This window comes from Manis pentadactyla, chromosome 7 (assembly GCF_030020395.1).
Source record: "Manis pentadactyla isolate mManPen7 chromosome 7, mManPen7.hap1, whole genome shotgun sequence".
Classification (NCBI taxonomy): Eukaryota; Metazoa; Chordata; class Mammalia; order Pholidota; family Manidae; genus Manis; species Manis pentadactyla.
In genome coordinates, this window is record NC_080025.1 from 26222086 (window position 1) to 26724818 (window position 502733).

The 502733-nt window shown below is 43.3% G+C and overlaps 6 protein-coding genes, 2 long non-coding RNA genes and 3 pseudogenes across 16 annotated transcripts; 8 read left to right on the forward strand and 3 right to left on the reverse strand.

Moving 5' to 3' along the window:
* Positions 1-307: 307 nt before the first annotated feature.
* LOC130684360 (uncharacterized) lies at positions 308-6394 on the forward strand. Its single transcript, XR_008998609.1, has 2 exons — positions 308-376; positions 5443-6394. It is a non-coding gene; the product is annotated as an uncharacterized LOC130684360 (long non-coding RNA).
* On the reverse strand, positions 4892-26740 carry LOC130684357 (neuronal acetylcholine receptor subunit beta-3-like). Of its 4 annotated transcripts, XR_008998602.1 has the most exons (5): positions 25670-26740; positions 11100-11251; positions 9999-10049; positions 8079-8216; positions 4892-5316 (listed from the first exon to the last, which is right to left on the reverse strand). XR_008998602.1 is itself a non-coding variant. In XM_057505001.1 (4 exons), exons 1-4 carry the CDS (start codon positions 25722-25724, stop codon positions 8130-8132), a joined length of 345 nt encoding a protein of 114 aa, XP_057360984.1. In that variant the 5' UTR covers positions 25725-26740; the 3' UTR covers positions 7416-8129. The 4 variants fall into 4 exon arrangements, 2 of the variants coding, with proteins under 2 accessions (XP_057360984.1, XP_057360983.1); XM_057505001.1 differs by lacking the exon at positions 4892-5316 and having other exon boundaries at positions 7416-8216; XR_008998603.1 differs by lacking the exons at positions 11100-11251; positions 25670-26740 and having other exon boundaries at positions 9999-10200.
* Positions 26741-37502: 10762 nt separating this feature from the next.
* On the forward strand, positions 37503-49000 carry LOC118935651 (uncharacterized). Its single transcript, XR_005033940.2, has 4 exons — positions 37503-39100; positions 39463-39955; positions 45629-45752; positions 48304-49000. It is a non-coding gene; the product is annotated as an uncharacterized LOC118935651 (long non-coding RNA).
* A 1770-nt stretch (positions 49001-50770) lies between these two features.
* LOC118935650 (forkhead box protein O3B-like) lies at positions 50771-268025 on the forward strand. 6 transcript variants are annotated; one of them, XM_057505005.1, is made up of 3 exons: positions 50771-51481; positions 86515-86613; positions 101523-102163. In XM_057505005.1, the coding sequence occupies exon 1, from the start codon at positions 50958-50960 to the stop codon at positions 51426-51428; it is 471 nt and encodes a 156-aa protein (XP_057360988.1). In that variant the 5' UTR covers positions 50771-50957; the 3' UTR covers positions 51429-51481; positions 86515-86613; positions 101523-102163. The 6 variants fall into 6 exon arrangements, 4 of the variants coding, with proteins under 4 accessions (XP_057360988.1, XP_057360987.1, XP_057360989.1 ...); XR_008998605.1 differs by lacking the exons at positions 50771-51481; positions 86515-86613; positions 101523-102163 and adding exons at positions 263983-266537; positions 266635-266893; positions 267897-268025; XM_057505004.1 differs by lacking the exons at positions 86515-86613; positions 101523-102163 and adding an exon at positions 267897-268005.
* On the reverse strand, positions 54690-58935 carry LOC118935649 (ral guanine nucleotide dissociation stimulator-like). Its single transcript, XM_036932146.2, has 6 exons — positions 58747-58935; positions 58306-58409; positions 57802-57868; positions 55525-55646; positions 55313-55416; positions 54690-54953 (listed from the first exon to the last, which is right to left on the reverse strand). Exons 1-5 carry the CDS (start codon positions 58927-58929, stop codon positions 55332-55334), a joined length of 561 nt encoding a protein of 186 aa, XP_036788041.2. The 5' UTR covers positions 58930-58935; the 3' UTR covers positions 54690-54953; positions 55313-55331.
* LOC130684337 (contactin-associated protein-like 5) lies at positions 102220-225053 on the forward strand. The gene is made up of 9 exons (XM_057504952.1): positions 102220-102682; positions 107254-107326; positions 108146-108265; positions 193861-194017; positions 208459-208500; positions 212458-212585; positions 212873-212935; positions 221134-221331; positions 225013-225053. Exons 3-9 carry the CDS (start codon positions 108259-108261, stop codon positions 225051-225053), a joined length of 636 nt encoding a protein of 211 aa, XP_057360935.1. The 5' UTR covers positions 102220-102682; positions 107254-107326; positions 108146-108258.
* LOC130684359 (contactin-associated protein-like 5) lies at positions 245645-250446 on the forward strand. The gene is made up of 2 exons (XM_057505008.1): positions 245645-246471; positions 249557-250446. The coding sequence occupies exons 1-2, from the start codon at positions 246256-246258 to the stop codon at positions 249665-249667; spliced, it is 327 nt and encodes a 108-aa protein (XP_057360991.1). The 5' UTR covers positions 245645-246255; the 3' UTR covers positions 249668-250446.
* LOC118909964 (general transcription factor IIE subunit 2-like) lies at positions 268025-354824 on the reverse strand. The gene is given in 9 exon segments (XM_057504999.1): positions 268025-268154; positions 272087-272233; positions 283453-283568; positions 310424-310504; positions 321021-321122; positions 321125-321208; positions 322773-322880; positions 343503-343594; positions 354691-354824. Coding segments are annotated over 9 exon segments (864 nt in total). The 5' UTR covers positions 354725-354824; the 3' UTR covers positions 268025-268054.
* Positions 351432-354683, forward strand: LOC130684393 (60S ribosomal protein L30-like; annotated as a pseudogene).
* Positions 354703-361737, forward strand: LOC118909967 (small integral membrane protein 18-like; annotated as a pseudogene).
* A 120567-nt stretch (positions 361738-482304) lies between these two features.
* Positions 482305-485597, forward strand: LOC118919320 (neuronal acetylcholine receptor subunit alpha-6-like; annotated as a pseudogene).
* The last annotated feature ends 17136 nt before the right edge of the window (positions 485598-502733 follow it).

Here is a 502733-nt window from a genome sequence, read left to right on the forward strand (position 1 = left end):
CTTCCTGGGTCTTCCCCAGACCCTGGGAGGTGGTTTTGTGAATCTCTTTGTGGTTTACGGTTCTAAGAGTTTTGACAAATTCAGAGAGTCATTCGTCTACCACCGCAGTTTCTTACGTGACATTCTTGGCAATACTGATCCTTTCTCTGTCTGTATTTTACCTTTTCCAGAATCTCATAGAGGTGGGATCATACAGTATGTGGCTTTCGGTGTCTAGCTTCTGTCCCTTACCAGAGCACACCTAAGATTCCTGCATGAGGCTCCTTTAAAAAAAGAAATAGATTTAATTAAGATTGTTATTTTAATAGGGAAAACTACTCTGGCTGACTGTCTTATATCTAGCAATGGAATCATCTCCAGCTGCCTGGCAGGAAAGGTACATTACTGTATTTATAAATGCTTACTGTGTTTCACTACTAGCTCTCTGCAATGTGGTAAACCATTTGCTGTGTTCTTAGAGGTCCAAAAGAAAGTGTGAAGCATAGTCCACGCATCTATGAAATTGCCAATCCATTCAGCAAGATAAAATAGATGTTGAGAAAAAGTTAGTTCAGTACTGCTTTACATTAGTTTATAATAATATTTCATAAGTGAAAAAATGAGTTTTTGCAGCAATTCAAGTGATAGGCAGGCACTATTGTGGAAGATTTCACAGAGGGAGAGATTTTTCATGGGTGGATGGGTTGGGTGGTTTGAGAAGAAGGCAGAGAAACCATTAGGTGGGGGGAAATAACATGGATAAAGTGGTTAAGGCCTGATGTGTGTGTTGTGCTTGATTTGAGTGGAACATTTGCCTAGAGATGGCTGAGACAAAATGAACTGGTTGAGAGAATGTATCAGATTATATGAGACCTCGAAGGCTACTAGACTCAGTACCAAAGGAGGGCTTCTGAAGCCTGAACGTCTTCGTGAAAATAGTGTTTTAGGAAATGAAATTAAAGACACTTTTGTTTCTGGCTGTGAGCGGAAAGGACTTAGAATAATTTACTTGCAGCAGAAAAATGGAGATGTCCTTCCCCTTAATGAATTTGGGATATAATGATCAGGATTTATCAGGTGACTGGAAATAAAGAGAGGAGGAGGTGGAGAAGCAAAATTGAATTAAAAAAAAAAGCAGAGCTGGGAGACTGAAGGGCAGATTGGGCACATGAGGCAGGTTGTGCGGGAACTGGCCCGAGGTGCTCTCCAGAGGAGGCCGAGAAAAACAAGGCTGTGAAATAATGAAGTGCTTGTATTTTTCCACTTGAGGAGTTAGAAAAGTACAAGGAATTAAAAAACAAACAAACATAAGTTAATCAAGTAGAAAACAAACATTTTACAGAAAAGATCCATGAAGCCAAAATTTGGTCTTAGAAAATATTAATATAATTAATAAGTATGATGCAGTAATGTTGCAGATATGTCATTATACATTAAAAGAGTGAACCCTAATGTAAATTATGAACTTTAAAAATGAATAATAATGTATCATTGTTGGTTCATTAATCGTAACGTATCACAATCCACACTAATACAAGATGTAAATCATGGGAAATTGTGTGTGTGTGTATGCTCACACCAGGGAGGAGACGATATTTGGGAACTTCTGTATGTTCCAGTCAGCTTTTCTGTAAACTTAAGATTGCGCCAAAAAGATAATCTGTTAATTTAAAAAAATTATTAGCAATTTAGACAATTTATGATTATCTTATAATTGCAAGTAATAAATGTCTAGCAAAACCAACCAAGAAGAAAAGAAGTGAGGAAGAAATAAGTGACAGTAAGGAAAGAAAAATGCTACAGAGATTAAAAAGTTAATAATGGGACTAATGAACAACTTAATGGCAATAAGCTTAAAAATGAGAAATGAAAGAATGTCTAGAAAACCATAACTTAGCAAAACAGTCAGGATTTGAATAAATCTACAGTCATTAAGGAAAATGAGTTGGTTGGCAAAAATCTTTCCACCATTAAAAAATCCAAATGGTTTAACTGTCTATTTCTACCAACATCCAAGGAACAAATAATTTCAGTCCTTCTTGAACCATTCCCAAGAATTTGGGGGATGGGGAAGGGAATAGGCCACAAATCACAAAAACAGCCTAACCATGATTCCAGATTCTGTTAGGGATAATACAAGACAGGAAAACTACATGACTACCTTAGGATCATAGAAATAACAATTAAAATTACTTACAAACCAAATCTGGAATTGTATAAAAACTAGTTATTCATAACCAAACAGTGTTTATCCCAAAGAATTCAAAATTGGTTCGACATGTAATTCCCATATATTAACTCATTAAAGGAAGTCAGTCATCATTTCAGTCAATACAAAAGATACTCAGCAAGATTAAACATTCTTTATAATAAAATCTCTTAGCAAAGTAGGTTTAGAACAGAATTCCCATCATCTGATATGGAGTATTTACCAAAAAAACCTACAGTGAAGATTGAGCTTAGTGATTAAGTGGTAAAACTTTTCCATTTTTATTCAGGAAAAAGGCTAGGGCAGCTGTCACGCCCTTCTGCCCATTGTCTCATAGCTCCTGTTTCACATTGCAGGGAAGCTCTAGCTGCTGAAGAAAAAAAGACAAGAAAAAGTAAAATAGAGTTTTGGAAAGGAAGAAACAGCTCCATTATTATTAAATGATATGACTAGAAAATTCAGAGTACACAGATAAATTGCTAGGATATTAATAAGAATTTAGCAGGTTTCAGGATACAGAAATAATTGAAGAGAGAGTTTAATACATGAGCAATAAGTGGAAAATTTAATTAAAAAAATACCACTTACATAGCATAAAAAATATACCTGTGACATGTTGGAGAAAACTTAAGTAAATGGAGAGATATCCGTGTGCATGGATCAGCAGACTCAGTATTTTAAAAATGACATTTTTCATGTTAATCAGTAGAATTGACAGTTCCAGGAAAAATTCCAACCAGTTTTTTATTTGAACTTGATATGCAGATTCTAAAGTCCATACAGAAGAACAAAGGGTCAGTAATAGCTAAGACATGTCTGAAGAAACACAGGTGGAATACGTCTTACCAGCCAGCAGGATAGTCTGTTGTGAATAGCGGTTTGCAGTCAGCTGAGGTATAAAACGGACCAGGGGTCCCTGATAGCAGCCTAGAAACAGAGCTAGTTAATCACAGAGCTGGCGGGAAAAGATGAACCTCTCAACACATGGTCCTCAGACAATTGGTCATCCTTATGGGGAAAAAAAGAAAATTGCACCTCTCCTTAACACACCCAAAAATCATTTGTATATAGTTAAAATACTTATATGTGAAAGGCAAGACTATAAGACATTTAGAAAATAATAAAATATAATACTTTTGTGACCTTGAGGGAAGATTTCTTATATAAGACCAAAAAAAGGACATACCATTATGTAAAAATTTGATTAACTCATCTACACTAAAACTAAGAATATCTTTTATCAGAAGATGCCATAAAGTGAAAAGACAAGCCTGGTAACTGGGGGAAGAATATTAATAGTACATGTAATTGACAAAGCTCTAGTATTCAGAGACCTAAGGAACTCCTATGCCAGACAAAATAAGCCTTTAATACAACAAATAAAGAGATGGACAAAAATCTTGAAAAAGAAACTCACAGAAGAGGAATGCCAAGAAACTATTGTAATAAACTATTATAAAAGGAAACCCAATAATGATTGGAGAAATGGAATTAAAACCACAAGACATGATTAAATAAAAAATCCAACAATATTAAGTGTTGCAGAGGTGGAACGACAGAAGCACCATCCCAGTGGTCCGAGTGTGGAACAGGCCAATAGGAAACAATTTGGCAACATCCAATAAGGTTGAAGAAGTGCACATATAACTCAGGCGCTCCACTTCCAGGCAGTGTGCTGGGAGAGTAACACCCCGCTGTTTACACCAGCTAGGTTTTAAGTTACAGAAAGCTGGAGAAAACTGGAGTCGGTCTGCCTGGCCTCACTAACAGTGGAGTGTAAGGCGTGGTGGGCGTGTGTAGTGGAATCCTAGGAATGAAAACTAGTGAGTTACAACTATGTCCATCAATACAGGAGAATCTTGGGACTATTGAACCAAGTGAAGGAGCATCTGTGTTGTATGTTTCCATTTGTATAAAGCCCAACACCTGCAACTCTGAATGATATATTGCTTAGTGATACACTCATTTTTAAAAACTTATAAAGAAAACAAGTTAATGAACAAGATGAAATTCAGGATAATGGTTACTCCTGAGCCAGGGACACATGGCCCTTCAAGAGTAATAGGAACCTTTTATTTTCTTTCTTATATAGGAGTGTGTGTGCCAAGGTGTTCATGGTGTTGTTACTCTTTATGCCGTGTACATGTTTTGTCTCAACTCAGTGCTTAAAAACATGCCCATGTAGAAGAACAACAAGGGCCTGAGACTTATTAGAGAAAGGCCTGTGTGAGAGGGGAGGGGAGCGGCAGCGGGATCTAAGGACGGAGCGGAGGAGCTGGATCCTGGCTCCTGGAAGCCTTGCACGCCTGCACCTGCGCACAGGTGTACCCTCAGCTCATGGGGTGCGTCTGCCCCTTGCCGCACCGAAATCAGGAAGTGAGGATTGAGAAGTACGACTATGTTCGGCTAGACATCACTGGTAGCTTAGGAATTGGGTTTTGCCAGAGCTGTGGGAACAGAAGCCTTTCTGAAAATTAAGGAATCGATGTGGAATGAATGTATGTGGCAATCTCACATCACTAAGTTATTCTGTTTCTTTTGAGTGAAAGAAATGAGTAAATGTGAAGGTTAAGAATTTTTCAGAAGTTTGACAGTGGAAAGAAATGAGGCAGGGCAGGGAAAAGACGATTCTGAAGAAGGAGGAAGAGGTCAGTGAGGGGCTTGGCGGGGGCTGGTTCTGCAGGTGGGCACGAAGCCGCCCAGTGCAGACCCGCCACAGAGCCTGCGGAGCAGGGGTGGGCCCTGGTTTCGTAGCGTGAGTGCCTTATGAGAGCCATCAGCCAAATGGTGGTGTTAAATGCATCTTCTGTACTTTTGTTTTTTAAAAACGTGAGTTTAAAATTTGCTACTTGGGGAAAAGGAACAGAGGCTTCTCATGCCACTGGAGACCTTCTTCACCCCCTGCTCGACCTGTCCAGCAGCTGTGCGTAGGGAGAGGATGGCTGTTCTTGCACGGAAGAGATTACTCCACTGCCGCCTCCTGGGTGTTGCTCATGGGCTACCGGGCATCCCTACGAAACTTGAAGGAGAGCTCTGGGTAGGGTGTGAGGCATTGGGTGCGTTTGGAAAGTGATGACTTCTTTCAGATGGTCTTGTGTTCACCGCACAGCTTCCCTTCTCCAGCCCCTCTGCCCAAAACACAATGCAGAAAGCTTTTTAGCTTAAAATGTGAGAACTTAAAGCAAAGTCCACACCTGTCCATGTTAATGTTGAATTCCTTGGGAAATAAGGGTGCGCTTGTTGCATTTTTGCAGCTAAGGTACATGGACAGCAGAGATGAACAGATACGAGGGATCACTATGAAATCCAGTGCCATTTCCCTGCACTATACCAACGGTGAGTCAGTGGACGTTTTAGAGAAAAACAGTTTTGTATCTTCCATAGCCTCTCTCTCTTCCTGAATTAATTGCATGCCTCAGTTTCTTTACTTTGTATTCCATGAATTTCGTTCTGGCCTCCAAGTGCTCTACTGTCAGTCAGGCTGTCCAGTCTCAGATGCGGATGGGGGCCTCTGGCTGGCTGGCCGCACGGGAGCGGCAGTCCCGCTGCCCCCCTCCACCCCGGAGACTCAGAGGAAGGTCAGGACTTCCGGGAGCCTGCGGGCGCAGCCCGTGTGTCCCAGTTCCTGGTCGCGTCCTCCTGGTCTGTGACTTGTATTGAATTTAGAGTCTTGTTTACCTAAGTGTGGGCTGCATGGTCCCTACAGCTTGTTTCCCCAAATCAGGTTGTCATTTTAACAGTAACACCTCTAGAAATTTATCTGACAGGAATAGTTCAGTCAGAATGTGAGATACACGTTCATTGATAATTCACCAAAAAGTTTGTATTAGTGGAAAAACAAATGCCAACCTTAATGTCTTGTCTTTGAAAATGGTTAAGTAAACATATATCCATGCTGTGAAGTGCTATGCAGCTGTTCAAACTCTTTGCTCTATATGTAATAGAGAGAAAATATGTGAAGAGACAAAAACCCAGTTGCAAAATAAATACTTTTAAGATATTAATGTGTTTAGGTTATAAAAATATGTATGTAGATAAAGATGTCTGGAAAGGTACATACCAAAATCTTAAGATTAGCTATCTGCAGGAAGTGGATTATGTGAAATGTACATTTTTAAGAGTATTTATTTTTGTATTGTTTGGAAATTTTACACAAAATAAGTATTTTCATAATTAGAAAACAATAATAAAGATGAATTTCATTTCCCTAATGGACTGACCTGTGGTTCATCCTGCGCTGTGGCGTATCTCTGGCACTGACACCAAGTGACATACTGTATGGGACATGACTACCCCCTTGAGGTCAGTCTTAAAAATAGTTTTGTACCAGAGCAGTTCTGAAGCTCAGAGGTACATGAATTCCCAGTGTTTAATATTTAAAGTGAGGCCTCATTTTTTTAAGACTACGTCTCACATTTTAAAGGGTATGTCCTCATTCTGTGATCCAGAGAGTGGGTCAATGGCCAGTTTATTTCTTACCTTTCTTCATTTTTGTAGATTTCAAAAGCTTCGTGGCTTCCATTTTCCGCACATGTATTAGTCTGTTTTCAGTTGAATATTCCTCTAAGGTCAGTTTTAGTAACTCTCCCTGGACATCGTCTCCAGTTCTCCTGCCCCATTTTCTAAACATTTTATAAGGTTTACTTAATGCCATATACTCCCATAACACTCCTAAGTTGACTTTTGTCTTTCTGGTGTAGTTTTGTAGGGGAATGGGTATAGGACCCTGGGAATTGAATGGTCAAGTCTATGTTTGTTGAACTCATGACCTGTTTCTTACCCACCCCTCTTTGTGCCCCTCCCACAAAGATACCATACATTTATCTGGTCATTTCAAGAGTTAGGAAATACTCCCAACAATACACATTCTATAAAAAGGCCTAAGGGGTTGTAATATCTTGGAGTCCAGTAGCCTAGAGTGCAGATTGAGATGAGAGAAATGTATTCAAATAAGCTGAGGAGTCTGACGTTGGTGTACTCGCCAGTCTCAGGCTGTCCTGTCATCCCTGCTCTGTGGCAGTTCTGTGCACCTGTGAGCGAACGCTGCTCTTGGCCCAACTCCTGAAGTTCTCACTCTGATCTGTCTTTTTAAAATTTTCAAATGAGTTTACAAATTTATATTATAGAAAATTCAGTATGCTATTGAAATACAGTTAAACACAAGAATGAAAAATTACTCCTTGTTTAACCACCAGTTATTTTGTTCTCAGTTTTTACATTTAATCCAGCCATAATTGCATGTGTGTTTTGCACATAAGCTGTGAGGTAGGTATTTTTAACTTACGTCCCCCCAAGTAGGTAACTCACTCACTCCAGCCTCAGACGTGACGATTAAGTACTGTGTTACTAGTTGTCGATGCAGTGTCGAGGCCCACACATCTGACATGAGTGAGGCCGTCTGGGGGGACTTTTAGGGCTAGAGAGTGGGTTTTGCTGCCCTTGAGACACACCTCCCCGGACGGGGGCGAGTGCCATCAGCTCCGGCTGATCGGTGCCCTGTAGGAATCTGTTTTTTCAAGAAAAGTTGACATCAAGATTTTTGGTAGGATTTTCCAGTTTTTAAAATATTGAGAGCTTATTTAAAAATTATAAAATGGTAGAGCACAGTGCAGTGGGCTTTAACTTAGGGGCATTCACGCATGTGGGCCGGCCATCATCCGGGCAGTGGAACGCACAGGGCTCACCCAGGCGGTCGCCGCGGGCAGCTCGGACGTGCTCCCGGTGCTGAGACAGAGGACACGGCGGGACTTTCTGCGAAGACGTCCAAACGCAGATTAATTTCGTTGTGAACAGCTCAGACGGTTTGAGTGGCTGGCTTTGCTCTGGTGGGGAACTTGCACCCACGTTGGTCTCGGCCCTGTGGCTCTGCCCCCAGCTCCCCGAGACTGACCTGTGCGGACGCTGACTCAGGCCATCCAGGCTCACACAAGGCCCGCACGCGTCAGGAAGTCTTCTTTCTTCCTGAGAGGGAGTGGCTTCCCTTTCCTTCCGGATATGTGAACATTAACCCACTGTTCCGATCATCGTCCTTTTCCAAGGGCAGGAGCGAGTCAAGGACGGCCAGCATCGAAAAGATTAACAACAAATACTAGTGAGGATGCAGAGAAAGGGGAACCTTTGCTGGAAGTCATTTCCAAAGCTACAGTTAAGGCCTGAGGAGTCTTGGCTTCTTGTTCTCTTGGGCTGAAATGATTTCTTGCTTTCAAAATCTCAAGCAAAGAGAAAAATACCCACTCTCCTAAAACTAAGGGCCAAGAGTTCCTGGACCACTGTCTTATGTGAGAGATTAATAAAAGCTTAATTGCAAAGGGCAGTTGGAGAAGGAGGCATATGGGAAACCCCAAACGTTTGTTTGCTTTATTTTGTTAACTTCCTAGACCTATTCACACTTTAAGAGATTTTTCTTCTCTCAGCACAATGTTGTTCATGTGAAACCTTCCTAAGATTGTTTATCAATGATACCTTAATTTAAAAAAAAAAGATTTTTCTTCTCTCCCTTGCAAGCTCAAATATAGGACTTCTTATTGAATTTGTTAACTCAAAATACTTCTGAATTCCACAGCCTCTAAATTGCACAGGTGGGATAAGTCACTGAGGAACGATATGGATGTACAGAAAAATATGTTTATTAATTGTATTTTTATATCTACATTCCAGGCTTATTATTTTCTGCTGGACATTTTTATTTGCAAGTAAAATAATATGCAGATCCATTTCACAACTTGCTAACTACCTACCAATTAAAGAATTAGAAGAATAGAAAATAGTTTATGATACTATCTTTCTGATGTTAATTCTCTTAACTCTGATCAAGGTTTTGGAATGGAAGAAATTCAATGACACTAAATGGAACCCAGGGAATCTCCTTACAATCTTTTATCCATTCTTCCTTATAAACTTCAGCAGAAGAACTGAACGATGTCTATTAAACTGGAACAGGTAACTAACTTATTTCAACATAAACAAATGAATATGTTAAGATTAAGTGAGATATTTAAGATATCCCCACTAGGAAGATTTTATCTGGACATTCCTTAAAAAACAAGTAATTGCTACCAAAAAAAAAAAAAAAGCAATTAAACCAAACTTCTCACCTCCTATCAAGAAAGTATCAATATTTTCTCTTTTACTTAACAGGCAAAATTGGGTTTTGGAAGCTAATTATTCCCCCGACAGCTCTAGAATGAGCTCCACTGAACAGATGCTTCTGTTTTAGGAAAACAGTCCATAGTCGAGCTATAAACAAGTATCTCAGCAGATTGCTGAAGGAACGCCATTCAAGATGCATTTTCAGTTGTATCAGAAAAACTAGTGTTTGTTATTTGGTTTTGGGCTCCACTTTGTTGTGAAAACTGGTGGTGGGCTTTCATCCCTTACTTCCTCTATTTTCTAATTTTAGTAGCAACAGGAAACATTAGGGGTAGATTCTTCCCCTGGGATTCCAGGGGGATGAGGCGGAGCTTACCCTGGCTGATTTCTTGTCCAGTTGCCGTAATCAGGGAAGTTCCGCCCTTTACCTCTAGAAGCCCAGGCACCGCCCCCGGCCTGGCGTCGGAGCCCCCCTGCCGCCTCCCAGGGGCAGTTTCCCTCCAGGAGGCGTAACACTGGAGGAAGCCTCCCAGCTTCCTGCACCTGCTCGCCACGCTGCGCAGAAGAAAATAAAAAACTCTAGACTCTTCCCAGCTATTCCCAGGCATCTCCCTGAGGAACCCAACATGCTTTTAAAAATCCTTATTTTAAATAAAGAAATTAGAAAGAAAGAGAAAATAATTGAAATAATTATGTTGGCAGATACAGTGCTTGGATGGACATTCACCTGTTTGAGCAACACGTTTGTTGTCATCAGCTGGTTCTTTTCATCCTAAGAAAATAACAATTAAAAAGATGTCAGTTCAGAGTAAGGGAAATTGTGCTTTGGGGTTTTTTGTTTGTTTGTTTGTTTGTTTGGTCAGGAAGACCTCTCTGAGTCTTACCTTTGAGGAGGTCAAAGTGTAAAGAGTTCACAACTTAAGAACAGGTACATGGCATGGGATCCTAAAATATGCATATTTTGCTCAAAATGAAAAATAATAATTAAAGCAATAGCAGTTCACTGTGGCAATATTTATATAAAATTACATAACCTGGAAGGCATGTTAAGGGTGCAAAGCAGAATGAAATATTAGCTAAATTGTGGGTAGGTTTTGCACAATCTCCCAGGAGTCCTGGGGCATTTCAGTAGCTCAGGTGTGTGTGTGTGTATGTGAAGGGTGAGGTGGGGGATTTGGGCAACACGGAGGATTATTCTTGGACTTTGGGAACCACCGCAGGATGATTTTGCAGACTTGAGGTTGTTAGAAATCACTGCGGAAAGCAGTCATGGCAGAAGCTCAAGCCCAACAGGAAAATCAGCAAATAACATTAAGGTGTGAGTGGTGTTGGGGAAAGGTATGGAGTCCTGAAGACAATGGGGTCACCTAGGCACATGGTGAGGTGCCGTCACCATCTTCCCTCTCCCTGCAGGTGCCCCTGCAGCCTGGCGCAGTCTAAGTGACATAGATCAGCCCAGATGACAGCAAATCATCCGTGGGCTCAGTCCCCCCTTCCCTCCAGCCCAGCCCTCACCCTGGGTGCCTGTGGGCTCAGTACCCCCTTCTCTCTGGCCCAGCCCTCACCCTGGGTGCCCGTGAGCTCAGTCCCCCCTTCCCTCTGGCCCCAGCCCTCACCCTGGGTGCCTGTGGGCTCAGGCCCCCCTTTCCTCAGGCCCCACCCCTCACCCTGGGTGCCCCTCATTTCACTGGCCTCTTGGGGCAGATTTTCTCTCACAGGAAGTTATTTTTAAGATGGAGGTGGCAGACAAAATAAAATCTTAGACTCCCAAACAGGTTAAGGAATGCACATTCTTTTCAGCTTAGTGCCAAGGATTACTCACCACATCTACAAGCTGAGATATTTTCAATCCAAAATATACTTTTATGGTGTAATTGGAACTTAGTACAGGACGAACCCACTTCTGATAACCTTGGAATAAATGTCTGAGGAGGGCATCTTCATTTTCAGCTATTGAACTGAATCCTGCAGCGGCTGTAAGAACCATGAGGGAATTTGAATTAGTGGCCAAGGCACAATGGCTGCGTCAGCGTCCTGTGATCTGGGCCTTATATGTTTGCAAAGAGCCTAATTCAGCAAAGGCAGCTTTGAGTGTGTAGGGGTTCTTTGCAACCCTTCTCCTTGCCCACCACACAGCTAAAAGTAGCCTCAGTACTTTACCCAGAGCTGTACGTTCTCAAGGGGTTTTCCCGCCATGAGGTCAACACCTCGACCCCCAAAGGATCATCTACAGCCACTTTCTTACCCTCCACCTCATATCTCACCTGAGATGCCACCTGTCTACAGACATGGTCTCTGCCACACGCTAGTCTTCCCCACTCCATCCTGTCGCTTGGATGGTCGTCCCTGCCTGTGGCTCCCCCAGAGCCCTGTGATGGCAAGCACAGCGTTCATGCTGTGGGGTGAGGTTTATCCAGCACCTGGAACAGCGCCCGGCCCACCGTGGGCCCCTTGTACCTCTGTTTCATGCATGAACCAGCCAAGGGGACAGGGGACATTTTCCACGGCCTCAGCACACACCCATGGGACACGTGTGACGTGCCCTGTGCTGCCCCCTTGCCATCTTCTTGAGGAAGACTCCCTTTAGGAAGCCTTCCTGGCCAAAACCAGCTTCTAACACTCTACCCCTAAATGTGCAAAAGCCTGAGAAACACCCTAAGCTTTAACCCTCCATTTAAAGACACGGCTTAGGAAATGCAGCCTAGAAGTAAGTTTTGTTTCTCTTCGATGTGGTGCCGTCCAGTCTGAAACAAAGGAGTTCTTCGCCAGCTGTTTTAAATACAGCCCCTGTTCACATATTGAGCATCCTATCAGTATCCTGTACCCACTCGTTCCACAGTCTGCTTTACCATAGAAAACCTATATTCCCACCAAGAAACACCCATGAAGGGCAATGATCACATGAAAGACCCACCTCTAAGTTCACCCAATCAAAACTCAAAGATTCTTAGGAAGAGGAGCAAAATGGCACAAATTCCTGGAAGTGCACGAGATCTTTACTAAGGGCTTAGCACGCCAAAATGCACGTGCTAACGCTCCTCCGGCGAACAGCGGCGGGGATGAGGTGGGCTGCATGCTCTGGTTACCCCCATCCCTTTCTCTTCCGCTCTAGGAAGCATATGAGTGACAGAGAGAGGTGTAACGTTACATTTGCACTTACTTATTTAGAAAGCTATCTGTCCTCAACTTGGTATTTCAGCCATTCTTAGCAGGCAGAGCTGCATCAAGGAGCAGTGGGCTGGGTGACTGCCAGGGCAGCGCCGTGAGGGCCCTAAAACCTTACTGGAGATGCAGGGGAGGGAGCAAATGGGAATTTCCCAAAGCCTTCTGAGGGAAGAGGCGTTCGCTTGCTCAGGCTGTAAGAATGACTTAAGCAAGCCACACCCGGCCTGAATGTCTTCAGAATCCACAGCAGCTCTGCCCGCTCCCCTCTTCTCCGCCGGGACCACCCGCTTCACATCGCGCCGCTTCTCTCTCGGATTTGCGCTGCTTCCGAACGGCTTCCATTCTCGCCCCTTTCACGGACCCTTTGCTGCCTGTCAACCGCACCATCTCGTAAAAGCAGAAGAAAATCATGTCCGTTGGCTTCCCATCAAACTCGGGAAAACCTCCTGAGCTCTCACCGGGGTCTCGCGGGCCCTCCGTGGCCCCGCCCTCTCCGCGCCCTTGCCCCTCCCCGCCAGGGCCTCAGGCCACGGTCTCTCCGGAACTTGCAGCCGGCTCTTGCCCTGAAGAGCCCCACCCCCCATCCGTGCACTTTGTCCCACCTTGGCTCACAAGTCCCGTCATCTCCCTGAAGAGGTCATTCTATGTTACAGCACCTAAAACTCCTTTCCGCCCATCCCCTTCTGTCACTTTCTCTTGCTTCAGAGCCCTTGATCATATTTTATGTCTCTTTGTCTGTCTGCCCCTCTGGTCAATGCCATGCCCTTCTCACTGCCGTGTTCCACTGCCAGGACAGCGCCCGGTGCATGGTGGCTGCTGAGGAAAGGTGCAGGTAGCCGTGTGGCTTTTGTTTGCTGACGGTATGTGGAGCGTGTGGCCAGAACTGAATCGCTTGGGAGGAGAGAGAACAGGGAGGCTGCAGCTGCACCCGTCTCTGGCCTCCCCTGTGTGGGGCAGGCCCCACCCCAAAGAGGAGCACTGTTTGAGGAGTCCTGTGGTAGACTCTCCTACTTCCCTGCCCGACAGCCATTTGTCCCTTCTTCCTTGATAACACATTCTATATTTATCAGGGTTGCATGATGCCAGCTTATATGTACCCCCCTCGGGTCCCTTTACAGAGAGGGATGTCCATGTGACATACATGTGGCTGATTAAGACCCAGAAGCCACTCGGTAAGGTTTAGAGAAAACATCATGGAGGAGGGTGGACCCAATTCACATGCACCTTTCTGCCCTTTAGCCTTTCTCCTTCCTGCCTGGAACTGGCAGACATCGAGACATTTGGCCACCTGAGGATTTCACGCCTGGTGAAAGCTTACAGACATAAGATGGCAGAATAGAGAGACAGATGGATCCGGGGTCCCTGATAGCATTACAGGACCACCGCCCCAGCTCTGGACTGCCTGCCTCCAGATTTCTTGGTATGTGAGAAAAACCATCCCCCCATTGACCACTCGAGTCCCTGGTACTGGCTTCAGAGTGCAGCGCTGACTGCTCAGAGCCCGGGAACCGCCCCACCCCTGGTCCTGGGCCCCCAGTCAGCCCAGTGAGAACAAACTGCTTAAATACCATCTCACAACGGATAGAGACATTCCAGGAAACCTGAGAACAACTGAATACAGTTGAACCAACCCATTTGCACGTGCGCTCTCGCGCGCGCACACACACACACACACACACACAAATACACACACTGGCTTCTTAGCGTGGACAACTTTGAGCCGTTACAGTTCTGGACAAGGGAAAGGGATCCTAGAAGAGCAGAGATTGCTTTTGAACTTACTTTCCTGGCAGGAAAATTGTGCTGTCAGTTTGTAGGGAGGTGGAGTTGCACATGGAGAGGGATCCTCTAAAAGTAGGACCATGACATTCCCCAGCACTTGCCACCACTCTCAAAGCCCTCCCTGAGGACAGATGGGCCCCACTCCTCACCAGGGCCTGAAGTGGAGGGAGCGGCTCTGCTCTTTCAGGGACCTGTGTGTTTTGACCCCTGCTGCTGATGTCATAGGGAGTGCTGCTGGCTGCGTGGAGGAAGGAAGAGCGCACATCTGCACCGGCTGTTGCCGGTGGAATGTTTGTCTCTTGAAATCCATATGCAGGAGCCCCAACCGCCAATGTGACTGTTGGAGATGGGGCCCTAACCAGTAGCACTGGTGTCCTTATAAGGAGAGGAGGAGGTATCAGAGATCTGTGCACACAAGTTCTGAGGAAAGGCCATGTGGACATGCAGCCAGGAAGCAGCTGTTCACAAGCCAGGAAGAGGTTTCCCCAGAAACTGAGCTTATCAGCACCTTGATCGTGGACTTCTAGCCTCCAGATCTGTGAGAAAATACATTTCTGTTAAGCCACCCAGTCTGTGGGGTTTTGTTACGGCAGCCCTAGCCGACTAGTGCAAATCTGTATTGACCAAAACAGAACTTTCCTCCCAAAAAGGAAGGGAGAGAGCATCTGCCTTCTATTCTTGGACTGTGTTTCCTTTCCTTCCTCAGACTCTCAGACCCTCTGCTGTCTCCTTACCCCCATATTCAGCCAATCTGGACAAACTCACTCACACCAAGGTACAAATAACTGATAAGACTTAATAGATGAAACTTCCATGACTATTATAGTTTTATTGAAGGCAACACCATTGTTTGTCCTCAGCTAGGAGAGGAAGGAAATAGTGGAAGACTTTCAACCTCAGCAAGTCTGGTGGGAGAGGCGTATTTTTTGTTTTGACACCTTTGGTGGGATCAAATAATAAGCATCTAATGGACCCTTGCTAGCAGGAGAGTTTATTGAAATAATGTTGTTTTGTTCCCTCTTGCGTCCCACATGCTGGAACCATTCTTAGGATACAGTTAGATCCTCAATAAATATTTATTGAATGAATAAGCACACATCGTCATCCGGTAAGAGTGACAGAAAGATGCATTTGCAACAACATGGATGGAGATAGAAGGTATGCTTACTGAAATAAGCCAGGTAGAGAAAGGCAAGTTCCAAATGATCTCACTTATTTGTGGAATAAAAACAAAGCAAAACAGAAGGAACAAAACAGCAGTAGACTCATACACACCAAGAAGAGATTAGTGGTTAACAAGGGGAAGGGGTTGGGAGATGGGGGGGAGGGGGAGGGAGATAAAGGGGCACAGTAATTGGCAATCACAATATAAGTTGGTCACAGGGACAGTAGTACAGCATGGAGAATATAGCCGATGATTTTGTAACATCTTTCTACATTGATAGTGACCGCACTAGAAGGGGTGAGGATTTAATAATGTGGGTAACTGTTGAGCCACTGTACTGTGTATTTGAAACCAACATAAGATTATATATCAACAATGCTTGAATTTAAAAAAAAGATTGACAGGAATATGAATAAGATAGATTCCCCATTTCTAGGAGCAGATACAAACACACCAAGTGTGAATTAGCAGTACAAGAGATGGCACATGGCCACACACAATCTTTTTCACCAGAGCCAAAAATATGAAAGTGAAGGGTTGCCCCTTGTAATTTGAAAAAGTTGGTTTTGTATAACAAAAAGAAGTAAAGAACTTGAGGAAAGGTGGTACAGATCTAAAAATATATATACACTCTGATGGCTCTAGAAATATTCACAAATGTGAGAGTTACTGTAAAGGAATGTAGGAAACACCCTAGAGCGAGAGCCACCCAGTTTCCATACCCTAAGGGGGACGAAACTTGTGACAAGATGTTAAGGAATGCTCGTGCAAAGGTCAGGCAAGCGGTGGGTCCCCGTTTCAACTTTATTGGTTAAAGTATGGGATGTGTTTTAAATTCATTGGTTGTGCTAATGTGTGGGCTTTGGTGCAACGGCTGTGGAAATCCTATATAATCTATACCTAAAGTTGCTTGGGGGTCGACAGCTCGGACTCGACCTGCGTGTCAGGGGAGGTGCTGTCGGCCCCAGCTAGCTGGCTGAATAAAGACTTTGCTTGGATTTACATCTCCATGCCTGTGTGGTTTGTTCTCTGGAGAAGCCCCGGAGTCCCGAACCCTAACATTTTTGGGGCTCGTCCGGGATCTAAGCGACTTCCCGGAGAACAAGGGACGGCTGGAGGCAAGGTCTGATTGTCCGGACGGGGCAGTGTAATTCAAGGTTTGCCCCCTCGTGTCTGCATAAATCCAGTATAAAGCGGGAGTCACCATCCCGTGTCTGGTCTCGGGTTAGTGATCCCGAGTAAGGAAGTCCGGGTTGGTAGTCCCGGCCCCCAGGTTAGCGACCCTGGGTGAAGCCCAGGTAACCAGTCCTGGCCCTAAGGTCCGAGTGATTCGGCCTTAGGAAGTGAAGTCCGATCGGCAGGAACCTGGCGCCCGAGGAGGAAAGGATCGAGCTCGTCACCCTGCGGCAGTCCGAGTGGACGCCTTTCGGGAGAATCACAAGAGTTTTTGAGGATCCTGAAAGTGGTGAGTGTGGTGCGCACCAGAGTGAGAGAAGGACCGGTCCGAGTGAGTGTGATCAAATGTGGTGTGTGTGTGTGTTTGGTGTTATTGTTGATTGTTTTATTGTGTATTGGTTTATATTTCTTTTTGCGCTTTTCCCTTTAAGTTTCTCTTACTCTGAGGCTCTCCTGTTCCTGTTCTCTCCGTTCCTCCTTTCTGCCACTAAATCATTCCCCTGTGGGCACGGGTTGGGCAGTTAAGAGCCATTAGGGCGCCCACCGCTGGAAGACTCCCGTGACAGGATAAGGGGGTCACAGCCACGAATCCCAGATAAATTTGTGTCCCCCGCAGAAGAAAAACTGTGCAACAACAGGCACCCGTCCACAAGCACATACACCAGTCATCATCTTGTTTAAAGTGGCACTTCTACTTTTTGCCTTTTGTCTTCCTTGCATTATTCACCATGGGCCAGACTCAGGCTACCCCTAAAGGTCTGATCCTTTCCCACTTTCCGAAGGTCAAGGAACAGGCCCTAAACGTGAGTCTTAGTATCAAGAAAAGTAAGCTTGATACCTTTTGTTCAGCCGAGTGGCCCTCCTTTGGAGTAGGCTCGCGGACCTAGGGGTCTCTTTCCCTGGACCTTATTGGCAAGGTCAAAGCCGTCATCTCCCGGCCAGACCCTGAGGGCCACCCTGACCAGCTTCTCTATATTCTTGTCTGGGAAAATTTGGCCAAGAATCCTCCTTCCTGGCTGAGGCCTTTTTTGGAGGGGAAATTTCACACTGACCCGCTAAAAACCTCCGTCTTAGTTGCCCAGGAAGATCTAAAACCCTCTGATCATAGGGCCAGAAACCCTGTGCGCCCGAGTGTGCCGCCTGTTCTCCCTGACAGTTTCCCCCTCTACCCCCCTCTGCTGATTGAGCGGCCACCCCCATATGCAGGAGAAGGGGGTGAAGCTGCCGGGGGGGTAGAGAACAAGGTTGGAGAGCCCAGCAGGGATCTGGCGGCCACAGCTTCCCCAGACTCTTCAGCAGGAGAAGGCAGGAAGCTGGAAAGAGCTTCCTCAAGCTCTCCCGCCCTGGCTCCACGCTGGGCGCCAGGTAGAGCGGGAGGAATGCAGTTGAGGCCTCGAGGGGCGAGGGAGCAAGAAGGGGAGGCCCCCTCCTCCACCTCAGAAGAAGCAGTGCCGGTTCTGCCCGTGCGTGCCATCGGTGCAGGCGGTCCAGGCGGAGCTCAGCAATATCAGTATTGGCCCTTTTCATCTAGTGACCTTTATAATTGGAGGACTCAGAACCCTCCCTTCTCGGAAGACCCCAAGTGTCTTATAGGTCTGGTAGAGTCCATTATGTTCACCCATTGTCCCACATGGGACGACTGCCAGCAGTTGCTCCACACCTTCTTCACAATGGAAGAGCGAGAGCGCATCCTCAATGAAGCCAGGAAAAATGTCCTCGGAGAAAATGGAAGACCTATTACCCTCCAGCCCATCATTGACGAGGCGTTTCCACTTACACGCCCAAACTGGGACTTCGGGACTGCAGAAGGTAGGGAGCGTCTCCAGGTCTACCGCCAGACTCTGATGATTGGTCTCCAGGCGGCCGCCAGACGGCCCACTAACCTAGCTAAGGTAAAAACTATTGTTCAGGGAGGAAAGGAAAGCCCGGCCGCGTATCTGGAGAGGCTGTTTGATGCTTACAGGCAATATACCCCCATAAACCCAGAGGCAGAGGAACACAGATCAGCTGTAGTCCTCTCATTCATCAACCAGGCAGCCCCCGATATCCGGAGGAAACTCCACAAGCGGGATGACTTAGGAGAGATCTCTATTAGAGAAATGCTGCAGCAAGCGGAGAAAGTCTTCAATGCTAGAGAGACTCCGGAGATAGGGAAGAAAGGCTGAAGAAAGAGAAATGGGAAGTGCAGGAGAAAAATAGGAAAGAAGACAGAGAATTTCAGAAGAGGGAGAACAAGAAGCAGAGAGAGGAGATGGCTAGGATATTCTTAGCTGGAGTAGAGGGGAGCTCTAGATCTCCTCGAAGAAAGGGACCCCGCCCATCCCGGCTAGGACAAGATCAGTGCGCCCCGTGTAAGGGATATGGGCACTGGAAAAGAGAGTGCCCCAAAAGGAAAGAACAAGGAGGAGGGAACCCTGTTAAGAGCCTGCACCTAGGAGAGGAGAATTGATGGGGACGGGACTTGGCACCCCTCCCCGAGTCCTGGGTAACCGTGTGTGTGGAGGGGACTCCTATTGGGTTCATGGTAGATACAGGGGCACAGTATTCAGTTCTCAACCAAGCCCATGGTCCCCTAAACCCAAGACGCACAAGTGTAGTCCAGGGAGTAACAGGGTCCAAGAAATGTGCCTGGACTACTAATAGAAAAGTGGACCTAGGAAGACATCAGGTCTCTCACTCATTCCTGGTTGTACCCGAAAGCCCCGCACCGTAGCTGGGCAGAGACTTATTGACCAAGGTCGGGGCGCGCATTCATTTTGAACCTGAAGGGATAAAGATCATGGACAAAGAAGGGCAGTCCCTACAACTGGTGCATGTGCTAACCCTATCCCTAGCCGACGAGCATCACCTGTTTCAGGCAGATCAAGAAAAGGGGGGCCAGGGAGAAATAGACTCTTGGTTGCAGAAGTTCCCTTCTGCATGGGCCGAAACTGGAGGAATTGGTCTCGCCAAACATCTGCCCCCAGTTGTTGTTCAGCTCAAAGCCGCGGCCCTGCCCATCCGAGTCCGGCAGTATCCAATACCGGAAGAGGCTAGGAAAGGGATAGCACCCCATATCCACAGACTGTTAGAGGCTGGAGTCCTTAAATCCTGCCAATCTGCATGGAATACACCCCTGCTTCCAGTAAGGAAGCCTGGCGGCAGAGAATACCAATGGGTGCAAGACTTGTGAAGGGTTAATGAAAGGATCGAGGACATCCACCCCACAGTGCCCAACCCTTACACCTTGCTCAGCCACCTGCCACCCTCACATGTGTGGTATACTACTCTGGATCTGAAAGATGCCTTCTTCAGTATCCCCCTTTCTGAAGTTAGTCAGCCTTTGTTTGCCTTTGAGTGGCAGGAACCAGGGGGAGGAAGAAACGGGCAGCTTACCTGGACTAGACTGCCACAGGGTTTCAAAAACTCTCCCACTCTATTCAATGAAGCCCTAAGCCAGGACCTGGAGCCCTTTCGCAGGAGCCACCACCGCATGACATTGCTGCAGTATGTGGATGACTTGTTGCTGGCCACAGAAACCCGTGAGGAGTGCGAAGAAGCCACAGGGAACTTGTTGGCTGAACTAGGCGAACTGGGATATCGAGCCAGTGCCAAGAAAGCCCACATCTGTCAAAGGTCAGTGATCTACCTGGGGTACGAAATATCTAACGGAGCCAGGTGGCTAACGCAGGCCATGAAACGAACTATTCTGACTATCCCTGTCCCTTTCTCACCCTGGGGAGTGAGGGAATTTCTTGGCTCAGCCGGGTTCTGCAGGCTCTGGATTCCAGGGTATGCAGAAATAGCCCGACCACTATATGAGGTGACCAAAGAAGGGCGGGGCTGGCAATGGACTCAAGAACAACAAGAGGCTGTTGACAGACTAAAAGAAGCTCTCCTCCGGGCCCCCGCCTTATCTTTGCCAGACCCAGAAAAACCCTTCATCCTGTTTGTAGATGAAAAGAAAGGAGTGGCTAAAGGAGTCTTGGCTCAGCAGCTAGGCCCATGGAAAAGACCTGTGGCCTATTTGTCCAAGCGACTAGACCCCGTGGCCTCCGGATGGCCACCTTGTCTGCGTATCCTAGCAGCCATTGCTCTACTGGTAAAAGAGGCAGACAAGCTCACTTTTGGCCAGAACTTGAGGATAACAGCCCCACATACTGTGGAGGGGATCCTCAGGCATCCTCCAGGAAAATGGATGACGAATACAAGACTCACCCACTACCAAGGGCTCCTACTAGATTCTCCATGAATTGCCTTCTCCGACCCTGTGACCTTAAATCCTGCCACCCTTCTGCCGGACCCAGATCTGTCGACCCCATCCATGACTGTAGAGACATCCTCTCCGGAATTATCCAGATGCGAGCAGACTTGAAGGACACACCATTACCGAACTGTGAGCTAAATTGGTACACAGATGAGAGCAGCTTTGTGCAGGAGGGAGTCAGGAGAGCAGGGGCAGCGGTGGTGACCCACAGGGGGGGGTAGTCTGGAGCACAGCCCTGCCCCCTGGCACCTCAGCACAGAAGGCGGAACTTATTGCTCTTGCTGAGGCCCTGGAGAGAGCAGAAGGCAAGCGGGCCAACATCTACACAGATAGCAGATATGCCTTTGGCACTGTCCATGTCCACGGTGCCATTTACCGGGAAAGATGATTCCGCTCCGCAGAAGGAAAGGAGCTGAGGAATCTACAAGAAGTCCAAAGATTACTGGCTGCTATCGAAAAACCGAAGGCAGTAGCAGTTATACATGTACCGGGCCACCAATCAAAGAAGACGCCTGAGGCCATCAGCAACAAACATGCTGATGCGGAAGCTAGGAGGGCGGCCCTCTCGGACTCCCTTGTACTTGCAGCCCTCAAGGTACCCATACCTGAACTGCCCACCTTGCCACCCGAACCTGAGTATTCCCCTCAGGATCTTGAATGGATTAGGAAACAAGTCTCGGGTAGAGTGTTTGAGGAGAGAAATTGGAGTAGGGACCAAGAAGGTAGATTGATCCTGCCAGAAGCATTAGGACAGTACATGCTTGCTAATCTGCATAAGTCCACCCATCTAGGCTGGAAAAAACTGCTCAGCCTTTTCCAGTCTGCGCAGTTGGTGTTTCCCCACCAGAATGAGGCAGCTCGTCAGATCACGAAAGAATGTAGTAGCTGTGCAATGCTAAGACCAGCCCCAAGAGAGCTGCACCCGGCAGGTACTCGGGAAAGGGGGAGGGCTCCAGGGAGGAATTGGGAAATAGACTTCACCGAAGTAAAACCAGGGAAGTATGGATATAAGTATTTGCTGGTTATGGTGGATACCTTCTCAGAGTGGGTGGAGGCTTTTCCAACCAAGCATGAGACAAGCCAGGTAGTAGCAAAAAGATTAATTGAAGAAATTATCCCCCGATATGGGGTCCCTGAAGCCATAGGTTCAGATAACGGCCCGGCTTTCGTTAGCAAGATCCTGCAGGGACTGGCCCAGGCTTTGGGGGTAGATTGGAAGTTACATTGTGCTTATAACCCACAAAGCTCTGGGCAGGTAGAGAGAATGAATCGGACCTTGAAAGAGACCCTTTCTAAATTGGTATTAGAGACTGGCGGGGACTGGGTGACCCTCCTTCCCTTAGCCATCTTCCATGCTCGAAACTCCCCCTATGTACATGGTTTAACTCTATTTGAGATAATGTATGGAGCTCCTCCACCCATAACTCGGCGAGTACAGCTTTCCGGGGCAGGGGACCCGGCCCCTGACTACCTGAATGTGTTGCAGGCTCTCGCTAAAGTGCAACAGGAAATCTGGCCTCTGATTAGAGCATATTATGAGGGCGGGAAGATTCCGAGCCCGGAACATGGCATAGTCCCAGGGGACATGGTGTGGGTCAAGAGACACCGAGTGAGGACACTCGAGCCCAGGTGGAAGGGACCTTACATTGTATTGTTTACCACCCCCACTGCCCTCAAGGTAGATGGTATCGCTCCCTGGGTGCATCACACCCACGTTGAGAAGGTCCTGCCTCATAAGGATCCAGGAGCCCGCGAGGAGGAGTGGAAGGTGCAGCAGCATCCTGCGAATCCTCTAAAACTACACCTAAGCTGAAGATGAAGGGGATCCTGCTGATAAGCGCCTTAATATGAACTTTCGAGGGAACCACATCTGTGAAGCTGATTCCAGAACCTGCAGGAAGACCGGGTTTGAGTCCATCCGGGTTAGATAACCCCTTGTGGGAGATGGTGCAGGCAGTAGCAGAAACTCTGAACCACCCCACTCCCTCCTTCACTGATCCCTGTTGGTTATGCTACCCAGGTTCACCCCCCTTCTATGAGGCAGTCGGGATAAATGGCTCCTACACTATCAAAGACTCCTATCCCACTCCTTGGGACAGGGGACCGAGGGGACTTACGATGGCTCAGGTCTCAATCGCTGGTACATGTGTGGGCACAGTCCCTACGGCCCAGAGTCAGTTATGCTCCTCCTATAATAACACCACGTGGGAGCCGGGAAAGTGGGTTATACCCTCCTCGGGTTGGTGGCTCTGTTCAAAGACAGGCCTCACCCCGGCCCTATCCACCCTTGTGTTCAATGCTAGCAGTGAGTTTTGTGTGCTTGTGGCCATTCTACCTCGCCTAATATATCGTTCTCATGAATCCCTCCTTTCTTTTTGGGAAGAAGTGCCGAGCCCCCACCAGAGAAAGAGGGAGCCTGTTACTGCCCTGACAATTGGCGCCCTCTTCTCCCTTGGGATAGCAGGGGCAGGCACTGGGGTTGCAGCCCTTGTAACTCGGGAACAGGGGCTCACAGCCCTGAGGCTGGCAATTGATAGGGGCCTAGCACAACTCCAACAGACAATGTCAGACCTGGAGCAATCCCTCACTTCCTTGTCGGAGGTGGTTCTACAGAACCGAAGAGGCCTGGACCTCCTGTTCTTAAGAGAAGGTGGGCTGTGCGCAGCCTTAAAGGAAGAATGTTGTTTCTATGTAGATAAAACAGGTGCAGTAAGAGACTCCCTGGCCAAACTGAAGAAAGATCTAGAGAAGAGACATAGAGAATATGAAAGTAGCGAAGGATGGCTTGAGTCTTAGTTCAAATACAAACCTTGGTTCGCTACCCTCCTCTCGGCCATTGCAGGGCCACTGGTCATCCTGCTGTTGCTGCTTACGATTGGCCCATGCATAATTAACAGGCTTGTTACGTTTGTGCAGGAAAGGATTGACACTGTCCAACTTTTAGTCCTTCGTCAAAGGTATCAGGCCCTAGATGCCGCTGTGGAAGATTTCTCAGTTTAGTCAAGAAAAGGGGGGAATGTAAAGGAATGCAGGAAACACCCTAGAGTGAGAGCCACCCAGTTTCCGTACCCTAAGGGGGACGAAACTCATGACAAGACGTTAAGGAATGCTCGTGCAAAGGTCAGGCAAGCGGTGGGTCCCCGTTTCAACTTTATTGGTTAAAGTATGGGATGTGTTTTAAATTCATTGGTTGTGGTAATGTGTAGGCTTTGGTGCAACGGCTGTGGAAATCCTATATAATCTATACCTAAAGTTGCTTGGGGGTCGACAGCTCGGACTCGACCTGCGTGTCAGGGGAGGTGCTGTTGGCCCCAGCTAGCTGGCTGAATAAAGACTTTGCTTGGATTTACATCTCCGTGCCTGTGTGGTTTGTTCTCTGGAGAAGCCCCAGAGTCCCGAACCCTAACATTACTACATAGATTTGTTAGAGATCTGTGACAGATGTGTACAGCTCAGCACACATTCCCAAACTCGCAGCCTGCACAGTGGACACCGCACACCCCGCCCCCTCCATTTCCAATTTTCTTATGTAACTATGTCTGGAGGAGGATGAGTGGGCGAATCAAGAGGGTTTATGCTAACCACCTCTGCTGACCAGTGAAATGATTTCCCTGGGGAGAGAATAGAAAGAATAAATTATTTCACAGTAAGCAGAATGCTCTAGTAAATTAAGGCAGGAAAATATGGGACATTTACATATTAATTGTACACTAAAATACACAGAAGGTGATTATAATTTAATGACTGACACGTTGCAATTCAGACTTTGCAGAGACCAAATCTAGTGATATTTGAAAGTGGATTTGGTGCTGTCTGTGCTTAGAAATTACTCTGTTTTTGAGTCCTCAGTATGAGGATAGGCTATGTTTTGAAGACATGATAATGTTCAGGTGAATGAGCCTAGATTTAAAGTCCTTTCAAATCTAGGGTTTATTTCAGAATAAACTTTATACTTTAAGTAATTTCAGAATTTGGACAAATCTATCTCAGTGCCTCTGGTTCTCCATCTGAAAATTGTAATAATCAAATGTGTAAAAAATACTAGCAAGAAATAAACACAAATTGCCAGTGGAACAACACCTGGCCATCTGACTCCCGCTCTGGAGAGTTTCTGGTGCCGTGGGAAGAGTCCTCTATTCTTACATTGTATAAAAAAGTGAAATGATTCCAAAACAGAAAACTGGCAGGTGCAAATTACCACTTTCTCCTAAAATTTCCAGGTTTTTTTTCCCTTTTTTCCATTTCTCTTCCCTGCCCCACTCTCCTTCTCTCTCTCTCTCTCTCTTTTCCATCTTTCTTTATTCAAAATCCCTCTATTTTCAGGTGGACAACAGTTGCAGAGGAAATTCTCAAATGTTCAAAGACATTTGATATACATTTTTGTTTACTGGTGATATACACATATGCTAAATATTCCTACTTACACAAATGTATTAAAGTATTTACATAAGCTTGCAGGATCTATTGGACAAAGTTAAGTATCTATACATAGATATGGTGATTACTGGTAGATATGATACAAAAATGTGGATAAATAAATTTCTGTGTCAAATACTTTCACAATTCTCTGAGTAACATTCAGTGCAGTTGGTAACATTTCTCCTGATTTTATATCTTCCTGCCAAGTTTGCAATGACTCAAAAAGAAGACAACAAGAAATGACAAAAGCATAAACATTATGGCATTCACAGATATGATTTAGCAATAATCAGATTTCATAGAATTACTCATTGGAGCCACATTTTATCCTAAAGACACCTATACAATACATTTTGTAATTCTAACATTATAAGCACCAGACTCTCTTGCTTAAATACTTCTACAATTATGGAGTTCGTTTAGTGTAACGTGAGCTTACCTGAGGAGGTGACACTAACAGCGAGGAGCCCCGGGACGAGGTAAGCCAGCGGCATGATGTCAGCTTTAGGAAGATAATTTCTTCCTTTCTAACCACTGCATGTTTCCATCAGAAAGGGGGCTTTTGCAAAGAAAATGCACTAGTTCAAAGCCCGAAGCAGAACCCCAGGGGAAAACGGACACCTGGAGTCGGGGTAGAACCATGGGCGACTATCTGGCATCAGTGTGATGTTACTTAAAGTACACTTCATTGATTTCCAGTCAGCTGTCAGATCATGTGAGGCTAAAACTATCTCTGGGTCCTAACTCCTGACTTATTAATTTACTCTCTTGCGAAGAGACGCAGGGCAACAGAGAGAGGATGAAGCTAGGAACCTTCTGACTGTTCTGTGCTGTTTTTCTTACAGTTGGAGATGTGTGTACAAGAGAAAAACTGCATTTCATAACATGCACTATGGAAGTCAGTGACAAGTTTCTCCTTCATATTTTTTCTGTATTGTCTCTTTATTTTGGACTTGCAGCTTAAGAATAATGAATATGAAGGTGAGTGTCAAAAGATACAAACTTGCAGTTTAAGATACAAACTTCCAGGGATATAATGGGCAGCGTGCATTGCACATTTGAGAGTTGCTAAGACAGCAGATCTTAAAAGTTCTCATCACAAGAAAAAATGTTAAATATTTTGCAATAATCATGTCTGGTGATGGATGGTAACTAGATTTCTTGTGATCATTTCCCAATGTATACAAATACTGAGTTGTTATGCTGTTCACCTGAAGCAAATATGTCATATGCCAATTACATCTCAGTTTTTAAAAAGAATAATGAATATGTCCTTCAACTCCCTTTTCTAATGGTTCTCATGTGTTTTAATGTCAGAGCATCCTCTGTGGTTCCCTTGAATCTGCTGGGTCCACAGGCATAAGTAAGGGCAGAGTTGGGTCTTGCTCTGTTTCCCCTAAGGGACTTGGAGGGCGACGGTGGCACCCTTTCTTTGATTTGCCTTCTTCACAGCTGATCAGATTCTCATCTAGTTCAGAGCTGTCCACACCTAGGTTGCCCCTAATAAACCTAGATTAAAGGGCCAGTCTGAGGCACGGCCTGGTAGAGGAGAGGGTCAGGTGACAGCAGTTATCTGGCAGGAGATGAAGGGCTGGAGCAACCTCCAGGCCTGAGGAACTTGACTTGGGAGGTAAGGATTTAATCCAATTCTTAAACATCTGATAATATCTCATGAAGCCCCCACTGTGTGCCATTAGCCACTTTCAAACCCCCAGAGGTGCTCATAAAGGTAACAACGTGTAATCCAACAGCCCAGACCTAGAAGGCAGGACTCCATCCCTCCCCACGTCCCCTCTCTCAGGGGACCCCTCTCACCATATGGCTGTCTCCCTGCTGGACCACGCACTCTGAGGAGCGGGCTGGGCTCTATAATCCCTGTCTCCAGTGTCTGTCACACGAAACACTTAAAAATGCCGCTTGAGAGAAAGGAGGAAGAAGGCAATCAGGCACAATCAGCTTTCTTTTCCATCTGAATAGTGTTTGGGGCCTGCTGTGAATTTACAACCATCTCAGGAATAAATTAGCCACCAATCCAGAGGTTCAGAAACTATCACCTTTATTTTCAATAAATCAAATAAAATGGAGCTTGCCATTCCATGCTGGCAGGAAATTCAGTCTCAGCCATTGCAGGAGCCCCATCCCCTTGCCTAGGAAGTGGGAAGGCTTTTGCAGCCTCTGAATACCAGGCAGGCCCCGTAGCCTCCAGCCCGTCTTGATCACAGTGGATGGTCAGTGACCAGCCACGTGGCCCCTTGGAACTGGCAGTTCTGCTAGCCTCTGCCTGGTCACGTGCCCAGGACTCTGTCAGGACTAGACGTCTGGGGGGCAGGACCCCCTCCCTAAGCCTCCACTCAGCCACTGCCCCCTGATGATGGCCACCCCAGGAGCCACCGCTGCTGGAGGCCCAGCCAGCCCCAGGGAGGTTCTCCCCTATCTCCCCTTAGAGCTCCCTTTCTCCGTGAAGAGGCACTCACCGCGTCTCCATCCGGCTCTAGAAGCTCTTGGGTGAGTTCAGATTTTCAGTGAAAACACATACACAACAAACAAGAAGAGAGGTTGTCCTTTAAGCCCCTTCTGTCTTTGGGCCTTATAAACCTAAGAAGCCTAGCTCCTTTCTTGGAAAATATGGGAAAAAGCCATACAGAGAACAAACACACAAATCCTCACTCCAAAAAATCATCTTGTTCGGAGCCCGTGTGCTCTGGCCCCCTCCCCTATTCTATGACCAACTGGCAACTCGCCAAGCAGCTGCCTGGAGTGTGGCATGTCTGCCAGAACAGAAATAACCAGAAGTGTGCATCCTAGGACCCTGAGCCAAACCTCTGCCCCGCGTGAAGAGTGAGCACACTCGTTCTGATGGCCCTGGGAGGCGGGCGGGACAGCTTCCACCAAGATGTGCTCAGGATGGTGAAGCAACAGCTGACGGGAGGCGAGGCAGATGCACTTCCAGCTGAAGAGTTTAAAAGTTATGACCAGTATCCTTTAAATTGGGAAAGTGACTTGACATTATAAAATAAATTAGTCATGAGGACGGAGGTGACGAGGAAGTAGAAAGTTCTCAAATCCCTCTCCCTCTTGGCAGGTGTGGTGGGAAGGCAAGGAAGCCAAGGAAGCCAAAGAAACAGGGTTTCTACTGAGGCTTCAGAAGTATAGAGGATTCACAAGGTGCTTGGGTGCTTAGGATTGAAACAATGAAACAGTGTATCCTGCCCCCCAACCCCACCGGGACTCAGTGGTAGGGAACAGCTTGTTCATGGAAGCCCATTTGTTTATAATATGGTATCCAGTAACATTTACAGAAATGGATTAAAATATAACTAGCATCCTGAATACACCTATAGTGACCTAATAGCTCCTACTGCAACAGTTTCTGGGTGCTGACTCCCCCATTAGCCATGAGGATGACCTGCGTGGCCTCAACCCCACTTCTGTACAGGGAGAGACAGGACCCCCAGGACAGCACCTGTCCTAAGTTGTGCCTGAGGCCAGCATGGAGGGAGCCGAGCAGGAGTGACAAGGCTCCAGGCTGTGACTTCCTGCTCGGTCACAGGCTCGTGCAGGTGCACACAGGTCGCATCCCCACAGACAGGGACGCAGAGGCTCACACTCGGTCCCTTCTGATGAGCCTCTTCCCACAGCAGCTGCCAGGGGAGCTCACGTGGGTGGTAGGTGTCCTTCACTCCCTGTTGTTTTTAGGTTTCTCCACTTTCTTAGTACTTAAACTCAATGGGTTTTAACTGAAACTCCCAGGGAGATCTTAAGGAAATTAATTTTACCGAGGGACACCCTGCATCGCCAAAGAGGATGGGAACAAAAAACTCACTGCGTAAGGACCGAAAGGAAGAGAAAACATGAAGGGGTCATAGGGGGACGTGAAATAAATGACCTATTCCTGTCTTCCAAGTGGTAACAGATGATATAGTTATTCATTAAGATCCATGCTTCACATATAGAACAGTTTCACATCCACCCAAATTAATTTTAGAAGACTAAGAAGTTGATGAAAAATGGTGATATGTGTGTCCACATGCAGCCTTGGAGCAAGTCAGATCTTTTTTTCAGTAAAATCAAACCCATTATGTTCTCGTGTAATTGAGTCATTCTTTCAAAAGGCATTGTGCACCACGTGGTCATGTGTGCTAGACAGCAAGGACAAAATGACAGCGTGCAGCCCCTGCCTTCTGGAAGCTAAGGACGGACTGAGGACACAGGCCCTCCACAAGGCCAGGCTCGGCAGGTCACAGATGACAAGGCCGCAAACACAATTGAGGCAGGAAGGGGGTGGGGCTGGTGGCGGGGGAGGGGCTCGCTGCTCCCACAGGGATTACCACGACAAGGGTCCTGAGACCCTCACTCATCAGGAGGCATGTAAGCAGAGACCTGGAGGGAGGGAGGGAGGGAGGCCCCATGTGGCTGTCAGGGGACAGGTTCCCAGGTGGAGGAAATGCAAATGCCCAGACCAGGTGGGAGCATCCCGAACCCGCAGGGGCACAAAGGGGGCCTGTGAGGCTGGCAGCTGAGCGAGGACCCCGCTGTGGGGTCAGAGCAGTGAGGTAACCGGGGTCAGGTCGTGCAGGGTTCATGGATAGGTGCATGACTTGCTTGAACTCTGATGAGAGGGAAGCCGTCGGGGGTCTGAGCTGCACAGGGTCCTGGCTGGGTCCCCTGGCGCTGTGTGGACAGCAGACTGGAGGCCAGGGCAGGAGTGGAGGGTGGCTCAGAGCAGCCAGTCATCCTTCCAGGGGTGGGGGGGCTGTGACCAGCCCTAATGGGGGAGGCCGATAAGGGGTGAGATGAGGACAGCTTCTGACCTGGGAACAGAGGCTTTCTGTTGAAGGGGTGAGGAGGTGGGAAGCGGGAAGAGGCAGGAAGGATACACCGGGGTGAACACCTGTTGGGGGGGAGCTGCTGTCCTGGGAGGGCACCCACGGACAGCAGGTTTGGGGGACCTGCCTTGGTTTGGGCAGGTGGGACGTCCAGGGGGAGACGCCATGGAGGAGCCCGTGCGGGAGGGAGTCTGTCTCTCCGCCAAGGCTTGGAAAGTGAGAGTGACTGTGGGCTCAGGACGATGCACAGGAGATTTACAGCCAGGGGCCTGGAGGTCAGCAGGGGATGCGCTGCTGAGGAAGGAAAGTGGTCCAAGAATGATGTCCTGGGTCGGTACCAATGCTGAGAGGTGGTGGCTATAGAGGGAATGTGGGATCCGTGTTAAAGGGTGTGACCCACACATCCATGAGGGTGTGAGCTACTTAGGGGACAGGCTTTAAAGACTCGCTGAGTCTGACCCTGAAGAATGAGGTACATTACCCTGTATTTGATTCCGTATTGATGCAAGAACAGTAAGAGGGTAAGAAGAAGGACCACTAGACGGTAGTGGGGAGAAGCACACCTTACTTGACCTCCCCCCACCCCCCACCGGCCACGGAACTGACCGTCCAGGCGGCCACTGCTGGTTGTGTTCCAGGTGGAATGCTGGGCGTCCCCGCTCTGTGGTGCTTGGTGGATCCACGGCGATGGGGCAGAGCCTGTGGTGGTCGGGACATGGGGGGCTGCCGGGCCCCAGGAGCTCGGACTGGGGCTGATCCTGGGGAAGCTGCGTGAGGTGGTAGGGTCTCTGCTGCCCGGGGACCCGAGTCCAGGCCTCCCTGTGCATGGACCCCAGTGGGAGCTGCTGGGGCACCTACCTGTCGTCGGCCGGTGGTGGTGATGCCGGGATTCTTGCTCACGAAGCCGAAGAAAGAGCTTCACAAACACTCAAGGTAGGAGAGCAAGATACAGGCTTTTATTTAGAGATAAAGTGAGAGAACAGAGCTCCCGGCCCTTGCTCGTAGTTACATTGCTCTGACTGCAAATATCCCACCCTGCCCCCTCCGGAGGCCCTCACCCTACTCTGACTACATCTACGGTCCCTGCCTCAGTGGGTCTCTTGTTTCTATTCCGATTTGTCCTGTCTGTTTGAAGTCGCCTCTGTGTGAGACAGGAGGAGCAGCTGGCAGGCGCCCTGGCCACAGGGACGGAGGAGAAATGCCGGCTCATTGACAAGCTGAGGGCCACTGAAGAGGCATCCACAGTGAGTGCCGGGCTGGAGACGGAGACTTTAAATATCCCCGGGCTTGCAGACCTTCACAGGAGGGTGAAGGAGGCCAACTTGGTGCTCTTGGAGGAAATGACTTCCCTGGCTCAGCAGCTGCGGGAAGAGAGAGCCACACGCTCCAGCCCAGATGAGTGGACGGTGCAGAATCAGAAACTGCTGGTCTCCCTAGTGGGGCTCCTGAGACTCACGTCACAAGGAGCTTTCCCAAACCTGCCAGGGGGCCACGAGCCACACCCTGGGGAGGTCCCTCCCCCAGGAGCGGGCCTGGGTCTTCAGTCCCTTCTGTCCCCTGCCCTGCACTCAGGCCTGCCAGCTGCCCTGCTGTCGTCCCACCTCCACGCCTACTGGGGCACTGAGGCCGTGGGTGCAGGGGCCCCTCCAGATAATGGACCCCCTCCTCACATCCTGCACACGCTCCTCCCTGGTCCGTTGCTCCAAATCAAAGCAGAGTGGACTCCCTGGGACATGCCAAGGAACACAGGGCTTTCTTTTTATTTCCAGGAAATGTGGATTCTGTCTCCTTAGCAGTTCAGGAAATGCTGTGTTGAAGCGGCTAATCTTTTCAAAGTGAATACCCATCACATTACATTTCTTAAGAGAATGTTTTATGAATACAATTTCCATCAGTCTTATAGTTAAAAGTTTTACCATTTACTCCCTCCATCCCTTTTTTTATTGTTAACTTGGAAATATATGCAGTTTAGTAATAAAGACTTTTATGAGTCAATAGCAATGTGCTTCTCTCTAGAATTACATTTCCAACTGTCTGGACTCATACATAAAACAACTTGTTTTGCCTAACTCTGAGTTTATTCAACAATAAGTGAGCTAATAGATCTCTGTGGAGCTTAATTAAAAGGTGTATGTTGGGATGATTTTATATTATTTCATATGATATTGCAATGTAACAATGGGTAAATATTAAAAGAATATTGATAAATTACATGGAGATGGTGTCCCTGAACACTAGGAATGGTGGTCCCGAAGAAAGCTGCCTGGACCCATTGGGACGCTCCACCTGCCAGCTAACACTCCTCAGTGGAAAGCAGAGAGACGTCTCTAAGGCCACCTCGTCCACAGAGGAACCAGCCACCGCAGAGTAGCAGCTCAGTCAGAGGATGTTCGCCTGCTCATTCCCCAGGGAGCACACTGGGCGTGATCACGGTGGGAAGGACCCACCAGGTGGCACTGGGAGCCACTACGGGGAGGCGCACAGTAGCAACGACAGTCTCAGGAGGTCAGCGATTTCCCCCAAAGCTGGTAAAGGCAAGTGCATGTGGCCTGGAGGCAGAAGTAAAGACTGCCAGTAAAGTCCAAGCTTTGATGCTGACATTTAGGAGGAAAAGGGATATTGTGTAAGAAAATTAAATAGAAGGCACAGCAGGACCTGCAGGGGCAATGGTTCTGCATGAGCACAAACCTGGGAGAGGAAGGTGGACGTGGGAGCAGAGGGCTCTGTCGGCTGGGGTGTCAGGGGGGGTCACTGAGTGGGGACACCTGAGCGGTGAGGACACCTGGGGGAGGCTTTGCAGTTTGAGGGCACAGGACACAGGTCACCCGTGACCTGGGCTGATGCTTGGTGGGCGTGAGGGCCAGCCAGCGGCCAGAGAGGCCGGGACGCTGGGAGCAGTGGCCAGAAGGGCTGGGTGCAGGTGCCGGGGCTTTGTGATGCAGGGGCGGTGACCAGGGTGAGGAGCTCATCTTTCACGTGGCAGAACCCGGGCTGCCGTGAGGGAAAGCCTAAAGGAGGGGACTGGGTAGGGACTGAGCTGGTGAGTCCAGGGTGACAAGGTGACAGATGCAGTGGGAGGAGCAGGGCCAGAAGGGATGGAGAAATGGGGTTGGACCAGGACCAGACCCTCAGCCTCAGACTGGGGAAGCCCTGCTGCCGTGGGGGCTAGGGATGAGGGGAGAGGGGAGGTGGGCCCCCCATGGGGGGCCTGTGTGACATGCTGCTGGGGGTGAGCCTCCCCTGAAGTGGGCAGAGGGAGGCATCTGGGTGGGACATCGGGATGGGTGTGCCTGAGAGTTAGGACTCAGGCCCCTGGATGTCAGAGTGGAAATGCCAAGTGCTCAGGGTAGAAGAGGGTGTGGGGCTCAGCGCAGCCCTCACTGCTGCAGATGTCACAGTGATGCTACCTCATGGAACCTGCAGCCCATGGATTTATGATCAGGACCCCGAGCAGACAGCCCTGCCCCTCGTGACTGTGTTAGGGAGAGTCCGGTTTGGTGACACAGGGAAGTCAGAGGACAGAGTGAGGAAGGAATTTATTAAAGTGGAAGTGTTAGGGAATGACAGAATAGAATAATAAGGAAGTTCATTGAACAGCTACTCAGCATGAGGCATAACCCCTGCTAATTCCATAAGCCAGGGTCATCACCTGGCATCCAGTGTCTGTTCGGATCTGCATGGTGTGGGAACTGAGTCCCTACCACCCCAGGCTTTGGGGGAGCCATAGAGCACTGGATGGAGGGAGATCATGTTCTGCGAGCTTCCTATACGTAAAGAAGGGAGACTTTCAGGCAGGTTACAAATATTAGCAAACCAAATTCAAAAATACATCAAGAGGATCATACACCATGACCAAGTGGGATTCATCCCAGGGATGCAAGGATGGTAACATTCGAAAATCCATCAACATCATCCACCACATAAACAAAAAGGACAAAAACCACATGATCATCTCCATAGACGCTGAAAAAGCATTTGACAAAATTCAACATCCATTCATGATAAAAACTCTCAACAAAATGGGTATAGAGGGCAAGGTACCGCAACATAATAAAGGCCATATATGATAAACCCACAGCCAACATCATACTGAACAGCGAGAGGCTGAAAGATTTTCCTCTGAGATCGGGAACAAGACAGGGATGCCCCCTCTCCCCACTGTTATTCAACATAGTACTGGAGGTCCTAGCCATGGCAATCAGACAAAACAAAGAAATACAATGAATCCAGATTGGTAAAGAAGAAGTCAGACTGTCACTATTTGCAGATGACATGATATTGTACATAAAAAACCCTAAAGACTCCACTGTAAAACTACTAGAACTAATATTGGAATTCAGCAAAGTTGCAGGATACAAAATTAACACACAGAAATGTGTAGCTTTCCTATACACTAACAATGAGCTAATAGAAAGAGAAATCAGGAAAACAATTCCATTCATAATAGCATCAAAAAGAATAAAATACCTAGGAATAAACCTAACCAAGGAAGTGAAAGACCTATACCCTGAAAACAGCAAGACACTCTTAAGAGAAATTAAAGAGGTCACTAACAAATGGAAACTCATCCCATGCTCCTGGCTAGGAAGAATTAATATTATCAAAATGGCTATCCTGCCCAAAGCAATATACAGATTCGATGCAATCCCTATCAAATTACCAACAGCATTCTTCAATGAACTGGAACAAATAGTTCAAAAATTCATAAGGAACCGCCAAAGACCCCGAATAGCCAAAGCAATCCTGAGAAGGAAGAATAAAGTGGGGGGAGATCTCACTCCCCAACTTCAAGCTCTACTACAAAGCCACAGTAATCAAGACAATTTGGTACTGGCACAAGAACAGAGCCACAAACCAGTGGAACAGAATAGAGACTCCAGACATTAACCCAAACATATATGGTCAATTAACATATGATAAAGGATCCATGGACATACAATGGGGAAATGACAGCCTCTTCAACAGTTGGTGTTGACAAAACTGGACAGCTACATATAAGAGAATGAAACTGGTTCATTGTCAAACTCCATACACAAAAGTAAATTTGAAATGGATCAAAGACCTGAATGTAAGTCATGAACCATAAACCTCTTAGAAAAAAACATAGGCAAAAATCTCTTGGACATAAACATGAGTGACTTCTTCATGAACATATCTCACTGGGCAAGGGAAACAAAAGCAAAAATGAACAAGTGGGACTATATCAAGCTGTAAAGCTTCTGTACAGCAAAGGACACCATCAACAGAACAAAGAGGCATCCTACAGTATGGGAGAATATATTCATAAATGACAGATCCGATAAAGGGCTGACATACAAAATATATAAAGAGCTCACACACCTCGACAAACAAAAAGCAAGTAACCAGTTTAAAAATGGGCAGAGGAACTGAACAGTTCTCCAAAGTAGAAATTCAGATGGCAAACAGACACATGAAAAGATGCTCCACATCACTAGTCATCAGAGAAATGTAAATTAAAACCACAAGGAGATATCACCTCACACCAGTAAGGATCACCACCATCCAAAAGACAAACAACAACAAATGTTGGCAAGGATGTGGAGAAAGGGGAACCCTCCTACACTGCTGGTGGGAATATAAATTAGTTCAACCATTGTGGAAAGCAGTATGGAGGTTCCTCAAAAAGCTCAAAATAGAAATACCATTTGATCCAGGAATTCCACTTCTAGGAATATACCCTAAGAATGCAGTAGCCCAGTTTGAAAAAGACAGATGCACCCCTATGTTTATCGAAGCACTATTTACAATAGCCAAGAAATGGAAGCTATCTAAGTGTCCATCAGTAGATGAATGGATAAAGAAGATGTGGTACACATACACAATGGAATATTATTCAGCCATAAGAAGAAAACAAATCCTACCATTTGCAACAACATGGATGGAGCTAGAGGGTATTATGCTCAGTGAAATAAGCCAGGCAGAGAAAGACAAGTATCAAATGATTTCACTCATCTGTGGAGCATAAGAATAAAGAGTAAAGGAAAAACTGAAGGAACAAAACAGCAGCAGAATCATAGAACCCAAGAATGGACTAACAGTTACCAAAAGGAAAGGGACTGGGGAGGATGGGTGGGAAGGCATAAGGCGGGGAAGAAGAAAGGGGGCATTATGATTAGCATGTATAATGTGCGGGGAGGCATGGGGAGGGATGTACAACACAGAGAAGACAAGTAGTGATTCTATAGCATCTTACTACGCTGATGGACAGTGACTGTAATGGGGTCTGTGTGGAGCACTTGGTGAAGGGGGGAGTCTAGTAAACATAATGTTCCTCATGTAGTTGTACATTAATGATACCAAAATAAAAAAATAAAAGTAAAGAATGGATGTGACAGGTGGGAATCAAATGGAAGTTTCATGTGCCATACAGTCCTACTGCAGCAGGCATGATAGAGAGGCACAGTGGCTTGTTAAATTCTGGACTAAAGTCAGATACCAATGGTCTGCAGGGATGGTCAGTCCACTTATGGACTGTGGTATGGAGTTTGAATCAGAGACCCCAAAAAGGAGCCCTGAGCCCCATAGACATGTTAACACATATGGCTGCCTCCCCTATACAACTGCAAGTACAAACCAAGGAAGAATCACTGAATCCGAGGTTCGGACCCCAGAATAACATCTTGCTGCCAGCACCAACTGCACTGAACCCCGGAGACTCCATTGAGTGGATGTGGCCTTGGACCTTTCAACACGTACCAATGATGGCTGGCTCTCCTGGCACCTTGGGGACAAGGCCTGGAAGCTGACCTCCTGTGTATTCCTGGAATAACAGCAGAGTGGCCACCAAAAGTCACAGTAGTATATTCTGAATGGCCAGAAGGTAAGAGCATCTTACCAGGGAGTTTTATTTTATCATTATGACCAGTGCATGCACCTCCAGTAGCACTATGTATAGACCCTTCAGTAACCCCCACGGGGAAAGGAGTAAAAGTACAGTATACTAGACCTGGGAGGGACCCCCTTCCTGCTACAGTCCTATCACAGGACCACTCTCTTGCATGCATCTATCTGATGGACAAGATTTCCCTGTGTTGGTGTCATTAAAACATGTGTCTTATCACCCCTGAAGTCTTTGAGGATTGGAAATTTCCTCTGGCTTGAGGATTATTATAATTTTTGTTACCTGTATCAAAATCTTGCTGTATCTTAGTTTTTATGATCTCTAAGTTGCTGTTATCCTCTGTTGCTATTGTGCAATCTGGTTACAGTGCTCCAGCTTTCTCGTGCAGGGACCATTGCGGAAGACTGAAAGAGTGTAGATTGTAAGGCGAGAATCCTGGAGGGGTGGAGTGTTCGGAAGTTGGGGTTCCTATGGCCAGGATCCTCACTGAACTTAAACCACCTGATGATGTAGCTAGGCTACCGCTTCCACACCTTTAGGCAATGAGCTATTGTGCTATATAGAGAGCTTGGCCCAGTGCTCTGGGCGGAGGCAGAGACGCTAGTGCTCAACCTACCGCCAGGAGAACAAGCAGGGTAATAAACCCTTTCACCCCAAAGAATGTTTTGCTGTCAATTTCTTTTGTCACATTGAATTCATAGCGAACTTGCCCAGGGCTGAAACCCATTGGCAAGACACTTAGTTAATTCACAAATGTCCATATTTTAAACTGCCAGTAAAAAGCCCTTGTCTTTCTAGGAATGTTTCGTCTCAAACTAAAGTTATCCCGCCTGTGCAGGGGCTGCATGAGGCTGAGCAGAGCGGTGTTTGTTCCACTTCTGGGATGTGGCTGAACTATATAGTTGATCAGTTTTATGAAAGTGTGTTCAGCAAATGCTAATGGAGTTGCTATAATGAGCCATGTACTCTACTCTTTGAGCTGTAGGGATTCAGCAATTAGCAAAACAGGGTCCCTTCCCTCTTGGCCTTAAAGTAATCCTGAACGACGGTGCTCTTTGCCGGAAAAGAATCAGAAATTCCCTGAATGTTCTGAGGACCTTAAAGAATAATTTAGGAAAAGAACCTTTTTTATTTTATTTTTCATGTGTTGTAGTGACATGCTTTTCCATACTACACCCAGCTTGACATTAGCAAACCTGAAAAGAAGACAATCTCAGAAAGATACTTTTTGTTATATTTAGCATTTATTTATGCTACAGATCGTTAGGTGTAACCCTCATACACTACTTCCCCTGACATTTTTCACAAAAGGAGCCCCTTTGGCAAAATGCACGGTGCCTGGAGGGATGTCTCTGGCCTGGAATCCCCCTGCCCTGCACTGGGTCAGCCCTCGGGCTGGCCCCTCTGTATGCAAAGTTCTTCCCTGCATGTCTTCTGCTGGGCAAGTTATACCTTCCTGGCCATTTGCAGAGTCAGCCCTTTGGTGCGTGCTTTTTCTTCCATCTGTGGCCTATCCTTTAAGACTGAGGATGTTACAGCCATGCGAAGACCAACCCCTCCTTGAAATCCCTGCTCAGACATGCATTATTTCAGGATTCCCTCTCCAGGAATCCGTCTCTGAGGTGGAGCTCACCTCCCCTCTGTCCCACGGCTCACTGTTTAGAACTTCCCATAGGCTGTCTTGAATTAGGGCTCTTTGTGTATATGTCTGCTTCTTCCCCTAAAGCATGAGATTCTGGTGGACTACAGCTGTATTTTAATCATTTTTATATTTCCCAGAGTGCCTAGCACAGTGAGTTACACAGAGTAGTCACTTAATAAATGCTCACTGAGTTGAAAAGTATAAAATAATGTACTGTCAGTGTGATCCTTTATAACTGACTTGAAAAGATGGAGAAGGGAAAATACTGGGTCAAGTTGAAGCATACTTATTTGTGCAATATACTGTATTTAGACATGAAGATTGTTCAATATATTTGTTCCAAGTTTCTTATGGAATATTCCTTCAATCCACAGGTATACTGTATATTGGAATGCTGGAGTGAATTACACATGAGGCACCCTGTCTACAGCGTGTGGAATTTACAGAATTGCCTGGACTTTGCAGGACCACCAAAATGACGGGAGTAAAACCCATCACACTTTTTTCGAAAGCCGCGGGAGAGGAATGACATACCAAAAGGTAATCATACAGTAGCAGCATCCACCAGCCTCCCTAGGTGATGTCAAAGTGCCTGACTAGTTAGAGCCACGTTCAGGGCAGCTCCCGCCTTTTTCTCAAACTCTCTATTCCCTCTGCTGTCTCAGAAAGCTTGCTACTCATTAAAAGGGGTGGAAAACTAGCCACACCATTACATTCACTTAAGGCAGAGTTTAGCTGGCCAGTTCTCACCATCAGCAACAGCTGCCACTTAGGATTTTGAGCCCTTCCTGGCCTCATGGTTTGGGTTGGGATTTTTATTTGCCCTATTTTGAAATTTATATGTCTTTAGAATGGCTAAAATCCACAAGAATAAACTAAGTAATGGATTCCATTTTTGACAGCTACAAGAAGCCGGATGAGAAAGTAACATACTTCCGGCAGCGTGTTATCAATGGGGAGGCAACAGTGCATTCAGTCTTTCCGTCCCAGTGGAACAGTGAGCTGGAACCAACACTGACAGATGACACGGCCCTTCCACAGTGATGCCTGTGTGAGCTGACAGCTCCACTGGCAGTCAGTCAAGTTCATGCTTTGTGGTGGAATTTTAACAGGCTTGATTTGCAGAATATGCTCTGCCTACTTCTCAGCTTGTAGGAGCAATGAATAAAAATTTCAAAGCATTCACATTAAATTGTAGATTCTAGGGTCTGTTACCCAACTTTCATTTCCCCTCAAAGTTAAGAGTAATAACAGTAAATAAAATTTTAAAGAAAAAAAAACTAGGATATCTAGGAAAGGAATGATTCTTCCCTTAAAATGAGATTTTCTATAAATCAAAGCAGGTCACATATTAGTCAAAATTTCTCAAGAAGACAATACGCCAAATTTCTGAAGGTAAGTATGGTTTAATCCTAAAAATAAATGTGTGTGTGTGTTCATGTGTGTGTGTGTGTCTGTGTGTGTGTATGTATGTACCAAATTCACAGTAGAGGGACTGACTGATTTAATATGCCTTTAAAACTTACTGAATGTACTGAAAAACTGCTTCCCAATATTATGAAGTGTTTTCTTTAAGAGAATGAGTCTTGCTCATTGACTTCAAAGTTTTAGGTCATGCTTTATATTTTACATTTTTTCAGTGTGTTCTCTTTGAACAAGGCATTTGTGAAGCTGATTTTCCTGTGTGACTTTTGTGAAGTTATTGTTCTCTGTTTCAATTCCTTCATCAATAAGACGTAACTAATCACCTTGTCACCACCAACGTATCTCACAGGCTCAAAGCAAGAAATAAGGGTATCAGGCATTCCACGCTGGTGACTGGACAGCCAAATTAGACTGGCAGAGGTGCTGTGAATTTCTCCGTTTAATGCCCCAAGCCTGTACAGTTTCCCTCCAGTTTATGTAGCCTCTGCTCTCTGTCTGGCACTGTGTCTCTTTGCACATTCGTGTTGCTTGCATGGGCTCTGAAAGCAATTGAGTCTGTGACTGTGGCTTCATCAACCACTGTATTCTAACTCCTTCACATAGAAACATAGAAACACTCTAACACTCTTGGTTTCAAAACACTCCCTATAAATGGAAGAAATAGATAGGATTTAATGGTGGAGCCAGGCAAATGCAAATGAAATAAGCGTACAATTACAAAAACCAACTAAAGAACAAGGGCAATACTGGCGTCTAATACAAACTCTCTTCCAAGGCTGATCACTAGCATGGGACTGCAGTCCCTGGAACACTCCTGACCAGTCCTGCCCTCTCAAGGCCATCACCCCTCCCCCAATAAACAAACCTGTAGTAAGGAGCTGAGACTAGCAATCTTTCCTCAGGCCAAGGTAAATGACTCATTTGTAACTCAGGTTATCTCATCAGTTATGCTAACAGACTCAACCTTCACATATGCATAATTATAGGTGATTAAAAGAAGTGATAGGGAAGGCATATGTAAGAAAGACGAATTTCTGAAATGCCTGAAAAAGGTTCATGGATTGGCAGGGGAACCCAAGAAGTCATTTTAAGCAGAGAGAATGGTTTTTGAAAAGGATCGGAGATGAGAAGGACTAAGTTATCGCTGCTAGGATGGAGCCCATGTGGTTTGTAGTGAGGGAAAGATAAGGTTGGATTCCCTGGATTAACTACAAATACAAAGTACTACAGCATGCCAGTTTGTAAGGAAACACATTTCCTAGACTGCATACAAAAGCCAAGTAAAATACAATGACCTTCCATTTGTTTTATGGTAATTGGACGTTTATTTCATAAAGTAAGTACTGCTATTATACCATGACCCATGATAAAAAGGGAAACTTGCCAGTTTACATTTTACCCATCATGACCTTGAATATTAAAATAGAGTAGGGGTCTTTTCCTCCAAATCAAATGACTCACAAAGCAAGTCACTAAGAGGAGAGGGTGTGAAGCCAGCATGGAAGCGTCCTCCTTCCGCCCACCCCCTGGCTTCCATCTCCCCAGAGAATGATGGTGGTTGCCAGGATAGCACAAACAACTTGGACGTGGGCCAGGCAAGATTTAACGATGGTCAGCTGGGATCCATCTGTTATGGAACCAGACACTTTATTAACTATTTACTAAGTAGATGCTATTCATATAGTGTTGGGATACTTTATAGGATGAGAAGTCTTGAGCTAATTTCATGTTTGCATATCCTGTTTCCCTAATAATGAATATTTTTCCATAGCCTTTAATGCAGCTGGAAAGCAAGCTTAATCCAATCACTCACAAATACCTCCTTAGGGAAACAACACGAGAATTTGAAATCTGGAAGAATAAGTTTTTGAGTTACTTTCCTTTTTTTGAGGATGGAAGGGGCCATCTTTGTGTATGGATATCAGGATTTTATTCCTGCTAATGATAATTTATGTTCATTTAGGCTGAGAGTTGGACCTCACATTACAAGTTGTGTTTGGTGGTTTATTATTTATTATTTATTTATCTATCTATCTATCTATTTATTTACTATTTTGGTATCATTAATCTATAATTACATAAGGAACATTATGTTTACTAGACTCCCCCCTTCACCAAGTCCCCCCCACATACCCCATTACAGTCACTGTCCATCAGCGTAGTAAGATGCTGTAGAATCACTACTTGTCTTCTCTGTGTTGCACAGCCCTCCCCATGCCCCCCCACATTATACTGTTAATCATAAGGCCCCCTTTCTTCTTCACCCCCCTTATCCCTCCCTTCCCATGCATCCTCCCCAGTCCCTTTCCCTTTGGTAACTGTTAGTCCATTCTTGGGTTCTGTGATTCTGCTGCTGTTTTGTTCCTTCAGTTTTTCCTTTGTTCTTATACTCCACATATGAGTGAAATCATTTGGTACTTGTCTTTCTCTGCCTGGCTTATTTCACTGAGCATAAAAGCCTCTAGCTCCATTCATGTTGTTGCAAATGGTAGGATTTGTTTTCTTTTTATGGTTGAATAATATTCCATTGTGTATATGTACCACATCTTCTTTATCCATTCATCTACTGATGGACACTTAGGTTGCTTCCATTTCTTGGCTATTGTAAATAGTGCTTCTATAAACATAGGGGTGCATCTGTCTTTTTCAAACTGGGCTACTGCATTCTTAGGGTAAATTCCTGGAAGTGGAATTCCTGGGTCAAATGGTATTTCTATTTTGAGCTTTTTGAGGAACCTCCATACTGCTTTCCACAATGGTTGAACTAATTTACATTCCCACCAGCAGTGTAGGAGGGTTCCCCTTTCTCCACAACCTCACCAACATTTGTGGTTGTTTGTCTTTTGGATGGTGGTGATCCTTACTGGTGTGAGGTGATATCTCATTGTGGTTTTAATTTGCATTTCTCTGATGAGTAGTGATGTGGGGCATCTTTTCATGTGTCTGTTGGCCATCTGAATTTCTTCTTTGGAGAACTGTCTGTTCAACTCCTCTGCCCATTTTTTAATTGGATTATTTGCTTTTTGTTTGTTGAGGTGCATTGTTTGGTGGTTTTTTTTCCTATTCCAATTTTATCTATGCCTCCAACTACAGATTGAAATCTGCTCAGGCATTCTCTTATATGGAATGCCTGACAAATACCATTTGCAATAAAAATAGAAGTCCTACAGGCCAATCCTTCTCAAACTTTAATTCACAGCGGCATACTATTCAGTCATGAGACAGGAAGATATCCTTCTATTTGTGACAACATGGTTGGACCGTGAGCATGTTATACTAATTGAGATTAGTTGGACAGAGAAAGACAAGTAGTATATGATATCACTTACGTGTGTAATTAAAAAAAATCAAACCTTTATAAAGAGAGTAAAAATGGTAGTTACCAGGGGATGAGATAGGGGGACAGATGAGAGGGATGGTGTTTAAGGGTAGAAATTTGTCATGAATAGTAAATAAGTAAATAAAAGGTCTAATGCACAGTGTAATAAATATAGACAACAACATTGTACTATAATTAAGTAATGTGATAAAAACCACTACACTGGCAATCATATTGCAATATATGATTTACACAATGTTACATATCAAACTTATTCAATTAAAAAAAAGCTTTCATGTGCACATGAATCTCCTGGAAATCATGTTAAAATATAGATTCTGAATATGGGTAGAGCCAGAGCTCCGAACTTATAACAAGCTCCCAGGTCATATGGATTCTCCTGAACCCTGAAGTTACACTTTGAGTAGAAAACTTGAGGCCATTTCACTTGCAGAATATTGTGTCTGAACTATGAAGACTTACCATGAACAGGTCCTATTATTACACATCAATACAACTTTAACTGGAGACTGGAAGAAAGCAAATGGATAGGATCTAGTTAAACACTGAGTTGGCTCCTTTGGACTGTTTTAGATTTCCTTGGGAATAGGGGAGGTAATCCATATTCTGTTTTCATTTTACTAGGAGGCAGGTGCAAGAGAAAAATCTATGTGGTGATGGCCCAGTGGGTAGCCCCTTAGTCTCAGAGACTATGGCTGGCCCATCCTGCAAGGGATTCGAAAAAGCCAGCAGCCAATGTCAGAAGAGATTTGGGGACAGAGTTCTGGTATGTGCCAACACTACATGAGCTTGACCAGTTCAACTTTCTATATGTCAAAGTTCCCAATCAGTAATGCCACGTCTCCAGCTGCTGTTCTGCTCTGGCCTGTTTTCACTAAGTGCAAGTGCAGCATGGAAACGAGGGCATAAGAAAGACATCAGATTTGTTATTCCCAGCACCAGCTCCAAGACCAGACAGCTCCAAAGTCTGAGCAAGGACTTGCTGTGACTTTGTGACCAAAGACTTCATGTTCTCATACCATTAGTGGGCTCTGGCACTTTCTCAAATCTGTGTTATTGACCAACCACCAGTAATTGCTGATTTATGGACAAAGTTTTCTCAGCCTGTTGTCTTCAGGATTCCAATATACCTTCATCTTCTGGAAATGTGTGGAATCAGTCAATTCACATTCTCTGTGAGTTCTGCTGTCAACGTATCTAAATAGAGGATGCCTTGCTCTTCCACCTGTTGCCGTTCAGATGACCTTGTAGTAGTTCACTTGCCTCAAGTTATCTCTTTTAAAAAACAACCACAGTTCTGTGTGTTTAGGGAGTGCAACTAATAGAATATAGTACGTGGGAAATACATTTTATTATTCTAGTTTTCAAAAGCTTTTTAATACTTAAGCAGGATAAGGCTCTAACTAGAAGTGTTTCTAAGGAGCAGTGGACCAGAGGACGAATGGGTTTCACTTCAAGTGCCATAGAAGGATGAGGGTACATGTGCCTTTTATTCCCCAACCCAGATGTAGTGTCAACCCTGATGTCTAGTTCATGGTTTTGTTTTCTTCTCTCTTTTCCTAACTTTCTTCTTCATTTTTCCCCTTTTCCATTATCTGGCATCCTCCAGCTAGATACATGTGCCAACTGGGTCTCAAAAACACATCTGAGGAAGAAAGTCGGGTCATCTCAAGAGCCTAGGACAACTCTACCAATTTCAATTCCCCTTCAAACTTCCTTTACCCCTTATTCCATCACTGATCAGCACTGGGGCTCCCCAGAACCATGCCCATGGCAATCTTTCCCCTCTAGCTTTTCCAAAGGAGCCCGTATTACCAACTGTGCCTGATTACTTGGTCACATATGATCATTTTACAGCTGCCCTTGAACCATATGTACTACAGAACATTTATTAAGGAGCCACAGCTCGCAGTAGTTGGATGCAGATGTGTCTCCTGTTTCCATTTATATCTTTTTCAAGAATCAAGATCTCAAAACTCCTGTCATCTCTTTCCACACTTCCTCACTCATTGCATATGGCATTGGGAGGGAGGCAGAGGTTGGTGACAGCACCATTTGAGACCTTACAATATATTGAAGTATCCAAGTATAGAAATATATTTTGTCCTGTTTATTTCTGGACTCAGGAGAGTGCCAACTGCAGCCCAGACACCTAGAGCTGATTTAGATTTTTCTCTGGCAGTATGACCTTGGCTGAGTTACTTCACCTTTTTGATATTTTGTCAAGTGTGGATAATGGCATCTGCTCTCAAAGGTTAATAAAAGAAAATATGCAAAAAAAAAAAACTTTGCTCTCTCCACAGGAAAGGTTCTAGTCTATATAAACACAAGAAATTATTAAGATAATGATACTTAACAAGGAGCTTCCCACATCATTGATGCCGGGGTTCTTGTTTGCAGAGCCGAAGAATGAGCTTCACAGTCAAGGTAGGAGAGCAAGGTACAGGCTTTTATTTAGAGATAAAGTGAAAGGACAGACCTCCCGGCTCACGCCAGGAGGGGACAAGAGAGTCCTTAGTGGTGCGCTGTCTAGGGGGTTTTATAGGCAGTTGAGGATTTTTTGAGAACATGAAAAACTTAGGGTTGGGGACTTGTTAAGTGGTCCCTGAATATTAAAAATTAACTTAACGTAAGGAATTTCTTGCCTTGATTTCTCTCTGGGACACCAGCACCTTGGTCCGGGAGCACATCAAAAGGCTGCCTGCCCAGCCCCCAAGCTGGGCTGAGGTACTGTCTATTTGCTAAAGAATCCTGCCTCTCGAACTTCCAGGGTGTTAAAATGCAATCTTATCTTTAAGATGGAATTCTTCCTGCCTTTTACCATGCCGTCTACAGCTGGGTCTGCATGCTAAGTTAGTTGCTCAGTTTGCCATATCACCTTGTCAGATCTGAAGGAGGAAAGACAGCATGTACGCCTGGGCCTTTTACTATGTTAAAGTGAATCTTACACATGGTTACAAATGATTAGCATAATAAAACATGTGCTACTCTTCTTTATCTGGGAAACATTAACTGATCTCACTGAAGAATGATTCTAGAGCTCAATGTTTAACATAGAGTTTTAGTAGCGGGGTTTCCTTGCATGTAGTTACATTGCTCTGACTGCAAATATCCTGCCCTGACCCCTCCGGAGGCCTTCACTCTATTCTATGACTACATCTATGGTCCCTGTCTCATCATGACGTATATTACTGGTTTCCAACAGGTTTGTTTTACATGCATTGCTATCTTTTTCCTGTCCCAAACCAGAATGGCTAGCAAACACACCATCTTCTATGAGAATTCTTACTTTATATGGATAGGTACTAAAAAATAGATCATCTTAAAAAGCACAATCAAATAATTGAGGGAACTCTTCTGTGCTCATATACAGGGTTTCTCATAATTCACTAAAGTATGTCACCTGCATCAAGGTCATTGTATTATTTGCTTTTATTGGACATATGCAAATTTAGAAGATAACTTAAGACCTGTTAACCCTGAGGTGCATAATCACCACATCATTGATGTAAACATAAATCACTTAAATTACATCAAAGGAATTTTAGGATAAGTTTTGGGGGGAAAATCATAGGTGTCTATATTTGGCTATATTCATAGCTCCCTATATGAAAAAAGCAACTGTCTGCTCATATTCATAAATATGTAATCCAGCAGTATTTTAAATTCCAATTCTTACTTTTGAATGGAGCTTACACATTGCTCACTGACTAATTTAACTTACAAAAATTGTAGGCAAGTAGTCCACTTAAAGAGCATTTTACCCCAAAATTTAGTAAGTTTTCCAATTTTGTAAATGATGCACCGCACAGTATTGGACAGTATTTCCTTCGAAGCCTCATCTTTATTAGATGTACAGAGATTCAGCAGGCTGAGAAGTTAGGACATAAGGTTCTTGGGTATAGTGACCTGGATGCAAATCCTGACATGACTCAGTCAAGTTATTTAAGCTATGTAACCCTCAGAGCATCCATCTTTAAAATGGGATAATAACAGTATTCACCTCCTTGGGTGCTGTAGTCATTAAATAATGCAAGAGGCCCCTTATCCACAGATCTTCTGACAGACTCAGACTCTGAGAACCCCGTGGATGCTTGAAACCACAGATAGGACCAAACTCCTTATTTACACTATGCTTCTTCCCATATACACACAACCATGATAAAGTTTTATTTATAAATTAGGCACAGTATGAGGTTAACAATTAACTAATAGTAAAGTGGAACAATTTCAACAGCATATTGTAATAAAAGTTATGTGAATATGATCTTTCTCAAAATATCTTGTACCGTCCTCTTGTGAGGATGTGAGATAAGATGCCTATGTGATGAGATGAAGTGAGGTGAATGACACTGGCATCACTGGAGAACATTAAGCTATTACTGACCTCATGGTATGTCAGAAAGTGGCTGGACGCAGGTAACTGAAAGCACAGGAGGCAAAACTTTGGATAAGCAGGGACTACTGAGTCCTTGTGAAGGGCTGAACAGTTTAAAGACTATAACTGTTCATCTACATTTAGAAAAAAATTTTTAACGTGAGCCAACCATGTTTATTAGTGGTCCCCAAATAACACTTGGAAGATGTTCAACTGATCATTGTTGAATTGAATCAAAACTCAGAAGGGAAACTGGTTAGAGTCAACAACATAGCATGAGTTGTATTGAGTCTCTCCCCGACACATTCAAAGACTGGTTGCATAGGACTCACCCTGAAAGCTTAAAAACATTTAGGATTCTGGTACCCTGAAAATTCTGAGTCTGTCAGAAGGTCTGGTATTAAGCCACGAATATCAGTTTTAAGAGCTCCCACAGGGATTCCGATGGACAGCCAGGTTTGGGAACATGACCTCAAATGCATTTTCAATTCAGAAATAAAGTTCCCCAGTACTCCCATTGGCAGGATGAGTCCCTGGTGGATAGAAGCTGGGTCCCAACAGCTCCTTGGTAAAAAAGTGTCCGTATCTTGGTATCTGCAGTCACATTTCAACTCTCTAAGGGTTTGGTAAGTGTGAGGAAGTCCCAGAATGGCAGGAGAGATGCTACAGGGAAGGAGAACGGACCCTGAGCATCTTTCAGGAATCAGCTCCTGCAACCCGGGCATCAGCAGCCCCTCCCAAGCGGAGCTGGAACAAGTAGCATGCAGTTAAAAGAAAACAAACCTTCTCCCATCCTCATTGGATTTCTGTTCTTTTGTATCTCTGTGCGTCTAGTACAAAGGAAGTCAGTAAATACTCACGGATTAACTGTTATAAGCTTACAAAGAATCCGCCTCCCATTGTATCAGCCCTCGATCCATACCACCCATGGGATGTGAATTACCCTGTGAAGTTGATTCGATTAATATGCCTCCTCATTGAATCCTATGAAAACTGCCTGCATGTTATGTTCTCCCCACTTCATGTCTCCTCTTTTGCCAGCCGTGCATCTAAGTCGCCTCTCACCTGTCCCACCCTCCTTTCCTGCTCTCTAAAGCCTTCAGGTGTGTGGTGTTGGTCACGTGCTGTGGGATATAAATAACTGAGAAACATTCATGTCTGTGGTGGCAGAGAAGTTGCAGCCACCTCTTTTCCTGGAAACCTGCCTCTGGTGTGACAGTATACTACAGCAGTTTGAAAAATTTTCACAAAACATTTCTGAGTGAAGCAGGGAGAGGAGATGGGGAAGCTAAGAGACCGCCATGGCTTTCACACATCAGCTTATAACTTCATAAATATTTTTCGTCATGTCACCAGGGCTTCCACACGAGCCAGTAATTCATTTCAACCCAGATCTGTAGTCTCTGAGGTATTCTATTTTTTTAAATTTTGATATTGTTAATGTACAATTACTTGAACATTATGGTTACTAGACTCCCTCTATTATCAAGTCCCCCCCACATACTCCATTACAGTCACTGTCCATCAGTGTAGTAAGATGCTATAGAATCATTACTTGTCTTGTCGGTATATACTGCCTTCCCCATGTCCCCACCCCTCTACATTATGTGTGCTAATCGTAATGCCCCGTTTTCCCCCTTCTCCCTGCCTTCCCACCCAACCTCCCCAGGCCCTTTCCCTTTGGTAACTGTTAGTCCATTCTTGGGTTCTGTGAGTCTGCTGCTGTTTTGTTCCTTCAGTTTTTGCTCTGTTGTTACACTCCACAGATGAGTGAAATCATTTGAGTTATTCTTTTGGGGGAAAAAAGTTGCTCTGTGCTTCTAAACTTCTGTTCCTTTATCCAAGGGAAAATATCTATCATTTCCTTATTTGGGGTTTTCTTTAAGGAACAGTAACAGAGCTGTGAATGCTCACAGATCAGGTGGTGTGGGTGTTCACCTGCCATTATATCCCCCATACTTAGCACGAGGACTGACAATAATAGGTGCTTAGAAATTTTTTTTACCAGTGAAGATACACTCAGAAAAGAGGGGTGGAGGACTAAAGGATAGAGAGAGACTTTGGAAGGTGATTCTGGGTGAGAGAGAACTGCAAAAGATGAGAGATTCTTTTCTGCCAGTGCTGAGAGAGAGAGAGAGAGAGAGAGAGAGAGAGAGAGAGAGAGAGAGAGAGAGAGAGAAGAGAGCGTAATGAGATGAAGAGGACAATATGGTATTTGTCAAGGTAAGGAACTGGTCACGTTTCCCTTTCCTTGCCCTTGATAACATATACATGCTTCAAATGGAAGTTTTGGAATGACTCTCCATTGCTCTAAGGATAAAGTCTGAACTTAGCATGGCGTGTAAGGTCCCACATGGCCCAGCCCATGCCCACTATCTAGCTCCAGTCTTACCTCTACCACTCCCTCCCAGGTGTCCTGTATTCCAGCCATTATTTGGGGCATATGGGTGTTGGCTTATGCTGCACCATCTGCCTGAAGCAGGTCCATCTCTTCATTGGCCAATTCCCTTTCATCCTTTAGATGCCTGCCTAAATGCCATCGGCTCCAGGAAGTCTCCCCAGGCCTTTGGGTTGGCTTTGCCTTCTATATTACCCTATCCTAGCATGTCCTATATTTCCTAGTCATTGAAGGGTCGCGGGTGGAGCCAAGAGGGGGCGACCGGGTGGAACCCCGCGCCGCCCCGCCCGCGCGCGGTCGGGCGAGGCGGAGTGGCGGACTCCCCGGCTCCCCGAGCGCTCGGCCCCGCGCCTCAGGAGTAAGTAAAGTGCCGCCGCCGCCTGCACGTGGGTCGCGGCCGGCAGTCACAGCGCCGCACGGTCGAGGGCCTCAGAGACGACAGGACGCACGGAAGGCAGAAGCACTCCCGAAGCGGCGAGCCGGACTGTGAAGATCAAAAACACGGCCCCCCGCGGCCTCCGCCGCGGTCCCACCCAGCCGCGCTCCCATTGGCTGACTGCCTGGGGGGGGGGCACCGCGGGATCATTGGCCTCAGGGGCCGTCAGTCAGAGACGGGCCGTCGCCGCGGCGAAAGCAACCATTGGGCGCTCGGGGAGAACACAGAAGTCCGGCGGCTGCGCTGTAGCTGCAGGTGCCGCCGCCGCCACATTCAAGATTTAGAAGCGTCGCGAGCGCCCGCGGGAGAGGTACCTCTCGCGGTACCTTCCGTGCTTCGGTCCGCCGGTCGTGTCCGCGGGAGCGGGCCGGCACCTCCGGCCCGCCGTCCCGTCTGAGCAGCGGAACCGGCGGAGACCAGATGTTGATGGACCCGCGAAGTTCTGGGTCCTCGCCGTGCTCGTCTGCGCCTTCCTCCAGGTGCGCGAGCGCTGGCGGCACCGACATCGGCCCCCAGCCTCAGATCGCCTCAGCGCGCCCGATGGGCTCCCGGCGCAGCAGTCACCCCTTCTCGGCTCTCCCGCGGCGGGCGGAAGGCGGCAGTCACCATGGCCGAAGCGCTCCTGGTGGTGGAGATCGACCCGGACTCTCGGGCCAGGTGGTGGAGATCGCCGCTCGGGCCAGTCGAGGTCTGCCACCTCCAACCGGCGCCGTCGGGCGGCGCGACCGGGAACCCCGACGCCGCCGCGGGCCTGCCTTCGGCCTCGGCAGCCGCTCAGGGCAACCACGCAACGCGTGGGGCAACCTGTCCCACGCCAACTGCATCGCCAAGGCCGTCGAGAGCTCGGCCGATGAGCGGCTCCCGCTGCCGCAGATCGGCGGAGGGTCCTGAGCGGGACCCACTTCAGGGATGAGGGCGACAGCGATCGCCCTGCGGGCTGGAAGGTAGGTGAACCGCGGTGCGCGGGCGGACCCGGGCGGTGCGCGGGGACCCCCTGCCCCCACCTGAGGTCGCGGTGGAGCTGGTGAGGGGGCGGCCGTGCAGGTGGCTCGGCGGGCAGCGCGTGGCCCGTGGGGCCGGGAAGCAGCCGACGCGGGTGAGGGGCTCGCCGGAGCCGCAACTCCTCCGTCCGGGACTGGGTCGTGAGCGCGGCTGCTCTCTCGGCACCATGGCGCGTGTCCTCCCGGCGTGGGTCCGCGCCGCCGACCTGCTACCGCCGCTCGGGCCGGGGCCGCCGGCTGAGGGGACGGGACGAGCCGCGCAGACGGGGAGGCCGGCGGGCGTTTTGCGTTGTGTGGATTTATCCGGCGGGGGCCTCGAGGGCGAGGGCTGGGCGGGCTGAAGTTCAAGGGTGACCCGCGGCGGGGCGGCGGGGAAGAGGCCGCCCCGGGGAAGCGCCTTTAAAATTAAAAAAAGTTTCATGAGGTATCTCTCGTGTTTTTTACTTGGGAATGAAGTTTCTTTACTTGGGTCTGGGAACTGACAGTGCATTTTCTTGTATTTAAAAGTTTATATCTTTCTTTCATTTCGGTTTGTAATCTGCAGCTGAGTAATTTATAACTAGCCACAGATTCTGAGACAGGGACCGTGGGTGTAGTCAGAGTAGCGTGAGGGCCTCTGGAAAAAGACCCCTACCAAAACTCCCTATTAAACAGTTAAGCAAAATCAGAGTCACGTTAATTCTCCAAAGTAAAATATCAAACTAGGAGTATAAGCATTCTTCAGTGAAGATTAGTTAAAACTAAGAAGCCAGGAGTAACCTGGCCTGGAATGTTTGAACATACATCCCCCAGATAAGAAAATACCTCAGCATGGCCCATGTCTTCATTGTGTCAATTAAATGAGGCTATTGTGAAATTTACTTTAGCCTCCTCAAAGGCCCAGTTTATCTTTAACTTTGCCCAGATGCTGCTTTTCCTCCTCCAGCCCCTAATCGAGTAATAAGTAACCTGGGCGATTAATACGGCAAATAAACCCAGTCACAAGCAACATAGTGAAAGGCAGGAAGGATCCCATCTTAAAGATAAGATTGCATTTTTTTTAGCAGATAACTATAATTTAATTTCAATTACAATTAATTTTACAAACAATTAATTACAAATACAGATTAATTTCAGCAACTAGCAAGTGCCTTGAACGAAGTAATTTCTCAAATATTTGTTGAATAAATGACTGCTTCTATTCTTAAAATTGAAAGTTACTTAGCTAGACATCTTACCAAAATAAGGTATTATGCTTGTTCGGAGGTTTTCATGTTAACATTTCTGTTCCTTTCTTCCTCTCCCCAAAATTCTACACTGGTAATCTTTTAAAGCAGCCATTTAGTGGTTTTTATCATAGGTTTTAAATGATGGCTTTGCTTACAGAAGCCTTCACACTTCTTCAGAAAAGTGTTCTTGGTGTTGTCATTCATTCATTCATTTACTTATTTATTTATTTATTTACTTACTTATTTATTTTTAAGGTTGCATTTTAACACCCAGGAAGTTAAGAAGTAAGATTCTTTATTATTATTATTATTATTATTAAGGTATTATTGATATACACCCCTATGAAGGTTTCACATGAAAAAGAATGTGGTTAATACATTCACCCATGTTATTGACTCACCCCCATACCCCTTTGCAGCCACTGTCCATCAGTGAAGTAAGATGCCACAGATTCACTGTTTGCCAAGAAGTAAGATCATTTATTTATTTACTTATTTTATTAAGGTATTATTGGTATACACTCCTATGAAGGTTTCACATGAAAAAACAATGTGGTTACTACATTCATCCCTGTTATCATGTCCCCCCCATACCCCGTTGCAGTCACTGCCCATCAGTGTAGTAGGATGCCGGAGTCACTGTTTGCCTTCTCTGTGCTACAGTGTCTATCCCCCGACTCCCCGCCACATCATGTGTGCCAATCATAATTCCCCTGAATCTCCTTCTCCCTCTCTCCCCACCGGCCCTCCCTCACCCCTCCCCTTTGGTAACCACCAGTCCCTTCTTGAAGTCTGTGAGTCTGTTGCTGTTTTGTGCCTTCAGTTTTCCTTTGTTGTTACACACCGCAAATGAGTGAAATCATTTGGTACTTGTCTTTCTTCGCCTGGCTTATTTCACTGAGCATAATATCCTCCAGTTTCATTCATGTTGTTGCAAATGGTAGAATTTGTTTCTTTCTCATGGCTGAGTTGTATTCGATTGTGTATTTGTACTACATCTTCTTTATCCATTCATCTACCAATGGACACAAGTTGCTTCCATATCTTAGCTATCGTAAATAGTGCTGCAATAAACATAGGGGTAGGTATGTCTTTTTGAGTCTGAGAAATTACATTTTTGGGGTAAATTCCTAGGAGTGGAATCCCGGGTCAAATGGTATTTCTATTTTTAGTTTTTGGAGGAACCTCCATATTGCTTTCCACAATGGTTGAATTAACTTACATGCCAGCCAGCAGTGTAGGAGGGTTCCCCTTTCTCCATATCCTCGTGAACATTTGTTGTTGTTAGTCTTTTCGATACTGGCCATCCTAACTGGTGTGAGGTGATATCTCACTGTGGTCTTTATTTGCATTTCCCTGATAATTAATGATGTGGAGTATGTTTTCATGTGCCTGTTGGCCATCTGAATTTCTTTGGAGAATTATCTGTTCATATCCTCCGCCCATTTTTTTAATCAGGTTATTTGCTTTTTGGGTGTTGAGACGTATGAGTTCTTTATATATTTTGGATGTTTACCCGTTGTCGAATGTGTCATTTAGGAATATATACTCCAATACTGTAGGATGCCTTTTTGTTCTGTTGATGGTGTCCTTTGCTGTACAGAAGTTTTTAAGTTTGATGTAGTCCCATCGGTTCATTTCTGCTTTTGTTTCCCTTGCTTGAGGAGATGCTTTCAGAAAAAAGTTGCTCATGCTGATATTCAGGGGATTTTTGCCTATGTAGTCTTCTAAGAGTTCTATAGTTTCATGACTTATATTCAGGTCTTTAATCTATTTTGAGTTTACTTTTGTGTATGGGGATACACAATAATTCAGTTTCATTTTCTTGCACGTAGCTGTCCAATTTGCAGACACCAGCTGTTGAAGAGGCTGTCGTTTCCCCATTGTATGTCCATGGCTCCTTTATCATATATTAATTGACCATATATACACTTGGATGTATATCTGGGCTCTCCAGTCTGTTCCATTGGCTGCAGCTACGTACGGGTCCTTGAGCCTGCAGCAGCAGCCTGGGAAGCTGCCCAAGTCTGCTGATGGAAGAGGTGCAAGAGCATCTGCCCCAGACGAGGCTCAGGATGAGCATCGGGAGGAAGAGGAGCAACAAGCAGACCAGGGTCCTGGGGCGCCGGGTGCCTCCTGTCCAAAGGGGAAGCTCTCCTCCGCACGCAGCCAGGGTACCAGCTGGGTCGTGGGCGCGATGACAGCAGCTACAGGGCCACGCAGGTGAACAGAAGAGGCAGGTTATCGCAGGTTCCCCCCGTTATCCTGCTTCCACCCTGTCCTCGCTACCCTCTGTGCTCCTGGCCCTGTGCAGAGGGTCCTGTCAATCCCCTGTGGGGTCCCTGTCAACGGGGAGGCTCATGAGCCTCACCCACTCACAGAGGAGGAAACTGGGTCCCAGAGAGGGAGGGGAATCACCCTTGAGCCTGACAGGACTGTTCGGCAGGGGAGCAGAATCCCAGCCCAACCTGTCTTTAGTACTCCCCCACACCCAGCATGGCCCGAAGCTTCCCTGAGGCTGGGGAGCAGCCCACCCCTTGCCAGTGGCCTCAGGCCAGAAACTTACCTGGCTCTGGCCGCCAAGTTTAAATGTTGTGGGACCTGAAGAACAAGAGCCCCTTTCTGCCGGCCCTCTTCCCTGGGGGCTCCGGCTGGCAGGACAGGGTGTAGCTGCAGGACAGAGGGGCACCTGTGAGCCCCTGGAGCCACATGTCAGGGGCCCTTCTCCCAGAGCCTGCCAGCAGCTGGAACCCACACGTGACTCCTGCTCAGCCTCACCTCTCCTGCTCATTCAGGGGCTCCACGGTCTGGAAGAAGGACCTGAAGTGCTCCTCGGGTTCCAGGTGATACATCGTGGCCATGTACTTGTATCTCATGATCTCACGTACAATGGAACTTTCCTGGGGCAGAGGAAGGACAGGATGCGGACAAGGAGGGGCGTGAGGAGTGGGGCAGTGGGATGGTCCCGGAACTTTGCTCATGTGGAAACCCACCTTCCCTCCAATGCCATCCAGCACTGCCTGTTCCCACTGTTGGGTCTCTAGCTGCTCCTCCAGAAAGGCTGTCTTGATGCCACCGCCACCCCCCACCTGACAAAGCCTTGAGTGTCCTCACCCCTGGGTGTGTTAACTTTCTCAAGACATGTTATACCCAGGAGTTGGGCCGGACAGGGACCTGCCCAAGGGCTCTGCACCACACCTCCCTTTCTGTGGCGGGGTGGTACAGTAGCTCAACTCTGCCTCTCTCATCCCATCACCCTGGAAGGCACCAAGGCAGCCAAAGTGCATCAGAAACAGCCGCCTGCACCCAGAATGAGGCCCAAACCTCCCCACCCTTTTTCAAGTTGGAGGACCATTGGGGTCCTCCAAGTGGCAGGCCTGCCAGAAACAGCACTGAGACCTAGGCCAGGATCTGGGGTACCAAGGAGGAGGGACTGGACTGGGGAGCTGAGGCCAAGCATCCCACTCAACTTTCTTTGATGACACAGGGAGACTGAGGCCTCAGGCAGGAAGGCACGGCCAGCACCTTCATGTGCTTCCTGCCTTGAAGGAGCAACATCCCTCCCTCTGGGCTGGGCCTGAGGGAGAGGCCAGTCCTGCTGAGAGGCTGCCCCCTGTAGCCCTCAACCCCATCTGCCCTGGGGACAGGACCGGGGCTTAGGGGGTTCCCTCTGGCAGTCCTCTCCAAACAGTCCGGCTCCTGGGCTGTAGGGGAGACCCCTAGGAGGCGGGAATGCCTGGTGCTTAGAGGTCCGGCTCACTAGGGTCTCTCTCCTCTTCAAAGCTCACCATCCTGACCCCTGTACCCCTCTGGGCTCACTCACATCATTATGTTCTAGGGGTTTGTCTAAAACCAGCAGGCCGGCCATGAGAAATCTGAAGAAGGGGACCATGCCCTGTGCCACTGGGGTGGGGAGGTGATGAGTCCTCGCCTGTTTCAGGGGCGGGCTCCCATAGAGCCTTTCCTGAACCCCTCACTCGCAGCCCCTAGCTCTGCTTGGACCACCCTGTGCTGCGTCCCACCCCTCCCTTCACCCTGCTCTCCCCTCCTGTCCCTCCCAGGGCTGGCTTTTGGCCAATCCCGAGACCTGTGGTCCCTGCACCTGTCCTCCAACTCCTCCCTGTAGCCAACTGCTCTCACCCTCTTGGTCACCCCAGTGCTGGCAGTTCATGGCTGGTGGCACCAGGAGCATGTGCATGGTCGCCCCACCGCCCGCAACCCTGGGCGGGTCATTCTCACGTGCTCCTCCCTATGCCAGAGTCCCCAGGGGTCCCTCAGCCATTGCCTCAACACGGAGGTCACCTCCTGCAAGGTCCAGGACACTCAGGTGCTCATGCTCCCCTCCCACATGGCCTCCCACAAACCAGAGCTTGGTTGGTGGATGCCTTGCCCGAGTCCCCTGGTACTATGCTGTCCGCACCCTCAACAAGCTCTTAGCTGAGGGCGATCACAGCTCCAGCACACACTCATACTCATGGGTGTCCTTGGGCCGCGGCCGGCCGCCCTGAGAGGTTTCGTCACCTGCAGAGTGTCAGGGGAGTTCCCTCTGCCTCCCAGGGTGCCCTGAGCACTCACTGTCACCTGGCTATCACCACGGCTCCCCTCACACGACCAGGTGTGATGGGCACAAAGCTGAAGGCCATCTTGTGCTCCCTGGACCCTGCTCAGCTGGGAGGTCTGCACCCCAGGGTGACAACCCTCCGTGACCAGATGAGGAGCCTGAGTCCTCAGAGGGGCAGTGATGGGCTCAGGGGGCCCTGGGGAGGGGCCGACCTTGCTCAGCCATAGGCCCCAACCCTGCTGCCAACCCAGTGCCAGCCCCAGCCCTGACCAGGAGCCTGTCCTCTGGGTCCTTACTGGATGTCAGGCTCCCAGTCAAGTGGAGGCATGGAGGGAGACACACAGGACACCTTGGGGGCCAGGTGGAGCCTACTTCTCCCATCAGCTTCCCCCTCTCACCATGCACACCTCGAGTCATCCCCAAGGCTTGGCCACAGCACGACAGAGGACTTGCCCCAAGGATCCCCTCCCTCCAGACCTCTAGCCTCCATTTACTGTAAAGAGCCACTTCCGGTTAAGCCACTTCTCCTTCATAAGCCTCTTATGCATCCTGGAGCTCTTCCTAAGGGGAGGAGAGAGGAGGGAGACATGTGGCCAACAGGTGGAGGCTTTGGGGGTGTTGGACCCCTTTTCCACTAGCCTGCATGAGCCTTTCCTCCATGGCTCTTAGATCTGGGGAATCTGAGGCCTGCAGTTCTCCTGGGGGCGGATCTGCTTTGGGACAGGTGGCTGTTCTTGGGGCAGAGACCTCCTGCTGCAGAACACATGCTGCACATCTCCCATTGGCTTCAACCCACACCTGACGAAGAAACCCGATTCCTGACGGGGAACCCCTGGCCTAACCCACGGGGGCTCTGAGAGCCCGCCATCCTGTAAGTCTCTGTCCCCAGGGTGTGCAGCCTCCCAGGAGCCCCAGCTGACTTAGGGGACACTGCGAGACCTAGGGGTGGTGTCTGTAGTTCACTCAGGTGGCCTGATCCCAGAGACAGGAGTACCTACCAGGAAACATGTCCCCAGGTGCATTTGAGACGACCCACAGCAGGGCTCTGCAGGGCCAAGAGAATAGTGTGGAGGGATGCAAAAATCTTGAGGTCCAGACACTCCTGGGTGGGAAGACTGAGCTGAGAACGCAGCCTGCTTCTGTGCTTGTGTCCCCCTATGAACCCCTGTCCTTAAGGAGACAAACACCCAGGGAGCCCAGCACTCCCAGGACCTGTTGAGCAGCCCTCCTGGGTGGAGGACTGTAGCTCAACCCAAGGAAGGGGCCAGGTATGGCTGCCCCTCCCCTGTGGCCTTTGAGTCCAGGTCAGCACACCCCTGGCAGGAGGGGCCCAGGGACCGTGCAGGGTCAGACCTCAGGAATCCATCCTGAGAGTTGGCCAAGGAGGGGAGCAGGTCCCAAGATGCAGGATGGACCCTGGGGGCTGTCCCATGGCACACCTTGGCCACCTGGATCCAGAACTCCACCACTTGGGCCCTGTCCTGGGCCGTCATGCTCGGGGCCCCAAGGCAGGAGGAGATGACGAAGTTAGCCACGTCATCAAATTTTCTGAAGATCTTATAGACGGTGGGGGCCAGGTGCAGAATGTTTCCGTTGTATGACTGGCACCCGAAGTAGGTCATGCAGTTAGTCACTGCCCCCTTGGTGAGCAGCGCCTGGGTATGGCAAGGAGGGTCATTCAGCTGTGTCCACGTTGCCCCTGGCCCCAGGCAGTTACTGGTCAGATCTGGAGCCCAGGCCAGTGAGGATGTGGTGTGAGCCTTGTGGCAGTCCAGGCTTTGGACCCCGTCCACTGAGGCACCCAGGACCGGGTGCACTGGACCCCACAGTGGTGGGGAACAGAGGGGCTTTGCGCACAGGCATCCTCACTCACCTCCTCCCTGCAGCACAAGGCAGCTCACGCCTGCCCATCCTGGGGCATCTGCCTCCCATTCTGTCACCCCGTGGATCCCACTACCCACTCAGGTGCAGTTTCCCCCCAAACAACTCCAACCAGGCCTTTGTTGGTGTCTGTGTCTCCCATGTAGTCAGGTACATGGCAGGGGCCTCTGAAGTGTGGAGGCTGTGGAGCCTGCCAGGCCAGTGGCCGAGGACCTAAGGCCCTGGCTGCACTTCCCTGAGCACCCCTCCACTACCCTGCCCCTCCTACCCCTGCCAGGCCCTGCCCACCTTCCCTCCGCTATTCCTCATTGGTCTGCAAGGATCCCTCTATGCCAGCCCTGCTGTCCCTGTGGTCAGTGAAGGTTTTGGGGTGAGGAGAGTTTCTAAGGGCACATGGTGGGAAGATGGGATGTGGGCCCAGATCACAGGAGTGCACATCAGGGGACAGCAGGTCTGGGGCAGCCCATGACACAGGAAAGTCCCACCCCAACTTCGAGCCCGCTCTGCTCACCACATACATCAGGGTCAGCTGCTTGGCCACCAGGCGTGGGGGGGAATGCCAGGATGGTGGGCTCCTCCTTCGTCGGCATGACCTGCATGCTCCCGGCACAGGGGCTGGTGGGCTCTGGATCTGGCTATGCCTTTGCCTGGCCTGGTGCCATTCCAGCAGGTGCCCTGGGTCGCATGCCCTAGGGCTCATGGGGCTCCAGCTCAGGGCCTGGCACCAGGGCTGAGGCCACTGCTGGGACATCCTCCGGCTCTGCAGGGGCTGAAGCAGGTGACACCGGCCGTAGCTCCAGCACAGGGGTCCCAGGGAGCTCCTGAACTGGTTCTAGCCATGAAGCCAGCCTTCCCTGTGTCTCTGGAGCCAGCTGCATCTGCCGTGGTTCTGGAGCAGGCAGGACCCAGAGAAAGGGTCACCCCAGGGCTGATTCCCCGCACCTTACAATGACAGGAAAGCCCTCTCTGCCTTGAAGGCAACCCCAGTCCAGGAAGCCCACCCTAGATGGTCCCCTGGCTGCAGCCCCTCACCTTCCAGCTCTGCCACAGTGGGCCCCAGGTGCTCCTTCTCGACCAAGTGGTGGAGGGCTTGGCCCTCTGGGATGGATGAAAGCTGGCTGCCATGGAGGATGCTGGTCACATTATCGGGCTCCCAGGCATGGCGCCTAGCCGGTCTCATCCCAGGGCTGGGGGAAGGCCTGGGGGTGGAAGAGTGAGAAGCCTGGTCTTCCCAGCCACACTGCCCTCCCGGCCCACCCTTGTGTGGGCCTGGCCACTCTGCATTCCCCTGCCTGTCCAGGCAACTGCTCCTCCCCCTTCCTGACCCTGTGTGTCCTGGGACCCCATCCTTTCCCATCCTCCCAAATAGGAAGTCCCCAGTCATCAGCCCGCCTGTGGGAATCCAAAGATTGGTCACCTGCTGGGTTCTGAAGGCTCGTGGGGCTCCAGCTAGGGGCCCGAGACCACTCCTGGGATGTCCCAGATGCTCGCCGCACAGGGGCTGGTGGGCTCTGGACCTGGCGCTGGCTCTGCCAGGCCCAGTGCCATTCCAGCAGATGCTCCGGGCCCCAGGGCTGAGGCCACTGCTGGGACATCCTCCGGCTCTGCAGGGGCTGAAGCAGGTGACACCGGCCGCAGTTCCAGCACAGGGGTCCCAGGGAGCTCCTGAACTGGCTCTAACCATGAAGCTGGCCCTCCCTGCGTATCTGGAATCAGCTGCATCTGCCGTGGTTCTGGAGCAGGCAGGACACAGAGAAAGGGTCACCCCGGGGCTGATTCCCCACACCTTACAATGACAGAAAAGCCCTCACTGCCTTGAAGGCAACCCCAGTCCAGGAAGCCCACCCTAGACGGTCCCCTGGCTGCAGCCCCTCACCTTCCAGCTCTGCCACTGTGGGCCCCAGGTGCTCCTCCTGGACCAAGTGGTGGAGGGCTTGGCCCTCCAGGATGGATGAAAGCTGGGTGCCATGTACGACGCTGGTCACATCATCGGGCTCCCAGGCATGGCGCCTAGCCCGGCCCATCCCAGGGCTGGGGGAAGGCCTGGGGGTGGAAGAGTGAGAAGCCTGGTCTTCCCAGCCACACTGCCCTCCCGCCCACCCTTGTGTGGGCCTCGCCGCTCTGCATTCCCCTGCCTGTCCAGGCAACTGCTCCTCTCCCTTCCTGACCCTGTGTGTCCTGGGACCCCATCCTCTCCCATCCTCCCAAATAGGAAGTCCCCAGTCATCAGCCCTCCTGTGGGAATCCAAAGATCAGTGACCTGCTGGGTTCTGCTGTGCTCCCCCTGCCCCAAGCCCCAAACTCCTGCCCCCCATTCTGTGCAGATGGGCAGTGCCCCCTCTGGGCCCAGTGAGTGCTCACATTTCCAGTTCCTCCTCTGGCCCCTTGTCATCCCCTGTGTTACACGAGGAGGCCATGAGAGCATCTCCCGTGATGCTCCCCGGCCGTGACCTGTGGTTGACGCCTGAAGTGACTGTCCAACTCCACCTGGGACGGGGTCCCAGTATTGTGTCTGCTTCCTTCACTCAGTTATGCTAATAGTCCCCAAAGGGCCTGCACAAAGTGAGTGCTTCATACCTATTGTTGCTGAAGGAAGTCCTACCAGAACCTTCCCAGGTACCCCTCTGCTACCCCCAGAGGTCCCTCATGTGGCCACGGTGAGGAAAGGGACCAGTCCCAGCCACAGGGAATTGCAAGTCTCCATTCCAAGGGCTGTTTTCCATGTGCTTTTCCAAATTGAGGCCCGTGATGGGTGAAGCCAAAGGCTTTTCATCGGGTATAGAGAAGTAATAGCCCCAAAGTGGCCCTGCTTGTCAGGCAGTCCTTTCTATACCGCCAGGCGCCAGGGGAGCCCCTTTAGGTCTCCTTACATGTTCCCCATGGGTACCCTAACAGGCTGATCACCAGCCACCCTGCCTGTCAGAGGAGCACGCTGCAGCTCAGACACATGTGGGGACACTCAAGACACACAGCGGGCTGTGGGCAGAGGCCCGACTTGGCTGAGGAGGGGGTGGAGGATCACCCGGTGGCCTGCTGGCCTGTGGTGGACTGGTCAGTGTCTTCGGGAGGGAGTGTGGACTCAGGAGTGCTCCAGCTGATGTTTCTGGCTGGCTCCACTCGTGCCGTCCTCATTCTCCATTTCTTCCTCACACCTGTCCAGGGAGCCTTCCACCTGTGGGCCTTATTCCCACGGAGAGTTGACTCCTCTTCATGCTGAAGGGGGCAGGGGGCATATCGTCAGCGGGAAACCCAGGAACCACCAGGACGAGGGAGGTTTGCAACTCACCCGAGAGTCCCCAGCCCTCTGGGGTGCGATCAAGGAGAGGGAAGGGGTGCCCCCAGGGAATGAGATTCCAGGCCCTCTGGAGTGGGACTGTCGACCACTCTCGTGGGGAAGCCATGGGAGGGCCCTGGCAGGTTGCCAGGTTTGGAACGGGGTCCTGGGTGTAGACAGCCTGCCCCGGGCCTAGAGAGATGGAGGAGGTGAATCCATCCACCAGCTCCATGCTCCCCAGGGTGGAGCTCCGAGAAGCTAGTGCCTAGTAGCTTGGGAGGTGCCACCTGGGGCTGCCTGGACCTCCCCTCGGGGAAATGTGGGCCTCAGTCCCTGCCCCTGACATCAGGCACACAGCGCCATGTGCATACGACTGGTCCCTGAGGGAAGGAGAGGACACCCCCTGGGCTCAGGACTAACACGTGGGTGGAAGTACCTGGTCCCAACACTCACCTCCACGTCCTGAATGATGAGAGCAGAGGCGTGACACTGACTGCCCCACCAGGGGGCCACCACCTCACAACGTGCTGCCACCCAGGAGTGGCGCCCCTCCTGCCCAGCCTTCAGTCCTGCCCATACCCCACACCCACCGCACACACACACAGAAGGGGCCCTGGGGGAAGGTCATCCCGGGATGGGTCACCCCTGGGGCCTGGACCTGGAGTGGCCGCTCTGGGCTGCCCTGTGTTACCTCAGGGTTCCTCAGATGACACAGAAAGAGGTGGTCTCTGAGCCAGCGCCCACAACGAGCAGGAAGACTGTCCCTCTTTGCTTCCCTGACTCCCATGCCTTCAGAAGGCTCCGCACAACAAGACCGTATGTTGCTCTGTCGAGCCTCTCCGGTCAAGTGAGCAGGACTGGGGTCTGTGACCAGGAACTGGGCACCAGGTCACAATTCAGGTTCTACTGGGCATGTCATCAGTGACATCACTTCCTGAAGGTTCCATTTCATGGGCCCCTCCCTGCATTCAGACTCGTCCACATGCCCTTCTGGGCTGCTGACTGCCCATCCACCTTGTTCCCTTGCCATGCATGACTGACTACACAAATCTCCACCAGGCCCTCCCCTTGCTCTTTGGGTCCCAGGGTCCCAGCTCTTAGGAGATGAGCTTAGCTGAGAGACGAGCTTAGCTGAGACCTCTTTTTCTCACCAGTTCCCTGTCCTGCTGAACCCACAGTGCCTCCCAGGAGTTGCCCAACATCCGAACCTGCACAGGCAGGGTCATGCCAGACATTCTTCCCTAGGGACATCCTCAGGGATATATGGATGACACCTCCAACTCCTGGGGGCTGGTGTCATGTGTGTCTGACGCACAGACTCAGAGATGGACGAATGCCAACCAAGCTTGGCATGGAGTGTGGAGCATCACGCAAGTCAGGCCCAGATTCAGGCCATGTGAACTTGGGCAAGTCACCTCCCGTCTAGGCCATTTTCAGGTGTGCACCTTGAAAGGGTGGCAGTGAGAGGAGATGAAGGTGTTCTCATCTATTTCCAAGGCATCCACCTTCCAGAGGTCTCTGTTATCTGAGGACCATACCCTAGTGCCTCCTGTTGGCATATGTGGTGGGCAGCCTGTGTGGTGAACCCAGTAATCCCTCCTCCTAGAAAGCACATACCCTGTGACCACTGTGTGGCGTGAACAGCACAGCCAAGGGGATGTGCTGTCCCAGCCACATTTCACGACAACCAGTCAGTCACTTCCCCACTTTTCATGCTCTCCGTCCAAAAGGGTCCTGATGCAGCCCAGGGCAGTGAACTTGGGAGCCCGTATCAGCGTGTATGTGTTACAGCTTCTATGCATGTATTCTGTTTCAGACATAAGGGAGTGAGGTTTGGATACACTGAGAAAATGGATACGTTCATCCATTTTGTTCATGGTTTGGCTTATTTAGGGAACAAATGTTATGGTTAAGATCACAGAATAGGGACGGAGCTACTAGCTCATGTTCAACATCCAGCTTTAACCACTTAATAGGCATTTGACTGGGTGAGTCACCGACCTTGTTAGCATGGACCTCAGTTTCTCCACCCGTCCCTTGGCCATCATCATAGGATCTTGATTACATGAGGTCACAGAGAGCATTGAAGGAGTTACCCTGGGAAGAAGGCTTGGATGGCCTGGCACTTCACAAGTGCTTCATCTAGTTAGTATAAATCTGTTGTTACATTCCTCTAACCTGTGTGTAAGCTCCAGAGGGCACAGAGCTAAGGAGGTCAATGCAGAATTTCCAGAACCTCCCACCTAGCCTTAGTCCTGTTAGTAAAATTGGTGCCCAACCCCCACACTCTGATCTAAAATGGCGACTGTTGTGTTTCAGTTTCCCATAATTAAGTTCGGCTTCCCACTCATGACAACTGAACACCCATGACGCAGACCAATAAAGTCCCACCAGCTAACCCTAATGACTCCATAGCCAATTAGCTGGTGCCAGTGCCTTAATAGGGTATATAAGCCAAAGCTCCCCAGCCGGTGCTACTGCTCTCACTCTCACGGGCAGCCACCTAGCCGCCGCTACATAAATCTCTTGGTTGGATATCTGCTTCTCGGTGTGGTTGTCTCTTCCCTTAAGGAATCCGGCAGTCCTTTTAAGTCCATTTACAGGTCAATGGTTGTAACCAATGCAGGGCCTTGCAACCTCCAGGACAAGGGGTGGAGAGGAAATGGCCATTCTCTCCTCCCCTCCATTCCTGGTATGTAACTGGTCTGGCATCTGGCAAAGTTCCTGCTAGAAGGGGTGGGTATGGGAAGGAGAGCATCAGTCGTGGCTGGAGGAGTTGGATGGTGCTGAGCCTGGCTAGTGACTATAAGAGATAAAAGCCTTTCTCCTACCCGCCCTTTCCCTTGACTGATTTCGGTTTTGCAGTCTCATAGGGTGACTTGCCCTGGCCTGGGAACATCTCTCCTTCCAAGGCTATATCTGTCATAGTTGGCAGGATCTGGTGAACCTGAAATCGGTCCTCATGGCTCCCTGTTGGTGTGGACTGCTCCTGTAGATGGTGTGGAGATACTTAGTCCCCTAGAGGTGGTGGGGATGCTTCTGGGGTCCCCTCTAGGGGTGGCAGGGATTCACCAGGGGATTCCCCTGTGGATGGTGAGGCTTCACCTGGAGATCCCACAGTGGGGATGGTGTCTGTGGCAAAGTGCCTCCTGGAGGAGTGGGCCTCTCCCCAGAATCTGGGAAAAATGGGAACACTGGAGGCAGTAGAGTCAGCCCCATGTAAAATCAGGGACTCGGAACTGAGTGGCTATGAGGTGGCAGGAAAAGTGGGGTGGTTGTTTCTTGCAGCATTAGAAAGGGTTACTAATGAGAGAAATGCCCTCCAGTGGCAAGTGTCTAGGAAGATGAGTTGTGGGGTGGTCTGAGAAGGGAAAGAAAACAGGTCACACTGCTGAGAGACACAGTGGTGGCACAGGAGGGGACAGCACAAAAACAGGAGATAGAGAGCCCGTGGGGGTGGTGAAGGAAGGGGTGGTGCCTTCAGTCCTGGAGACAGCAGAGGAGACAGCAGGGTAGGAGGAGCCAGAGACAATGACGGGGTGGGACCAAGGACAGGGTTGTTGCTGAGGCTGCGGCCTGAGGCTCCAACCCTCCCATATTGAAGGCCTGCCCACTTTGTTAGGCAAATAAAGATGCAACAACCGCGTGTTCCTCACCAAATGGAGCAGACCCCACCCCACTGTGGAGCACTCCATGCTCCGCACCTATACCCAGGCCGAGCTGGAGCCTCTGCGTACGTACATGGCCTTTCCATCTTTGTGGTTTAGGAGTAGAAGGCATTGTTCCGTCTGGGTCAGAAATGAGTAAAGTGGCTTCCCTCATGACTCACCCATCTCTCTGGCAGAGGATACAAAATGCCCGGGAGCACCAGGGAATGATGTACTTTTGGATTGCCTGACTGCAGCCTTAAGGGCAGTTTGGCCTAATCAGGGTGAGTTGCCTTATTTCCCTGCTAGTTGGAAAACATATGCAGCACTCCAGCAGGTGCTGGGGAGCTGGGCATGGAAAGTGTCAGCTGTTATGTGGACCGACAGGGCCCCTGTGAGGAGTTGTTCACCACGGGGATGAGGAATCTGGTGCTCCGTACAGCTCCTCCTTCCTTCTCTGGGTCCCTAGTGACTGTTCTTGCTCCTCCACGTAGGAAAACCCGTAGGTGAGGTCACTCCTGCTGCTCAGATCTGGTGAAGGCTGAAATCAGAAGAGCTCAGAAGGAAGTGTGCTCTGCAGCTGAAATAAGAGGTTTACAGGGCCCTGTGAAGGTCTCGAGGACCCAGATTATGAGTTGATTTGATAAAGGCAGGGGCAGTGAAATAAATACTCCATGGAGAGCCTAGTAGAATCTTCCTAGAAAACATGGGTGAATTCCTCTGCAAGTTATGCAACAAGGAAATTTTCCTAAGGCTTAAAATGCAGAAGTAGTGAGAGGAAAGATGAATAAACCTGATTACATTAAAAAGTGTGCATGGCAAAAACACCATAAGCAAAGTATAACAAACTGGGGGAAAATTATAGACAAAGGGTTATTCTCCCTATACATAAATAGCTTCCTAACCAAAGAAGGAAAAAGCCACAAATCTACAGAAACATGGACTAGAGAAATGAGCCGGCAAGGCACAGAAAATGAAACCCAAATGGTCCTTGAAACATTTGAAGAGCCCCAACCTTGTCTTTCAGAAGAAAAGTGCAAACTACAAGTCACTGAGGTGGCCTTTCTCCTGTAGCACATTGACAAACGCCAAAATGTTCAACAACATATTCTGTGGGGAAATTCATTGCTGGTGGGAATGCAAAATGGCAGAATTCCTATGGCAGGGAGTTTGGTGATCTGGCACATGCAAATTGCATATGCATTTATTCACTGACTCAGATTTCCCACTTTTAGGTATCTACCCAGAGATAACATGGCAAAAATAGGAAAAGATGTGCATACACACAATGGTATTACTGCAGCACTAAGAGCTTAACAAGATTGAACTGCCCATCAGTATAGGTCTGGTTGAATTAATTACATTTACAAAATGGAGAGGTATTCAACTTTTTAAAAGGAAGAAGAAATATTTCTATATCCTACTACTACTACATAGTTATTTCTGGATTATACTGATAAGTGGAAAATGCAAGTGGAGAAATGTTAACATACCATCTGTGTGATAAAGGTGATTTAAGTGAATATATATACACACACACATTTTTCATCTCTTAATTTTTAATAATTTTATTGAGGGACATACAATGTACAAATCTTAGTGTAGCTTGAATTTTAATACATACATATTTTTCTATGTATATGTATATTTTTCTATAAATACACATAAATTTATATGTTTTTAAATGGAATGACAAACCATAGGAAGGAAGGAAAGGTTACTGATAGGGAACAAAAGAATGAGGTTGAGAGAATGGACATAGAAGCTAATCTTCTCTGACTACTTTGATAGATTTGATTTTGAAATCAGGTAAATAGTTTATATACTTATAAACAAATTAAATTTAAAAAGGAAAAAAGAAATCCCTAAAAATTGAATCAATGAACAAATGGGTCTAATTTTACATTAAGTTGGTGGTACAATGCACAGAAGTGAGCTACTTTAAGGGACTTTAATTCACAATAATTTGACCATGTGTCCATAGTAATAGATCCTAAGGACAAAGGGAAGTTCCAAAAAGAAGAAAAAAAATCTGTTTTCAGTCATCCTATTGTTGATGATAGTGTTGGTATTATTATTTTGAGATAGTTATGCATGTATTGTAAGGTGAAGCAAACTAGTAATTACAGTGGTGTCACTAAGAAACTGGATTTGAGCATGGGAAAAAGGAGATACAGATATGTGGTTGTAAAACAATTCTAGGTAAAAAACTAGCCATTCTTAATTTAATTTGGATGTATACATCTGAATTATGTATTTTATCTTTTTAAAATCTATTTCTCAATTTTATCCTCTGGAAAGACCAACAGTGATCATCCCACTAAGAGTGGGCACTCCTAGCATCCAGGGTTTGGCATTTAAATACCAGTTCCTGTTAAAAGAAACTAGAATTCATTTGTCTGGCCTTTCCTAATCAAATTGTACCTCATTATAAGCAAATAGTCAATGAGGGGAAATTTCTCTTTGTAGCAGTAGTCTAGCTAATAAATGAAGAATGATAGAATGTCATAATTTTGCAGCACCTAATTAATGGCTCTAGGCAGTGATCACCAACAGCTTCTAACATCACCAAAAAAGTGTGCCTCTTTGCCAAAAAGTCCAACAAGCATTAGATTTAACCAGCAACTTACAGGAAATACAGAGAACAGAGGAGCATGTTAAATCACCCCTTCGGGGTATGATCAGCAAAAGCAGAAACTTCAGGTTTCTGGAAACAAATAAATCACAAGGGGAATAAAGCTGATAGAGAACCCAGAGGTTTTTAAAAAGAGATCTAAGAGCCAATTGCAATGTATGGCTCTTAACTGGATCATGATTCAAAAGAACTGTAAGATGGTCAAGGACAATCAGGAAAATCTGAATACTGGTTTGGATATTTAATGACTTTAGGGTGTGGTAGTAGGTGGGGTATAGATGAAAACGATTGATCATGGGTTGATAACTGTTGAAACTGGGAGATTAGTACATGAAGAATCGTACTCTTCTGTCTACTTTCACTTATGTACTGAATTTTCCATAATACACGATTGTTTTTGAAAGCCTACACTGGATATCAAAAGCTGAATATTATCTTCCTCCTCTTTGCATTCCTCTTACAGCAATCCTGACCCTCCCAGGGGGCAAATGAGTGGTCAGAAACCACACACAGGGGATTGTAATAGAGAGAGCAACTGGCATATTTCCAAAAATACGATCTCCATTTCAGAAGATTTAATTCTGATGGAAGATGATAAGTTCTATTTTACATGTGTTGAATTTGAGAGTCCCAGTTCTAGCAGGGGTTGAAAATGCAAGGCTTTGGACTGGAGGAAGGGCAGAAACTTCTGGAATCAGTTGACATCACCAGCAGAAAAGAAAATGAGAAGAGAAAGACTAGGACTTGGGATAGAGCGTTTTCCTTCCTCCTTTCATTCCATTCACTCATAAATGGGTGCAAAAAGATGAAAGGCGGGGCCTACTGAAGAAGAAAGACACTTAAAGGTATGAAAGCATTAAGTTCTGAAATCAAGGTATGCAAGAGGCACAGTGGATGCACAGAAGACCTTTTAAGCTTGCCTGAAGAAATCAAAAGAAATGCTCATGTTTAGGGGGCCAGGGAAAAAAGGGGTCATGTCTCAGTTCTGGCTTATGAAACTACTGGGGTACTTTTGTGGAGGTGTTTCTCTTTCTGTTAAAAGGAAAGTCCTTTTCTGCCTACTTCCTACCTTGCTGCTTTCTGCTTTTAAATGCTGTGTAAGGCTGTGATATTTTGACGAACTGCAGCCATCTTGGGACTAGTGGCGCACAAGCCTCAGGATAAAAAAGATACTGAGAGTGTTTGAAGGTGCCTGGGCTCTTGATGACATTGCAGAAGTACTAACCAAGTCCTGAACAGTTTTTACAGTGAAGCCGCTGTTAAGCTAAACACTCTATTACTTGCAATGACATGAACCCCCCAATGGATGTAGGCTTTTCTCTACCAAACCATGAATTACTTGGAGAAGCAATGTAGCCTAATAGTTCCAGAAGACTTGCGGTGATGTTTATGAGACTAGTAATGGTACCAAATGAAAGACTGGTGTAGGCAGAAGCCAGACTCTACAGGAACGAGGGTCATAGATGTTAGCTTCTAAGACACCCCCAACCCCCTGAAGACGAGTATAAGTGGGGGTCTCAACTTGAGACTGAGCTCTGTTTCCAGGGCTCGAAAAACCACTCATCCTTTCTAAGCTATAGTTCCCCAATTTTCAAAATTACTTAGAAATTAATAGTTATCTCAGAGGGCTGCTGTCAGTCAAACCTGATCATTTGTGTTGAGCACAGCACTCAACAGAATGTTAACTACTAAAATTTATGTATTCAACAGAATTACTGAACAGCCCCTGATACCAGGCTCTGAGCTGGGTGTGTAGTTACACACTGGCAAGTAAAACCAGCCTGGCTTACTTGTCTTCACAACCCTTTTATTAATGCCACCAGAGGACTAGTGAATGCAGTGGGTGGAAGTTCCCATCTGAGAAACCCCAGAAAGTGCTGATCACTTACAGGTTTGGTAAAACACACCTATAGTATAAAGCCAGAATGATATTTTAAGTTTGCATTAAGAAACATAAGTACCAGGTGATAGAGCAATGTGGTCAACCCTACAAAATATAATCAGAATGTTGCTCGGTGAATGCCGAGTCCCCCCAGAATTCCTGCCTTGCTAGAACCCCGGAACGTGGCCTTATTTGGAAACGGAGTCTTGGCGGATGCACTTAGTGAAGTTACGGTGAGGTCATACTGGATTACAGCGGGCCCTGAATCCAGTATTTGTGTCTTTGTAAGAAGAGGAGAGGGCAGACAGAGAGACAGAAGAGAAACAGGCAAAGACAGGAGGCCATGTAAGGGTGGAGGCTGATTTGGAGTGTCTCAGCTACAAGCCAAGGAACCCCTGGAATCACCAGAAACTGGAAGAGGCAGGTGGGACTCGCCCCCTCAGATGGAGCCCAGCCCTGCTGACGCCTGGACGTCTGACCGCTAGTCTTCAGAACTGTGAGAGGACAAATTCCTGTTGTTTGAAGCCAAACAACAGAAGAAGTATTAATTTCGAAGTAATTTAGAAAATTCGGGAACTGTAGCTGAGAAAGGATGAGTGGTTTATCGAGCCCTGGAAACAGAGCTCGGTCTCAAGTTCAGACCCCCTTTTATACTCGTCTTTGTTTGGGATCCTTTGTTATGGTAGCTGCAGGAAACTACTGTATGGGGCAAGGTGACTGTTCAGTGTCATGGCCTGTGGTTCCTGTTCTGGAAGCCCAGCTAGTCAGCTTCCTCATGAGGTTCTCCCATCCGAAGCCACCCTCCTGTTGGCTGATTGTGGCACCTTCTCCCTGCACAGAGCTGGGACCTCACCTGCCTTTCCAAGGACTTCAGATTTCTCATTCCTATTGCTCACTCCATATTTCTTACAGAGTTCCTCAAATCAGTGTGCTTTCAATACATCTCCAGTCATGCATTCCCAGAACTACTGGAGTTTCTCAGATGGCAGTTCTCCCCAATTGCTTTTAGATTCTTTTTATTCCACTCAGAATTCTGGTAGTGTCCTGCCTATATCATCTGGTACTGGTCACATGTGCTGTAAGCATACAAGAGCTGTCCTTCAGAAGAGGCAGGGTTCCAGGGAGTGGCTGGGTGGTGGGCAGAATAAGTCGGCTGGAGAATAAGGAGTTTGCCATCCATCATTTTTGCTTTTATTAGCTAAACAATGGCCAAGACACTTAGCCAAACTCTTTTGCAGGAAGACAGTAACTCTGTCAGTTTCAGTTCTTCCACTTCTGATTTTTGGGTTTAAAAATAGTGTCCCCAGAATGTTGGGACCAAGTAGCAATGAACTTGTCAGAATGATTCTGAGTTTCCAGAAGTTTCTCCTTCCTTTTTGTCCATGAGCTTGCAAAAAGGCCCATTTATGAGAATGTGACCTTTTATTTGTGAAATTGAAACAAGTGATAAACACGAGCATAGCATACTTGTAAACAGGACAGACAACAGCCAGCTGGAGGACACACGACATCTCCCCGGGCTGCCTCCCGCCCCTGTTGGGGAGCACACTGGCCACCAACATGGCCTTAGCGAGACACATGTATCCTGACCCATAGGATGTGCTTGAAACAAACTTGGTTTCCTCTCCCATTGTCCTGTTAAAGTATTCAGTCAAGGGGGTTGTTCCTTGGCCTTGGGTGGAAAATTGGGCAGACCCTTGCCTTCCCTGCTCACTCTTAGATGAAAGGCAGTCTGTGGTCACTATAGGTTCTCAGAAATGAGAATGCCAAGCCTAACGTGAATCAAATGCCTTCACTCAAAGTCAAGATTCCCTCTTTCACGCCTATGCCCACGCTAAAGAAGGCCAGGTAGCCTGCTTTTTTTTTTTAGATAATTATTTTTTTATTGAAGGGTAGTTGACACACAGTATTACATTACATTAGTTTCAGGTGTACAACATAGTGATTCAACATTTATATACATGACAATTCTAGGTACCAGCTATCACCATACCAATCTGTTACAATATCTTGACTATATTCATTACATCCCGGTTACTTATTATTTTACCATTGGAAGTGTATACTTTTTTTTTTTTTTTGTGAAGGCATCTCTCATATTTATTGATCAAATGGTTGTTAACAACAATAAAATTCTGTATAGGGGAGTCAATGCTCAATGCACAATCATTAATCCACCTCAAGCCTAATTTTCGTCACTATCCAATCTTCTGAGGCATAACAAACAAGTTCTTACATGGAGAACAAATTCTTACATAGTGAATAAGTTACATAGTGAACAGTACAAGGGCAGCCATCACAGAAACCTTCGGTTTTGCTCATGCATTATGAACTATAAACAGTCAGTTCAAATATGAATACTCATTTGGTTTTTATACTTGATTTATATGTGGATTCCACATTTCTCTCTTTATTATTATTTTTAATAAAATGCTGAAGTGGTAGGTAGATACAAGATAAAGGTAAAAAACATAGTTTAGTGTTGTAAGAGAGCAAATGTAGATGATCAGGTGTGTGCCTGTAGACTATGTGTTAATCCAAGCTAGACAAGGGCAATAAAACATCCACGTATGCAGAAGATTTCTCTCAGAACAGGGGGCGGTGAGGTTCTAAGCCTCACCTCTGTTGATCCCCAATTTCTCACCTGATGACCCCCCTGCGACTGTGCCTGTCTTAGGTTGTTCCTCCCTTGAGGAATCTTACCCGTCTCTGGCTAACCAGTCATCTTCCGGGGCCATACAGGGAAATGTAAAGTTGGTAAGTGAGAGAGAAGCCTTATTGTTTGAAATGGTTAGCTTTTTATTTCTTTGCATATTTATGCCCTGTAGCTTCTATGCCCAGCATTTGTCTTGAGGTATCTTTACCACTTGGAAGAATTATCATACTCGGTAAATTTGATATGAGGCACGAATTCTATTTAAGGGTTGTAATTAGGAAGGAAGAAGAAAAGCTATAGAAGTAGCAGGCAGCAGAAAACCTGGGAAGATTGATTATTTCTTTGACATATCTTCTTGTAGAGTAACTTCAGCATGTATAGGTTTTAAGCTACTACTTAAATTGCGCACACACATTAACATAATAGGAGTATAGTTACATAACCAAAGCATACCTGTAATTACCAGCCATCTCCAGTGAAACCAAGAAAACCAGTTAGGCACCTTAGGCATTTGTGAAAACTTATCTGTGATATGGTGGATATTGTCCAACTGAACTTGAACAGTCTGAGAGAAATCAGACAAATTAAAACAACCCATTCCTGGGGAATGTTCACATCCCTTATGTTCTTTTAACAGTAAATAGTCTGTAGTTGTAAGATTTTGGAGCGCTACAATTTGCACTTCTCCTAATTCTTGATTGAGTTCCAACAGTATAGATCCAGTCAAATTTGTTGTTTTACTGTATGCACAGGCCAGCTTAGATATCTCCTTCCTCATTCCCATGGCAAGTCCAGGAACTGGTGGGATGAGTGCATCTACAGCTGTAGCAGTGCGTGGATCTTTGTTGGGGTTTTTTGATGATCATCTTCTGGCATGAGTTTTCCAGAGAGTGCTGATGTTGGAAGTTCTTTTTCATATCGTATCTTAGTTCATTTTCGGGGTAGCCCAATTAGGCTTTGATCCTCTGTATAAACACAAACAGACCCTTTGCCTACACTTTTATATGCCCTTTATACTCTTGTGTAGAACTCATTGGAGGTTACCACACAGGAACTGCCTTTTTTTTTTTTTTGGTATCACTAATCTACACTTACTTGACGAATATTATGTTTACTAGGCTCTCCCCTATACCAGGTCCCCCCTATAAACCCCTTTACAGTCACTGTCCATCAGCATAGCAAAATGTTGTAGAATCCCTACTTGAATTCTCTGTGTTGTACAGCCCTCCCTTTTCTCCTACCCCCCCATGCATGCTAATCTTAATACCCCCCTACTTCTCCCCCCTCTTATCCCTCCCTACCCACCCATCCTCCCCAGTCCCTTTCCCTTTGGTACCTGTTAGTCCATTCTTGAGTTCTGTGATTCTGCTGCTGTTTTGTTCCTTCAGTTTTTCCTTTGTTCTTATATTCCACAGATAAGTGAAATCATTTGGTATTTCTCTTTCTCCGCTTGGCTTGTTTCACTGAGCATAATACCCTCCAGCTCCATCCATGTTGCTGCAAATGGTTGGATTTACCCTTTTCTTATGGCTGAGTAGTATTCCATTGTGTACATGTACCACATCTTCTTTATCCATTCATCTATCGATGGACATTTAGGTTGCTTCCAATTCTTGAGGTAGCCTGCTTTTATGGGGTGTGCCTGGCCTGTGATTTTGGTTATCAGTCACCATCAGGGAAGAGAAGGGTGACAGAGGACAGGTTGCTTGCTGGTGATGGAGGCTGGGAGGCTAAGGGAGGGGACAGAGCCACTGGCAGCGGTGCTCCATACGGCCTCGGGAAGGAAGCCCTGTGTCCTGCAGCCTGTAGTTAGGGCCGAATCACAGTGCCCGCGCCACCCCGCGTGGCCCCAAAGCAGAGCAGATGGTGGCAGAGAAGAGCAGCAGGGAGAGACCGCGTCTTCAAGCTGCCACGGGGCCCTCCCTCCGGGGACTACGACAGGACGAAGAGACGAGGCACTCATGTCGGGTGCAAATCCAAGGGGGCCCCAAACATACAGCAGTCAAGATAAATCATCTTTAAAAAATTTTTATTTTGGTATCATTAATGTACAATTACCTGAAGGACATTATGTTTACTAGGCTCTCCCCCTCACCATGTCTCCCCCCACATACCCCTTCACAGTCACTTTCCATGAGCGAAGTAAGATGATGCTGTAAAATCACTACTTGTCTTCTCTGTGTTGCACAGCCCTCCCCGTGCCCGCCCCACACTATACATGTTAGTAATGCCACCTTTCTTTTTCCCTGCCCTTATCCCTCCCTTCCCACCCATCCTCCCCAGTCCCTTTCCCTTTGGTAACTGTTAGTCCATTCTTGGGTTCTGTGATTCTGCTGCTGTTTTGTTCCTTCAGTTTTCCTTTGTTCTTATACTTCACATGTGAGTGAAATCATTTGGTACCTGTCTTTCTCTGCCTGGCTTATTTCACTGAGCATAATACCCTCTAGCTCCATCCATGTTGTTACAAATGGTAGGATCTGTTTTTTTCTTATGGCTGAGTAATATTGCATTGTGTATATGTACCACATCTTCTTTATCCATTCATTTACTGATGGTCATTTAGGTTGCTTCCATATCTTGGCTATTGTAAATAGTGCAGTGATAAACATAGGGGTGCATCTGTCTTTCAAACTGGAGTGCTGCATTCCTAGGATAAATTCCTAGAAGTGGAATTCCTGGGTCAAATGATATTTCTGTTTTGAGCATTTTGAGGAACCTCCATACTGCTTTCCACAATGGTTGAACTAATTTACATTCCCCCCAGCAGTGTAGGAGGGTTCCCCTTTCTCCACAGCCCTGCCAACATTTGTTGTTGTTTGTCTTTTCGATGATGGCAATCCTTACTGGTGTGAGTTGATATCTCATTGTGGTTTTAATTTGCATTTCTCTGATGACAAGCGATGTGGAGCATCTTTTCATGTGTCTGTTGGCCATCTGAATTTCTTCTTTAGAGAACTGTCTATTCAGCTCCTCTGCACATTTTCTAATTGGATTATTTGCTTTTTGTTTGTTGAGGTGTGTGAGCTCTGAATATATTTTGGATGTCAACCCTTTATTGGATCTGTCATTTATGAATATATTCTCCCATACTGTAGGATACCTTTTTGTTCTATTGATGGTGTCCTTTGCTGTACAGAAGCTTTTCAGCTTGATATAGTCCCACATGTTCATTTTTGCTTTTGTTTCCCTTGCCCGGGGAGATATGTCCATGAAGAAGTAACTCATATTTATGTCCATGAGATTTTTGCCTATGTTTTTTTCTAAGAGTTTTATGGTTTCATGACTTATATTCAGGTCTTTGATCCATTTCGGATTTACTTTTGTGTATGGGGTTAGACAGTGATCCAGTTTCATTCTCTTACATGTAGCTGTCCAGTTTTGCTAGCACCATGTGTTGAAGAGACTGTCATTTCCCCATTGTATGTCCATAGCTCCTTTATCGTATATTAATTGGCCCTATATGTTTGGGTTAAAATATATACTCTTGATTCTGTTCCACTGGTCTGTGGCTCTGTTCTTGTGCCAGTACCAAATTGTCTTGATTACTGTGGCTTTGTAGTAGAGCTTGAAGTTGGGGAGCAAGATCCCCCCCACTTTATTCTTCCTTCTCAGAATTGCTTTGGCTATTCAGGGTCTTTGGTTCCATATGAATTTTTGAACTATTTGTTCCAGTTCATTGAAGAATGCTATTGATAATTTGATAGGGATTGCATCAAATCTGTATATTGCTTTGGGCAGGATGGCAATTTGCACGATATTAATTCTTCCTAGCCAAGAGCATGAGATGAGTTTCCATTTGTTAGTGTCCTCTTTAATTTCTCTTAAGAGTGTCTTGTAGTTTTCAGGGTATAGGTCTTTCAGTTCCTTGGTTAGGTTTATTCCTAGGTATTTTATTCTTTTTGATGCAATTGTGAATGGAATTGTTTTCCTGATTTCTCTTTCTATTAATTCATTGTTAGTGTATAGGAAAGCCACAGATTTCTGTGTGTTAATTTTGTATCCTGCAACTTTGCTGAATTCTGATATCAGATCTAGTAGTTTTGGAATGAAGTCTTTAGGGTTTTTTATGTACAATATCATATCATCTGCAAATAGTGACAGTTTAACTTCTACTTTACCAATCTGGATTCCTTGTATTTCTTTGTTTTGTCTAATTGCCGTGGCTAGGACCTCCAGTACAATGTTGAATAACAGTAGAGAGAGTGGGCATCCCTGCCCTGTTCCTGATCTCAGAGGAAAAGCTTTCAGCCTCTCACTCTTCAGTATGATGTTAGCTGTGGGTTTATCATATATGGCCTTTATTATGTTGTGATACCTGCCCTCTATGCCCATTTTGTTGAGAGTTTTTATCATGAATGGATATTGAATTTTGTCGAATGCTTTTTCAGCATCTATGGAGATGATCATGTGGTTTTTGTCCTTGTTTTTGTTGATGTGGTGGATGATGTTGATGGATTTTCGAATGTTGTACCATCCTTGCATCCCTGGGATGAATCCCAATCGGTCATGGTGTATGATCCTTTTTATGTATTTTTGAGTTCGGTTTGCTAATATCTTGTTGAGTATTTTTGCATCTACGTTCATCAGGGATATTGGTCTGTAGTTTTCTTTTTTGGTGGGGTCTTTGCCTGGTTTGGGTATCAGGCTGATGTTGGCTTCATAGAATGAGTTTGGGAGTATTCCCTCCTCTTCTATTTTTTGGAATACTTTAAGGAGAATGGGTATTATGTCTTCTCTGTATGTCTGATAAAATTCTGAGGTAAATCCATCTGCCCCAGGGGTTTTGTTCTTGGGTAGTTTTTTGATTACTGCTTCAATTTCGTTGCAGGTAATTGCTCTGTTTAGATTTTCTGTTTCTTTCTGGGTCAGTCTTGGAAGGTTGTATTTTTCTAGGAAATTGTCCATTTCTCCTATGTTTTCCAGCTTGTTAGCATATAGGTTTTCATAGTATTCTTTAATAATTCTTTGTATTTTTGTGGCGTCCGTAGTGATTTTTCCTTTCTCGTTTCTGATTCTGTTGATGTGTGTTGACTCTCTTTTCCTCTTAATACGTCTGGCTAGAGGCTTATCTATTTTGTTTATTTTCTCGAAGAACCAGCTCTTGGTTTCGATGATTTTTTTCTATTGTTTTATTCTCCTCAATTTTATTTATTTATTCTCTGATCTTTATTATGTCCCTCCTTCTGCTGACCTTAGGCCTCATTTGTTCTTTTTCCAATTTCGATAATTGTGACATTAGACTATTCATTTGGGATTGTTCTTCCTTCTTTAAATATGCCTGGATTGCTATATACTTTCCTCTTAAGACTGCTTTTCTTGCATCCCACAGAAGTTGTGGCTTTGTGTGGTTGTTGTCATTTGTTTCCATATATTGCTGGATCTCCATTTTAATTTGGTCATTGATACATTGATTATTTAGAAGCATGTTGTTAAGCCTCCATGTGCTTGTGAGTCTTTTTGCTTTCTTTGTACAATTTATTTCTAGTTTTATACCTTTGTGGTCTGAGAAGTTGGTTGGTAGGATTTCATTCTTTTTTAATTTACTGAGGCTTTTTGTGGCCTAGTATGTGGTGTATTCTGGAGAATGTTCCATGTGCACTTGAGAAGAATGTGTATTCTGTTGCTTTTGGATGTAGAGTTCTATAGATGTCTCTTAGGTCCATCTGTTCTAGTGTGTTGTTCAGTGCCCCTGTGTCCTTACCTATTTTCTGTCTGGTGGAACTGTCCTTTGGGGTGAGTGGTGTGTTAACGTCTCCCAAAATGAATGCATTGCATTCTATTTCCTCCTTTAATTCTGTTAGTATTTGTTTCACATATATTGGTGCTCCTGTATTGGGTGCATATATGTTTATAATGGTTATATCCTCTTGGTGTACTGACCCCTTTATCATTATGTAATGTCCTTCTTTATCTCTTGTTACTTTCTTTGTTTTGAAGTCTATTTTGTCAGATACTAGTGTTGCAACACCTGCTTTTTTCTCCCTGTTGTTTGCATGAAATATCTTTTTCCATCCCTTGACTTTGAATCTGTGCATGTCTTTGGGTTTGAAGTGAGTAAGCTTGTAAGCAGCATACAGATGGGCCTTGCTTTTTTATCCATTCTATTACTCTGTGTCTTTTGATTGGCGCATTCAGTCCATATACATTTAGGGTGATTATTCAAAGATATGTACTTATTGCCATTGCAGGCTTTAGATTTGTGGTAACCAAAGGTTCAAGGTTAGCTTCTTTACTACCTTACTGTCTAACTTGACTTGCTTATTGAGCTATTATAAACCCAGTCTGATGATTATTCCTCTCCCTTCTTATTCTTCCTCCTCCATTCTTCATATGTTGGGTGTTTTGTTCTGTGCTCTATTTAGGAGTGCTCCCATCTAGAGCAGTCCCTCTAAGATACCCTGTAGAGGTGGTTTGTGGGAGACAAATTCCCTCAACTTTTGCTTTTCTGGGAACTGTTTAATCCCTCCTTCATATTTAAATGATAATCGTGCTGGATACAGTGTCCTTGGTTCAAGGCCCGTCTGTTTCATTGCATTAAATATACCATGCCATTCTCTTCTGGCCTGTAAGGTTTCTGTTGAGAAGTCTGATGATAGCCTGATGGGTTTTCCTTTGTAGGTGACCTTTATTCTCTCTCTGGCTGCCTTTAATACTCTGTCCTTGTCCTTGATCTTTGCCGTTTTAATTATTATGTGTCTTGGTGTTGTCCTCTTTGGGTCCCTTCTTTTGGGAGTTCTCTGTGCCTCTGTAGTCTGAGCAACTATTTTCTCCCCCAGTTTGGGGAAGTTCTCAGCAATTATTTCTTCAAAGATACTTTCTACCGCTTTTTCTCTCTCTTCTTCTTCTGGTACCCCTATAATGCAGGTATTGTTCCTTTTGGATTGGTCACACAGTTCTCTCAATATTGTTTCATTCCTGGAGATCCTTTTATCTCTCTCTGAGTCAGCTTCACTGTGTTCCTGTTCTTTGGTTCCTGTTCCATCAATGGCCTCTTGCATCTTATCCGTTCTGCTTATAAATCCTTCCAGAGATTGTTTCATTTCTGTAATCTCCGCCCGGATGTCATCCCTTAGCTCTTGTATATTTCTCTGCAGCTCTGTCTGCATGTTTATGATTTTTATTTTGAATTCTTTTTCAGGGAGACTCGTTAGGTCTGTCTCTGCAGATCCTCTCTCAGGGGTTGTCTGAACTATCTTGGAGTGAACTAAATTTTTTTGCCTTTTCATGGTGATAGTGTTGGCTATAGGTAGGTTGGGGGTAATCAGCTTGGAGAAGAAAGTCCTTTCCTGCTTGCTGGATGCCTTGCCCTTCTCCGCTGCCTGTGTCTGTTACCCGCACTCCTGGATCAGCCACTGGGTTAATATCCTAAGCTGCTGTGGGCAGGGTGTCCGTCAGAGCAGCGCAGAGCCTTGTGGGGAGTGGCATGCACGCCAGGTGTGCTCCTCCGCGATAGCGGTGCCCCTGCCGGGCAGCTGTTTCCCAGCAGCGACCTTTCTGTCTGGCCTGGGCGACTGTGTGTCGTGCTGGGATTCTGGTCGGCTGCTGGGTGCGCGGCTGCTCCCTCTGGTACCGCTGCAGGTGTGCATGTGCCTCTCCCATGCCGCTCTGGCTCTTCCGCCGCTGGTACACGCGGGCCACTCCCGGGCCGCTCGGTTGCCGCTGCTGCGGGCTCGCACGGTCCTCTCCCAGGCTCCTCTGGTGCCACTGCCACCAGTGCACGCGGGCCGCTCCCGGGCTGCTCGGTCGCCGCCGCAGCGTGATTGCATGAGCCACTCCCGGTCCCCTCTGGTGCCACTGGCGCACATGGGCTGCTCCCAATCCCCTTTGGTGCCACTGCCCCTGACGCTCGCTTCCACTCTTCCACTACTGGGCCGGTGTGTTGGGGTCCGCACCAGTTGGAGGAATGACTGGCAGGCTGCTTAGTGAGGGGCTTCAGAGCTGTGCTGCCGCCCAGAGGTTTAGGGCGCCTAAAGTTCCCCGGGATTCCCAGCTGCTGGCTTAGTGTGCCAGGACGACTTCGTCCAGCTGTGGGGTCCCTGTGTCTTTAAGACTTGTAAAAAGCACTCGCTTTTCTTTTGTCTCAGGAGTGCCGGTTGCAGGGACCTGTCCACAGGTTTTGCTTTTCCGTTTCTCTAACATCCAGCACCCCGTACACCTTGTGTCTGCGCTCTGGGTGCAGATTTCTAGAGCTGGTTGTTTAGCAGTCCTGGGCTTTCACTCCTTCCCCGTTCCGACTCCTTTCTTCCCGCCGGGTTCTGGGGTGGGGGAGCATTCGGGTCCTGCCTGGCTGCGGCTTGTATCTTACCCTCTTTGTGTATGTTGAGTTCTCGCAGATGTGGATGTATCCTGACTGTTGTACTGTATCCACTCGTGTCTCTATTAGGAATAGTTGTATTTATTGTATTTTCATAAATATGTATGTTTTTGGGAGGAGATTTCCACTGAACTGCTCATGCCGCCATCTTCCTGTGATCAAGATGAATCATCTTTTAACACAGTATTTTAAAAACTCAAAATGAATGGAAAAAAAATCCAAGATGAACAAAATGTCACTGATTTTCCTCTTTGCCTGAGGCTCCAGTGTGGTTCACCAAGCTCTTACTGCCCCTGTTTTTTTAGTTTTTTTAAATTCATTTATTTATTTACTTTTATTTTTTATTTTAGTGTCATTAATATGCAATTACATGAGCAACATTGTGGGTACTACATTCCCCCCATTATCAAGTCCCCCCACATACCCCATGGCAGTCACTGTCCATCAGTGTAGTAAGGTGTCTTCTGTGTGCTGTACTACCTTCCCCATGCCCACCCCCATACATTATGTGTGTTAATTATAATGCCCTCTTTTCCCCCTTATCCCTCCCTTCCCACCCATCCTTCCCAGTCCCATTACCTTTGGCAACTGTTAGTCCATTCTTGGGTTCTGTGAGTCTGCTGCTGCTTTGTTCCTTCAGTTTTTCCTTTGTTCTTAAACTCCACACATGAGTGAAATCATTTTGTTTTCTAGTCCATTAATGGTCTCTTGCATCTCGTCCATTCTGTTTTGAAGTCCTTCCAGAGCTTGTTTTATTTCTGAATTCTCCTTCCTTAGTTCTTGCATATTTCTCTGCAAGTCCATCAGCATGGTTATGACTTTTGTTTTGAATTCTTTTTCAGGTAGACTGGCTAAATCTATCTCCCCAGATTCCTTCTCAGGGGAAGATGTAGCAGATGCCGAAACTGTCTGGGTTAGTCTTGTCTGAATCATATTTTTTTGCCTTTTCATGTTGACAGGTGCTATTGACTGTCAGCTGGGAGGGCCAAAATTTTCACTTACTACTGGCCTTTCTTTACTGGGGCAACTGCGACCCCTAGTGGCTTGTGTTGGGTAATTGCGTGTAGAGTGGGTCTTTGAGTCTTGCCTGGCCGGGAGGGAGAAATTTCCCTTTCTGTGGGCGGAATTTGTCTCAGGCTGCTTCTCTGCTTTCGCAGCGCCCGGTGGGGTGATGGATGGGGGGGCTGCTTGACTGTTTGCCTCCGTGAGGGGTGTCAGAGCTGTTGCCCAGGGGGTTAGTGCACCCGGTTTTCCCTGTAATTTCCAGCTGCTGTACTGTGACCTGGGTTGTTTCCGTCAAGCTGTTAAGTCCCTGTCCCTTTAAGACTTTCAAAAAGCCCCCGCTTTTCTTTGTCACAGGGGCATCAGCTTCAGCACCCGCTCTGAGGTCTTACCCCCTGTTCTCCCAGTATCCAGGGCCCCCTGGGCATATACTGTGTCTGCGCTCTGGCCCGGATGGCTGGGGCTGGGTGTTCGGCAGTCCTGGGCTCCGTCTCCCTCCCGCTCTGCCTATTGTTCTCCCGCCGGGAGCTGGGGGGAGGGGCGCTCGGGTCCCGCAGGGCCGGGGCTTGTATCTTACCCCTTTCACCAGTCGCTGGGTTCTCGCTGGTGTAGCTGCAGTCTGGCCACTGTCCTGCGTCTTCTGGTCTCTCTTTTAGGGCTAGTTGTGTTTGTTGTATTTTCAAAAGTATATATGTTTTTGGGAGGAGATTCCCACTGTCCTACTCACGCCGCCATGTTGGCTCCGCCCCTCCATGAGTGAAATCATTTTGTGCTTGTCTTTCTTCACCTGGCTAATTTCACTGAGCATAATACCCTCCAGCTCCATCCATGTTGTTGCAAATGGTAGGATCTGTTTTCTTCTTATGGCTGAATAATTTTCTATTGTGTGTATGTACCAGATCTTCTTTATCCATTCATCTACTGATGGACACTTAGGTTGCTTCCATTTCTTGGCTATTGTAAATAGCACTGCAGTAAACATAGGGGTGCATGTGTCTTTTTGAGACTGGAAAACTGCCTTTTTAGGGTAAATTCCTAGGAGTGGAATTCCTGGGTCAAATGGTATTTCTATTTTACATTTTTTGAGGAACCTCCATACTTCTTTCCATAATGGTTGAACTAGTTTACATTCCCACCAGCAGTGTAGGAGGGTTCCCCTTTCTCCGTATCCTCGCCAGCATTTGTTGTTCCTATTCTTTTCTATGTTGGCCATCCTAACTGGCATGAGGTGATATCTCATTGTGGTTTTAATTTGCATTTCCCTGGTAATTAGTGATGTGGAACATTTTTTCATGTGCTTGTTGGCCATCTGAATTTCTTTGGAGAATTGTCTGTTCATATGCTCTGCCCATTTTTTAATAGGGTTATTTGCTCTTTGGGCATTGAGGCATATGAGTTCTTTATTTATTCTGGATGTTAACCCCTTGTCAGATATGTCATTTACAAAAATATTCCCCCATACCATAGGATGCCTTTCTGTTCTGTTTATAGTGTCCTTTGCTGTACAGAAGCTTTTTATAATGTAGTCCCATTTGTTCATTTTTTATTGTTTCCCTTGCCTGAGGAGATGTGTTCAGGAAAATGTTGCTCATGTTTATATTCAAGAGACTTTTGCGTATGTTTTCTTCTAAGAGTTTTATGGTTTCATGACTTACATTCAGGTCTTTGATCCATTTTGAGTTTACTTTTGTGTATGGGGTTAGACAATAATACAATTTCATTCTTTTATATATAGCCGGCAAGTTTTGCCATCACCAGCTGTTGAAGAGGCTGTCATTTCCCCATTGTATATCCATGGCTTCTTTATTGTATATTAACTGACCATATATGCTTGGATTTATACCTGGCCTCCCTAGTCTGTTCCATTGATCTATGGGCCTGTTCTTGTGCCAGTACCAAATTGTCTTGATTGCTGTGGCTTTGTATTAGAGCTTGAAGTCAGGGAGCATAATTCCCCCTGCTTTATTCTTCCTTCTCAGGATTGCTTTGGCTATTCGGGTTCTTTTGTGGTTCCATATGAATTTTAGAACTATTTGCTCTAGTTCATTGAAGAATGCTGTTCGTATTTTGGTAAGGACTGCATTGAATCTGTAGATTGCTTTAGGCAGGATGGCCATTTTGACAATATTAATTCTTCCTATCCATGAGCATGGGATGTGTATCCATTTATTGGTATTCTTTAATTTCTCTCATGAGTGTCTTGTAGTTTTCAGAGTATAGGTCTTTCACTTCCTTGGTTAGGTTTATTCCTAGGTATTTTATTCTTTTTGATGCAATTGTGAATGGAATTGTTTTCCTGATTTGTCTCTCTGCTAGTTCATCGTTAGTGTATAGGAATGCAACAGATTTCTGTGTATTAATTTTGTATCCTGCAACTTTGCTGAATTCAGATATTAATTCTAGTAGTTTTGGAGTGGAGTCTTTAAGGTTTTTTATGTACAATATCATGTCATCTGCAACCAGGGACAGTTTGACTTCTTCCTTACCAATCTGGATGCCTTTTATTTCTTTGTGTCACCTGAGTGCCATGGCTAAGACCTCCAGAACTATGTTGAATAAAAGTGGGGAGAGTGGGCATCCTTGTCTTGTTCCCGATCTTAAAGAAAAAGCTTTTAGCTTCTCGCTGTTAAGTATAATGCTGTCTGTGGGTTTGTCATATATGGCCTTTATTATGTTGAGGTATTTGCCCTGTATACCCATATTTTGCTTATCACAGATGGCTTTCCATTAATTCCGAGCTCTAGAATTATTGCATTAAAATATTATTCATCCTCAACTGCATTCAGCAATACCCATAAATCACACACAAACATGTGTTTAAAAATAATGCCCACCTGTGATCTAGTTAGCAGTAATGTTCTGATGTCAGCGCCTTGGTTTAGATGTTGGTATTGTAGTTGTAAGATGTCAACACAGTGAAATACCATGGGACAACTTCCCGTGAGTCCATGATTTATTTAAAAGTTCAAATTTTTGAAAATCAAGTACTGTATTGAGTGTTGAGCCCATGATAATGCCTCACTTGCCTCCCCTTGTCCTGTTCATGCTTGTTCTTCCATAACTGTTGTTCTCCAAATGATGGGGAATATCAGCAAGGATCCCATCTCCCTCCTTGAACTTGCAGATACTCAGCTTTCCTTTTGGGCTGGCCATTGAGACTGGCCTACAAACATACCCCCCCCCCCACCACGCCCTTGCTAATTCTGTCCTCAAACCAAACTCTTCATCTCTACTGGCCCCTTGTCTCTCAATAAACATCCTGTGGGCAGTGCTCGATCATGAGCAACAGTGGGATAAGCTTTTCTTTCTTGTTTTTTGACTAGCCCATTTCAATTTTGTAAAGGTTGCTCATGGGATAAACGAATAACTTCGTATCCCATTTTCAATTTTGATTATAAGTCAGGGTCTAGCATTCTAACAGGTACCTAGGAGGTTCCAGTGAGCAAGTCCAAGTAGAGAACCACCACCCTGAGCCAGTTCCTGACTTTGTGAGTGTTATAATCTTCTAGATCAGCACCACAGGGAACTTGTTTGAAAGGCCAATTCTCAGGCTCCACCACAGACCTATCAATCAGAAACCCTGGCGTGTCATCAGTCTGTGTTTGACAAGCCCTGCAGGTGATTCTGATATACACTGGGGTTTGAGAGCCAATGATCTTTAAAAAATACAGGATGCTGGGACCCAGCCAGAGGTTCTGACTTCATGGGTCTGAGTTAGACCCTGGTACAGTGAGAAGGTCTTCAGGTAACTCCAATGATTATGTGATGGCCAGCTGCTGCTCTCTCCTGATCTAGGTTGGATCACCTGCGTCTGTGTTCCTGGCTGTGCAGAAAATGTAGTTTCTAACTAGGATTCCCACCTGTCTTTAATAGTGCCCATTGTGTATATAATAAGAGCCTGTTTGCACATCCATAGGATGTTTGCTGGGGACAGAGCAGACTGGTCAGCCACAGGAGTCCTGGCCCAAGGGAGGGGTGCAGAGGAAACACCATTCTGTCCTCTCCTCCGTTCCTGGTATGTAATTGGTTGGGTGTCCACATGAGGACTCACCCACAGAGTTCCTCCCAGCTTTGGGGTGGGGGAGTGGAGCACGGCCAGGGAGAGTGGGGAGTGAGGGGAGATTGAGACCTACTGCTGTAAGAATAAGCCCCCTTTTAAGGCCCCCAACTTCTTGCCCCTGCCTTCCTTTGGTCTTAGCAAATTCATGGGGAACTTGCCCTGGGCAGGAAACCCTCTTCTTCCAGAGCAACACTGGTCTCCCGCATAGTTTTTCTTTAGGGGTTTCAGGGAAACCAAGGATCTTCCTCCAACAATAGTCTAATGAGTTAAGAGAAAATGAAATGTTTTCATGACAATGCCATTGCTCTAAGGAGGCTCCTTTGATTTTTATGAATTTTATTTTGCGTATTCCTTTTCTTTCTCCTCTGGACTCCTACAGAGTGACTAAACCTCACAAAGCTAATACAACAATTCACATTGACATAATTCATATCTCCTGGGGTTATCATTTATATTCCTGATAAAATGCTTAAATAATTTTCTCATTAAATTTAGGAGAACCCAGTCACCCTCTCAAGGGTCACTCCCCCATCTAGTGACATTGAATCAAACGTTCCAACCTTTCTGAATCTGGCCTAATGCAGATTATCTTAACATTTTCTCATCCAATAACGTATGTAACTCTACCAAATGTGAATCCTTGCTACAAGACAGCTTCCCTCTAAAAGCAAGATTATAATACAATTTTTACTTGTGCTTATTACTTAAGAGTCTGAAAGGTTTTTTAATACAAACTATATAAACATTAGATAGTCACTAAACACAATTTCATATATTACGAACAATACAGAAATATAAATAATAATGATATTCCTCCACTTCCCAAAGGTAATCAGCTCTAGAGTGGTGTGTGCCCTTTGGATGATTTCCTATACATTCATTCATGAATATCCAGTGTTTATTGATCACCTATGTATGCTGTGTCAAGCTGAGTGCTGGGGACACAATTGTGAATGAGACCAAGGCTGTTTTTAACCTCATGGATCTTACATAAATACAAACACAAACTCTCATACATAATTAGTTGAGTTATTAATAAAGAAACAAACTTGGCTCAGCTTTCTGTTCTTGTTATGGATTCACCAAGGAAGAGCAAATTAGCCTTCTCTGCCTGCTCCTGTCAGAGGGAAGGACGGTGGAGATGTAGTGTTCTCTCCCTGCACCTTCGCGCTCCACTTCCCCACCCAACCATTGCCAGCTCTTGTGTTTCAGACCCATTAGAGGGATGAGGGTGGGTTGTCCTGTAGAAGGATGCAAGGCCTAGTGGCGATTGGAGCAGCCTGACTGGGGAAAGGAGAGGAAGTGGAGAAGGGAGATTCCTCAGCTCTGAGAGGGAAGGGGGTTGGGGGCCGCAGAGGTAACAGGGACCAAGTCCTCCTGCGCACACCGCTCCACGGGGGCCTGATCCAAGGTGGCCTCGTGTGTCTACATTTGGGGACCTGCCACAAGGTCCCACTGCCCCAGCTGGGGATCAAAGGCACTAGCCTCTGAAATGGACCCTAGAGGCTGGGCACTGGATACCAGGCTGGGACCAGGGTGGCCTCAAGGACAGAGCTACTTCCTCAAATCCTCTGGACTGATAACCCACCAGGCTTGTGCACGGCCTTGAGCCAATAAGAACTACTGCTGCCATGCATCCCCCTGGTCAGGGAACACTGCAGGCTGCATGTGATTTGATTTTGGAAATAAGACCTCACACTTTCTGGATACAAGTGGTGCGAAGCAAACTTACACCCATCACACACTCCATACACACACATACACACTCACTTATGCTTATAAAATTCTTCAGTTTCATTTCTTAACTCCTAATTAAAGAGATTAAAACTGGCCTGGAAGCCTTTTCCTGCCAATGACAGGGTGTGTCACAGATCTAGCTGGAACTATGCAGCCTCAGTTGAAGTGTTTTGAATGTTGAAGTGGTGTGCTCAAAAATGAACAGATCTTATGCCCTTTATAAAGTCTGGACTTCAGGCTCATTTTTTATTTATGGCTGTATGAGGCAGCTAGGTGTGGTGAAAGGGCTTCCTGAAGATATAAATTTCCATAGTGCAAAGGGACTCCCAGGGTCCCTGTGGGGGTCACACTAATGGGGTTCGAGATGGGGTTTAACCCTCTCTTCCTCCGTTAAAGCACTTCTGCTTTAAAAAAACACAAAAATGACACAAAACCAACCAATGTTACTGGGGAATAACTTACACACCAAACCCGCACCCATTTGAAGCGTGAAGTTCAGTGAGCTCTGGCCAGTATAGACATCACCCCACAACTGACACATGGAACCACCTCCACAGCCTCTGAGACAGGCCGGGGCTCCCTCAGCCATGTGGCAGTCAGCGCTGACCCCGCTCCAGGCACCAGTGACCTGCTGCCTTTTACCTTTGACTGGTTTTGCTGTTTCTCAACTTCCATGTACTTGGCATCCTACAGTATATATTCTTTTGTGTTTGGTTTCTTTCACTCAGTGTAATTACTTTGAGGTTCATCCATGATCTGTGTGTATCAGTCACTTCATTTCTTTGTATTGCTGAGTTCCATTCCACTGTCTGGGTGCACCACCATTTACTTATTTATTCACCCGTCCATGGCTGTTTGGGGTGTTGCCAGTTTTTGTCAAATAGGAATAAAGCAAGGTGGCTCTGCACTCATGTTTCCCATACTTGAGTTTGTGTATCATTTCAGAGAAAAGGGCATTTGGCTTCTAAAAAAAGAAAGAAAAAAAGGAAGGAAGGAACCCGCTGGAGAAATAGAAAAAGCTTAGTCTTTGGAGTTACAACTGGGCTTGGAGGCTGTCTCTGCTTCCAGTTACATCAGCCTGAGCAACAACTACATTTTTTAATGTGTTGGTTCTCTTGTTTGTAAGATGAGCACACTACCACACAGGGTGATCGAGATGACCAAATTCAATGAGATCTCACGTGTAAAGTGCACAGCTGTTGTCCCAGAGTGTTATCTCTCTCCTGTCTTCCTGCCCAGGAGAGCGAAGGGCCAGCTGGAAAGCTCTCTGGCCTGTTTAGCTCAGCAGATCAGATGTACTTGAGTACTTTCTAGTCAGTGTCCCTCTGAGGCTGTCTGTGAGTTTAGATGATTTAGCCCAAGTGCGTATTGTCTGGTTCAAGCCATATTCCATGGACTTAAGGTAATTTCTAATCATGCTCTAAGTAACTCTTTTTGAATTGGTGAACTATTTAAAGCCCTGAAGTATTCTGGGTTATCGTTAGCTTTGCAGGGATGTTGGAGTAAATGAAGAGAATTTGAATCTGCTGCTGGATTAGTAATGGAAAGTTCCTATTCGCTGACTGTTGGAAATTTCTGGAGAACCCGGCTCATCAGACACTGGGGCAGAATTAATGGGAGAGGCAATGGCTTTGTCTAAGCCCCGTGCTGACTGTATTGTGCAATAGCACGTGGGAGTCAGGGAAATGGGCAGTGACTTGAAAGATCACGACCTGAAGTACCTGGAAAAACAGGAGCTCAGGAAGGCCATGTGGTACCTACTGAGGACAGACCCCTGGACCGTGTGGCAGCGTGGAGCCTTGGGACAGCTCCGCCTCAAGTTCTCACAAATCCCTTCGGGAGTGTGGTTTCTTCTCTGTAGTGCAGGGGTTGGACCACCATCTCTTCCAACTCTGGCATTCTACAGTTCCGGGATGCTGATTAATCCGTGGATGTTAGGTGTTGGGACATAGCCGCCTGTGTTCCTGGGGCTCATCGAGCCCCACGTGAAGTAGCTCTCACCGAAGTACACGCTGGGGGAATTTGTGAGGCAGAAAGACGAAAGTGATGAAGTTGGGGCCGGGTTGGGGGCGGGATGGAGGGAACAGTTGTTCAGTTTTTGACCTGCCATGTTCCAGGAAAAGGTAAGACATTATGTATACATTCTTGAAGGTATCTGGAACGCAAACCAGAGCTTAGATTCAGGAGGAGAGGTGGGATCATTGGCAAATCAGTTTCCACAGATACTCGTTGAGTCCATTGTAATTCATGAGGTGATTCATCCAAGTGATCCACACACATCCACTGAGCATCTCTTAAGTGTCAAGCAGTGCACTACGCACTGTGGGAGGCTACACAGCTAATTGTGTACAAGAAGTGCATTTGGGGATTCAAAGGACGGGGCATCAGGCGAGGCTTCATGAAGGAAGTGGCATTTGAATAGGCCTTGAAGAAAGACTGAGGTGTGGATGGAGGAAATTGGGTTGTGAAGGGCATTCTGGGGAAAGGAAATAGTGCGAATGTTACTAACGCACGGACCTGGAAAATTGGAGCGACTCTTATACCAGTAAGAAGCCTGATTGGAACTTGAACACCAGCTATGTATAAAGGAACAGTGGGAATGAAGCTTTGGGTGGATCGAGGTTATATTATGGGTGCTGAAGGCAAAGAGTTTCCTTAGTTTGGTGGATTGTGGGAGGGTACCAGGCTTCGAGCAGGTAAGCGTGGTGATCTGAGCCTAACCTCATAGGATGTGTCTGGCTATGCCAGACAGGACAGGTGCTGTTTGAGAGAAGAGCCAGATGAACATTTAAAACTCTTTTTTTGTTTTGTTTTTATTTTATTTATTTATTTTTTATTTTTTATTTTTTTAGATAATTATTTTTTATTGAAGGGTAGTTGACGCACAGTGTTACATTACATTAGTTTCAAGTGTACAACACAGTGATAAAACATTTATATACATAATTCTAGGTTCCAGCTATCACCCTACCAAGCTGTTACAATATCTTGACTATATTCCTTATGCTATACATTACATCCCGGTTACTTATTTATTTTACCATTGGAAGTCTGTCCTTTTTTTTTTTTTTTTTTTTGTGAGGGCATCTCTCATATTTATTGATCAAATGGTTGTTAACGACAATAAAATTCTGTATAGGGGAGTCAATACTCAATGCACAATCATTAATCCACCCCAAGCCTAATTTTCATCAGTCTCCAATCTTCTGAGGCATAACAAACAAGTTCTTACATGGAGAACAAATTCTTACATAATGAATAAGTTACATAGTGAACAGTACAAGGGCAGTCATCACAGAAACCTTCGGTTTTGCTCATGCATTATGAACTATAAACAGTCAGTTCAAATATGAATACTCATTTGGTTTTTATACTTGATTTATATGTGGATACCACATTTCTCTCTTTATTATTATTATTTTTAATAAAATGCTGAAGTGGTAGGTAGATACAAGATAAAGGTAGAAAACATAGTTTAGTGTTGTAAGAGAGCAAATGTAGATGATCAGGTGTGTGCCTGTAGACTATGTGTTAATCCAAGCTAGACAAGGGCAATAAAACATCCACGTATGCAGAAGATTTCTCTCAGAACGGGGGGGGTGAGGTTCTAAGCCTCACCTCTGTTGATCCCCAATTTCTCACCTGATGACCCCCCTGCGACTGTGCCTGTCTTAGGTTGTTCCTCCCTTGAGGAATCTTACCCGTCTCTGGCTAACCAGTCATCTTCCGGGGCCATACAGGGAAATGTAAAGTTGGTAAGTGAGAGAGAAGCCTTATTGTTTGAAATGGTTAGCTTTTTATTTCTTTGCATATTTATGCCCTGTAGCTTCTATGCCCAGCATTTGTCTTGAGGTATCTTTACCACTTGGAAGAATTATCATACTCGGTAAATTCGATATGAGGCACAAATTCTATTTAAGGGTTGTAATTAGGAAGGAAGAAGAAAAGCTATAGAAGTAGCAGACAGCAGAAAACCTGGGAAGATTGATTATTTCTTTGACATATCTTCTTGTAGAGTAACTTCAGCATGTATAGGTTTTAAGCTACTACTTAAATTGCGCACACACATTAACATAATAGGAGTATAGTTACATAACCAAAGCATACCTGTAATTACCAGCCATCTCCAGTGAAACCAAGAAAACCAGTTAGGCACCTTAGGCATTTGTGAAAACTTATCTATGATATGGTGGATATTGTCCAACTGAACTTGAACAGTCTGAGAGAAATCAGACAAATTAAAACAACCCATTCCTGGGGAATGTTCACATCCCTTATGTTCTTTTAACAGTAAATAGTCTGTAGTTGTAAGATTTCGGAGCGCTACAATTTGCACTTCTCCTAATTCTTGGTTGAGTTCCAACAGTATAGATCCAGTCAAATTTGTTGTTTTACTGTATGCACAGGCCAGCTTAGATATCTCCTTCCTCATTCCCATGGCAAGTCCAGGAACTGGTGGGATGAGTGCATCTACAGCTGTAGCAGTGCGTGGATCTTTGTTGGGGTTTTTTGATGATCATCTTCTGGCATGAGTCTTCCAGAGAGTGCTGATGTTGGAAGTTCTCTTTCATATCGTATCTTAGTTCATTTTCGGGGTAGCCCAATTAGGCTTTGATCTTCTGTATAAACGCAAACAGACCCTTTGCCTACACTTTTATATGCCCTTTATACCCTTGTGTAGAACTCATTGGAGGTTACCACACAGGAACTGCCCTTTTTTGTTTTGTTTTGTTTTGTTTTTGGTATCACTAATCTACACTTACATGACGAATATTATGTTTACTAGGCTCTCCCCTATACCAGGTCTCCCCCATAAACCCCTTTACAGTCACTGTCCATCAGCATAGCAAAATGTTGTAGAATCACTACTTACCTTCTCTGTGTTGTACAGCCCTCCCTTTTCTCCTACCCTCCCATGCATGTTAATCTTAATACCCCCCACTTCTCCCCCACCTTATCCCTCCCTACCCACCCATCCTCCCCAGCCCCTTTCCCTTTGGTACCTGTTTGTCCATTCTTGATATCTGTGATTCTGCTGCTGTTTTGTTCCTTCAGTTTTTCCTTTGTTCTTATACTCCACAGATAAGTGAAATCATTTGGTATTTCTCTTTCTCCGCTTGCCTTGTTTCACTGAACATAATACCCTCCAGCTCCATCCATGTTGCTGCAAATGATTGGATTTGCCCTTTTCTTATGGCTGAATAGTGTTCCATTGTGTATATGTACCACATCTTCTTTATCCATTCATCTACCGATGGACATTTAGGTTGCTTCCAGTTCTTGGCTATTGTAAATAGTGCTGCGATAAACATAGGTGTGCACTGATCTTTCTCATACTTGATTGCTGCATTCTTAGGGTAAATTCCTAGGAGTGCAATTCCTGTGTCAAATGGTAGGTCTATTTTGAGCATTTTGATATACCTCCATACTGCTTTCCACAATGGTTGAACTAACTTGCATTCCCACCAGCAGTGTAGGAAGGTTCCCCTTTCTCCACAGCCTCGCCAACATTTGTTGTTTTTTGTCTTTCGGATGGCAGCCATCCTTACTGGTGTGAGGTGATACCTCTTTGTAGTTTTAATTTGCATTTCTCTGATAATTAGCGATGTGGAGCATCTTTTCATGTGTCTGTTGGCCATCTGTATTTCTTTTTTGGAGAAGTGTCTGTTCAGTTCCTCTGCCCATTTTTTAATTGGGTTATTTGTTTTTTGTTTGTTGAGGCGTGTGAGCTCTTTATATATTCTGGACGTCAAGCCCTTATCGGATGTGTCATTTTCAAATATATTCTCCCATACTGTAGGGATCCTTTTTGTTCTATTGGTGGTGTCTTTTGCTGTACAGAAGCTTTTCAGCTTAATATAGTCCCACTTACTCATTTTTGCTGTTGTTTTCCTTGCCCGGGGAGATATGTTCAAGAAGAGGTCACTCATGTTTATGTCTAAGAGGTTTTTGCCTATGTTTTCTTCCAAGATTTAATGGTTTCATGACTTACATTCAGGTGTTTGATCTATTTTGAGTTTACTTTTGTATATGGGGTTAGACAATGGTCCAGTTTCATTCTCCTACATGTAGCTGTCCAGTTTTGCCAGCACCATCTGTTGAAGAGACTGTCATTTCACCATTGTATGTCCATGGCTTCTTTATCAAATATTAATTGACCATATATGTCTGGGTTAATGTCTGGATTCTCTAGTCTGTTCCATTGGTCTGTGGCTCTGCTCTTGTGCCAGTACCAAATTGTCTTGATTACTATGGCTTTATAGTAGAGCTTGAAGTTGGGGAGTGAGATCCCCCCTACTTTATTCTTCTTTCTCAGGATTGCTTTGGCTATTTGGGGTCTTTGGTGTTTCCATATGAATTTTTGAATTATTTGTTCCAGTTCATTGAAGAATGTTGCTGGTAGTTTCATAGGGATTGCATCAAATCTGTATATTGCTTTGGGCAGGATGGCCATTTTGACGATATTAATTCTTCCTAGCCACGAGCATGGGATGAGTTTCCATCTGTTAGTGTCCCCTTTAATTTCTCTTAAGAGTGACTTGTAGTTTTCAGAGTATAAGTCTTTCACTTCCTTGGTTAGGTTTATTCCTAGGTATTTTATTTTTTTTGATGCAATTGTGAATGGAGTTGTTTTCCTGATTTCTCTTTCTGTTGGTTCATTGTTAGTATATAGGAAAGCCACAGATTTCTGTGTGTTGATTTTGCATCCTGCAACTTTGCTGTATTCCGATATCAGTTCTAGTAGTTTTGGGGTGGAGTCTTTAGGGTTTTTTATGTACAGTATCATGTCATCTGCAAATAGTGACAGTTTAACTTCTTCTTTACCAATCTGGATTCCTTGTATTTCTTTGTTTTGTCTGATTGCCGTGGCTAGGACCTCCAGTACTATGTTAAATAACAGTGGAGAGAGAGGGCATCCCTGTCTAGTTCCCGATCTCAGAGGAAATGCTTTCAGCTTCTTGCTGTTCCATATAATGTTGGCTGTGGGTTTATCAGAGATGGCCTTTATTATGTTGAGGAACTTGCCCTCTATTCCCATTTTGCTGAGAGTTTTTATCATGAATGGATGTTGAACTTGTCAAATGCTTTTTCAGCATCTATGGAGATGATCATGTGGTTTTTGTCTTTCTTTTTGTTGATGTGGTGGATGATGTTGATGGACTTACAAATGTTGTACCATCCTTGCCTCCCTGGGATGAATCCCACTTGGTCATGGTGTGTGATCCTTTTGATGTATTTTTGAATTCGGTTTTCTAATATTTTGTTGAGTATTTTTGCATCTACGTTCATCAGGGATATTGGTCTGTAGTTTTCTTTTTTGGTGGGGTCTTTGCCTGGTTTTGGTATTAGGGTGATGTTAGCTTCATAGAATGAGTTTGGGAGTATCCCCTCCTCCTCTATTTTTTGGAAAACTTTAAGGAGAATGGGTATTATGTCTTCCCTGTGTGTCTGATAAAATTCCAAGGTAAATCCATCTGGCCCGGGGGTTTTGTTCTTTGGTAGTTTTTTTATTACTGCTTCAATTTCGTTGCTGGTAATTGGTCTGTTTAGATTTTCTGTTTCTTTCTGGGTCAGTCTTGGAAGGTTGTATTTTTCTAGGAAGTTGTCCATTTCTCCTAGGTTTCCCAGTTTGTTAGCATATAGGTTTTCATAGTACTCTCTAAGAATTCTTTGCATTTATGTGGGGTCCGTCGTGATTTTTCCTTTCTCGTTTCTGATACTGTTGATTTGTGTTGACTCTCTTTTCTTCTTAATAAGTCTGGCTAGAGGCTTATCTATTTTGTTTATTTTCTCGAAGAACCAGCTCTTGGTTTCATTGATTTTTGCTATTGTTTTATTCTTCTCAATTTTATTTATTTCTTCTCTGATCTTTATTATGTCCCTCCTTCTGCTGACCTTAGGCCTCATCTGTTCTTCTTTTTCCAATTTTGATAATTGTGACATTAGACCATTCATTTGGGATTGCTCTTCCTTTTTTAAATATGCCTGGATTGCTATATACTTTCCTCTTAAGACTGCTTTTGCTGTGTCCCACAGAAGTTGGGGCTTAGTGTTGTTGTTGTCATTTGTTTCCATATATTGCTGGATCTCCATTTTGATTTGGTCATTGATCCATTGATTATTTAGGAGCGTGTTGTTAAGCCTCCATGTGTTTGTGAGCCTCTTTGCTTTCTTTGTACAGTTTATTTCTAGTTTTATGCCTTTGTGGTCTGAAAAGTTGGTTGGTAGGATTTCAATCTTTTGGAATTTTCTGAGGCTCTTTTTGTGGCCTAGTATGTGGTCTATTCTGGAGAATGTTCCATGTGCACTTGAGAAGAATGTATATCCTGTTGCTTTTGGATGTAGAGTTCTATAGATGTCTATTAGGTCCATCTGCTCCACTGTGTTGTTCAGTGTTTCCGTGTCCTTACTTATTTTCTGCCCAGTGGATCTATCCTTTGGGGAGAGTGGTGTGTTGAAGTCTCCTAGAATGAATGCATTGCAGTCTTTATCCCCCTTTAGTTCTGTCAGTATTTGTTTCACATATGCTGGTGCTCCTGTGTTGGGTGCATATATATTTAGAATGGTTATATCCTCTTGTTTGACTGAGCCCTCTATCATTATGTAGTGTCCTTCTTTATCTCTTGTTACTTTCTTTGTTTTGAAGTCTGTCTGATATTAGTACTGCAACCTCTGCTTTCTTCTCACTGTTGTTTGCTTGAAATATGTTTTTCCATCCCTTGACTTTTAGTCTGTACATGTCTTTGGGTTTGAGGTGAGTTTCTTGTGAGCAGCATGTAGATGGGTCTTGCTTTTTTATCCATTCTGTTACTCTGTGTCTTTTGATTGGTGCATTCAACCCATTAACATTTAGGGTGACTAGTGGAAGATATGTACTTTTTGCCATTGCAGGCTTTAAATTCGTGGTTACCAAAGGTTCAAGGTTAGCCTCTTTAGTATCTTACTGTCCAGCTTAGCTCACTTATTGAGCTGTTATATACACTGTCTGGAGATTCTTTTCTTCTCTCCCTTCTTGTTCCTCCTCCTCGATTCTTCATATGTTGGGTGTTTTGTGCTGTGCTCTTTCTAGGAGTGCTTCCATCTAGAGCAGTCCCTGTAAGATGTTGTGTAGAGGTGGTTTGTGGAAAGCAAATTCCCTCAGCTTTTGTTTGTCTGGGAATTGTTTAATCCCACCGTCATATTTGAATGATAGTCTTGCTGGATACAGTATCCTTGGTTCAAGGCCCTTCTGTTTCATTGTATTAAATATATCATGACATTCTCTTCTGGCCTGTAGGGTTTCTGTCGAGAAGTCTGATGTTAGCCTGATGGGTTTTCCTTTATAGGTGACCTTTTTCTCTCTAGCTGCCTTTAAAACTCTGTCCTTGTCCTTGATCTTTGCCATTTTAATTATTATTTGTCTTGGTGGTGTCCTTCTTGGATCGTTTCTGTTGGGGGTTCTGTGTATTTCTGTGGTCTGTTCGATTATTTCCTCCCCCAGTTTGGGGATGTTTTCAGCAATTATTTCTTCTAAGATACTTTCAATCTCTTTTCCTCTCTCTTCTTCTTCTGGGACCCCTATAATACGGATATTGTTCCTTTTAGATTGGTCACACAGTTCTCTAAATATTGTTTCATTCCTGGAGATCCTTTTGTCTCTCTCTATGTCAGCTTCTATGCGTTCCTGTTCTCTGATTTCAATTCCATCAATGGCCTCTTGCATTCTATCCATTCTGCTTATAAACCCTTCCAGAGTTTGTTTCATTTCTGCGATCTCCTTTCTGGCATCTGTGATCTCCCTCCGGACTTCATCCCATTTCTCTTGTGTATTTCTCTGCATCTCTGTCAGCATGTTTATGATTCTTATTTTGAATTCTTTTTCAGGAAGACTGGTTAGGTCTGTCTCCTTCTCTGGTGTTGTCTCTGTGATCTTTGTCTGCCTGTAGCTTTGCCTTTTCATGGTGATAGGAATAGTCTGCAGAGCTGGGACGAGTGACGGCTGGAAGGACTTCCTTTCTTGTTGGTTTGTGGCCCTCCTCTCCTGGGAGAACAGCGACCTCTAGTGGCTTGTGCTGCGCAGCTGCGCGCAGACAGGGTTTCTGCTTCCTGCCCGGCTGCTATGGAGTTAATCTCCGCTGTTGCTGTGGGCGTGGCCTGGCTCGGGCAGCTACTCCAAAATGGTGGAGTCGCGTTGGAGCAGGAGCTGCTGGGAGGCTATTTATCTCCGTAAGGGGCCTCCCTGCTCCCTGCAGCCCAGGGGTTAGGGTGCCCAGAGATCCCCGGATTCCCTACCTCTGGATTAAGTGTCCCACCCTGCCCCTTTAAGACTTCCAAAAAGCACCCGCCAAAACAAAAACGATGACCACCAAAAAAAAAAAAAAAAAAAAAAAAGAAAAAGAAAAAGAAAAAAAATTTTAAATTAAAAAAAAAAAATGTGGCCGCTCGTTTTTCTTTATTCACCGGCGCCAGCCTCAGGCCTCTGCTCACCGGTCTTGCTGCCCTGTTTCCTTAGTATTGGGGTCCCTGTCCCTTTAAGACTACCAAAAAGCGCTTGCCAAAAAAAAAAAAAATGGGCACTCGCTTTTCTTGTGTCCTCCTGCGCCAGGCCACCGGTGCCCGCTCACTGTTCTTGCTGCCCTGTTTCCCTAGTATTGTGGTCCCTATCCCTTTAAGACTTCCAAAAAGCGCTTGCCGAAACAAAACAGCAAAAAAGAAAAAAAAAAAGTGGTCGCGCACTTTTCTTATGTCCTCCGGCACCCGGCCTCCCGTGCCCGCTCACTGTTCTTGCTGCCCTGTTTTCCTAGTATCGAGGGCCCTGCACTCTGGCCCGGATGGCTGGGGCTGGGTGTTCGGCAGTCCTGGGCTCCGTCTCCCTCCCGCTCTGCCTGCTCTTCTCCAGCCGGGAGCTGGGGTGATGGGCGCTCGGCTCCCGCCAGGCCGGGGCTTGTATCTTACCCCCTTCGTGAGGCGCTGGGTTCTCGCAGGTGCGGATGTGGTCTGGATATTGTCCTGTGTCCTCTGGTCTTTATTCTGGGAAGGGTTGTCTTTGTTATATTTTCATAGATATATGTGGTTTTGGGAGGAGATTTCCGCTGCTCTACTCACGCCGCCATCTTCCGCCCCCTCTCTGAAACATTTTTTATTGAAATTTAGTTGAGATACTATATTATATTAGTTTCAGGTAACAACATAGTAATTCAATAATTATATACTCCATGAGGTGCTTATCATGATAAGTGTAGTTATCTGTCACCATACAAAGATGTTACAATATTATTGGTCATATTCCCTGTGCTCTACTTTTCACCTCTGTGACTATTTCATAACTGGAAGTTTGTCCTTCTTTATCCCCTTCAACTGTTTTGCCTGTCCCCCACCCCCTCCCCTATGGTAACCAGCGGCCCGTTTTCTGTGCTCCTGAATCCATTTATGATTTGTTTGTTAATTTTGTTTTTTAGATTATATGGTATTTGTCTTTCTCTGTTTGACTTATTTCACTTAGCATAATGCCCTCCAAGTTCACCTCTATGGTCACAAAGGGCAAGATTTCATGAGAGTCAGCTCAGTTTCTAAGTTGTAAGCTAGGGCGAGCCCAGAGGGAGCACAGGCTGAGGGGAGGGAAAGAAGGTCTGGGTTTGATCTTAGAGTGTCAGGGCCGAAGTAGAAGGCTAAGCAGCTGGAGACTGCAGAGGTCCGCTGCCTGTTCCTGGGCCCGGAAGCTAGTGAGTGAAGCAGGAGAGAAGGCGGAGGGAATTTTTTCTGTGATCTGCAAAGCCTTTCCCACGTCCCATCAAATTCAACAAAACGTAGGGTGATGGTCTAGTGGCAAGAGCTGTGGATTTGGGACCCTGGCTCAGCTCTGAGACCTCAGTTTTTCCATCAGGAAAGTGAAGTGTTTACTAGGAAGACCAATGAGTTAAAATATAGAGAAGTACTAGTGCTTAATTCCAACCAGCTGAGTCAGAGCCATAACACGCTTCACAAATGCATGCATGGAGTCCCTTCTTGCAAAATCAGATCATGTTTTCAGTGATATCATCTGGCTTGCAAAACACAGGGAAACTGCAATGGCCCAAATCATGTCACAGGTGGTGTTATAAAATAGCATCACCATGCTGTGATGTCACCAGGAAAGCAGCCAGAGGGTTAGAATCCAAAAAAGGGACATTTTTGGTTTAGAACCAAAGTAAGTTCATTCTGAAACCAGAAATTTAGGCTTTTTGACCTTTCCCACCTTTTAACCTCCTGTTTTCGATTCCAAATGTTCTTTTCCCCACTCCACAAATCGTGTCCTTTCAACAGTTTCCTTGCCATGATATGGCGAGAAGAGGGAGAGGTGCAGTGATGGTGAGCTGATGTTTGCACAGGGCTTGGGATGTCTGGGCTGGAACATGCTACACAAACACAGGGTATCACTTCTAAGCTGCTGCCTGGAGAGGGGAGAGACAGAGAGGCGAGGTCTCCTGATGTTCTGGGCCAGCAGCAGGGGGTAGGTCAGAGGAAGAGGAAACAACCAGGAGGCAGAGCCATGGGGGCTGAGGCTCTGAACCATCCCGAGAGGAGGCTGCCCACGTTTCCCGGACTGTACTGGAGGGCAGTAAAGCCCCCTTAGTAATTCAGATATAAAGATAAAGACATTTTTGCAAATAAGTCATAGCCAGGAAGGCTTGCAGGAGGTAAGCAGGGATCCTGGTGGCACTGTCCTGTGAGTGCAGATTCCTGCAGAGAATCTCAGAGCCCACATGACAGGCACCTTAGGGAGAGCCAGACCTTCTGTCTCATGCCCATGCAGGTTTTTTGTTTTTTGGTATAATTAATCTACTATTACATGAGGAACATTATGTTTACTAGACTCCCCCATCACCAAGTCCCCCCACAAACCCCATTACAGTCATTGCCTCTGGATACCAGGCCGAGGCGTTTGGAGTTAGTTCTCTGTGAAAGAGGGAGCAGGGAGTGTGTTTTAAGGCAAAATGACACAATCAGAAAAAAGCATAGTAAGATGCTGTAGAATCACTACTTGTCTTCTCTATGTTGCACAGCCCTCCCGTGCCCTCCCCCACATTATACATGCTATACATGCTATTCGTAATGCCCCCTTTCTTTCCCCCCACCCTTGTCCCTCCCTTCCCACCCATCCCATGCAGGTTTTGACGTGGAATGTTGCAAGCCACCACAAGAACTGCTGTGCAGGGAAGGGGGCGACCTCCCAGACCTGACCCTAGGGCAAAGGAAGGCAGCCCAGCACCCTATATTCTCCGGACAGTCCTCCTGGGCAAAGACTTACCTGCCTCATCAGCCAAGCCCCGCAGCCCAGGTTATGTCCCCCACAGCTCCAGACCCCTTTGTGACAGGCATAGGAAGTTCTGAGATTTTTTTTTAAAAGAGGTTTGTCTAAATTAAAAGCTCCTGATGGATGCTTCTCTTTCCCTAGCCCTTAAGGGAGTGACTTTTCAAGAAGATTCTAAGCGGACCTCCTCCAATTCCACCAGCACTTCCTGAGTGTCTGCTGCATGCAAATGCCCTGCCAGGCCTGGTGAGCAAGACCCAGAGTGAGGGCTCTGGGTGAGGATGGTGACCTGGTGAAGGAGGCAGATGCATATGGAAGTGGCAAGCACCAGGCAGACAGGCACGTGGAGGATGAAGAGGGAGTGCGACACAGGCTGGCGTGGCCTTGGCCCTTCCAGGACAGGCGGCAGTTGGCCAGGGGCCACGGGGTGGCCAGGGCCGCGCCCCCCCAGAGCAGGATGCTCGTAGGGCCCGTGCGGAGGTGGACTGAGCCTGTGCGGTTGGATGGGTCCTGGGCAGGGTGGGGGGCAAGGGGGGAGAGCAGCAGCTCTGGATACCAGGCCGAGGCGTTTGGAGTTAGTTTTCTGTGAAAGAGGGAGCAGGGAGTATGTTTTAAGGCAAGATGACACTATCAGAAAAAAGTCAGTATGGAGCCGGAGCCAGTGAGGAGGCTATGCTGGGAGCCTGGGAGAGCCCTGCGGCCTGAGCCAGGGGCTGGACTCCCAATCACCCTCGTTCTCAGGCGAGTCCCAGGGCGCTGCAGAGCCGAAGGGCAGGTCCCACAGCTCTCTGCATGCCAAGGACGATGCTGGAGCCAATCACCATCCGAGGGATGCGTGTGTGCGACAACCACGACGTCTCTCACGGTTCCACCCTTCTCTGGATACAACCTGGGTCTGCAGTCACCACCCTTTCTACTAGATGCTGGAGTGAAGAGGCCAAGAGAGACCAGAGACAAAGGCAGACCAATGTGGGGTGGGGTAAGTCACCACTCTGCCAGCCACCTGACCGTGCATGGGTGAGCGCTCAAGGTTAACGAGTGTGTATTGCCTACTGTGCTGGTCATGCTGTTGTGCCCCCCACCCCCATCTCTGATCTGCCCTGCTCTATGTTCAGGGGCATCCTTGCCCTCTGCTTTAGAGCTGGGCTTGACCTGCTTCTAAGGAATTGGAGCTCAGACCCCAGCCCTCCATGGTTCCTGGAACTCTGCCCACATTCCTTCTCCCCTGGGAGTGACCCCTTCTTTTCAGTGTGCCTGCCAACTGCTTCCTGCCAGGATCATGACAGAGGCACTATTAATGCTCTGTAGGTTCCATGAATCCTACAACAGCCCTGGGTGGGATTACTTCCATTTCGTAGATGAGGAAAACGAGGCTCAGAGCGGGTAAACATTAGCTGTGGCAGAAACAGCGAAGCTCATCAATTACAATGCCCCATGTTTCCACCCCAGCACCCTGGCAATGAGGAAACCTATGGGCGTATGTATAAAGGAATGACAATTTAATTGTCAACTAACTTCTCCTTTGCAGTATGAGACAAAGGAATAATGCTTTTCAAGTATGAAAAACTAATTATCAGCCTTGATAGCCTAGATAGCCTTTTGTCTAAGAGCAAGGACAAAAAAGATACTTTTAGTTAAATAATAAAAAAGCTTACCCTAACTTGAGTTTAGGCATCCCAAGGTCCTTGTAGTATTCTGGAGAAGCATAATGCGGCAGACCGCTAACTGTCCCCCACTGCATGTGTCCTCCTGTCCTGTCTAGTATCAGAACCCCTCACCTCCCACTTTAACGGGCACATGTTCACCCAGCTGGAGCCTATTTTCCACTGTGCAGCTGCAGAAGGTTCAGGACAGAATCATCAAGTAGAAATAGGGCACATGCAAGGACCTTGAGTCAGTAGACTGTTTGCTCTTTTATAGGTGAGACACTAGAGCATCTTCATGTGTGTGAGCTGACAGGAAGGGCACAGGATGTGGCAGAACAGAGAAAGGAAGGCACGAGCATGAGGGTTTGGGGAAGGCGTGGCGCCACGCACATGTGGTGGGACGGGTGGGGGGCTGGCCTTTGATAGCCTGGGACCCACCCAACTACATAATCAGGGACCGGTTTTCCAGCACATCCATGTTGTCTCATTAAATTGTAATAACTCAGTTAAGCACCCTGAATTTTAGCTTTTTATCCTAAAGGGAGCAGTTCTGTACTCTTTCAGAGTAGACACCGTGGATGTGTCGATGAGGCAGGATCCCCAGTGGCAAGCAGGTGATGTTTGTTGGTGAGGTAAATCAGGAATTCTGTGCAAGAGGCAGATGTTGAAGGGCAGGGTTTGACGGTCACCCCCAAAGTCCATGTCATGGCATCTAAGCAAATGCATATGGGTTTATGGCTGGTTACTGCATCTTGCATTTCTGTGAGGTAAAGATGAGAACAGGTTCTCTGGAGGTCAAAGGACTTGGGGAGGAAGGTTGTTGAGGAGGTAAAAACACAGGGAGATGACTGAGGATTTCCCATGTGTGGGACTCCAGGAACAACACGATAAAAGGTGAAGGTGTGAACAGAGCCAAGGGCACTTTCTTGTTCAGTGAACAGAGTGAGAGGGGGAAGAGGGTGATAGGGAATTTTTCCAGGTCTGTGATTTAGTAGGAGTTTCCGGAACTCCAGTACTAGTGAGAGTAAGTAGTTATGGCCTGGTGGCAAGTTCATGGGAAAGAGCCAGAGGGAGAATTAACTTGAATTTGACATGAAGCACATACTCTGTGGGCATTCATCAGAGTAAATTATATGCAGCGGGGACATTTAAAAGTTCTTCCCTTTGGTGCTTAATGAATATGTACTGTAAGATCACATTGGTTTTCCCTGTTGGTTTTTAGTAAACAGTCAACTCCTGGGCCTGTAATCTAGTATTTCCACGTCTCTACTTATGATTAAGTTTAGGGTGAACGCACATTACCATAATATCTAGAAACTGCAGTATCTTTCCCACCAATGCTCAGTTCTTACTCCTCTGCACATGCAGAACCCCAGCCAGGCTGGCGGCTGTGCTGTGGGAGAGCCTGGGGCGGGAGGCAGCCTTCCCGGCAGGACATACCAGGACGGGCGTCCCTCGTCCTAGCTCTGGAGCCGAGGACGCAGAAGGTGGGCTGCTCACAGGTAGCATGGAAAGTGTAACCCAAGTCTCAACCCTCCAGGGGAGTCTGGGGACCCAGGACTAGGAAGAGAAGCCTGCAAATGGGAGATAATCAGGCTAGAAGGGGGTGACTGGGTGCAGCCTGGCCTTTGACCTCCCCTTTTTCCTCCTGGGCTCACCCTGGCACTTTCCTCCAGCCCTTCTTCTGATAGTGATCAGAACACACTAAGCTGAGAGGCTCTATTCACAAGGTGAAAAGGACCATCAGATGGGTCTAAGAGTCTTTTTAATTGTGGGGGTGAAGACGTACCATATATGAAGCTCACCCTCACAGCAAACTTGGGGGGCCAGGAGAGCAGGCGTGGTTCCCCACATTTTAGACCAAGGGACTGGAGAGTGGAGTGGTTACTGGAGGTCAGTGGCAGAGCAGTGATCCAAGCCTTAGTCAAGGGCTCATCCCATCAAGACTTAGAATGACGAGCATGTTAAGTAGCACATGCGATCTAATGATCTGAAGGCAGGCATCTGGCATTAATTGCTGCCCTCTTGATCATGCTTTGGTGAGCCAGTATTTGCGTGACTCCCTAATACAAGAAATTTTAGAGAAGAGCCATGTTATTGCCCATATCTTGACTAATTTAGTGTTAAAGCTCTCACCAGGTGGTTTCTGAAAGCATTTCCCATTCTGTGTCCACAGACCTGGAAATTTGATATATTCTGAAAATTTTATATATCCTGCTGATGCAAGAGTATCTGGCAGCAAACAGCTGTTACCAGTGTTACCACAAATGCAGGTGCATCGATGCCAGAACCCTGAGAACCCCGGGGGCACAGCCCCGAGTCTTAACCTAAGCAGACATGAGTAATAAGTCAAGCATCAGCTTGGGAAGATAAGGCTGGGGTGGAGAGACAAAAGTCAGGGGTCCTACCCGGGGGTTCTAGCAGCACTTCTTGCCCACACACCTTCATGGCCCCTGGTTCAGGTATACGTTTGGAAAGGAGGCACAAAGAGCAGAGCACCAGCCGTTTCCCATGGACCATAGAGGGTCTCAGCCGGCTGTGAAGGGAAGGGCCCAAACATCTCCTCTCTTGCAGTACCATCTCCTACCCAGTCGGAAACTCCTACTATCAGCGTTCCTAAAATATGGTGGGGTTGCCTGGGGAAGGGAGATGTGCAGAGGAAAGGAACCACGAAGAGTAAACTTGATAAGGACAGTCTTTGCATTAACAGGAGTTCCTTTACTACAGTTAGCTAATTGTCTCCTTAGAAGGTAGAAGTTAATCAAATGAGCTTTTAAGGAGTTTCTGCTGAAGCCTCAGTGGTGTGATGGGCACTCAGGGGCCACAGAAACTCCCACAAGGGGCTGCAGTCCAGCTGGGGATGTGGGCGAGGTGCTCAGCAGATGACACCAAGCCCTCTGGAACCAAGCACTGGCTGTACAGGGGGTTACAGAGAACGGGACCCCACAGGGCTCTGCCGTGTCTGGGAAGGCTTCACAGAGATGTCACCAAGATGAAGAGGGAACGTGGCCACTAAGGTGTTGCATCCCCCGTGAGAATGGAGGGCAGGAGCCTCCACTTAATGTAGTTGGGACACTAGAAGGTGGCAGTCTGGACAGATTTCCCTGGGTGAACCCTGAACAGGTAAGTGCCTTAAATTTCGTGCCTTACGCACACATGCACACACCCCTCAGACCCCCTCTGATGGCCTGGTGATGGTGGCCTTTCCTAGTGCCTGCAGGAGACACAGGTGTGTGCTTACCTGTTTGTATGGAACCACTGTACTGGAGCTACGGGCCTTCTGGTAAGTTAGGGGGCAAAGGTGAAGGGCTGGCTTGACGCAGTCTTCCTCCCCCTTATTGCTGGCTGGGGCACATCATTCTCGGGCGGCCATGGGGCGGTCCTCAGCTCTGCAGGGTGGTTCCCCTCTGGTAGCCTCCCCTGCCCCCATGTCCCATTCGGAACAAGCACCAGTTTGCCTGGTGCTGTCGCTCACTGCTCCAGGTAGTGGGGCCCCGCATCAGGGTGTCCACAGCCCACGAATCTGTCCTTTTTTCATCATTCATCACTTTTTAATCCCTGGGCAAAGCCGCTTTGTTTCAGCTGATGGTATATCTTGAAATCTGAAGGGACTGTAGAGTGGATTCCAGTCAAGGCTTTTAGAGATGAAGGCCCAGAAGGGGGCTCCCCTCGCAGGACTGGTGACCACCGGTTATCCACATTTCTCGAGTCTTTCAAGAGCTTGGTCACCCTGCCATTCAGTTCTTCACTTCCAGCATCACCATTCAGCATCCAGCCCTGGCCAGGGTGTGAGTAGGAGAGTTTGGAGCTCCCCTCCCCTCGAGGGGCTCCCAACAGGCCCCTTGTTGGGGCAGACGTGTCATAATGTCGTGGATATTTGTTTTGGCAATCGTTCTTTGAAGACCAGAAGAGTAAACTTAGATGATTTTTTCATTCGTCTAGCAAACGCTTTTGAAGCGTATTTGTTGAATTCTGAGAACACGAACTCTCCATCCCTTCATTAAAGAGCTCACAGGTGAGTGTCAGAGACATGAAGGGGTGGTTCTGACACACGAAACGACAGAGGCACACGGTGTGTGTGGAGGGCGAGCAGAGCAGCCACACCCAGCCCCATGAGGCCAGGCCGAGACCGCTCCAGGAAGAGCAGGCCCCTGAAGCACATCTAGGGGGCAAGTGAGCAGTTAGCCAGACAGGACACAGCAAGCTGAATGAGAGCAGTTCGGGTATAAGGAGAAGCAGGATAAAGGCACGTGGCCCGGAAACGATGCAGCGAGAGGCAGACACCAGCACCCGGCCTTCTGGGGTGGGAGGTGACTCAAGGAGAGAAAAAAACAGACTAAAGGGTCTCGCTGCTGTCCTGAAGAACCTGACTCTATTCCTGGGGGCCATGGGGAGCCACTGAAAGCTAAAGCCGAAGAGGCAGGAGCAGCTAGTGGGGTGCAGAGTGTGGGAAGGCGTGGAACAGCTCGTCATGGGTGGGGGAGGGGAGAGTCAAGAAATACGAGGATGTCAGGAAGCATTAAGAACAACCTCAGGTGTCTATCAGAGCCTCTGAGGAGACAGCAAACCAGGGGAAGGGGCAGGTGTGGGGCTGAGGAGCTGCCGAGCCCCGGGACAGCCTGGGTGCTGGGGGTCTCCGGCATGGCTCTCCACATGGGCTGGGGGCAGATGCAGGCTGAAGGGCTGGGTTGGGAAGGGCGCACTGGGAGGCGATGGCTGGTGGAGGCACCCAGAGTTGGGTGAAGCCCCCTGGGGGATGTGGGCATGAGGAGTAAGCACCATGGGCAGCACTTGGCAGAGAACAGCAAATGTAAGAGAAATTCCCTCTCTCCAGAAACCGCCTTCTCAGCCAGTCCAGCCGGACCACTGAAAGTTATTTCAAGGCTTCCCACCCGTGGCCAGACCAGCCCACGTTGGTGCGCCTCGTGCCCCTAAAGGAGGTGAAATATGAACAGTGAGTGGAATTGCCCAAACAGCTTACACACTTGTTTCCCAACTGCCCGGTTTACAGGCTTGCATTTCCCACCACCAGACTCTCCCCAAGGCCCCAGAGTGCTAGCTGGCACCTCAGCCCAGGATCCACGATCCTTCTAATGAACTGCGAACCTAACATTTGTGGAAGACATTGTGCAACTTCGAAGGTTTGTGGTCAAATGGAGTTCATCCACAACTTAATCGTTAAGTGTAGGCTCTTCCAAGAACTAGATTATAGCTTCCAGAAGTTGTTGATTGGTTTTTAAAACCCAAAGGACAGTTGGCTGGCCATGTATTTGCAGTTCTGTGTACTTGGAGTAGGGGGAATGAGGTTTTCTTTGAACAGCCCTCTGCATATAATTTCCTCTGATGAATAACTATAATGTCTGTGTTTCACAGTAAACGTGACGTTTCCCCCTGGCTTTTTCCCATGAACTTGACCCTCTAACTACACCAGAGACAATACCACTTGCTCAAATGCTTTACAGATTCTTCTCTACTCCATAGACATTTCAGCCCTTTTAGCAATAATCACCTCTTCCAGTCATTTGGCTGTTGAACCCTGGGATCAGATACCTGTCCCTTAGGAAACATGATGGTTTAAATGATGAGCATTTTCTAAAACAGTTTGCATTTCATCTCATACTTCTATTTTCAAAGTGCTTTTATGGATAGTAATTTTTCCATATTTCCTAAGCTTTGTATTATCTCTTTTGAATGATGGAAAATTAAACTTAGGGCTGGAGGCAGGGCTTAGAGCCGAGAAGGTGCCTTTGGGTGGGTGTAGGAATGGGGTAGCCCAAGGCCATGTCCCCTGGTTCTGCCCAGTCTCAGGGTTACTGCCTGGAAGGTGTTAGCAGTCGCTGGAGTCCAAGAATAAAGAGAATTTTTTTTTTTCTGTTTAAGAATGAAATGCTTCATAGCAAGTGAAATCTCAGCTCCTTCTTCATGATGCTGGACTCTTGATTCTGCCTGGGATGTATGTGGGGATACACACTGGGGTCTTCTTAAAGGCCAGCTTAGTAATGCCCTGGAAACACAGGTCAGTTGTGAAGTCCTCACTGATTTCTTCCAGCAGACTATAACCCTGGGAGAACTGTAGGACTGTAGAATCTAAACCCTGCAATTCATAGTCAGTATGGTGAAGGGTCTGTGTAAGAAGGCTGAGGCTCTAATCTTGATTCTCCACTAATTAATAGGCCAGTAATATCCCCATAGCTCATTTCTGTTCTCTAGGCCTTACTTTTCCAATCTATAAAATAGAGGGTTGAAGTAGATTCATGTTCTCACACTGGTGGGGTATGGACATATTCTTGGGAGCTGTCAGCTCTCCATGGGTTCTTTTTTCCCCCCAAAAAAATCCAATCTACAAAAAAGCCTCAAGAATAAGACAAGGACATACATACACCCTCCACTTAGACTCACTCGTCACCAGCCTTCTCCCTTCTGTAAGTTTTTCATTTTCATGAGAACTCATTAAGCTTTTGTCTGAATCTGGCAGTTGTCCCCCGATAGTCAAGGGCTACCAACCACCACAGAGCCTGGGTATTTGTTTGGGATCAGCAACACTGCTTTAATTTTTTCATGGGCTACCGAGGAAAGAACTCAGGAGGTCTCAACCCTAATCATTTCAAGTGAAGGCCAAATAATATAGCATGGGACCCCATCAGTGAAGGTTGTCCAGTCATTTTGTCAAACACAAAAAAGCTCTGCTCCATAGAAGTCACTATCATTCATATTTCCAGCAGCAATTTCGTTTGAGCAAACCAACATCATTTGACAAATTAATCTTATTAAGTTAAATTTTATTGGTTCGGTAGTAATGTTTTTATTGAATTTGTAAGTCTGTTTTATTATAGCTGTTCAAGAGCCATTAGCATAAATAATTTACATATATAATGTTGGTGCAGACTTGAGTAGCACTACCATCAAAATACATTGAGGGACGTGCAAGAATATTTGCTGGGGAGCACATACAATAATTCTGTTTGTAAACAATGAGTTTGAACATTCAAGTTCAGATGCACCTCCCGGGGTGTCTCGGGGAGAGGAGCGCAAAGGAGAATGAGGCAGTTGGCACACATGGGTTTGTGGATCCCGTTTTGGTGCATTGGATTCTGTGAAAGATTTTGTTTAGAAAGCAGGATCTAGATTATTTCTAAGACCCCTTTCAGCTTTAGCAATGAAAACCCATGGGAGCTTGGGAGTCTGTCCCACACCCACCCCCTGCTCTCTCACTGCCTTTAGTGTGTGTTCTGTGAGTATGTGTGCAGAACCAACAGAAGATATATGTACTACATATGTGAGAGAAAGAGATTTATTTTGAGGAATTGGCTCATACAGTTGAGGAGGTACAAGTCCAAAATTTGCGGGGTAGGCGGGCAGGCTGGAAACCCAGGGAAAGAAACCCATAGGCCATCTGCAGGCAGGTCTCCTTCCTGCTCAGGGGAGGTCAGTCTTCATTCTATTAAGGCCTTTGGATGAGACCCACCCAAATTATGGAGGGTAATCTGTTTTATTCAAAGTCCACTGATTTAAATGTTAATCTCATTTTTAAAAAATCATAAAAACACCCAGATGTTTCACTGAATACTGGACACTGCAGCCTTGCCAAGCTCTGACACATAAAATTAACCATCACATGTTATCAGCTGGTTTCACCTAGAAAGACATTGTAGTGGAGCAAAGAATTTGTTCTCAACAAGGTCAAGATCCTCCTGAGTTCTTAGACAAGGGAGAAAGTTTATTAAGAAAGGAAAAGCTGTGCCCACTTAGGGCCTGCCTCCAGGATGGTGGGGGCTGGCTTTGTTTATTTATTATGGCATCCCAGTGTCTATCCCAGTGCCTGGTGTATAAAGTCTGTGCTCAATCTGTACCTGCAGACTGGTGGAATGAGAAGGCATACCAGACCTTCTGTAACATGTACCACAGCTGGGAGAAATAAACTATCAAAGAAGCATTCTGTATATCAGGAAGGCAGGACCAATTCCCTGGTTTTATCCATCGTTAGAAACTGGATTTTGACGGGGGAAGTCGAACCTTCAACAACTGCTGGCCAGATTCTTTCATTTGACACTGTTATAAAGTAACACAAGTGTTTGCCAAGAGTGAACTTCCACTCTGAGACTGATCTACAGGGATTTTCCTGCGCTCAGCTGGTATAGTCCTACATACAAGATGAAAAGACTGTACTGTGGAGCTTTGCTGTAACCCCCAGGCTCCTCACTGGGCAAATGACGAGAGCGTTAATCATTAAGCAAAGGGCCGTGGTTTTGATTTGATTGTCCATTTGCCGCTAAAATATCCTGCCTGCCTCCTTGACGGCCTGTGACAGTGGCTCCTTCCTCTGCTGGTGACCGTTGCTGTGCTTCCTCCCTAGTGGGTGTGTGGCACCAGAGGGCTAGTACCACCCCCTTTTGGATGACAGCTTTCTGATTGAAGTGCAAGCTGAAAACTGTGTCTCCCCTTTGTGCCACTTGCCTACTTCCTTTTGACCTGGTCAGTTTCAATGCACTATAGTTTCATTCTTTGCTATCATGTTACAGGTTTGTATTCTCCCCAAATGACTGTCCTCACAGTGGGTGTCTGCACAGGGCCCACATGCAAATGGATCCCCACAGAGTACCTAGTTCACAGTACCTGGTATAGAGAATTTCTCAGCCCATGCTTTAGATTTTTTTCCCATTAGGAAAGAAAAAGATGCTCATTAGAAGAAATGTGAGAAATACGTAAGGGATCGCTACTGATTTCAGCACTGTTAATGTTTGAAGTACTGCTACTTTAAAGATTCAGAAAGATGTAGAGTAATTAACCCCCGCCACGAGAATCACATTAACATTCTGTCATAAAAGGTTTGCAGAGACCTTTCATTTTATAAAAAGAACGTAGCAAATGAAGTTGAGGTGGCCATTTTTCCTTCCGGGTCCTGTTCCCTGTCCTGGCCAGAGGAAACCGCTGTTGGGGTTTGGGGGGTAAGAAGAGGATGGAAGCAGCGAAGAAGGCTCAGGAGCCCTAGACAGACGGGACCAACGGGAGGGCCAGGCGCCGGCAGCCCCAGCGCCCTCTCCGAAGGGGCCAAGGGGCCTTGTCACGGGTCCCAGGGTGCCTGCGTTCAGGACAGAGTGTGCGGACCCGACAGACCTCATGATCATCTTGCATTTAACATTGCTTATATTCATCTCCCAGGCTTGGGATAAAAGCCATTTGGGAAACAAAAGAGAGATTTAGGCCAGACCGGACCACCAGCGAGCTCTGAGCTGGCCTGGTGCCTGGGACAAGTGTAGCTTCCCCTGTGGCCCCGGGCCAGCACTCTGCGGGCAGTTTCCATGGGCAAGAATAGGCCCACATCAGAACTGCAGGGCACAGACCCAATCCTAACAGAAAGTGACCCTCCAAACCCCCGGTGAAGCTCTGAACGCTCGTAGCCCCGCCTCAGCGTGGCCCTCCTCCGTCCTCTGCTTACCCCCTCACCCTGCTGATGGGCGAGAGGCCCCCCTGGCACCTGGCCTTCCTCCCTGGTGAGCATCAACGGGGGTGGTGGGTGGCGTGGCCCCTGGAAAGCTGGCAGCATGCCGATCTGACCCAAGAAAATAACTGAGGCCCTGCGAGGCCACCAGCTCTTCTCCCCGGCTGCCTCCTTGGCCCTGATCTGCGGCTGTGCCCACGGAGTGGGGCGCCACCGGCACTCCCGCACGACGTCCTCGCCGAGGACACTAAATGCTTGGTGTTTGACAAAATCAAGCTCCTTTTATTTTAGCTGGTGGCTGCTGTGTTATTATCTCACAGGGAGGGTGTCAAAAGGCCACATTTCTGACTATGGAATTATCCTCTAGTTGAAATGTGAGCCCATGTGCTGAAAAAGACACCTAAGTTATCAGACTCTCAAAGCTTAAGAAAACATATTTTATTCCTGACCATGTGACCCACCCAGGAGCATGAGATGAATAAAATTCACAAGGTCTGTGGTGGTGCCACCAAATTCCTTTACATTTGGGTCTTTTCAATGAAAACTGACATCTCAAATGTGTTACTATTGAAACGCAATGGATTTACTCTTTGTCACGGATGGGGCACTAAAGGCTGCTGGTATGACAGTAAGTTTTATATTAATGTTTGGGTAGTTCTTCACCATCTTGATATCAAGTACAGGTCATCTCACTGGCTTGTTCAGTCTTCGGCTCTTGTACGTCTGTCTGTGCAGAATTGGGCCCTGCGGCAGCTCCTGTTTAATCTCCAGCTTTGCTGAGCTCTCCTGAGCCTCAATTATTTTCTGAAAGGAAAGAAAGTTTTCTTCACAGCTCTGATCCCGGCTTCCAGGGGCAGGAGATTGCACCACGTGAAACTGCCATTTGTAAGCCAGAAATGTCGGGTTACTGGTAATAACTGCAATTGGTCCAACCCAATATGTTGGTCTAAACGAAGTTAGCAAAGATGCCATTCACTGCACATTCACCTTGTCTGAACCTCCTCTTGTGGACCGTGAGAAGGTGGAAGTCACTCAAAACTCTTTAAATGCAGCAGTGCCTTTACTCCTGACCATGACATCATGGACTGTGTTCCCCAGTTTAAAAATGGGAAACCAAAGCCCCGTGAGATTGAATACCTCGCCCTGATCTCACCAGCTAGGTTGTGACTGAGCCCAGTTTGGGGCCTGGGAAGCCTGGGTCTGAAGCCTGCATTTCTCACTCTGCTACACTGTCTTCCCACCCAAAGAAACCAAAGAATGGAAAATTAATTTGTGTGTATGTCCAAATGGGTTTGGATATTTTGAGCTAAAAGTAAAGGTAAGCCCTCACTAAAATGGCTTAAGCCTTAGGAGATATATTAGCTACCCAATAAGAAATCTAGAGATTGGGCAGTGGTGGGTTACTTTTATAAAACACTGTCACTAAGAGCTTTTTATTTCTGTCATCCTCAAATGTTGGCTTGTTCAGTATCCTGGTTCTCATGCACTCCAAATGGCTCCAGTGGCTCCAGGCTTCACATGCCAGCAATACCCAGACAGAAAGAGTCAACCCTGGCATATGACCCATTTTAAGATTGAGGAAAACCTTCCCAGGTTCCTCAACAGACTTCTCACACCTCATGGGTCGGAAACGGGTTTAAGCATGGTCTCACAACCAGCGGCTGGGCCAAAGGACTGGGTTAGACAAAACTAAGATTCTCCCTTGGGAAGCTGGAGAGGGCCTTAGACTATGCTGAAGATCAAGGCCTCTTAGAGGAGGGGAAAACAAGCTGGGGGTCCCCTAGCAGGAAAGGGGCCAAGGAACAGCTGCCACACATAAGTTCAGCATGGGCTGTAAAAGATGGAGCCCCAAGTTTGGAATTGGCCAGAGTGAGAACTAGTGTGAATAAGTGAGGAAAGCTTCTGGATTTCAAACAGCCTCCAATATTCATGACTTGATTTTTTGTGGTCGGTAGGAATGTTGTAAGTGGTGTGCAAAGGAATAGGTTAGCACAGTTCTCAAGTGTCTGATACATATTTATTCATTTTTAAATAACAACAATAAGCCCTTACCTGGAACACAAATGATATTTGTTAAATTATATTTTAAACTGTATTTTCCAAAGGAAAAGAAAATTTAGTTAGCAGAGTAGCCTTGTTTTATATTTTTATGGATCTCTTTGATGTTTGAGTTAATTAAAAAAATAGCTCTCATATCTGCCTCTGCATTCAATTTGTTGTGATGTTATTGTGGTTGAAGAAAATGAAGAAATCCAGTCTTACACTAATAGATAATTGGGAAAAGTGGTAGTATTTTATTAATGTTTGGGTAGCTTTTTCAGATAATTGTGAATATTATTTGATATTACACCAAAACTTGGCAAGAGATAGTTTTTAATGGTTAGTTGCAATATGGAATCAGAAGCCATAATGAACTTTTTGTACTTTGTGACATTAAAATCCATTGGTCTGTTTGACACTTTGAATATTTTTTTCCAGGAATGTTTCTACGCATCACACATTTTTCTTTTGGGAAATAGTGGTTTATTGAGTTATGCAGATTTTATGAATGTTGACATACTTCATGAAATATAAAAGAATTTGTTAATATCACCACCAATCCTATAAGGAAAATATTGAGAGGCTGTCAAACTCATGCTGGTGAATTCAAGTTTCACAGAACTCTAATTTTCCCCTGAAAGTTTCAATTTTATCAATGACAAGAAAAATGATCAATTATTTTCCTTGAAATAAAAGTTTTACTTTGTTCATTCTTAAAACAGTGTCTTACAAATACCCAAGTTTGGATAATCATAATTTGTCCGTCTGCTGTTCTTTCGAGGGAAAATGGTATTCCATGACAAAAGTAGCTTTTATAGTTCACAACTAAAACTGTTGCACGGTGCTGTTCTTTGACGTAACTATCAGACTTCAGCAAGCAGTTCAAATGCTTCCCATGTCGTGCACAAAGAGTAAAAAGATGTGGTCAAGGAGTTGAATTTCAGTGAAGTTAACAACTTCCACAGCTTCATCAAGCACAGTCCTAAGTGCAACTGGTTTTTGTTTTGTTTTTTAGCTGCCCAGTGAAGGATACAAAGACTGCTGGTATAATTCAGTGCCACTGCCCTGATTCACGCTCAGGTGCCAGCAGTTTTACTCACCTTGGGTTTCGTGTCATCTGTGCAAATGTCGACAGACTTGTTCCAGGATAAACATGAGACTCAAAAGAGTTATTCAACACTCTGCATTTCTTCCCAAGCAACAAGTTTGTTGACAGAAAAGTTATTCAACAATTTGTGTTTGTTGCCAAGTGTTCCTGTAAGAGATCTTGGATGATTGTTAGTTGGGTCTGATAATGGATGAATGCATGCAAAACAGCAAGCCTGGCCTCATCTGTAGATTTGTCCCATTGGTAAAGTAAGTAAAATTTCTGCAGATGAGATGTTAATTCAGTGATCATTGGTAATCAAAATCTTTAATTCAACAAGTCACTGTGTCGTTGGGAAGTGGCACTACCATGACTTCCTTTACTGACCTTTCCTCCAGCAGGCATTCAGCAATGTCAACTGCAAAGGCGTTGTAAGTCTCTCAACCATTAGGTGCACTTCTCCAGCCACTGTAATAAGATAACTTACTCTGTAAGGTAATTTGGATTTTTCCTCTTTCTACTATGAAAAATTGTAACAAATAGTTCTTATATTTTAAAGATCTAAATTTAGGTTCTTAAGAGCTAAATTACATCTACATTTAAAATATTTACTTTCTTTTTCTTTAAACACTGAGTGATAACCAAATGACTCTACAACTTAGCACCAATAATGCTTTCTTTTTAAAATTAGTATACTTGTATTTTAGAACAGTTTTAAGTTCACAGCAACATTGAACAGGAGGTGCAGAGTTCCCCCATATTCCTTGCACCATACCAGACAAGCTCCCCCTGCTATCTATATCCTGCACCACAGTGGTGTGGTACACTTGTTACATTGATAAACCTACCCTGATACATTTTTAACACCCAAAGTCCATTGTTTACATTTGGGTTCACTCTTGGTATATTTTTATTATAATGACACGTATCTACCATTGTAGTATCATACAGAATAGTTTCACTGCCCTACAAATACTCTGTGCTCTGCCTATTCATCCCTCTGTACCCCATACCCCCACTCCACACCTGGCAACCATTAATATTTTACTGTCTCCATAGCTTTGCCTTTTCCAGAATGTCATGTAGTTCGGAATCATGCAGCATGTAGCCATTTCAGATTGGGCTTCTTTCACTTAGATGTGATTTAAGGTTAACTCATGTCTTTTCAAGGCTTGACAGCTCATTTCTTTTTAGCACTGAATAGTATTCCATTGTTGGGATGTATCACAGTTTATGTATTCATTCACCTCCTGAAGGACATATTGGTTTCTTTCAAGTTTGGGCAATTATGAATAAAGTTGCTGTAGACATCTGTATGCAGGTTTTTGTGTGGACATGCATTTTCAGTTCATTCAGATAAATACCAAGGGGTGCCACTGTTGAATTATGTCATTGGAGTACATTTAGTTTTGTAAAACTGCCCAGCTGTCTTCCAAAGTAACTATACCATTTTGCATTCCCACCAGCAATGAATGAGAATTCCTGTTGTTCCCCATCCCTGACAGCATTTAGTGTTTTTAGTCTTTTTTATTTTGGCCATTCTAATAGATATGTGGTAATATCTCCCTTTTTTAAAATTTGCATTTCTCTGATGACACATGATGTGGAGCATCTTTTCATATGCTTATTTGTCATCCATCTTCTTTGATGAGGTGTCTGTTCAGGCCTTTTGCCCATTTTTTAATCAGGTTGTTCATTTTCTTTAGTTTAGTTTTAAGAGCTCTGTACATTTTGGATAACATTCCTTTATCAGATGTTTCCTTTGCAAATACTTTCTCTCAGTTTATGGCTATGTTCTCATTCTCTTAACACTGTCTCTCACAGAAGTTCTTAGCTTTAATCAAGTCCAGCTTATCAATTATTTCTTTCATGAATTGTGCCTTTGGTGTTGTATCTAAAAAGTCATCATCATACCCAATGTCATCTAGGTTTTTTCCTATGTTATCTGCTAGGAGTTTTGTAGTTTTGTAATACAGATTTAGGTCTGTGATCCATTTTGATTTTTGGGAAGGCTGTGTCTAGATTCATTTCTTCGCATGTGGATGTTCAGATGTTCTGGCACCATTTGTAGAAGAGACTATTTTTGCTCCACTGTATTGCGTTTGCTCCTTGTCAAAGATCTGTTGACTCTATTTGTGTGAGCCTATTTATGGGCCCTTTATTCTGTACCATTGATCTATTTGTTTATTCTTTCACCAATTTTCACTATTTTGATTACTGTAGCTTTAAGTCTTGAACCCAGGTAATGCCAATCATCCAGCTTTGTTCTTCAATATTGAGTTGCTTTTCTGGGCCTTTTGCCTCACCATATAAACTTAAGAATTAGCTTTTTGATATCCATAAAATAACTTGCTGGGATTTTGACTGGGGTTGCATTGAATCTATACATTGATTTGGGAGGAACTGACATCATGACAATATTGAGTTTTTTGTATCAAAGACAGAGAATATCTCTCTTTTTTAAAGTTTACCTTTGATATCTTTCATCAAAGTTTTATAGTTTTCCTCATAGGCATCTTGTATATATTTTGTTAGATTTATACATACTTCATTCTGGGGGTGCTAATGTAAATGTTTTTTCTTTATTTCAAACTCCACTTGTTCATTACTGGTATATAAGAAAACAATTGACTTTTGAACATTAACCTTGTATCCTGCAACTTTGCCGTAATCACTTATTAGTACCAGGAGTTTTTTTGGCCGATTCCTTCACATTCTCTCTATAGATGATCGTGTCATCTACAAACAAAGAAAGTTTTATTTCTTCATTCCCAATATGTATACCTTTTATTTCCTTTCTTGTCTTATCACATGGGCTAGGACTCCCAGAATGATGTTGAATAGCAGTGGTGAAAGGGGACGTCTTTGCTGTGCTCCTGATCTTAGTGGGAGTTTCTCACCATTAAGTATGAGTTTCTCACCAAATATGATGTTAGCTGTAGGTTTTTTGTTTTTTTTTTAGGAGTGCAATTGAGAGACTTATTTAGAGAGAAAGTGAGAGGACAGAGCTCCTGGCTCAGGCCAGAAGGGGACAAGGGAGCCCTAGGGTGGTGTGTTGTCTAGGGGTTTTATAGGCAGTTGAGAGACAAAGGGCTAGGGATGTACACCTGCTAAGTGGTCCCAAAATGTTTACCTTTGAAGAAACACCAAGTTTCTTATTAGTCTTCCTGGTTACAAGAATTTTACTGCTCTAATTTCCTCCCAGGATAGCAGCTTCCTGGTCTGGGAGCCTATCACTCAAGGCTCCCTGCTTTGCTCCCAAGGTGGGCTGAGTTATTGTCCATATGTTAAGGAAGTTACTTTTCAGCAAGTTGGATTTTAAAATGCAATCTAATTTTCAAGATGGCATCCTTCCTGTTTTTACTATTTTGTTTTGGGCTTGCTTGCTACATTGGCCAGGTTGCAAATCATTTGTTTAGGGCTGGAGGAAGGAAGGCAGCACCTGGGTAAGGTCAGAAAAACAAGCTGGGCCCCCCAGCAGGCCAGAGCAAATCCCACAGTAGATTATCTTGCTTTGTTTTCTCCGGAGGCCCTCACCCTACACTGTCTAAACCCATGGTCCCTGTCTCTTTACCCCCTCTCCAGATGGAGCCCTAGCTGCTGCTAGGGAAAGGGGGCGATGACTGCTCTGGCTGCTTCAGGCTGAGAGGGGGCGCTGTAAAGGGTGCAGTTAGGTCTCCATCAGTGGTCAGCCGAGAGGGCCTTGGAAGATGGGCACTTCTATCTGGGGTTCCATTTCCATCACTATTTGAAGTTTCATGGCTTCAAAAGGATTTAGAAAACCAGCTCCATGTTGTAGTACTCCATAGGACTTCTGGGCCTTTGCTTTCAGAGGTCCTGGAGTGAATCAGAGACATTTTGTGAATAATTTGGAATGTACACACAATGCACAACTTTAATTACAGCACAGGTCCCACCTGTACTGCTGTTAAGATGTCTAGTGCCATTCTGTTTTGTATAACTGCTTGGCGCATTAGTTTTACTTTAGTATTAAGGCCTTTTGAGTAAAATTGGTTAAGTATTTGATATGCCAAATTATATCTTTTAAACCAAGAGATGGTACAAAAATGGAGGCTAGGTGATCATTCCAATGAAAAACACTCCTATTCCATTGATGCTGGAGGCTTAGGAAGTTTGCAGGGTGTGGGGTGTTCTTAACTCAACACCCCTGCAGCCAAAGAGAAGTTCAGTTACTACACTTAGTTCACTTCCTAACAATCATGCTAGATTACTTACAAAACCTTCACTAAACATAACAAAGTCAAGCTTCTCTTTAAGCATTCTTCTCTTTTCAAAGATATAAGCCAGGCTGTATTGCAGGAGATAAATTTTTGTCTCAGGGAAATTTCTGTCTGAGGGAGTCTAGTTTAAAAACCTCCCAATTTTTTAGGATAATGATGAACCCAGTAAGTAGACTAGATTTCCAATAGAAGAATTTAGAAAACCAGTTTTATATTGTAGTAGATCACAGGACTTTTGACTATTTTCCTTCCTTGTGGCAAAATTAATTTAGCTTCATAACCTTATTATATTGTATACTTCCCTTGGAGGGCCAAGCCTCTCCATCAGAGAGTTTGTATTGAGGCCAGGCTTGCGTGCAGAAGGTAAAACACTTCCTTTTCAGGGTTTGGGAGGCATCAAATTGCTCCCAATTCTTCAGAATGCATGCCAGAGGCATGTCTGGCTTTAAACTTGAAGAGGACACTCCCATCTCTGAAGTTATCCCAGACAAGCCCCCAAAAATGATGCTGGAGTTCTTGTTCACGGAGTCGAAGAATGAACTTCACAAACACTTAAGGTAGGAGAGCAAGTGAGAGACTTTTATTTAGAGAGAAAGTGAGAGGACAGAGCTCCTGGCTCAGGCCAGGAGGGGACAAGGGAGCCCCCAACTGTAGGTTTTTTTGAACATATTCTTTATCAAGTTGGGGGAGTTCCCCTGTATTCTTAGTTTACTGAGAGTTTTCTTATCATAAGTGGGTATAGGACTTTATTGAATGCTTTTTCTGCACCTTTTGAGCCTCAGATGCCTGTGATAAATTCTACTTAGTCATGGTGTATAGTTATTTTCATACATTTTTGGATTTGATTTGCTAATATTTTGATGAGTATTTTTGCATCTATATTCATGAGATATTTGGTCTGTAGTTTTCTTTCTGTAGGGTATTTATCTGGTTTTGATATTAGAGCAATCCTGACCTTATAGAATGAGTTAGGAAGTATTCCCTCTGCTTCTATCTTCTGAAGGAGATTTTAGAGAAATGGGGTAATTTCTTCCTTAAATGTTTGTTAGAATTTGCAATGAACCCATCAGGGTTGGTGCTTTCTGTTTTGGAAGGTTGTTAATGATTCATTAGATTTCTTTAATAGATATAGGCTTATTCAGATAGTCTGTTTCTTGTGTTAATTTTGGCAGATTGTTGTCTTTCAGATAATTCATTCATTTCATCTAGGTTATCAAATTTTGGGGCAGAGTTGTTCATAATATTCTTTTGTTAGCCTTTTAATATCCATGGGATCATTAATAATGCCTCTTCTTTCATTTCAGATAATAGTAATTTTTATTACCCATTCATTCTTGCATGGATTCATTTCTTTTTTGTTTCTTAGCCTGAATAGAAGCTTATCAACTTTATCGATCTTTTCAAAGAACCAACTTCAAATTCAAATGATTTTCTCTGTTGATTTCTTGTTTTCAATTTCATTGATTTCTGCTTTAATTTTCATTATTTCTTTTCTTTGGCTGTTTATGTTTGTCAGCTCCGCCCTGCCTCTGACCCGAAGATTTGGAGGGAATGCAACGGAATGCTGAAGATCTGAAAGGCCAGCCAGGGGACTCAAGGCTTCACAGCTCAAGAGTAATACCGAAAAGGCACTCCTCAGATTTATTGAGCAAATGAACTTAAACATCTAAAGAATTCTGAGTAGAGGGTTCAACACACGATCAACACACAATCATTATCTGACCTTGAGTCTAGCCCAAGGGCGTGATGCTCCTCAAGGACACCGACACCATGTGAGGGCGGTCACGAGTTGTAGGAACTGTTTTGGCTCTAATCGTTCTGGTGTAGGAAAAATAATCAAGTCATATGTATTTGCACATTTTATTTCTATTCTACTTGATTTATGTATTAATCCCACAAAGAAATTAAAAATTTTTTCTTAATATTATACAAAGTACATCATGCTGTTTACTGAGATTTACTTTTCCACTTCAGATAAAATCTTACGACAAAAATTCATTCATACATTTATTTGTTTTGACTGCCGTAAGTTATCAGTTGACTAATCCATTCTACCATTGACGGGCAGCTTTTGGATTGTTTCTAGGTTTTTGCTGAATGGTGCTGTGGTGAACCTCATGCATTCCTCTTTTATATATAATTTTTTTCTGTTTCCACCTAAAATAATCATTTCCGGGTCATAGAATAAGTTTTTCTTTACCTTTAGAAGGTAATGTCAAAACATTTTAATATTTTAAATCTCACCAGCAACACTTAAAAGATTTTGTGAATCCACACTTTATCCAAAATTTGGTATTATGAGTCTTTTAAATTTCTGCCAGTGATATGCCTAGATCATTGTGGTCTTGATATGCATTTTCCTGATCACCAGTAATGTCAAACATCTCTTTGTATTTATTGACCATATGTAATTTCCTCATCTGTGAAATACTTCTTCGTATCTTCTGCCTAATTTTCATTGAGTTGTTTGTGGTTTTCATATTGAGTTTTAGAGCTCACTATATATTCTTAGTAATATTTGTCATTTATGTTTGGCATGAAATTGAGATATTGTAAATATCTCCTCAAAATTCTAATTTACCTTTACTTGTTTTTGATTAGTACAAGTTCTTAATCTTAATAAGCCCTGCACATTTAAGTTTTCTCTGAAGTTAACAATGGTCTTTTTGTACATCTGCTTACTTCTTTACGTACTTGTTGCTAATATAATCTAAATCCTTCTTAAAGTGTACAAATTTCCTCAAGATATTCAAATTAGGTATTCTGTCAATTTCACCTTCCTGGAACTTTGTGACCTGTTCTATCCTGGATGTGTTGCTGTTTAGGCACTGCGGTCACCTTCAGATCTCCAACAAACCCATTCCTGGAGACTCTCCTCCTCTCTGTTTCTTGGATCCTAGGGCTTACTCTTTCTTATTTCACTTTGTTTGTTTGGTGGAGCACTCCTATACCTTCCTGAGAAAGAGTGTAAGAGAGATTTTAGAGATCTGCATTTTGCTCTCATACTTTCCAACGTGAGTGGAATTGCAATTGGACTATTTCCTTTCAGAAGTTTGATGACATTGTTTCATTGTCTTACAGCTTCAACTGTTATGTTTTGAGAAGTTTGGTGTTATTCTGATTCTTGGTTCTGGTATGAAACCCTTTTTCCCCATCCCTCTGGAGATTGTAGGATCTTCTTTTTCCCTAGTGCTTTGAAATGCCATGATAGGATATGATGTGGGTCTGTTTTGGACCACTATACCAGGCAAGCATGCTTTCAGTTCCAAGAAATTTTCTGTAATTTCTTCCCTTCCATTTTTTCTGTTTTCTCTTTCTGGAACCCCTATTATTTAGGTATTGAATCTTCTAGTGCAATGTGAGAAAAATGGAACCAGCATTGCTAGCTTTGAAGTTGGAGGAGCCACCAGCCAAAGAATGAAGGTGGCTTCTGGAACCTGGAAAAGGTACAGAAAGGGATTCTGTTCTAGAAGATGCTCCTGGAGTCTCAGGAGAAATGCAGCCCTGCTGACTCCTTCATTTGACCCAGTCAGACCCATTTTGGATGGATCTCATGACTGGAAGAGAATAAATAAGTGCTGTGTCAAGCCACCAAGTCGGTGGCTGTTTGTCACTGCTGGGTTGGCCTTGCCTCCCTGGGGAAGCCCTGCTCTGCTGATTGGAAATTAGGGAGCCAGCAGGAAGGTCCTGTGCAGAAACCCCACTTGGTTGGGGGGAATTTAGGCACAAGTACACCCAAGAGCCAGAAAATCCTATGTTTTATAAATGGGGTATTTGAAGCCTCCCTCCTCAAAATAAATGGTAATCTATTGCTACTCCTACTTTTTAAAGACAGATTCTTTGGTTAAGAGTGGAACTACATAGGTCAGAGCTCTATTTCAAGCCAGACTTTTTTTACTTTCATTTGAATATGGGACCCGGACTGTTTACAGATCATAATATAGCCACTTGAATTTTCCAAAGTGTCTATAGAATTTTCTCACGTAGAGTACCATTAAACAGTGACAGTGTATCATTAAGCTTAATTATGAACTTCTCAAAGGAGGCATTTTTTCCAAAAAGAAAGTCACGCAGTGTGGGAGGAACTAGCCACGACCCCTGTACCCTTGAACAGGAAAATAGGCCTGTTGACTTACCTCCCTCTGCCTGTCTTCACCTTTTTTTTATCCTGGCTGCATCTGCTCGTTAGTGGTTAGATTTATAATTTCCATTTCCGTTTTTCACTCTTGCTAACCTGAGAACCAACAAAGGCAGCTACCCTTAAGGTTTGAGATAAACATTTATTCTTTTTCAGATTAGTACCTGGTCTTTGGACAGGATGAAAATGATGTGACATTTTCAGTGATATTGTGCTAATATGTAGTGCTAACATACAGTGCTAATGGTCAGAGGTTTTTTATTAACACACTTGTTTTTTATTAGTGTGCTGAAAATAGGGAACACATACACAGGTACAACATTGTTTTCAGTTCTTTAGGCTGATACCAAAAGTCCTCCCAAATATGAGAACTTGAAAATAAGGGAAATAAGAATTGACCTTCAATTTTGACAGTGATCTGTTGGGTCTTTGGTCCAGAGTCCAGAATGCTGCATCTTTTTAAAGAGGTGAAGAGTTCCCTGGGCTTCAGTGGGAAGGTAGCCTAAGTGAGTGAGAATGTGTGAGCAGAGGAGGCATGCTCCAAGGTGGAGACACTGAAAAGGGAAGATCTTGGGACACAGACATTGGAATTCTCGGTCTACACTTTGTCCCTAGAGCAGAGATAGTGGCAGGGAGTGACAGCCAGGGAGATCCAAATAGTGTAGCTGTTCTGGAAAGACTTGCTGGCTCCATCCTCATTCTGGTTTCCCCAGCAACATTCTGATAATTGCTTGGGGTCCCATATCACAGATCTTGCTATTTGGGAGAATATGCTGGTCCCTGTGGTGTGATTTCCCATTGCAGAAGGACTGGTGCTCTAGGCCCAGCACTCTGGGCTTGGTTAATCTGAGCCTCTCTGGGTGATGACTGTGCACTTGCTTGTTACCCTGGGTTTCTGGTGTGCAAGGTCAGTGCGCCACCATGACTATGGGCCACAGTGATTCCCGGGGCTGTGAGGCCTCTAAGGGGCGGCTGGCCAGACTGCATCTGGTGGCCACCCGTGCCCGATTGCACATCTCCCCAGTAACCGCCCATGGGCACCAGTGTAGGGAAATGGTGTACAGGTGGTGTTGGGAGTTTCGTGGCCACACATTTCTATCTTGGCTCTGTAACTCAATAGCTTGACTTCACATTCTACTACAGCAACATTTTAGTTTTAAATCTTTATATTGGCTGCACGAGAGAATTTGTTTTTATAGCCATTCATTTTTCTTTTGAAATTAATATGCTAAGGGATACAGTTAATGATCCATAAAAATATTGACTTTATGTAAAAGAAACGGCCAAAGCCAATTAACGTATTAATTTGCATATGTGGTTCAGCTCATTATACACAAATGTGTTTTCAATGTAGGCATGGTATTTTCTTGCGACGTGATATGCACAGAAGACATGGCTTTCAAATTTAACCTTTTAGATGACAGACAGGATTCTGTTCACTTGTTGCAGCTTATGTATTTTAGTTAAAATATTTTTGTAGTTATGGATTTCACAGTGAAAACAGTGTTCTTCACACTTTTGGGTTCCGAATCTTTTTGTGCGGGCAGAGTGTGGTCTGCAGAAGCAGAGGACTCAAGGGCTTGGCTGGGAGGTCGCAGGGTGTTGTTTACAAGGAGGACTGGGGGCCTCCAGGGAAAGGGTGCAGACCTGAGGGGCATCAGCTGTGGAGAGTAAGATGGGGTTTATGCCCAGCACGGTGCCCTCTGCCTGGCCTCGTGGCCTTGTGCCCAAGCCCCAGCAGGCAGGGATGCTTTTCAAAGCAGTGTGGCATGTTGAAAGCACAGGGCAGTGCTGCTCATGGCCTGGGTGGGGACGAGGCTGGCTCCTCCATGTGGGCGAGTCAGGGACTCGGACTGGAAGAAGGGGCAGCAGGCCGGCAAGCTCGGGTGGAGGGTGCGGCCCAGGTAGCCTGTGGTGGAGGTGGCTGGTGACAGAGGGCTCACCTGGTGATTCTGCAGGGAAGACATGGTGGATGTCCCCACGCAGCTCCTGGGTAGCCTGACCTCAAAACCCAGTGGGGAACACTTCAGGGTGGCTGAGTTCCAGCAGGGAGGGAGAGGGCTGGGCTGCACAGTTGGGTTGCTGTTTCCTGAGACTCCATGCACTACCCCAGCCTCCTGTTATCCGGAAGCCTGCTACCCTGGGTCTGTTTTCTTGGCTGTCCTGGCCATGCAGCACCCCAGGACCTGAGGTCAGATGTCCCCAAGGCTTCTGCATGGGCCTGTCGTCACAGCCTCGGCAGGCCACCTTCAGAGCAGGTGTTCGGCTCCAGCTCCTCATCAAGGCTCCTGCTGTGATGGTTTAAAATAAGCGGCCCAAACCCTCGTCTGGGGAGCTGCGCTGCCAGGGCATTTCTGGGCATGAGCCAGCAGCTCCAGGACATCTAGTGAGGGACGGGGGAGGTGTTTTCCATTTGGGCCCCAAGAATGCCCACTTAGGACTCTGAGAAAAACATGGCTGGGTGGGCAGGAGAAGGAGAAGCTGCTTGGAGAGCGCAGAGTGATGTGCTCCCATGCCCGCGCCCGGCCAGCCACTCCTGAGCCCTGGCTGTGGACGGGGCGCCCCCACTCAGTATTACACTCTAAGACACTCAAAAGGATACAATTCCACCAGTAGAAATTTATTCCCTTGGATTGACTAGTGTCTTTCCAGGTGAGGTAAATGTGATATTTTAGTGTGAAGTGGCCCAATTTAAATGCTTTTAGCTAGAAGCCCTTTCTCCCTCTTCTGGGTTCTCTTTAGCACCCGGGCTATGGCCCAAGTGCCTGTTGCATTCCACCCGGTACTGTGATCATTCGTCTGAGTCCCTGGTCTCTCCTGACAGATTGGAACCACCCAGGGGCTGGGAACAGGTCTGATCTGTCTCTCTCCTCTCCCTGCACCACAGTTCAGCTGCATGTGACAGAAAACCTTAAGCTCTGGCCTGCAGTGCAGGGGGTTGTTTTCCTCCTACAACAGGAAGGGCAGAGGCTGTGGTCTAGGGCTGGTGTGGCAGCTCCTCCATGTCAGTGTCCCAGGATGCTGTGGGTTTCTGCTCTTCTGTCATTGTCAGGCTTTCCAAATGGCTTTTGTACCTCTGTCCTTACTATGCCACATGAGGCAGAAATGGGGGAGGAACCAGAAGCTGCTGTGGGCAGGGCAAGGAGCTCCCCTAATCTCCCTACAGAACAGAAGCTTTGCTCTGAGGGAGGGGCAACAGGCACCATCACTTTCAGGGCGCTGTGAAATCTCTCTTTAGCTGGAGAAGAAAACAGGAAAGCAGATCTCAGCCCTGGAGGAAGGGCACGATTACAAGCTAGACTCAGGACTGCGGCTGCAGGGGAGGGCGGGGTCAGTGAAGGATGGGCGGGATCGCAGAGTGGCCCCTGCCCCTGAGATCCAGGGATGCAGTACCTGTCAGGCTGGGGCTTAATCGGAACAAGAGAGGACACCCTCCCCACTCCACCACCAGGCTAACGAGTGATTTGCAGGAGGCAGACCTTCTCTGAGGCATGATGCAAAGGAAAGGTGTAGGGCAGAGGGTGAAGCAGTCATCAGGAAACAGACTTCCACGCTCCCATGGGCATGGGATATCGCTGGCCTGTGGGACCCTGAGGATAACCATAGCGTCAGCCCAGCTCCCAATTAGATTGACCCAAACCCTCACACAGAAGGAAAGGCAGTAAAAATGTTTACTTCAGTCTCCACTCTGTGACATAAGGCCCAACTATCAATAAAAAATTACTAGGCATATGAAAAAGTGAGGAAAAAAAAGACCCCAGGAGACAAAGCTCCTGACTCAAATATGTCACGGGTGTTGGAACTATCTGATAAGGAGTTTAATTAAACTAACAACAATGATTAAAGAGGCTAAATGTTGGCAGGAAAGATGGACAATGTGAAAAGGTCAGATGGGTCAATAGAATTACCCACACTGAAAAAATGAAGACAAAGGGAAAGTACAATCAGTAAGAACAGAACAAAACAAATAAGACCACCACCGAAGAGTGGTGGGATAATGTCAGTCTAACATATACGTTATGGGACTACCAGGAGATGTGAAAGAAAGAGAATGGGGAAGCAAAAAGATATTTGAAGAACTAATGGCTGAGAAATTCCCCAAATTACCGACACTTAGATCATGGACTTAAGAACTCAGACAATACCAGGCAGGATAAATGCAACAAAACAAAACACATGATATTCAAACTGTGAATAAAAGAATAAGAGACAATCGTTTTTTAGTCAGAGAAAAGAGGACACATTACAGAGCAACAAAATAGGAATTATAGCCGACCCCTTTTCTGAAACCATGCTATTTGGAATACAGTGGAGTGACATTATTAAAGGGCTAAAAGCAAAGCGCTGTCAACCCAGAATTCTATGCCTCATGCGAGTCTGTTTCAAAAATGGAAAGAAAGATTTTCCCAGACAAACAAAAACTGGAAATTCATTGCCAGATTACACACTCTAAAGGAAATATTCAAGAGAGGTTTTAGGTAGAAGGATTATGATACCAGATACAATATTGGATCTACCTGAAGAAGTGAAGAGCCTTAGAAATGGAACAAATGAGGATAAAATAAAATTCAGTTTTTCCTGTTTTTAATGCTCTACAGAGAACACTGTCCAGAGCAAAAGTAGTTGCTTTTTGTATATTTTATATACTTATAAAAATGTATATTTCTAACCTACCTTTAAAAACGTATGTCAACAATTGCACAAGTAACAGGAGTGAGAAATTTGGAATACGCCATGGCAAGGCGCTTACACTACCTGAGGAGCGGTGTGGTAGCGTCCAGAAGTGAGCTCTGCTTAGTTGAAGATGTGTACTGGAAATCCGAGGGCAAATACTTGGCGTAGTTGCTGTAATAGAAGTCTACACAGCACAGCAGTAACACCTGGATTGTCTCGGGCATATGAAGGAGACAGATAAGTTGCAGTCTTTGGGGTAAGTGGAGATAAAGGGGAGCAGATCCATCAGAAGCCAGGAGAAGAGCATTTCAAGTGGGGAAGAAGTGGATGTCAGCGTCAAACGGTGGAGTTTGCAGAGAATGAGAAGGAAAGTGCCCTTGAGGCCCGGTGACCAGGAGCCTGACCGGCACCCTTCCAGGACAGCTGCCCCGGGGGAGTTGGGAGAGGACACTTTAACACAGGGTTGAGCAGTGAACATACTCCACCATAGGCTGCTTCCCAAAGGAGAAGATGGGCGGCCTGCAGGTGGCGAGTCGGAGGGAGGCAGCGGGATCGCTGGAAGTATCCGTGGCGGGCCCAGCGACAGCAGAAGCATCAGGTCACTGGAGTAGGGTCTTGAGATGTGTGGGGAGTAATTGGGTCAAGTTTATCGGTGGAGAGCTAGCCTTTGGAAGGAGAAACGGCTCCCCTGTACAAAGAGGCTGAAAGGAGGGGAGGAGAAGCTAGAGAGCCCTCGGATTTGGAGGGAGGACCTGAGGTCAGGGCGCTCGGAGCGGAGGGAAGCAGGGTGCAGGGCTCCTGCACGTGGGAGAGTTTTCAGGGTGTGTCTTGTGGTTTCCTTTCACCGCATCTTGCTTGTGCTCTGTCTTCCCGTCCCTACTGTATGGGTTTCCTAAGGCTGCCCTAACCAAGTACCTCACACTGGATGGCTTAGAAAAACAAATTTATTGTCTCAGTTCTGGAGGCCAGAAGTCTGAAATCACGGTGTGGGCCGGGCCATGCGCCCTCTGAAGGCTGTCGTGGAGAGTGCGCCCTTGCCTGAGCCAGCCTCTCAAGGCAGCCAGCACCCCAGGTGCCCTGGCTTGCGACTGCACCCCTCTGCCTCCGACTGTTGTCACGCGGCCCTCTCCCTGCATGTCTGTCTTCCTACAAGGGCACCAGTGATACTGAACTAAGGGCCCAGCCTGCTCCAGTATGAACTCACCTTACCTGGGTACATCTATGACAACGCTGTTTCTAGATCAAGTCCCATTGTGCAATACTGGGGGTTAGGGCCTCCTCATGTCTTCTTGGGGAGTTACAATTCAATCCGTATGCCTACTAAGCCTCTCTCCCCTTTACAAATTTTCTTCCAGGGAAGTCTAACTCAGCAGCTGAAGCCGCTGAAATGCCTCCTCCCTGAAGCCCTTTCTTGGACTTCCCTCCCTGCTGCTCTGCCTTCCCTGCTCCCCAGATAAAGTCTGTCTCCTATGTGGCTCATCTTCCCTGACAGCAGAATGTCCACCTGCTCTGTGCACCGTTCACATAGCAGAGGCACTTCCATGTGAAATGGCTCAGGAGCTCACAAGTCAGCACAAACCGTTACTCAGGAACATTTGGGAATTCAGGAGAAAGCGGTTATCAGAGTAGAAGGAGACAGTCAGGAGGGCTTTCCTGAAAGAGATGGGAGGAAAAGAGAACATTCTAAGCTGTTTGTTGAAAGTGTTTTTTGATTTGGAGGGTGAGGTCATGGCCACGCTTCCTCATGATGATGTTTTGCGTGTTCCGCCTGGTTCCCCAGTAGCCGGACAGCACTCAGTCAGGGTTATGGGGCTCACTGTTCACAGTGACAGCCGGGGTGCACTGTCTGCAAAACCCACCTTTCCTGAAGTCCTAGTAACTCATTCTCCATGCTTTGCTGGGGACATAAAGCTGCACTTGGAGAGGGCTGGTTTTCACAATGAGGACATACACCTTAAGACATACACACGGAGGTAAAGATGTGGGTGTGTATCTGAGGAAAACAAAAACTAGCCCACATACATTAGGATCAAAATGAGCTGGAATTTGGCTGCAGATGAATTTCAGACCGTTATTACTTAAATAGTCAATGTGGACTGCCCATGAATCAACATTTGGACCCTGTATAAGAATGTTTTTTATTTTTCTCACCACTGTGTGTTTATGTACGCTTACTTTATCTCGAATGTACTTCAGAAGAAGAATCCTATTTTCTAATCTTCAGTGCATACAGTGGCAGGAACATGAAAATAGCAAGAATTTTGGATGATAAAAACAGGTCTTCACTGTTTTTTACTTCTTGGCTGTAAGATCCTGAACGATTTCATAGGCTTTCTGAGCCTCAGTGTCCTCACCTCTAAGCTGTGATGGGACGGGGCTGTGTCCTGCCTATTACAGACACCCAAGGTCCTGCTGTTATTTCAGCCAGCATGTATTGCCTTCTCCAAAGCGTGAGGGGTACTGTTTCGCTCACTACAGGAGAGGGTCTCACAATCCCTTTGGGGTCTGGTGAAGGAGTCCAGTTTTAGGGTTTGGCTCTTTTTGGCCCGTGCACATCCTTACATCCTAAATTGTAGTTCACTTACTTGTCACCTGGTCACACACTGAGAGTATTAGATCGAAGTCCGTGTCCCCTCCCCACCTCTGCCACCCGTCAGGTCCCGTCATCTGTCCGTCTTTCTCATCCCAGTGTGTGGTGCCGTCAGCTACCCCGTATCTTAAGGCCAGGACTCATCCCTCCTCAGAAAGTCCGTCTCCCGGTCAGTAGACCAGCACAGGTTCAGACTCGCCGGTCACGCCTGAGTCCACTCCCACGTCTTCTCCGCACTTCCACTGCTGCCTCTAAATGTGACCCCATTATCTCCAGACTGGGCGAGGGCACCTCTCCTCTCTCATCCTGCACCCACGTCCCTACAGTGCATGACACACAGCCAAAGAGACGATCTTTCCAAAACAGGACCCAGACCCCTTCCTGAGTCCCTCAGGGCTCTGCAGGATGAAGCCCCTCACCAGCTCCTGCTGACCAACTCCCTCTAACCTTAGCCCTGTCCCTTGTGCATCCTGTCCTGGCGTTCTTGCTATTCCCTCTGCTCAGAAGCTCTGATCTTCCCAGGCTTAGTGCTCACCTCAAATTCTGTGCACAGCTGAAGAACCCACTCCATCACCTTTATCATTTCATCCTGTCTACGTTCCCCACTGAGCGTTTTGCAACCTGATGCTCTCTTCCAATTTGTTTGCTTACTGTCTACCCCTGGAGTAGAGCATGAGCTCCGCAACAGAGGGAGTTGCTTTGTCTCATTTGCCATTTTATCCCCAAAATGCTCAGAACAGGACTGGTGCCCAATAAACACTGAGCAAGTAGCTGTTGAGTGAACAGGAGATTGCGCCCCAGCTGATAGTATCACTGCTGTTATCAGCATGCACATATATCAGAGGACCCGCGAGGACCCATGTGTGGCTGGGCAGGCTGCTGGGGAGACCCTGGCAGGCAGGGGCTGGCATCCGATCCACCAGTGACCCCCTGTGACCTTGAGCAAGTTACTTACATTTCAGTTTCTCATGCTGAGGCCTAGTGGGCTGTATCTGATGTTTCCGTGTGTCCTTTCTGCCCCGACCCTTCATGACTCTTACTAGCCAGGCGCAAAGTGAGCTAAAGGATGAAGCAAGTTAAAAGTCATAGTTTATGACCTTCTCATAATAAGGAACTGGAGAGGTTGGTAAACAGGTAAAACAAAAAAGGACTTTTCCGAGACTCATAGGTCCATGACATATGATGATGATTTACCTAGTAGGTAACACTTTCTTGACACCTCTGTACAACTGATCTTCTCTGCAGACCATAGTCTCCATATGGTAGCACTGATTGCGTAGAGAGGCAGGTAATTTCCCCAAGGTCAAAACAAATCAAGAGTAGCATGAGTAACCATTTCCCACTGTAGGGCCTCCTCTGTGTGCATGACCTATGCATGCATCTCTTAACGGGATTTACTCTGTGAACATATTTGGTAGGTCGTGTGTACGTGTGGAATTGTGATGGTACCAGCTGCAGACAAGGCGCACCAGGCCACACAGACACACAGTCGGGCCTGTGAGAGTGACACGTGCTTGTCAGGGGTCAGGGCTCCCGCGGAGTCCTCATCGCAGACACGCAGAAGGGAAGGCAGCAGAGCCAGCAAAGAGACGGGGTGTGGCGTCGCTTGCCTGGGCTCAAGCTCCTGGTCACTGTGTGTCAGCCATGTGGCCTGATGCACGGCGCTCAGCACCTCCCCACCTCCCCACGAATGAGCAAAAAGATAATTCCATGCTAACTAATGGCACCCCATCATTGGGAAGGCTAAATGGTAGGAAAGTTGCATTCTTTATAATGTAAGTTCTTAATTTACCAAGTTCTTTTGAAATAACAGAAATTTTTCAACCATAATTTTCACTGTCCTCCCACTTTTGCTGAGAGACAGGCACATATTATGTCGTTTTTATTCCTCTGGAATGTCCTCTGCATGCGCGTGTAGGATGTGATGAGAAATCCACAGCCATGTGCTGTGTGTTGTAGAGACTGTGAAGCCATAATCTCAGTATGGCGCAGTGGAAACTTTTAGGCCTGAATCAAAAAGCAAAAACAAAACAAAAACTGAATTCCTCCAGTCTGCCACTCGTTTGCAGAACGGCCACCGTCAGGACGTAGAACCTAAGTCTAAGTCCCTTAGTCACATTCTCTCATCTGCAAAAGAGGTCACCTTTTAACCGAACTTGCAGTCTTATTCAGAAATTAGAAATGCGTAGGTAAGGGGACTGTCCATAGTAGGCACTACAGTCAAGGGGTCTGTAACCTGGTAGACACTGGACACATTTGCAGGCGTGAAGTGCTCTGGAAAGCTTACTTCTGCTCAGGAGACTTCCAGAGGTCATCTGCGTGCATTCCCACTGTGACAGCCAGGGGCTGGGAGGGAGGTAGTGGTGCACCCCCAGGGGTGGAGGGGACTCCATGGAGGAATGACCCCGGTGGGGTCGCAGCTTATTTCAGATGAGGACACGGGAGGGAGAAGGGCAGGAAGGAGGGAGGGCCTTTTCTTCCAGCTGCTTTGCAGCTTCTCAGACCAGCTCATGACTTTCCCCAAAGGGAGAAGACTGCTGAAGCTCAGATGTCATGGGAGGTTCACAGTGTGGCTGTGGTGCGACCATGAGTCAGGGAAGACGAGTTAGTGTCAGAAGGAAGCCAGAGCGTGGGTCATGGAGGCAGGGCGGAAAGCAAAAACGTGGTTGGTTTTGAGGAACAGAGCAGGCTTTAAAACAGTGTTTTCCAATGGAAATAAAGCGTGAGCTACATGGGCAATTTAAAAGCTTCTGGTAGCTACAATATAAGCATAAAAAGAAACAGGTGAAATTAATATTTTTTATTTGTGCCAATATATTCAAGATAATATCCTTTCAATGTGTAGTTAAAAATATCAATTATCTATTTTACACTACTTTTTCATACCACATCTTCGAAATCTGCTGTGTATTTTGCATTTACAACACATTTAATTCACACCGACTGCCTTTCAAGGGCTGCCCCCCGGCAGGTGGCTCTCATATCAGGTGGTGCTGTCCTGAAGGGTCTTCATGTTGGATAAGGGCTAAGATGCAAGACTCGTAGGAGAAACGTTGGAGTTAAGAAGTTAGAGAAGAGTTGATTCTAGTAAAAAATCACTATGGTTTTGTACTAAATATGCTGGTTTTATGGGCAGTCAGATCAACAGACTGTATGACAGCCCGAAGTCAGGGGTCAGAAGTGATAGGGTAATGGGCAGCCAGATTAGAGGCATCAGCAGAGGCCAGCGCGGCCAGCCAAGGCGCAGTAGAGGTGGGTGCTGAAGGGCAGGCTAGGGAAGAAAGCTGTGTGCCCTGAGAGTGGGTCCAGGGCACTGTGGGCAAACCGCCAAGTCATGGCTCACCAGGTGCCAAGAGCAGAGGTTCTGAGCTACAGGTGTGGAAGTGATGCAGGGAGGTGTCTGTGGCTCTAAGGCCCGTTTGCAGTCAGGAAAACCAAGCTCTCACTCTGGAAGGGTGTGGTAAAGCACAGGGGGATTCCTGCCCCTACAGCCTGATGCGAAGACCTGTAAAGACCTACATGTACAGGAGAACTAACATGACTGCCACTGATTATTATGAAGTTCATTGTTATAAAATAGCCTCCACAATGATGACAATAGCTGCTATCAGATGTGTATGTACATGTGTGTGCACACATCCATGTGTACATAAGTATGTGCACGCACACATCCATGTGCCTGCAGGTATGTTGGTGCATGCATCCATGTATATGCATATTTGTGCATATGTGATTATATTCTTCCCCAAACCGTGAATAAAGCATTATTACTCAGTTGTACAAAGGAGGAAATGGAGACTCAGGGTGAAGTGACTTGTTCTAGGTCTTACAGGGGTTCTGAATCCAAGTAGGTCTGACTCTGAAGCCCATGCTCGTAGAGATGTATGTCAAGAACGGCCAAAGGAAAAGCAGGAAGCAGGACTGAGATTCTGAGTCCAGGTGCCATGTTCTGCAGATGGTTCTACCCAATGAGGAATATGTTCAGTGAGGGGAGCACAGTTATGTATTATATATGCAGCTGGTTACAGTATGTCCCATGTATGTAAAAAATCCCAGTTTATATCTGCACATATCAAGTGAGAACCGCACGGCCCTGCTGTATCTGTGGGTGATGCAGGAGCCCGGTCACACCTACTACAACTCAGCTCCATTTCATGCCCAAGGAGCAACAATCCTAGCCTTCGTCCGCCAGGTGGCCAGCTACCCCAGTGCCAGGCGTACACATGCTCTGGAACTGAGTCAAGCCAGGACTGGATTTTGTGCGCTGAACCAGTGTTATACAGATAGAGGCAGAAGCCACCCCACGATCTATCTGGGCAGTGATTTCACAACATGTCCCTCAGAATAGGAAACATATTCTGTCTGTAAACATATCACTTACAGGAAAATAAGCCAGATAAAGAGAAAATCAGTTGCTGACATATAACAATCCACCTGTATATTTAGCAGTGTTTCTGGATTGAATTTAGGAAGGATAAGAGGTCAGAATATTGGAGTAGTTGCAGAAACTACCTTGGAAGGATAAAGAAGGGAGAGAGAGAAGGAGAGAAAGAAAAACAACCTTTTCTGGAATTTTCACTGAATTACGGCCCTGTGTTTTGTCTCATTTTGTATCTGGGGTCCTGTTGAGCAGATTCTCAGCATGGCGGCGACCTTCCTAGGTCCTGTAGTTATGATGTTGAAAAATGAAGACCGTGGAAACGCACAGGACTCTTCACAACACCCCATCTCACAGTGAGCGTCTCAGGGGAGGACAAGGGGTGACGGCGCTGGGGGCTCAGGTGGGCACTTTTTGGGCAGCTGAGAGGCACTGAGGACATGCCTTTACTCAGTGGTTAACTTAAAATTCCTTTTCCAGGAGAGACTTTTCCAACTCTTGATTTTCTAGAACAACACTGTTCTTACTCTTTTCTGAATACTTCCAGAGCCTGGCTTGGAGCCTGATTCAAAGTAGGTGCTCAAAAAACCTGTCTTGTATGTAAACCATCATGTAAGAGTATGTTGTTTTTAAAAAGCGCTGTGAAAAACAACAACTGGTGTTGCTGTATCACCCAGGATAGGTTAGATTATGCTGCAGTAACAATAATGAGATAAAACCCAGAACACCTCAAGGGCTTAAACAGCCAGGTTTCATTTTCCAAGTACACCAGATACTCATAGAGACTGGCTGGGACCTCTGCCCTGTCTTCTCCCTCCAGGATCCAGAGTGATGGAGCAGCTCCCCCTCAAGTGTCACTGGCGCCCCTGGAAGAGGGAAAGGGGGCCCTGCAGGGCCGCGTCCCACTGCTGCCTGGAGTGACTCATGCCACTTCTGCTTACAGACCATTGCCCAGAATGAAATGTGTAGCAGAGGCAAAGCAATTCTTCCTCTAAACTTCTGAGTTCTTGGCTGAGGCACCTGTACTAAAAGTCAGATTAACAAGAGAAAAACAAGCAAATATTTATTAACATGTGTATCTGTGTATATATGGGAGATACCATGGAGGAATGAGTAATTCAAAAAGGTGGCTTAGAAGTCTAGCTTATGTAACCCCTTCAACAAAAATGAATAAATGTGTGGAGACATGGTAAAACAAAGAAAAGCAGCTTTAGTTTTCCAAGGGCAGAGAAGGCTAGTTAGTAAAATCTGAAAATGTAGGTCCACTGTTGCAGCCCCAGACTGACAGGGGCCGAAGTTGTCCCCGGTGATTAACTTCTGTCCCGTGGAGAGAGGGGAAGGCACGGCTCTGTAATGTAAGTCCCGCTCTGAGCAGCCGTGGGAGGGCAGGGGCTCTGCTTGTCTCTGCTTCTTCTCCATTGCCGTCAGCTCAAAGGAATCCTTAGGCCAGGGGGCATATTTTGAGGTGGCATATTGCACTTAGCCTTTAAAAACCTACACACCCAAGGAGACCAGGAAGTACAATTCCACCGTATGCCAGGAAGGACAAACAGAAATAAGTGGCTCAAAACCCATCATACAATGAGAAAAAAATAAAACAGGAAGACAAGAAGAGAAAAAAACTCATACCTCAATTAGAATTGAAATAAAAGGGTATGTTCGCAACATTGCTTTCCCTTATCCACTGTAAGCTATATCATTTTTTTAACATGAGGCACACATAAAATGTGTGTATCAACCTCTAAAATACTCCAAGCCATTTTTGAGCCTGCAGGTCTGTAGTTTCCTCCTGTAAGCATACGTACATAGCCTGAGTTCTAGTGTTAGCTAAAATCAAATATTTGATTCATATCAAAATTAGTTTTACTGTTTACTTAATATTGTAGTTTCTGTGTTGGTTCATACTAACGTCAACATAGATCGGAGAGCTAATATTTGGGAAGTACTATTTTATTCCAATTTTAAAAATTAATTTTGTAATTAGTCACGAAGCCCTAACATCTACATGGATAAAACTGTTTCCCTATATGTGGTATTGGTGTGTAATTTACAAATATTATGTATTTTTGATTCTGACAAACGGTACTTCTACAGATGTTTGCCTCTGAAATATTGTCCGTATGTCTGCGTATTTGTGTGTATGTGTAAAGCAGTGCACTGCGGGGTGGTGCTGACATGGTACCCCTCACCCTCATGCTCTGGACGCCAGCCTCCTCAGCCTCAGGCGGACAGCTGGCAAAGAGCTGCTGCGACAAGACAACGGGCTGCTGTGCGCCAAGGGCATTCCGTGTGTGGGGTCCTGCTGTCCCACGCGGCTTCTGCTGCTCCACGTTTTATGTTGGGGGGATTTGATCGGACCCTTCAGGACTTTGAGAGGTTGTCCAGGGCATGGTGGGTGAGCTCCAGCAAAGAGCTAAAGGGAAATTATTACACTGGCTGTTCAGATTTACATTTCATGGCAGCCAGAGGTGTTTTCTGAAAAAGATGTGGGAAACATTTAAGATAACTGAGTGGCTACAGATTGGAGAAATCCTTTGATATTATGAAGGACTTTAAACATCCTGGCAGCTGGAGATTAATGAGTGAGGGAAGAGAGCAGGAGAAAGCTGGCCTGGGGCGGCCGTGCTGCAGGCCATTCAAATGCCTGTCTGCGGGTCTGCTAAGAACGTTCTAGGGCTGACTGATGGGGGCTGGAAAGGCAATCCTACCTTTGCTGGACGAAGCCTAAAGGACACAGGCTCTGTGCTCCCGCAGGGCCCTAAGCAGAGGTGTGCTCTGGGTGCTGGAGCTGGGCGTCCTTGGGGACCCAGGCCTCTGGAGTCTTGGTGGTGCCAGGATTGTCACAGCTTCACTATGAGGGTATCTTTGTCACTGATCAGGAGGGTGATCACATCCAAAAGCCTGCTCATCATGCCTGCTGCCTCAGCCCTGCTCATCACACCTGCTCCATGGTGCTCTTTTTTTTTTTTTTGTAGATAATTATTTTTTATTGAAGGGTAGTTGACACAGAGTATTACATTAGTTTCAGGTGTACAACACAGTGACTCAACATTTATATACATGATAATTGTAGGTACCAGCTATCACCATACAAAGTTGTTACAATATTTTGACTATATTCCTTATGCTATACATTACATCCCGGTTACTTATTTATTTTACAAATGCATGTGTGTACTTTTTTTTTTTTTGAGAGGGCATCTCTAATATTTATTGATCAAATGGATGTTAACAACAATAAAATTCTGTATAGGGGAGTCAATGCTCAATGCACAATCATTAATCCACCCCAAGCCTAATTTTCGTCAGTCTCCAATCTTCTGAAGCATAACGAACAAGTTCTTACATGGAGAACAAATTCTTACATAGTGAATAAGTTACATGGTGAACAGTACAAGGGCAGTCATCACAGAAAATTTCGGTTTTGCTCATGCATTATGAACTATAAACAATCAGTTCAAATATGAATATTCGTTTGATTTTTAAACTTGATTTATATGTGGATACCACATTTCTCTATTATTATTTTTAATAAAATGCTGAAGTGGTAGGTAGATGCAAGATAAAGGTAGAAAACATAGTTTAGTGTTTTAAGAGAGCAAATGTAGATGATAAGGTGTGTGCCTGTAGACTATGTGTTAATCCAAGCTAGACAAGGGCAATAAAACATCCATGGATGCAGAAGATTTCTCTCAGAACAGGGGGGTGGGAGGTTCTAAGCCTCAATTCTGTTGATCCCCAATTTCTCACCTGATGGCCCCCCTGCGACTGTGCCTGTCTTAGGTTGTTCCTCCCTTGAGGAATCTTACCCGTCTCTGGCTAACCAGTCATTTTCTGGGGCCATACAGGGAAATGTAAAGTTGGTAAGTGAGAGAGAAGCCTTATTTGAAAAGGTTAGCTTTTTACTTCTTTGCATATTTATGCCCTGTGGCTTCTATGCCCAGCATTTGTCTTGAGGTATCTTTACCACTTGGTGGAATTATGATACTTGGTAAATTCGATATGAGGCACGAATTCTATTTAAGGGTTGCAATTAGGAAGGAAGAAGAAAAGCTATAGAAGTAGCAGGTGGAAGAAAACCTGGGAAGATTGATTATTTCTTTGACATATCTTCTTGTAGAGTAACTTCAGCATGTATAGGTTTTAAACTAATTAAATTGCGCACACACATTAAGATAATAGGAGTACAGTTACATCACCAAAGCAGACTTATAGATAGCAGCCGTCTCCAGTCAACCCATTCCTGGGGACTGTTCACATCCCATATGTTCTTTTAACAGTAAATAGTCTGTAGTTGTAAGATTTTGGAGCGCTACAATTTGCACTTCTCCTAATTCTTGGTTGAGTTCCAACAATATAGATCCAGTCAAATTTGTTGTTTTACTGTATGCACAGGCCAGCTTAGATATATCCTTCTTCATTCCCATGGCAAATCCAGGAACTGGTGGTTCATTTTCGGGGTAGCCAAAATAGGCTTTGATCCTCTGTATAAACACAAACAGACCCTTTGCCTACACTTTTATATGCCCTTTATACCATTGTGTAGAACTCATTGGAGGTCACCACACAGGAACTGCTTTTTTTTTTCTTTTTTTGTTATCATTAATCTACACTTACATGACAAATATTATGCTTACTAGGCTCTCCCCTATACCAGGTCCCCCCTATAAACCCCTTTACAGTCACTGTCCATCAGCATAGCAAAATGTTGTAGAATCACTACTTCTCTGTGTTATACAGCCCTCCACTTTCTCCCACCCCCCCATGCATGCTAATCTTAATACCTCCCTTCTTCTTCCCCACCTTATCCCTCCCTACCCACCCATCCTCCCCAGTCCCTTTCCCTTTGGTACCTGTTAGTCCATTCTTGAGTTCTGTGATTCTGCTGCTGTTTTGTTCCTTCAGTTTTTCCTTTGTTCTTATACTCCACAGATGAGTGAAATTATTTGGTATTTCTCTTTCTCCGCTTGGCTTGTTTCACTGAGCATAAGACTCTCCAGCTCCATCCATGTTGCTGCAAATGGTAGGATTTGCCCTTTTCTTATGGCTGAGTAGTATTCCATCGTGTATATGTACCACACCTTCTTTATCTATTCATCTATTGATGGACATTTAGGTTGCTTCCAATACTTGGCTATTGTAAATCGTGCTGCGATAAACATAGGGGTGCATCTGTATTTCTCAAAGTTGATTGGTGCGTTCTTAGGGTAAATTCCTAGGAGTAGAATTCCTGGGTCAAATGGTAAGTCTGTTTTGAGCCTTTTGATGTACCTCCATACTGCTTTCCACAATGTTTGAACTAGTTTACATTCCCACCAGCAGTGTAGGAGGGTTCCCCTTTCTCCACAGACTCGCCAACATTTGTTGTTGTTTGTCTTTGGGATGGCAGCCATCCTTACTGGTGTGAGGTGATACCTCATTGTAGTTTTAATTTGCATTTCTCTGATAATTAGCGATGTGGAGCATCTTTTCATGTGTCTGTAGGCCATCTGTATTTCTTTTTTGGAGAACTGTCTGTTCAGTTCCTCTGCCCATTTTTTAATTGGGTTATTTGTTTTTTGTTTGTTGAGGCATGTGAGCTCTTTATATATCCTGGATGTCAAGCCTTTATCGGATCTGTCATTTTCAAATATATTCTCCCATACTGTAGGGTTCCTTTTTGTTCTACTGATGGTGTCTTTTGCTGCACAGAAGCTTTTCAGCTTAATATAGTCCCACTTGTTCATTTTTGCTGTTGTTTTCCTTGCCCAGGGAGATATGTTCAAGAAGAGGTCACTCGTGTTTATGTCTAAGAGGTTTTTGCCTATGTATTTTTCCAAGAGTTTAATGGTTTCATGACTTACATTCAGGTCTTTCATCCATTTTGAGTTTACTTTTGTATATGGGGTTAGACAATGGTCCAGTTTCATTCTCCTACGTGTAGCTGTCCAGTTTTGCCAGCAGCATCTGTTGAAGAGACTGTCATTTCGCCATTGTATGTCCATGGCTCCTTTATCAAATATTAATTGACCGTATATGTCTGGGATAATGTCTGGATTCTCTAGTCTGTTCCATTTGTCTGTGGCTCTGTTCTTGTGCCAGTACCAAATTGTCTTGATTACTATGGCTTTATAGTAGAGCTTGAAGTTGGGGAGTGAGATCCCCCCTACTTTATTCTTCTTTCTCAGGATTGCTTTGGCTATTCGGGGTCTTTGGTGTTTCCATATGAATTTTTGAATTATTTGTTCCAGTTCATTGAAGAATGTTGCTGGTAGTTTCATAGGGATTGCATCAAATCTGTATATTGCTTTGGGAAGGATGGCCATTTGACGATATTAATTCTTCCTAGCCACGAGCATGGGATGAGTTTCCATCTGTTAGCGTCCCCTTTAATTTCTCTTAAGAGTGACTTGTAGTTTTCAGAGTATAAGTCTTTCACTTCTTTGGTTAGGTTTATTCCTAGGTATTTTATTTTTTTTGATGCAATTGTGAATGGAGTTGTTTTCCTGATTTCTCTTTCTGTTGGTTCATTGTTAGTGTATGGGAAAGGTACAGATTTCTGTTTGTTGATTTTGCATCCTGCAACTTTGCTGTATTCCGATATCAGTTCTAGTAGTTTTGGGGTGGAGTCTTCAGGGTTTTTTATGTACAGTATCATGTCATCTGCAAATAGTGACAGTTTAACTTCTTCTTTACCAGTCTGGATCCTTGTATGTTTTTGTTTTGTCTGATTGCCGTGGCTAGGACCTCCAGTACTATGTTAAATAACAGTGGGGAGAGTGGGCATCCCTGTCTAGTTCCCGATCTCAGAGGAAATGCTTTCAGCTTCTTGCTGTTCAATATAATGTTGGCTGTGGGTTTATCATATATGGCCTTTATTATGTTGAGGTACTTGCCCTGTATTCCCATTTTGCTGAGAGTTTTTATCATGAATGGATGTTGAACTTTGTCAAATGCTTTTTCAGCATCTATGGAGATGATCATGTGGTTTTTGTCTTTCTTTTTGTTGATGTGGTGGATGATGTTGATGGACTTTCGAATGTTGTACCATCCTTGCATCCCTGGGATGAATCCCACTTGGTCATGGTGTATGATCCTTTTGATGTATTTTTGAATTCGGTTTGCTAATATTTTTTTGAGTATTTTTGCATCTACGTTCATCAGGGATATTGGTCTGTAGTTTTCTTTTTTGGTGGGGTCTTTGCCTGGTTTTGGTAGTAGGGTGATGTTAGCTTCATAGAATGAGGTTGGGAGTATCCCTTCCTCTTCTATTTTTTAGAAAACTTTAAGGAGAATGGGTATTACGTCTTCCCTGTATGTCTGATAAAATTCCGAGGTAAATCCATCTGACCTGGGGGTTTTGTTCTTTGGTAGTTTTTTGATTACCGCTTCAATTTCGTTGCTGGTAATTGGTCTGTTTAGATTTTCTGTTTCTTTCTGGGTCAGTCTTGGAAGGTTGTATTTTTCTAGGAAGTTGCCCATTTCTCCTAGGTTTCCCAGCTTGTTAGCATATAGGTTTTCATAGTACTCACTAATAATTCTTTGTATTTCTGTGGGGTCCGTCGTGATTTTTCCTTTCTCGTTTCTGATACTGTTGATTTGTGTCGACTCTCTTTTCCTCTTAATAAGTCTGGCTAGAGGCTTATCTATTTTGTTTATTTTCTCAAAGAACCAGCTCTTGGTTTCATTGATTTTTGCTATTGTTTTATTCTTCTCAATTTTATTTATTTCTTCTCTGATCTTTATGTCCCTCCTTCTGCTGACCTTAGGCCTCATTTGTTCTTCTTTTTCCAATTTTGATAATTGTGACATTAGACCATTCATTTGGGATTGTTCTTCCTTTTTTAAATATGCCTGGATTGCTATATACTTTCCTCTTAAGACTGCTTTTCCTGTGTCCCACAGTAGTTGGGGCTTAGTGTTGTTGTTGTCATTTGTTTCCATATATTGCTGGATCCCCATTTTGATTTCGTCATTGATCCATTGATTATTTAGGAGTGTGTTGTTAAGCCTCCATGTGTTTGTGAGCCTTTTTGCTTTCTTTGTACAGTTTATTTCTAGTTTTATGCCTTTGTGGTCTGAAAAGTTGGTTGGTAGGATTTCAATCTTTTGGAATTTACTGAGGCTCTTTTTGTGTCCTAGTATGTGGTCTATTCTGGAGAATGTTCCATGTTCACTTGAGAAGAATGTGTATCCTTTTCCTTTTGGATGTAGAGTTCTGTAGATGTCTATTAGGTCCATCTGTTCTAGTGTGTTGTTCAGGGCCTCTGTGTCCTTACTTATTTTCTGTCTGGTGGATCTGTCCTTTGGAGTGAGTGGTGTGTTGAAGTCTCCTAGAATGAATGCATTGCATTCTATTTCCTCCTTTAATTCTGTTAGTATTTGTTTCAGGTATGTTGGTGCTCCTGTATTGGGTGCATATATATTTAGAATGATTATATCCTCTTGTTGAACTGAGCCCTTTATCATTATGTAATGTCCTTCTTTGTCTTTTGTTACTTTCTTTATTTTGAAGTCTGTTTTGTCTGATACCAGAATTGCAACACCTGCTTTCTTCTCTCTGTTGTTTGCATGAAATATCTTTTTCCATCCCTTGACTTTTAGTCTGTGCATGTCTTTGTGTTTGTGGTGAGTCTCTTGTAAGCAGCATATGGATGGATCTTGCTTTTTTATCCATTCCATTATTCTGTGTCTTTTGATTGGTGCATTCAGTTCATTTACATTTAGGTTGATTATTGAAAGGTATGTACTTATTGCCATTGCTGGCTTTAAGTTTGTGGTTACCAAAGGTTCAGGGTTAGCTTCTTTACTATCTTACTGTCTAACTTAACTCACTTGTTGAGCTATTATAAACGCCGTCTGATGATTCTTTATTTCTCTCCCTTCTTATTCCTCCTCCTCCCTTCTTCATATGTTGGGTGTTTTGTTCTGTGCTCTTTTTAGGAGTGCTCCCATCTAGAGCAGTCCCTGTAGGATGCCCTGTAGAGGTGGTTTGTGGGAGGCAAATTCCCTCAACTTTTGCTTGTCTGGGAATTGTTTAATCCCTCCTTCGTATTTAAATGATATTCCTGCTGGATACAGTAGTATTGGTTTCAAGGCCCTTCTGTTTCATTGCATTAAGTATATCATGCCATTCTATTCTGGCCTGTAGGGTTTCTGTTGAGAAGTCTGATGATAGCCTGATGGGTTTTCCTTTGTAGGTAACCTTTTTTTTCTCTCTGGCTGCCTTTAATACTTTGTCCTTGTCTTTGATCTTTGCCATTTTAATTATTATGTGTCTTGGTGTTGCCCTTCTTGGATCCCTTGTCATGGGAGTTCTGTGTACCTCTCTGTTCTGAGAGGCCATTTCTTCCCCTAGTTTGGGGAAGTTTTCAGCAATTATTTCTTCAAAGAGAATTTCTATCCCTTTTTCTCTCTCTTCTTGTTCTGGTACCTGTATAATGCGGATATTGTTCCTTTTCGATTGATCACTCAGCTCTCTTAGAATTCTTTCATTCCTGGAGATCCTTTTATCTCTCTCTGCATCAGCTTCTCTGCGTTCCTGTTCTCTGTTTTCTAGTCCATTAATGGTCTCTTGGCATCTCGTCCATTCTGTTTTGAAGTCCTTCCAGAGCTTGTTTTATTTCTGTATTCTCCTTCCTTAGTTCTTGCATATTTCTCTGCAAGTCCATCAGCATGGTTATGACTTTTGTTTTGAATTCTTTTTCAGGAAGACTGGTTAAGTCTATCTCCCCAGGATTCTTCTCAGGGAAAGATGTAGCAGATGCCAAAGCTGTCTGGGTTAGTCTTGTCTGGATCATATTTTTTTGCCTTTTCATGTTAACAGTTGCTATTGACTGTCAGCTGGAAGGCCAAACTTTTCACTTGCTACTGGCCTTTCTTTACTGGGACAACTACGCCCCCTAGTGGCCTGTGTTGGATAATTGCATGTAGACTGGGTCTTTGTGTCTTGCCCGGCCGATATGGAGGAAGCTCCCTTTCTGTGGGCGTGGTCTGCCTTAGGCTGCTTCTGTGCTTTCGCAGCGCCCTTAAGGGTAATGGACGGGGGCGGGCTGTTTGGCTGTTTTCCTCTGTGAGGGGTCTTAGAGCTGTTGCCCAGGGGATTAGTGTGCCCGGTTTTCTCTGTAATTTCCAGCCACTGGGCTGTGACCTGTGTTGTTTCCGTCCTGCTGTTACGTCCCTGTCCCTTTAAGACTTTCAAAAAGCACTTGCTTTTCTTTGTCACAGGGGCATAAGCTTCAGAACCTGCTCAGAGGTCTTGCTGCCCTGTTTCCCTAGTTTCCAGTCCTTCACGCATGCACTGTGTCTGCGCTCTGGTGCGGGTGGCTGGGGATGGGTGTTTAGCAGTCCTGGGCTCCCTCTCCCTCCTGCCAGGAGCTGGGGGGAGGTGTGCTCTGGTCCCTCCGGGCCGGGGGTTGTATCTTACCCCTTTCACCAGGCGCTGGGTCTCGCACGTGTGGATGTAGTCTGGCTATTGTCCTGTGTCTTCTGATCTCTCTTATAGAATTAGTTGTATTTGTTGTATTTTCAAAAAAGATATGTTTTTGGGAGGAGATTCCCACTGTCCTACTCACGCCGCCATGTTGGCTCCGCCTCCTCCATGGTGTTCTTTTGGTTGAGACAGTATGATGCCTCCTCCAGTCACTCACCCATGCCCATGGGTCTTCCGTGGATGGGTTCTTCCCTGCCTCAGAGCCACAGTATCATTTCTCATCCTCCATCATGCCTGAATACACAGTTTACCTAAAGGTCAAAAATTATGACTCTAATTAAGAGGACAGAGCTATTCCACTCCATTAACATTAACAGTGTTCGGAAAGTACTCCCCATGGCTTCATTTTTTAAGCAGCAGCTGTTTCCAAGTCTATTCTTTCTCCCCTATTTTTTCTTCCTGGACCTCTTAATGAAAAGCTAATGGAAGCAATGGCACCTACGTGGATGAAAGAGAAAAGGTGTAATTGTTCCAGCTTGTCTCTCTCATTTCCCACTGCTGAGGGCAATGTCCCTTAGGCAGGATTGAAGGCCATCCTTGGAGAGGAGGCCAAGGACCTGAGCTGTCAAGGATGCTCTGCTGCAGTTGCACATGACAGGACTTGTTCATCAAACCATAAGATGTGATCTCTTCTTTCATCCTGGAATTGAAAGGTCATTTTGGTAGACAGTGGATTTATAAAGGTTAGAAGTAAGTGACTGATGGGGAGGGTGCCGGAGTTCCCTGGCCCTGTGACACTGCCCACATCAGGCCCACTGGCCCTGCTTCAGCTGGTACCCAACATCAGGACCTCCAAGCCAAAGGAGAAGGCATGCATAGGTCGTGTTCACCCAGAAAATGCCCTTTCCCGGGAGCCCCCACAGCGAGCCGGCCTCCACTGTGCCGGAGCCTCCCTGTGGGCTGCGGGGGATGCCCCTGAAGGAGGCCCAGGGTCTGAGGAAGCTTTAGCAGCCAACGGAAGGCCCAGAGGCACGTATTCAGCATGACATGTGTTCCAAAGGCATCAAGAGGAAAGAGCAATGTGAGCATATGTTGAATCATTACTAGGCAGAAAGAAATTGCCCGGCAAATGGGAGCATGTAGAATGAGGCCTTCAGAAATACTTTTTTACCAAGCCTTAGCAAGTTCCATGTTATAGTCCCTCCGTGGGTCCTTTATTTCTTTATTTCTTTCTTTATTTCTCCTTATTTGTTGTCCCTGTAGATTATTTATTAAATAATTAATCATTATTTTAACATCCTGTATTATATTTCCCCCCCACCCCCTGTAGGCCCATCGGATACTGTATGCTGGGACTCAGGGATTCCCAAGGCATGGGACTCAAAAAGTTTTTAGGTGGCATATAGGTGGACTTACAAAAAATAGAAGGCATATTTTTATTTTAGTATTTAAATTTAAATTAATTGTTAATGAAAAGGTAATAATTAAATTAATTTGTTTTCATATTTTAATATATGTTGGAAAAAATACAATCATGCTTCAAACACATGATTCCAAATCTCTTGTTACTAAGAATTGTTGAAAAAAGATATTGGTAAATTTGAGGTCAGTTAAATTTGTTTTAAAAAGATGTGACATAGCAGTACAGCAAGCATGGCGAGAAACTCAGAGCTGGTCGTGCGGTGCTGGAAGGTGGGGGGGCCAGGCGCCCAGCCTGCCCAGCTCTGTGGGCCTCAGGCCTTGGCACCGGCTTGCCCGCCCAACCTCCCAGGGCCTCCCTTGGGCAGCGCCACTGGTAAGCTTTTCCATCTTTCCCTCCCAGGTCACCTCCCCTGGGAAGCCCGCCCTGACTCAGGCAGGCAGAGTGAGTGCCCACTCGGTAGCCTTTCTCCTGGCTCCTGCTTCCACTCTGTTGAACATCCGCTTTCATTGTGACCGGTTGCACACCTAGAGGTGGTAGGCAAGGGTGTTGTTCTTACATGCTCAGCACCTGGACCATGTTTGGTAGCAAAGTCATCAGTGCTGCACACGCCATTTCTCCAGCATTTCTCTTAGGAAAGCCACCAACAAGCTCAACCACTGGCAAACCCCGTGGTGATACCAGGAGACCATCTCTGGATGAAGCAGGGTTGCGCAGGGGTGCTTCCTCTTTGCCTGGCATGAGGACCCTCCTCTCTCCAGGGGGCACCTCCTGCCCACAGTACTTCCACTGTCTTCTTTGCTGGGTCCTCCTTCCCACCTTACCCCGAAAATGGCGTGTCATCCTGGGGCTCCGTCCCTGGCCCTTGTTCGTCTATGCACCTACCTCTGCAATTCAGTCACATGCTGGGGTTCTCCAATTTAGATCTTCAGCCAGGATTTCTTTTCTGAACAAACGATTTACATGTCCACCTGCCTACTGACCTTTCGATGGCCAAAAACAAATTCCTAACCTACCTTCCTCCAGCCTTGCTCCTCCAGCATTCTCTCTCAGCTTTGTAAATGGAGACTCACCCCATCAGATGCTCGGCCCAAGGTCCCTTGAAGTTACCCTCAATTCTTCTTTTTCCAGTGCCTTCTCATTATGCTCTTACTCATGCTGGTTAAGATCAAATCTATCCAGAATGTAACCCGCAGGCGCACCATCTCTCGTTCGGGTTACCATGATTGCCTTTTGAAGGGGCTTTCTTTCTTCTTTCCATCACACCCTTCAGTTTGTTGCCAGCATAGGAGCCTGGTTCCTTCCTTCCTGACCACAGGCATCTAGCGTCTCCTCCCCACAACCAGAGAGACTAGGGCTTCTCAGCTCCGGATCCTCTGGACCACCTCGTCTCTCCGCATCTCACCCATGCTTGCTGTCTTCTCTTTGAGTATGGCCATCCTAGCAGGTGTGAGGTGATAGTTCATAATGGTTTTGGTTTGAGTTCTTTAATAATGAATGATGCCCACTCTCTTCTCACGTGCCCGCTGATCATTTGTATGTCTTCTCTGGAGAAATGTATGGGATCCTCTGCCCATTCTTTAATTGGCTTGTTTGTCTTTTTGTTGTTTATATAGTGTTCCTTACATACCCTGGGTCCTAGACTCCTGTCAGACATATGATTGCCAGTATTTTCACCCATTTTCTAGGTTGTATTTTCAGTATCGATAGTGCCCTTCAATGTAAGTTTTTAATGAAGTTCAGGTGATCTGTTTACTTTTGGTATCAAGTCTAAAAGCCACCTTAGAGCATTTGTACTTGTTTATCTGCCACTTTCAAAGCTCTTTTCCAATTTGCCACGTGCTGCCTTTTCCCTTTACCTCTTTAAGAACTTCACATAAATTTAACCTTATCATGGCCTTAGCCATTCGCCCTGTTTAAAATTGCAACCCTTCCTGGCCCGAGCACTCCCTGCCCCTCTCTCCTGTTTGGGTTTCCTTCATCAGTTATTTTCATGTGATACAACTTACTTCCATGTGCATGTTTCCAGACTTCAGCTAGAGTCAGCAGGGGCTGGTTGAGCTACAGTGCTCATCACGTTCCCCAAGCTAGGGGCAGTACACCTGCCTGGCAGGGAGATCACCTGTCACCGGGAGCCTGTGTGCGAGCCGTTCCATGTCCCCTCCTGTACCCATCCTTGCCTGCAAGGGCTACTTCCTCGTTCGAGTAATTATCCGCATAATCGTCAGGATCAAGCAATATTTAGAAAGGCTCCACCTCCTCATGGTGCCAAGCTAAGTCTAACTACAGAAGCATACAACTAGGATTTTCCAGGACAATCTTGATTTAAAAATAAGTTTATTAGACAATGTAACCCAATTTTTGCCCCAATAATCATGGGCATCAGAGATAGCAATTCCGCATCCCTGCTGATGAGCTGAGCTTGCGACCTTGCGTCGGGACCACAGTCTCCTCATCTGTAAGGAGGAGGAAAGGATTGTGAGGATTAAGGTGAATCATTCCTGAGAGGCCACTCACCCTGCGAAGCGTGCGCCGGCAAGCTGGGCAGAGGATGTTTTAGTAGCTATTGTAAGGGGTAATGAGCTTTTTAGGAATAATCGCTGCATTGTCTTAGCTGAAGAACTGGAGTGCTCAGCCCTCAAACCCTCCATCATCTTTAAAGAGTTCAGCATGTGCTCAGACTTTTTAGTGAATTTAATTCAGTGACTGCAGCAGTGCTGATGATCCCAACGATGATTAAAATGAGAGTTAGTGAATTAAGAATCCACAATTTCTGAAAGGGTAGCAGTAACACAGTGTCATAAATAATGTCAAGGTATGTGTGAGCTACTGTTTTTTTTTGCCTCAGCCTGATTTTCTAAACATTTTAGCTAACTTTTGTTTCCTTGCATCCTCAAGTATAGGGTGCATGTTTACATCCCCAGGAGGCTGTTTGCTGGGACCTGCTTGTATGCAAAATAAAGTATCTACCAGGATAATAAAAACAGCATCCATCTGTTGAATACTAGTCTGTGCTGGGACACCAGGCTAATTTCCTTGAGTATTAGATGGTTTAATCATCCAATGGACCATTTCTCCGATTTTGGAGGGAAGAGCCTGAGGTCTCAAGAGAACAAGGAATTGCTACAGTCACACAGCTACAACAGGAAATGTGGAGATTTCAATTCAGATTTGTTTTTCAATATTTTAAAGCCCTAAAATATGTTCACATTGGAGAGGTGCTGACTTTTTTTTTACCACTTTATTAAAATACATTTAACATGCCATAAAATTTTCCCAAAGTCTGTATTTTGTGGTGTTAGGTATCCACAGAGTTGCGCATATCACCACAGTCTAATTTTAGAACACTTTTACCATGTCCACAATAATACCCCCTACATATTTACAGTTATCCCTGCTCCCCACCTGCCTGGTCTGCCACAACACCCCACCTCCAGGCAAATATGTGTACTTCCTGTACATATGTTTTCTGATTCTAGACACTCCACATAAATGTAATCATATAATATGTAGTTTTTAGTAACTGGACATTTTTTTGCTTAGCATAATGTTTTAAAATTCATCCTTTTCTATTGCCAATTTATATTAATTGTTAATTAATATATGCATATACCACATTGTTTATCCATTCATCAGTTCATGAACATTTAAAGTTGTTCCCACATTTTTGGTTATTTTGAATAATGCTTTTATAAACATTAGTGTCCATTTTTTTCAGGGGATCGTTTTCCTTTCTCTTCAATATATACCTGGAATGGAATAAATATGTCATATGGAAGCTCTGTGCTTAGAACTCTGTGGGACTACCAAACTATTTCCCAAGTTCTCTCTCCATTTTCCATTCCCATCAGCCATGTGTGAGGGTTCTGATTTCAACCCATCCTTGTCACCTTTTATTACTGTCCTACTCAGATTAGCTGATGAGTGGGTGTGAAGTGGTGTTTCATGGCACCTCTGACTGTCGTTTCCTAAGAAGCACTAATATTCTTGGCTACCTTTTCATGTGCTTACTGGGAACATCTTTTTCAGAGAAATATCTCTAAATCATTTATCCATTTTTAAGTTAGATTCTTTGTCTATGTGTTGACTTTAAGAGATTTTTATATATTTTGGATAATGTCTTATCAGATATATACTTGAAAGTATTCTCTCCCATTCTGTGGGTTGTCTTTTCACATCTTGAATGTGTCCTTTGAGGCTGTTATTTTTTTTAATGACAATTATTTTGTATATTGATTTTGTATCCTGCCACATTCCTGACCTTGTTAACCAATTCTATAACATTTTATTGGGTTCCTTAGGATTTTCTATACTTGTGATTATGCCATCTGCTGACAGAGTTTGTATTTTTCCTGTCTAATATGGGTGACTTCATTTCTTCTCCCTGCCTATTTCCCTGGCTGGAACCTCCAGTGTGATATTGACAAGAAGTAGAATAAGTGGACATCCTTGACTTGTTTCTGATCTTAGGAGGAAAGTACTCAGTCTTTCTGCATTGTATATAATGGTAGCTGAAGGTGTTTTATAGGTATTCTTTATTAAATTCTGAAAGTGTTCTTCTAGTCCTAGTGTTTTGTTTGTTTTTAATCACTGAAAGGTGTTGGGTTTTACAATCTACTTTATATAAGTTTATTGAGATCCTTTTTGAAATGATCATTTTATGCCATATTTTACTAATACCATGTATTATTACATTTATTGATTTTCATATATTGCACCAACCTATTTGCCATATATAATCCTTTTTATATGTTGTTGAATTTGGTTTCCTAATCCTTTGTTGAATATTTTTGCATCAATATTTATCAGCATATTGGCCTACAGAGTAATTAGATTTTCCAATTAGAAAAGAAAAATAAAAACTCCCACTATTTTCAGATAGCGTGATATTGAATTTAGCAAGTCCTAAGGAAGCCAATCATCTTTTCTTTCTTCAGTTTATTTTCTTGTGATATCTTTGTTTCATGTCAGCATCAGGGTAAGGCTGGCCGTGTAGAATAGACTGGGAAATGCCCCTTCATCTATTTTTTGGAAAATTTTGGGAAAGATTGCTAATTCTTTAAACATTTAGTAGAATTCATCAGTAGAGCCCTCTGGACCTGAGATTATATATGTATGTATGTTTTTGTGGGTTGCTTTTTGATTAGTAATTCAATTACTTACAAATCTCAAATTTCATATTTTTTTTCAAGTCAATTTCAGTAGCTTGTTTATCTCTAGGGATTTTTCCATTTCATCTAGGATATCTAATCTGTTTCTCTACAATTGTTTATTACCGTTATTATTATCTATATATTTCTGTAAGGTCAGTAGTGATACATTTTCTTCCATTACAAATTGTAGTCATTTTAGTCTTTTTCTGTGCTCAATATAGCTAAATTTTTGTCAAATTTGTTAATCTTTTCAAAGAATATCTTGATTTCATGGAATTTTTTTCTATCATTTTGCTGTTACCTGTTTGGCAAATTTAGCTCTAGTCCCGTTTTCATTCTATTTCTACTTGATTTTGTTTGGTTTATTCTTTTTCTAGTATCTTAAGGTGGAAGATAAGATTGTTCATTTGCGATTTTTCTTTCTCTCTCTGTCTCTTTTAATATAGACATTTACAGCTGTAGGTTCCCCTGAGTGCTCCAGCTGCCTCCCGTAAGTTTTGTTTCTTTTTTGCGCTTTTGTTTTTGTTTGTCTTAAAGTTTTTCTTATTTCCTTCGTGAGTTCTTTCTTGACTTACTGGTTATTTAAGAGTGCATGCAATGTCTCTTTGTGACTTTCCCAAGTATTATTATTGATTTTTAATTGAAATTAAATGTCTTTGGATCACATTCTTTGTATGATACCACTAACTTTCGATGTACAGAGTCTTGTTTATTTCTTAACATATGATCTATCCTGGGGACTAGCCCTCTGTGATTGAGAGATTTTGCGCCCTGACATGACTGTTGAGTGTTCATATGGGGTCTTTTAGGTCTGGCGATGTGTATTTCTGCTTTCTTGTTGATCTTCCACCTGATTCTATCCATTATTAACCCTGGGATATTGAATTCTCTGACCATTATCATTAAGTTGTGTATCTCTTCAGCTTTTTCTGTTTTTGCATAGTTCATGATTTTGGCACTCTGTTATTAGTTGTATATAGGTTTATAACGATTGTGTCTTTCTGATGATTTGATACTCTTATTGTTATAAAATGTCCTTTTTTGTCTCTTTACTAGAGATCAATTTCTTAAAATTTGTTTTCTCTGATTTTAGTGTAGCTATTTCTCTTTTAATTATGCTTACGTGGTCCATCTTTTCTCACCCATTTGTTTTCAACATATTTGTGTCTCTGAATATGACATATAACTATTACAGACAGCATTTACTTAAATCATGTTTTTTATGTGCATTCTCACTCTTTTGTGTTTATCTCTGCCTATTTAATCCATTTATGCATAATATGATTACTTATGACAGGATATATATCTGCCATTTTTCTATTTCTTTCTAAATATTTTATGACTTTTCTCCCCCTATTTTGATTCTTATCTTTTTTTTTTAATGGGATTTTCTACTTTATCTTCTAAAATTCCTTTGCTATTTCTCTTACTGTATTTTTATGTCATTTTCTTACTGGTTATCCAAGAATCACAATATTCATGTTAACTTAAAACACTCTACATTGATTAATACTAACTTGATTTCAATATTACACAAAAACTTTTCTACAGTATACTTGTACTCCCTCTTCCCTCCCCTGTACTGTTGTGACATTAATGAAATCTTTACATGTTATAAACCCATCCTTAATGTTTTACATTCATTGCTTTATTGGGATATCTTAATTCTTCAGATGTGGATTCCTTTATTTCTTTGAACATATTTATAAAAGCTGAGTTAGAGTCCTTGTCTAATTAGTCCAATATTTGAAATTCCTCAAGGACAGTCCTTATTTCCTGCCTTTTTTATAAGTATATAGGCCATAATTTCCTATTTATATCATGTGCTTTCTTAAAAATTGTGTATTTTAGATACTATAATGTAGCAACCCTGACATCCAGATATCCCCTTCCAGGTTGTTTTGTTGTTATTTTGTTGTTTTATTATTATCACTGATGGGTGTACTAATTTCCTGGACTAATTTTGCCAAGTCTCTACTCCTTTCACTATTGGTGGGTGGTCATGAGATATCTGCTCAGTTAGCATTGTTTATAGCAAATGATATGACAGCTTCCTGTAAGTCCCCCAAGCCAATGAGTCTTCCAGGCTCTGCTGAGGGGCTCTGCGTGTGGGGTGGACATTATTCAGTGTAGGCACCTTATAGCTCTTCCTTAACCTTTACATCCTGCTTCTGAAAATCCTTAAAGTCAGCCAGATGTGAGAAATTTGGGTCTTTTTTTGTGTCATTTCTGAGCAGGGCACAGCCCTGTTCATGTGTATAGCCTTCTAGAGTTCCAGAAATTTGTTGACCCTTTCCTCAGCCCTCTGTAAGCATCTCATTCCCCAGTTTTTCCCATGACCCACCTTTAGTCACCCTCTTGGTAGTTCTACCCATCACCACTGCTTCTGGAAGCTGTAATAGTGAACAATTGTGAGTGATTGTTTTCAACAAGCACCCTGGGACATGGTGGTTCACACAGAGTGAACGCTGAGTCAGGTCATGTGGAGACAGAACCTGAGGATGGGTCACTTCAGGAAGCTTTCAGAAACATCAAATAGTGACCATTCTCTGGGGTGGAGCTTTTGAGGATCAGCAAAGTCATGCCACCCCCTTGAATGGCTGTTGGTTACTGCAGATGTGACACTGTTAGCTTTCAATGCCACTGCAGTGCTGGGGAGTAGGGGATGGAACTAGGGCAAGCTAAAAACACCGTCAAGCTTGCTCTTTACCATAATTCAGCTATATTTCTCAAATGAATATTCCTCATAGTATTGTAAGCCTTTGGTTAGTTTCCAGAGTTTGAGGAAGTTGATTTTTGAAAATGTCCTCATGGCTCTTAGAAGTCCGTGCTGCACTGTTCTGAAAACGTTTCCCACCATGTGGTGCTAGTGGGAGATCTGATGCTCAGCCTTGTGAGCTGTCATCTCTGTGATGGGGGCCGAATGGTCCAGCAAGCACTCCCAATGTGAGGGTAGGGAAGTAAACATTACAGCAAAACTAACCCTCTGCTAAGCAAAGGAGAGGCTAGGAAGGGAATGTGCCAGATTTTGTCAGGCGTCTTCATCTGAGTGCACTTGGGCTGATACTGTGTCTCTTGGCCCTTCCCTGCTCGCACTCACCTTTACTCCAGCTCTGACCACCCTTAACTTGATTAACTGTACCTTAACTGTTGTTTTTCTCTTCCTTTGCACCCTCACAGATAAAGACCATGTCTGACTGTCTTTTTGCATCCCCTTGCTAAGGTCAGTGCTTGGTATACAGTAGGCATTCAGTATACAGTAAATGTTTATGAAATAAAGTAAACTACATACACCTTTCATTTCAGAATCACAAACCTATGACAGGCAGGGCATATTAAAATGTCTGCTGAAAACCCATTTCAAGCAAGAAAGCAAAGAAGGGTGAATTGTCTGCAGTACCACATCCTCCTGATTAGAGGGATGGACAACCAGAGGCAAAAGTCATCCAAAAGGCAGGCACTGGCCAGACCTTCAGGACGCAGCACCTTCTGGTTAGGAGGCACCTCTGTGAGGTACCAGGAAGACAAACCTGGTAAGAGACAGGTCTCCTCAGCAGCCTGAGCTAAGCTAAGAACTGGCCCTACCTGTGGAGTCCACACTGGGAAAAGCAGCGTCTAAAGCTCAGGAATCTTACCTTTCTCAACAGAAACAACTTGCTGCACCACCTCAGTGTCCCATGGCTATTGAAAATCATCACTACCACCATTATACCTCATTCCTTCTGATTCTAAAGCACTTTATGGTTTACAAAACAATAATCTTTCATTGTTTCTCTTGAGTTCAAAGCACGCTTCATGATTTTGCTAATTCCTTTGAGTTCATAGCTGTTCACATTCTCAAGTGGTTCGATATTGGTCCACATCTGCAGCTGGTCCTGCCTGTCTCCATCCTCTCTTTAGTCCATGGACACAATAGTTCCTATAATCTTCAACTTTGAAATTCTAAAGGAATATAAATTTGATCCAATCCTCAGATAGGCATCCAGAAAAAAAAAAGAAATATATATATATATATATATATATATATATATATATATATATATATATATCTCACTTCTAGTCAGATTCCCTCCAGGATTTTTGTCAAATTTCTCATTTGTATGAGGGTCAGCCTAGCTCCTCTTTGTCCTTCAAGATCTGCTGGCATGTTATGTCCTCTGGGAAGTGTTTTGGACTCCCTAGGCTGGGTGAGGTTCTTCTCCCCCAGCTTCTACAGCATCGGTAATTTTCTCTACGGGAACACTGACATCACCCTCTGCCATCATTCTCCCTAACACTGTTGTCCCCTTCGCCTCGCTGCTCTGAGTCAGCAACAAGGGTCGCAGCCCAGGAGCACTAAGGTGACCTTCTCCTCCCAGCAGTCCTCCTGAGCCTCACGGAAGCCCGACACAGTGGGCTCCTGGAACAGACATTTTAGAGAATAAGTCGTAACGTTAGCAGATTCCCTTGCCCTCCAGGGTCCACTCGTGCTAGCCTTTTGTTGTCTGTCTTGTTTGTCTTGGTGCTGCTTCTATAAGTTCAGGGCCCTTCCTGTATGACCTCTGCATGCAGTGTGCTCCCTGTAGTGTGAGCCCCTGAGCTCTGATGTGTGTGTATTTGTTTTAAAGTTCTTGTTTGTATTTTTAAACATGGTTCCCTGGGGTCTAAAGCTGATGCATCTGGCTGGGTCAGGATAGTCAGCAGTCAGTCAGTGACCCATCAGAGGATGTCCTTAAACACCTTGCTTTAGAGCTCTTGCTCTTCACCAAGGGCAGCTGTGTGAAAAGGCACACCTGTGGACTTCAGGTGTGTTACAAGGCCCCCAAGGCCCTCACTTCCTGCTCCTGCAGTGTCTCAGGGTCAGCCTGAGGTAAGTGGGCGGTGTCTTCTCCCCCCCAGGTCTTTTCTGGGACGTTCATACAAGAGTGGCCTTTGAGTTCACAAGGGACGTGTGCTAGCTTTCAGTCTCTGTGGTCTGGTTTTCCAAGATTCCCTATTAAATTCGATACTATGCTCTCAGCCCATCAGAAATCATGGCATCACTCAGCTAAGATGTTGCCATCGTTTTGCTGTTGTTTTTAGTGGACGTCTTAGAGTCGACCCCTGGCCTCTCCACCCATCTAGCTCAGAGCTCAGTACTCACCTCACTGTGAAAGCAGAGATTTCCTGGGAAGTGCAAATCTGGGTAAAATATTGACTGTTGCCCTACGCTGCTGCTCTTAATGGAGCCCTGAGTCTCCCCACCATCTGCATGGTGTAAGGTCTAGGCTGCTGAGCCATTGAGCTGGGGAGGGAGAGAAAATGGGAACATCACCCACCCGCTGTCTTCCTGAGGTTCAGTAGCTTCAGTTGGATTATAATTTCCAGTTGGTTCTGTGGCTTGTGTGAATGACTAGAGTTCCGAAACAGTCAGTTTTAGTAGTGTTGCCTGCATTTTTTCTAGAGGGAGAAAGAGTTCGCCAAGGTCCTCACTCTGCCATTTCAGAAGAGATGTTGATTTTGGAAGCTTGAACTTTCGTGAGAGGGTAGGACTGGTTTTGGAATGAATTGTGCCTTGTTATCAGCTACAGAAAAGGATGTTGGCTAATTAGCAGTGTAAAAATGGGTGCAAGCCATTTAGGCATTTGATGAGACAAACTGCCTCCCTCACTCCATAAATGTTTACTCCAGGCAAACAACTACAGTGATCATCATAAACGGCTTCGTCTATTTAAAATGATTTTACGGGCTTTTATTGTGGCAGTTGGTGGTAGTGGTAGAGTGAGTAGGTGAATGAGTGTATATCTGGGGTATTTGTTTCAGCTTGACAACACTGTACTGGGTGAAGTCAAGTATTTTAAGGAACTGAAAGCAATGATCTGGGTGTTTCTTCCAGTTAGTCTGGATTTGTACAGAGTCTCTGTAAACACAGGGTGGCTGAGGTATGAATATCAGCTATTGGGGGACTGGTGTGTCCCACTCTTCCCCAAGCACTGTGTAGGTGGGCACTTCAGACCGCTCAGTTAGCCCACTGCAGGTCGTTAAAACAACGAAGTCTGTGGAGCATCTTCCAACCATTTCACTTATGTTTTCCTGTTCCATTAATCACCAGAAGGAAGGAGCATTTGTGGGGCTGCTCATCTTAAGCTCTGCTTCCCACTGAATTCTGGGCATACTAGGCTATATGTGTATTGCTTTTTTTCCCTACCATTTTTGTGATAGAAAAAGAAAAACAAAATGGTCCTGTAGTCAGTCCTTCAAAATATTAGTCAGTTAACATGTACTGACTGACAGATCACCTTACTCTGTGGAGGGAGTCATCCTTTTATGTATGTGATGCCACTGGGGAGGGAACGGGTTGTGAAATGCCACCTTGGGCAATTCATCTTCTCTCTCTGCACAAAGCCCAAGGCTCTTTCCAGCCAGATTGTACTGAAGAATGTCATGTTTCCAAAGGATAAGGTTTATCTTCCGTGAAACAGACCATTTGCAAAATTAATAGGTAAATTAGCAAAGTGTAACAGCCCATTAGACCCTCTGTAAGAGTTTAGAATCTTGGCTGGGAAAGGAAGCAAAAGCTAAGTGTGTCAAGACAAGCTCTGTGAGATGGCAGGAACTGCCTGTGCGTGGTGAGAGTTGTGGCCACTCAACTCAGATGCAGCCTCCAAGCTGTTGTTAACACGTGGCCACCTCAGCACTTCACACCCACCCAGCAGGGCACACACCTGGCTGCAGACTGAAGCTCCTGATCTGTGCTATAGGTGACACTGCCCAGAGAATAGAGCCTGTTTCCACCAGCCATTCTCCATTTATGCAGAGTAGCTATTAAATATGTGTGGGGTTGAAATTTTATACCCCTTTTTCTATATACCAAGGCCTGGGCATGGTCACTTTGTCCACGTGGAGAACTAACTTCCTTATGTATAGACTGAAAATGCCAGCCTTCCTACCAGAAGGACTGTCGGCCACCCTGGCTGAAAGCTTGGACCTGGCAGCCACATAGACTGGCTGCTGTTCAACCTCAGGAGGTTTTCTTTCTCTTTTTTATGCCTTCATCATGGGTAAAGAGAGGATAATATCACCTTGTGGACTTAGTTTTAGTTATAGTGATTAAGTGAATCTGCACCAATTATAATCGCAGACAGCTCTTCTTGAACCCTGAGTATATGCCTGGCAGTGTGCTAAGACATTTGCATGTATTACAATGTTTAATTCTCACAACAAGCCTGTAAGGTGGGAACTGTTATAATGTACATCTTCCATTTGGGGAAACTGAGGTCTGTGAGGTCAAACAGCTTTCCCAAGGTCACTAGGCAGGTGAGAGGCAAAGACAGGTCTCAGGTCTATGCTATCTGCCCCAGGGCCAAGATCACATTGACAAGGTCTCACCAGGCATTCTGCATTTGTTCGTGGCAGGTTCTGTCCTATGTTCCTATTACCACTTCCACCTCTCCTATCTGCCACTGGGATTAAAACTCTATTTGAGTATCTTTCTAGCTAACCTCTGAGGTACACAATCTTCAAATTGGTTAATAAAGCCTCTTGATCTTCAAAATGTAAATACTCAAGTGCCGAGATGCACCTGGATGAAAATCCCCTCGGATGCTTCTTTTAATTCCAACTGCCAAAGTGTAAGAGGTTCATTTCCCTTTTGCCTCTCCTATAAATTAAAGAAGACACATTATTTCTGTTTTCCTGTCTCCATTCTCATCTGCTTCACTATTTTGGAGGCTGTGTAGAATAAATACTGTAAAATGGCTCATTTCTGCTTACACTTTATTTCTTAGTACACACATAGATCATTTCAATCACCTATAGAAATATTTGTGTCAAAGGCTAAGGCAGCTGATAAAAATTTTCTCCTTGTAGGTTATGAGTCTGAGTAGCCCAGCATCTCAGCGTTGAAAGAAAAATACTTACATTTGGTGTTTTTGATGATTTGAGGTAGTGAAAATATTTTTACTGCCGGCAAAAGCAGTTTTGTAGTGCTCAATCCTGAGTCACTGAAATCTGGATTTTCAGTAGAGCAAATTGCTCTGCTTAAAACTGAAGTTTTTTCAAAGAAGTGCAATTTATTATCTAGGCGGTCTCCATCGGCAAGTTTGTCCATCTGGTCAATGCCTTTAAAGAGCCCAGTGACTCTCTTCACCTAGAATAAATGTTGTGTGTGTGTGTGTGTGTGTGTGGACTGAGTGTACTTGTGAGAAGGAGAATTGCATAAAACAAATACTGAACTGCTAAGTAATATATGGTCCAGAAGTCTCATTTCTGTCTCCTTTAAGTTCTCATGTTTGTTAATGTTTCCTTGTACTGGTTTGTACTTTTTATTCAATAATCAGCTTTTCATGGACTTAAGTCATCTCCATGATTACATTATGAAGATTCAATGATTGTTTTTGGAGCAATATGATGGAACGGGGCACTGGGTCTGGGATTTAAACCTTTGTCTGTCTCCCTCCAAGTCAGACTGCCCTGCAGAGAAATGGGCTCACGTTCTCCTGCTGTGGAACAGACAGTGGTGTCTGGGACAGGTGGCTATGGAGGGTGGGTGGATTCAATGCATTCTGTTAATTTATTAAAGGCTTAATGTGTCTAGACATTTAGCTCAGTGCTGGAAGTCTGGGAGAGGTACACAGATACTAGTTATTTAGGACCCAATTCCTTTGCTTAAAAAGACTAACATATATTCTGGTGGAATGGGGTAGAGAAGAAAGCGTGAACCTGGGAACAATTTGAAGGATAATGTGACACTTGTGGGAATAGCAGAAGGCTGGAGCAAAGTAGTACTGTGGAAATTTAAGGAACTGTGCACTGAAAGGGCAGGACACCTTGTAGATGACTGTAAATTAGTGGACATACTGAATGTTCTCCAAAGAGGGCCCACCTGCAGAGGGAGAGGACTTGGGACTAATGGGGGGAAAGACACAGAGACAGAGAAAGAGAAAATGAATGACAGAGAGAGAGAGAATACCCAGCTTTCCTGGCACTCCAGACAAGCTTAGCCTTCCCCAAATGCCAGGATGACAGTCCCAGGGCAAAGCCAGCCGCCTCTTCCCACACTTCAGTCACAGGGGTGATATCACCCTGGACATTCCACCTCCAGCTGCCGTCTCATCACAGACAGAGAAACTCCCAGGGAGCAAGGAAAACAATCGTCCAGCTGAGACCTAGGCAACCCACAGAACTGTGAGAAATACTGAAATATTTCTTTAGAGACACGCAATCTGAGGGGCAGAATGAATAAGCGATATAGCTGAGCTCTGAAGCTCAGATCATTTGTATACACAGGTAAGAATCACAGGCACCATAAGTTATGATAAATAATTCGATACTTACTGAGTACTTTTTCATTCTCTATTGAGTTATTTAAGATTCTAAATACATTCTCTAAGTCAGCACGATCCAATAGAACTCTTCGCGATGGTGGAATGTTCTAGAGGTCTACTCTCCAAAGTGGGGGACCCTTGCCACAGGTGACAATAGAGCCCTTGAACTGTAGAAATTGTGCATGAGGAATTGAATTTTCAACTAATTTAAATTCAAGTATAAGTACCTACATGCAACGGCTGTACTGGGCAGTACAGCTCAGAAGCTTTGGAGGCGGTGCGTGTGAGTGACAGACAATGCCCTCCCTGGCTTCTGTGACCCAGAGGTCGAGGTGATGGGATAGAAATTAACTGAGTTCGTGGCTGTGTTCCTTCTAGGCTTGGCAGGTGGCCAGCTGGGTCAGGAAGGCTGAGGGGCAAGCAGGGAGGAGTGGCTCCTTGGTACCAGAAGACTCTGTAGTGGTGCATCTCAGACTGTGTACATAGATGGGGGTGCTCACTAACAAGGCCCCGCCTTCGCTGTGTTACAGGCCCACGCACCATGCGGTAAGACCACCCTGGCTGGTCTGGGCACAGGGGCAATCCATGGACTTAGTTCATCATTTAATGGTCATTCAATTTACCAAGATGTCTGTGGGTGGTGTTCAAAGCTAGACTTTCTTAAACAGTTATGAAGCCTTTCATTAGGTATGTTTAACATGCTTCAGAACCCTTTAAATATTATCTTTTATAAAATAACTGAAATGAACATTCCCTGGGCTCATGGCTTTCCTTTTCAAGCAGAATTACATTTTTCTTAAGTTCCTCCCTTGAGTGCTTAGAGAATATTGATGTGAGACGTGGTTGATAATCAGAGGAAGCAATTTCTATATTCAGAAAGGGTGGTATTTCCTGTACATGAAACTACAGAGAAACCTGTAACTGGCAGACAGGAAGATCTGATTGAATTTAAGAAGTCTGTCATGAAAACCTGCAGTTTTTCTTTAGAGCTTATATTCTCTTCTGCAAACCTATTCCTGATTTTAGTGAATAAGAGAATCATGCATAGTTCCTAGTAGCCACATACATGCAATTAAAGTATTAGGAAATATGATATTCCCTTAGTAAGTTAATTTTGCCTGTTTTCTTGTACTGATTTAGACATTTACCTATCAAAATATTTATTCAAAAATTGAGGAAATTGATCAAGCTCATTTTACTGGCACCAATTCTGAATTAATGGGACCCACATATGTGAAACTGCTGTATTTATGAAAAATGCTCTGGGTTCCCAGATCACAGGCTCTGTAGACCTTAGTTTTGTATGTAATGGAGGAAACGCCTCTATCTGTAAGATACTCATGCCGGGACCTGTGTATGCATCTCAACGCCGGACCTCATTCTGTAAGGACGCTCTTTTTTGGCTGCCAACAAAAGCGAAAATTCTCCAATTGGTCTTTATTTTGCTAAAATGCGATTATGATCTAGCCTTTCGGTAGTGAGATTTTTGGAGCTAGTGGTTTATTTTTTTAAGCAAGCAGAGTCCTGAGAGCACTGGGCGGGGATGGTGTCTGGAATGGTCGATGCAACCATGTGATGTGCTCTGGTTTCTGTTTCAGATTCCTCAGCAGAGGGCAGCTGAGGGGAGAGGCTGAGGGGGGGCTATCAGGAGCCAGGTCTGTGGTCTGAGTCAGAGATGTGGCCTGAGCTGGAGACAGAGGGGGCAGATTTCAGGAAAACAGTCAGCAGCTTTGATGACGACATAAAGAGAATGCAGAGAAGTGAGGCATATAGGGTGGTCTGCAGCTCCAGGACGACTTCTATGTTTTGGCTTTTGGAAGAAGTAATGGTAATGCAGTTAATTCAGAAGGGAGGAGGACTCCCTGATGTGATGGGAAATACACGGAGCTCCTTTGGGAACGTGCAGTCATCTAGCAAGTATTGCATTGCGGGGGGAATTTAAAAAGCAAAGGTGTGCAGTGGAGAATCAGATGGGCTTGTTCAGCAAAAATATATTGCCAAACTGATGAAAAGTCATTACCTTAAATAATGGTGCACATCAGAGAGTTAATTATTACAGGGTGCAAACCCATTTAAAATGTATTATGAATAATTCACAGGTAAATGTTAGCTGTGAAAATGTTAAAAAATAAAAAGAAGGGCAAACACTGAATTCAGTGGCATTTTGATAATAGGAAGCTAATTATATGTGGATAATACCCATACTTAGGATATAAGGATGGCTCATCAGGTCTTCCTAAATGAGCACACCCAACCCTGCCCCTAGGGGTCCTGCTCCTGGGAGCTGTGACATCGCTGCCCCTGCTGTCAGCATGTCCGCTTTGCAGCCCACGGTGCCCAGCTCCAAGCCACTCATCAGGCATCCTCTCACTGCCCAGCTTTGTGTGAACTCCCGGATATAGCAGAGAGTAACACAAGAGTGTGGCCCCTCAAAGCTTTCCACCTACCCAAGGAGATAAATTGGCAAACAGACAATTTCAAACAAAATAATCTTTGTTGTGCTGGAGGCAGTCTTAGAAGTCTGGCCCTGGGAATAGATCCTAGAGGAAGATTAGGCCTCAGTCTTGGAGAATGAGTGGGAATTCGCAGAGTTAAATGAGCACGGGACACGTGTCTGGGGAGTGACTCTGGGCCCTCAGCCAAGGCTCTGCAGTACAAAAGAGCATTGTGCTCATCTGCATGTGTGTGTGCGCGTGTGTGCATCCGTATGTGTGCTTGGGCGTGTGTGCACATGCAAGTGCGTTTATGTGCACAGGCATGTGTGTGCATGTGTGTGTATTCCTATGTGTGCCTGGGTGTGTGTGTATGTGTGCGTGTGTGACTACCAGGAAAGTACTGGCACCGGAGGTGGCTGAATATCTCTAGAGAATAGGTCAAAACATTTCAGTCTCAATTTGTGATCTCTATGGCATTTGTATTCTTAGTTCAGTTGTTTTGCTCTAGGAGAGAGAGTGCTTAGGAGAGACATCTGTATGAAGTAAATTCGCATTCTTATTACTTCTTTCTCTTCCATTTTGCCTGCTTGTGTCCCTTTAGGACAATAATCTTCCCTTGTTGGGGAGAGGAGGCAGCCGGTGAGAGGCTGAGGGGGCTTCCGGCCTCCGCTCTCGCCCGCCCTCCCTTCACTGCTGGGAAAATGTCCTGTGCATCCCTGATGTAACTAGAGAAGAAACAAAAGATTCATTTAAAACATGTAAAGCCTTGTAGTCAGCACAGATGTGAATACTTGCTTGGAGTTCATACACACCGTGGTCTGTATCTCTATCTGTGGACTAGTGTCAGCTCACGGCCCAGGACTGAGTGTGAAGTGACGTAGTTCTTGAAGGCCAGGCTCACTGTGGATGCGCCTGGGATTAGCCTCTCCTCGGCCCTCTTCCCACGAGACAGCCTGCTCCGTGCCCTTTGTCTGCCCCTGCCTGCGCTGTTCCTCGGTACTGGTCCTCTGAGTGGGTCCCCTGAGCAGCATGCATCCCCCTCACTCAGCAGCACAGACACGCCACAGGCACTGAGATGTGTTTTCTCCCAGTGGGCATCAACTCCTGCCTGCAGTACGGTGGCAACGTGCCAACAGAGGCCCCTTCCCTCTCCGTTTACCCATTTGCTTTATGCGGTCTCTCAGAATCCTCATGATCCTGGGGTCCTGTGTCACATCACCTCTGCCTGCAGGGTGAACCCCTTTCCCCCCGCTTGTCTGTGGTTCCCTGAGCGGCCTCCTCACATCCCCACACTGTGCCCTCTGTCTGGAGTACCCAGCTCTGCTCCTTCACAGCTATAGCCTTCATCATTAGGACTTTGTTCTAACAGGACCTCTTCCGCAAAACCGTCCTTAACATCTCTAGGCGTAATCCCTGAGTGTGTCCCGCGGTTCTCTGCTGTATCTGCTACCTGGCGTTCTGGCGCAGACTGACAGCTCCGTCATGGAGGGATGAACCCCCTGCCATACCCTCAGTGACTCTACTTCTCTTCAACCAGTTTGGGAACTTCCTGAGCTGGTGTCTGCGTGCACACCAGTATCTTATGACAGATCATGCAATAAAGTGTGATGTGCTGGGGTGGCTTGTGTATAAGGTGTGCATTCTGTGAGCTTGGACAAGAGCCTCGGGACTTGTGTCCCTCATTATAACATCATACAGTTATTTTCACAGCGCAGAAAATCCCCTGTGCACCCCTTCTTCACACCTCTCCCATCCCCAGACCCCGGCAGCCACTGGTCTCTTTGGTCTCCATACATTTGTCATCCCCAGAATGTCACATGTTGAAACCATGCAGCCTTTTCAAACTGGCTGCTTTCCCTTAATAACATGCATGTAAGGTTCCTACATGTCTGAATCATGGCCTGAAAGCTCATTTCTTTTTGACACCAAATTAATATTCCATTGTCTGCATGAACCAGTTGACTTACTCATCTGCTGAAGGGCATCTTGGTTCTTTCTGACTGTTGGCAGTTATGGATGCCCGCATGGTTTATGGGCTCTAGTGTTTAGAACAGTTTTAGATTTTCAGAAAGATTGGGACGATAGGAACAGAGAGTTTCTACATGACCTGTCCCTGTTTCCCCTGTTTTGAGCGTCTTGCATTAGGATGAGGTATTTGTTTTCCTTAATGAGCCCATATTGGTACATTAGGCCCCAAAGTCCATGTGTGTTCAGATTTCCTCAGTGTCTGCCTCACGTCTCTGTGGGCCTCAGGGCCCCACCCGGGATACCCCCCTGGCAGGTCCTTGTCGTGTCCCCTTCAGCTCCTCTTGCCGCCTGGTTTTGATGACCTTGATGGTTTGGAGGGGTCCTGCTCAGGGGGCTTGAATCCAGTGTTAGCTCTCCATTTATTGAATACTGATTTTTTTTAAATGGCAACTTCCATAAGGCTTATCTTATCTTAAGTGAGCAAAGTTAATGAACAATTTGATGGATAGATTGGAAAGTCTCCCTTAATTAAAACAGAAAGAAAAACGAAAAGGAAAGAAGTGCCTGCCTTTCCAGAAGCTGCCACAAGGCCGGCACACCCCCCTTCCCCCGCAGGGGCCCCCGTGGAGCCACGCTCTGGGGCAGGTGCCTTCCCAGCAGATGGCTCATCAGCCTCGCCAGGTCAGCATCCGAGCATCACTGTGGTTTTTCCCGTCTCCCCCCTGTATGCCAGATACTGCTCTACGCTCTCGAGTTAGTACACCAGCATTGTTTAAAGGGTCCAATCTTTCACGTTCTTGCCAGCATTTGTCTTTTTTATTACAATCATCCTGGTGGCTGTGAACTGCCATCTCATTGTTTGGATTAACATTTTCCTAATGACCAGTAATATTTAGTATCTTTTCATGGCAAAAGATTTGCCAGTTTTTAATTGGGTTATTTTTCTCTGTATTGTTGAATTATAAGAATTCTTTATATATTCTGGATACTAGACCCTTGTAGATGTATGATTTGAAAATATTTTCTCCCATTCTATGGGTTGTCTTTTCATGTTCTTGTATGATTAATTCAAGGGGAGCTTCTGATCCTAATTTTTCCAACAATGTATTGTACACTTGTCAAATACATAAAAAATTTAAAAATCATATAGCAAAGAACTCATATTACATCCTCGATTCTGCAGTGGATCTGTGTTCCTTTTACTCTATCACAGTCTGTAATCTCTGGAGTCACTTCCACTTCTCCGGCCCTTCTGGACATTCCTGACGCAGCCCTTCTCTTCCTCCCGACTTTAACACTTTCTCAATACCCACCAAGACCTTTTTCATTCAAGATTAGGGGAAAAGGAACAACAATAATAACAAAACCTTATTGTTCTACTCAAAATGAGGACATTAACTTTCAAGATCTGAATGTAAGGGGTCCAATTAGTTGTAATAAGAATGATGTTTGGCACAAGCATGTCTGTCCTTCAAAGCAGGTGGGGCTCAGAACCATGATGCCCGTCTGGGGGCCTATTTGCAGGGACTTCTCAGGTGAAACAAGACTTAGTCCCACCCTCCACTGTGTGTGTCCTCCTACAGCTAAGACAGCCACTTAGGGACATGAACTTGTGTCTGGGGTCTGTATGCGCAGGAAGCTGTCTCCTCCAGAGCCCCACTTTACGTCCCTGAATTTGCAGTGTCAGTTCATGGATGTTGAGTTTACCTGCTTTATTTACTCTTAAGGGAAAGTTCAGCAGAATTTCAGAAGGGACTGGGGAATTCAGTGTCAGGCAGCGTCTGCCCTATATCAATTTCTCACAGCACTGGGGAAAGAGAATTGAAATGAAGTTTCACATTATGTAAAGGCAGCCATTAAGGAGGGGCACCTGAATTTGAGATGACTGGCAATGGAAGGGGGCACAGCGTTAGAGCTGGGGCACAGCTAAGGGGCGCGTTTGCCCCTTTCCCCATTCTCTCTTCCTGATTTTGTCATCTACTTCAGAGACTGTCACAAAGCACTATTTTAAGGCCAATCTGAATTTTGGAACATTACCATCCAATGTGTTTATTTGTACATATGAACATAAACAGATGTTTATGTTATAATGTTAAATGTGCCAGATGCTCTATGTAAGAATAAGTATCCATGCATTTTATTTAAAAGTAAAGCAAAGCTTCTAAAACTCTTTCTCTCAATTATCTGTATAAGTAACAGTTTCCTTCCTTTCTTCCTTTCTCTTTTCTTTCGAAAAAAAAAACCAACTTTTCTTGGAAAAATATTTTTTTATTTCTGGATGTATCATAGAAGATCAGTGCCCAGGGGCGTCAGACAAGCCAGTGAATGCCATTCTCTTTATGTTCACGGGAAAAAGTCGAGTTAAAGAATTTGACCCAGATTTAGGTTAGAGTTTTTAAAGTTCCTCCCACATCTGGGAAAGGTTAGTCACATCTCTGCAGGCAGATGTCCATAAATTTTGATAGTTATCACCATTTGAATAGCCTTGCCTATCAATATGTTTTTGTTTTCTGGTTGTAGTATAAGAACAAGAATTACCCTTATTAAATTGCTTTAGTTGTATTCCTTATTGAGATAAAGATATGGCAGATTTCAGCCTCTACCCTGAGAAATGCACTGGAGATAATTTGATTCCCAGGGACAGGACTGGTGATTCCAGCCCAGCAGTTTCAAGTGCAGGCACTTCCCCACCAGGCCTTCTGAAGAGCTTCTCCAGCCAGAGAGGCAGAAGATATACACTGAGAAATCATTAATGCCCAAAGTGAAGCGTTCTTAATTTTTTCCTGAATTCCTCAAAGCATTAAACAAAACAAGATTGTTCAGACATGAAGTGTGAAACTAGTTATATCATTATTCCATAGATGTGCCAGGAGGTATTTTTCTTAAGCCTGTCCACTGGAAAGATAAATGGAATATTACACAGTCCTTGCATGTAATTACATAGAATGCATGCGTGTGTGTTTGTGTTTTTACTTTATGGGGAATTAATTTTAAAGGATCATTAATTGATAGGGCACAGTAACTCTTGTATGTCTAATGATTTTGCATTCATACCATTTTAAATGTTTATGTATAAACAGAAAAAAATAATCAGGAAAACATCATAATGTTTACAGGTGTCTTCTGGTCACAGTATTCTTTTCAGTGACCTACAATCATAGCCGCCTCCCTCCGCACGCCCACTCCAGCTCCTCCGGCCCCCTTCCCACTCCCCCTTGCCCCCCAGTTCAACTGGTGTGTTTGTTCTTCCAGCTCCCCACTTAACCCTCTCTATTCCAGCTGGTCCCACTGCCTGAAACCCCGTCCTCACATGCAGCTGTCTCATGCATTCCCTCCCCTCTTCCAAGTTTGACTCAAATACCACTTTGCTATGGAGTGAATACTTAAGTGCCCCAATTCATGTGGAGCCTGTATCCCTAGTGGGATGGTATCCGGAGGTGGGGTCTTTAGAGGTAATCAGATCACTAGGTGGGGCTCTCAGTGAATGGGATCAGTGCCTTTAGAGACACTCAAGAGATGACCTGTTTTTGCAGTGTGGGGACACAGCCAGACACAGGCTCTGCCAGCTTCTTGATCTTGGACTTCCAAGCCTCCAGAAGTGAGATATAAAGGAGATACAGACATATGTTGTTTAAGCGGCCCCCCACCCCGGCTATGGTGCTTCGTGTGGTGGCCTGCACGGGCTGAAGCACATTTCATCTGGGAGATCCTTCTATGTAGTAGCACATGCTGCTTCCTCTCCACATAATCTGTCCTATTTAGAGTTTTCAACTTCTGTTTCTTTTTCTTCAGTGCTTCCTGCTTGATTATATACAATGTCATGTTATGTAATATGTAATACGTGTTGTTATACATTACACATGTATACACACCATGTGCTCTACAGAGTGTTGTGTGCACATTTGTGTGTGGCAATTCCCATTTCCGGAACGTACTAGGGCAGGTTATGTTTGCTCCATTTGAATCTAGTGTGGCCCTTGGGGCAGCCTTGGGCAGGCGGGAGGCCTTCTGTGAGGGACTGCTGAGTGCGTGGTGCTGGCGTTATGGGTGACTTGTCAGAAGAATAGAGCAATAAAACTGGATAACAGTTCTTGGAGAATGCTGGAGGCTGTAGTGAAATGGGTAGTGTAAATATCAAGGCAGACTTTCACTATGTTCGGCTTTGTAATTAATAACACAGCTCTGAGTAAAACATGCTTTGCTACTCTGTCCCCTCTCAGGATCCTTCTCAGCCTGGGAATGCTGTGCACTCTCCATACAGCCATCCCTCCAGGCCACTGGTTTCCCAGGTATGGGGAAAATCTAAGACCTCACCCTGCCCAGGTCTGCTCTCTCCTGCCTGCACAGGTGCCGGGCCCAGGGGACCCTACACAGCCTGTAGGTTTGGCCTGGAAACTTGAGAATCGTGAAGTGCTGGCTCTGATTCTAGGCTCCTGTGCCCCATCATGTGAGATTTTCTCTGGGAGCTGCCCCCTTTCCAGATGAGAGAAATCATGTGACTGGGGTTTTCATGTGATTTGAGTCGATGCCCGTCAGTTAGATAGAAGGAAGAAGTGGAGTGTAAAGTACTGTGTGGTTTCGGCCCTTTAGTTCCTCTCAGCCACAGCTAAAGCCCAGGGCTGATGACTAACTTCTGGATAATTTTATTTTAAGAGAATTCACGCCGGTATGGAAATATGATAAGTATTTTCTCCCAAAACAGTTTGTTAGTCCATTGCTTATTTTTCATGACTTCTCTGGCCCTTAAAGTATCCTGAAGGGAAGAAGGGACCTACAGCCGTCCAGTGACCCCGAGGAGGGAGCACAGCAGCATCTGCCCAGGGCTGGCCCGCGGGTGACCTGGTGGTGGGCTGAGGGCAGAGGCTGGGGGAAGGGCTTCAAACCACCCAAGAATCTCCATCAAAATTTGAAACTAAGTTTTATTTTTGATATGGCGAATGGCATTTTCTCAAGTGAGTGGGGATAAAAGTACCCGGAAAATGAATGGCTCTTTGCTGAGCTGCGTCACACATCACATCACATCACCTAAATAAGTCCAAGGTGCAGAGAATGTCAATGCAGTGTGAGGACAATGTCTCTAACTCCCTCCATGTACCCCGGCACTGTGATCTCCCGCTGTTTACGGAGACTGGTGATGCAGACAGAACACTCACACTTACACGGCGGCCCGGAGCTGCGGGCGGCCGCAGGGATGGGGAGGCGGTGGAGGGGCGGGCACTGGTGTCCAGGGTCAGCTCCGTGGTGGCCCAGCCCACGGCCCTGAGGATTCCTGACCCTGGTCTCACTTTCCATTTCCATCCAGTGAGCATCTCCTCTTTCATCTTTCTGGATTTTTAAAAATCCAGTTATAAAAGAGAAGGTTCTCTCATAAGCCTCAATGACTGTAAATTTCCTTTCTGTGCAGGCAAGATTACACATGTTATTATTCCAATTTTGGTATCTTAAAGTGTAAGAGAGGATGAGTGACTTTTCATGCGCTTGCCAATGCTGGCAGGATAACATTCAAAATAAAAATTATATCAATGATGTAAAACAAATCTACTCAGTTGAGTTGAGAGGGATTAATATGCACAGTGACCTGTTGGACCCATACAGTATTTCAGTTGTTACTATTTTTAAATCATCCAAGTATTTACAGCTACGTTTATAATGTTTTTTTGGAGTTCATGGTTACTGAGCTGGAAAACCAGCCGGACTTTTTCTTTCCTATTTATTCCTGCATAATCTAGACTTCCACTCAGTCGTCCGTAAAGGAACTGTGTATGGAGGCGACAGCTGGAAAGAGATCCCAGGGTGCAAAGTGAAGGCGCTCAGGCACCGTCAGAGGCAGGCCGCCCTCCCTGCCCCTGCAGCTGAGGAGGACACAGAGCTGCCGGGCCCAGCCAGGCTCGGCTCTGAGCAGGGAGGGAGGACGCCAGACAGAAACGTCCCGGGCTCCCTCCCTCTCGGCTTCCTGCCTGCCCATCCCCAGCCAGCAGACGTGGGTACCTGGCCGGTGGGGGCACCAAGAAGAGCAAACAGGAGAGAACGCAGGCCCCGGGAGAGGGGCGTGGCCTGCCAAGCTCTTCGTGTCTTTACTGGAACTGCGGCTGCAGAAAGCTTCCTGGGGTCCCCGGCGGGAGGATGCGGCCGCCAGTTTCCTGGTTCCTGGCCTGTTCTGTTCCTGGGGGCAGCGCGTCCCCACACCGTCGCTTAGCGGTCCTTAGCAATCGGAGTTAATTGCTGGGTTCTCTAAACCAGGACTGGCCGGTAGTTGACAAGCGGGGTGAGTCAGCAATCACCCCTGCGCAGCATCTCTTTAACGTGGTCGTACCTGACTGCGAAGAAGCTTCGGAAATGTGTTCTTTCTGTTTTGCCTCCTGGGCAGAGCCCAGCTCCGGGCATCCTCCTGACACTCAACTGCAGTAATGACCTGCTCACTGTGTCCTATGCCCGGTTCAACGAGTGTGGAGAAGGGTGTCTTCTGGGCAGCGCTGTGGGGGTGGGGATGGGGGCAGCATCTAGCATCCTTTTCATTTGATATTTTTCCACCCAGGAAGAGTAGCAACTTTTCCAGGGAAATCCATACTTTAATCATTCACACTGAGATGTAAACAGAGATAACAGTTTAAGGAAAGACTTCCAACTCCACAAGGGTGTATGTGTGTGTGTGTGTGTGTGTGTGTTCATTTGAACAGTGATTACAGATAAAAGTGTCTACAGAGGCCAAACAGCTAACACACTTGGAAACATTATTTCTACAAGATATAATGTCTATTGCACATGACTCATTTTGTTTGAGCAATAAATATTTAGGAAAAGTTCTGTCTTTTTCAAAGATCTCAAATTCCAATTTCTATAAAGTTAAAAACATGACTTGCATACACTTATAGAAAGGGAACATGTTGAAGATTCATATAAATTGTTAATGTGAGAGACCAGCGGGGTGATAAAGTCAATTCAAAGACCACTTAAGGAACACAAATTTACATAGGAAAATATGTGAAAATAAATTTGCTAGAGACAAAACTGGCTAATGTTTCATAGGGCAGTAAAACCAAACCTTTGGAGTAGGAAATTATTTTTATCTCTACTGCACAAAAATATGCAAGTTAACAGTATTGTGGCACTAATCAATACTAGAGAGAAAGGCAAACAAAGATAAATCCCTTAAAGAAATCATTAATCCCCTAGGTAATTAAGTAATCATTCAGAGAACTAAGTGTTGGGTAGGCCTGTCACTCAGTGTTTCAATGGGACCTTGAAAGGTTATCAGCCATCCTTTCTCTTATTTCCAAGTTTCAAGTAAGTTTTCTTAAAAAAGAATATATTGTCTTCTTATGCCACACAATCAACCTAGTTTGCTTTGGTTTTGAAATTTGTTAGATGTAAAAGTAAAATATATAGTGACTTTCCTTTGAATTCTTCTATAAAATTACAAACAAAAAAAAAAGACGAGTGGATGCAGGTCCTTTCTTTGCATCCACAGTGAGTGAGTGGGTGGTAGGTGCTGCTTGACGCGCGGCGTGCAAGATGACGCATGTGCTGGAGGCGGTGGAAGCAGAGACAGCAGCCCAGCCCCCCCCTCAGTGGACAGCCTGGTGGGTGGGCATGGGTCCCGGTCTGCCAGCATCTGATTGTCCAGGCAGGCCCAGCAACCCTGACTTGTTATGTTAAATCCCCTCTTTACAAATGTTGGCAAATTTATTTGGAAAGGTAAACAGTGTGTGGGTCAACAATGGTAGGACCTCTGCTGAGGTAGCCTCCATGGTGCAACCTCTTCCTTAAGTTCAATAGAACAAGCTCTGGGGGGGAATTTGAGTTTATTAGGTGCCTGTACATGACCCAGGGTACCAAATCCGTGGATTTGCCCTACAAGAATGTGGGTGTTTCAGCCTGGAATGCTGAAGTATGTTCAATTCAACAAGAGAATTTAAGGTCCAGCATCCATCCATCCATCCATCCATCCAACTACCCATCCACCCGGCAGCAGATGTCTGCTGTGTGTAGATGAAACACCAAGTGCCCTGCTGAATATGGAGATGGATATGGTCCCATCTCTCTTTGAACCTCTGCACAGATGTCCCCGTCTCCAGCTTTCGAGCCCCACTGCCTCCTCAATCTGCTGCAGAACAGCTTCTCCCATTATGGCTGTCCTGAGACTCTTCTGTGCAGGGAGATCTGGGACCGCGGCATCGTGAGCTCACAGGCCCGCCTTAGTCCTTCTCCAGCCTCAGTTTTCTGTGCCAAGAGCCTGTTCTGACTTTCTTGAAAGTCTTCCTTTTGGTATCAGCAAAGTGCATGCACCCTGCTGCTTCTCTTCCTCCTGCTATCACACACTTGTCACCTAGATGTCACCCTTCTGTCCCTTCCCAAGTCCTGTGGGCTTGTCATCCCTTCATACTGCAATTTCCATTTCTCCATCGGATTTAGCACCGAGGGGGCGATGGATCCTGCTTCCCTTTATCTTTGCCCCCGAAGATCCAAATGGTGTCCCTTCTAGTCTATAGCCATAGTATTCTCAAAACCACCTCCTTTCTCCTATTTTATGTGCTTTATTCAGGCTCTTCTTACCTTGTATTAATTGTAGCAGTCAAGATGCTGTGGCCACAAGTAACAGAAAACTCAGTGCAAAATGGTTTGTACAATAAAGAGATGTATTATCTCATTTACAAAAAGTTTTACATTTGGGCAGTTCTAGGATTGATTGAATTCAGCATCTCATCACAGACAAGTTTCTTTCAGTTTTCTGATGTCTTGCGCAAGCCTCACCCTCACAGTCCCCAGGTACGTGTGGAAGGTCCAACACCTCAACAGGAAATGTCCCAACAGCTCTTCCATTTGCAGAAGACAACCGTCCTCAGAACTCATTTTCAGCCCCTTAGTGGCCAGAATTGTATATGTCCCTGTCCAAACCATTACTGAAAAAGATCGAGTCACACTAATCAGTTCGGGCCACTTACAATTTCCTTTCCTTCTGGGACCCACCTTCTTTGAGGCCACGTAGGGTCAGTCCACAAGCCAAAGAACAGCCACGGAAGGATGACGGCAGCTGAAGCGGGGCACTCAGAGGCTGTTCTGAGCTTCTGATTCTATTTCCCATTGAATCCTCACCACAACTATATTTGATAGATGGTGTTATCATCGTTCTTCAGAAGTGAAAACAAGCTGCAGGGTTTGAGCAAGTTTCCATAGCTACCGGGGTTTGTACCCAAGCTCCCTGATCTGCAGTCTTGCTCCTTACCCACTTACCTTCTATGAGAAACAGGTTTTGTGGGCACAGGAGAAATGTCTGTGGGAGGGACTCTGCAGTCAGCCTCAAGGGCATCCGATGATGTCTCTGTTTCCAGTCTTGTTCCTGGTCTCGCCTCCTCTCAAACCAGCTTCCGTTCTGCTACCAGAGGGCCCCTTCTAAGACACAGATCCGGTCTGCTGACTTCTCCAGTAAACTGATCTTCCGACACCTCATATTGCCTTAGGAGAAGTCAGGGCACGTGGACAGTCACTGTCTGACTCCCCGTCCCTCCGCCTTAGTTCAGAAAAGCACCCCTCCTTGTGTCTGTGCTGAAATGCTGAGGAGTTAGCTGCAGTTTCCAGGCCACACCATGATCTCTCGCCTCCCCTCGATTTGGCATATGTTATTTCTCTCCCTCTTGTTGGCTGGGAAGTCCTTGGATTTTTCCAAGATTAATATGTCAGGTCCTCCAGGTCTTCTTCCCTTGCATCATGTCCAGCCTGAACTTGCCAAGCCCACTGTGGCTTCCACAGCCTCCCATGTGTTATGACGTAGTTCAGTTGTGTCCTGAGTCGTCCGTCTCTCCCAGGGCAGTGGAAGCTCCTGAAGGGTAGTCACCCTGCCTTATTCATCTCGTATCCACAGAGCATCTTGGTGTGGAGTAAACATCTAATACATTTCCACCAAACATGCAGAGCTACCCTCTAGGAACTCAGAATTAGTAAGACAAGGCAGAAATTGGAATTAGGTATTTACATAGTTGGGGAATGGTAGAGTAAGCCATTTGTTCAAAAGCAGAACCCCATCGCAGCGGAATACAATCATTTAATTTATCCTGTAATAATCCACATCCATTGCTTCGATGAGCTGTGGCGCACATTTGGTAAAATATCAGGACTCTACGTGAAGTGGGAGAAGGGGTGAACTGGACAGATGCATTCACCATTTTATTGGATGAGCCTCAATCGGGCACAGATCATGGGTAGACACTCGAGACATGGGAGTTACAAAACAAAACAACTACTAATCACGCCCACTGTCCTGCGATTCACTCTGTCTCAGGGCCAGAGAAACAAGCAGGTGGGCAGCAGGGTGTGAGCCATTCGTGGTCACCACTAACACAGGGTGGGGCCGGCATTCCTAGGTGTGACCGCAGGGCCTGTTGTTGACCCCTCTGGGGCCAGAGGGCCAGGGCCACGTGACATGTTCGTCCTTGGCACTGGGCATCTCCTTCAACTCTTTATTTCAGGCTAACCCCGCCATGGGCAACAAGGATTGGTTTCAAGTGGAACACAGCAATCTTTAGGAAAATACAGTCTAAAGAAAGCTCAAACTGCCAGAGAGAAAGTCAGAACTTCATCTCTGAGTGTTGTGAGCTCTATGTGAGGCCAAGTTTCAGACATGGTGTTATTTCCAAGACAAGGATAATATCTTCAAGCCGGTATTCAGTACTATTACTGGGTATTTATAAAGAGCTTCTGTTTCTCCAAAGTAAGCCCAGAAGTTGTCCATTTAGGGAATTTTGAATACACTACTGCTTGTGAGTTTAAGAAATACACATATATAATAATATGTGCCATGTGTGCATTATATTTATGCAGTATACTATGTATTGTATAATAATTTAATACATGGTTATATTTATATGGGGCCACCCAAATGTTATTTAGGTATATTTTACTAGAACCATATATCGATAGTTTTTAATTCTTTAAATACAACTAGTAATCCAGAATTTAGAAACAATCTGGAAAAACCTCTGATCTGTGATGATTTGCAAAGGCATGTTCTTGATTTGTAGAAAATGTTCCATTGACCTTGTAGGCATAATCCAGCTCATTCTGTTTGTGAACTTTGAAGAAAAATTATAAAATACAATTTCACAAAGATGAAGAAAGATAAGACTCCTAGATGCAAAATAAAACAAGGTAGTAGGAAACTCATAAGAGGCAAAAATATTCAGCTTATTGCTCCAGAAATGCAGAGTGGGTTCCATATTTGGCCAAATACACAGGACAGCTGAGCTTATTGGGCACTTCACAGAGGAGGGAGCTGTCTGAGCTCCGAGCCCTGGGCCTCAGTTTGAGTACCTGCTGTGCTTTCAGGCACTGGGCCACAGAGACGCGAGGGAGACATTAGAAATGGCCCTCAATATTTAGATCTTCTTGGAAAACACATTTGACTGCTGAAATAAAGAGTCAAAACAGCAACGTCTTGAGCATGAGATGCATTTATGTCTGTCACAGTGATCCCGGGGTGTTTCAGTTCGGGCTCCTTTCTCATTGCTGTGCCGTCCCCGAGAAGCTGAACTTCTCTGCAAGAACCTGGGTCCCTCACCACCGTGTCCGCACAGAGGCTGCAGGGTGGAGGAAGCAAGGGGTGGCCCCGCCCTTTAAAGGATGCGCCCCATTTCTACGCACATTCTGACAGCTAGAGCTTAGTCACAGGGCTTTGTAGAGCTGTAAAGAAACATTAGACAGACAATATCTGGGTGACTGTTCTCTCCTAAAAATGCCGTTTTTATAGGAAAGGAAGAATATATATATGGGGGGACAGTTAGCCAGTCTCTGTCACCTTGTCTGATAGGGGAAGATGGACATGCACATAAATAAGCAGATTCAAAAAGTGACTTCCAAGTCCTCTTCTCAAAATACAGATTTATGAGCTTAATTCTATCAAAGGTGATCTCTCATTTAAATATATAAGAACCTATCAGGAATACAAGTTTATGACTCATCTAAAACCAATCCGATGAGATGTATGTTTACAAAAGTCCTGTGATCAGTCTCAGGCTCAGGAATGCTTTGATTTAACTCCTGTGATTTCTTAGCTTTTTAAAAATTGCACTGGGAAAAAAAACTGTACTCTTCCATTTATTCTCTTCTTTTTTCTCTTCCCAATGGGCAGTTCTTCATTTTTAAATCACCTTCCCATTACTGCTGAGCCCCTTTCATGACCACCACTAGGAAAATGATAAAAATGTGGAAAATGAAAGTAGCTCTAAATATTTAAACAAACCCCAGTACATACACTTCTTGCTCATAGTAATGACCCTGAATCTTTTGGGCCACATTCTACTTAAGAAAGCTTGACACAGTTTAAAAGTTGCTATAAAAAATATTACTATAATGATTATTTCTTGAAATTGCATGATAAAATGTCTACCTCTATCATTTGGAAAATTTACTTATGGAATACCTGAAAACTCTAGGCTATTTTCTTATCAATGTGTGTTAGTTCTTAATTACATTAGACTATAAACCACTTAAGAGAAGTGATAACTCTCATATTCGCTCTATTCCTTCCATACTTAAACAGCAGTTGAGTACCTGCTGTGTAAAGACACACGTTAGATCTCGGGGATGCCAAGGGGAAGAGAAAATACAAACATATACACATTTTTTTAGAATAAGCAACTACAAGATGAACAGTAAATAGGTATTGATGAGCTGATAGATTTTTCTGGGGTGGTACCTAGTTAGGATGAGAGGAAGTGAAATTAGGCTGTTGGTCTTTGCAATTTCCAGCAACATGTGGATGAATGTTCCTCTCCTGGGAAATCATCCCCTGTAAAATAGAGCCGCTCTGGCAAAGCTTCTGTGGTATGCAGTAGGCTCTCCTTTGTCTAATCTCCCTGTTACTCATAACCAACCCCTGCCTAAATGCCCTGGTGTTTATCTCTTGTACAGTTCCAGATCTCTCGACGACCATCCCCCACACTTTATTTTCATTTGGCCAAGCTCCCGCTATATAATTATTTTAATCAACGAGCACCATCTCCTTTAACCAGGATAGCGAGCAATGCCATCTCCAGAGGACGGTGGAAAATTTAAATGGTTGGAATCCAGTTTGATTTGCTGTAGGACTGCGGTTCACAGGGGCCCGGGGGAGGCTGTGAGCCGAGCTTGCCATCGTGGAGCTCAGAGGCCGGACACTGCCCGATTGGCATCATTTCTACCCTAGCAGAGGGTTTCCTTTCCGAAAGGAATTATGGAATTTGAATCATTCAGACATTTAGGGGAATCTGAGTAGTGTGGAATGTCAATGTTAATGTGTACATAGTGGGACTGGAGGCACTCAATGGACATAGAATGACACGTCTCAGTCGTCTCCAGAAATATTGCCTCCAAAGACAACAACAGGTGATTGTGAACAAAAGCATTTACTTGACAGTGTCCCACAAACTGTGGTGTGGAATCATTTGGGGAGCTTACTAAAATACTGATTTCTAGGCCGTATCCCAGATTCTGATTCAGTCATTGTGACATAAGGCCCTGGAATCTGCAGTTCACATCACCGGACGACACCTATACATAATGCTGCTGTAGCTCGCACGTAGACGCAACCTCTGCAGAATATTGGGGAATCTGGTACAACAACGTAGGCCGTGCTGGTTTAAGTGGATTGTGAAACTTAAGGGAGAATGAGGACGGGGTTTCCACAGGTCACCCTTACCTTCAACACAGGTGGCCACCTTGTTCCTCTTGACACTCACGTTTGTTTGGCCAGTAGATACAAATGCAAATATGTTAACACAAGGTTTGACAGAGTAAATAAGGATGGACCGTCCCGTGGTAGAAGTTAGCTCCTCCCTGTAGCATGGGTGCCCGAGGTCCCAAATCACTTGCCGAGTCCTGGAAACAGTGCTGCAGTTTGCGTCTCAGCTTATCCACATGGCGTGATGACGCCACTAATCACGTGGTGTTATTACAGTCTCTCCACACCGTTTTTTCATACTTTGTACCAAACAAGCTAGAAGATGAGCAGATGTAAAGCAGACAGCTGTTTAGTTTCACCTCAATGCGCACACTTCCAACCCTTCCTCATTCTGACCAGATGAGATGTGGAATATAAAAACTTAAAAAATTAGACAAATGTAAAGATACAGAGATAAAATACTGTTTATTAAGCTTCCCCTCTGTGACTAAGGAAACTATCCTATCTGGGTTTGGTATTGGGGAAAGATGACTTTTTCTTTCACTTCATAAGCTCACCATTCCATCTAGAAAAAAAAGAATAAAAATCAATCCAGCAAACTCCCCGTTTTTCAGTAGAAGTTACTGTCGGTGAGTTTCCCTGACCCTTTTTCTCCTTGTTTATTTTTCTGTGGCATTTTCCAGCCGGCTGTGTCACCGTGTGTCAGTGTATAAACCATGGAAGGGAAAAAAGGAAAGAGCCCAAGCTGTCCATTTATTGGAAAACAAACAAAAAACCTACTACTGCATTTAATATGCTACTGTTTCCTTTGGGACCAAACATACACATTTGCTAGACCCTGGGGACATTAAGGGAGTGACATGAGGTCAGTGGCTTAAAGGAAGGACAGGGACTTACTGAAGGTCAAGCCGGTGGCTTCATGGAGCACAGGGTGCTGACTGTCTCTCAGCAAGAGACCAGAGGGCCTGTCCTGGGTACAAGGACTGGTAGACTCTGGCCCGGCCAGATTCTTCTCTTCTTAGTTTGGGTCAATTGCTTATCCTCCCTGAACCTCAGTCTCACCAGCTATAAAGTAATGAAACTCCCTTTATAGGACATGAAGAGGGTTAAAAAGAATGGTGTATCGAAACACCTCCTACAGTTGCTAGCAAATGATACATGTCTAAGCGGTGTTTAAGTCCTTGTCTCCTGTGATGTGCACACACCATAGGGGATACAAAGATTTTTAACACTATGCTTGACAGAAAGGAATGTTCAACAAATGAATTAATCAAAATCTCTGTCTCTGAGTGCATATGATCTATAAAGAAATGTAACACACACCTAAAGAGTGGCCTGACCGGGCAGTAAGCCTAGCGTGGGCCTGGAAGTGGAGAGGATACCTTTGTTCTGCTTCCTGGCTCATCAAAAGGGATTTTCAAATTGTATGTCCTTTTAATTTTCTTTCCAAATTGCAATTTTACAATAGAAATTTGGGGAAATTCTTGCATATAGTGATTTTCTGTGTCTGCATAGTGTTTTATCATGTGATTATACCAGTTCATTTAATCATCCCTCTAGTGAAGGAACTTCAATTACATCTCATTTTTTTACTCTGAATAATAATACCATGATGGATATTTCTATCAAGAAATTGTTGAAAAGATCCTTAGAAGCAGATTTGTAAGACTTTTAAAACTATTGCCAATGAAAGTTTGTTTCATTTGGCATTTCTATCAAGTATTTAGGAGAATACATGGCTAAGATTTAAGGGTTGGTCTTTGAAGCGAAGGTCCAGTGGTGAGGATTCTGGTGCAGGGCTGCTGGTCATTTTCTTTGCCTGAAACAGATGATTTGGGGGGTGGGAGGAAGTGCTGGGGAAAGAAGACAGAGTGGATTCTCAGTCCAGGGAGACTGTCAGGGATTGCCAAAGCAGCCACGGGGAGGACGTGGGAGGGAGGCTTTCAAAACTGAAGGCCAGTTCTGAATTACCTGCGGACAGTGTTGTGTCTGCCCTTCCATGATCCCAGGACGTCTGGTTGTGTCGATGCCCCTTAGCGCCATGCCATCCTTAGGACTGGGCTTCTCTCCTTCAGCTGTGAGGAGGGCTTTGAGCTGCTTGGATGTCTTATGTTGACTAATATATTGTTTTCAGAGTGTGTATCTGAAGCATTTTGGCAGCTAAATACTGTCACTAAAGCTGTTGACAAACCTAGTGGTTTCCTCCTTTGAATATTTCCTGAAAACATGTGTCCCTGTTTCCCCAGCAGAAGCTGGAGTCACATCTGCTTGTTGCTCCCAGTTCCCATTCAGCTCTCCTGAATTTAAAGGCTGCAACTGATGAATCAGAAATGACTCAGCAGCCGGTGGTGTTTCGGGAAACAACTATTCTTTTTCAATCAGCAATTTTCAAATGACACACAAAATGAATATTTAAAATGTATTTTAAATTTTCAGGTAACTCTACTACTCTTAGAGCTATTTTTAGTAGAAACCAGATCATAGGACATGGAGAGAGAATCGGTAGAGCCAATAATTTCATTTCCCCTGGACAAGGCTTGCTACATCCTTAAAAATACAGAATACAACAAAATTTAGAAATTAAAATGTCAACTTTAAGTTAATTTGCTATAGAAGATACATTTGTGGGGATTTCCCCCTCCAAATGATGAATTATATCAATTTTTGTGCCTACACCCCTTTGGCTATGAAAATAAGATACTTAATTTCTTTGAAGGCTCATGAGTAATCTACATTTTACCAGATCATATTGAGAGTGGAATTACTGAAACCTTACATATTCTTCTATTTTGATATACTCTAAGTTGGCAAAATGTTTTCTTTACTACCAACCTAAATAGTGACGTGGCACATCCTGTGGGACATTTGCCTGCTCCTGTCCCCATCCTTTCCCGGCACTAACCTCCCGCCCAGGGTGTGCAGATGGCCCATCCAGATCCGGTCAGACAGAGGGAAGAGCATGCGCCCCACACCCGCCTCTGCCCCCACCAGCTCCCTGCCCCACTGGGGTCCACACCTCAGTACTCAGGATTGCCAGGCGCATTTCCATTTAGCTTGCCTGTAAGATTCCAGCAAAGGGTGCTGGGAACATACAGGCAGACCGAACAAAAGCAAAAGCACAGAGGACATCACAGTTACTAGCTCTTAAAAACAAACTGGCTGACCACATTCGTCTCCCCTTTGCTGTCCGTGATACCGCTGTTTCCATTAGTAATTAAGGGCCACTAGTATTTTCCTTCAGTGTATTAGGGGCTTTAAAATCCAAAAACTCAAAACCTGGGGGGATTTCTCAATGGCCCTGATTTTGTGTTCTGTGGCTGCTACAGCAAAGTATCACAGATGGGGTGGCCTAAAATCATAAATTACCCTCTCACAGTTCTCAAGACCACAAGGCCAAGATGAAGGCAGGGGCAGGGTGGGGTTCCCGCAGAGGCCTTCCCTCTTGGCTTGAAGATGCGCCCCTCAGGGTCCTCACGCGGCCTTTGCTCTCTGCATGCACATCCCTGGTGTGTCTTCAGTGGGAGGAGCCTTATGAAGGCACCAGTCCCATTGGCCTAGGCATCCCCACACAGCCTCATTTTAACTCAATTGCTTCTTTAAAGACCTTATCTCCATATATGAATATCCCCTGAGGTGCTCAGAGTTGTCACTTCAACATATGAATTTGGGGAAGGGGACGTAGTGCAGCCCATAACATGTACAGAGAGTCAGAAATAATTACACGTATCGTCAGTCAGTTAACGTTTTCTGAGTTCCTGTCTTGCTCACCTCGTTTGGACAGTGATGTGTGGGGATGTGAAGGGTGGTGACTGAATGGAGAGTCCAGCCCTCCCGCCACACCAGCCCAGCTGGAACGCATAGGTGGATTGTGGCTCTGTTGTCTCCTCTGTTTTCTAAACATTGGGACCTGATTCACAGGCACATTGCATATCACAGGCCCTTGTCAGAGGACATATCTTCACCCTGTCCTCCTGCCAAGCCCTTACAGCCCAGCTCAGCAACATGGTGCTGGGGGAGGGGGCTCACGGGAAGGCCGTGCAGCCAGCTGCCCTGGGGTGTCATTCTCTAGAACTACCCGTGAAGGCTACTTCTCCTCTGTGGTCCATTATCTTAGCAACATGAGCCCCTCAGCTTTTCCCAAAGGGTCTCCCAGAAATACCTCCATATAAAGTCTTCCAAGAAATTCCTCCATGTGGAGTTCAAAGTCTCTCCTGTACAGTGGGGATGCTATTGAGGACATTTTCCAGTAGATTCCTTGTGTGTCTTTCAGAGGATCTCATAAGGGAACTCACGTTCCAGGTTCAGTGTTCAAAAAACATTTTTATCTCCCTTGAGGACTGTTGAGAATCCTTCTTTCTTGTGAGAGAAAAAAATATAAAAATTATGGCATTTTGTTTTACTCTTTTACTGCCAAAATCTAATTTGAAAAGTAATTATTTCCATAATTTTGTTTTCTGTTATTAGGACAACCCTAATCTATACTTTATCATGAATATTTGACCATGTTCTTTTTGAAAGCCATCTGAAATCAAAGAAATGAATAGATACAAATAACCTTTCTCTTTCTCTCCAGGAACTTGAAGTATGTTTAGAATACAGAAATTTATTACATACACATTTTTTCCCACCAAAGTGCTATATACCTGGCCGATCTCTATGCTGACTTGATCGAAGGAAGCTCCACGGAAGGAGCAGAGTTCTAGCAAAATGTGAGGCATGGATATCTTGGGTTAGAAACTCTAAGATGATTCTAAGTCCTTCTGAATCTTCTGGGAAACTGGTCTTTTCTGGAACCCTGGTAGCTAGACAAGAAGAGTTGAATGTTTTTTGTGATTTGCATGTTAAACTAAGCTAAATGATATTTATAATCCAATTTGTAAAATAAGCTATTTTCCATTACCCTGTGTCAAATCCCAAATAGAAGGGTGTTCTTAGGCTCCGGGATGGGCCCCTCACGTCTATGGCATACGGCAGGAGAGCACTGCAGCCCTCCAGGTAGTAGTCAGCAGGGAGAGCCCACTCTGGGGGCTGGGGACATGGCACTGCTGAGACATCGCCTGCGAGTCACCCAGTGACTGGTGTCCTCTTACTGCAGGAACAAGCCCACCTCGAGTTAAAAGAAGTGGAGTGTCAGAGAATTTTCAGGCCCTCTTTTGAAGTCACCACATGTATCTGCATTTCTTATTTGAGAACCCTGATCTTCAAATATTTTAATAAAATACTGTGTTAAATGTCTAATTTAAACTGAACAGTGGTTATTGCTCATAAGAAAACTATTATAATTCTGATTGTTACCTATTATAGACATTACTCTTTATCCTTGTGCAACATTCAAAATACAAATCCTGAGATGAAAATGAGCATTAATGTAGATGGAATGAGTCATGGGCAGCTTGATGTGACACATACTTGGAACCAACTTTCTTTTTTCATTTTTAATATCTCTGATATTGGAATGAGTGTTACAATCAGTGGTGTGTTTTAGTGGAGCTGAGGGCAGTTTTCTTTCTTGGTGGTACATAAAATAGTGGCATATCTTCTGATCTATGGCAGCTAACATTTGATGAAACACAATAGTTGTTATTCACAAATCCAGAACAACCAGAGACCCTTAGGGTGCAATAATACCCTCTATTTTGAGAGATTTTCCATTTAACAGAAATGAGCCCTATATCTTAGATCTTGCTTGACTTGCAGTGTCCTAGAAACAAATTAACTCCCACAAGTTTTTTTTTTTTTTGAGAGGGCATCTCTCATATTTATTGATCAAATGGTTGTTAACAACAATAAAATTCTGTACAGAGGACTCAATGCACAATCATTAATCAACCCCAAGCCTAATTCTCAACAGTCTCCAATCTTCTGAAGCATAACGAACAAGTTCTTACATGGTGAACAAATTCTTACATAGTGAATAAGTTCTTACATGGTGAACAGTGCAAGGGCAGTCATCACAGAAACTTTTGGTTTTGATCACGCATTATGAACTATAAACAATCAGGTCAAATATGAATATTCGTTTGATTTTTATACTTGATTTATATGTGGATCCCACATTTCTCCCTTATTATTATTATTATTATTAATATTATTATTTAAATAAAATGCTGAAGTGTTAGGTAGATGCAAGATAAAGGTAGAAAACATAATTTAGTGCTGTAAGAGGGCAAATGTAGATGATCAGGTGTGTGCCAATAGACTAAGTATTAATCCAAGCTAGACAAGGGCAACAAAACATCTACGGATGCAGAAGATTTCTCTCAAAACAGTGGGGGTGAGGTTCTAAGCCTCACCTCTGTTGATCCCCAATTTATCACCTGATGGCCCCCCTGCGACTGTGCCTGTCTTAGGTTGTTCCTTCCTTGAGGAATCTTACCCGTCTCTGGCTAACCAGTCATCTTCCGGGGCCATACAGGGAAATGTAAAGTTGGTAAGTGAGAGAGAAGCAATATTGTTTGAAAAGGTTAGCTTTTTACTTCTTTGCAGATTTATGCCCTGTGGCTTCTATGCCCAGCATTTTGTCTTGAGGTATCTTTAGCACTTGGAAGAATTATGATACTCAGTAATTTCGATATGAGGCACGAATTCTACTTAAGGGTTGTAATTAGGAAGGAAGAATAAAAGCTATAGAAGTAGCAGGCGGAAGAAAACATGGGAAGATTGATTATTTCTTTGACATATCTTCTTGTAGAGTAACATAAGCATGTATAGGTTTTAAACTACTAATTAAATTGCACACACACATTAACATAATAGTAATACAGCTACATAACCAAAGCAGACCTACAATTACCAGCCATCTCCAGTGAAACCAAGAAAACCAGTTAGGCACCCTAGGCATTTGAACTCTCACAAGTTTTTAATTTTTATTTTTTGCTTTGGTTATGTACTCATTTCTCTGATTTGATTCTAGGCTTCTAAGAGCAGTGAGCCATGCATTAGCTGTCCCTGTCATCTGAAAGGCCCTTTAATTGACTTGTTCCTGTTGACTGAGACCCTACAAGCCAGCCTCTGTTCATGGTGTGTCCCGGCGGGAGATGAGGAGTAGGTCTGCCAGCCTGAAGCTGAGTCCTAGATGGAGGTATCAGGTTATCTTCCAATCACTCAGCTTTTCCTTGTCACAGCAACAAAGTGACTTCTCGGAGGGCAGAGCGCTGCATCCCGTTATCTGATAAAACATACCTGGCTGTGAGCAACAGAGCTACAGATTTCCTGGTAATGATCCTGTCTCCGATCTTAGGTAAAATACTCCATCTTTTGAGAAATTGTATCGGAATTATTATTAAGGGCACTGCTATACCTTACAAGTGGAATAGTACTCTGAGTTGTGCACTAGACAGTGTGTGAGCATGTACATATATATTTACAAACAAATATATGTATTTATTCAATTCTTATTTGAAGAGTTATTGAATATCTAGTATGTGCCCTGGACATCCGTGTGTACGCAGACATATACATCTACAAATACATATATTCAATTGTTACTTGAAGGATGACCAGGTAATCCTATATTTAAATAAGTAGCATATCTTTAAGTAATCCTTTACTGAGTAATCTAATCTAAGCTTGTCTCATAATGATGGGTAACCACCCCTGAATTTAGGGACGTTTCTGCCAACCTCATGTGACCTGTTTCTTGCTCTCCTCCTTTCAGGGTGTGGAAACATAGCAACCAGTACATTGTGAGCCCCAAGTAAACACTAACCAATGTTTTTGTTTTATTATTTATGAAAATTACCTTGGATTGACACACATAGCTAATCAGGTTTTCAAACTGGTCATTTTATCTAGTTTTTAAAAATATACAGTCTTCTTTTAAATACCATATTTCTCTCATAAACCAAAATTACCACTTTCATATATTTTTCAGATTGTAGAGTATCTTTCAGAATAATTAAATGACCTTTGTGGGCTATCGTGGAACAGCAAATCCTTGAAGGCAGGAAACTCATAGCCTTGTTTTATTTTTTGTTATATAACCTGCAAATAACCAAAAAAGAGGAGAGTGGTTAATAAATGTTATTCAGATTTGAGGATGTGAAATAGGAGATGCAGGCATGAAATCCTATTTTTATTGCTATCATTATGCTGATGATCCTCTGGCCACTTATCTCTGGTCTGCGTAATTGCAAAGTTCTTCATATTTTATTCATCAAAAGAGCTGCTCTGTGCCCATTCTGTCTTCTGCTGCTGCCTTGCATGGTCCCAGCACTTCCTAATGGGTGTGATCTGTGGGCTCCATCACCTTTCTGCCTGTGCCTCATTTGGCCTCTAATGAACGTGAGACTTACAGACGTAAGTCACATTCCAAGGGCAGAAATAGATGAACAGGGCTTCTGTTTCTTCATTAGAACTGTGCAAAGCAGACTCACTCTGTGTGCTTCATGCTCTTTCCCGCATTCGCTCACCTGTAAAAATATGAAGGAAAACTTGATTCATGGGCTCTTTTTTTCCTTCCCTTTCTTTTCTTTTTTTTTTTTTTCCAACTGTAACCAGGTAATGTCTATTCACCATCAGTAAACATGGTTGATAGAATCATGGTCATTTCTTCTTGTATCTAAAATTGTGTTTATACTCTTAAAAAAAAGAAATTAAGAGTTAGTGTTGGGGACAGATCTAAACAAAGGGGTGGAGGAGAGAAGAAGGGACAGGAGAAGTAAAAACAATGTTGGGAAGAGAGGCATGGACGTTAGGGAAAGGAAGGGAGAGAGAGAGAGGGAAAGAGGGAGGGAGGGAGATGGACAGAAAGACAGAGAACAGAGAGAAGGGCAAGAAGACGGGACACTCAGGCACCAAGAGGCCTTATTTCTGACCTTCTGCAGTTTGCACTTGAATCTGTCATTAGCTGATGGAATGAGGAAATACTGAGCACCTCACGCAAACATTCTCCCTTTCTGTTACATGGTTTCAACACCAAGATTCCCACAAAATATGTGATCGTCAGGGGGAATTTACAATATGGTTGAAAGACTTGTGCTGTAAATAAACCCTTGTGAGGGTGTTGTCCTGATAAATGGGAACCATGACTCCGGAGGTGGGGGGGAACTATTATCCCGACTGATCACAATGGCATTTTGATTAGCAATGCAACATTTACTCCTTTCTCACTTTATTTAACACACAATTTATTGACTGATTGAATGCCTTTTTAATAAAAGTTCAGCAGCTATTGGGGAATATGCATATATGAATACTTTGCGTATATATGTTTGTATACACATACATATAGAATAACAATAATTCTTTCAGGCTTTGTGAAGTATTGGGAAATACTGCTGGATCAGCATGCCCACCAAGCAATTCAGCAAAGGATGTTGAGTTGAGGAGTCTTGACTTTCTGGGCATTTGTGTATAAGTATAGATGAGAAAGCATCGAGGAAAGACAATGGAAAACGCACAAGTGCTAGGCCCCCTGAAGGGCCGTGTGTGGGACCAGTCCTGGCCCTGAGGGCTCAGGGGTTGGGCGAGCGGTGGGCAGTGAGCGGACAGGTGGAGAACTGGAACGGATGGAGGAGCAGCTTCGCTGTCTTCCCATCAGCAAGTGAAGAGGGGACGTGGGGGCCATTTGACACAGGAACTGGGAAGTGCGACTCTTTTTGAGTCAGAGTAGAAAAATGTTCAGAGAACTTGAACTGGACCTTCCTAATCTTTTCGAGGCATGGCAGAGTTTACTGGAGAAATGAATGGCAGTGGGATGAGGATGGACAGCTGTGTGGGAGACCTGTCTAGGGAGCCTTCTAGGGCACCACATGAAGGCAGGCACCCTTAGAGGCACGCCCGCTGGATTTACATTGGAACAGGCAGAAGGGACGAAATTGGTATAAACTCAGTGACCTTTTCCTCAGTTACAACTTAAACTTAATTTTTCCTAGGTATTTTACTCTTCTCCTCCTATCATTGTATCTTTGTTTAGCTGGAACTGATATAACCTATTGCATGTGTTTTGATAATGGGATTAAAACTAAAACTGTATAGATCATTTGTATTTAGCAATATGTAGTGTCATTAAGTCAGAATTCTTCAAAAACAGAAGGTGTCGTTTCAACATTTTGAGTAAGGTTCACACCTTCTAACCAAGGAGTCCAAAATTTTAGTGTGTGACATTCCAGCATCATTTGGTAAGGATGGTAAGGTGAGAATCTTCAGCTCCACTACCTGTCTGGGGATAGGCTCTGTGAACCCGTGTTCTTTCAAGCGCACCAGATCATTCCTATTAGTGTCAGAAATGACACTTCCAGAAATACTGATCTAAGATCTCTAGAGGGGAATTGCAGTTGGTTTCTTGTTATATGATTAGGCCTCCCTTAGGTAGCTGCTGAGCAGAGTTACAGGAGTTCAGACAAATTAGCCGTCTTAGAAACAATGGTAAATACTAAAACATTTATTTTTGAAGGCAATTTTGTTTGTCCGACTGATGGTTAGAAAAATCAATACATATACCAGTATAGTAGGAGAGACACTACAGTTTAGAATATCCTCAAGAAGGTTGGGGGAATACTTAAAAAAGGCCATCAGTTATTCTAACTTGTTTTAAAGATAATGATTCACTTTTATTTTCTCTTCTATTACATTGTAAAGTTCCTAACAGCAGCATTCATATTTGTTTTGCATTTTTATATTCTAACCAGACAAGCATCTTGTCCACTGGAGATGTTTTGTGTCATTTTATTATATAAGAAATGAACTGGTGTGTGAACACCTACATGTGTCATGACATGTTCCAAGCCACATTTAGGCTAAGCACACTTATCCAGAGGTTTGCCGTGTCACCTCTGGGCCCATCACTAAAATACAAAACATACTTGGTATCTTCAGTGATGGCATAAAATGCCAAAGAGGAATATGCCTGTATAAAGACTGAAGGCCTCATAATTGTATGTATTCTATAACAAGTTGTTTTTTTTTTAATATCATCTGTGGGAATGCTGTACTGATTTTTTTGCTTGGTATTTAGTCATTTGCTTATTTATGCATGAAATGTGTATTAGGTTCCTAACACAAATCAGGCATTTTTGAAAAAGACTTTCTCTCCGGAGACAATAAATCCCGTTTCTCCAGAGGCCGGAGGGCTCAGCCAGGTGGTGGATTCTCTTCCTGATGACGTCATCCGTCCTGAATTCAGGCAAACCCGTCACCTTTTTGGTCCTCGGTTTCCTCAGTTCTCAGCCAGGACTCCCCAGGGAAGGAAGCACAGGCAGGACCCTGAGAGGCCCGCCCAGCAGCGACGCTCCTGCTTGCGCCCCCTGCCCGTGGGCGTCTGCGACCTCGCTCCTTCCTCCCTTCCTCCTTGCTCACTGAGACTCAAACCGTTAAAACCACTTGCATCCTTTGTGCTAACTGGCTGACATGCAGGGACAGACCCAAGGCTCAGTGGTTCCGGACACTGCTAGGTCCAAAACAAGGCAAAGGCTTGGGCTGCCGGCGGGACTCCTAGGGGCTTAGGACTGCGAGTAAGAATTGGTGGTGCTCCTAAAGGCAGCGTTTGGCCCAGAAGTGTGCACAAATGGGTTGTTCAGAACTCGTACCATTAAAACCGACACTGTTAGTAAGATCACAGCCCAGTTCAGCTCGTACACAGAAGGAATCCGTGATGGCCTCTGGCTTTACTATTCAGTCTGGATTCTAGGTTGGGTGGGGGAGCTGGGCAGTGCTGGGGGCGTGGGGGGAGGTGGAGAGATTTCTTTCCATTTTTTGGACCCAAAACCAATATTAGCAAGCATATTAAAATCCACACTATTTTGCCCTTGTGTTGCCTGGACACACACCCTGGGAAAGTCCAGCTAAGCCCACCCCAGGCTCGAGAGTGCCTCTTGCTCTGCAGAAACCCACCCACCCTCAAGGCCCCTTGAGGGGAGCTTTTCTGGGCCAGGATTTAGAAAGAAAGCAATTCATTTGAACGAGTGTGCAGTGACTCATAGCTGTTAGAAACTAGGGAAAATGGATTTATACCATTTAGAATTATTCTTTAAAAAAGAAGACACTGGTTATCAGACAAATCTGACTGGAATTCTAGCTTAGAAGCTAATAAAGAGGCTTGAAACATGTTTGGCAGAGTGAAAAAGTAGTTTGAAGGGGTGGGTGTGCCCCTGGCCCAGCTCCCCTAAGATTCTTGCTTTTTGTAGTATCTGCCCCATGTTTTACTTATGACCTGCAGACCTGAAAGCTCCGTACTATCATTTCTCACCCTTCCTGCCTCAGTGACTCCGATAAGGACAGCAGCAGTGAGAGCAATTCAGAGGAAGTTGTTGCTATTTGTGTTCACATGAATAATTTGTAAATGATATGTTTGTAAATCAAGAGTTGCATGCAAAATTAAATCTTGGCTAGGCAAAATTCCAACCTGATGGCATAGTGAGACAGCTCTTATTCAATCCTTATAAAAAATGGCCTCTAATAAATATTTATTTCATTTTTCAAATAAACACATATTAAATGCCTGTTGTGTGCTAAACAGGGACAGGACAGCAATTTCCAAAGGGAAACTGGGACCAAGTCCATTCAGCCTGACGAGAGAGAGCATCTCCATGTCTGCCTACTCCTGTTGTATTGGGGATATTATCACCCCCTGACTAATAATCTTCATCTACTGAAATATTCCCAACAATATAAGAAATCTACAACAAAATTGACTACACTTTGCAGAGAAAGAAATTGACAAGGCCAAGCCTTGAAGAGTCAGGAGCTACATGACCAGAAGTCAGAGGCTGGACACCAGATCTGTGTGGTCAGATACTGTGTTCAAGAGGATTTCTTTGGCCCTTAATTTTGCCTCCAAATATTTGAATTTTAGATGTGTGTCTTAATTAGTCAATTCAGAAGATATGGTAGCCCTGGGGCTAGTCTTTGTCATGGCAGAAATAAATGGGAGGCAGGTCAGGCTGCCCTCCTCTCTGAACCAAGTCCTTCCCCGTGCCTTAGGGTCCGGCCGTCCTCCTAGTCTACCAGGAGCTGGGGCTGCGGTCGGGCTAACGCTGGCCCTCATACTGTTGCATTTTCATTGGTAGTTTTAAAGGGAAACTAACTTTTGTATGCACATATTAACTTGTTTTGGTCCAAAATCTGTCCCAATTTACCCAACTGTATTTGTGTAGTTTGGTAAGCATTTAAGTCTGTGAGCCTGCCTCTGAATATGGTGACTGATCAATATCCTACTATATAAATACTTTTCATTCAAGTGTTGTTTATATGTTCATGTGTGTATATATATATATATGCCCATATATATGTGTGTTTAGATATGTAAATATGTACATATACAAATATGTATACCTGCATATATAGATATATATGCACAGAGAGAAAGAAAGAAAGGACAGTCAAGAAGAAAGGAAATAGAGAAGGAAGGGAGGAAGGGAGGGTGGCAGGATATATCTTTATCTTTATCTAATCTATATCTACATGTATATCTCTAGCTAATCTATATCCATATGTATATCTATAGCTATATGTATGTGCACATCTACGTATCTATCTATATCTATATGTATATGCACATCTATGATCTATATCCATCTATGTCCAATCTATATCCATATCTGTCTGAGCATTATTCACAGTCTTTGCTTCTCGGCTTCTGCGCACCCTGTGTGCTGTTCCCAGTGTGTCCGCTCTAACCTGTGCAACACCCTGTCTTGCAGATGGAGTGCCGTTCAGCTGGTGGGTCGGGCGGTCCGGTGAGAGGCACCCTTCCTGGACAGGTGCCCCCACTGGAGCTCAGCAGTGTGGATGCAGCCTGGACCAGAGTTGCCTGGACGTGGGACACTTGTGCAGCTGTGGCTCTAACAAGGATGGATGGTAATGGGGGTCAGGATCTTCCTGCAGGCATGCAGGACACACATTAATGGGTGCATACTTTTCCCTCCAGGGAAAAGGCAGGGGGAAATTCAACGTGAACTAGGGCTCTCTAATGACTATGATTGTTTGTAACTGAAAATTGCCAGTTTCAGGGCTTTAGGGCCTTTACTGAGGTTTGTGGCAGTGTAAGGGAGTGTAGGGAGCATCAAGAGTTAGGAAAAAGAACTAATAAAACTTAACTTGACCCTAGAGCAAGAGCCACCCAGTTTTCGTAGAAACTGCCCGAAGCTAACACGCCTGCCCTAAGTTAGATAACCAGAGGTGGGCAGTGGCCTCGGGACATAACCCATGATAAGTCACGTAGACACGCTTGTGTGAGCTGGAGATTACGGGAAGCGGTTAGGTAACCGGGGCGTTCTCGTTTCAACTCCATTAGTTAAAATATAGAATATATAGAATGTGTTTTAAAATTAGTTGTAGAAATGCGCGGGCTTCGGTGCAACAGCTGTGGAAATCCTATATAATCCATACCTAAAGTTGCCTAGGGGTCGACAGCTCGGACTCGACCTGCGTGTCAGGGGAGGTGCTGTCGGCCCCAGCTAGCTGGCTGAATAAAGACTTTGCTTAGATTTACATCTCCGTGCCTGTGTGGTTTGTTCTCTGGAGAAGCCCCGGAGTCCTGGACCCTAACACTTTGGGGGCTCGTCCGGGATCCGAGCGGCTTCCCTGAGAACAAAGGACGGCTGGAGGCAAGGTCTAATTGTCCGGACAAGGCAGTGTAATTCGAGGGTCGCCCCCTCGTGTCTGCATAAATCCAGTATAAAGCGGGAGTCGCCATCCCGTGTCTGGTCTCAGGTTAGTGACCCCGAGTGAGGAAGTCCGGGTTGGTAGTCCCGGCCCCCAGGTTAGCGACCCTGGGTGAAGCCCAGGTAACCAATCCTGGCCCTAGGGTCCGAGTGACTCGGCCTTAGGAAGGCAAGTCCGATCGGCAGGAACCTGGCGCCCGAAAGGTAGAAAAGATCGAGCTCGTCACCCTGCGGCAGTCCGAGTGGACGCCTTTTGGGAGAATCACAAGAGTTTTTGAGGATCCTGAAAGTGGTGAGTGTGGTGCGCACCAGAGTGAGAGAAGGACCGGTCCGAGCGAGTGTGATCAGATGTGGTGTGTGTGTTTAGTGTTATCATTGATTGTTATATTGTGTTTTGGTTTCAGTTTGTATTTCTTTCTGCGCTTTTCATTTTAAGTTTCCCCTATTCTGAAGTTCTCCTGTTCTTTTCGTTCCTCCTTTCTGCCACTAAATCATTCCCCGCGGGCACGGGTCGGGCAACTAAGAGCCATTAGAGTGCCCGCCGCTGGAAGACTCCCATGACAGGATAAGGGGGTCACAGCCGCGAATCCCAGATAAATTCGCGTCCCCTGCAGAAGAAGAAAAACTGTGCAACGACAGGCACCCGTTCACAAGCACATACACCAGTCATCTTGTTTTAAGTGGCATCTCTATCCCTCGCCTTTGTCTTCCTCGTATTTTTCACTATGGGCCAGACTCAGGCTACTCCTAAAGGTCGGGCTCGCGTGCCCCCCGCCCCCGGAGGAACGACAAGCCAAAGATCGGAGGCTTGCCCTGGCCAGGTATTACTGTGTTTGTGTCCGTGTGTCTTCTGTCAAACCTGTAAGAATGTTCTGTGTTTAATCAGAAAGTGCCTTGCCGGATGGTGAGCGCACCCAGTGTTTTTGTTCACGAACAAGCCTGAAACCTGCATGAAGCCTGTGAGAGCTCCAATCTGTGTCTGGGTCGGCATTGACTTAGGCAGACGCGCTGGCAAGTCACCTGCCAAGGGTCTTGAGAGACGTCCCTTACCCCTGTCTGGAGGACGAAGTCCTCATCTGTGAGGAAAGTCGGCTGCCGCTGCAGTCTGACAGGCCCTCAACTCAGTTTCAGTTTTGCCTCCATGGCCACGGCAGATTCTTCTCTGTAGGCGCCTGTTTGTTGTTTGTCGTGTTTGTCTTAGTCTTGTTGACATAAGAAATGGGACAGACTCAGACGACCCCCTAAGTGTGTAAATGAAAATATCTTTCTACCTCCGGATGGTATTAATGAAATTGATTTAAAGACAAGCGCTTGTGAAAATTGGGCATTCTAAAACTTCCAGAAAATCTAATTAAAAAAATGTTAAGCATTAATGCTAATTTGAGTTTGCCTGAGGCGGGCATGTCCTTGTGGTTATCAGCTGCCAAAGTTTACTTAAAGTCATTTAAGTTGATGTTACCTGTTAAACATTTCAAGAAGATGCTTGAAGAAAAGCTTGACTTTGTCTAATGTTTAGTAAAAGTTTTCTAAGTAATCTGGCATAGTTGCTAAAAATAAGTAAACAAGTATAGCAAATAAACATCTTAATAATAATACTGTATCAATGTATAATGGTATATATATCTGCAAACAGCCTGAGAATTTTTGTAGTAACCAAAATTTTTAAAGTTTGCTAAGTTATATAGACATATTTTGTGCCTAATGAGAAATTGTGTTGTAAAGCACATTTCCAAAAATGATGATAATATATGTTCATAGATGAAGAATGCTAGTGTAACAGTTTACAGTGGCCTGTTTTTCAGTGTTCACTGAAAGTTAAAGTATCAAATAATTTTAAATTCTAATAAAAACTACTTAAATAAGGAAAACATTTCTCTATGCTAAAAGATGTATGTTTTAATAAGAGAAAGTATAAAGAATGAAAACTCGTCTGCATGCTAAAGAATGTGTTTTTTGATTTAAAAAAAAAAGTGGCTTTGTTCTAAAGTGCAGCTGTTTGTTTAGAGAGAGACAGAGAGACAGAGACAAAGAGAGAGAGCAGTGTGGTGCAGCAGCGTGGTGCCTGCCTTTTGTTGTAGCGGATCCGCTCAGCCTGTTGCTTTGGGAGAAGGTCAAGATGTTTAGAAATAAAGCGAGATAAACTCAGTCAAGCCCCAGGCAAGCCCAGGCATAATTCTCACCGGCTTATGTGCTTGAGACCATGGGGCAAATGAAGAATAAATTACTATATTCTTACAGATAGAGTCTTGCTATGTGAAATTAAAGCAAGTGAGTCTTGATATCAAGTACACAGCAAAATTAGAATTTTGTTTCTAGTTAAAAAAAACAAAACAGTTTTCTTTAACTGTTAGTCTGCTCTTAATGTTGAAAGATTGCAAAGAGTTCTCTAATTGTTTGATCAAAGCAGTTTCTCATGCTTAAAGTCTCAGTGAGTTGCCAGAATATTTTTTTAAAAAATGAAATCTTAATATTAAAAAGACTAAAAGCTAAAGTTTGTTAACAACTGTGTAAACTTTATTTGCCTTTGAAATATTTTGTTATTGAAGATGATTGCATGGCATGAGAAATTGAATTATTTATTCCTTATATTTTTATAAGTAGAAAAATCTCTCTAACCAACAAATGATTAAAGTTGTTACTGATTATTTGTTTTCTTAATTTGTCCTCCTAAGCAGAATAGTGACAAAGTTTTTTTCAGCTGATTAAATGCACTTAGTTAACAAACCAAAATTTATTCTTAAAAATTAAACTGTGTAGAATCTGAACAAGATTATGTTTCTCCCAGAAAAACAGGTTTCACTGTAAAAGTTTAGATGGACAAACATGTGACCACTTTTGAGAAAGGTTATAATAGATTGTTTTGAGAACCACCAAGTCTTCTTGTTTAATTTATGTGCTGTGGATATGTTTGTATGTTTAAAAAAAAACAAAAAACATGGAGGACTGTCCATATTTTTTTAATGCAAATGATCTTATAAACTGCTATGCAAATTCTATTAAAAGCTCTATCTACTATTAAAGAGTAAAACATTCTTGAAGCTTTCAAGAAAGACCTGTAGAGTTAAGCACTTTCTCTGCTTTTTTTGTATCTAGTCTTAGACACTTATGCTGAGTTATGTTCTTATTATTTTCACTGTTTGTAAGCTATTGATTGTATATAATATTTAAACTATCCAAATATCCAGCATACATTTCCATGTCACCACAACCCACTATTGACGCCATGAATGAAATGGCTGGTTAAAAAGCCAAAGGTCATCATTTCTCAATCCCTAAATGAAGAAGTAAAATGCTTGATCTTTCATCTCAAAGCATATTTCTGGTCAGATCTGAATATCTGTGTGAAAGAAAGAGACATTTAAATTTGAGATTCTGCTTAAACTTTTAAGTTGAATTTGACTATAGCCATATTCATTCTTTGTATGTATCTCTAACAAGTCTTTTGTATGCCTGGTGATATTATACTCTGCCTTGAATTTAGACAGTTCTTTCAGCTAAATGTGAATTCTTATTGTAGCTTTTTTTCCCTCCTGAAGATGAAAGCAGAAGAATCTACCATGTGCTACCATTCTCTCAAGAATGCTTGGTAACCTAGAATTATTTTGACTTTCTATATATTGTCTTTAATAACTGACAGCAGCAGTCTCCCCTGCTGCCCCACCTTTTTAAGATATCTTGTTTACTGTGCTGAGTATATAGACAATAAATGTGTAATAATAGTTCTAAAAAATTAAATGCAAAAAAGTGCTTTTATGTTTGTTTGTCTCATTAGAGAAAGTATTTGACTAATTTAGCTTATTTATCTGATATATATATATTTACCAGGAAAGCACTGTCAAAGAGAATGATACTAAATTTTGTTACTGAATGTTTTGTATTACAAAAATATCAGAATTTCCTTATGTCAACTGTCTTACAGTAAGCTCTCATCAGATCTTTAACCATTGTCATTTGTAAGTCTTTTGCCATTTATAGTCACTGTTCTATTATTCCTAAACTAGTAAAGAACTAGATTTTGGCAGAACAGGTATTAGTTACATAAGATTAAGTGAACTAAAGAAGATAGTTTTGTGTCTTTTTGTTTCAAATGTTGCTGATAAAGTGTTTTAAGCTTGTTCTCTTAAGCTGACAACAGTTTAGTAAATAACTATCTTTATAAGCAGAATTGAAACATCCTTCTCTCTACCTGATCCCTCCAGAGTTTAAAAACTTTCAGTAACTATTTTTGTATTCCATGGCAGTATGTTTATTTGCACGAGTTCAATAAGAATCTGCTTTCCTTGTGAGAAGACTAGTTAAGAACACTAGTTATACTGCCAGAGCTGTGACTGAAATGTCATACCTGAGAGACATGTGCATAGACTCAGATGTAAACAACTTTAAAGAACTAAGATTGACTTTATAAAGCCAGCAAAGCCCCTTGGAAGAACTGGCCTGGTACCTTGCTTACAGAGTTCCCAGCAGCCTTACCAGGTGAGTAAAGAAAGTCACTTCCTGGCAGGTGCAGAGACCTCGAGAAGAGAAGAATTCATCCAAATCTACAAGTACTGCAGGCAAAGCCTGATGGCAAGTCTGGCTTAGCTGTCTGGCCTCAAGAGGCCTTTAAAAGTTCAATCTGAAATTCCTTACAAAAAGTTCCAGCAAAGCATATTTAAAAGAGCCTGTGTAATCAATTGCTCTTCTTGCTGCACTTGTGCAAATAATCAAGCCAGCTGTTAATTATTTTCTTAACTTAGTTATTTCTAATAAAAATGAAGGTGATTTTAGAGAAAAGTATTGTTTCAATAATGACATTAAGCTCTAGAATCATTCTTCAGTGAGATCAGTTAATGTTCCCCAGATAGAGAGGAATAGCACATGTTTTGTTATGCTTGTATGAGATTCGCTTTAGCGTACTAGAAGGCCCGGGCCTGTGTGCTGTCTTTCCTCCTTCAGATCTGACTAGGTAATTTTGCAAGCTGAGCAATTGACTTAGCATGCAAACCCGGCTGTAGACGGCATAGTAAAAAGCAAGATTCTTTAGCAAATAGACAATATCTCAGACCACCTTAGAGGCTGGGCATGCAATCTTTTGATGTGCACCCGAACCAAGGCGCCAGTGTCCCAGAGAGAAATCAAGGAAAGAAATTATCTTTAATATTCAAAGACCCTACTTAGTGTTACTGACCACCCCAACAGCAGTCAAAGTTGACGAGATTGCCGCCTGGATTCACGCATCTCATGTGAAACCCGTTGTCTCAGCCGAGACAGCTGACGACCATCTCGCGTGGAGAGCCCAACCTACTGAGAATCCTCTCTGGCTTAAAATCACCAGAAAACCCCTAAAGTGACCAGGTGCACGTCCAGAAACACCAACGCTGTTTAGCTGACCCACGCACCGTTCCAAAAAACTCCATTCCAAGATAACCACGTCAGCTAGACAAAGACAACCCTCAAAAGCTAAGACTGCGCCGTTCATATTGTGCCTTTCCCCTATTGCACTACCAAACAGATGACCTCTAATTTCATGATTGAAATAGTTACAAGGAGAAGGGGAGAAATGTAAGGGAGTGTAGGGAGCATCAAGAGTTAGGAAAAAGAACTAATAAAACTTAACTTGACCCTAGAGCAAGAGCCACCCAGTTTTTGTAGAAACTGCCCGAAGCTAACACGCCTGCCCTAAGTTAGATAACCAGAGGTGGGCAGTGGCCTCAGGACATAACCCATGATAAGTCACGTAGACACGCTTGTGTGAGCTAGAGATTACGGGAAGCGGTTAGGTAACCGGGGCGTTCTCGTTTCAACTCCATTAGTTAAAATATAGAATATATAGAATGTGTTTTAAAATTATTAGTTGTAGAAATGCGCGGGCTTCGGTGCAACGGCTGTGAAAACCCTATATAATCCCTACCTAAAGTTGCCTGGGGGTCGACAGCTCAGACTCGACCTGCGTGTCAGGGGAGGTGCTGTCGGCCCCAGCTAGCTGGCTGAATAAAGACTTTGCTTAGATTTACATCTCCGTGCCTGTGTAGTTTGTTCTCTAGAGAAGCCCCGGAGTCCTGGACCCTAACAGCAGCACATGCCACATCATCAAGTCCCTATATTCTTAGCATTCTGTTAAAAAAGACTGAAATATAATACGGAGCTTTGCAATTTAGAGAGTATTTCTGAAATGTGTGGGATACAGGTTTCAGGAGAGAGTGGGGGAGGTAGGAACATGCATTTACACAGACTGTTTTCATTCCCCATTTCCCAGGAATATTTTGTCACCAGCTCCCCCATTACTTCCAACAAAAGTACAGAAAAGGGAATTTGTATTTACCGAGGATGCATTTAATCCTCACGACAAGCAATAATTCCTTATAGTTTTCTCATTTTTGCATCTTAAGTTTTAGGAATGTGTATCACAGAGATGTTAAATAATTTTCCTAAGGTGCCACACATCTATTAAGCAGCCAGTCCAGCATTTGAGCTTCAGTATAGCTGGACCGGAGTCCATCTTACTCCACCACACCAAGTTACTTGTGTAAGATATGGTTGTGTTTGTAGGTCCTGTGCCCCTAACGTCTACTTTTCCTTTGTCCTCAGCTGACTTACTTCCATCTCACTGTATTGATTATGAAAATTGCACAGAACATCTCCACCTCCACTTCTGTTTTAACTAAACTGAAGGCATTCTTGGGTTGGCTTTGTAATCATTCCCGCGTCATCAAATTCTGCTCCGTTGTGATTAACAACTCCTATCTCCTACTGCACTCAACCCAGTTGAAATTTATTTTAAGTAATTTTCCATCACTGTTTGGATTGATAACAGCAGATACTCTCCCAAATGAAATTTAAGGTTGAGTTAAAAGCTCAGGTCAGCGGGGAACCATCTGGCTCCATCAGGTTCTATCAGAATGCACAGGGCCAGTTACCACGAAGCAGGATGCCTCACCCCCAAACCTCACGGCGATCAGAGCAGGCAAAGGGGACTGGTGGCGGAGGGACCTTCCCACTCCTTAGGCAGGCAGGGACCTCTGAGCATCACGGACACCTGGACACAGGACACCTGCTTCAGATGGAGCCTGTATCTTCCTCAAAACACTGTATCCCTCAAGACCTACTCCTTGTAAAATAGGGACTCAGTCTTACTTAGCTGAGTGGATGAATTTAGAACTTTGAGGAGAAGGGGTGATCACGCACAACAGCTTCACAATCTGGGAGATGTGTGTGGAACGTAAATGGTTTTGTGCCCTGGAAAACATTCAAAATCCTCTGTAACCAGTGGCTGAGAGTCACTCTTTCTTTTCCCTTATTTTAAATTCTTTAATTCCTCTTCACTATGCATAGCATTAACCTTCATGGATTTATAGGCTTGTATAGAAACACCTTAATGTAGTTGTGTGTGAGCAGAGGAACTGAGGTGGGAAGGAGAATATACAGCCTGAGTGGACAGGGGAGGTTTCTCCTGATTACCTGCCATGCTCATTCCCTTTCTGACCAAATGAATTACTGATGCTTGCTCACTGTTTTCATTCTCCCTCCCATACTAACCACGGCCTCAGTGTCTCCCCTTCACAGGGAACAAGGGGCCAGGGCCGGGGCTACAGCCGCACACGAGGGGTTGTGGTGGGGGGCACCGCACCCGTTAGAGGTGGAGAATCAGACCATCATGTCCGAACTTCTACACGCTCCCCTCCAGGACCCCCCCCCCCACCCGTCTTCTCCTCCTCTCAGATTCCAGCGTCTCCCTCCTCTGACATGCCCACTGGCTCACTGACCTTTGAACCCCCATATGCTGACGTGGCTTCATCAGCTGGGCTGCGCTCAGGAGCTCCCCAAACTGCCCTTTCCCTCGGCCAGTGTCGTCACCCCTCCTTCAGCACAGGGACTCCGCGCCTCACAGCCCTGTTCCTCTGGAGCCAGGAAAAGCCCGTGAGCTGCTGCTCCCTGGGCAGGCCGCCTCCGTTAGGACACCTGTGCGGCACCTGCCTTTAGTTTTAGATACAAAGTTTTGTTCAACCAACCTACCAAGGTTCAAAATAAACAATCTGAGCCTCCCTTTGTAAGGATACCGACCTCACCCAGGGCAAAATGCAGGTGCGATCGGGCTGTTCCTTCTGCCATGCTCATGAGGGAACGGGCTGAGATTCTGATTTAATTATTATGGATTTCAGCATTGTCTCAGGACGTGACATAGACGGTCATGAATGACTCTGGGAAAAAGTGTCACAGAAGCCACTGTAGGTGCTAGTCCTCCAGCCTTCACTCATTGATCCTGTGCCTGTGAGGGCACGCTCTGTGCCAGTCAAGGGTCTGCTGCACAGAGTCTAGGGCACAAATCCTGCCCTTGAGGAACACACAGAGTGGACAGGAAGCTTATCGGCATGATTAATCTGGCAATTGAAATAAGCACAGATGTGCCCAGACCTGGGGTGGATATGAGCTGGTGTAGTTAGATTTCACGGAAAGTGGTAGGTCGGGTTGGAAGGACCAGAAGATGTAGCTAGTGGCTGAGCAGTGCAGGTAGGGTGCTGGGATAGGGACAGGTGGCATACCACAGAAACCACTCCTTCCCCTAAACACAAGTATGTCGGTGTGGTTCTTGCAGTGTTCATGTGGGGAACCTATGGGGATGAGGTGGGACGAGGGCCCGGTCAGATCCAGATCACGATGCTCCTCGGACATGAGAGGACCGGTCAGCTCTGTCTGTGGCGAGGATTGGGGACACAGAACATAGTCTCAGATGTGAGACTGGCAGGGCCTTGTGGAAATGCATTCGGTGTATCTGTTCAACTCTGTGATTTTCAGCCGAAGGGAGAAGTTCAAAAGCTGCCACAGGTGGAATATAGTTGCTCACGCTTCTCAGTGTTCTTCCACCCGTGTTCTCGGCTCACGTGCGGTCAAGCTGGCTTCCCACATATTCCCAGCGTTTCAGGCAATTAACACTGGTGTTCTGGACTCCTAAGAAACCGCAAATACGCATTTACCTTGTAAAATTCCCTCAAGTTTCTGCTCTTGGTAAAGTCAATCATAAAATGGGTTTGGGCCAGCATAGCATCTAGCAGACAGCAGTTTAATATATAATTAAATACATTTAATAATATATGTATATTTTATATATATATTATACCTCCTAGATCATATTGTCACTTAAACATTCCCTGCCATTTAGTGAAGTGTTCTTAGTCTTTCTTATACTGTATCTCATGTCTTCAAACCAACAATCCTCGAGGTTGGTCTTATTTCCTTTCCCCAGAAGAGGAAACTGAGGCTCTTAGATGCTAAGTGGCTTGAAGTCACACGACTTCAGTGGCAGACCCAGATCCTAGCAGAGGGCAAGGTGGCTCTCGCTGGGGGCATCGGAGGGGCTGCTCGGGCGGGGATGCGATCAGGGCATCCTGGGAGGTGGCCGGATCCCTGCTCTCGGGGGCTCCCAACCTACACCCCAGCCACATGCACTTCCTGTCGCCACGTCAGGCTGCTAGAGAGGCTCGGCCAGCTTCCAGCCTCCTGGTCACTGGTAATAGTTTATTCTGTTCTGACAAACCTGTACCTGAGGGCATTGCTACCATACATCAGGGAGACCCAAGAGACTGAGGAAAAGGAGCCGCAGGTGTGGTCAGAGTCCCGCGGCTCAGCGGGTGGAGGTGGGTGGAGGGATTAAAGAAGTAGGTTGTGCGCACCAAAGACCCTTCCGAGGGTGCAGGGAAGCCTCAGCCTGACATGCAGCCCAGGTGTGCTGCAGACTGACTTCTCCTGGGGTTTCCATCCCAGCCAAAGAAATAAACAGGAAGAAAAAGAAAAAGAAATGAGAAACTTGTAATGAGTAACAGTTCTGCAGTTAGCGATTGTTGGCAAAGGAACTTGTCTTGAAGGAATGATTCAACCTAAGGGAGCCCCTCAGCTGGCTGTTTCCGCCATCCTGCCCCAGACCCACAGACTCCTGAGAGTCAGATAGAAAGCTGGTGGCAGCTCCAGCCTGGAGACAGCACAGGGCAGTGCGGGGCTGTGTGGCCGGTACCTGCCATCCAGACATAGGGATGCAAGAGGGATGCAGGGACGGCGGAGGGGCAGTTTGGAGGAGGCAGGGGGGTGGTCCAAAAGGTGCTTCTTGGTGGTGACCCATCTGAAGGAGTTTTCTTATCCACGTAACTGGGTAGAAAATAAAGTAAAGTTCTCTTACTTAACAGTAGAACTTCTTTTATTTATTCATAAGGAATGTAGACATTTGTACTTGATTTTTAGTAACTCTGTTCTTTGCCTCCCACCATTAATACTCTCTTGTGTAAAGAGATACGGCACAAAATAGGATAAGAAACTGGAATAGGTTTCAATTCTGGTCATTTGATCAACCAAAAAGGAAACCTATCATTCTTTTTCTTTAGGAGTAGTATATTTTTAGGGGATTTCTTTTTATTATTATATGGAATCCTGGAGCTTCAAACCACTCTTTAGCTCTTGATTGGACTTCTGTGCCACAGAGAAACTATTTAATAGCACTGAATCCATGAATGAACAATGGGCGAATGACTTCTGTTGCACATATTTTTACCTCTCCATCTTTTGGTGGGTCAGGTCTTGATCATTCTAGGATTAGCTGTGTGCACTTGGTTATTAGCTGTTACCCATCTTTTATGATCTCATACAAAATGTTTACCCTAAGTTTAAGCTGGACTTCTGTTATAGATCGATTGCTCCCAGCCATCTGTGAGGAGTGAGAAATGCTGACTCCACTCCAAGGGTTACCTTTTCTCTTTGGTAAATACATGTCTGATCTAGTTCCAGGCCCTTGGCCTACACAAGGCCCTCCACCTCTTTCCCGTGAGATTTGAGGCAGTTGCCTTTAGGAGGAGGATGGTGGATACACCCAAGGGTTTAGGGCTTTGCTCTTTCTAAACATAGGCTGTTCTTTGATCTTGCAGGTCTCCTTCCCTCAAAGCCTCCCCTTCTGAGATTCCCAGACGTGGTGCAGAGAGGATGCCTCTTCTTGGTAGTGTCTCAGGATGGGGCTGGGGTCTGGGATCCCAAGAGAAAGGCAAGGACCACTTCAGGGCACCAGGGCTCTATCTCTTATTGCAAATAATACAGAGCAGCCTGCACTGGTTTAACTCTATTATTCATGAATCTGTTGATGAGCTATTCATGCTTACTGAGTTCTGGAAGTGCCTTTGCTCCAAGCCAGAAGTTATGAAGGATTTACTGGGCTTTGACTCCTCCAGCCCCCGAATCCCCACAGGCACCAGCAGTACAAGCAGAATGAGCACCTCGTGTCAGAGAGAAGGATGCTTGGCACATGGTGGGTCCTTGGGCATTATCTGCTGAGCGACTGAATGGCAGCATGAGCAGAGGGGACATTCCTGCCTGCCCATGCTCTCTGCCCGGCCATGGCCATATATGCCCAACACTCGCCAGCTGTAGTCTGCTCTTTTCTTCACAGACTCTTCACTTAAAGTGTATAGCCTGGGGCAACTTGCTCCTGACTTGTACACTAACGACCCCATAGCTGGGTTCCACATTGTTTTCAGGTAGAATGTTTTGAGGTACATCTGGCTGGAGAGAACAGAAAGCATCACCGCTCAAGAAAAGAAGGAACAATACAAAAATGGGCAAAAGAACTTGTGGCCAGAGGTTGAGAATTCAAGTCCACCACCTCACATCTTTATCATACAGAATTTCAGATGCAGTGAAACAGCTGACAGTTTGCCAAGGGTGCCAGTAAGGAGTGTTTTTTGTTTGTTTTCTTATTCCATGATGCCACCATTCTAGCATAGATTGGGACAATGCCTGCAATAAGCAGTTTCTTCCAGAAAACAAAATATGACTATGAAATACTCCTCTTGTGCTTATAGGAAACAATTGAAGATTAGACTGAGCCTCCCATCAGTTAGCTGTCAAGCTGTACAAATACACTACCTCTAAATTGTCTGTGGAATCACATTACATGGGTATTTGCAGAACTGTAAGTATCAGAAATAGATCAACTCAAAGTCAATATCAAGATCAAGAGTTTTCATTTAGATAGTATATTTTATACAATGTTTTGATTTGGACTTTTAATGAACCCTGAGATAATATAATTCCACTTAAAAATGCCATGCCTTTGGCTTCTGTTTTAATCTGCCCCACTTATCTCTAAGTGCCCAGCATTACCCACCTAGCAGTAATGTTTGCTCAGATCCAAATTAGATGAACCTCTGACCTTTGTCCACTCTGGAAGTTTGCTTACAGTTTTCAGCCTGGCCAACTAAATTTTGGTGTCTATATTGAATGATGTATAAGGGTAATACTTTTCCTGATTTTTTTTAATTTTACGGTTTTTTAAAATTACAAAATAAGTATATTCTATTATATCCTTATTGTAAAAAGTTCAAATATTTCATATGTATTTAAACAAAAAAGTAGAAATTCCTCCTTCACCACTACTTGGAATTCCCTTACTTCTACCCCATGTGACACCTTAACCTAGAGAGAGTGGTTGGCATGTAGGCTGTTTCCACATACAAATATCTTCCTATGCATATTCCATATTTGCTGATATGGAGCTTTTTTCACTTTTTACCAAATGCAAGATCATATTAACATATTATTCTGCAACTTGCCTTTTCCACGTAAATGGTGTTTTGGAGAGCTTTTACTTGGCATCATCAAATAAGCATGAAAATGAGTCCATCCTGCCCACTGTAGTGTCTGCAGAGCATTCCCTAGTGTGGTTATAACTTATTCTGCCAGTCCAGTATGGCATTCTAGTTGTGGATGAATTTTCACGATTAGAGAAAATATTGCAATGAACACTTGAGTCTTGCTTTATATTTTATTCAACTTTGAAAATTGTTATTTATATTGTATACCTTCCTAGTATAGAACTGCAAAATCATCCATCTTTCTGTTTTGATAGTAGGGGCCACATTGCTGAAGGGACTTGGACATGACATAGCTCCCAGGGGAACCAGTTCTGGACTGGCTTTCCTGACTCTGTGGTGTGAAGCGGTCCCCTCCTTAGGGGGGGACCTTGCTGAAGGGACATGCAGGGCACACTAGAGTCAGAAGTCGGCCACCAGGGACACATCAGTGACGGCCTCTTCTCCTTTTGCTCTGAACTTGCCGGGGCCCTCGGCCACATGAGGACAGCGCCGACAAGCCCCTGGGAATGCTGCTCCTCCTCGGCCATTCCCACCGTGCCTCATGCTACCAAGGGCCGTCAGCACTCTGGCTAAGCGTACACACAAGCCCCTGTGTCTTTGCGCTGTGTTTCAAAGTGTACAGACTTGGTCATTAAGACAAAAGAGATGGAGGAAGAGGAGGAGAAGAAATGGTTCTGTCTCTTTGACAAGTAGATCTTGTAGGATTTTAGTGAAAATAGCATATGCATGTGTAACCAAACACAACTCTGGCTACTTCTGAGGCAGCACCCACATTTTCTGTATGTGAAATGCAGTTTACCCCCAAGTAATATTTAGTTATGTAATGGGATGATCAAATCCTGGACTTGTCACTTATGAAGCATTCAGCCTCTCTGGGTTCAAGTTTCTATTTTACTACAGAAAGGATATCCATCTCTGGGGAGTACGGGCTGAGTTAGCAGTAACTTGGGCAGCTCGCAGATGTGTCATGCATTTAGATCCCAGAATTTGTTAGTCATCATTTTTATTATCATTTTCTCTATTTTTATAGCATCGTAAATAAACTGCAAGAGGCAACATTGCCTTACAAAAGGTAATTTAAGAAAAGTACACACATATATGTATATATAACCAAATAAATAAGATAATTAGCACACCAGAGCAATCTATCATTCAGCCATCAAACTCTAGATGAAATAAGAAAAGAACTGTGACAGCACCTCTCCCCCAAACGGGGACCCCCTCTGAGAGCTTCCCAGTAAAATCTACGATGTAATGGGTGGGCCTGCCCACAATAGCAGTAAACTGAGTGACTGTTGGTAAACGTGTAAGGGAAGAGTTTGTGGGTGCCCAGAACTCCCATCAAGGTGACCCACATGCAGCCACAGGGAAGGCAGGGTGGAAAATGATTGCATATTAGTAAACTGAAACCTAATCGATTGAGTTGCATCTTGCGTAGAGAGAGCGTGTGAAAGGAATGGGGATTGTCAGCCCGGACCCCAGAGGACAGATCAAGGACCGGGGCCTGCTGTCCCAGCACCACCTGGGGAAGGTGCAGACTGCATGTGGGGACAGCAGCGTGCACACAGAAGGAGCAGCTCCCTGCAGGAGTGGGGCCCCGAGAACAGGAGCACGTGGTTCCCGCAAGGGCTTTGAGCTCAGACACAGGTGCAAGTCCTGGGGCTGCTCTCCTTGCCGCAGATGCGAAGTTTTGTCACCTCTCTAAACCTCATTTCCTCTCCTGTGCAAGGCAGGTAATGACTGTGACACCAGCCTAGGCTGTTCTGAGGATTGCCTGAGCATGTTTAGAACTGCCTTTATGCTCACATGGCCGTGGAAGGCAAGGGGCGCCCCCAGGCTCCGCTCCAGGAGTGTGGGGGCGGGGCTCGGCTCAGCCCCAAAGCCAAGGGCAGTTCTCAGAAGCTCCAAACTCGAGCACTGCCTCTAACCTGCCGATCATTTCCTTTAGAAAGAACTCCTCTCTGTGAAAGGCAGTTGTGGTTTTAAACAGCCTTCTTTTTGCCCAGTCCTGTGCCCTCTGCCCTCAGCAAGAACCCAGCATGTTCTCAAGGCGCGAAGTCTGTGAAGTGTTTGCGCTCGAGGAGGCGCATTCAAACAAAGGGAAGTGGAACAAGTTAACGTGTGGAGAGTCAAACCTACAGCTGAAGACTCCCAGCCTGTCAGGAGGCGCCTCTGTTACATGGCACATTTTCTTACAGCTAAACCCCACCGCCACCACCCTGCCTCCAAACGACTGAGCCATCAGTGCCCTGAAGAGTCGGAGTCGTGCCTGTCACTCACAGACTGAGTTAAATACAGTCTTATTCTTAACGTGACCTTAAGAACGAACGTGCATATGCAAAGTCCCCCTGATGCCTCGGCCACCTGTGGGCTGCACGGCCTTCACCTGCATTATGCTGGCTTGTGGGGTGCGGTTCCCACCACACTTTTAAAAAAAAATTCAAATCCATTGCCGAGATTTAAAAGTGGAGAATTTTGCATTAATATTCCATCTGGCCCACTGGCCTCACATTCGTAAACAGCACAATTATCTATTGCTAAAGGATATCACTTCCTCCTTCAGGCAGAATACCTCCTCGCTACCCCTCTCCCCTGTCTCCTCTTTCAGTCGCCCTCTCTCCCCCGGCACTGAAGCTGTGTGTCAGGTTCCATTTATCACCTAACACAGACCTGGCTTTTCTCATTTTTATTAGTTGCCTGGCTCTTGTACGCATTTCAGTCCGTATCTGTTTCTATTGTATTAAATAACTTTGAAGAGCAGATTTTCTTTCCTTTTTTTGTTTCAGATAAAAAATACTTTTGGCAATGTCCCTTGCATTATCAAACTAAACATGAAGGCTTTTTTTCTCATTATTTGGAAAAGATATTTGTTCCTAGAGTGCTGTTTGTATATTCCAACTTTGACACAAGGGCATCAAACTGATAGACAAGATGCCAGAGGGTGTAGGGGGAGCAGGAGTCAGCACTGATGGACACGCTTCAGAATCCACTGGTTTCACCTTGGAAGTGAAAAATGGAGAGAAATAAAATCCTATAGCAATACAGAATTTCTTGAAGAGAGAATATTGGTTTGGTCTTTATTCTACTTTGGCAACTCAGAATTTGCTTTGAAATCTCTGTTTGAGAAGATACTGGAAAGTGAACACTCAAATTTTGTTCTGTGTCTATGTGACACTCATAGATGTACTTTAAAATAGAAACAAAAGTCTTATTTCAGATACTTTAAATGACCTCTTAATTCAAGCACTCAAATTATAGATGATAGTACATTTATTTACATTTTTGGTTAATAGACCTATAGGGGTATATGTGCAGGTGAATATTTGATCTATTTATAACCAAGATGATTGCTAAGTTTTTTTCCCCAAATCTCATGAGCTGGATGCCAAATCTTAACATTTAAATTGCCACCATGCTCCTTGTAGTATGTGATCTGTAATACAGAGCCATAGCTGGGCACCTGGAAAGATGGGACAACTTGCCTGACGCTGCACAGCGGGTCCGGGGCACAGATGGGAACTAAGAGGAACGTTCCCACTACCATCTCTGAACAGTTACCGCAGTTCAGACGCCAGGCTAAGTGGCTGTGTCCTCTCATTTAATCCTCTCTCTAACTCTGTCCTATAGACAATATCCCCACTCTCAAACAGGGGACACTGGGGAATCTCAGAAATAAAGTACTTTGCCCAAGCAAGGAGCTGGGGACCAACAATCCAGAAAAATCTCTGTGCTTCTATAATTGTCCTTAAAACACTTCATCACACTACGTGGTTCTCGCCATTGATAATTTGGGATAGTATTTTCCTTACCTCTAAATGCAGGTTTGTAAACAATCTGTAAATGATAATGAAATATAGTGTCGATTTTGAGTGTTTTTGAGCATTTTATTGACATCTTGGTGACTGTAGAGAGTCAATAACACTCTGCTCTTGTCATAAAATCATTACCTCGTGCACTGTGCCCTGTGCAGGGGGCGTGGAGCTGGTCTCCCAGGTCCCCTGTACAGTCAGGGTGCCCTGTCCTGTACCTGACTGAGGCTCTGGGGGCTGGAGGACACACATGTGGTTCTCAGACCACCTCATCTAGTTCAGCTAAGCTCAGATGAACGTGTGTTCTCGGAACTCGTGTTAATTCAGGCATAGAAGAGATACCGAGTATGTGACTAGGTGTTACCTGGAATCTCTGAGCCTTGGGTTCCTCATTTTTGAATGGAAGTAAAGGCACCCACTGCATAGGGGTGTTGTGTGGGAAAAAATATATACTTATCCTCAGTGTATTTCTGTCTCAAAATAGTTATTCCTTCAACCCCAGTTTCTTACCTACCTTCTGTTCCTCAATTAAACAGTGTACCATGACCCCCAAAACACAAGTTAGAGGGAAAGAGCAATAGCTTGACCTTGTTCATTTTTAACTTTCTTGCCAAAGGGTGACTCACCAGTTCCTTATTTGCATGACTAACACAAACAGAGCTTGAGTTCTTAACTGCCAAGATCTCTAGAACAGAACAAAAGGAGAGACTACCAACCCATAACTCTAAAGATTTGCTCTTTCCTAGAGTTAAAAGGTGATAAGAAACACCCTAGGCTGCTGAAAGCCTGTTGGCAGGGGCCCGAAACAAGCCCTTGGAGGGATTTCGAGTGGGATTCATGAAGCCACTTTCAAGTTAATCTACAAGAAGATATGTCAAGAGATCGCTGGTCTCTGTGGAAAGGCAGGCGGTGGATACTGGCTACCAGCCCTGCCTGGGCCGGGTGGGGGTTGCTCCTAGCTTCCCCAGGAAGCCCAAGCTCTGAATGTCCACATCTTCGGACAGACTTGGGAATGCTGCAGAATCTCCGTGACTTTGGAAGCCGTCCGTGGGTCTTCTAATAGGCATCCCAGCCTTCCACACACACTCCTGAGATGAGAGGCCCTCTGTCACTGCCTATTTGATGCAATACACCTCAATCGCTTTTGAAAAGATGAGTCTTGGTAAGGAGTCCTTATATTACTCACCTGTTCTCTTTTTTCTGAACTTTATGTTTTGCAGGACAAATGATACTGGCTTGCTTTCCTTCAGAGACCACTTGCCCGTCACTCAGATAGTTATCACTGGTACCAACAGATCAAACTCAGAAGCTGCTTGGAGAATCGGTCCCTTGCGTTGCTATGGTGACCGTGAGTACTAAAGTGAAAGAAGCTTTCTGTCTGCACTGCATAAGCACAAGCTGTTTTTATCACCCCATCCCTTTTCCCCTGCAGAGTCCTCTAGTCTTGAAATCTACCTGCATGCCCAGTGTCTTGCTGCGCCCCTTTGTGCCACAGTGCACCGTGCTGAATGACATTTTCATTCGCAAGACACTTCTGGAAAGCAGTATCGTTTTCTACAGAAGCCTCTTACCTCCACTTCCCTACCTTCCATGTGGAAATGAGTGTTGATATTTCCTTCTTTTTTAAAACCACAGCTTTATCTGGAGTTTTCCTAGAAAACCTCGGCATTAAAGACTTCATCCGACTTGAAATAAGCTGTAAGTGCCCTCATTTATGAATTTTATGTAACTGGCCAACAGTGCATATAACTTCTCTCTGCCATCAACAGCTAATGCCTATTTGGGCTGGCAAATGAATCTCCCTGGACATCTGTGGAATTAGAATGGTAATTTCTGGCCCTGCTAATGCTTTCTGTGTCATTATTTCCCATCAGTATGTAGTTAGCCATTCTGATTTCAAACTAGTGTATTGCCAAATTCCTGTAGACACTTATTTCAGCCTCCTTTATCTGAGCCTTTGGTATTTTCTATCTGTGACTTCGAGCGTCCACATCACAGAACTTTTCCATTGCTATTCCCATGGATTCTATTCTACGATGCATTCAATTCATATTTTGGGTCTACTTCTTTATGGAATTTGCTTTGAAAGTCATTTCTTGACTTATTTCTCACTACCAGGGCCATGTAACTACCCAGTCAGAATCCCCATTGTTTGTCCCCAACTTCACCTGAACAGTGTTGTCTCTAATGAATTTGATGCCAGGACGTGAATCATTTTTAATATCCTTTCTATCTATGCAAGTTATACTAAGGAATAATCATCAAGTTAAATGAAAAATAATAGAAATACATGTGGTGAAACGTTCTATTATTGAACTTTTATATGTAATCATGCCAATAAAAAATGTTAGTACAGAAAAACAAAGACAGTATAATAAAATACTTTTTAATTACATTAACTGATTTTTTTACAGAGGGAGAAACATTACCTACATATTGATTTGTTCAAGTAGCAGTTACAGCATTTTAATTTCTGTTCCTTAGTCTTCACTTCCGCAATTTGTGAATGATTTTATCAAAATTGACTTTCCTCTCATGTTCATGTTCAAAAGAGAGTATAATCAGGTTTGTCAATCTGTTCTTATTAGGATATCATTATTAAGTTTAAATCAGTTTGTTAATTTTAAATTTAAAATAACTTTTCACTTTATGCACCAGGCATATAAATTTTAGGAAAGATTTTAAACATAAGGATGATTTTGGTAGAGATTCATAGAAATTCCATTTTACAATAAATTATAGAAATTGCAACACTTTCCATGAATATTTTTCAGTATTAATCTGGCTACTTTCAAATGTCCCTGCAATAAAAAACAAACAAACAAAAACCAAATCTTTTCAATGGAAAATTCATCATAAATTATTATTCTTTTAGCTAAAACTTCGCAGAGTGCCTAAGGGTGTAGAGGTACGTGAGCTCTCTTTGGGAGCAATTTGTGTCCACAACCCCTGTGGCTCTATATATCCATCCATTTCAACAGTAGATTAAACAATGATAGCACAGTAAATTGTAACAATGAAAGATCAGACTTGAGTTTTTACGCTTTAAAACAAACATATGAGTCTGCATATTCTGGTGTATATGGAGTTCTCTGTATTAACTTCCCTCTTCAATAGAATATATATTAAGTGACAAGCAATAAAATGTACTATTTGTAGCTTATAAATACATTACTAAAATTAATACCAACATCAGCATTTGTTAGAATTAGACCAACAAAGGTTTTTGTGATGGAGGAATGTTTTATTTCTGACATTGTTTAGAATTACTGGTACATGGTCATAATAACAAACAGATCTACTCTGTGTTGCCTTTTTTCCAATTCTCTGCATACACTGGACCCCTTATTTCTTACACACAGGGTGGATGCCCCCAGCATCTTGCCCTCATTATATCCATGACCATAAAGCTTCCTGCTCACCGTTAGGGATTTAATTTATCTGTGTCTGAATGTTTACTATAGTTTGACTAAGGCGATTGGCCATATTACAATAATGATGTGACTGCGTGAAATACCCTTGAAGCATAAGTAATGTCTTAGCAGGAGAAACTCGGAAATTTGAGAGCTCCATAAAAAGACCAAAGTGCCGGCTGGGGGAGATGGCTGAGGTGTTTGTACCAGTCTCTTGCTAATCACCAAGGGGCTAAGTGTTTCTTTTGCTGCTACAGCACAATACATACAAGGAAGGGGATCTCTTTAATTGGGAGTTTTAACCTCCTTTTACTCCAACCATTTAGAGAATTAATGGGAGGAAGTTCTTGTGGCTTTCATGTGGAGTAAGATCCCTCATACCTAACTTGGCAGGGCTCTGAAAATGTGGTGCTGAGTACCAACCATTTCTTAACACGGATATAACAAACTCAATGTAAATTTAATAAAAATCAAGCCCCAAGGCCTTTTGATCCATTACAGCAGCCGCAAATGTCATGGCATATTATCACAAGGTAGTGAGTGATGATTTAGTGTTAATTACATTTCAATGTCCAATTTGTTTGTACTTTCTGGTACAACATTTTGTCCTTTCGGTTGTACAAAAACGTTTGAAATGCAGGTGGTATTGAATGTGATGAAAATTTAAAGTCTATTGATAAAATTACACTTTTTCACCAGATCAGAAAACATGTGCTTTCAAAATAGGAAGATTTTATGTAAAAATTTTTAAATATAAAGGCTCATATTTTCCGAAGTATTTTATTTTGTTATTATTATTTAAAAGAAAAAAAAAACTTAGAGGGGAGTTTGCATTTCATATTAACTGCTACACTTATCCTATTCCTTTCCTGCAGATGGAATTTTTACCCTGAAGGGTTCAAGTGTACAAATTAGCTACTTAGAAAGGAAATGGCCTTTAAACAGATGTAGCTCAGGCTAGATTTTTCTCCCATCCCCAAGAAATGTTCCTCTATAACTCTCTGAGCAGAATCTTCCAAAATTGATATATCCAAATTGTTGGACAGGGAAAAGGAATTTTCACAAAATTTTCAAACTAGTTTCTTCTGGGTCATTTCCAACTAAGACATTTCAATTTTCTAGCCTTGAGATGAGCCTACATTCTATGAAAAGCAAGATATTTCACTATGTCCTCAAGTCATAGCATATGTGTTTCAAATGAGACTGAGAAATCAAATAGTCATTTTGACAATCATTTCACAATGGCTGTGACATAGAAGTAGATATTTAGGAGTGGATGACAGGGAGCAGAAGGAAATGGCTGTTGAGAGTCAGGATGGCCTTGGAAAGAGCCTATTATTTACAACCCACTGTGGATTCAAATTTCTGTCCCTCAAATTCTAATTGTTAGCAAATTCTTCATCCCTTCAGGGCTTATTTGTGCAGAATGGCCAGTCAGATGTATTTGGCTGCAATTAAAAGAAAACTTTCAGATTGATAGACTGAAGGATGGGAATTCACTCATTCTACGGCATGTGACTAAATCCAAAATTGGTGCAACACTTGATTTCTGGTTGGATTCAGCAGTTTAATGTTTCTACTTTATTTCTCTCCTTGCTCTGACTCCTAAATATCTACTTCGGTCTAACACTAGCTCTCCCTCAAAACAGAGCTGTGTTTCAGCTGATAAAAAAATCATCTCTTTGGCAGCTGTCCCAGCAATAGACCAATACCTGTGGCCATGAAAGTAAAGGTTACGGTTTTTCTCTACTAGGGTCCACGCTTACGCCTGGTCAGGGAGAGGGGCAGCTTTCCTTAAAGCCTGCAGGAGGGGAAAATAATCTTCCATCCAAATTCTTGGCTGATATGCTGTAATAAAATACAGGTTAACAAGAGTCAAAGAAACAGAAGTTTATTAACACATAGAACTCGTGTATACATGGGAGATACCCAGATAAAAATGACTAACTCAAAGAGATGGCCTGGAACTCCAGCTTAGATAGCATCTTCAACAGAGAATAATACATTTATGGAGAAAAGTAATAGGGAAAAGGAAAGCAGTTTCGGGTTTCCAGTGTCAGAGATAAAGGCTAGTCACCGAGATTCTCTATGTCGATTCCTCCGTGCCGTCTCCAGGCCGACACGGTGAAGCTCTTCAGGTGATTAACTTCTGCCTTCTTCACAGGGAGCAGGAGAGGGACATCTCTGGAAGTGTATGTCCTGCTGTTAGACAAATAAGGGGAGGGGAGGGCAGGGGGCTTTCCTTGTCTCTGCATCTTCTCAATTGCCCTCAGTCTAAGTTATCCTTATGCTGAAGTGACATATATTGGGGTAGCATATTCTGCTAGCCATATATATATATATGTATAATGAATGTATATGAGATAGAGATTAGGAACAGAATTCTCATTTTCAGTGGTAATCATATCAAGAATATTACCAAATGCAATGTTAATGTGCAGTATAATCCTCAGATCCTCATAGAATAGTAGACATAATACTAATAATAACATTTATACTAAATTATTGAGTGTTTACTCTGATTAGACACTGTACTAAATGCTTTACATTCATAATTTCATTTCATTTTCAAACAATCCTATCTACAATCATCAAGGTATTATACTCTGGTTTTCATTGTCAACTCATAGTCCAATATGCAGATGACAGCATGAGCCCAGGGAGGGAAAGCAAAACACCCAGAGTCACAGAGCTAGTAAAACTGAGGATGCAGAACTCGAACTGCCTCTCTGTTCCTTAGAGTAACCCCCACCTGCTTTGCAAAACTACCTTAAGAACCAAGAAAGTAAGAACTTAAAATACAATTATTTCCCTCCATGTTTCAAGGTATAGAACATTCAGGAAGTCCTTGAGATTTTTAAGCAGAAGTATGTGTGCTTTTCATCTAGAGATAGGAATCACAGTTGCCATCAGACCCTTGAAGAGTCCATGTATCCAAAAAAGCTTAATGATATTTCACTTAGTTCTTACTTCTCATTTGACTGACAAATACATGGGAAGTCAGAGAGGTTAAGTGACTGCACTAAGGCCTTGCAACTTTCTTATTCCATAAATGGTCTCTGAGGTGTCTCACATGCTGAATATGGGGTAGGAGTTAGGGACGGAGAGATGGAGTCAAATTTCAAGGAAGGAAGAACATTATTTGGAGCCTGTCCTTAGAAGGCTTCTTCACATCTTCCAGAAATAGGTGGAAGATGCTATGCTGTGGTCATGGCAATTTCCTCTACCTAACACATCCCTTCTTTGTCAGTCTTCTCAAAAGTGCACCATGAGCCCATTTTCTCCTCCATCTCTGCATTCTCGGTGCCTATCACAGGGCCTGGCTTGTCAAAAGCCCACTGAAAGGCTAAGGTGCCCTCAGCTGTGTCTTGAGTCCTGAAGGAGTAAAGAATGAGAGAAGATTTTTTCCAGACAGTTGGGGGAAGGAAAGGCCAGAGGGTAGATTTACAAAAGAGCTGATTCTGCCTCAGCACAGAGTTCAGCTTCCCCATCCAGGGCTGTTGGGTTGTGTCCATCCCGCTAGCAAATGGGAGCTCGCTTATATTTGTCCCACCCATAAAGTCACTAGTCAAGCTGGACATAATATCCATTTACTTAACTTTTTTTTTTCGGTCAGTTCTTTCTAATCATCTGAAATTATATATTCTAGGTTTAACTGCCCAGAGAGATTACATGTATTTTGGGGATGAAGGTTCTGTCACAAAAAAAGTGGATTTAATGGTGAGCTCCAGAGACACAGCACCTGGGCTGGAGCAACTTAGCAGCTGTCTGTGACTCACTTCCTCTGTGAAATATTACCTGTCTCAGAAGATTATAGTAAGGCTTAAGTGACTTGAATCATGAAACATTCTTAGAGTGCTAGCTTGTTTTAAGCACTCAATAAACATTAGTTTATCTGCATTTCACTGATTCTCCCCCAGTCTTGGGAAGAATGGGCTGAGCAAAGTAGGTCTTTAATAGTGACTTGAATAAAGTTAAATAGTAATAATTTAAAAATATTTTCCAAGAAACCTGTATCTTGGTATAAAACTAAAAATAATTCAAAGAAAATTGCAAAATTGCATTTAGTATGTGCAGTGTAACATTTTAATGAATGAACCTTCGATCTGATGAGTGCTTCCTGTGTGCAAGGCCTGGTGCTAGGTTCTGGGTGTCCAGTAGATGAGGTGTCCTCTAGAGTTTACAGACTAGCTGGGCAGACAGACCATAAGCAGATCATTATGCAACAAGGGGATAATGTTTGAGCAGCGATGAGCACAGACAAGAGACCTAGCATGGAGGTGGGGGTGGCAGGGGGCCGTGGGCACAGTGGGGCAGGAAGCCCTCCACAGAGACGTGCTGTCTGCAGAGAACGTGACATCTACAAGACCAGCCTTGCAGAGAGGCTTTTGGCAAAACCTTTAACTTCCCTCCCCTCCATTTCTCACCGACCTTTGCCTGTGTTCAACAGAGAGAAGTAAATTTAGGTTCCAGTCATCCTCACGAAAGTGTTTATTTGATCTCAAGATGTGCAGGGCTGCAAGACGGCATCAGTGACCTGGATAAGAAACAGGAAGTGGCTCAAAGAGCCAACTTCACTCTTATTTAATCTTTTAATTGCTGAGCTCGATTCATTCTTTAAATTCTGTTTCCTTTAGTGAGTGGGTTTATGATCCAAGGCCAATGTACCTGGGCTGGTGAACCGTGCCACCATGGCGACAGTAACACCCACTGCCACTCATTGAGAACATCCTGTGCGCCAGGCACAGTTCCAAGAACTTCCTCAGGATTAATTCATAACCTGACAGATAGGCACTGTTTTATTTTTATTTCACAGATGAGAAAACTGAGAGGTGCCAAGATAGAAAACTTGCCTTAGGTCATGGTGACCCCAGAGTCTGTGCTCTCACACCCCATTTTTATTTAGGGCCTCTGCCTGATCATCTCTCCTGTGTGTCAGGCCTCACGTTTGCTGGAATGTAAGACAATTCAAGCTCTCAGTTACTTGAAATTTCACATCTGAACATCTGAAGGCCTCCTTATGCTGAGGACGGCTTTGTGTTAGGGTTTATTTAGGCTGAGTTGGGAGGGGGTATCCAGGGTTCTGTTTGGCCTCTGGTGTCACTGATAATGGCAGGTGACAACTTTGTCAGGGAGACGCATCCTGACTGGGGGCTGAGGGGCGGGGCTGCCACAAGAGCTGAGAGGGAAGGGACGGCCCAGCGGGCGAAGGTCCACATCCTGAAAGGGGACTGCCATCTCCTCAGACCCAGTTTCAAGTTCACCTCTTACATCCTTCAGGTTTGGAAGACTCTTAGCTAATACTGGTAAATACAGGAAGATATACTAAATAGAGAAAAATGGTGAAAAATCCTACTTTTCAAGTTGTATTCTACTTACTCTGTGGAACACGGGCGAATTGTGGATACATCTCTCAATTTTCACTTTCTCACCCATGAAATGAGAATAAACATGAGGCCTTTCTCCCACGGTCATTCTGAGGAGTAAACTGAGAGAATCTATGTCAGTGCTCAGTACAGTGATCAGCAGAGTTCACAGCACCTACGTGCTGCCACTTGTCTCGGTCTTAATGGCCACATCACCACCACCACCACCACCTTTACCACCACCACCTTTACCTACACCACCACCTTCACTACCACCTACGCCACCACTGTCATCACCACCACCACCTTCACCACCACCTACACCACTACCATCTTCACCATCACCACCACCTTCAACACCACCACCTACACCACCACCACCTTCACCATCACTACCACCACCACCATCATCACCACCACCACCACCATCATCACCACCACCATTATCCCCACTACCACCATCATCTCCACCATAGGTATTCTTGCCCCTGACTAGCTGACCCTGGGTAGTAGGATATGCAGATCCTTTAACAGCAGAAAGAGTCATAGCAGTAGCCCAGCATCAGGGTGGGGTGGGGCCTGTGTGAGGCCCAGGCACTGCCCTTGTGCTTACATCTCCTCACAAAGCACTTCAACCTTCTGCATCTCCTTAAATAAAATAGAATACCAAGGTCACTGAAGTAGCATGAAGGCTTGTGTCACATGTGTTAGTGGAACATCACAGAAGAGAACACTGGGCTTGCACAGCATGAATCTTCTCCCTGCAGGAGCTGAGCTGCCTAGCTAACCCAGTATCTACGTACTTTGAGGAGGGCACATTTGAAGCTAGAATAACCCCCAAAACCCAGAACCTTGGCCCCGATGCATGTTGACCAGATGGTCATCAGTGACCCTAGTTCCCATCCTATTTCCTGTATTCTACAATGGTACCAGCTGGGCCAAGGAAAGAGCTTGGGGCTTGGCATTTGGGAGTTATTACTACTGATGGTGATTTCAGCCGCAGGCCTCTGAGCACAGTGGCTGGCTCACAGTGGTGTGCACCCGTCGTCAGGACATGCTTGTGCCCTAAATGCACTGACAACGCCTTCATCTCTACCATCTCCCTTCCTGGTTTCAGCTCCTTCTGAGATCATGTTTGCCATCGATGTGGGGACTGGCCCCGTAGAGCTCATAGCCCAGTCTCCTGCTCTTCTGAATGACAACCAGAGGACCCTCAAGGAGACCTCACTGCAGGTGGAGAGCCTCGCGAGGGTCTCCAGGGAGACTTCAGATGAAGGCCATTTCCAGTTGCAGCTGAACAGCCAGTTGTTTGTAGGTAGGGGACGTCTGAAGGCATCCTTTGTGCTAAAAACCCCGAGACCACTGGGTGACCAGGCTCAAAGAAAATTGGTTCTATTTTAGGCCTGGGAAATGATTCAAATGTGTCATAAAGCATTTATGATTATAAATTTAAGTTTATAATTTCTTCCTGAATTCATTAGCAATAACAATACAAGATTATGCCACTCTTTAGCAAATTCTGAGGTGGTCTCAGACCCTTCCTGTATCTTTTTTCCTTGTACATATTAACTTTAGATGTCCAGAGACCCCTATTATTTGTCATTCTTATAAATCAAAATCTACTCTTAGAAAATGGGTACATCAGCTATTTATACCTTAGTAGGTATCAGCTCTAAGTCACTGGGCCACCCTCCTGACCCCTGCCCCTGATAATCACCGCTAACAATGGAATGAAATATAGCAGGTCAAAGGCATTTCAGCAATAAGTGAAATGGTGGGGAAACGGCCTATTACTTCTTAAACCAGGGGCCTCTGTGATACTCCCTGAAATCATCACATAGGTGGTGCCTGCTCTGCACCAAAAGCAGCCCAGGACCCTGAGCAGACGGCACTCCCCTGCCCATTCCCTCCATGAGACTCAGAAGCAGGCTGTAGACGAGCGGGTTATCAGAAGTGGCTGCTGCTGTTGGTAGTGGGCCTGGGACGGCTCAGCCATCACCACTGAGCCATTTGTTGGTTCATTCATTCATTCATTCATTCATCCATTCCACCTCTTGTCACTGAGCACCTGAACACAGGGTGGGCCCCTTGTTGGACAGGGGACATTGAAAGATGAATTGTGCAGTGACACTACTTTTCAAAGAACTCACAGTTTTGTGAGTGTGTGTGTCCATGTGTGTGTCTGTGTGTGAGACAGACAGACAGACAAACAGAGAGGGAAAGAGAGAATTCAGCCACATTAGTCCAGGTGAGAAATGTCAGCCTCATAGTCATAATTCAGAAAGGTTTTTTTTAAAGTAAGCTGGGCAGGGCTTGAAAAGAGTTAAAGTACAAAACAGATCTGTGAATATTAGGACTGTTGTAATATCAGAGCCAAGAGGCAGCTCTTATGTAAAACTTGAAGTTCTGATGCTTGAACAGTGATAAAATAAGTTCCAAAATTGCCAGTTGACCCAGATTTAATTTCCTTTCCTTATTTATTTTCACAACACTCACACTCCATAGCTTTACTGGATTAGTGACATGCCATCAGCAGTCAGTGGGTGCTTCGTACCTGTGTCCTTTAAATTTGAGTTTGTGCAACTTCTGACTCAGAAAAGTACCCATTAGAACCATGCCAGCTAAAGGGAAGAGAGAATATGTCATATTCTCTCTTTTCAACAGAAATCATATTTCTGTCTTCATCTGTTTTTCTACATATCTAGCAGAAGCTAAGATATAAAGGATCAAAAGCATTTTTATGATTACGAGGCATTTACTTAATTAACAACTTACACAAGTGATATGATTTACTCTTAAAATATTTTTTAAAATTTATATTGCTGTTTTAATTCTATTTAAACATCACATTTTATTTATCTGACAAAGTTTGCTAGGCATCAAGATTTAATGTCTTTTTTGATGGTATCAATTCAAGTAGTTTGCAATTTTCATAAATTATAATCAGCCAAAGTTTAAATCTTCAGGCAGCATTTATGAATCTTTCTAGCTGAAAGGTGTGTATAAAAATGGAATTTTTTTATCCTTTCATGCAAATTTCATGTAGCTATGAAGTTATCATATAGGCTGAATATGTAGTAAACTCTGTGCAAGTCAAGAGGGAAAGAGACAGCTGTATCTCAGGGCAGGTTTCTCCTCCAGACATTTCGGGACACGGGTCACAAATGCAGCGGGCTGGGAGAGCGCGTCGGGGGCCCAGGGAGGGGCTCACACGGGCTGCAGCCAAGGTCGGCTGCGGGAAGAGCACCAGCCTCTCCTGCAGCTGCCGCCGTAGGTTCCATCTCAGCTGTTACTCGCTCGGGTGACTTTGTTTTTATGTACGTGGAGAAGAAAAAAAAATGGCTATTGCAGGTAATTTTTGCCTGTTGGTTTGAATTCTGTTGTTCAGTGTTCAAAGATATGCCCATTTAGAAATGTCATGCAGCCAAAAAAGCTGAACTGCCAGTATTTCCACTTTGCATGATCTAATGCCCCTCCCCCAAGTGAAAAACAAAATACACACACACAAAAAAAAACTCAAGAAACTCTATTTGGCTATAGCAGCTAAAATGAAAATTTGCATTCCCTGTCATTCAGAAATGTAGAGACACTGGGTATTTATATTTGGTGGTCAGAAAAAGATATCATTGGTATGGACTTCTTTCCTGGGATAGACTGAATGTGGCAGCTGTTGCATATTAATTTGCATATGTCCATCTAGACACCTTTGGCCACTGAAAGATCTGTCAGTCAAAGCAGTGTCATTCAGCCTTGTGACCACTGGCCTGGCTTCTGGGCCCTTGAGTGCTTCCTGGGTGTCAGGAATGGGTGGGATTTTATAGGAGAGAATGTGCCTCTCAACACTGCCCCTGTCACTGGGATGTGACCAGTTGAAGTGTTTATACATGAGTCAGTGCATGCTGGATTCCCAGAATCAGGACTGCACCTTCAGGCCTCCATCCCCAGGCGGGTAAGGGGCATGTGCAGCCGTCCATCTCACTGGCCACTTTTCCTTAACAGAGTACAAGAAACTTCCTAACACAGAGCTTCTGAAATGCATGCTGCAAGCTTCACGTTGCCTCCTCTCTGAAATTCTTACTTTGGCCCCAGCACTTTACTGTTCACTATGAATGTGCCAGTCCATAGGAGAATGAGCAAGAGAAATCCAAGAACCAGCATCCATTGCCAGAAGTGAAATGAAGGGACCTGGGTGTGCGTGTCCAGGTTAACTGCCAAGAAGCCATGGGACCTTGCTAGGGAAACTGCTAACCTAAGTGACCTCATGGTCTTTATCTGCAAAGTAAAAATGAAGAGTAGTAACTGATCGTGCATGACTTGAGGATCTCCTGTCTCCAGGTGTATATTAGGAATGACAATCACCCTTATCTACATGCCCATGTGAATGTAACAGCAAGGAATATGTCTCATTCTCCCCAAATCTGACATCACATCTTTACAAATGTGCTGCAATTACAGAGTGCACATTTTGTAATGAGGTGGGGCCGTGAGTCTCATTTTTGTGTTACTGTACTTCCTTTTCTCTTGTTTTGTCTTAATTTCTGAAGTCCCATAATAGTTAAATAAGACTAATTGCCCTGATTCGTTTGAGAAATTGGGGAGAGACCTCACAATGCTAGAAGGCAAGTTCCATGGGGCTTTGATTTGTGCCTCGTACCAAGTACCCAGAGGAGCACCCGGTAGTCACTCAATAGCTGCTCTGCAATGAAGAAAACAGTGCAGGCCACCTGGTTCCTCGTGGATTGCTCTTCCACAGCACCAATGCTGCACAAAATCTAATTGTTACAGCTTCAAAGTGTTTTGAAAGAACATTGGTTCTGTTTGATTTTGAGAGAAGTAAATGATTAAATCATCCCTTTTGCAAAATGGTATCTCTTCTTGAGCAGGTTGAGAATTGAATATATTTACCCAATCTCAATAGTCCGTTTAGTGTTTTCTGCCTCCTAATATTCCAGAAACTTTCTTTTGAAGTCTTTATCGGCTACTTCTTCTGTTTTAGCTGAAGCTCAGTGCACCATATACCTGGTCCACATCGAATAGATAATGAGCAACTGAAGGAAAATGCAGTTTTCTTGTTGTTATTTCTTTAGTGCTTGCCTTGGCAAAACCTACCATGAATCATACTGTCTTTTTTTAAAGGAAGATGCCACATGGCACCGAATTTTCCTGCAGCCCAGGGGCATAGACCACGCAGATCCTCAGCGTTAGAGGCAGCCATTCTGACTCCTCTGGCACTGCCAGTCACCTGAATTTATAACTCAGGAAAGAAATAAAAAATTAGGACAGAACTGTTTATGTACAGCTGGAGTGACAATTATAAAAAGAAATACAAGCCAGATCTTTTTGGAAAATAAAACAGTGCTCTGTGGGTGCTCAAGGACCCAGTCTGAGGAGTGGGAAGTTGCACCTTTTCCAAAGGCAAGAGGCCCTTGCGCCCATGTGGCCAGGACAAGCGGGATCAAACTCCAGGCTGGAAAGCAGAGCACCCAAGGGGCAGGGCGATGCCGGGAGCTTACCTGAAGCCCGCGGCACCTGTTTCCATATCCCCAGGGATTCAGGGCAGAGTCACCAGGGGGATTCAGGGAGGAGGTGAGAAAGCTCTTGAGCAGAGGGAGAGGGGAGACGGGATATGATGAAAATTCTCGGCCAAGTGTGACTGGCAGATTGGCACTCCGCTCTCATTTTGTCACCATGTTCCTCTGATCCAGGGGACAGGGATTTGGCTGCAGAGCCTCTTGAGGAGGAAAGAGAGGTTGTAGAAGAGGAGAGAAGTGCTACGTTAATTCAGCTCCCGGCTTCTTAGTCCACATCTCAGGCTAAAGGGTCAGGGGCTGCCTTGGTGTATGGAGGCTTGAGAACCTGTGACAGATGGTGGGATTGCTGACCAGGGTCCCTCTCCAGACAGACTTGTCGCCCTGCCGCTGGGAGTCTGTAGGAGGCTCTCTGCCCCCCTGGACGGAGCAGTGCCTCACAGCCAGACCCTCCCCAGGGGTCGCATGCAGTGCCAGCAGAACCCAGGGCATGCGGGCCGGCATTTGGGCCCAGCTCGGGTAGTGGTCCTGGCTCCCGTACTCCCATGGGCTGCACAGCCGTGGTCTAGCCTGTGCCCAGCTCACCCTCCTCTCTCGCCCTCTTCCCCCCTCCCATCTCGGGGTGCATTCCCAAGGCTCCCCTCCAAACCTCCTGCCCTTTAACTCCATCCCGTAGCCTGCTTTCTGGGGAACACAACCTGAGGCCAAATCAGGTGGGTTGTTTTACAACATACACACGTGCACACACACACACACACTTTTTGAAATCAAAGTAACTTTCTTAAATGACATTTCTTCTTCCTCCCTCCTGAGGAGTAGCCGTAGAAGAATGCCTCCTCTTCTCCCACCTTCTCCTCCAGGACTCTCTGTAAAGTCAGTGGGTTCCTTGGAGTTGGGTCTGCCCTGTTCGGCTCAGCCCCTTCCGGGGGTCCTCCCCCACTAACTAGGATGGGAACCCCAGCCTGGCAGACCATGTTCCTTGAGGATATAGCCTTTTGCTCATTCAAATTAGCTGTGTTTCCACAGGGGTGTTTGTTCCCCAGCCCAGCCCTCCGCCCTTGTGAGGAGGCCCATCGTGCTGGATGGTAACCTCCTGATCATGCCTCTCGGCCCTCCACTGGTTTCCTAGTGGGCACACATAGCCTCGAATATCTTTAGTCCAGACCCCCGTTGTAGGTTCTCTGGTGTATTTAGTGTTCAATAAATGTCCAGTCAGTTAATGAAAGTGATCAGATGCAGCGCTCCAAACGCTGGCCCTTCCCTTACCAGATAATTCATAGTCCAAGTCATGTCCTTTACCTTTTCTGGCCTCAGATTTTCCGTCTGCCCTTGGGCTTCATACTCAGTGCCTCCCAAATCAGTTGAAAGTTGACTATGGCAGAGGACGTTTCTCCTCCCAACTGGAATTTCCTATGAGGGGTTATTAGAGTGGAGTTGCAAGCAAAAGATCCTTTCAAATGGGAGATTGTGTTTCTGGCTTGGTGGGATAACGAAGCACTCCCTCCCCTAGAAATTTGTGATATTTGACATTCACAAACACAGTCACCTGCTGCAATAGCTCTCAGGGGAGGCATCCCGCCCCACCCTGGACGCTGTCCTTTTGCACAAGTCAGAGAAGCGGCCCCCCACGGCGGCGCGTCGGATGCGGGATGTGCCGCGGCTGCAGCTCCAGAGGCAGAGGTTCCCCCGCCACAGTTCCGGGCGGCGCACGGCACCCCAGGCTTGCTAATGAGCTGTCCCTGCGGACTCAGCGCCCGCCCCACTCAGCCCCCGGCTCCGGCTCAGGACGGTGGGCTTCCTTTACGCGGGATGGAGGAGGAGGCCTGGCAGTGATGGCCTTGCCCAGGCAGGAGAGGGCCCTCCCCGGGGAGGGGGTCCCGCCGCCAGCGCCAGGCGCGCACTTATGCTGGCCGCCCCGTCCCCGCCGCGTGGTGCCCCCTGCGCGCCCAGTGCTCTCCCCTCCTGGCCCTCCCTCGGCCTGCGGCTGGGACGGAGCCGTGGCAAAGGCCAAAGGGCCTCCCAGCCTTCCTGACCCAAGTGCTCAGTTCTCGGGTAAGACGCCCCCTTCATTCCGCCTGGCATCAGCCGCGTCCCCTTCTTCCTCGGCCGGAGTCTCCCTAAGGCCGGGAGTGGGCCCCTCACAGCCCAGCCTGCACCATTTTGCTGAACTGGCAACTGCACGCGGGCTGGGGCGGCTCAGGGGGAGGCCGCTGCCCGCTGGCCAGGCCGGCGCAGGCCCGGGAGGGCTCGCCACGCAGGCCTGGGTAGGAAGCGGCTCGCGAGCGGAGGAGCCCCGCTCCGGGAGTCGGGTGCGGACGGGGACCGAGGACCCCATGCGTGGGAGAGTCCGTTCCTTCTCACAGCCCCTCGGTAGGCTGGAGTCCCCGGCCTCCGAGCTCCACTCCCCTCCAGAGCCGCTGCCTTCGTGTTCCCTCTGGATCCGTCCTTTTTTGTGCCTTGTGTGCTCACTCTCATTTTTCACCTCCTTCCTTTTCTGCAATATCACGTCTCTTCCTTCCTCTTCGTCCTGAAGGCCCTTTAAGCTCCGTGGGCACCTGGCGTTCCCAGCAGGAAAATGTAGAGGATAATGTGTCTGGCTTGCTGCAGCTTCATGTTTACAAAGGACTAAACACTTCTATTTTTACTGTTATTATTATTGTCTCTGTAATGGTGCATATGGAATCAAGAGCTTTCCATCACAGTTTTATACTTTCTAATAATAAGAAACACTGTTTTAATTGATACAGTCTATATTCAAATATAATCTTCAAAAAGGCAAAATCATGAGTCTCAGGCAAACAGAAAATGAACATGTGTTTAAGATTTTATATAACTTGTTAATTAATGAGGGTGTCTGTAAGATGTTACGACCAGGCCAGAGAGCATCTGAAAAACTAGGTATGTAGAGGCAACTTAACAACAATGAAAATGTAAGGATTCAGTTGTCAGGTTAAACACAAAACTGCTGTTCAACAGGCCATCTTTAGAATTATAAATTGTTTCCATCTTTAATGGAAAAATTATCCTTCTATTTTCCTGCTTTGTTTCCAAGTTGTAGGTAATTTTTCTGACAAGAGTTGCTTCTCACTTTTGACTATGTGTCCCTAGTCACACTGCAGCCATCAGCTGCAGGAAGAAAGCTCAGAATAAGAAAAGCCGCCAAGTGGCTGTGGCATAAATGCATCCCGACGTCGTGAGGGCACTAATAGTCTGGACTGTGAGATCTGGCCAGCCCTGGCCTGCCACAGATGTTTCCTTTTAGTGAATTGTAGGCTCTTCTTACAGTTCAGGGTCTCCTGCGTTCATCCGTAAAATCACTCTGGGTCATGTCGACTGTTAGGGAAAATTCTTTAAAGCTTGTAATTAGAGGCTTTTACTTTATCTGGTTGTTTCTTTGAATGAGTCTGTGGGTTAGCTGCTGGGCAATACCTTTGCTCAGCAGGGCCACCCTGAGGAAAACTAATCAGAGTGTCTGTCAGGACCCCAGTGCCCAGGAGACGCTGGCACCCCTCCCACTGGGCAGCAAGCTGGCAAGGCAGCCAGCCTGGAAGGTGCCAGGTCTTCTCCTGATGCCAGAAAGGACCTGCGGCTCAGCTGTATTTCTCACCCAGTTGCTCTTGCAGGCGCCACAGTCTCTCCTCCTTCACAGGAGTTTGTCTTTTGCCCTTTAAGGCTGTTTGGTCATCACGCAGTTTCGTCCCATCCCCTAGACCTTCGGCAGGAGGGAGCGCCCGGGAAGCGCCGTGCATGGAAGGTGGCTTCTACGCAGGAAGCTCCTGGCTCACACTGACTATCACTGTCATCACTTTGCCTCTTAAACATCCCGTGAGTGTCATCTGTGTTGTCAGACTTTGTGTGTTTGTTGATTCAGGAGTAAGAAATCACTCTGTATGGCAACACTCACCAGATGCGTACTTTGTCCTTAAGGAAATCACATTTTGAACCAAAGTTTCCACAAGAATTTCCTTCTGGTTAAAGACTGCCGGTCAGAGAGGCCAGGCAAAAACAGAAGGTAACGGATGGTGAGGGTGTCTGTCTTTATCCCTCGTATACATGCCAAGCTTGCTGCCACTTCAGATTTGGAAATCTAGGTGGTAAATATGCCTGTACTTGAGCTGGCTGAAGACTTCAGACAAAGTAGTTCATGTAGAAAGCAGTTGCTGACTGTTAAATGAGGAAGCAATAGGCAAGCAACAGAAAGAAAGAAAAAAAGAGGAAGGGAGGGAGGGAGGGAGGAGAGAAGGGGAGGGAAGGGAAGGAAAAGGAAGAGGAGGGAGGGGAGGGGAGGGAAGAAAGGAAGTCACACTGCTCGTTTCTGTGCAACAGTGGCCCGAGGTGGCACATTCAGTGTTTTCCAGGGAAAGGGCCCTCCACGTAAAAGTATGGCTTGCGTGCGGCCAGGAAGGCAGGCAGGCCCACAGGAGAGAAATACGGGCTCTTGCATTTGCGCTCAAGAAGGGCCCAAGGAACTGAGATGCTCTCTGGAAGCAATGAGCGTGTGTCGAGCTGACACATGGAGGTTTTCTGAGACGGGCGCAGAATGATGATAGTGATGTTTTTAAGAGTTGATTCATACTCAGTCCAAGGAAACATCATCATCATAAACACGCTGGATGCCAAGGGCCAGCTGCATTCTTCATGCAGAATTGCTTCTGGCTGGGCGAGCCGACTAGTGGTGTGAGGTGTCAGGAAGAGTGATGGGGAGCTGAGAGGATAAACGCACACGTGCACGTTGCCTGGCGGGAGAAACCATCTGAAACCAGAGGAAGGAGGCGGAACATCCCTGCCGATGGCGTTGTGTCATCAGATCGTTTGTTTTAGTAGGATTTTAGGGCTCTGAAGGTGTGCATGCTTGGAAGGCCAAGAGATCCCAGCCTGACTCCTCTCTGTGTCTGATTCTCAGCTTTGGAGAAGCAATCTTTCTGATGCTGCTTCCTCATTGTGCAACATGAGTAATATGAACACCTTCTTTCCCGCTGAGTATTCAATGCAGAATTAGCAAGTTTCGGCATACCAATATATTTTTTTAGAATTAGAGGTACAGTTCTGATTTTCAAGCAGCTTGCAGATTAAGTAGGAGCCTCAAAAAACATGACTTCCAGTTGCTCTAAGAGTAACGTCACATTTCTGTTGTTGCTTTTCCAGCCTTACAGGGAACTCTGGACAAGATACAGACAAGTAAGGAGAAAAGCCATTCTATTAGAGCAGCAGTTGCAAAGTCACAGGAAGGCCATGTCCACTGGTTAAGTGGTCCTGCTGGGGGTGTGGCCAAACACAGCGCACACCTGTCACCCCAGCTGACCCTGGTGCAGCTGAGGCTGAGCTCTGCCATGCAGGACAGTGGCGTGAGCAGTGGAGGGCTGGGGGAAGACAACACGCCACCTAAGTGGGGCACAGGAAGAGCCCAAAGCCAAAGTTGACCTGGGGCTTGGTGGGGCCATTAGTTCAGGGTGCCCGGGGCACTGAGGTCAGAGCAGAGAGTGTGGGAGGAGGCCAGATCTGTCATGCTCCGTCAGCTCTGCTGAGAGAGCTGAGCTCACTGCTCCAGACAAGGACTAGTCACTCCAGGACATTAAACAGGAAGGACAGAATCAAATGTTCACACTCAGTTGGTTTTCTGATTGCAAAGTGGCACATGACGAGAAGTCAGGGTAGAAGATGGTTTACAGGGTTGCTGAGGGCTCCAAGGAGGCCTGAGGGGGTTGCACTTTGACCTCACCTCTGGGTGTAGGAGGAAGCAGAGATACCCCAGAAAGCAAATGCCCAGGCTGGGCAGGCCAGGGAGAGGGGCTGTGAGCCAGGGGGAGGGAAGGCTGTGGCTGCCCTGCTCTGCAGAATTCAAGTTTCAGACAAAGAGTCATGCCTTCAACTACAAGTAGTAGGTAGCGTCAGGAAGTAGAGACCAGGCGTGAGTGTGGGCGCCAGGGGCACCTTTTCAAATTATTCTAGCCTCAGTCACGTGCTACCTCTCCATAAAGGAAAAGGAGCTGGACCTCTAATTTCTCCTTTGTAAAGAATAAAAAACAGCCTGCTGAAAACTGAAATATAATTCATTGTGCAGTTTAGTTCATAGTTCGTTGTGTCATGGTGTTTTGCAGCGACTGGGATTGAAAGGATCCCCTAGTTTTGGGTCATTCTCACTGTACTTTAAATGTCTCAGGAGAGGAGCAGAAGATGGCGGCGTGAGTAGAGCAGCGGAAATCTCCTCCGAAAACAACATATATCTATGAAAATATAACAAAGACAACCCTTCCTAGAATAAAGACCAGAGGATACAGGACAATATCCAGACCACATCCGCACCTGAGAGAACCCAGCGCCTCGCGAAGGGGGTAAGATACAAGCCCCGGCCCCGCGGGGGCCAAGCGCCCCTCCCCCCAGCTCCCGGCAGGAGAAGAGCAGGCAGAGCGGGAGGGAGACGGAGCCCAGGACTGCTGAACACCCAGCCCCCGCCATCCGGGCCAGAGTGCAGGGCCCTCGATACTGGGAAAACAGGGCAGCAAGAACAGTGAGCAGGCACTGGAGGCCAGGCGCCGGAGGACATAAGAAAAGGGCGCGATCATTTTTTTTTTTTTTTGGTGGTCGTTGTTTTGTTTTGGCAGGTGCTTTATGGAAGTCTTAAAGGGGTAGGGCGGGACACTTAATCCAGAGGTAGGGAATCCGGGGATCTCTGGGCACCCTAACCCCTGGGCTGCAGGGAGCAGGGAGGCCCCTTATGGAGATAAATAGCCTCCCAGCAGCTCCTGCTCCAACGCGACTCCACCACTTTGGAGCAGCTGCCCGAGCCAGGCCACGCCCACAGCAACAGCGGAGATTAACTCCATAGCAGCCGGGCAGGAAGCAGAAGCCCTGTCTGCGTGCAGCTGCGCAGCACAAGCCACTAGAGGTCGCTGTTCTCCCAGGAGAGGAGGGCCACAAACCAACAAGAAAGGAAGTCCTTCCAGCCATCACTCGTCCCAGCTCTGCAAACTATTCCTATCACCATGAAAAGGCAAAGCTACAGGCAGACATAGATCACAGAGACAACACCAGAGAAGGACACAGACCTAACCAGTCTTCCTGAAAAAGAATTCAAAATAAGAATCATAAACATGCTGACAGAGATGCAGAGAAATACGCAAGAGAAATGGGATGAAGTCCGGAGGGAGATCACAGATGCCAGAAAGGAGATCGCAGAAATGAAACAAACTCTGGAAGGGTTTATAAGCAGAATTGATAGAATGCAAGAGGCCATTGATGGAATTGAAACCAGAGAACAGGGACGCATAGAAGCTGACATAGAGAGAGATAAAAGGATCTCCAGGAATGAAACAATATTAAGAGAACTGTGTGACCAATCTAAAAGGAACAATATCCGTATTATAGGGGTCAGAGAAGAAGAAGAGAGAGGAAAAGAGATGGAAAGTATCTTAGAAGAAATAATTGCTGAAAACTTCCCCACACTGGGGGAGGAAGTAATCGAACAGACCACGGAAATACACAGAACCCCCAACAGAAAGGATCCAAGAAGGGCAACACCAAGACACATAATAATTAAAATGGCAAAGATCAAGGACAAGGAAAGAGTGTTAAAGGCAGCTAGAGAGAAAAAGGTCACCTATAAAGGGAAACCCATCAGGCTAACATCAGATTTCTCAACAGAAACCCTACAGGCCAGAAGAGAATGGCATGATATATTTAATACAATGAAAAAGAAGGGCCTTGAAACAAGGATACTGTATCCAGCAAGACTATCATTCAAATACGACGGTGGGATTAAACAATTCCCAGACAAACTAAAGCTGAGGGAATTTGCTTTCCACAAACCACCTCTACAGAACATCTTACAGGGAATGCTCTAGATGGGAGCACCCCTAGAAAGAGCACAGCACAAAACACCCAACATATGAAGAATCGAGGAGGAGGAACAAGAAGGGAGAGAAGAAAAGAATCTCCAGACAGTGTATATAACAGCTCAATAAGTGAGCTAAGTTAGGCAGTAAGATACTAAAGAGGCTAACCTTGAACCTTTGGTAACCACGAATTTAAAGCCTGCAATGGCAATAAGTACATATCTTTCAATAGTCACCCTAAATGTTAATGGGTTGAATGCACCAATCAAAAGACACAGAGTAAGAGAATGGATGAAAAAGCAAGACCCATCTATATGCTGCTTACAAGAAACTCACCTCAAACCCAAAGACATGTACAGACTAAAAGTCAAGGGATGGAAAAACATATTTCAAGCAAACAACAGTGAGAAGAAAGCAGGGGTTGCAGTACTAATATCAGACAAAATAGACTTCAAAACAAAGAAAGTAACAAGAGATAAAGAAGGACACTACATAATGATAAAGGGCTCAGTCCACCAAGAGGATATAACCATTCTAAATACATATGAACCCAACACAGGAGCACCAGCATATGTGAAACAAATACTAACAGAAATAAAGGGGGATATAGACTGCAATGCATTCATTCTAGGAGACTTCAACACACCACTCACCCCAAAGGATAGATCCACTGGGCAGAAAATAAGTAAGGACATGGAAGCACTGAACAACACATTAGAACAGATGGACCTAATAGACATCTATAGAACTCTACATTCAAAAGCAACAGGATATACATTCTTCTCAAGTGCACATGGAACATTCTCCAGAATACACCACATACTAGGCCACAAAAAGAGCCTCAGAAAATTTCAAAAGATTGAAATCCTACCAACCAACTTTTCAGACCACAAAGGCATAAAACTAGAAATAAACTGTACAAAGAAAGCAAAGAGGCTCACAAACACATGGAGGCTTAACAACACGCTCCTAAATAATCAATGGATCAATGACCAAATCAAAATGGAGATCCAGCAATATATGGAAACAAATGACAACAACAACACTAAGCCCCAACTTCTGTGGGACACAGCAAAAGCAGTCTTAAGAGGAAAGTATATAGCAATCCAGGCATATTTAAAAAAGGAAGAGCAATCCCAAATGAATGGTCTAATGTCACAATTATCAAAATTGGAAAAAGAAGAACAGATGAGGCCTAAGGTCAGCAGAAGGAGGGACATAATAAAGATCAGAGAAGAAATAAATAAAATTGAGAAAAATAAAACAATAGCAAAAATCAATGAAACCAAGAGCTGGTTCTTCGAGAAAATAAACAAAATAGATAAGCCTCTAGCCAGACTTATTAAGAAGAAAAGAGAGTCAACACAAATCAACAGTATCAGAAACGAGAAAGGAAAAATCACGACGGACCCCACAGAAATACAAAGAATTATTAGAGAATACTATGAAAACCTATATGCTAACAAACTGGGAAACCTAGGAGAAATGGACATCTTCCTAGAAAAATACAACCTTCCAAGATTGACCCAGAAAGAGACAGAAAATCTAAACAGACCAATTACCAGCAACGAAATTGAAGCGGTAATCAAAAAACTACCAAAGAACAAAACCCCCGGGCCAGATGGATTTACCTCGGAATTTTATCAGACATACAGGGAAGACATAATACCCATTCTCTTTAAAGTTTTCCAAAAAATAGAAGAGGAGGGGATACTCCCAAACTCATTCTATGAAGCTAACATCACCCTAATACCAAAACCAGGCAAAGACCCCACCAAAAAAGAAAACTACAGACCAATATCCCTGATGAACGTAGATGCAAAAATACTCAACAAAATATTAGCAAACCGAATTCAAAACTACATCAAAAGGGTCATACACCATGACCAAGTGGGTTTCATCCCAGGGATGCAAGGATGGTACAACATTCGAAAGTCCATCAACATCATCCACCACATCAACAAAAAGAAAGACAAAAACCACATGATCATCTCCATAGATGCTGAAAAAGCATTTGACAAAGTTCAACATACATTCATGATAAAAACTCTCAGCAAAATGGGAATAGAGGGCAAGTACCTCAACATAATAAAGGCCATCTATGATAAACTCACAGCCAACATTATACTGAACAGCGAGAAGCTGAAAGCATTTCCTCTGAGATCGGGAACTAGACAGCGATGCCCACTCTCTCCACTGTTATTTAACATAGTACTGGAGGTCCTAGCCATGGCAATCAGACAAAACAAAGAAATACAAGGAATCCAGATTGGTAAAGAAGAAGTTAAACTGTCACTATTTCAGATGACATGATACTGTACATAAAAAACCCTAAAGACTCCACCCCAAATCTACTAGAACTGATATCAGAATACAGCAAAGTTACAGGATACAAAATCAACATACAGCAATCTGTGGCTTTCCTATATACTAACAATGAACCAACAGAAAGAGAAATCAGGAAAACAACTCCATTCACAATTGCATCAAAAAAAATAAAATACCTAGGAATAAACCTAACCAAAGAAGTGAAAGACTTATACTCTGAAAACTACAAGTCACTCTTAAGAGAAATTAAAGGGGACACTAACAGATGGAAACTCATCCCATGCTCATGGCTAGGAAGAATTAATATCGTCAAAATGGCCATCCTGCCCAAAGCAATATACAGATTTGATGCAATCCCTATGAAACTTCCAGCAACATTCCTCAATGAACTGGAACAAATAATTAAAAAATTCATATGGAAACACCAAAGACCCCGAATAGCCAAAGCAATCCTGACAAAGAAGAATAAAGTAGGGGGGATCTCACTCCCCAACTGTAAGCTCTACTATAAAGCCATAGTAATCAAGACAATTTGGTACTGGCACAAGAGCAGAGCCACAGACCAATGGAACAGAATAGAGACTCCAGACATTAACCCAGACATATATGGTCAATTAATATTTGATAAAGGAGCCATGGACATACAATGGCGAAATGACAGCCTCTTCAACAGATGGTGCTGGCAAAACTGGACAGCTACATGTAGGAGAATGAAACTGGACCATTGTCTAACCCCATATACAAAAGTAAACTCAAAATGGATCAAAGACCTGAATGTAAGTCATGAAACCATTAAACTCTTGGAAGAAAACATAGGTAAAAACCTCTTAGACATACACATGAGTGACGTCTTCTTGAACATATCTCCCCGGGCAAGGAAAACAACAGCAAAAATGAGTAAGTGGGACTATATTAAGCTGAAAAGCTTCTGTACAGCAAAAGACACCATCAATAGAACAAAAAGGATCCCTACAGTATGGGAGAATATATTTGAAAATGACACATCCGATAAAGGCTTGACGTCCAGAATATATAAGGAGCTCACACACCTCAACAAACAAAAATCAAATAATACAATTAAAAAATGGGCAGAGGAACTGAATAGACAGTTCTCCAAAAAAGAAATACAGATGGCCAACAGATACATGAAAAGATGCTCCACATCACTAATTATCAGAGAAATGCAAATTAAAACTACAATGAGGTATCACTTCACACCAGTAAGGATGGCTGCCATCCAAAAGACAAACAACAACAAATGTTGGCGAGGCTGTGGAGAAAGGGGAACCCTCCTACACTGCTGGTGGGAATGTAAATTAGCTCAACCATTGTGGAAAGCAGTATGGAGGTTCATCAAAATGCTCAAAACAGACTTACCATTTGACCCAGGAATTGCACTCCTAGGAATTTACCCCAAGAACACAGCAATCAAGTTTGAGAAAGACAGATGCACCCCTATGTTTATCGCAGCACTATTTACAATAGCCAAGAATTGGAAACAACCTAAATGTCCATCGGTAGATGAATGGATAAAGAAGATGTGGTACATATACACAATGGAATACTACTCAGCCATAAGAAGAGGGCAAATCCTACCATTTGAAGCAACATGGATGGAGCTGGAGGGTATTATGCTCAGTGAAATAAGCCAAGCGGAGAAAGAGAAATACCAAATGATCTCACTCATCTGTGGAGTATAAGAACAAAGGAAAAACTGAAGGAACAAAACAGCAGCGGAATCACAGAACTCAAGAATGGACTAACAGGTACCAAAGGGAAAGGGACTGGGGAGGATGGGTGGGTAGGGAGGGATAAGGGGGGGAGGAAGAAGGGGGTATTAAGATTAGCATGCATGGGGGGGTAGGAGAAAAGGGAGGGCTGTACAACACAGAGAAGGCAAGTAGTGTTTCTACAACATTTTGTATGCTGATGGACAGTGACTGTAAAGGGGTTTATGGGGGAGACCTGGTATAGGGGAGAGCCTAGGAAACATAATGTTCTTCATGTAAGTGTAGATTAAAGATAACAAAAAAAAAAAAAAGAAAGAAAGAAAAGGGGGATTACTCCATGATAGGATAAAACTAACTGTAAATCAATGATTAATGCATGCTTTAAATATCCTTAATTTTGATCACTTAAAGGGTGTCAGATGATTGGCTATGGAGGTACACTTTTCTGATAATATTCCTTTCTCTTAAAAAAAAAAAAAAAGAGCAGTTCCTGTGTGGTGACCTCCAATGAGTTCTACACAATGGTATAAAGGGCAGATCAAAGTGTGGGCAAAGGGTCTGTTTGTGTTTATACAGAGGATCAATGCCTAATTTGGCTACCCAGAAAATGAACTAAGATATGATATGAAGAAGAACTTCCAACATCCGCACTCTCTGGAAGAGTCATACCAGAAGATGATCATCAAAAAACCTCAACAAAGATCCAGGCGATGCTGCATTCCAGTTGGAATGTGCTACCAGATGCTGCATTCATCAACAAAAGGATGAATCCAGTTGTAGCTGCATTCATCCCACCTGTTCCTGGACTTGCCATGGGAATGAGGAAGGAGATATCTAAGCTGGCCTGTGCATACATTAAAACAACAAATTTGCCTGGATCTACACTGTTGGAACTCAACCAAGAATTAGGAGAAGTGCAAGTTGTAGCACTCCAAAATCTTACAACTATAGACTATCTACTGTTAAAAGAATATATGGGATGTGAACAGTCCCCAGGAATGGGCTGTTTTAATTTGTCTGATTTCTCTCAGACTGTTCAAGTACAGTTGGACAATATCCATCATATCGTAGACAAATTTTCACAAATGCCTAAGGTGCCTAACTGGTTTTCTTGGCTTCACTGGAGATGGCTGGTAATTATAGATCTGCTTTGGTTATGTAACTATACTCCTATTATGTTAATGTGTGTGCGCAATTTAATTAGTAGTTTAAAACCTATACATGCTGAAGTTACTGTACAAGAAGATATGTCAAAGAAATAATCAATCTTCCCATGTTTTCTTCTGTCTGCTACCTCTATAGCTTTTCTTCTTCCTTCCTAATTACAATCCTTAAATAGAATTCGTGCCTCATATCGAATTTACCGAGTATCATAATTCCTCTAAGTGGTAAAGATACCTCAAGACAAATGCTGGGCATAGAAGCCACAGGGCATAAATCTGCAAAGAAGTAAAAAGCTAACCTTTTCAAACAATAAGGCTTCCCTCTCACTTACCAACTTAACATTTCCCTGTATGGCCCCGGAAGATGACTGGTTAGCCAGAGACGGGTAAGATTCCTCAAGGAGGAACAACCTAAGACAGGCACAGTTGCAGGGGGGCCATCAGGTGACAAATTGGGGATCAACAGAGGTGAGGCTTAGAACCTCACCCCCCCTGTTCTGAGAGAAATCTTCTGCATCCGTAGATGTTTTATTGCCCTTGTCTAGCTTGGATTAACACATAGTCTACAGGCACACACCTGATCATCTACATTTGCTCTCTTAACAACACTAAAGTAAGTTTTCTACCTTTATCTTACATCTACCTACCACTTCAGCATTTTATCAAAAATAATAATAATAATAATAATAATAAAGGGAGAAATGTGGGATCCACATATGTATCAAGTATAAAAATCAAATGGATAATCATATCTGTCTCAATTGTTCATAGTTCATGATGCGTGATCAAAACTGAAAGTTTCTGTGATGACTGCCCTTGCACTGTTCACCATGTAAGAACTTATTCACTATGTAAGAACTTGTTCACCATGTAAGAACTTGTTCATTATGCTTCAGAATATTGGAGACTGACGAAAATTAGGCTTGGGGTGGACTAATGATTGTGCATTGAGCATTGAGTCCCCTATACAGAATTTTATTGTTGTTAACAACCATTTGATCAATAAATATGAGAGATGCCCTCTCAAAAAGAAAAAAAAAATAGGCAAGAGTCCTTACCCTGCAAAAAAAAAAAAAAAATGTTTGTTGACCAAAGAATGTAAACGGTATTTCAAAAGCAGCATTTAAACTATCAAAATGTTTTCATCACTTTGGAACACCATTTACATACAAACAATGATGGCAGTTATACATAACTCTTCTCAGTCCACTAAAACACATTACCTAACACCTCTCCTAGATGCTTTGTTTAGTCCATGTTACCATTGGAACTTTAAAGCACTGGGGAAAAAAGAGCCCCCAAAAAAGTGTTCGCCTTGAAGGGCACGTAATCAAAGCTCTTCGTTCATTCATGCTGGTCTCCCCAGTTAGACTGAATCACTTGCTGCTTATTGTGGAGAAGCATTGTGCTTCTTGGAAGGAAGTCGCACAAATTCTAGGGCCAGTTGTATGTTGGTCCCCATGTGGGAGCTCAAAATAAAGTCGCCCCCCCCAGTAGGCTCTTACAATGAGCTAAGACCAGCAAAGCACGACTTGATTTTCACACGGGGAGGTCTGAATAACTTGCCCTGAAAACATTAAATGCCGCCCTTAGTCTGGTCCCACAACCAAGGAGGGGCAAATGCAGAAATAAACCCAACCAGGCCTGTCACTGAAGGACGCTAGCATTGTTTTGCAGGATCTATACCCAGCTCTTCTGTTTGGGAAGAACAAAAACAAAAAAAGAACAGTGGACCTCTGCATTTCTCCAGGGACATGATTCAAACATCTCATAGATCATGTTGTTGTAAGTTCAGCCTAATTTTTCACTGGCTCCTTTCTCTGCACCAACCCCTATGAATTATCTTCTGTCCCTGCCGCCGTGTCGTCTGATTGCTGTGTTGAAGTATCCTCTGTGCCCTCTCCCCACTTTTTATTTTGATCTATATGTGACACAGACAAACATGTGCTTAGCCTTTTCAGCTTGCTTCATGATTCAGTTTCCAAACTTCTCCCTCTTCCTCCGACCCCTAGGACATCATTCTCTTTGTATTCAGCAGCTACAGAGAGTCTAAGATGAACCTGTTAACCAGGTCTCTGGCCATGCCAGCTGCCGCTGGGAAACGTACTTTGGGAGCACAGTGGGAGACCTTAGCCCCAGGCCGGCCCTGGACAGGCATGCTCTCTGGTGGGGCAGTCTTCCCTGTTAACTTGCTATGGCATGGGCGCTTGAGGGTGTGCAGGTACCGGAAACATCTGGAGTGGGATTAGGGACATACGCCCCTTACCAGTGCCTGGGCCAGAACCACGGCCCAGCGAGGTGATCCGCATTCTTTTGATTATGGTACAAAGGAATAATGATCACAAAATTAGCTAGTAATTGTTGACTGCATCAAATAACCCCTACCCCCAGCATAGTAGGGAAAATATTAATATCTGCATTTAACATGTGAAAACACTGACATTCACAGAGGCTTAGGGACTTGCTAATAAATGTCAGGCCTGGAGATCCATCCAGCAACTGTCTGGTTCCTTTTTCCCCTTAGGACCCCAATTCCAGTCTGTATAGGAATATAGTGATAGGATTCAAATAGGTATTTTTTGTTGTTTTGTGTGTTTCCTCTTTGTTTTATTATTGAAATGTAATTTATATACCATAAAATCCACCCTGTTAAAATGTACAGGTCAGTGGTTTTTAGCATATAAATATAGATGCACAACCTTCACCACTAATTTCAGAGTATTTTCCTCATATCCAAAAGAAATCTCATGCCCATCAACAGCGGCTCCCCATTCGTCCCTCTCCCCCAGTCCCTGGAAACCACCAATCGACTTCCTCTCGCTGTGGCTTTGCCCCTGAGGACATGTCATATGCATCAAGTCATATACTATGTGGTCTTTTGTGTCTGGTTTCTTTCACTTTGCATAAAGTTTTCTAGGTAGCATTTTTCATAATTTATTCCTTTGTATTTCCAAAGATTATTCCATTGTGTGGATGCAATATATTTTGTTTGTTCATTCATCTGTTGATGGACACTGGGATCAATCCTCTGGTTTTTATGAATAATGCCAACACTCTTTTGTGTGTTTTTGTGAGGGCCTGTGTCTTCGTTCCCCTGGGTGTACCCCTGGGAGGGGGACTGCCGGGTTGAGTGGTACCTGTGTGTTTACTTTTGGAGGAAACTAGCAAATTGCTTTCCAAGTGGCTGCTCCGTTTTACATCCTCGCCAGCAAAGCAGGAGGATTCCAGCTTCCCCACATGGCCGCCGGTACTTGTTCTCTGTCTGCCCGAGCCATCTTCCCGTGGGTGTGCGCTCTGGGCTTCTACTTCCCTGACGACTAAGGGCCTTGCACGTCTTTTCGTGTACCTGTTGGCAGTTCATATGCCTTCTTTGGTGAAATGCCTATCTCAATATTTGCCCATTTTTTTGGTTGAGTTATTTTTTTTTCTTTTTGTTGTTCCATTGTAGGAATTCTTTGCATATTCTGAATATAATTCCCATATTAGATACATGCTTTGTAAATATTTTCTGTCCTTTTCACTTTCTTGTAGTATCTTTTGAAACACTGAAGTGTTCACTTTTGGTGATGTCTTATTTCCTATTGATTCCTTTCTGTCCTGCTTTTGGTGTTAGGTCTAAGAAATCCTTGCCTAGCCAAAGGTCATGAATATTTATTGCCAATGTTCTCTTCTAAGAGTTTTGTAGTTTTAAGCCATTTTGAGGTAATTGTTGTGTACAGTATGAGGTAGGGGACCAGCTTCATTCTTGTGCAGGTGGACATCCACTACCCCAACACCACTTGTCTTTAGTCCACCTCCACCTTCACCACTATACAAAGAATCTGGGTAGGACTGTCATGGTGTTAGCATTTAAATTACTTTTTAACTAAATGTTAGATAATCAATTTGGAATTATATTTGGAAATACAATTGGAAGTCTAGAAAAGTAAAAACCCAATCCAATTACTCAATGACAAGCATTAAAAAGAAAATCTGATTTCCTTCTTCCTCTTTTCTTTCCATTTAGTAGAGTTGAGGTAATTCTGTTGGCTACATCTCATAACCTGAATTGTCTTTATTTCAATGCATAGACATTCCTATTGAACTCACCAGTTGTAATGATTGCACTATATTCCATCTGGTGGAGTTGCCTACTATTTAACCCATTCTATCACCAGAACACTTAAGCTTGTAGGGTGGTGGGACTCGGCCTGAGTTCAGACCCTGGCTCACCCATAGTCTCTAGCGCGTGACACTGATTATGTAACTAAGCCTCATGATTCCTTCATTTTCTTGTCTATAAAATTTGAACAATTCAGGAGTATTTCACTAAAGGATTATGGTGGGCATCCAGTGAGCACTTCACAAAGACCTTGGGAGAATGTCTGCCAACGTTATCATTGCTCTAATTATTCCTTTGGAATTTTAGATTGGCCCAAATTTTGCATGCAAGTAATGTGGTGATAGACACATGCACTGTTTATTTCCTTAGCAATGAAATATCTGTGAAAAAGATATATTGTATATTTAAGTACTCTTTGCCAATTGCCAAATCCTATCAAAAACTCTGTAATATTTTCTTCCTGCCAACTAATACATATATACACACACACACACACACATATATATATGTATGTATTTCACTTTTTACTACAGAAAAGTCAATCATGTGCCGTGGGAGAGAGAAGGACCTCAGAAGCCCCTGGATCTACTGTTTAGCTTCAAAAATCATCAGCTTATGGCACTCACGTTACATTGACAGTAGCCCTCTCCTCTCCTTTATTACTTTGAAGTAAATTTGAAATATCACAACATTTCACCTATAAATATTTCAATATATATTGGTAAAAGATAGAGTCACTAAAAACACATACCCAGGAATAACACTCTAAGAAGAATTTAATAACCATTCTGAAACTATTATAAAATGTCCACTCAGCATTCAAATTTCCAATTGTTCCATTTAGTTTTGATGGATGTTTTTCTGAATTAATAGCATCCTGTCTGATTCTAGGCAGCCAGTATCCTCATCACCCAGGCCTGTCTAAACCCTTACTCTAATTCTAAATCTAATTCTACTGTTATTATTAAGACCAGCTTTGTTTACTGCGTCCCTCTTACATCCCATGATTTGACATAACTTCTTCCAGTCGTCCTACCCACCACAAGACCGACTTCATTTCTGCCTTCCCTTGAATGGCCTGCGGCTTGGTGGCATGTGCGAGGAGGCTGGAGGCTGAGACATGCACCCCTGCAGTGTCACCGTGTTTCTTAGCGACGCCTCCTCCTTCCTGCTGGCGGGAGGCCCAGCCAAGCCCTCTGCTGGGTGTTCTCTGGCTCCCCGGGCACCTGGAGACATGGCTGCCCAGTGGCTCACATATCACACCCTGGGGCTTTTCCACTGGGTTGTTAGAATTATTTTTGATGTGTGTCCTGTCTCCTCAGACTGCACCCAGCCAGCCCTTCTGCCAGGCAGGCCCTCAGGGGACGCCTCTGGTACTGGTCCCAGCCCTGCAGTAGCTTCATGGTTCTGCAAGATCACCTCCATGCTAAGGGTTTTCTCCCATTTAGCCCAGTGGTTTTGGATGTTCTGAAAAAATCAGTCAGGGACCTTAAATATCATCAGTGAGCTTAACCTCTTAAATTATAAAATATAAGAAATTGAGAGAATAAAAGAATGCAGGTGTTTTGCCGAACTGAGCTTCTTGAAATTTACAACATCCAAGCATTAAAAATAATTAGAACTGAGACTAAGGGAGGAGGGAAGACAGGAATTCTGTAGGACATTTCTAGTTTAAAAATTCCTTTCATTTTAATTTCCTGTCCAAAGTATAAAGAAGAAAATATAATATATATGCCCATATCTAATGTGCTATTCATAATAGAATGCTCTGAACTGTAGTTACATTTGAACACACACCAACCTCAAATAAAAGCCATCATTCTGTTAACTGGGAGATAGTGTGGCTCAAAATGTGGACCAGAAGGTGGCAAGGAAATTCACATGTAGAACGTGCTTGAATCAAACTGATGATCCCCGGCAATCCTCGGTCAGGAGTCTCTGCATCTCTCTGTAATCAGGAGCTCTGATGTTGGAACCTGAATGATAAATGCAGAACACTTTCTCTGAAATGTTAGTAGAAAGCAGCTGGTATTCCCAAACTGCTGAGCAATATGCATGAATATGCAATGTTAAGTTTTTTGGCATTGGTACAGGCTGTTGCAGAATTTTCACAAAAGTAGAACCAATTCGCAATGGAATTAGGGAGCTAAAGCCACATTTGGTTATGTCCTGGGGGCCACCAACTCAATAGAGAATTTCCTAGGGAATTGGGAATATTCCATATATCCTTCGGGACAAAGAGGAACTGTGGCAGAGCGGCCTCATATTACTGCCCGGTCTGTATGTCAGAGGTTCTCAGTATGTTGCTGACAGAAGAAGCTTTCCCCCTACTCTGATACTGTACAGCGATAAAGGTGAAAGTGAGCCTTGAGTGAAAGAGAACAGCTTAGTATTTGGACAGATGTGCATCATTAAACAGATATATTTTGTGAAGAAAATTGGGATGGGTTCAGGGCAAATTCTCCAATCTGGAAAGTGCGTGATTTCACACTTGCGACTAACCCTCGTAAGTGCTGCGTGCACATCTTCTCATCTGTCCACGGGGAAGCACTACCGAGGCGAGTGTCTTCTCTCCAGCTGTCAGATGAGGAAACGGTCCCCACAGGCCCTGTCACTTGCCTGGGACCACACAGACAGGGAGAGATCGAGTGAGGCTTCCGAGCTAGTGCCTCTGATTTAGTGGCATGGAATTAAAATGACGACAGCTGGAGTGAAGACACTACCCAGGTGGGCTGGGTGAGGCGTATGCTCCTGATGATTGAACAGCACCAGCTCGCAGGTGCCACCTGTCTTCCCGGGGGCAGCAGAACCCTATCTGTTGTTGCCCTAACAGCATTATTACTCTCCATAGAAAGGCCGATTTGCCCAAGTCTTGGCTTTTTTTTTTTTCTTGGAAAAGAGTATCAATTCCTAGACCTCTAAAAACTAGAGTACCAAAATGTTTTCTAATGTTTCCACAGATTCTCTCTTCTGTTTCCACGAGTCCTCACACTTTGCCTAACACCACAGGGAAGTGCTGCTGGCCCCAAGGGTCCTGTGCTCAGGAGTTTAGGGACCGCTCACAGTCCTAACGCACCAGGCAAACACAGAGCTGTTAGGACTGCAGTTTGGAAAGTAAAAGGCTGTAGTAAAATTCTCTGTACTATCCTGGAGGCAGGGACATTTTCTCTTTGCATCTCAAGAAATCAGCCTGTCCCATGGTGGTTATTCTGCAAATGTATATTAAACTGGATGTGAACTTCTAGATACAAATCTGAGCTCTTTTACCAGCTGTGCAAGGTACTTAACCTCTGCAAGCCCCATGCTTTGTCATTTGAAAATAATAATTACATCTTCTGCTTCAAAATGATCATGGGAGGCATGTGATTCCTGCAGTTTCATAGTGGGGGAAGCCTATAATTCAGGTGCAAACTCTCATACAGAGCTCCATGGGTCACCAACAATACACAGTTACAGCTCTCCTGAATGGCCCACTGAAGGGTTCAGGGTGCACTTCCCCCTCTTGTGTTTTGCAGAGGTTTCTGCTGCATTTGAGGCTGGCACTTCAGTTACTTACATGTTTCAAGAACCGTACCCGGTGACCAAGAATGCAAGCCTCCCATCCTCAGTGATGTATGCGGATGCAGCTCTATCCAAGGAAAACATTGCAGTTAGCATCGTGACAGCCCAGGTGCCCAGCCTCCTGCTTTACATCAGTTCTTCTCAGGATGCCCTGGCCGTCCTGCTCTGCGACAATGGTGAATGCCGACAGCAAGAAGCCCAGGCATTTCAGGTGGGCTGGGGAACAGTGCGAGCGTCCTGGAGCCCCACGTGACTGCCACCTAGATTGGGTCCCACTGGGCAGCTTCTCCCACATGTCCAGCCAAACCCAAGGTCGTATTTACGTTGGGAGTTGGGATCGATGTTCAGAGCCAGTGTCAAGTCATGGCCAGTCTCAGACGTATACACTTGAATTTGTCTCACTGTGTAATGTAACTCTTTGCTATTTATTTGGTGCTGGAATCCACAAGTGTAAGGGAGACGATCGTCAGCCACCTGGATTTCAGAAGGACACTCGTCCCATGTATCGTGTCACCTTGCTGCAGTCTCTTTCCCGAGGGCTGTTGAACCAACCCGCCTAAACCCAGGCTTCTTTAGCAGAAGCTGAGTGCCTGGGCCTTAGATAGGTATGTGAGTCATAACCTTGTAGAATATGGGGCTTGCTTCTGCAAGTCAGATTTTGAAAGGACTGTGCAAAAATGGACCATGGGGAGGTTAAGAGTGATACGGCGTGTCCAGGACACAGAGAATGGGGAGGGCTCCTCATTAGACAGCTGTTGGGAGGAGCTGGTGCTTCTTCCCTCACTGCTTCATCCCACCCTGCAATGGTAGGCTGTCGGTACAGTCACGGCCACGAGCTCTGAAACGGAAACCCAGGGGATGGAACGTCTGACAGGCAGAGAGGGCACGGTCTGGTCCCAAGGACCCTTGCCTGTGATCAAGGATATGTGATTTCCTGATAGGATGGGGTGAGTCTGGGTTTTGGAAGCATCCACCGCAGGCTGGACTGTGGGGGTGCCCGGGAGAAAGGGGCCCAGACGCCCACGCACACTGTGCCACCCCTGGGCCTCAGGCAGACTTGGCCGCTGCCCCTGCTTGCCTGTCCTCGAGGTTGTTCTTCCTGACTTCATCTTGCTTTCTGACCGCTTACAGCACTGAAATTAAAGAATGATGGGAAGGCCTAAATCAAGCATCAAAAGTAGTGGGCCTGGGAGTGGAGTCACAGGGAATCATCAAAGTACAATAATAATAATGCAGTAACAATAGTGACGTCCTGCTGGGCAGAGAGAGAGCCTGGGATGATGACTGGTCACTCCCAGACGCTCTGGTGGTGAAGAGCCTGCAAGAGAGAAAGGCTGCATTATGGGTCATCAGACCTCGTATTTATCGGCAGATATCTGTATGATTGGCACCGTTATAGTGCCCTGTCAGTCCCTGAGCTCTGCCCTTGTACTGCCTCTGTGAGGCTGGTAAGGCCGCCTGAGGGCTCTGAGGCACTAACAAACTCACTGACACGGTCCAGCGGCCAGTTCATGACCCGGCTTGGGCCGGACACTCAGCCCAGCAATCTTCCCCTGCAGTGGTGCGGTCCGACTCTGATCAGGTGGACCACGGAGGTGAGAGTGATTCCCGACAGCCCCTTGTGGGCATGGCCCCTGCCAGGCTGTGCCTGCAGATGCGGTCAGCACGTGGGAGTGGCTTCGTCAGACTGTGTGTATGTAATTACTCCATATGCTGTTATTATGTATAATTATATTAATATATCTATATATTAATGTATCTCTCTAGATAGATATATTACTCTGTGCTGGGCACTGTTCTAATTAATGTACACAGCACTTAATCCTCACAACAGCCCTGTGTCATCGGTGATATTAATATATACCCAGTACCTTATAGTTGTAGGAATTAAGACGTTAAATATGGAAGTTAAATAACTTGCTTAAAATCCCACAGCAAGTAAGGCAAAGAGCTGGAATTCAGTCCTCCCCTGCAGAGGCTGGTGGCTTATTCTGTATTCTTGCCTAATTAAGAGTGGTCCTGACTTCTGCCCTCCCCCCAGTTTTTATGCACTGCCCGCTTGGCGACCCTGCAGGCACCTGCACCTGAAACTCCAGCCCAATGCAGGAGATTCTTGTGCCTTGTTTGCTCATCTGTGTGAAGCTTGGATCTCAAGGCAGGTGCAAAAGGGCAGGCCTTGCAGCTGCTCTAACTCTTGGGAACCAGGTGTCCAAGCCGTGGTGAGCAAGGAGGGACCCTCCCTCCCCCAAGTGGCCCCAGGGGATCAGCACCACACCCCTGGCTCTGGGGACATCTCATCGCAGTAGGCAGGGCTGGTGACCCAGGGTCTGGGGCCCTGGGCATTGCCTGCCACCTCCTGAGACCACAGAGACACAACTAAGCAGCCTGCCATTGAGTCATTCTCTTGCTGACTCGCTGCATGTTTACTGAACCCACTTCACAGCACCCGGAACTGTGGGGACAACAAAGAAAAGTAGGATGCAGTTCTGTCTAAACATGAAAAGAAAAAGACTCAGAAAATGCCCTCTCCATTTTTGAAAAACAATCTAGACACATTAGGACATCAGGTTGCCCAGATTTCTCAAGCAGTCTAACCAGCCATTAGACTTTGCCTAACTTTAAGGATGAGTCTCCTAGGAACTCAGGAGTCATAACAATAGAGGAAAATAGCTTGAGTGACAGTCCTTGCGCTGGAGGTCATCAAGTAGTAATTAAGTGATGATTTTCAGAGAAGTTGTAACTAAGAATTCGAGAAGTGGACAGTGGAGAAAAATAAGGTCCGAGTTTCTTCCCAGGCTATGGAATTCGTGATTCTCTAGCCCTTTCCTGGCAGTGTCCTCTGCTAGGGCTCTACCTACACACATGGAGATGCTTCCCTGGGGAATTAGGAACTGCTGTCTCCTTAGGTTGTTGCCAGCAGGTTTGTGGCAGAAGGCCACTGGCCTGCCTGTGGTGAGTAGCACGGGGACACTGCATCACCAGGAGGTAGGAGTGTTGTTAGTGTGACTTTGATACATTTACCACTGAAATGAAACATATGCCACTGAAAATACTAATGGGAGTTTAGAAGACTTACAGATTGAGAACAAAATTCGGCGAGCAAAGATGGTAAAGGTCTAACCGAGGAGAGTTTATCTGGAAGGATTTTATAAGATTGGTTCACCTCCCTGAAATGGAGTTAGGAATCTTCTGTTCATACAGGTTTCTTAACTTTTCTTTGATTTACAACATCTTTGGGGATCTGGAAATGTGATGAGAGGGTCACTTTTCGAAAGAACCCTTTTGGTTGTCCCCAGGAGAAGGAAAATGCCCCAGCCAGCCACGTCACACGGCTCGGCTCCAGGCTCTGCCCTCTGGGTTCGGACGCCTTGGGGAGGACCCGGCTGGGTGAACGCTATGAACACTGAACAAAACTCTTGGCTTGAAAATGGGTCTCATATGGGTCTCCAGGCCAGGGGAGAAGAGCAATGTGATTCCAAGTCATGCCTCCAAGTCTCTCCCTGGCAGGGCTTTGATTTGCCAGGTCCGCTATTCTTTGCCCTTCATTATTTTTCATGAAATTTCTCCAATTGGAGACTTACTCAGGTTAAGCTCCTCCTGTCTTTTCAATGTTTTCAAAGGAAAAATGATCCCTTTTCCTAAAGGAAGAAAAGAGATTTAATTTCTGGGATGGAAGATGAGAGGCAGGAAGGCATTTGGGGTCAGAGAGTCCTTGGGTAAGAGAAGGCCTGCATTTCCATGGCCTGGGGTGGTGTCTCAGAAGGGGGCTGGAGGGGCAGGGGCATCTGGGGGAGCTGCTGAGAGCACCCCAAAGAAACACCTGACTTGTACAGCACTGTTGGGGGGTGGCTCTGCCTTCTCCACAGTACAGTGAGCTCTCAACAATCTTGCCCTTTGCCACGTACTCAGAGCATCCACCCTGTGTCAGGAATACTTCCCGTCTGAGAGACAGAGATAGACAGGATCCTGCCCTGCCCCAAGCATGTGGTCTGGGGATAGACACAAGGTCACAAGTAGATCCACAGCAGGTCATAGACACTAGGATAGGGTCTGTTCTAGGTGGAGAGAGGCAAAGAAACAAATAGTAACCAGTTCCTTCTAGGAAGGAGGGTGCGGAAGGCTTCACAGAGCTGGTGACCCTGGAGTCAGGCCCCGAAAGATGTCAGTATTCTCCAGGCAGACATTTTTTTAAAAAAATAAAATGTGTCTTTGATTGGTCCTCATTTTCTCCATTTTATTCCCATTGCATATGAAATAGATATTTTCCTCAATGAATTTCCTTCTCTATTCTTTTGTCATCTGCCTTTCTTGTCTCCTTGACGGTAGACATAGAAGAGTCAAATTTAGACACGTACTGACTCTGCGGCCTTCAGTCTATGCCGGAGTCATTTGGGCCCAGAGTCGGCACAGGGTTTACAGGTCACCTTCCACAGCAGCTGCTCAGCTGCCCTCCAGCACCAAACGGTTTGTCCCATTTGCTTCAGAATTTCATCAGTCTTTTCTTAAACATACGCATTCTTAAGATGCACTGCGATTGCACACACCTTGGAGGGGGTATGGATGAGCTCAGACACCACATTCCCAGCTGCCCGACTCCAGGGAGAAAGCATGAAGTAGGAAACCAGAAGGGGAGCGTCTTCAGTGGGCAGACCTCGTGCTAGCCAGGCTGAGGGGCCCTCAGACACGGGCCACCTCCACTGCTTCCTCACAGACGACCCTCACACTTTAACTCTGTCCCCTGACATCCCCTCTCTAACCCCACCATATGCTGGGGTTCCTCAGAGCAGCAGGAACCCTGCTAAACAGCCAGAGAGGAGCCAGGGAAATGCCCCATGTCCCCTGCCTTCTGCACCCTGACCCCTTCAGTCTCCAGTCTTGTGTCAGGCAAGATTTTGGTGCTTTGGAATGACTGACCTCTGTGGGAGACCCCAGGCCCTGCTGGGTGCCGGCCTCCATCCCACAGTCATGTGGTGGTGACCCACTGTGGCCTCAAGGGGCAGCCAGGAGGACTCCCTCCTGCCTCCTCCCTCTCGGATAGGACAGTGAGATGGGTGGGAACAAATGGCACCTCTGGTGTCACACAGTCAGTCCACTGCGGGGCTGGGAGGAAAGGGGGAGGCGTGATGAGTGACACGGGGTCTGGCCCACCTCTCCGGTTTCTCTTTGTCGCGCATTCCTTGTTTCATGGTGTGCCCGCGGGTCCGGGATTGCTATGGGCTGGGCTGTGTCCCCTCACATCCCGATGTTGAAGGCCTGACTGAGGCTGTGTTTAGACCAGGAAGGTAATCCAAGCTAAGTGAGGTCACGGCGGGGGAGCCCTGCTCTGACAGAGACCTTGCTAAAGGGGACTCTGAGCATGCTCTGTCCCCCCGGAGACGGGGCTGGCTGGCCCCCTGATCTCACCGGCGTCCAGAGCACTGGGAACGTCTGCCGTTTGGGCTGCCCAATCCATAGTATTTTGTTCCAGCGGCTCAGTCAGCTGACACAAAGATCCAATGAGATAATGCAAGTAGACCGGCTTCGCAGACTGTAACATACTAAACAGTGCGTGTTGTTATTGACAATAACATGAATTATCTGCATGCTTGGGTTATCAGAACACAAATGTGAAGATGAGGGTTCAGGTTAATGGGATTAAAATGAATACAAAGGGTATGACAACTGCCCATTGCTGAAGGCAGAGTCCCTGCGGGTTGGACATGACCTCAGGAAGGAGGAAGATGAGGCACAGGCAGCGCACTGGATATGCCAAAGCATGAAAACAAGACTTTAAGAATGCTGTTCTCAAACCTGCTGTACAGCAGGCCTTTGGGGAGCTAGAGTGATGTCCCTGAAAGGCAGACACACAGGAATATGAAACCAACTGATCAGCCGACTCTGCAGGACTAATGCTGAGCTCTGCTCCCTGCCAGGCCCAGCCAGAGCGGGGCCGACGCTGTTGCGTCCTGCACACTAGGGCTGTGGAGCTGGCATGTGCCCCACCAGGGAGACCAAGGATGGGTGCCAAGGACACCAGAATGGGGGACTGGCAGCTCCTGAGTCGGCTAACCCCCTGGGCAAGGAGCAGTCATCAGAGGCTGGTGTGGAAATGAGACCAGAAGATAACAGACCACAATGAACTCTACAAACAGCTATGTCATACCTGCTGAGTCGTCTGCCGGGGCTGCCATAACAAACTACCACAGCCTCAGTGGTTTGGTCTGCAGAAACGTATTTTCTCATGGATGTGGAGGCTGGAGGTCGGTGGTCAGTGTGGGCCAGGGCTGGTGGCAGCAGAGGCGCTCGCCTTGGGTTGCAGCTGGCCCCTTCCCACCGCACGCTCACGTGGCCCTTCCATGCTGCCTGTGCGGACAGGGAAAGCACTCTCTCCTCTTGTCCTCTCTGCAAAGGCCGTGCATCCTATCAGCTCAGAGCTTCACCCTTCATGCTTATTTAACCATAACCACTTCCTTAGAGGCTCTGTGTCCACGTGGAGCCACAGTGGGGGCCCAGGCATCAACATAAGGCTTTGAGGGGGACAGAAACATCCTCGCTGTGGTGCCTGCCATGTGGCAGGTGCTGGGCCACACACTCACAGCTGGAGAATGGAAGTTAGGTAGGAGCATCTTACGGCTACGTTTCCTATGCATTTCCCCTGTGAAATGTCAGCATGTAGCAGAGTTCCCAGAGCACGGTGGGCCCTGGTGCTCTTGGACTGTAGGAGGAGGTCTGCACCCAGCAAGTGTGGGATCTGCCCACGCTGTCCATGGGAAGACTCCCTAGGATTAGTGGGGTCTTCTGGGAGAGACGGCAGCCCCTCTCAGCACATCGCAAAGGGCTTCCCAGTGAAAGTGGGCAGGCAGGTAAGTTCCCCTGCCGAGTATGAATGGTCTTAACTCTTCCTCCCAAGGACCATCATATTATCACCGTTAAGGCGCGTGTAGGAGGCAGTGTGCTTTGGAAAGAGGGACTCTATGGAGCTGGCATTCTTCAGTTTTATTTTCTGAGGGCCTTTGAGGTTGTCTCGCTTCGTACTTCTCCAGTTTAAACAAGTCTTCAGAAATTTTTCAAGAACTGAGCAGCTGCTTGTGTTCTCAAAGGGGCTGCTTGCGTGCAGCGGTAGCATGACAATCAGTTACCACCCACTCGTGTGTCTGCAAACATGGGAGAGGCATGCATGTGCCTGCGTTTCTACCTCTGTAAATCTGGCATAATCTCGATGGTTGAGGGCCTCACAGGAGTGCTGAGGATTAATGAGACCCTATTTGAAGTAACCTGATGAAAGATGTGGGTAAATACAAAAAAAAAAAGGTTATTACAAAACAGAGCAAAGAGCCGGCTGGGTACCGAGCTGCCTTGATTTCTTTTTTTAAGTCAGGGGTGGAGAAAATGGGGTCTGAATGTAGCTTTTGGCCTAGAACTCTAATTAGAGGCTTAAGGATTAAGAAAATAGTTGAAGTCTGTGTGAAGAAAGCTTTTCTCAGAGAAAAGACATGGTTTTATTCTTCTTAGACCACTTGATCTTATAAATACTCAGAGCTTGAGATGTGGTAGCGAGTCAGCAGAGCCCCGGGCTCAGGGTCTCTTCTGCTCTCCATGTAGTTAATCACCTTTGATGCGACAAGGAGGCCTTTGTTATTGTGGGTCCTCCTCATTCACAGTTACTGAAGGTGTGTTTCCACTTTAATAAGTAGTCTGACCTCTCAGTGCTTAGACATGAGGGCTGAAAACTGAACCCCCTCAATTCTAAAGCTGCAGTAGGGAGAGGGTGAAGGGCTTCCAGCCTTACTCCAACTGAGTCCAGTTCAGATTCCTGCCCCCACCGGCGGGAGACCCTCCTCGGTCTCCCAGTGGGCTGGTGGAGGCTGACTCCTGGAGGTGCTTCCCATGTGCCGAGGTGCAGGTGAGCGCTTTGTGCGTTTGCTCATTCAGTGTCACACGCACGGTGGCTGTGGGGATAGAATGGGCAGGTCAGGAGACAGGCTGGCCGGCAAGTCCACGAACACATAGCAAGGAACCGTGTGGCCATGGTCAAAACCCACGACTCACTCTGTCACTCGCAGGCTGTCTGGCTTCCGTGTCCAGCCTCTCGTGTCATTCGTACTACCTGGTAAGCGCCTGTCATTTCCCTCCATTTGCTTCCCTGGAGGGTGTGCGCTCTGCCATGGCCTGTAGGTCCCAGCAGTACCTTTCTGCAGAACTGCCTAATGGTGGGCCGTGCGGAATGATGGGGTGCTGAGGGCACCAGAAGGCATTGCCAAGGAGAGGGGCTGCCAGCTATTTCCTTCTATTTGGCCAGTTGTATGTTGGTGCCCAGAGAAGCCCAGAAACTGCCTAGCGGGAAAACCCTGTTGCTGCCAGTGTCTGCAGTGCGAGTCGCAGGGTACAGCGAGAGCCCCCAGCTCAGAGGCCGGGCAGCATCAACTGAAATTTCAGAGTGAAATAAATAGCACTGGGGAAGGGCTACTTTCCCAAACTAGTAATTTTAATGTTATTAATAGGGCTCAAAGAATGTTTCAGGGGTTCAGAAAAATCACATGTAGTAAATGCATGTTCTTATTTAAACATGAGGATGGATGCACAAGGCTGTTGTCACTGTTCTTAAACTCCTCACAAGGACATAAAGAAACCAGGGAAAGGAGAGTAGAAACTCAGAGACAAAGAGGAGCACACCAAGCATGGGTCAGGTGAGTATCCACACGTTGGAAGTCTGGCCACAGGCAAGGAGTGGAGCTGGCCCCGGGCAGGGCTCTGCACGGTGTGCCAAGGGGCAGGCATCCGGGAGGGGCTCAGCCTGGGCGCTCCGTGCACCGTGGAGTCTGGATGGAGCAGGAGGCAGAGGCACAGGTGGTGACATTCTTACAGGAAGCCATTTGCTGTCGGCTGCACCCAGACCCACCCTCCCCTCTCCAGGCAGATAAGCCAGTTCCTTTCCGCCCCAGCCCAGAAGAACCAGAGCATGAAGAGATGGAGCCAGCTTCCGAGGCTGAGGACAGGTGGAGCTATGCGGCTGTGGACAGGAAAGGGGCGACATCTGCCCACCCACTGGCCTGTGGTGTCCCAGCCTGTTTTCCTGCCTTCCTTCAAGAGCCTGTACAGGGAGCCTTGCCGTTCCTCATGCAGGAGACAAGAGGGTTTTCCCAGAGAAGAACTGAATAACCCCACAAAAACTATACCTGATAACTAGAATTTTAGAGGTGCCCCGCTGAAAAAAATTGTTTTACCCCTACGATCAGCAGTACATCCCTTCTGTCGACAAACTCAGCCTACACATGGGATCTCAGTCCAGTCTGTAGGGTCTCGGTGGTGTGAACAGGGAACCAGGCCCACCAGATAGTCCCCAAAACCTCCAGAATGAAAGGCAAGGATCGAAGCAAATGAGCAAATCAAGTGGATAGAACTCAGATAATGTAGGAGGCAGGAGAAGCATTGCAACTATAAACTTCAGAGACGTAGAATATATCAATGCATGGAACAAAGACATGGTTCTTCACTAAACTACCAGACAATAATAAAGAACTCTTGGAAATGCAGAAGAGGAAATTACTGAAAATCTACAAAGTTGAAAGACAAAATGTGAGAAATCTAGAAAGTTGAACAAAAATACAAAAAACTGGACAAAGAGAAAATCAGAGGGTTGAAACATGATATACAACATGGAGCAGGATTTACAGAAGAAGAAAACAGATGGGAGAGGGTATGATCAAAGATATAATGGAAAATTCTTCATAGAATAAAAGAAGTATGACATAAGAGTGTATGTCCCTACCCAGCGCAGTGAGCAGAAAAAGACTCATTCAGCAACAAGGCAAAATCCTGACTCTGCTACAGATGGGGCCAGGACACAGGCTAGCACAGAACTTACCAGAAGCACTGGAAATCCTGACTCTGCTACCGATGGGGCCAGGACGTGGGCTAGCATAGAACTTATCAGAAGCACTGGAAGTTTGAAGATAATGGTAGCATCTTGACAATTCCAAGGGAAAGTGGTTCTCAAATTAGAGTTCTGTGCTTAGCCAAATGTGTGAGGTCATGTGTGATGGAGGAACAAAAGCAGTGCCCTACATAAGGGGCAGAGGTATCTCAGGTCATCATTTAAGGTCCTAAACACCTTTATTAGGATGCTGCTTGGTATGCATGCATTATTGACTTAATGGTGTATTTAAAAATATCCTAAAAGTTAGCACCTTAAAAGAACATTCTCACCTACACAATTCTGTGAGAGTTCAGGATTCTGGGGTGGGTTTGCGTGCATGATTTCAGGCTCTTGGAGAAGGTCACACTCTCAGTCTGGGCTGCAGTCACCTGAAGGGACTCCATCACCTGCTTCAAGCTCCATGGAGCTGTTGACAGGAACTTCCAGCCTTTTATCCTTTGACGTCCAATAGGGCTGCACAGACAGCATGTCAGTTGTCTTTCCCCAGAGACAGGGTGAGAAAGGCAGGGAGGAAGGACAAGAAAGGGACGGAGGAGAGAGATACACAAAAACAGAGAGTGCCCAAGACAGAAATCAGAATCTTTTAGAACCTGAACTCAGCAGGGACACCTGGTGCAGTGTTTGGTGGGAGGAAATTAAACAGTGTTATGCATAGAAGGCAGGGGGCTTCCTAGAGCCCCCCTGCCACAGTGTGCATCACCCAAAGACATGTATAAAAAGGAAAGATAGAGTATCCAGGACACTGTTTCCCACTGCAGATCAGGCCACATAACCGCAGGATAACGGCGATGCAGAAGTCCCCAGGAGCAGCCAGTCTTGGCCGGTGACCCTCACCTGGCGGCATGGTCCCCCACCCCACCGCAGGGGACAGTTGGCAACCTCTGGAGACATTTTTTGTTATCAAGATAAAAAGTGCTACTTTTAAGTAGTGGATAGAAGCTAGGGATGCTGCTAAACATCCCAGGGACCCCAGGCCGCTCCCCCCGCCCACACACAGACACACAGAATAATCTGGCCCAGAATGTCAGTAGTGTTGAGGTTGAGAAAACCTGGCTTAGGAGGCAGCACACTGACAAGGGGTAGATGCCTGAAAAGGGGGGTGTTTACAAGGGACACGGCAATATAGTCTTTGGAAACCATCCTCACCAGGACTGCCCTGCACTCATGTAAGAGGCACAGGGCGGGTGGCCATGTGTGATGGGGTCCCAGGAAGGTAATCCTTCACCTGTCACTGTGGGGAGGCAAAGCAGAATACCTACACTTGATAAATTAGGAAACAGCAACATATTTAATAAAGCTGAAGGGAAATGACAGAAGGACTAATAGGACTCGCTAGATGTAATGCACGTGAGGAGGAGGGTCCTGGGGGAGAGGCTCCCAGTGGGGGGGAGTTGCTTTCTCCTGTTAAGTTTTTCTATAGTATTTGACTTTCAAAATGTATTGTTTTTAAAAAAAATAATTAAGCACATGAAATAAGTCCACTGTTTGAATACACAGTAGAAAATGTATGATTCTGTTAGAAAACTCACTCCTCCCCGACCAGTGAGCTCACACAAGCAGGTGAAGGATGGTCGCCGAAGCACATTAGGGGATCGTGCCGAGTCGCACACCTCCCCAGTGTCCGTGTCCTTGGGCAGCGTATCGAGTCCCTCCATGAATGAATGGAGAAATGAGTGGATGAAACAGTTTAGTTGGGAATATTCAATATAACAAATAGATATTCTACTTCCTCAGCACTTTGGCGCACTTCATTCAAACAGTCCGTGTGGAGTCCGCCAGGATACGGCGCCACTGGCAGGTCTGCCCGGCCTGGGCCCCGGGGCCTGTCACACTGCTGGCTGCTGCCACTCAGCCCTCCATCGGGCACCGCATCCTCAGCCTGCTGGCTTTCTCAGGGCACTTCTGGCTCTTCCGAGGGAAAGATACACCCGCCCTGAGGTGCATCACCCATTCCCATGACTGCACTTGGTGACTAGGTAGACCTGTGCCGCCTTAAGGAACCTGTCCTATGTGAGGGGACAGCTTCACTTCACTCCACATCTCAGACTGGCCTCAAGCTTCATACACACACACACACACACACACACACATGCTCTCACACACTCACATACACACAAATCACACACACTCACATAGTCACACACATACACACATGCTCACACACTGTCACACACTCACATACACACAAGTCACAAACACATACACACTCACAGTCACACACATACACACGCTCTCACACACTCACTCACACACACACACACACTCACTCTCACACATATACACTCACACTCACACATACATACACACTCACACACACACACGCACACTCAGAGCCAGATCCTCCCTTGCTTGGGTCCTCCTCACCCAGGGCAGGACTCTGCGCCCACCCAGATGCCCACATCAGAAGCATGTGTCAACACATCTCCCTGACCCTCCAGGGTCCATCTGTCCCCTGATTTCATCAGGCCTCCTTCCCCTGCATCACATCCTCTCCCTCCATCTCTCCTGTCTGTCCAAATGTTTATGCGCCCAGGGCAGTTCTTTGTCCTGGACATCTGACTCTCAGCAGATTAGTGCAATGGCGCCCAATATTCTCCTGACCTCCCGGCCTGTGCCCTTTAACTCATTCTCCCTTCTGACCAGGGCCATCTTTATAGAATTCAAATGCATTCAAATACATTCTTTAATACATTCCTGTACTTGAATTTTCCGATAGCTCCCATGGCTCTTGGGCTAATTTCCAAATTCTCTTCAATCCTGGTTGCTTGCTTCCCTGTGAAGCTTCAGGGCTTATTCACACACCCCACTGTCCCTCACCCATGCCGAGTCATGTTCAGACTGTTGAACACGTCACTCATCTCTGGTGCTCTGTGCGTTTTGTTACCCTGGCTTGAAACATTCTTTCCCTTCCTACCATCACTTCTTCCCCTCCCAGTGGGCGCCTGCGGCAGCCTATGCAGAAGTGGTCCCAGTCTGTGCCGGCCTGGTGGATGCATAGCTGTGACGCTGATTTGGAGACTCAGCACTGGTCTAGTGCCATTTGGGGGCCCAGTGTCTACGCATGATAAATACTCCATCATTATAGACAACATTTTCTAGTGAAATTGCTTAGAAGCTTTTAACAGCAACAGGACACTTTTTTTTTAAGCAAAAGAACGTTTTTAGAAGCATATTCTAGTGGTTCATCTTTAAAAGAGTTAGTTCACTGTCATATCTTTGTGTTGCACTAAAGCACAGCTAAGAATCTGGGAGAAGAAATTAAAGTGGATAACAACTTAACAGCATGGAAGCTAACATGAGAAACTTTAAGAAGTAGCATATAATAAAAATGGACTGCTCTTATCCTCTTATCTCTAATTTTGATAGGCATTTTTCCCTCTCAAAGTATTTTAAGAGTCTGCGGAAAAATATCTTCAAAGAGAGGCAATCTGAAACTGATAAATCACTGCATTTAAAAAACTGAGGGAAAAAAATGTTACCGAGTCATCAGCTCCATAAAGGAAACCTGCTTGGTGTCGGCTGTTTGCGTTGCTATCCTGAGGCGGGGCCTCTAAAAAGACAAATGAGAGTAAAGATGAGTCCCTGGTGGTTCAGATGAAAGCCCAGCAATGGAAATCAAAGAGACAGCACACACGTAAATCCCCCTGGAAGGTCCCGATCTCCAGCTCCCTGTAGCAATCGCTAAGTAAGCCTGGGCGACCTGTACCATAGGCCCCGACGTTTGTCAGGCTGTTCGATAAATTGGCAATGAAGGGCCAAAATCCATGCAAGGTGGGAGATAAATTAGCACCCCGCCAAAGGTACTGAAGAAAAATGCACTAGTTTCATAGTGGAAATATTTTTTGATAAAGTAATAATCCCCCATAATCTCTCTGCAGCTCTAAATAACAGCCGGTCTTCGTGCCAGCAGTTTAATTTTCTCGGCTGCCCTTGTCTTACAAATATATTTAGTGGCGTCTGGAAAACCATTTTGTGTTCAGAGCTAAAGCCTCTGTCATGCTGTCGCTGGACACAGGCAATAAATCAAGGACAGAGTGAAAAGGAATAGAAATGGGCCCTCGGGAACTCACGTCCCCGGAGGGAGCAAGCTTCCTCCCAGAGCCAGTGGGCGGGCGGCCGCAGCCTGTCTGCCTGGGAGGTGGCTGCGCGGGGACGGCACTGACTCGGGTCTGCACCGCACCCTGCTCGGCACAGCTCCAAGGTGTGTCCGTGGGAAGCACGTGACGCAAATGGCATCGTGAAGATATACAACCCGTTTTCTTTTCTTTTCTCCCCTAAGATGGTTCTTCCCAGGAAACTGTCCTGAAATGTCCAAACTCAGCTTCTCCCCCTTGTTCCCCATTCGTGTCTGACCAGTCAACCGATGACTTTTTAAAGGTTTATACATTTAAAATGATTAAAACTTGCCTAACGAACTTCATCATCTCCGTTTGCCAAAGTGGTTGTTGCTGAAAATGGATCACGGAGGCAGTGGGATGGGGAGTATGCAGGGAGTTTGTTCAGCCTTCAGCAAAAGGAGGAACACAAATCCCTGTTCCTGGGAAGCCAGAGAGCTGGTCCCTGCACGGGCGGCCCTCTGCCGAGTGACTCCTTCCCACCGACTCCGTGGGCTGAAGGAGCGCTCGCTCTCACCGCACGGTTTCCGGGGTCCAGGAGTCCAACACTCGCTCAGCGTCTACACCTTCTGCTCAAGGTGTCCAGAGGGCAGTGGTCTCCTCAGGGCCCCACTGGGGAAGGATCAGCTTCTGAGCTGCCTCGGCTTGGTGGCTGAACTCAGTGCCTCCTGGTTTTAGAACTGAGGTCTGGGTTCTTGTTGGCAGTCCACCAGGTACTGCTGTCAGCCCCTGACAGCGGCCCACCATTCCTGGCCACATGGGACCCTCCACAGGCCGCACAGCTTACTCCTTCAGACGAGCAGGGGAGCACCCACAGGTGTCTGCTGGATCATTCCGGACCTGCAGTTACAGGAGTGCCAGCCCATCACCTTCACCACGTTCTGTTTGTTAGAAGTGAGTTGCAGGTGCCCCTGCCCTCCAGGATGGGGGCTGTGTATACAGGGCATGAACGTGAAGCCCAGCCTAGAGGCCCCTGCTGCATTTCTGGTGGTTCTTGGTCATGAGAAACTTGGCCCTCGTACATATCCACTCAGTGCACAAGAACAAGTGGTTCACATACACATAAAACAAAGGGAAACATCCCACAAACTTGAGACCAGACATAGAAAGTGTATTCTCCATAATTTCAATTTTTATAAATTTCAAAAACATGCAAAATGGAGCAATGCTATTAGGAATCATAACAGTGATTACCATAAATAGGGGGGTCACTAGATATGGGGGAGTGACATTACAGAGACGTGAGGGAGCCCCTGAAATACCATCTCCTGAGCTAGGTATATTCCATTTGTGAAGATGTGTGGAGCATGATGCCATATGAAACACGGCTAAGTATCTACACACAGCACAGTTATATGTTATACTTCAAAACAAGCTAAAACAGAACCAAACAGAAGTCCTGGGTGACCTTGGTCTACTCACTTAATGTCTGTGGGCCTCAGTTTTCTGATCCTGACTGTGAGGTTGGCCTTGATTTTTAAGGCCTTCTGAGTACAGTGTAGTTACAGTTGTATGAAAGACTGAGGGGCTATAAACTCACTGGATGATTGTGAAGTGCACAGAATTCCTATTGTCTCAAATACGGTTTTTACTGCAGGAAAACACCATTCAGTGTACACATTCTTCCACTTACAAAGTATTGGCCTTGGAACGAAAACTAATCCCAACGATTTTGTGTTTTCTTAAAGTCTCTCTTTTAGCTCAGGAAATACCTGTGGCCCTTTGATTGGGCACTTTCTTCAGACCTGGCATAGTTAGCTATAGTGGGTGTAGGGAGCATGGCTAGGGTGGGGCATGGACCACGGGAGGTCCCTCTTGTGGGGACAGGCATAACGGGGGTGCCTTGTAGGGAACTTAAAAGAATAATGCAGCTGCGTGGAAACCCGTCTGTTTGCACTGGCACCCTGCCCCTGCCATGCCAGGGGATGCCACTGATCCCACATGCCCCTCACCTCCAGGGACCACCCCTCCCCACCCCCAGCTGGGCGGGCCACTGCCAGGAATCAACGCTAAGTGCTGCGCTGCAGGAATAGCTGAGGCACGACTCTCTGTGGTGAAAACTGGGACCAAGTAGCTGAGCAGATGCTATGCACCCAGTCAGAACTGATCTACTCCAAAGCCCCTTTGCAAAGGGGGGCTGGATTTTCAAACAGGGCAGGACACTCACTGTGTGGCATCCCCATTTGTCCCTGGGCTTCCTCCTCCAAACCCCACTGACCAGCCATGACCTCTGAGGTGTTAGGTGCCTGTTGGCTCCCCAAGATGCGTAAATTAAAATTAACGTGAACTCATGTCGTGCATTTTCACTTTGACCATTCCCTCATAATTCCCTATCTGTGGCTGCAGAAGAGATTCGGAGTCAAACACTGCTGACCACTTGCACCCCTCCTGGCTCATCCATGCTCCCCACACCTCCCGTCTGCTCAGCCACCGTGGCCACCTTACTGTCCTTCCTCCCGGCTCTTCCCTGCGGCAGCCCGTCCTCCACACGGCGCCCAAAGAGGCCTCCCCCACACCAGGGGGCTGGGCCCGCTCAGCAGAGCTGTGGTTCTCTAGTCACGCCGAAGGGACCCAGGCTCCTCCCTGGAGGCTGCAGGCCATTCGCCGTCTGGCCCCAGCTCCATCCTTGACCCCAAACCTTGTCTCCCAGGCCTGCCCACCTGCCCCTCAGGGTCCCTGGAGGGTGCCCGTAGGCTGAAGCCTCAGGCTTCATGTTAACCTTCGCTCAGCCTGCAGCCCTCTCTCACCAGATGCCAAGTGGCTGTTCACTGAGGCCGCATGCAGATGCCGCCTTCTCTTGAGAGTCCTCCCCTGACCCTGGGAACGAGGGGTGCACATGCCTGGCTCTACCCCAGACCCACTGCCTCCTGACTTCTGGGGACAGGGCTGCAGGTCCTGCGTTCTAACCTGTGACCCAGGGGATGGTGGAATGTGCTGACCTTTGAGTACCCAAGGTTTGGGGCTCCAGGACCCTGTGGCCACGCAGAAGGGGTCCAGGGCTCATTCGCCTGGCTCCTGCTCCTCCATGTGTTGTCCGCAGACCAGCGGTGTCTATGCAGGGGCCTTGTGAGAGACGCGGGCTTGCAGGCCCCCTCCAGACCTACTGATCCCTTCTCAGATTCTGGGTTTTCTTCTCCTTGGGGAAGACCTGGCTTCTGTCTTATAACCCAGTCATCCAGTCTGTGACAGGTGACTGTCTACCTGACTTTCAGTTATGCCTTTACCCTCATGATCATTGGTTCTACGCTCTGTAGCCTCAGGGTGAGCCCTGACTCATCTTCCTGGCTGATCTGGTTCTCAGAACCTTAGCCTAGGTACAGCTTCCAGGCCTGTCCCTGCTGGGGTGCTGTGGGGCTGGGAGAGGGGATCTTGCTATGAGAGCCTCTGAGACTCCTGATTTGTATTTTTCTAGTGAAGTCCTTCGCCTTTCGTTTTTGCCTTGTCCTACTTAACTCTTCTCTTCATCCTTTGAAAGCAGCGTTATGAGCAATTCAACTGATTAAGCAAGCAATTCTGTTATTGTGTATTTACAGACACAAATAATCTCAACAAGGAACATGACTGACTTTGCATGAATTGCTCATGAATGTTCATGTTAACATTATGTGATTCGCAGCCCCTTTCCAGCTAGATGCATTATTGCCATTTTGAAACATATGTTATTTGTGTTTCCAGAAGTTATTTAGTTTTTGCTTTAGACAAGGCTGCAGACAATGAAATCACAGGAACAACACAGATCAACAACTCGAACGATTTCTAGGCTAACTGAGTCATTTCACTCCATATATGTGATATTTATACAGCCAATGTAAATGTGTTTACTCACTTCTAGAGATTTGCTAAAAGTATTAGCTTGTATGGGCAACTTGTGGGATATTCTGTTAGATTGTGCTTGTTTTCCCTGCTGAGAGAAATTTTAAATTAAAACTATGTCTCTGGCAGAAATTGAGCTAGGTGCATCTTAGGTGAGAACTTGAGGTAATCTTGAGTAACAGGTTGAAATTCACTGAGCCCAAACTGTACCTGTGTGCCCAGCACGGTGCTGAAATGTGTGGGTACAGGGTGGGTGGGCACGGAGCACTCTTTCTGTCCTTGAGGAGCGCATGGTCTTGCAGAATGAAAATAACTCAGAGAAAGAAAATGCAATCATTTATTATAGTCACTGCCCTAATTAGTGCAATCAATACTTTATCACCAGTACAGGGAAACTTCTGACAGTAGGAAGGGGTGTTAATTATAACCTCACCACTGTAACTGTGTCATTCAGGGCTGTCCTGGCATGCCAGTCACACGGCCACCCAGACACAATGGGCAGGCTCTGTGGGGTAAGCTTGGAAACACCCATTCTTGGAGGACGATTCGGGGCCCAGGGCCTGAGACAGCAGATGAGGTGCTAAAGGAGCCAGCTCTCATCAGGGCCACACGGGTCTCCGGAGGCCTCTGGCTGCCTGCTTAGGAGCTGCTGTGCTGGGTGTGGGCACCCCTTTCTAAAGCAGATCCATTATCACATGCTCAGTGTCCCAGACCCACCAGCAGCCCTTGCAGCTCCCATCACCACTGCACCCACTCCACCTTGACAAAGGCCTTCACTACGCTAACATGTCCTGTTGATGAAATGCAGGAATTGCCAAATAAGAGTCACAAGGGTCTGGGTTGTAACTCTGACTTCACTGCAAACTAGTCCTGCTTCTTTTCACAAGTCAGAACCTCTCCATGTCCACAAGCGTCCTTGCTCACATTGCTCTTTGCTGCCCCCATCAAAGAGAAGCAAATGGATAGAAATGGGGGCTTAGGGACAAATCCCAGCTCTGCCACTTACTGGGTGACCTTGGGTAAATCCCTGGACACGTTTGAAGCAGGACCCCCATTGTCCAGGAGAGCCACAGAGGACGCTTGTGGAGACAGCGGTGGTGAGTGCAGCTTGCCCCACGCCCAGTGGCTCCCGCACGGGGAGGACACGGTGACCAGCTGCCGTCATTACCACTACCACTGAGGAGGCTGCTGACTGCGCTGGGCTGGCAACGGGCCACAGGGCCAGTGTGCCTGCACACAGGCGATGGTGGTGCCCTTTCTCAGACCATCTGGGGGTGGTCATTCCTTTTCCTCCATCTTTGGGTGTCACTTTCAGTTTTCTTGCTAAAATGCCAGGAACAGTCTTCTGCTTATCCCTGCTGTGTTCCCAAATGGCAGGTGGCCTGCTTGCTGGACTGAAAGGAAAAGCACAAGGCTGTGATGGCAAGTCTGCCAGGCCGTTCCGTCCATCGTGGGCAGCAGAAAGGCCTCATGCATCACCAGTGTATGCAGCAGGGTGCCCGAGGCAGGGCACTTGGGAGTACTGGGGCCTGAGAGGATGGGTGCGTGTCCGTGACTTGAAACAGAGTCCAGGCATGGCGACTCTCCTGGCAGCCCCATCGATTAGTGGCTGTCCTGGGAACAGCTGGGAGATGCTTGGCCCTGGCTTGAGAGAGGAAGTGATGAGTGGTGCCCGCCTGGGATGGAGTGTGGAGGGCGCAGACGTGCCTACCGGCGAGCCAGACCTCCTCCACGAAGGAACGGCCACCTGCAGGCTGTCATGCAGGCAGCAGAGCTGGTGCTTCCTTATTAAGGTATCCGCTTTCCGGGAGTTCTTGTATACCTGGACTTCACACACTTTTACAAGATCTCAGAGATGAAACAAAGGTTAACTTCAATTCATGGTGTAATGCTCCTTAGCCACCCACCCCTTTTCTTCTTAGAAATAATAGGCTTCTACTCATGCAGACATTATTGTCACTCATATATTCTTAACCATTGTACAAACTGGAGAAGGGCCAGCAAAGAAGATAAATGAAGATAGTAATTATTTAAACCACTGATATTTAGAGCTCTTCATAAAAATGCCATGTTCTGCTAATAACGTCTACCTACTACCCACTTTCACACAGAGCATAGGATATGTATCTCTTCTTAACCAGAGTTAGGGTAGTAAATGTATACTCTTAAAATCATTGGAAAACAGTAATTTATTTGCCTCCAATAGGAGTTACTTTTTATATTTTTCTCACCTCCACCAAATACTTGCCTTTGTCTGCAGACAGGTATGTTAGCATTGCACATGCTTCCATGTCATTGTTGATGTGAAATCCATTTAAGCCAACTCTTCTCAGGAAGGGCCCCAGAGGTAAGAAGGCAGAGCTGTGAGAAGCCGCCACAGCTGTTTGATGTGGACACTAGAAGAGCCGCTTGCCCTGTGGTAGAGCAGAGAGAGTAAGGACATCGGAGGACCAGAGGCGGAGGGTTCCGGGGCGAAGCAAATCTGTCATAAAGGCTCCTCCTTGCTCTAATGCCAGCCTCTTCCAAACAGGACAGCCTGAGAGATGGAAACGCTTGGGGGAGTTAGGTTCCAGGGTGGCTGCTGGGCAGAGGTCTCCTGTTGTTCTGGAACCTGGGGCGGAGGAGGAGAGGAGCTGTGTTTTCTGCAGAGGACCTGCTGTGCTACCTGTGCTGGGTGTTTCTGGAGTGGGGCCCGGATGGCGATCCACGAGCGATGTGTGGGAGATTTCTCGGGGGACAGGATGCCCAGCTTTCATTAGAACCTCTAAAGTATCTTTAAATGTAGAAACGTAAGAAGGCTCATGAATCTTTCCAAATCACATTGGCTTATTTAATAAAAGACAGTGAATTAAGGGATTTAAATCTCTATTTTGGGTGTACTTGTCTTTTAGTATACTTTGCTATTTTTACATAACCAAAATACTTGCATAATTATGTTAATTTAGCCAACATGTTATTTGCAAATGATATTTTGAAATATCTGAATCATTTGGGTTTTGGGACACTTTACCCAGAGGTTATGACTGTATTAAATATTAACTGAAAGAGGTACCTTCATTCAGAAAACTTGATGACCATTTTCCTACCCTGATAAGAACATTTCCAAAGTATCTGATAGTGTTTCATCTCATTTCCTGAGTTAATAGTCAAGCTAAAATATCTTGAGTTAGTTGGCTGGCTATTTCTCAGGGTCATTTCGGGCCCCTTAGGTGTTCAGATTTGTTGATGGAGGAGGCTTAGACTTGGCTGCTGGGGAGGCTGAGGAAACCAAGAAATGTGTGTGGTGGGAGGTGACAAGAGAAGTTGGGGGGATTAGCTGGTGAGTAGAGCTCCAGGTCCGAACCCCAGCCTCTCCCCAGACCCTGGCCCTTCCTTCATGAATGCAGCCAGGTCTCCTGCTTCTCTCCTCCCCTGTTTTGCTCCAGGGTTAAATTAACCCCGTAGGTTCTCAAAGTGTGTGCTCTGCACCAGCCCAGGTCAGCATCACTTCGGAATTTGTTAGAAATTCAAATTCGGATGCCCCCCGGGGCATACTGGAGACTTTGGGGTGGCGCCCCGCGTAGTAATCCCCTTTAACAAGCCTCCTGGTGATTCCGATATGGGCTCCAGTTTGTACACCCTACCTTAACTGGAAAATGTTTAACAGCCCCTTGCGATAGGATTCACCTGGGCAGGTGGTTAAATGCATACCTTCCCAGGTCTCTTCCTGAAGACTTGGATTAAGTGGGTCTGGAATGAAGCTCTGGAAATGTTCCTGTTAATGAGAATCTAAGGGTTTTTTTTAATCATCAGGAAGCTGTGACACCATCAGACACGGTTCCCTGCCATGTCCACAGCTCTGAGTCCGGGCAGGTCCGGGGCGGCTGACGTCCCTGGTCCAGTCATCTCGGAGCAGGCCCATGGGGCACCTCAGCATCTCTCCCAGACCTCGCCCGTCGGCCCAGGACAAGTCACCCACAGTGACCAGGCTGCCCCTCATGCTTCTGGGATAGGCTGAAGCCCCTGGATGGCAGCACCTCAGTCCTGGGTCTCCCGCAGATGGAGCGGTATCTGAAGACAAAGGGATGAAGCCCACTTAAATCCAGATTTGATTTGCAAATAAAACCACCATTTCAGTATCTGTTTTGTTTAATACACTTTGGTTCTTCATGGCGATTATCCCCTGCATGTAATGCATCCCTTTGCAAGTGGTCGAGATGGTGAACACTGACGTGCCTTGTACGCCGTCACCCAGCATCCTGCAGGCAGCCAAACTGTGTGGCCCGTCTCCTGCCTTCCCTGCTGTCGCCCGTCCCAGGTGAAGGGTCTCCCTGCGCAGGTGGCCTCTCACTGCTGCCTCTAACTGCACTGCTCTGGGTGAGCCATGCCCTGTGTGTTGGGAACGGACGTGAAGTAGAGCAAAATAGTTTCCTACCCTTAAGTCTGATGATGCTCTCCCCATCTCATTTAAAGAAATACTGTGATGAGAAAGGAGGAACACACAGGGCACCTAAAAACGTGCCTGCCACAGCGCAGGTGGCACAGATACAGGCCCCTGTCAGGCTCTTCTTAGCCGTGTTTCTATAGCTTGGGCTGAGAAGGGGCTTCTCTGTACCGTGTGAGTGTTTGCTTAACAGATGTTCACCAAAGACCCAGTATGTGCCTCGCCCAGAGACTCAGGGATAGAGGAGGATGGGAAGGGAGCCAGCCTGGGCTGCACTCCTGCCTGCAGCCACTCACCCTCCCCAGGCCCACCCTGGTGACATGTAGAGAGGCCTTGGGGTCTGACTCAGGCAGACTGCAGAATCATTAAGGACTGCTCTGACCTGCCACTAAAGGCGTATGTTGGAAGCCCACAGACTCAGGGTTTGAACTGGGCCACATGTCATAGACTCTGCACCACTTCTGTCAAAAAGGGGTGAAGCACATCTCAGGAAAGAACGTGGGTTCTGTTCCCATCCATCACACCTGGTCTTGGAGCTGGAAGCTGAGAAGAACTAACTAGAAAGTAACATCCCTAACTTAATATATTGCTACGTCTGACTGCACGTGGCTGCCCACCGACAGGCCTCATAGTCCCCACCGCCTCCTGCCCATGGCTTAGTTCTCCTTTTCCAGCCTCCACTTCCCTCCGAAATTCCAACCCCCACATAGCTTGCTGTTTGTTTACTATCTTGAACTGGCATCCCACATAAATTTTCATAGTTAAAACCTTTTTTCCTGCATTCTAAAATTTCTTTTATCTTTCTATGTTGCCTGCCTTTTAAAAAGCTATTGACTAATTAATTAATTCCTTCCTTTGTCCATTAGATGATATTTACTAACTACCACATGCCAGATGCCTTTGGGGACCTGAGCTTCCTGTCAGCGAGGTTTCCACTTAACCTCTTCTGTCTGAACTAGCAGGTATTGTCAGCTATGACAGGCTGTGTACGGAGTTCTGAAGGTCCTTGGTAAATGTTGGGGAAACACAAATGCAATTACCTTCTATTTTTCTTTCAAGAAAAGCACCGTTGTCTCTTTTTCAACTTTTCTGTAGTTGAACAAATATATTTGACATAGTGAACAAGGAACATTAGTTTTCTTGCTCTGCACAGGTTTTCTGAAGCCCATTATTCTTCCATTTGGCAGGTCAGTAGGCTGCACGTAGAACACACAGGGGAGAACTGCAAGGACACCAACCTGTTCTGGCTCGAGTCTGGGGCACTGGGGGTGGCCTGTGGGGATGTGGGAGCCGACAGGTTGAGAGGGATGAGAGAAGGTAGGCTCGTGGTTGGACTCATTGTGTGGACAGGTAGGGGGTCCTTCACAGAGAGGTGACACTGTCGGGCTTGGTGAGGGGAGGCGGCTGCACTGATGACGTGGGATGAGGGGACCGTGTTAGTGGAAAGGACGGTCAGGCCTGGAGAATTTGGGGGGCTTTCCTTGAATCAGGTGGCCCCTTTCCACCATCACCTGCCCCCTGGAGCCTGGGACGTGTCCTCTGAGTCAAGATGTTTGCTCTGGTTGTTGATGGTTCACTCCACCCTCACAGGGAGGCACCCAGGAGAGCAGCCGCCTCGCTGGGCCCCTCGCTGGGAACAGAAGGGGCTGGTAGGTGCTGGATAAGCGCTCGCTGCCGGAGGGCGCCCCTCACACCACTGCGCGCCGCACTGCTGGCTTCAAATTCAGCCTCTCTCGTCTGTAGAAGGGGAACTCTCCCACTTTTTCTCCAAGGACTGTTACTAACGTTTGCTCCATTTTTCCCATCTCAGCAGAGAGCAAGGTCTCCTGCCATTTCTCTTCCGTGCATATGTAAGGCCTCCATCTTCTCTGAGCAGTTATGCAGAGTGGTCAGGCCAGGCCCCCTGTGGATGTGAGCGCACAGGTGTGCAAGTGGGGAGCGTGGTGTGTCAGCGTGTTGCCGGGGGAGGTGCTCTTTTTTGTCATTCCCAGTGTGCTGTGCCCTGTGATGAGGACTGAGGAGGACGGGAGGCAGTGCGCTGCGCTGCTTTGTCTCCTCTGTGTCTCTGATCAGCAGGTAGACCCCCAGGTTCTTATCTACCTGACGTCTGTGGTGGTGTGCAACGAGTGTAGCATAGGCATTGGGTTCAAACCTCTTGTTATGACTGAGACTTTAGGCAGATTTTTGGGTTCCCTGAGCTTCATTTTTTTCTCATTTATTACAGGAAATAATAACTACTCCACATTGTTGTCATGTCACAGCCTCTGGCCCAGGGAAGTGTCCGGTTCCTCTGAGGGGTGGGGGAAAGAATCTTGGCATCTTGGAGCCCACCTAGGCCACCGCCAGTGCCACCTTACTCCGTCATCAGGGGAATGTCATCCATAAATACAAAGGAACTTCCACTGAGTTGGTCAAACTAGGCGGCCAGTAAACCTCCCTCCCGTCCTCTCCTCCGGGTGCATCTTTCAGACACAAACCATCTCCATTTCCAAGACCCACTCTGGTGTAACAAAGAGTACGGGATCCAGAAGGGACTACATCCTGGACAGGTGGGACTCCGCCAGCAGGCCATGGAGGAGCCCCACCCCTCAGGGCAGACCTCTCTCTGATGGGCTGTGTGCCATTAAATGGGGTCCCGTGGCCGTGGCTTGATGACTTTGCATTGTGAACAGTGCCTGAACTTGTTCTTGAGCTAGTCACACTATTTGTTAATAATTTTAGAAACGGTTCAGGAAATCATCTCTAATTGACCATCATTTATATTTTCATTTGTGCCAGTGCCTGAAGCCGGCACTAACTAATCCCGGTACTTGGCAGGCTGCAGGGGGCGACTTTAGGGAAACACAAAGGCCCAGGCTTGTGGGGACCGTTCTGACCATGCTCGCCTTTCACATCTTTCAGCTTTTTAAAAGATCATCACCCTATGCTCAACAGATTTTTTTTTAAATCTATGTCTTCACCTCTTCTGTTAGGTGGCGCACACAGCAGTAGATGCTGAGAACTTACAGATGGGATTATTAAACATGGGGTGGCTCAGTGCCTCATATGCGGATGTGGGTCTAACCACCTGCCTGATCTCATCTGCGGATCAGAGATGAACATAGAAGAGACAAAAGCAGCCGCCGAGTCCTGTGTGCTGTGGGTCTAAGCACCTGCCCCTGTGCGTAGAATGACACCATGAGAAAAGGTGTCAGAGCTGTAATCCGAGCAGGACTCTTGAAATTATCTTTGTAAATAGCGTTTAGGAAAAACAATGAGAGGAAAATCATGGCCCCATAGGGAGCGGCATCCTTAGGGCACATGCTTTGGTTCCCTTACCCACACTTGTATGAAATATTCCCCTCTGTTTATTTTCCAGGCACCTAGTACCTTCCACCCAACCACAGACATGGACTCCATCCTCTTCGGCAAAGCCTCCCTGCCTCTGACACACCATCTCCTCTAATAAACCTCTTCTTCCTCTTGTCCGTGTGGCTAATTTTGTGTTCTTCACGACTCTCGTTCAGGGTTTATCGCCCCTGCAAAGTCTTCCCTGGACCTGATAATCCAGTTTCCTTACCTGGGTGTGTCCTCTTCCGTATTTCTCAGTATTGGGACGGTCTTACTGTTCTGGGCCACTCGGCTAGGCTGAGTATGTTTCTCTCCTCCACACTGGCATCCACAGTCCCGTTCCAGGCACATCTTGGGTGGGCGGGCCACCCGCCATCTGCATGTGGATCGTATTGTCAGAGGGGCCGCTCCAGCTGAGCCCTGCCTGGGCACCTCAGGGAGGTGGGGAAGTGAACTGGGCTCTTTATTAGAGAAGCACTGGCTCTCAGCGGCACTTGGCCAACCAGGGACACGTTGCAAACTGAGGCCCAGGATTTCTGTGCCTTTACACTGCTTTATCCTCTCAGTATCTGTGGTCATCAAAACTCAAAAAAAAAACACGTTCAAATACATACAACTAACATTAGCTCCAAATATTTGAAAGTTGTGTCATGATCAAAAAGATCTATATTCAAAAGCAGTTGGATCATAAAAAGTAAGTATAAAATTTACAAAGCCCACTTTACAAAGACTAATTACTACATTGAGTTCTAGTGACTATTGCTTCAAACCCCATAAATCATACGTACACAAGAGATGAGAATTTTTAAATGTGAGTGAACTCTATCTAGTGGGGTCTCAGAAGAAAGGGAAATCAGTCTTTGGTAGCTCATTGTAACACCTCAGCACATGAAACCCCAGCCGGGCTCCCCACAGCTTTTGTGGACAGCCTTGTAGACGTGCTGCAAAGCCCAAAACAGAAAGCCCAAACAGGGCCATGGGCATCTGTTTGGTTGCATTCATACATATCAACTGAAAATCTTTAAAAATTTAAACTTCCTAATTCCCTAAGTCAAGGTATTTTTCTCTTGTTGGAAAAAAGGCTGCCATTCCCTATAGCAGATCGTAAGGAAACAATGCAATCTGGGAATCTGGACAGAGTACCATGGAATGGGGGCCCTTAATCTCCATTTACCCCCAGTGATGGGACTCTTCCTCTATGCAAATGACTTTTGAGTTAAAGGTAAGACAGGTTGTAGAATATTTTGTGCAAACAGAAACAGAGCACTGGAATAGAAGATCATCGTTGCCTATTAAGGTAGGCAGAGAGGCTGAATGAAGTCGCCCAGAACCCAGCACCAAACAGGCAGGAGGATTTGGTACACTTATTACTACCTCTGAGAGTTTGCAAGATTGTTTTGGAAAAAGAAATGAATTGAACCCTAGAAAACCACCATAGCTGAGCGAATCTGGGGATGCTCAGTGAAGTGCGGTTACTGACGCAGGAGAAATTCTCAAATCGCTCAGGGTATTTTCTTTAGGACAGTGGATTCTTTTCGGTCTGATCTGCCCCCACCTTGCCCAAGATTGAAATTCAGAAGGACAACTTTAATGTTTAACTTTATCGTGAAAATTGGCCATATCTTCCACGGAGTTTGCAGTTATTTTAAGTGTAAACTATCTCTTTGTGTCCCAGAGAGCTTAAAATATATAGTATTATTTTAAAATTTGGTGCTATCTCATTAAATTTAGCATTCAGTTGTTCAGGCAATGACTTGAGGGCACATTGTGGGCAAATGAATTTAGCCTCAGAATCATCCCAAATTGGAGTTTAGTGTTTTCTCTGTGAAGTCTGGCTACATGGAATTATCATGCAGACATATGCCTTCACCCAAGGGCTTTGATTAAATGCCTTATCTTTATATGGTTGGTGCTAAGGAGGAGATGCTATTCTTTAGGGAAATGCAGGTCACAGATAAGAGAGAAGATCTGTGGGAAAAGACAGACATGTAACCAGATTTGTCCAACAGATCTGACAAACTTTAATTTCTTCATATGTAAAATTAGCATAAAATAGCAATGTGTCTGTCATAAATTTTTGAGTTTTATAGATGAAATATGAGAAAAACACTTAAGATAGTCCCTAGAACAAAATGGGCAACTGATATTTTAATGATACTGATTATAACAATAACAGTGTTAACATTTATAACTGTAACAATGATAATTATTAAAATTATCATCAACCCTTAAATAATTGGTTGTATTATATAATGTCTAAGCATGGGTAAGATAAGAGAAATATTTTTCATACATCACTGAAGCTACCTATTCACTCATTGATTCTGTAGAAAAATTAGAAATGCTTATTGACCCCATCCTATATACTACACATCTTTCTTGATGCTGGGAGTCCCCAGGAGAAGATAAAGGTAAAAGTTTGTTTTCATGGACCTTATAATTAAATGGGGGATGAAAATCACTGAACACATTTAAAAACATAAAAATTAAAAAATGACCACGTTGGTGATAAGTACTATAGAAACTAGTTATTTGGAAGACCAGACCTTTCCAACAATGTCTGACTAAAATATACATAAAGAAGTGTTTTTACAGTGTCACACCATGGGTTTGTATGACTAAAACAGTATTTTCCCCAAGTATGGTAGAGCATATTCATGTTTTCCTTTCTAGTCTCTTGCATTTTATTAAATCTCTGCCCTTATGAAGCTTACCTTCTAGTGAAGGGTGATGGACAATAAATAATAAACATAATAATAAGGAAAATTTTACAAGATTTTGAGTTCCTTTGGGAAAAAGAGCAGGGTGAAAGCTTAGGAGTGTGTATGAATGCAGTGGGGATCTTGCAGTTTTTAACATGATCATCAGAGAACTCTTTTAAAAAGTAACATTTGAGCAAAGAATTGAAGGAGTTTGAAGGGGGATACATTCCAGGCAGAGAAAACAGGAAATGCAAAATCCTGCAATAGATCTGTGCTTATTGTTTGAGAACTGGTGAGGGAAGCCTTGTGGCTGAAGCCCAAGACAAGGGGGGATGTAGTAGGTGATGAGGTGACAGGTAATGAGAGCCTTAGGACCCTAAAATCACAACAAAGATAGTGCCATCTGCTCTGGGTAGGATGGGGAGCCCCTGATGGGCTCTGAGCAGAGAAGTGAGTGATCAGATTACTTTAGGAGGATTTCTCTAGATGCCCTGGGGAGAATAGCCTATAAAGGACTAAGGGTAGAAGAAAGTTGGTTAGGAATCTATTGAAATAATCTGTTGAGAAATGTGAGTGTTTGGATGATGGCTGTAATAGTGGAAATGGTGGGAAGTCAAAGAAATGTTTGGACTCAAGATGTATTTTGAAGGGGGGTGGCTGCAAGTATGTCCTTCCTATTGTACATAGGGTATGAGAAAAAGAGAGCCATCAGGGATGATTCCAAGATTTTTTTACTGATCACTTGGTAGTATAGGATTTCCAACACTTGAGATGGGAAAAGTTATGAAAGGAACAGGGTTATAAGAGATCACGAGTTCAGTCTTGGACATATCAACTCTGAGGTTATCAGGGCAGCCAGGTAGAGGTGTTGGGAAGGACATTGTACAGAGGAGTCTGAAATGGAGGTAAGAGAAACCTGGAGAGACAAATTTGGAAACTGCTCTGCATTTAGATAGTATACTGGGTTCAAAATGTGCATCCACTCGGAACCTCAGAATATGGTCTTATTTGTAAATAAGGTCATAACAGATATAATTAGTTAAGATGAAGTCATGCTAAACCCAGTGAATGGAGTCCTTGTAAGAAGAGGGAGATGGTGATACAGAGACTTGGAGCACACAGACACACAGAAGGCAGGAGGCCACGTGACCTTGTGGGGCAGAGGTTGGGGCGATGAGGCTACAGGGCACTGAGGATGGGCAGGAGCTCCCAGACACTGAAGAGACCAGGGAAGGTTCCCCTAGAGTCACGAATGGGCATGTGGACCAGCTCACGCCTTGGTTTCAGACCCTGAGCCTCCAGCCAGCATCACAGCAGCCCCAGGAGACCCCTTGGGCAGGGGGCCACAGCGCAGCACCGATGAGCCCATCAGGGCAGCGGGTGTGGACAGGGAATCCCCAGGCTGAGCCCCGGGCTTCAGCATTAGGAGGAGAGAAGTGGGGCAGACAGCAAAGCAGAGAAACTAGGAGAGAGAGGTTCTGGAAGCTAAGCAAAAACTTTCATAAAGAGCAGAGAGTGACTTGTGGAATAGTGACGCGTGAGATGCTCACTGAGTAGAAAACCAGACATAGCAGGATGACCTTGGGGACAGACACTTGGTGGGGACCCGGAGCTGAGATCTTACTGGCGGGCATTTAGGAGAAAATGGGAAAGAGGCCCCTGGAAGGAAACACAGGTGACGCCTCGGGGGTTAGCGTGGGGCCGGCGGGAGCAGGTACGGCCGTTGCAAGGGCTAAGAAAGCCGAGGCACTTCCCTTTATCATTCCTTTAAAACAGGAAAAGTGTCAATGAGAATAATGCAGATGAGGGATGAAGTGACCCACCGTGAGGAAGCGGGTGTTGTCTGAGGGTGTCTGCCAAGAGGCAGGAAGGGTGGGAAGGATGCAAGACTGACGTCAGGTGAGAGCAGGGCACCCCATCTGAGTTAGTGGAAAGGAAGGAGGAACATCTGGGCTCAGAAATTAACAGTCCAGTAAATATGGTGGCAGGCGTTTGAAGCTCTTTTCTGATTGCTTTAGTTTTCTCAGGGAGGCAGACGGCAAGGTCATCAGCAGAGAGTGGGGAGGAAGGCACAGTTGGAGGCCTGGGCAGAGAAGAGGAGACAGTAAGTGGGGGTCTGCGCCAGTGGGTGGATGGGCGTAGGAAATACACTGAGGCGGAGCAGACGGAACAAAGGCCCGCCTGAAGTTGGTGGTGATGAACTCGGAGCGGCTTGCTAGCAGTCTGCACAGCTTGCATTTTTCTTCTGCCAGTGAACCTGTGCAGAAGGCAGGAAGTGTGGGCTGGATCTGAGCGCTCGCGGTTCTGCCAAGCAAATCCCTTCACTCAGTGAAGGGAGAATGGGTCACGGGAAGTAAGACTATCCAGGAGAGTCCACAGGCCCAGGGCGGGCAGCCTGAGCTGTCAGATCGGGAGGACCGAGGGCATGAGGGGGTTGAGGAACATTGCTTGGCGAGATTGATTCTTTCACTAAGGACTGTGGGAGTCTGGGCATTAGAAGAAGAGGACCAGAGAGGGAGGAGGGTGCAGTCAGAAAAGGTGGTGCTTGTAACTGGAATTACGGAGGAGCTACATTGATTTGTAGTAACAAATACTGACTTCCGGCACTGACCCCCCGACACACCAACAAGCCATTGTTTCCTGGAGGAACCGAGGCACGTGTGCACGCATGGGAGGCGTCAGTGCATGGATCACATCTGATCCATGCGGCACAGAGGCTTCTGGCACATTCCAGGGGAGAGAGAAGCTGGGGCAGGGTTCGCGGGCAGCAGTGAACTCGGCTTCTCAGGTACCACAGCGGCTGGAGCCCAGTAAGTGAGGCAAATGTGCAGTGAAAGGAGATCGAGGAGGTGCAGGGGAAGATGGTACCGAACCTCACCAGCCACGGAAGAGAATTTGGGTTTTATTCCAAGTGCACCAGGAAGCGGTTAAATCAGTTCACTGTGTGGCATCGGATTGTAAAGGCTTATTCTGACTGCTGGGGGGAGAACAGATGGGTGCGGGGCAGAAGGTAGGACCTGGAGGCCAGGTCAGATGTGCTGTCGTGTCCCCAGGGGATGGTGGTGATTGCCTGGCTGACATGGGAAGATAGGCAGCAAGGCAGGACTTTGGAGCCCAGGGGCTGGTGACTTGGATATGCAGCCTGTGTGCAGGGGTCCTGGTGCAGGAAATGGGCAAAACCGGGATGACGCCTGCAGTTTGATCTACACAACCAGTGGAGCTGGAATAGCAGCTAGTTGGTGGGGACAGTCGGTTAGTGGCAACTGAAGGGTGCGTGGGGGGCGGCCTGTGTGGGGACGGATGTGGACGGGTACTGTGTGGGCCAGGGTTCCACGGGTAGAAGAGATCCTTTTTTGACATAGGATGATTAAGCAAGCGGCTGCCAAACCCTGTCACCCGGAATGCGGGCTGCTGAGCCGGCGCCTTCCCTGCCTTCCCTTGCCTGAGTGATGGGAGCCCTCCACGGCTCCCTGTTTGCTCTGACATGCACACTGGGTACCCAGAGTCATTTTCTTAAAATACCACTGTGTGCGGCAAAGCCCAGTCAGGCATGTCTTTAAAAATCCTTATGAGATCCCTTTTGTTTTTACCTGTGTTTTTTTACCTCTCTGGAGTTCTATGTCCTCCTCTGAGGATTTAATGGAAAACATTTCATTCCCAGGTTAAATCCCTACACAGGTCAGGCGTATGGTAGTAGGCCAGTATGACATCGCTTCATCCCCTTCGACTAGGTCATGAAGTCTTTGAAGACAGAACTTCAGGATTAGAACTGTTTTTTTTTTTGTATCTGACACACCATAGGCATTGAGTAATTATCAGCTCATAATTTTGGTGAGGTGGTGATAACATTGTCTGTGGATATTATATTCCATAAATGTCCCTGGAGCCTGAAGATAGCTGCCCTGTGCTATTATTTGCAGACACAGGATGAATAAGCTGCTGTTCCTCCCAGGGGAGCCAGAATTCAAGAAAGACAAAGATAATGATAAATAGACCCGGTCACCAGGAGTGAGCATGGTGACTATACAGTAAGAGGAAAGATCATATCAGCCTAAGGGGCAAGTGGGGACGCTGGTCTCACCAGATGGGTCTGGATGAATGACGAGAGGCTTGCAAGGCAGGTACGGAGGCAGGGGGTTGTTTCCTGCTCAGGAAAGAAAACACACAGAGGCAAGGAGGAGCATTATTTGGGGGGATTCTGAGTGTTCAGATATCATCAACATATGAACTATGTGTATGTGATAAATCTGGAAAGGTGAGACACGGGCTTTCTGGGTCAGGCAGAGAAGCGGGAATGCATGATGGAGAGTCACGGACCCGGGGAGTGCTCGAGTGCCGGAGTCACGTGGCCAGATACTCCAGGGCCGCGTGGAAGGCGGGTAGAGCAGCACAGCTGGAAGGTGGGGGCACGAGAAATGAGACAAAACAAAACGATGTTCTTGAACGACCTCAGTGCAAGAAGTCACCAAACTGGATATTATTGGAACATTTCAATTCTGAGTGTCTAGTCCATACTTCCCTCATTCTCATGAGCAGGGGACTGTCAGGCAGGAGGAGAACAGTAAAATGTCTTGCTAAATGATATTTGGTTATCATCTGTTGAGTTTAGAGCAGCCTGAGCACAGGACCAACAGACGCACCTGGGGAGACGGCCTTGCAGAGACAGAGAAGGGCTTGCGGGGCGCCAGGACGCAGCCAGCAGCAGCTGAGAGGAGGCCAGGAAGGATCCTAGCCTCGAGCCTCTGAGAGAACACTTTGGGTTTCTAGCCTTCAGAACTATTGTCCAGAACAACACATTTCTGTTAAGGAAGTAGGAAGGAAAGAAAAGAGAGAGAGAGATGGAGGGAGGTGGGCAGGGAAGGCAAGGAAGGATGAAGCAAGTGCTGTATCTCCAAAGGAGAGCTTGGCTTCTCTTAAGCCCAAAGAAGATGCCTTCCCTGGGCAGTCACATCTACATAGGTATCCAGAGAGAGTCTAGGACTGATCACTGAAAGCCAAATGCAGGGGCAAGCTTGTCAGATGCGATCTCCGGGCACTTGGCGTGTGGGGTCCCCAGGGCCAGGATGGCAGGAGGACACTGCTGCATGGGCTGAGGGCCACCGTCCAGGAGATGTGACTGAACCCTGGAGGCTGAGCTGTCACTTTGCAGGGGCAAGGGTTCCCACTATGCTCCTGGGAGTCTGAGGGTTCTGCTGGCCAGTGTGACGCTGTGGGGAGAAGGTGGGGGGGGAGCAGAGTCCAGAGAGAGCCTCCCTCTCCTAGGTCACTTCAAGCAGCTCCACTCCACGTTTTCCTCTTCTCTAGAATAGCCTTTGCTGTAGGTATCATTTGGACAGAGCAGTCTAATTGAAAACCACTGGACCAGGCATATAAGGCAAACCGAAATGGAAAAGAGATGATCCCTGAACACTAACAAGAAGCAGAAGGTTCAAGGCAGTGGGTGGAAACCCAGACCTGAATGCATCCTCTGGGACATCCCTGACATGAGCCCGGCAGTGAGAACCTAAGGGTGGGTAAGGTATTTCCAGATCCTCAAGTAGTTTACGGATGTGTGAGACAGTCAGCAAGCAGGCTGCACAACCCCATCTGCGTTGGGATAGAGGTGGGCCCAGGGCAGCAGGAGGAGAGGGCACCTTAGAGAAGCCACGGAGGGCTGCCTGGAGCGGGTGACTGAGTTCTGGAGGGGGAGGAGTAGGCTCGCTGAGAAAGGCTGGAGGAGAACTTTCTGGGCTGAGATGATCGCCTGGGGTCCCTGTGGCCCACAGGGAAACCGTCCTCCCTGGAGCGAGCTGGACTGCTTCTCTGGAGGTGGGATCTGTACTTCCACGGCTCTGGAAGAAGTGGTTGAGGTCTTTTAGGCATAAAGTGGGATGCTGAGGAAGCTTCTGGAAACTTTCACAGACAGGGTCCCTGTTGAGATTATATCTAAGAGGGATGGTCGTGAGGCTGGTGTCCGTAAAGGTGTGTAAAGTAGGAATGATTTCTGAAATGGACAAATACATACAGAATATGTACACAGAATATGCACGTGTGTTGGAATTACCCCAACAGTGTGAGAAGACGGCAAGGCTGTCAGCCCCTCAAGGAAGGGGTGCTCACCACCATGCGTGGGGCCTGGTCACCACACACTGACTCGGTTGTTGGGTTGAACCAAATGTTACATGGAGGGTGGAAGAGGGTGCCACGCTGGGCCCCCCAGGGCACGGGATGGGCCTTTCCCGCCCACGGCCAGTGGGGCTCCTGGCCACGTCCACACTTCTGCAGCGCCGCCCTGCCCAGCCCCTCTCAGCACCAGCCCTGCTAGGCTGGAGAGCTGGGAGGAAGTGTTAGGTGACAAAATAAACATTTGGGAATCTGTAATGGTCACACCCAAAGGAAGAATGAGTCAGGACAACCAGGGTCCGCTGTAGGAAGTTCCTTCTGTTTCCTGACTGTTGAATAATGGCCTTACATTCCACTCACAGTTCGACTGTTTTCTCCTCCCAAGCTGTGTTCTCCTGTTCTGCCTTAGATTACATTATGATCTTATTTCACATTTCATATTCTGAAATTCCACGAAGGCAGTTAGGAAGAAAGGCAGATATGGGAAGCAGTAGGGAACAAAGTGAGAATGGCAAAGTATTTAACTCTATATTGGTAAAGTTTTCAGAATCCAATTACAAAATCGACTTGTGGTGGTTTTATTTTCCAGGCTGGTATCTCGGTTCTGCTAACACACGTACACATGCACACATGCATGTATATATGCACATATACATGTGCATGCACACACACACACACTTATTTCACAACTATTCAGGGTTTTCTGCAGAGAACCAGATGCTACAATAACAGCGTATCTGTTAAACTTTTACATGATGGAAGGGTCGAGACAGACTTAGGTTCCTAGAACACAGTGACAATCAAAAGACAACCTTATCATATTTTTGCATTTTATGGTTCCTATTTTTAATTCTAATTTCTGATATTTTTGTTTCAAGGAAGCTTACAAGTTCATTATCAGCTAAACAAGGAAGAAACCCAGGTGCTCATCATCAATGCCGAGAACTTTGCCAACAGAAGGATGCACCACTTGAAGATTATCCAAGAGGGAAGAGAGCTTAGCATTCAGGTACCCTACTTCCCTTCTTCTCCATCAGCCAAATGTGCCCTGGTGCACAACAAAACATTCTTGGGCTTCTACCCAAAGCCAAGTGTGGTGCTGAGATCAGGGGATAGACATGAACTGAACTTGGCTGCAGCCTTTGGGCACTAGACAAGGTGAACTGAAGGGTGCTCCCCTCTACCCTCCAGCTTCACCATCTCCTGGGACCTTCTGAGAAACAAAGATTCCCACATCTGACCTACTGAATCAGCAGTCCTTTTTGTGGGGAGTTAGCAGGTGATCCTGATGCCTGCTCAGGTTTGATAACTCCTGGGCTGGTGTATGACAAGGGAGACACACAGCTGGGGAGGAAATCATGAGAGGCTGGCCAGGGCTCGGGAGGAAGTGTGCCCAGGCAGTGCAGGGGCACAGGTGGAGGGGACGCTGCTCTCCCCGGGGCATCCGTGCTTGATTCCCAGACGAAGTTGGGAGTCACCCGAGTGTGGGAGGGGAGGAGGAGCTGGCTCAGTGGGGAAGAGAGGGAAGTGGGCGGGTGGCGGGTCCATGTGAGCGTCATTCCAGCCGTGGAGGAGCACGGCAGGTGCCCCGTGGGATTCCAGTGGTCCTGGAACAAAGGGCAGGCAGCAGGCGCGGGCACATCTCGGAAGGGAACTGGCAGAGGTCGGCTCATCCTCTTACAGTATGACCCCGATCGAGTCAGCCCTTATGGGGCAGGCACTCAGTAAATACTTATGAACTGAACGAATGACTTCCACGGGCTTACTGTACCCTGTGGAGAAGGTAAACCAGCTCTGTGGCGAGTGAAGGGAAACCTTTGGCTTTTGGGCAGGGCAGAAGCATGGGCAGATCTTCATTTCTCAGGGGTGCTCTGTGATCTCTGCCCAGAGATGCACACCTGGGGGGTGAGATGTCAGACAGGGACCACTCGGGAAGAGCTGAGGAGGCTCGCTGGCGCCGTGGGGCAGCCGTAGTGGGGGATTTGAGAAATGGTTCAGAAGTAACATCAGTGGCCGTGGGTGAACTTTTGGATGTGGCCTGTGGGCAAGTGAAGACTGATTTCTAGTTTTTTTTTAAATGGGTGGAATTCAGAAATAATTCTCAGCTATATGGGACAAATAACAATTTCTGAGTGATTATAATTTAATGGCCTTACCTCTAAAATTTACTCTTGAAATAAGAGGAAAATCTTTGGAGCAAGTGTGGGCTGGGCCGGAGTGGAGGGTGGAAGGGATGGGAGGACGGCTTCCCGTCTGCACAGGTTCTGCTAATTGCCCATCTGGACGCACTCAGGTGAGCGTCTGCACATGGCCCCTCCTTTCTCTCCCACCGTGTTCCTTCCTTCCCCATCTAAAGTGTTCCCAGCAGTCGTTAGTTCATGGCACTGGTGAGCATGTATTGCCAGAGCACCGCAGCATGCAGGCACTTTTTATTTATTAAGTTTAAATCAGTTTATGGGGACAGCCACACAGCACGGTTGCTTCCCTGACACACCCATCCCTTCACCCTATCTAGAGCTTTCCTCCCTCCCCACCCCCAGCTTGGGACAAGCCATTCAGTCCAAACAGGAAAGGTTTGGCTACAGCTCCATCCGCAGCCCCCCCGGCCCCCGGGAGCAGAGTCTCAGGTGTTACTCAGGACCAGAGACAGAAAGTGGTGGGCAGTGACCACTGTACTCAGCCAGCAGGGGCTCTGGGACCTAAGAACAGATCCCTCCCACCCACGGCTTGAATTACTTTCTCTGCTTCTCTTTCCTTTGTGGCTCTAGGAAGGAGACCCTGGGGGACTGACCTGTAGCCAGGGGCAAAGACTCCGGGTGATGATTTGAGAATTGAAACTTGGTTTGTGCTTTTTAAGGCCCAGGTGTCTCCAGAAATGTCCAGGTGGTGGGGGTGAACTTCAGTGTCCTGTGTCAAATACATTGATGACATTAAAACAATTTAGCCAGTTTACCAAAATGCCAGCATAACAACAAACTATAAAGAAGGAGGTTCTGCGCATTTTTGAAATTAAGTTAATTATGTCCTTGGAGATGGCTTTGGGTGTGAATCTTGGCTCTCCTACTTACACCGTGCCAAGTCACTCACATTTCCGAGCTTCAGTCTACTTGGTAAATACCAAATGCAGCTGAGCCCAGACAGTTCTTGCAAAGATCATAGGAAGAAACACAGCTGAAGGAACACGTGTGAAGCCTGGCATCTAGGGCTCTCTCAAAACAGCTGTGTTCTGTTTTCTTCTTTTCCATCTCATTTAATGACTTGAGAAGACAAGTGGGAATCGTAGATTCTGAGGTCAGCAAAGTATCACTAGGCCAGATTACGAACTTCACACATCTGGGAGGTTTAAAGGACTATGATGCTACACCTCACTCACTGTAATTGAAAACAAAAACAATACTAAACCACAAAACTAACTTAAGGAAGTCTAGTAACCAAATGAATCTCTCACTGAATACTTGATTGATTGTGTAACCCATATCATAAATACAGAAGTCCTAAAAGTAAATATTTATGCTAACCCCATGTTCTTTCTCTTTTGTTCTATGCCTTTGCTAGGATGTCCACATTGGCAAGCCAGCCCCTGAACCAGTAGTGGTGCCCCTCTGTCAGGCCAGAGCCCATGCCCCAGCCACCCGTAGCCCTCTAAGAGCACATCTCCTCTCAGCCTTAAACAGACTGGATGGCGACCCAAGGCCCAAAACCCTATGTTACACCTGCAGGTGTAGGACCCTCCAGGGCAGCCGAGGCACCCTGGAGATGTGACGGCCCATGCCTTCACAGCCACAGATAGGAAGGGACTCTGTGCAAGATGTGCACCCATTCACTCGGCAAACCCACAAGAGGAGTTACTTTGCCAGTTTCTATAGTAGGCCCTACAGAAAACATATATTCATAAGATGTCCATGTTCTCAGAAAGACAATAGTTTTGTGGCAGGGGGAGAGAAAAGCAGGTCATAATTTTGAGGCATTTTAAATGCAACTTTAGAGGTAGGAAAAGAGGCATGAGGAGAGCAGTGGAGAGGGCCAGCTGACCTGCCCGAGCCGTCAGGGGCATCATGGAGGGGGGGCGTCCTGGAGGGGGTGGGCTCTGGGGCCATGGGACAGGGCCTGGCACTCCGTAGACACTCAAACAACTGTTGAGAGAGTTTTGTAGACATTCAAATAAAAGCATAAGTGATTTATTTATTCATAAATGAAACAGTCATAAAGTGTATGATTATTATTCACCAGTCATGGCCAGGGACTTGTCCCCCAGCGGAAGCCCCTCCAGGCTGGGGTTTCCGGAGGAGGGTCGGTCTGTGGAGGTGCAGAGGGAGGCGTGGAGAACCGGTGTCTCCCAGGGCCTAGGCTGGGCACACAGCTGAAGGGGTCTTGGCCTCCTGTCCTTCCAGGTGAAACTGTGATAACGAGGATCCTTTTCAAGGATAGCCTCACATGAATATGCAGAGCAGAGCCTGGAAGAAACTGGTTTGACTGGATTGAAGAATGTGGGCAGGGAGGGAGGACTGGGCCTTGGAGTGAAGAGGAGGGGCAGAGCCTGGAAGAAACTGGTTTGACTGGATTGAAGAATGTGGGCAGGGAGGGAGGACTGGGCCTTGGAGTGAAGAGGAGGGGCAAGAGAGGGCACGGGCACTAGCAGTGGGTGGGAGAAGGGTGCTTCCTGGAGGAAGGGCCTGGAAAGGAAGCCTGGGGAGCCCCGGGGGTGGCTTTTACTCCCACTGCGAGGCAGGGTGCCAGCAGCTTGGGTGGGTGGCAGCTGTGAGGTAGCCGGTCCTCCGGAGGTTCAGACCGAAATATTCGCTCCGGAAGGGCCTCCCAGGGCCACACCTGAGTGAGACCCGGTCAGGGTGGACATTGCTGTGGCAGAGGGGCCAGTGATGGCTCTGCGATGCTTGGGAGGAGGGGAAGATGGGAGCCGGCGTCCGTTTCCCATTTAATGTTCATCCTCTGGGGCACTTCCAGAGAAGGCTTCATTTGTTTTTTTGTTCCCAGCAAAGAATTTGGTGAGAAGATGTCAGTGGGGAGATAAATACGGTCGAAAGCGGTACAGAATTTCCTAGGGAGAAGATTTGTGTGAAGCCTTTATTTCACCAAGAGGAAAGAAAAGGGTTTTCAATGTACATTGTGGGAAAATTAGCAACACGTCTCTCATCTCCCTGGAGAGAGGATCGCAGAGAGGGGCCCACTTGCATGCGCTTCGCAGCTGTTTCCAGGTGGGGGGCTTTGGGGGCTCTGCAGGCTCCACTGACGCGCTGTGTTTTCTGTTTTCCTGCAGGTGGACCAGCAGCTCCGACTCAGTTACAACTTCTCCCCAGAGGTAGACTTCAGGGCTGTCAGGTCGCTCACCTTGGACAGAGTCACAGGTGTGTCCCTCGAGTCCGTTCCTTTCCCATGGGCAATGTTAGAATAAAAGACTTTTCTGGAGCCACTTGCTCCCATCACATCCAAGGTCTAGAACCAAGAGTTCTGGTGCAGTAGACGCTGAGACGCATGCCTGGCAGGGTCGAGAACCAGCATTTACATCTACATTACAGAAGCTTGAGTCATGTACATTAACCAAGAAATGAAGAGAATAAGTTTTAACATATTTTCTAATTAATTTCAAAGGTTTCCTTAATTTTTTTTCTTAAATTTACTTACTTTTTACTTAAAGACATTAGGATTTGAAAAACCCAATTATTGGATTGCTCAAATCCTTAATGCTTTCATTCATTCATCAACAATTGAAAAAGGATCAACTTTGGATTTTCCCCTTCTCTAATGGTGATTTTCTTTTTTTCTAGCTGCAAGTTCAATGAATTTTCATTTTATATATGATGAAGGTATTTATCAGGTGCAGGCTAGGTTGAAATGCTTGTATCTTCTCAATGAATTGAAAGTTTTTAAAAATTTTTTTATACCAAAGTGATATTCTAACTTTTTAATATCTGTGCTCTAATCTATTCTGCCTGTTATTAACACAGCTAATTTAGTTTTGCCTTAGTTATTATTTACCAGGTCTGCCTTTTCCCATTATTTTTCCTTTCAATTTTTCTTTCTCTTTAAGCCTTATATCTGATCTTGTGAAAAGCAAGCTGCTGAATCTTGCACAGATTATCTGATCCGGCCATCTCTGTTTTATGAATTGGCAACTGTGAACCCCCTTACATTGTTGGGTTACTTGGACAGCTGGGTTGGTTTCTGCCTCCTTATTTACTATTCAGTGTTGCCTGTGATTCTGTCTTGTCCTTTCCTGAGCTCTCAATCCCAGTACATGCAGGAAACAGCAACTGGAGGCATTTTAAGCAGGAATGGATTTCACATGGGGAAGTAAGTTGCTCACAGAAGTGTGCCAACACTTGTGGTGTGAATTGTTAGTGTTTCCAATGACTCCCCAGGTGTCAGTGCTGATGATTCAGAAGCCCCCACCATCAAGGTCCGCACCTACATTAGGCTGGGGTCAGAGGGCGCAGGGCCCCAGGACTGCACAGTGACTTGGAAGCAAGGGAATCTGAAACACGGCTAGAGGGCACTTCCTGTCGCCAGGGCCGTGCTGGCCAGTAGAAGGCTGCAGGCTCACTAGAGCCTTCCACATTCGGGAACAGTTTCTAATTCCCAGAGCCCAGTGTGCGCCCAGAAACCTAACTGCAGTCAGGTTGGGACGTCTAGTTTAGTCGCATGAGCCAACCAATGGCCACCACCTTCTAGATGGGCTTTTATGTTTCTTATTCCATCCCACCTGCCACTAATAACCACTCTGTGTAGATGCTGCTATTTTCAGTTGACCGACAGAGTCACTAATTCACATTGCCTCATTCCTATACCTTCTACCAGGTGTGATGTCCTTCTAGAGATAAGTCCTTTTGCATTTCTTCTGTGTAAGGGGCCCTTTATCTGAAATAGGTCTTTATTTCCTCTTTATTCTTGGGAGATAATTTTGCTAGATGTACAAGCCAATGTGAAGGTGATCTTGCCTCAGCTCCTGAAAGAATCCTTCAGGTGGGTGATGGAGCCAGCTCACCCTGGCTCATAAGGGCCTACGGTGCACACCTCTGCCTAGGCCTGCATTCAGCGACGCTGTGCTCGTGTGAAATCGGCCAAGCTCAGAGCTTTCATGGAAGCCAGAAGTTCTAGGGCTGCCCTGCTGCTGGTGAGCCAGGCAAACCCTCCTGGGCCCATCTGCATGCCCCCCTCTGTCTGCTGCTGTTGAGCTGGCCGTCAGTCTGTCCTGCCTTCAAATGTGTTCTGACCACCCCCCACCCCTCCAGCCACCAGCTCCTTTTATGGTTATCTCTTTGATTTCAGTGTTTCACAGTTTTATTTGGTTTGTGTCTGGTTGTCGATTTCTTTTTAAGTATCTTATTGGATATGTTTCTGTCTCCTGTGTCTATTTATTAGTTCCTATGTATCTGTATATCGAGTTTATATGTTTCCATTAGTTCTCAAAAATGAAAGAAATTGAAGGTAACACAAATAAATGGAAAGGTATCCTATGTTTGTGGATTGGAAGAAATAATAGTTAGAATTTTACATACTACCGAAGCAATCTAGATTCAATGTGATCCCTATCAAGACTGCAGTGGCACCTTCTACAGAAGTAGAAAAAACACTCCTAAAATATATATGGAAGCAAAGAAAACTGCAAATAGCCAAAGCATTCCTGAGAAGAAAGAATAAAGCAGAAGGCATCACACTTCCTAAGTTCAAAATATATTAGAGGCATAGTAATTAAAACAGAATGGTACTGGCATATACATAGACCAATGGAACAGAATCAAGAGCCAAGACATAAACCCATGCATATATAGTCAATTAATATTTGACAAGGGAGCCAAGAATACTGAATGGAAAAAAGACAGTCTCTTTGGTAACTGGATACTCACATGTGAAAGAATGAAACTAGACCCTATCTTATACCACTCCCGAAAGTTAACATGAAATGGATTAAAGACTTAAATGCAAGACTAGAAACCATAAAACTCCTAGAAGAAAACAGGAAAAAAGCTCCTTGACTTAGGTTTTGGCAATGATTTTTTGGATGTGACACCAAAATCACAAACAACAAAATCAAAAATAGACAAGTGCGACTACAAACTAAAAAGCTTCTTCCCAGCAAAAGAATCAATGAACAAAATAAAAAGACAACCTAAGGAATGGGAAAAAATATTTGCAAATCATATAGCTGATAGGGGGCTTATACCCAAAACATATAAAGAATTCATACAACTCAAAAGCAAAACCATCATCATCAACAAATTAAAAAATAGGTGAAGGACCTGAATAGGTATTTTTCCAAAAGGGTATACAAATGGCCGACAGGTACATGAAAACGCGTTCGACATCACTAATCATTAGGAAAATGCAAATTCAAAACCACAATGAGTTATCACTCACCACAAGGAGATACTTGGATGCTAGCCTGTTAGAACAGCTATCATCAAAAGGACAAGAAATGCTGGCAAGGATGTGGAGAGAAGGGACCCCTGGTGCACTGCTGGTAGGATTATAAATCGGTTACAGCCGCTATGGAAAAGAGTATGGAGCTTCCTCAAAACATTTAGAAAAGAACTGATTTTGATCTGCAATTCTATATGATCCAGCTATTCTACTTCTGGGAATATATCCCAGGGAAACAAAAACACTATGTTGAAGAGATATCTGTGCCCCCATGTTCATAGCAGCATTATTTACAACTGCCAAGATGTGGAAGCAACCTAAGTGTCTGCTGACAAGGGAACAGATAAAGATGTGGTATGTACATGTGTGTAACACACACACACACACACAGGATTATTATTCAGCCATAAATAAAGAGGAAATCTTGTCATTTGAAGGACATTATGCTAAGTGAAATAAGTCAGATAAAGAAAAATACTATGTGATTTCACTTACATGTAAAATTTAAAACAAAACAAAAAACCGAGAAGAGATACCAAATTTATGGTTACCAGAGGCAGGGGATAGGGAAATTGGATGAAGGTGGTCAAAAGGTACAAACTTCCAGGAATAAGTACTAGGGATATAACGTACATGACGGCTACAGTTCAGACTGCTTGTGTGGTGGACATGAGAGTTCTTAAGAGTAAATTCTAAGAGTCCTTATCACAAAGAAAAAAATATATATTTTTGGTGTGTATGAAATAATGGATATTAACTTACTGTAGGATTCAGTTCATGATATATATGTCAAGTTGTTATGCTGAACACTTTAAATTTATACAGTGCTATATGTCAAATATATCTCCATAAAACTGGAAGTTAAAAAAAATCAGGAGGCATGTATAGACCATAAAAAATAGACATACCTGGAAATGAGGTAGCTCCAGATTTTTTTATAGGAAAGCTAGTTTTGTGCTTTAAGACACTAAAGCTCCTTCTTACTAGCAAAACTCTGATATACAGCAAAACACATTGTGTTTCCTCTGTCCTAAATTACTGTGGGGAGCCTCAGTTTTACATCTTCTCATGCCATGTTTTGGAGCACAGATGTAAGAAAGAGGCAAGCAATGACACTATAATTAATATAAATGAATGAAAAGTAAGTAAAAAGGATACATAACCAAAACAGCAAAAACGCTCCTTGTCATGTGCACAAAGTACTTGCTACTTTGGGTTTCTGTTACACCTTTCTGAGAACACCGAACCTTGTGTCTGTAATCTACTACAATTCCGATTTACCACATGAGGACTATAAGGATCAACAGTCCTCAAACCCAAAAACCCCCACCACAGCAACAAGCACAGACAAGGAAAATGGGTAGTTTGCCATAAAGGGCTAGAAGGACCACAGAGATTTCCTTCCTGCAAGTCACCATGACTCTTAAGAGCCCACATATTTAATAATGGCTGTCATTATATGACAGCTCATGATGGGGAAACAGGAGTCTACACCAGCAAAAGCTCAGGGTCAGGCCCTGTGAGGACTGGGGGATGGACGAGCTGATGTTCAGACAGGCAGGAACACTCCACCCAAGCTTGCTGGAGATGGCATGCAACAGTAACTCACAAAAATCCAAGAGGCTAAATATAGATACATCCTTCCAAAAGAAAACATTAATAAGAACCGCATGTAGAGTTATCTTAAACGCCTCAATTGCTAACAGGAGGCGCACCTATGTTCTAATTGTGAAATCACATGCTCAGCAACGTGGCCCAGATGAGTCTTCAGCAACATCCCAAACATACACCTTGTGGGATTAAGGACTGGAGCTGCCGACCTCCACGGTCCAGAACGGAAGCAGACAAACTGAATTCACTATTGTCTAAGAGCTCCTTCTACAATGACTTTTATTATAAATGTGTTCGTTCAGAATAAACCAATACTGCATCCAAGACTATCTGAAAACTTGCTCTAAAGTAATAAAAGAGGAAAAATGGAACCAGGAACCACTTAGAAGTAGAGACAAACAGCAAAGACACCTGCATGGCATGCCAAGCGCCTTTCCTCCTGGCCAAAGTAACAGAAGGTTAACAGAGAATATTTACGTATCTCATTGGCCTATTCAGCTAAAATAAGCTTTGAGTTTGGTAATCTGCATGTGTTCTGTCAACTGAGCTGCCCCTCTCCTCAGTCCTGAGAAGCAGACTGGGAAGACAGTCTTCAGAACCCAGCATCAATGAGAAAGATCTTGACTTTGTTATTTGTGATTCTTTGCTCACGGACAACTACTCCCTATTTGCCAGGAGCAATGTCAGAGTGGTCCTTCAGCATGCCAGCCACGTGTTCATTATGGGTCTTAAACCGTCACTTTTTCTGTGAAGTAGGCTTTTTCCTTCTCTGAATAGGAGCCTACAGAAAAAGGTAAAAACAGAAACAACAACTTCTCAGACAGGTAATGCAGTGAGGATTTACTAAAGACACCCAGAAACCTGCAGCAAGAGATGCAGGGGTTTGGGCCCATTTTTCTGCTTTGTAGCCCAGCCTCACACACCAGGACCCACTGCACACTCCCCGGACACGAAGGACCCAGTGCTTTCTGTTATGATGAAGTCATACCCCCACACCCAGAATAAATGGGCTGGCACAAAAACTACCACAACTATTCTAGGCACTAAGTGGATAAAAAGAGAGGCAGAAAAGCTCTTTGTTTTTCATCTCTATTATCAAGTTTAAGAATATATCCACCATTACCAATAAAAAAGGATCTGAAATAAATACGGCAAAATATAGAGAGAAGGCAAAACTGAGAAACACATGGGCACGTGAAGATTTATTAAATATTACTCTCTATTCTTTTCTGTATACTACAAGTATTAATACCACATAATTTAAAAAATCAACAGACTAAGCAATGATAGGAAGCCATGAAGTGTTCATGAAGTGGTATAATTATACTACTTCATGAAGATAACTGCAAGCAATCTTCCCTTTTAAGGAGTCCTAAAAGCCCACTGAATAAAACATTTACACACACGCAATCGCAAAGAAGGCAAGGTACAAAACTTAACGGTGGACAAGGGAAGGCGGGAGAGAGGAAGGACAGCCTCAGTCTGGGGTGTGGTAAATGGTCCTCATCCTGGCTTTGTCCTTGGACTACACAGATAGTTGATTAGCTCATACAAGGCAATTCACAAGTCTTCATTCAATTACAAATCCCTCCTCTGAGCTCACTCTGGGCTATAGACAATAATATCTGGGTCCCAAGAAATCTCAGAATCAACAAGGACAATTCACTGTCATCAGGCCTAAGGCAGAGCCAGGCACCAAGACCACAGGGCTCCTGGAGGAAGGAGAAGGGGGCACAATTAGGGCCTCGCAGGTCAAGATGGAGGAGGCTCCTATTAGAAGCAGAGAGGGCACATGGGGCCACCAGAGGAAATTCCGTATGGCTGGACCTTCAGAGAAGGCACTGCCAGCACAGAGGCTGGAAAGCTCTCCCCTGCCTGGGAGCAGTGCCTGAGGGCAAGGACAGCCTCTGGCCCTTGTTGGTAGCCGCGCCTGCTGCACCCTGAAAATGGCGCCCTCTTTAAGAGGAAGTCCCTGCATAAGGGAGAAAAACAACTTGGGCAACAAAAACCCATGCAAATTGAGTCTGAGCATATGAACCAATCAGGCCAAAGTGTCATGCTAATTAAGGCCTATGCAACAGCACCAATCAGCGTAGAGCATGAGGCCTATATAAGCAGACCCTTTCTTCCCGTCTGGGTCCTGCCTGACACATTTGTTTCACAAAGAGCTGAAGAGTAAAGCTTTCTGCAGAAGAATCCTGCTGTTGTTGCGTGCTGTTCTTGCCGGCGAGGACAGGGCGCGCGACAAGTGGTGCCGAAACCCGGGAACCAGAACATCACCGGCACAGGGAGGACCCTTCAGACATCTGGAGAGGATTCAGAACTGCAGGACAGAAGAAAGCCCGGAGAAGTAAGTTCCGAGAGACGCGCTTTTAAGGGTGGTGGCTGATGGTTCTCTGTAAATAAAGAGGCACCATGGGAAACGCACCATCGTTAGTCTCAGCACTACAGGCAGTTCTCAAAGAGCGAAATTTGAAGGTCTCCACCAAAGTTTTAGGATCATTTGTAAAAGAAGTAGACCGTGTTGCCCCCTGGTTTATCTGTTCAGGGTCCCTCTCCATCCCGAGCTGGGACAAGTTAGGGAAAGATCTTGATAGGAAGAAGAAGGACGCTTGAGGGGAGGCACTAGACCATTGTGGAAACTGATTAGAGCTTGCCTGCAGGATGAAAAGTGTGAAAAGGTGATAAAGGCAGGTCAGAGAGCCTTGTCAGACATCCAAGAAAGTATGTCAGAAACGGAACGGGAGACAGAGCTAGCTCGCGGCCGAAAAAGGGCCGCTAAAACGAAAGTTAAAAAGCCCCAGAGTGAGGGAGAGAGCCCGTCCAGGGCAAAAGCGAAAGAGCCCCGAGAAGCAGGTGACGACCGCCTCGGAGAAAATAGCAAATATCCCTGGAAAGAGTTGAGGGAACTCCAACTTTCCAATAGGGAATCAGAAGATGAACTAATGTCCTCGGAAGAGGAGGAGGAGACTAGAACCGCGAAGTGCGGAAATAAGGGAACCAGCAAGGCTGAAAGGCAAACCAAAGAGAAAATGAAAGCAGGGTGCTCTCCGTCGCCCACTACTCCGCCACCTTATGTGAGCGGTACACATACTTTCTGTCACCCAGATACCATACTAGCAATTAAGCAAATGTTTCCTGTGTTTGAGGACAACGGGGTACGCTCCCATCAGCCCGAGTCATAAACAAGTTAAAGATTTAGCAGAATCCGTTCGGGCTTACGGAGTCAGTGCTAACTACACCTTAGCACAGATTGAAAGGTTGACAGAGACAGCTATGACACCTACAGATTGGCAGTATGTGACTAAAGCATGCCTTACTAGCATGGGACAATATATAGAGTGGAAAGCATTGTGGCATGATATCAGCATGACCCAGGCACATGCAAACGCTGCCGAAGGGCAACCCGCATGGTCATATGATATGTTGACAGGCCAGGGACAGTGGGTTGCCAACCAGACCGCCTTCCCCACGCAGGTGTACGCACAAATAAACGCGTGCGCTGCCAAGGCATGGAAAGCCCTCACTAACAAAGGGGAAGTGTCAGGCAATTTGACAAAGATTATCCAAGGGCCGAGCGAGCTATTTTCAGATTTCGTCGCTCGCATGATGGAGGCCACGGGTAGAGTATTTGGGGACCAAGAGCAAGCTATGCCCCTAGTGGAGCAATTAGTATTCGAGCAGTGTACCAAAGAATGCAGGCAAGCGATAACACCCTGGAAACAGAAGGGGATGCATGCTTGGCTAAAAGCCTGCAGAGAAACAGGGGGACCACTCACCAATGCGGGCCTAGCCGCGGCTATATTACAAAGCCACAAACAAGCCAGAATTACTAATAAAAATATTAAGTGTTTTCAATGTGGGAAATTAGGACATATAAAGAGAATGTAGAAGCCCAACTTTAGAGCACACAACCCAAAAGACCCCTGGATTGTGCCCTAAGTGCAAAAAAGGCAGACATTGGGCCAATGAATGCCGATCTGTTAAAGACAGAAGGGAAACCCTTAGAGCTGCCAAAAAACGCCCAGAGGGGCCCCCGCCGTCAGGGCCCGCAAATATATGGGGCAACCAGCACACAAGTATCATTTGGGAGCAACCAAGCCCCCCGAGGAGAGCCACTCCAGGTTCCGCGGGATTGGACATCCGTGCCACCACCAGAATAGTGTTAACTCCACAGATGGGAGTTCAACCCATCCCCTCAGACTTTAAAGGCCCCTTACCACCAGATACAGTTGGGTTGCTCTTGGGGCGCTCTTCTGCTACCTTGAAAGGCCTTGTAGTCCATCCCGGAGTTATTGATCAGGACTATGAGGGACAGGTAAAAATCATGTGTTCAGCCCCCAGAGGAATCTACCCTATATCCCCAGGAGACCGCATAGCCCAACTCTTAGTGTTGCCTAGTCTCCATGCCAATTATCCAGCTACCACCACGGAGAGAGGAGAAAAGGGCTTTGGTTCCTCTAATTATAACTCAGCCTTTATAGTATTAGATTTAGCAGACAGACCAAAATTGACCCTTAAAATAGAGGGAAAAAGTTTTGAAGGAATCCTAGACACTGGAGCAGATAAAAGTATTATCTCTGCAACCTGGTGGCCCTCCAAATGGCCTGTAACACAGTCCTCACACTCTTTACAAGGTTTAGGATATGAGTCTAGTCCTACCATTAGTGCCAAACCATTGAAATGGCAAGCGCCTGAGGGGCAAGAAGGTACAGTTACCCCTTATGTGCTCCCACTGCCAGTCAATTTGTGGGGGAGAGATGTTATGCAGGGCCTAGGCCTTAAACTCATTAATGAATACTCCACCCCTGCCCTAGGCATGATGATGGATATGGGATATATCCCTGGTAAAGGGCTAGGGAAACACCAACAGGGACGCACAGAGCCTATCCTACCCAAAGTAAAAAATGACCGTCATGGCCTGGGTTTTTCGTAGGGGCCATTGAAGACGCCATGCCCATACCTTGGCTTACAGAGGAGGCCATATGGGTTCCTCAGTGGCCCCTATCCTCTGAGAAATTAGAAGCAGCTCACCATTTAGTACAAGAACAGCTCCAATTAGGACATTTAGAACCCTCTGTATCTCCATGGAATACGCCCATATTTATAATCAGAAAAAAGTCAGGATCATGGAGATTGCTTCATGACTTGAGAGCAGTAAATGCTCAAATGAGGCTATTTGGACCTGTCCAGCGAGGACTGCCACTTCTCTCTGCTCTACCCAAAGAATGGAAAGTAATCATAATAGACATCAAAGATTGTTTCTTCTCCATACACCTAAACACCAAAGATAGAGAAAGGTTTGCTTTCACCCTGCCAGCTATTAATCATGAGCAACCAGACGCCAGATTTCAGTGGAAAGTCCTCCCTCAAGGGATGGCAAATAGCCCCACCATATGTCAACTATGTTCAGCAAGCGCTAGCACCAATTCGCGAAAACTACCCCAAACTAAAAATCATTCACTATATGGATGATATCCATCTCTGCTCCCCACAATCAGCAGAAGTAGAAGAGGCCTATGTAAAGCTCACTAAATCCCTAGAGACTTGGGGACTGAATATAGCCAGTGAGAAGGTCCAAAAATCTAGTATTAGCAAATTCCTAGGAACCACTATTTCCACAGATGTTATTTACCCCCAAAAGCTTGAGATAAGACATGATCAGCTGCGAACTTTGAATGATTTCCAGAAACTCCTAGGAGACATTAATTGGTTGCGGCCATTTTTAAAGATACCTACCACTGAATTGAAACCGCTATTTAAAATCCTAGAAGGGGACTCACAACTAACATCTCCGCGCTCCCTTACACCTGAGGCAGTGCAGGCCATCCACAAGGTAGAACAGGCCTTAATGACAGCACAATTGAATAGGATACAATTAAATGAACCCTTTGAGTTATGCATCCTTCCTACTCCGGGACTGCCAACTGCAGTCTTGTGGCAACGAGGGCCACTGATCTGGATCCATCCCCAAGCCTCTCAGGCTAGAACGATAGAATACTACCCAGCTGCCATAGCCAATCTCGCTCTGAGGGGAGTAAAAAACTCTAACACATTTTGGGAAAGCTCCAGCAACAATCATAACCCCTTACAATATGGAGCAGATACAAACATTATGTGCTATGAATGATTGGGCCATACTTGCTTATAGCTTCTCAGGAACCTTTGATAATCATTTCCCAAAACATCCCCTCATCAATTTTGCTAAAAATCATCCCCTAGTGTTCCCTCGGGTCACTAGCTTAACCCCGTTGCCACATGGAAAAACAGTCTACACAGACGGATCCAAGACTGGTACGGGTGCCTATGTCCATAACGGCAAAATTGTAACAAAAAATTATACGCCCAATACTCCACAAATAGTAGAATGCCACATAGTTTTAGAGGTTCTACAAACCTTCCCTGGACCCTTGAATGTTGTGTCAGATTCTTGTTATGTAGTTAATGCAGTCAAATCTCTGGAAGTGGCCGGGCTAATCAAAGCATCCAGCACAGTAGCCACTCTGTTCAAGCAGCTGCAATCAGAATTACTTAATAGACGATCACCCTTATATATAACCCACATCAGAGCACATTCGGGCCTTCCCGGGCCTATGGCCCGCGGCAACCAGCTAGCAGACCTTGCGACTAGGAGTATAGCTTTCCCTCTGCTAGACCCTGTCGCCACAGCTTCAAAATTCCACTCACAATTTCATGTCACTGCTGAAACACTGCGCAAGCGGTTTAGCATAACCAGAGCCGAAGCTAGGAACATTGTTCTTAGCTGCCAACACTGCTGCAGTTTTCTTCCCACACCTCATGTTGGGATCAATCCTAGAGGTATTAAGCCTTTACAGGTTTGGCAAATGGATGTAACACATATTTCTTCCTTTGGGAAGCTGAAATATGTACATGTATCTGTGGATACTTGTTCGGGAGTCATCTTTGCCTCCCCATTGTCTGGAGAGAAAGTTTCCCATGTCATTCACCACTGTCTTGAGGCTTGGAGCGCATGGGGGTTACCCCAAATCCTCAAAACAGACAATGGTCCCGCCTATACTTCTGCCAAATTTGCTCAATTTTGTCATCACATGGGAATTAAACATATCACTGGTCTTCCTTACAACCCACAGGGTCAAGGGATTGTGGAGCGCGCGAACCGCACTCTCAAATCCTATCTAATTAAACAAAAAGGGGGAATTGAGGACATACCCCCCACACCCAAAACAGCTATAGCCCTAGCACTCTTCACTCTCAATTTTTTGAACCTGGATGCTCAAGGCCATACAGCGGCGGACCGCCATAATCAGTGGCCAAAAGACCCACAGGAACTAGTGAAATGGAAGGATGTATTATCTAACCAATGGAAAGGCCCGGATCCAATTATAATAAGATCCAGGGGAGCTGTATGTGTTTTCCCCCAGGGTGAAGAAAACCCCTTCTGGATCCCAGAGCGCCTGACAAGGAAGGTCCTGGACAAAGGAGATGACCTCTCTGTGCCTACTGATCCTGCTCTCGTCGCTGGGAACCCCGATTCAGGGAGTACTGAGATGGGGAATATTGTCTGCCTTTCCTAAGCCCATGCCCGTCCGCTTCAATGCAGCAATTTTTCCACGTTTTTTTTACTTCCAACTCTAGCATAAATCTGCCATACCTGGCAAAAGACACCACAACAGCTCCTTTGGGAGAAAACCGATCCTTTGTAACCGACGGATCATTATGTTTCACCACTAAGAATCTAACCAACTGTATCTCCCTAAAGCAGAGAAAATATGGCTGGTTCAGTGATCCGATAACGGGGATCGTGCTTGGGGGGCCCGAGAACCTAACGATCCCCCAGAATGTTCTCTGGATCAATGGAACATTTGTAGACCCTCCCGGAGACCTTAACTCAACCACCAGCCTCCGTCAACCCAAATATGCTCCCCATTGTTTAGGTGATTATGAGGGAGAACCATGGCCCTGGACAGACTGCCAGTCAGCTACAGTGACTTGGGCAGACACACACCAGAGGTTCACTATCTCCCCAGATATGACCGAAGGTAGAAGTTGGGGAACAGCAATGATAAAAGATAGCAATTACTCCCAGCCTATGAACAGGAATCCTTTTCACAAATGGATGCTGTGTGGCATTAATGGCTCTTGTACAGACCTGTCCCCACTATCCGCCCTTTTGGGTGGAGGGAAAGGCGTCAGCTACAACATAACCTATCAGTGCTATACTGATGTGAAATCCTCAAGCCCTACCACTCGTTTCTGTTCCCCGGTCTATTCTACGCAGGGAGCCCCCAGGCTCCCCTTCCCACCAGCTCCAGTATGCCTTTCCCCCCCATTCCTGTTTATCTTGTCCAATGATGGTTTTAACTCCTGTTCCAATACCTCCTGTTTTCTGTCTCAGTGCTGGGATGCGCTTAACTTTACCAATGCCTTAATAGCCTGTATTCCTCGTTGGGTCCCCGTCCCAGTAGACGCACCTAATACCATGACACTGTTTCGAGAGAAACGCGACTTCGGTGCTACAGCCGCTATAGTGCTTCTAATCTCCATATCCGCAGTTGCAGCCACCGCAGCTGGCATAGCTTTAGACACCTCTATCAAATCAGCTACAGAACTCAATAACCTTGCGGAATCAGTATCCTCTGCCCTTGACCATCAGTCCACGCTTGATGGCAAGCTGAAAGGAGGAATAATGGTCCTCAATCAGCGAGTAGATCTAGTGGAAGAGCAACTAGATGTGCTCTGGCAGTTAGCCCAATTGGGATGTGAGCGAAAGTTTCGCGCTCTCTGCATTACTAGCATACAATATGAAAACTTTACGCGAGCAGCTAATCTGTCACGAAGCCTGTCCCAGTATCTTTCAGGAAACTGGTCCCAAGACTTTGATGGAACGTTGGAAGAGCTACGGCGAGAAATAACCCACATCAACTCCACCCGGCTAGATATCTCCGTAGCAGAAGGACTCTCTTCCTGGTTCCACAGAGCTCTCTCCCACGTTAAAGAGTGGGCGGGCATGGCTGGGATGGGTGTATTCATGCTTGGAGGTCTCATGCTCCTACTCTGGTTGTTATGCAGGCTCCGTGCCCGACACAGGCAAGATAAAGTGATCCTTGCTCAAGCCTTGATGGCGGTAGATATTGGCGCCTCTCCCCAAGTATGGCTCAACATGCTCAATAAAGAAGCTCAGCTTTAGCTTGAGGTAGCCCTTGCACCCTGAGCCCTTGTGGCATTGCACCAGGCCCGGGTACCTTATTGCTTACCTGCAGCTTTCCCTAAGAAACTCGCGGTGCAAGAGGGTCAAAGAAAAGGTCCAAGACCCTTTGTACCAGAAGGTCCCAACGTCTGCTAGAGGATGCGAGGCTATGCACTGCAAGAGGTTTTGGACCCCTCTGAGAGACATGCCTGATTGCATAGGGGTAGATGTCTACAAACCCCTCTCCGAAAATAGGACATCAAATGTTTCTGGAGATCAGGCCTCTATCTCTGCCTCAGCTGACATGTTCCGTTCTGAGTTTCTATAAAACAAAAAAGGGGGAGATGTTGGTAGCCGCGCCTGCCGCACCCTGAAAATGGCGCCCTCTTTAAGAGGAAGTCCCTGCATAAGGGAGAAAAATAACTTGGGCAACAAAAACCCATGCAAATTGAGTCTGAGCATATGAACCAATCAGGCCAAAGTGTCATGCTAATTAAGGCCTATGCAACAGCACCAATCAGCGTAGAGCATGAGGCCTATATAAGCAGACCCTTTCTTCCCATCTGGGTCCTGCCCGACACATTTGTTTCATAAAGAGCTGAAGAGTAAAGCTTTCTGCAGAAGAATCCTGCTGTTGTTGCGTGCTGTTCTTGCCGGCGAGGACGGGGCGCGCGACAGGCCCTCAGTAGAGGAGACAATACCTGGCTTGCACCTAACCCAGATCACTGGATCAGGACACTGAGAAAACACTGAAGAACTGACGACCTGCTATTCAAAGCACAGAACAGAAAGCAGGCGAACGGTTCAAAGAACAGAGGGTTACAGGTTTTTTTCTAGAGATTACATACTACTTTCTTTGGTCCAGATTCCTGCAAGGAAGAAATACCCTGTCGCTTCAGATATTCTTCAATTATCTCCTCATCCATTGAATCCACGACAACACTCCTCCACAGTTTCTGAAACTCTGTGCCAAGATAGTAGTTATTCTACCAGATAGGTTTACAAACTGTAGCATCTCAGTGATAGAAATCCAGGCTTCAGTCTCATCTCCTCTGGTCTAAATGAGCACATCTGAGATTTCATTATACAAACAAAGGGAGCCAAAGACAGGAACGGTCAAATCCTGGGCAGTGAGTAACAGAAGGGCCTGGGGACGCACAGTGCATCGCTGAGGACCAGACCTGTGCTCCAGTTCCAGAGAACAGTAAGGGAAGAGGGTTGTGACTGGGCCTCCCTGGTTTTCTCGGGGGAAGAAAGACAGCTGACACTCCTTTTATTTCCAAAAGTTCTCTCCACTGAAATAATCCAAAATTCCTATTCCTTCCTTGAACTTGGAATATTCTATCAGTAAAATGAAACAGGTAGGGAGATGGGGAACCAAAGTTTTATTATGGGAGTAAGAAGCTGTAACAGTTTATGTGCCAAAGAGACTTTTGAAATCAAATAACCTGGAGATAGGTGACTAAGAGGACATAAAAGCTAGGGAAAGGATACTGAGAAACAGTCTCACACCTGCTAGAACACAAAGGAGAAAGGCCTTTTCATTCAGTCTACATCTTGTCCTCAGAGATCCATGGCCCCTCTGCCATATCACTATTTTTGCAACCAAGAGAGATCACAATTGGGACAAGTCCAATATGAACCTTGTTTGCATCTTAAATTCTGTCCCTAAAGACAGGTTCAAATAACCCGGTTACACTTAACTATCAACATCTACTTTCCAACATAAGAACACTTCTTGTGATAGCAAATGGTTAGACATATGCACCCTGGAACACACAAGGGAAAACTCCCTGAGCGCTCTGAGGCTGTTTGCCTAGGCCTCCTGTTCGCAATAAGCCTCACCAACGTGAGCGTGCACAGGATCTCCAGACGCCCAGTCGGCGCAGAGCCGGTGCTGCCCCCTCCTTCCAGACCAGGCCACTAACTGTCACGTGAGTTGTCAGCACAGTCTATTCACAAGCTATACATGAAGTACAAAGGCTATACTGTCCCGTTCCCTCTTTTCTTCCTTCTTACTTATTTCAATACATACTGCATAAAGCAAATGATGTCCAGTTGGGAGTTGAAACTCTCGTGATAATTAGGAAATCTGTTTTCTGCCACACACTGAAAAGCTTTCTGTTGATGGTGACCAAATGCAAAAGATGACAATCTTCTATTAAGAATTCAACCGGGGCACAAAGTTATTCAAAACCAAAACATTTCGAAATAAAAGTTTTTGAATTTCCATAGATATATTATGAGCTCTTTCTCCTATATGCTCAGTGAACTTTCATTTGTATACATTTAAACAAATTACCTAACAGATGACGACTGTTTGCGTGGCTGTTTTGGCCTCCTGGGTGGCTATAAGCTCCCTGACGCAAGGAATTCCATTTCCTCAGGCTGCCCACTCTGTCACCCACTCTGTCACCACAGAACCTAGGCACCCCTCAGCAATCTGGGTTACTGGATGTATGACATACCATTGTCAACTACTGTCTAGGCACCCCAGAGTATCTGTTCTCTTTTTATGTGTTTTTTTTTAAATACAGTTGATACACAATATATTAACTTCCAGCATACAACACTGTGATTCAACAATTGTTTACATTATGAAATGCTCACCACAGTGAGGGTACTTATCATCTATCATACAATTTTTAACTGTTACTTTAAAATAATTTTACATTAACAGAGAAGTTGTGAAATCACACACCTTACCCAGCTCCCCCATTGTTAAAACTTTATATAATCTTAGTGAAATTATTAAAACTAATTAACATTGACACAAGCCTATTAACTGACCTACAGACCTCACTTGAATTTCACTGGTTTCGCCGCCAATGTCCTCCTCCTGGCCCAGGACCCCACACTGTATTTGCTCGTCGTGTCTCTGTGGTTCCCGCCAACCTCTAAATGCACCCAGTCTTTGGTCTCTCATGACCATGACACTTCCAAAGAATTTTGGTCAGTTATTTTACAGAATGGCCCTCTGTTTGGGGTTGTTTGATATTTCTTCATGATTAAATTGCAGTTGGGAATTTGGGGCAAGAGCATCACAGGAAATCTGTGTCTGTCCCTCACATGACACAGAAATGATGTCATGTCTTCTCAGTGCATAATCTCAAGGGTACATGATGCTCCTATGTCTTATTACTGGGGCTGTTCACATTGATCATTGGCTAAGCTGCCATCTGCTGGAGCTCTCTACCATGAAGCTATTGTTTTTTCCTTTGTAATTAATAAGTATTTTATTGGGTGACCTGAGACTAAGCAAACACCTTGCTTCTCATGCTGTCGCTTACTAACTTAGCATCCACTGACAGCTCTTACCTGTAACAATTATTACTTGTGCATCTGCCTAATGGCAAATTCTTTTCCATCATTCCTTCTATAAGTGTAAATTAGAATTCTACTATAAGAGCTGTTCTTTCCCTAATCTATTTATTCCATTTTTTATAGTTATAATTTCGTATGGACTCATGGATGCTGATTTTATTTCAAGGATTATAATCCATTACTACCATTGTTTATTTTGTCTTTCAAACATCCTGACTTGGGTCACTGAGAGCCACAGACTGTTCCTGTGTCTTTCTGACTTGTTTCCCTTTTCATTGTTTGTTTCTTGTTTTTGTTTTGAGCAGTCTCTTCTTTCCTGGCACCAAAAGATGTTCCAGGCTCATCATATATTTCCCCAAATTTGGAATCAACCATTTTGTCAAGGATTCTCAAGTCCTACTACAGGAGAAGGGTATTTAGAAGCCAAGATCTGAGCATTCTGTTTTCTTTCTTTAAAAACAGCAAATTATTAGGAGATATCAAATATGAAGGCAGATGATTCATTTTAGCAGAAGATCACCAAGCATCATGAAAGTCAGGCATGCTCTAAACTGTAAGGGTAAATAAAACAGGAACTGATTTAGAAATCTACTGTCTTTTAACAGAAAAGAAGAAAACAAACTAGAATTTATAAACTCAGATATGACTCTTTCAATTGAAGAGACCCCTGTACCACTTGAGCTAAGAATGAAAACTGTGTAACAGAAACTGTGTAACTGTATGCCAGGGAAGGAAAACCAGTAAGGAAACTCACTAATGAGGTTTTGCTTAACTTCCCAAATAAGTCATTTAACTTTTGGGGCATGACCAGACCTTTGCTGTGAAATTAAAAATTAGCAGAACAATGTTAAGTACAGACTATGGAGCCAGACAACCTGGGTGTGAGCCCAGTCACCCCACTTACGATGTAACATGGGGCAAGTTACTCAGCCTTTCTGCTTCAGCTTCCTGACCTACAAAGTGGGGATAATAATAATACCTGTCTTGGGGTTGTGATTAAATGAGCACTGAGAATAACGCCTGCCAGGAAAAAAGCACTATTTATATCTGTCAGAGTTATAGCCATCGCCTAGCATCTTATCATCTCTTATTTCTAGGTGCTAATAATGCCTTTAATAAAGGTAGTATAATACACTTAAGAAAAGGATTGGCTGATGTAGTTATCTCATTCATGTAACGTAGAAAAACTGAAATTCTAAAAATTTCTTTAAAAACAGAAAGTCTGTATATATTAAGTGCAACATTAAAGTATGCAAAAAAATACACACCAATACATATTCCCAGAGAGAAAGGAACAGGTTTGCCTGAAAAATTTTCATTTTTGTTCTACAATACACAATTCTAAACACAATCACAGAGGCAGTAATACCTACTAGAATAAAGACAGCAATAGCCAGGAAAGCTAATATGTTTATTAACATACTACCAAAAAAACTATATAGCAATATAAATTTTCTTGGCATAACAGAATTAAATGAATTGAATTGAAAACAAAATTCAACTATTTCCTTTTACTAAAAGAAATGTCACTTGGGCTGTTCTCAGAGGAAAATCCCAGAATAAACACTCTTCAATGTCTTTGTTTTTTTCAATAAAACATTTCTACTTTTATCCCTACTTTTCCTTAGCTCAACGTTCTTGCAGTATCTAAGTATTACATCTACTGTGTAAATGCATTACAGGTGCATAAATACATAAGATGAACACTGGAGGGCAGGGCCTATTTTTAGAGGCAGGATCTTACAGGGTCCCCAATTTAATTGCTTTTTAATGTATGCTAGGACAGAAAAAGCAGTTGACAGAGGTATAAAGACAGATAACCTGTTTTTCTTTAATTTTATAAAGTCATTACAAGAAAATACAAATTAAAACTTATTTTCTATGAGGCTGGCAAAGTCAACTAAAAACATCCAGTACTGGTGAAGATAAAGAAATGGACCTTCTCATGTACTGCTGTGAGGAGGTAAACTGGTTCCCCAAACTGCTGCAAGCTTTACAGTGGGCATTACACAAGGGGTTGAAAATTGTTTAACTATGGCTTATCTTCTGACCCAGCAATTCTACTTAGAGAACACTACAGTGAGAACACAATCAGGCAAGTCCATATATATTTATACACAATATAATAGCATATAGCACTCAGTCAATAACCAGTTAGCTGAGTAAATGTGAATAGGTAGCCAGATAAGATTAAGTTAAAACACTTAGTATTTTAGTACTACTTTATATTTTTCAATGCTACTAATAATAGCTATCATTACTGTTACTATTACTCTTACTATGTACAAGGCTGTGTTTCAAGCTCTGAGCACTTTTACTTATATTAACTCATAAACCTCATAAAGACAATGAGGCACAGATACCGTTATTCCTATATATAGCTAAGGAATCTCGGAGAGGGGTTAAGCATCTTGCCTAAACTAGTAAGGAACGGAGAGAAGATATAAACCTACTGCCTGCCTACTCACACCATCCTCTTGACCACTGCATTTATACTGCCTCTAAATGAGTAAGATTCTGATCTAAGGAAATAAATGCCTTTGTGAAATAAGACACATACCTCAGTCTAACTATTCTTCGCTTACCTATTTGATTTTTTAAATGGCTATAAAATTAACTCTTTCCTTATATGAGCTATATGTCAGTTTAGGGCATTCGCTTCTATGACAGAGGGAACGAAGGGTGACTTCACTGTGACTGAAAGCTTCATCACTCAAGATTTCCTCTCTATGGCTAACACTGCCACCTAGTGAGCTAAAACAAAAATCTTCAAAACGGTTGAGAGCAATTTGAGGAGCAAGATACGAAAAAAAAAAAAAAGACAGGAAGACAAATGTTAAGATGTGCATCACTTTTCAACGGGTCGTCTCTGGAAACACAGTTTACATCACTAACAAAATTTCATTTTTTTAAATTAGTGCTTTATGTCATATTGACAGTTCCAACTGAAAGAACAGTGTCACACCCAAGGTCCCTGTGGGTGACTGTCCCCCACCCCGTGCCCCTACAGTACTGTTTGAACACAATGACAGGTGACACGCTGTACCTCATAAGTCACCACGTCAGTTCCCCCTCAGCCTGCAAGCTCAAGGACAGAAACCTTCCTCACTGTGCTATCCCTGTTATCACTGAATGTGCTGAATGAAAGGACGCATGGAAAGAAGCTTGAAGACCACACACCTTTTTTCTGTTTTACAAGCATAAGCTGTACCTTTAATATAACACCAACATGAACAATTCTGCTTCCCTGGGAACGTTTGGTAATGTCTGGATACATTTTTGGTTGTCACCCTGGTGGGGGAAGATACGCTGCTGGCATCTAAAGAAGCCAGGGATGCTGCTAACCATCTACAACACACGGTGACAACCCCGACACCAAAAGAAATTGTCCAACTCTAAATGTCAATGCTCCCAAGGCTGAAAACCCCTTCTTCCTCCAGCCACCTTTCCTAGAAAGTATACAGATGAATGAAAAATGCCCGTTTATGATAATAAACTGAGCCTAGAACTCAATTTTTTCATATATTTAGCAAAGTATTTTTTACAATCTGGTTTACAATACACTTGAGTTTCTAGGAACACACAATGTATAATGTATATAGAATGGAGTAGGATCACCCTTTAAATTAGTAGTTCATGCAATACTGGTAATTTCAACTCTAAGAACAGTGTCTTACCCCTGAGATTCCTGTGGGGTAAAACTGTACTTCACATTTCTCAGACTTTATTAAGGCCTCTTTACCACTTACGGAAAACAACAACTCAAGCCAGTGCATCACAGCTGATACATTACGTTCCTGGTAACTGCATGTAAATACCTCTTTTATTTACAGTATAAATGTGTCTGAACAAGTATAAACATTAAAATACATTTTTAAAATATAAATTAATTTCCTTTTATTCGTCCTTTATATTATAGTTAGGATGTTATACTGATTTTTTAAAAGATTATGTATAAAGGTAGGTGTATTATCTACAACGATGTTACAAAATATTTCTTATTAAAAGGGTCCACTGAATCTAATTAAAAGAGTAAACCTATAGAAAACATCAAACTCTTCCCCAGGCCTTTGCCTTTGCAATTCTCTGATATCTACAGGAAGTACTAACAAAACTAACAAAAGTATGGAAAAGCAATGGGAGATTTTAATATTTGCTCAGTCACTGCTCATAAGAAGTCAAAACTAGTATGTAAAGGGTGATTTGATCAATTTTCTTTTAAAACAAAACAAAACAAAAGTAAAACAAACCAATAGCACAACAAAAAAATAAGGGATAAATTCCAGATATAAAAAGTTAGCAACAAAAAGGGAGGATAATGGAGAAAAACTTAAATAAGTTCTAGGGCCATATTCTGCAAAATTATATACTAATAAATTTGAAAGTTAAAAAAAAATGACGATTTTGTGAAAACACACATTAGTAAAACTGACTCACAAGATAGAAAATTTAAGGGACATAACCAAAGGAGACCTTAAGAGTATTGTCAAAAGCAATACACATGCTTTCAAATCTTCAAGAACTCTAATATTCTCATGAGAAAGGACAGAAAAAGGAGGGAAAGGGGGGGCAGGAAGAAAGGAAGGAAGGAAAACTGTAATTACCTTTTTATGAATCTACCGATACCAATCAATGAGAACACACACACAAAAAAGAAAACTGACCATACAAAAGCAAAAATCCTTAAATACATTAGCAAAAAGAACCCAGAAATACATAAAACCAAAGTAGGGTTATTCAAGTAATTCTAGGAGCGTAAGGATGGTTTGATATTAGGAAATCTAGTAATCTATTTCATCACATATTAAATACATCAGCAACAACAAATATCTTGAAAGATGCAAAAATAATTTATCAATTTATCTTCCCAGTATCACCCTGATTTATATGGGTGCTTCATTAACATAAAAGAAATCCCATGTGTAGCATGTATAAGGATTTTTCCTGCAGCACTTAAAAACCCATTCATCAGGTACATCTCTAAAGTGGAGTATTAACTAGCCACACAGCATTATAGAATATCTATAGAACTTAATTCTAGAGTGTGAGATTTTACTAGCAAGCATATATGATCACTTTCATAATCTAGGGGAGAAAAGTGAAAAATACTCATTTTCTCCTTAGCCAAGTAATATGCAGATGGGAAGAGCATAAGTCAACAAAGGGCATATAAATGACAAGTGAAAATGGGATATTTTCATTTTAATATATGTACAAGATACACAAACAGGAAAAGGCTGAGCGGTTAAAACGATAGTATCCATGTAAAGAACATAAAAGGGACAGAAAATAACAATGGCTTAGTATAAGGATTAATGTGAGGATTACTGTTAAATGGAAATTCTAACTCCTAAAATTTCTCCAGTGAAATACTATCAAGAAATCCTAGAGTTTCATGCTACCCTTACAGAGCTACTGCAATCTCAATCTCAACACTTGCCTCAATTTAAACATCTACTTGCCTAACAGATATGCTGCACTATGCTGCCTTCTGCAGAGCACACTTAATACTCAAGACTCCCACTAAGAAAGTTTGTTGAAGGTGCTAAAATAAATGGTAGAGAAACTAAAACTAGGACTATACTATATTGGGAAGTAGAGAGACAAGTGTTGGAATCAACACTTCAAGTTGAGAAAAATCAAGAAATAACAATATAGTCATATCATTTACCAATATGGAAAAAAAATCACAAGAACATGAGTGAAGCTAGTTTAAGTAGCTGTCACACCAGAAAAGGACTGGAATTAGATGGAGGAAAAGCACATGTGCTGTTTAAGAACCTTCTTCCTATCTGAACATGTGATATTTGTGGTAAAAGCCATTTTTTTCAAATGGTTTATGTAAAACATTATGAAAAATAAAGCAATCAGTTATTTTTTTTTTAACTTGCAAGGATTTTAAAGATCAAGTCCATACCTATGTTTTTCAAAAGCAAGAAATCAATTTGACAATTTATCAAAGATTCCATAACAGCAAAATTCCAAGTTAAATCAAGCAGTACAACTAAGCCAGACCTTTCTTCAATGAGCAACTATTACTACAATGCACAGGAGTTCATCTCCACCCTGTTCACATACAGAAAGCTTACCTTATTAGAACAGCTGATGCAGAAGAACTGGAATGGCTTGCAAATTATTTAATTAGTAAACATTTGCTGAGAACCACTACACTACAAGGCACTCTGTCACGATTTTCACAAACAACATTCTATTTCTTAAAACACATCGCTGTCATCTAAGTAAGCGGAGATGACTAATAAACTCCTATCTACAAGCACCATAAGCCTGAGTATTTACAGCCAGATAACATAGAAAAGAAAAACTTAGGGGACTGTACAAATTACACAGTCATAATCAAGACATGTATGGGCTACAAAAGGGACAAGACTTTTAAATGCGTTCCTTACACAAAATTATTTGTTCAATAGAGTATCTTTTATTTAATGCAATACAGAAGAGTCAAACTAGGCAGGCAGAGCAATCATTTCACTATTTGGAGTTGAACATTACTATTTTATTCTATGTACTTCCATATTGTTAGAATATTTTGCTGTGAGTTTGTATTACTTTTGAGAACTTAATTAAAATAGTTTTCAATTCTTTTCTTGCCTTTGTATTAAACTTCAAAACTAGTACATATTTATAGTAAAATATCGTATTTGTTTAAATGAGAATTTCTACTTGTAGGCCAAAGAAATTTCTCATGACTAAACCCTTTAGTTACTGTTTTACATGAAAAAAAGCTAATGAAATATTTTTTAACTAAAATCCAAAATACAGTTATCATACATTTAGTATAAGGTAAAACATGTATCTTCCATAAAACTCTGTAACTGCCAGAAAGAAAAAAGTAATCTCCTGCCTTAACCAACTTGATAATCAAAAGATTTATAAGTTGAGAGAATACTGGTCACCAAGTTTGTTCTTTTTCCTGTCTTGCATCAAGCATTCATGTCAACATATGAAGTAATATTTGTAAAATAACAGAAAAAAAAACCCTCCTTTTTGGTAAAGCTGAGCTATAAGCATAAGAAATCCTTAACTGCTTTACCATGACTGCAAGGATAATTAACCTAAAATCTTTCAAATTACATGTTTCAAATAGCATTCTGAGAAACAAGATGTTAGACACAGGAGTTAGTAGCTCTGCTCTAAGAGATAATACTAAAAGAGCAATATTATAAAATTTAAGTTGTAATTGCATTATAATTATGGTAAATTTTGCCACCCTAAATTTATGACACGCTTGCAAACAAAAAAGTATATATACAGAAAGGCTTACCTTCATCCACAGAAAACTGACATTGAAGAAACGAATCTTTTTATCAGGACAATTTACAAACACTATCTGGTTCCATAAAGCCTAAAAGATAAGGAAAAAAGAATTCAGTTAACTCTAAATTACCTCACCCAAACTCAAAAGGTTTTTTTTTAAATAAAAAAAGGCTCCCATTGCTTTTTGCCTTCAATATACCATTAGGGTCCACTAGACCTAATTTTATTTCCTGAGTTTCTTTCTATTGTCAAGACTTTTTCCCCCCCTCAGTCTTAGAGGTCTTCCAAAGAACAAAGAGATAATTTACTTATTTTTTAAAACTGGAGTAAATTCAGTCTCTTACAATTATGATTTGGGACCACTGGACCACTTTATTAACCTAAGAAAAATTATGGGATCTTAGTATTCTTACTTTTCCTCTACCTTGGAATGTTTACAATTAACATGGAACTATCAATTGTTTCCAATAATACTCTTTAAAAGCTTAAACAATGAGAAAAATGGAAGAATGATTAAACCACCTAGTAGTGTGATGCAATGGTGAAATGAACAGCCATCCTTCAGTTTTCTTATTGCACTGCCCAAAGTACTGCATCATCACCTTTCAGGAAGATATAAAACATTGGGACACTCTTTGCTGTCTTTTAGCTTTCACTGAACACAGACGGCAATTTAGAATCTTTTTATTTTACACTCCTCCATGACAAGAAAACTGACAGAAGGTATTTCACTATTATGAATGAATGAGAACAAGAATGCAAAAAGCTAGATAGCAGCTCTCTAGACCCTAATGATGATGAAATCCACCAGAGAAATAAAATCTCAAACTATGAGTCTTTAGATGAGAATACCACAGATGAATGATCTCAAGCTTAAGAATCAACATATTTCTAAGGAGTTAGGGAAATAAGGTTTTGTCACCCAGTCAGTTATTCAACATGAAGGACAGACTTTATCACATTGTGTGACAGGAATGCTACCCAACTCACTTTGCTGACAGGACATATACTATTCTTTCATCTTTCTTATGAGTGTTTACAAAAATGTACTTGATACACAGACTTACTATGTCAAAATCTTAATAAAATTTCTAATAAAGCTATTCTTCATCATCTCTGTATTCTTATGTATGTAAATTATTCACAAAATGAAAATCACTTTTTAAATAACCAAATAAACTCCATTGGGCCCAGGTGGTAAATGGTAATGATTACATATGAAAGACATATGAAAGAATTCAAAAGACATTGCTAAAAGAAATCAAAGACACAAAATAGGGGTACGACATCCAAGTTCATGCACTGGAAGACTTAATATTGTTAAGATATCAATAATACCAAAAGCAATATACAGAATCAATGCAATCCCTACCAAAGTCCAACAGCACTTTTTGCAGAAATAGGAAAAAAGAAAACCACCCTCAAATTAATATGAAATCTTGAAGGATCCTGAATGGCAAAATAATCTTGAAGAAGAATAAAGTTGGAGGTCTCAGAGCTCCTGATTGCAAAACATGTTATACAAGATTCTCAGAAGATGATAGAGGAAGCACTAGAAACATGTGTCTCCCAACCTAGACAACAATCACACTGGCAGAATCTGTCTGAAGAAACTATTTTGAAATTCTGGAGTCTATTACAGACTGGAAGTTGCAAGTCTGGCATCTATTACAGACTTGCAACTTCCATAGGAAGGCTTGGAGGATATTAAATACCAGGACATGCAAAAACAACTCCATAAATAGGGAAAATTAGAAAGTGAAAATGCATGTCCAAATAAAGATTTAGGAAAGACCTGGAGAGACTTTAAGATTACACCTTGGGCTAATTCTTGCCACAGAAACAGACTACAACAATCAAAACAAAAAAAAACCAGCAAGACCTAGGGAAGGAAGATAATCTGGTTCCCAGAGTTACCACAGTATTAGATTCAAATGTCCAGTTTTCAACCAAAAATCACAAGGCATACAAAGAAACAGGAAAGTATGGCCCATTCAAAGGAAAAAAAATAATCTAACCGTCCTTGAAAAATACCTGATGGTATACTAGACAAAGACTTTAAAATATCTGTCTTAAGATATGCTAAAAACACTAAAGGAAAATACAGAGAAAGTCAAGAAAACAATGTATGGACAAAATGCAAACAGCAATAACAATAAAGAAAATCTAGGAAGAAACCAAAATGAAAATCTGTAGCTTAAACAACAGTAAGTGAATTGAAATTTTACTATAACGATTAAAAGGCATTTTTGAGCAGGTAGAAGAATCAACGAACTTGACAGGACAAGGGAAATCATCAAGGATGAGGAACAGACAGAAAAAAGACTGAAAGACAAGGGAACGGAGCCTAAGAGACCTCTGGGACACCATCAAGTGGACCAACATATGAACAGAGGCAGTCCCAGCAGGAGAAGAGAGAAAGAAAGAGGTCAAGTATTTGAAGAAGTAACATTTGCAAATGTGTCAACAAACACCAATTAAGATGAACTTAAAGACACCCAGACTGAGATTTATTATAAACAAACTTTCAAAAGACAAAGAGAAAATCTTGTAAGCAGAGAGAGAGAAGCAAGAAATCACATACAAGGAAGGTAACCTCATTAAGATTAAAACCAGATTTCTCATCAGAAACTTTGAAGGCACGAAGGCAGTACGCTGACATATTCAAAGTGCTAACAGGAAAAAACTGTCCACCAAGAATCATTTCAAGGACTTGTCTTAGATGGTGGTGAAAGACTTGAGCACACCTCCTCCCATTAACACACTGAATTTACACCTACACATAGAGTAGTTCCTCCTGAGGAACTGGGGGCTGACTGAAGAGCTTCTACTCAACAAAGGCTAGAGAGAATCCACAGAAAATGGCAAGGTGGAGGGCAGGGGAGAGGGGGAATATGGTGGAGTAGGAAGACAAGACAGAAACCTTTTCCCCAAAACACAGAACAAGAAAATATAGCAAATATAACTAAACCTGAAAATAGCCTGATGACTACAAAATAGACTACTACAACTGGGGAAGAGGAGAAGACCTCATAGAAAAGTATAAAGTGGCAGAGCTATGACTGAGCAGGACCCAAGCCCCCCACCAGACCCCAGCGTACAGGTGGGAGAAAGGGGAACAAAGTGGGGAGGGGGTAGGAGCCCAGGAGTGCTGAACACCTGGCCCTGGATATCTGCTCTGGGAGCACGAGCTCACATTACATTGGATTCTGGTGACCAGCAGGGCTGGACACCAAGGGCAGGTGGAACACTGGGAGAGGCTGAGATTGCAATGACTTGCAGAGAACAGGCAAGCTCCACTGGTTCCCTGAGACAAAGGAAGAATGGGTAGTGTTAAGGATGTGCAAACAGCAGGAGGAGTGCCAGAAGGGCAAGGGTTACACAGAACTATCTCCTCGGAAGAAAGGGCAGGTGGACAATACCTCCCCGGCACTCCCTCAGCCAAACAGGTCAGGAACTCCAGGAGCCCAGATGCTATACCCCCCTCACTGCAAACACAGCCCCGAGGCTCCTCCCTGTGCGCACTGCCAGTCAACCCACTTGACCCAGCCGTAGAGTTAGATTTTGCTGCCGCAGGCAGAGGAAGACTCTCAGCTTGCCTGGCTCCATTTCAGCCCAACCAGGGAGGTGCCTACCGGAGCCAGACCCAAGACCACCTCCCTCCCTGTGGGTGCACAAGCCTGTTGCTGTACTTCAGGCATGGGCAGACCCCCACATCAGCCTGCCCATCCCCCATTAACCCAGCAGCACTATCATTGCTGCAGGCCAGGAAGAGGGCAAACCCACCCATAGTGATTCCAGCAGACAATCCTGCACTGATCACAAATGGGCAACAGACGCAAACTGCCAGCCCAGACTGAGAACACTACAGCAGACAGACAGAAAGGCAGCCCCACCCATTGTATGCCAACAGCTGGGGCCCCACAAAATAGAGCCAGGCACTATAGAGTAAAGTATCTTGCGCTTCTGAGCACCACAGGACACCTTCTTCACAAAGCTATTACTCTATAGACCAGGAAGCATAGCAGATCCATTTAATAGATAGGATGAAACACAAAAACCCTGACAAAATGACTATGAAGAGGAATATGATTCAGCAAAATTAGAGGACAGAACTCCAGAAAGTATTCAAGATCTGAGAGAGGACTTCAAAAGAGTTATAGAAGACCTGAAAAAGAACCACTCAGAGCTGAAGAATACAGTATCTGAAATGAAGCACACAATGGAGGGATTTAAAAGTAGATGAGAACATGTACAGGACATGGTAAATGAAATGGAAATTAGAGAAGAGAAAAAAAAGGAAGCTGAGGAACAGAGCCTCTCTAGGAATGAAAGAATGATAAGAGAGCTATGTGACCAATACAAACAAAACAATATTTGCACAACAGGGGTAATAGAAGGATAAGAGAAAGATAAGGGGACAGAAAGTCTCTTTAAGGAAGTAATTGTTGAAAACATCCCCAATCTGGGGAAGGAAATAGACACTCAGGCCATGGAAGCACAGAGATCCCATAACAAAAGGAACCCCAGGAAGACAACACCAAGACATATAATAAATAAAATGGCAAAGATCAAGGATAAGGAGAGAGTTGAAAGCATCCAGAGAGAGAAAAAAGATTGCTTATAAAGGAAATCTCATCAGGCTAGCAGCAGACTTCACAACGGAAACTCCACAGGCCAGAGGGATTGGCATTATACATTTAATGTAGTGGACCAGAAGGACCTCCAATCAAGAATCCTGTACCCAACAAGATTATCATTTAAATTTGAAGCACATATTAAACAATCTGAAGATAAACAAAGGTTGAAGGAATTCGCCATGACTAAGCCAGCCTTACAGAGTATGTTAAAGGAATTGCTGTAGAAGGAAATGATCCTAAGGCTAAGTATCTTTCACCAGTGAAAATGAACGCACAGTAAAGATAGTAGACCAACAAATTACCGAGCAAGTAAAAATTAAAATAAAACAAAAGAAGCAAAATAAACTATACACAAAATCAGTCAAGGGATACATAAAAAGTGCAGACTATGACATCTAATATGAAAAATGAGGAGGAGGAAGAAGAGGAAAAAAAAGTACCTTTAGACTGTATTTGAAATAGACTAATCAGCAGTTTATATAGACTATTATATAGTAAAGGAGCCATCCCTGAACCTTTGGTAAACATAAAACTAAAACCTACAATAAATAACACACACACACAAAAATAAACAAAGAGAAACCCAGTAACAACACTAAAGAAAAGCATCAATAACATAAGAAAAGTACAAGAGGAAGAAAGAAACAAGAGGAGCTAATAAACACAGCCAGAATCTAACAATTAATAAAATGGCAATGAGTACATATGTATCAATAATCACCATAAATGTAAATTGAAAAATGCACCAATCAAAAGACAGAGAGGCAGAATGGATAAAGAAACAAGACTCATCTATATGCTGCCTATAAAAAACTCATTTTAAACCCAGAGACACACAGACTAAAAGTGAAGGGATGCAGTTTCAAAAAGATATATGCACCCCTATGTTTATCGCAACACTATTTACAATAGCTAAGAAATGGAAGCAACCTAAGTGTCCATCAGTAGATGAATGGATAAAGATGTGGTACATACACACAATGGAATATTATTCAGCCATGAGAAGAAAACAACTCCTACCATTTGCAACAACAACAAATGTTGTTGCATGCAACAGCTCCATGGATGGAGCTGGAGGGTATTATGCTCAGTGAAATAAGCCAGGCAGAAAAAGAGAAGTGCCAAATGATTTCACTAATCTGTGGAGTATAAGAACAAAGCCAAAACTGAAGGAACAAAACAGCAGCAGACTCACAGAACCCAAGAATGGACTAACAGTTGCCAAAGGGAAAGGGACTGGGGAGGATGGGTGGGAAGGGAAGGATAAGGGGGAAAAGGGAGCATTACGATTAGCACACATAATGTAGGGGGTGGCATGGGGAAGGCAGTACAACACAGAGAAGACAAGTAGTGACTCTGTAGCATCTTACTACACTGATGGACAGTGACTGTAATGGGGTATGTGATGGGGACTTGATAATGGGGGGAGTCTAGTAACCATAATGTTGCTCATGTAATTGTACATTAATGATACCAAAATTTTAAAAATGAAATAAAATAAAAACACATTATTCAGCCATAAAAGGAAAAGAAATCCTGCCATTTGCAACAACATGGATGGATCTATAGGACATTATGCTTAGTGAAATAAACCAGGTGGAGAAAAATAAACACCATATGATTTCACTCATTTGTGGAATATAAAAACAAAGCAAAACAGAAGGAACAGAACAGCAGTAGACTCATATAGACACTGAGAAGTGTCAATTAAAAATAGAAAAGAGAATGGCAAGAGAGACAGAGAAACAAAAAGGTCAGGCACTCCACCACTGATGCTAGGAACTGCAGTAATGGTTACAAAGATGCTCACTGGACTTGAGAGAAGAGTGAATGAACTCAAGGAGAAATTCATCAAAGAGAGAAAATTTTAAAAAGAACCAATCAGAGCTAAAAAATGTACTAAATGAAATGAAAAATACACTTGAGGGAATCAACAGCCATTAAGCTATCAGCTGATTTTTCTTACAACAAAAGCAGAAAACTTACAGGCAAGAAGGAAATGGCATAATATATTTAAAGTGCTGAAAGCAAAAAATCTAGAACTAATAATACTTAACACAGCAAGGTTATCATTCTGAATTGAAGGAGAGATAGAGTTTCCCAAACCAACAAAAGTTATAGGTAAATCAAACAGGAAAAAATTTCACTGGGAGGAGCAAACATAGAGCCAAAGTAGTAGATCAATCACTTAAAAGCTAGATTGAAGGTTAAAAGACAAAATTAATAACATCAGTTGTATCTAAAAATTTAGCTATGGGAATCACAAACTAAAAGATGCAAAATATGATACCATATACCTAAAATATGGATGAGGGAAAGTAAAAACATAGTGCGTTTACAATGTGTTCTCACTGAAGCAGCCATCAACTTAACACAGACCACTATACACTTAGAATTCATGTGAGCCTTATGATAACTACAAACCAATTACATATAATAGATATACAACAAAACATAAACAGAAGGGAATCCAAGCATAACAATAAAAAGTCATCAATCACAAGAGAGCAAAAAAGGAAGAGAGCTACAAAAAACAAAAACAGGAAACAATTACCAAAATGTACATACCTATGAATATTTAATCTAAATGTAAATAGTCTAAATGCTCCAATCAAAAGATACAGGGTGAGTAAATGGATGAAAAAACAAAACCCATCTATATGCTGCCTGCAAGACACTCCAGACCTAAAAACACATATAGACTGAAGGTGAAGTAATGGAAAAAGATATTCCATGTAAATGGAAACCAAAGAAAGCAGGGATAGCAATACTTTCATCAGACAAAATACACTTAAAACAAAGAGTGTAACAAGCAACAGAGAAAGGCATTACATAATGGAAACACATCCCAGTTTCACAGATGAGTATGTCAATACTACCCAAACAATCTACAGATTTAATGCAATCCCTGTTAAAATCCCAATTTTTTTTGTCAAAATAAGAAAAAACCCACTCTAAAATTTATATGGAATCTCAAGGGATTCCAAATAACCAAAACAATCTTGAAAAAGAAAAGCAAAGCTGGATGATTCAATTTCTGATTGCAAAACTTCCTATAAAGCTACAGTAATTCTAAGCAGTGTGGTAGTGGCATAAAGGCCACTGCCACAGACATAGAGGCCAACGGAATAAGAGAGCACAGAAACAAATTGGTGCATATATGGTCAAATGACTTTTGACAAGTGTGCCAAGACACTCAATGGGGAAAGGACAGTATTTTCAACAAGTAGTGGTAGGAAAATGGATATTCCCAAACAAAACGATGAAAGCAGACCATTACCTAACACAATATATAAAAATCAACTCCAAACAAATTAAAGACCTAAATGTAAGACCTAAAACTATAAAACTCATCAGAAGAAAATACAGAACAAAAGGTTTTGACACTGGATTTGGCAATTTCATGGATATGACACTAAAGACAACAAAACAAAAAATAGACAAATCTGACTTCACAAAAATTAAAACCTTTTTTATACATCAAAGGCAACATCAACACAGTAAAAAGACAACACACAGAATGGGAGAAAATATTTGCAAGTCATATGTGTGGTAAGAGTTAATACTCAGAATATATAGAGAACTCCTACCACTCAACAACAAATAACTCAATTCAAAAACAGGCAATTGATTTGAACAGATATTTCTCCAAGGAATATATACAAATGGGCAATAAGCACATGAACAAATGCTCAACATCACTACTCAGTAGGGGAATGCAAATCAAAGCTGCAATGAGATACTAACTCACACACATTAGGCTAGCCACTCTCAAAAAAATGGAAAACAGTGATGGCAAGCACATGGAGAAATGTGAACCCGTGCACACTGTTGGTAGGAACGTAAATGGTAAAGCTACTGTGGAAAAGAGTATGGAGGTCCTACAAAATTAAAAACAGAATAACTAATATGCAACAATTCTACTTCCATGGACATATCCTAAAGAATTAAAAGCAGAGTCCTGAAGAGGTATTCTCACACTAATGTTCAGAGCAGCGTTATTCACAATAGCAAAAGTGTGGAAGCAACTGAATGGATAAACAAAATGTGACATATACATACAATGGAGTATTATTCAGTCTTAAAAAGGAAGGGAACTGTGACAAATGCTACAACATGGATGAGCCTTGAGGACATTGTGCTAAGTGACATAAGCCAGGCACAAAAAGACAACAGTATATGATTCTACTTATAGGAGGGACTTACAGTAGTTAAAATCAGAGACAAAGTAGAATGGTGCTTGCCGGCTACTGGGGAGGGGGGAAAAGGGGAGTTGTTTCATGGGTTTAGTGTTTCAGTTTTGCAAAGTAAAAGTTCTGCAGATCTTTTGCACAACAATGTAAATACACTTAACACTACTGAACTAAATATTAAGATGTTAAACTGTGTTTTTTTTTAATTAAGAAAAAAAAATTTTTAATTAAAAATCCTGAGGAGTAGCTGAACAACACATCACCTCAAAATTAAATCATATTACAAATGCAGACTGGTCTTGTAAGTCTACACTGAAAGTTAATTTCGTTATTGGAAAACCCCATATTGGCCCCTAAAAAAACAGGAAAAAAAAAAGAATGGAGCAGAAAAAGTATCTAGCACTCTCAACTGTCAGGCTAGGATTCAGTGGTTCTACCTTTCAGCATGCTATAAAGTGCATAATGTATCAACTTGGTCACATATTATGTGCAACATTTGTACAGGTTAAGTTTAGACACTTTAAAGTTAAACATCTTAAGAGGTTTCTACTTCTAGTAATGGCCAAAAAGCTCCTAAGCAAGCAATCCTCCTCCAGAAACTATATAAATTTTGGACAAGACATTTTAAAAAGAGCAAGAGGTGAAAGAATAAAAAACATCTATCATATGCCATCCACTGCAGAGAAGACAAAGTGTGGGGTTTGACTCTAGCCAAGGTAACTGCCCACTGAAAAACAAAACAAAAATGCTCTTTACAGGAATATAACAGAATCCTGAATCTTTGCACATATACTTCACAATATTCAATAGAAATTTGCTGGATTTATGAAGAAATAAGAAAGTATGACCCATACTCAAGAGACAGAAAGTCAGTGCAGACTAGCCCCAAGATGACCCAGCTGTTGAAATCTAAAGCAATTACAAGAAATTATACTCAGGACTATAATGGAAAATACAGCTGTAATAAACAAAAAAAATAAAATCTCAGCAAAGAAACAAAACATAAGCATGAAAAGTACAGACCTGAAACTTACAATCTCGAAAATAAAATATTCATCAACTGAGCTTAACAACAAATTGGAGATAAACAATCAAAGTCAGGGTTCACAACAGATCAGGAGAACAAGTTGAAAGAAAATTAACAGAGCCTCAGTGACTTGTGGGACAATACCAAAAACGTCTAACATGTAACTGAAGTACCAAGAAGTAGAGGAGAGAAAGGGGCAATTTCCACTCCACAGGTAGCAAAAAGAATGAACCTGCTCATATTAGCATCAACCATGAGCAACTGTGAAGAATAGAGATTAGCAGCCTTTTCAAAGCAAGTTCCAAATTTAACGTGGAAATATAATCTGTATGATTTTTACTGATAGCCCTCTAGGAAATCAAAACAGCCAGATTATTAGTCAGTGATTTTGTGTTTTAATGACTCTGTTCCCTCAGGTTAGCAGTGCCAACTAGCTTTATTGCAGCAGCTCCTGTATACAAATATAACAACTTATAAGAAAAATACTAATGTCTTTGAAGTAGACTTTCCAGAAATATGCTATTCTGAAGAATCAGTCATACACAACAACTCAGAAGGGAGCTGTCACAGTTACACAAAAATGGCCTGCTCTGTAGCACAAGACACAAATTTCAGATCTTCAACTGGCTCACCACAACCCCAAGAATATATAAATAAAAATGTAAAAATTTTTGGTATTTGTTCAAAACCAAGATGACATTATTAATTCAAATTATATTAAGGCATAAAAAGAAAAGAGATTACCTTGACCGCTTTCTGGGAATTGGGCAGTCCTTCCTCTATGTCTTCTAAAAGAATTCCTCCTAAGCGTCACTGGTCATGCTGATCTAACAGCCTAAGCAGGGCCGAGCCTTCTTATCTTTCAAGTTGCACTTGGGCTTGAAGGCATGCTTCCCCTCTATTACTTCAATTTTGGGATTATTAACTAATGCCTGCAACAGTGACACAATTTGCATAAATTAACCAAAAGAAGCCTCATATACACATTCTTAAATTCTAATAAACATTAAAAGAATATATTCAATATACTGGCAAACTTAAAAATACCTTGTGAATATCTACTAGCAGATCTAAAATACTGAACATCCAGGACCCAAACAACAGGTAGAGATCAGCATGGTGCATATCTTTTATAAAAAAATGTTTTTTACATAGTCTTTGGATGACAAGAGACCATTTTATTGCAATTACTTTGAAGAAAACCGTACCAGTCTTCTTTTGAAAGAAAAAAGAGGAAAGAATCAGTAAGATGTCTACTAACATGAATAGACAAAGTGAGCTGGGTACCGCCTATCCCACCCTCAATGTACAGTTACCGCATTACTGGCACTATCATGTGAGAAACATTACCCTGTAATGAAGATCAATAGGCAGGCTGCCCCCCAACTGGTAACGAATGGCACTAGCAGCCATGGAAGGAAATGACAAGCACTAGACTAGTGCATACAAGAAAGTTGCCTATGTCAGCTTAAGAATGAAACTGAGTAGGAACACAGGAATTACTGAATAGAATTACGTTCCTAATCAGTTCCGTTGTACAGCTAATATCAGAAGGAAAGCTCTTTAAGAAAGGGCAACCCTATTTATTTTCTTTTGCAGCTGCCAGCCAAACCCTCAGAGGAGAAAGAAAAAAAACACAGAAAGAAGAAAGGAGGGAAAATGGAATAGTAATTTCAAAAAATCTTCTGATGTGGGTAGCCTGTGAAATTCCAAGATTAGGTAAAATAACAAAATTTAAATGTGGATTACCACTATTTCCCTATCACTAAAATAATGAGTTACAATGATACTGATTAACTGGCCCATTTTATATCATGAAAACCAAGAATAATATTTTGCTTGGTTATTAAACAAAATTAACTGATTGCATTTTAGGAATTTTAAATTTGGTCTTTAGAATATAGCACTGGTCCTAGAAAGTAGTCTTCTTAATTGTCATTTCATACTTAAATGGAAAAGTGAATTTTCAAAATGTTATTCATTTACAAATTAGCAGTTACTGACTGATTGGGAGTTTCTTCCAATATTGTGTGTACATACACAATGCTCATGATTATTTTTCAAAAGTAACCTGCTAGAGGTACTAACATCACTGTCAAGTCCTAAGAGTAGTAAGAGTGTAACAAATACCTTGCTATCCCCCCATACCTTATGTTATAAATGTCCTAAAACATATGCAAAAACAATACAATTTGCCAATACGTACATTTTAAATTTAGCAATTCAAAAAAAGCATTGTTCTGTAAAATAGTAAATGGAATTGGTATTAATGACTGACTTCTTTACAATTTTATGCTAAAGTCTTTGCATTTTTAAATATGTATTATGTAAAAACAAATCAATCTTAAAATGTTTATATGTAAAAAACATAAAAAACCCTATAGCAGTTTTAAGAATAAAAATAATCAAATTTCAATATATTAAAACCCTAGTTATAGTAAACACATGGTACTCAACTAATTTTTTTCTTTTACAATATTTTAAGACTATTCTTACCTCAGTCATTAGCCATTGTTTCTGCTTGAGTCCAATATCTAAATGTTGTGTTTCATCCAAAATTTCTTCTAAAGTTAAAGGATGTGTGTCTCCTCGTTGATGCCGTGTCTACTGAGGGAAGAAACTGTCATTAGAAGACAGTTTTAAAATGCTAGATGCTTTAAATAATAGTTACAGGTACATGAATCTTTTCAGGAATGTAGAACATGTACCATTTGAGGCGGCACACTCATAGTGATGAAGAGAATATAAAACCAGACAGAAGTGGGTTCAAACTCAATAGGTTTATAAAACCAAATAATAAACTGAGAAAAAATATTTGCAACTCATAGCACAAAGAGCTAATTAATTGTCCTAATATTTTCACAGCTCCAAAAACCTACCAGGAAAATGGTCCAAAGACAGGAGGAACACATAAATCACGAAAAAGAACTGCAAAAAGCTTATATGTATATGAAAAACATAACTTCAAACAAGACAGATCTTAACTATTAAACTGGCAAAAATCTGTATATTTGACTCTATGGGTTAGGCTGTAAGGGAAGAGGCCCTCTCATGCACTACAGATAAACTGATACAATTCCTAGTGAGGGCAATTTGGCAATATAAACGCACTTAAAACCTTTGACCCAGCAACCCCACTTCTGGGAATCTACCCCAAAGACAGCCCACCATAGAAAACTGATAGCACAACTGTGTATCATGTTTGCAAAAGGAAAATATCTAAATCAACCCAACAGGGCACCAACAGAGAACTGATTAATAAACTACAGCACATCTATGCTACTATACAGATGTTAAAACAGAAAACACAGCTGTTCACTATGTGCTAATATGGAAAGATGAGCAGGAAAAATTATTAAGTTCAAAAACATATGTAGACACCCAATGCTGGTGAGGATGTGGAAGAACACAAATTCTCATTGCTGGTGGGAATGCAGTGTTACAGCTGCTTTAGAAGTCAGTTTGGCAGTTTCTTATGAAGCTAAATACACTCTTACCATGCAACCCAACAGGTGTGCTCCTTAGTGGGATTCATACCAGGGATGCAAGGATGATACAACATTTGAAAATCCATCAACATCATCCACCACATCAACAAAAAGATGGACAAAAACAACATGATCATCTCCATAGATGCTGAAAAAGCATTCAACAAAATTCAACATCCATTCACGATAAAAACTCTCAATAAAACAGATAGAGGGCAAATACCTCAACATAATAAAGGCCATATATGACAAACCCACAGCCAACATTATACTTAACAGCAAGAAGCTGAAAGCTTTTCCTTTAAGATCAGGAGCAAGACAAGGGTGCCCACTCTCCCCACTTTTATTCAACATAGATCTGGAGGTTCTAGCCACAGCAATCAGACAACATGAAGAAATAAAAGGCATCCAGATTGGCAAGGAAGAAGTCAAATTGTCCCTGTTTGCAGATGACAGGATACTGTACATAAAAAACCCTAAAGACTCCATTCCAAAACTAACAGAATATCTGAATTCACCAAAGTTGCAGGATACAAGATTAATACACAGAAATCTGTTGCATTCCTATACACAAATGATGAACTAGCAGAAAGAGAAATCAGGAAAATAATTCCATTCACAATTGCATCAAAAAGAATAAATACCTAAGAATAAACCTAACCAAGGAAGTGGAAGACTTATACTCTGAGAACTACAAGACACTCATGAGAGAAATTAAAGATACCAATAAATGGAAACATATCCCATGCTCAAGGACAGGAAGAATTAATATTGTCAAAATGGCCATCCTACCTAAAGCAATCTACAGATTCAATGCAATCCTTATCAAAATACCAACAGCATTCTTCAATGAATTAGGGCAAACAGTTCTAAATTCATATGGAACGACAAAAGACCTTGAATAGCCAAAGCAATTCTGAGAAGGAAGAATAAAGAGGGGAGAATTACGCTCCCTGACATCAAGCTCTACTACAAAGCCACATTAATCAAGACAATTTGGTACTGGCACAAAAACAGACCCATAGACCAGTGGAACAGACTAGAGAGCCCAGATATAAACCCAAGCATATATGGTCAATTAATATATGATGAAGGAGCCATGGATATACAATGGAGAAATTACAGCCTCTTCAACAGCTGGTGTTGGCAAAACTGGAAAGCTACATGAAAGAGAATGAAACTGGATTATGGTCTAACCCCATACACAAAAGTAAATTTGAAATGGATCAAAGACCTGAATGTAAGTCATGAAGCCATAAAACTCCTAGGAAAAAACATAGGCAAAAATCTCTTGGACATAAACATGAGCGACTTCTTCATGAACATATCTCCCCTGGCAAGGGAAACAAAAGCAAAAATGAACAAGTGGGACTATATCAAACTAAAAAGCTTCTGTACAGCAAAGGACACCATCAATAGAACAAAAAGACATCCTACATTATGGGAGAATGTATTCATAAATGACAGATCTGATAAGGGGTTGACATCCAAATTATATAAAGAGCTCATGCACCTCAACAAACAAAAAGCAAATAATCCAATTAAAAAATGGGCAGAGGAGCTGAACAGACACTTCTCCAAAGAAGAAATTCAGATGGCCAACAGGCACACGAAAAGATGCTCCACATCGCTACTCATCAGAGAAATCCAAATTAAAACCACAATGAGATATCACCTCACACCAGTTAGGATGGCCAACATCCAAAAGACAAGCAACAACAAATGTTGGCGAGGACGTGGAGAAAGGGGAACCTTCCTACACTGCTGGTAGGAATGTAAATTAGTTCAACCATTGTGGAAAGCAGTATGGAGGTTCCTCAAAAAGCTCAAAATAGAAATACCATTTCACCCAGGATTTCCACTCCTAGGAATTTACCCTAAGAATGCAGCACTCCAGTTTGAGAAAGACACATGCACCCCTATGTTTATCACAGCACTATTTACAATAGCCAAGAAATGGGAGCAACCTTTAAGTATCTATCAGTAGATAAATGGATAAAGAAGATGTGGTACTTATACACAATGTAATATTATGCAGCCATAAGAAGAAAACAAATCCTACCATTTGCCACAACATGGATGGAACTAGAGGGTATTATGCTCTGTGAAATAACCTAGGTGGAGAAAGACAAGTGCTGAATGATTTCACTCATCTGTGGAGTATGACAACAATGCAAAAACTGAAGGAACAAAACAGCAGCAGATTCACAGAACCCAAGAATGGACTAACAGTTACCAAAGGGAAAGGGTCTAGGGAGGATGGGTGGGAAGGGAGAGATAAGCAGGAAAAAGGGGCATTATGATTAGCACACATAATGTAGCGGGGGCACGGGGAAGGCAGTATAGCTCAGAGAAGACAAGTAGTGATTCTATAGCATCTTACTACACTGATGGACAGTGGCTGTAACGGCATATGAGGTGGGGACTTGATAATAAGGGGAGTCTAGTAACCATAATGTTGCTCATGTAATTGTACATTAATAATACCAAAATTAATAAAAATTTTTTAATGAAACGAGAAATACCTTGAATGATGCTACAAAAAATGCTTTGCTTTAGTAAACAAAGACCAGTGTGCCTGAACACATAAATCTGCTACGTACAGAAATCCAGTGGCTCAGCAGAGATTTCAAAAGAACGTTTAAGCTAAAAGGTAAATTCAGAAGTGCCTTCAAGGAAAGAGGAGGCTATACTTTGCTGAGTACTTTGAAGAGAAAGTAAAAGCTAGCCTTTTTAGTAGACCTTTTTTTAATCATGTGAACTGGCTGCCCCAGTTTCTTCTGCAAGGCTCTAGAAAAAAAGTGCTCTGACTTTAAGCCACAAGATCTCTAAATTTCAAATGAAAACAAAATCTCTGGAAAAGTTATGTGGCAAAAGCAAATCTTGTGATGCTGTTTGAGCGTGAGAGTGAGGAAGGCTATCAGCAAGTCTCAAGCATTGCTGAAAACCACCTGGAAGAACTAAAAAACAAAACTGAACTCTCTCTTCCCACCCTTTCAATACAAATGTGCACCTGGGTGAAGGATCCTTTTCTGACACTTCTGCTCATTTCCAAACAAGTGGCCTACTTGGATACGGTTTAAAAAAGAGAGAGAGACAGAGAGAAAGAAAAAATTGCATTTTACTTATACTACATTAAGCTGCATCAGAGCTGATATCCTTTCTGAGGAAGAAGAAACACCCCCACCCCACCCCCACATTAGGCTAACAAATTGTGCAAAATACATATACAAAGACACAAAACTCGTCTCTGTTCAAAAGAAAATTATTATTGGTTTATTATATCCACAACTTTTGATTAGGTAACATATATGAGCTGCAGTGATAACATTTTTTGCAAAGGTCTTTGAGACCTAAAAATTATTTCAAGTGTTCCTTCAGAGTAAGATTAAGAAAATTTGTTCTACTGGCTTAAAGAAGTTTGCTTCTACAACTGATTTGCTACAAGTTGTTATCATGAATGCCTGTTAAATTTTATCAGCAGCTTTTCTATGTCTGAGATGGTCGTATGATTTTTCTTCTTTATTCTCTTAGTATGACTTACATTGATTTTCAAACACTAACCACTCTTACATTCCTAGAATAAACCCTACTTCCTCACAACATATTATCCTTCTTATGTATAAGCAGATCTCAATTTGTTTGTATCTTTAAAAAAATTTTTACACTTGTACTATGAAAGATCCTAGTATATAATTTAAATACCTCATTTAAAACTGTAAATAAATGCAGGTTCTTGACCCAGCCCTGCTATCAACCAGAGCTGTTGACGAGCCAGTCATTTAATTTCTCTGGACTTCATTCAGAATTTTTTAAACTCAAATATAACCGTCAGAATTAATTCAGACAGAACCTAGGCCAGTGATTCTCAAATTTAAACGTCCCTCAGAATCACCTGAAGAGCTTATTAAACCAGACTGCACAGCTGCACTCCCAGAGTTTCAGATTCAATAGATTTAGAAAGGGCGCAAGAACAGTACTTCTAACAAGTTCCCAGCTAATGCTGATGCTGATGGTACTCAACCAGACTCTCCGAATTTCCCAACATGATATTTTAGGTAACTGAGATACAGCCACATAAAGGGATAATGGTGAGATCAAGAGAAAAACTACTCTGTCAAAACAGAGTGCACCACTGACTGGCCATCTGAGAACTAAAGCAGTGTCTCAGATGGAGAAAGATGCCACCTTCATAAGCCAATTTGCAAGATAATTCGGAGTGTTTTTTCAGACTTACTCTTTTAAGCTATAAAACTTGTTTCATATTAACTGTTTCTATAAAAAAAATTCTTCTAAAATGGGCCATGAAATTCTTCTATTTTCTCAAACGGGTTCACTGAACATAATTTCATCTTTTTATGTCTCAGATACTGAGACAATGCAGACTTCAGGCTGAAGTACGACAATAACCATCTCGGCAGCTAGTGAGCTGTGTTGGGCAGTTTGTCCCTCTGTCAAATGTTCTCAGGATTATGTTTTGAAGTTCTTGTATCTGCCTTTCTTTCCTGTTTAATACTTTCTGCTGTAAGTTACACTGTATCAATCTTCCTGAACTTCCTCCACATAACTTCTAACTAATTCTCACTGAGCAATTAGAGTTCCTCCATAAGAGAACAAATAAACTGAGATTTCCTCTTGTTGCCTTTCTTGGTTTTTATCAGATCTTCAAAAGGGTGCATAAGGGACAATTTGAAGACTTTCTAATTATTGGTTTACAGATCATCTTTCATATGCACGCTTTCCCTTTCATAACAGGCCCTCCCTTCTTTACGGAAAAGCAGCTAGAACCCTCACTTCCCCCCAGAATCTATGATGTATGGCCTGGAGATGTAATAAACTCCAGTAAACCCAGAAAAGTACAAATCAAAAAAATGTTGTTTGGGGAAAGCCTTCATAAATGGTAAATGGGTGCCAGATGTCTTTTCCAAGTCATACGTATTTTTCTAAAAATTAATAACAGGGTATTGGACTGCCAACGAGGACATTCGAAAGTCTGAGAGTTCACAGTTTGTTGGTAATTGAGAGCAGTTTCCTTTCAAGAGCTTTTTCTCTTCTGTCTCCACAGCCCCCACCTTCATGCCCACGAAGCACTGCTCTTTGGGGAGAGTCTAATAACAGCAAAGTGAAGCCAACACTGGTATGAGATACCTAATAAAAATACTAGATTTTTTCCAAGTATAAAACTAGATCTTTTCAGAGGTGGAGCCAAGATGGCAGCGTGAGTAGAGCAGCGGAAATCTCCCAAAACCATATATATTTTTGAAAATTCAACAAATACAATTATCCCTAAAAGAGAGACCAGAAGACACAGGACAACAGCCAGACTACAACTATACCTGCGAGAATCCAGCACCTCGCAAAGGGGATAAGATATAAGCTGTGGCCCGACGGGAGGAGAGAAGTCAGAGCTGGGAGGGAGAGGGAGCCCAGGACTGCTAAACACCCAGCCCCAGCCATCCACAACGGAGTGCAGACACACAGTGCATGGGGTGCTGGATACTAGGGAAACAGGACAGTAAAACCTGCAAGTTGAGTCCCCACAGCCAGCGCCCCTGGAACAACGAAAGGCAAGTGCTTTTTGAAAGACTTAAAGGGACAGGAACCCCACAGCTGGATGGAAACGTCCCGGAACACTTAGCCCAGGGGCTGGGAATCCTGGGAAACTCCAGGTGCCCTAACCCACTAGGAAGCGCAGCTTGGAGGCCCCTCATGGAGATAAACAGCCTCCTGCCCATTTCCCCTCCGACGGTGCTCCATAGTGGAGCAGCAGCCTGAGGCCGACCACATCCACAGCAGCAGGGCAGAGATTCTTCCACAGCGGCCAGGCAAGAATCAGAAACCCCATCTGCACGCAGCTGCCCAGCACAAGCCGCTAGGGGTCGCTGTTCTCCCAGGAGAGGAAGGCCACAAACCAGCAAGAAGGGACGTTCTAACAGCTGATGCATGCACAAGCTTCCCGCAACTACCTCTGTAGCCATGAAAAGGCAGAAGAATTTGATCCAGACCAGACTAACCCAGACATCATCCCCTGACAAGGAATCTGGGGAGACAGACCTGACCAATCTCCCTGACAAAGAATTCAAAATAAAGGTCATAACCATGCTGATGGAGCTGCAGAAAAATATGCAAGAGTGAAGGGATGACGTCCGCAAGGAGATTACAGAAAAGAAACAATCTCTGGAAGGATTTATAAGCAGAATGGATGAGGTGCAAGAGGCCATTGATGGAATAGAAACCAGAACACAGGAACGCATAGAAGCTGATGCAGAAAGAGATAAAAGGATCTCCAGGAATGAATCAATACTAAGAGAACTGTATGACCAATCCAAAAGGAATTATATTCACATTATAGGGGCACCAGAAGAAGAAGAAGAGAGAAAAAGGGATAGAAAGTGTATTTGAAGAAGTAACTGCTGAAAACTTCCCCAAACTGGAGGAGGAAATAATCGTTCAGACCACGGAAGTACACAGAACTCCCAACAGAAGGGACCCAAGGAGGACAACACCAAGACACATAATAATTAAAATGGCAAAGATCAAGGACAAGAACAGAGTTTTAAAGGCAGCTAGAGAGAGGAAAAAGGTCACTTACAAAGGAAAACCCATCAGGTTATCATCAGATTTCTCAACAGAAACCTTAGAGGCCAGAAGAGAATGGCATGATATATTTAATGCAATGAAACAGAAGGGCCTTGAACCAACAATACTGTATCCAGCACAATTATCATTTAAATATGAAGGAGGGATTAAACAATTACCAGAAAAGCAAAAGTTGAGGGAATTTGCCTCCCACAAACCACCTCTACAGGTTATTTTAGAAGGACTGCTCTAGATGGGAGCACTCCTAAGGCTAAACAGATGTCACCAGAGAAAATAAAATCACAGCAAAGAAAGCAGACCAACCAAATACTAACTAAAGGCAAAAAATGAAATCAACTACCCACAAAGGCAGTTAAAGAAAACATAAAAGAGCACAGAATAAAACACCCAACATATAAAGAATGGAGGAGGAAGAATAAGAAGGGAGAGAAATAAAGAATCACCAGACAGTGCCTATAATAGCTCAATAAATGAATTAAGGTAAGCAGTAAGATACTAAAGAAGCTGACCTTGAACCTTTGGTAACCACGAATCTAAAGCCTGCAATGGCAATAAATACATATCTTTCAATAATCACCCAAATGGATTGAATGCGCCAATCAAAAGACACAGAGTAATAGAATGGATAAAAAAGCAAGACCCATCTATATGCTGCTTACAAGAGACCCATCTCAAACCAAAAAACATGCACAGACTAAAAGTCAAGGGATGGAAAAAGATATTCCATACAAACAACAGGGAGAAAAAAAGCAGGTGTTACAGTACTAGTATCAGAAAAAATAGACTTCAAAACAAAGAAAATAACAAGAGATAAAGAAGGACATTACAAAATGATAAAGGGCTCAGTCCAACAAGCAGATATAACCATTATAAATATATATGCACCCAACACAGGAGCACCAGCATATGTGAAACAAATACTAACAGAACTAAAGGAGGAAATAGAATGCAATGCATTCATTTTAGGAGACTTCAAAACACCACTCACTCCAAAGGATAGATCCACCAGACAGAAAATAAGGAAGGACACAGAGGCACTGAACAACACACTAGATCAGATTGACCTAACAGACATCTACAGAACTCTACATCCAAAAGCAACAGGATACACATTCTTCTCAAGTGCACATTGAACATTCTCCAGAATAGACCACATACAAGGCCACAAAAAGAGCCTCAGTAGATTCAAAAATACTGAAATCCTACCAACCAACTTTTCAGACCACAAAGGTATAAAACTAGAAATAAATTGTACAAAGAAAGCAAAAAGGCTCAGAAACACATGGAGGCTTAAAAACATGCTCCTAAATAATCAATAGATCACGGCCCAAATTAAAATGGAGATCCAGCAATACATGGAAACAAATGACAACAACAACACCACAAAGTCCCAACTTCTGTGGAACACAGCAAAAGCAGTCTTAAGAGGAAAGTATATAGCAATCCAGGCATACTTAAAGAAGGAAGAACAATCTCAAATGAATAGTCTGACATCACAATTATCGAAACTGGAAAAAGAAGAACAAATGAGGCCTAAAGTCAGCAGAAGGAGGGACATAATAAAGATTAGAGAAGAAATAAATAAAATTGAGAAGAATAAAACAATTGAAAAAAAATCAATGAAACCAAGAGCTGGTTCTTTGAGAAAACAAACAAAATATATAAGCCTCTAGCCAAACTTATTAAGAGAAAAAGAGAATCAACACACATCAACGGAATCAGAAACAAGGAAGGAAAAATCACGATGAACCCAACAAAGTACAAAGAATTATTAGAGAATACTATGAAAACCAATATGCTAACAAGCTGGAAAACCTAGGAGAAATGCACAACTTCCTAAAGAAATACAACCTTCTAAGACTGACCAAGGAAGAAACACAAAATCTAAAGGAACCAATTACCAGCAAAGAAATTGAAGCGGTAATCGAAAAACTACCCAGGAACAAAACCCCAGAGCCAGATGGATTTACCTTGGAATTTTATCAGACATACAGAGAAGACATAACACCCATTCTCCTTTAAGTTTTCCAAAAAAATAGAAGAGGAGGGAATACTCCCAAACTCATTCTATGAAGCCAACATCACCCTAATACCAAAACCAGGCAAAGACCCCACCAAAAAACAAAACTACAGACCAATACCCCTGATGAACGTAGATGCAAAAATATTCTACAAAATATTAGCAAACCTAATTCAAAAATAAAACAAAACGATCTTACACCATGACCAAGTGGGATTCATCCCAGAGATGCAAGGATGGTACAACATTCGAAAATCCATCAACATCATCCACCACATAAACAAAAAGAAGGACAAAAACCACATGATCATCTCCATAGATGCTGAAAAAGCATTCGACAAAATTCAACATCCATTCATAATAAAAAACTCTCAGCAAAATGGGTATACAGGGAAAGTACCTCAACATAATAAAGGCCATATATGATAAGCCCACAGCCAACATCATACTGAACAGTGAGAAGCTGAAAGCATTTCCTCTAAGATCGGGAACAAGACAGGGATGCCCACTCTCCCCACTGTTATTCAACATAGTACTGGAGGTCCTAGCCACAGCAATTAGACAAAACAAAGAAATACAATCAATCCAAACTGGTAAAGAAGTAGTTAAACTGTCACTATTTACAGATGACATGGTACTGTACATAAAAAACCCTAAAGACTCCACTCCAAAACTAATAGAACTGATATCGGAATACAGCAAAGTTGCAGGATACAAAATTAACAGACAGAAATCTGTGGCTTTCCTATACACTAACAATGAAGCAGTAGAAAGAGAAATCAGGAAAACAATTCCATTCACAATTGCATCAAAAAGAATAAAATACTTAGGAATAAACCTTACCAAGGAAGTGAAAGACCTATACCCTGAAAACTATGAGACACTCTTAAGAGAAATTAAAGAGGACACTAACAAATGGAAACTCATCCCATGCTCCTGGCTAGGAAGAATTAATATCATCAAAATGGCCATCCTGCGCAAAGCAATATACAGATTTGATGCAATCCCTATCAAATTACCAACAACATTCTTCAACGAACTGGAACAAATAGTTCAGAAATTCATATGGAAACACAAAAGACCATGAATAGCCAAAGCAATCCTGAGAAGGAAGAATAACGTTGGGGGGATCTCGCTCCCCAACTTCAAGCTCTACTACAAAGCCACAGTAATCAAGACAATTTGGTACTGGCACAAGAACAGAGCCACAGACTGATGGAACAGAATAGAGACCCCAGATGTTAACCCAAGCATTTATGGTCAATTAATAAATGATAAAGGAGCCATGCACATACAATGGTGAAATGACAGTCTCTTCAACAGATGGTGCAGGCAAAACTGGACAGCTACATGTAAGAGAATGAAACTGGATCACTGTCTAATCCCATACACAAAAGCAAATTCAAAATGGATCAAAGACCTGAATGTAAGTCATGAAGCCATAAAACTCCTAGAAAAAAACATAGGCAAAAATCTCTTGGACATAAACATGAGCGACTTCTTCATGAACATATCTCCCTATGCAAGGGAAACAAAAACAAAAATGAACAAGTGGGACTATATCAAGCTGAAAAGCTTCTGTACAGCAAAGGGCACCATCAATAGAACAAAAAGGTACCCTACAATATGGGAGAATATATTCATAAATGACAGATCCGATAAAGGGTTGACATCCAAAATATATAAAGAGCTCACGCACCTCAACAAACAAAAAGCAAATAATCCAATTAAAAAATGGGCAGAGGAGCTGAACAGACACTTCTCCAAAGAAGAAATTCAGATGGCCAACAGACACATGAAAAGATGCTCCATATTGCTACTCATCAGAGAAATCCAAATTGAAACCACAATGAGATATCACCTCATAGCAGTAAGGATGGCCACCATCCAAAAGACAAACAACAAATGTTGGCGAGGTTGCGGAGAAAGGGGAACCCTTCTACACTGCTGGTGGGAATGTAAATTAGTTCAACCATTGTGGAAAGCAGTATGGAGGTTCCTCAAAAAGCTCAATATAGACATACCATTTGACCCACGAATTCCACTTCTAGGAATTTACCCTAAGAATGCAGCACTCCAGTCTGAAAAAGACAGATGCACTCCTATGTTTATCGCAGCACTATTTACAATAGCCAAGAAATGGAAGCAACATAAGTGTCCATCAGTAGATGAATGGATAAAGAAGATGTGGTATATATACACAATGGAATATTATTCAGCCATAAGAAGAAAACAAATCCTACCATTTGCAACATCATGGATGGAGCTAGAGGGTATTATGCTCAGTGAAATAAGCCAGGTGGAGAAAGACAAGTATCAAATGATTTCACTCATATGTGGAGCATAAGATTAAAGAAAAACTGAAGCAACAAAACAGCAGCAGATTCACAAAACCCAAGAATGGACTAACAGTTACCAAAGGGAAAGGGACTGGGGAGGATGGGTGGGAAGGGAGGTATAAGGGTGGCGAAAAAGAAAGGGGGTATTACAATTAGCATGGGGGGGGTGCATGGGGAGGGCTGTGCAACACAGTGAAGACAAGCAGTGATTCTATAGCATCTTACTATGCTAATGGACAGTGACTGTAATGGGGTGGGGGGGTACTTGGTGAAGGGGGGAGCCTAGTAAACATAACGTTCTTCAGTAACTGTAGGTTAATGGTAACAAAAATTTTTTAATGTAAAAAAATAAATAAATAAAAATAAAAATAAATGGCTCATACATTTTAGATGATAAAAATAAACTAGATCTTTTCCAAGTATAAGTAATTTCCTTCAGCAATTCTCAATACTCATTCCTTGAGCATTTGTTAGTGTGAAGGAAAAGACATTTTAAGAGCTGAAGCAGTATCACTTAAGGGAGTGGGTTCTTCTAAATAAAACAAATACTTTCCAAGACTACCAAATTTTCAAGTTATGCTCCAAAAACCCACAAAAACTGCATACAGACTATTTTAGACTGAGTGTGAATTCTTCAAAGTGGCAGTTAAAACCTATTTTGTCAAATCATATCATGAAAATTTTATTGATTAGTCAATTCTCACTGCATCTTTTAAATAATTTCCTATTTCTACCTATCAGAAAATAAGTCATAGCTAATTGTAAAACCAATTCATTTTTTATCAAAAGTATCATTTCATTAATTACTCCAAAATAAAATTTAGTTCTGAGTTATTCCCTTTTATTTATAACTAAAAGCTGAAAATCAGACATCAAAAAGATACAAACACACACACTTAGAAAAGGAGTAACACACCTTTCAGCACATCCCTTGCTTATATATAAATATATAACACAATATAACATGATAAGCCGTGTATTTTTAATTATGAAAATGTATAAATTAATAAATTTGATCCATGTAATTTGAATGTCAACTACCTTAGTAGTTTCTTTTAGTATGCATTCTAATTTATTTCTCAGTGGAATTTCTAGTACTTAAAATATGTATTAATGTATTTATTTGAACTTAAAAAACAAATTTGATATATAAACTTGATAAAACAAGCTGGTCAATCTGACAATGGAAACTAGCTTTGTTAACAAGAAGATACATTCTATAAATTAAATAAGGTAATATTTCATCCTGAAGGTTTTGATAAAAAATTTGGTAATACACATGAGATAACAACATTTTATGAAAGAAATTATACTGGCAAACGTATACTGAAATTAGTAGCATTTTTACTTTCCCAACCACCCTTGAGAATATCATCAGATTAAAGAAAGTGCCTATAAGGGGAGGAAGGGGGAGCTGACAAATTTGACATTTGCAGCTGGTACCTAGAATTATCATGTATATAAATGTTGAATCACTGTGTTGTACACCTGAAACTAATGTAATACTGTGTGTCAACTACCCTTCAATAAAAAACAATTATCCAGGGGAAAAAAAAAATTTGACATTTACTACATGTTGGTAAAGCCCGTTTGATGGACTTTTTAGAAACTAGGAAAGTAAATGGTTAAGAACCAGGTAACAAATTCTATGGCAAGTTATGTGGTTCCCATTATTTTGCTTCAACAGAAATGAAGACAGACGTAATTGAATTGTCAAATGATAAATGCTGGATGATAAATCCCTAAGTGATTTCTGGCATGTAACTTGGAAGGTTTCGCTATCACAAAATATCCATTATAATACACTTTATTTATACAAACATTTATTTCTCAGCACTTAAACCCACAAGATCTAAAAATAAGACTAGAAATTGGTGCCAAATCCTGTTTCATTCTATCAATAAATAATATATACCTCCAGATAGAGGAACCAGTGGAGAAAGGGAGGAGACAGCTGAATACATTTCATTAAAAAATAGATTTCTGCTGAATCACTGTTACATACAAAGTAAATTTTAACCAAAATTGTAGCACAGGTAAGTTGTGCTAATCAACTGTGTGCCAATCAACTTTGTGTTAATAATTGCAAAAACACAAACAGAAAATGTTTTTATTATGTGAGTCTTATAGTCACAAGAAAAAATTTCTAATTTCGTAGCAAAGTTTGGTAGATGATCAGTAAGATTTCCAAGCATAAAAATATATATTATGATAAAATTCAGTAGGAGTGCCCAGACTCCCATATCCTCGCACCTAGCCCACCCACCCCATTAGCCCAGCAGTGCCACATCACTGCAGGGCAGGCAGAGGACAGCCCCACCCACAACTGTACCAGCAGAAGCACCATTGCTCTGCTCACAAAGGGCCAGCCAGGCAACCTGCCATGAGTGGTGGTGGGCTGAGAGAGACCACTGCTGGCAGACAGGCAGAAAGGCGGCCCTGCCCACAGCCCACCAACAGCAACTGTGGGGCAACAAAGGAGAACCAGGCAGTAGAGAGTAAGGAGTCTTGAGCTTCTGGGCACCACAGGATGCCTTGTTCAGAAAGCCATTACTCTCTAGACCAGGAGGGATAGCAGATCCATCTAATACAAAGGAAGAAACACAGAAACCCTGACAAAATAAGAAGGCAGAGGAATATGTTCCAAACAACATTATAGGGTAAGACACCAGAAAGAGGGCTAAATGAAACAAGAGATTACCAATCTTCTTGATAAAGATTTCAAAGTAACAGTTGTAAATATGCTCACTGGTCTGCTGAAAAGTATTCCAGATTCAGGGAGGACATCAACATAGAGAAGAGCTGAAAAAGACCACTCAGAGCTGAAGAACACAGAACTGAAATGAAATATGCAATGGAGGGAATGAGTAACAGATTGCTGCAAGTAGAGGAGACAATGATTAAGATGGAAATTAGAGACCAGAAACACAACAAAGCTGAAGAGCAGAGAGAAAAAAGGATCTCTAGGAATGAAAGAATGGTAAAATTGCTGTGTGGTCAATCCAAATGAAACAATATTCACATAATATGGGTACCAGAAGGAGAGGAGAGACAAAGGGATAGAAAGTCTCTTTGAGGAAGTAACTGTTTAAACTTTCCCAGTATGGGGAAGGAATGCAAAGAGCCCCTGACAGAAGGAATCACAGGAAGACAACAAAACATATAGTAATTAAAGTGACAAAGATTAATGACAAAAAAGAGGGTACTGAAGGGAGCCAGAGAGAGAAAAAAGATTACTGATAAGGGAAACACCATCAGGCTATCAGTTGACTTCTCAGCAGAAACTTTATAGGCCAGAATGGAGTGGCATGAAATATTTAATGTATTGAAAAGGACCTTCAACCAAGAATCTTCTACCAAGCAAAATTATCTTTCAAATTTGAAGGAGAAATCAAACATTTCCCAGATGAACAAAAACTGAAAGAATTTATAACCACTAAAACTGCATTACAGGACATGTTAAAGGGACTTCTGCAAATGGAAATGTTCTTAAGCTTAAATAGACTTCAGCAGCGAAAATAAACCCACAGTAAAAGTAGTAGACCAATTTGTTACCAAGCAAGTACAAAATTAAAACAAAACAGAACTAGTAAAACCAACCATACCTAAAACCAGTCAAGGGATACACAAAAAGTGCAGATCATGACATCAAAAACAAAGTGTGGAGGAGGAAGAATAAAAAAAAGTACTTTTACATTCTATCTGGAAGAGAGCGATCATCAACTTTAATATAGACTGTTACATAGTTTGGAAGCTATCCAAGAACCTTATGGTAACCACAAACCTAAAGCCTGTAATAAATACACAAAAAATTAAGAAAGAGAAATCCAATAACAACACTAAAGAAAACCATCAAATAACAAGAGAAGAGTATAAGATAGGAAGAAAGGAATGGAGAGGAACTACAAAAACAATCAGAATATAATGAAATGGCAGTAAGTACATATCTATCAATAATTACCTTAAAAGTAAATGGGACAGAATGCACCAACCAAAAGACAGAGTTACAGAATGGACAAAAAAAACCAAGACCCATCTGTAAGGTTGGAGGTACTGGAGGGAGGGGTGAGCACGTCGGACACTGATGGCATGCCAAGTCCCCGGCTGCTGCCCCTCCCAACCTGAAAAAGGTGCCTTAGGCTAGCCAATCCTCACGCAGCTGTAAATCTATGCTCTGCCTCCCCCTATCTTCTTTAAAAACTCCCCACCTGTCTGGTTGCACGCGACTTCTCCAGCCTGTGTTTCAGACCGGTGAATCACGCCCGGGACTGCGCTCAAATAAACTGCCTAGCCCTTTGTGGCCTCTCCTCGCCTGCTTATTTTGGTTAGAATTTATCTCACACCATCTATATGCTGCCTACAAAAGACTCTCTTCAAACCCAAAGACAATCACAGAATAAAAGTGAAGGGATAGAAAAAGATACTTCATGCAAATTAGGGAGAAAAAAGGCAGGAGTACCAGTACTTATATTAGACAAAATTGATTTTAAAACAAAGAAAGTAAAAAGAGACACAGAAGGACATTACATAATGATAAAGGGGTCAGTCCAACAAGAGGATATAAACATTATAAATATCTATGCACACCACATCAGAGCACCTACATATGTAGAATACAGAATTAAAGGGGAAAATAGATTATAACATATTCATTTGAGGAGACTTTAACATACCATTCACATCAATAGATCAAACAGACAGAAAGGCACTGAACAGCACATTACATCAAAGGGACTTAACAGATATCTACAGAACATTACATCCAAAAGCAGCAGGATACATGTTTTTCTCAAGTGCAAATGGAACATTCTCCAGAATAGATCATATACTAGGCCATGAAAAGAACTAAAATAAATTTGACATGACTGAAATTGTATGAAACTGGAAATAAATTACATAAAGAAAACAAAAAGCCTACCAAGACATGGAGGCTAAACAACATGCTTCTAAATAATCAATGGATCAGTGAAAAAATTAAAACAGAAATCAAGCAATACATGGAGATAAATGAAAACAAAATTCAACATTTCAAAGTTTGTGGGATACCACAAAAGTGATTCTGAAACTATATAGCCTTATAGGCCTACCTCAAAAAACAAGAACAATCTCAAATAAACAGTCTAAACTCACAATTAAAGAAACTAGGAAAAGATGAACAAATGAAACCCCAAGTTAGTCGAAGAAGGGACATAATAAAGATCAGAGCAGAAATAAATAAAATAGAGAAGAATTACACAACAGAAAAAAAAAATCCCCAAAACCAAGAGCTGGTTCTATGAGAAAATAAACAAAATACACAAACCCCTAGCCAGACTTACCAAGAAAAAAAGGAGAATGTGCCCACATAAAATCACAAACAAGGAAGGATAATCAAATGGACAGCACAGAAATACAGAGATTAGAGAATACTATGAAAAATTATATGCCAATAAACTGGACAACCCAGAAGAAATGAAAAACTTCCTAGAAAAATACAACCTTCCAAGACTGACACAGGAAGAAACAGAAAATGTGAACAGAACAATTAGCAGCAACGAAATTGAACTGGTAATCAAAAATCTCCCAACAAATAAAAGTCCATGACCAGATGACATCACAGCTGAATTCTAGCCAAATATTTAAATAGCTAAAAACAATCCTTCTTAAAGTACTACAAAAGGAAGAAGAGGAGGGAATACTTCCAAGCTCATTCTATGGGGCCAGCATCATTCTAATACCAAAACCAGGCAAAGATACCCCAAAAAAGAAAATTACAGACCAATATTCCTGATGAACATAGATGCAAAAATCCTCAACAAAACATTAGCAAACCAAGTTTAAAACTACATCAAAAAAGACCATACATCACAACCAAACGGGATTTATTCTAGGGATGCAAGGATGGTACAATATTCGTAAATCAATCAAACCTTTTGTTAAATGTTAACAAAAAGAATAAAAACCACATGATCACCTCAACAGATGCTGAAAAAGCATTTGACAAAATTGAACATCCATTCATGATAAAAACTCTCAGTAAAATGGGTATAGAGGGTACATACCTCAACATAAGAAAGGCCACATACAACAAACCCACACCTAACACCACAATGAATGGCAAAAAGCTGAAAGCTTTTCCTCTAAGCAGGAACAAGGCAAGGATGCCCACTCCCATCACTTTTATTCAACATATAAGTGGAGGTCCTACCCATGGCAATCAGACAAAATAGAGATAAAAGGCATCCAAATTGGTAATGAAGAAGTTTAAGGGTCACTATTTACAGATGACACACTATATATATATATGGAAAACCCTAAAGACACCACCAAAAAACTACTGGAATACTGGATTAAGCAAAGTTGCAGAATACAAAAACAACACAGAGAAATCTCTTACATTCCTATACTAACAATGAACTAGCAGAAAAAGAAATCAGGGAAACAACTCCATTCACAATTACAGCAAAAAGAATAAAATACCTAGGAATAAAGCTAACCAAGGAAGTGAAAGACCTGTACTCTAAAAACTGTATGATACTCATGACAGAAATTAAAGATGACACATATAAAAATGAAAAGGTATCACTTGCTCATGGATAGGAATAATTAATATTGTCCTGCCTAAAGTGACTTACAGATTCAATGCAATCCCTATCAAAATTCCAACAGCAGTTTTCACTGAGCTAGAGCAAATAATCCTAAAATTCATATGGCATGACAAAACACCCTGAATAGCCAAAGCCATCATGAGAAAGAAGAACAAAGCTGGGGGGATTACGCTCCCTGACTTCAAGGTCTACTACAAAGCCACAGTAATCAAGACAATTTGGTACTGGCACAAGAACAGACCCATAGATCAATGGAACAGCATAGAGAGCCCAGATATAAACCCACACATATACAGCCAATTAATACACAATAAAGAAACCATACAAGGGAGAAAAGACAGCCTCTTCAAAAACTGGTGCTAGCAAAACTGGACAGTACATGCAAGAGAATGAAACTGGATTATTGTCTAACTCCATGCACAAAAGTAAACTCGAAATGGATCAAAGAACTAAATGTAAGACATGAAACCATAGAACTCTTAGAAGAAAACATAGGTAAAAATCTCTAGAGCATAAGCATGAGTAATTTTTCCTAGATACATCTCCTCAGGCAAGGGAAATAAAATAAAAAATGAGAAAGTGGGACTACATCAAACTAAAAAGATTCTGTACAACAAAGGACACCATCAGCAGAACAAAAAGGCATCCTCTAGTATGGGAGAATATATTCGTAAATAATTTATCTAATAAGGGGTTAACATTCAAAATACATAAAGAACTCATAAGCCTCAACAACAAAAAACAAATAACTTGATTAAAAAATGAACAGAGGACCTGAACAGACATTTCTCCAAAGAGAAACAGATGGCCAAGAAACACATGACAAGACGTTCCACATCCCTAATCATCAGGGAAATGCAAATTAAAACCACAATGAGGTATTATTGCCTCATACCAGTTAGAATGTATACTATCTGAAGAAATAACAAGAGTTGGCAAGAATGTGGACAAAAGGGAACCCTCCCACACTTTTGGTGAGAATGTAAATTGGTGAAACCACTGTAGAAGGCTGTACGGAGTTTCCTCAAAAAACTAAAAATAGAAATTCCATATGACCCAGTAATGCCACTTTTAGGAATTTTCCCAAAGAAAACAATCCCTGATTCAAAAAGACACATGCACCCATATGTTCACTGCCACATTATTACAATAGCCAAGATATGGAAGCAACCAAAGTGTCCATCAACAGATGAATGGATAAAGACTCACAGGCACTGAACAGTGACTGGCAGTTACAATGGGGGAGGGGTTTGGGGTGGGTCAGGGATGAAGAATGTGAGGGGGATAAAAGGGCACAAAAAATCTCAATCATAATGTAAGCTGGTCATGGGGACAGTAGCACAGCATGGAGAATACAGCAAATAATTCTGTAATATCTTCCTATGTTGATGGGCAATAACTACCCTAATTGGGGTGAGGATTTAATAATATGGGTAACTGTTGAACCAATATGCTGTATACTTGAAACAACAGAAGATTGTATATCAATGATTCTTCAATTTAAAAAAATTCAGTGGGAGTAAGAGAATTGGCATACAAATTCAAAGGGAGAATAATTAAAATTTCCAACTACTGAAGTTTGCTTTTTTATATTTTAAATTAATAATAGCATTTAGAGTTCATTAGACAAATTTAAAAGTAATGTATTTTATTGAATTACAATATGCCCAGAGATTCCATCCTTGGTCACTAATTTAAACTTTTACTGAAAATTGTATTGTCAATTTAACTATGTGCAGAGGTACACTATTTTTGAAAATTGCTTCAGACGACACAAGTAAAACTTAAGATCACTCTTCTAGATAAACAAAGGGTCATCTAGACGAGTGAAGACTGTATTACCTAAGCAGAAAAAAAACATGACATTTAAATGTCAGTTCCCCTCAACAGACACACAGCCACAATGGCATACTGTGTACCTACTGCCTGGGCACAATTTTACAGTGAAATGGTGGGTTTTAATTGTGTACCTGAATTAATGTAAATTACATAGCTTTAGGTGACTCTCTGGATGCTAATTTGATATACTGTACAGGGCTTGATTTACAGTTTTACTGAGGTATAACAGGCATATAATAAATTGCACATAATTTGATGAATTTTAATATGTACACACAAATTTACTTCTGTAAATCCCAATCCCTTCTTCTGCCAAAAAGTTAAGAGTTTTATTGTTTGAGAAAAGTACTCACCTTCATGTAATTCACAATCTTAGCAAGAACACCAAACTTATATCCAGAGCTTCCTGATAGGGCTTTCAAGTTAAATGATCCATTGCTATGATCTGGAAACAAGTTTCAAAAAACAATTATATTTTCATATCAGATTGATTATGACTTTTAAGCAGCTAAGATTATTTTAACTCTGGTGAAATATCTATTCTCTGTTTTCTATCTATCCAAAAAAGTCTGAATTCTATCCTGAAAAATTCTGGCAAAAAACTCCAAACCTTTGATCGTATAATAAGCTATCAGGAAGGAGGGGTGGAAGATGGCGGCGTGAGTAGAGCAGCGGAAATCTCCTCCCAAAACAACATATATCTATGAAAATATAACAAAGACAACCCTTCCTAGAATAAAGACCAGAGGACATAGGACAATATCCAGACCACATCCACACCTGAGAGAACCCAGCGCCTCACGAAGGGGGTAAGATACAAGCCCCGCCCCAGCGGGAGCCGAGCGCCCATCCCCTCAGCTCCCGGCGGGAGAAGAATAGGCAGAGCGGGAGGGAGACGGAGCACAGGGCTGCCGAACACCCAGCCCCAGCCATCCGGACCAGAGTGCAGACACAGTACGTGCCCAGGGGGCCCTGGATGCTAGGGAAACAGGGCAGAAAGAACAGTGAGCGGGCACTGGAGGCCGGGTGTCGGAGGACATAAGAAAAGCGTGTGACCTTTTTTTTTTTTTTTTTTTTTTGCTTTTTTGCTGTTTTGTTTTGGTGAGCGCTTTTTGGAAGTCTTAAAGGGATAGGGACCCCAATACTAGGGAAACAGGGCAGCAAGACCGGTGAGCAGAGGCCTGAGGCTGGCACCAGAGAATAAAGAAAAACGAGCAACCACCTTTTTTTTTTAATTAAAAAAAACTTTTGTTTTGGCGGGTGCTTTTTGGAAGTCTTAAAGGGGCAGGGCGGGACACTTAATCCAGAGGTAGGGAATCCGGGGATCTCTGGGCACTCTAACCCCTGGGCTGCAGGGAGCAGGGAGGCCCCTTACGGAGATAAATAGCCTCCCAGACGCTCCTGCTCCAACGCGACTCCACCACTTTGGAGTAGCTGCCTGAGCCAGGCCACGCCCACAGCAACAGCGACAGGAAGCAGAAACCCTGTCTGCGCGCAGCTGCCCAGCACAAGCCACTAGAGGTCGCTGTTCTCCCAGGAGAGGAGGGCCACAAACCAACAAGAAAGTAAGTCCTTCCAGCCGTCACTCGTCCCAGCTCTGCAAACTATTCCTATCACCATGAAAAGGCAAAGCTACAGGCAGACAAAGACCACAGAGACAACACCAGAGAAGGAGACAGACCTAACCAGTCTTCCTGACAAAGAATTCAAAATAAGAATCATAAACATGCTGACAGAGATGCAGAGAAATATGCAAGAGAAATGGGATGAAGTCCGGAGGGAGATCACAGATGCCAGAAAGGAGATCACAGAAATGAAACAAACTCTGGAAGGGTTTATAAGCAGAATGGATAGAATGCAAGAGGCCATTGATGGAATTGAAATCAGAGAACAGGAACACATAGAAATTGACATAGAGAGAGACAAAAGGGTCCCCAGGAATGAAACAATATTAAGAGAACTGTGTGACCAATCCAAAAGGAACAATATCCGTATTATAGGAGTCAGAGAAGAAGAAGAGAGAGGAAAAGAGATGGAAAGTATCTTAGAAGAAATAATTGCTGAAAACTTCCCCAAACTGGGGGAGGAAATAATCGAACAGACCACGGAAATACACAGAACCCCCAACAGAAAGGATCCAAGAAGGACAACACCAAGACACATAATAATTACAATGGCAAAGATCAAGGACAAGGAAAGAGTTTTAAAGGCAGCTAGAGAGAAAAAGGTCACCTATAAAGTGAAACCCATCAGGCTAACATCAGATTTCTCGACAGAAACCCTACAGGCCAGAAGAGAATGGCATGATATATTTAATACAATGAAGCAGAAGGGCCTTGAACCAAGGATACTGTATCCAGCACGACTATCATTCAAATATGATGGTGGGATTAAACAATTCCCAGACAAACAAAGGCTGAGGGAATTTGCTTTCCACAAACCACCTCTACACAACATCTTACAGGGACTGCTCTAGATGGGAGCACTCCTAGAAAGAGCACAGCACAAAACACCCAACATATGAAGAATCGAGGAGGAGGAACAAGAAGGGAGAGAAGAAAAGAATCTCCAGACAGTGTATATAACAGCTCAATAAGTGAGCTAAGTTAGGCAGTAAGATACTAAAGAGGCTAACCTTGAACCTTTGGTAACCACGAATTTAAAGCCTGCAATGGCAATAAGTACATATCTTCCAATAGTCACCCTAAATGTTAATGGGTTGAATGCACCAATCAAAAGACACAGAGTAACAGAATGGATGAAAAAGCAAGACCCATCTATATGCTGCTTACAAGAAACTCACCTCAAACCCAAAGACATGTACAGACTAAAAGTCAAGGGATGGAAAAACATATTTCAAGCAAACAACAGTGAGAAGAAAGCAGGGGTTGCAGTACTAATATCAGACAAAATAGACTTCAAAACAAAGAAAGTAACAAGAGATAAAGAAGGACACTACATAATGATAAAGGGCTCAGTCCACCAAGAGGATATAACCATTCTAAATATATATGAACCCAACACAGGAGCACCAGCATATGTGAAACAAATACTAACAGAACTAAAGGGGGATATAGACTGCAATGCATTCATTCTAGGAGACTTCAACACACCACTCACCCCAAAGGATAGATCCACCGGGCAGAAAATAAGTAAGGACATGGAAACACTGAACAACACAGTACAGCAGATGGACCTAATAGACATCTATAGAACTCTACATCCAAAAGCAACAGGATATACATTCTTCTCAAGTGCACATGGAACATTCTCCAGAATACACCACATACTAGGCCACAAAAAGAGCCTCAGAAAATTCCAAAAGATTGAAATCCTACCAACCAACTTTTCAGACCACAAAGGCATAAAACTAGAAATAAACTGTACAAAGAAAGCAAAGAGGCTCACAAACACATGGAGGCTTAACAACACGCTCCTAAATAATCAATGGATCAATGACCAAATCAAAATGGAGATCCAGCAATATAAGGAAAGAAATAACAACAACAACACTAAGCCCCAACTTCTGTGGGACACAGCAAAAGCAGTCTTAAGAGGAAAGTATATAGCAATCCAAGCATATTTAAAAAAGGAAGAGCTATCCCAAATGAATGGTCTAATGTCACAATTATCGAAATTGGGAAAAGAAGAACAGATGAGGCCTAAGGTCAGCAGAAGGAGGGACATAATAAAAGATCAGAGAAGAAATAAATAAAATTGAGAAGAATAAAACAATAGCAAAAATCAATGAAACCAAGAGCTGGTTCTTCAAGAAAATAAACAAAATAGATAAGCCTCTAGCCAGACTTATTAAGAAGAAAAGAGAGTCAACACAAATCAACAGTATCAGAAACGAGAAAGGAAAAATCACGACGGACCCCACAGAAATACAAAGAATTATTAGAGAATACTATGAAAACCTATTTGCTAACAAGCTGGGAAACAGAGGAGAAATGGACAACTTCCTAGAAAAATACAACCTTCCAAGACTGACCCAGAAAGAAACAGAAAATCTAAACAGACCAATTACCAGCAACGAAATTGAAGTGGTAATCAAAAAACTACCAAAGAACAAAACCCCCGGGCCAGATGGATTTACCTCCGAATTTTATCAGACATACAGGGAAGACATAATACCCATTCTCCTTAAAGTTTTCCAAAAAATAGAGGAGGAGGGGATACTCCCAAACTCATTCTATGAAGCTAACATCACCCTAATACAAAAACCGGGCAAAGATCCCACCAAAAAAGAAAACTACAGACCAATATCCCTGATGAACGTAGATGCAAAAATACTCAACAAAATATTAGCAAACCGAATTCAAAAATACATCAAAAGGATCATACACCATGACCAAGTGGGATTCATCCCAGGGATGCAAGGATGGTACAACATTCGAAAGTCCATCAACATCATCCACCACATCAACAAAAAGAAAGACAAAAACCACATGATCATCTCCATAGATGCTGAAAAAGCATTTGACAAAGTTCAACATACATTCATGATAAAAACTCTCAGCAAAATGGGAATAGAGGGCAAGTACCTCAACATAATAAAGGCCATCTATGATAAACCCACAGCCAACATTATATTGAACAGTGAGAAGCTGAAAGCATTTCCTCTGAGATCGGGAACTAGACAGGGATGCCCACTCTCTCCACTGTTATTTAACATAGTACTGGAGGTCCTAGCCACGGCAATCAGACAAAACAAAGAAATACAAGGAATCCAGACTGGTAAAGAAGAAGTTAAACTGTCACTATTTGCAGATGACATGATACTGTACATAAAAAACCCTAAAGACTCCACCCCAAAACTACTAGAACTGATATCGGAATACAGCAAAGTTGCACGATACAAAATCAACACAGAAATCTGTGGCTTTCCTATATACTAACAATGAACCAACAGAAAGAGAAATCAGGAAAACAACTCCATTCACAACTGCATCAAAAAAAAATAAAATACCTAGGAATAAACCTAACCAAAGAAGTGAAAGACTTATACTCTGAAAACGACAAGTCACTCTTAAGAGAAATTAAAGGGGACACTAACAGATGGAAACTCATCCCATGCTCGTGGCTAGGAACAATTAATATCATCAAAATGGCCATCCTGCCCAAAGCAATATACAGATTTGATGCAATTCCTATGAAACTACCAGCAACATTCTTCAATGAACTGGAATAAATAGTTCAAAAATTCATATGGAAACACCAAAGACCCCGAATAGCCAAAGCAATCCTGACAAAGAAGAATAAAGTAGGGGGGATCTCACTCCCCAACTTCAAACTCTACTATAAAGCCATAGTAATCAAGACAATTTGGTACTGGCACTAGAGCAGAGCCACAGACCAATGGAACAGACTAGAGAATCCAGACATCAACCCAGACATATATGGTCAATTAATATTTGAGAAAGGAGCCATGGACATACAATGGCGAAATGACAGTCTCTTCAACAGATGGTGCTGGCAAAACTGGACAGCTACATGTAGGAGAATGAAACTGGACCATTGTCTAACCCCATATACAAAAGTAAACTCAAAATAGATCAAACACCTGAATGTAAGTCATGAAACCATTAAATCTTGGAAGAAAACATAGGCAAAAACCTCTTAGACATAAACATGAGTGACCTCTTCTTGAACATATCTCCCCGGGCAAGGAAAACAACAGCAAAAATGAGTAAGTGGGACTATATTAAGCTGAAAAGCTTCTGTACAGCAAAAGACACCACCAATAGAACAAAAAGGATCCCTACAGTATGGGAGAATATATTTGAAAATGACACATCCGATAAGGGCTTGACGTCCAGAATATATAAAGAGCTCACACGCCTCAACAAACAAAAAACAAATAACCCAATTAAAAAATGGGCAGAGGAACTGAACAGACACTTCTCCAAAAAAGAAATACAGATGGCCAACAGACACATGAAAAGATGCTCCACATCGCTAATTATCAGAGAAATGCAAATTAAAACTACAATGAGGTATCACCTCACACCAGTAAGGATGGCTGCCATCCAAAAGACAGAGAACAACAAATGTTGGCGAGGCCGTGGAGAAAGGGGAACCCTCCTGCACTGCTGGTGGGAATGTAAGTTAGTTCAACCATTGTGGAAAGCAGTATGGAGGTACATCAAAATGCTCAAAACAGACTTACCATTTGACCCAGGAATTCCACTCCTAGGAATTTACCCTAAGAATGCAGCAATCAAGTATGAGAAAGATCAGTGCACCCCTATGTTCATCGCAGCACTATTTACAATAGCCAAGAATTGGAAGCAACCTAAATGTCCATCGATAGATGAATGGATAAAGAAGATGTGGTACATATACACAATGGAATACTACTCAGCCATAAGAAAAGGGCAAATCCAACCATTTGCAGCAACATGGATGGAGATGGAGGGTATTATGCTCAGTGAAACAAGCCAAGCAGAGAAAGAGAAATACCAAATGATTTCTCTTATCTGTGGAATATAAGAACAAAGGAAAAACTGAAGGAACAAAACAGCAGCAGAATCACAGAACTCAAGAATGGACTAACAGGTACCAAAGGGAAAGGGACTGGGGAGGATGGGTGGGTAGGGAGGGATAAGGGGGGGAGTAGTAGGGGGGTATTAAGATTAGCATGCATGGGGGGGTAGGAGAAAAGGGAGGGCTGTACAACACAGAGAAGGCAAGTAGTGATTCTACAACATTTTGCTATGCTGATGGACAGTGACTGTAAAGGGGTTTACAGGGGAGACCTGGTATAGGGGAGAGCCTAGTAAACATAATATTCGTCATGTAAGGGTAGATTAGTGATACCAAAAACAAAACAAAACAAAACACCTATACATGCTGAAGTTACTCTACAAGAAGATATGTCAAAGAAATAATCAATCTTCCCATGTTTTCTGCTGCCTGCTACTTCTATAGCTTTTCTTCTTCCTTCCTAATTACAACCCTTAAATAGAATTAGTGCCTCATATCAAATTTACCGAGTATCATAATTCTTCCAAGTGGTAAAGATATCTCAAGACAAATGCTGGGCATAGAAGCTACAGGGCATAAATATGCAAAGAAATAAAAAGCTAACCATTTCAAACAATAAGGCTTCTCTCTCACTTACCAACTTTACATTTCCCTGTATGGCCCCGGAAGATGACTGGTTAGCCAGAGACGGGTAAGATTCCTCAAGGGAGGAACAACCTAAGACAGGCACAGTCGCAGGGGCGTCATCAGGTGAGAAATTGGGAATCAACAGAGGTGAGGCTTAGAACCTCACCCTCCTGTTCTGAGAGAAATCTTCTGCATACGTGGATGTTTTATTGCCCTTGTCTAGCTTGGATTAACACATAGTCTACAGGCACACACCTGATCATCTACATTTGCTCTCTTACAACACTAAACTTTGTTTTCTACCTTTATCTTGTATCTACCTACCACTTCAGCATTTTATTAAAAATAATAATAATAAAGAGAGAAATGTGGTATCCACATATAAATCAAGTATAAAAACCAAATGAGTATTCATATTGGAACTGATTGTTTATAGTTCATAATGCATGAGCAAAACCGAAAGTTTCTGTGATGACTGCCCTTGTACTGTTCACTATGTAACTTATTCATTATGTAAGAATTTGTTCTCCATGTAAGAACTTGTTTGTTATGCCTCAGAAGATTGGAGACTGACGAAAATTAGGCTTGGGGTGGACTAATGATTGTGCATTGAGCATTGATTCCCCTATACAGAATTTTATTGTCGTTAAGAACCATTTGATCAATAAATATGAGAGATGCCCTCACAAAAGAAAAAAAAAAAAGAGGACAGACTTACAATGGTAAAATAAATAAGTAACCGGGATGTAATGTATAGCATAAGGAATATAATCAAGATATTGTAACAGCTTGGTAGGGTGATAGCTGGAACCTAGAATTATGTATATAAATGTTTTATCACTGTGTTGTACACTTGAAACTAATGTAATGTAATACTGTGTGTCAACTACCCTTCAATAAAAAATAATTATCTAAAAAAAAAAAGAAAACAAAAGCACTAATTTGAAAAGATAAAAAAAAATAATAAGCTATCAATTTTCTCAGTGAGGACAGGAACAAAGTATAAACAGTTCAAAAGCATTAAAACACGTAAGTACCTTTATCTACTCTTCCCTTAATTCTGATGAGATTTCCTGCATAATTAGAAGTATGGCTTTTTAAACAGAAGGACAAACAAATTTCAATGTAATCCACAGAGCCTTTCTAACATTTAAAATGAGAAGTAAATAGCTTCCTTTCTCACTCCCCCGCCACCTAAGGCAGGAAGATGGTGGGCGCAAAGACAAAAAAAAAAATCGCTGCAGTCGATCAATTCCAGGCTCCAGCTCATTATGGAAAGTGCAAAGTACGTGTTGGTATACATGCAGATTCTGAAAATGACCAGACAAGGCAAAGCGAAATTGTTCATCCTCACCAATCCTGCCCAGTCATGAGTACAATGCCATGTGGGCCAAAACTGGTGTCCATCACTACAGTGGCCATAATGCTGAACCGGCACAGCATGTGGAAAATACCAGAGTATGCACACGGGCCATCGCTGACCCAGTTGATGCTGGTATCATTAGAAGCATGCCAGAACAGACTGGTGAAAAGTAAATCATAAAAATTTTTCTTTAATAAAACTGGCCAGAGCTTGTTTAAAAAAGAAAAAAAGAGAAGTAGACCACTTCTAGGAGATTAACAAGTTATCAGCTACTACATCAATTTCTGCTTATCAATTTAAATATATGGAAATTAATTAGTGGGAATTAATAAAAAGGATACTGTAAGTATTTTAAAGTAAACTTTAGAGATAAATTAGGGGAAAAAATTAGAGCCACTGCCACTGCATAAACATGGATGCTAGCATGAAACATGGAACAATCTGTGTAGAAGATAATTTATTTCAGAACTTCTATCATTTTGTTGCTAAATCCTAATGCTACCATTGAATCACGAATGCATTCAATTAGTCATAAGCAGGAACAGTTAAAAAATTCATCACAAATACTAGAAAAACATTCAGAAGTACACATTCTACCAGAAAGACATCCAATCAGATATTATATAAAGTTCCCATGTGGCTGGTCCCCAAGGAATAGGTTAATAAAAGGAGTCAATCTCCTACACCAACTAGAAACAATAAACAAAATAATGTATTAGAACAATGCAAGTCAAATATAACAACTGTCACAGATCCAAAAGAAGAGCTTCTAGATGGTGATATAATACTCCTTTGAGATTAGTGAAAAGGCTTTAATGAATATGTTTTGAGATTAAAATGAGACTTCATAAGCAATTTTCCTTTAAAAATAACTTCTTTAGAGCAAAACAGAAGGAGCAAAACAGCAGTAGACTCAAAGACATCAGGAATGGACTAGTGGTTACCAAGGGGAAAGATGGGGTGGAGGAAGGGGATAAAGGGGCACAGTAATTCACAATCACAATATAAGTTAGTCATGGGGATGGCAGTACAGCAGAGAGAATATAGTCAACGATTCTGTAACATCTTATTAAGTTAAGAGACAGTAACCACACTAGAGGAGTGAGGATTTAATAATACGGGTAACTGTTGAATCACTATGTTGTATATTTGAAACCAACATAAGATTGTATATCAACGACACTTTAATTAAACTAATAACTGTTACAATTTTGACAAAAACTTAATGGCACATTAAATTCTAGTATGTTTCCAAAATAACAGTAAGAATGAATACCTTATAGGTGAAGGGACTAGTGGTTACCAAAGGGAAAGGGTTGGAGAGGGTGGCTGGGGAGGGATGGAGAGGAGATTAAGGGGCACTATAATTACCAGCCACTATATAGGGGAAGGCAGTATAGCACTGAGAGGGCAAATAATGACTCTATAGCATCTTACTATGCCAAAGGATAGTGATTGCAATGGGGTGGTTTGGGGGCAGGAGGGACTTGATAGTATAGGTGAATGCTGAAACCATCACGGGTGAATGTTGCTCATGTGAAACCTTTGTAAGATTGTATATTGATGATACCTTAATTAAAAAAAAATACCTTATAGATGTGCTTTCATATCATTTCAATTATGAAATACTACCTTCATGGCCCATTTATCCAAGATGCTCAGGACACTCACAACAATAGTAACATTTACTCAACATTTAATATTTGGCAAGCACCATGCTAAATGATTTTCCCATTTAGTCCCTCCCAAACACCCTATTTAGGAGGTATTACTGTCCTCTTTTACACATAAGAAAACTGCAGGTGGTTAAGTGCCAGAGTATAGATTCAAATCCAGTTATAAACCTTGTGACACTACCTTGTAAAGATTCTTGTAAAAGAATAATTAACTCTACAGCATCATACTACTCTGAAGGATAGTGATTGCAATGGGGTGGGTGGGGGGGACTTGATAATATAGGTGAATATTGAAATCACAATGTTGCTCATGTGAAACCTTCATAAGATTCTATGTCAATGATACCTTAATTAAAAGAAAATCATTAACTAGCATTTAACACAGATTTTTCCATCAGAAACTGGTTTTATCAGAGTAAAGAAACTCATACATGCACATTTAATGTTCTGTTTAACTCTAGTAAAATACTGAATTTACCCCATGCTACTATAAAAAGAATTAACTGGGCAAACTATGAAAAACAAATGACAGTATGTTAAGGATAAACACTACACAATGGGTCAACCATGTACCACAGAGTTCTGTTTACCATGGGTCCTCCAGCATTTTACTCAATGCTAAGCATACTAAACACTCAATAAATACTAGCCAAATAAATGAATAAAGGTAATAACAATATTTCCATGTACCCCTCTTACAGCCCCTGAAACGGACATGTTGATTTATCTATAATTTCAGAAAGTCTGCATAGCAAGGTTTTACCCAGTCTGCTGTTGTTATAGTAACCATTCTGTAATTTAAAACATTGATTCTGCTATGCTTGGACCATAAATCTAAATATACCATAAATAAAAACACTCGATCGCCAAAAATCTAGCTGGAGATTCTCTTAACCATTTAAATTTCAGACTGTGTTTTAATGTAGGTAGTATGCCTACCAAATCTAACCTTCTCCCAACTAGTAGAGCTGAAAATTTACATTTCTTTTCCCTCAGAATTTCTCCTAAATCAAGCCACCAGATAGAAATAATCACTTTCAGAGGGCAAGATTTATATAAAACACAAGTATTGAAAGAAAAGAACATTTATGAGATTTTTTATGCACACTTCCTGAAGGAAATAGAAGCTGATAAACCTAGACTGTTTGTTTCCTAGGTTACTATCGCTCCCGACATTGTCTTCTAACCCTGGTACTGAAATATTCACTGAAGCATCTGAAATTTTATGAACACTAAGGAATCCCCAATTTGTTACTAACAAATTCTTATGCAGGAATTTAGCTTAAGGACAAAAAAAATGAGGCAAGCAAAGGGGGAACAGCTGATACCCCAGACAGCCCTATTCAAGTTTATGAATGATTTACTCTTAAGGGTGGCAGGACTTAATGCAAATGAACGTAGAGGAAACTGTCAGCTGCATTGTGGTTCAACCAACAGACGCACAGCTCCATCTTGGCTGTTCACTAGACTGCATTACAAACAGACGATACCACCGCTTCAACAGCATCCTTCCAGACAAGAGGTAGGTTTATATGATCCTTTTCATTTAGTAATACATATCCTTATGATGCAATATAAAAATATTTTACTGTAAAAAACAAGCAGAAAGCTTTGTTCCTACTAAAGAACCAAAATAGCAATGTACTCATTTCATAGCTTGGTAGAGTTTCATTATGAAAATATGAAGACTGCCTTGTGCCATTTGATAAGCACTCTTACCATCTGTGCCTTAATGGAAAATTCATGACATTTTCTATGAACCTGATCTATACCCAGACCTTAGAGTAAACCACAAGTATTTGTTAAGTGGTTACCTGCTAATTTCATTTTCTCTGAGCTATTTCATTTCAGCAGTTTGGTCTGTCTTAACAAAGGGTTTTTCTTAATGAAAAATCTAGACTAAAAGCAAGTCCTGGACTAAAGCTTTCTGATTATATGTGCAAATTATACTGGTTGGTAAAAAAGCGCTTACAAAAAAGTTTGTTATATTTTAACAAATATGAGAAAACAGATCAAAATCGTTTAGTTGACTTTGGGTGTAGACACAGAGAATGTCAAGTAATTATCACAATTGTGATTTTTTAAAATAAAAAGTAAAAAACCTAAAGGTATCACTATGTAGGCTGCATTTCCTGTAACCAAAGAGATTATTTATAGAGCTTTAGATCATTTCTAACATCTTAATTAAAATAATCCATTGTTGTGAAATTTTAAAGTCTATATTACTGTAATATACAAGTCATGCTATTATTAAATGAAAACCTTAATAACCTTTTGTTTTTTTATGCCACAAAAATATATATTGATCACACTATTTCAATGTTAGTTATTCTTAAACTGATCCTCAAAATAAATACATAGTATGTTTTTCTGATGAACTACATTTTAGAAGAAAAATATGTCCTAAGACAAATTGGTTAAGAGAGGAGGGCACAATACCTGTTAAGGTAGTTAAGATTATTTTCATGAAAGTAACCTTTCATGTCTACTAAAAATTACTATTAACTGCAGACCAATTTCTAATTTTATAACATTCAAGCATTAAAATATTACTTAGTAGATGCTAGAGTTCCAGCATATTACCTATAAATGATGACCTAAAGATCCAACTTTTGCCCTTTTCTTCATTGATAAATCCATTTAAATTTTAAATGATTTTTTCCATAATTTTTATTCCTTCCATTTCTTAGCCAACATTCAGACAACATGAGCAAAGAATCCCTTATAGAGCCCAAAGGTTGCTGTAACATGATACAGGTCTCCCCACATTCAGCACAAGATGATTAATTACCTAGAAATATTCCTGCTTACTCTGCAAAGAATGAGACTCCCAAAAAAGTCTGAAATAAAACAGTTAATTTGTAACTCTAATTTCAGGTAAATTGTAAGCAGAAGCCCCTACTACCCACATTAATTTAACACTATAATCATTAGCCTACATTTTACTAGTAATATAACTACAGTTAGCACAGATGGAGGCTCACTACTGTTTTACCGAACTGACTGGAGGCATGGCTTATCTCAGAGAATCCCAGGGCTGAGCCAGTTGTTCTATATTTAAAGGCCATTTTGATGAAATGACCGTATTTCAAAGTGATATGCTTAAAGGCACTAGAGAATTCAATTCGAGGGCTTTTACCATAAATAGAGCAATAGCTTAATTTTATTCCGACCTGGTGATTCAAGGTTCCAGAACAGTTCCAAGTCCTAGCCCCATAAATATTTCACTAGGGCCTTTTAAAATGAGAGGGAGAAAAAAAAATAGGTGAAAAGAATAGATCGAAAATAACTTAAACTAAAAATAAATACAGTATTTACTTTAATACTTGCCATTCTTGTAATAAATTTTAAGGAGTTGGGAATCCAAAAAAGCACACAGACTATCCTTACCTTTTTATCATTTTCTCTTATTTTTTCATAAACATGTTTATAACATTATTTAATATAAATTTACATTTTGATTTTAAAAACAATCAAAACAATCTCAGAATATGAGAAAATCCTAAAGGCAAGTATCTTGCTGCATATCTGTCTTATCCATCAAAAGATTTAGATTTCACCCTAAATTTAAGATAAAAAATTGCTACAGTTCTACTGTACATTGAAAGAACCACATTAAATATAAGGTGGAAAATGACTCCATGTTAGAGGGTAACTTTTTCAGATATGCCCAGAAGCTAACTAAAGAGTGAATGTTTAAAGCTGCTCATTAGTTATCAATACACTTCTAGGAGGCAAACTGTTATCATTTGCCACATAAACTTGACCTGTATATACTTTTCTTAAACTGCTTAGATGCTTCTAGCAACACTTCTTACAAATGCCCTTGCAGGTGGCACACACTGTTATCCATCGTCATTATAGCAAGCATAATTATGATACACATATTTGTGTGTGGATAAGGTAAACAGTCTCACCAAAATGACAGTGTTTACTAAGCCCAGTCTTCATTGTTTTAGAAGTAATCCAGAAGACTCAACAGATGTATTCAATAGATGTGCAGACTTTTAAAAGACAAAGAATACTCTTGAAATATGTTAGTTTGGGTTTTGAGTAATATATTCAAATCATTCAAAACCCAACAGAGTATAACAAGGTACACCTTAAGAAACCTCACACCCATTCCTGAGCCCCTACTCTCCAAGCAACCCCACAAGTTATTGTTATTACCTGAATGTCCCCTTCTGAGATTTTTGTGCAGATATAAGAAAGTAAAAATATGTCATTTCCCCCTTTCCTATACAGACTATCCTGCACCTTGCTTCTTTCACTTAAGGACGTATCATAAAAACCCTCCATATCACATTGTAGTTACCTCATTTGTGTATGATATTCAATTGCGTGGATACGCTACATTAATTTTAACAAAACAGCTCCTTGATGGGTACAACTTCAAATACTTGTTCCCCCCTCTCCTCTCTCTTTCTTTCTTTTTTTTTTTTAGGGGCAAGGAGGCCTGAAAAAAATTAAAGTTGTTCACTTGTATCTCAAAAATAAATAGAATATAAATCTCATTTGAAATAGTAGTTACCTTCATGAAGTCTTCATAACTTCTCCCCAGTTTAACAGTCAGTACAAATTTTAAAAGGCCTAGTCATAATAAATTAAAATAGAAAGTAGTAACTTCAGTATAGTTTCAACTATGTATGAGTTAAAAGATTGATACAGCAATTTCTAGGAGAAAAAAAATTAAGTTTGATATGTTAGGGAGATAGGGTTAGTGGATGAAGTTTTTCATTTTTATTTAAAATTGCTATAACAATCAACAGTGAAATATTGCTGAAATCAATAGTGAAAAAACATTTTTAACATTAATAAGGCAGATTAAACCAATTTAAGGGGCGCAATGTGAAAATTGCTTCACTGTTCTGTTTCCTCTCTCCCTGTATTGTTCTCCCTGTAGTCACTTCTAATACCAGATTTCGAAGAAAAATACTTCAAAAGCAATCGCAGAGTTTAAGACGGAATCAGTCGTAAAGGTCTTAGCAGAAAGTGCTGGAGAGGTACTAGCTTAGCCCAGGTAAAATTATTAGACCTTCAATCAATTCTTCCTGCTCTTTTCCAAGTCAGAAAATGGAACTGTCCCCTATTTCCCCAAGGCTCTATTAATACTTCTTCTCTCTCTCTTCTGTTAGTTCTGCTTTCCAAAAAGGACCCGACATTCATTCACACTGAATGAGGTAAAAATAATTTAACAATGTGTTGACCAACCCCTCCCACCCCCGATTTTTCTGCATTGTAATAATGCTAAAAATCTTAAAGGAGTTCCAAAACTGAACATATTTAGGCATTTGTGTCTGTGCACACACACACACACACACACACACACACCATACTATTAGGAAGGCTGGGTCAAAAAGGACTTGCCTTTGCCTCCATATGGGTCAGTTTCTATGGGGCACTTGACTACTTATGCGCACGGTGATTAGAATCAGAGGTGGCAACAATGCAGAGGTTGGGAGGTCTCCTATCAAGACAGCCACGACATCCACATTACACAACTGGGCACTACTGACACCATGTTCTACATGAATGGCACCCAAAACAATACAAATGGTACTCCCTGGAGCTGTGCAACATAGCAGCCCAGCTTTCTGTAAGAATGCGCTAACCAGGAGAAATAGGAACCCTCATACACTGTTGGTGCGAATGTAAACTGGGGTAACCATTGTGGAAAGCAGTATGGAGGTTCCTCAAAAACTAAAAATAGAAATACCATTTGACTCAGTAATTCTACTCCTAGGAATTTACTTACCGAAAGAAAACAAAATCCCTGATTTGAAAAGATAAATACACCCCTATGTTTATCGCCGCACTGTTTGCAATAGCCAAGATATGGAAATAACCTGTGTCCATCAATAGATGAATGGATAAAGATGTGTATATACACAATGGAATATTATTCAGTCATAAAAAGAAAAGAAATCCTCCCATTTGCCACAACATGGATGGATCTAGAGGGCATTATGCTCAGTGAAAAATGCCAGATGGAAAAGGACAAATACCAAATGATTTCACTCATTTGTGAAGTATAACAACAAAGCAAAACAGAAGGAACAAAATAGCAGTAGACTCACAGACACCAATAAGGGACTAGCAGTTATCAAAGGGAAAGGGTTGGGGAAGGTGGGTGGGAGGGAGAAGGAGACTAAGGGGCACTGTAATTCACAATCACAATATAGGTAGGTCATGGGGGGCAGCAGAGCATGGAGAACACACTTAATGACTCCATAACATCTTATTAAGTTGACAGACAGTGAGTGACCACAATGGAAGGGGTGAGGACTTGATAATATGGCTGACTGTTGAACCACTGTGCTGTATATTTGAAACCATCATAAAATTGTATATCAATGATACTTTAATTTTTTTTTTTAAGTCCTCACCTTTTGAAATATATATACTATTTCTAGATGAAGTAATTTGCTGTCTGGGATTAGTTTAAAAATAACTTACGGGGTGGAAGCAAGTGGGTAGAGGTATGAACTGGCCACGAGGTGATCAATGCAGCTGTATTATGAGCAAATAGGAGTTCATTATACTTACACTTCTGCACTACCTTTAAGTTTTCTTTAAATGAAACTCTCACACAAGTTATCTCCAGCACTTGGAAAAGTATGTGGTACACAGTAGGTAATCAATAAACATTTGTTTACAAGATTGAATGTCTATTTTACAATTACACAGGAAAGAAAAAAAATGAAAAGTTCTTTCTTCATACAAACTGACAATAGTCACTGAATTAAGGAAACAGAACTATGCTTTTTGTTCATCTTCCAAAACTTTCTTAGTATATGAATGTCTTATACTTTTTAAAAATAAGCTTAAAAATTCTATCAATTGATAGATGAAGAAGAAATGGCCCATATATAAAACAATATTATTCAACCATTAAAAAAAAAAATGAATTCTTGCCGTTTGCAACAGCATGAATGGACCTAGAGGGTAGTGTGCTAAGTGAAATGTCAAAAGTAAGACAAATACCGTATGATTTCACTTATATGTGGAACCTGAAAAACAAAACAAATGAAAAAACAGAAATAGACTCAGAAACAGAATAAACTGGTGGTTTCCAGCAGGGGCAGGATGGGGCATGGGCGAAATAAGGGGCTCAAGAGGCACAAACTTCCAGTTATAAAATAAGTTAGGCATAGGGATGTAAAGTGCAGCACACGGAATATAGTAATATTGAAATAACTGTACTGTACTAGTTGGTAACTACACTTAATCATGGTGAGCATATAGTAATATACATAATTGTCACTATATTGCCACAACTGAAACCAACTTTAGGCAACTTTAACCTACATTTTTATTAGCCTTGTCATTACTTGGCTTTTCTTTGTCTACTGTTTTTCAGAAACAGTATTTCCTGATTCACATCACCTGTCCTCGGAGTTTAAAGGAGTAAAAACAGGAGGCAGAAATACACTGAACCAACAAGGTGAGAAGGGTCCACAATGGTAATGAGAAAAGCTTTTCCAAGGGCAGTCTGAAGAACACGGCTTAACTATGATTCTTTTTGTAGGTAACAGCTCACTGACCACACTGTTGTAGTCACATTTTAAACCAAATAACCTGCTTTTTTCCCATTTTAGCAGTTAATTTCTGTATATGAATCTTAAACACATATGTATTTGTCTAACAAATTATATATATAAAAAAGATATACATATATAGTACGGCTTACAGAGTACATTAGCATAGAGAAAAAATTCAAAATTACATTCAAGCATTAATTCTAGCAGAGAAAAGGGAAGATTCACATTGCCTATATAAACTTACTAAAAACCTTAGTACTGTGATTTGAATTGAGAAATCTGTAGAGCTTGGGTACATATACTCATTTTCTACTTTGTATAGATTCAGAAGAGCAATACAAGAAGTGGAATCTCACAGAATGGCCTCCCTGAGCTCCAGCCTCTGGAATGAAACTACCACATCTGTTTATCAGTATCTTGGTTTTCAAGTCCAAAAAATTTACCCTTTCCATGATAACTGGAACACTGCCTGCTTTGTCATTCTGCTTTTATTTATATTTACAGTGATCTCTTTAGTAGTGCTGGCTTTCCTTTATGAAGTGCTTGACTGCTGCTGCTGTGTAAAAAATAAAACTGAAAGACCTGCAAAGCGAACCTAACCCTCTTACAAGTATGATGGACAACATTAGGAAACATGAAATTGAAGTGGTCTAGTGCTCTATCTAAGGTGAAGAAAATCTTTGACAACAGCCTTCAACTACTAAAAAAAAAAATTCTGAGGCCAGTTGTTATTGCAAAAATGACTCAACTTTGATTAAAAGATTTCTACTAGAAGAGTAAAACAAGTTCAATATGTACTTTTTGTGTGTGTATCATTAAATGTACAGTGAAACTTCACAAATGCAAATCATCTATTTAAAATGACACTTCAAAAAGTGGTTGAAAGAGAGGAGGAGCCTCTCTTTCTGTGAAGAAGTATCTAGTCTCTTTTAAGTACTTTAACTTGACTTCTGAACTCTTGATTAACCACTCCTACCTCTGCCTTTGGGAAGGAGCCTCCTATCTACCAGTGTGCTAAGCCCTGCCCAAAGGTCCCAGCCCCAGATTCCTTAGAGCCTCATTTCCTCTAGTCCCTTCCTGCCCTGAATCACCTGAGATTCAGGCTAGTCTCTCCTATAAACCCATCCACAAAGCTGGGTGTTGAACCATCACCCTCTCCAGGTATCTTTCTTAAGCAGAAATCACACTTCATACCTCTATCATGAAATCACACTTTATACCTCTATCATGAAGTCTATCTCCTGTGTCCTCCTGCCTACATCGTGACATGACCTGCTTTTCAACGTCATCTCCAACCCCTTTCATACAGGGTTCCAATCATCACGCCTACCCCCCACATCACGTCTTCCCCACTCAACAAATGCTGTGATCTAGGCTCTGCTCTGGTGCTGTGCAGATGCACAGATGAACTACACAAAGTCCCTGTCCCAGTGAACCTATTTTAGTGGGGAAGATACAGACACACACACACACACACACACACACACACGGCATGTGTGTGTATACACATACATACATTCTGTGTGTATATATATATATATTCTATATATTCATATATAGATATATCTATAAAGAAATACATATTTACCTATACAAATATATGAAGTTATATGAAATTTCACATATGAAATGATAATGTTGGATAATAATAGGTGCTATGAATAAAAATAAAGTATGACAAGATAACAGAAAGTGACAGGGTCAGAGAAGGCATCTCTGATAAAGTGAGAGTTGAGCAGAGAACTGAATGAAGATGAGTGAACCATGTAAAAGTGGGGGAAAGAGCTTGGTAGGCAGAGGGAACTGATGCTCTGTGAAGAACTCAAAGGCGGTCAGTGTGGCATGGAGCAAATCTTGTAAAACCTTGTGAGCCATTATAAGGACTTTCACATAAAGAGTGAACAAGGATGACCTCAAGTCTTTTGAGTAACTGAGTGAATGGTGATCCATTTAATGAGATGGGGACACTGGCAAAGAAGCAAGTTTGGAGAAGGAAATTATTTTGTTTGGTCACGTTACGCTGCCAGTGCCTATTAGATATCTAGGTGGAGGTGTTGGGTAGGCAGCTGGCTATAGCAGTCAGCTTAAAGATGGTATTTAAAGCCATGGAACTGGATCAGCTCATCTTGGGAGTGGAAAAAAAAAAACAGAAAAAAAGGTCAAGGAATGAGCTCTAGGATGTTCAAAGAAAGACCAGCAAGGATGCTGAGAGGGCGCTAGCGAAGGAGAAAGAGAACCAAGAGACAGTGCGTGTCCCAGGAGCCAAGTGAAGAAACATTTCAAGAATAAGTCAACCAAATGTCAAATACTGATGCAAGGTCATGCAAGAGGAAGCTTTAGAATACACCACTAGGTTTCGAACCACAGAGACTTTCAATAGGCAGTTTCCATAAAGTGATGGGGATGACTGCCTGCAAACTGAGGAAGTAGACCGAATGTCCAGACAATTCTTTTAAGGGTTTTGCTAGAAATAGATGCAAAGTAATAAAGCAGTAGCAGGAGAGGGATACAAGGTCAAGGTTGGGCGCCAAGGAGCTAATTACAGAACTGTGTATGCTGATGGTTCAAATCTAATGAAGAGAAATTCGTGATGCAGAGAGAGAAGGGAGCAAAGCCCTCAAGTCCAGGCCCCCTCGGCCCCCTTGGTCTGGGCTGTGCATGCCCTCGGTTGGCTCCACGCCCCTGGGGTGCCCCATCACAGCTCTTATCACACTTGTTCCTTTGTCACTTTCTCTCCTGATAATAAGCAGCTGGGGGAATAGACAGGGCTACATTTAGGAAGAAAAAAGCAGGTTTGCCTAAGAAAACAAAGAGTATGTATGTTTTTTAAAATAATTCAAAGATTGAGTGCATTTTAACCTCTTCCTCTTCCCTTCCCCTCCTTTTCCCCATCAGTTAGGCCTTTGCCCCACCTCAGATGGGCCTCCCTGGCAGCAGGTGGCCTGAGAGAGCCAGAGACCAGCCGAGGCCCAGAACCTGCTGGCTTCGGAGCACCTTTGCGCCTCCTCCCGTCCCTCCACCCAGGCTTCTGCCTTTGAGGGCACGTTCTCCGTGTCTTTGCTAACGCAAAGCTTCTACCTTCGAGGCCTGGCACACAGAACCCAGCAAACATGTTTAGAATATTGAACTTGCTCATTGTTGCCGTAACTCAGACTTCCTCTTTCTCTGTTACTAAACCCCACTTACCTTTCAATGAGGGATGTTGAAATGAGGAGGCAACAATGTGAAGGAGGCATTCCCTGGTCTAACAAATAAAAAGAATAGCCACAGACCTGAGTTTAGTGTGCAGTAGCTCTACTACCTCCTGTATGTGCATTAACTCATTTCATCCTCATAGAAACCCAGTGGAGGAAACACTATCACTATTTTATAAATGAAAAAAGAAAGGCAGAGTGATTAAGTAACTTGTCCAAAGTCACCCAGGAAATTAAGCAGTACTACACAGGTTCAAACCCAGGCACCCTAGCTCCAGAGCCTGCTAAACAGTGAACCACACTGCCTCATGGATGACCTCTGTCTCCTGTACCTCCCCCTCCCCCAGTCACTAATTAGCCCCACCCCTAATTACTCTATCCACAATAATACTTCCACTAATTTCAACCATTATCAATTCTAAATTAGAAATTCAGGTTACACAGACCAAAAGTCTTCAAAGCTCTAAGCAAGCATAAAACACTTACTTTCTGATCCTAAGGACTGTAAGACTATCCTACATCACTTGAATGCAAATCAAACACTTTTCTTAAGCTAAATTCTCACTAGATTGATGGGATACAAACCCATGAAACTTTAGTTAACAGCTAAAAACCCTAATCAACTGGCTTCAACCTACTTCTCCTGCCATAATAAAAAAGGTGGCAGGAGAAGACCCAGCAGAATTGAAGCTGCTTCTCTAAATTTGCAAGTCAGGATGTAAAACACCTCAGGACTTGGCAAGAAGAGGACTTTACTTCTATCTTTAGATTTACAGTCTAATACTTATTCAGCCACCTTACCCATGTTCATCAATCGTCGATTATTTTCAACTAATCCCAAAGACATCGGCACATTGCACCTTCTTTTTGGCGCTTGAGCTGGAATAGTGGGCACCGCTCTAAGCCTCCCTATCCGTGCTGAACTCGGCCAGCCTGGGACCCTCTTAGGCGATGACCAGATCTGTAATGTAACTGTAACTGCACACACCTTTGTAACGATTTTCTTGATGGTGCTATCAAGTATCTTTAGTATATACTAACATTATATTGGCATTTATTATTTCCCTCATAGGAATACTGAAAAATCGATCACACCTTATATCCTCACTACTAGGTCTAGACGGCATATTATCTTTATTTATCATACTCGTTATTACAGTCTACCCATTTCACACTAGCTAGCATAGTACCCATTATTCTGCTCATATTTGCAGCATGCAAAGCTGCCTTAGGCCTGTCCTTACTAGTATTAGTATCCAACACATATGGCACAGACTACTCACAAAACTTAAGTTTCTCCAATGCTAAAACTAATTATTCCCACAGTTTTATCTAATCTCCCTAACATGATTATCAAACAAGAATATGGTATGAATTAACATAACATCTCACAGCATGCTCATTGGCCTTGTATCTTTATCCACCCTAAATCAGCATGACAGCAATAGCCTAAACTTTTCACTTTTTTCTCTGATCCCTTATCAGCACCTCTACGAACACTAACAACAGGACTTCTACCTCTAATATTAATAGCTAGTCAAGCCCATTTATCTACTGAGCACTTAGCCTGAAGTTATATCACTATATTAATTACACTTCAAATACTATTGATTATAACATTTACCCCCTCTGAATTTATTATATTTTATATCCTATTTGAGGCAACACTTGTACCAACTCTTACCATCATTACACGCTGAGGAAATCAGACTGCTTAAATGCAGGATTTTACTTTCTCTTTTATACCATAGTAGGCTCACTTCCTCTCCTAGTAATCCTCATATACACTCAAAATATAATAGGAACTCTCAATGTACTACTACTACAATACTGAGCAAAACCTATAAACGACTCTTGATCCAATATACTGATTCGACAACATGTATAATGGCATTTATAGTAAAAATACCATTATATGGCCTACACCTTTGATTGCCCAAAGCCCATGTTGAAGCCCCCATCGCGGGATCCATAGTACTTGCAGCAGTCCTACTGAAGCTTAGGGGGTACGGAATATTACGCATTACTGTTATACTTGAGGCAATAACAACTTTCAAAGCCTATTCGTTTCTAATATTCTCTCCATGAGGCATGATTATAACAAGTTATATCTGTTTATGACAAACCGATCTAAAGTCACTAATTGCCTACTCATCTCTAAGTTACATAGCACTCGAAATCACAGCAAATTTAATGCAAACACCATGAAGCTACATAGGGGCCACAGCCCTCATAATTGCACACATCATCTATATTATTTTGCTTGGCCATCACAAACTATGAACAAATTCACAGTCAAACTAATATACTAGCACGAGGATTGCAGACACTCATACCACTGACAGCTGCTTGATGCCTTCTAACAAGTTTAACCAACTTAGCCCTGCCGCCTACAATTAACTCAACTTGAGAACAATTTGTAGTAATAGCAGCATTTTCATTACCTAAAGCTACCTTTATTCTAATAGGAACAAATATTATTATCATGGCCATCTACTCTTGATATATATTAATATCTACTCAACAAAGTAAATATATACTTCACAGTAACATTAAGCCCTCTTTACATGAGAGAATACTCTCAATAGTGCTACACATACTGCCCCTCATAATACTATCTATTAACTACAAAATTATCCTAGGCTTACTTTATGGTAAATATAGTTTAACAAAAACATCGGTTGTGAATCTGATAATACACGACTCTGACTTCTTATTTACCTAAAAAGCATGCAAGAACTGCTAATTCATGCTCCTGTATGTAAACATATGGCTTTTTCAAACCTTTAATAGGATGGTAGTTATCTATTGGTCTAAGGAATCAAAAAATTGGTGCAACACCAAATAAAAGTAATTATTATCCTAGTATGCTCTTCACTTATATTAGGAAAGAGCATAAAACCTAAATGTGATTTATGTAAGAATATAGTAGTTTATCCTCCATTTACCCCATGGTTCCAAGCACTTAAGCCAGTGAGAATTATGCCTGGGCTTACCCTGCCTTATGTCTAAACATCCCGACCCTCCCCCAAAGCAACAGGCAAGGGGATCCGCCACAATAAAAGGCACCTCGCTGCTGCCCTCTCTCTCTTTTTTGTCTGTCTCTCTTTCCCCCTGCTCTCTCTGCTCTCTCTCCTCTCTTGTCCCACTGCTCTCTCTGCTGCTCCCTCTCTCTCTCTCTCTCTCTCTCCCCACCCCCCTCTGGGGCAGCCACTCTCTCTTTCAGATAGTAAAGTCTCTTGCGTGGGCCCGTGTCTCCTGAGTCGTTCTGGGTAAGGAGAGTCGCAGCAAGATACCCTTTCAATTTCTTCCCACCAGGATGTTTAAACATTTTAACAGTAAGGTATTAACAAAGAGCCACATGGTGGAAGATGCTCAGGCTGAGGGGGTGGGGGAGGAACTGGTAAGGGCCTGGCTCTACCTGTTTGAGTTTTTGAGTTTTTTCAACTTACCAACAAAATTAAGACAAATGTAAGGGAAAGATATAGCTGGCTTACAGACGTCAGGAAAGAATGTGATCCCTGTAGTACTCAGCCAGTGAGGAACCAGGGGAGGGACTTGCACTCTAGGAGATAAATTACTGGTGCCAAACTCCCCAGGCGTGCCTCCTCACCAGACACCGGATCTTGCAAGACTGTCATTAAAGCCTCACTCCGCTGTTCTCTTCGTCTCCGTGTCCACTCAGTGAATTTGGACCAGTGAGTGTGTTTCTCACACTTATAACACTAACAATATTAGTTGTGCTAATCTTAATTTGTCCTACCAGTATGTACGTAAACAAAAACTACCCTTCATATGTAAAAAATACAGTTGCATTTCCTTTTGCTATTAGCATAATCCCTGCAATACCATTCATTTACTCAAACGAAGAAACAGTCATTTCTAACTGACACTGGGTGTTACTCTGGGGAAAGGAAATCCCAGGGAAAAATACCTCTAAAAACGGAAATCAGTCAAAGGGAGAAATAAAGTTTAAAACCCGTTTATTGTTCACAAACTGCAGTCTGGCCCATCTCTCCTGCTCAAGCAGCAGCAAAACCCGCCCTCCCCCTCACCTCTCAGGTACAGATAAACCCCCCGTTGCCCAGGTAACTACCCATTGATATGGCGATGAACTTCTCCACCCATGAAGAAAGCTGCAAATGCACTAAAGCCAGACTTCTTTCCACCTCAGAACTCCTGTAGATCTGCAGATGTACTAAAGCCAGGCGAGATACTCTGGAAATGTTTCAATTTTACGCAATTTACCCACACTGGATAACAATTCAAACCTTAAAAATATCAATAAGCTTTAAATTAATTATTTTTCTATGACACTTATCCCAGTAGCACTGTTTGTCACATGATCCATCATAGAATTCTCCTTATGGTATATAGAGTCAGACCTTTATATTAACCGATTCTTTAAATATCTATATCATGTTTCTTAATCAGTAATAATTCTAACCACTGCCAACGATCTATTCCAACTTTTTATTGGTTGAGAAGGAGTTGGAATCATATCCTTCCTACTCATTGGCTGGTGATATGGGTGGACAGATGCAAATACTGCTGTCACACAGGCAATCTTACACAATTGTATTGGAGACATTGGATTTCTTGTATCTACAGCATTTCTTTCCAACCTAAACTCATGAGAATTTCAACAAATTTTATTCTTAATTCTGAAAACACAAACAAACATTCCTCTAATAGGACTATTACTAGCTGCAGCTGGAAAATCTGCACAATTTGGCCTACATCCCTGACTTCCTTCTGCTATAGAAGGGCCAACCCCAGTATGAGCACTATTTCACTCTAGCACAATAGTTGTTGCAGGGGTATTTCTTTTAATCCGATTTTACCCTCTAATAGAAAACAATAAAAAAATTCAAACAAAACTTTGTTTAGGAGCCGCCACAACTCTGTTTACAGCTATTTGCGCCCTTTACCCAAAACGACATAAAAGAACTGTAGCTTTATCAACTTCAAGCCAACTCAGCCTAATAATAGTTATCACTGGCATTAATCAGCCACATTTAGCCTTTCTACACATCTGCACCCATGCCTTCTTTAAGGCCATATTGTTCATATGCTCGCGGTCAATTATTCATAGTCTGAATGATGAACATTAAGTTTCTTAACAGTCTTCTCATTATTTACAAGACATTTACTGCTTGATTTCCTCCTCCCAGGAGAGCAGATTCCCTGATGTGGGAACCAGTCAGTCAAAACTGCCTGCTTTGCTGGGCTGAGTTATCGTTTGTTAAACAGTATGTTAAGAAACTTACTTTTTTTTTTACTAATTTTAAATGCAATCTTATCTGTAAGGTGGAATCCTTCCTGTTTTTACTACTTGTTTATTACTGGGCTTGCTTGCTGTATCGCTGCTGGTTGCAAATTGTTTTGGTAGGAGTTTCATTGAACATTGTTACATTTTTCTGTGCTTATCTTGCTTTATTTTTTTCTGGAGGCCCTCAACCTACTGGTCCCCGTCTCAACTGGAGTCCAGTGGAATGTGAGTGATCTGTGTGAAGTGGAAATCTAGAGGAATTTTCTTCAACAATTCAACTGGCACAGTCCCCATGTCCTTTTAGAAGCCAACCGGTGCACGTGCCCTGCTGGGTGCTGGGTGACAGCTGCTTGCTTCTGTGGGCCAGGGCCTCTTCCTACTAGATTACCCCCAGAGCAGGCCTGGTGGGTGGGGAGTGGTATGCAAAGTGGAAATTTTCCCTGTGCAACTGTCACCAAGAGGATTTGTTCAAATGAACGAATTCTTCCTCATCTCTGCAAATACTTGGGATGGAAGTAAGACAGGCAGGGGCCGTGGCTTTAGAAAGAGTAGGGTGAGGGCCTCTGGTAAAAAAGCAAAGCAGGTTAATCACAGTCAGAACAATGTAACAATGTGCAAAGAAATCCCTACGAATGTTAAACATTAAGCAAAATCAGTCACATTAATTCTTTAAGGTAAAAATATCTAACAGAATATAGGCATTCTTCAGTGAAATGAGTTAAAACTAAAAAGCCAGGAGTAACTTGGCCTAGAATGTTTGAATATCCCCCAGATAAGAAAATACCTCAGCATAGCCCAAGTCTTCATTGTGTCAGTCAAGTCATACTATGGTGAGATTTACTTGAGCCTGCTGAAAAACGCAGCTTATATTTTTAACTTTACTCAGATGCTGCTTTTTCTCCTCCAGCCCTAATGAAATAATTTGCTACCTGGGCAACTGATTTCAGCAAACAAGCCCAGTCATTCATGTAGTTAAAACAAGAAGGATTCCATCTTAAATATAAGATTGCATTTTAAAACCCAAGATGTTAAAAAGAAGTTTCTTAATATACTCTTTAACAGACAGACAATAACTCAGCCCACCCTGAAAGTAGAGCAGACTGCGCAGTCTTGGATGATATGCTGCGAGACCAAGAAGCTGCTATCCTGAGAGAATCAGAGCAGTAAATTTCCTGTGTTAAGCTAATCTGGCAGAAGACCGATAAGAAACTAATGTCTCCTCAAAGATAAACATTTTGGGACCACTTAGCAGGTCTGCACCCCTAGCCCTTTGTCTCTCAACCGCCCATAAATCCCCTACAAAACGCAGCACCCTGGACTCTCTTGTCCCCTCCCAGCGTGAACCAGGAGCTCTGTCCTTAAGCTTAATCTCTAAATAAAAGCCTCTCCCTTGCTCTCCTACTCTGAGTGTTTCTTTGGGGCCAAGTTCATTCTTTGACTCCATGAACAAGAACCCATGGAACAGAAGGCTTCATTTATGAGTTAGGAAGCTGGCCTTAATGGGTTGCTTAGCCAGCTGCCTGGAAGGTGGGGGTTCTGATAAAGGGAGGGTTGGGGCAGGAAAGGAAAGAAGCTTTGCTGGGGCCGTAAGGGGTGCGTTTTGCCTGGAAGGGAACTCCCCTTCCTGATGCCATGGGTCACGCCCCTTGTCCCTGGACTTTCCATTTTCCCCCCAGTTCCAGCTGTAGGAAAAGGTACTCAGGTTGACTGAAATCCAGCTCCACAGCTGCCGCTTAGCCCCAACTCCCCTCTGGGGCCAGAATAGGCAGCTCTGGTCTCCTCTTCTGGCCTCCCCTTAAGGCCTCAGAATATCTCTATGATTACTGCCTGGTGTAGTCTTTGTGCAACCAAGTCCCTCCCTTCTTAGATTCTTCCACTTATTTCCAGATAGCCCTCCTTTGACTCTACATTTTCATCTGCTCGCAGGCCATCTCTGCCTGGACCTTTATGGAATCTTCCACCAGTGCTCATGAGTGGGTAAAATTGTAATATTTCCAGGATATCTCACCTGGTTTTGGTACATCTCCATATCAATAGGCAGTCAGAGGTGGAAAGAAGTATGGCTTTAGTGCATTTGTATCATTCCTCAGGGGTGGGGAGAAGTTCATCTCCATACCAATGGGTAATCACCTGGGCAATGGAGGGCTTATGGGCTGTACCTGAGAGGAGACGGGGAGGGTTGCTTTTGCTTCTGCTGGAGCAGGAAAGAAAGAAGGCCACAGACTGCAGTTTTTAAGCAATAAATGAATTTTTAAACTTTATTTCTTCCTTTGACTGATTTCTGTTGTTAAAGGTATTTTGCCCTGGGAATTCCTCTCCCCGGGCTTACATCACAGATCCCTCTGCCACCAGCAGCCAACCAGGAGGCCAGGCAGAAAGTGATAGCTGGCCCCAACTTCTGTCCCTCCTGTCATCCTTTCTCCTGTATATGCTGCAGCACTCTAGGTGCTGCACCTTGTAGATCTGGAAGAGAATCAGATGTGAGCATAATGTCATCAATATGATGATACAGGTGCACTGTTGGCAGTTTCTCCCATGCTGCCAAGTCCTGGGCTACAAGTCCGTGACATACGTTGGAACTGCAGGGGTGTCCCTGCAGATAGACAGCGAACATCCTCGTCCACCCTTCCCACATGAAGGCAAACTGTTCCTGGCTCTCCTGTGTTACGTCAATAGAGAAGAAAGCATTAGCAAGGCCCTCAACATGATGTGTCACACCGGGGAGGTAAAAGGACTATGAGCGCACTTTAGGATGCCCACCTTCTCCAGGTCCTGTAGAGTTTCTCCGATTTCTTTGTGCCCCCTGGCAATACATACTGCTTAGTATTTCTCACTTGCCGAGGTACAGACAGAGCTATGGGCGAGTGCTTAGCACGTCCCCTCCGAGCTGCCTTTACCACACAAATCCTCAGTCGGAACTCACCTGCAGTGGTCTTTAACCACAGGCCCTGCAGAGTATCCAACCCTAAATATATTCAGGGATTGGAGAAAAATACACAGCGTACTGCTTTGGGGGTAAATGCCACATTCCCAATGTATTTTGGGCTTTCTTCACTCTAACTGCCTTACCCCCATAGCATCTATCACAGTGGGGGTCCCAGGAAACCACTCAGGGTTACCATAAATCAGAGAACATTCAGCTCCGGACTCCACCAGTGCCAGAACACATTGTACATTCACTGGGGACCAGTGAATTGCTAACTGTATATGTCATGTGGCCTCCAGTCCTCACCACGCCCACAAGGTGGAGGCCTTGACATCCTCCCCCAGTCAAACCGCAATCCCCAATCACCCTCCTGTGGAGTCAGGGACCCTGGGAGTCCTGCAGGCACATGGGCCAGAGGACAGGCTGTGCCTCTGGCTTCCGTGTCTTGTACCTCAGCGGCTTGGACCGCTGCTTTGGCTTTAATAGGTGCCACAGTTCTAGGAAGATTCTACTAGGCTCTCCATGGAGTTTCTTTCACTGCCCCCGCCTTTATCAAATCAACCCAAAATCTGGGTCCTCGAGACCTTCACAGGGCCCTGTAAACCTCTTCTTTCAGCCGCAGAGCATACTTCCTTCTGAGCTCTTCTGATTTCAGCCTTCCCCAGATCTGAGAAGCAGGAGTGACCTCACTTACGGGTTTTCCTATGTGGTGGAGCAAGAACAGTCACTAGGGACCCAGAGAAGGATGGAGGAGCTGTACGGAGCACCAGATTCCTCATCCCCGTGGTGAACAACTCCTCACAGGGGCCCTGTCGGTCCACTTAACAGCTGACACTTTCCATGCCCAGCTCCCCAGCACCTGCTGGAGTGCTGCACATGTTTTCCAACTAGCAGGGAAATATGGCAACTCAACCTGATTAGGCCAAACTGCCCTTAAGGCTGCAGCCAGGCAATCCAAAAGTACATCATTCCCTGGTGCTCCCAGGCATTTTGTATCCTCTGCCAGAGAGATGGGTGAGTCATCAGGGAAGCCACTTTATTCATTTCTGACCCAGACGGAACAATGCCCTCTACTCCTAAACCCCAAAGATGCAAAAGCCATGTACGCAGAGGCTCCAGCTCGGCCTGGGTATAGTCGCGGAGCGTGGAGTGCTCAACAGTGGGGTGGGGTCTGCTCCACTCAGGGAGGAACCCGCACTTCTTGCATCTTTATTTGCGAAACAAATCGGGCAGGCCTTCAATATGGGAGGGTTGGTACCTCAGGCAGGAGGCTCAGCAACAGCTCTGTCCTCAGCCCCACCCCGCCATTGTCCCCTGCACCTCCTACCCTGCCATTTCCTCTGCTGTCTCCAGGGCTGAAGGCACCACCCCTTCCTTCACCACCCCCACGGGCTCTCTATCTCCTGTTTTTGTGCTGTCCCGTCCTGTGCCACCAGTGTGTCTCAGCAGTGGGACCTGTTGTCTTTCCCTTGTCAGACCACCCCACAACTCATCTTCCTGGACGCTTGCCACTGGAGGACAGTTCTCTCATTAGCAACCCTTTCTAATGCTGCAAGAAGCAACCACCCCACTTTTCCTGCCACCTCATGGTCACTCAGTTCTCGAGTCCCTGATTTTACACAGGGCTGACTCCACTGCCTCCAGTGTCCCCATTTTTCCCAGTTTTGGGGGAGAGGCCCACTCCTCCAGGAGGCACTTTCCCGCAGACACCATCCCCACTGTGGGATCTCCAGGTGAAGCCTCGCCATCCACAGGGGAATCCCTGCCACCCCTAGGGGAGTCCCCAGATGTATCCCCACCACCTCTAGGGAACTAAGTATCTAAACAAGCAGTCCGCACCAATAGGGAACCATGAGGACCGATTTCAGGTTCACCAGATCCTGCCAACGATGCCAGATATAGCCTTGGAGGGATAGATGTTCCCAGGCCAGGGAAGTCACCCTATGAGACTGCAAAACTGAAACCAGTCAAGAGAAAGGGCAGGTAGGGAGAAAGGCATTCATTTCTTACAGTCGCTAGCCAGGCTCGGCACCACCCAACTCCTCCAGCCACGGCTGATGCTCTCCTTCCCCTACCCATCCCTTCTAGCAGGAACTTTGCCAGATGCCAGACCAGTTACATACCAGGAATGGAGGGGACAAGAGAATGGCCATTTCCTCTCCACCCCTTGTCCTGGAGGTTGCAAGACCCTGCATTGGTTACAACCATTGATCTGTAAATGGACTTAAAAGGACTGCCGGATTCCTTAAGGGAAGAGACAACCACACCGAGAAGCAGATATCCAACCAAGACATTTATTTAGCGGCGGCTAGGTGGCTGCCCGTGAGAGTGAGAGCAGTAGCACCGGCTGGGGAGCTTTGGCTTATATACCCTATTAAGGCACTGGCACCAGCTAATTGGCTATGGAGTCATTAGGGTTAGCTGGTGGGACTTTATTGGTCTGCATCACAGGTGTTCACTTGTCATGAGTGGAAAGCTGAACTTAATTCTGGGAAAGTGAAACTTAATGGCCACCACCTTAGATCGTAAGAGTGTGGGGGTTGGGCACCAATTTTACTAACAGGACTAAGGCTAGGTGGGAGGTTCTGGAAATTCTGCATTGACCCCCTTAGCTCTGTGCCCTCTGGAGCTTACACACAGGTTAGAGGAATGTAACAATAGATTTATACTAACTAGATGAAGCACTTGTGAAGTGCCAGGCCATCCAAGCCTTCTTCCCAGGGTAACCCCTTCAATGCTCTCTGTGACCTCACGTAGTCAAGATCCTACAAAGATGGCCAAGGGACAGGTGGAGAAACTGTGCTACCAAGGTTGGTGACTCACCTGCAGTCAAATGCCTACTAAATGGTTAAAGCTGGATGTTGAAAATGAGCTAGTAGCTCCTTACTCTGTGATCTTAACCATGACATGTTCCATCAATATGTCACACCATGAACAAAATGGATGAACGTATCCATTTTGTTGCTGCATCCAAACCCCACTGCCTTATGTCTGAAAAATAGAATATGTGCGTAGAAGCCGTGACACATACACACTGATATGGGCTACCAAGCTCACTGCCCTGGGCAGTGTCAGGACCCTTTTGTACAGAAAGCATGAAAAGTGGGGAAGTGACTGGTTGTCATGCAATGTGGCTGTGACAGCACATCCCCTTGGCTGTGCTGTTCACACCACACAGTGGTCACAGGGTATGTGCTTCCTAGGAGGGATTACTGGGTTCAGCATACAAGGCTGCCCACCACATACGTAAACGGGAGGCCCTCAGGTATGGTCCTCAGAGAACGGAGACCTCTGTAAGGTGGATGCCTTGGAAGTAGATGACAACACCTGGGTCTCCTGTCATTGCCACCCCTTCAAGGTGCACACATGAAAATGGCCTTGAGGGGAAGTGACTTGCTCAAGATCACATGGCCCGAACCCGGGCCTGACTTGTGTGGTATTCGACGCTCCATGCCAAGCCTGGGTGGCATTGTTCCATCTCTGAGCCTGTGCATCAGACACACGCGACAGCAGCCCCCAGGAGTTGGAGGTGTCATCCATACATCCCTGAGGATGTACCTAGGGAGGAATGTCTGGCATGACCCTGCCTGTGCAGGTTGGGATGTTGGGCAGCTCCTGGGAGGCACTGTGGGTTCAGCAGGACAGGGAACTGGTGAGAAAGAGGTCTGAGCTCAGCTCTTGTCTCCTCAGAGCTGGGACCCTGGGACCCAAAGAGTGAGGGGAGAGCTCTGGTGGAGATTTGGGTAGTCATGCATTGCAAGGAGACCAGGTGGATGGGCAGTCAGCAGCCCAGAGGGGCATGTGGGCGTGTATGGAGGGAGGGGCCCAGGAAATGGAACCTTCAGGAAGTGATGTCACTGGGGACACGCCCAGTAGGACATGAATTGTGACCTGAAAGCAAGCTCCTGGTTCAGACCCCAGTCCTGCTCACTTGACCAGAGACGCTCGACAGAGCAACATACGGTCTTGTTGTGCAGAGCCTTCTGAAGGCATGGAAGTTAGGGACGCAAACAGGGACGGTCTTCCTGCTCGCTGTGGGCGTTGGCTCAGAGACCACCTCCAACGCCTCTGTCTGTGTTGGCCAAGGAACCCCGAGGTAACACAGGGCAGCCCAGAGTGGGCCACTCCAGGTCCAGGCCCCAGGGGTGACCCATCCCGGGATGACCTTGCCCCCGGCCCCTTCTGTGTGTGTGTGCGGTGGGTGTGGGGTATGGGCAGGACTGAAGGCTGGGCAGGAGGGGGGCCACTCCTGGGTGGCAGCATGTTGTGAGGTGGTGGCCCCCTGGTGGGGCAGTCAGTGTCACGCCTCTGCTCTCATCATTCAGGACATGGAGGTGAGTGTTGGGACCAGGTACTTCCACCCACGTGTTAGTCCTGAGCCCAGGGGGTGTCCTCTCCTTCCCTCAGGGACCAGTCGGATGCACATGGCCCTGTGTGCCTGATGTCAGGGGCAGGGAATGAGGCCCACATTTCCCCGAGGGGAGGTCCAGGCAGCCCCGGGTGGCACCTCCCAAGCTACTAGGCACTAGCTTTTCGGAGCTCCACCCTGGGGAGTGTGGAGGAGCTGGTGGATGGATTCACCTCCTCCATCTCTCTAGGCCCGGGGCAGGCTGTCTACACCCAGGACCCCGTTCCAAACCTGGCAACCTGCCAGGGCCCTCCCAGGGCTTCCCCACGAGAGTGGTCGACAGTCCCACTCCAGAGGGCCTGGAATCTCATTCCCTGGGGGCACCCTTTCCTTCTCCTTGATCGCACCCCACAGGGCTGGGGACTCTAGGGTGAGTTGCAAACCTCCCTCGTCCTGGTAGTTCCTGGGTTTCCCACTGATGATATGCCCCCTGCCCCCTTCAGCATGAAGAGGAGTCAACTCTCCGTGGGAATAAGGCCCACAGGTGGAGGGCTCCCTGGACAGGTGTGAGGAAGAAATGGAGAATGAGGACGGCATGAGTGGAGCCAGCCAGAAACATCAGCCGGAGCACTCCTGAGTCCACACTCCCTCCCAAAGACACAGACCAGTACACCACAGGCCAGCAGGCCACCAGGTGATCATCCACCCCCTCCTCGGCCCAGTCGGGCCTCTGCCCACAGCGCTCTGTGTGTCTTGAGTGTCCCCACATGTGTCTGAGCCACAGCGTGCTCCTCTGACAGGCAGGGTGGCTGGTGATCAGCCTGTTAGGGTACCCATGGGGAACATGGAAGGAGCCCTAAAGGGGCTCCCCTGGCGCCTGGCAGTATAGAAAGGACTGCCTGCCAAGCAGGGCCACTTTGGGGCTATTACTTCTCTATACCCGATGAAAAGCCTTTGGCTTCACCTGTCAGGGGCCTCAATTTGGAAAAGCACATGTAAAACAGCCTTTGGAATGGAGACTTGCAATTCCCTGTGGCTGGGACCGGTCCCTTTCCTCACCATGGCCACATGAGGGACCTCTGGGGGCAGCAGAGGGGTACCTGGGAAGGTTCTGGTAGGACTTCCTTCAGCAACAATAGGTATGAAGCACTCACTTTGTGCAGGCCCTTTGGGGACTATTAGCATAACTGAGTGAAGGAAGCAGACACAATACTGGGACCCCGTCCCGGGTGCAGTTGGACAGTCACTTCAGGCGTCAACCACAGGTCACGGCAGGGGAGCATCACGGGAGATGCTCTCACGGCCTCCTCATGTAACATGGGATGACAAGGGGCCAGAGGAGGAACTGGAAATGTGAGCACTCACTGGGCCCAGAGGGGGCACTGCCCATCTGCACAGAATGGGGGGCAGGAGTTTGGGGCTTGGGGCAGGGGGAGCACAGCAGAACCCAGCAGGTCACTGATCTTTGGATTCCCACAGGCAGGCTGATGACTGGGGACTTCCTATTTGGGAGGATGGGAGAGGATGGGGTCCCAGGACACACAGGGTCAGGAAGGGGGAGGAGCAGTTGCCTGGACAGGCAGGGGAATGCAGAGTAGCCAGGCCCACACAAGGGTGGGCCGGGAGGGCAGTGTGGCTGGGAAGACCAGGCTTCTCACTCTTCCACCCCCAGGCCTTCCCCCAGCCCCGGGATGGGCCAGTCTAGGTGCCATGCCTGGGAGCCCGATGATGTGACCAGCATCATACATGGCACCCAGCTTTCATCCATCCCGGAGGGCCAAGCCCCCCACCGCTTGGTCCAGGAGGAGCACCTGGGGCCCACCGTGGCAGAGCTGGAAGGTGAGGGGCTGCAGCCAGGGGACCATCTAGGGTGGGTTTCCTGGACTGGGGTTGCCTTCAAGGCAGTGAGGGCTTTTCTGTCATTGTAAGGTGTGGGAAATCAGCCCCAGGGTGACCCTTTCTCTGTGTCCTGCCTGCTCCAGAACCACGGCAGATGCAGCTGGCTCCAGAGACACAGGGAAGGCTGGCTTCATGGCTAGAGCCAGTTCAGGAGCTCCCTGAGACCACTGTGCTGGAGCTACAGCCGGTGTCACCTGCTTCAGCCCCTGCAGAGCCGGAGGATGTCCCAGCAGTGGCCTCAGCCCTGGTGCCAGGCCCCTAGCTGGAGCCCCATGAGCCCTCGGGCATGGGGCCCAGGACACCTGCTGGAATGGCACCAGGCCAGGCAAAGGCATAGCCAGCTCCAGAGCCCACCAGCCCCTGTGCTGTGAGCACGCGGGTCATGCCGAGGAAGGAGGAGCCCACCATCCTGGCATTCCCCCAACACCTGGTGGCCGAGCAGCTGACCCTGATGTATGCAGTGAGCAGAGTGGGCTCGAAGTTGGGGTGGGCCTTTCCTGTGCCATGGGCTGCCTCAGACCTGCTGTCCCCCGATGTGCACTCCTGTGATCTGGGCCGACGTGCCACCTTCTACCATGTGCCCTGAGAAACTCTCCTCACTCCCAAGCCTTCACTGACCGCAGGGACAGTAGGGCTGGCACTTAGGGATCCTTGCAGACCAATGAGAAATAGCAGAGGGAAGGTGGGCAGGGCCTGGCTGGGGTGGGAGGGGCAGGGTAGTAGAGGGGTGCTCAGAGAGGTGCTGTCAGGGCCTTAGGTCCTCAGGGTGTTGGCCTGGCAGGCCTCCACAGCATCTGCACTTCAGAGGCCCCTGCGATGTACCTGACTGCAAGGGAGATACAGACAACAACAAAGGCCTAGTTGGAGTTGTTTTGGGGGTAACTGCACCTGAGTGGGAAGCAGGATCCACGGGGTGACAGAATGGGAGGCAGATGCCCCAGGACGTGCAGGCCTGAGCTGCCTTGTGTTGCAGGGAGGAGGTGAGGGAGGATGCCTGTTCTGAGTGAGCCCCTCTGTTCCCCACCACTGTGGGGTCCAGTGCATCCGTTCCTGGGTGCCTCAGTGGATGGGGTCCGAAGCCTGGACTGCCGTAAGGCTCACACCACATCCTCAGTGGCCTGGGCTCCAGCTCTGACTGGTAACTGCCTGGGCCCAGGGGCACCGTGGACACAGCTAAACAACCCCCCTTGCCATCCCCAGGAACTGTTCACCAAGGTGGCAGTGGCCGACCGCATGACCCACTGCAGGAGTCAGTCATACAACGGAAACGTTGAGCACCTGGCCTCCACCGTCAATAAGATCATAAAAGAATTTGATGACGCAGCCAACGTGGTCATCTCTTCCTGCCTCAGGGTCCCAGGCATGATGGCGCGGGACAGGGCCCGAGTGGTAGAGTTCTGGATCCAGGTGGCCAAGGTGTGCCATGGAACAGCCCCCAGGGTCCATCCTGGCATCTTGGGACCTTCTCCCCTCCTTGGCCAACTCTCAGGATGGAGTCCTACAGTCTGACCCTGCCCGGTCCCTGGGCCCCTCCTGCCAGGAGCATGATGACCTGGACTCGCAGGCCCCGGGGGTGGGACAGCCATCCCTGGCCCCTTCCTTGGGTTGAAATACAGTCCTCCACCCAGGAGGGCTGCTCAACAGGTCCTGGGTGTGCTGGGCTCCCTGGGTGTCTGTCTCCTTAAGGGCAGGAGTTCATAGGGGGACAGAAGCAGAGAAGCAGGCCATGTTCTCAGCTCAGTCTTCCCTCCTAGGAATGTCTGGACCTCGAGAATTTTGCTTCCCTCCACGCCATTCTCTTGGCCCTGCAGAGCCCTGCCATCAGTCGTCTGCAATGCACCTGGGGACGTGTTTCCTGGTAGGTAGTCCTGTCACTGGGACCAGGTCACCTGAGTGGACCTGAGACACCACCCCTAGGTCTGGCAGTGTCCCCTCAGTCGGCTGGGGCTCCTGGGAGGCGGCAGACCCTGGGGACAGGGGCTTACAGGATGGCGGGCTCTCAGAGCCCCCGTGGGTTAGGCCAGCGGTTCCCCCTCAGGAATCAGGTTTCTTCATCAGGTGTGGGTTGAAGCCAATGGGAGATATGCAGCATGTGTTCTGCAGCAGGAGGTCTCTGCCCCAAGGACAGCCACCTGTCCCAAAGCAGATCCGCCCCCAGGAGAACTGCAGGCCTCAGATACCCAGGGCTAAGAGCCATGGTGGAAAGCCTCATGCAGGCTAGTGGAAAAGGGGTCCAACACCCCCAAAGCCTCCACCTGTTGGCCACATGTCTCCCTCCTCTCTCCTCCCCTTAGGAAGAGCTCCAGGATGCACAAAAGGCTTATCAAAGAGAAGTGGCTCAACCAGAAGTGGCTGCTCAAGGTAAATGGAGGCTAGAGGTCTGGAGGGAGGGGATCCTTGAGGCAAGTCCTCTGCCGTGCTGTGGCCCAGTCTTGGGTGCTGACTCGAGGTGTGCATGGTGAGAGGGGACAGCTGATGGGAGAAGTAGGCTCCGCCTGGCCCCCAAGGTGTCCTGTTTGTCTCCCTCCCTGGCTCCACTTGACTGGGGGCCTGACACCCAGTGAGGACCCAAAGGACAGGCTCCTGGTCAGGGCTGGGGCTGGGGCTGGCACTGGGCTGGCAGCAGGGGTGGGGCCTATGGCTGAGCAAGGTCGGCCCCTCCCCAGGGCCCCCTGAGCCCATCACTGCCCCTCTGAGGCCTCAGGCTCCTCATCTGGTCACGGAGGGTTGTCACCCTGGGGTGCGGACCTCCCAGGTGAGCAGGGTCCAGGGAGCACAAGATGGCCTTCAGCTTTGTGCCCATCCCACCTGGTCATGTGAGGGGAGCCGTGGTGATAGCCAGGTGACAGTGAGTGCTCAGGGCACCCTGGGAGGCAGAGGGAACTCCCCTGACACTCTGCAGGTGACGAAACCTCTCAGGGCGGCCGGCCGCGGCCCAAGGACACCCATGAGTATGAGTGTGTGCTGGAGCTGTGATCGCCCTCAGCTAAGAGCTTGTTGAGGGTGCGGACAGCATAGTACCAGGGGATTCGGGCGAGGCACCCACCAACCAAGGTCTGATTTGTGGGAAGCCAAGTGGGAGGGGAGCATGAACACACCTGAGTGTCCTGGACCTTGCAGGAGGCGACCTCCATGGTGACGCAACAGCATCGTTTCCTCCAGGGATCCGAGGATAGGCAGGAGATGAGAGTGGCCTGGCCAGGGTCATGGCAGTGGGGGAGACCCTGCACTTGCTGCTGGTGCCAGCAGCCCTGAACTGCCAGGACTGGGGTGACCAGGAGGGAGAGAGTAGCTGGGTACAGAGAGAAGTTGGAGGATGGGTGCAGGGACCACAGGTCTTGGGATTGGCCAAAAGCCAGCCCTGGGAGGGACAGGAAGGGAGAGCAGGGCGAAGGGAGGGCGTGGGAGGAAGCACATGGTGGTCTAAGGGGAGCTAGGGGCTGCGAGTGAGGGGTTCAGGAGAGGCTCTATGGGCTCCCCTGAGGTAGACGGGGCACCTCCCCACCCCAGTGGCACATCATGGTCCCCTTCTTCGGATTGTTCAAGGTGGCCTGCTGGTCCTAGACAAACCCCTAGAACATAATGATGGGAGTGAGCCCAGAGGGGCACAGGGTGTGCAGGATGGTGAGCTTTGAAGAGGAAAGAGACCCTAGTGAGCCGGAGCTCTCAGCACCAGGCCACCCACCTCTTGGGAGTCTCCCCTCCACTCCAGGGGCTGGGCTCCTTGGAGAGGGCAGCCAGAAGGACTCCCCAGCTTAAGCCCTGGTCCTGGCCCCAGGGCAGGTGGGGCTGAGGTCTACAGGCTGCAGCCTCTGAGCAGGATGGCCTCTCCCTCAGGCCCTGCCCACGAGGAGGGATGTTGCTCCTTCAAGGCAAGAAGCACAGGAGGGAGGGGCTGCGTGCCTTCCTGCCTGAGGCCTCAGTCTCCGTGTCATCAGAGAGAGTTGCTTGGGAAGCTTGGCCTCAGCTCCCCAGTCCAGTCCCTCCTCCTCGGTACCCCAGATCCTGGCCTAGGTCTGGGTGCTGTTTCTGGGAGGCCTGCCGCCTGGAGGGCCCCAGTGGTCCTCCAACTTGAGAAAGGGTGGGGAGGTTTGGGCCTCGTTCTGGGTGCAGGGGGCTGTTTCTGATGCACTTTGGCTGCCTTGGTGCCTTCCAGGGTGATGGGATGAGAAAGATAGAGTTGAGCTACTGCAACACCCCACCCCAGAAAGTGAGGGGGGGTGCAGAGCCCCTGGGCAGGACCCTGTCTGGCCCAACCCCTGGGTCTGACATGTCTTGAGAAAGCTATCACACCTAGAGCTGAGGACACGCAAGGCTTTGTCGGGTGGGGGATGGGGGTGGCATCAAGACAGCCTTCCTGGAGGAGGAGCTAGAGACCCAACAGTGGGAACAGGTAGGGCTGGATAGCATTGGAGGGAAGGCGGGTTCCCACGTGAGCAAAGATAAGTGACCATCCCAGTGCTCCACTCCTCACGCCCCTCCTTGTGTGCATCCTGTCCTTCCTCTGCATCAGGAAAGTACCATCATACGTGAGAGGCTCATAGACAAGTACGTGGCCATGACGCGTCACCTAGAACCCGAGGAGCACTTCAGAGCCTTCTTCCAGGCTGTGGAGCCCCTGGATGAGGAAGAGAGGTGAGGATGGCAGGAGTCACGTGTGGGTCCCAGCTGCTGGCAGGCTCTGGGAGAAGGGCCCCGGACATGTGGCTCCAGGGACTCACAGGTGCCCCTCTGTCCTGCAGCTACACCCTGTCCTGCCAGCTGGAGCCCCCAGGCCAGAGGGCCGGCAGAAAGGGACTCTTGTTCTTCAGGTCCCGCAACATTTAAACTTAGTGGCCAGAGCCAGGTAAGTTTCTGGCCTGGGGCCACTGGCAAGGGGTGGGCTGCTCCCCAGCCTCAGGGAAGCTTCGGGCCATGTTGGGTGTGGGGGAGTACTAAAGACAGGTTGGGCTGGGATTCTGCTCCCCTGCCCAACAGTCCTGTCAGGCTCAAGGGTGATTCCCCTCCCTCTCTGGGACCCAGTTTCCTCCTCTGTGAGTGGGTGATGCTCATGAGCCTCCCCGTGACAGGGACCCCAGGTGATTGACAGGACCCTCTGCACAGGGCCAGGAGCACAGAGGGTAGCGAGGACAGGGTGGAAGCAGGATAACGGGGGGAACCTGGGATAACCTGCCTCTTCTGTTCACCTGCTTGGCCCTGTAGCTGCTGTCATCGGCCCACAACCCAGCTGGTACCCTGGCTGTGTGCGGAGGAGAGCTTCCCCTTTGGACAGGAGGCACCCGGCGCCCCAGGACCCTGGTCTGCTTGCTGCTCCTCTTCCTCCCGATGCTCATCCTGAGCCTCGTCTGGGGCAGATGCTCTTGCACCTCTTCCATCAGCAGACTTGGGCAGCTTCCCAGGCTGCTGCTGCAGGCTCAAGGACCCGTACGTAGCTGCAGCCAATGGAACAGACTGGAGAGCCCAGATATACATCCAAGTATATATATGGTCAATTAATATATGATAAAGCACCCATGGACACACAATGGGGAAATGACAGCTTCTTCAACAGCTGGTGTCCGCAAATTGGACAGCTACGTGCAAGAGAACGAAACTGAATTATTGTCTATCCCCATACACAAAAGTAAACTCGAAATGGATCAAAGACCTGAATGTAAGTCATCAAACTATAGAACTCTTAGAAGACAACATAGGCAAAAATCCCCTGAATATCAGCATGAGCACCTCTTTTCTGAATGCATCTCCTCGAGCAAGGGAAACAAAAGCAAAAATGAACCGATGGGACTACATCAAACTTAAAAGCATCTGTACAGCAAAGGATACCATCGACAGAACAAAAAGGCATCCTTCAGTATTAAAGTACATATTTGTTAACGACACATTCGACAACGGGTCAACATCTAAAATATATAAAGAACTCACAAGTCTCAACACCCAAAAAGCAAATAACCTGATTAAAAAAATGGGCAGAGGATATGAACAGATAATTCTCCAAAGAAGAAATTCAGATGGCCAACAGGCACATGAAAACATACTCCACATCACTAATTATCAGGGAAATGCAAATAAAAACCACAATGAGATATCACCTCATACCAGTTTGGATGGCCAGTATCGAAAAGAGTAAGAACAACAAATGTTCACGAGGATGTGGAGAAAGGGGAACCCTCCTACACATACTCCACATCACTAATTATCAGGGAAATGCAAATAAAAACCACAATGAGATATCACCTCATACCAGTTTGGATGGCCAGTATCGAAAAGAGTAAGAACAACAAATGTTCACGAGGATGTGGAGAAAGGGGAACCCTCCTACACTGCTGGCTGGCATCTAAGTTAATTCGACCATTGTGGAAAGCAATATGGAGGTTCCTCAAAAAACTAAAATCAGAAATACCATTTGACCCGGGTGTTCCACTCCTAGGAATTTACCCCAAGAATGTAATTTCTCGGACTCAAAAAGACATACCCACCCCTATGTTTATTGCAGCACTATTTACGATAGCTAAGATATGGAAGCAACTTAAGTGTCCATCAGTAGATGAATGGCTAAAGAAGATGTGGTACATATACACAATCGAATACAACTCAGCCATAAGAAAGAAACAAATTCTACGATTTGCAACAACACGGATGGAACTGAAGGATATTATTCCCAGTGAAATTAGCCAGGCGAAGAAAGACAAGTACCAAATGATTTCACTCATTTGCGGAGTCTAACAACGAAGGAAAACTGAAGGAACAAAACAGCAACAGACTCAGACTTCAAGAAGGGACTGGTGGTTACCAAAGGGGAGGGGCGAGGGAGGGCCGGTGGGGAGAGAGGGAGAAGGAGATTCAGGGGAAGTCTGATTGGCACAGATGGTGGGGGGGGAGCCCGGGGATAGACAGTGTAGCACAGAGAAGGCAGACAGTGACTCTGGCATCTTACTACACTGATGGGCAGTGACTGCAATGGGGTATGGGGGGGACATGATAACAGGGGTGAATGTAGTAAACACATTTTCATGTGAAACCTTCATAGGAGTGTGTATCAATAATACCTTAATAAAATACGTAAATAAATAAATAATCTTACTTCTTGGCAAATAGTGACTCTGTGGCATGTTACTTCACTGATGGACAGTGACTGCAAAGGGGTATGGGGGGGGGAGTTGATAACATGGGTGAATGTAGTCACCACATTGGTTTTCATGTGAAACCTTCATAGCGGTGTGTATCAGTAACACCTTAACAATAATAATAACAAAGAATCTTACTTCTTCCTGGGTGTTAAAATGCAATCTTATGTTTAAGATGGGATCCTTCCTGCCTTTCACTATGTTGCTTGTGACTGGGTTTATTTGCCATATTAATCGCCCAGGTTACGTATTACTTGATTAGGGGCTGGAGGAGGAAAAGCAGCATCTGGGCAAAGATAAAGATAAACTGGGCCTTTGAGCAGGCTAAAGTAAATTTCACAATAGCCTCATTTAATTGACACAATGAAGACATGGGCCATGCTGAGGTATTTTCTTATCTGGGGGATGTTCAAACATTCCAGGCCAGGTTACTCCTGGCTTCTTAGTTTTAACTAATCTTCACTAAAGAATGCTTATACTCCTAGTTTGATATTTTACTTTGGAGAATTAACGTGACTCTGATTTTGCTTAATTGTTTAACAGGGAGTTTTGGTAGGGGTCTTTTTCCAGAGGCCCTCACGCTACTCTGACTACACCCACGGTCCCTGTCTCAGAATCTCTGTGGCTAGTTATAAATTACTCAGCTGCAGATTACAAACCGAAATGACAGAAAGATACAAACTTTTAAATACAAGAAAATGCACTGTCAGTTCCCAGACCAAAGGAAAGAAACTTCACTCCCAAGTAAAAAACACGAGAGATACCTCATGAAACATTTTTTAATTTTAAAGGCACTTCCTCCGGGCGGCCTCACCCCGCCGCCCCGCCGCGGGTAACACTTGAATTTCAGCCCGCCCCGCCCTCGAGGCCCCCGCCGGATAAATCCACACAACGCAAAAACGCCCGCCGGCCTCCCCGTCTGCCTGGCCCGGCCCGGCCCGGCCCCTCCGCCTGCGGGCCCATCCCGGGCGGACGCGCGCAGCGGGGCGGAGAGCAGCCGAGCTCACCAGCTGGGCCCGGACAGACGAGCAGCGGCTCCGGCGAGCCCTTCCCCCCCTGCCCCGGCAAACCTCGCCGTCCACTCGGACGTCCGCTCTCCGCGCACCCGCTCCGCTCGCTCCCTTCCCGGGATGCCCCTCCGGCGGGGCGCGCCGACACCGACCCCCGGCTGGGCCCCGCGAGCCCACCACCCTCGTCGGCCGTTTCCCGGCCCCACGGGCCACGCGCCGCCCCCTCGCCGGATCCACCTCGACCTCAGGCGGGGGCAGGGGTACCCGCGCCCCGTCCGGGTCCGGCTGCGGCCCACGGCCACCTACCTTACAGTCCGCAGGGCCGTCGCTGTCCCTTTCATCCCTGAAGTGGGTCCCACTCTGGACCCTCCACCGCAAATCTGCGGCGCCGGGATCCCAGCGGGCGCGAGAAGGCGATCCGAGGCTGGGGGCGGGGTCGCTGCCGCCAGCGGACGCGCACCTGCAGCAACGCGCAGCCGAACACTTCGCGGGCCCAGAACTTCCCGGGTCCATCAACATCTGGTCCCCGCCGGTACCGCTGCGCAGAGGAGACGGTGGGCCCGAGGCGCCGGGCCGCTCCTACGGACAGGGTCGGCGGACCGAAGCACGCAAGGTGCCGCAGGAGCGGCCTCTCCCGCCGGCATTCTCCACGCTACTAACTGTTGAATACGGCGGCGGCAGCGCTCGCAGCTACCTCGCAGCCGCCGGACTTACGTGTTTCCGCGAGTGCCCAATGGCTGCCTTCGCCGCGGCACCGGCCCGCCTCTGACTGACGGACCCCGCGGCCAATGATCCCGCAGCGCTGCAGAGCAGGCAGCCATTGGGAGCGCGGCTGGGTGGGGCCGGGGCGGAGGCCGCGCAGGGCCGTGTTTTTCTTCACATACCGGCTCGCCACCTCGGGAACGCTTCTGCTTTCCGGGACCTTTAGCGTGTCTTAGGCCCCCGACCGCGCGGCGCGGGGCCGAGCGATCGGGGAGCTCGCCGCTCCGCCTCACCCGACCTCCGCGCGCGGCCGGGGTGGTTCGGAGTTCCACTCTGTATAGTAGTGCCACAGCATTCTGTGTATTAATTTTGTATCCTGTAACTTTGCTGAATTCAGATATTAGCTAGAAGTTTTGGAGTGGATTATTTTGGGTTTCTATTATATACAATATCATGTTATCTGCAAACAGGGACAGTTTGACTTCTTCCTTACCAATCTGAATACTGGTTTTTATTTCTACCTGGCACAACTTCATTGGGTAATTGCCATTCATATTGAAGTGCTAAGGTAACTAAAGTACTACAGATAAGTAACATATCAGGAATGTGCATTTTAAAATAAGTTATCCGATTTTTTTCTTTGTATAAATTTTTTTCAGATGGATTGCAATTACCGTGGATATGTTGCAGGTTTCCAAAGTCTCTTGTGTCACTCAACACTTGTTCAGGACTCAGGTTGTAGCCTATTTAAAGATATTCCATGGGCAGTATTAGGTCCTGGTAGTCTGTGAGCTGACCCTGTTTTTCTTTTTTTTTTTTCTTTTTTCTTTTTATTTTGGTATCATTAATCTACAATTACATGAAGGACATTATGTTTACTAGGCTCCCCCCTTCACCAAGTCCCCCCCACATCCCCGTTCACAGTCTCACTGTCCATCAACATAGTAAGATGCTGTAAAATCACTACTTGTCTTCTCTGTGTTGCACAGCCCTCCCCGTGCCCCCCCAACACTATACATACTAATCGTAATGCCCCCTTTCTTTTCTTCCCGCCCTTATCCCTCCCTTCCCACCCATCCTCCCCAGTCTCTTTCCCTTTGGTAACTGTTAGTCCATTCTTGGGTTCTGTGCTTCTGCTGCTGTTTTGTTCCTTCAGTTTTCTTTTGTTCTTATACTCCACATATGAGTGAAATCATTTGGTACTTGTCTTTTCCATCTGGCTTATTTCACTCAGCATAATACCCTCCAGCTCCATCCACGTTGTTGCGAATGGTAGGATTTGTTTTTTTCTTATGGCTGCGTAATATTCCATTGTGTATATGTACCACCTCTTCTTTATCCATTCATCTACTGATGGACATTTAGGTTGGTTCCATATCTTGGCTATTGTAAATAGTGCAGCGATAAACATAGGGGTGCATCTGTCTTTTTCAAACTGGAGTGCTGCATTCTTAGGGTAAAGTCCTAGAAGTGGAATTCCTGGAGCTGACCCTGTTTTTCTAGTCCTAGTCACCTTTATTATTTCAGTTCCCTAGAGGGTGAACCAGATTTCCAATAAGATAGAGTTGATCACTGTGCCAGCCTCTGTTCCCGAAGGGAGGCTGCATATTGATTCTGCTGAGATCTGCTGCTTGAGGCTTTGAGCAATCCTGAGTGCAAGAGGTGTTGACTGGTCTCTCTATACTCCTTTAGTTTTCCCAAATTCTTTCTTTTTACCAAGTTCTTGATTTCCTGTTATGCGTAATAATTGTAGAATGCCTGGATCTGATGGAAACTTTGGCTCTGCTCCCATTAATTTTTAGATGAGTAGTATCTTCAGCCCACACAAAGAAATTATTTAGGACATTGAATGTCATGCGGGACCTGTCTCATGTCTCAGAAAGAAGAAAGGGACCTAAGACTAAGGAAGAGAGTGCCTAAAGACCCTACAGGCTGTCTATACCCGAGGAAGGGGTCTTAGCCAGTGTAAGCACATAGATCCATGCCACCAACATACTTTCTTTTAGATGTTCAAATATTTCTATTAGAATATTTGTAATATAAAACATTATGCGTCCTGTGGTATTAGTGGTCCAGCTCTGGGGTAACAGAGGTAAAGAACAATAAAGAGGTAGAGTAGAAAAACCGGGTGACTTTAAATGTAAAAAAAATATTCTGACCTAACTTTCTCATTAGAGTATTAGATTATGGTTTTGGTAGAATCATTTCAGACTTGTTTGATTATTTTAACATTCCGGGGAACACTGCAGTTTAAAAACATCTCATATGGAATTGAACCAATGCAGACTGTATCAGGATTTGTGTACATCATTTATGAAGAAGAAAATGATAACCCTAATATTCCTCTCCTGGGAGACAATGACACATACAGCCATAATAATTTGCAGTATCAAGACAGTAAAAGTTCAGAAGTAAGTGTTGGCTTTTTAATTTTATCTTATTTGGTATAATTTTGTGAAATGAAAAGCATTTCCAGAGCAAAATTTGGTGACTTGCAAATGTTAAAGTCATTTTACTTCATGAAGGCCCTGCATGATTTTTAAAATGGAAAACGAAATTAAGCTTTTTGTTATGCTTGTTATTAGGTGAAAATTTAGCAAGAATGTAGGTAATCTTGGAAACAGATATACGAACATAGGATTAAAGAAACCAAAGACTTAATTTTCACATGTGGGCATTTGGATAATTAATATAAATTATTTCATTTCCTGAATTATTCTGATAATTTAGGTGAAAATACTATGTGATCTTGATTTCTAAGTTAAGTCTTTGTTTCATGAGAGTTCAGAAATGAATCATATTAGTGGCCTACATAAGGTGCATGTAAAACAAAGTGATGAATTCTTCCTCCACAAAGACCTGTAAACTGTCATAGAAACATTCCCAGCTCAAGTGAACTGCCATTGATCATAGACTTTAGTAATATTTTTCTAAACCATATTTTTTTGTCAATATATTTGGTAGTAGGAAAATGTGCCCACATGGAAGGTTACTATGAAAATCCAAGATTAAGGAAAGAAAGATTTATGTTATAAACTTAATATTTCCAGTTTCAGCTATTGCTAAACTAAGATGATTCCTGGGTTATTGTATAGCTTGGGATCTCATTGAAAATTCTTACTAACCATGGGCACTTTTTGGCCTGGAATTTTCTTAATAGTACCTAACTTTTGTTTTTGAAAGCAGTCTTGTTATGTAATCAGTAGCGACACACCTCTCAATTTATCTCTGAATATAATTTCAACAGAAGGTAAATTTGGGCAAATTCCTCAGAATTCACGTGTGTTTTTCAGAGACCCAGAATTTTCCCTCGATATCTTGCAATGCATATTGTTGTGGATAAAAATCTGGTAGGTCCTTTTTTATGCATTGTATTTTTAAATGATTTACATTTGTCTGTGATTTCAATGATGTAATAAAAATTTTGACCCTTTTTGGATAAATGTTTATTTTGCTTTTGCAGTTAAGTTCTTTGAAACTGTGAATAACCAAGTGTTTGTTGATTCATTTATTTTATGTATAGGATGTCTAACTGCTTTTGTAAAGTGAAACATCTTTTCACTTACTAAAACTTGTCAGTTATTTTTCTCACTTTCAAGAAGACTACCAGTGAAAGTATAGATTAGAGCTCTCTCTCATTCAGCTAAGTCAGTGCCTTTTTCATGTCTATAATTAATCTTTTTTTAGGGGGGTGGTTTCTATTAGATTAACTTCTCATTTTGTTCATATGTTATTTTCCTAATTTTGTGTGTTCTTGTAGACCGTGAAACTTTCTTAAGACAATTATTCTGAATTCTTTTTTTCTGATAGTGTCTAATCTTATTTCATTAGGGTCAGTTATTAAAGCTATAAGTTTCCTTTGGTAGCTTGTTTTCCCTTTTTTCCTGATCCTTTGATTCCTTATGACAAAATCCATTCATTTGAGTAAGTGGTCTCCTCTAGTTTGTGCTCTGGTAAAAATTAAACCCAAAATCTTAGTGGCCAAACACTGCTTATTTTCCATTCATGCAATGTCAGCCTCTCCAGGGCAGCTGTCTTCCAGGTGTTGGCTCAGTGCTCCAGAATGCTTAGATAAAATTATTTTGGCATTTTTATATTGATAGCTTCTTTTCCAACTGTCAACCCAGTAGAAGAGCAGACCAGAGACCTGGACCGCAGTAAGGAGATACTGCCCATCTGAAGCGACATTCACCACTTTTGCCCTCATTTTATTGGCCAGAATGAATCACCTGGCTATGTCTGTCTTTAAAAAAGAAAGGGTTCCTGCACCTTAGAAGAGAACTGAACATTGGTAAATAAGGATAATGCCTACTACAGAGGATAGTACCAAAACGAAACACAAAGGGAATTCATATTCTTGAAAGAATTTGCTATTAGAAAAGTAAGGGTGAAAAATGTATGAACGGGTTTTTCAACGCAAAAACTAAAAAAGAGAAATGTAAGAGAACAGGCAAATAGTAAGAGCGTAAGTTGATGATAAACAGAAACATTAAAATCAGTAAGTAAATTGACATCTGGTTGGTACAAAAGAAAAAAATGGGTAGAAAGTATAATTAGGCAAAAGAGAAGTAAAATTGTTATGGTACTAAAAAGGATAAATGATGTAACTATGGCTTTGGAGAATATTAAAACAAACCAAATTCAATATTAAAACAAATTTGCAAGTGCAAATTTGATTGTGTTGTATACCTTAAACTTACATAATGTTATATGTAAATTATATCTCTAAAAGCTGGAAAAAAAGAATTTGGGTCAGTTGCCAGTATTAGGTATAGCTTTGAAGGAGAATTCTTTAAAACATTTCAGGAAGTCATAGTCCATATGCTAACACTAGTTCTAGGATATAGGAAAAGCATGGTACTTAAATTTAGGTGGACTGCGAATATTTACTAAGCAACATTCATTTGCTTAATTATGAAAGTGTGTACATGCACACACACACATCTTAAAGCCACAAATGTCTAAACAAAATATTGCATTAATTTTGATAGTATATTAATAGAATATAATGATCTGGTCAAGAAATATGATGGCTTAATATTAAATAATGTTACTGAAATATGTCAAAAGACAAAAATTATTATGAATCTTTATCAAAAAAGCCTTTGATAATAATTGAACTCCCAATTTTTATAAAAACTTTAGTATAGGGAGATTTACTGAACATGTATGTAGTGAATTGATAAACATTTAGTAAATTGGTGTTTCTGAACATGACCTAGAAGAATACTACTCTTAAACAGAGCTCCACTTAATAAATATTTGAAGTTTTCCTGTGAAAAATTGGGAGTACACCTCACCTACCTGGCATAACCATTGCTACTTAATCTTGTCCTGAGATTTTTAAGCAATTAGACATAGAAAGAGATTATTGAAATAAAGATTACATTAGAGCATGAGTTAATGTGGTGATGTGAAAGGATGTATTCAAACACAGAATCCAGGATCACTTCAACAGTGAACCTGTCTTGAAGGATTCTCCCTCTCTATGCATATATTTTTTGATTTGTAATATTTTAGAAATAAGTATTTTTTGAAACATCACATTTTTAAAAATGTGGTACCATATTCATCAACAATAAGTAATGCCACAAGTTGGGTGCATTAACCATTGTCTAAAAAATAAAGCTGTTAAATATTTTTATGTATTTTTATAGAAATTAACATATAAAAATTTATAGAAATATCTATAATTATATATATAATTTTTCAAGTTATAAATTAAATTTATTCATTTATAAATTATTTTAATTATTATTTATGCACCAGTATTGATTTTCTGGATTTCAGTTGGAATGTAGGCTATTTTAGAATATAGCTAATTGTACATTTAAAGGGTATATGATGTGTTAATGACATCCACTAGTTTTTAGAAAAATTTATCTTTTTCAGTTTGATTACATGGGCGCTGATATCGAGTCTGTAACACAGAAGGTTATTCAGATAATTGGCTTTGTTAACACTGTAAGTTTTGAAAAACTGTTTTGTTTGTATATTTTTTAAATGTAGGCAATATTAATTGATGCGCACAGTATTTTGCTGTGCTGTTGAAGAATTTCCATAATCAAAATACTGAATTAAATGTCATGTACATTTTTATAAAAGTTTAATGTTGAACTTTATTAATTTTTTCATTTATCTTTTACTTTTAGATGCTTAACCAGTTAAAACTGACTGGTATAATATCTTCTATAGAAATATGATCACATAAAAACAAAATTTCTACTACAGGGAATCCTAATAATATATTATGAAGATTTTTAGAGTGGAAATATAACCACCTCTACCGACCTCATCATACTGCATACTTACTTGCGTTGAGTATAGTATTCCATATTTGTACAGCATCAAAGGAGCAACCCAAAATGATTTCATATGCTAATTCTGAAAAATAAGCATTCCTTCATTTATACCTTGTTTTATAAATTTGACAGACACTTTGGGATGGGGAAAAAATAGTAATTAAAGTACTTGTCCTCAAGGAACTAGTGTGCGACAAGACTGAAAAACTTTAATCAACAGATATAAAATAATCTGATAAAGGTAAAATTTCATGAAAGTATTGAAATAACAAGATTAATTATGGATGCAACAGTTTCTTTGATTTCTCTTATCTTATGAACTTTAATTACCTCTTATTTCTACATTCTTGTCTCTCATCTGATTAATTCTTATGTTTTTATTTTTTAATAACATGAGTATATTGAACTGATACACTATCTAGAACCTAATGCACAGAAAACTATTTATCTTTAATGAATAAATAATTCATTATTGATCTTTAATGAATGAAGAGATGACAGAAAATTGAATTTTCAGGGCTTTAAATATAGAGGAAAAAGGATAAAAATTATAACCATTAGCACATTTTGCATAAAGTGTTAGGCCTCATCCTTATTATACTTCTGGATGTTTATCAAATTCATATTTTACAAATATATATTAAAATATTCTTACCATTGAAGGTTTGAGAAAATGTATTAAATAGTTTAATTCAGAGTAGTATGGTGCTTAGGACATAGTAATTGTTCAGTAATGTTTGCTGCTATGAAAGTTATTATCATTAATAATTCCATTCATAAATGCAATTATTAGGAAAATTAATATTTTTTAGCTTCAAGAAACATCCTAGTTTTATAGGGGCCACATTTCCTGGAAAAATATGTAATAAGAATTTTGCTGCAGGAGTTGCTCTGGTATGTAATTATTATCCACTTAGCTCTCATTATTTTCATATTTCAAAAATTTTTAATACATTAAAGCATGAATAAATATATTACATAGTTTATACATCTTTTAATAGTTTTTTGTATTACTAATTTGGACCATAAAAGCTAAACTGTATATAATTGCTTTTAAAGAGAACATTGAACCGATCATGATGTCATACTGTTTTTCAAAAACATATTTGATCTTTGTTAGTCAAATTGTTTCCACAGCGGTATGCTTGCATTAATATTTATGACATAATAAGTGCAACTTTAATGTTAATATTAAACATATCATCAATTTTCTTCTCAAAATTAATAATTGGTATACATTCATGTGCTTTTAGATTAAGTGACATTCATTGCTTTTTCTGCTTTAAGGTAGCATTATTGCATTCAGCTCTTTACTGTTTGGGAGGAGCATACTCCCATAGGAAGAAAAAGCTACCAAATATTCATAGTCTACTGTTTTCTGGTGAAAATGAGAATGAGATCCTACTACAGGGTTATGTTCCTTTTCACAAGTTATCTAAAAAGTAGGAAAGGAAGCTAGCAGAGTGCCTCAGAAAAAGAAGTCTGTGCTATGATTTCTCTGCCGTCCCATTTGTACAGTGGTTGACTTCCAGTAGCCCGTACAACAAAGTAAATTGCCACTGACAGGTTAGACAGATTAAAATCAGTTTTGGTATGTACTTGTTACCATTACTAATAAAGACATATTGATGGACTAGAGAAATCTAAAACCAGTTCCAGTGGTTATTTGTTACCATGGCTAGAGAACAGACATTTCCTAAGGATTTGTTTTTATTCTCAGACCCTGCCTTTCTTTGGTCTTCCCGCAGCCAAAGTTTAGAAAAGGCCATGAGCAGTTCCCCAGGTCTTCAGTACTATTGTTAATTCTCCTTGAAAGCAATGTTCTGTTGCTGAGGACTAAGTTTTAGATTGTGTGTGCAAATAAAGAAGATAAAAATTATTAAATATAAGTGGCTGGTTAGTATGTGTGTTTTCCTGGTGCCATTCTTCAGACTTTAATTTTCATTGGAATTTGTGTAATAAAAATTTGTAAAGGAAAAGAAGTAATTTATGAGTTAAGCAAGAATGCTGTAAAAATGTCAGTATAAGATTAAAATGTGAATATGAAACTGAATTGTTTTTGTTTATGCCAGCAATGAAGCGTTTTAGTTTCAAAGCAGAACTGAGGGGAAGGTACAGAGATTATCCACAGGTCCCCTTCCCCCATGCCTGACTCCCCCATTATCATCACTCACCAGGGTGGTATTTTGTTTCTTACCAAGAATGAACCTACACTGACCCATCAAAATTACTCAAAGTCTATAGCTTACCTTAGGGTTCAATCTTGATGTTGTACTTATTTGGGTTTGGCCAAATAATGACATGTATCCATCATTATGGTGCTATATAGAGGATTTTCATTGCCCCCAAATCCTCTGTGTTCTGCCTACTAATTGCTCCCCTCCCTGCCTGCCACCATGAATTTTTTTGTCTTCCCAGAAGGTCATACAGTTGGAATATAGTTGGAGTCATGTAGTTGGAATAGTATGGAGCCTTTTCAGATTGGCCTCCTTGGTTTAGTAATATGCATTTAAGGTTCCTCCATGTCTTTTCATTACTTGATAGCTCATTTCCTTTTCAGGATATTAATAGTACTATTCTCCTGTCTGAAATGTACCATGGTATATTTATCTGTTCATGTGCATAAATTGGAAATGACCCAAATGAGAACAGCAGTGCCTCCAGAGAGAGTATTAGTTTTCTGTTGCTACATGATTGACTGTCCTGGAACTTCACAGATGAAAACAGCACAGTTCTGTGGGTCAGAAATCTAGGAGCAGCTTAGCTGTTGTCAGCTAGGTCTGTAGTAATCTTGAGGTTCAACGCGGAGAGGGTTTACTCCCAAACGCAGTCATGTGGTGTTGACAGACCTCAGAAATCCCTTTTCCAAGCTCAGTCACATGAGCCTCTTCAAAGGCCTACTTTATGACAGGGTAGCTGGCATCCCTCAGGGAATGAGACATAAAATGCAAAATGTCCGCCTTTTTATACCTACCTTGGAAATGATGACCTATCACTTGTGCTACATTCAGTTTATTAGAAACAAATCAGTAAGCCCAGTGGAGTGGGAAAACACAGGACCTAAATACCAGGAGGCAGAGATCACTGGGACTCATTTTAGAGGCTGCCTGCTACAAAAAGAATCTAGACTTGATTATTAAAATAAAAGATTAAAGAATTTTGTTTAAAATAAGTCAAAGAAGCAAAACAATGTGATGTTTAAGATTCTATTAAATATGCTAAGATAGCTAATATTGTCATTAAGCAAAAGTATTTTGAAATTAAACTTGTGTTTATTCATCCACGTTTAATCCGTCTATTGTCTAAATGCTTATAACTCAACTACAGTTGCTTCTACATAGGTATCTTGGATACAGTGATACATTTTAAAAATGAGTTTTACATAATTCTGATTATAGTAAATATTTTTTTAAATGAGTAGGATTCTTGCTAAACTCTTTTTGTTTTTCCTTATATTTAGTATCCAGAGGGTTTATCCTTGGAGTCATACACTATCAGCATCGTACAGTTGCTTGGCTTTAATGTGGAATTAAGTTTTGATGATTCTGACACTTGTTATAGTTCAGTAGATGTTTGCACAATGTCACCAGAAGCAGTGTAAGATTTTGGTTTTTTATTAAATAGATATTCTTTTTTAAAACATTTTTTTGGTTAGGAACTTTTATGTTTCTATTAACCAAACTCAAGTGATTGACAGTTATAGAACAATTTACCCCAAACAACTGCAGAATACATATTCTTTGCAAGCGCGGGTGGAACACGCACGAGAAGAGGCCCAATCCTTCCCCAGGCCTCTCCGTGCCTGGGGAAACCTCTGCCTCCTTCCTACATTCCAGAGTCTGGCTTGTGTATTCTTTTCTGGCCAGATTGAAAGCGCCCTTTTGATACGAAAAGCCATATGACTTGTGTAATTGCAGTGATTCTGCATAAAGTTAAATGCTTTGATATTTGCATTTAAATTGGCATTGTAGAACATAAGGATGAACAGCACAATTTACGTTAACAATTTAACTTACAAGTGCTTTTTTATTTAGGAAGACATTAAATTACAAATAAGTAACACCGTGACCCATTGAGAGAGACTGCTGGAGAAGGGAAAAAGTTTTTTATTTTAGTAACATTAATAATAATTTTCCCCTGTTTTAAAAACAAGAGGCCCTGCGTTTCCATTTTGCATTGGTTCTCATGAATTTGTAGCCAGTCCTGGTTGTTGCACATCACCATCAGCAAGACTTGGTAGCCCCACCATGTTTCATTTAAATCATCTTAGTGGGTATGTTGTTTTATCTCATATTGGCTTTAATCTGCATTTCCCTTGAAGCTAATGATGATAAACATATTTCCATGCTTAATAGCTTTGCATACCTTCTTTGCTGAAGAGCCTACTGAATCTTTTGTCCTTTTTTTTTTTTAAATAAAAATTGAGATTTCATGCTTTGGAATTTTAAGAGTTGTTTCCATATTCTGGCTATGAGTCTTTTACCAGATTCATGATTTTCAAATATTTCCTCCTTATAATGCCTTTTTGTGTGAAAATGTTTTTAATTTTGATGAAGTATAATATATCTGTTTTTTCTTTTATGCATCAGGGTTTTATAGGTCTTATAATCAGTTATATAATACATTTAAGTTAATTATTATTATGTGTTTAAGTTCATTCTTATTTTTGCCATTCTCCAATTATTTCAATACCATTTGTTCAAAAGCCCATCCTTTCCCCCAGTTAATTGCTATGGCACCTTTGTCAAATCAGCTGCCCATAGGTTGTGGATTTTTAATTAGAATCTCCATTGTAAATCTTTCCTCTGTAGGTCTTCCCTATGGAAAAGCACACTGTATTATTGTAGATTTATACTGAATTTTGAAATCAGGTAGAGCAAGTCCCCAAGTCTTTTCATCTTTTCAGAATTGTTTTGGCTATTCTAGGTCCTTTGTATTTTCATATACATTTTGTTATCGGGTTTCCAATTTTTCTGAAAACTTCCGAGATTTTGACAAGGATTGTACTTACTGTCCAATTGCATCTTAACAATATCGAGTCTTTTGATTGGATATGGCATATGTCTACGTTTATTTAGGTCTCCTTATTCTTAGCAAATACTGTTTTTTGCAGTTCACCAGTCTTGTATTTGTTTTGTTAAATTTATCCTAAAGTATTTTATTTTCTTACTATTGTGAATAGAATTGTTTTCTTAATTTCATTTTCAGATTGTTCATTGCTAAGACACAGAAGCATAATTGATTTGTGTATGTTCACCTTATGTGCCACAAACTTGCTAAACTCTTTGGAAATTCTAGGAGATTTTATTTGCTGCTTAAGATTTTCTATGGGGGGGGCGGAAGATGGCGGCGTGAGTAGAGCAGCGGAAATCTCCTCCCAAAACAACATATACCTATGAAAATATAACAAAGACAACCCTTCCTAGAATAAAGACCAGAGGACACAGGACAATATCCAGACCACATCCGCACCTGAGAGAACTCAGCGCCTCGCGAAGGGGGTAAGATACAAGCCCCGGCCCCGTGGGAGCCGAGCACCCCTCCCCCCAGCTCCCGGCGGGAGAAGAGCAGGCAGAGCGGGAGGGAGACGGAGCCCAGGGCTGCCGAACACCCAGCCCCAGCCATCCGGGCCAGAGCGCAGGGCCCTCGATACTGGGAAAACAGGGCAGCAAGAACAGTGAGCGGGCACTGAAGGCTGGGCGACAGAGGACATAAGAAAAGCGCGCGACCATTTTTTTTTTTTTTGCTTTTTTGCTGCTTTGTTTTGGCGAGCGCTTTTTGGAAGTCTTAAAGGGACAGGGACCCCAATATTAGGGAAACAGGGCAGAAAGACCGGTGAGCAGAGGCCTGAGGCTGGCACCGGAGAATAAAGAAAAACGAACGATCACCTTTTTTTTTTTTTTTTTAATTAAAAAAATTTTTTTTTCTTGTTTTTTTTTTGTGGTCGTTGTTTTGTTTTGGCGGGTGCTTTTTGGAAGTCTTAAAGGGGCAGGGCGGGTCACTTAATCCAGAGGTAGGGAATCCGGGATCTCTGGGCACCCTAACCCCTGGGCTGCAGGGAGCAGGGAGGCCCCTTATGGAGATAAATAGCCTCCCAGCAGCTCCTGCTCCAACGCGACTCCACCATTTTGGAGTAGCTGCCCGAGCCAGACCACGCCCACAGCAACAGCGGAGATTAACTCCATAGCAGCCGGGCAGGAAGCAGAAACCCTGTCTGCGCGCAGCTGCGCAGCACAAGCCACTAGAGGCCGCTGTTCTCCCAGGAGAGGAGGGCCACAAACCAACAAGAAAGGAAGTCCTTCCAGCCGTCACTCGTCCCAGTTCTGCAGACTATTCCTATCACCATGAAAAGGCAAAGCTACAGGCAGACAAAGATCACAGAGACAACACCAGAGAAGGAGACAGACCTAACCAGTCTTCCTGACAAAGAATTCAAAATAAGAATCATAAACATGCTGACAGAGATGCAGACAAATACGCAAGAAAAATGGGATGAAGTCCGGAAAGAGATCACAGATGCCAGAAAGGAGATCGCAGAAATGAAACAAACTCTGGAAGGGTTTATAAGCAGAATGGATAGAATGCAAGAGGCCATTGATGGAATTGAAATCAGAGAACAGGAACGCATAGAAGCTGACATAGAGAGAGACAAAAGGATCTCCAGGAATGAAACAATATTAAGAGAACTGTGTGACCAATCTAAAAGGAGCAATATCCGTATTATAGGGGTCCCAGAAGAAGAAGAGAGAGGAAAAGAGATGGAAAGTATCTTAGAAGAAATAATTGCTGAAAACTTCCCCACACTGGGGGAGGAAGTAATCAAACAGACCACGGAAATACACAGAACCCCAACAGAAAGGATCCAAGAAGGGCAACACCAAGACACATAATAATTAAAATGGCAAAGATCAAGGACAAGGAAAGAGTGTTAAAGGCAGCTAGAGAGAAAAAGGTCACCTATAAAGGGAAACCCATCAGGCTAACGTCAGATTTCTCAACAGAAACCCTACAGGCCAGAAGAGAATGGCATGATATATTTAATACAATGAAACAGAAGGGCCTTGAACCAAGGATACTGTATCCAGCACGACTATCATTCAAATATGACGGTGGGATTAAACAATTCCCAGACAAACAAAAGCTGAGGGAATTTGCTTTCCACAAACCACCTCTACAGAACATCTTACAGGGACTGCTCTAGATGGGAGCACTCCTAGAAAGAGCACAGCACAAAACACCCAACATATGAAGAATCGAGGAGGAGGAACAAGAAGGGAGAGAAGAAAAGAATCTCCAGACAGTGTATATAACAGCTCAATAAGCGAGCTAAGTTAGGCAGTAAGATACTAAAGAGGCTAACCTTGAACCTTTGGTAACCACGAATTTAAAGCCTGCAATGGCAATAAGTACATATCTTTCAATAGTCACCCTAAATGTTAATGGGTTGAATGCACCAATCAAAAGACACAGAGTAACAGAATGGATAAAAAAGCAAGACCCATCTATATGCTGCTTACAAGAAACTCACCTCAAACCCAAAGACATGTACAGACTAAAAGTCAAGGGATGGAAAAACATATTTCAAGCAAACAACAGTGAGAAGAAAGCAGGGGTTGCAGTACTAATATCAGACAAAATAGACTTCAAAACAAAGAAAGTAACAAGAGATAAAGAAGGACACTACATAATGATAAAGGGCTCAGTCAAACAAGAGGATATAACCATTCTAAATATATATGCACCCAACACAGGAGCACCAGCATATGTGAAACAAATACTAACAGAACTAAAGGGGGATATAGACTGCAATGCATTCATTCTAGGAGACTTCAACACACCACTCACCCCAAAGGATAGATCCACTGGGCAGAAAATAAGTAAGGACACGGAAGCACTGAACAACACAGTAGAGCAGATGGACCTAATAGACATCTATAGAACTCTACATCCAAAAGCAGCGGGATATACATTCTTCTCAAGTGCACATGGAACATTCTCCAGAATAGACCACATACTAGGCCACAAAAAGAGCCTCAGAAAATTCCAAAAGATTGAAATCCTACCAACCAACTTTTCAGACCACAAAGGCATAAAACTAGAAATAAACTGTACAAAGAAAGCAAAGAGGCTCACAAACACATGGAGGCTTAACAACACGCTCCTAAATAATCAATGGATCAATGACCAAATCAAAATGGAGATCCAGCAATATATGGAAACAAATGACAACAACAACACTAAGCCCCAACTTCTGTGGGACACAGCAAAAGCAGTCTTAAGAGGAAAGTATATAGCAATCCAAGCATATTTAAAAAAGGAAGAGCAATCCCAAATGAATGGTCTAATGTCACAATTATCGAAATTGGAAAAAGAAGAACAGATGAGGCCTAAGGTCAGCAGAAGGAGGGACATAATAAAGATCAGAGAAGAAATAAATAAAATTGAGAAGAATAAAACAATAGCAAAAATCAATGAAACCAAGAGCTGGTTCTTCGAGAAAATAAACAAAATAGATAAGCCTCTAGCCAGACTTATTAAGAAGAAAAGAGAATCAACACAAATCAACAGTATCAGAAACGAGAAAGGAAAAATCACGACGGACCCCACGGAAATGCAAAGAATTATTGGAGAATACTATGAAAACCTATATGCTAACAAGCTGGGAAACCTAGGAGAAATGGACAACTTTCTAGAAAAATATAACCTTCCAAGATTGACCCAGGAAGAAACAGAAAATCTAAACAGACCAATTACCAGCAACGAAATTGAAGAGGTAATCAAAAAACTACCAAAGAACAAAACCCCCGGGCCAGATGGATTTACCTCGGAATTTTATCAAACATACAGGGAAGACATAATACCCATTCTCCTTAAAGTTTTCCAAAAAATAGAGGAGGATGGGATACTCCCAAACTCATTCTATGAAGCTAACATCACCCTAATACCAAAACCAGGGAAAGACACCACCAAAAAAGAAAACTACAGACCAATATCCCTGATGAACGTAGATGCAAAAATACTCAACAAAATATTAGCAAACCGAATTCAAAAATACATCAAAAGGATCATACACCATGACCAAGTGGGATTCATTCCAGGGATGCAAGGATGGTACAACATTCGAAAGTCCATCAACATCATCCACCACATCAACAAAAAGAAAGACAAAAACCACATGATCATCTCCATAGATGCTGAAAAAGCATTTGACAAAGTTCAACATCCATTCATGTTAAAAACTCTCAGCAAAATGGGAATAGAGGGCAAGTACCTCAACATAATAAAGGCCATCTATGATAAACCCACAGCCAACATTATATTTAACAGCGAGAAGCTGAAAGCATTTCCTTTGAGATCAGGAACTAGACAGGGATGCCCACTCTCTCCACTGTTATTTAACAATAGTACTGGAGGTCCTAGCCACGGCAATCAGACAAAATAAAGAAATACAAGGAATCCAGATTGGTAAAGAAGAAGTTAAACTGTCACTATTTGCAGATGACATGATACTGTACATAAAAAACCCTAAAGACTCCACCCCAAAACTACTAGAACTGATATCGGAATACAGCAAAGTTGCAGGATACAAAATCAACACACAGAAATCTGTGGCTTTCCTATATACTAACAACGAACCAACAGAAAGAGAAATCAGGAAAACAACTCCATTCACAATTGCATCAAAAAAAATAAAATACCTAGGAATAAACCTAACCAAAGAAGTGAAAGACTTATACTCTGAAAACTACAAGTCACTCTCAAAAGAAATTAAAGGGGACACTAACAGATGGAAATGCATCCCATGCTCATGGCTAGGAAGAATTAATATCGTCAAAATGGCCATCCTGCCCAAAGCAATATACAGATTTGATGGAATCCCTATGAAACTACCAGCAACATTCTTCAATGAACTGGAACAAATAATTCAAAAATTCATATGGAAACACCAAAGACCCCGAATAGCCAAAGCAATCCTGAGAAAGAAGAATAAAGTAGGGGGGATCTCACTCCCCAACTTCAAGCTCTACTATAAAGCCATAGTAATCAAGACAATTTGGTACTGGCACAAGAGCAGAGCCACAGACCAATGGAACAGACTAGAGAATCCAGACATTAACCCAGACATATATGGTCAATTAATATTTGATAAAGGAGCCATGGACATACAATGGCGAAATGACAGTCTCTTCAACAGGTGGTGCTGGCAAAACTGGACAGCTACATGTAGGAGAATGAAACTGGACCATTGTCTAACCCCATATACAAAAGTAAACTCAAAATGGATCAAAGACCTGAATGTAAGCCATGAAACCATTAAACTCTTGGAAGAAAACATAGGCAAAAACCTCTTAGACATAAACATGAGTGACCTCTTCTTGAACATATCTCCCCGGGCAAGGAAAACAACAGCAAAAATGAGTAAGTGGGACTATATTAAGCTGAAAAGCTTCTGTACAGCAAAAGACACCATCAATAGAACAAGAAGGATCCCTACAGTATGGGAGAATATATTTGAAAATGACACATCCGATAAAGGCTTGACGTCCAGAATATATAAGGAGCTCTCACGCCTCAACAAACAAAAAACAAATAACCCAATTAAAAAATGCGCAGAGGAACTGAACAGACAGTTCTCCAAAAAAGAAACACAGATGGCCAACAGACACATGAAAAGATGCTCCACATCGCTAATTATCAGAGAAATGCAAATTAAAACTACAATGAGGTATCACCTCACACCAGTAAGGATGGCTGCCATCCAAAAGACAAACAACAACAAATGTTGGCGAGGCTGTGGAGAAAGGGGAACCCTCCTACACTGCTGGTGGGAATGTAAGTTAGTTCAACCATTGTGGAAAGCAGTATGGAGGTACATCAAAATGCTCAAAACAGACTTACCATTTGACCCAGGAATTGCACTCCTAGGAATTTACCCTAAGAATGCAGCAATCAAGTTTGAGAAAGACAGATGCACCCCTATGTTTATTGCAGCACTATTTACAATAGCCAAGAATTGGAAGCAACCTAAATGTCCATCAATAGATGAATGGATAAAGAAGATGTGGTACATATACACAATGGAATACTACTCAGCTATAAGAAAAGGGCAAATCCAATCATTTGCAGCAACATGGATGGAGCTGGAGGGTATTATGCTCAGTGAAACAAGCCAAGCGGAGAAAGAGAAATACCAAATGATTTCACTTATCTGTGGAATATAAGAACAAAGGAAAAACTGAAGGAACAAAACAGCAGCAGAATCACAGAACTCAAGAATGGACTAACAGGTACCAAAGGGAAAGGGACTGGGGAGGATGGGTGGGTAGGGAGGGATAAGGGGGGGAGAAGTAGGGGGGTATTAAGATTAACATGCATGGGGGGGTGGGAGAAAAGGGAGGGCTGTACAACACAGAGAAGGCAAGTAGTGATTCTACAACATTTTGCTATGCTGATGGACAGTGACTGTAAAGGGGTTTATAGGGGAGACCTGGTATAGGGGAGAGCCTAGTAAACATAATATTCGTCATGTAAGTGTAGATTAGTGATACCAAAAACAAAGCAAAAAAAAAAAAAAAAAAAGGGCAGTTCCTGTGTGGTAACCTCCAACGAGTTCTACACAAGGGTGTAAAGGGCATATAAAAGTGTAGGCAAAGGGTCTGTTTGTGTTTATACAGAGGATCAAAGCCTAATTGGGCTACCCCGAAAATGAACTAAGATACGATATGAAAAAGAACTTCCAACATCTGCACTCTCTGGAAGACTCATGCCAGAAGATGATCATCAAAAAACCCCAACAAAGATCCACGCACTGCTACAGCTGTAGATGCACTCATCCCACCAGTTCCTGGACTTGCCATGGGAATGAGGAAGGAGATATCTAAGCTGGCCTGTGCATACAGTAAAACAACAAAATTGGACTGGATCTATACTGTTGGAACTCAACCAAGAATTTGGAGAAGTGCAAATTGTAGCGCTCCAAACTCTTACAACTACAGACTATTTACTGTTAAAAGAACATATGGCATGTGAACAGTCCCCAGGAATGGGTTGTTTTAATTTGTCTGATTTCTCTCAGACTGTTCAAGTTCATTTGGACAATATCCACCATATCATAGATAAGTTTTCACAAATGCCTAAGGTGCCTAACTGGTTTTCTTGGTTTCACTGCAGATGGCTGGTAATTACAGATATGCTTTGGTTATGTAACTATACTCCTATTATGTTAATGTGTGTGTGCAATTTAAGTAGTAGCTTAAAACCTATACATGCTGAAGTTACTCTACAAGAAGATATATCAAAGAAATAATCAATCTTCCCATGTTTTCTTCCGCCTGCTACTTCTATAGCTTTTCTTCTTCCTTCCTAATTACAACCCTTAAATAGAATTCGTGCCTCATATCAAATTTACCGAGTATCATAATTCTTCCAAGTGGTAAAGATACCTCAAGACAAATGCTGGGCATAGAAGCCACAGGGCATAAATATGCAAAGAAGTAAAAAGCTAACTTTTTCAAACAATAAGGCTTCTCTCTCACTTACCAACTTCACATTTCCCTGTATGGCCCCGGAAGATGACTGGTTAGCCAGAGACGGGTAAGATTCCTCAAGGGAGGAACAACCTAAGACAGGCACAGTCGCAGGGGGGCCATCAGGTGAGAAATTGGGGATCAACAGAGGTGAGGCTTAGAACCTCACCACCCCGTTCTGAGAGAAATCTTCTGCATACGTGGATGTTTTATTGCCCTGGTCTAGCTTGGATTAACACATAGTCTACAGGCACACACCTGATCATCTACATGTGCTCTCTTACAACACTAAACTATGTTTTCTACCTTTATCTTGTATCTACCTACCACTTCAGCATTTTATTAAAAATAATAATAATAAAGAGAGAAATGTGGTATCCACATATAAATCAAGTATAAAAACCAAATGAGTATTCATATTTGAACTGACTGTTTATAGTTCATAATGCATGAGCAAAACCGAAAGTTTCTGTGATGACTGCCCTTGTACTGTTCACTATGTAACTTATTCATTATGTAAGAATTTGTTCTACATGTAAAAACTTGTTTGTTATGCCTCAGAAGATTGGAGACTGACAAAAATTAGGCTTGGGGTGGAATAATGATTGTGCATTGAGCATTGACTCCCCTATACAGAATTTTATTGTCGTTAACAACCATTTGATCAATAAATATGAGAGATGCCCTCACAAAAAAAAAAAAAAAAAAAAAAAAAAAGGACAGACTTCCAATGGTAAAATAAATAAGTAACTGGGATGTAATGTATAGCATAAGGAATATAGTCAAGATATTGTAACAGCTTGGTAGGGTGATAGCTGGAACCTAGAATTATGTATATAAATGTTCTACCACTGTGTTGTACACTTGAAACTCATGTAATGTAATACTGTGTGTCAACTACCCTTCAATAAAAAATAATTATTAAAAAATAAAAAATAAAAAAAAAATAAAAAAAAAAAAAAGATTTTCTATGAACACAATCTTATCATCCATAAATAAGAACAGTTTTATATTTTTCTTTCCATCTATTCCCTTTTTCTGGCTTTTTTACCATCTTTTTTAGTGTTTTATTTGTATACCTTATAAAAAAAACAAATTTATTGAGGTACTATTTGTCCACAATAAAATTCACTCTGCCTACAGCTCTCACTCTGTCAGGACTCTGTCAGGGAAGGACTCCTGCTGTGCCTCTCTCATAATGTGGCTCCATGAACAGATTTTTAATTGAAAATGTTTAATTATGGAGATCAAAGCTCTAAAATATGCTATTAAAGTCAATACAAACATGTTCGCATTTACAAACCAAATACAAAAATGTCATGAAATGGATAAAAATTATAGTAAATACTCATGCCAAAAATTTTTAATTCAATTATTTGGCTCTGGGAAGATAAATAAGCATAACACAGGTCCTATGTTTAAAGGCAAATAATAGGTCTTGTTTAAAAAAGGAATAGATGGCAAAAAGAAAAAAAAGATTTTGTAAATTTCTTTCATTTCATGATTTCCATGAAAAATGCTCTTTAAATCTTTCTTCAAAATGCCGTGCATTAGGAGACATGAAGAGATACACAGTAATAACTTTTGTTATACCCATGTTTTTTGTATTTCAGGCAATCTGGGGGTGTCAAGGATTTTAGCACCTGTAGCGTAGATGACTTTAAATATCTTGCTTCACATTCTGGCCTTGGATGTCTTCATAACATTCTTCCTGATAAACCAGTTTATCAACAAAAACCAAGGAGCATATGTGGCAATGGAATATTGGAAGAGGGAGAACAATGTAATTGTGGAAATGTAGAAGTTCATAGGAATTAAAAAAAATTTTTTTAACTTCCTGTATGTATAATAGATGGAAAAGAAAACAAAGATGTTGTCTTTGAAAATGACCTTTTTTGGGAAAGATGGAAGCCTTTAAGTCTCCTTATTTTGCTCTTTTTCACAGTAGAGACCGATAGTCCTTTAGATAATGTTTGTCTTCAGATATTGCCTTCTCACATTCCTTAGTGTATGCATCAGCTCCAAATTTATAGTTAGTGACCACAAAGATTATCCAAGGAGTTGAAGAAATATACCTTTAACAATGAACAGTAACAAAAATAGACACGAACATATAAAGACCATAGACCATTACCGATGGGACAGCAAAATGCGTTATTTGCTAATACACGGAGAAAAAGTTTTCTATTGAGGGTGATCCTATTAAAAATCTTTTTTAAAGTGAAATATATCATGTGTAGAAAATGTAAAAATGTAGAATTAGGATCAAATTAAAACAGATGAAAGGTGACAGAGGCACTATAGACAACAAAGTGAAGTAAGTAGTCATGTGAAAACTGTCAGATAGCAATTGTAAAATATGGAATATATTATACATAAATACATTTAATATATATTCTTAAACATATTTTATATGTCATTATATATTTAAACTATTGTTCAATATATATTTAATCTATGAGTAATCTATAACACATCATTAATACATTAATATATTATTAATATAGCATATAGGTATATTGTATATCTTAATATATAAAATGTTTTCTGATGTTTGATTTTATATATATGTACATATGTATGTTATTTAATGGCACTAGAGTACTTCTAAAAGAAGAAAGAGGCCAGAGAACAGTTTACTTTTGAAAAACTGCGGCTGGAATAGATAAGAACTGTGAATTTATATTTTCCTAGCCTAAGGGTGCTCCTCCACTTTCATGGCTATGACAGAAGTAAATGGCTGTGAAAAATCGCAGCTCGACTGACTCAGTGTAGCAAAGAACAGGGTTCAGGGACAAGGAACCACTGGAAATTTAAAAGGAAAATGCTGACAGTGAGAGAACTGTGAAAGTGGCAACACCTAAAATCTGATTATTAACTATACAAATACTTGGCTGACTGCTAAAATATGCATGGACCAGAAATTCCCTGTGAGGCAAAACAGAGGGGTGAGACCTTGAAAGACAGGTGCAACAGGTGAGCTCTGTGAGTTCAATAATTGTTTTACAGAATATTTTCTGACCATGTGCAACTCAGGCAGAAGAAATCTCAAGCCTTACTGGTTTCAGATTTCAAAATATAGAGCCTGAGACTGGCAATGTAACTGGAAACTAAAGAGGAATCTTCAGAAGCAAGGAAAATACAGAAAGATTGTACTCTGAAGTCTAAGTGCAGTCTACCTACATCTGTGGCTAAATGCCAGGTTAACTCAGGAAATAAGGTTAAAAATTCATCAGTTGGAAGACATATAAATTGAGGAGAGATTGCTGGAAATTGCAGGGGAGATACAGTTTACAGTTTATGCCCAGATAACTTAACTTACTATGGTCATCATATCATTTTATTTATAACATCCAACTTGTTAAACAAAAATTACTGGACATTCTTCAAACAGGGAAATGTGTTCCATATTCAGAAAAATAAGCAGTTAAGGGAAACTGACTTTGAGTCTGGGATACTACAGTTGGCAGATAAAGACTTCTTCGTAGTTATTTTTAATATATTAAGAGAATTAAAGGAAATTATGCTCAAATAAGGAAAAATTATCTTAATGAGTGTGCAACTCACTAAGGGAATTTCAACAGATAAGTATTAACTATAAAAAATGTAAACTTAAAATCCAGAAGTGAAAAGAACAATAATGACATGAAAAATTAGTTGGAAATTCTCCAAAGAAGATGGAATATCAGAAGCCAGAAGACATGAACTTGACAACAGAAAAATGAGAGTCATATAACCTGTGGAGCAGAGAGAAAAAAGGGTGAAGAAAAATGAAGAAAACCTGACAGACATGAGAGGGAATATTAAGTGGAAAAACATAGGTCTAATTAGATTGCAAGATAAAGAAAAGAGAGACTATGGCAGGAAAAAAATTTGCAGGCACATGCTGATTTTTTTCCAGATTTGACAGAAAACATTTACTTACAGATCCAAGATTCTCATCAAACTACAAGCAGATACGTAGATAACCACTTTTATGCACAGGATAAAACCCTCCAAAGCCCCAAGATAAAGGGACGAATCTTGATTGCAGCCTAATAAAGGCATATTAGATACAGGACACAGGGATACAAAATATGGGTGACTCCTCATCACAAAAAGTGGAGGTCAGTACACCTAAGAATGACAAATTAAAGGTGCTGAAGGAAGAAGTTACCAATCAAGAATATTATACCCAAATACATTATCTTTTAAAGTGGAAGCAAAGTTGTTTTTTCAGTTAAGCAAAAGCTGAGACAGTATGTTACCAGTAACTTGCACTACAAGAAATTCTAAGAATTCAGAGTTCTTCAGCCTGAAGGACCAAGGCAGTGGACAACCAGTGTGATTACAGAAAGGAAGATGAGCACAGAAATGGTAAATGTGTGAGTAAATATAAGTAATTATATGTATGCTTTTCCTTTTCTGCCCTTAATTTCACTAACTACATTATATACATGTACATCTATGTATGGGCATGAATGTGTATAAGGATGATACATACATCCATATACACAAACATACACCTGCATATATGCACACATACGTGAGTATATATCTATCTATACAGTAATGATGATAACACTAAAGATAGAAGGGTAAATTGAAATACACTCTTGTGAGGTTTCTTCCATTTACTTGATAAAATAAGTACTAACCCTAAGTAGATTATGGAATAGCAAGATACTTACTGTAAATTCCAGAGAAAATATTGAAATATTATGGAGGGAGGTATAGCTAAAAAGCCAATAGATAAATTAAAATGAAATATTAAACATATTTCACTAACAAAATAAGGTGAGAAAGGAAGAATAGAGGAACAAAGGATGAGACAAATAGGAAACAAACACCAAACCAACAGATTGAAATGCACACATATTAATTACACTAAATGTAATTAGGCCAAACACTCTGATCAAAAGGCAGAGGTTGTCAGACTAGATAAAAACCAAGAACCAATTACATGCTATCTGTAAGAGGGAGATTTTAAGCCCAAAAAATGCCTTGTAAAGTAGAAAACAAAAGAAGGTAAAAGGATATAACAAGGAGCAGTACATATAAGAGAGATATAGTGACAGTATTAATATAAAAAAGATAGTAATGCTTCAAAATGATAAAAAATAGATAAGGAAGGTAAAACAATAAATAAATGTATATTTATAAAAATACATTTACACATACACATATCAGATCTTAAAAGTTCATGAAGTAATTGCTAACAAACTAAAGGGAGAAACTGAAAAATCCACTCTCATATTTGGAGATTTATTTCACATTTTTCAGTAACTAATAGAACCACCAGAAACAAAAATCAGAATATAGAAGACCTGGACAGTACTATAAGCTACGTTAATATAATTGATACTTGAATCACTATATTTAACAAGTATAAACATTTTTTTCAAGTGTACTTGAAATATTCATCAAGATAGATTATTCTGTGCCATGAAATAAATCTCAATATATTTATTTTGTGTTAAGAATTAAATTAGAAATCAAGAATAAGATATCTTGAAAATCCCCAAATATTTAGAAACTAAACTATCACTTCTAAACTAGGCATCTAAATGGTCTGTAGCTCAGAGAAGTCAAAAAGGTAATTGGAATGTATTTTAACTGTATGCACATGAAAACATGCCATATCAAAATCTTTGAGATTCAGCTAAAATTGTGTTTTAAGCTAAATCTACAGCTTTAAATGCTTATATCAGAGATGAGGAAAGATCTAAAATCAATTATTTAGAATGCTATTTTAGGGAAATAAAACACTAATCTAAATTAAATCAGAATTAAGTAGAAAAAAAGAATGACAACGCTGAAAGCAGAAATCAATGAAGTAGAAACCAGAAAATGAAAACCAATGAAAATAAAAGCTGGTGCTTTGAAAAAAATCAAACACTTGATAAAACTCACTGTGCTAATCAAAGAACAATGAGACAAAAAACAGATTACCAGTATCAGGAATGAAAGAGGGATATTACTATATATCCTACATGTGTTGAAAATAAGAAATATTAACTATATTGTAAATAAACTTGGCAATTTAGGTGAAAACTGGCAAGTTTCTTAAAAGACACAAATTATAACATATAAGAAAATTTGAATAGCTGTATATTTAGTGAAGAAATTAAGTTTGTAATTAAAATATTTTTCACAAAGAAACTCCAAACCCATCTTATGTTGTTAGCAAATTTTACAAGGAGACATATAAGGAAGAAATAATGACAATTATACACACATCTTCTTAGATAATAGATGAAGGAAGCATTTTACAACTCATTTCATAAAGTATTGTTCTGAACTCATAACCAGAGAAGATAATTAAAAGAAAAATCACAACAATAACCCTCATGAACAACATATAAATGGGTTAATATGTCTTGATTAAGAGGGATTCATCCCAGGAATACAAGGTTTAACATTTGAAAGTCATTCAATGTAATTCGCTGTAATAACAGAATAGATGAAGAAAGAAAAACATTTGAGAAAACTTAGCACCAATAAACTCTCTTAGCACCCTAGGAATGGAGGAGAACATCCTCACCCTAATAAAGCACGTCTCTAAAAAACCTACAACTACCATGGTGGTGAAGGACTCAAACTCCCCTAATATCTGGAACTGGGCAGTGATGTTCGCTTTCAACGCTTCTGTGAAACGTTGTAGTGGATGCTACACCCACTCCACTAAGGCAAGATCAAACAAACATAATGATTAGAAGGGAAGAAGTAAAAACTGTCTTGAATCAAACTCATCTTGACCACATGATAATAGAATTCCTAAGCAATCTCCCCAAAAGAGCTACTAAAACTAGTGAATGTAAGCCACCGGATACAAGGTCAATATACAAAATTCAATTGCATAAATGTATAAGCAATAAACAAATGGAAATAAAAATAAAAAGTACAGTTCCATATACATTCTTTCAAGAAACATGAAATAGAGATAAATATAACAATATTTGCAAGACCTGTACAATAACAACTTAACATTGCTCAGAGAAAGAAGATTGAAATGAGTGGAGGAGACATATCCATGTCATGGATTCAGAGACATAATGTTAAGATGTCAGTGCTACAAAAATCGACCTACACATTCAATACAATGCCAATCCAAACCCCAGCTATCTTTTTGTAGACATTAGCAAGCTGATACTATAATTTACATGGAAATGCATAGGACCTATAATAGACAAAGGAATTAAAGGAAAAAGAACAAAGGTGGAGTGCAAACACTAATTTTCCATAAATTCCAAATTTTTCTCTAAAGCTAAAGTAAGACAATGTGGTATTAGTTATAGCATAAAGATATATCCTGATGGAACAGTAGAGAATCCAGATAGAAGATGATATTTATGTGGTCTATTGACTTTTTACCAATATGGGAAAGGAATTCAAGGTAAATAAATTATTTTCAACAAAGGTGTTGAATGAACTGAAAGATCCATGTAAATAAAATATACCTTGACCACTCACCATGCACAAAATTAACTTGAAATGGATTAAAGAACTAAATATAAAAGGTGAAATTCTAAGGGTTTTAGTATAAAACAAAGGAGACGATCTTTTTTACTTTGTGGTAGGCAAAAGTTTCTTGGATATTGTAAATAAGAATGAAGTTTCAAGAAAAAATGGTAAATTGTACTTCATGAAATTTAGAAACTTACACTCTGTTAAAAATAAAATGGCAACCTCTAGAATGGGAAAAATCCAATTCATATGTATTAAAATGTACATGAACATATATAATAAATCTATTCAAAAACCAATTCAAAAGACTTTTATTAAAATACATAAAAAAGGCAATTAAGAATTCTGGTTTCTCGCCTGTCCTATGTGAAGTTTGGATGTCACCAGTCCTAACAAGTAAAAAGCTAAACACATTGAAAAAAGCAACTCTTTTTAGATCAATCAGAGAAGTGAGGTTACAGAGTAAACCACTGCCACCCAAATTGAAAAGACTGATAGATGAACACAGAGGACTGAGCAACAACCTACAAGGTGAAACCTTTTGGGAACCGGTGCCTGGGTAGGAAAACCTGACCTGTAATTGATAAATTGCTGGCGACTCAATGTGGACAAGTCTGAGAGTTAAAAACTCCAGGGGGACCCGGTCATAGGTAGGCCCCCCGACTTCTGTGAGTTTTCTCTCCCAGAGTTCGAACTGCTGTCACAGTGAATATTGGAGAAAAATCTCATGTTTCAGCAAAGATAGGGAAGAAGGAAGCATTTTTGAAATAGCTAAAGGAGTCTATTCTAAAAGGGTCTGTCCTTAAAACTACAAAGTTGCATTTAAAAAAGAGAGAAGTAACCAAACATTTGATTAAAAGAAACAGTATGGAAAAAACTAACAAAAAATAATTAGATTTTGAGTACATGAGTCAATATGTGATGCAATGAAATTTTTACAAGTTCTGCCTTTGGTCAAGCCATTGATTGAAAATACCAATAAAAATAAGCAATAAGAAAAAAAAGACAACACCAGGAAACTCTAAACTTCTGCATCATATAAAGCAAACATACTACTGAAGACGAGCTGATTGAACGCATTGAACCTTACAAAATACAAATAAGTACGGGGCCGGCATCCCAGTGATATCAGAAGTCTGGACAGCTCAGCCTGGCTTCTGGGACCACTTTCTTTAGGGTAGGGGGTTTGGGGTTTTGCCGTCTCAGAGAAGCTGAGGGCCTAAAGGTTGCTTTTGACAACTTCACATCAGAGAAGCTCTATATGTGAACAGGTTTGACTTATACAATTTAGTATAAAAGCAAGAGTGTAAAATGTTTAAAGTGCATGGTAGTCATGATATTTAATAACTATTAAATAGTTATTTCCTTCAAGGTTTCAGATCCACAGTAGTATGTTAATATTATTCAGATTATATGAAATGTAGTGAAACAACATGTTTCTTATACAAATTAGCAAATGAGATGTTGATTTCTATAAATCTCACATAAAGAACGGTATTAGTGAAAATGAATTTAAGAAAACTCCATAATTTGTAAATAAATTCTGTGATGTAGTTTCATTTGATAGCGCCTAGTCATACATGATTGACACAGCATTTGTTTCCAGAATTGTGCGCATAAAGACTGCTGTGACCCTGCAGAGTGTGTACTGAAAGCTGACAAAGACCGGCTCTGGGGAATGCTGCACAAAAGATTGCAAGGTAAGAGGCAATCTGTATTTTATAATAGCTCAGGATAAAATTTCTTGAAATACTGTTTCAAGGAGACAGAAAACATGCCAATACCATATTCAGCTTTAGCCATTATATTACATCTTGAAACCTTGGACCCACTCACTCCATTCAGTAATCTGTCACTTCTGGGGCTTCATGGACATTATGCCTGATGACTGTTCTCTCCTGATTTGACTTCTCAATGCTGTACCTCGTTACAAATCTGTCATACCCATCGAGATTTCTGTATCACCAACATACATCTGGAGCAGCCCTCTGGAGGTTTTACTTTCTAATACCCTACCTCACATGGGGTCAAGAAGTTACATTTATTCTTTCCACTGGCTAAATTCTCTTCACTGTCTTCTGGTAAAATCCTATGTTCCTTTGCACTTTTCACTTACTGTTACAATCATTCAGTCCTTCTTTATTGAAAGCATTTAAAGAATTCATGAATAATTGTCCCACACCTAGAACAAGTCACTGGAATTCTAAGGAAAAAAGAAACTCCTGGACAAGGTATATGGCAAACATCCATAAGATTAGAGGAAGAATATGTTTTTATTTAAGAAAAAATTTCCCAAACTTTATTGAGACAAAATTGACATACACATTCTGTAAATTTAAGGTGTACAACATAATGATTTAATATAAGTATATATTGTAAAATGATGAAAGCAATAACATTACTTATGCATCCACCATTTCACTGAGCAAGAACGTTTAAGATTTACTATTTTAGCAACTTTCAAGTATATAATACATTATTGTTAACTGTGTGTTAGATCCCCAGACTTTCTCACATAATAGCTGAAAGTCTGTATCCTTGACCAATCACTTCCTGCTTCCCCACCTAGCAGGCCCTGGCAACAATCAATCTACTCTCTCTGTTTTGATGAGTTTGGCATTTTTTCATCCCACACATAAGTGAGATCATTCAGTATTTGTATTTCTCTTGCATGACTTATTTCACTTTTTATATGCCTTCGAGTTTCATCTTTGTTGAGAATGGCAGGATGTCCTTCTTTTTCATGGCTGAATATTATTCCACTGCATGTGATATATATTATATGTAATATATATATTACTTTTACTGATGGAAACTTATGTTGAAAAGGTAAAATAGCAAACTCCCATGAATTGCTTTTACTGCATCCCAATGCTGCAATAAACATGGGGGTGCAAATAACTCCTCAAGATATTGGTTTTATATCTCCCAGATACACACCCAGCAATGAGATTCTGGATCAATGGTAGTTTTATTTTTTAAATAATATGAAATTTATACATAGATTAATATTTATTAAGTTAAATTTTATATCTATAAATAGAATAAAATGAAATAGGATTTTACAATCGTTTTCATAATTTCTTTGTAAATGCAGTGATTTTTGTACTTGGGTTTTGTATCCTTCACCTTTACTGAATTTGTTTATTAGTTCTAGCAGGTATTATTTTTATTTCTCTTTTAGGAATTTCTTTATATAAGAGCATGTCATCTGCAGAAACAGTTTTACTTCTTTTCTGATTTGGATGCCTTTTACTTCTTTTTTTTGTCTAGTTGCTCTGGCTAGGACTTCCAGGACTATGTGGAATAGAAGCAAGTATGGACACCTTTGTCTTGTTTCTGATCTTAGAAGAAACTTTTCAGCTTCTCATATGAAGTATGATGTTCCCTAAGGCTTGTCATATATGGCCTTTTTTATGTTGAGACATGTTCTATAGCCAAATTGTTGAGCGCTTTTGTCATGAAGGGGTGTTGAATTCTGTAAAATGCTTTTTCTGCATCGCTTCAAGGGATTATATAATTTTTACCCTTAATTCTATTAATGAAGTACACCATTTTTTGATTTCTGTATATTGAATCATCCTTGCATCCCAGGGATAAATCCCACTTGATCATGGTATATGATCCTTTTAATGTGCTGCTGAATTTTGTGTGCTAGTATTTTGTTGAGAATTTTTGCATTTATACTCTTCAGGGGTACTGACCTATAATTCTCTTCTCTGTGTCTTTGGTATCAGGACACTGTTGTTCCTGCCTCTTCGATTTTTTGGAAGAATTTGAGGAGAATTAGCATTAATTATTTACATATTTCATAGAATTCACCTGGGAAACAGTCTGGTCCTAGAATTTTCTTCGCTAGTATGTTGAATAACAAATTCAATCTCTTTAGTTGTGATTGGTCTCTTTAAGTTTTCCATTTCTTCATGGTTCAGTCTTGGTAGGTTTTCTGTTTCTAGGAAGTTATCCATTTCTTCTAGGTTATGAAATTTGTTGCCATATAGTCGCCTCATATGATCCTTCATGTTTCTGTGGTGTCAGTTTTAGTGTCTCTTTCCTTCATGATTTCATCGTTTTGAGTCCTGTCTCTCTCTTGGTTAGTGTAGCTAAAAGTTTGCTATTTTGTTTATCTTTTCAAGAACTCTTAGTTTCATTTATATTTTTCCCTGTTGTCTCTGTAATCTCTGCTTCATTTATTTCTGCTCTGATCTTTGTTATTTCCTTCCTACTACTAACTTGGGCTTAGTTTGTTCTTTTTTAATTCCTTTAGGTGTAAAGTTAAGTTGTTCATTTGAGATCTTTCTTTTTTTAATATAGGCATTTATAACTATAAATTTACATCTTTGAATTGCTTTTACTGCATCCCATATATGTTGGCATGTTTTTATTTTTGTTTATTGCAAGATACTTTCTGGTTTCCCTTTTATTTCTTCTTTGCTCTGTTGGTGGTTCAAGAGTGTGATGTTTAACTTCCAAATTTTGGGACTTCTGCAGTTTTCCATCTGTTACTGGTTTCTAGTTTCATACCATTGTGGTTGGAAAAGATACTAAATATCATTTCAGTCTTCTTAAGTTTCTTAAAACTTGCTTTGTGGGCCAACATATGTGTTCTAGCTTGGAGAATGTTTCATGTGTGCTTGAGAAGAATGTGTATTTTTTTCTTATTTGACATAATGTTCTATATATGTCTTTAAGGTCCATTTGGTCTGTAATTTTATTCATGGTCACTATTTTCCTATTGAATTTTTCCAGTTGCTCCATCCAATGTTGAAAGTATGGAATTAAAGTTCCTTACTATTATTGTCTACTTCTCCCTTCAGTCTGTCAATATTTGTTTTAACTTTTTAGGTATTCCAATATTTGGTGTACATATAGTTACAAGGGTTTATTCCCTTGAAGAACTGACCTCTTTACCAATATATAATGACTTTATTTGTCTTTTATGACTGATTATACTGAAAGTCTATTTTATCTGATGTAAGTAAAGCAAAGCCTACTCTCTTTTGGTTACCATTTTCATGGAATGTCCTTTTCTTCCCTTCCCTTTCAGCCTAGGCATGTCCTTAAAGCTAAGTTGAATTTCTTGTAACCACCATATTGTTGGATCTTGTTTTTGATCCATTTGCCATTCTATGTCTTTTGTTCAGCAAAAAAAATTTATATTTTAAGTAATTATTGATAGGTAAGGACTTTTTTATTGTTATTTTGTTAGTTGTTTACCTTAAAAATTTTTTTTCCTTGCTTCCTCTCTTCCTGTCTTCCTTTATGATTTTTTTGTCATGGTATGCTTTAATTCATTTCTCTGTGTCTTTTGTGTATCTACTATAGATTGCTTTTTTGTGATTATCATGAAGCTTATATAAAACATTTTTATAGACATGACAGTCTACTTTAAGATGAAAACAACATACCTTCAATCACATACAAAAGCTCTACATTTTACATTCTCTTCCCACACATTTTATGTGCTGTTATACTTTGTCTCTTTTTTTATATTGTGCATCCTCTTACAAATTATTGTAGCAATATTACTGTATAATATTGTTGTCTTTTAACCTTTGTGCTAGAGATAAAAGTTATTGCCACCATTATAGCACTAGGGTATTCTGAATTTGACTATATTTTTACATTTACCAGTGAGTTTTACACTTGCATATGTTTTCATGAGTTAGTGTCCTTTCATTTCAATTTGATGAACTCAAAAGACTTTTGAGACAGGTCTAAAAGTGATGAACCCCCTTAGCTTTTATTCGTGTGGGAATGTCTTTATCTCTTAGTTTCTGCAGGACTATTTTGCCTGGTACAGTTTTACTGGTTGGCAATTTTTTCCTTTCAGTATTTTGAATATATCATCCCACTCTGGGTTTGCATGATTTCTGCAGAGAAATCCACTGAGAGCCTTCTTGGTTCCTTTGTATGTGATGAATAATTTTTTTCTTGCTGCTCCAAAATTTTTCCTTTGACTTTTAACTTTTTGATTTTAATTTGTTTTACACTAATCTTTGAGTTGTTCTTGACTGGATTCTTTTTAGCTTTCTGTTCCTGGCTATCCATATCTCTCCAAAGATTTGAGAAATTTTCAGCTATTATTTCTTTAAATAATCTTTCTGCTCCTTTCTCTGTTTTTTCCTTCAGGGACTCCCATGATAAGAATATCATTTGCTTGATGATGTCCTATAGCTCCTGTAGACTTTCTTCACTCTTTTTTCTTTTTGCTCCTCTAACTGGCTAATTTCAAATCAATAGTATTCCAGTTTACTAATTCTTTCTTCTGCAGGAGCGATTCCTTTGTTGAATTCATTTACTGAGTTTTTCCTTTCTTTTAACTGTTACCTTCAATAAAGGATTTTGGTTTGGCTCCTTCTTTGTGTTTTCTAGTTCTTTAATTATTTTCTTGTATGTTTTCCTGATTTCACTTAGTTGTTTGTGTTCTCTTGCATTTCACTGAGATGATTATCTTGAATTTCTCTTGAATTTTTGTAAGGCAGTTCATAGATCTCCATTTCTTTGTGGCTGATTACTGGAGCTCTGCTGGTTTCCTTTACTGGTACCATAGTTGCCTGATTCCTTTTGATCCATGCAGTCTTGAGTTGGAGTCTGTGCAGTTGATAGAGCAAACCGCTCTTGGTTGGAGCCCATTTACAAGGTTGTTTTCTGGATCTGCAGTTGATGAGCTTGTTACAAGGGTCTTATGCAGGCGTGGTCCCTGTCTGGTTCCTGGGTATATGGGACTCCCTTCAGTGCCTTGTTTAGTAGTCACACTCAGACAAGGGTCTGCTTCAGGGTCCACAGCTGGGTACTCAGACAGTGGAGTGTGGATAGGACCCTTTCAGGATCTCCAGGGCCATAGACAGGAGGGTCTCCTGCTGGGTATCTTTGCCAGCAGGACTGTTAGTAGACTGTGGCTGAGAGGAGGCTGGAACATAATATGGGGACCCTTCTGGACTCTCAGATGCAGAGGGCGTGGTCCCTGTTTGGTCCCAGGGCGAGTAGGACTGTTTGGGGTGCCTGTGAGGGGGCTAGAGCTGAGTATAGGCCCTGTCCTGGGTCTACAGTGTTGTGGATAGGATTGTCTCTTGCTAAGTCCCTGTGCCTGCAGAACTGACTGACCGTAAACTGTTGCTCATAGGGGCTAGAGCACAGTTACATGGTACTTTCGAAATCAACAGTCAAACAAAGTTTGGTGTGCTTACCTCCAAATACTCAGGGACTGCAGCTGACTCACAGGCCACTTCACAGCCGCTTCTGGGACTGGGGTGTGTGTGCCTGGTACTTGAAGCACGGATGGATGGTCCCTTGGCATGTGATGCTTGTAGCAGGATCATTGCCAAAAAGGGCTGTAAGCTGAGTCCTCAGGGGTAAGGAGCCATTTCTGGGAATAAAGACCGTGCACAGTTAGTCAGTGGCTGCCTGGGTAAGGGCTTGCCTTTTCAAATTGGCTCTCCTCAGTCTTAGACTCTTCAGGGTTTCAACATCTCCTACCTGGATTGCAAAGCTCCCACAAAGGCACTTTTTTTCTGTAGCAATCTAGTGTTGTTAAGGGGATATATGAGCAGAAAATCCTTATTTTGCCCCCTTGTGATGTTGCTCTTTGAATATACTTTTAAAATTAAAGTTACAGGATCCAGAGGTACCAAGAATCTGGGTGTAGCTTTGTTGGGTCCTTTGGCTCAGGATCGCCCACAACCGGACTGAAAATCATTGAGGCTATAGAATACTTTTCCCATACTGTCAAACGACTTGACCAAACTGACATTTAATGAACACTCTACCCAGCAATAGCAGAATACCCATTATGTACAAGCACACATGGAACATCTTTGAGAATGACCATGTGCTAGACCATGAAACAAGTCTCAATACCTTAAGACTGAAATAATATAGACTTTATTCTCTGGTGGCAACAAAATTAAATTAGAAATCAACAAATGAAGGAAATTTAATAAACCACAAGTATTATGAATTATACACCACATTTCTCAATAATCAATGTGTCTAAGGATCATTTAAATATTTTCAACTGAATGAAAACTAAAAACCAACACATCAAAATGTCTGGCATGCAGGTGAGGTAGTGCTTAGAGGGGAATTCTTAGCTTTAGATACCTATATTAGAAAATAAATCAATAATCTAAGCTTGTTCCTTAAAAATCTATAAAAATTAGAACAAATTAAATCCGAGGCAAATATGAGCTTTATTTTGTTAAGTGTTTTGATTCCTTATGTTCCTTGAAGCCTGGCACTGATATCTTTACATTTGAAGAAGTAGCTCTCTCCTCCAGTGTTCACCAACTGGCTTTGGGAGAGAAAAAAGCCAGTCATCAGTCAGTTTAGCTAGGGTTTTTGGGGCTCCCTCAGGCCTTTTCTCTGGGTGTGCTTGCTCCACTATTTTTATTCTCTTGTGGGTGTGGGGTGAAGCTTAAGACTGTGTGTCTTCTCTCAAACACTGAGCCGGTCTGAGTGCAGAGAACCTTCCATTTATTTTCCTAAGGTATTACCGTGGAGTGTTCAAGATCATGGAACTTCTCCCAGTTCAGCAGAGCCACCCAGCTGCTGATTGTTGTCTGAAGGATTGTGCACTGCTTTTGTGTGTACAATCTGGTGGTGAGCACAGGGTGCTGACTACAGGGTGTGTGTGTGTGTCAAGTGTTGCAGGCTGATGGGTGGTTGTAGGTGAACGCTGGTGAGGTGTCCAGTTGGTTCATGGGTGTGGCTCTTGCTGGAATTTGTGAGTTAATGGACTACATAGCTGGTTGTTGTAATCTACACATTTGCTGTGAGTCCCTGTCCCATTTCCCTACTCCTCTGTGTCCCCAGACTATTCAACTGTGCCAATTCCCCCAACATTCTGGGTAAGATGAGACAAAAGTGGGCCTCTTGGGTCGTGTTTCACAGCCCTGGGGAAACTAGGTTCTCAAATCCCTTTTACTTTCCCCTCTCAGAGAAATTATGGGCCAAGAAGGTCTCTCTTGGCATTGAGTGTGCCACCTTGGGGGAGGGGTGATGTGGATAAAATGAAACCTTTCCTCTTACCACCTTCAATGAAGCTACTCTCAGATTTTTTGCTTCACCAGGGGACTGGAATCTTTCAGTTGGATTCCCAGCTCCCATAAAAGTATTCTTATCCATAGTAGTTGCTAAAATAGGTGTTTCTATGTGGATACACAGCCTGGAATCTCCTATTCTACCATATTGTTGATGTCACTCTCCTCTTCTTTTCATTACTAGACATATCTTAATTCTTCATATTAACTGTAACTTTAATAAAATTAACTAACCTACCAGCAGAATCATAGAACCCATGAATGGACTAACAGTTACCAAAGGGAAAGGAACTGGGGAGAATGGGAGGGAAGGGAGGGATATGGGTAGGGAGAAAGAAAGGGGGTATTACGATTAGCATGTATAATGTGGGGGGGGTGCATGGGGAGTGCTGTGTAACACAGAGAAGACAAGTAGTGATTCTACAACATCTTACTATGCTGATGGACAGTGACTGTGGTGGGGTTTGTGGGGGGGACTTCATGAGGAGGGGACCCTTGTGAGCATAATGTTCTCCATGTAATTGTAGATTGGTGATATCAAAAGAAAAAAAAGAAAAAAAAATTAAGTAACCTACCAAACATAAGCTGTATAAAAGATAACCAAATTCCCTGTCATTGCTGCACCAAAAGCGAATACCTTTTCTGCTGCACAACCAGATTCAGACATCCACAGGGATATGTGATCCACTTCTGTTGAGACTGTGGTAATAGTTGTGATTCTCATTGTCCTTGGGCCCAGTTATCACAAGGTGCTAACCATGAATTTTCTGACATACACATTACTTTGTTTATTGTGCATTCAAGGATCATATGGTGGTCCAAGGCAGTAAATTAATCCACCCATTCCTGGTTCAGTTGTGTAAAGGGACACAGACCTTACCTTGAACTATATAGTACATATACAGACTGACAGTCTTGGGGGAAAAAATACTAAAAACTAAAATAAAAACAAAATTAAAAGAGTTTAGTAGAAACACTCAGAAATAAGGAGTTAGCAGTTTAAAAGTTTTATCGCCATTTGGATGTTAGCCAAGGAAAGAAAAATCAGTGGAAGAGCAAGTGAGATGCTAAAGTTTGGCTGAAAGAGCATATGAGGAACTGGGTTTTTATGGGTCTTGAAATAGAAGTTGGGTGAAAGAAGCCAATCTGAAAAGGCTAAATACTGTATGATTCTAGCTACATGACATTCTGGAAATGGCAAAAGTGCAGAGATAGTAAAAAGACCAGTGGTTGCCAAGAACTGAGGAACAGATTAATAGGCAGAGCATGAAGGATGTTTAGGGCAGTTAAAATACTCTGTATGATATCAAACCAATAGCTACTTGTCATTATACATTTGTCCAAACCCATGGAATGTGTGACACTGAGAGTGCATGTAATGTAAATGATGGACTTTGAGTGGTAGTGATATGTCACAGAAGCTCATCAGTTGTAACTGATGTACTACTCTAGATAGACTTGATAACATGGGAGGTATAGCATGTATGGAGCAGGGGTTATATGGAGAGCCTCTGTACTTTTGCTTTATATTTTCTGGTATAAGAAGTAACACTTTATTAACAAAAGAAATTGGAGTAAGAGTAACACTGCCATTGATACACATTTATAAAAGGAAGCATATTCTGAAGTAACAAGTACTCATATTTTTCATTATACTTGTATGTATTTTCCTTTGGAAACAATTTTGATTATTGGTTTTGATTTGGATGCTAAGTCTATAAGCTTGGGTGGCACACACATTGTGCTTTGTACTCCCACCCATCACTCGGAGAATTTGTATCACATTTGCTACAGGTAGCAGATCTTTGTTGACAAAATGAGAAAAACACACAGAAAACCTACTGGGTGGGGCAAATGTTATATAAGCTGGGCCTCTAGTACCTTCGAAATCTAAAATAAATTTGACTTAACTTGCATAGGATAGGATGATAGCCATGAGGATTTGGGCTTTCGTTGAGGAAAGTGTTTGCAATGATTATATTTAGATGTTTCTTGGCATAAACAAGTGTACAGAAAGGGAGCCCTAAAAGCTATCAGCTAATGCTTAAGTACTGAAGAGATATTTAATTAGGGAAGTAATTTGTTTCAGTTCTTTGCAATGTGGTGAGTGAAAGAAACCTTTCTCTTTGTGTCCTTACATTATCTTCTTTTAAGATTTACACAGTTTTTTCTAAATGTTTATAATGTGTATTTATTGTTTTTGTAAATGGTTGGTGATTTCTGCTTTAAGGATGGCATATGGGAAAATCAGATGCTGCCTGTGTGAGCATAGACATAATGAGTTGAAAGTAACAAATATTAATTCCTTAGCTCTACTTTCTTTCTTCTTCATCGTTATGGTAGTCTGCTTATTTTGAGTTTCTCACTTCTTTCACTAGCATTTCCATTCCTTTATGCAAAATAAATCTCATCACCTAAATTTCTCTGCAATGCTTAGGTAGCTGACAAGGGGACTCAGAGTCTCCTCAGTGCTCTTAGCAACTTGGGAAAAAATGGATGGAAATGTAAAGGCTGTGGAGAAAATAAACTTAAGTATCACTGATGTGTAATCTTTTTATGTTCCTTTTCCCTTCTAGTTAATGCCACTTTGTAAAATGTGTAGGAAATCATTTGATGAAGACTGTGACTTCCCTGAATATTGCAGTGGGGTTTCCTCGTACTGTGTGCCTGACACACACGCATGCAATGGACAAACTTGCGATTCGGGTGATTCCTTCTGTTACATGGGATGATGTCGGATATTTACCAAACAGTGTAGAAATTTAGTTGGAGGAGGTAATGACCATAACTTTCTTTTTGGTTCCTAAATCCTGATTATTCTAAGCTCCATTATTCAATTCTGTAAAACAAAAATGTAAATGTACTTTGTTAGTGAGTTGAGTCTTGTTAGTGGTATTAGTGTTAAGGGAAATCAAATTCTCTTGATTCTGAAAAACAAAAGTGAATTTATATGGAACTATTGTTTTCACAGGGACTAAGCTTCAAGTGGAAATGTAGTTATCTAGGGGATTATATAGAATTTGTGATGGTGGGGTTTCATAAAGTGAACACAGCAAGGCTAATCACTGATTGAGTAGAATTCAAGAGTGGGTCTGTTCAAAGCCGCTTGCTGATGACTGATGGCTTCAGCTTATGGCTTGTATAGTCCAGTTTGAGTAAGCTTCCTACAAATGTGTGGATCGTTAGCTTCATCAAAATATACAATTTCTTGCACACCCACAGTTCATGTTCTTTGAGAGTGAAATTTTTCATTCTTAGTCCTCTCTGTAGGCCTTCATTGGCCAGGTCATAGAAGAGAATTCCAAGTTATTGTCCAGATCAATATAAACGCCAGGTCTTCAAGGAGGAGATGAGATACAGTTTTTTGTGATTATTATAATTTTGCTCTGCTTTTCTGCCAGAATCACCATTGCACCATCTAGCAAGACGATGGCTACAGTAGTCTTTAAATGTAATTGCAATATACCTAACCAAATTACCATGAAAATTAGGAGGAACAGAAAAGTACTCCAGATCCATGATTCAATGTTTCTCCTATGTGAAACCAGAAAAGCAAATCTCAGTGCTGACCAGATACATTTAGAGCGAGATAGTGAGATGTCAGCTAGTGTCCCTCAAGTTATTTACCTTATTTACTGTTTCTTTAGTATTAGAAGTGATTTTGAGTGCTTTTTAAAGCCCCCTGTGAGAACTGGATGTCTAAGTGCAACAGTCTTCCCCCAGAATACTACAAATTTATTCTTGGTGGCAAGTACAACACCTAAAGCATCTTTATTTCAAAGAAATGTCTGTCCAAGCCTAGTGACCACTTGTGTTAATGCATCCCATACGTAAGTCTGGCCTGTCAGTCAGCTTGTATACTTATTTTTGGAAAAGAGTCCCACTTTGAGAGCCTAGTAAACATAATTTTCTTCATGTAATTGTAGATTCATGATAACAAAATAAAAAAATAAATAATTAAAAAAAAAAGAGTCCCACTTTGTGTACCTCCTGCAGAGCTTGGGAGAAAAAGGAGGCTCAATCATTACTGTATTTCAATCCAAATTTATCATAATCCTTTGATTATGTCATAATTCTTGGACTAGTGAATTGGAATGTTCTGGAGTAGGATTTGATATAATTCTGTAATAAGCTTTAGCTTTCCAAGATAAAAACATGACTTATAGGCAATAGCCAATGAAAATCCTATTCCACAGACCTCATACAAGTCATCATGTGCTGCCGCATTATTGGTTTCTTGCCAATATATGCTTATGGGGTTGTAATGTTGAATGACATAGATTATGCATAAAGCCATATGATTTAAAGTTGGGAAATATATAAAGATATGTGGTAAAGGACCTTGAGTTTAAGTAGTATGTCTTTTTTTCTATTAGATCAGTAAAGACACCTCAACTGGAAATGTGTGACTTTTTTTTAAGTTCTTTATCAAATTCTTCAGTGATACTTATGCACATGCAGCAACTTCCTATTCTAGGTGTAATATAAAATGATGTTAAAGTTGTCATTTAGTTTGTGGTGATGTTTGTCCTCTAGGAGGTAGAAAGTCTCATTAATTGTAAAGTCATATACATTATTTTTGGGATAATCGTCACTAAATTGAGTTGTGTGGTACCTAGTGGGATGTAACTACAAACCCAACAGTTACCTCAGTGTTTCTTCTCAACCTCAGCATTGATGACATTTTATGCCAGACAGTTCCTTTTTGTGAGAGGTGAGGTGAGAGATTGTCCTGGGCAATTGTGGCATATTTAGCAGAATCCGTGGCCTTTGCCTACTAGACACAATGCCTGCAGACATTTTTGGTTTTCACACCTGGGGTGGGACTGACACGGGCTCCTAGAGAATTGAAGTCAGGAGTGCTGGTTAACATCCTAGAAGGCACAGAACAGTACCTAGAACAAAGAATTATCTGGTCCCAAATGTCAAGATTTACTAATGCCATCTTGTTAATTGCTTTCTGGCTGTTTTGTAGTTCTAATGGGAGAAATTATTTGCAAACCATATATCTGATAAGAAATTAATGTCCAGAATATATAGAAAATTCCTAAAACTTAACAAAACTCAGAAATGGGCAAAGGACTTGAGTAGATGTCTAATCTCTCCAAAAAAGATATGCAAATGGCCAATAAGCACGTGAAAAGAAGCATCATTAGGGAAATGCCCATCAAAACCGCAGTGAGATACCACCTCACACTCACTAGGATGACTACTACCAAAAAAACAGAAAGCAACAAGCATTGGTGAGGATGCAGAAAAGCAAGAACCCTTGTACATACTTGGGAGGAATGTGAAATGGTACAGCTGCTTTGGAAAACAGTATGAAGTTTCCTCAGAAAATTAAAAATAGAATTACTGTATGGCCAAGCAATCCCCCTTCTGGGTATATACCCAAAATGATTAAAAGCAGCATGTGAAAGAGGTATCTGTACACCCACGTTCATAGCAACAGCATTCCCAAAAGCTAAAACTTGGAAGCCACCCAACTGTCTATCAACAGATGAATAGGTAAAGCAGAACGTGGTTTCTACAAACAACAGGATATTACTCAGCCTTAAAAAGGGTAGAAAATTTGCAGAATGGATACAACGTGGATGAACCTTGAAGACATTCTGCTATGTGAAATAAGCCAGTGACAAAAAGACAGATACCGTATGAGTTTACTGATACAAGGTACTTAGCACAGTTAAATAACATCAACAGAAAGTAGAATGGTGGCTGCCAGGGGTCTGGGGAAAGGAGGCATGGGGAGTTATTCTTTAATAGGTGTGGAGTTTCAGTTTTACAAGATGATAAAGTTATGGGGATAGAGGTAGTGATGGTTACACAACAGTGTAAATGTATTTAATAGCACTGAACCATACACCTAAAATGGTTAAGATGGTAACCATTTTATCTCTTTATGATTCTTAAAAATAATCCAGCTAAAAAGATTTTTAAAACTTCATTATATTATTTCCTTATTCTGGATGTGATTAGCATTTAGTGTTTTTAACACCAAATTTTGTGTTTATATCTAATATTTAATTTCTTGAAGCTTGGTAACTATTTTTCCCCATAACTAGTTGATGTTATGGCTGGAAGTTTGTACTCTTTGGCCAATATTTCCCTATTTCCACTACCCCAAACCTCTGATAACCGCCATACTACTCTCTATTTCTCTGGGTTTGACTTTTTTATATTCCACACATAAGTGATCATACAGCATTTGTCTTTCTCTTTTTGACTGATTTCATTTAGCACACCTTTCAGTTTCTACCAGAGCTCTCAAATGGCAGGAATTCCTTCTTTTCCAAATAATTTGTATATATAATTATACATAGTATAATTATATGTCTATATATAATATACACAGTATAATTATATGTCTATATATAATATACATAATATTTTCTTTTATATTCATTTACCGGTGGGCATATAGGTTCTTTCCCTATGTTTGCTGTTGTGGATGCTGCTGCAGTGGACGTGGGAGTGCGGAGGTCCTGATTTCAATTCGTTTGGATAAACACCCAGAAGCTGAATTGCAGGATCACATGGCAGTTCTATTTCTAAGATTTTAAGGAGCCTCCATACTGTTTTCCATAGTGGCTCTACCAACTTACATCCCCACCAACAGTGTCCCACCTTTTCTCTGCATCCTTGGCAACACTTATTATCTTTTCTTTGTGGTGATAGCAAATGTGACAGGTGCGGGGTGATGACCTCACGGGGGTTTTGATTTGCAGTTTATTAGTGTTGTGGAGCACTTGTTAATCTACCTGTTTATTATTTTTTTGTCTTCTTAGGAAAATTCCTATTTATATCCTTTGCCAATTTTCCACTCTTTAAATTTTATTTTTCTATTGAGGTGTGTGAGTTCTTTATATATTTGGGATATTAATGCCTCAGATACATGATTTGCACATATTTTCTTCCCTTCTGCAGGTTGGTTTCTCATTTTGTTGATTGTTTCTTTTACTGTGCAGTAGATTTTTAGTTTGATGCGGTTCCACTTACTTGTTTTTGCTTTTGTTGCTTGGGCTTTTGGTGTCATATCCAGAAAACCACTGTCAAGACCAATGTCAAGGAGATTTTCCCCTATCTTTCTTTCTAGGGATTTTACTGTTTTAGGTCATATGTTTAAGTCTAATTTGTTTGAGTTCATTTTTGTGAATGGTGTAAGATTAAGGTCCCATTTCATTCTTCTGCTTGCAGTTCTCCAGCTTTCCAAGCACCATTTACTGAAGATACTCTCCCTTCTCTATTGAGTTTCCTGGCTCGCTTGTCAATGTTAGTGGACTGTATATGCAAGGTTTGTTTCTGATTTCTCAGTTCTGTTCCTTTGGTCTATCTGTTTATTTTTATGCCAATACCATATTGTTTTGATCATTATAGCTTTGTAGAATAGTTTGAAATCAGAAAATGTGATGTCGCTTGGCTTTGTTCTTCTTTCTTAGGATTGCTTTGTTTATCTGGGGTCTTTTGTGGCTCCATAAAAATTATGATTGTTTTTTCTATTTCTGTGAAAAAGCCATTGGACTTTCAATAGAGATTGCATTGAATGCATAGATAGCTTTGGGTAACATGGACATTTGACAATATTAATTCTTCTAATACACAAATGTGGGATATCTTCTTATTTGTGTCTTCTTTAATTTCTTTTGTCAGTCTTGTTTTCAGTGTACAGATATTTCACCTCCTTGGCTAAATATATCCCTAAATATTATATTTTTTAGATGCTATCATAAATGTGATTGGTTACATTATTTCTTTTTCAAATGTTTTGCTATTGGTGGGTAGAAATGCAACTGTCTACTTTATGTTTATTTTGTAGCTGGTAACTTTACTAAATTCGTTTATTAATTCTAAGATTTTTTGGTAGAGTATTTAAGAATTCCTATATAAGAACATATCGTCTGCAAGCAAAGGCAAGTCAATTTCTTCCTTTTTGATTTGGATGCCTTTTATTTCTTTGTCTTGCTTAGTAGCTCTGGCTAGGACTTCTACTGCTATATTGAATAGGAATGATGAGAGTGAGTCCCATTACCTTTTTCCTGATCTTGGATGAAAAACTTTCAGCCTTTCGCCACTGAGTATGATATGAGTTTGTAATATATGGATTTTATTGCGTTCAGTTATATTTCTTCTATACCCAATGTTTTGAGCATTTTTCATCATGAAAGAATGTTGTATTACGTCAAATGCCTTTTTTGCATCTGTTGAGATGATCATCTTTTTTATCTTTCATTCTATTAATGTGGTATATCCATTTATTTATTTGCATATGTTGAATCATCCTTGCATCCCAGAAATAAATCCCTCTTGATCATGGAGAATTATGCTTTTGAATGTGCCATTGAATTCAATTTGCTAATATTCTAGTGAGAACTTTTGCATCTTTGGTTATTGGTCTGTACTTTTCTTATACTGTCCTCATCTGGCTTTGAGAGCAGGATAAGGCTAGCTTCATAAATTGAGTTTGAGAGCATTTCCTTCTCTTCAGGTCTTTGGAATAGTTTGAGAAGAACTGGTTTAATTACTCTTTAAATTTTTGGTAGAATTCACCAGTGAAAACCTTTAGTCCTAAAGTTTTCTGTGTTGGGAGGTTTTCAATTACTGACTCAATCTCCCTATATGTTATTGAAGTGTTCAGATTTTGTATTTCTTCATTATTCACTCTTAATAGTTTTTATTACTTTTAGTACTTAATCCATTTTTTCTAGGTTATCTGGTTTGCTGACATATAATTGCTCATAGTAGTATCTCATGATCCTTTGTATTGCTGTGATATCAGTTGTAATGTCTCCATTTTAATTTCATTTATTTTTATTTATTTGAATTTTTGTTTTCCAACTTAGTCTAGCAAAAGTTTTGTCAGTTTTATTTTTCTTTTCAAAAAAAAAGAGCTCTCAGTTTCAGTGTTCTTTTCTATTGTTTTTTTGTTTCTATTTCATGTATTTCTGCTCGATCCTTGTTATTTCATTCCTTCTGCTAGAATTGAGCAATTGTTTTTCTAGTTCCATGTAGGGTAAAGAGAGGTTTGTTTATTTGAGATTTTTTTCTTAATGTAGGCATTTATCATTATACTCTTTCCTCTTAAAACTGTTCTGCAGCATCATACAGGCTTTTGTGTGTTATGTTTCCATTTTTGTTTTTTAAGGTATTTCTTGATTTCCATCTTGATTTCTTCTTTGACACACTGGTTGCTCTGGAGTATGTTGTTTAGTCTCTAAATATTTGTTAATCTTCCAGCTTTACTTCTGTTATTGATTTCTAGTTTTATGCCATTGTGGTCAGAAAAGATACTTGGTATGATGCCAGTTTTCTTAAGTTTGCTTACTTTTTTGTGATCTAACATGTATTCCATACTGGAGAGTATGCCATGTGCATTGAGAAGAATGTGAATTCTCCTGCTGTTGGATGGAATGTTCTGTATATGTCTGTTAGTTCCTTCTGTGGTCCAAGTCAATTGTTTCCTTGTTGATTGTCTGGCTGGATGATCTATGCATTTTGATGGTGTATTGTATTCCCCTGTTATTATATATTGCTGTCTATTTCTCCCTTCAGAATCTGTATTTGCTTAACATACTTAGGTACTTCCTTGTTGGATGTGTATATATTTAAGACTGTGATATCATGTTGATGGATTGATCTCTTTATTGTTGCATAATGACCATTTTAGTCTTTTCTACTGTTTTTGACGTAAAGTCTATTTTGTCTGATAAAAATATAGCTATCCCCTCTCTTTTGGTTCCCACTTGCATGGAATATATCTTGTCATCCCTTCACTTTGAGCCTCTTGTGTCCTTAAAGCTCAAGTCAGTCTTTTGTAGGCAGCATAGTTGGGTCTTATGTTTTATCCACCTGGCTACTCTGTGCTTTTTGACAAAGTTAAATCTGTGAGTATTTAGAGAATTATTGATACTTAATGACTAACTAATGCCATCTTATTATTTTCTGCTTGTAGTTCCATTTCTCCTTCCTTTGTGTAAAGTGATGATTTTCTATAGTGGCATGCTTTGATTCCCTTCTACTTATCTTTTGTGTATCTATTTTAGTGTTTGCTTATATGTCTATATATAAGCATAAGTGTATGCTTATATAGTCTATATTATGCTGATAGAAATTTAACTTTGATCACATTAAAATCTATCCTTTTATTCCCCCCTTCAAAATTGTTGATGTCACCATTTGTATATTCCTTACTGAGGCATAATGAACATATATCATTATATTAGCATCAGGTGTATAACATAATGACTTGATATTTATATCTATTGTGAAATGATCACTATAATAAGCCTCGTTAATGCCTTCCAACATAGTTATAAATTTCCTTCTGTGATGAAAACTGCATCTTTTTGCACTGTGTATCCATTAACAAATGGTTGAAGATAGAGCTATTTTTAATACTTTTGTCCTGTAACTTTTATATTAGTGTTAAGTAGTAGTAATGTATTCTGAGTGTTGTTGTATCTTACTTTGACTAGTATGTCACATATATTCATATATTTTTCTATTATTGATTACATCCTTTTGTCTCAGCTTGTAGAACTCCTTTCAGCATTTCTTGTAAGACAGGTTTGGTGTCTTATAAGACACCCTCAGCTTTTGTTTATTAGGAAAAATCTTTATCTCACCTTTACTTCCAAAGGACAACCATGCAGGGTAAAGTATTCCTGGTTGACAGTTTCTTTTCAGCACTTTGAATATATCATCTCATTCTCTTCAGGCCTGCAGAGTCTGCTGAGAAATTCACTGATGGCCTTATGGAGGTTTCCTTGTATGAGAGAATATTTTTCTCTTGCTGCTTTTGTAATTATCTTATTTTCTTTGGTTTTAGATAGCTTTATTATTATGAGGATTGGAGATCATATTGAGTTGAAATTTGAGGTATCTATTAGCTTCATGATTGGATATCTAAATATTTCTCTAATTTGGGAAGTTATTAGACATTATTTCTTTTTATACTGAATACTTTTTAAAAATTAAGCTATCATTGATACACAATCTTATGAAGGTTTCACATGAGCAATGTTTTGGTGACAACATTCACCCATATTATCAGGTCACCCCAACACCCTATTACTTTCACTATCCATCAGTGTAATAAGATGCTATAGAGTCATTACGTGTCTTCGTGACATATACTGTCTTCCTGGTAACCTACCTATATTATGTGTGCTAATTATAATGCTCCTTAATCCCCTTCCCCAATCTCCCCACCGAGACTATCCAAACAATTCCCTTTGGTAACTACTAGTCCCCTCTTGGAGTCTGTGAGTCTGCTGCTGTTTTGCTCCATCAGTTTTGCTTTGCAGTTATACTGTACAATTGAGTGAAATCATTTGCTACTTGTCTTTCTCTGCTTGGCTTGTTTCACTGAGCATGATACCCTCTAGCTCCATCCATGTTATTGCAAAAGGTAGGATTTGTACTCTTTTTATGGCTGAATAATATTCCATTGTGTATATGTACCACAACTTCTTTAGCCACTCGTCTACTGATGGACACTTACATTGCTTCCATATGTTGGCTATTGTAAATAGTGCTGTGATAAACATAGGGTTGCATATGTCTTTTTGAATCAGGGATCTTGTTATCTGGCTAAATTCCTAGGAGAGAAGTTATGCGGTCACATGATATTTCCACTTTTAGTCTTTTGAGTAACCTCAATATTGCATTCCACAATGGTTGAACTGTTTTACATTGCCACCAAAAGTGTAGGAGGGTTCCCCTTTCTCTGCATCCTTGCCAGAATTTGTTGTTCTTTGTCTTTTTGATGTTGGCCATCCTAACTGGTGTGAGGTGATATCTCATTGTGGTTTTAATTTGCATTTCCCTGATGATTAGCAATGTGGAACATCTTTTCATGTGCCTGTTAGCCATCTGAATTTCTTTTTTGGAAAAGTGTTTGTTCAGATCCTCTGCCCATTTGCTAATTGGGTCATTTGTTTTTTGGGTGTTGAGGCATATGAGCTCAGGGAGGACTTCATGAAAGAGATAGAAACATTGAAAAATACAGTATCTGAAATGAAACATACTATGGAGGAATTTAAAAGCAGATTAGATGAGATAGGAGAGATGGTAAATGAAACGAATTAGAGAACAGCTACTACAAAGCCACAGTAATCAAGACAATTAGGTACTGGCACAAGAACATACCCATAGATAAGTAGAACAGACTAGAGAGCCCAGATATAAACCCATACATATATGTTCAATTAATATATGATAAAGGAGACATTTATATACAATGGGGAAATGACAGCCTCTTAAAACAACTGATGTTGGCAAAACTGGACAGCTACATACAAGAGAATGAAACTGAACTATTGTCTAACACCGTACACAAAAGTAACCTCAAAATGGATCAAAGACCTGAATGTAAGTCATGAAACCATAAAACTCTTAGAAGAAAACAAAGGCAAAAATCTCTTGAATATAAACATGAGCAACTTTTTCCTGAACACATCTCCTTGGGCAAGGGAAACAAACAGAATAATGAACAATGGGACTATATCATGCTAAAAGGCTTCTGTATAGCAGAGGACACCATCAGCAGAACTAAAAGCCATCCTTCAGTATGGGAGAATATATTTGTAAATTACATATCCAACAAGGGGTTAACACCCAAAATATATAATGAACTCACATGCCTCAACACCCAAAAAACAAATAACCCTATTAAAAAATGGGAAGAGGATATGAACAAACACTTCTCCAAAGAAGAAATTCAGACGTCCAGCAGGCACATGAAAAGAAGCTCCACATCACTAATTATCAGGGAAATGCAAATTGAAACCTCAAGGAGATATCACCTAACACCAATTAGGATGGCCAACATAGAAAAAGACTAGGAACAACAAATGCTGGTGAGGATGCATAGAAAGGGGAACCCTCCTACACTGCTGGTGGGAATGTAAACTACTCCAACCATTGTGGAAAGCAATATGGAGGTTCCCCCAAAAACTAAAAATAGAAATGCCATTTGACCCAGGAACTTCACTCCTAGGAATTTACCCAAAGAAAACAACTTCTGAGATTAAAAAAGACATATGCACCCCTATGTTTATCGCAGCATTGTTTACAATAGCCAAAATATGGGAGCAACCTAAGTCCATTGGTAGATGAATGGATAAAGAAGAGGTGGTACATATACATAATGGAATACTATTCAGCCATAAAAAGAAACAAATCCCACCATTTGCAAAAACATGGATGGAGCTAGAGGGTATCATGCTCAGTAAAATAAGCCAGGCAGGGGAGCACAAGTGCCTAAATGATATCCCGCATTTGTGGAGTATAACAACAAAGCAAAATTGAAGAAACAAAACAGCAGCAGACTCACAGACTCCAAGAAGGGACTAGTGGTTACCAAAGGGGAGGGGTGGAGGGGTGGGAAGGTAGGGAGAAGGGGATTCTGGGGTATCATGATTGGTGCACATGTTGTGTGTGGGGTCACAGAGAAGACATTGTGGCTCATAGAAGACAAATAGGGACTCTGTGGTATCTTACTACACTGATGGACAGTGAATGCAATGGGGTATGGATGGGAACTCAATAAAAAGGGTGAGTATAATAAACATAATGTTTTTCTTGTGAAACTTTCGAAAAAGAAATTAGAGAACAGGAAAACAAAGAATCTGAGGCACAGAGCAAAAGAATCTCTAGGAATGAAAGAATATTGAGAGAACTGTGTGACTGATCCAACTGGAACAATATTCACATTATAGGGGTACCAGAAGAAGAGAGAGAAAAAGGGATAGCTCTTTGAGAAAGTAATTGCTGAAAACTCCCCCAATTTGGGGAAGGAGATAGTCACTCAGGTCATGGAAATACATGAGGAACTCTAGGAAGACAACACCAAGACATATAATAATTAAAATGGCAAAGGTCAAGGACAAGGACAGAATATTGAAAGCAGCCAGAGAGAGAAAAAAGATCTTTTATAAAGGTAATTCCATCAGGCTGTCAGCAGACATCTTAGCACAAACCTTACAGACCAGAAGGGAGTGGCATGATGTATTTAATGCAATGAAATAGAAGGGCCTCCAAACAAGAATACTCTTCCCAGCTAGATTATTATTTAAATTTGAAGCAAGGATTAAACAGTTTCCAGATATGCAAAAGTTGAAGGAATTTACCTCCCACAAACTGTCTCTACAGTGCATTTTAAAGAGACTGTTCTAGGTGGAAGTGCTCCTAAGGCTAAATAGCTGTCACCAGAGAAAATAAAACCACAGTAAAGGAAGTAGACCAATTAGTTATTAATCAAATAAAAAATTAAATCAACTACCCACAAAGTCAGTCAAGGGATACAAAAAAGAGTACAGAATATGACACCTAAAATATTAAGAGTGGTGGAGGAAGAAAAAGAATAGAGAAAAAAAAGAACCTTTAGATTGTGTTTGATATAGTGTAATAAGCAAGTTTAACTAGACTGTTAGTGAACAAGCTACACTTGAACTTCAGGTAACCACAATTCTAAAGCCTGCAATAGCAATAAGTACGTATCTGTTGATATTCACCTTAAAGGTAAATGGACTGAATGCATGAATCAAGGACATAGAGTTACAGAATGGATAAAAAACAAGACCCATCTACATGCTGCCTACAAGAGACTCTCTTCAAACCCAAAGACATACACAGACTAAAAGTGAAGGGATGGAAAAAGATATTTCATGCAAATAAAAGGGAGAAAGTAGCAGGAATTGCAGTACTTGTATCAGACTAAATATATTTCAAAACAAAGAAAGTAATGACACAAAGGAGGACATAATATAATGATGAAGGAGACACTCCAATAAGAGGATTTAATCATGTAAATATCTGTGTACATAATATAGGAGCACCTAAATATGTGAAACAATTACTAACAGAATTTAAGGGAGAAATAAGATGCAGTGCATTCATTTTAGGAGACTTCAACACACCACTCACTCCAAAGGACAGATAAAGCAGACAGAAAATAAGTAAGGAGACAGAGGCACTGAACAACACATTAGAACAGATGAACCTAACAGACATCTACAGAACACTCCATCCAAAAGCAGCAGGACACATGATCCTCTCAAGGGCACATGGAATATTTTCCAGAGTAGATCACAACTAGGAGACAAAAAGAACCTCAGTAAATTTAAAATTATTGAAATTTAATCAGCCAGCTTTGCAAACCACAAAGGTATGAAAGTAGAAATAAATTATGCACCTACAAACACACGGAGGCTTAACAACATGCTCCTAAATAGTCAATGGATCAATGGCCAAATAAAGACAGATATCAATTAATATATGGAGACAAATGGAAACAACACAACACCCCAAAATCTGTGGGATGCAGCAAAGGCCATTCTGAAAGGAACATAATGGCAATACAGGTTCACCTCAAGAAAGAAGAACAATCCCAAATGAACAGTTGAAACTCACAATTAATGAAACTAGACAAAGAAGAACAAATGAGGCCGAAGTCAGTAGAAGGAGGGACATAATAAATATCAGAGAAGAAATGAATAAATTGAGAAGAGTAATGAAACCAGGACCTGATTCTTTGAGGAAATAAACAAAATAGATAAACCCCTAGCCAGGTTTATCAAGAAAAAAGAGAGTGTACACACATAAACAAAATCAGAAATGAGAAAGTAAAAATCACTACAGACATCACAGAAATACAAAGAATTATTAGAGAATACTATGAGAAATTATATGCTAAAAATTGGATAACCTAGAAGAAATGGACAACTTTCTACAAAAATACAACCTTCCAAGGCTGACCCAGGAAGAAAGAGAAAATACGAACAGACCAATTACGAGCAAGGAAATTGTATTGGTAATCAAAAAACTACCTAAGAACAAAAGACCTGGACCAGATGGCTTCACCACGGAATTTTATCAAAAATTAGGAAACACCTAATGCCTATCACCTTAAAGTTTTCCAAAAAGTAGAAGAGGAGGGAATACTTCCAAACTCATTCTATGAGGTCAGCATCATCCTAATACTAAAACCAGACAAAGACACCCAAAAAAGGAAAATCACAGAGCAATATCCCCGATGAACATGGATGCAAAAATACTCAGCAAAATATTAGCAAACCAAATTAAAAAAATACATAGAAAGGATCATACATCATGTTTAAGTGGTATTTATTCCAAGGATACAAGGATGGTACAATATTCAAAAATACATCAACATCATACACACACCACATCAACAAAAAGGACAGAAATCACATGATCATCACAATAGATGCTGAAGAAGCATTCAAAAAAATTCCACATCCATTCGTGATAAAACCTCTCAACAAAATGGGTATAGAGGGCAAGTACCTCAACATAATAAAGGCCATATATGACAAACCCACAACCAACATCATACTGAACAGCGAGAAGCTGAAAGCTTTTCCTCTAAGATCGGGAACAAGAAAAGGATGCCCACTCTCCCCACTTTTATTCAACATAGTACTGAAGGTCCTAGCCATAGCAATCAGACAACACAAAGAAATAAAAGGCACCCAGATTGGAAAGGAAGAAGTTAAACTGTTACTGTTTGCAGATGACATGATACTGCCCATAAAAAACCCTAAAGAATCCATCCCAGAACTACTAGAACTAATAAGTGAATTAAGCAAAGTTGCAGGATACAAAATTAATACACATAAATATGTTGCATTCCTTTATACTAATGATGAACTGGCAGAAAGAGAATCAGGAAAACTATTCCATTCACAACTGCATCAAAAAATAAAATACCTAGAAATAAACCTAACCAAGGAGGTGAAAAGACTGTACTTTGAAAACTGCAAGACAAATTAAAGAAATTAAAGAAAACACCAATAAATGTAAAAACATCCTATGCTCATGGATAAGAAAAGTTAATATTGTCAAAATGGCTATACTGCCTAAAGCAATCTACATATTCAGTGCAATCTCAATCCAAATACCGAGCACATTCTTCAACAACCTAGAACAAGTAGTTCAAAGAATCATATGGAATGACAAAAGATCCTGAATAGCCAAAGCGATCCTGAGAAGGAAGAATAAAGCTGGGGGGATTATGCTCCACGACTCCAAGCTCTACTACAAAGCCACAGTTATCAAGACAGTTTGGTACTGGCACAAGAACAGACCCATAGATCAATGGAACATATAACCCAGATATAAACCCACACATATATGGCCAATTAATATACAAGAAAGGACCCATGGATATACAATGGGGACATGACAGCTTCTTCAACAACTTGTGCTGGCAAAACTGGACAGACAGCTACATGTAAGGGAATGAAACTGGATTACTGTCTAACTCCATTAACAAAAGTAAACTAGAAATGGATCAAAGACCTGAATGTAAGTCATGAAACCATAAAACTCTTTGAAGAAAACATAGGCAAAACTCTCTTGAATACAAACATGAGCAACTTCTTCATGATCATATCTCCCTGGGCAAGGGAAACAAAAGCAAAAATGAACAAGTGGGATTATATCAAACTAAAAAGCTTCTGTACAGCAAAGGACACTATCAGCAGAATAAAAAGGCATCCTACAGTATGGGAGAATATATTCATAAATGACAGATCTTATATGGGGTTGACATCCAAAATACATAGAGAACTCACATGCCTCAACACCCAAAAAGCAAATAACCCAATTAAAAAATGGGTGGAGGTTATGAACACTTCTCCAAAGAAGAAATTCAGATGGTCAACAGACTCATGAAATGATGCTCCACATGACTAATTATCAGGGAAATGCAAATTAAAACCACAATGAGATATCACCTTACACCAGTTAGGATGGCCAACATAGAAAAGACTAGTAACAACAAATGCAGGTGAGGATGTGGAGAAAGGGGAACCCTCCTACACTGCTGGTGGGAATGTAAATTCGTTCAAACATTGTGGAAAGCAATATTGAGGTTCCTCAAAAAACTGAAAATAGAAATACCATTTGACCCAGTGACTCCTCTTCTAGGAATTTACCCAAAGATAACAAAATCCCTGATTCAAAAAGACATATGCATCTCTATGTTTATCGTAATACTATTTACAAAAACCAAGATATGGAAGCAACCTAAGTGTCCATCAGAAGATGAATGGATAAAGAAGAGGTGGTATATTTACACAATGGAATATTATTCAGCCATAAAAAGAATACAAGTCCTACCATTGCAACAATATGGATGGAGCTGGAGGGTATCGTGCTCAGTGAAATAAGCTGGGTGGAGAAAGAAAAGTTCCAAGTGATTTCCCTCATTTGTGGAGTATAACTACAAAGCAAAACTGAAGAAATGAAACAGCAGCAGACTCACAGAACCCAAGAATGGACTAACAGTTACCCAAAGGAAAGGGACTGGGTAGGGTGGGTGTTGAGGGAGGGAGAAGGGGATTAAGGGCCATTATGATTAGCACACATAATGTATGGGGTGGGGCATGGGGAAGGCAGTATAACACAGAGAAGACAAGTAGTGACTCTAGCATCTTACTATGCTGATGGACAGTGACTGAAATGGGATTGGGAGGGACTTGATAATATGGGTGAATGTTGTAACCATAATGTCGCTCATGTGAAACCTTCATAAGAATGTATGTGAATGATACCTTAATAAAAAATAACAGAAACTACATCACTATATAAGGTTGCATGCTTAAGAGAAGCCTTTCCTTACAGCAGATGAGAGATATATTCGAAAATATATCTGATGAATGTAAAACTTTAGTTTAATCCCAATTATTTTAGATGAGTGAGATAGCCAGAGTTTGGTTTCTTAACTTCTCTTTACTAAGAAATGAGGCTCAAAGAGGTCACACAACTTGCCCTATATCACACTGTTTACTGGAAAGAGATGTATCTAAACACTCATTCCTGACCCCATTCAGTGATTCCCTCTCTTATCCATTACACCCTCCAGTCTGGAATGGCCATTAAAACACTTATATAGCTGTCCCATCAGTTTTTATTAAACATCTCGGTTTTATTACCTGTGATATGATCAATGTGACCTGCTTCTAAATCCCAAAGACAAAGTGATGGGACAGCTATTGTATACATTTGAATTTTTCAATATATTTTAAGTCAGACATAACATATAATTAAGCTAGATGAAGGAGGTGAACATTGGTGTCCTTCCTAATTTCAAACTCAGTAGTTCTTAGTGATTGTTGGGATGCCGGTGAACAGAGATGAGGACTGTAGTGTGGAATGAGAAGTGTGAAGTCAATTGCTGTCTGAGTTTCTGATCAGCATTGCATTATAGTTACTACTACTTTTTGTTATATCTATGTGATATAGATAGTATACTGATTCGTTTGGAATAATCGCAAACTACATTTCAACTTGGATAGGAAGCTAAGGCAGAATGTAAACAATTTAGAAGAAACAAGGCCATGGCTGCTTTTTTTTTTTTTTTTAACAATATAGAGCCATTTGAATAATGTTGCTGTTAACCTTATTTTCGATTTGGGTACAGAACAAAGTCTGCCAGGCTTAAAGAGAAGCCCTTTTTGTAATTCTTGATATACCTACTCCAGAAGCTTTTTAATATTAAGTGATGATAAATCTCCCTAGGGGTACATCATACTTTCTAGAATGAGTCTATTATTCCTGCAGTGATTATTGGGATAACATAATTTGCTTAACCTTTTATTTTTCTTTTTAGCTTCTAGAGGTGCCTCATTTGTTTGTTTTAATGAAATAAATTCAAGAGTTGATAGATATGGAAACTGTGGCCAAAATTCTTGTAATTATGTGTATGTATTTATAAATTATAATTTTGTTTGGAATGTAGGTTATATATTGCTAAGATCCTAGAATGTACTGTTAGGTACACACTAAAATGGCATGTTACACCAGGTTTTCTTTATTTCAAGATCTGAGTTGAACAGTATCACCCACTGCCTGCAAATAACATGTGTTAAGCACCAGCAATGATGGAACAATGATATTCATAGTAACAATTGTTTATGTTATTTTACTAATGAAAAATTTAAAGACCAAGTGACCATTTGCTCATATTTCAGAAGCTAATATAAAAGGAGCAGGGCTATCACATTCTAAAAATCTTCAGTTTTTCCCTTGCCACATTACTTCACAAAATGAGAAGAGCCATATCAGATGTAAGTAAGGGTGCTCCAAATATTTACTGGGAGAGAATTGTTGGAGCTTGGATTTTAAATTAGTACAACACGTTTTAAACTTAGCTCTATCAGAAATTATGTTATTTTATTAAATACTAAGAGATTTTTTTTTCTGCCTTATGCTTCTAGTAATCTTCCATGTGGAAAATTAGTTTGTGCCTGGCCACACAAAGCATTAGTATCACATACAAATCTATCTGTGATTTACTCACATGTATGAGAGGAAATGTGTGTGTCTACATTTTGGTACAGAGACAAGCCAATTAGAAATACATTCACGACTATTTCTGCCCCCGAAGATAGAGATGATACATATGTAGGAGATGGCACTGTGCGTGGTCCTAATATGGTAATTAGAACAACAAAATTTCAAATGTTTTTAAAGTTATTCTTTACAGTTATACTCATTTTGACAATTTGCCAACCAGTGTGTTTTTGAATAGCTTTTTTGAGATATCACTAACCATGAAATTCCCCTTATAAGTAACTGTCACCTCTTTCTTGCTGCTCTTAAAATTCTTTCCTAATCTTCGATCTTCGCAAATTTAATTACTATGTGTCTTGGTGTTGTCTTACTGGGATTCATCTTGTTAGGGGCCTCTGTACTTCCTGTATGTCTATTTCTTTCCCAAGATTGGGCAAGTTTTCAGGTATTATTTCTTCAAATAAACCTTCTGCACTTTTTTCTTTCTCTTCTCAATCTGAGTCCCCTACTGTGCGAATATTGTTCCATTTGGAGTTGTTTCACAGCTCTCTCAGCATCTTTTCATTTTTAGAAATTATTTTTTCTCGCTGTTGCTCAGCTTGGTTACTCCGTCACACTGGTTCTTTGCTCTGCTTCCAGCAGTCTGGTATTCATTCCCTCTCTTTGACTTTTTCATTTCAGTTTTTGTGTTCTTCACGCTGAGTGGCTCTTTTTTATATTTTCTGTCTCTTTGTTGAAGTTCTTGCTGAGGTCATTGATTCTTTTCCCCAGTTCAGTGAATATCTTTATGACTGTTACTTTGAAATCTTTATCAAGAAGATTGCTAATCTACAATTTTCTTTATCCATTCAAGTCTTGACTTTCATTGTCCACTTTCATATTCTGAAAAAGTCATATAACATTAGGGTAAAACTGTTCTGGCCTTTGTGTATATATACACAATCAAAAATATCTACAGATTGTGGCCAGACAAACTGACTTGTTCGGGAATAAGAAAAAAACAACAACTCCAAAACAACAAAAAACAACAAGAAGAAAAAAATCCAGAGAAATAGAAAAGCAGAGACGTGGCAATCACCCCCAAAGCTAAGAGGGTACAAGAAAGGACATGTGTATGCTTAAACGGTTCAAGGCGAACATTTGTTGGGCAAGAAATGTATTTGATTTAGCAGATGCGTCCACGTAGGCATCTCACTGGGGTCATAAAAACTGTAAAAATATGTTTAAAAACATGACTTATACAAATATAAATTGGGCACATTTTAAATACTTATTTAGGTCATTAATGAGCGAATAAGTTGTTAAAGGTAGTTTGGAGTGTTTGAAGAATTGTATACTTAGACGCATTAGGAATACAATGTCGAAATACAGTTGCTGGATTTTATGTAAAACCTTGATAATGATGAACAGAGGAATGAAACCGTAATTTGGGAGGTTATCTTTTCAGTCAGACAAAAATCATTTACATACCTGCCAGACAAAACTACATGTCAATGTATAACTTCACAAAATGTAGGCTTCTTTCAGTAATGAGAAGCAAGTTAAACAAAGCACCTTTCCCTAGATAAATAGTCTTTAGTTTGGCCTCAGATGGATCTCCTAATAAATGTTCAAAAATGACATTGAAAATATGCATGTTTCTTTATTTACATGTTGTAGACAATTTTTCTTTACTAAATATACTAGCAGTATTCCAGTAATATTTGTTAGTAATGATCTCCACACTTGTTTTTAATAGTAACATTACTTTAAAATAATTTTTTTACAAATCATTTTTGATTTTCTGTAATATGCAATCAAGTGATTTTACAAACATAGGGAGTAAATTTTTAGCCAATATTTGAAGATCTTGTTTGAAAGCTACTTTTGGTGGAGTAATGATTAAGCATTTTGGGACTGTTTTTGCTACATTTTTTGAATTGTATTTAATTAATTGTTTCAGTAGAAAAGCCAAATTTATATTCATTTTAACTTTTCAGAATGGACTTTGATTTTTTTTCTCATTAGTAGATGAATTTTTTGCTTATACTAAATACTGTTATTATAATATTATATTCTGCTCCAAAATAATCCATATAAGACAGTATTAACAGCTAATAGCATAATAATTAGAAATAATTAGAAAGTTCTAATCTCTATATTTTTAAAATATAAAAATAGTTAAATATTCTACTTAATCCTAGAAAGTATTAATTCCAGAAGATAGTATGGAAAGTTAAATTAACACATTTTTTGAGAGAAATTCTCAGGGTGTGCTTGCTAAATTCAAATTTACTCCTACATAATATATTTTAATAATAGCACATGCAAATAACCAGAGTATCTGTTACATCTTGCTCATTTGGAAACATATGGCATACAAATATCATCTGAGGTCTCTCTCCCCCTTGAAATCTAAATGATGTTTGCTCAAATCTCTATTCCAGAGTCTTGATCATTCTTTTTCTGTTTGCCCTGTTAGTATGATCCCAAGACAAAACACAAAACCCTTTCACAAAGTATCAAAGTAAATGAAAAGCTTTATATGATTGAGAAAGGTCACAAAAATTAGTGCCGTAAATTAGAACAACGTAAATTCATACATTAAACATTCTTTTTCTTGGAAGGCCTTTTAAGGCATCTCACCGGTGGGAGTCTCTCATTGTCCTGTGACCTCATATAATTATCTGTTGTCCTTGCTTTTCTCTTTCTCCTTTTTTTTTCACATGGGATGGTAAACCGTCTCCCTTTGCTGCTCATACCCATGATTTTAAGATCTCAACCTTGCACCTGATGGTTCTCAACCCTGACTGTTTACAATAGCCACTGGACCTGGCCCCGGAGCTTTTGATATAAGTGTCTCAGATAAAACCCAGGCATGGATATTTTTTAAATGCTCTTCAGATAATTCTTGAATTCAAGAGAATAATCAAGTCATTCTTCCAGATATTTCTCTTTCTATATATAATTTTCTAAGTATAAGTTTGTATTGTTCTTTCTATATCAACACTGACCTTCTTACTAAGAGAACTTCTGGAGCTCGATGATAAGAAAATAAAACTTATTAACTTCTTATATGATCACATCTTTACAATCTGAAGGCACATAGCTTTTCTCACATTTATTTGAAGGTAGTCACAATTATTATTCCATCTTTTGGATTTTTATGCCAATTTTTGGTAATATGAATTCTGAAAATTTCTTGAATTTTTCTTATGTGTTAGCCATGTGCACAATCTAATTGTTTGACTGACTTTTCCACTTGTTTTGTTTTTAGTTTTGTATCAACTTCAGCTGTGTAGAAATCCGATACCGGGTCAATTATGTGAGCTGTAATAATTCTTTACATTGGAATGACCACGGAGTAAGTAATTCCCATCTTTATTTTAAACAACATGCTTTGCCTTTGAATAATTTAATAAACAGTTCAGAGATTTTAAAAAATCATTGTCATGCTGCTTGTTGTCATTTAAGTCTATAATTACAGCTTTAATCTTATTTTCTTGTGAAATCTTGTGAAACTACTTATTAGAAAGGATAAAATAGAAGCACTTAAAAGTGTGGATGTATAAAATGTTTGGAAAAATATATGGGTTGGATGTGTCATACATACCATGTAGGAAGAATTATATAACCAAAATGATCAGTTTTTCGCAGAGAGAAGGCATAACCTGGCAAATGAAAGTCCTCAGAATTTTCTGTAGTCTTGCCTGTTGATTGAGAGTCTGGGATTTCTATGAAGCTAGGAAGTAAATGATAACTAGTAGCATGTTACTGGTAATTGCCAATATTTGGATCTGGCTGTGAAAGAATAAAAAAAAAATGACTTGGCAGCAGAAGCTAAATGAACTTGACAAAGTACAGGCAATTTCAAGCGAAAATTTGTGAAAATTTATTGAATTTGTTGATTTAAGATAAATTCTCTGAAATAAATTATCTGTTGAATAAAAGAATATTAGCGTTCATCTGGCTCAGGCAGGCGGCACTCACCGCGCGGGGGAGCCAGCGGGAAGGGGCCAACGGGTCGCGGGGAACGAACAGACCAGCCCACGCGCCCACCGGCCCAAGCTCTCTGAGGGGTCGCGGGCGGAGCCGAGAGGGGGGACCGAGTGGAATCCCGCGCCGCCCCGGCCGCGCGCGGAGATCGGGAGAGGCGGAGCGGCGGGCTCCCCGGCTCCCCAAGGGCTCGGCCCCGCGCCTCACTAGTAGCAAAGTGCCGCCGCTGCCTGCACGCGGGTCCACGGCTGGCAGGCACAGCGCCGCGCGGTCGAGGGCCTCATACACGAGAAGGCGCCCAGAAAGCACAAGCGGTCCCAAGTTGGCGAGCCGGAATGTGAAGAAAAACACGGCCCTGCGCGGCTTCCGTCCCCACCCAGTCGCGCTCCCACTGGCTGCCTGCCCCGCAGCGCCGCGGGATCATTGGCCGCGGGGTCCGTCAGTCAGAGGCGGGCCAGTGCCGAGGCGAAGGCAGCCATTGGGCGCTCGCGGAGACACGTTAAGTACCGTTAGAACCGTTGCTACCGTTGCTACCGTTGCGAGTGCCGGCGGGAGAGGGCGCTCCCGCGGCACCCTGCGTGCTTCGGTCCGCCGGCCCTTTCCGCCGCCCCGTCTGCGCAGCGGAACCGGCGAAGACCAGATGTTGATGGACCCGGGAAGTTCTGGGCTCTCGGTGTGCTCCGCTGCGCCTTCCTCCGGATACACGTGCGCTGGTGGCACCGACCTCGCCCCCAGCCTCGGATCGCCTCCTCGCGCCCGCTGGGCTCCCGGCGCCGCGGTTGCCCCTTCTCGGCTTTCCCGCAGCGGGCGGAGGGCGTGGGTCACCATGGCCGAAGCGGTCCAGGTGCTGGAGATCAACCCGTACTTCAGGCCGCTGGCCCGTCCGGACTTCAGCCAGTCGAGCTCTGCCACCTCCAGCCGGTGCCGTCGGGCGGCGCGACCGGGAACCCCGACGCCGCGCGGGACTGCCTTAGGCCTCGGCGGCCGCTGAGTGGCAGCCGCGCAACGCGTGGGGCAACCTGCCCCACGCCGACCGCATCGCCAAGTCCGTCGAGAGCTCAGCGGAGAAGCGGCTCCCGCTGCTGATCTGCGGTGGAGGGTCCAGAGCGGGACCCACTTCAGGGATGCAGGCGACAGCGACGGCCCTGCGCGCTGGAAGGTAGGTAGCCGTGGTGCGCGGCCGGACCCGGACGGGGCGCAGGGAACCTGCCCCCGCCTGAGGTCGCGGTGGAGCCGGTCAGGGGGCGGCCGTGCAAGTGGCTCGGCGGGCAGCGGGTGGCTCGGGGGGTTGGGAAGCGGCCGACGCGCGTGGTGGGCTCGCGGTGCCCGGCCGTGGTCGGGAGTCGGCGCGCCCTGCCGGAGGGGCTGCCCGGGAAGGGAGGGAGCGGAGCGAGTGCGCCGAGAGCGGACGTCCGAGCGGCCGGCGAATTTCGCCGGGACAGGGGTGTAGGGGCTCGCCGGAGCCGCTGCTCGTCTGTCCGTGACCGGGTGGTGAGCGCGGCTGCTCTCCGCCCCGCGGCGCGCGTCCGTCCGGCCTGGAGCCGCGCCCCTGCTCTGCTCCCGCCGCCCGGGAAGGGGCCGCAGGCGGAAGGGACGGGCCGGGCCGCGCAGACCGGGAGGCCGGCGGGCGTTTTGCGTTGTGTGGATTTATCCGGCGGGGGCCTCGAGGGCGAGGGCCGGGCGAGCTGAAGTTCAAGTGTGAACCGCAGCGGGGCGGCGGGGGTGAGGCCGCCCGGGGGAAGCGCCTTTGAAATTAAAAAATGTTTCCTGAGATATCTCTCGTGTTTTTTATGTGGAAATGAAGTTTCTTTACTTTGGTCTCGGAACTGGCAGTACATTTTCTTGTATTTAAAAGTTTGTATCTTTCTGTCATTTCGGTTTGTAATCTTCAGCTGAGTAATTTATAACTAGCCACAGAGATTTCGAGACAGGGACCGTGGGTGTAGTCAGAGTAGCGTGAGGGCCTCTGGAAAAAGACCCCTACCAAAACTCCCTATTAAACAATTAAGCAAAATCAGAGTCATGTTAATTCTCCAAAGTAAAATATCAAACTAGGAGTATAAGCATTCTTTAGTGAAGATTAGTTAAAACTAAGAAGCCAGGAGTTAAGTTGGCCTGGAAGGTTTGAACATCCCCCAAATAAGAAAATACCTCAGCATGGCCCTTGTCTTCATTATGTCAATTAAATGAGGCTATTGTAAAATTTACTTTAGCCTGCTCAAAGGCCCAGTTTATCTTTAACTTTGCCCAGATGCTGCTTTTCCTCCTCCAGCCCCTAATCAAGTAATACGTAACCTGGGCGATTAATATGGCAAGTAAACCCAGTCACAGGCAACATAGTGAAAGGCAGGAAGGATCCCATCTTAAAGATAAGATTGCATTTTAACACCCAGGAAGTTAAGAAGTAAGATTCTTTATTATTATTATTATTAAGGTATTACTGATATACCCCCCTATGAAGGTTTCACATGAAAAAACAATGTGGTTAATACATTCACCCATGTTATCGAGTCCCCCCCATACCCCATTGCAGTCACTGTCCATCAGTGAAGTAAGATGCCACAGATTCACTATTTGCCAAGAACTAAGATTATTTATTTATTTACTTATTTTATTACGGTGTTATTGATATACACCCCTATGAAGGTTTCACATTGAAAAACAATGTGGCTGCTACATTCACCCCTGTTATCATGTCCCGCCCCCCCCCCCCCATTGCAGCCACTGCCCATCAGTGTAGTAAGATGCCACAGAGTCCCTATTTACCTTCACTGTCTTCCCCATGATCCCCCCATACCATGTGGGCCATTCATGATAACCCCACCATCTCCTCCCTCCCTCCCTCCCTCCCCATCTGCCCTCTCCCACCCCTCCCCTTTGGTAACCTAGTCCCTTCTTGGAGTCTGAGTTTGCTGCTGTTCTGTTCCTTCAGTTTTGCTTCCTTGTTATAATCCATAGATGAGTGAAATCATTTGGTACTTGTCTTTTTCCCTCTGGCTTATTACACTGAACATAATACCCTCCAGCTCCATCTATGTTGTTGCAAATGGTAGGATTTGTGTTGTTCTTACGGCTGAATAGTATTCCATTGTGTATATGTACCACATCTTCTTCATCCATTCATCTACTGATGGACACTTAGGTTGCTTCCATATCTTGGCTATTATTGTAAATAGTGCTGCAATAAACGTATAGTATTTCTTGTCTTCTGGCCATTCTGACAGTTGTGAGGTGACTTCTCATTGTGGTTTTGATTTGCATTTTACTGATGATAAGTGATGTGGAGCATCTTTGCATGTGCCTGTTGGCCATCCATATGCCTTTAGAAAATTGTCTTTTCAGATCCTCTGCCCATTTTTTAAATGGAATTTTGGGGTTATTTTTGCTTTTGTGCTTTATGAGTTCTTAATATATTTAGGATATTAACCCCTTATCAGATATGTATGGTTTGCAAATTGCTCTTTCTCAGGATTGCTTTCGTTATACGGTCTTTTGTGGCCCCATACAAATTTTAGGATTGTGTTTTCTATTTCTGTGAAGAATGCCATTGGAATTTTGTGAGGAATTGCATTTATTTTATAAATGGCTTTGGGTTGTATGGGCATTTTAATAATATTACGTATATCAATCCATGACCATAGGATCTCTTTCTATTTGTTTGTATCTTCAACTTTTTTCATCAGAATCTTATAGTTTTCATTGTACGTATCTTTCACTTACTTAGTTAAATTTATTCCTGGGTATTCTATCATTTTTGATGCTATTCTGAAGGAGGTACTTTTTCAGGTGTTTTATTATTATTGTACAGAAATGCAATTGAGTTCTGTATGTTGGTTTTATATCCTGTAACTTTACTGAACTCTTTAATTCCAGCAGTTTTTTGGTAAAATGTTTATAACTTTCTGTATATAAAATCATGTATATTTTTATATGTAAAATCATATGCAAGTAATGACAATTTTACCTCTTCTTTTCTAACTTGGATGTCTTCTATTTTTGAATTTCCTAGTTGCTCTAGTTAAGACTTGCAGTGCTGTATTAAATAAGGTTCATGAGGCTGGCTATCACATTCTTGTTTCTTGATCATGGAGGAAAAGCTTTCACCCTTTCATCACATAGTGTGCTGGTGACTGTGGGTTATCACAGCGCCTTTATTATGTTCAGTTATGTTCCTTCCATATTCAGTATGTTGACAGTTTTTATCATGAAAGTATGTTGTTTTTTAAATTCTTTTTCTCCATCTATTGAGAGGATCATATCATTTTTACCTTTCTTTCTATTAATATACTCTTTCACATTTATTGATTTGTGTGTGTAGAACCATTCTTGCATCTGAGGGATAAATCCCTTTTGGTCATGGTGTATATCCTTTTTAATATGTTGTTGAATTTGCTGTTTTCTTGAGAATTACTGCACCTATATTCATCAGAGATATTAGGCTATAGTTGTTTTCTTTTCTTGTTGTGTGCTTCTCTGACTTTGGTATCAGGGTGATACTAACCTTGTAAAATGAGATAGAAGTGTTCCCTTCTCTCAATTTTTGGAATATTTTGAGAAGAACTGACCCTAATTCCTCCTTAAATGTTTAGTAGAATCACCAGTGGAGCTATCTGGTCCTGAGATTTTCTGTGTTGGGAGGTCTTGGATTACTACAATGTCTATTTTAATCTGTTATGATTTGTTCAGACTTGTTATTTCTTCCTGATTCTGTCTTGGTTGATTGTGTGTTTCTAAGAATTCATTCATTTCTCTTAGGCTATTTAATTTGTTGGCATATAAAAGCTCATAGAAGTCTTTTTTAAACCTATGTATTTCTGTAATGTCAGTTGTAATGTCCCCTCTTTCCTTTCTTAATTAATTAATTTGAATATTCATTTAGTCTAGTTAAAAGTGTGCCAATTTTGTTTCTTTAAAAAAAAAAGAATGAACTCTTTTTTTTTCATTGACCATTCTATTGGGTTCTTTTGTTCCTATTTCATTTATTTCTGTCCTGATCTTTACTATTTCCTTCCACCTGCTATGCCTGGGCTTAGTTTGTTCTTTTTTTCTAGCAGCAGCCTGGGCTCCAGCTTTGACTGGTGACTGCCTGGGCCCAGGGGCACCGTGGACATAGCTGAATGTGACCCCCATTGCCATCCCGAGGAGCTGTTCACCAAGGTGGTTGCTGCCATCTGCAGGACCTACTGCTGGTGCCAGTCACATAAAAGACACATTCAGCACCTGGCCCCCACCATCCAGAAGATTATTAGACAGTTTGATGACGTGGCTAACTTGGTCAGCTCCTCCTGCCTCGCATCCCCGAGCATGATGGCCCAGGATAGGGCCCCAGTTGTGGAGTTCTGCAGCCATGTGGCCAAGGTGTGCCATGGGACAGTCCCCGGGGTCCATCCTGGCATCTTGGGACCTTCTCTCCATTGCCAACTCTCAGGATGTATGCCTGCAATCTGACCCTGCCTGGTCCCTGGGCCCCTCCTACCAGGGGTGTGCCAACCTGGACTCGCAGGCCCCAGGGGTAGGACAGCCATCCTTGGCCCCTTCCTTGGGTTGAGATACAGTCCTCCACCCAGGAGGGCTGCTCAACAGGTACTGGGTATGCTGGGCTCCCTGGGTGTCTGTCTCCTTAAGGACAGGAGTTCATGGGGGGACAGAAGCACAGAAGAAGGCCACGCTCTCAGCTCTGTCTTCCCTCCCAGGAGAGCCAAGCCCTCCAAAATTTTGCGTCCCTCCATGCCATTCTCTTGGCCCTGCAGAGCCCTGCCGTGGGTCATCTGAAATGCACCAGGGGACATGTTTCCTGGTAGGTAGTCCTGTCCCTGGGACCAGGTAACCTGAGTGGACCAGAGACACCACCTCTAGGCCTGGCAGTGTCCCCTCAGTTGGCTGGGAACCTCCTGGGAGGCGGCAGACCCTGGGGACAGGGGCTTACAGGATGGCGGGCTCTCAGAGCCCCCGTGGGTTAGGCCAGCGGTTCCCCCTCAGGAATCGGGTTTCTTCATCAGGTGTGGGTTGAAGCCAATGGGAGATGTGCAGCATGTGTTCTGCAGCAGGAGGTCTCTGCCCCAAGGACAGCCAACTATCCCAAAGCAGATCTGCCTCCAGGAGAACTGGGAATGGAGGCCCCAGGTACAAACATACAGCCCCCTCCCCAGGCCTCAGGGCCATGGTGGAAAGCCTCATGCAGGCTAGTGGAAAAGGGGTCCAACACCCCCAAAGCCTCCACCTGTTGGCCACATGTCTCCCTCCTCTCTCCTCCCCTTAGGAAGAGCTCCAGGATGCACAAAAGGCTTATCAAAGAGAAGTGGCTCAACCAGAAGTGGCTGCTCAAGGTAAATGGAGGCTAGAGGTCTGGAGGGAGGGGATCCTTGAGGCAAGTCCTCTGCCGTGCTGTGGCCCAGTCTTGGGTGCTGACTCGAGGTGTGCATGGTGAGAGTGGACAGCTGATGGGAGAATTAGGCTCTGCCTGGCCCCCAAGGTGTCCTGTTTGTCTCCCTCCCTGGCTCCACTTGACTGGGGGCCTGACACCCAGTGAGGACCCAAAGGACAGGCTCCTGGTCAGGGCTGGGGCTGGGGCTGGCACTGGGCTGGCAGCAGGGGTGGGGCCTATGGCTGAGCAAGGTCGGCCCCTCCCCAGGGCCCCCTGAGCCCATCACTGCCCCTCTGAGGCCTCAGGCTCCTCATCTGGTCACGGAGGGTTGTCACCCTGGAGTGCGGACCTCCCAGCTGAGCAGGGTCCAGGGAGCACAAGGTGGCCTTCAGCTTTGTGCCCATCCCACCTGGTCATGTGAGGGGAGCCATGGTAATAGCCAGGTGACAGTGAGTGCTCAGGGCACCCTGGGAGGCAGAGGAAACCCTCCTGACACTCTGCAGGTGAGGAAGCCTCTCAGGGCAGCCGGCCGTGGCCCAAGGACACCCATGAGGATGAGTGTGTGTTGGAGCTGCGATCACCCTCAGCTGAGAGCCTGCTGGAGGTGGGGACAGCATAGTACCAGGAGACTCGGGCGAGGCATCCACCAACCAAGGTCTGGTTTGTGGGAGGCCATGTGGGAGGGGAGCATGAGCACACCTGAGAGTCCTGGACCTTGCAGGAGGCGACCTCCATGGTGACGCAACAGCACGTGTTGAGGCAATGGCTGAGGGAGCCCTGGAGACTCCAGCATAGGCAGGAGCAAGTGAGAATGACTTGTCCGGGGTTGTGGCGATGGGGGCGACCCTGCACTTGCTGCTGGTGCCACCAGCCCTGAACTGCCAGCACTGGGGAGACCAGGAGGGAGAGAGCAGCTGGGTACAGAGAGAAGTTGGAGGATGGGTGCAGGGACCACAGGTCTTGGGATTGACCAAAAGCCAGCCCTGGAAGGGACAGGAGGGGAGAGCAGGGCGAAGGGAGGGGTGGGAGGAAGCACAGGGTCGTCCAAGGGGAGCTAGGGGCTGCGAGTGAGGGGTTCAGGGGAGGCTTTATGGGCACCTGCCCCTGAGACAGGCAGGAACTCATCACCTTCCCACCCCGGGGGCACAGGGCATGGTCCCCTTCTTCGGATTGTTACTGGCTGACCGGCTGGTCCTAGACAAGCTCCTGGAACGTACTAAGGATGTGAGTGATCCCAGAGGGGCACCGGTGGGGAGGATGGTGAGCTTTGAAGAGGAGAGAGCCCCTAGTGAGCCGGAGCTCTCAGCACCGGGCCACCCTGCCTGGGAGTCTCCCCTCCACCCCAGGAGCTGGGCTGTTTGAGGAGAATTGCCAGAAGGACCCCCCTAAGTCCCGGTCCTGGCCCCAGGGCAGGTGGGTCTGAGGGCTACAGGCTGCAGCCTCTGAGCAGGATGGCCTCTCCCTCAGGCCCAGCTCAAGGGGAGGGATGTTGCTCCTTCAAGGCAGGAAGCACATGGGGGTGCTTCTGACGCCTCAGTCTCACTGTGTCATCAGAGAGAGAGTTGAGTGGGATGCTTCGCCTCAGCTCCCCAGTCTAAGTCCCTCCTCCTCGGTACCCCAGATCCTGGCCTAGGTCTGGGTGCTGTTTCTGGCAGGCCTGCCACTTCGGGGGCCCCATTGGTCCTCCAACCTGAGAAAGGGTGGGGAGGTTTGGGCCTCATTCTGGGTGCAGGGGGCTGTTTCTGATGCACTTTGGCTGCCTAGGTGCCTTCCAGGGTGATGGGATGAGAGAGACAGAGTTGAGCTACTGTAACACCCCACCACAAAAAGTGAGGGGGAGTGCAGATCCCCTGGGCAGGACCCAATCCGGCCCAACCCCTGGGTCTAACATGTCTTGAGAAAGTTAACACACCCAGAGCTGAGGACACTCAAGGCTTTGTAGGGTGGGGGATGGGGGTGGCATCAAGACAGCCTTCCTGGAGGAGCAGCTAGAGACCCAACAGTGGGAACAGGCAGGACTGGATAGCATTGGAGGGAAGGCAGGTTCCCACTTGAGCAAAGATCGGGACCATCCCACTGCCCCACTCCTCACGCCCCTCCTTGTGTGCATCCTGTCCTTCTTCTGCTGCAGGAAAGTTCCATTGTGCGTGAGATCATTATATACAAGTACATGGCCACGATGTATCACCTGGAACCTGACGAGCACTTCAGGTCTTTCTTCCAGGCCGTGGAGCCCCTGGATGAGCCGAAGAGATGAGGCTGGGCAGGAGTCAGCTGTGGGCTCCAGCTGCAGGCAGGCTGTGGGAGAAGGGCCCCTGACATGGCTCCAGGGACTCACAGGTGGCCCTCTGTCCTGCAGCTACACCCTGTCCTGCCAGCTGGGTAGAGGATTCTAAGTTGAAGGGCCTTCTATTTCAGTACATTAAATATTTCATGCCCCTCCCTCCTGGTCTGTGGTCTGCCTGAAAAGCCTGCTGATAGCCTGATAGGGTTTCCCTTATAGGTAGTCTTTTTTCTCTGGCTGCTTTCCGTACCCTCTCCTTATTCTTAATCTTTGTCATTTTAATTGTTATGTCTTGGTGTTGTCTTCTGGGAGTTCTTTTGTTAGGGGCTCTCTAAGCTTCCATGACCTGAGAATCTATTTCCTTCGCCAGTTTGGGGAAGTTTTCACCAATTACTTCTTCAGGGAGACTTTCTACGCCTTCGTCTCTCTTCTTCTGGTGCCTCTATTATGTGAATAGTGTGTCATTTGAAGTTGTCACACAGCTCTCTTAATGTCCTCTCGTTCCTAGAGACTCTTTTTTCTGTTTCTCAGCTTCGTTGTGCTCCTGTTCTCTAATTTTCATCTCATTGATTGTCTCCCCTGCTTGCAACAATCTATTATTCATTCCCTTCATTGTGTGTTCATCTCAGTCACTGTGTTCTTCAGCTCTGAGTGGCTCTTTTTCATCTCTTCTCTTTGTGAAGTCCTCCCTGAGATCGTCAAGTACTTTCCTGCAGGTCAGTGAGCATATTTATGACTGTCACTTTGAAATCTTATGAAGGAGATGGTGATCTGCATTTCATCTAGCCCTCTTTCTGGTGTCTTATCCTGTATTTTTGTTTGGAACATATTCCTCTGCCTCCTCATTTTTCAGGGTTTCTGTGTTTCTTCCTTTGTATTAGATGGATCTGCTATGCTTCCTGGTCTAGAGAGTAATGAGTTTATGAAGAAGGCGTTCTGTGGAGCCCAGAAGCTCAAGACTCTTTATTATCCAATGCCTGGTTCTCCTTTGTGGTGGAGCTCCAGTTGCTGGTGGTGGATTGTGGGCAGGGCTGCCTTTCTGCCTGTCTGCCTCCAGTGGTCTAGGTCTATCTCACTCTGCTGAGCATGGCAGTCTGCCTCAGCAGGCCCTTTGTGAGCCAAGCGGAGGACCTTCTGTTGGGATGTTGTGGGTGGGACCACCCTCTGCCCTGCAGCACTGTTATTGCTGCTGGGCTGATGGGATGGGCAGGGTGGATGTGCGTTAGGGGGCTGGGCTGGGCTACCCACAAGGAGGAAGGAGTGCTCAGCTGGCTCCTGAAGACATCTCCCCATTTGGGCTGAGACAGGACTAAAAAAGCTGGGAAAGGGGTAGGGAGGGATGAGGGGGGGGAAGAAGAAGGGGGGTATTAAGATTAGCATGCGTAATGGGGGGGGTGGGAGAAAGGGGCGGGCTATACAACAGAGAAGACAAGTAGTGATTCTACAACATTTTGCTATGCTGATGGACAGTGATTATAAAGGGGTTTATAGGGGGGACCTGGTATAGGGGAGAGCCTAGTAAACATAATATTCTTCATGTAAGTGTAGATTAATGATAACAACAACAGAAAAAAGCAGTTCCTGTGTGGTGACCTCCAATGAGTTCTACACAATGGTATAAAGGGCATATCAACGTGTGGGCAAAGGGTCTCTTTGTGTTTATACAGAGGATCAAAGCCTAATTTGGCTACCAAGAAAATGAACTAAGATACGATATGAAGAAGAACTTCCAACATCAGCACTCTCTGGAAGACTCATACCAGAAGATGATCATCAAAAAACCTCAACAAAGATCCAGGCGCTGCTACAGCTGTGGATGCACTCATCCCACCAGTTCCTGGACTTGCCATGGGAATGAAGAAGGAGATATCTAAGCTGGCCTGTGCATACAGTAAAACAACAAACTTGACTGGATCTACACTGTTGGAACTCAACTAAGAATTAGGAGAAGTGCAAGTTGTAGCACTCCAAAATCTTACAACCACAGACTATTTACTGTTAAGAGAACATATGGGATGTGAAAAGTTCCCAGGAATGGGTTGTTTTAATTTGTCTGATTTCTCTCAGACTGTTCAAGTATAGTTGGACAATATCCATCATATCATAGATAAATTTTCACAAATGCCTAGGGTGCCTAACTGGTTTTCTTGGTTTTACTGGAGATGGCTGGTAATTACAGATATGCTTTGGTTATGTAACTGTATTCCTATTATGTTAATGTGTGTGCGCAATTTAATTAGTAGTTTAAAACCTATACATGCTTAAGTTACTCTACAAGAAGATATGTCAAAGAAATAATCAATCTTCCCATGTTTTCTTCTGCCTGCTACTTCTATAGCTTTTCTTCTTCCTTCCTAATTACAACCCTTAAATAGAATTCGTGCCTCATATCGAATTTACCAAGTATCATAATTCCTCCAAGTGGTAAAGATACCTCAAGACAAATGCTGGGCATAGAAGCCACAGGGCATAAATCTGCAAAGAAGTAAAAAGCTAACCTTTTCAAACAATATGGCTTCTCTCTCACTTACCAACTTCACATTTCCCTGTATGGCCCCGGAAGATGACTGGTTAGCCAGAGACGGGTAAGATTCCTCAAGGGAGGAACAACCTAAGACAGGCACAGTCGCAGGGGGGCCATCAGGTGAGAAATTGGGGATCAACAGAGGTGAGGCTTAGAACCTCACCCCCCCTGTTTTGAGAGAAATCTGCATCCGTGGATGTTTTATTGCCCTTGTCTAGCTTGGATTAACACTTAGTCTACAGGCACACACCTCATCACCTACATTTGCTCTCTTACAACACTAAACTATGTTTTCTACCTTTATCTTGCATTTACCTATCACTTCAGCATTTTATTAAAAATAATAATAATAATAATAATAATAAAGGGAGAAATGTGGGATCCGCATATAAATCAAGTATAAAATCAAATGAATATTCATATTTGACCTGATTGTTTATAGTTCATAATGTGTGATCAAAACCGAAAGTTTCTGTGATGACTGCCCTTGTACTGTTCACCATGTAAGAACTTATTCACTATGTAAGAATTTTTTCACCATGTAAGAACTTGTTTGTTATGCTTCAGAAGATTGGAGACTGATGAGAATTAGGCTTGGGGTGGATTAATGATTGTGCATTGAGCATTGACTCCCCTATACAGAATTTTATTGTTATTAACAACCATTTGATCAATAAATATGAGAGATGCCCTCTCAAAAAAAAAAAAAGGCTGGGAAAGCCTCCCTCTGCCTACAAGGCAGCAAAGTCTGATGCTGCTGGGCTGGGTGGGCAGAGCTCAGGGAGGCACCTCTGGGCTGAACTGGCAGTAAGGGGGATGGAGCATTTAGGGCTCCCAAGAGTGCCCAGTGAGTGGGTCGGGGAAGGGCTGGGGTAAGTGTCCACCTGCCCTTTTTCCTGGGGAGAGAGCTGTGTCCAACCCCCACCTCTCCCACTGCTGATAAATCTTTCAAACTGCCTCCTCTGCTTTGGGTGTCAGTGGGACTGAGGGAGCATCTGGGTCCTCCACAAGCAGTAAGAGCCTCAGCCTCCCAAAGTGATCCAGCTGTCTCTGGTGTCCAGCCCTTGCTAGTCACCAGAACCCAGTGCAGTGTGGACTCGTGTTCCCAGAGCAGGTCAGAGCCAGGTGTGCAGAGTTCCCGGGCACCTGTCCCCTCCCCGTTCTGCTCCGTTCTCTTCCTCCTGCCTGTGGGCTGAGATGGGGGAAGGGCTGGAGTCCTGACTGATGGTAGCTCTGCCCCTTTACCCTTCTCTGTGAGCTGGTCTCTCCTCCTCCAGGTGTAGGTCTGTTCTGCAGTCTTCATGTCATTTTCAGGGTTAGTAACATTTGCTGTAGTTGTTTCCTTGGTTTGTGTGTGGGGGGAGTTTTCCCTCTTGCCTTCCTACTCTGCCATCTTTCCCCCCCTCCATTAGCTTTTTTATAGTTAATGTCCCCAATTTTTACAGCATTTCTAAGTTTTGACCATTCTCCTTTTTCAGATTGTCTTTATTCTTTTCTCCTTATAATTTTTTATCAAAACAGCTTTGTAACAACAACAAATGTTGGCGAGGCTGCGGAGAAAGGGGAACCCTCCTACACTGCTGGTGGGAATGTAAAGTAGTTCAACCATTGTGGAAAGCAGTATGGAGGTTCATCAAAATGCTCAAAACAGACTTACCATTTGACCCAGGAATTCCACTCCTAGGAATTTACCCTAAGAACGCAGCAATCAAGTTTGAGAAAGACCAATGCACCCCTATGTTTATCGCAGCACTATTTATAGCCAAGAATTGGAAACAACCTAAATGTCCATCGGTAGATGAATGGATAAAGAAGATGTGGTACATATACACAATGGAATACTACTCAGCCATAAGAAGAGGGCAAATCCTACCATTTGCAGCAACATGGATGGAGCTGGAGGGTATTATGCTCAGTGAAATAAGCCAAGCGGAGAAAGAGAAATACCAAATGATTTCACTCATCTGTGGATTATAAGAACAAAGGAAAACTGAAGGAACAAAACAGCAGCAGAATCACAGAACCCATAAATGGACTAACAGGTACCAAAGGGAAAGGGACTGGGGAAGATGGGTGGGTAGGGAGGGATAAGGGCGGGGGGAGGAAGAAGGGGGGTATTAAGATCAGCATGCATAGGGGGGGTGGGAGAAAGGGGCGGGCTGTACAACACAGAGAAGACAAGTAGTGATTCTACAACATTTAACTATGCTGATGGACAGTGACTGTAAAGGGGTTTATAGCGGGGACCTGGTATAGGGGAGAGCCTAGGAAACATAATATTCTTCATGTAAGTGCAGATTAAAGATAAAAAAAAAAAAGAAAAGGGGGATTACTCCATGATAGGATAAAACTAACTATAAATCAACAATTAATGCATGCTTTAAATATCCTTAACTTTGATCACTTAAAGGGTGTCAGATGATCGGCTATGGAGGTACACTTTTCTGTTAATATTCCTTTCTCTTAAAAAAAAAGAAAAAGCAGTTCCTGTGTGGTGACCTCCAATGAGTTCTACACAATGGTATAAAGGGCAGATCAACGTGTGGGCAAAGGGTCTCTTTGTGTTTATACAGAGGATCAAAGCCTAATTTGGCTACCCAGAAAATGAACTAAGATACGATATGAAGAAGAACTTCCAACATCAGCACTCTCTGGAAGAGTCATACCAGAAGATGATCATCAAAAAACCTCAACAAAGATCCAGGCAATGCTGCAGTTGTAGCTGCATTCATCCCACTGGTTCCTGGACTTGCCATTGGAATGAAGAAGGAGATATCTAAGCTGGCCTGTGCATACAGTAAAACAACAAAATTTACTGGATCTACACTGTTGGAACTCAACCAAGAATTAGGAGAAGTGCAAGTTGTAGCGCTCCAAAATCTTACAACTACAGACTATCTACTGTTAAAAGAACATATGAAATGTGAACATTCCCAGGAATGGGCTGTTTTAATTTGTCTGATTTCTCTCAGACTGTTCAAGTACAGTTGGACAATATCCATCATATCATAGACAAATTTTCACAAATGCCTGGGGTGCCTTACTGGTTTTCTTGGCCTCACTGGAGATGGCTGGTAATTATAGATCTGCTTTGGTTATGTAACTATATTCCTATTATGTTAATGTGTGTGCGCAATTTAATTAGTAGTTTAAAACCTATACATGCTTAAATTACTCTACAAGAAGATATGTCAAAGAAATAATCTTCCCATGTTTTCTCTGTCTGCTACTTCTATAGCTTTTCTTCTTCCTTCCTAATTACAACCCTTAAATAGAATTCGTGCCTCATATCGAATTTACCAAGTATCATAATTCCTCCAAGTGGTAAAGATACCTCAAGACAAATGCTGGGCATAGAAGCCACAGGGCATAAATCTGCAAAGAAGTAAAAAGCTAACCTTTTCAAACAATATGGCTTCTCTCTCACTTACCAACTTCACATTTCCCTGTATGGCCCCAGAAGATGACTGGTTAGCCAGAGACGGGTAAGATTCCTCAAGGGAGGAACAACCTAAGACAGGCACAGTCGCAGGGGGGCCATCAGGTGAGAAATTGGGGATCAACAGAGGTGAGGCTTAGAACCTCACCCCCCCTGTTTTGAGAGAAATCTTCTGCGTCCGTGGATGTTTTATTGCCCTTGTCTAGCTTAGATTAACACATAGTCTACAGGCACACACCTGATCATCTACATTTGCTCTCTTACAACACTAAACTAAGTTTTCTACCTTTATCTTACATCTACCTACCACTTCAGCATTTTATTAAAAAAAAATAATAATAATAATAATAATAAAGGGAGAAATGTGGGATCCACATATAAATCAAGTATAAAAATCAAATGAATATTCATATTTGACCTGATTGTTTATGGTTCATAATGCGTGATCAAAACCGAAAGTTTCTGTGATGACTGCCCTTGTACTGTTCACCATGTAAGAACTTATTCACTATGTAAGAATTTGTTCACCATGTAAGAACTTGTTCATTATACTTTAGAAGATTGGAGACTGTTGAGAATTAGGCTTGGGGTTGATTAATGATTGTGCATTGACTCCCGTATACAGAATTTTATTGTTGTTAACAACCATTTGATCAATAAATATGAGATATGCCCTCTCAAAAAATAAATAAATAAATAAATAAATAAATAAAAACAGCTTTGTACGGTAAAAGTGTATATCTAAATCTAATTGTGTACATTTCTTCACATGTATTTTAATGTAATTTTATCACGTGTATTTGAAACTTCCTTTTTACTTCATATTATGTATTAACATCAAATTAACATACTATAGCTACTCATTCTCTTATTACTGAGTTTGGTTTTTACCTCTTAATTTTTGCTATGAACAGTGTATAAGCATTGAGTTCCATATACTTTTTTTACTTTTGATATAGTTCTTAAGAATAATTCTTGGGTCAAATAGTGTAAACACCCCTCTTGGTATCTAAATTGTTCTTGGGAATATGGTACCGAATTACAGGCCACTGGCTGCTCTCTCTTCTTGACCAGCAGCTGTCACTTTCCTCCAAATATGTGATGAGACCTGTGTCTTCGGTTCTATCTACTTGGCTTTGCTGAAGTTTGGTTTGTTTATTTTTATTATTTATAAATATTGGGCATTTCTTATTGGATATTTTCTTCTGTGTTTTCTTTTAGGAATTTAAACTTTGGGATAATGAGTTGCAGTATGTAGACCAACTCCTTAAAGAGGATGTGAGAAATAACTCTGTCTGGTACCAAAGATACTTTGTCATCTCTAACACCACTGGCTACAACGATCATGCTGTGTTGGAGAGACAAGTCCAGTTAGTAACCTGCATTTTTTCACTCATTAAAAGAACATTGTGTGTTCACCATGTGTCAGGGATTGGGAATGCCTAAAGTTCAAGACTGCCCCTGATTCTACCCTCATGGAACCAACAGGACAGAGCACTTAGGTGAAACTAGAAGGATACATTTATACATAATATGGTATACCTCAGCTTTGTGGTGCCTGAAGTTTCTCGAAATATTTTTGCTACTCCAGACTGAGAAGAAATCAGATTTCATAGTGTTTGTTTTAAAGGAAGGTTTGTTTTAAAACTGTCTCATTAAGTTCTGTTGCCCTTACTCCCCAGACGCCGTGGATATCTATGAAGACATGCTAGAGAACCAATGTGATAACCAGGAGAACATTCTTAAAGCATTAGAGGTGAGTGAGCTGGTGGGCTCAGTGCTCTGTTCTTGGGATCCTATCTCCCAGCTGTGTCTGCCCAGGGCCACTGCTGAGCTGATCATGCCCCTTCCAGCATGGTCACTGGGAGCTCAGTGCAGGGCTGCTGGTGCTTCGGGGCAGCCCCAAGGCACTGGTGGCCAGAGCTTGCAGCTCTAGTGGCGCGGCTCACGCTGACATGGTCTGAGTCAGACTGCACCATCTGCACCATCTTGGAAGCATCGTTGCCGGGAAGGAATCACACATGTCATCAGTGAACTTTTGGCTCTCATTTTCAGCTGTGTGAGATCCTAGCTAAAGAGAAGGACACTGTAAGAAAGGAATACTGGACATACGTTGGAAGATCCCGTCAGAGGAAGCACAGCCCAGAGTGACCCACCAGCAGGTGTGCAGCACTGACACCTGGGACGGCGCGGCGGAGGCTTTTACTGTTAGAGACTCTGATGCAGGCTTTGGACACTGGAGTGGTCGTCCCTTTCCCAGTGGTGTAGAACATGCAGTACCCAGTTACGCTTTTTAACAGGAACTAGGTGAGACGCTCCTGGGAGCCACTGCCCAGCCGACTAGCTCTAAGTATTTGATCCTTTTAAAGCAAGGTGACTGGCGGGGGAGGGAGAAGAAATGGCGTCCTACAAAGCAGTTTTTGTAGGTTCATTCACATGGACTCCAGTTGCTTAGGATGGGCTCGTCCCCACACCTGCATGCCAGGTGCAGCATCAGCGCTGCGGGTAACCTGTGTGGAATGGGTGAGAGGCACTTAGTCCTCGGCTCCAGAGGCAGGGGTGCAGGTGTTGCTGTTAGAGCTGCTGTGCCACACTCGCAGGATCTTGCTGTCACTGTAACTGACTAATGCCAAAAGAGTGGTTTGTAATACAATCATAGCTCCTAAAACAATGCCATAGTGGTTTGATTTCTTTTTAACAGCATTTAACTATATACAAGGGACATTGAACTGGCTGCACTTAACTTTATTCTTTTCTTTCCTCAATTTACTATATCAGTTTTCAATTCCTAATTATTTTCCCTCCAAAGCTCTTATGCTCAGATTTTCATATCTCACTCGTCTCTTTCCTTTTATAATCTTTCCCAAAATTATTATTCAATAGATTTGTTTCGGGGTCTTCCTAAATGGTAAGTCCAAAATTGGTTTGTTGGATATTTCATATATATATATATATATACACACACACACACACTTTATTAACTATATTTTTATGTTTATAAACTATATAGTAGTGGGATATATATACCTAATTTACTATATATGTATACACACACACATACACACACAGCACTATTATATATTTCCAACATAAATTGAATTTTATGTACTTTATTATATATATAGTATGTTACATATGTTAAATGGTTTAACATTTGTATATAAGTTTATATATAGTGGTTATATTTTTAATGGGATTGCTTCCCCACCCTTATCCATAAGTTATGAATATCCTTTCATGTCAATATATAGATCCACATCTTTCTTATTGTGATAAAATACACATAAAATTTACCATTTTAACCATTTTAAGTGGCATTATATATATTCGCATTGTTGTACAACCATCACCACCACCACCTGAATTTTGCCATCTTCTCAGACTGAAACTCTCTACCCATTATACAGTATCCTTTTTTAAAAATATACACAATTACTTTAATGTGCCAGGTTGAACTAATGCAGGGTTAAAGAGACTGAATACATACAGCTAACTAGCCACAGTGTTACTTTTTACTTCCCTGATCCCATCATCATCAGTAGTGAGTTTTAACTTGTGGCTCTCAAACCTAGGGGAGGCCCAGGGGGACTGTATCTGAGAAGGGAGAAGTATGATAAACTTCCCTGTGACTGACAATACAAAGAGGTCTTTCATCTCTCCCAAGAACTGACCCTAAGTCAGAAAAACACCTACTCTTTTCAGGTTCAGAAAGAACATTTCTTGCAGAGTATCTACATAGTATTTATTAGACATCCATCCATTCTTTTACTATAGAGACTATGTACAAAACCTGTTTATTATCTATTAGTATATAGTACAGCAATCCGAAAGTCCAAATGGCCAAGGCATGCAAAAGATAAAACAGCTAACAGTGGCTAATCAGAGACATGAACTGGTACAGAAAATAATCAGGAATTGAAAACTGATATAGGAAATTGAGGAAAGAAAAGAATAAAGTGCAGCCAGTTCAGCTCTAACACATTTTAAAAGCAAATTTGTTTCAATATGACATGTATTAAGATATAATTTGAGCATAACACAATTGTCCCGTTGTTGATTTCATCCTGCAGAAACACCAGGTGAACGCAGAAAACTATATCCCGCTGAGCCACACTGTGTAGGAAGGCACAGCACACACACAGGCACACCCATCAACCACCAGTGTCTTCACCTCATCGGGGTTACGAACCACGGCCGTGCACATCTGGGGTTACAGCAAGAACTGCCCCTCTGTCACCTCACAATAACCCAGACTTTCAGAGCCCACATTCACAGGGAAGCCTCAGTTCTTTTCCAAAGTGAAATGCCATCATGTGTGAAACTTGCAGTTTTTATTAGGTTCTTTTATTTTTTTAAGTGATAAAGTTTTCAAGTGTTGTGTCCTGAACTCCATTTTTGCCATGAGTCCCTGGTTTTTATTCATAATTTTGCACAGCAGAGGAACACATACATCGTGTTCCAGCAATTGCTGTTACCAATGCATTACATTTTAAAGTTTGCATTAGGTGGGTGATCTCAGTAGCTTGTTGAGAACCCAAATTCAGGATTTAAATAGCAGCAGGTGAGCAGTAGATAAAAAGGCAGCAACAGTTTAGCCCTAACCCTTTAGTCATCCAGCGGAAAATAATAGCATGGCCCTAACAACTCCCTAACCACAAGGTTATGGGAACCTAACACACAAGTCAAGAACTGTGGGCTCAAAACACCATAACTCAAATGTTTTTCTCTACTAATCAGTGATGTGTGCCTTGAGAAATGTGATGTGTTCCTTAAAGGAATGTTGTACTTTAACCAAGGCCATTTCCCACAACATTGTTATCTCCCCTACTTTGCTGTGCTGGGAAGAGCTGTGGAGGGAGTTGTGCACTGAGAACACAACGAGCCAATGGTTGTATGCATGAAATCACCAACTGTCCTTGGATGTATTTGTGTGACGAATAAATACGAGAGGTGCCCTCTCAGCACCACTCTTGAGCTGATGTGCCTTGAGTCCCCTGGCTGGCCTACTCAGTCTTCAATATCTCATTGCGTCGCCTCCTCTACCTGCGGGTCGGAGACGGGGAGGAGGCCGACAAAGAACTTATACATACTAGGTTTTTTTCAAGATGGTAAATAATTCAGCTGTTTAGATAGTAGAGGGAAAAATATTTGCTTTCAGTTGAGTTGTTCATTACTTTTTCCTAATATTGTCCCAAAGAGGAGAGCTATTCTTCAGAACTTGAAACTTAAGGTAAAACTTTTTCAAGGTCTCAGAGTAGTTCTAGAGCCAAAGTGTTACTACAGTATCAGTTTTAATGGTTTTAAAGATACAATTTCTTTCAGAATTCCTATTCTTAAACATTTTTTTTCTACTATAAACATCCTTTATCAACACTTCAGTGAGTTCTCTTGTACATACATCTTGCACACACATTCAATTTTTTTATTAAACTATCATTTATGTACAATCTTATGAAGGTTTCACATGAACAACCTTATGGTTTCAACATTGACCCATATTATCAAGTCTTCATCCCCCTCCACACTGCAGTCACTGTCCTTCAGTATAGTAAGATGCTAGAGTCACACTACTTGTCTTCTCCATGCACTGCCTTCCCTGGGACCTACATATATTGTGATTGTGACATATTCAATTATTTTTGCATGATAAATTCACAGGCATGGACTTTGCTGGGACCCTTTATACATAGGAGGAATTGGTACAGTTTCTAAAAATTTACATTCACCTATGACTGTGGGGACACTTAGATTCTCCTTGCTATTTTTTTGCCAACCTGGTAGGCAAATAGCATCTAGTCATTTTAAGGTTTGGATTACCAGTACAGTTTCAGTTTTTAACCCACATTGTTATTCTCTTGACTCCAAAGTTGGAAAACGTTAGTGTAGAAGTAAATACCACTAATGATTTAAACAAAAAATTAGTGCTATGCCTTTCCATGTCGAAGCCTTTCCTCCCTTTTTTTCCACCAGGTACAAATGCCAGTGTGGCGTGCTGAGGCCTTCCAGTGTCCTTCCCCTCTCCACACCTCACTACTCATCTTTTTGAATCTGGGATCTTGTTTTCTTTGGGTAAATTCCTAGGAGTAGAATTCCTGGGTCAAATGTATTTCTATTTTTAGTTTTTTGAGGAACCACCATATTGCTTTTCACAATGGTTGAACTAAATTACATTCCCACTAGCAGTTTAGGAGGGTTCCCCTTGATCCGCATCCTCGCCAGCATTTGTTGTTCTTAGTCTTTTTGATGGCCATCCTGACTGGTGTGAGGTGATATCTCATTGTGGTTTTAATTTGCATTTCCCTTAGCGATGTGGAGCATCTTTTCATGTTCCTGTTGGCCATCTGAATTTCTTCTTTGGAGAATTGTCTGTTCATATCCTCCGCCCATTTTTTAATCGGGTCATTTGCTTTTTGGGTGTTAAGGCATATGTGTTCTTTATATATTTTGGATGTTAACCCCTTGTCGGATGTGTTGTTTACGAACATATTCTCCCATACTGTAGGATGCCTTTTTGTTCTACTGATGGTGTCCTTTGCTGTAGTTTGATATAGTCCCATTTGTTCATTTTTGCTTTTGTGTCCCTTGCCTAGGGAGATGCGTTCAGGAAGATGTAGCTCATGCTTATATTCAGGAGATGGTTGCCTATGTTGTCTTCTAAGAGTTTTATGGTTTCATGACTTACATTCATGTCTTTGATCAATTTTGAGTTTACTTTTGTGTATGAGGTTAGACCATAATCCAGTTTCATTCTCTTCCATGTATCTGTCCAGTTTTGCCAACACCAGCTGTTGAAGAGGCTGTAATTTCCCCATTGTATATCCATGGCTCCTTCATCGTATGTTAATTGACCATATATGCTTGGGTTTATATCTGGGCTCTCTAGTCTGTTCCACTGGTCTATGGGTCTGTTTTTTTTGTGCCAGTACCAAATTGTCTTGATTACTGTGGCTTTGTAGTAGAGCTTGATGTCAGGGAGCGTAATTCTCCCTGCTTTATTCTTCCTTCTCAGAATTGCTTTGGCTATTCAAGGTCTTTTGTCACTCCATATGAATTTTAGAACTATTTGCTCTAATTCATTGAAGAATGCTGTTGGTATTTTGATAGAGATTGCATTGAATCTGTAGATTGCTTTAGGCAGGATGGCCATTTTGACAATATTAATTCTTCCTATCCATGGGCATGAGATATGTTTCTATTTATTGGTATCTTCTTTAATTTCTCTCATGAGTGTCTTGTAGTTTTCAGAGTATAAGTCTTTCGCTTCCTTGGTTAGGTTTATTCCTATGTATTTTATTCTTTTTGATGCAATTGTGAATGGAATTGTTTTCCTGATTTCTCTTTCTGCTAGTTTATCGTTAGTGTATAGGAATGCAACAGATTTCTGTGTATTAATTTTGTATCCTGCAACTTTGCTGAATTCAGGTATCATCTAGTAGTTTTGGAGTAGATTCTTTAGGGTTTCTTTTATATACAATATCATGTCATCTGCAAACAGGGACAGTTTGACTTCTTCCTTACCAATCTGGATGCCTTTTATTTCTTTATGTTGTCTGATTGCCGTGGCTAGGACCTCCAGAACTATGTTGAATAAAAGTGGGGAGAGTGGACATCCTTGTCTTGTTCCCAATCTTAAAGGAAAAGCTTTCAGCTTCTCGCTGTTAAGTATAATGTTGGCTGTGGGTTTGTCATATATGGCCTTTATTATGTTGAGGTACTTGCCCTGTATACCCATTTTGTTGAGAGTTTTCATCATGAATGGATGTTAAATTTTGTTGAATGTGTTTTCAGCATCTGTGGAGATAATCATGCTGTTTTTGTCCTTCTCTTTGTTGATGTGGTGGATGATGGATGATGTTGATGGATTTTTTTTTTTTAAATAATTATTTTTTATTGAAGGGTAGTTGATGCACAGTATTACATTACATTAGTTTCAAGTGTACAACACAGTGATAAAACATTTATATACATAATTCTAGGTTCCAGCTATCCCCCTACCAAGCTGTTACAATATCTTGACTATATTCCTTATGCTATACATTACATCCCGGTTACTTATTTATTTTACCATTGGAAGTCTGTCCTTTTTTATTTATTTATTTATTTATTTTAAATTAATTAATTAATTAATTAATTATTTTTTTTGTGAGGGCATCTCTCATATTTATTGATCAAATGGTTGTTAATGACAATAAAATTCTGTATAGGGGAGTCAATGCTCAATGCACAATCATTAATACACCCCAAGCCTAATTTTCATCAGTCTCCAATCTTCTGAGGCATAACAAACAAGTTCTTACATGTAGAACAAATTCTTACATAATGAATAAGTTACAAAGTGAACAGTACAAGGGCAGTCATCACAGAAACTTTCGGTTTTGCTCATGCATTATGAACTATAAACAGTCAGTTCAAATATGAATACTCATTTGGTTTTTATACTTGATTTATATGTGGATACCACATTTCTCTCTTTATTATTATTATTTTTAATAAAATGCTGAAGTGGTAGGTAGATACAAGATAAAGGTAGAAAACATAGTTTAGTGTTGTAAGAGAGCAAATGTAGATGATCAGGTGTGTGCCTGTAGACTATGTGTTAATCCAAGCTAGACCAGGGCAATAAAACATCCACGTATGCAGAAGATTTCTCTCAGAACAGGGGGGGTGGGGTTCTAAGCCTCACCTCTGTTGATCCCCAATTTCTCACCTGATGGCCCCCCTGCGACTGTGCCTGTCTTAGGTTGTTCCTCCCTTGAGGAATCTTACCCGTCTCTGGCTAACCAGTCATCTTCCGGGGCCATACAGGGAAATGTAAAGTTGGTAAGTGAGAGAGAAGCCTTACTGTTTGAAAAGGTTAGCTTTTTACTTCTTTGCATATTTATGCCCTGTGGCTTCTATGCCCAGCATTTGTCTTGAGGTATCTTTACCACTTGGAAGAATTATGATACTCGGTAAATTTGATATGAGGCACGATTTCTATTTAAGGGTTGTAATTAGGAAGGAAGAAGAAAAGCTATAGAAGTAGCAGGCAGAAGAAAACATGGGAAGATTGATTATTTCTTTGACATATCTTCTTGTAGAGTAACTTCAGCATGTATAGGTTTTAAACTACTACTTAAATTGCGCACACACATTAACATAATAGGAGTATAGTTACATAACCAAAGCATATCTGTAATTACCAGCCATCTCCAGTGAAACCAAGAAAACCAATTAGGTACCTTAGGCATTTGTGAAAACTTATCTATGATATGGTGGATATTGTCCAACTGAACTTGAACAGTCTGAGAGAAATCAGACAAATTAAAACAACCCATTCCTGGGGAATGTTCACATCCCTTATGTTCTCTTAACAGTAAATAGTCTGTAGTTGTAAGATTTTGGAGCGCTACAATTTGCACTTCTCCTAATTCTTGGTTGAGTTCCAACAGTATAGATCCAGTCAAATTTGTTGTTTTACTGTATGCACAGGCCAGCTTAGATATCTCCTTCCTCATTCCCATGGCAAGTCCAGGAGCTGGTGGGATGAGTGCATCTACAGCTGTAGCAGTGCGTGGATCGTTGTTGGGGTTTTTTGATGGTCATCTTCTGGCATGAGTCTTCCAGAGAGTGCTGATGTTGGAAGTTCTCTTTCATATCGTATCTTAGTTCATTTTCGGGGTAGCCCAATTAGGCTTTGATCTTCTGTATAGACGCAAACAGACCCTTTGCCTACACTTTTATATGCCCTTTATACCCTTGTGTAGAACTCATTGGAGGTTACCACACAGGAACTGCCCTTTTTTTTTTTTTTGCTTTGTTTTTGGTATCACTAATCTACACTTACATGACGAATATTATGTTTACTAGGCTCTCCCCTATACCAGATCTCCCCTATAAACTCCTTTACAGTCACTGTCCATCAGCATAGCAAAATGTTGTAGAATCACTACTTGCCTTCTCTGTGTTGTACAGCCCTCCCTTTTCTCCCACCCCCCCATGCATGTTAATCTTAATACCCCCCTACTTCTCCCCCCGCTTATCCCTCCCTACCCACCCATCCTCCCCAGTCCCTTTCCCTTTGGTACCTGTTAGTCCATTCTTGAGTTCTGTGATTCTGCTGCTGTTTCGTTCCTTCAGTTTTTCCTTTGTTCTTATACTCCACAGATAAGTGAAATCATTTGGTATTTCTCTTTCTCCGCTTGGCTTGTTTCACTGAGCATAATACCCTCCAGCTCCATCCATGTTGCTGCAAATGATTGGATTTGCCCTTTTCTTATGGCTGTGTAGTATTCCATTGTGTATATGTACCACATCTTCTTTATCCATTCATCTATCGATGGACATTTAGGTTGCTTCCAATTCTTGGCTATTGTAAATAGTGCTGCGATAAACATAGGGGTGCATCTGTCTTTCTCAAACTTGATTGCTGTGTTCTTAGGGTAAATTCCTAGGAGTGGAATTCTTGGGTCAAATGGTGTTTCTATTTTGAGCTTTTTGAGGAACCTCCATACTGCTTTCCACAATGGTTGAACTAATTTACATTCCCACCAGCAGTGTAGGAGGGTTCCCCTTTCTCCACAACCTCGCCAACATTTGTTGTTGTTTGTCTTTTGGATGGCAGCCATCCTTACTGGTGTGAGGTGATACCTCATTGTAGTTTAATTTGCATTTCTCTGATAATTAGTGATGTGGAGCATCTTTTCATGTGTCTGTTGGCCATCTGTATTTCTTTTTTGGAGAAGTGTCTGTTCAGTTCCTCTGCCCATTTTTTAATTGGGTTATTTGTTTTTTGTTTGTTGAGGCGTGTGAGCTCTTTATATATTCTGGATGTCAAGCCTTTATCAGATGTGTCATTTTCAAATATATTCTCCCATACTGTAGGGTTCCTTTTTGTTCTATTGATGGTGTCTTTTGCTGTACAGAAGCTTTTCAGCTTAATATAGTCCCACTTACTCATTTTTGCTGTTGTTTTCCTTGCCCGGGGAGATATGTTCAAGAAGAGGTCACTCATGTTTATGTCTAAGAGGTTTTCGCCTATGTTTTCTTCCAAGAGTTTAATGGTTTCATGGCTTACATTCAGGTCTTTGATCCATTTTGAGTTTACTTTTGTATATGGGGTTAGACAATGGTCCAGTTTCATTCTCCTACATGTAGCTGTCCAGTTTTGCCAGCACCACCTGTTGAAGAGACTGTCATTTCGCCATTGTATGTCCATGGCTCCTTTATCAAATATTAATTGACCATATATGTCTGGGTTAATGTCTGGATTCTCTAGTCTGTTCCATTGGTCTGTGGCTCTGCTCTTGTGCCAGTACCAAATTGTCTTGATTACTATGGCTTTATAGTAGAGCTTGAAGTTGGGGAGTGAGATCCCCCCTACTTTATTCTTCTTTCTCAGGATTGCTTTGGCTATTTGGGGTCTTTGGTGTTTCCATATGAATTTTTGAATTATTTGTTCCAGTTCATTGAAGAATGTTGCTGGTAGTTTCATAGGGATTGCATCAAATCTGTATATTGCTTTGGGCAGGATGGCCATTTTGACGATATTAATTCTTCCTAGCCACGAGCATGGGATGAGTTTCCATCTGTTAGTGTCCCCTTTAATTTCTCTTAAGAGTGACTTGTAGTTTTCAGAGTATAAGTCTTTCACTTCTTTGGTTAGGTTTATTCCTAGGTATTTTATTTCTTTTGATGCAATTGTGAATGGAGTTGTTTTCCTGATTTCTCTTTCTGTTGGTTCGTTGTTAGTATATAGGAAAGCCACAGATTTCTGTGTGTTGATTTTGTATCCTGCAACTTTGCTGTATTCCGATATCAGTTCTAGTAGTTTTGGGGTGGAGTCTTTAGGGTTTTCTATGTACAGTATCATGTCATCTGCAAATAGTGACAGTTTAACTTCTTCTTTACCAATCTGGATTCCTTGTATTTCTTTATTTTGGCTGATTGCCATGGCTAGGACCTCCAGTACTATGTTAAATAACAGTGGAGAGAGTGGGCATCCCTGTCTAGTTCCCGATCTCAGAGGAAATGCTTTCAGCTTCTCGCTGTTCAATATAATGTTGGCTGTGGGTTTATCATATATGGCCTTTATTATGTTGAGGTACTTGCCCTCTATTCCCATTTTGCTGAGAGTTTTTATCATGAATGGATGTTGAACTTTGTCAAATGCTTTTTCAGCATCTATGGAGATGATCATGTGGTTTTTGTCTTTCTTTTTGTTGATGTGGTGGATGATGTTGATGGACTTTCGAATGTTGTACCATCCTTGGATCCCTGGGATGAAACCCACTTGGTCATGGTGTATGACCCTTTTGATGTAGTTTTGAATTCGGTTTGCTAATATTTTGTTGAGTATTTTTGCATCTACGTTCATCAGGGATATTGGTCTGTAATTTTGTTTTTTGGTGGGGTCTTTGCCTGGTTTTGGTATTAGGGTGATAGCTTCATAGAATGAGTTTGGGAGTATCCCCTCCTCCTCTATTTTTTGGAAAACTTTAAGGAGAATGGGTAATATGTCTTCCCTGTATGTCTGATAAAATTCCGAGGTAAATCCATCTGGCCCGGGGGTTTTGTTCTTTGGTAGTTTTTTGATTACCGCTTCAATTTCGTTGCTGGTAATTGGTCTGTTTAGATTTTCTGTTTCTTCCTGGGTCAATCTTGGAAGGTTGTATTTTTCTAGGAAGTTGTCCATTTCTCCTAGGTTTCCCAGCTTGTTAGCATATAGGTTTTCATAGTAGTCTCCAATAATTCTTTGCATTTCCGTGGGGTCCGTCGTGATTTTTCCTTTCTCGTTTCTGATACTGTTGATTTGTGTTGACTCTCTTTTCTTCTTAATAAGTCTGGCTAGAGGCTTATCTATTTTGTTTATTTTCTCAAAGAACCAGCTCTTGGTTTCATTGATTTTTGCTATTGTTTTATTCTTCTCAATTTTATTTATTTCTTCTCTGATCTTTATTATGTCCCTCCTTCTGCTGACCTTAGGCCTCATCTGTTCTTCTTTTTCCAATTTCGATAATTGTGATATTAGACCATTCATTTGGGATTGCTCTTCTTTTTTTAAATATGCTTGGATTGCTATATACTTTCCTCTTAAGACTGCTTTTGCTGTGTCCCACAGAAGTTGGGGCTTAGTGTTGTTGTTGTCATTTGTTTCCATATATTGCTGGATCTCCATTTTGATTTGGTCATTGATCCATTGATTATTTAGGAGCGTGTTGTTAAGCCTCCATGTGTTTGTGAGCCTCTTTGCTTTCTTTGTACAGTTTATTTCTAGTTTTATGCCTTTGTGGTCTGAAAAGTTGATTGGTAGGATTTCAATCTTTTGGAATTTTCTGAGGCTCTTTTTGTGGCCTAGTATGTGGTCTATTCTGGAGAATGTTCCATGTGCACTTGAGAAGAATGTATATCCCGCTGCTTTTGGATGTAGAGTTCTATAGATGTCTATTAGGTCCATCTGCTGTACTGTGTTGTTCAGTGCTTCCGTGTCCTTACTTATTTTCTGCCCAGTGGATCTATCCTTTGGGGTGAGTGGTGTGTTGAAGTCTCCTAGAATGAATGCACTGCAGTCTATATCCCCCTTTAGTTCTGTTAGTATTTGTTTCACATATGCTGGTGCTCCTGTGTTGGGTGCATATATATTTAGAATGGTTATATCCTCTTGTTTGACTGAGCCCTTTATCATTATGTAGTGTCCTTCTTTATCTCTTGTTACTTTCTTTGTTTTGAAGTCTATTTTGTCTGATATTAGTACTGCAACCCCTGCTTTCTTCTCACTGTTGTTTGCTTGAAATATGTTTTTCCATCCCTTGACTTTTAGTCTGTACATGTCTTTGGGTTTGAGGTGAGTTTCTTGTAAGCAGCATATAGATGGGTCTTGCTTTTTTATCCATTCTGTTACTCTGTGTCTTTTGATTGGTGCATTCAACCCATTAACATTTAGGGTGACTATTGAAAGATATGTACTTATTGCCATTGCAGGCTTTAAATTCGTGGTTACCAAAGGTTCAAGGTTAGCCTCTTTAGTATCTTACTGCCTAACTTAGCTCACTTATTGAGCTGTTATATACACTGTCTGGAGATTCTTTTCTTCTCTCCCTTCTTGTTCCTCCTCCTCGATTCTTCATATGTTGGGTGTTTTGTGCTGTGCTCTTTCTAGGAGTGCTCCCATCTAGAGCAGTCCCTGTAAGATGTTCTGTAGAGGTGGTTTGTGGAAAGCAAATTCCCTCAGCTTTTGTTTGTCTGGGAATTGTTTAATCCCACCATCACATTTGAATGATAGTCGTGCTGGATACAGTATCCTTGGTTCAAGGCCCTTCTGTTTCATTGTATTAAATATATCATGCCATTCTCTTCTGGCCTGTAGGGTTTCTGTTGAGAAATCTGACGTTAGCCTGATGGGTTTCCCTTTATAGGTGACCTTTTTCTCTCTAGCTGCCTTTAACACTCTTTCCTTGTCCTTGATCTTTGCCATTTTAATTATTATGTGACTTGGTGTTGTCCTTCTTGGATCCTTTCTGTTGGAGGTTCTGTGTATTTCCGTGGTCTGTTCGATTACTTCCTCCCCCAGTGTGGGGAAGTTTTCAGCAATTATTTCTTCTAAGATACTTTCCATCTCTTTTCCTCTCTCTTCTTCTTCTGAAACCCCTATAATATGGATATTGTTCCTTTTGGATTGCCTACACAGTTCTCTTAGTATTGTTTCATTCCTGGAGATCCTTTTGTCTCTCTCTCTCTGTCAGCTTCTATGCGTTCCTGTTCTCTGATTTCAATTCCATCAATGGCCTCTTGCATTCTATCCATTCTGCTTATAAACCCTTCCAGAGTTTGTTTCATTTCTGCGATCTCCTTTCTGGCATCTGTGATCTCCTTCCGGACTTCATCCCATTTCTCTTGCGTATTTCTCTGCATCTCTGTCAGCATGTTTATGATTCTTATTTTGAATTCTTTGTCAGGAAGACTGGTTAGGTCTGTCTCCTTCTCTGGTGTTGTCTCTGTGATCTTTGTCGGCCTGTAGCTTTGCCTTTTCATGGTGATAGGAATAGTCTGCAGAACTGGGACGAGTAACGGCTGGAAGGACTTCCTTTCTTGTTGGTTTGTGGCCCTCCTCTCCTGGGAGAACAGCGACCTCTAGTGGCTTGTGCTGCGCAGCTGCGCGCAGACAGGGTTTCTGCTTCCTGCCCTGTTGCTATGGAGTCAATCTCCGCTGTTGCTGTGGGCATGGCCTGGCTCGGGCAGCTACTCCAAAATGGTGGAGTCGCGTTGGAGCAGGAGCTGCTGGGAGGCTATTTATCTCCGTAAGGGACCTCCCTGCTCCCTGCAGCCCAGGAGTTAGGGTGCCCAGAGATCCCCGGATTCCCTACCTCTGGATTAAGTGACCCGCCCTGCCCCTTTAAGACTTCCAAAAAGCACCCGCCAAAACAAAACAACGACCACCAAAAAAAAAAAAAAAAAAAAAAAAAAATTTTAAATTAAAAAAAAAAAAGGTGGTCGTTCGTTTTTCTTTATTCTCCGGTGCCAGCCTCAGGCCTCTGCTTACCGGTCTTTCTGCCCTGTTTCCCTAGTATTGGGGTCCCTATCCCTTTAAGACTTCCAAAAAGCGCTCGCCAAAACAAAACAGCAAAAAAGCAAAAAAAAAAAAATGGTCGCGCACTTTTCTTATGTCCTCCGACATCCGGCCTCCAGTGCCCGCTCACTGTTCTTGCTGCCCTGTTTTCCTAGCATCCAGGGTCCCCTGGGTACGTACTGTGTCTGCGCTCTGGTCCGGATGGCGGGGGCTGGGTGTTCGGCAGCCCTGGGCTCCGTCTCCCTCCCGCTCTGCCTATTCTTCTCCCGCCGGGAGCTGGGGGGAGGGGCGCTCGGCTCCCGCGTGGCCGGGGCTTGTATCTTACCCCCTTCGCGATGCGCTGGGTTCTCTCAGGTGCGGATGTGGTCTGGATATTGTCCTGTGTCCTCTGGTCTTTATTCTAGGAAGGGTTGTCTTTGTTATATTTTCATAGATATATGTTGTTTTGGGAGGAGATTTCCGCTGCTCTACTCACGCCACCATCTTCCGCCCCTCTCTCCGGATTTTTTTATGTTGTATGATCCTTACATCCCTGGGATAAATCCCACTTGATCGTTGGTGTATGATCCTCTTGATATATATTTGAATTCGGTTTTCTAATATTTTGTTGAGTATTTTTGCATCTATGTTCATCAGGTATATTGGTCTGTAATTTTCTTTTTTTATGGTGTCTTTGTCTGGTTTTGGTATTAGAGTGATATTGGCCTCATAGAATGAGTTTGGGAATCCATCCTCTTCTACTTTTTGGAAAACTTTAAGAAGGATGGGTATTAGGTCTTCACTAAATGTTTGATAAAATTCAGCAGGGAAACCATCTGGTTCAGGAGTTTTGTTCTTGGGTAGTTTTTTGATTACCAATTCAATTTCCTTGCTGGTAATTGGTCTATTCAGATTTTCTCTTTCTTTCTGGGTCATCCTTGGGAGGTTGTATTTTTCTAGAAAGTTGTCCATTACTTCTAGGTTATCCAGTTTGTTACCATATAATTTTTTATTATATTCTTTCATAATTCTTTGTATTTCTGTGGTGTCCATAGTGATTTTTCCTTCCTCATTTCTGATTCTGTTTATGGGTATAGACTCTTTTTCTTGATAAGTCTGGCTAGGAGTTTATCTATTTTGTTTATTTTCTCAGAGAACCGGCTCTTGCTTTCATTGATTCTTTCTATTGTTTTATTCTTCTTGATTTTATTTATTTATGCTCTAATCTTTATTATGTCCATCCTTCTACTGACTTTGGGCCTCATTTGTTCTTCCTTTTCTAGTTTCATTAATTGTGAGTTTAAACTGTACGTTTGGAATTGTTCTTCTTTCCTGAGGTAGGCCTGTATTGCAATGAACTTCCCTCTTAGCATGACCTTTGGTGCATACCACAGATTTTGCCATGTTGAATTATGTTGTAATTTGTCTCTGTATATTGCTTGATCTCTGTTTTTATTTGGTCATTAATCCATTGAGTATTTAGGAGCATGTTATTAAGCCTCCATGTGTTTGTGGGCTTTTTCATTTTCTTTCTGTAATTTCTAGTTTCATACCTTTGTGATCTGAGAAGCCGATTGGTACAATTTCAACCTTTTTGAATTTACTGAGGCTCTTTTTGTGGCCTAGTATATGATCTATTCTTGAAAATGTTCCATGTGCACTTGAGAAGAATGTGTATCCTGTTGCCTTTGGATGAAGTGTTCTGTAGATGTCCATTCTGTCCATCTGTTCTAATACATTGTTCAGTGCCTCTGTCTCTTACTTATTTTCTGTCTGGTTGATCTGTCCTTTAGAGTGAGTGGTGTGTTGAAGTCTCCTAAAATGAATGCATTGCAGTCTATCTCCCTCTTTAATTCTGTTAGTATTTGTTTCACATCTGTAAGTGATCCTATGTTGGGTGCATAGATATTTATAATAGTTATATTGTCTTCTTGGACTGATCCCTTTGTCATCATGTAATGTCCATCTTTGTCTCTTGTTTTGAAGTCTAATTTGTCTGATACAAGTACTACATTGCAACTCCTGCTTTTTTCTCCCTATTAGTTGCATGAAATATCTTTTTCCATCCCTTTACTTTCAGTCTGTTTATGTCTTTGGGTTTGAAGTGAATCACTTATAGGCAGCATATAGATGGGTCTTGTCTTTTTATCTATTCACTTCTTTTTATCTTTTGACTCTATGTCTTTTAATTGGTGCATTCAGACCATTTACATTTAGGGTGATTATCAATAGGCATGTACTTATTGCCATTGCAGGCTTTAGATTTGTGGTTACCAAAGGTTCAAGGGTAATTCCCTTACTATCTAACAGTCAAATTTAAGTCACTTCGTATGCTATTACAAACACAACCTAAAGGTTCATTTTTTTTCCTCCTTTTTCTTCCTCCTCCATTCTTTATATATTAGGTATCACATTCTGTACTGTTGGTCTATCCCTTGATTGACTTTGGGGGTAGTTGATTTGATTTTGCATCTGTTTAGTAATTAATTGTTCTACTTTGCTGTGGTTTTATTTCCTCTGGTGATGTCTATTTAGCCTTAGGAATACTTCCATCTGTAGCAGTCCCTCCAAAATGCACTGCAGAGGTGGTTTGTGGGAGGTATAATCCCTCCTTCACATTTAAATGATAACCTTGCCTGGTAGAGTATTCTTGGTTCAAGGCCCTTCTGCTTCATTGCATTAAATATATCATGCCATTCTCTTCTGGCCTGTAAGGTTTCTGCTGAGAATTGTGATGATAACCTGATGGGTTTTCCTTTGTATGTGATCTTTTTTCTCTCTCTAGCTGCTTTTAAAAGTCTGTCTTTATCCTTGATCTTTGCCATTTTAATTGTTATATGTCTTGATGTTGTCTTCCTTGGGTCCCTTGTGTTAGGAGATCTGTGTACCTCCATGGCTTGAGAAATTATCTCCTTCCCCAGATTGGGGAAGTTTTCAGCAATTACCTCCTCAATAACAGTTTCTATCCCTTTTTCTCTCTCTTCTTCTTCTGTTACCCCTATAATGCAGATATTTTTCCATTTGGATTGGTCACACAGTTCTCTCAATATTCTTTCATAGAGATTCTTTTTTCTCTCTGTGCCTCAACTTCTTTGTATTCCTCTTCTCTAATTTCTATTCCATTTACCATCTCTTCTACTACATCTAATCTGCTTTTAAATCCCTCCATTGTATGTTTCATTTCAGATATAGAATTTCTTAATGATTAGATCTCTGTCTTAAATTTGTCCCTAAGTTCTTGAATATTTTTCTGTACCTCCATGAGCATGTTTATGATTTTTTTTTAACTTCCTTTCAGGAATATTGGTGAGTTCAATTTCATTTGGCCCTTTTTCTGCAGTTTGTGAGATTTTGGTCTGAATCAGGTTCCTTTGACATTTCATAATTCTATGTGGTGCCCTCTCCTGCCCAGAAGCTCCAGTCTTTGGAGCTTCTCAGCCCCTAGAGTGAGGTTGGGGGTTGTAGGGGAGCGGTGCTGGTGCCTGGGGGCAGGGAAGAGCTGTTTCCTGATTCCCAGCTGCAGTTCTTGTCTCCAATATCAGAGCCAGTGGGCCAAGCACACAGGTGTAAGCCTCTGTGCTCTACTGTTGTTGGTGGGGCCTCCGTCTGGCTATCCTGATGCCAGCGCAGTGACTGCTGGTTTGTGAGCTGGTGCCAGCAAGCCAGGAGAAAGGCACAGCAGGCTGTGTGTGACAGTGGGGGGCCTTGGAGCCGAGTAGGCAGCCAGGAGTTTGGAGCCCCTGAAACTCCTCAAAGTTCCCACCCTGCTCAGCAGAGTGTGCCCAGATATCCTTGTCCACCTATCCCTTCTCCTGCGTAGCAAGCTCCATGCAAACCCCGCCCCTTCAGCAGCCCTCTTGCTGCTAGGAAGCCTCTCAGATCGCCTGCCTTTCCTTTGTCCCAGAGCGGCTAGGTGTGGATCCCTGTCCTCCACAAATGGCCAGAATCTCAGTCTCTCAAGCACTCCCCCTGTACCAGCACCCCAACCCCAGCAACCTCCAGAGCACCACACAGTGTAGGTCTATAGTCCAAAGCAGACCTCCAGGCCTGGATGTTCAGCAGTTGTAGGCTTCCGCCCCCTCCCCGCTCCATTTCTCTTCCTCCCACCCATGAGCTGGGGTGGGGGAAGGGCCTGGGTCCCACCAGATCAAGGCTTTCATATGTTTCAGTGTTTTGTGAGGTCTGCACAGTTCGTGAGGTCTGTATGCAGTCTGGTGCAGCCTTCTTTCCTTTTGCTGTTTTAGGGCTAGTTGCATTAACTGTATTTTCACACTATATGTGGTTTGGGGAGGAATTCTCTGTCTCACCTCTCATGCTGCCATCTTGAATCACTATTTTGAATAATGACAAAATTAAAAGCTCATATTAGTATATAGGAATACAATTGATATTTTTATGTTGATCTTATATCTTGATATCTTACTGAACTCATTCGTTTTAGTATTTTTATAGATTCTATGGGATTTTCCATGTAGGTAACCATGTCATATGCAAAGAGTGATAGTTATACTTCCTTTCCTATCTGTGCCTTTTTTTCCTTTTCTTGCCTCATTGTGGTAGCTACAACTAGTATTTGTTGAATAAGAGTGGGGAGAGAAGACACCCTTGCCTTGTTCCCATTCTTAGGGGAACTGCTGTAGCATTTATAGAACGCATAATAGGTACTCAGTAAGTACTTGTGTAATGAATGATTGGAACAAAGAGCAATGGCTTGGGTGGGAGTGGAGATGTGGTGCAGGGGGTGGAAGGTTCCAGCTGGAAACTCCACGGTGAGCTGATGCTGACATCTCCAGGTGCAGCTGGGCTCCGGACTCAGAGCCTAGCCAGTACTGAGGCACAGGTGGGGAAGGGAGGTCTCAGGGACTGGGGAGGAAGATGACAAAAACAGCAGACCGTTTGGACGCCTAGCACCATCTGTAGTATTTGTCCTCCCTGTTTCCCACTCTCTGTTCTCTCCCTTGTTTCTTTCCTTTCATGAAATCATAAAAGTTTATGGGCAGAAGTGATCAGAAAAGGTTCACAGAAGAGGTAAGACTTAACTCAGATTAAAAAGACCATCTTTAAGTCACATTTCCTTTCCAAGCCAACAGGGTTGGGACCAGATGTGAAAATATATTTCTCATTGCTTTTTATAAATTGCCTTTTCTGTTTTCTTTGTTTTCCTCCACTAGCATGAATAACTCAGATCTGGGTCTTTTTAGTTGTAATTCTTATTCTAAGACCCACCTTTATTAGTAAGTATGTTTGAGGCTAAAAATATTATTTCTTCTTCCCAGGATGAAGTAAACCAGATCATGGAAACCAATTTATGGCTACATCACGTATGTATCTATGTCCTGTGTCCTTCTCTTGGACGTGTGTTCCTCATGTGTCCACCTAACAGTGTCTAACAGATAAATTCCACTTGCATTCCCTCCTTACATCTCTAACTTATGATAGAGCCTCAAATATTATCTATCTCTAAGCCTAAAGCCCAGCTCTGGTAATAGCTGGCTTGATGCGAGCTTCATGGTGCAAAAAAACTAGTGATAAAGTTCTCTGGGATATAGAGACTATGTCCTTCCTGGTTTCGGCTCTCACCCTATTTTTATCTGTAACTTGAGCCCCAGAGTCAGGTGCTTGCCAGTTATTTGATCCTATAGCTTTGGCCAGCTAACTAATAATCAATAGATAATTATCTAGTCTCTATTAGATAATTTAAATTTGCCAAAGCCAGCTCACCCCTCTTCCTCATGGATTTTAATCTTCCAACTAGTGATAGAAACTAAAGTACTTCAAACAAGAACACATTTTTCCCCCCAAAGCTATGGAACCAATGGAGAAATAACACTGGGAGAAAGTTAAGAAAATTCTTTAAAAACAGACTTGTATTTCCTTTAGATCTGGAATGATTATAAATTGTGCAGGGATCCAGTGGACTACAGCGGCATCAAGACCCTTCGTGTTCCTGCAGACAGGATCTGGAAGCCTGACATTGTCCTCTATAACAAGTATGGGTGTCCAGCGGCCGGTGTCGCCCAGGGCTGCCTTTGGCTCATGCTGACCATTGCAAAGTGGGTGTCACTAACCAGGTGGGGTTTACTTTGCATCATCGTCGGCTACCTCCAAGCTGAAGGCAAGACAAAAGCTCTTCTTCAACACGACGGCACGATCACCTGGAGGCCTCCGGTTGTTTTCAAGAGCTCCTGCCCTATGGATATCACTTTCTTCCCTTTTGATCATCAAAATTGCCCCCTGAAATTTGGTTCCTGGACATATGACAAAGCTGAAATTGACCTTCTCATCATTGCCTCGAAAGCGGATATGAATGACTTTTGGGAAAACAGCGAATGGGAAATTGTTAACGCTTCCAGCTACAAGCATGACATAAAATACAACTGCTGTGAAGAGATATACACAGACATAACCTACTCCTTTTACATCAGAAGACTGCCGATGTTTTACACAATTAATCTGATAATCCTGTCTCTTTATTTCATTTCTGACCGTGCTGGTCTTTTACCTTCCTTCCGACTGCAGTGAAAAGGTGACTCTCTGCGTGTCGGTTTTGCTCTCCCTGACTGTGTTCCTGCTGGTGATCACAGAGACCATCCCGTCCATGTCCCTCGTGATCCCGCTGGTGAGCAAGTACCTCCTGTTCACCACGATCCTTGCCACCCTGTCCATCGTGGGGACTGTGTTTGTGTTGAACGTACACTATCGCACCCCGGCCACACACACCATACCAGTGGGTGAAGGTGGGCTTCCTCCAGCTGTTCCCCCAGGTCCTGAGGAGGAGGAGGCCTCTGGACGAGGCAAGGGAGACAAGTTCAGGTGAAAACCCGAAGGGCACTCCCAGCCGGCCCGCCAGAGTCAAGTTGGGTCCCCTCAGAGAGTCCAAATTTCTTCAAGAATGCTGCTGCTGTCATCAGTCAGGCGAGCTTGCCCCCCAGCAAGAGACGATTAAGTCGTCGGCCCATTACAGCGGAGGGCTGGAAATTCAGAGCACTCGCCCAAAGTTGAAGATGTGATTAGCAGTGTTCAGTAATAGCAGAAAGCATGACCAGCCAGAATGCCACGAAGGAGGTAAACACTCATCTCTTCCAGCCTGTCTGCCCTCGGTTGACTGGAGGTTCTTTACAGATATGGGCAGATCTCCCGTGTGAGCTCTGTTTACAAAGGGGGTCGGGCAGCATCTCTCGAAGAGCCACCTCAGTGACTGTGCAATTGTGAGTGAACTGGCCTGGGGGTGCATGGGTAAGGTGTAACTTCAGAATAAATCTCCAGTTCCAGAAAGGTTAGCTCAAGTGAAACCTGTTGCAGTTAACATTCAGGGCAACCTTGGTCGATTCACCCAAGAGCCCCTGCATATAAAACAGTAGACAGAAGGGTCGAAAGGGCACAGCTGCCCCCACGCCTCCCGCGGAAGGAGGCGTGACTGCAGTCTGAGAGCAGAGGGTACGGGGTAGGTGGGCGTCCTTCTCAGCTCCACTCCTGATTTTTCCACTTGAGGGGGATTTAGGCGCAGATTGAATGAGCCTCAGGGATACGTTTCACATGAACACATTCTGAGTCTAATGTCCAGAGTCCAGCTGCAGCAGCGCGGCCCTCTCCCACCTCCCGAAGTGGGAGCTTGAGCAGATAGCACCACTTTCCTATGTCGGGGGGGTAGCAGAGGGCCTTGAGGGCTCGGCCAGGTGTCCAGTTTGACCCCACGCTGCAGCTGCCAGCAACCGTGTCTCCTAGCGGAAGGGCGCTGCAAAGCCTGGAGTCTGCCGCGGTGGTGCAGGGACAGCACAGCATGCCACACGTGGCCTTGGGAGGGAAGTGCGTTACGGGACAGGTGAGCCCTGTGCTAACTTTTATGGGGACACCTCCATACAATCTAGGGGATAGTTGTGGGTTGACTTATTCCCTACCAGGTAGGGTGCTCAAGACACAACCACAGAGCCTTTGGTAGAAACTGGAGGTCAGTAATTGGAAGGACATGAGAAATGCAATGAGCTCTCCATAGCCAGCACGGCTTTGAAGCCAGGAGGGCTGCCTAGTCCTGTCAGGGGGCCTCCATCATACTCACATCCAAACACCCCCACAGTGCAACCTCAGACCCATTGCCCAATGTACCAGTAACGAGCTGAGCTGTCTGAGCAGCTGTTTCTCGGCAGTTATTCTTGTAGTCAGGTAAAGTCCTCTGTGGCCCAAGGAATCCTGCTTACTTTGCACCAGCTGCATGGGGCACCTTTAGACAAAACAGAATTGCCTCTGTAATTATATAGGAGTCACCGGTTAACTTGATGAACGCCCCTGCTGGCTTTAAAAATTACCAGGGAGATCTTTGAAAAGGAAGCAGTGTATTTTTGAAGGAGTGCATTTCCCATGGTTTTGGTTTTTAAAAACTGCTTTGCCATTGTTTGCCTTTCAGGTAGAAGATGACTGGAAGTACGTGGCCATGGTGGTGGACAGAGTATTTCTTTGGGTATTCATAGTCCTCTGTGTGCTTGGGACTGCAGGGCTTTTCGTACAGCCACTACTGGGGAACACAGGAAAATCTTAAGGGTGTATTTTCCTCATAGCTTCAATAGCTTATGGATGATGTATTTGTTCTGTGTTCCCTACGACAAGGAAAGGGACCTAAAGCTTTCCACCCAAGCCCCCCATCTACTAAAGCTGATGGTTAGGTGGAAAAGAGGACTTTATTGTCAGTTAGGAGCCCAAGTGCTCTCCTTGGTAGCACAGAGGAGTATTTTAAGATGTTTTATAACACTGGAGCCTGGAGCTGGCAGCACCATAGGCTACACGTTTGGCTTCCAGGGATGTGAGTGACCCATAATACAGGAAATCATGTGACCAACACCAAGCTGTGCTAGAAGGGGGTTCTGTCATCCCTTCAGTATATGCTGCTTATCATTATGTCAGATGCCAGACATGAAACTCTGAAACTTGGACCTTGCTGATGTTTGTAATGTTTGTGAACTTGTGCGTTTGCTTTCTTGCACATGTCTGTGATGGAGCTCACATACTTCAGCATTATTTGACACATTGATCAGCAAGAAGTAATAGCAGGTAGAGTATCTTAGCAGGCTGTGTGTGATGAGGACCCATCTGGCAAGATACCTGAGTAGTAACCAGCACTGCAAGGGTAACAGAAACAGGTTCTATCCCACCATGGGAAGCAGAATGGAGGTTTCTCAAGAAGCTAAAAATAGAAGTGCCATACCACCCAGCAATTCCAGTTCTGGGAATTTACCTGAAGAAAACATACTCACTGATTTATTAAGATATATGTACTCCTGTGTTTATAACAGCATTATTCACAATAGCCAAGATACAGAAGCAACCAAAGTGTCCATCAATAAATGAACAGATGGAGAAGATATGGCACTGTACACAGTGGAATACTACTCAGCCACAAAAAGGGAATTAGATCTTGCCATTTGTGACAACATGGATGGATCTAGAAAGCATTATGCTGAGTGAAATAAACCAGGAGGAGAAACACAAAAACCATGATTTCACTTACATGTGAATTCTAAAAAAACAAAACAAATGAATAAGCAAAACAAATGAGCAAAACAGAAATAGATTTCATAGATGCAGAGAAGAGACTGGTGGTGGCCATGGGAGTTGAAGAGGTAGTGGGGAAATAGGGATAGGGAATAAAGAGGTACAAAATCCCAATTGTAAAATAAATCACAGGGATGGAAGTACTGCATAGGGAATATTGTTGCTAATATTGTAATTTCTTTATATGGTGACAGATGGTAACTACACTTACTGTGGTGAGCATTTTGTAATGTGTATGTAATTGTTGAATTGCTCTGTTGTACCTTGAAACCAATATAATATTGTTTATTAACTATACTTTAATAAAAAAGGAAAAAGAAATAGATGCTCTCCCCAAGCACTTACAGATTTTTAGGAGAAGTCATACACACAGTGATCTCCGGGACCAGGTCTCACGGGGGCCGTAACTAGAGCCATCAGAGTGGGAGGATGGAGGCAGTGTGGCCAGGTGAGCCTGGAGCAGCCTCTTTGGGGTCCAAAAGGTGTCTTTTCTCCTCAACAGTTTCCTTTTGTTCAGTGTAGCTGAGACTAAAAATAAAAGTATTCCTTCTATAAGCAGTTGTGACTTCGTGCCTTTTGGAGCAATTCTTTTTCTGAGAGAGAACCTCGGGAATTCTGTTTTATTCCACTCTTCAGTATTATCCTCTTATTTGTTGTATAAATACTATTTATTATAATTTGAAAGATTTATTTAAAGCAGAAAGAAAGAAATCTACCCTAACCAGGGGACTGATCTCACTTTTGCCTTTTCCATTCCAGTCTTTTACTCTCTCCATATAATTTTAAATCTCAATTTTGTATTTTGCTGTTTTCTCAGAACACCGTGTCAACAGCATTTCTTCATGATGTCACCTAGTCGTGAAGTATAATTTTTATGACTGCATAGTGTCTATGGTGTTGCTACACCGTGACTTGCATTGCCACCTGTTAGTTCTTCTTGTTTATCTCATTCTGGGGCATAACATACTGGGGCACACCAGACAGAGGACTCAAATTTGAATTGCTGTTTTAAAACATTTTTATTCCCTCTCATATTTGTGATTGTAGTACTTATATTTTATCTTTCTGTCCATAAAGAGGGTTGGCTGCTATTTGATACTTTTTTTTACTATTAAGCCAAATCAGCATCATTTTTTTAAATGTCAATTATGTTAAAATACATATAATAAAGTTCAGCATCTTAACCATTTTGAAGTGTATAGCTCAGTAATGTTAAGCCATCCGCACTGGTATAACCATCACCACCACCACCCATAAACTTTTTTCATCTTGCAAAACGGAAACTCTGCACCCATTAACCAACAGCTCCCCATCCCCCCTCCCTCAGCCCCTGGTACCCACCTTTCTACTTTGTCTCTATAAATTTGACAACTTTAGGTACCTTATATAAGTGGAATCAAACAGTATTTGTCTATGTGTAACTAACTTGTTTCACTGAGTATAATGTCTTTAAGATTCGTCCATGTTGTAGTTTATGTAAGAATTTCCTTGCATTTTAAGGCTGAAGAATATTCCAGCATACAGACCTTGTTTTATTCATCCATCAACAGACACTTGGGTTGTTTCTGCTTTTTGGATAGTGTAAATAATGCTGTTATGAATATGAGAGTACAAGTGTCTCTTTGAGTCCCAGCTTTCAATTCATTTGGGTATTTGCCCAGAAGAGGACTTGTGGGGTCACATGGTAGTTCCGCTCTTATCTTCTTGAAGAGCTGCCATGTAGTTTTTCTCAGAAGCTGTCCCAGTTTACATTCCTTCCAGCAGTGCACAGGGGCTCCACTCTCTCCACATCTCTGCCAACACGTGTCATTTTCTGGGTTTTTTTGGACAGCAGCTATCCTTATGTGTGTGAGGTCATACCGCCTTGTGGTTTTGATATGCATTTCCCTAATGATTAGTGATGTTGAACATCTTTTCGTGTGCTTGTTGGACATTTGTATGTCTTCTTTGGAGAAATGTGTGTATTCAAGTTCTTCTCTGTTTTTTTTTTTGTTTTTTTTTTTAGATAATTATTTTTTATTGAAGGGTAGTTGACGCACAGTATTACATTACATTACTTTCAGGTGTACAACATAGTGATTCAACATTTATATACATGATAATTCTAGGTACCAGCTATCACCATACCAAGTTGTTACAATATTTTGACTATATTCCTTATGCTATACATTACATCCCGGTTACTTATTTATTTTACAATTGGAAGTGTGTACTTTTTTTTTTTGTGAGGACATCTCTCATATTTATTGATCAAATGGTTGTTAACAACAATAAAATTCTGTATAGGGGAGTCAATGCTCAATGCACAATCATTAATCCACCCCAAGCCTAATTTTCGTCAGTCTCCAATCTTCTGAAGCATAACAAACAAGTTCTTACATGGAGAACAAATTCTTACATAGGGAATAAGTTACATGGTGAACAGTACAAGGGCAGTCATCACAGAAACTTTTGGTTTTGCTCATGCATTATGAACTATAAACAGTCAGTTCAAATATGAATACTCATTTGATTTTTATACTTGATTTATATGTGGATACCACATTTCTCCCTTTATTATTATTATTTTTAATAAAATGCTGAAGTGGTAGGTAGATACAAGATAAAGGTAGAAAACATAGTTTAGTGTTGTGAGAGAGCAAATGTAGATGATCAGGTGTGTGCCTGTAGACTATGTGTTAATCCAAGCTAGACAAGGGCAATAAAACATCCACGGATGCAGAAGATTTCTCTCAGAACAGGGGGGGTGAGGTTCTAAGCCTCACCTCTGTTGATCCCCAATTTCTCACCTGATGACCCTCCTGCGACTGTGCCTGTCTTAGGTTGTTCCTCCCTTGAGGAATCTTACCCGTCTCTGGCTAACCAGTCATCTTCTGGGGCCATACAGGGAAATGTAAAGTTGGTGAGAGAGAAGCCTTATTGTTTGAAATGATTAGCTTTTTACTTCGTTGCATGTTTATGCCCTGTAGCTTCTATGCCCAGCATTTGTCTTGAGGTATCTTTACCACTTGGAAGAATTATGATACTCGGTAAATTTGATATGAGGCACGAATTCTATTTAAGGGTTGAAATTCGGAAGGAAGAAGAAAAGCTATAGAAGTAGCAGGCAGAAGAAAACATGGGAAGATTGATTATTTCTTTGACATATCTTCTTGTAGAGTAACTTAAGCATGTATAGGTTTTAAACTACTACTTAAATTGTGCACACACATTAACATAATAGGAGTATAGTTACATAACCAAAGCATACCTGTAATTACCAGCCATCTCCAGTGAAACCAAGAAAACCAGTTAGGCATCTTAGGCATTTGTGAAAACTTATCTATGATATGGTGGATATTGTCCAACTGAACTTGAACAGTCTGAGAGAAATCAGACAAACTAAAACAACCCATTCCTGGGGACTATTCACATCCCATATGTTCTGTTAACAGTAAATAGTATGTAGTTGTAAGATTTCGGAGGGCTACAATTTGCACTGCTCCTAATTCTTGGTTGAGTTCCAACAGTATAGATCCAGTCAAATTTGTTGTTTTACTGTATGCACAGGCCAGCTTAGATATCTCCTTCTTCATTCCCATGGCAAGTCCAGGAACTGGTGGGATGAGTGCATCTACAGCTGTAGCAGTGCGTGGATCTTTGTTGGGGTTTTTTGATGATCATCTTCTGGCATGAGTCTTCCAGAGAGTGCTGATGTTGGAAGTTCTTTTTCATATCGTATCTTAGTTCATTTTCGGGGTAGCCCAATTAGGCTTTAATCCTCTGTATAAACACAAACAGACGCTTTGCCTACACTTTTATATGCCCTTTATACCCTTGTGTAGAACTCATTGGAGGTTACCACACAGGAACTGCCTTTTTTTTTTTTTTGGTATCACTAATCTACACTTACATGATGAATATTATGTTTACTAGGCTCTCCCCTATACCAGGTACCCCCTATCAACCCCTTTACAGTCACTGTTCATCAGCATAGCAAAATGTTGTAGAATCACTACTTGCCTTCTCTGTGTTGTACAGCCCTCCCCTTTCTCCCACCCCCTCATGCATGCTAATCTTAATACCCCCCTACTTCTCCCCCCCCTTATCCCTCCCTACCCACCCATCCTCCCCAGTCCCTTTCCCTTTGGTACCTGTTAGTCCATTCTTGAGTTCTGTGATTCTGCTGCTGTTTTGTTCCTTCAGTTTTTCCTTTGTTCTTATATTCCACAGATGAGTGAAATCATTTGGTATTTCTCTTTCTCCGCTTGGCTTGTTTCACTGAGGATAATACCCTCCAGTTCCATCCATGTTGCTGCAAATGGTAGGATTTGCCCTTTTCTTATGGCTGAGTAGTATTCCATTGTGTATATGTACCACATCTTCTTTATCCGTTCATCTATCGATGGACATTTAGGTTGCTTCCAATTCTTGGCTATTGTAAATAGTGCTGCGATAAACATAGGGGTGCACTGATCTTTCTCATACTTGATTGCTGCATTCTTAGGGTAAATTCCTAGGAGTGCAATTCCTGGGTCAAATGGTAAGTCTGTTTTGAGCATTTTGATGTACCTCATACTGCTTTCCACAATGGTTAAACTAACTTACATTCCCACCAGCAGTGTAGGAGGGTTCCCCTTTCTCCACAGCCCCGCCAACATTTGTTGTTGTTTGTCTTTTGGATGGCAGCCATCCTTACTGGTGTGAGGTGATACCTCATTGTAGTTTTAATTTGCATTTCTCTGATAATTAGTGACGTGGAGCATCTTTTCATGTGTCTGTTGGCCATCTGTATTTCTTTTTTGGAGAAGTGTCTGTTCAGTTCCTCTGCCCATTTTTTAATTGGATTATTTGTTTTTTGTTTGTTGAGGCGTGTGAGCTCTTTATATATTCTGGATGTCAAGCCTTTATCAGATGTGTCATTTTCAAATATATTCTCCCATACTGTAGGGTTCCTTTTTGTTCTATTGATAGTATCTTTTGCTGCACAGAAGCTTTTCAGCTTAATATAGTCCTACTTGTTCATTTTTGCTGTTGTTTTCCTTGCCCGGGGAGATATGTTCAAGAAGAGGTCCCTCATGTTTATGTCTAAGAGGTTTTTGCCTATGTTTTCTTCCAAGAGTTTAATGATTTCATGACTTACATTCAGGTCTTTCATCCATTTTGAGTTTACTTTTGTATATGGGGTTAGACAATGGTCCAGTTTCATTCTCCTACATGTAGCTGTCCAGTTTTGCCAGCACCATCTGCTGAAGAGACTGTCATTTCGCCATTGTATGTCCATGGCTCCTTTCTCAAATATTAATTGACCATATATGTCTGGGTTAATGTCTGGATTCTCTAGTCTGTTCCATTGGTCTGTGGCTCTGCTCTTGTGCCAGTACCAAATTGTCTTGATTACTATGGCTTTATAGTAGAGCTTGAAGTTGGGGAGTGAGATCCCCCCTACTTTATTCTTCTTTCTCAGGATTGCTTTGGCTATTTGGGGTCTTTGGTGTTTCCATATGAATTTTTGAATTATTTGTTCCAGTTCATTGAAGAATGTTGCTGGTAGTTTCATAGGGATTCCATCAAATCTGTATATTGCTTTGGGCAGGATGGCCATTTTGACGATATTAATTCTTCCTAGCCATGAGCATGGGATGAGTTTCCATCTGTTAGTGTCCCCTTTAATTTCTCTTAAGAGTGACTTGTAGTTTTTAGAGTATAAGTCTTTCACTTCTTTGGTTAGGTTTATTCCTAGGTATTTTATTTTTTTTGATGCAATTGTGAATGGAGTTGTTTTCCTGATTTCTCTTTCTGTTGGTTCATTGTTAGTGTATAGGAAAGCCACAGATTTCTGTGTATTGATTTTGTATCCTGCAACTTTGCTATATTCCGATATCAGTTCTAGTAGTTTTGGGGTGAAGTCTTTAGGGTTTTTTATGTACAGTATCATGACATCTGCAAATAGTGACAGTTTAACTTCTTCTTTACCAGTCTGGATCCTTGTATGTTTTTGTTTTGTCTGATTGCCATGGCTAGGACCTCCAGTACTATGTTAAATAACAGTGGGGAGAGTGGGCATCCCTGTCTAGTTCCCGATCTCAGAGGAAATGCTTTCAGCTTCTTGCTGTTCAATATAATGTTGGCTGTGGGTTTATCATACATGGCCTTTATTATGTTGAGGTACTTGCCCTCTATTCCCATTTTGCTGAGAGTTTTTATCATGAATGGATGTTGAACTTTGTCAAATGCTTTTTCAGCATCTATGGAGATGATCATGTGGTTTTTGTCTTTCTTTTTGTTGATGTGGTGGATGATGTTGATGGACTTTCCAATGTTGTACCATCCTTGCATCCCTGGGATGAAACCCACTTGGTCATGGTGTATGACCCTTTTGATGTAGTTTTGAATTCGGTTTGCTAATATTTTGTTGAGTATTTTTGCATCTACGTTCATCAGGGATATTGGTCTGTAGTTTTGTTTTTTGGTGGGGTCTTTGCCTGGTTTTGGTATTAGGGTGATGTTAGCTTCATAGAATGAGTTTGGGAGTATCCCCTCCTCCTCTATTTTTTGGAAAACTGTAAGGAGAATGGGTATTATGTCTTCCCTGTATGTCTGATAAAATTCCGAGGTAAATCCATCTGGCCTGGGGGTTTTGTTCTTTGGTAGTTTTTTTATTACTGCTTCAATTTCGTTGCTGGTAATTGGTCTGTTTAGATTTTCTGTTTCTTTCTGGGTCAGTCTTGGAAGGTCGTATTTTTCTAGGAAGTTGTCCATTTCTCCTAGGTTTTCCAGCTTGTTAGCATATTGGTTTTCATAGTATTCTCTAATAATTCTTTGTATTTCTGTGGGGTCTGTCATGATTTTTCCTTTCTCGTTTCTGATACTGTTGATTTGTGTTGACTCTCTTTTCTTCTTAATAAGTCTGGCTAGAGGCTTATCTATTTTGTTTATTTTCTTGAAGAACCAGCTCTTGGTTTCATTGATTTTTGCTATTGTTTTATTCTTCTCAATTTTATTTATTTCTTCTCTGATCTTTATTATGTTCCTCCTTCTGCTGACCTTAGGCCTCATTTTTCTTCTTTTTCCAATTTCGATAATTGTGACATTAGACCATTCATTTGGGATTGTTCTTCCTTTTTTAAATATGCTTGGATTGCTATATACTTTCCTCTTAAGACTGCTTTTGCTGTGTCCCACAGAAGTTGGGGCTTAGTGTTGTTGTTGTCATTTGTTTCCATATATTGCTGGATCTCCATTTTGATTTGGTCATTGATCCATTGATATTTAGGAGTGTGTTGTTAAGCCTCCATGTGTTTGTGAGCCTCTTTGCTTTCTTTGTACAGTTTATTTCTAGTTTTATGCCTTTGTGGTCTGAAAAGTTGTTTGGTAGGATTTCAATCTTTTGGAATTTTCTGAGGCTCTTTTTGTGGCCTAGTATGTGGTGTATTCTGGAGAATGTTCCATGTGCACTTTAGAAGAATGTATATCCTGTTGCTTTTGGATGTAGAGTTCTATAGATGTCTATTAGGTCCATCTGCTCTACTGTGTTGTTCAGTGCTTCCGTGCTTACTTATTTTCTGCCCGGTGGATCTGTCCTTTTGGGGTGAGTGGTGTGTTGAAGTCTCTTAGAATGAATGCATTGCAGTCTATTTCCCCCTTTAGTTCTGTTAGTATTTGTTTCACATATGCTGTGCTCCTGTGTTGGGTGCATATATATTTAGAATGGTTATATCCTCTTGTTGGACTGAGCCCTTTATCATTATGTAATGTCCTTCTTTATCTCTTGTTACTTTGTTTTGAAGTCTATTTTGTCTGATATTAGTACTGCAACCCCTGCTTTCTTCTCGCTGTTGTTTGCCTGAAATATGTTTTTCCATCCCTTGACTTTTAGTCTGTACATGTCTTTGGGTTTGAGGTGAGTTTCTTGTAAGCAGCATATAGATGGGTCTTGCTTTTTTATCCATTCTATTACTCTGTGTCTTTTGATTGGTGCATTCAGCCCATTAACATTTAGGGTGACTATTGAAAGATATGTACTTATTGCCATTGCAGGCTTTAAATTCGTGGTTACCAAAGGTTCAAGGTTAGCCTCTTTAGTATCTTACTGCCTAACTTAGCTCGCTTATTGAGCTGTTATATACACTGTCTGGAGATTCTTTTCTTCTCTCCCTTCTTATTCCTCCTCCTCTTCGATTCTTCTTATTCTGGTACCCCTATAATGCCGATATTTTTCCTTTTGGATAGGTGACACAGTTCTCTTAACATTGTTTCATTCCTGGAGATCCTTTTATCTCTCTCTATGTCAGCTTCTATGCGTTCCTGTTCTCTGGTTTCAATTCCATCAATGGCCTCTTGCATTCTATCCATTCTGCTTATAAACCCTTCCAGAGTTTGTTTCATTTCTGCGATCTCCTTTCTGGCATCTGTGATCTCCCTCCGGACTTCATCCCATTTCTCTTGCGTATTTCTCTGCATCTCTGTCAGCATGTTTATGATTCTTATTTTGAATTCTTTGTCAGGAAGACTGGTTAGGTCTGTCTCCTTCTCTGGTGTTGTCTCTGTGATCTTTGTCGGCCTGTAGCTTTGCCTTTTCATGGTTATAGGAATAGTTTGCAGAGCTGGAACGACTGACGGCTGGAAGAACTTCCCTTCTTGTTGGTTTGTGGCCCTCCTCTCCTGGGAGAACAGCGACCTCTAGTGGCTTGTGCTGCGCAGCTGCGCGCAGACAGGGCTTCTGCTTCCTGCCCGGCTGCTATGGAGTTTATCTCCGCTGTTGCTGTGGGTGTGGCCTGGCTCAGGCAGCTGCTCCAAAGTGGTGGAGTCGCGTTGGAGCAGGAGCTGCTGGGAGGCTATTTATCTCCGTATGGGGCCTCCCTGCTCCCTGCAGCCCTGGGGTTAGGGTGCCCAGAGATCCCCGGATTCCCTACCTCTGGATTAAGTGTCCCACCCTGCCCCTTTGAGACTTCCAAAACGCGCTCGCCAAAACAAAACAGAAAAAAAAAATGGTCGCTCGCTTTTCTGGTGTCCTCCGACGCCAGGCCTCCAGTGCCCGCTCACTGTTCTTGCTGCCCTGTTTCCCTAGTATCCAGGGCCCCCTGGGCACGTACTGTGTCTGCGCTCTGGCCCGGATGGCTGGGGCTGGGTGTTCGGCAGTCCTGGGCTCCGTCTCCCTCCCGCTCTGCCTACTCTTCTCCCGCCGGGAGCTGGGGGGATGGGCGCTCGGCTCCCGCCGGGCCGGGGCTTGTATCTTACCCCCTTTGCGAGGCGCTGGGTTCTCTCAGGTGTGGATGTGGTCCGGATAGTGTCCTGTGTCCTCTGGTCTTTATTCTAGGAAGAGTTGTCTTTGTTATATTTTCATAGATATATGTGGTTTTTGGGAGGAGATTTCCGCTGCTCTACTCATGCCGCCATCTTGGCTCCAAGCTCTTCTTCTCTGTTTTAAAAAGCAGGTTACTTGTTTTTTCATTGTTGAGTTGTAGGAGTCCTTTTTATATTCTGGATAGTAACCCCTTATCAGGTATTAACAGAAGTTTTTAAAACTGAAAAGCAGGAAGATGGAGGAAAATGCTCCCAGCCAGGGGCAAGGAAACCCTGATCTAAACACTGACTTCTTAACACATTTGTTTATACTTGATGATACCTCAGACTTCCCAGCCCATCTTTCCAGAATTTGCTCAGTGCTCTCAGAGGAGAGAGGTTCTTGTACTCACAAGTAAGCAATTTTAAAAGAAATGAAATAAGCATTTGGATAAAAGGGACACCATGGCATTTGTTTAGGTGGAAGAATAAAGAGAAGCAAGTATTGAAAATTCGAAAAGGGTCATGAAGATAGTAAAACATTAAAGATCTCTTTGTTTCCTGAAATTTTTTAATTTTCAGAATTGTCTTGAAATTCTCTATTATGATTTCAATATCAATATTAAATCACACTTGTGCACCAGCATGGGGGTGTCTGTGTACCTGAACTATGAGATCAATGACTTCATGGGAGGGAATGGACCTCATGGGTTATTTAGCCCAGCTCACTTTTTTTTTAATCTCAAGAGGTAGAGTGACTAACAGATTCAACTGCAGACCCCCTGTCTCTTGCCTCTTAAACCATTTATCTGACTCTGTAAAACTCAGTCCCTCCCATGAGATGGGAATGGAAAAAGACAGAAGTCAGCTGAGATAGCCCAGCTTATGCCCTCACCATCCTCACACCCACCTCACAGGCAGGAGAATCATCTTTCACCATCAGTGGTCAGGAGGAGGAAGACAGCTTTGAAATGTACACCAGGTTGGAGAGATGCAGCAGCAGATGCTCCCTTATTTAGGAAGGTCAGGACTATTAGCAGCACCAGAGTTTGTTTAGATGGCACCAGGGGACACCAGCAGCTCACGTGGACTAAGTCTTCAGACTGAGATCAGCCACTACTGAGCTGAGTAGGGCATTTTGGGGAATATGAATCACTCAGGGTGGAAACATCCAGGCTTTCCCCTCCCTAACTGCCCCACCCGGGCATGCCTCCCTTGGCTGAGGCCACAGAAAGTGGGCAGAAAGGAAACCCTCTGACAGTAGCAGATGTGGAAGTGAAAAGATAGGACTCCACGGCAAGTGGGCACCACTCCTGGCTCCCGGGGCCGACGGAGTGGCGAGCTCCTCGAGAGGCCCATGTGCTTCCAGGGGGCTCCAGTCCATTGTCAGGCTGGAATGTGGGCCTGGGTGCTTGAACTTCTCATTTGTCAAGAGGAACTGAAAATCCAGTTTTTATGTAAGATCTAGTTTCAAAATGTGGCGACAAAATTAAGATACAAAAATAAAGTCTCCGGGTTAGCCAAACAAAACGTTTATGCAGGTCATGAGTTTGCAGCCTTTGACTAAACACACAGGCATGATTCCTCCTGTTGGGCAAGGTCCTACAGGACGGGTAAGGAAGTGCGAGAAGTGGGGAGAGGGTAGGCTCAGAACTGTGGCGGCCCCGTCACAGGGCCCCGAGAGCATCTACACGGGGTGTCCCGGTCCAGCCCCAAACCCCGGGGCCTAGGGTGTGCACTTGTGTGTAGTGAGGGGTGGACAGCAGGCCACAGTGTCTGAGCACCAACCTTTCCCATCCCCTCTGACAAGGAAACAGAAATCTGGACCCTTCACAGCACCCAGCCATTCTCAGCCAGAAATGCTGTTGCCCCCTTCTCTCATTCTCTTTCCAGTTGGCATTTGGAAATATCTAAGTTGGCATTTTTAGTTGCCACAATGTTGGGGAGGCTATTAACAATAGCGCCTGGGGCTTGGGATGCCAAGCATCCGACAATGTGTGGGACGGGCAGGTGCAGCCCCTGTGAAAAATCAGAGCCCTCTTGATGTGAGTTTGGAGCACAGGCCTGTGTGCACATGCCAAGCAGTCTTGTTGAGGGCAGCCACATGCCATGCCCACCACATCCCACAATGCTTACCACCTGCCACACCCACCACCATGCCTGCCACTCCCAACACACCCACCACACTTGCCACGCTCACCACACCCACCACACCATGCTCACCATGCTCACCATGCCCCGCGGATGGTGAGGCAGGACCATTACCCGTACATAGGGAAGATGATTGTGTTTTCCTCACAGGGCTGTTTGGAGGGTTGCCTGAGTTCATCCTTACAACGTGTGCCCTTTTTTCTGTGATTTCCCCTTGTATGCTACATCCTTCTGGCCTGGCTGCATCTCCTCTTTTTCCCAAAGCTGGAACCATCCCTGACTGTTCAGGGGCATGTCTGATTCCACAACAGGCCAGGCTGGTCTGCCCAACAGGGGTTCCTGTGCCCGCAGGTGTGACAGTGTACCACAGTGGGTAAATCGCTGCTCTTGGCTAGTTTTCCCAAACCCAGGCTTGTCCATGAACCAAAGAAACAATGCCACTTTTATTTTTACTGTTATTTTTTTGACATATTACACAGAAAGTCTTAATACAAAGAGGAAATAATGTCAGGTTAAACATAACTGGTAGTCACAGGCCTGTTAAGTAAATTAATTCACTTTAGTACATAATAGTAGGTGCTTCTGAGAAAGAATTATGACACAATCCAAAGGTCCACAACACCATAAAAATATTACTCTTTGGAAATTGCAGTGTCCCCAGTGGCTGGTTAGAACACATCTTTAAAGGAACCAAAGTCATAGGTAAGAGTCTTCATAACTTTTTTTTGCTGTGCCCACCAGCTATCCCACTGAACTTACCACCAGGTGCCATCATCTTAACCCAGGGACTAGTCCAAACACTAATGATGAGATGGTCAGAGAGCATGTCTCCTCCTAAGGTGCAATGTCAACTACACATCATCATCTGTGAGGTACTCTGCCGCAAATACGAAAACGGAAGTAAAGTTGCAACTTCCAGTTTATAGGAAATGCAGGAGACAGAGGAACAAGTTAAAGGACACTGGAAGCAAGTAACCAGGCAATTGTAAAGACATTTTTTGGGAAACCCGATCTAGTCTTTTCACATCAGTGACAAGAAAGAAATTAACAGAGATAAAAGGCATAATACTATAGGTTGAATCTTATTTTAGACATGGTAACTATAAACTTAAGCTATTCTTGAAATATTTAGGGAAACCTGAATATGGAGTTATTCATTTTTCCAAATATGATAGTATTTTAGCAAAACTAATGTAAGAAAATGTTTAAGATGCATACTGAAAATTATACACACAGGGCTGGAAATATAGGGAGGGGCTGAGCAAGAGTATGAATTTGTCCTCATTTTAGACAAATAACCCAATCACTTTCTGGTACTGGTTTAATTAATCAAATATTAGTTAAGCCTTGAGCATGTATTCAGCTCTATTAAATGCTGTTGAGGATATAATGGAGGATATGCTATTATACAGTTACAAAAATAAAATTTACTTAATAAAACAGTATAGGACAATTACATTCTGAACCATGTAGCGGAGACTGGAAAAGCCTCGGGCTTTCAGAGACAGGGAGCTCATGGGGGCTGGGCGTTGTGTGAAGGCTGCAGGAGGAGGTGCGTGTGAGCAGAATCTGAAGGAGAACAGTTTAGGAGGGCTCCATGCATGCCCGTGCACTGGTGTGTTTGGGCACATGTGTGTCCCACATGCTCATGCCTGCGATGGAGAGCCATATGGGTCTCGCAACATCTGCTTGTTGGAAACAGCCGGCAGGTTTTGCCCACAGAAGATTTTTCTTGCTGTTTATTTGAAAAGAAAATTTATTTGCTTTCAAGTTATCTTTTCTAGCTACCTTCTCAGGATTAACTTTGATATATAAACATTTATCCTTCTCCACATTTGAAGTTGTTACCATCTCCCGCCTGAGCTGCAGTGAGGCTTAAGCTGTGTGCACACATGTAATCTGACCTTTGCTGTATTTGTGCCTGGTCAGAATGAGCCTTGCTGGGGGAAGTGTTTCAGGAGGCATTTTTCAAACTTTAAAATGGAATTCATAGCTAAATGCGTCTTTCTAAGATTAGTATTATCATTTACCTAGGAAACAAATGAGTTAAATAAAGCTAAGTAATGAGTTAATGTCAATAGTGTCCTCAATAAAGGAAAAGCAGTGATTTGCCCTTTGAATCCACAGTCCCACCAGGATTTGAAGGCAGGGACTCCCTGATTGTTATCGCAATGGATGCCAGCAAACCCCGTCCTTAAGTGATAAAGCAGATTACATTTTCCCAAAGGAACGAAGTTAGAAGTTGTGTAGTTTAAAAATTGTGAAAGTTCCAGTATAATGTCCAAACCAGAGAATTTTAGAGGAGAGAGCTTCAAAGCCGTAAGTCATAGACCAGGTAACTAAAACCCAGAGAGGGGAAGTGAGTTGTCTAAGGTCCCACAGCTCACACAGCTAGGTAATGGCTGGTCTAGAATCCCAAGAGCTTTCTATTTTCACAATGCTGCCTCCCCTTAAAAAATCCAGAAAAACATGCTGAGATGTAATGGATATGTGGCCCATACAAAGATCGCCAATATTCCGTAACGTGTGCACTTAGCGCCTAAAAACACAGTTCTAAGGTACAACATCCGATATCTGTTGAAAACAAATACATTGACCATATTATATTACTTAATACACTTAAAATCTGTAAATATGATTTCTTTTTTGAAATGCAGAATCGCGTTGGAGGGTTGAGACACAAAGGGCTAGGGATGCAGACCTGCTAAGTGGTCCCAAAATGTTTATCTTTGCAAGAGACATTAGGTTTCTTATTAGTTTTCCGAGTTATTTACAAGAAATTTACTGTTCTCATTTCCTCCCAGGATAGCAGCTTCCCGGTCTGGGAGCACATCAGTCAAGACTGCAAGCTTTGTTCCCACATTTGGAGAATATCTCCTTAAATGTGTTTTTAAACATCAGGCTTTTATCCAGAGGGCTCAGGGGGCTTTTGATCCAGAAAGCACACATGGGGGCCAGCTGGCGAACTGTGTGCTTTCCGCGTCGGCGAGAACACAGGATTAGGTAGGCGGTCTCCTTCCAGCGCGTGAGTCGGGGTTTGATTGTTGCACTAGGCATTGTCCCCAACAATGATAGGGCTCTGGGGAATGAAAACACAGCACTGGTTTGACAGCTTCAGCAAGTTTTTAAAAAGCCCAGCATGCCGGAGCGTTGGGTGCCTCTGGGACTCCATGGCACCCTGGGCTCTTAGCACACATGCTGGTCCCTACCCTTGCTTTCCCTCTGCCTCACCTTTCCCAGTGTTCTATGCTATTTAACTTCATTTATGTGGTTTTGTAAACAGCCTTAAATCTTTTTTGAAACAGAGCAGGGTATAAATAAATAGAAAAATGTAACTCTTAAAAGGTCAGATGTTTTGATATTGACTGAGCCTTGTGCTAATGTTAAGAAAATGACCTCATCTCTTAGTGATCGTCACATCCAGAATCTTCCGAGACTGACAGTAGAGCAAATATCCTCATGGAATAAGGAGATGGAACCCCACAGACTGACATTCCTGATGCCTCCCCCTTGGCATCTTTCTAAGGTTGCCCCTGTTGCCAGCAAGCTTTAGGAGAGCCTGGGGACTGGGATGCTGTGCTCCTGGAACCATTCTGCCACCGTGGATTCATGATCTTACCCTGAATACTCCCTGCAGAGCTTCTAAAGCTCTCAACTCATTAGGCTGGAACATTTGCAATGACTTCTAAGAAGACTATACAAAGTAAGCAAAATGTAAGCAGAAAATAACATGAACTAAGTCACTCAAGTGATAGTTTACTTAAAATTTTTTTTCTTTCCATTTTTGTTATCTTTTCCATTTTGTTAGGAATCCCTCTTCTCTAGTCTCAAGCCTGCCTCAAGATAGTGCTCCCATCTAGGGGACAGCCATACACCACCTCTCCTCAGTCTAGAACTAAGAGAACAAAGTCCAGACAGACATAGGGAAGGTCCTTGTCTGCCAACATTCCCAGGACCCCTCCCTGGTTCTATCTTCTGTCTGAGGCTCTGCATGTTTCCCAGATGACTGACACTTGGAATGAACTCCAGTCAGAATTAGGTACCACACGGTGATCTCAACTTTATTCCAAAAGCTGATCAGGACAGTAGTCATTTCCTTACACTAGCTACAAACCTAAGCAGCTCTCAAACTGCAGGACCCCACGTTCCCCTTCCTCAGCAGGGAGGTCCTGCCAGCACTCCTTCCTAGGGCCATTTTCAAACCAGATGATGTTTTGTAACTTTCAGCAATAACCTAGCTTTCAGTTTTAAGCCACATCCCCCCCTCCCCAACAACTACTGGTACGCAGCTGTACCAGTGACTCAGAAGTATTTCCTTGTCTTCTCTGAGGGGTTTCAACAAAAGGCCTGTGGTCAGAGGCATCTAAGTGTTGAAAAGTAATTTTTACTATCAAATTGGACTTTCAGCGATTTTAGAAATGTAAGGGGCCATGGAGACCATTTCTTGCATTAATGCCTTTCTTGCAATCCTGAGGCTGGAACTGATTAAATGATTTGCTGCAGGTCCCAGAGCTATACAGAGTCTAAACTAAGATTTATGCCTGTTGATTCCCAGACCACTTCTTTTCTCACTGCACTACACATATTGGCCTCTTGCACATCTAAGCAGGAATGTAGTCATGACTGGAACTTTCTTTGCAGAAGTAGATGATCTATATAGATATAAACACAGACATTCATATATACACATGCAAGAGAACAGAATTAGGAA

What these genes read in the sequence shown, in the direction of transcription:
- LOC130684337 (XM_057504952.1), top strand. An exon ending in GGCTCTAACAAGGATGGATG is followed by an intron (nt 194,018 to 208,458) that starts GTAATGGGGGTC and finishes CTATTTTTATAG; the next exon opens with CATCGTAAATAAACTGCAAG. An exon ending in GAACAGCCAGTTGTTTGTAG is followed by an intron (nt 221,332 to 225,012) that starts GTAGGGGACGTC and finishes CTTCTGTTTTAG; the next exon opens with CTGAAGCTCAGTGCACCATA.
- LOC130684357 (XM_057505000.1), bottom strand. Translation starts at nt 25,724, where the DNA reads ATGCCGCTGGCTTACCTCGTCCCGGGGCTCCTCGCTGTTAGTGTCACC. An exon ending in TGTTAGTGTCACCTCCTCAG is followed by an intron (nt 11,252 to 25,669) that starts GTAAGCTCACGT and finishes TGGTTCTTACAG; the next exon opens with CCGCTGCAGGATTCAGTTCA. An exon ending in TATCTCAGCTTGTAGATGTG is followed by an intron (nt 10,050 to 11,099) that starts GTGAGTAATCCT and finishes TTATTTTCTTAG; the next exon opens with GATGAAAAGAACCAGCTGAT.
- LOC118935649 (XM_036932146.2), bottom strand. Translation starts at nt 58,929, where the DNA reads ATGACCTACTTCGGGTGCCAGTCATACAACGGAAACATTCTGCACCTG. An exon ending in TCTGGATCCAGGTGGCCAAG is followed by an intron (nt 58,410 to 58,746) that starts GTGTGCCATGGG and finishes CTTCCCACCCAG; the next exon opens with GAGTGTCTGGACCTCAAGAT. An exon ending in CCCCTGAATGAGCAGGAGAG is followed by an intron (nt 55,417 to 55,524) that starts GTGAGGCTGAGC and finishes TCTGTCCTGCAG; the next exon opens with CTACACCCTGTCCTGCCAGC.
- LOC130684359 (XM_057505008.1), top strand. Translation starts at nt 246,256, where the DNA reads ATGTTTCAAGAACCGTACCCGGTGACCAAGAATGCAAGCCTCCCATCC. An exon ending in AAGAAGCCCAGGCATTTCAG is followed by an intron (nt 246,472 to 249,556) that starts GTGGGCTGGGGA and finishes GGTTGTCCCCAG; the next exon opens with GAGAAGGAAAATGCCCCAGC.
- LOC118935650 (XM_057505004.1), top strand. Translation starts at nt 50,958, where the DNA reads ATGTTGATGGACCCGCGAAGTTCTGGGTCCTCGCCGTGCTCGTCTGCG.